This window comes from Artibeus jamaicensis, unplaced genomic scaffold (genome assembly GCF_021234435.1).
Source record: "Artibeus jamaicensis isolate MK-2021 breed Jamaican fruit bat unplaced genomic scaffold, CSHL_Jam_final contig_240, whole genome shotgun sequence".
NCBI lineage: Eukaryota > Metazoa > Chordata > Mammalia > Chiroptera > Phyllostomidae > Artibeus > Artibeus jamaicensis.
The window spans coordinates 5,069,288-5,646,003 of NW_026521506.1; the positions used below are offsets into that span (position 1 = coordinate 5,069,288).

Consider the following 576,716-nt stretch of genomic DNA (forward strand, 5'->3'; position numbering starts at 1 on the left):
TATCTGGCTGCCTCTTTCTGAGAATGATTAAAAAAAGAGAGAGAGAGGAATTCGCTTGGGGATGATTCGGACAGATAAGGAATCAACATGCCACCTGTGATCAGACCTACGATGTCTTTATCAACTCAGATGCTCTGAAACCACCATCCACTTACTGAACAGGAGGATCTGTGATGCCAGCATCATCTTGATGGAAACAAAGGCCCTGCTGGGGATGATATAAACTCCCAAAGGTCTGTAAACAAAAGTTTCCAGGACATATCAAGAACATGCTGAGTGACTTTGTATCTTATGCATAATTACCCTCAGCTGTCTTATTTGTGGTCTGCTTTCCAACAGCAAAGTATATTTACCACTGAACAGCTGTCCTACAGAAAGTCAATTTGGTTCCTTAGAAATATTCTAAAATTTGCAGCATTTAATCTCACACTTGTGGTGTTATCTGAGCTGGGTTTGGACAAAAGTGACATAGGTGTTTACATTCACTCTCCCTTAGTTTTGCATACCTCTTCTGATAGTTCTTCATCACCCCTTGAGATTTCTAAACTATCAGTCTACTGCCCAGAATTCCACATTACCATAACCCAATGCCTCATGTACCTTCTTGTGCAAAGTTTGTGCTCAATAAATATTTGGAAATCAAAACACAAAGGAATGAAAACCCTAAGGCCTATGACAATTCCGCAGGTTCTGAAGAATGACTGGAAGAATGGGATAAGCTCATGGGTTTGAAAGAATTAAGGCTGATATGCAAACATCACCCATTCTTTACCCTCAGGCAGCAGATTCCTTTGCTGATGCTGTATTTTGTTTTTGTATTTGAAATCAGCCTTTATTTCATTGGTTTGAAAACTTTCTTATAAATTGAAGTCACAGATTTTTTGTTAGGAGTCTACTTGGGGTTTATAGAACATAATATAACAGAAAGAACTTCAGAACTACTGAAAACAGCAACAAAAGTCTGTCAGCAAATGATGTTAACTGGATCCGATGGACTATACTGAGTTTGTTCAATTCAATCCTGCACTGTGTTCTGTCTCTTGTCCTCCAAATAAACTAGTACCCCCATCAACTTCCAGCTCTTGTTCCAGGAAAAAAATGTCAGTGAAAAATGTCTTTAGGAAAATTCAGGGAAGCCATTATTCTTGGACCTTACATAGTCATCACAAAATCTTCAGTGACATAGTTGATTCTAGATGTTGTTTTTAAATTATTTTATTGTTGTTCAATTACAGTTGTCTGCATTTAGTTTTGAAAAGGAAACTAAGTTGTAAATTGAGACAGCTACACTGTCTTAGTCAACTCAGGCTCCATCACAAATTACCATAGAAGGGGTGTGTTAGACTTGAGTCATTTATTTTCTCACAGTTCTGGAAGTAGGAGATCTGAGATAAAGGTGTCAGGCCGGCTGAGTTCCAGTGAGTGACTCTGTGACTCATGGATGACCACCTTCTCTCTCTGGTGTCTCGTCTTACTGTAGCACTGACACCATTATGAGGATCCTGCTCTCATGGCCTCATCTAAACTTAATTACACCCCAAAATACCATTCACATGGGGGTAAGAGCTTCAACATTTGAATTTGGGGATACACGATTCAGTCCAGAGCCCACTGGCCTCATTTTAAGGCTAATGCTAGGGACTTCTAGTCTGAAGGTCAGAATACAAGGAAATTATGTTCCTGAAAAAGGATACCAAATAGGTTTTTTTCCCTCGAGTTCACCAAATTACATAGAAGTCCTTGACACTATCAGTACCAGCCATTCAATTCAGGTTCCACTGGATCAAATGATGCTGCTGCCTGCACAGTCCCACCTCTTCTTTCAAACCTCAGGTTCTTTTATCAAACATGAATGTACCTTTAATAATGGAAGCCTCAAATGCTGTCATTTAGGATGTTTGTGTTACCTTGTCCAAGGTCAAATGCAAGCAGTAACCAGACATGATCAGGTACTAGATACTGTCATACCTTGGTACTTGTCAGCCTCAGAACTCATCAAACCCTGTACTCTTCACATTTTGATGAGAAAAAATGTTTCAGCACTCAGCACTTGCTAGAACTTGCATGAGTCATGACGTCACCATGCAAGATCAAATGCTTCATCACTCATTGCATTTTGTGCTCATCGGTTTTGGCACTCATCATGAGTTTCAGCATGAATTAATGATGAGTACTGAGGTTTCACTGTCTTCCTATTGGCATACTAGGCACAACAGAATTAGATAGCAAACAGTATTTCTATTACTTGTAAGAAACAAATAAAATTTGTTCCCCTTACGCATTATTTCATTCTCAAAATGAGCCAGTGTTTTTATCTAAGATGCATCATCTTCCATTTTTCTAGACCAATGTCAACTCCCTGAGCATCTTTGTCCAGCATTCTATTCATTTGGAACCCCTTCTTCTTACTGCTATTTGCAACACCTGCAGTACTTGGGAGTCTAATGAACGTGCTGTTTGTCACATCATTCATAGCCAAGGAGTGTATCAACCATAGCCAATTCCCATTGCCTCTCCACTCCTCTCACACACATCACAACCTCCCCCATCTCAGAACTCTGCTCCTTGCCTCACCACTCCTCTTTAGTGGTTCTTTAGCTAATTTGAACAATGCAGGAACCTTGAGTGGGAAGCTAACCAATTTATTTTTCACATATTTCATAAAACCCTGCAGCAGTCTACTGGAGGAAAATCAGATATTGTTAACATTTTTCATTCAGCAGAAATTGGTTTTGTTTTAAAGGAGGGGTGCAGCATTGGCTCTGTTTCTTCTTTATAAAGCCACACAAATCATAATATGGATCTCAGCAAGGCTTTCCCACCTCCTCAGCAACCTCAACCTCCTCAACTCTTGGTGCTTATAGCTCCCCTTATTGAGGTATCTCTACTTGCTCTAGTGTGTTTTCATTTTGTGTTCTTGTTTAACTTCCTTGAGTTTCAGCTTTATATTCCTGTCCTCCTGGAATGCCAGAGGAATGCAACAAACAAATGCACCAGTGATTCATTACCATTAGCAGCCATAGTGGAATCAAGAACTTTATCAACTTCCTGGCTTCCTGGTTCTGTTCACAGGGGAGCTGCATTAGGCACAAATGGCTTTCCTTACCTTTCTCTCGATATGCAGTTTACATAACAGACTATCTTTCTCTAGTTTAGTGCTCTGTGGAATTTTTACTTAGACATAGGCAAAGCCTCTCCTCTACTGCTATATCTAGAGTTCATGGCACTGAATCTTCACATTAAGTAGGAGGGAATTTTCAAGGACATATAAATAGAAATACTTTACTATTTATAGCACACAAACTACTGTAAAAGTGTATTTCAGGTTATCATTTCCAGTGTATCTAATTACTCGGTTCTGTTTGAATTGAGAATCTGTTGCCAGGCAAATAGACACATCCCAACCCGGCTTATTCTCAAGTTCTTATAAATGCATGCACTACAGTCTATAGGCCTGCATTGGATCATTAAGAGAAATTTCCCCTCCTGTAACATTCCATTTGGTGCTCCCAACAGCAGTCTCTCAGTCTTGATGGACTGTGTGGTTGAATGGGGTGACAGTGGTGGAGGGAAGGGGTGATCATTCTGTACTATATTTTGAGTGCTTCCAGTAAAAGAGTGTATATGCTCCAATAGCTAATGATAGCTAAGGCTTTTAACCACAGCCCCTTCCACAAAACTAATATTTCATGGGGAAAAATTACATGTCACCATCTATGGAACTTTGGTAAGCATGAATAAAAATATGTTTGTTCACCTGGTCCTTGAAAACAATCTGCATTTGGCATTGTATTTTTAGGAAAGTAACTGCAACTGGCTCAATGCAGATAGTGTCTCTTTTAATATATTTATATTACATTCTCTCTGCTGAGCACTCTCGAATTCCCAGTGTTTCTAAAAATGAGGTACATGGACCACCTGCAGATTCATGCCCTGACTGGTGTGGCTCAGTTGGCTGGGTGTTACCCTACAAGGTGAAGGTTCACCAATTCAATTCCCAGTCAGGGCACATGCCTGGATTTGGGGTTTGATATCCAGTCAAGGCATGTGTAGTGGGGGAAGGTGGCAGCCAATCAATGTTTCTCTCTCACATTAATGTTTGTCTCCCTCTCTACCTCCCTTCCCCCCTCTAAAAATGGATAAATATCAATAAAATCTTTAAAAAATAAAACAAATTAAAAAACTGCAGATTCATGAACCCATCACAGGCCATGTAATACAGGATCTCTTTGGGGCCATGGTCTGAAAATTTGCATGTATCATAAACACTCCAGGTGACCAGGAGGCCCATTGCAGCTGAGCAACCACTGAATCCTCAGAGAGGGTAGTGAGAGCTTTAAAAATAAAACAAACACATGTTTTCTTTTCTTTCTTTTTTCTGGTCCTCTGACCAGGAATAAAACAGGCAACATTTTGCTTTGGGGAATGATGCCCAACCAACTGAACCACATCAGCCAGTGCTTAACATCTTTAATTATTTAAAAAATTAAAATTACATTTTGTCTAGTTTTAAAAAATAAAACTATTGGTCTTATGCTTTAAAAAAAACAGTGACAAGGTGGGGACATTACAGAGGGGAACTGGGCGTATACAGGTGGGACAGGGGCAGTGTCCTGGAGAAAGTGGCATCTATAGATTGAAAGGATGCATAGGAATCTGGTAGGATGAGAAGGCTATGGGTGAGTGGATGGGGGAGGCGAGAGGGGAGAATATTCCAGACACAGAACAAATGCAGAGGTTCAGAAGTTTTCCACAAAGAAGTACTGGGCCATAATATAGCCTTCAAAGAAATATAATTAGTTCATTCAGACCCAAAAGAAAGGGTAGTATGAAATTTCAGGTCTTGTGACAATTGTATAAATACTTTTTTCTTCTTGGGTGGAGTTGGGTATTTGGAGGGAGGTTAGAATGATATATGCCCCAAATTGTATGACTTGTAAGCCTTGCCCATGAGATAGTGCAATAAAAAAAGGAACCTTTAGTACTTTCGTCCTGCTAGGAAATTGCTGACCTGATTCTTTTGATTGGGAAGAAAAACGACATCAGTTGGTGTCAAGCAGCAGGCAGTGACCACTGTTTCTTTAAAGACAAAATATGAAACACTGCAAATGTATTTTCCAATAAACTTGACTTTCTGAGCCGAACCACCAAAAAAGTGCCATACAATAAAAACATAAGGAACAAGGGTATTTCCAGTTGCCATTAAATATAATCCAAGTGAAGCGATTCACCATAGCTCAGGTGCAGGCTTCCCATCAATACGATTTATAAGGGTTCAGCTTCCAAAGCTACACTTCCATCTGACGGTAATTTCCTTTTTTCATTTTGTCTTGTTTTAAGTTGACCACCATTTTCAATCACAGTTATCAGTTCATCGCTTGGATGAAGGTGACTCAGCAGTCCTCCTTTATCTAATTCCTGAGGTTGCCTTAGATTATCTTTCACAAGCCAAGTCTACAATGATAACAGGAAAAACAAATTAATCTGAAGATGAGGGTTTATCAAATGCCATCTTCTGGGGGCCGAATTTTTATTAAAGATGAATCAAATAATATTTTGAAATGAGGGGTGTGGTTATCCAGAATCATCTTCTGCCCCAAGCATGGCTAATTCAACATTTTTAATATGCCGTTCATGATGAGTTTTATGAACAAAAGACGTCATCACTTTGCTAGCCAAATGAGTCATCTTAATATTTTAGGACATTTGTATTTTTAAAAGGAATTAATATTGTCATCAAATTAATCAAAAGGAATGGCGTGAACCTAGCATGGTAAATGTTGAAATAATTATTTTCCAGCTAAATCACGCTAATCCTAGTAATCATCTCTCTTAAATCAGCATTTCCTAATGTATGGAACTGTTAGTAAGTGCTTTAAGAAAGAAGAGTTTTCAATACAAATAAATTTGGAGAACTCTGTGTTAGACCCATCAAGGCAGGTTTCTTTATTATAGGACTTGTCAGAGCCTTGCATACACTAATATGCATTACTGACTACCAGGAGCTGGATATGGCACACAGCATGTGCTCAACACATTGACTGTTTTTCTTTCACAGTGCACAGTATTGTATAAAACTATAGCTTCCCTATAACATATTTCAGGAAATTAGAATCTATTTGAAATAGTCATTTATTTCTAAACTTAAGAAACAGTATAAATCTGGTTTAACTATGTCTTTAAAAATTGTGTGTGTGCAAAATGTCTTCAAATTTTTCAAAACATTATTCACTAATGCTGTCCTGTAATCAGCAACTTCCAGCGTTGGCAGTGTAGTGCATCTATAAGTGTGTCTATAACTTCTGTATTGGACATGTAATTCAGGGTGATTAAGCCAATTGGGCTAAGCCAAGATTACCACTTTACATGATCGATCCACAAATTGTAGACATAATTAATTGAAAGTGTGTGTATACAAAACTGAAAGCATGGATAAAGAAGGCTTATTTGCTTGTTGCATTCCTCCTATATATTTTCATTCAAAACAGGAAAACCAAATGGGAGTAGTTATCAGAATGTAGCTGTTAGAAGTTAAATAAAATTGAGTATTTCTGCAGCATTCATAATTACTTTCAGAAACCTGAACAAGAAATGCAGGTCTCAACACACCACAGTAGTCTGGAATGAGCCTTGAGATTCCGAATAGGCTTTGTGGTCAGCAAATTGAAAAATGTCCATGCAGCTCTAGCAATACCATCCTCCGATATATCTCTTGGCATTACCACATATATTATATCAAGGCAATTGCATTTCTTTTCTGAGGGGTACATGCATTGTGACACTTTTACATGATAGCTCTCAGCAGGCTTTTTAGTACTCTGATAGATAACCTAGTTTACAGAACTATTTCACTAGTTTTAAGAGGTCTCTAATAATGTTATCATAGGTGATTTGGAAATGGCTTTGAAGAAGGACTCTTAGAGCTGTTGAGTTAATAACATGCATTACCAACATTCCATGATATTTTTTATGCTCCTAAAATGTTCACTCTCTAAATGAGCCAATCTCATTCTCCGTCCCTCCCTGTACATGCAGGTATGTGAACATAATGTGGCCTGCATTAGAATGAGTACTCTAATTTTATACATCACAAGAGATAGCGTCTCTTGATATAATACAGCCTTAAAAGTCATTTTCAAAAACTATTAGTGTTTCTAAAGTTTCTGTGCCCAGCCAAATGAGCACTTCCCCTGCCCGTAGTTTCATGCTTTCCCACTTTTATCCATTCCCATGCTCACCAACTTCTATTGTTCCCCTTATCAAGTTGCTAAAAGTAATACATCACTTGCTTTTTGTTTTAATTTTATTTAGTTATTTTTCAAGTACAGTTTTTTTGTCTATTTCTCCCATCCCAGTCTCCCCTGCCCCTTGCTCCCCATCTCCCTCCCATCCCCGCCCCCCCCCCCAGTTCTCGCTCCTGTGTCCTTCCTATTTGCTCCTCCAAATCCCTCCCCCTTTTCCCCCTTAACTTCCCTTCCTTTTCCCCTCTGGTCACTATCCCCTTGTTCTCTATTTCAGTGTCTTTGGTTTTTTTTCTGCTTGCATGTTTGTTTTGTTGTTTAGCTTCCTGTTAAAGGTGAGATCATATGGTATTTGTCTTTCATCACTTGCTTTGAAAAAGACTATTCTGTTTAAAAGAATGGGCATTCTCCCATACACACTGATGGGAGGACTGTAAATGTACATAGTCTATTTGGAGGACATTTTAGCAGTAAATAAATGCCAGATATCTCTCATTTGTTTTCCTCTCAAACTATTACATGCATATAACCTTTAACTTATCAATTCTACTTCTAAGGAATCTATTCGTTTCTGTTCATACAGGATAATTTCACAGGTGCACAAATAAGTATGTACATGAAATTCATTGCAGTTATTCATAAAAGTAAAATATTACGAATCACCTAATTGCCCATACATATAGGAGAATATCAAGCAGCAGAGGCAGATCTATACATACTGTCCTAGAAATATGTCCAATGGACATTGTTCGGAAAGGGAAAAGGAAAGTTATAGAACAGCATGTACAGCATGATTCCTAAATTTAGGTTTCAGAAACATTAGAGGATACCTACCACGCTGTTATCATTGAGTACCTCTAGATAGGGGAATGGGTTGGGACAGGTTTTGGGGGGAATACTGAACTTCTCAGAGTTATATTTTTGTGTGGTTTGTCTCATTTTTACAGTAAGTGTACAATCATGTGTTATTTGTATAACATATATTAAACTAAAATTCAACTGCAATAATTTCTAAAATAATGAGTTTCAAAACTCATACCCTCAAGCAAAACAAATGAGAAGCATTCGATACTATTTCTCATTAGGCAGATTAAGGTATTGTTAAGGGATACCACATTATTTCTCATAGTTTTGGGGCCAGTGAATTATCCATTATTTCTTTGAGTACTGTGGTCCACACACCACCCTAGAGTGTACTGTATGATCATGCCCTTATATAATCCACTCCCTTTGAGCATACGTGTTAGAAGCATGACCTGTGACTTGCTTCTAACTAAGAAACTATGGAAAAAGTGATGGGCTATCATTACCCTGATTACATTTATACATATAAAACATCTTTTCCTCGCACTCCTTTTACTTATACATGTAAGACTCCTTTGTCTCCTCTTCCTCTCCTTCTGATGCTAACTTCAGAAAAGACTGCCATGAGTGTGATTGGACCTGTGGTGGTGGCCATGTGGCAAGACCTGGAGAGTCGCTGATAGTTGAGGGTGACTCCCGACTGACAACCAGCAAGAAAATGGGAAACTCAGCCCTACAACTGTAGGAACTGAATTCTGCCAACAGCCACAGGAGCTCAAAAGAGGATTCTCAGATGAGACCTCAGTTCCAACTAACATTGTGATTTCAGCCTGGTGAGACCTTGAGCAGAGAATCCAGTTGTGGGTTCCCAGGTTTGTGATCATAGCACTTGTGAGATAATAAATGCATGTTGTTTTAAGTTCTTAGGTTTGTGCCCATTTGTTATACAGCAATAGAAAATGAATACAGGCAGTGAAAGACAAATACCGTATGATTCACCTATAAGTGGAACCTAATAAACAGAACAAACAAGCAAGCAAAATGCAAACAGAGACTTGGAAATAAGAAACAAACTGACAGTGACCAGAGGGGAGGTAGGGGAGGATAGTGCTCAGGGGGAAAGGTCATTAAGGAACATGTATAAAGGACCCATGGACAAAGCCAAAGGCAGATAGGATCGAGGATAGGAGGTGGGGATGGCTGGGGTAGGGGAGAGTGGTGGAAGGAAAACGGAGGTAACTGTACTTGAACAACAGTAAAAAAAAAAGAGAGAAATATGAAAAAAGAAAATGAATACAATTACCTTGTTCTTCAATTTGACTGACATCATATTATCCAGTAGAAGACAAGAGAGTACAATCAATCAGTTATTTTGTCTACTAACTTCCTCCTGCTGAACCATGCACACACGCATACACTTAAATGTTACAAATCTCTTCCTGTATGTTAGGCACTGTACTACGTATTTATATTCCTTATCTCACAAAATCCTCACATTAGTCCTGTGATTAGGATGCTGTGGTTTTAAGACATTACCAAATTGGGCTCTAGCTCGTGTAGCTCAGTGGGTTGAGTGTGGGCCTGCGAACCACACGATCATGGTTCGATTCCCAGTTAGGGCACATGCCTGGGTTGCAGGCCAGTTCCCAGCAGGGGACTCACAGGAGGCAACCATACATTGATATTTCTCTCCTTTTCTCCTTCCCCTCCTCTCTAAAGATAAATAAATAAAATATTTAAAAAAAGACATTACCAAATTGGCCCAAAGTAGCATAGCTGGTAGGTAGCTAAGCATTTAACAGGACATAAAAAAAAAAATAAATAAAGAAATCAACAAATGACCCGGAATTTACACACTTACTTTTCATAAAATACCTTAAAAAATCAATGATTAAGAGAAGTTGGTAGCCTGGCTATCCACCCAAAGATAGTAGATCTAATGTAGATAAAGGTAGTTATCTCATAATGTTACCTCTCTTCCCCCAAACCAATGACTTTTTCCAGCACTTGTTTGTAGTGATTTCAGATAAAAACTCAGTGAGAGTTGTTAAGAGTAGAACCTGGCTACGATGTGGCTCATTATCACACAGTTTCAGATATTCAGCCACTCATACAATTTCCTCTTTGAGTTATACAAAATACAGTGGCTGATAACCCATGTCAAGGGTAATTGTGTTCCTTAGTATCAGGAGATCTATGAGTTTTAAGTTCAGCAGGGCTTCCTTTTATTAAAGGAAGTAAACCTTACAAAACTAAAAAGCCAGAAGCATAGTGCTTCAAACTACAATATGACACAATCAATGTAATCATCAATGGGCAAGTTGAGATAAACATCATACTGACAGGATATGTGGCTGAAGAAGGCCAGAGAAAGAATGACTCAATTTGATTCTTCCCATGGGCAAAGGCAGGAGTGTCATCATGAACAAAATTAAAGTTCTACCATGAAGCATTTGTACAATGTGCCATGCCAGGAAGCAAAGGGCACATCACTAATCTCAACAGATAATAATTAGAAACAACGGTACAGAAATAAGCAGGAATACCAGGATGAAAGGACGTTATGAAATATCATGATCAATTGTGATGACTCTCTTAGAATGTACATTTTGACTGATTTTATAGGTTGTGGTTTGCTTACCCCAGGCATCTGAAATTGGCATTCAAACATGGGAAGAGCCAAGTTTAATTAACTTAGACTTCTGAATAAAGAGACAACTAGAGAGCAAGAGAGACATCCAACAACAGGACTACAATTTGCGGTTCCAACTGCAAAACTATAGGCACTGCTGCTTTTATTGCCTCTTCATCTTATCAGCTGAAAATTGTCACAGCAAAAATATGATCTCAGTGATCCACATTTTACCCTACTTATGACCTCTTTTCTTTCTGCTTTCCCTTCAGAATTGGTGCAATGTATAATTTGGCCCTTGAGATCACAGACTGAGGTCAAAATGAACTGAGCAGACTCCAGGAGGACTGCTTTGAGTAACACAGTATAATGTAGGAGGATAATCAGATAGATTGTTTGAGGACTTGAGAAAACTTCTGGTTTAAAACTGGCCATTTTGGGCTGCGAATGGGTAGAAAAGAACAGATGATAGATCAAAATCTGTCTCGTATCTAAGCGGCATGCATGTGCCTATGCCCATACATATACAACACAATAGTAAATTCGGGCAATTCACAATCAAGTTTGGATATCCCTGTCCCCAATATACATCTCACTACTCTTCCACCTGACCTTTTTGTTCCAGTTAAATTTTCTCATATTGGCTCAGAGCATAGTACTTGAGTGAAATGCTGGGTCCTCGCCTCTCGATCCAACCCATTCAGCCTTCAAATCCCACTTACTCTGTGCAGCCCTCCTTGACCACACAACCCAATCCTCCTTGCTTCCATTTTTCTATTCCTAGTCTCTTTCCCTCCTGTGATGATCATCGTATTATAACTTACACTACACAATCCTTTAAGCATATGTTCTATCTCCTCAGGCAGACTATCTTGATTACTTGAGACTGGGGTGCTCACAGAGACAAACATCTGAACAAATGTATAAAACACAATGCAAACATGTTTTTAAAATAGAATGCTGTAAGGTCACAAAGGAAGGTGACTTGTCTGGGAGACTTGGAGACAATTTACAGAAGACCTGGTATATAAACTGGCTATTCAACAGTGCTTACAGGTTTGCTAGATGTAGGGCAAAGAAATTGATAGTCCAGGTTAAAAGCACTGTATGTGTAGATTCATGAAAAAGCTCGGGGTACTTGAAGAAAAACTTAATAAATGAATATTTCTGTAGAGTTTCAGAGGTTAGATAGTCAGGTTGAGGCAAGGTTATCTCATAATGTAAGGGACAGTCATTAGATGTTTTGGTACAGGCAAATTAGCATGGGAAGATTTGCATGGACAAATGGTATTTCTGGTCACAGTGTAAAAGCTGAATCAGATAACTGCAGACCTGAAAGCAGAAAAGTCAGTCAGGGAATTGTTGGACCACATGTGAAAAATTATGAGGGTTTAAACTAAGGCAGAGGTGTTAGACATAAAAAAAGGGGGGATATTTTAGAAATGGAACTGGAAGGTAGAGCTATAAGAATCTGGAGCAGAATTGAAAATATGGGAGAAGAAAGAGCCTAGAATAAATTTAAAATGCACCCAGCTTGAGAGACTGGACAGATGTTCATGCCATCAATTAAAACAAGGCGTTCCCAAAGAAGGGAAGCTAATAAATTGGGATTGGCTGCACTGAATCTGAAGAACATGTGGGCCATCCTACAGATGCCCATAAGGAGACAGAAACAGTTGTGTATGGAAATGGTGACTAGAGATGTAGACTAGGAAGCCATTGGCAGTGTTTAAAATCATGGGCATGGGTATTTGTCAGAAAAAGAGTAAAAAAAGGAAATGAAAATGTCCAAGGACAGGCATCTGAAGAACACTGATAACTTTAAAAGACAGAATGATAAAGAGACATCAGTGAATGAGTTCTAAAATTTTTGAAGAACCTAGAGAAATCAATCAGTCTCTCCAAGGGAACAACTGGACAATAGTGATAACTTCCACTAATATTCAAGTGGGATGAAAACTAAAGTGAGGATTTGGCTAAAACATGAGTGCTGAGCTTTATGACTGTACTAGATTCCTGAAAATAGAAGTCAAATTATAGTTTATTTATTCATTTTGTTCAATAAATACTTTGTTCCTACCCTACGCCAAACATAATTATAGCTGATAAAAATTCAAAATAAATCTCTACCCTATGGCATTTATATTCTAGGAGGGGAAGTTAATAAATAATTAAGAAAATTATGGTACATTAGATGTCAACAAGGGCTAAAATGAAAATTAAAGCAAAGAAGAGGGTAGGAATTACATATGTGGATAAGGTATCTGAAGTTGTAATTTTAGATAATGTAATTTTAGACAGAGAAGGTCATATTTAAGTAGAGATCTGAAAAAAATTAAGGGGTAATATGTGATGACTGAGGGCTGAACCATAAAGGAAATATTTACAAGACAATGGAGAAATTAATAATGCAAGTGAGAGAGAACTAAAGGCTTATGTCACCCCAGAAGAGGTGAGGAGTATGCAGGATTGAAAGCAAAAAATGAGTGTTGACATTGAAAAGGGGAAAGGCTGGTGCTGCTCAGTAGACTGAGCACCAGCTGGTGAACCAAAGGGTCACAGGTTCGATTCCCAGTCAGGGCACATGCCTGTGTTGCAGGCCAGGTCCCCAGTAGGGGGCGCACAAGAGGCAACCACACATTGATGGTTCTTTTCCTTTCTCCCTCCCTTCCCCTCTGTCTAAAAATAAATAAATAAAATATTTCGAAAAAAGAAAAAAGGAAAGGCTATTTCTGACTGTAAATATATTGGTAAGACCAAGTAAAAATACAGGTATGTTGAAGGTGGGGTATTTACTATTTAGACCTTTTCCATCAAAAAAGGCTGATAAATTCCATCAGGTGATACGAAGTTGATGGAATTTATGACTAATGTCATCTATTCTGTCTATGAGGTAGTAAGCGACATCTTCTGCTGTCGTGAGGGTGTGGGTGAAGTAAGTGGTTCAAAGAGAGTGGCGTTAGAGCATTAAGAATGGGGTACTTTGAAAGGGAGCTGGCTTTGGGACAAAATGAAAGGAACAGGGGTGGTCTTAAAGCCTTGGTTAAGTTTGGCTATTATGAATTTGCAGTGACAGCAATCTATCAGGTATATGATATTCTTTGGAAATAATTAGCACAACAGTGGATAGAAGTAAGAGAACACTGAGTATAAATGATCCAAAGTTTAGGATTGGCAAGAGGGTGTGACACAAGGGTGTCAATGAGTTCAAGGTATAAATGTGTTAGGATTAGTAAGAAATAAAGCATGAAAAGGTCTAAACAGTAAATACATAGCTGGGGAGTTGTGAGGACCTAACAGTTCTTCTTTTTATATTTTATTTATTTATTTTTAAAAAGGAAGGGAGGGACAAAGAGAAGGAGAGAAATATTAGTTGCTTCTTACATGTCCCCTACTGCAAACCTGGCCCATAACTCAGGCATGTGCCCTGACTGGGAATTGAACCAATGACCCTTTGCTTCACAATCGGGTACTTAACCCACTGAGTCACACCAGCCAGAGCAGGACCTAACAGTTCTTGGTGATACCAGAGGTGATTTAGTGAGACGGAAGGAGTGGAAGTGACCTGCTCGAGCAGAGTGGAGGCTATGATCATTGGCTTAAAGAAGGTCAAGAAAGCATGAAGTTAGGCTTTCAGATGAGTTATCTGTCAAGAAAGAAATGCATCCCTGAATAGTGTGGCTCAGTTGTTTGGGTGTCATCCTACAAAGCTAAGGGTCACTTGTTTTCTTCCAATCAGCACACATGCCTAGGTTGTAGGTTTGGTCCCCAGTCAAGGAGCATATGAGAGACAACTGGCCTTGACGTTTCTCTCTCACATTGATGTTTCTCTTCTACTTTCTCTCCCTGCTTCCCCTCTCTCTAAAAACTGAATTAAAAAAAGAAAGGCAGATAGTTTTCAGGTATATATGTATTTTTTCTATCAAAAACCTAGATTTAGCAGCCCCAACAAAAATAAGAGGGGACATAAATTTAGTACATATAGTTCATGGCCCAAAAACATTAAAATGCCAATTATAGAAAAAAACTTACTACTACAGAACAACAGAAAATATGTTCTGTAAATACTATTTGGATAAAGAATCTCACAATCTAAAGACATACTTCAACTAAACAGATATTCTAAACTGTTGTTACACAAAATAGTGGAAAACACATATAAGTTTAAATAATGACTTTCAAAGTAGTAAAATATGTTAACTCTGTGGAAGTAGGATAATCTTATTCAATAAAAGATAACAAGCCCAGCTACACTGCATTGAACTCTGTCTGTACAATAATAGAAAAACATAAAATTGAATTGGGTTAAAAATAATTGTTTTTACAACTGGACATGTACAGAATATTTTACACTGAATATGAAGACTGAATATTAGCCAACATCCCTAAAGAAAAAAGCATTAATTCAAGTTTCCTTTATAGTCTTCTAACCTATATCAATTTCATAATTGTTATTTTGAGATGTTCCAGCTAAATCAAAGTCATTACTGCCCCCAAATAATTGAAAGTGTATTTGCTATTTGAGAGGTCTGTGAGACTTTCATATATTTTACATTTGACAACTGGTATCCAACTTTTCCTGTATCTATAAGTCATAGACCTTAACTGAAGTCAGAATATACCTTAAATATATTTATCTATTACCTTTCTTTATTTTCTGACCTGATTTGGGCATTATCTGCATTTAGAATACACACACGCACACGCACATGCACACACACAAACCATTTTTCCTAGCAATTATTGGGCGTGACTTAAATGCAGTGCTTTGTGTGAAATTCTCCACCCACAGAAATAACGCCATACAAAAAAATGACTAAAATTGAATGTTTTATGAAGCTGTTATGAACCATGCTGGACATATAGATTTTAAAAAGGACAAAGTAAAATGAGGGACATGTGACAAACTGGAGAGTTCTAATATCGATGCTGTCTTCCTTTCTGAATTAATTCAGCCTTTCCATGCATGTGGCTACCTCTCAATTTTAATTTTGCAATAAAAAAATTAGTTTTCTAACATATCAGGATGACAGATGAAGAGAAAAGGAAGTTGAAGTTTCTGCCCTTCCCTCTAATCCAGATTGTGTTACAGTGGTACCTTAGTACTTGTTAATTCATTCCAGAACTCATGATGAATGCCAAAACCAACGGGTACTGAACAATGAAGCATTTTCTCTTGTGGGGTGGTGGCATGACTCATACAAATTCTAGCCAGTGTGATGTGTCCCAAGCAAGTGTTGAGTGCTGAAACATTTTTTCTCATGAAGATGTGATGAGTATAGGGTTTGACAAGTTTTGAAGCCAATGAGTACTGAGGTATGACTATATATGTTAATCTTACATTTTAAATTCTTGGGATGAGAGTCACAAATACAACAGGGAAAAGAAGACTCTTGGGGAGGAGTGGTGGCAGCATAAAGGCAAGGGGAATAAAAAATTTGTACATAGGATGTAAGGAAGTACTTTGCAGGGAATGTCCCCAGCTTATATTGTTTGGGGAGAGGCGTGGGAGTGGGAAAAGATTAAAATCAGCACTAAAGACATCAGAAAAAGAGAATAAGAGTGTCCTATTGAGGAACAATGAAGGGGTATATTATGTAAGGTGGTGGGACTTGTAGCTTTTAAAAAATATGTTGCTATTTAAAAATGTTACTATTAATACATTATCATATGGTGTCCTAAACACATATTTTACTCACTGCCATTTGAATTTTGACTGGCAATTATCCTTCCTTCTAGAACCTAAGGTGTTAAAGCCAAATTTAGCAAATCAGGTCATATGAGAAATGAATCTGAACATTCTTTCAGGTTACTCTAGTTTCCATAGGGAACATTTTGCTTAGGCTTCCTTTGGACTTGTCACTCCAGAGGAACTTTATCACCTAAGGCATCCTTTAAAATACAGATAGTAAGGCCCATAAAGGATTGGTCATAGCAGTAACTTTAAATGATAAATATTAGATTTCTGATACAAATAAATATTATGAGGGATAACAGGAAAGTTCATTCCAAAGAGAAGGGGATCATATACACAGCACAGTTACTCTAGGTGTTCCCAACATGATAAATAATGCCAAAATGTATTCTCTTGCTTCTCAAGGTCAACAGAGTTGACAACAGAGTTGTTAGCATAGAGGCTTTGTATTACCAAACAGTATTTGATGGGTATTAGACAGTATAAGATAAAATCATTCTTGAGCCCTCACCTCAGAAAGATAAGAAAGGATCTGGATAGGGTTCTGAAACTTTAGGGTCAAGATCAGGGTAGAAACTTCAGGTGGGTTGTAGATCAATGTATGGGGTCATGAAAGGCATATTTAAAACAATAGAAACAAGACAAGGTAGGGTAAGAGAAAGTACGGTGGAATATAATAAGATAGGGTAGGGTCAGGTATGGTTGGGTAGAGTTGGGTAGAGCTGGGTAAAATAGGGTAGGGTAGACTAGAATAGAATAAGACGGGGTATCACAGTGCATTGTCTGTACTGTTTTGTGAAACTTGTATAATGTATATACACACACAAGTTTACTGTGTTACAATGGAAAATTGAGTTCTAGTTTTGGATCACTGCCCCCCAAAAGTTTGAAAGTTCCTGTTTTAGGAGTTGCCTCTACATCTCACAGAGATTAGAGAAAAGCTTTATTCATGACCACAGATATGAGAGAAGATTTTTTTTATCTTAGGAAAAAAACACATTTACCTCATACTCAGGAGAACAAATAACTCTCCTGAGAAAAAACGATATATAGATGCATATAAATCTTGAAGAGGATAAAAAAGTCAGCAAATAGAACAATGCAACCATAAAAGAAAAAAAGAAAAAACTCCCTGTGAAACAGAATGACAAAAGGAGAAACAACCCAAATATCTAACACAATGTACAATAACCAAGCGCTGGAAGCAACCTAAGTGCCCGTCAGTGAATGAGTGGATCAAAAAAGTGTGGTCCATTTACACAGTGGAATACTATGCAGCAGAAAGAAAGAAGGAGCTCTTACCCTTCGGGACATCATGGATGGATCTGGAGAGCATTATGCTAAGTGAAATAAGCCAGGTGGTAAAAGAAAAATACCATATGATCTTACCTATAAGTGGAACTTAACCAACAAAACAAAGAAGTGAGCAAAATACAACCTGAGACATGGACATAAAGAACAAACTGACAGTAACCAGAAAAGAGGTGGGAGGGGATAATGGGGGGAAAGGGTGAAAGGCTTATAGGCACAACTATAAAGGACATGTGGACAAAACCAAGAGGGGGTAGGATCAAGGGTGGGAGGTGGGGATGAGAGGGGCAGGGTATGTGGTGAGGGGAAAATGGAGACAACGGTACTTAAATAACAATGAATAATATAAAATAAAAGGTATTTAAATAATTATTTTTCCAAGGAGAAATATATTTTAATCTTTAGTCGTGTATTCTCAGCTCTGTTAATAGTCCATTCTGCTGGTTGGGTCTGTCTGTAGGAAGTTGCATTGTCACATGTGAAAACAGTAATTTTGTGTTTCAAACTAAACATTCAGGGATCTATTCAGTTTTCCTCATTACCAATTTTTGTAAATGGTTCATAAATACAGCCCCTTACTATGAAATCTTTTAGTTTCTCTGGTATTTATATATAGCTATTTCTTCAAATGTGGTATATATTTATTCCTTTAAATGCCGTATAATACTCTAGGTTCATAGTAGTACATGCTTGCTTCATTGTAAATCATAACTTCCAATTTAAGATAACATTTTTTCTCCCATTTAATGTGTTAACTTTGAATTCTTCTTTGTCTGACACTGACATTGCTCATCTGTTTTTTGTTAGTTTTCATTTACCTTGAATAGCATGGTTTATTCCACATTTTTATAATTAAAGTTATTGGGGTGATAGTTGATAAAACTGTACAAATTTCAAGTGCACAATTCTATGATATATCATCTGTAAATTGCATTGTGTGCCCACCACTGAGTCAACACAACTACACTTTCATTTTTGTTACAAGAGCCATATCTTGGTAACAATACATGTGAACTTTTTTTCTATTAACATAATAGTCCTTGTCTTTTAGTAAATCAATGTATTCTACTTACATTTATTTTAATAATTGCATTTTATTTTCCTTTTAATGTTTTTTCTTAAAATGTCTTATTCACACACACACACACACACACACACACACACACACACACACACGAGAATTCTCCCCAAAACAAGAGGTTTGAAAGCAATCTAAATATGGAGCACAGATCAGGAAAAATAACCACTAAGCCAAACAGGTGGTGAGCTGCTGCTTTTGCTAGGCAGTATTTTTCAACCTTTTTTTTGTAAAACTGTACCTTAAATTTTGAAAACGCCCTCTATCCAACTTTCATATTTGGAGGCAGATTAACCTCATTGCCAGCTCCACAGGTGGGCCTTTCATGGGTCTAAATAATCAACAAATCTCACTCTTTTGGCCATGGTGAATGGGCAAATGACTATCCAAAAGGGTATGAGATGCACTTACACATTTTCTAGAGTTTTGGGGGAAAACGAAGGTTTTCTCCCCTCACTGGAAGAGTTCCTGCCATCACTACATAGCATGACAATGTAGTTAACACCAAGGGAGTAGATCTGAGCCAAGAGACATGTTCAAATTGGATATGGGTGACATAAACTGAGCCCTGAACAAGCCGTACATGAAGACAAGTATACACCTGGAACCATCCACCTTAGTCCAGATTGAACTGGGTAATCTGTTGCTCTCAAAATAAAGGATATTAGTTGATATACACACTCATGCATGTGTGTGCACATGCACACTTATACAAGAAAAATGCTTAAAAAAACTCGACATGCTCATTGTAAGGAGAATGAAACTTGCTAAAAATCACAAGAAAAAGCACAATTTACTTGAAAAGTATATCCCCTTTGCTATAGTAGCCTTAAAGAACCATCACATTATGAATTCTGTTCAAGTGCAAAATTTCCACCAACTAGTAATCATAGCATAAAGAATTATTGCAGAAATGTATCAAAAATTAACTCAGCAAAGTCAGAATTACCACTCTCAGTTTTCAATCAGCTCAATATGGAAACAAGTGGGGAATTAGGAAAAATAAAAACAAAATGTGGACCTAAGGGCATGGCTTACATAATGTGTTTACGTTAGTAACAGTTCATTAAAAATACGTTTTTACAGAATAGGCAGATATGACATTTATTGTCTGATTTGAAGAGGCATCAATAAGGGTCCTTTTGACTAACAAACACATTACCAACTATACTCACTGCATGAAATCAATAAATAACTATGTGCATGTCAACATTACGCAAAGCATTGAGATAAGTACTGAAGGACTGTCAAAGAAGTATACAACATTCTCTTGTTCTCAAGGAGCTTATAGACTAGATACAAAAACATTACATGCATACACATGCACATGTAAAGAAAATTAACAGACAGTGTAGGTACTGTGGAGTCAAGAAAACAATTAGAGATAGTACAAAATAGGACTACTTCAGGAGTTAAGGAAAAGAGGTCAGCCCTGGCTGGTGTAGCTCAGTAGATTGAGTGCTGGCCTGCAAACAGAATGGCCACTGGTTCTGTTCCCAGTCAGGGCACATGCCTGGGTGGCGGGCCAGGTCTCCAGTGATGCCATGTTAAAAGGCAACCACACACTGATGTTTCTCTCCCTCTCTTTCTCTTTCCTTCTCTGTCTGGACATAAATAAATAAAATCTTTAAAAAAAGAAAAAGAGGTCAATGTGGACTGGAATACATAGCAAGCAGATTCCCGATGACCCTATATGTGAGACACACCTTGAAAACTGGGTAGGATATGGCTAAATAGAGAAAAAAAATGAGCCTATTCTCAGGAGAACAACCTAAGTAAAGTCAAGAAGAGGTAGAACTGACTCTAACAGAATTTGCATACTGGAGAAATGAAACTGGGGAGATTAACAGAAGTCAGATTATGGATTATTTTAAATATCAGAAGGAAAGTTTAAACTTATAAGATAAATTAGGAAGTAAAAGAAGGTTTTAGAATAAAACATGATGTGATAAAAGCTGAAACAATATAGTTTAATATAGAATTAAAATATTCTCCACCATGGGATGGGCAAAGCAGGGAATGGGTTTGGGGGAAACAAACTATGATGTTATTAGGGTCATTCAAACAAAAAGTGATGAAGGCCTGAACTAGGTTGGTGGCTGCTGAGAGAAGATGGGATGGTTATGGCTGGAATTTCAAAAGCATAATGTATAAAAGTTAATAGCAGTAAGAGATGGAATTTTAGGGTCCAAAACCTAGAAAATAGGGACAACAGCAGGACACTGTGCAGAGCTCAAACCAAGGTGTAGACTAGGCTGCATTTTCATCTGGAGCTCGGGGTCCTGGTCTAATGTTGTTCCTTGTGGCTTTAGTTCTGAGGCCCCCCATTTTACTGCTCTCTGTTGGCCAAGTACCACTCTCAGTAACTAGAAATGACTCTCATGCCTTTACTCTATGGCTTTATCCATTTCATCAACAGAGAACCTTCTTCACATGGAGTCCTTCTAACTCTTCAGGTTTCTCTGACTTTTTCTTCTGTCATCAGCTACTCTATGATTTTAAACAACACATGCAACTAGGTTAAGGCACACATATACAATCTCCCAATCATAAGTCAACTGATTAGTAACCTTAATTGCATCCACAAAACCGTTTTTGCCATGTAACCTAATATAACCCAAGAGTGATCAGAAGGAGTGGAGATCACAGGGGCCAGGTAAGAATGCTGTCTACCAGAAATCTGGTACATTTTGTGATACAACCCGAGAATTTACCTGTAGTAGATGAGTGTATTAATTAGGATTAAGTTCAGCTCTAAGTGACAGAAATTTGTTTTTAAAACCAAAAAGAAGTTTGTTTCACTTTCATGTAAATACATGGATAGGTAGTTCAAAGTTGGTATGGCATCTTCACAGTCATTAAATCACTGGTGACTCAGGTTCCTTCCATTTTATTGCTCTGCCATCCTCAAAACATAGTCTCCATCAGTGGCCCAAAATGACTGAAATAGCACCATTCACAATATACATGTTCCAATTAGAGGAAGGGGAAAAAGAGAAGTGGCAAATACAAAACTTCATATTGAGAAGTGGCAAATACAAAACTTCATATTGTCCCAAAGGTTTCTTAAACTCAACTTTGAATGAGTTTAGTTCTTCCTAGATCAGCTATTAGTAGTAGGCTCATGGAGGGGACAAGCCATGCAGAGTTCCTAACAGGAATTCTCCCTGGTTCAGAATGAAGCTCTCTTGGATGTGGTGTGAGCGTGGGTACATGCATGTGTGAGAGAGAGCAAGTGAACATTGTTTGAGCTTCCATCTCCATTCCATTAATACTAGAAACTGTAGGATATTCAAAATCAAATCTCTTTCCTCTATCATTTCTCAAAATGATTCCTGCAAAGATGGGGCATGTATGCATTTCCTTGTTCAGGCTTGAACTCCCTTGTCTACCAAATCACCAATTCGATCCCCTGCTTCATCTAACCTACTATTATGTGTATTATTTATCTCACATATTGTATTCTTTATTTCTAGCTGGTCCTTTTTATGGTTTCTATGTCTTTTTTCTTGTTGTTGAGTATCCTTATAATCATTACTGCAAATGCTATATATGATAAATTGCTTGCCTCCATTCCATTCAGTTCTTCCAGAGAATTGTCTTGTTCTTTCATTTGGTGCCTGTTTCTTTGTCTTCCCACTTTGGCTGCTTCTTTGTGCTTGTTTCTATGTGTTAGGTGGATCTGCAAAGACTCTGGTGCAGGCAGCCTTTGTCAGATGTGGCCTGTGACTGGCCCTAGGCAACAGTCTATAGAACCTATTCCCATTTTTCTAAATAAAGAACTGGTGGTTTATTTCATAGCATAATGTGATTACTTTTGGAGAAGCACACTATGATTTGTCTGAAAACTATTGTTTTTAGGCATATTCCTACACTCTTTGATCATTAGGGCACTTAGGAACATTTATCCATTCATTGTGATTCAGACAGAAACTTATTCTGTTTTTCATTCACTTTGTTATATTTGGGTGATTTTAGAAAAAAGAAAAGGAAAGATCAACTTCACTATGCTATTCTAAAAATGTAAGTCACCTCTACATTTCCCTTATGCCAAAAAGTCTTTCTTCTCTGCACAGGTGACAAATTACTACTCAACCTTTAAGACTTAGCTCAATTGTCACATACTCATGAAGCATTAATCAACTCACTCAGGATAACTTAGGCACTCTTTCCTTTATATTCTCATTGTATGTTGGACATCATTATAACACAAGACATTATATTGAATTGTAATTGTTTGCACATCTTTCTACCCATCTGAGATTTCTAGGGCACATGCTGTGACTTATTGGTCTTTTTATTTCTACTGCTTGCTTTACAATTACTATGGGTTTAATAAATATTGTTGAATTAGTGAATGAATTCCAATCCATGTTCACCAATGCCCTAAGAGTTGTCTTTCTAAAGCACAAATCTTATCACATTGACAAATGAATTGGTGGATCAATATATTAATGAGAAAAATAACCATACTCTTTAGCATGGCATATGACACTCTTGCAAATAGCCCCAAATAATCTTTAAATATAATCTTTTACCTGTCTCTTAATATGCTATCACTTAGTCAATTTCTTATAATTTCCTGAATATGTCACAACCTTTAATGCCTCTGTGTTCATGCACATTTTGTTCTTTTCTGCCTGGTAAATTTGTATCTATACTTCAAATATCACCTTCTATGTGAAGCCTTCCTTGATTTCCCCATATTTTTATTTCATTCTTTATGCTTTCATTACATGCAATGTACATATGTGTGTGTGTAAAATAAAACTTACTACATCATATTTAATTTTCTATCTATCTACTTCCCAACCCTGGCCGCCGATTGTGAACTTCTCGAGGTCAAAGAAAATGTCTCCTCCTGAGTGCCCAGTGTTTTGCACACTGTAGATGCTTTACAAATGCCCACTGAATACAAAAATTCTAATACTGAAACAGACTTTAATAAATACTAACATGTTTTCACTTTAAATTTTAAAAAGCATTCTTTCTACTCGTATCTTCTAGACTTTTCAATTTACTCATTGAATCAATTCTGAACATAAATAATGACTTGCAGAAATCATTTGATGAGCTTGCTCTTATAGAGCTGTTATACTACTTGGCACTTGTCCACTAACTTGCATTTGAGTTTCTCCAAGTGTGGCTATACAGTAATCTTAACTAATGAATTGGATCGACCACACAGTGATCCAATCAAACCCATGGTGATTGGCTGTCTTGACAAGTGGGAAAAAATATTGATTGTATTCTCGTCAATTGGCCTAGTTGTATAGAAATAGGCTAATAATGCTATCAGAATTTCTTTATCAGCACCATTAGGTCAAAGTAAGCAAGCTGCTAAGCGGAAGGCCTGTGACAACATTAATTTTTAATCCTTATCTCTCCCCCCACAATTCCCCATATCTCTTCTATAACAGTGCCTTGCTCCCAAAAGGAATTTTAAAATGTTTAATAGCTTAAAAGGTCTCACAAAATGGTATTAATGTTTCATACAATATCTAAAGTTAAGCAAATTCATACACTGTAGTTAATTATGTTTAGAATATCAAATTGATTCTTTTCCTCTTGTTTTAATTTGCTGGCATATGTAGTGAGCTGCTAATTATATAGGGAAATCTTTTCACGATGGTTTGGTCTTAAGACTGCAACATTTATGAGGTCTGTCTGGAAAAAGTCCAGCCATGTTAATGTAATGAGAATCATTAGTGCCCAACATCAATGTAACCTGACAGCCAAGGACAGTGAACTGGAATGCATACATGTGAACAATGATAACTTCATTGTACTAATCAGTGGGGGGTGATAGAGGCCACCATTGAATGAGCATGTGTACTGTGTGGTTATATCATTCAAAATGACTGATCAAGTAGAGCAATGAATCTGCATCAAATTTTGTGTTAAGTTTGAACCTTCCTCCACAGAAACTATTTGGATGATTCAAAAGGGTTTCAGAGATGATGCAATGAGTGCAGCACAAATAATAGCATGGCACAGATGCTTCAAAGATGGTTGTGAATCTGCTGAAAATGATCCACATTCTGGAAGGCCTGCAACAAGCAGAACACCTGAGAATGTTGAACGTGTATGAGCTGCAATCCACAAATATTGGCAACTGATGGTGCAAGAACTAGAAGCTGATCTGGGGATTCTAAACACTACTGTGTCTGAGATTTTGATGCAGGATCTTGGCAAGAAACTTGTTGTGGCAAAATCTGTTCCATGGCTTCTGCTACCAGAGCAGAAGGAACATCGTACTGCAGTTGCTAATGACTTAATTCAAACTACTACCAATGAATCAAATTTCCTGAAGAAGGTCCTAACTGAAGACAAACCATGGATCTATGGCTATGATCTGGAAACAAAGGCTCAGTCATCTCAATAAAAGTCTTCTGGTTCTCCACACCTGAAGAAAGTGCAGCAAAGTCACAATAAGATCAAAACCAGGTTAACTGTGCTTTTTGACTGGGAAGGTATTGTCCATCATGAGTATGCCCCTCCAGGTGAAAAAATTAATAAGGAGTACTACCTCAATGTTCTTCATTGGGGAGAGATGCAATATGATGAAAATGGCCACAGTTATGGGCAACTGGTGATTGGGAGCTTCATCATGACAACATGCCCACTAATGCATCACATCCCCTGTACAGTTTTTTGGTGAAACATCAAATCAACCCCCCAACAGCCCAGATTTGACACCCTAAGACTTCTGGCTTTTCCCAAAACTAAAATCACCTTTAAAAGGCAAGAGATTTCAGACCATTGATGAGATTCAAGAAAATATGGCAGGGCAGTTGATGGTATTCCAACAAAAGATTTTGCAGAGCGTTTCTGAACAGTCGAAGAGACAATCGGAGAATTGTGTGAGGTTCCAAGGTGCCTACTTTGAAGGGGACTGAAGCCTATGTCCTATGTACAATGTTTCTTGTATCTTGCATCTACTTCAATAAATATCTCTATTTTTCATATTGCATGGCTGTATACTTTCTGTACAGGGTTATCTCTTTACTACTCTAATAGTAACAGTTAAAGTGTAATGTTAATATAATAAGACTTCAAGCTTTGCAAAATATGTGGGATAAATATAACCACTAATTTAAATATTATTCATACTGCACTGTCTTGAGATATGATCCTGCCTGGAGCAGACATTTGGTTCTCTCATGTCCATATCCCTCTTGGGTTAATTAAGAATGTTATTTTATCGTATCCATGTTGGAAATGTGACATTTAATACAACTAATGCATTTAACTATAAGAGATAAATTTCTGACCTAATTCTTCTGCAACATATTTCACATTATTTGTACTTCACGCTAATCACATAGAATGAGTTCTATGATGAAATAATTAAACATTGTAAGAAATTGGAAAGAACCCACACTAAATATTTTTCCTTCAAAAACCATAATTTACCCCTTGGGGGGTAAAGCATAGTAAAAGGGTACTATGCTTTAATTGAACTAGAAATACACCCACTTTAATTAACCCCATCAAGCAAAAATCACAATTTATAAAAATCATGAGTCTGAGGCAGGGTAATTATTCACATTATAGTATGACCAGATGTTCTAAAATATATCTCTATATACTGATTTCGCACATCAGGTAAAACCATGAAATGATTTGCATAAAAAGCTTTGGAAACAAACATGCTTCACTCAGGTAATAAGAGACACCTGTGTCTCAGCAGCGCACTTTAAAATCTATGTTCTTCAACAAGCTAGCAAGTACTCAGATGTACCATGATAAGGCAACACTGCTATGCATTAAAGTTACACGACCTACAAACATATTATTGGAAAATGATTTTCTGGAGCAAAACAAAAATTGAACTGGCATGGGAAGGAAAAGGCCAGAACACTGAAGAACAAGCAGCAGTCATTTCTCATCCATATCAGGACTGTGTAATAAATTACCCTCTTCTCTCTCATACTGTCAGGAGAGAACGATGTTTAGATTAAACCTCACTAAGGCCTAAAAGGATAATTTGTCAGTATTTTCCAGTTTACTACCAATGCAGTATTGATTTGCTAGGGCCCTTCTTTCTATTTTATTTACACTAATTCAATCTGGAACAACTGAAACCTAACTTGTTGGAAAGCAAGATATTTCTTTAAGTCTCACAAGCCCATGGTTTAAGATACAAGAAAATATATCCATTCCTGACCTGTGTGCTTCAGTTGGTTGGGTATCACTCTGCAGAGCCAAGGGTGGCTGTTATGATTCCCAGTCAGGGCACATGCCTGGATTGCAGGTTCGGTCCCAGTCAGGACATATGTGAGAGGCAACCAAGTGATGCTTCTCTAACACATTGATGTTTCTCTCCCACTTTCTCCCTCCCTTCCCTTCTCTCTTAAAATAAAGAAATAGAATATTAAAAAAAGAAAATATGTCCAAAATATTCCTTCTAGCTCTTGTGGGTAAAGACCAAAGTCTTCATTGGAGGCAAACTATTATCAGAGAAAATAACTTTTCTGCTGATATTTACCTTGGGCTAATTTCTCTGTAAAAATTATGGTTCTTAGGAGAATGTGAGAGAAAATAGTTCCAAATGACTGCCCAATTTAGCAGACTTGTGACTGTAGTTCAAGGCAGCTGCTTAGAAACGAGAAGTAAAACAGAAACATCTTGATAAACCTACTTATGGCTGAAGCTAAAATGATAGTATTAGCTTGATGTACAAATGACAGAGCTGAGGAACAAAATTACACTTGAGGGAAAATATAAAATTACTTTTAAATCCTTACTGCTCCTTTATGCAAGTTATAAAAATCAACAAAAGATATCCTACAGATCCAGGGTTAAAATGAAAGCAGCCAAAGTTAAAATCATTTATGCACATATATTGAGGGCAAGTAAAAAAAAATATATATATATATTGAGTACTTAATCCATGGAAACACTATTGTCTGTTTCCTTCCCTTTCCTTTCTTTCTTTATTGTAGCTGGGAGGTTTTTTTTTTTTTTTTTGGTCCTATTTTGTCTTTTTTTTCCCTGAGGTACCTCAATATCAGCTGTGGCACTGTTTTGACACCAGTAAGAATGGGAGGACTCTTGAAAATGTCAAGGTTGATGGGTTTATGACTCCTTCAAGACTGAAATATTAAACTTTCATTTCCCATTCAGTTTTCAACTTTAACAGACATTTCCTCAAACTCTGACATGAATCAGGATTAGTAAAATCTCACTTTAACATCTTCTTACACTTTCTTATCTTAGGTTTACATTAGACTTTACTGTCCTATACAATCACATTCCTTAAAAATTTTGACTGAACTGACCAGTTCTAATTGGAATAATTTTAAAAATCAATTGATGAGTTATTTGATAAAATATGGTTGTTTCTTCATAAACAAAAAGTTCAATAGTTTCCACTAGAATGACCAGGCAATTCAGTAAGACAACCTATCAATGCAGGCAATGTTTTAAATGAGTCAACCTATTTGACAATTCTGATTGGCTTGTTTATTTTCATAAATCACTCAAAAAGATACATGTACGTGCTTATTTATTTATTTATGGACCCTCAATCAATTGGTATTTCCTATTTCTTAGTCTTGAAATGAACTATGCTGACCATAAAGTTCTCTTCCAATACCCATTTGATTTGTAGTCTAATTGTGATTGAATATGGTTGTGTCTACACGTATTGATTTGGCATTATCAATCACAGCTGTTTTTTCATGCATAATTTTTACCTATAAAAGCCAGTATAGTTATTACAAACTAAAACTAAACAAATTCAAGGAACCAGAAAATAGAGCTGACTTATTCAACTATTAACATAGGAGTTTCAAATCTCCTGACTCTATTGAGCTGATTGACCAAGTCATTCAGAAACCAAACTGGATTACACATATAGACAAAGGCTTTTAAAAAAATCAAAGGTGCAAGAAATAATAGTTCAAATCAATAAAAAACACTTACTCAGTTCTGTGTAAAGGCACAGCCAAAAATATCTATACCAAGAATTACCTATCTATATTTATTTACTCATTAAATAATACTTGTTGAAATTACTAAGTGTTCAAAAGTGTTCTGGGAGCTTTAATTACCTCAGTGAACAAAACAGACAAGGCTCTTAAGAAGAAAAAGACCATAAATAGTAATCCTAGTACTTAAGTGAATTATAAGATGATACATGCTATATGATAAAAGAAAAGATACAACAGTGTAAAGGGTATCAGAAGTATGGGCTTGGGATGAAACTTACAGTATTATATAGTATGGGACACAGTGAGCCTCACTGAGGAGACATCTGAACAAAATTTGAGGAGGTGTGAGAGTTAAGCATCCAACATCTGAAGGAAGAGAGTTCCAAGCAGAGGAATCAGATAGAGTCAATTCCCCAGGGCAGAAATGTGCTGAAGTTTTTTGGTGCTTGATAAAGATGCCAATGTGGTTAGAACAGAGCTAACCAGTGAAAATGTAGGAGAGGGAGGTATCAGGGATCTAGATCACAGAGGGCATTTCAGACCAATGTAAATATTTTACTCAGAGTGAAATGAGAAGCCATTGCAATAATTTTAGCACATTAGACTTACACTGTAAAAGGATCATTCTGAGAAGCAGAGAGACCTGTTAACAGAATTAATTCAGGTGAGAGATGATGGTGGCTTGGACAAGGGTGGCAGTAGTAGAACTGGTAGTAAAGGAACAGTGTGTGCTGATAGAGTATGTAAGATGAGAGCAAGACTCCTTTCAGGATGACTCCAAGGCTTTTGGCTTTAGCAAATAGTAGGGTGGAGTTTCCATCAACTGAAATGGGCAAGTCTGCAAGTGGAGAAATCTTGGGGTAGACTAAGAGTTCAGTTTTGTATGGGTGAAATTTAAGTTACTCATTAGACATCCAGGTGAAATTATCAAGTAAGAGTTGAAAATGGTTGTTGGTAAAGAGGCCTTGGCTGAAATATAAATTTGGGACCCATAAGGATATTAGATAGTGTTTTAAGCCTCAAGATCACATGAGATTGCTAAGTGAGTAAGTGTAAAGGGAAAAGACTCTAGGACGAAGGCACTGAGACATTCCAACCTTACAAGGTCAGAGTGAAAGGGAAGAAGCAGCAATAAAGAGAGAGAATAACCACTGAGATAAGAGAAAAAACTAAGAACATAGTAACCCTAAAGCCATGCAAAGATAGTGTAGAGAACTCACAAATTGGACAGGTAATGGGATATAGCCTTAGTTTTATCTTTCTTTTTTGGGGTCCTTGTTTAAGACTGGCAACCCAGATTTATAAAACATGTAAAAGAAGGGAAATTTTTGGATGATTTCACAAGGCTGCCAATGTTCTCATAGCAAAAGTTATTAAATTATTGTACAGAAGACTTCTGCAGGCTACACACTCTCTCTAGCTGCAGAACCATTTCAACAAATATAAACATGCCAAGGAATAATGAAAATAGAGCATACATTATCACAGAAAAGTCTTACACTTGCAAACATCAAATAAAAATAAATGAAAATTACTTACACACAAATATATAGATTATAGTGACTTTAAAATTGAAAAAAAGGACCTAAAATATGGACTTTGGTGAATAAGGAAATGCTGTTTAAAATCAAGTACTTAGCATAATACTCATTGCTTCATGGAAACAAAATTATGTGTACATTGCTGCAATTGTTAAAGGAGAAGTACATGTTTTGGTTTCAAAGGAAAATAGCATGGTATACATTACATGGAAGGTTTAACATTCACAGATGTCTTTTCCATTTAAACTGCTAATTTTGGCAACTATGGAACATAAAACTGCTGGTCCATTGGAAGTATAGTTATACTTTCATGCCTTGCTCCCTTTGTAAGATAGAAACTTGATCTGCAAACACAGCTTTTTCAAGTAAACAAACAAGTATGTATCTTCCACATACAGGACTCTAAAACCATTACTACAATCAGAAAGAGGAAGTGACTTAATAGTAATGTAAAAAGTAAAATATTACCCTCAGTCTAATAGATTTGTTTTTCATTTTATTATTAGAAGGAGCTCACACCAAAAGAGCTATGTTAAAGAAATAAATCAGAGCTAAACCTGGGGATTTCTATTAAGGGAATATTTTATAATCTTGTGCTTTTTTTTCCAGAAAAGTTATTTTTGCATTTATTTTAAATGTTGGAAAGAGCTCTGTAAACAGTGATTATTGTTAATTTTAAAAACTGGTCTAGAAAACAAATGTGTTGCATTCATTCCTCTGTGATATTTTCCTTTTATTTACATTTTAATTATATTTAATTAAAAATTTTAATAACACAGTACAAAGTTCTAAAGGTACAAAAGAGCACACAGGAAAACATCTCTCTCCAAACCCTGTCCCAGAGTCACCCAGTTCTCTTCCACAAATTCAGTAAAAATTACCCATTTATTATGAATACTTCCAGAGAAATCCTATGCATACATACGCATATATACATATGTATATATATATATATATGTGTAATCCTATGCTTATGTATGCATAGGATTTCTCTGGAAGTATTAATAATACTTCATTAATTATATATACACATACATATATATGTGTGTGTGTGTGTATCACAGATCAAGTGTCAGGTACTGGACATCATGGTTTTGAAACTTGTGGCTGTGACCTATTAGTGGGTTATCAAATACATTTACTGAATCACAATGAACATTACAAAGACATGTAAAAAGAACAGACAGTGTCAGAATGTGCAATTCATAGTTAGAGTAGGTTTTGTCTTGTGAATTTTTTGTCTCTAGTTTTTATTTTTATTTATAGATTCATTATGAACTGGGTTGCAATATAAAATATATTTCTTATGGTGGGTCACAAACAAAAAACCGCTTTAGACACAATGGCTTTTGTTTAATGATGTATATTAAAAACTCTTATATTATGGTACATACAGAGTTGCTTCATTTTGATTTAGTTGATTAAAAAACATTTCAAACATCCATAAAAGGATAAAAAGAGGAATATTATAAACACCCATTTACCCCCATAACCTAGTTTAAGAAACAAATATTATAAAAAATATAGTGTGAATAGAGAGAAAATCCTGCTGTGCCATTCCATCCAAATCAGGGGTATCAAACTCATTTTCACTGGGGGCCACATGAGCCTTGCAGTAGCCTTCAAAGGGCCAAATGTAATTTTAGGACTACATAAATGTAACTGCTCATTTTTTTTAAATAAAAATTTTATTTATTTATTTTTAGAGAGAGGGGAAGGGAAGCAGAAAGAGAGGTAGAGAAACATCAATGTGTGGTTGCTCTTACATGCCCCCAACTGGGGACCAGGCCCGTAACCTAGGCATGTGCCCTGACTGGGAATCGAACCAGTGACCCTTTGGTTTTCAGGCCCACACTCAATCCACTGAGCTACACCAGCCAGGGCAAATGTGACTACTCCTTAACTAGGGGCAGGAAGCTTAGCCCTGCCACTGGGTAGAAACAACGTGCCAGGCTGGATAAAACAAGGTAGAGGGCCAGATTCAGCCTACGGGCCTTGTGCTCTAAATCATTTCCACTTCTTATCCTACCATGTATATCTCATTCTTTGCAAGGCCACGGAGTATTCCACTGCATGACAGTACAATGTAATAGCCTACTAGGGATGAACATATTCATTGAGTTTTTGATATTTCAAACAATGCTATTGGGAACATCCTCATACATATCACTGCATACTCATTCGCTATCTGTAGGACAAATTCCAAGAAGTGAAATTCCCAAGTCAAAGAAGGCATCCTATTATTTGCTACCTATTGCCAAATTTCCTTTCATACAGACTATATTTATTTATATTCTAATAATCAGGACTTCATACACATTTGTGAACAAAGTATATCACCAAGTTTTTTTTGCCAATATGATCAGCGATAAATGATAACTTAGAGTCCTATTATGCATTTCTCTTATGAATGGGACATTTTTCAGATGCTCATTAATGACTTTCCCTTTCTATAAGTTGTATACATTTTCCCATTTTACTTTTGAGATATTTTTCTTCTTGACTATAAATACTCTTTAAATAAAAGGAAATTAACCCTTTGTTCCTGACTCTACAAATATTATAGAGCAACATTTCTGTTTGTTTCTATATTCTTTGTGCTATATATAGAAAAGTTTTTCCTATTTCAGGAAAAGGTTAAAAATGAATTCTTCTATATTTTCTTTGAGGACTTGTTTTCATATTTAAATTTTCATTCATCTAGAATTTACTTCGGTGTAGGGAGTGAGGTAGAAAACCAAATTCATTGTTTTCTAGATAACTACCTCATTGTCTTGATAACTTTTGTAGGCAATCATGTTTTTCTTATTAATCTGAAAGGCCACTATTATCATATATTATATTCCTATTTGTATTTGATCCCATTTGCAAGCTTCCCCTTCCATTCTGCCACTTTGTTTATTCATACACTAGCACCGCATCGATTTCATTTAAATGAACTTATATATATTTTAATATCTGCCAAATTTACATTACATTTTTTCCAAATATTTTAAGGTGTTTATTTGGTTATTATACATTTGAACATTATAGCCAGTGAGTTCATATTTTTAGAAGTCCAACTGACATTTTACTGTAGACATGTTAAAATAATAGATTAATTTAAGTGTAATTTTATGACACTGAGACTTATCATTGGAAAACAAGATATGGCTTCTGTTTTTGTTTCTGTCTGTGTTCCTGAATAACATTATACTCTGTATATGTGTATTTGCATGCATATGTGCACACCTTCCTTTTTTGTTAGTTAATTCCTAGGCATTTTAATTGTCATTGCTATTGTAAAATTAATAATTTATTCAAATATATTTTCTAATTGGTTGGAGTTTGTATGAAGAAATGTTAATTTGGTATACTACCCAATTTTTCTTATGGTTTATCTATATTTATCAATTCATATAGTAAGCAAGGGTAACAAAATTCCTAACATTTAACCATCCTTTCATTGCTAATATGAACTGCATTTAGTTCTAGTGTTTTATTCTTTTACTATATTGCTGGAGTTTATTTACCAGTATTTTATTTAAGAATTTTCCATAAGTATCCACAAGTTCAACTGATTCGTAGATTTATTTTGTGAATTTCATAAGATTTATTTATTTATTTTGAGACAGAGGGGAGGGAGAGAGAGAAACATCAATGTGTAGTTGTCTCTCACTCACCCCCTACTGGGGACCTGGCCCACAACACAGGCATGTGCCCTGACTAGGAATTAAACCAGCAACCCTCTGGTTCTCAGGCCAGTGCTCAAATAGCCTGGGCTGGTGTGGTGAGCCACACCAGCCCGAGCTATTTTGCAAATTCTTTTTCTCCTTTAGATGTCAAGACTTTTCTTGCTTCCAAAAAATTAAATAAAAAAGATTTGGAAGCTTTCACTTTTGTTATGCTCTGAAAACATTTAAGTATCATGATAATGATGTGTTCCTTAAGTTTTGCAATTTTTTTCCTATAAAACTGTCTAATTCTGCTACCTTTTTTTTGGTCGGAGTAGTTATCTAGCAATTTTATTTTATTTTTATTATATAAATTAGAAAGTTTAGATCTTTCCCTATCTCCTAAGACCAGTTTTGATCATTTATATTTTTCCTATACAATCATCCATTTTACCTAGGTTTTCAAAGGTATCTAAAAAGAGGTACACATATGCTCTCTTATGAGTCCTTCAATTTCTTATCTGTGGTTATTTTGACATGCTTATTTCTAGTCTTCTCCTCTCTTTTTAATTGTATTATCTGCTTTATTATCTCCCCAAGTGGATCTTGGTAGATTACTAGTTCTAGGCATTTTATAATATAAATTTATAGAAAATCATTTTTTTAACAAATGGAAAAATGTCATCAGAAAAAAGGTGATAAAAAGGTAAATTCAATATTCAATAAACAAAATTTCTGGCCAAGATGGAGGCATAGGTACACACACTGTGCCTCCTCCCACAACCAAAATAAGGAAAATGGCAATTAGAAACAAACAAACAAAAAAACAACAACAACCAGTACTGACAGAAAATTGAACTGTATGGAAATCCAACAACCAAGGAATTAAAGTAGACACATTCATCCAGACTCTTATGAGGGGCGTGGTCAGGCAGCTAGGCAGAGAGGGTGGTTGGCGGACCCTGGGTGCAAGGTGACAATGGGCAGACTCAGCAAGGTGGAGGATTGAAGAGGGGTGTGGCATGCAAGGCAGCTGGCGGAACCGGGCAGTCCCACATTCACACACAGATAGATCAGGCAAAACTGGGGAGTGAGACAGACCACGCAACCCAGGGTCCCAGCGCTGGGAAATAAAGCCTCAAAACACCAATTAAAAACATCTGTGGGGGTTGAGGTGCCGGGAGAGACTCCCAGCCTCACAGAAGAGTTTGTTGGAGAGACCCAGAGAGTCCTAGAATGTACCCAAGCCCACCCACCCAGGAATCAGCAAAAAGTGCCCAGTTTGCTTGTGGGAAGTGGTGGAAGTGACTGAAATCTGGCAGGGAGCAGAGGAAGTGCCATACTTCCCTCTCTGACCCCTGCCCCACATATAGCATCACAACCCAGAAATTTGGGTGGCCCCGTCCTGGTGAACATCTTAAGCTCCACCCCTCCCTATGTAACAGGTGCGCCAAGACAAAAAAAAAATGGCCCAAACAAAAGAACAGATCAAAGATCCAGAATAAATACAAATAAGCAATGGAGAGGTAGCCAACCTATCAGATGAACAGTTGAAAGCACTGATAATCAGGATGCTCAGAGAATTGGTTGAATGTGGTTGCAAATTAGATGAAAAAATGAAGGCTATGCTAAGTGAAATAAAGGAAAATGTTTCCACCAATAATGATGGGAAGGAAACTGGGACTCACATCAATGGTGTGGACCAGAAGGAAGAAAGAAACAACCAAACAGAAAAGAATGAAGAAACAAGAATTTTAAAAAATGAGGAGATGCTTAGGAACCTCCAGGACATCTTTAAACATTCCAACATCCAAATTATAGGGGTACCAGAAGGGGAAGAAGAAGAGCAACAAGTGGAAAACTTACCAGAACAAATAATAAAGGAGAACTTCCCCAATCTGTCAAAGGAAAGAGACTTCCAGGAAGTCCAGGAAGCTCAGAGTCCCAAAGAAGGTGGACCCAAGAAGGAACACACCAAGGCACATCATCATTACATTAGCCAACATGTAAATGAAGGAGAGAATTCTAGAAGCAGCAAGAGAAAAGGAGACAGTTACCTACAAAAGAGTTCCCATCAGACTGTCAGCTGATTTCTCAAAAGAGACCTTGCAGGCAAGAAAGGGCTGGAAAGAAGTATTCCAAGTCATAAAAGGCAAGGACCTACATCCAAGATTACTCTATCCAGGAAAACTTTTATTTAGAATGGAAGGGCAGATAAAGTGCTTCTCAGATAAGGTCAAGTTCAAGGAGTTCATCATTACCAAGCCCTTATTATATGAAATGTTAAAGGGACTTATCTAAGAAGAAGAAGATGAAAAATAAGAACAGTAAAAAGACAGCAAACTCAGTTATTAACAACCACACCTATAACAAAAACAAACTAAGAGGACAGCTAGATCAGGAGCAAAACCATAGAAATGAAGATCACATGGAGGGTTAGCAACAGGGGAGTGGGAGGAGGAGAGAGGGGGAAAAAGGTACAGAGAATAAGTAGCATGGAGGGTAAGTAGGAAATAGACAGGGGGAGGGTAAGATTAGTATGGGAAATGTAGAAGCTAAAGAACTTATGACACATGGACATGAACTAAAGGGGGAAATGTGGGTGGGAGAGGATGTGCAGGCTGTAGGGGAGTGAAGGGGGAAAAATGGGACAACTGTAATAGCATGATCAATAAAGTATATTTTAAAAGATTCAATAAACAATATGTAATTTAAAATTTTTTTACACTTAATTGAAAAAGTTAACAAAAATATTTTAAAGTCAATTATCTAGTACCAATGAAGGAACAGTGAAATGGCCACTCTTGTGCTTTACTAATAGGGGAAAATAAATGCAGAAATGATTTACTAATATATATCTTGTGTCTTAATGTAAATACTATTTAATCCAGTAATTTTATTTGTAGAAATCTATTCTAAAGAAGACATCAGAAAAGGACCAAAGCTTTGACCACAAAACTGTCTGTTGTAGTATTCTTACACTAATGAAATACTGGAAATGTTAACATCCAAAAATAGTTAATTAAGTTACTTATACCTACTTAATTAATACATTTAAATTCTAATTAATTAAGATTTGGTAACATGCAACAGGCTTATGTTTTTCTTCAAGTGAAATTTCAGGTAGTAATGGATCCTTAAAAAGTAACATTGTGAATGGGGGGGAAGAAGGATGCTAATTCGCAAGAAAATATGAATGATATTTTATTGGGTAGAGTATCTTCAGGTTTTCTTTTCCCTACTTTTCAGTAATTTCAAAATTTGCTTTAGTAACATCTTTAACAAAAGTATTACTTTTATAACAAGAAAACTCACTGAAGGAAGTAAACTTCTTCTCAAATAGTCAGTTTGATTTCCTTTTTTCTCTGAAAGTTATTATTCCAAAAAAGTAATTAACTAGGATGCATGAACAAAAGTCCAACTGCATGAATATAAGTTGTGGGTTATTATGTATTTTCTGTCACACACATATACATGCAGAAGAATTAACGGCAATCTCAGGAATACCTACTAACAGTTAAAAGATAGACAATGCCAGGAAACATGAGTGGCCTAAGATGACCTATTCACAAACCTGGAAAAGAACAACCAAAGCATATGTTTTAACTATGACAACTGAAGCATTATTTTCAAACTCAGATGACAGTACTGGCATTTCATTTCTAGTAAATGCAGTCTCAGCCATTTTTTGTTGAATTTTCTAAACACCTTTAAAAATATATTGATAAGCAAGCTCTGTAAACATTAACTCTAGACTATTTAATGTCTAAATAAGTAATTAAACAATCTATAAAGATCAATGATAAAGAGTAACCTAAATAATTCTAATTTATTCAAAGGTTTACATTATTTATACTATATTTAACCTCTTCTACTTTCAAGCGTGTTTTTATGTAAATGTATTCATGATGCATACCATAGGCACACATGCCATACATTTAGATTATCTGTATGTAGACATTTATAATCTCATTTAAAACAAATGTTCAAGTGGTTTACTTTTAGAATTGGAGACATTATAATATTGTTAACAATTATATCTACATTTACCTCTGCATTATCTTCCTAACATCTATCTATCTATCTATCTATCTATCTATCTATCTATCTATCACCTCCATATGCTTCAATAAGCCAAAAGTATGGATGGTTAAACCTGACCACTTAAAAATATAAAGCTCTGTATATATGCATACAGACACATCTTTTAAGCCTATTTCAAATGACAAAGTAGAAAGAATGCACAATATGTGATCAAGGTTTTTAACCTTAAAACATGAAATGTACATGTTCTTAAAAATTAGTAGGAAATATGAAAATTCAAATAGATAAATGGTATCAACAGACAATTCGGAGAAAAAGACATGGACAATATCCATTAACATATAAAAAGAAACCCAAGCTCACTCATGAATAAAATACAAAACAGCACAAACAGATACAATATTTCATCTAGCAGATTAGGGATTAGAAACTTTTGTCATCATTACCAGTGTTGATAAGGATATGGGAAATGGTGCATTAGTAGAAAGAGAAATTGGTTGTTTAACGGGGAAATTTGGTTACATTTGTAAAAAAATGTTAAATGTACATGTTCTTGGCCCATCGATTCTACTTCTTTTTAAAAAAGATTTTATTTATTTATTTTTACAGAGGAGAAGAGATGGAGAAAGAGCGGGAGAGAAACATCAACATGTGGTTGCATTTTGCGCACCCCCTAGTGAGGATCTGGCTCACAACCCAGGCAAGTGCCCTGACTGGGAATTGAACCAATGACCTTTTCGTTCACAGACTGGCACTCAATCCACTGAGCCACACCAGCCAGGGCTCAATTCTACTTCTACGAAATTACCCAACTGGTATGCAGAAAGATGTGTACAAGGATGTTAAGTGCAGCACTATTTTTAATTTCGAAGCACTGGAAAAGTAGTTGTTCATAAATTAAAAAATGAAACATACAGAAACAGACTACTACTCAGTCACTGAAAAGAATAAGACAGATCTGTACTAAAAATATGGCACAGTATCCAAGATATAGTATGAATTTTAAAAGTATTGGGCTTTCTCTATCATGTTATCCCATCTGTATATACAAAGAACATCTGAGGATGATACATAGCATCGTGTTAACGCTGGCTACCTCTGACAATGGTGTCTGAAGCATAAAGTGGGAGAAGGATGTGATACTTTTACCTTGTTTTTACTCTAAAAATTTAAAACCATCAACTGATACCATGTTCATACTAAAAAACTCCACTTAAAATGAACTACTGATAATGAATAGGAGCTTGTTTTACCTACAATGGTTTGTATTTCAGTATCATCAAAATTGTTTTCAATGGGAAGTGAATGAATGGATCACAGTCCCCACAGAAGTGTCTCACCCACACATAAAGTAATCCCAGTGACTTACACAGTTCTCTGATCATGTAACTTCTCCAAAGGAGCTGTTACAAAGTCAACTGCACTGTCTTACACATGCCTAATGGTTCCAACAGAGCCGTTAGGATGTCAGTTATATGGCTGGGCTCCTGCTAAAGCTATTACCAAGTCATTGCATTGTTTCACACACTTCCTTTGACATTTAGATGGTCCCCAAGGAACTTTTATCATTGTTATGGGTATCCTGTATAGCTTACACTACCAGGGGAAACAAAAAAAGCAAAGGAAAGAAATGTAAAACAAACAAACAGATTCCCTCCATTAAATACACATGAATGACCCTACACAGTCAAGTATCAGAAGGACTAACTCCTCATTCGGGTATAACTATTACAAGTCATTCAAGAAATGCAGGTGCTAGCTAGGTATTTTTTTCAGAACTCCTGCTGTTTCAATGAAGCAATTTAGGGTCTGAGTACAGCATATGCATGCCTATGATGGTATGCTGTTTATTTGTAGCACATGGTATATTACCAGGTTTCTGTGGTATTAAGTACAGAGCCAGTGGAGTGCAGTACTAGTGAATGTTTCAGTTATTATGGGATTGTAGCAGACAATACTTTACCTGTAAAGTTCCTGAGCAGCACATAGGGAGCTCAGCTGCCCAACAATCATAGAAACTAACAGGGCTTCTTAGTAGTTCAAATTCCAGCTCTACCTTAGGGGTTACTCCAATGGCAATAGGAAATATACTAGTGTAAGTTACCCTCAGCCAGGTCTGAAGTACTCCACTGAATTTCCCCTCATAGTTATCAATACTTAGCAGAACAAGGTAGATGGCTACTGAAATGAGGTATTACTTAAAGTAAGACTAATGCAAGGGATTTTACACAGTTTGAAATGAGAGGACAGTTGGATGTACTCTGCTAAGCTAGAGAATTACCTGGGACACCAGATGTTTCAGAAGCCGCATTGCATGTCTGGCTAATCCTTGAGAAAAGAGATTTCATCCTGTATATCCTATCCCATAATGTACATATAATAAATTCTTGCTCAGCGATAGATAACAACCACAACTAACATTTATTGATTTAATATATAGTAGACATACTGTGGAAATAGTATATATCCATTTTCTCATTCAATTCTCACACATTAAAAAAAACCACAAAATAGTAATGTCTCCATTTGACAGATAAGGAAACTGAGGCTTAGAGAACTTCAGGTACCTGTCTAAGGACACACAGCATGTAAGTGGCAGAACCAGAGCACAAACTTGTCTATCCTATACCATAGTCCACCTTTTTAACCACTCACTGTACAGAGACCATTGCTTTTTAGATTGCATCATTATGACCATTTTTACTTTTATAAATGGTTTCACATTCCTTGTGCTCTCATAGTAAGCTGCACCTATCTTTATCACAGTACTAGCTAAATTGTATTAAAATTAGCTCTTTGGATGCACATGCCCATTTGACTCTACCCTGCTGTGAGAACTGCTCTGAAACTCCAATGCGAGGCTTCCCAGAAAGCAACATTTCTATTACTGATCTTATTCCTTGGTTACAGCTGATGGGCCAGTGGTAGACATCTGACTGGCGATGGGAAAATTATTGTCTCCTTGGAATTTCAAAATGGCATTAAAAAATATCCAGTTAATCTCAACTTTTTTCCTAAGTAGGAGAAACATAAACTGGGGAACTCTCTGGAGTTTTATCGCTGCCTTGGGGATGGAGATTTTGAGTCAATCTGCAAATGCAGGACTGAAGGACATGGATTCAAAAGCAAGAGGCAAAGTCTGGGCAATTCTTCTAATCTAGTCCCTTCTTGTGGTCTAGTCACATTCTTGTGGCCCTATGAAGCATTCTCACATACCTTTAATAATTTTTTAAATTTAAGCTAGCTCAAGTTGGCTTCTGTTACCTTCAATACCAAATAATAACAAATAATAATAAACAATCTTAACTAACAGGACATCAATCTCTCCCATTAGACCATAAAGTCCTTGAGGTTGGTTACCATGTACTGGTCTCCAACACAGAGCCTGGTTAAGGGTAGGTGCTCAATACTGTTTGCACATCATTATTCACAACATATAGCCATAAAAATATCTTCACAAATTATCCTTTATCAGTTAAAGATTACAAATAATTTTTTCTCTATATAGTTTTCTCCATTTAGCTTCTTAAGAAGCAATTTTATTGTCACTTTTTAAAATCCAACTGCTTCACTTAAGCAATGTGGAAAATGCATTTTTGGAAACTGATTATTGAAAGTTAGCTACTGATATAGTTTGTTCCTCCAGTATAATGCATAGTCAAATGTGATTATTAAAGAGTACCCTAATCACTGATGTTGATACTCAGGACTGTGAAATCCTTCTAAGAAATACCCATTGGATCACCTATCAGAGACAGAGCTGTGGCTTAGATGAGCAGAAGTTTGATCCATTGCAGAATTTCTATCCTTGAAAGATCAGAGAAGATCTACAAAAATATATTATCCCTTAGTTTTAATTTTCCCCTCAGAATAATGCACATTTCTCATTTATGTAGTGCTTACTGCACTCCAGATGCAGTGACTAAGTACTGAAGCTACAACAGTGAATAGATCAGGCCCTACCTTCAAGTAGCTGGCTAGTCAGTATTTATTAAGAACTCTTGTGAGAACACAAAACACATAACTCAAGTATTAGCCTGTAATTAATAGTAATGTTGGCCATAGGTGAAATGAGAGGGGAGAAGGGTTAAAATGAAAAAAAAAAAAAAGCATTATGACTGATATCAAAGTTTCCTGTTCACAGGGCTCAGGATGAAAGTAACCTCAGTAAGATCTGCATTTGTCCATCAGATGGAAATAGAGCATCAAGCCTCAGTAGACAACAAAGGGTTAACTTGGAACAAATTTGAAGGAATAGAAATGAAAAGTGTTCTGATTCCCTTGTGAAAGCCAAAAAATCCAGATGCCTTCTGTTACCTGATGCTCTCCCTTCTCTGTGCATTTGGTGCCAAAATTAAGGGTTATTTATTTTAATTCTTCATGGATTACAGCATGTCAGAGACTGAAATTCAATTATGGGTAAGAAAATACTGTTTATGAAACTGAGAAAAAACAAGTATTTTGAAAGGCTTGACCAATTAATGAAATAAAAAAAAGAAGTCCCTCACAGACACAATTTTGGAAATGTAAGTAGAAAATCCATAACATAATCATCACCTAGAATGTGAGAACTAAAAGTGTCTGAAATTCCATCTCCAAATGTTTCTCAGTTGAACTATTCACTCAAAGTAACAATTTTCCCTATCTTCACTTTCCTTCCACAGGTGTGAGACTTAAATCGTCCTAAACTGACCCATGGTATTGTGTGCATTGCCTCATCAATAATCTAAAACTCAGAATTCATAAGAAGACAGAAACAAAATAAAGTGTCACTGATACTAACTGAGGCACAGGGATGGAGGACGGCATGGAGTCTCAGCAGTGAATATATAAATTTTTAAATAAAATTAAAAAAATAAAATAAAATTTTAAGCCATTTCACTGTTTTAAAATAGAGTATATATAAACTCAAATTAATGGAATAGATGCCTTCCTAGGCATGTTCTCATGAATGGGTGAGATCAATGGGAAATAAATAGCTACATTTGCACACAAACATCAAGTTCAGTTCATTGAAAATAACATATTCCTCAAATTAACATATTTTCAGAAAAATCATTTACACTCTCATCTCAACTCAAACCTCTTCAAGAATCTATGAAAATGTTGAAGGCAGGTCAGCTCTGCTTATCAATGATTGAAAATTTATGAAATCTTACTATAGGTCATAAATAAGATTCCCAATTATATACTCCTTATTGAAAATCACTAGTTAAGAGTCAGAGTATAACTTACAGAACTGTAACTGAGCATAGAAAAGTTGTTCATATTTATATCTTACATTCCTATGTGATCCAAGAGAGGAAAAATATGGTTATCTGGAAAACAAACAACTGCATTTAGCTAACTGGTATATGAATTGCTGTTTTAACTCTTATTTCTGTGTAAAATGCAGATTTAACAATATAATTGATTGCACAGAGTGGCCATGAGGATAAAATGAGATAAAGACATTAAAAGTGCATTTGGAAATTGTGAGGTGCTGATCAACAACATTAGTGAACATTCATTTTGCACTTAGATGTTGCAAGTAGTATTCTAAACCTTTAGAGTATCTACACTAATTCATTCAGCCATCACAAAATCCTAGAGGCAGATACTAATATTATCATTATGTGTCAGATGAGGAAATTCAGGCACAGAAACCTTATGTAACTTTCCCAAGGTCACACAGCTGGGATTTAAACCTAGGCTGCCTGACTCCACAGTGCACTTTTACTCACTACTGTCTCATAAGTTGAAATCATCCTTGGAGGTGCACATTGGGCCAACAGAGGCTTGCAGTTATGAACTAGTATCTAGCAGACTGAATCATAGGCTTACCCAGGTAGTCCAGCCTAATTTTATGGTACCCTATCCAGTTCTGAAAATATACCATAAGGGGAATAAACCTATAAGGGAAAAGATGCATGTGCTTTATTCCTGAGTCTTCCAACTCTGTCTGAGTAAATAGTTACATGATCAAGGTACATGACTGATTAGACTGAAGGCCAAATGAAACTGAACAGCCTTAGATATTCCTGAAAGTCATTAACACACCTAAAAGAGATGGCACATTAACACAGTGTAGTGGCTCACCAGGATGAACAGTTCTCACTCGGGTGTGGGGAAGGATAATATACCTTCAGATAAAGCTGATTGTGATAGATCTTCCCCTGATCCATTTCCCCCAGCCCCCTACCAATTCTGAGACATTGTCCTGTTGTCAGATGTGTGGATCTCCCCAAAGTATTGGTTTTCATCAAAATCACTCATCAATATTGCTTTCAGTATCCCTCCACAAAGGGTCAAAGCTCAATCTATAAGCACAATAAAGGCAAAGGTAAAAGGATACCAATGTTCCCTCACTGACAAATGCCACAATATAAACGCAGGTTTACAGCAAAGAATGAACAACATTTCTTTCATTTGAAGGCACTATTTATAATTAATGACATGGATATAGATAGTGTGATAGTGTAAAATCAAGCTGGAGCAGCTGAAGGAAAAGCCAAGGCACCATAAAGTTATGATAATATCTGAATTATAGTAACTTTATGGTTAGGGACCAGCAACACATTATAGATAACAGAGGAAGTCTTGAGGCCAAACCCAACCTAATGTGATATAAATTTCTGCCTTCATGCTAAATTTGTGTTTCCTTCTCCCACCTTAAATCTTGCTTGTCATTCTCCCCATCACCCACCCACCTCACCTCCTTCCTCTTCATCACCAATACACACAGATGAAGTTTTTCAGAGGAAAGCAAATCAGTAAACTGTCAAGGGACTAATCTTTGACAGATAGATTAGCCAGGCCTGTGCGGTGTTTGTTAGAGGGACAGGGATCCACACTATGTGGTAGGTATCAGGGATGCACCGAGATGAAAATAATTAGTGGTCAAATATCTGGAAACACTTGCCTTTAGTAGACCCAGCTTGAGCTTCCATGTCACAACAAACAGGGGAGAATTTAAAACCTGTAATATCAAACATTTTATTAATTAATACTTGTCCAAGTCATCTGGGATTCCTTAATCTTTGACCCGTATATACAGTAACTGTTGTTTTACTTAACAGATTCAATGAAATGTGATTCACATACCATAAAGTTAACTCCCTTCAAGTGCACAGTTCAGTGGTTTTTAGTATTTCCACAGAGTTATACAGCCATCACCACTATCTATTTCCAGAATAATTTCATCACCCCAAAAGAAACCCCTCTCTTAGGATCTTGCAGGAATAGAAGGATGGTGGAACCCCATGGGGAAACTTCTTCCTTTTACTTTAATGTTTCAATCCAGTGAACTGGCTACAACTTCCAATGGCAGGAGTGAGATGAGGCAGAATGAGAACCCTTGGCAATACAGGAGATCATCTACCACCTCATTTCCCATAAATTTGGTTACTATTTTTCCTGTTTGACCTTTGAAGCCCCAAAAGTATAGGGGCCAGTCCAACGTCTCCTAACTTGTATCCTAATGCTATTTCACTTACACAGATATGCATATATATATATATATATATATATATATATATATATATACATACATATATATATAATCTCAAATATGCTCCCTTCTCATTTCCATACTTCACTTCCAATACTCTCGACCCAATACATACATGTCTCCATGAAAGTAAACTAAGAAAATCAAGGTGGCCAGGATACTCGGCAAGTGTTATAGCCTATCATATAGGAAATGATATTCCAACTTGTGGGCAAATGGTCATATCCTGTGCCCAGTGTCCCCTATGGGCTGAAGGATGCAAGGGGGAGAGAACAGAAAACTCTGTACATGCAGGGCTACTGGCTATCTGTCTCCCACCTGAGAAAATGCTAATTAGCCACTGCTATCACAGCAAGCCCTGTGGTCATGGTGATGTGGACCTATCAAATTTAGACAAACAGAATGACAAAGACAACAGATGAATGTGTTTAATAAGCATTAATGTGCTTTTTAAGGAAGGGTTTTGTTCTTTGGTAGGGTCAGAAGGGCAGAAATAAAATAAACCAACCTCTTTCCAACAAATCAAAAAGAGAAAACTTTTCCATTTCTAAAAGTTGTAAGAAAATAATATACTCATATAATTACAATTTAATGATGCTGTTATTACTCATTGTCTGGCAAATAGCTGATGGTAATTTACCTTCTTTTTAAAAAATAATTGCAGTCTAACTTAATTAATTTGAATCTGTCCGTACAGTTGACAGGTTAATCTGAATCAAAATAGAAAGCATGTCCACAATACGCCTGCTACACAATTGTTTATCTCATTGTCCATATATTGATATAAAGCCAACATACATAAAATGAGTACTTTCTAATAAATGCTAATAAATGCCATTAATATTACACTGAAAAACAAAGATGAAAATGAAAGGTGAGTAATAAATAACGCATGCACAATATTGCTGACTGCATGAGATTATTTCCCTTGGGGGATCATTAGAAACAAAACATAATTTATCTAATATTGTAAATAAACATGTCTATTTACCAGGTACTTAGATAAGTGCCTTGTCCATGTGACCCTGCTAACTAGCATTTCCATTCTTCATATTAAATAAAAAATGGGTAGACACAGGGAAGGAAAAGAAATTAAAGGCTAAAAGTGGCATTCTCTCTGGGTTTTATTGAAACAGTATAGGAAGTTCCATTACCATTGTCCCCATCAGACTTCCTTTCGTGGTCAGTGTCAGTCAAGGACAATGCAGAGTTGGCCCGGCTGGACAAACAGGAACTATGCTCTGACTTCATCCCCCTTATCCACATTCTCAGCGCATGGTCAGGTGAGGCAGCGCCTTCTGTCTCTGTGTCCACATCAGATCCCATCTCTAACTGGTAGCCGTGGCGAGAAACACTGTGCATGTCAGTCTGGTAGCCAGAGCAGAGATTGTGAGGAGTTTCACAGAATTCCATCTCTGTGAATAAACAAAGTCCACAGAAAACATTTAGCATTATGAAGAAATATCTGATAAAATTCCACTTTTTGTCCTCACGGCCCCCTCCCCCATTGCTAGTAATGTGCTTTTTGCAAAATTAGAATTCTGGCCATTTTATTTATGGTAGTTATCCTGAGCTTATTTTGCACTTCTGTGGCTTAAAATTATGCTCCTGTTGATTTTTACAAGGTTTTGGGAAAAGCATGCCCAAAATAGCTATATAGCTACAATTTTAGGTTGCACAAAATGTAATGAAATAAGTGAATGCAGAGGAGTATAAAATGTAGAAAGCTGTCCTTTAAAAGATATTCCTTTTCCAGGAAGAATATATATGATCTGTAGAGCACACCTAGGCTTAAACTATTAAACTTATTGGCTTATCTAAGCATTTCATACACCTTAGAGTTACGAATAAATAAGTCAATGTGAAAACTGAAGGAAAATATGTTTAAACATACTCTTCTAAAGTATTTTTCCTAAAATACATTAATCTAATCTCTAAAATTATAAGTACCTAATATCATTATTTCCCATTTTCTCCAAAGGACTTTAAGGCCTACTTTATGCTAATTATTCTGTTTTACTCATTCTGTCAACAAAAACATAAAAAATATTCAATTGTAGACTGTACCTCAGTAATGCTTCATGGTTTCAATTTTACCTGTTTCCACCTCAGGTCTTAGAATCATAAAATGTTTAGGATCTTAGAAATGCTGCCACTAATCACTTCTTTTTAAGGTGGAGGAAAATAAAGTCCAGAGGGTAGCTATCACTTGCCCATAGTCCAAGTGAGATAACAACAGAGTCCTTTTTAACTAAACACCCATCGGGGCATGGCTTCTGTTAGATACCAATGAAGTCCCATCAATTTGCTGTATTAATATCAGGCATTCAGTCTTATAGTCAATTTTGTGTTCAATTATGGAAAGGTGTCAAAAAGGGGACAAGATGCTTCAATAGTCCCTAATAAGTTAACGAGAAATGACCACATGCCAAGACATATCATCTGAAATGTCCATGTAATACTTAGATAAGGTAATCCGGGGATGTTGTACACTATAAGGGATTTTCTCAGACTGACATCAGAGACAGGGTATGTCATTTAGCCAAGAAGAAGCTTAACTGAGTGCATCTAATCCTTGGCACATATCAATAAAATGCAAACTCTAAAATAAATTTAATTCTTTGAATACAGAATGTGCTAAAATTTAGACAGGCTACATTCTAGAAAGGAGAATGCAGAATATGAACATATTTTAAATAGCTATTTTTGTGATGTAATTGCCAAACAAGGGTTTAACAAATCAAGTTTTAATACTTATTTAGTCACCATTTTGTGCCCAGCCCTGTGCTCTGTGAAACAGAGATTGTAGGCAAATAAAGCTACTATAATGTATTCAGAAAAGTCAATTATAATAAATTCTTTCACGGTTATAAGTCACTGCTGGGAATGCTCCTTATGATGTCTGTGATGAACGTCTTTAAAAGTAATTTTACTTTTCTACAAAAACTTATCTGAATTCCAGAGCACTTGTCAAGCACAAAAGCTTATGAAAGGTGTTTCTCCTTGACATAAGGCTAAAAGTAAAAAATCCATTTTGCACAATATAAATCTTAGTGAATCTAGAATATTGGTTAATATTCATGCCTCTGAATTTCACAATGTTGCATTATCCAAGCCTACTGCGCAGTTGTTGGTACAGCAATGCCATAATGAACCTGTAAGCTGGAGGCCATAAGAAAGCAGTTTTGCATGGGCTTGCATTCACAACTTTCTTCACTCCCATAGATCTGTGGTGCCCAAACTTCAGCATGCTTCAGAATCACCTAGAAAACTTGTGAAACACAGATTGTGCATTCCCATTTCAGTTTGGGATTCAATAGGTCTGGAGGAGGGCCAAAGATTCCACATTTCTAAGTTCCTGGGTAAGGTCTATGCTAGTGGTCCAAGGACCACACTTTGCAAACTACTTCCCGAGAGACTTCTCTGAGGGCAGTGGGAGCCAGGAAAAGGAGAAAGAAATTGAAAGAACAACCTTATGGCATTACCAAAGCTTTTGCGGTAACCAGCTGTAATTCTACATAGAGAAACAAGAAAGAAAACATTGAAGCTGAATTGCTGTGAAGGACCCCCATTTATTTTCCATGGATTTGGGGCTCTGATTAGGAAATTCACTTTCAAAAGCACACACTTGCATTTATTTTCACTCCTACAATGTCATTTGAGATGTGACTTGGCAAAGATTTTAATATGAACATGTGAGTCACAGTAAAGACATTCATTGGAAAAAATGAGCAAATAAAACTAAATATGCAGCCAATTTATTATTCCATATCATAAGATACTAAATACATGGGCTTGTTCCTTTCTAAGAAAATGTAGTGTAACATAATCAAAAATTGCATAAGATATTTATTGAAACTATACTTTGATTTGAATAAAAGACTAAACCACAAATTCTCTAAATAGTCAGATAAAAGTACACTTCCTTGTCAATATATACTTAGAAAACAAAGAATGAAAGAAAAAGAGAAAGATTCAGTTTTTTATAGTAAGTGATGTTCATTGAACTGCTTCACTTCCCTATCCTGAAATCAATGTTGCCATTGTAAATTATTTTCTTAAATACACAATAGTCTTGGTGGTATTCAAAACTCCCATAAGATGCATTTTTCTAGAAAGCACTTACAATGCATCTTAAGTGGTTGTTTTTAGCCTTATACATATAACCTTGTTACCTAAAATACTACATATTCCCTAGATAATATAAAAGTTTATTTGAAGTTATTATAGATCTATTCTTACCAAAAAGCTAGCCACAAGAGAAATGTAAGTACAATCTCAGGATATCTATAATTTAAATGAATAGACTAGTACTATGAGAAACTATATTTCAGAAATAAACAGATACAGATGTTGCCAAGTGAATGATATATTTGGGACCTCACAGACATGTATTTCTCACAGACATGTATATAATCTTTATTTCAAGGAAAACCTACCCATTTTCCAGCCTTGTAAGAGACAAAATCTGAGCAAATAATAGAGTTGAAATCCAATTTTAAAAATGGACAGAAGATTTGAACAGACATTTTACAAAAAAGGTAGAGGAATGACCAATAAGCAAATGAAAACATGTTTAATTATCACTAGTTGTCAGAAAAATGCAAACTAAAACTACAATGAGATACCACTACAGAAAAACCAGAATGGCTAAAATAATTTTGACCCCATCAAGTGCTGACAGGAAAATAGAGCAGCTACATATTCTGCTGGTAAAAAAGTAGAAAGGTACAACTACTTTGGAAAACAGTTTAGCAGATTCTTGAAAGATGAAGCTGTACTTAATGGGGGAGCAATGCACACCTGGATATTTATCCCTATGAAAAGAAAACTTTTATTACACAGAAACCTGTATAAGGTTGCTCATGAGCTTTATTCATAATAGCAAAAAAGTAGAAACAATCCAAGTGTCTTTGAATTGCTGAAAGGATACACCTGTGGTATACTGACACAATGAAATACTATTCAGTCCTGAATGATCTATTGATATATAATAAGATGCATAGCCCTCAAAATAATCATGCTGAGTGAAAGACAGACAAAATGTCTGTATACTGTATGCTTCCATTTAAATAAATTTCTAGAATATGCAAACCAATTGACAGTGACAGGAAGTGGATCAGTGGTTGCCTGAAGAAAAGAACAAGAAAGAAATGGAGAAGGGGTACTAAGAAACTTTTGGAACGACCTAAATGACTACCTTGATTGTGCACCAAACTTTGTCATACCGTACATTTTAAATATACGTAGCTTATTGCACTTCAATTATACCTATATAACTTTTTAGTGAACTATATACTAGCAGATAGTAAGACAATGAGGAAACTAAAGAATCAGACAATTTTCACAGATGGAGCAAAGTTCCTCCCAGCTAGCAGGAGGCCCAGCTCTTTCCTTCCTAGTGGAAGGTAACTATAACATAAATGGAAATGTTGCCAATATGGTATCTTGCTTGTATCTAAGCCCTGAGACAATCAAGGCTAACTGTTGCATGGTGATCCTCTAGGCAACATATTTTTCCTAGGAATGTAATAGTTGAAAACCAATTTTAAGGGAAAACTAAGGATAAAACTGATCACTGAGAAGCTTGCAGCAGCTAAAGTAACATTCTATAGTTGGGGCTCATAGACTAAGGTGAGTAGATCTGGCACATAGGATCAATTTAGTGCTCTATAATGCTAATAAATTAATATTTTTTAAATGCTATAAAGTGTTGAATAAAATGAACTATTGTGTTTTCTAAATCTACGGATCGATCTGCAGGTGTTAAGCCTGGAGAAGTCATTTGTTAAAACTTAAAAGGGAAAGTAAGAGTCATCTATACTAGTTTCTTTCTGCAAATGCCATTTTTGAGTTGCTGACAAGCTCAAAACTTTATATTTTCTTAAAATTGAACTCATCCACACTTCCTCTCAAAAGGGAGCTTTAAGGCATCACACTGCAAGTAAGTAATTCGAGGGCAGTTCTGGCTGGTGTGGCTCAGTAGATTGAGTGCCAGCCTGAAAACCAAAGGTCACTGGTTCGATTCCCAGTCAGGGCGCATGCCTGGGTTGCTGGCCAGGTCCCCAAGTAGGGGGCATATGCGAGGCAACTACACATTGATGTTTCTCTTCCTCTCTCTCTCTGCCTCCCTCCCTTCCCCTGTCTCTCTAAAAATAAATAAATTCTTAAAAAATAAATAATTGGAAGTAAAAAACCACAATTAAATTTCACCATGACCTAAGTGACTTGAGATATAACTTCTAAATATAGTCCATTTCCAATATAAGGAAGAGAAAGAGGAAGAGGAGGTACAATTCTTAGCTTTAATTACCATGACTATAAGAATCCTTATGGAATATACACAAAAGCAGATGGTATTAATTAGCCATGTTGTTTTTGGATAAGTCATTTAACATCCTAGGGGCCTTAGTTCCCTCATTTGTAATATGTTTAGGTCCAACTTGAAATAAATCTCTACATAACTACCATGTTCTAAAATTCTATAACTGTAACCTGTACCTGTTATGGCAAAATGTGAAAATGTTAAAATTTTCAAATGGGAATAAACATTAGTGGTTTTATGAATTCAGGTGCCATTCATACTTCTACTGTGAAGGATAATTACACATGTTAGCTAAGATCTTGTATCATGAATACAAGTCTTGATATATTAAAGTGCTGATATTACCTAAGTATATATTGTGAATTGTGAGGTTAGTGGTAAAGTACATAATATACATATACAATGTAAAAAAGGATCTGAAGAAATAGTTGTTCATCAAACATAGAATTATCAGTTTATAAACATGGTTATTGCAAACAGTACTTTATAGTGTAATGAATAAAAATTCACACAATTAAAAGATATTAATGACCCACTAATAATTCATTAATAACTCCAGGGAAAATAGCATGGATTATTGCAGCTTTAAGCAAGAAATACAAAAGAAAGAAATGAGCAACACAGATAGGAGACAAATAATTTTCACTACTGGCTACCATTTTGTATTTCTCAGTTTGGGGGCTTTGAAAAGCAAATGATATCAAATTGTCAAACAAATAAGTTCATATGAGCTTACTTAAACATAGCTCTGCAAAACACTCACTCAATTTCAAGTCAAGAAAGAAAACAAAATAGAAATCAGAGAAATCTGTTTTGTAATTCTTACAAAGTTAGCCCAATTTCATTTCCTCTTCTTTCACTACATGTACAAGCTTTATCAAATGCACAATATCAAACTGGGCATTATGCAGGGAGGTAGCAGGATCACGTGGTGTCCTTTGGCAAGTTCCACAGAGCGCCTATTAAAAGGCCAAAGATGAAAACCAAGTAATAAAGGCACCACCCAGACCTGGCCTTTTCTTTCTGCTGAGGACTCATCAGCCTTTTCTGGGGCACAGGGGTGAGAGATGGAGTGCTCCCAAATGCAAAGCTGGATCCTGTGGTTATCAGAGGACTTAAATAAAATAACTAAGCTTCCTGCAGCCTAATCTCACCCTCACAGTTCCAAATGCACCCATTATCTCAGTACTTGGGGCCTCCCAATGACACCTTATTTAATTTTTAAGATTTCACCATCCGTCAGTATAGTGAAAAACATGGCCAAAAAATCTGGGGAGAGTTAAAGACTAAAGTAAAAAACATTCATGCTTTGAGACCAATATTGTCTAACTGGAACCATCTCAGAACGTAGCTAAAAGACCATGTTAATGTCAAAAAAGATGCTCTCAGAAGTACAATGAGTTGCAAATCCATAAAAGTGGCTCAAGCCAAACAAGGACACAGAATTACAGAATGAAGTCAAAGGGAGGGGAGATGTGGTAGGAACCTTGAAAAAGTCAAAAGGGACTCCAGTCATATTTAGAGAGAGATGAAAACATTGTTTAGCAATCTAAGGAGCAAGGACATGTGACATGGAAATAAGCAACTTCTATTTCCCTGAACTACTATTCACCTTAGTAAAGGGCCCCATTTCCTTTGTCCTCACATAAGACGGGAGGACTTGCTGTGAAGCTAATTCAGAGAGTGTCACCACTGCAACTGGAGAGGTGGCTCCTGCTATCCAGCCTTCATAAGGGGGGGTCTGGAAAAAGAATCAGGGACTAGAAAAATGATGGGAGGTCCAGGACTCCATCAGAAATTTAGGTCAATGAGAACTTGAGCATGGTCTCTTTATTTCAACATTTCCAATGAGACAGAGACTTCCTGGTCTAAATGAGAAATTTTCAGGGCTACTGAGCACTGCAAATGCATGGTGCTCGATGGCCCTAAAAATTTCTCATTTGTTACCTTTGTTGATCCAATTTTCTGGCTGTTCATAACACTTTGGAGCCTGAATTCTTATTGAGCACGATGGTCTTCCAGGTCTACTTCTGTATTTTCATTCTGTGCACTGAGCATGTGAAGCTGTTTGTTTAGTGTGTGCCTGTGTGTGTGTGCATGAATTGCAAACACCTTAATCTGTCACACAATTCCATGTAGAGAAGGGAGACCGGTGAGTTAAAGGGTTAAATGAGCACTGCAAACACTTGCAAATGCTTCAAGCACATATTCATGAAGGCAAACAATGTGACTACTGTAACATTCTACACTAATCTGTAAGCATTTACTTTGAGATAAATGATTAAAGATGCCAAGATAGAATTGTGCACCTGAGTCAGTGTCCACAAAGAGCTACTGAATGCACTATATTCTGTTCCATTACAGGATTGTTCTCACCATCTTTCAAAGGTGCCCTTTTTAGTTTTGCCTCTGCATCTTTGGACATAATTTACCAGCCACCTGGAATCCTTTCCTATGATTTCTCACTGATCTAATCCCTAATAAGAGACTGTGTCAGTACTTTCACAAAGTATTCTCCAACTTTAGACCCACCCCTCCCATTAATCTTACCCTTCCCTATAGAATTTTTCATGTTTCCTACAGAATTTTATACCTGATCATATTTTTTCAATATTTATACTTTCTGTATTACCTCCTGAATTATACCTGCAACTCTGAGAGTCTTCTAAACTTCTGGTATCTCTCAGAATCAAATGAGATAATTTTGGCACAGTATCCTATGATGTGTAAAGGACTATGTATTTCTATCCCCTCAGGCTCTAGAATAATTCTAGCCAAAGAATGATTATTAAGTACCAAAGTTTTAAAGTCAGTAATATGAAATCACTCTAAAAAAAGATTAACTTTTTCAATATGATTTTGACATATATAAGATGGTTTTGCTTAACAAAAACAATGTCCACCAATGCAGATTGAAAAATTGTTATTTTGGTAAATTAGCTATGAATTTCAAATAATACATATTCAATAAGTTTGGCAAAAAAATATAGCAGCCCACTTGGGGGTAGATTAAGGGAAAAACACTTATACTAATATTAGACTAATGGAAAACAACATCTCTGTATCATCTTCTGACTGAAATAGTCTCACAAAGGAATCTTCCCTCACTACACACTTGGCTTAATGAATTGGAAAATGACTCTCCATAAAAATTCTTCAAAATATACCCTAAGGTTTAGAACTGGGGGGCTTTTTAGTAAAACCAGTCACAAAGCCTTGATACATAAAAGACACTTTCAGCTGGCTTGAATCAGAACTTCTTTCATCCTTCTTTCTCATCTGTCAATTTCATTTCAGAAAGCACATAGAAATTATGATCTTGGTAAGTTTGTAGAGCATGCTGGAGTGAGTAGGTGGCTCCTCTGAGAGACTCTGTTTTCATGCACTCAGATGTTTCTTTGTCAGGGATAAAAAGAAGAAACTCAGACTACTTTACTTTAAAATGAACACACACACACTAAACAGTTTCACAGGCTTAGTGAACATTATGAAAATACTGGTTATGGAAAGAACCCTTAAAATTCTCATCCAGCACTTTTGAATTGGAATTCTGTTTACAGGAAAACATTAAATTCTGGAGAAGAGTTCCATTTCCAGTCAAGATGGGATGTCAAGGACCAAATTTACTCTCCTATCTGAAACAACAACAATGACAACAAAACACACACAATATATATAACAATGGTTTTCAGCTATTAGGCAGTGAGGCAGAGTGATCACTGAGATGTGGGATGCAAACAAGATGAGCCTTATAATTGCCCCAGCTTAATGTGTGCAAAGAGTGTCCAGGCCTTACTACAGAATGGGAGAACATAGGTGCACTTTGTCAATCTCTCTGAGTTGAGAAGAACCTGGTGGTATGGGAAGGCCAGGATGGCTAGAGTTTGCAGCACAGACTTCCAAAGAGGAGAGAGCTGTACAGAAAGAGAACTCCAGAGATCTGCAGAGGATCCCCCAGAATGTTCACCGAATTCCTGAACAGCATATGCATGTAGGGCAACTTCCTGTGACTGGAGAAAGAACCACCTGAAAGGATTAAGAGAAACAACTGAATCCTTCACTTATCTTAGTCCCTGTTCTCAAAAGCCAAAGTAAAAGAGTGAAAAATCTTCTAACTCATGACCATTCATTCGAGTTCGCCAAAAGGTGTGTGTGTGTGTGTGTGTGTGTGTGTGTAAAATTGAACTTTATTCTGGCATTTGGTCAATACTTGGCAATAGTTTTATCCTTTTGTCTTGCTATTAAATGGGTTGAGAGCGGCATTTGCTCTATGGCTAATTACAACTTCATGTCTTGCAAAGTGAAACATACACCTACCATATGATTTAACTATTGCAGCCCCGATATTTAGCCAAGTAAAATGAAATGACAGATCCTTACAAAGACTTGTACACGAATGTTCATAGCAGCTTTATTTGTAATAACCAAAAGTTGGAAACAACTCAAATATCCATCAACAGATGAATAAATGCAAACTCAACTATGTATCCGTACAATGTAATACTATTGAGACATGAAAAGAAATGAAGTTTTGGTACATAAAATAACATGGATAAATAGGGGGAAAAGCAGAGTTTTAAGAAAACATTCAAAAAGTCTACACACAGTATGCTTTTCCATTTATGTAAAATGCTAAAAATGCAAACTAATCTATAGCAGTTGCCTGGAGCAGGGTGGGTGGGAAGTGGGAGAGAAAAAACACTGTGAAGAGGCAAAATGAAAATATTGGGGGTAATATATATGTTCACTATGATGATTGTGGTGCTGTTTTCATGAGTATATACATTTGTCAAAATTTACCACATTGTACACTATAAATACATACAGTTTATTGTATACCAATTATACCTTAATAAACAAGTTTTTAGAAAATAAAGAAATAGAATATTATGCTTGTTTACTTTACATAAATGTCCCAGTTGAACAATGGGAACAATGAAACATTGTACCATGATTGATAAGTCTGAAAAATGCAAACACAATAAAAAAAAAACTAGGTTTCATCCTAATGTGGCAGGAAGGATTCATGGGCCAATGTGAACTGAGCAATAAAGTACTGTGACAAGTCAGTTAGACCCCAAAACAGCAAAACACATTTGCTATTCCCATTTGCTATAGTGAAATATGTCACTGGAACCTGGACAGTAATTGCATTGAATCTATCGATTGCTTTTTTTTCTCATTTTTTTAATTTAGTTATTTTTAAGTACAGTTTTTTGTCTATTTCTCCCATCCAAGCCCCCCCCATCCCGCTCTCCCCACCTCCCCCCCAACCCCCCAGCCCTCGTCCCTGCATCCCTCACATTTGTTCCCCCAAATCTCTCCCCCCTTCCCCCTTAAACTTCCTTCCCTCTCCCCTCTGGTCACTGTCCCCTTGTTCTCTATTTCAGTGTCTTTGTTTTTATTCTGCTTGCTTGTTTATTTTGTTGTTTAGCTTCCTGTTAAAGGTGAGATCATATGGTATTTGTTTTTCAACACCTGGCCTATTTCACTCTGCACAATGCTTTCCAGTTCCATCCATGTTGTTGCAAAGGGTAGTAGCTCCTTCTTTCTCTCTGCTGCATAGAATTCCATTGTGTATATGTACCACAATTTTTTGATCCATTCATTTACTATCGATTGCTTTGAGTAGTATAGACATTTTAATGATGTTAATTCTTCCTATCCATGAACATGGTATGTGCTTCCACTTATTTGTATCTTCTTCAATTTCTTTCTTCAGTACCTTATAATTTGCCAAGTACAGGTCTTTTACATCCTTGGTTAGGTTTATTGCTAGATATGTCATTCCTTTCGAAGCAATTGTGAATGGGATGGTTTTCTTATTGGCATATAAAAATGCAACTGACTTCTGAATATTAATTTTGTATCCTGCTACTTTGCTGAATTCATTAATCAGTTCTAGTAGTTCCTTGGTGGAATCTTCAGGGTTCTTAATATAAGTATCATGTCATCTGCAAATAATGACAGTTTTACATTTCCTTTCCAATTTGGGTGGTTTTACTTCTTCTTCTCACCTGATTTCTTTGATTAGAACTTCCAGTACTATGTTAAATAGGAGAGATGAAAGCAGAAATCCCTATCTTGTTCCCAGTCTTAAGGGGAACGCTTGTAGGTTTTGCCTGTTGAGTGTGATGCTGGCAGTGGGTTTGTCATATATGGCTTTTATTATGTTTAGGTATGTTCCCTCTATTCCCACTTTGCTGAGAATTTTGATTATAAATGGATACTATATTTTATCCAAAGGTTTTTCTGCATCTATTAATATGATCATGTGGTGTGATTGTCCTCCATTTTGTTTATGTGGTGTGAATAAAATCACACTATTCATTTGCAAATGCTGTACCAACCTTGCAATCCCAAAATAAATCCCACTTGATCACGGTGTATGATCTTTTTGATGCATTGCTGTATTCAGTTTGCTAATATTTTGTTGAGGATTTTACCATCTATGTTCCCCAGGGATATTGGGGTATAATTTCCTTTTTTTTATAGTGTCTTTACTGGGTTTGGGAATTAGGATAATGCCTCATAAAATGGCCTCATAAAATGAGTTTGGAAGCCTTCCCTCCTCTTGAATTTTAAGAAATAATTTGAAAAGGAGAGGTGTTATTTTTTTCTTGGAATGTTTGATAAAATTCAGCTGTGACGCTCTATTATTTAAACAATCCTCAAAATCTACCTCTCAACAATGAGAGGTTAGTAATTGTCCCCTTTGTTTAACATTGATTTCTACAAGGGCTCTCTAGGAGCATAATGTATATACAGTAAATGGAAGAATGGATTATTACACAGAAACAAAAGCACAGTAGTCAAACACTGTCGTAATTAAGACCAGTCATGAACTCACTCTGAAGGACAGTTGATCTGAACTGATAGAATTATTTTTGAGAGTATTTTCTAAGAGTGTTTACATTATATTCCTACCAGTTAAAACTGATATTTAGGGGAAAAGGCCACTCTCTATTTACTGTGGAAACTGGTAAACTACTCTATTTCAGTTACCAAGAATTCACTTATAACTGAAAAAGTACAAAATTTTAGATGGAAGTTCTACAACTAGTAGTTATGATTTCAAAGCATACATTCCCTAGTCCTAGTACAAGTGGGTAATAGTCAAGCTACCATGGACTGTGTAGTTTTACGTATTTTTTAAAGTACATGACAATGTGAATTTAGCCTCTTCTATGTACCAGACCTGAAAACATTCACTATTTTATTTAATCCTCACAGTATGACCTATTTTTCAAATAAAACAATTGAGGCTCAAGGAGAGGTTAAGTAAATTGTCCAAGGCCACACAGATACCAAGTGGCAAAGCTAACTTGGAATGACTTTAACACAGTCCTAATCGCCTTATACAGCATATGAAGTTATAAGTAGCACCTTCAAATTCACAGTCTAGTTCTCATTTATGCAGCAGGCATGTGGCTGATGCTAGAACTTCCTGTTTCTCACCTCCTAGGTTTCATTCAGCTCACTGTGGTTTCCATCTGGATTATATGGCAGCTGGGAAACAGTAAGCACTCAGTATAAAAAAGAGACCCTAAAACTATGTGTATATTAGTTCACTGTTCTTATGTGAGTTTAACGTATTTTAGCATCTCCATTTCAAGTATTATTCCACTTTGTACTAATTCTTATGGATTCACTTCACCAGCACCATGTGACATTGACTCACTGAAAATAACAGTGAAGTTTTAGAGCTAATTTGTTGATTGCAGACCACACACATCTATGTCTACAGGCAGACAAATAAAACTTTGGCCTCCCCTGTGTTTAGCTCCCAAGCTCACAGCAGCTGCCTCGAGGAAAGTTTTGAAATTATTTAACAACATTAACAAAGATGAAAGGAATATTATTCACTGGGAAATGTGCGTTGGGTTATTACTTTGGCACATTGTCACCCAGCCAAAGAAGAAAATCAGATCAAAATGGGGGGTATTTACTATTTACAAGGTAGCATTATCATCTCAAGCTAAAGAGATGGAGCCTAAATCTGTGATCTACATTAACTATTTTGCATGTATTAGTATCACAGAATTGAGGGGAAAGCTTTGTGAGTTGAAAATATTCTACGGTTTCTGATTGAATATCGAGGAAAGTTTTTCTTTATTTTAAATTTATCAAGGAAGTATGAAATTAAATAAAGGCATACTTCTCTTTAGCTATCATTGAGCACTAACACTGCAGGCAATTTCTACACAATGTGTTTTCCAAAACCAAGCTAAAAAGCAAATACCAAGAGCAACAATAACATTAGTGCTTTTGAATTGAAAACTTATATGGCCCAATTCCTTATTAACACTGCCCTAAACATTTAACCCAAACAAGCAAATGAACATTTCAGACACTTAAAAAGCAATGGACAATCAAGATACATTACCGCAATTGTGTTCACTTTACGGATTCTGGAAAAGATGTGTAGGTCAAACAATCTATGAGGATTGCCCAAGGAAATTAATGATATACAAGAGAGATGTAATCAGAGTCTATACAATACCTGAACAGTTGACTCCATTCAGTCCCCAAATCGTCACCTTGGGGGGAAAAAAACACTCCAAACAAACCTAAACAGTGATTTGACCTTATATTCACAAAATATCTGCCTGGCTGAACTTTCACTTTCAACATAGTTACTTGACTCTGTTACTAGTCCCATTGTTTATCCTAGGCATGATTCTAAGGCAGGCCTGCACACCAGACTGATGTGAGAACCAGACTGTACACCAAGGCCAGATTTTTCAGCACTGGGACCTTGGGAGGGTCAGCTGAAATCTAATAGAGCTCCCAGAGATCCACCTTAGTTGTTGAACTAAACAGTGATACAGCCTCAAGCTATAATCAGCAGCCAGGCTTAAGCTCCACAGAGTGTGGCAGGGTCATTCCTGCAGGTGGTGCTATTGCTTCCCCTCAGGCTGATAGCATTTAAAGAGGAGTGCTCTGCCTTAAAAAGATGGCTTCTGCAGCATGGGGGATGACTCAGCACAGGGATCCTGGTGGCTGTTCCTTCAGTTCTCTCCCCAGAGCCACCAACCCCAGACTCTCCTTAATCACCTCTAGTCTACTCTGCCCTCTCTCTACTGGAGCCCAGGGTAAGTGGCTGCCAATGAAATTTTTTGCATTGGCCCTTTAAGAAGCTGTCCGCATCTCTAGCCCTCTCTCCCTCGAAGATAGAAAACCTGCTGCTTTTCACAGCTGTATACTATCTTGGTAGTCTGGGAAGTGCAGCTTGGGCTTTAGACCCCACACTTCTCATGGAGCATCCCCACACTGGCCACTGAAATATCGCCCTAGAACTTCAGCTTCTGTGTGTGGGAGCCCAGCCAGCCCTCTTACACCTCCTCCACAATCACACCTCCTTTCACAATGTTGTGATGAAATGGTTTCTTCTGTCTTCCTGGTTATAAGGCTTGTCTCCAGCTAGTGTTCAGTTGGTTATTGAGGGTGATTTTTCTACAATTTAGTTGTAATTCCAGATTGGTCCTGGGAGTAGGTTAGTGTAGCTTCCACTTACTCCTCTGCCATCTTGTATCTTCTTCTCAATAATTGAGTTTTCATAATTTATCCGAAGTCTACAAAGCAGCCCAGAAAATTCTAGAGCTCTGAGTTTTAATCTAGAACGTGGATGTCACACTCATTTTTCACTGGGGGCCACATCAGCTTCGTAGTTGCCTTCAAAGGGCCACATGTCATTTGGACTCCTCAACAGTTAAGGAGTAATTACATTTATACAGTCCTGAAATTATTTCGGCCCTTCAAAGGCAACTTCGAGGCTGATGTGGACCCTCGTGAAAATGAGTTTGACACCCCTGAATATCAGGAAATTGATCTATTTTAGCAAATATTTACTATAGTATATATAGTGGGGCAGGCACTGTTCCAGGTACTGCAGAAAAAAGCAATGAACAAAACAAAAATCCCTGGCCATCAATGAGCTCATATTCTTATTGGAATAAATTTGTAATAACAGTGCTCAGAACAAACTCTGTCAGAATCACACAGATTTTTATCTGTATATTAGTCTGTAAATTAATGTCTGTATATTTCATCTGGGTAGTAATCCGGGGTCCTTCCAAAGGCTTCATTAAACCTTGATATATGAAAGCAATGACACATAGGAATTCGGCTTCTTGTAACAATGAAATCTACTGTGTGAAAATGATACCTTCTGTACATCTTGCATTAGGGTAGTGGAGGACCCTGGGACGCTATGTTAAGATATGCTGCATTTGGCCCTGCTAGATATATTCACAGTGGTGCCCAGAACATTTTTGACTAAAAAGTTGGGAACTTAAAATAATCTTTTGAGGGAAGGAGAAAGTGGGGGAGGTCAGGCTTCAGTGATTGGGACTTAGATTGCGGAGGAAGAGGAAAACTGAATTACTCCACAGCTTATCTATAAAATTATAAGCATGTTATTGTTCTACTTCGTGATACATAATCAAATAAATGAGAGTCCATTCTGGATAAGGTGTTTTTTATAAATGCCAAATAATATTTGCTCTAAGAGTTTCAAGTCTGGGCAGGGTTATTTAAAACAGTCCATTTGTGAACATTTTAATTTTAGCATTAGGTTAAAATGATAGAACGATAACGTTCATTCATTTAGGAAATCAGTTTGATTTCTTCATCTACATAAAATTCAAATGGGCTTTAGGAGAGGTGTGAAAACTAGCTGGAAAGACCATTTCAAATTTAAATTATTCATATCTGAAATTGAAATACATATTATCTACTGGTATATTAAAAATACCACTAGATTCCAAAGCCACATTTCGATAAATAAACCCTTTAAAGTAAGAATTAGTAAAGGAAGTATAAAATTAGACTCATTGGTATGTAAAAGTAGGAAAACATTTATCATAACTTTTCTTACTACTATAATTCATTTAAAAGAGATACTGAATTTTTATAAGTAGAAATAGTCCCTTATATCTACTATACACTCAGTATATGTAAGGGACTATTTATACATTTGTATACCTTCCCAATGTGATCCATAAATATTTCATTAACATAAATAAAGAAAAAATGTAATATCCCCTCCCAAAGCTCTTCATGGAAAAAGAAATATCTTACTTCTCTCAGTGAGATGACAGAAAACTAGTTAGTGCTCAGAGATAAATTAGCATGGGGTGACTGGGGTGCCATGAAAACAACGGGAAGAAGTAATTTACTAAAAGCACCCCCTACTGGTTTGAAGAGTTAATGTGTTTCTCTCCTCCAAAATGAGTGATTTCTTTTTACTTGTCAGCAACAAAATGACAAATACATGGCATGCACCATGAGCAATTGGTAGTCTTAATAAAAATGATTAACAGATATGTATGTATGTACATATATCCACATGTGCATACACTGTGATTTTCAGTCAGACCTTAATTTATGCTTTGTGAAGCACAAGAGACTGGCTCCACTAGAATGTTCTCTGGAACCAGGGGCTAAGCTTCAGCCAGGGGCAAAGCACAGAAACTGGTGGGATCTGACGTAGAAAATGATCGGAAATCCTACTATACACAAAAGCATGGAGAAGCAAGCATATGCTCACAACAGTGACAGACAGATTAAGTTAGAATTCAATGAATGGGTAAGCTCTGAATGAACAAAGGGGAAGTGGTGAGACCCCAATACCATGCTCCTGATTTGTACCTAGAACTTTTTGTCTGCCATCTAACTCAGATGTTTGAAAGGCACCTCAAATTTAAAAAATGTCCTGAGCTAATATGATGATTTCAATTGCCTCCGAAACTCATCTTCCTCTTGGTACAGCCTTTCTGTGAATGAAACCACCCTTCCCTTATTTGTGCAAAGCAGAAACCCAGGAGTCATCCCCTCCTCATAGTCAATAAAACATCAGAGCCTGCCATTTTTATCTCTTAAGCATACCTTGAATGTATCCCATTTTTCCTTTTCTACTTTCAACAACCTCAGGCCTTCAGTAACCTAACTGGAATCCTTGCTTCAATTCTTGTTACCCTGTAACCTATTCTCTGCCTAGCCATAAAAGGTATTATAAAACTAATCCCATATATTACTCCCCTTTTAATATTTTCCTGAAATATAAAATTTTAATATTTATCCTTTCCATTTAGATTTTTTAAAGATTTTATTTATTTATATTTTTAGAGAGGGGAGAGAGAAGAGAGGGAAAGAAACATCAATGTGTGGTTGCCTCTTGTGTGCCCCCTACTGGGGACCTGGCCTGCAACTCAAGCATGTGCCCAGACTGGGAATCAAACCAGCGACCCTTTGATTCTCAGGCTGGAATTCAGTTTCCTGAGCCACACCAGCCAGGGCTCCATTTAGATTTTAAATATTTTCCCGGAGAGCCAAGTCCACTGTTCATCATTGTTTCCTCTCATGTCTTCTATCACCCTAAGGTCTCTGTTCTGATATATTTGTTTGGTTTGAGGTTTTTTCTAAAATACTGTTTTCAATTGTGTATGAGAGTGATAATACTTTTTGAATCTTTATGTGTTCACATACAGCTTTCTCTGACTCAAATCAATAATACTGATTGGGTAATAAGATGCTCTGATTGTAGTCCTTTTCTCTTGGAAATTTCTAGATGTTATTCCATTGTCCTCTAGTTTCCGTGTTATAGATGAGAAAGACAAATACCAGTCTTATTTTTTTCTTTGTAGCTAACTGGGTCTTGCCAGGAAGCCTGCAAGATTTTCTCTTCATCTTTGGAATCCAGGGATGTTATCAGTGTATGTTTAATCATAGAACAAGCAATCCCTCTTCTATACAGCTTTTGTAAAAGCAGCTTTTGGCTTTCCTAGCCCATATTTACATTCTTAATTAATTCTAGCTTATATCTTTATTAGTTTTGTATTACTACTTTCATGTGATACATATTTTTTCTTTTTCTGTTCCTCCATTAGATAATTTTTTCAATATTAATTTGAATTAATTTAATGCTATGTATCTTTTAAAAATATGGATTTTTTGCAATATATCTAGGCTTTCTAATTTTTATTTAAATTTTCTGATCTTTTACAAAATTAATTTTAGATATTGAGAGGAAAAAAGACAGATAAATCAGACTTTTGTTCCGATTATTTACACATTCATTAGTTGATTCTTGTCTGTGTGTGCCCTGACCAGAGATTGAACCCACAACCTTGGCATATCAAGACAATGCTCTAACCAACTGAGCTACCTGGTCAGGGCTCCCTAAACTTTTTATGAAGTAATCTCATTTTTATTTATTTTTAAATAATTTTAAATTTCCATTTATATTTTCTCTTGATCTAAAATAAAAAATATTTACAAAATCTACTTTATGATTCTGAGATATTTTTCTGTTTCCTTTTTGTCATAATTTTATTGTTGATTTCTAGCTTTATCAAATTCTCATCAGAGAATGTAACTTATTGGTTCTCTACTTGAGAATTTATGAAGGTTTTTCTTGTAGCAAAGCACATAATCAGTTTTTGTAAATGCTCCAGATATGAGTGTGCATTCTTTTGCATTAGAGTATCTAATTCTATGTATTTGTCAAAATATAAGGCCAAGCTTTTTAATTTTATTGATCAAATCCATTGTATTCTTACTTTTTTGCCCAGTTATTTTTCAAATTCTGAGAGCTGTATTACACAACTGTCATTGTAGTTTTATCAGATGAATCATTTATCATTCCAAATAGTTACATACAATAAATATCTGTTTAATGATTGAATACATGTAGGTTCTATTTTAATGCTTTTGGCCTTAAATGCCATTTTATCTAATACTGGCATTCTTACTCTATCTGCTACTGAAAATTTACTTACACATTTTCTTCATTCTTCTATTTTAAAACATTTTCATCATTATATTTAGTGTTTCTCTCTTACATGTGTATTTATTTAGCTAAAGTTTGCAAATTTGTGTGTTTCTGTCTGGTAATAAAAGGTATCAACTCATTTATATTATTGTGACAAATACAGTGTCTTAATCATAATGTAATAATTTCTGTTTATTATTGGTCAAAAGCAGAATAATGGCCCCCACTGATGTCGGTGTCCTAATCGCCAGAACGTGAGACTATGTTACGGTCCATGGCAAAAAGGAATTAAGGTTGCACATGGAATTTAGGTTGCTAATTAACTGTCTTCACGGTCGGAAGACTACTCAAGCTTATCTAAGTGCAACAAATGTATTCACAAGGGTCCTTAAAAGTAGAAGAGTGAGGCAGAGAAAAGTCAGAGGAGATAGATGTTGGAACAACGGTCAAAGATATGTAACATTATTGGCTTTGAAGATGGAGAGAGAGAAGCCAATAGCCAAGGAATGTGGATAGCCTCTAGATGCTGAAAAGGTCAGGCAAACAGATGTTCCCCCTAGAGGCTTCAGAAAGTAACACAGCCTTGACAATACCTTGATTTTTTAGTCCAGTGAGACTCATTTCAAACTTTTGACTTTCCAGAACTGTAAGACAACAAATTTGTGTTTTAAGCCACTAAGTTTGTTGTAATTTATTACAGCTGCAATGGAAAACTAATACAATATTATAACATGTAGATAGCAGTAAGGTTCTAAATTATTGGGGGTGGGTGGGGTGGCTATTCAATCACAAAAATCTAATTCAAAAATCAAACAAGAACATTAATATTCTTCTGTGTTACTTATGCATCTGTCCATTTTCTTTTTTTTTTTAATTAGCTCTTTCTCCCTTGTCTGCTCCTTCATGGTAATTTGCAACTCCACTGGTATCTTTATTTTATAGTATATTTCAATCTAATTTAACAAAAGCTTTCACTTATACTGCCCCATTCTGCAAGAACTCATTCTAATTGAAGGCTTACTATCCTTTTCATTTACAACCAACAGAGAGCATGATGGTGAGCCCCAGGGAGGGCATGAAAGGAAGTAGGTAAATTTTAACCTTATTTCACTTCTACCTCCACATTTTTACTGTCCCTTCTCTTTATCTCCAACCAAGTATGTACTATTCAAGGCTCTCCACCAAAGAGCACCGTGCCAGGCATGACCTTCCTGGCCATGGAAGGCAACCTGGCATGAACTTATATTTAGACCCAACCATTCTATCTCTCCTTAACAGTTAACTCTTTTCTGGCCTGTTCACCCAGGGACCTACTCTGTGCTTCGTAAAACTGGCATGTGAACCAATATCTTCCTTTTAATGATGCCAGTATTACTTATATGTGGGACAATGGCCTAACCTTTTCTAAGTGGTTTTGTTTTCCAGAAAGGGATAGTAACTACTCAAAGAAATGACTTTCCAAAGCTTGGAATCCCAGGGATTGTGGCAAGCTATAAAAGGGAGGCCTTTATGGCTGGGACAAGGGAGGTGGACTCCATGTCATATTTCACCTAACCTTATGTAAGTGGGATTCTACTCCTCCTGTGTGAAATCAAACAAGTAACTACAGAGTCTGAACCACCAAACAAGCTGAATATCCTGGCCATGCAAGCTATTGTGCCTCAGGGCAGCTCTAGGGCAACCACACGGACAGATAATTGGGCCTGTGAGCTGACAAAACAACTTGTACCCACACCATTAAACAACTGTAATTCACTCTGAGTCTAGCAGAGATTCCATTGTTTACTGCTATAAAACAAATGTTATAAAACATAAATATGGAGAGAGAGAATGTAACATAATGCTGCAATATGGCACCTTATCACAGATTTCTAATAAAAAATTTTATATTATAGAAATACATTTTAATAATGCTATGCTTAAAAATTATAATACTTTGAATGATTTTTATGAAAGAGATCTTTTCCCACACTTCTGTTAGCATTATCACTGGATTTTCTCTTCTATCCCATATTAGCTTAATAAATTATTTGGATTTTAAAGGCTATGTTGAATTACAGACTCAACTAAGACATGGACTTCTAAACTGACTTGCATGCTTCCACATTGGCAGAATTTAACCACTATTATAAATTACTTATTAATTATGCTATTAATATTTTATATGCATACTGCAGACTTTTAAAATGCTTACCATGTTTCACGTTTTCCCTGCATAAAGCCTCATTCTGGATCATGTTTTAAAATGGAAAAATGTAGGAGCTAGTGTGCAGTTTTGATGACCATTTACATGGTTGCTAAAGCATAAAATATAAGCCAAGTGAGGAAGAAACAAAGGAAGAAAACTCACTGAAATATAGCTAAGGCTGTCAAATGAACAGTTAAAAGCTAAAAAAATATATAAACCTTATAACTGCATTTTATGCCTTGGGTCATAACTTTGGAACTAAAAGGAGCTTTTCAGATTTTGTGGTCCAGTGAATCACAATTTTAAATGCCTACATGGGCCTGGTAAGTAATGTAAGTGAAGGCAGTGTATCCAATATGACTACCTGGATTGGTAGAGAGTGTGGAGAGGCAGAGAGTACATGCTCTAAAAGAGGCACTACTGACTGCTCAGCTTCAGCTGCTACTGACATGTAGGAATGCAGGCGCAAGGTTTCCCCAACTTTCCAATATTTTAAGACATGTAAAAAGAAAACAAATAATTTTATCTCTGGCTGGTGTAGCTCAGTGGATTGAGCACAGGTCTGCAAACCAAAGGGTCACTGGTTTGATTCCCAGTAAGGGCACATGCCTGGACTATGGCCCAGGTTCCCAGTAGGGGGTGAATGAGAGGCAAACACACAATGATGTTTCTTTCCCTCTCTTTCTACTTCCCTTACCCGCTCTCTAAAAATAAATAAATAAAATCTTTGAAGACAAAATAAGTGAATAATTTTAGATGAAATCTCTTGCTTTTAGATTATTAGAACTATTTTTCTTTTTTTTAATATATTTTACCGATTATGCCATTACAGTTGTTCTATTTGCTCCTTCATTCCCCTCTACCCTGCACACACTATCCCCCACCCTCCCCCCCTTTAGTTTATGTCCACGTGTCTCGTGTTCTTTAGATTCTATATTTCCCATACTATTCTTGCCCTCCCCCTATCTATTTTCTACCTACCATCTATGCTACTTATTTTCTGTACCTTCTCCCCCCTTCTCCTCCTCCCACTCCCCTGTTGCTAACCCTCCATGTGATCTCCATTTCTATGGTTTGCTCCTGATCTAGCTGTTCACTTAGTTTGCTTTTTTTTAGGTGTGGTTGTTAATAACTGTGAGTTTGCTGTCCTTTCACTGTTCATATTTTTTATCTTTTTTTCTTAGATAAGCCCCTTTAGCATTTCATATAATAAGGGCTTGGTGATGATGAACTCCTTGAATTTGATCTTATCTGAGAAGCACTTTATCTGCCCTTCCATTCTAAATGAAAGCTTTGCTGGATAGAGCAATCTTGGTTGTAGGTCTTTGGATTTCATGACTTGGAATACTTCTTTCCAGCCCCTTCTTGCCTGTAAGGTCTCTTTTGAGAAATCCTCTGACAGTCTGATGGGGACTCCTTTGTAGGTGACAGTCCCCTTATCTCTTGCTGCTTCTAGGATTCTCTCCTTCATTTTCATCTTGGCTAATGTAATTATGATGTGCCTTGGTGTGTTCCTTCTTGGGTCCAAATTCTTTGGGACTCTCTGAGCTTCCTGGATTTCCTGGAAGTCTATTTCCTTTGCCAGATTGGGAAAGTTCTCCTTTATTATTTGTTCAATAAGTTTTCCACTTGCTCTTTCTCTTCCCCTTCTGTTACCCCTATAATTCAGATGTTGGAGCATTTAAAGATGTCCTGGTGGTTCCTAAGCCTCTCTCATATTTTTGAATTCTTGTTTCTTTATCCTTTTCTGTTTGGTCATTTTTTTCTTCCTTCTTGTCCACTACCTTGATTTGAGTCCCAGTTTCCTTTCTATCACTATTGGTTTCCTGTGTATTTCCCTTCATTTCAATTAGTTTAGCCTCCATTTCTTCCTCTAATTTGTGACTAAAATCAACCAGTTCTGTGAGCATCCTGAACACCAGTGTTTTGAACTCTGATAGGTTGGCTATTTCTTGGTTGCTTAGAGTTATGGGTTCCGGGGCTTCGAGTTCTTCTTGAGCCATGTTTTGATCTGTTCACGCCTGTTACGTATGAGGAGGGGAGCCTTAGATGTTCACCAGGGCGGGGCTGCCCAGGTCGCTGGGTTGTGATGCTGTATGTGGAGGCGGGGTCAGAGAGAGGCAATAGCGGTCCCCTCTGCTGCATCCCGCCGCTGGGGCCTGCTCGCTCTGTCTCACTGCTCGCTCCTTCACCTGATTTATCTGCACAGGAATGTGTCACCGCAGCCAGCCAGCCACCTTGCACCCTCACTGGGTCCTCCCGTTGTCACCCCACACCTGGGATCTGCCAATGGCTGCCCGCACCTGGGTTGGTCCAGGGGGTCTTTCCTGCTGACCCCACTCCACTGCTGGCTCTGCCCCTCTTACCTGTCTGGTTGAACGGTTCGTCGTTGTTAGACTTTGGTATAGTTCAATTTTCTGTGTTTTAGCTGTGTTTTTGTTATTAAAACTTTGTTGTCTTTAAACTTGGTTGTGCGAGGAAGTACAGTGTTTCCACCTATGCCTCCATCTTGGCAGAAGTCCTGATAACTATTTTTCAAATGTTACTATCCATATTATAGAAATGTACACCTGAAACCTATAATTTCATTAACCAATGGCAGCCCAATAAGTTCAATAAAAACTAAATAATAAAATAAAACCCAGACTTTGTGTAAAAATAAAAATATAATGTTCCTATCTAAAACACATGTCTGAAAGACATATAGGGTATTTGGTATGCCAGGTTTAAATTTCTGTTCAAGTCCAACATGTTTTTTTTTTAAAGATTTTATTTATTTATCTTTACAGGGGAAGGAGAGACGGAGAGAAACATCAATGTATGGTTGCCTTTCGTGCATCCCCTGCTGGAAAATGGCCTGCAGGGAAGCAGCCTGCAACCCAGGCATGTGCCCCGACTGGGAATCGAACCGCGATCCTTTGATTCGCAGGCCTGTGCTCTATCCACTGAGCTATACCAGCCAGGGCTTCAAGTCCAACATGTTTATTTTGCAGAAAGGAATATGGAAGCATAAACAGTCTGTCACATAGTACTAGCCACATGTAGTAGAAAACATGGGATATGAACTCAGGCAATCTGAGTTCCAATTCTAACTTTGTTATATGTCTACTACATTATCTTGGGCAAAGTTCTTTAAACTCTTGGAGCTTTAGTTTCCCTCTCCTTAAAATATAACTAATTCTGTTGCCTAGGTTACTTGTAAGGATTAAATAAAAATGCCTGGGCTGGTGTGGCTCAGTGGATTGAGTACCAACCTGTAAATCAAAGGGTTACAGGTTTGATTCCTGGTCTGGACACAGGCCTGGGTTGTGAGCCAGGTCTCCAGTAGGAGGCACATTGAGAGGCAACCACACATTGATGCTTCTCTCCCTCTCTTTCTACCTCTCTTCCCCTCTTTCTAAATATAATAAAATCTTTAAAAAAATAAAACATAGGAAGTGCATAGAGGGGATTTTGACACATAGAAAACACAACTCTGTTAGTCTTATTCATTGCTCTGTGTCCCTACCCTGCTTTTCATTTGTTCCCCAAGAGCAATTCTCGGTGCTCTGAATTATAGTATGCCCTGCCTCTTACTAGAAGAAAGTTTCATAAGGGTGGGCAGTAAGTTTTTTTTTTTTTCACTGCTCAACTCCCAGCTCTGAAAGTACTGGCTGACACATAACAGGTGTTCAATAAATATATGCTGAATAGATTAATTAACAATAGTAACAAATGACAATGCCTTGACTTCACTTTAATGAATGGACAAATGCAAGTATGTACATGTGTACATTGCCCAAGTTCATAAAGCTAGTTAATACTGCACTTGAAGCTTGATTCCTATCAACTTCCTTCTTTAATATTATTTCCATTGCATCGCTGAAGTCTGCCAAAATTACGCAATGTTCAACATGGATGTAATTCTCTTTCAGGTTTATAGAGAATACAAACATTGTGGGAAGAAACCTTTCAGAGGCAGTGTATTCTTCACACTTCTAGTGCTGTTGATTCTTTGAAGCTTTTCATCCTGACATAATAACAGCAATTTTACATATATCTAGTATTATTGTACTTACAAGTACTATCAAATGAATACTCATAACTATAAATTTCAGTTGAATCTCATGTCAACCCTGTAAAATAGATGGGGCAGGAACTATTTTCCTCATTTTACAAAGATCAAAGACATCCAGTGATAAGCGACTTACCTTAAGTTACAGTATGAATAAAATTCCAGCAAGATTATAGTTCTAACGTATTTTATATCCACAGGAACCATCTAACACTTTCTTGTCATAGACACCACTACTGTAACCTACAGTCCAAATTTTCCCTCCCCTTACCCCTTATATAAAAACTCACCTGTACTAGGACCTATTTCCAATCTTAGTTACAAGTTACAACTCTGCTTAATATTAATTTAAGCAGAGTTGTAACTTGGTCAGACTTTACTGACCAAAACCCAGTGAGTGATATAAAAATGAATACAAGAATCTTCTGTCAAGAGCTTTCAGTCATGAGTATAATATTACTTTGTAGTCTAATTAAAATATGTGTAGCTTGTGAGATATTACCTCACACCTGTCAGAATGGTTATGATCAAAATGACTAATAACAAGTGCTAGTGAGGATATAGAGAAAAGGGAACCCTCATGCACTTTTGGCAGTATTGTAAATTGGTACAGCCACTGTGGAAAACAGTATGGAGGTTCCTAAAAAAATTAAAAATAGAACTACCATTAATCCAGCAATCCCACTTCTGAGTATTTACCCAAAGAATAGAAAAACAATATTTCAAAAAGATATATGCACCCTTATCTGTGTTCGTTGCAGCATTGTTTACAATAGCCAACAGATAGAATCAACCTAGGAATCCATTAATAGACCAAGTAAAGAGGTATAGTGCATATATACAATGGAATATTACTTGGTCATAAAAAGAATGAAATGTCACCATTTGCAAAAACATAAATGGACTTAGAGGGTATTATGCTAAGTGAAATAAGTCAGACAGAGAAGAACAAATGCCCTATGATTGCACTTATATGTGATATTTAAAAAACAAAACAGTCTAAAAATAAAATAGAAACAAACTCATAGATACAGAGAACAAACTGATATTTGCCAGAGAAAATAATGGCAGGAGGATGGGCAAAAAACATGAAGGGGATTAAGAAGCACAAACTGACAATTATAAAATAAGTCATGAGGATTAATATACAGCATATGAAATAGAGTATAATATCATAATAATTTTGTATGGTGACATATGGTTACTAGACATATTGTGGTGACCACTTTTTAAGGTATGTAAATGTTGAATCACTATAATGTACACCTGAAATTAATATAATATTGCAGGTCAACTATATATATATATATATATATATATATATATATATATATATATCTGGAAAAAGTACAGCTGTTGTTAATGTAACTAGAACAGTTTGTGTGTCAATGATGTGACCTGGCAGTCATGGAGAGCATACTGGAATGCGCATGTGTGAATAATGACAATTTCACTGTAGTAGTCAGTGGGGGTGGTAGATGCTGTTGAGTGAGCATGTGTACTGTGTGGCTATCGCATTCAAAATAACAAGTGAATAGAGTAACATATCTGCATTAGATTTTGTGTTAAGCTTGAACATTCCTCCACCAAAAATATTTGGATGATTTAGAAGGCCGCAACTATGGGCAACTGGTGATCAGCAGCTTCATCAGGACAGTGTGCTCACTCATGCATCATATCTCATGTGCAGTTTTTTGGAAAAATTTCAAATCACCCAGGTGAGTCAGCCCCCCTACAGCCAAGATTTGGTGACCTGTGACTTCTGGCTTTTCCTAAAACTACAATTACCTTTAAAAGGGAAGAAGTTTCAGACCATCATTGAGATTCAGAAAAATATGACAGGGCAGCTGATGGAAATTAGGAGAACTGTGAGAGGTCCCAGGGTGCCTACTTTGAAGAGAATGAGGTGTCATTGTTCTATGTACAGTATTTCTTGTATTTTGTTTTTTTTTCAATAAATGTCTCTATTTTTTCATATTATATGACTGGGTACCTTCTGGACATACAATATACATATCCCTTACAAAAACTGTTATGCATTAAAGGATTATTTGAGTAGGTTAAGGGGAAAGGTGCTGGTACTAATTGAATATAGTGCTTCTCAACTCTGACTATGATTAGAATACTCCAGCAAGCTTTAAAAAATACCAAACCTTGAACTAATCTAGGGTGGAGTCTGGGCAGTGGACTTTTAGAAAGTTCCCATAGAGATCACAATATACAGTCAAAATTGAGAACAATTGATCTAAAAAAAAGAAATCATGCTTTATGTAAAGGCAAAGGAATAATAAGACAGACCAGACTTTCCTTTACAGTGTATTTTTTAAATTGATTTTAAAATATTTTACTTATTAAATTTTTAGAGAGGGGAAAGGGAGGGAGAAAGAGAAGGAGTAAAACATCAATCTCCAAGACAAACAAAACATTGATCAGTTGCTTCTCCAATGCTCCCAATTGGGGACTTGGCCGACAACCCAGGCATGTGCCCTGATCCACAATCAAACAGGTGACCTTTTGGTCTGCAAAATGATGCCCAACCCACTGAGCCACACCAGTCAGGGACCCTTACAGTATAATTTAATAAACCTTTTCAATATCAGTTATCTTATTTTTATATATTATTTATTTTAATTGTTGTTCAACTACAGTTTTCTGTCTTTTACTCCCATCCCAGCTCACCCCCAGTGCTCCCTATCTCCCTTCCATTTCCATTCCCCTTAGTTGTTGTCCATCTGTCCTTTATACTTGTCCCTGTAAACCCTTCTTCCCCTTTTCCCTTGAAATTCTCTCCCCTCTTCCCTCTGGTCCCTGTCAGCCTGTTCTCTATTTCAGGGTCTTTGGTTATATTTGGCTTGCTTGTTTGTTTTGTTGTTTAGCTTCCTTCTTAAAGGTGAGATTATGCGGTATTTGTCTTTCACCACATGGCTTATTTCCCTCAGCATAATGCTTTCCAGTTCCATCCATGCTGTTGCAAAGGGTATGAGCTCCTTCTTTCTTTCTGCTGCACAGAATTCCATTGTATAAATGTGCCATAGTTTTTGGATCCATTCATATACTGATGGGACCCGACGATCCTTCCAGCAGTTGGCTATTGTAAATTGTGCTGCTATGAACATTGTGGTGCATAAGTTCTTTTGGACTGATGTTTCAGGGTTCCTAGGATATAATCCTAGCAGTGGAATTGCTGGGTCAAAAGGCAGATTCATTTTTAGTTTTCTGAGAAAATTCCATTCTGTTTTCCATAATGGTTGTACCAGTCTGCAATCCCACCAACAGTGAACTAAGGACCCCTTTTCCCCACAACCTCTCCAACATTTGTTATTTGTTGCTTTGTTTATGATGGCCATTCTGACTGGTGTGAAGTGGTATCTCATTGTGGTTTTAATTTGCATCTCTCTGATAGCTAGCGATATTGAGCATCTTTTCATCACTCGGATCCTCTGTATGTCCTCTTTGGAGAAGTATCTGTTCAAGTCTTTTGCCTACTTTTTAATGGGATTGCTTGTCTTCTTAGAGTGGAGTCGTGTAAGTTCTTTGTATATTTTGGACATTAAACCCTTGTATGAGGTATCATTGGCCATTATGTTTTTCTATACAGTTGGTTGTCTTTTTATTTTAATACTATTTTCTTTAGCCATGCAGAAGCTTTTTATTTTGATGAGATACCATTTGTTTATTCTTTCCTTTATATCCTTTGCTCTAGGGGACATATCAGTAAAAATGTTGCTGCGTGAAATATCTGAGATTTTTCTGCCAGTGTTCTCCTCTAGGATTTTAATGGTTTCATGGCTTATATTTAAGTCTTTTATCCACCTTGAATTTATTTTGGTGTATGATGTAAGTCAGTGCTGAAGTTTCATTTTTTTGTACATAACTGTCCAGTTCTCCCAACACCATTTGTTGAAGAGGCTATTTTTAGTCCATTTTATGTTATTGTCCCCTTTGTCGAATATTAATTGACTGTAGAGAGTTGGGTTGATTTCTAGGCTCTCTGTTCTGTTCCATTGGTCTATGTGCCTGTTTTTATGCCAGTACCAGGCTGTTTTGATTACAGTGGCCTTGTAATACAATTTGATATCAGGTATTGTGATTCCTCCTACTTTGTTCTTCTTTCTCAAAAGAGCAGCTGCTATTCGGGCTCGTTTATGATTCCATATAAATTTTTGAAGTGTTTGTTCTGTCTGTGAAATATGCCATTGGTACTTTAATAGGTATTGCATCGAATCTATAAATTGCTTTGGGTAGTATGGACATTTTGATGATGTTAATTCTTCCAATCCATGAACATGGTATGTTTCCATTTGTTTGTGTCTTCCTTGATTTCTTTCTTCAGTGTTGTTTAGTTTTCTGCATACAGGTCTTTTACCTCCTTGGTTAGGTTTATTCCCAGATATTTTATTTTTGTTTTTGCTATATCGAATGGTATTTTTTTCTTGATTTCTGCTTCTGCTGATTTACTGTTAGTATATAAAAATACCTTTGATTTCTGGATATTGAATTTGTAACCTGCTGTTTTACCAAATTCATTTATTAGTTAAAGCAGTTTTTGAGTAGAGTCTATAGGATTTTCCATGTACACTATCATGTCATCTGCAAACAATGACAGTTTTGTTTCCTCCTTTCCAATTTAGATGATTTTATTTCCTTTTCTTGTCTGATAGCTGTGGCTAAAATGTCCAATACTATACTGAATAGAAGTGGTGAAAGTGAACATCCTTGTCTTGTCCCTGATCTTAATGGAAAAGATTTTAGTTTTTTCCCATTGAGTATGATGTTGGCTGTAGGTCTTTCATATATGGCTTTTATTATATTGAGGAATGCTCCCTCTATTCCCACTTTGCTGAGTGTTTCTTTCATAAATGGGTGTTGTACCTTATCGAAAGCTTTTTCCGCGTCTATTGATATGATCATGTGTTTTTTGTCTTTGCTTTTGTTTATGTGATGTTTTACATTTACTGATTTGCGAATATTGAACCATCCTCGCATCCCTGGGATGAATCCCACTTGGTCATGGTGTATGATCTTTTGGATATATTGTTGGTTTCGATTTGCCAATATTTTGTTGAGGATTTTAGCATCTATGTTCATCAGCAATATTGGCCTGAAGTTTTCTTTCTTTGTTGTGTCTCTATCTGGTTTTGGAATTAGGATGATGCTGGCTTCATAAAAGGAGTTTGATAGTTTTCTATCCTTTTGAATGTTTTGGAAGAGTCTGTGGAGAATAGGGGTGAGCTCTTCCTTAAATGCTTTGTAGAATTCTCCTGTGAACCCATCTGGTCCCGGGCTTTTGTGTGATGGGAGTTTTTTGATTACTGCTTCAATTTCTTTTGCTGTTATTGGTCTATTCAGGTTTTCTGCTTCTTTTTCATTGAGTTTTGGGAAATTATATATTTCTAGAAATGTGTCCATTTCCCTTAGGTTCTCAAATTTCTTGGCATACAGTTCTTCATAGTAATTTCTTACAATCCCTTCTATTTCTGTGGTATCAGTTGTAATCTCTCCTCTTTCATTTCTGATTGTGTTTATTTGTGTCCTCTCTCTTCTTTTCTTGATGAGCATACTTAAAGGCTTGTCTATTTTGTTTATCTTTTCAAGGAACCAACTCCTGCATTCATCGATCCTTAGAATTGGGCTTTTAGTCTCTATGTCATTTAGTTCTGCTCTGATCTTGGTTATTTCCTTCCTTCTACTTGCTCTGGGCTGTTTTTGTTGTTGTTCCTCAAGTTCTTGTAATCATAGGGTTAGGTTATTTGTTTGACATGTTACTATCTTTTTAGGTAGGCCTGTATTGCTATGAACTTCCCTCTCAGGACTGCCTTTGCTGTGTCCCATAAGTTGTGGGTTGTTGTGTGTTCATTTTCATTTGTTTCCAGAAACTTTTTTTTATTGATTATGCCATTACAGTTGTCCTATTCCCCCCCTTCATTCCCCTCCACCCTACCCACATCCCCACCATTATCCCCCCTTTAGTTTATGACCATGTGTCTCAAGTTCTTTAGATTCTATATTTCCCATACTATTCTTGCCCCCATTTATTTTCTATCTACCATCTATGCTACTTATTTTCTGTACCTTCTCCCCCCTTCTCCTCCTCCCACTCCCCTGTTGCTAACCCTCCTTGAGATCTTCATTTCTATGTTTCCACTTCTGATCTAGCTGTCCTTTTAGTTTGCTTTTGTTTTAGGTGTGGTTCTTAATAACTTTGAGTTTGCTGTCCTTTCACTGTTCATGTTTTTTTAACTTCTTTTTCTTAGATAAGTCCCTTTAACATTTCATATAATAAGGGCTTGGTGATGATGAACTCCTTGAATTTGATCTTATCTGAGAAGCACTTTATCTGCCCTTCCATTCTAAATGAAAGCTTTGCTGGATAGAGCAATCTTGGTTGTAGGTCTTTGGATTTCATGACCTGGAATACCTCTTTCCAGCCCCTTCTTGCCTGTAAGGTCTCTTTTGAGAAATCCTCTGACAGTCTGATGGGGACTCCTTTGTAGGTGACTGTCCCCTTATCTCTTGCAGCTTCTAGGATTCTCTCTTTCATTTTAATATTGGCTAATGTAATGATGATGTGCCTTGGTGTGTTTCTTCTTGGGTCCAACTTCTTTGGGACTCTGAGCTTCCTGGATTTCCTGGAAGTCTATTTCCTTTGCCAGATTGGGGAAATTCTCCTTTATTATTTGTTTAAATAAGTTTTCCACTGGTGGCTGTCCCTTTCCCCCTTCTGGTACCCCTATAATTCTGATGTTGGAGTATTTAAAGATGTCCTGGAGGTTCCTAAGACTCTCCTCATTTCTTTGAATTCTTGCTTCTTCACTCTTTTCTGTTTGGCCATTATTTGCTTTCTTGTGGTCCACTCCATTAATTTGAGTCCCAGTTTCCTTTTCATCGCTATTGGTTTCCTGTGCAATTCCATTCATTTCAGTTAGTTTCGCCTTCATATGTTTCTCTAATTTGTGGCTATAATCAACCAGTTCTGTGAACATCCTGATCACCAGTGTTTTAAACTGTGCGTCTGAGAGTTTTGCTATTTCTTCATTGCTTAGATTTATAGGCTCTGGGGCTTTGGGATCTTCTTGAGCCATTTTTGGTTTGTTCGTGCCCATTAAGTATGAGGGGCGGAGCCTTGGACTCCCAGGTCGCTGGGTTTTGATGCTGTATGTGGGGGCGTGGTCAGAGTGGGGAAATGGTGCCCCTCTGCTGCCACTCGCCACTGGGGACAGTTGGGTCCTGTCTAACCGCCCACTCCCTCGCTGATCTATCTGCACACGAATGCACGACCATAGTCAAATATTGGCCCTGCTCCCTCACTGGTTACCTGAGGTCGCTCGCTGGGTTGCTTACTAGGTTCACCTGTTGCTACCCTGCGCCTGGGTTCCGCGCCTGAGTCCATCTGACCGAGTTTTCCTATGTAACCCCGCTCCACCAGCTGCTGGTTTCACCCCTCTTACTGGTCAGGCTGAAGAATTTGTTATCAGACTTCTGAAAAGTTCAATTTTCTGTGTTCTGGCTGTGTTTTCTGTTGCTAATATTTAGTTGACTCTAAACTTGGTTGTGTGAGAAAGCAAGGTATCTCCACCTATGCCTCCATCTTGGCGGAAGTCTTGTTTCCAGAAACTTTTTGATTTCTTCCCTAATTTCATTCTTGACCCATTCATTGTTTAATAGCATGCCATTCCATCTCCATGACTTTGGGTGTTTGGGGTTTTTTCCTTTGGGGTTGGTGTCCTGTTTCAGTCTGTTGTGGTCGGAGAAAATGCTTGCTATGATTTCAGTTTTCTTCAATTTGTTGAGACTTGTTTTGTGTCCTATCATGTGGCCTATCTTTGAAAATGTTTCATGTACATTTGCAAAGAATGTGTATTTAGCTTCTTTGGGAAGAAGGGTCATATATATATATATATATATATATATATATATATATATATGGTCAATTTCATCTAGGATGTTGTTCAATGTCACAATATTTTTGTTGATATTTTGTTTGGAATATCTGTCCATTTTTGACAGTGGGGTATTAAAATCCCCTACTATAACTGTGTTGCTGTCAATATCTTTCTTGAAGTCCTCTAAGATTTTCTTTATATATTTGGGTCCTCCTATGTTGGGTGCATATATATTTACAATGTTTATGTCTTCTTCGTGGATTCCTCCCTTGAGTATTAGGAAGTGACCTTCTGGGTCTCTCTTTATGTTCCTCTTTTTGAAGTCTATTTTGTCTGATATGAGAATTGCTACCCCACCTTTTTTTTTCTTGTCCCTTTGCTTGGTAAACTTGTTTCCAGCCTTTTACTTTTAGTCTGTGATGGTCTTTTGTCCTGAGGTGGGTCTCTTGTAGGCAGCATATGTGTGGGTCATACTTTCTTATCCATGACGCTATTCTGTGTCTTTTGATTGGAGCATTTAATCCATTTACATTTAAGGTTATTATTGATAGGTACTTATTCATTGCCATTTTTGTAGCTGTGTTCCTCTCTGTCTCCCTCTTATCCTTCCTTCCCTTAAAGCAGTCCTTTTAGTATTTCTTGTAGAGCTGGTTTGGTGGAGGCGTATTCTTTTAGGCTTCTTTTGTCTTGGAAGCTGTTTATTTGGCCATCTATCTTGATTGAGAGCCTTGCTGGGTAAAATAGCCTTGGTTGTAGGCCTCTGGTTCTCATTACTTGGAATATTTCTTGTTGTTATCAAGGGCAGGTTGTGTTGAAGCTAGTTCCTCCATGTGTACTAGGTTTTGAGGATTCTCTTTTGCTCTTGCTGAGTTGTTTGTACTGGGTAGTTTCTCTACTATTTAGTTGTATTTCCAGATAGGTCCTGGATTAAGGTTTGCGTGGTTTCCACTCCCTCCTTCACCTTCTTCTGTTGTTATCTGTTAGTGGTTTCTCTGTTGTTGGGTTTCCTCTTCCACTGGGTATCCTGGTGTTCACCACATTCACTTACTCTTTTTTTGTGATCATTTGGAGGGGAAGGCAAAATGGTTTATGACAGCAGGAGAGTATTCTATGATATTTACAGTAGCAGCTGGTAGAGAAGAAATAGGAAATACTTTGGCTATGTATAGTGTTAACTGTGATCTTCAACCCAACTAGGCACTTTTAAGAAAGGATGGAAAGAAGATAAGACCCTTGTTGGGGAGGGAAGGATGGTGAGTTGGATTTCAAAAGCAGTGAGGTTGTGGGAGGTCTCGATTATCTTTAAAAGGTTCTCATTGAAAAAGTAGCTTTCCAGAGTCTTCATCTTTAATATTTCTAAAGAGAAATACCTCCTTCCCTGAAATCTAGCTATCAGTTTTCATTTGATGAAGATATACATCCAACCAAGTTTATACTTACAAAGTTTGACAGGGAAATCCCCAAGTATATGAATCAAAATCGAAATAACTAATTGTCTCACTGTCTATGTCCTGAGTTCTCTGCATTGTGTATGTTTGTATTCTCTGTTGTCTTTATGTGAAATGGCACTTGTTTGTCCTTCTGTTTTCAGGTACATCCCTGGTTTTGGGTCATCCATCTAAATTATTCTGTTTTGCTTATATTTTCCTCATAAAATATATTGTTTCTCCTAAAAAATACCCCATCTTTTTTACATTTCACTTATTCTATAACAGGAGTTGCCAAGCTCCTCCATCAGCATTAGATGGAGAGAATGTGAGGTCACTCTAATAAGTAAGCATGGTAATTCCTAAAAGAATAGCTGTAAGAAAATGAATAAAAAAATTAGATGAAGGGTACTAAATGCTAATGGAAAAAATAATTATATAAAATAAAGTAATAATTTTTAATAAACTAAAAAATGAGATAAAGAGATTTCCTCCTCTGAGGTAAGAGGATGATCACTCTAACAATGGAATGTAGGGCTTCCTTGGTGATGGGAGCGGCCTGCATGACTGCTTTGAAAGATGAGACTGAAGTCAAATATGTACTTGTTCTTTAGCTATGATGATATTTGTATACCTTTTTCTCCCCTCTCTAATCTATGTTGCAGATACATATATATATGATAAACCATAAATATCTGATATATAAATATATGAATATATTGTAATATATAATATATACCTATATCATATATATTATGATATATATCATAGTCCTCTTAGAATGCTCCCTTAATTATCATGCTATACTCCTATCATGCAAATATCAATGGTCATCCATTTCTCAATACATTAAATCCAAACTATTTGACCTAGTTGTCAAGGTTCTTTGATTATATGGCCCTCCATAATTTATTTTCTGCTGATATCAGTCATGTCTTCCATGCCAATCAAGCTGGTCTCCTTGCTGCACTGTAAAAATCCAGGTTTCTTCTTTGCCTTCCTTTGAATTGTTTTCAATATAAAAACATTTCTTTTTTTCCCCTCTCTTCTTTAAGCTCTAGCTATTTTCTTAAGTACAGGACAGGTTCCAATTCGATCATGAAGGCTTTCCCAACCTATTGTTCTAACTGATCTCTCTTATAAAATACTCACTCTGTAACATGGCATTTGATTAAATATAGTCTTGTCACTATTTTAGATACTTTAATTATGTCGGCCCTGTTGCTCAATCTAGTGTGTAAAGTATTTGGGGGGACTGTGTGTGCCACTTCTTTTATATTCCCCTCATTTCTAGCTTATTGCTAGGCACATGGTCAAGACATAACAAATGTTTGCTGACTGTTAACTGATTGCTGGTGTTGTCTAGTAGTCTCTGCCTATATATGCCATCAGTTCTGTCAACAGAGGCTGTGAAATTTCTGCCAAAGATTATGTCTGCATAAAAACGAGCCTCTGGCATAAATTGTGATAATGGCCACTAGAGAATTCACCTGCAGAAAGGGGACCTCAGGCATATTGCTTGGTGCTCTAGGAGGCTCTTATGCCATGTTTTCTACTGTCATAATATAGCTAAGCCATGTTCTAATGTGATGATGTAAGTCTCTTAAATAATTTACTAGAAATCTCTACCTCCTTAGTTTTCTAACATGGTTTTGGCATTCTAATTTCCAATAGGCTATGCCTAGAATTATGGACTGCAAATATATGGGGAAAAATTAGACATATTCTAGAAGTCAAGAATTTAGCATTTTAAAGAAATACTTTCTTTTCTGTGAAAACTCTATTTTCAAATGCAAATATTCTATTTTATTATGCATGAGCAAAATAAGTCCAGGTTTCACTGAAAAATTCATTCAGAAGGTAAAGAATTTAATTCCAAGATCTAGAACTGAATCCTTCCATTTGAATACAGCTTCTCTTTATTTATACTCTCTTCCTCACTTAACTTACTGTGCACCTATACTGTAACCTCTAATTTCCAGACCCTGCCCTATTCTCTGTTTCTCTGTCTCTCTCTGTGTCTGTCTATCTCTCTCCCTTTCCACTGCTTCCTGTCTCTCTTGCACACATATCTGCACACACACACACAGACTTCACCACCTCCATACCTAGACCACCACCTACACACTTGACATTATAAGAACGTATTACTTTAAAGCTTATATTTTCCTGTTCACTTATTTTTCTATTCATTTTACAGCAACACAAAGTAAAAATTCAGTAGATGGCAACCCATTATTATTATTGTCATGGAATTCGATCAGAAGACAAACTTGTTTTCTGCACTGTGCATTGCCTTACTGCACACCCTGAGAACCCTCATGAGAAAAGCTCTTACACTCACACTATTCACTCCTCCAGGGCTCTCACTGAAGCTGCCTGCCTCTTCCAACTGTGATCATGCATTCACTTTAAGGTCCCCTTATGTCAACAATTGGTATCCATGCCCCACTTATTCACCTGATGCCTTTAAAATGCACCTACTTTGGAATGTGTGTTTGTCTCCCTCAGTTCATCATAACTTCCAGATCATTTGATTCCTCGAGTGTTAGAATGGCATGCTTGCTTTTTTTTGTATCTTATCATGGAAACACTGTATGGATCTTCTTGTACTCCATAGGGGCTCAGTAAATGTTTTTATATTGAGAACCAAACACATGCCTGAATACATCCTTTTAAAGCTAACTCTCAAATTCCTACAAAATATCCACAACTGAGAGCACAACTGAGGAATAGGGATGAGTGAGCAGAAGAGCTTATTAAAAATGATCCAAGCCTGTGATATAATTTCCTTTGGACTGGATTTTTCCTTAGGCTTAGGACACGTGCTAATTCTCTCAGCTGCTTTAATCATGTAGATATTAAACAACGTGGGGGCATCAATAGTCCTTTAAAGTTATGAGAAGTGCATGCTATGATTAGAAACGAAGTAGGATGAAAGCCAAGCATTTGGTGACTGGCAGTCCCAGCAGCAGGTGTCCTGACTGAGGATAGACCCCAAGATCTACTGCAAAATGCAGAAATGGAGAAACCCAAACCTCTCAAAGAAGAAGGCTTCAAAACTCAATCCAAATCAAAAGGCTTCAGACTTTCATGCAGGCTTTAGAAAGAAAAACATTGTTTGTCTGAATTGTAAGTAGAATTCATTTGAAGACATATTATCCCTTTTAAAAGAAATCAATCCAAAACACACACACAAAAAATCAACAATGACAACAATCCGTTTCAACAGAATCTGAGGTCCAATGAGCGAGGGTTGACAGCCAAACCTTTTTTTAAAAAATAATGGTAGCCAGGAAAGAAGATGATGGGTTGTAAGAATTCACCACCTGGAAAAGGGAGTTACCTGGGGAGTGACAGCTGCCATAGGAAAAGCAGAACAAACACACCTGCTGTCAGGCACACCTGTTCTTTTCAGGGAGAGGAACCCTGAGGCTGAAACAGCAGAAAGCGCCCAAGAGCAGGATAGGATGCCTCTTATGACCCTTAAATATTGTCACTGATTCCTCTGGAGTTATTTTCTTGGGAGAAATGGTTGCAGAGTAGCCACATAAGATTTCATGCAGTCTTTTAAATTTCATAGTCTCTCAAGTTGATTCTCTGGCAGATAGAAGGAATTTCCTTAGAGACCTGAACAGAAGACAGAGGCAGACATTTCCTATGGCCTATGCTGGAGAAAGAAGATAAACTGTTATGTGCTATATTAAAGGTTTTAGATCTCAGGTGGCATGAGGCCTACTGAGACTAGTAGGGTAGATGCTAGCAGTGGGTGAGGGGGACACTCATCACCAAGCCTCCCCTAACCCACTTGTCAAAAGTCCTTTCATCACCACAGGAAGCATTTGCCCTTTAAGTGTAGACGGTCATTTGTGAACATAGCATAATTTCTGGTTGCACACTTACTACTTAGTCATTGATGCCTGGAAAAGTCGAATTCTGAGCTTCCAGAGTAACCCAGAGAATATTGCAGCCCCATGAAAATAAATCAGACCAAAGGGATAAGATAGCTCTGTAACAAATTAGGTATACCAACTTTATAAATGCTCACAATGCCCTACAGGAAAGCCTGCTGCCAGAAGATAAGCCAAACTAGAGTTCAATATCAGTGGCAATATTTTGTCCTGCCTTGTTAAAGAAAATGGTATAGTAAGGAATGGAACTAATTAAGGCAGTGGAAATAGTGAGATAGAAGAAATTTTAAATGTAACTGATGTATAGCCTAAAAATAGACTTAAAAAACCCAGTGTTTCTAAGAATGTATAAGGTACTCAATGTTGAGTATTTTAAAGAATTCAAGGGACTTTTATATCATTATAATTAAAAGTGTTTGCAGTCCCTACCATTAAGGAATTTACCATTTCACTGGGGAAACAAGCTTTAAAACCAATGCTTAAGCCAGGAAATTGTCCATTGCAGTACCATGAATGTCAGACAGTAAAAGTCATAGGAGTTGACAGAAGGAGGTGAGCAATACATGCAGAAGTTGGGAAGGAGGACTTTATCAAAGAGGGGAGACTTAGATCTTGAGAGATGGGTATGATTTGTAAGTGCAAGAAAGAATTCCAAAAAGAATATTTGTAACTAAAACTCAAGGGAACTATGAGATTCTAAATATGACCTTCAGCATGAGTCACAGTTACTATGTTTACTTCTGAGTATAAGAATCGATGTAGATATACATATTAATATGGAAATTAAAGTCCCTAGAGTTTAAAGTGAAATAAATCACCACAATTCATGAGGGTTTTTCTAAACTGGCATATAAAATGCAAACAGAAAAATACATTAGAAATTTTTACTTAAATTTCAGGCATCTCTGCCTACTTAGGTTTAAGATCACAATCAGTGCTAGGATAAAAAAAAATCCCAAGAGGGGCCTCTGAACCTGTACCACAATACAATCACTACACTTGGTGAATTCACATTCAAAGCAATCATAAATTCTACTTAAGTTTATAACCCCAGGAATAATCTTAAGAGCAAATCCTCCAACTCTATAGTTCCAACTCTTGACTATCCATGTCTTAATAGAAGAGAAAATTATCCTCTGGTTTTCATGAAGTTCTCCTCCAAGTTTTTTAACTTGTGGAGAGGGATATTAATCACTCTGTATTTCACCCTTCTTTCCAGATGCATACACTGAAGGCGTTAATAAGCAGCAAAATGGTCAAGGTCAGCAGACAAAGGAGAGAAAGGCACACACCATCCACCAACTGGGAAAGCCCTCCTTCACCACCCAAAGTTGTGAGCATTTGATTCAAGAATCAAACAGAATATGCCCATGATGTCAAAGAGGATAAATAAATCTAAAGACTCACCCGCGGTAATTTGAACAACCTTGAGTGATTTCTCAACTCACGGACAATATTTAAGTCAGTGTTTCTTTTTTTAATATATAATCTTTATTGTGTTTTTTCTATACCATTTAGTCCCCTTATACCCCCATCCCCAACAATCACCACCCTGTCATCCATGTTTTTTTTAAAGCTTTTTAAAATTTATTTTATTTAGTTACTTTTCAAGTACAGTTTTTTGTCTATTTCTATGGCAGCATGGGTGGTTCAATGGTAGAATTCTCCATGAGTTCTTTTAATTTTTTTGCTCAATCCCTCCAGTACTTCAAAGAGTACTTGAAAAAAATGGAAGAAAAAAAAACAGCTCTGACTGGTACAGCTCAGTGGATTGAGTACCAGACCATGAACCAAAGGGTCACCTGTTCAATTCCCAGTCAGGGCACGTACGTGCCTGGGTTGTGGGCCAGGTCCCCAGTTGGGGGTACACAAGAGGCAGCCACACACTAATGTTTCTCTCCCTATCTCCCTCCCTTCCTCTCTAAAAATCAATAAATAAATCTTTAAAAAAATAGATTAGATAGTATCTGTTGTTAATTTAAAAAAGATATTTAGAATTTTTATGGTTTCAGGTGTAACATTGAAGTCTTTGATCCATTTTGAGTTTATTCTTGCATGTGGTATAAGAAGGTGGTCTAGTTTCATTTTTCTGCATGTATCTGTCCAATTTTCCCAACATCATGTATTAAATAAACTATCTTTAGCCTATTGTATATGCTTGCTTCCTCTGTTGAATATTAACTGACTATAAAGATGTAGGTTTATTTCTGGGCTCTCTGTTCTGTTCCATTGATCTATGTGTCTGTTTTTTATGCTATTCCATTTGATTATTACGGCCTTGTAGTATAGTTTGATATTATGTAGTTTGATTCCTCCATCTTTGTTCTTCTCTCTCAGGATCACTGTTGCTATGTGGGGCCTTTAGTGGTTCCATATACATTTTTGAAATATTTGTTCTAGTTCTGTGAAATACATCATTGGAATCTTGATAGGAATTGCATTGAATCTATAGATGGGCATTTTAATGATATTAATTATTCCTGTCCATGAACATGGTATATTCTTCCACTTATTTGTATCTTCTTCAATTTGTTTCTTTAGTGTCTTATAATTTTCCAAGTACAGGACTTTTACATCCTTGGTTAGATTTATTCCTAGGAATTTCACTCTTTTTGAAGTAATTGTAAATGGAATTGTTCTCTTAATTTACTTTTCTGATAGTTCATTATTAACACATAAAAGTGCAACTGATTTCTGAATATTAATTTTGCATCCTGCTACTTTGCTGAATTGATTTATCAGTTCTAGTAGTTTCTTAGTGGAATCTTTCGGGTTCTCTATGTATGGCATTATGTCATCTGCAAATACACAGTTTTACTTCTTCCTTATCAATTTGGATACCTTTTATTTCTTCTTATCTGACTGCTGTGCCTAGGACTTTCAGTGCTATGTTGAGTAAGAGAGGTGAAAGTGGACATCCCTTTCTTGTTTCTGATCTTAAGAGGAACACTTGTAGTTTTTTTGCCCCTTGAGTATGATGCTGGCAGTAGGTTTGTCATATATGGCCTTTATTATGTTTAGGTATGTTCCCTCTATTTCCACTTTGCTGAAAGTTTAGATCATAAACGGATGTTCAATTTTATCATATGCTTTTTCTGTATCTATTAATATGAGCATGTTGTTGTTATTCTTCATTTTGATTATGTGGTGAATGGCATTTATTGATTTGTGAATGTTGTAGCAACCTCGCATATCCAGAATAATCTCCCTTGATCATGGTATATGGCCTTTTTTGATGCAGTGTTGTATTTGGCTTGCTAATATTTTGTTGAAGATTTTAGCATCTATGTTCATCAGGGTTATTGGCCTATATAGGGAGTAAAATCTCACACATTTTTTGTAGCAATATTTTATCTGATATACCTCCTCAGACAAGAGAAACAAAAAAAAAATAACAAACAGTACTACATCAAACTAAAATGCTTTTGCTTAGTGAAGGAAACCATCAACAAAATAAAAAGACACCTGACAGAATGGGAGAACATATTCACCAATATACCTGATATGGGTTAATATCCAGAATTTATAAAGAACTTACAAAACTGAACACAAAAAAAACCAAATAATCCAATTAAAAAATAGATAAAGGACCTAAATAGACACTTCTCCAAAGATGACATACAGATGGCCAATAGACACATGAAAAGATGCTCAATGTCACTAATCATCAGAGAAATGCAAATTAAAACCACAGTGAGATGCCATCTCACACCTCTCAGAATGGATATCATCAATCAACAAACAACAAGTGCTAGCGTGGATGTGGAGAAAAGGGAACACTTTTGCACTGTTGGTGGGAATGCAGACTGGTGCAGCATCTGTGGAAAGCAGTATAGAGATACCTCAGAAAATAAAAAATGGATGTGCCTTTTGACCCAGTGACCTCACTTCTGGGAATATATCCAAGAAACCCAAAACACTAATTTGAAAGAACATAAGCACTCCTATGTTCATTGCAGAATGATGTATAATAGCCAAGATATGGAAGCAGCCCAAATGTTCATCATTTTATTGGAGTGGATAAAACAATAGAATACTACTTGGCCATAAAAAAGAAAAGTTTACCCTTTGGGACAGCATGGATGGACCTGGAGAACATTATGTTAAGTGAAATAAGCCAGTCAGAGAAGACAAATACCATATGATTTCACTCACATGTGGAATCTAATGAACAGACTAAACTAACAAGAAAAATGGGGGCAGACTCATAGATAGAGAGCAGGATGACAGCTATTAGCAGGGTGAAGTTGGCGGTGGAAGGATTATTGAGCAAAAAAAAAAAGGGACTCATGGACATGGACAACAGTGTGGGGATTGTTGGGGGAAGGAGAGTATAAGGAGGCATAATGGGAAAAATAAACAGATTATGAAAAATTTATAAATAAAAATTTACAAAATAAAAAATAAAGATATTTAAAATCATCATTAATTTTCTATAGATTCAGAATTTGTCAAAATTCCAACAGTCTTTGTTAGATATTTACTATGAGTGAACAATGTATGGAAAAACAACTTAATTTCAGAACTAAAATTTGGATAGGAATAGCTTAAGCTATTTAAAATAAGCTTTTAAAAGCATTTTAAAATGCATGCATTTACATTCCCATAATTGGTAATTATTCTTATCTGTTCATTAAAGCAGATGCCAAAAATTCTTTATTTGGTCACCATTATTTACCATTTAAGTTCCTCTGCATTTGAAAATCATTTTGGCATATTTGACATCATAATTTTTAGCTAGCTACATAATACTATGTATATTATTTTGCACAATATATTTTCCGCAGAAATATTTTCACATGTCATCTCATTCTACTTTATTATAGAAAAGAATACTTGTACATGGCAAACATTTCCAAAAGAATGAAAAATATGACAAAAACTGACACTTCCTTCTATCTCTGCTCCTAAGTGCTACTTGTAAAAGGTGACAATTAAGAATATTTGTGTATCTTTCATGCACATGCACACATATATGTGTATGTGCCCTTGTATATTTGTATCAAAGTGTAATGTGTATGCATTTGTGTATGTGTGTAAAATACACTTTAAATGATGTGTGAAAACTTTTGACATAGACTATTCTATATATGTGCCTACATCTTTTTTAATGGCTGTATAGAAGTCCATTGTGGCAAATAATTGATTTGATTTTTATTGAAGAATTTTTAATTTTAAAAATCAAATCAATTATTTTCGGACTTAAGGTGATTCTTTTTTGGAGGGTGTCAGATAAGACTGTAACCACCCCCCCAAAGAGTTTGCATTACATGAGAGTTGCCTGAATCGGTGTATTTTAGAGTAACAAAATTGTATTCTTACTAATATATTCAAACATTCAATTAAGATTCTTCTCTATTAGTCTAAATTAGTGAGGACCTACCATATGGTTCTTTCCTTTGATTTTGAAGACATTGATATTATTGATGTGGCATAATTTGCCCTTTTTGCTAAAGCACTTAGTTCATTTACTGTATCTGGCTCCGGAGGGAAGGGAAAATGATACTGTTCTCTTTTATATTCTTTTGCTTACAGCCTGTGTAGTCTGTGAGGACCTGCTTTTCTGAGAGTGTACACTAGAAACCATGGTGACAGAACAGGTAGCAAATAAATAGGGCAGCTAAACAGAAATCCGGTCTGGCAAAGGGTAGAAAGAGCAGAAACAAAGAGGACTATGAGACAACCAAATATAACCAAACTTTGAAGGATCAACTCTTTCATCCTCCCACCAATATTGGTCTGTCCAGTGGAAGAAAATGGAGATTTATAAATGACTTAGAAGGGAAAGAAAACATGACCACAATTGTTCTTTAGAAAGATTACATATATTCAATGTCACCCTATAATGTTAAATAGGCTGTTGAATGGCAGATACCACTTATTGAAGAATTGTTTCACTTCATTCCATTGTGAATTAAGGGGAAAATAATAACTGAGCATAATCAAGGTGCAACATAATCTCTCTGGGAATAAAATAGTCTCTTATTAACAGGTGGGCAGTTAAGAGGATGAAACTAATGCTTTGGGGCACTATTTAGACTGTACATTCAAAGTATATTTAGAATATTTGAAAGTGAAAAAGTAATAGTGGAATTGATTATTTGAGCAGGTCACTTATCTCAGAGTCTATTTCCCCATCTGTAAAACTAGGTGATTTCTAACAGCTCTTTCATGTGTACAATTCTAATATTACGGACATATTCAATAGTCATATTGTACAGTCATAAAAGTATTCTGTGGTCAGAAAAATACTAAAATGTTCCATTATAAATGTGCCTGAAGTACATTATTGATAACATTTCTTTTCTAATAAAGATAGTCTAGAATGCTTTTTGCGCCTCTGTGCCTGGCTAGATTTTACTTTTGAACTTAAGTCAGCTATCCTGTCTTCCAAGAATCCTTCTGACCCCCTATTTGAATTAGATGTCCCTCCTACTGTTCTTATCATGCTGGATTTTAAATTATTCATGTTTTCTCTGTATCCTCATTAGATTATAATCAGCACCTTACTAGCAGTGACTCTGACTTTGTATCCAAATGCTTAGCACAATACTTGCCACATAACAAACATTTGCTGAATTAAAGCATGACAATCAAACCATTCTTATAGATTACTTTCACTGTAGAAACTTCTGAACTTATTACATCTCTTATTAGTAAATTGAACTACTTATTTACATTCTTAGATTCTAATGGGTATCTCAAAATGAAAATGTTTAAAACAGAATGCTTGATTTATAGCCTGAAACCCATTAATTTCTCAGTCTTCCCCTCATCAGTTGCTCCACCCAGAAACCAGGCTCTTTCTTGATTCTTCCCTCTCCCTCTCTGCTCAAATGTAATTCAAAACAGAAAGACCTATAGGTTGTATCTCCAAAGTATATCTCAATTTAGTCCACTTCCCTGTAGACCCACCTCTTGCATGGGCCTCTGCAATAACATTATAATTCATTGCTGTTCTCTTTTGTATTCCCCATTCATTACCCAAACATCAGCCAAAGTAGTCTTTTAAATATGTAAATCCGACTCTACCCCTGATTAAAAATCCATCCATATCTTCCCATTACCCTTAAGAGAAAGACTTAAATCCTTAGCATGGCCTACAGAGCCCTATGTCTAGTCATTCCCTATCTCCCCAGCTCCATCAAGTAGCAGCTTTCCCACTGCAACAGAGACACTATTTAAAGTTACTGAAACTTTTTCATGCCTTACAGACTTTGTATATGCTGTTTCCCTGCTTGGAATGCTGTAGCCTCATCTTTTCCATGTGCTTGGCGTGTTCTTATTCTTTTTCCTCAGGTTATGAAATACCATGTTTTGCTGTGTATAATGCACACCCATGTTTTTGGGCCAAACTTTCAAGGAAAAACCTTTCATTTAAATTTTTAAATTCAATTATTTATTTATTTATATTTAGAAATAAAACCAATTGTCGTATTCCAGGGTATTATTTTGTATATGGATATCATTATTGCTTTCTGCAGTTGTACTTTTAGCTCATAAGCATAAATAAAAGAATTAAAAACATTTATATACATACAGAATTAGTACTACCCATGCATAATGTGTATCCTTATTTTTCCCTCAAAAATGTGGGCAAAAAAGTGTATATCATACACGGCAAAATATGGTGCTTCTTTAGATAAGCCTTGCCTGAACACAGGAAGTAGACTCCTAGCCTTATCCTGTTAACTTGTAATAATATACTCTGTTGATTCCTTTCATAGCACCATTTACTGTCTGTCTATCTCCCCCAGGAGACCGTAAGCTTTAGTGAAAGCAGAACCTGTGTTTGTTTCATTTACCACTACACTCAGCATGCAGTATGTTGCCTGGCACAGAATAGGTGTTCTGTCTCTCTATGTATTTTTGAATGGATTACTAAGCAAATACATTATAGATACTGACTGAGAGTACAAATAATGACAAGGCTGTGTTTGGTGTAAAACAACACAGTTAATCATGGTAGAGGAGTATACTCTTAACAAATTGATGTCTAGTGACTAGTCATAATTCTTAAAATGTGGTGTAACTATTGAGCACTCATCCACCACACTTCACCCATAATATTGGCAAGAAAACATTATAAATATTCATTCATTCACTAATTCAATAAAAGATACAGGAATATGGAATCAATAATAACTAATATAATTTATAAAGAGAAAGAATCCTCTCATAAGTGAATAGGCCCAATTAAGAATTGGAACTGCCCTGACTGGTGTGGCTCAGTGATTTGGGCATCTTCCTGCAAACTGAAAGGTCACCAGTTGATTCCTGGTCAGGGCACATGCCTGGGTTGTGGGCCAGGTTCCCAGGTGGAGGTGCATAAGAGGCAACTGTTTAATGTTTCTCTCCTCCTTTCTGCTCTAAATAAATAAATAAAGTATTGGCCCTGGCTGGTGTAGCTCAGTGGATTGAGCACGGGCCTGCGAACCAGACAATCGCGGTTCGATTCCCAGTCAGGGCACATGCCTGGGTTGCAGACCAGTTCCCTGCAGGCCAATTCCCAGCAGGGGACGCATGAAAGGCAACCATACATCATGTTTCTCTCCCTCTCTCCTTCCCTTCCCTCTAAAGATAAATAAATAAAATCTTAAAAAAAATAAAGTATTTAAAAATGGAACTATAAATTTATTTTTACTTTTTTAATTTAAATTATTCTATCGTTGTTCAATTACAGTTATCTATATTTTCTCCCCTCCCCTCCTCCCACCCCCTCCAAACCCACCTCCCTCCCTTGGTTCCACCCTCCCCCTTGGTTTTGTCCATGTGCCCTTTATACTAGTTCCTGAAAACCCTTCTCCCCACTGTCCCCTCCCCCCTCCCCTCTGGCTATTGTTAGATTGTTCTTAATTTCAATGTCTCTGGTTGTATTTTGTTTGATTTTTTTCTTTTGTTGATTATGGTCCAGTTAAAGGTGAGAAATACCATATTTTTATTTTTTGAGTCATATTTAAGGGCCTTTAAACATCTCCTTGTGTACCCACTCGCTCTTCCTATCTAGACTCTATATATGGAGGGTAGTGTATATAGATTTTATTTTACTTCCATTTGCTCAACAAATAAATAATGTTCATGTCAGTGTTTCTCCCTATGTTAACAGACACAGACCATGACCTTTGCCATTATGAAACACAGTAAAATTCAAACAGAGAAAATCCCTAAGAAAGGACACAAAAAACACAGGTACAATGGAAAAAGCCTAATGAGAAATAGAAAGTTAGTAAATGATGGTGGGCATAATCACATTAGAAGAAACACTATTATGTAGCATCAAATGCATATTCACATTTAATTTGGGGGTGGTACTAAGCTCAGCACCATACGAATTAAGGGTTTTTTTAATCCCTTCTAGTAGCTTACCATCCAAGATGTTGATTATACTGCAAGGCACAAAAATAATTTGAAGGGTTATTATTCATGCTGCCTCATATAGCAACTCGATGGGCTATGTCATTGCAGTATATTATTTGTTATTGAGCTCCCTCATTTTCATTTGCCAAGCTCATTTTTATCAATACTATTACAGCTTTTTTAATTTATAGCTATTATTAATCTCCACTGTGTATTGTTTGCATTAAAGAGTGGTCTGCAGTGTTTCTATTAAAATGATTAACATTTTTCACTGAACTTTAGCCCAAATGCTAAATAAAATACATTTCAATATAACTCCATATATGTTGGTACAAAGAAAAACATAACTGAATTCCAGTTGCAAACCAGAACAAAACATTCTCCATAATACTATAAACCACATATACAATATAAACCCATCAATGTTTGGACATGGGTGCCATATCCAAAATAACACAGGAATGAGGTAATATTTGGTCAGGGAAAAAAAGCAAGATTTTAAAAATTGTTCTCCTAAAGATAATAACAGCTTAACAATTTCAACTAAAGTTCCAATTGTAAGGACCAACTGGTAATTCAAAACATTTACAATGAGAAAAAGAAATTTAGGAGTGCCCTCATTATTTTTTCTGCCTATGAGATGTCAAATATCTGGTTTATGCAAACCATTCAGCCTTCCATTGGTTGTTTCAGTGTCACATAAACATCCCTAAGAAGAAATCTTTACAATGAGCAAGCCCATGATATTCGCAGATGACTACCACAATTTGAACTCTCACAACAGCCACAGGAAATGATTTGCCTCTAGCAACTTCATCTATTTACAAGTCAGGAGAGGAACATGGTTTAATAAATTTGAATTGGCTCTGAAATGGGAATTGCAGAGGGATGACAATAGTGATAAATATGGCAAAATGGAAGAACTATCTTTGAAATCTCTTTTCTTCCTGCAGAAGACAACTGAGGGTTTGTAGAATTACTGAAAAGGGGAGAAAGTACATTTGTAGATTTCCTAGTGGACACAATCTCTCCACAGAATCCTGGCTAAACTGTAAAACTGCAGCATTCTGGTAAGTAATTATATATACATCAATGCTCAAATGAAGGCATTCTGTAGAAGTTGTATGCACAATAAATCACCATCTGTACTTGGCCCTTGGAGTCTATTTGAATGCCCATTCAGTCCAAGGCGGCTGGCTAGATATGTCATTGATTTTGTTCTTCAGTGCCATCCCTGGGAAAAAAGCCAATGTTTAATAATGGGAGAGATCACATTTTAAAAAGGGAGGGGGAAACAGAGAGGGTATTTTGAACACACATCAGCAAGTTCCTGGAAACTAGGTCATATTAACCTAGTTTATATTAACCATGTCATAGTAACATGGCATTCACAGCTTAGGTTGGATATATGTAAATATACAAAAATAAGTATTCATCTGAACACGAAAGGACACAAGAATCTCTCTGACTAGGAAACCTCACTCTGACAATGATATTCTACCCTTGTACTGAGGGACACTCTCATGGCCATGAAACCTACTCTTCAGCCTTCACAAAGACCTCCAGGCTGATGAGCTCTTTTTATTCTCCCAGTCTGTCAGTCCCACCATAGCTTCAGCTCTTTTCTATGGTGGTCTTTAATCAAAGAGCACTCATTTCAGCTGGTATCTCAGCCACACTACCTCTCCATTCTCCCTCATCTTTCCACTTGACCTGCCCTGTCAATCCTGCAAGATGTTGTGTGTAGGTTTCCACTGTCCCTACACCTAGACAAATAAGGAATTGCATATTACTATGCTTTGTATGTCTTTTCTAGGAATATCACTGTCCATCAAAATGGTTACAAGGGTAGCCATTTTGTTCAAGTGGACCAACCTTATAGTCTATTCCTTACTATGGCCTACAAGGTCCTGTGGTGACCTGGCTCCTGCCCACTTCCCTGACATCATTTCATACAACTCTACTCACTAAGGTCCAGTCACAGAAATTAACAGGAAGTCTTGCATTCTATAAATATGCCAAGCTAATTCCCTGCTCAGGGCTTCTGCACTTGTTCTTCCCTCTACCTGACTGGTCTTTGCTTAACTCTTCAAGTAGCTGGCTTCTTCTTGTGATCTAGGTGTCAACTATTCAGACCTCCCTGCCCGTCCAGTCAGAAGTAGACCCCACCACTAGTTACTCTCTATTGTAAACCTGTTTTACTTTCTTTAGAGAATATATCTATCAAGGCAGACATATCTTCTTTATATATTACCAATCTCCCTTTACTTGAGTATCAGCTTCCCAAAGTAGGGACCATGTGTGTGTGTTTCACCACTGTGTTACCGACACCTTGAGCAAGACCTGGCACACTGTAAGCACTCAATACTTACTTGCCGAATGATAAACTGTCATTGATGACTGGTTCCTGTGTGAGCATCTGACCCAAACTTTGTCAACCAAGGTACATTTCAGATATCCCACTCCCGGTCAAGACTGATGCATCCAGGAGTAGGCATCTGAACCAAGCAGGGATAATCAGTCCTTGCTTAGTATTTTAGGATTTGGGGCTCCTAATAGAATAGAATCCTGCTCCATCAAGGTGCCTAGAACTATAAGAGGAGAAGCTCATGAGCCCTTGCCAGTCATATTTCTCATTCTGTAGATAAAGATGTTCATAAAAGAAAATGAAGCTTAAATATAAAGACCACTAGTCTGTGCTGATCATATCTGATTCACTAACTCTAGTTGTTTCTGATGTTAGTCATACCTCTGCCCTCCCTGAAGTTGGATATTTAAAACATTTTTTCTAAAATTCCCAGAATCAATAAATCCCCTTTTGGTATAAGTTAGTTTGAGTTAACTTTTTGTCACTCACAGCCAAGATCCTAATTTACATATTAACCTTCCTTGTAACCCTAATACCACTTAGCATATTTGTTCCTAGTCTGTTCTATCTCTTAATTACTCACTCTGCTAATGATGTTTCCTACTCTACTCATGGGCTTCTCTCACTTGCCAAATGACATGTCTCTTACTTATCATAGAAAACAGATGTCATGAGACATCATGAACTACTTCAATTATCCCAATTACCCCTCCTTTTCTCATGTTTCAGAGACTAAAACTTTCGTATATATTCTGAATCTCATCCCTTTAAGCTTTCTCCAGGACCTTGCTCCATCAGATATTACCTCTCTTTCCTATTGCTTAAAATTTTCATTCTTCATCGATCCTTTTCCCTTGTTCTATAAGCTTTCATTCATATATACTTGAAATATTTATTCATTGCAACTGTCAGAAGTACAGGGTTAGACCAGCCTACATATTCAATTTGTTTTTTCTTTTTAATCCATAAAACAAATGAGACAAAAATTCCTTCCTGGAACCTGTGTTCTCCTTATACTACTGCTCCTTTCCTTGACCATTCCATTCCTTCTGAGTCAAGGGTATTAAAAGCCTATGCTTAAAAGTCTCCAATTCTTTCCTTTCCACTTAACCCTCAACCCTCTGAAACCTCCTGCATCCACTGTCACATTAAAAATTCTCATGGTCAAAGTCTGGTGAAGATTTCAGAGTCTTTTACTAGAGCTTCCCTCTTATATGATACCATTATCTCCTCTTTCTAGATTCTTTGTTCTTTCTTGACTTTTGTAATACTACTTTGTCTTGACTTTTCACCTAGTTCTCTAACTACTCATCATTTTTACTGGGCTCCTCTTCCTGCCAGTACTTTAAATGTTGGTGTGCAGAATGATTTTGTGCATTACTTTCTTTTTTTCTGTGCTCTTACTGTGTGATTGCATCCAATCTCATGTATTAGTTATATATCAACAGCTCTCAAATCCATTTTCTAGCACCACTACCCCAAGTTTATATATCTAACTTCATACTAGATATTTCTACCTGAAAAATCTTCAGTTCCTGCAAAGTCATTTTCAAAAGAGAACAGTTTTTTAATCTAAAACTCTGCCTTTCTTTCTCCCCTACCTTGATAGCTAAGTACCCTTCTTCACTGACTTATCAAATGTGAAAACTTTTGTTCCCTTCTCTCCTTTGTCATCCATATCCAACCAGCCAGTAAATCACGCCAATTCTAAATCCTCTCGGATGTATGTCTCCTTCTCCTTTTCTTTATTTAGGCATTAAATGGTGAGTCAAGGCCCTCATCATCTCCTTCGCTCGGTCACCACAATATCTTTCTGACTGGTAACTTTCAATCTTTCTTTTACTCTTGCAGTGTATCCACCACATTGCCAACAGACGGCACAAGTTATGAAGTCCTTCCCAGTATAAAGCAATGTACTTAAAGCACAACAAAGTCTACCTGGAAGAGTGTACATTTTCACTCACTGGGCTCACTATGAATAGGTTAAAAATGTACCTTTGATTTTTTCACAGTTATTTTGATAAGGTTGTAATTAAATAAGTAGAAGTCTATTAATGGCCACAGGAAGTCACTGAATACTGGTAATAACATTGGACAGAGGGGTAAACATAGTGGGGAAAGAAGGGGATGGTAATGAATTTAGAGGAGAATTAAATGCTTGCCTGACTTCTTGTTACAATTTGGATATTGCTAGAGTTCAATCACTTTTTCTGAGCCAGATCTGCATGCAGATCAAGCCCAATATTGAATGATTGGCACATATTAGGAGCCATTTCTGTACTCTTGCACCTCAACTCAGGCATCATAAAGAAACATCACCAGTTTTATGATTTTTATTTCAAATAGATGCCAGTCTTGTCAATTTCTAAGATCTGTTCTTCAAATGAGGAATTATAAAAAAGAATGTCAGAAATGAGTACAGTATTTCAGTTTTAGGAGACTAAGGAGGATCAGACAGGCCAGTGCCAAAAAGGAAATCATCACACAGAGATATTGTTGATTATCTTAGCAAATCTCCCTTTCCATTTTACTTTTCTTCTTTGGTTCAAAGATTCTCTCTAGAGGCAGAGGGAGGGCCGCACATTTCGAATTATTTTTAGGACTTTGATTAACTGTGCCACAAGACCCCAGGTGACTATTAATACACTAGTAAAGGCAGTTAAAAGAAGACCTAAGGTCATTCAGTGAGTGAATGAAGAAAAATTAAAAGCATGTGTCTTGACCCAGTGATGTGATCTTTCTAGTAGACAATATAGTAGAGGCAATCCAAAAGGGGGCAAATGGGAATAAGGGACACTATGTGCACAAAAGGTTAGAAGACAAAGCTTCTCAGCATGGAATTCAGTATTAAAATGAAAGAACTTACCAAGTGAACTTTCAATGCAACCGTTCTATCTCAATAAAGCACAATCCTGTTATAACACAGCCTAAGATAATAAGGCTACAGATATACTGCAGAGAAAACCCAGTAACTTAACTATAAGAGCTCAGTAAAACAAAGCCAAAATTAAAAAGCTATCATTTATGCTTCCAAACATCAGCTTTACAAAGATTGCTGCTATATTTAATTTGTGTCTGTGACGAAAGGAAAAATCTTTGAATAGTAAATGTTCCATAAATGTTCATCCAATTAAATTATCTAATTGGCTAATGTCAATTTTTTAACATTTAAGGAGCACTTGGGATTATACATTGATTAGCTAACAAATACTTCTCATCCAAAGAGAACTGGAAGCTCATGCCATTGCTTGCATATGAGGATTTTTGCAAGAAGAGACATTCCTAAGATTGCTGTTAATTATGTTTCCACTTCTCATGAATTGTTTACTTTTATTATTTACCTATGTCTTGAATGGTATTGAAGCAAGCCATGTAAGTCCCTTTGTCAATTGCCAGAGGTATAATTCTCTACAATTAATCAGTAAAAAGAGAATTACACGTTGCTTCTTTAGAATTAGAGAAAAAAACCTGCAGCTGATAAATTGAATGCATTAAGAAATTAACATACCAGTAAATGATTGATCATTATAATTATCTAAATTTGCATTTCTAGAATACTACTGAAAGAACTCAAAATCACTCTTCTAAGATATTTTTAGCCACATTCTCAAAGTGGAAAAAGTCTACAAGAGATATGCTACTTGTTATTACAATTACAAGTTTAAGCATTGTTAAAAAATATTCACAGCTGGACTGTAAATAAGTTAATCCAATGTATTAAAATAGGAACTTCAAGCTTTTACCAGTTAATTTTTTTATCTGCCCTGGTGTACAAAGAACAATTCATCAAGATGTCATAAATCACAAAGGACTGTAAGTCATCCAACTATTAGACATCTTGATTAAAAAAACTAGAGAAGTGAGCAGACCATTTCAATAAAAAATTATTTGACAGTTGCAAGTATTTCTATGTAGGTAGCCCACAAAAACATTACTGAGGAGTAAATAACATAGAATAAAGCCACCCACGAAACAGCATTCTGAGTCAGGGTGAAATCAATCACTCTGTTTGATGATAAATAATAATAAGTATTGATAACAAGAACTAATATTCATTGAAAACTACTTAGGTACCAGACACTACTCTAGTGGATTTGCATTAATTCAATAACTGTTTATCAGATGCCTAATATGTTTCAGCCACTATTCTAAATATTGGAATTCAGCAGAGAACAAAATAGATAAAAATCTGTATTTTCATAGAAGTTGATCTTTGTACAGAGGCAGAAAATAAATGAGTAAAAGAAAAACAGCAATAAGTACAAATAAATATGTATTACAGACTAGAGTACGTTACATATATAGTAATTATAAGGAAATATATAAAGTACAACTAAAATAAGTAAAATAGTGTCAGATGGTTTAAATAACATATAAAGTATACACATAAGGTATAAATAAAAGTAAGTATATAAAATACAAATAAAAATAACTAAAATAGTGTCATATGGTTTAAATGAAATATATAAAGTATATATACAAAGTATAAATTTAAAAAATCATATTTTCTTGTGTTATACTGTGTGCCCATGTTTTTGGCCCAAACTTTCAGGGAAAAAAATCTTTTGTTTCAGTTTTTCAATTTCAATTTTATTTCTTTATATTTAGAAACAAAACCAATGATCATATTCCAGGGTATTTTTTGCATATGTATATCATTATTGCTTTCTAGAGTTACACTTTTAATGTATAAGCATAAATAAAATACTTAGAAACATTTATATAGATATGGAATTAGTACTACCCATGTATTTTTCCCTCAAAAATTTGGGCCAGAAAAGTATGCATTACACATGGCAAAATACAGTATATAAAGTATAAATAAAAGTAAGTAAAGTAGTGTCAGAAGGTAGGGTAAGTATGATGTCTCAGACAACCCTAATTTACGCCTGTGGTCCTAGTGTGATTATTTCTGGTGCACCCTTTCACTTTAAAAAATACCCTAGTTTACTTGAACAATAATTAAAATAAAATTAAAAATGTTAAATGCCCTAGTTTGGACAATAAGTTTTACTTAAGTCACCTAAGTAATCACAATTATTGAGTAAAAAAGGCAGAAAAGGAGTATGTAGGAAGAGGATTGTAAGTGTCAATAATATGGTCAGGGAATATGCTCACTGAAAAATACTACATTTTGACTAAGAATCTATATCAGGTGAGAGACCAAACCTGGTAGATAATCAAAGTGAGGGACATGCCAGGCAGAGAGAATAGTAATTGCAAAGGCCCTGGGGCAGAAATATGCCTATACCGTTTGAGAAACACTGTGGTTTTAGCAGGACAAAAGAAGGAGTCAGTAGTAGGAGATGAGATCACAATGCAAAGGGAGAGCACTTAAGTAGATTCCTGTGTTCTGAGTGAGATAGAGATAGGGAGCCAATGCAGGTTCTGATTGGGGGCAATGGGGATGATCTGCCTTAGGTTTTAAAAGTGTCGTTCTGGCTACTGTATTGAAAATGAATTGCAGGAGTGCAAGGGCAGAAGCAGAAAGTCAGGTTACAAGACTACTGCAAAACTCAATGAGAAGTGATGGTGACTTAGACCAGGGTAGCAGCAGAGAAAGTAGAAATAATTCATCAGCTTCTCAATATATTGTAAGAGTAGATATTATAAGGATTGCTGATAAAATGGATGAGGTTATGGGTTACATCAAGATTTTTGATAAAAGGACCTGGAAAGAAGGGTTTCTATAATCTGAGATGGAGCAGGTCGAAGGAGAAGCAAGTTTTGGAATGAGAATCAGCAGTCTGGTTTTGAAAAATATCTCAGTCCGGTTTCCCAAAAAGCATGAGACAGGGACCGTATACAGGGAGTGAGTTTTGGGAAGCGATTCCTAAAACAGGAATGGAGGGCCAGTAAAAGTGAAATAAAGAAGTAAGAAAAGTCAATCCAAGGGTGAGTTTTTTAGCTGTCACAGCTACTAGCAACCGAAGCTTACTTTTTCTGAGGACCCTCTGAGGAGCTTGTAAGATGCCTGAAAGATTGTCTGCTTGAACTCAGAAAAGGGAGGCCTTCATGACGGGCTTTCTATCTCTTCCAGGTCCAGAGTTGTCCCATGCTGTATTAACTCTGTCACACTTTCAAGTTTGCACAGGCCTCATATTGGTCAAATGGGTTCTTACAGGCATTCCAGATAGAGGTAGCAGAAAAGACATGTAATGAGAGCTACCTGGTGCAGCTGAGAAGATGTGCTGTTAGCATGCAATGCAAGCGGTTGGTAAGTGATGCAACAGCTGGAATAAGAAGGTGGAATGAGAGAATATGTGCTAGAGAACAAGAGGTGTTTGATACCAGTTAGTTACTTATCAACTACCCAAGTACAGATTTAAAAAAATAGCCAGGTTGATATATGACTTTGAATTTGAAGAGACAGGTCCAAGCTACAGCTGTGAATACTTTTCAGCATATAAATGGTCAAATCATGAGACAAAATCATATGACCAAGGGATTAAGTGTTTCAGGTAAGAGAAGAGGACCACAGGCAGGGTCTTCAGGTCCTCCAAATGTTTTATGGTTTGGAACATAAGGAGATCCAACAAAGAATCATAGTGTGGCTCAAAAGGGGTGGTCAAGGGGATATGAGAGGACTCAGAAGAATATGATATCTTGAAGATCAAGTGAAGTATAAGAAGTGATCACTGGTGTCAAAAGCTGCTGAGAGATCAACATGAGGACTCAGAATTGACCATTGACCTCAGCAAAGCAGAGGCCTCGATGCTCTTGACAAGAGCAATTGCTAGTAATGTAAAGAAACTCTAAGGCTTAGACATTAGAAAAATTGTCAACCTAAATTTTGGATTTCCTGTAGAGAATGAAACAAAGAAGACCAAAATGCAACAATCAGACACTGAAAAATGCCTGTCAATAGCTGCATATTGATAGGCCACTTTAATGAAGTAGAAGGAAGGAGAAAACAAAAATCAGGTGGTGTGAATTACACAAGAAGAAAGGCAATTAAACTGAAGGCCTTAGAATACATTGGTTATCAATGAGTAAATTACCCCTGGCTTGTTAATTTGGGTAGTTAGTGCATTATATGAGAAAGAATAAGGTCAAGATGTTGATCTTCATCCTAGACAGCTATCCTGACAAAGAAAAGAACACTGTCCCATGGCTAGGGCATACACTTCAGCCTTGTACAACCATCTTGCAAATTATCCTGGCCTCATGTTAATCTCAGTGGATTCCTAGCATTAAAGTGCAGAAGGCTCAGGGATTTTCCTCTATTTAGAAGAACTACACAGGTATTTCTAACAGTAGGTAAGAACTACCATCTTCCATTTAAGGACCATTTGAACTTCAACTACTCTATCTGATGAATGATATTTTATACATATATACATAATTTTATATAGGTTAAAAGCATGACTTAGTGTCTAGCAGCCAAGAAAAAGTCTCAACTGGGCCACTTAGTAAATGTGTTGTCTCAGGAAAATTAACCTCCTTCTCTAAATCTCAATTTTATCACCTGTGAACTGGGGATTATAAGTGTGTCTAATTGTCATAGGGTTGTTTTAAAGGTTAAAAGGGATCATGCTGAGCACAGTATCTGACCTATAATAAATATTGGCTCTTATTCTTCAAAATGTAAAGCAAGAGGATTTATTTGCTGAAATATAATTGTTTCCAAGGTCCCACCCTGCTGTGTTTGTTAGTCTAGAAGCATTTCTCTGCACCACCTTTCAACTTTATTTTAATTTGGGGACTCACCAGAGACTGATTTTAGTTTTGTTTCAGTTGTTCAGAAGTCACCTATGAAGTTAAGCCTCTTATGTGGATTAAGTCAATGGCAATATTGATTTGGGCTTTTATGAGCTACCAAATCTAGTTATCATAACCTTTCAAGGAAGGAAAAAAAATCCCCTGGAAGATTAGAAACTCTCCCATTCTCACTCTGAGTAGACTAAATTGTAAAATATCCAGTGGATGTTTAGTTAGGAAGGTCATCAGGATAATAAACTGAAGAGCAATATTTCCACTTTTTCAAAGTACAACATCAATAGTATGTGCCTCCTATACACTACCAATAAAGGAAAGTGCTCAGATTAATTTGGTCAGCTTTTTTTTTTACCAGTTCTTGAGTATTCCCAACATAACAGACATTATGTGGTGTGCACACATAGGTGTGCAATGATGGTAACTGAAGTGAGATGGAATCATAAAGCCTTTCAAATGGGTTTGCAGCATGAAGGCAATAGAAGGATGATGAAGACTCCAAAAGAGTAAGGCTCATGTGTTGTTGAAGGGTCACTAAAATCACATCCTTGAGGTCAATGCCATTAGTCAGTTACTGGGAATACACGTTCTAATGTTGAAAACTACTCTGGAGAGAGTTTTAGAAGACCTACAGTATAACAAAAGCCAGTCTGCCTTTAGGAGATTATAGAATAGTATGACTTTTCTAATACAATCATTTAATGTGCATGACTACAATACTGAAAATGATGGGTGTTAGGAATTTGATTGTCATCAATACTCTTTCAGGATTTAAAACTTTTATTATCTGGTTTTAATCATGTCACTTTCAGGAGGGACATTCTCAAGAAGATTTGAACTGAAAAACATTCTCTGGTGTTCTATAACAGTTTAACTTAAGGTATTACAATTACAGTCACTACGACAAGACTAAAAAGTTTGTTAAGCCCATTTCCACTAGTGCTCATCCATATAGTTAAGCATAGAGCAAGTGCATAGAAACTCACACTTTTCAGTGAAATCAGATTGGCTGTGGACATGGGATGCTCCATTATTCCCATGAATTAAGTTTCACTTCATTCATTTTCATGATAATTCCAGTGACACAATTTCCTAGATCCTAAGGATGGGCAGGAAATCACTCTCTGAAAATGGCTGTAACTGGCATGCTCTGAGTTGAAGGCACTGTGAAAGGACTTGACAATTAAGAATAATATTGGTGTCCCAGCAGTTTTCAGAATGATTTATGTATACAATCTCAGTCAATCCTCTGCACCACAGTGAAGAAATAGCATCTTCACCTCACATAAGAAAACACAAAACCTTGTAAAAGTCATCTCATTAAAAGATAATATCTTTTCTTTTTTAAATATATTTTATTAATTATGCCATTACAGTTGTTCTATTTCCCCCCTTCATTCCCCTCCACCCTGTACACCCCCTCTCCCACCATTCCCCCCTTTAGTTTATGACCATGTGTCTCAAGTTCTTTAGATTCTATATTTCCCCTACTATTCTTGCCCTCCCCCCTATCTATTTTCTACCTACCATCTATGCTACTTATTCTCTGTACCTTCTCCCCCTCCTCCTCCCACTCCCCTGTTGCTAACCCTCCATGTGATCTTCATTTCTATGGTTCTGCTCCTGATCTAGCTGTCCTCTTAGTTTGCTTTTGTTTTAGATGTAGTTGTTAATAACTGTGAGTTAGCTGTCCTTTCACTGTTCATCTTTTTTATCTTCTTTTTCTTAGATAAGTCCCTTTAACATTTCATATAAGGGCTTTGAATTTGACCTTATCTGAGAAGCACTTTATCTGTCCTTCTATTCTAAATGAAAGCTTTGCTGGATAGAGCAATCTTGGTTGTAGGTCTTTGGATTTCATGACTTGGAATACCTCTTTCCAGCCCCTTCTTGCCTGTAAGGTCTCTTTTGAGAAATCCGCTGACAGTCTGATGGGAACTCCTTTGTAGAAACAATATTTCTGAGCACTTATTTTGGGATAGAGTTTTAAGAGTAAAAAAGTCCCTGCCCTCAAGAAGTTTACAGTTTGGTTAGAGAAACAAAAAAGTTAACAGTCAGTTACAACTAAGGGTGGCTGGTAGTATAGCAGGAGCATGTACAGGGTGCTGTAAGAACACATATGACGGGAATCCAGTCAAGACTGCACAGGGTCAAAAAAAGGCTTTCCAGGGCAGGCAGCATCCAAATAGAGACTCACAGGGTGAGGAGACCAACTGAAGAGGGGAACGGAGGTTTATACCAATGGTTCAGTCACAAATCAAAGCTGGCACAAATGAACCCAGAGCTCTACCAACACCGAGAATCAACAGCAAAAAATATATCAGGCACAAAAAATTTAAAGAAATAAGGGACTGTGCCTGGAAGGTCAGTAAAGTACTCTAGTTGGATGGAGTACTACAGAGTTATTTTATTTTTTTAATTGATGTTTGTTGGTTTTTAATATAAGAGTAACAGTTTCAGCGTTGCAGTGGAAACTGAGGTTTGTGGAAATGGGGTAGTGAGGACTAGGCTCCAGGGCGATGGCTGATGGAGAAACAGTGGCTTCAGAGGAGTCCTGTTTGAGGTAGGTTGGAAGGTGGGAGGAACCACCCGAGAAGGTTAAAGGGAAGGAGGTTCCCAAGGCTTCCAATTTGCAAAAGTGATTTTTGGGCATATTTACTGATTAATTTGAAACATGTTAGCATCCAGCCTGATGTGAATGTGATAAGTTTTTAAAGTGTTCTTCAAACGCTAGACTTGAACCATTAATGAGAGGACATAATTGGACTTTACTAGTAAAGCCTTGTAAATGTCTTAGTTGAAGATAGAGAAATTAAACTTAACTCAAACCTTTAAATTCTATAAAAGATTTGGGCATGTACTTATTAATTTTTTGCCTTTGAGCTCCTTTCTAACTGCTTTCTTACATGACATAAAAGACATTAGAGGTCATCTGCTCAAATAGTTAAAGACCCAAGAGTAATAAAATTAAATACTTCATGTGTTACAGGAATGATTGGCACCAAACTAGCACTGCATATGGCTCCGTTTACACTGACAAGACAGCAGAATCCTCAGCTTTTGGTGTAAAGGCTTCAAATGAGAATATTTCCAAGGTTCCAGGGGATTCAAGATTTATCTTCTGTCACCTCTAGACTCTTGCAGAATTATAATGAGAAAGAAGAGTGCTGAAAATAAATAGAACTTATTTGTATATGGTGCTAGTTCTGCATCACAGATGACCAAAAAGGCAGAATAACAGTTTCCTGACAGGACGATTTCCTGACAAGACAGGCTGGCAATACCTCACAGTCATGCCTTTACAGATATTTAAAACTGCCTTTGACTGCTCACATGAAGCTACCTTTTGAAATTCCAATTCTGAGTCTTGTTCAAATCTTTGTAATAAAAGAGAATCAACATGCAATATGGATGTAGTCTCAATCACCTCTAGGAACTAAAATACTTCAATATGCCGCAGAGCTCCTCTGTTATCTATTGAACCACATCCATGCCCCCTCAACTAAACTTTTTACGTTTAACAGATGCTTCCTCTCATATGTTACCAAGCTCCCTGTTTCATCAATCTTCAATAGTTTCTCTGCTTCAGCCATGTTATCTGCTGTTTGCCATTCAAATGATCTGACTTAGCCATGCCTGGCCTTTGTGTTAACCTTATAATAAATGGGTCCTAAAGAGTTAAAAGGAAAAGAATAAAAGCTTTTTTTCCCCTAGTCTTCCAAAACCCAGGCCTATATATACCTCCTTTGATCCTGCCCTGTAGCTGAAGCAATTCAAAGAGAGGAGCCAAATTATGTACTGAGTAGAGAACAGTGGCTTTGTTTCCCTGGGCACAGCCATCTCTGTGACACTTAGTCAGGGAGCCAGTCTTTTTATTCTGCAGTTATGTAGATGCTCAAAGGAAAATACACATCTACACTGAGGGAACAGTTATTTAGGATCAGAACACTAGAATTGTTCCCTATACTATGCTGCAGGTTTTAATCAAGATTTAGGAAGAAGCATTAAAGGGTTAAACACACTATTAAGCAAAGTGGGCTCAGGGATAGACAGTAGAAATGGAATGAGTTGCAGAGGCAAGAGATATTTTCAGACTATGAGCAGAAGGTCACACAGCCTCAGAAGCAGCACAGTAACAGAGCTGAGAAAGTGACCTAGCTATTCCTGGATTAAGAATATCCATCAACAAGACAGAGGGATGATGAGAGGTAAAACCACACTTCCGTAATGTGTCTACAAATACTAGTAACTGTGTGTTGTTTCACAAAGTTAGTTTTAACAATTGATTTCCTAAATTATTTCCATTGAAATTTGGCCCTGCTAAGTGAATCCTACGGATGGATAATGTATTGGTATCTAACAAGTGACACATTGTGACTGACTATGGCTAACTGAACAGGGTGAGAAGGGAAGTTTTACAGAAATGATGACATTCAAAAGGATGCTCGAAGGTGTAACTTCTGTACTAAATCACAGTAAATCCCCTTCTTCCATTTTGCCTCCTATCTGGCTCCCTTCTCTTCTCCCAAACCAGGCTCCTAACTTATGCACACATCTGCATCACTTCAAAATATCATTTGTATGTAGGGGTGTGTTATATAAATGTCTATATAAAGAAATATTGCCTCCCTTGTTAGAAACAAAATCCAGACCATCTGTGGATGTAGCACTGCGTGGAAAATCTCCTAGTTGATGATGGTAGTAGTAAATCAAGGTGACACACGCCACAGCAAGTTGAAATGCAGTGGCTGGGTTTACTACTTGGCGGCCTCCCACCCACAACAGCTTTTCGCTTTAGTGATAAATCTTGGGAGATCTAAGGAGCATTACTAAGACAAGATGAAATGCCCTTAGTAAAGAAACTTAACCCATGGTCTATGGATGCAGGACTTCAAGGGCTTCCCAAGCCCCTTGAAGTGTATGACAAATATTGTGCATATGTGCATTTTTCCGGGAAAAAAAGATTCAGAGCTTTGATCTGATTCTCAAAGAATCATGTAGTGTCCCCTTCTTTGCACCCCACTGTGAAGAACCATTTCTCTGAGCATTTGCAGACATTGAAAGATTTTCAGAAGAATGGCGTGATCTGATGTGTGTTTTCGACTGATCATTGGTAACATTACAGACGAGAGCCTGGAGTCCCTTTTACATTAGAAGAATAAACTTTAACACACAAAGTACATAATCCTATCTCCATTAAATCTGTTATAGAGGGGCATCCCCAAAGTACAGAATTTCCTACTTTAGTTTGGCACTTAATTATGATTGAAAACCACATTTTCCAGATGAGAATGAATACTTAAAGCTTCTCACACAGTGAGGCCATTATCCACTAGAGCTGCACCTAATCATGTAGGGGAGAGAATACAGACATTAGTCAGAGAGTCATGGACTTATATTTCAGCTCTGCTATTTACATGAGCTGTGTAACTCTATAAAATAGGGTCATGATGACTATCTCCACATCAAGTTACGATAAAGACTACATAAAAACTCTTGTGTGGGGCCACCCAGCAAAGTACTTGACACATAGTGGTCAATCCCACTTACTATCACTAATATTCCCACACCTCCATCATCAGTTCCACCTCACCTGAGCTCCAGATCCATGTATGTACCACTCCATCCTGGCCCGGTCAAAAACCTCTCTCATTACTCATCTGAATCTCTTGACTCAGTCCACACTCCCAGAAGCTAACCTTGTCTCTTCTTTGTCCAAGAAAATTGAGATCAACAAGACATGAACTTGAACTCTTGCCATTCTGTTTAGGAACTTACTTTCTGTCTTAGAGGAAGCACTGAACCTTTTCAAAGCCTTCCCTTCCACCGGAGATGAAACATTCAACAACAGAGCCTTATTCCAGTTGTTATATTCACTTGCATTTATTTTTCAAATCCTTATGATTTGGCATCTTTCTCTAAGGCAGTGACTCTCCATCTTTGATGCACACTGGAATACCCTGAGGAGATCTTAAAAACGGCTGGGGCCTACCCTTGGAAATAACACTTTAGTTGGTTTGAGGACCAATCTTGGCACTGGGATTTGTAAAACACATCGGGTAGTTTTTTAATTCTTATTGATTGACTTGAGAGAGAGACAGACAGACAGACAGAGAGACAGAAAAAGAGAGAGAAACATCAATTTGTTGTTCCACTTATTGATGCACTCATTGGTTGATTCTTGTGTGTGCCCTGACGGGGATGGAACTGGCATCCGGATGACACTCTAATCAACCGAGCTACCTGGCCATGGCTAAGAATGCCCCAGGCAATTTTAATGTCCAGCTAAGTGGGGAATATCCAGTATAAAGTCAGCAATGACTTTCTAAACTGCCTATTTTAGTGCCTTTTGTCAATTTCATTCTACACGTTGATTCTGAAGTGTTTGACAATATTACTCACAACTTCCAGCTGGAAAGTCCCCTCCCTTGGCTTATCTGATACCCTTTCATTTCAATTCTTCTCTGCCATCTCAAGACCACCTCTTTTCTTTTACCCACTATTTTACACTCTGATATTTCTCAGGTTATCATATTTGGCTCTCTTTATTTCTACCTATACATATTGTCGTTGGATGACCTCTTCTGCTACATGGTGCAGGAAGCATCTATAGAAGAGTCCATCTACACACACACATAGTTACACCATTTTTCTTGAACTCAAGATCTGAATTCACAGCTGTGTATCTCTGAATATAGTTCTGGCAGTATGCTCTGAAGTCAGGCTGCCTAGGTTCCAATTCTGCTCCTATTCTTTAATACCTCTGTAATATTGGGCAAGTGACTTAGTATCTCTGTGCCTCACTTTATTCATCTGTAAAATAGGGAAAATAATGATCCCAACCTCATAATATTATTAGAAAGATTAAATAGCATTATCCATATAAAGTGACTTATTCTTATTCAGTGCCTGTGCATAATAAATGTTAAGTATTTCTCTTAGAACCATTGTTACCATTCCCCAAGGAGAGCACATGGTTCTCGCTTCTAGACTCCTACAGTACCTTATAAATATCACTGTTATAACATCAATTATATTGCATCACTGTTGCTGGTTTATATCTGCCTTCCCAACTGTACTCTGAATTCTTTGAGGGCAACAAGTGCTTCCTATTCATCTATATATCTTCAGATTTTAATGCAGAACTTGGCAAAGAGAAGCAGGCCACAGATAGGAAGTAGATGCCATCTGTCTTACCAACTCTAATTGATTGGTGATGCTTGCATGAAATGCAATGTTGATGAGGATGTGAGGCTGAATTTGGCTCAACAAGAGCAAGCCCCATGATTTGATTCGGGATGTCTAGGATGTGACAGGTAAAGGGAACAGTGGCACAAGTACCACAGACATTCTGTCCCACGTTTAGATGCAATATAAGTTCCCCTGAACAAATGATACTGGCCGAAAGACATGAGCCAATTGCAATTGGTGTGAAATAACAGCTTTCTCTTACAGTCTAAGTTCTTTCTTTCTTTCATATGGATTTTTATGCTAGAAACTTGTGACAACTAGAAGTATAAACATGCTCACAGCAGAAAATTCACTACATATGATCAAATGCACTTGAAATATTCATTTTAAAAGCCTTGCAATATTACATTACACCTGCCATCTCTGACCTTTATCACACAAATACAGACCTTGAGATTAAGCGTTCTGTTTTCAAGATTTTTGTAGGAACTATTTAGATATAAGCAAACAATAGTTTATACTACTACTAAGTGCTTAAAATAAGAATTAAGAAATGTACTTTTCACATTTGAGCTTCTGTCTTCTCAAACTTACAAGTGATAATGCTATTTGTGCAGCTGTGGGATGAAGCCTGGGGCAATAATAGTCATGTGTGTCAATTTGTTTCAGGATGAACTTCATCCACCTAGCAAAGTATCTCAAACATAATTGACAGTAAATGAATTTTTTGTTTTTTTAAGATGTTATTTATTTAGCTTTAGAGGGGAAAGGAAGGAGAGAGGGAGAGAAACATCAATGTATGGTTGCCTCTTGTGCGTCCCCTGCTGGGAACTGGACTGCAACTAGGCATGTGCCCTGACTAGGAATCGAACCACGATCCTCTGGTTTGCAGGCCCGTGATCAATCTACTGAGCTACACCAGCCAGGGCACTAAATGAATGTTTGATGCATAAAGGAGTGAATGAAAAAAATGGATGGATGGAAGGATGGATGGATGGATGGATGGATGGATGGATGGTTGGATGGATGTAGGACAGATGAGCTTTCCATCCAATTGTCAATACAAATAGGCAATTTTAAATTTCTTCCACCAGATGGCGATAATGAGAGATTTACGCTTCCTTGTGATATAGAAAAACAACCAACCAACCAACCAACCAAAACCCATAGTAGAAGAAATAGAAGCACAAAAGAGCAGTTTAAGATGGAAAAAACAAAATGTTTGTATCAGCCATAGCATGTCGGGAGTCTGTGATCTTTTGGGACTTGTAATAAGTCCTCACCATACATCCTTTTTATGCAGGGGTGACTATTTATTCATAATTAAGTTTCAGTAAAATAGCTGTGTTCAAAAGCAATCTTATGTGTTATAAAAATTATAGGGCAATTCTCATAATCAAAATTACTATCCTTGGTTTATATATACAGATATTTATATTTTCATTTGTTTTATACTAATCTCTTAGTTAAATGATGCCTCCCTTGGAGGCGAGGCTGCCTGGGAACAATTGCTATAGACTGTGTGCCTCCAGGAAATCCAGCCCTGCTATTAGACACCTGCCAAAAATTGTATAAAATAAGCTTGCCTAGGGCTCATTCATCCTGTTAGTAAAGAATTGTGAATAATATTAGATTAGTGTCCATCCCTTAATTTGAAAGCTTTTGGAAAATAAGAAAATCAGTTTTAAAATCCAGCATTATAGCTGTACATCAGGAGGGGGGAGGTGCCTCATTCTTGGCAAATAAAGATAAGAATATGAAGATATTTTCAGATGGAATCAAGCAAGTATTTCCTCTTATTAATTATCTCCCCTAAATAAGCTGTGAATTAGAAACTAACAACCAGACTCAGGAATACTTCATTATACATTACACAGGCTATCGTCTGTCTGCACTTTCCTGAAGATAATCAGAAAGGAAAAGCTTTCTAAACTTTCTTGTAAACCCTTGGTCACTGGAATGTCAAGAGGCTGGCAAGGGTGTTGGAGAAGGGAAGCTAACATTTACTGAGTTTCTAAACACTGTCACACTTAAGATTAAAATGGAGCCTTATCACACCCTCATGATGTAGGTATGGGAGGCAGTGTAACACAGTGAACAATGGGAACTTTGAAGTCATTGACTTGATTTCCAGTCCCAACTCTCACCACTTTCTTAGCTGCAGAGTCTCTGGCAAGTTCTTTCTCTCCAATCTTGTCACCTCATCTGTGAGCTGGGAATAATATTCCATACCTCATAAGGTGTTTATGAAGAACAAATATAAAGCACCTAACAGAGTCTTGGAACAGAGCAGATATTATCCAAGATTCACTATTATTATTACTTTTATTTTTCTTAGTGTCATTATGCTGCTACTGCTGCTGCTGACGATGAAGGTGAAGTCAATTTTGCAGATGAGATAGAGGCCCAGAGACCTTCAGTAACTTGCTGCAAGCTGCACAACTAGTAAGACTGAAAGGCTACATGTAGCACAGTGTCTGGCACTGTAGTAGGTGCCCCATCAACATGCTTACTTTCTCCCTTCCTGACTTAAAATTCAATTATATTCTCATAATTTTGTTCATTAAAAATAATGAATTAACCCTGGCTGGTGTGGCTCAGTGAGTTGAGTGCCCGCCTGAGAACCAAAGGGTCACTGGTTCGATTCCCAATCAGGGTACATTCCTGTGTTGCAGGCCAGGTCCCCAGTAGGGAAAGCCCAAGAGGCAACCACACATTGATGTTTCTTGCCCTCTCTTTCTCCCTCCCTTCTCCTCTCTCAAAAAATAAATAAAATCTTTTTAAAAAAGTGAATTAACCTCAACTCTAGCTAGACTGATTCAAGATGCTACCACTGACATAGATTTGTGAAAATTAAGAATATTTTCTTCTACCTATAGGTAGTAAATACATGGTGATGAAGAAAACAACAAAGAAGATTCCAGACCTCACAAAAGAGATGATCACTGGGCCCAAAGTTTTGCCTAATGTAGGATAATTCACTTCTCTCCCAAAGAGGTACATATTTTCCTTCTTAGGTCTCCATAAAAATCAGCAAGTCACTGGCAGATAAGATTCCAAGTTTCCAGACTTTCACCTTCTGGATCTTTATACTTCAGTTTATATGTGAGTACACTGAAGGACAGGGCTAGCTACAAATGTAAACAACCTGAACATGTGGTTATACCAATAAAGGGAAGATAGCTTCAGATTTTTGTTCGTGGCTTTTTTTCTAGTCTTACCCTACACATTCTCTCTGGGTAATCACATTAATCCCCGGGTAACTCCTACTATAAGACACTGGTGAACTCGAATCTACGTATATCAACAGTACACATCTTACCTGAAGACACACATTTCTAACTGCCTGATGAGAAAATCCACTTGGATGTCACCTGAGCATTTTAAACTTCACATGTCCAGAAACCAACTTGTTCTCTTCCCTTCAAGTCCCTTCCCCCATGTTCCCTGTCTTGGTAAATGAATCTCCATTCTCCCAGTATCCCAAACTTGAAATTTCAAGTGGTCCTTCACCCTGTTATCTCTTTCAGTCATGACAAGTAATCAATTACCAAGTCGTATCAATGCCACCACACTAATATCTCTTGAATATGTTTCTCTACCACCACTGACATAGCCAGAGTTCAAACTTTTAGCACTGTTCTTAGCCTGGGTTGATTCAGTAGCTTCACAAATTGTCTCCCTTTATCAAATTTTCCCCAACTGCAATCAACTTTCTACACCACTGTTTATACATCTAACATTCTTTTCTACAGTTCTCATCCTAAAAATTACAATTCATCATGAAATTCCCTATCACTTAAAAGATTTCTTCTTTAAATCTTAAAGGGGGAAAAAAGGAACCCCTAAAATGGGCATGCAAGGCTTTTCATGATTTGGCTCCACTGTACCTTACTCTAGCCATACTGAAATTTTCACTTTTCCAGGACTTCTTACAACTTTATGGTTTTGCACCTGCTAATTTGCCCTACTAAAATGCCCTTCTCCTAGTAAACTCTTCTTCACATTTTGAGACCTAGATCAAATACTAAATTTCCCTGGACCCCAATTCTCATGTTCTTCCACAGTACTTTATTAATGTACAGAATTACTTGCTACATTTAATTGCAATGATTTCTTTGACATCTATTTTCTCCACCATGAGTTTCAAGCGGAAAATATCATAGTCATCCCCATCCATATCTGACTCAAGGCCTGACACATAGCAAGTGGTAAGAAAGAGCCCATTGAGTAATAGGTTATTTGAAAGAACATTAGGATGGCATCATAGAAGATAAACATCTGTCATCCATAAATTCATTTTGATCATAATGCACAGAAACAAAATCTGAAGCTGGCTAGCTCTTTACACTGACTCAGTACAAAATTGCTTCTGTTTTTAGAACTGTCACTAGATGTGTATTCGATTTTTTTAAATCCTCACCTGAGGACATTTTTCCATTGCTTTTAGAGAGAGGAAGGGCCAGAGAGAAACACAGGTGTGAGAGAGAAGCATCGACTGGCTGTCTCCCATATGAGCCTGGACTGAGATAATACATATTTGAACCCATAACCTAGCCATGTGCCCTGACCAGGAATCGAGCCCACAACCTTTTGGTTATGTGACATCAGTGCAACCAAATGAGGCACACTGGCCAGGGCATAGAAGTGTATTCTTATTTCAAGTCAAAACATGTTACGTCACTCACTATACTCCAAACCTTGAAGCTACAACTTGCAACTGTTAAGTCCACATTCTTTACAGACAAACTTACAAAGAAACATTTCTTAAAGCATAATAGAGCCAAAAAATTCCCATAGGAAAACATTTCCCAATCTCCAGGTAGGCAGAATAATAAAATTATTTTGTGTCAAATCTACAGTCTTTAACCAAATCAATAGGGAAAATTAAAATGAATTACTTGAAAAAATAGATATAAAACTTTTACCAATTATGCTAAGAACTAAAAATGTGCAATGTAGTTAATATAATAAACATTTAATGTATATTTCAATGTTAGCATGACTACCTTAAATTTTTAACTCAATTTAAAGTTTCTCTATTATGAAATTCAAATATTCATTAGACTATAGTAGTTTTCATTTGTAATAACTACATTTTACATGTCTCTGGTAGTACCTGAGAATTAAGATTGTGGGTGATGCTGCTGCTACCAGCTCAAGCTACATACTTTGAGACCAACAGATCTAGATAAGCAAATCTCTTCGTTTTTTTAAAATCTCAGCATTGACTTATTCTTTAAAAAAAGGTCACATGTAACAATGTCAGTATCCTTTTTCTATGTAGTTAAAATAGTGTCAAATATTGCTTGTATTTCAATTGAAAAGAAATAAGAAAACTGTATTTCTATCCACCTGTTTCTATGTGTTAGAAACTTTTCTGTCAATCCATAACTGACAAAACAAGGCTGTCCAAAGGATATGCTTCACAGGATGGCTATGGCAGGAAATGTTCCAACTAATTCTTACTTTCCCTTAACACTATGCTGCAGGGGGCTTTGCTGCTCTGTGAAAAGGCTTTCTGGGCACCTGTTTGGTGGTGTCCACTAACCTTTCTAAAGCTCTGTGAGAAGCCAAATATTTGAGAATTTCATCCCATATAGGCAATGGCTGCAAAAGCACTTATCTATTTACTTTTCATCTTACTATGAATTATTTATCCTTCAGTCTGTAAATGGCTATTTGTAGGATTAGACAAATTTTGAATGCTCCGATAAGAGGATTGTTGTATCTAAATTCCTGCATAATCTGTAAAAAGCACATGTGACCTACAACCTCAGCTGGGCTGGCATATGACAAAGATTCACTAAACATCTGTAAACAGTGTGGATTATTAACCACTTAACGACAGCAAATTTGTTTTTGAAATATAAGTTTATGCATACAGACATTCCCCAATGAAAAATAATATTGGTTACAAAAATACCCCCCCCCAAATAACATACCTTGAGTAGATTTCTCTACTTCTTTCCTCTTTCTGCTCTGGCTATTGTAATTCATCCTCAGCTCTTGGTTATACTCATGCAGAGTTTCTCTGGAGTTGTATGACTGTCTCGGTTTTCTTCCATCTTCACTCTCATCGGAAGAACTGGTATAGGCTAGATCCATTTCATGCTTGACTTTAGACAGAGGCTGGTAGGGTTTGCAGTCTGTTTGCTCCATCTCTGATTAAGCAAGCTCTGTTTCATGAAAGAAAGCAAGAGGAACTCCTTTAATGTTAGCAGCCCTGAAAGAGGGAGGGAAAAACATAAGCTGTCTTAGGTTTGTCCTTTTGTGAGGAAATGTATCTGGCAGATTCACAATTGGTCCTGATCACACTATCAAAGGAGTGGAGCAAAAGACAAACTAGATGACATGAAGCTAGCCGGAGGCAATAATAACACTCACTCTGAGTTACATGCATACATTGTCAAGAATTTAGGATTAAGCTGGAGGTTGCAGTATCAGAAATACTCAAGGTAAAAGACAGACAGACCTGAAAAATACTTGTTTTGGAAGGCAAATAAAGGACAATGCTGTTGTATGCTACCTATGTGTTTTTAAAGCCTGTAGTTTGATTAAAAACCATTACAAGATTTGAAAGTGGCCAGGAGTACAAATATTAACCCAGCACACCCCACATTTGAAATGAAAGCCAGTAAGGGAACTACATTCTGAAAAATGCACCTTTTTGCCTCTGGTTTAATACTGCATTTAAGACAGAGGCTCTGAGGAAGGGAAGGATTCTGAGTGAGAGAATCTCATGAAATAGTGTCCTTGAGGGGCACTGAGCTCTTTGTGTTCATATTGTGGCTTTTGAGCCTCGGGCTTGCAGAGCATATTTAATGAGCTGAGTGGTGGTAAATTCTTGTTCTTCATAGTATCGAAAGAATGTAAACAACATTTCTGGGTGAGTACACTGGTGGAGGAACAGCAGGATCTAAATCAGGTCTAGAAATAAAAATTGGAAACTTCATGATAAATCACTGAAAGAACCCCATTCTCCACAGAATGCTGGGCTAGGAGCCACTGAGGCTCTGAGGACCAGCGAGGCATCATCTGCCTTATTCAGACCTGAGAGGGGTCAAGAAGAACAAATGCCATCTGAGGTGTCAAAGTCACCTGAGAAGTTTAAAGCCCCAGGAAAAACGTGCTTATGTTCACTCTTTACATTATTTGATCATGACTTTCATCCACTGCTGCAATTCTGCAACTTGGTCCTTTCATATGATGTTAAAAAAAAAAAAAACTACAGAGGGGCGGGGTGGCTGGGATGGGAGTAAAAGACAGAAAACTATACTTGAACAATGATTAAAAAAAACTAGTTGGAAAACAAACAACTTTATTATTTTATTTTATACTGAAATAAAATAATATTTTCAGCTTTTTACCATGTGTCTTTTTCAAATCTACGGACATCTAGATGGTGGCTTCTTAACTATGTAGAGTACCTTACCTTTCCAATTTCCCATTGCATGTGTAACAGACACATACATGCAAAAGCACTCAATAAAGCATATGGATGGACAAATATGATATGCATTCAATGGTACATAATGCTTTGCAGCACCAACAAAGTTTTGCAAGTCAGTCTTATTTCCCTAACCTACTGTTAAGGTCCTCGAAGGCAGAATTTGAGTCTCATACTTCTTTGTGCCCCCTATGGCACTTAGCACTACTCTACGCACATACATAGTAGAAACTATTTAATTTCTGAACCTATAGACTCTATAAATGGTCTACAGAGAAACTTACTGTGGTTTGAAAATAATGTCAAAGATGAGTATACTTAGAGAAACAAATCAGATTACATATTATAAATAAATATATACTGATGATTCAACAACAATCTAATCTCATGGTAACTCGTGACTCTACATATTGTCTAAACCCTTATACCAGGAATGAACATTGGTCTCGCCCCTGAGCCACAGACTTGACTGTCCAACTCAGTATCTCCGCTTACATATGTAAAAGGCATCTTACACTTAGTATGTTTAAAACTGAGCTCCCGATTCCCACCCACTCCTGAACTTGTTCCTCTCACAGTCTTCTCTACCTTGGAAAATGGCAACTCCACTCTTCTGTTTGTCCACGTCACAGAACATAAAGTTATCCTGGATTCCTCTTTCACATTTCACATGCACTCCATCAGGAAAGCCCATCAGTGCAGCCTTTGAAATATATCCAGAATCTGATGACACTTCTCCACTTCTCTACTACCATACTGGTTCAGGCCATCACCTCCCCCATGAATTAATGCAATAGCCTTCTAATTGGTCCGCTGCTTATGCCATCACTATCACTCCCTTATAGCACATTCCCCAAACTATAGCCAAAATGAAGCTTTTAAAATCTAAGCCATATCCTCATGCTTCCTTCCAAATAAAAGCCAAAATCCTTACAAACACCTAGAAGGTCCACCTCAACCTAACCTAACCTAGCCTCTCCAAACACATGCCCTGGTAATTTCCCTGTCTCGTGTACTCTACATGCACTAGCCTTCTTGCTGTTTCTGAAAAGAACAGGTACGTTCCCACCTCAGATCCTTTGCAACCTCCCATTGTACACCACAAAAAATGTCATTTCTCACCTTCTTTTCCTGTCTCTCATAGTAGTTATCAACAGATGATACTATTACATTTGGGTTATTTGTTGATTGTCTGCCATCTGTCTCTCCCACTAAAATGTAAGCTCTATGCTGGTAGGTACTTTGATCTGTTCAATTCATCAGTATAGCCCTAGAATAAGCAAAATATTTAGCATACAGTAGTCATTTGAATAACACTTGCTGAATCAACTAAATAAAATCCACCAAGCACTCACAACAGGGGCCAGAGAGAATGAGGAAATGAATAGGCCACATTCTCTGCCCAAGAAGCTCACAGCTTAATGCAAGTGATAACCAATTCTACTACAAAGCAGAATGCAATGACTCTCATAAAAAAAGACAAAGTAGTGTTTGAGGACTAACAATGAAGACATTGGGAAAGGACTGTACTTGATTAACTTAGTTGTTCCTAACATCACCACGATCACTTCAAATCCCATTCAGCATCTATCTTATAAGAGCAGTTTTAGTTGCTTTATTCTTAGCTTCTCATTGCATGTTGGTCAGAGGGTACACAGTTATGTGAGGGTCCAAAGCAAGTGTCCCTGAAATGTACCACTTTGACATACAGATTAATTTGAACTAAAATCAGTTAAAGCCTAACGAGCTCAGGAACAGTTTTTTACCTTCTTTTTCTTAAACAGAGATTCAGACAGAAAATCTTGCTTTAGGAAGGGAGCCTTAACTTACACTCCAAGTCTGGCAGGCTAGATACCCCACCCATTCTGTCCCATTGTTTCTTTTTTTAAATTTTATTTAGTTATTTTTCAAGTACAGATTTTTTTTTCTCCCATCCCAGCCCACCCCGCCCCGTGCTCCCCACCTCCCTCCCATTTTCACCTCTCTTAGTTCTTGTCCCTGTGTCCTTCATACTTGTTCCTCCAAATCCTTCCCCTTAAATTCCCTTCCCTCTCCCCTCTGGTCACTGTCCCCTTGTTCTCTATTTCAGTGTCTTTGTTTTTATTCTGCTTGCTTGTTTGTTTTGTTGTTTAGCTTCCTGTTAAAGGTGAGATCATATGGTATTTGTCTTTCAACACTTGGCTTATTTCACTCAGCATAATGCTTTCCAGTCCCATTGTTTCTTAGTTCCCAAGCAAAAATTTTTCCTCTGCTATGTGTTTCACTTCTCCTCTATCTGTAAATCACCCACAGGAACTTCTGAAATTCAACACCCCATCCCCCTTTTTCTCTTTTGTCCAAAAATATCTTACATTGTACCCAATGTTGCCTTACTGTCTTTGGAATTTTCATGCTTCTGTAAACTCCCCATGCACAATTATTAAAATTTTGATTTTCTCCTGTTAATATGCTGTATGTTATTTGATTTATTCAACCAGATGGGGGAACTAAAGAGTAATGAATCTTTTCCTGGATTATAGGCCTTGATTTTGCTACAAACAGTGCAGAGTGAGAATTGTACCAATAGCAGACATCAGAGATGCATCTTTGTAGCTGAAGATTGTATTTTCACCCTTTCATCAATAAAATTCATCTAACTTCATTTCAGCTAACACATATACAGAATTCTTTGTTCATTAAAAATGAAAGTTTATCAGGTAAGAGTGGAGAGCTATTTTCCACATAAGGACATAGATAAGACAAAAATACAAATCCAGGACCTTATACTTAAAAATAACTTAAAATACTTTCTGTTAAAATACACAGAGAAAAAGATATCATTTTATTTTCTAAAGTATACTTCCCATCTGTCACCAGGCTTTGCAATCAAGTCTTTGGTTCATTCTGACTGGAATTAACATGGCAGAGGCATAGCCAAAATAACACTCACTCTTAAGTATCTGTTGGTGATGAGTTTACACTTATCTAAACTCTACTCAAAACTAACAACCTAAATTTAAAAATGAAAAACATCTCACTTCCAATGACTAATGGTGAGTTTTGGTATTTATGATTTATCATGTTCAAGTCACCCTTATATTTTATGTATGAAAATCTAAAAATTCTCTTTTCCTCAGTATTTCTTTGCAATGAGAGAAAGAGAGAGAGGAAGAGAGAGAGAGATTCCTATAGTTGTTTCAAATCATTGTTGAAGGTCAAATTACAGCTATTCACACCTATTCTTCAGCCAGGGAATGTCAGACCTATTCAAGGTTACTGACTGTCCTTGGAAACAATCTCCTTAAAACCACAAAACTGATAAAAACCAAAGAAAAAAAATAATCCTTCCTTGTTCCCTGACTTCAACCACAACTTCTTGTCTTAAAATTTGTGAGACACTTCTCAAAAAAAAAAACCCATACAAATGGCCAATTGACATATGAAAAGATGTTCAACATCACTAATTATCAGAGAAATGCAAATCAATAAAGCGCAATGAAATATCATCTGACACCAGTCAGAATGGCCATCATAAAGAAATTAACGAACAAGTCTTGGAGAGGTTGCAGAGAAAAGGGAACCCTACTGCACTGTTGGTGGGAATGCAGACTGGTGCAGCCACTGTGGAAAACTATGGAATTTCTTCAGAAAACTAAAAACAAAACTGCCTCAAGAACCAGTGATTCCACTTCTGGGAACTTATATAAAGAAACCTGAAACACCAATCAGATATAATATAAGCTCTCCTATGTTCATTGCAGCATTATTTATAGCCACCAATATTTGGAAGCGGCCCATGTGCCCACCAGTAGATAGGTGGATAAAAAAGGGTATATTTACACAATGGAATACTACTTGGCTATAGAAAAAGAAAGAAATTTTACCCTTTGCAACAGCATGGATGGGCCTGGGGACCACTATGCTAAGTGAAATAAGCCAGTCATACAAAAATAAATACCATATGATTTCACTCATATGTGGGATCTAATGGAAAAACTGAACTAACAAGCAGAATAGAGACAGACTCATAGATGGGGAGCAGGATGACAGTTGTAGTGGGGGTGAAAGCTATGGGGAGGTGGACTGATTGAGCCAAAACAAAATGGAGAGAAACTTCATGGACTCAGAAAACACTGTGGTAATTGTCGGGGGTGGGGAAGAGGTGAAGGGGAATGGAGCAGAGTATAGGGCGGATAAAAGGTGATAGAAGGAGACTTTACTAAGGGTGAACACACAATACAGCATAGTGATGATGTATTGTGGAATTGTGCACCTGAAACCTGCATAATTTTATTATCCAGTGTCACCCAATAAATTCAATAAAAAGGAAAAATTAATTAAAAAGTTAACCTAACATATAATTAATAAATAAATGAAAATGAATCTAGTATAAAGGACACATGGACAACAACTAAGAAGAGTGGAAATGGGAGGGAGGTGGGGAGCACTGGGGGGTGGGCTGGGATGGGAGTAAAAGACAGAAAACTGTACTTGAACAATATTTAAATTAAAAAATTTAAAAACTAAAAAAAGAAAATTAATGAATAAATTAATTCATTTGGGGCATTAACACCTTATCAGATGTATCATTGGTGAACATATTCTCCCACTCAGAGGATTTTCTTTTCATTTTTTGATGTTTTCCTTTGATGTGCAAAGCATTTTTAGTTTGATTATTTTTTCTTTCCCTTGCCTAAGTAAATAAATCAGAAAAAATATTACTAAAAGAAATGTCTGAGATTTTAGTGCCTATGTTTTCTTCTAGGAATGTTATGGTTTCAGGTCTTACATCTAAGTCTTTAATAAATTTTGTATCTAGTTTAAGAATATGGTATAGTTTCATTTTTTGGCACATATCTGTCCGATGTCCCAATCATAATTTATTGAAGAGACTGTCTTTATCCTCATACATGTTCTTGCTTTCTTTGTCAAATATTAATTGACCATCTCACAGTGGGTTTATTTCTTGGCTCTGTATTGTTTCATTGCTTTAAATGTCTGTTTTTATGCCAGTAACATACTGATTTGATTACTATAGCCTTGTAGTATTCTTTGATAACAGGTAGTGTGATGCCTCCAACTTTGTTCCTCTTTCTTAAGATTTCTATGGTTATCTGGGGTCTTTCTATGGTTATTTGGGGTCCATATAAATTTTAGGACTATTTGTTCTCATTCTGCAAAACACACCATTGCTATTCTGATAGGAGTTGCACTGACTATAGATTGTTTGGGGCAGTATAGGAATTTTAACAATGTTAATTATTCTAACCCATGATTTTGATATATGTTTCCACTTATTTGTATTTTCTTCAATGTCTTTCTTCTGTGTCTTATAAATTCCCAAGTGTAGGTCTTTTATTTCCTTGGTTAAATTTATTCTTAGGTATTTTATTTTTTATGCAGTTGAAAATGGTATCATTTTCTTAGTTTCCCTTTCTGATAGTTCATTATTGGTATCCAAAAATACAACTGATTTCTGAATATTTATTTTGTACCTTACTACTTGATGAATTTATTTGTCAGTTCTACCAGGTTTTTGGTGGAATCTTCAGGGTTCTCTATATACAGTATTATGTCATCTGGAAATAATGACAGTTTTACTTGTTCATTTCCAGTGTGGATGCCTTTTATTTCTTTTTGTTTGATTGCTATGGCTGGGACTTCCTGTACTATGTCAAGTACAAATAGTAACAGTGGACATCCCTGTCTTATTCCTGGTATTCAGGGGAACACTTTTGGTTTTTCCCTATAGAGTATGAGGTTAGCTGTCAGTTTGTCATATTATATGGCCTTTGTTATCTTGAGAGATAATAATAAACTTTTTTTTGCATTTAAAAAAAATTTATTTAGTTATTTTTCAAGTACAGTTTTTGTCTATTTCTCCCATCCCAGCCCCCCCCCCCCGTGCTCCCCACCTCCCTCCCATTTCCACCCCCCTTAGTTCTCGTCCCTAATAATAAACTTTTTTTAGTAATGTATAGTTAAAACACATGATGCTAAGGAACAGTGTGGAAAACAAGTAAGTCAATTATCTCTGCTTCTGCAGGAGACCCATTCAGATAGATCCCACGGTATAAATTCAAATGTCACCATCTGGGGTTCACCCTTGTACTTTCCACTTTCTAATTGTTATCAAGACAAACTCCAAGGTGACTTCAGAGGAGACCCGTGGAGGTTTATGTTGATTTCTTTAGTCCCCATAAGGCCATAGAGAGACCATTTCCTAGGTGGTCTTGGAGTGGCAGAATTATCACAATAGCAGCAGCAGCAGCAGCAGCAGCAGCAGCAGCAGCAGCAGCAACAACAACAGCTACCTCATATGGCAATTATCAGGTACCAGGCTACCAAGCACACTTTTAAGTACTTTTCACATATTAACTCCTTTAATTCTTATAGCATGCTATGACAGAAGTACCATTTTTATCCACATTAAAAAAATACTCACCCAAAGATATGTTTTATTCATCTTAAAAAGGGAAGGAAGGAGGGAGGGAGGGAGGGAGAGAGAGATATTGCTCAGTTGCTTCCTATACATGACCAGACTGGAACCCACAACCTAGGTATGTGCCCTAACCAGGAATTAAGCCTGCAACCTTTTTGGTGTACAGGAAAATGCTCCAGCCAACGCAGCCACCCAGTCAGGGGTTTATCCCAATTTTATAGATAAGGACAACCAAATAACGGCGCAGTTAAATGACTTGCCAAAGGTCACACACCTAGTAAGCCATAGATCGAGATTTCAATTCAGGCAATCCATGTCCAAAGGCCACATTCTTAATTAGTATTCCACATTGTCTTTCAGAAAAATACCTGGGCTGTCTTGCTTCCCTCTCCCAATTATGATCTCACCCTTAACAGGAAGCTAAACAACAAAACAAACAAGCAAAATAAAAACAATGACACTGAAATAGAGAACAGGGGGACAGTGACCAGAGTGGAGAGGGGAGGGAATTTCAGGGGAAAAAGGGGAAGGATTTATAGGAACTAGTATAAAGGACACATGGACAACTAAAGGGGGTGGAAATGGGAGGGAGGTGGGGGCACGGGGCGGGGCGGGATGGGATGGGAGTAAAAGACAGAATACTGTAGTTGAACAATAATTAAATTTAAAAAATCATGTAAAAATACCTGGGAGAGTTCCCACAAGACTTTCAGCTGATTTCTCAAAAGAAACTTTGCAAGTTAGAGGGGACTGGCAAGAAATATTAAAAATCATGAAAAGCAGGGCCCTACAGCCAAGATTGGTCTACCCAGAAAAGATATCATTGAGAATCAAAGAGCAGATAAACAGCTTCCCAGACACAAATAAAAACTAAAGGAGCTCATCATCACCAACCCATTATTATATGAAATGTTAAAAGGACTTCTTTAATAAAAAGAAGATAAAAACTATGAACAATGAAATGGCAATAAATACATACCTATCAACAACTGAATCTAAAAAAACAAAGTAAGCAAATAAGAGGAGACAGAATCATGGATTTTGAAAAAGCTCATGTCAACGGAGAGCATTTTGACAGTTGCCAGATGGGAGGGTGTTGTGGGGGAAAGGTGAAGAGGTGAGGGGATTAAGAAGTACAAATGAGTAGTTACAGAATAGCCATGGGGATGTAAAGTACAGTACAGGAAATGGAGTAGCCAAAGAACTTACATGCTTGGCCCATGGACATGAACAATGTGGGGGGCTGCCTGAAGGGGGAGTGCTGGGTAGAGGAGGGAAAAGGGGAAAAATTGGGATAACTATTACAGTATAATCAATAAAATATAATTTAAAAGAAAAACATAGGATAAGGTATGTCTGAGAAACTGTCACAGCCAAGAGGAGCCTAAGGAGACGTGACAACAATAAGTAGTGAGGTTTCTGGGATGGGATCCTGGCACAAAAAATGGGGAGGCATTTGGTGAAAACTAAGGAAATCTGAATAAATATGGATTTTAGTTAATAATAAATCAAAGAATACCTAGCAGAGTGGCCTTAGGTATATCACGTCCCCTCTCAGAAGATTTCTATGAATGCAATAAGATTAGATTATCTCACAGAGCTCTTCCAGCTCTAAAATCTCACTATTGTATTTGAAATTGAAATAAGCATACAGTGACAAAAACAAAACAAGACAAAAACAGTGGGTATTTTCAAGGCTAAATTTACATTATTTATCATTCCCCCTCCGGCTTCTCCCCTTTCCCTTCCTTTTCTCTTTCTCTCCCAATCCCTGTTATACATATATCAATTTATTACAGGGCAGCTTAACTAAAATATTGATTCTGAATCCACCCACATGCGTGTGTATATATTGTATCTATGCATTGGAGATAACCTCCCTTCCTCTTCCATTTCTTGTTCTTACTCATACCTAATGCTCCTTTCAAATGGAAAATGTACCTGGTTCACCCTCAGCACAGACAGGCCTGTCCTACTCAGAGCAGCTATTTATGGGTTGGAGCCTTCACCAAAAAGGCTCACTCCACTCCCAAAAATAACTAAAGGGTCACAGGCTATTGCCCAAAGAAAGCAGACCTTCACAGCACAATAGACAGAGGAAAGGAGGCCACGCAGTATCTATATACCCAGCAAAGGGGGATAGTACTGTTTGCAAATATCACAATAACTTTTCCTCAACAAAGACCTTTTACACGAATGCACATTGATTTGGAAAATCCTGGACTTAGGAAGCCATTAAAAGAAATATGGACTCTCCACTGATTCTTCTCTCACCCTTGTTTGTTTCTCTTAAGGAAACAACTATGTAGTAAAGCATTACAAGTGGGGGAAGAAGCGATAAAAGTAATACAATCACTTGAATCTTCATAAAATAGAGGAAGAAATCTCCACTCAACCCTAGCAGCCTGGAACAGTGCCTCTGTCATGTTGGCTCATTTCCTTGTAGGCAAGTATATACATACACTTTGGTAATGCTGCTTCCTTCATTCTAGGTATTTTCTCCACGTTTCTACACAATATCTATAAACCATGATCTTTAAGAACAGTGCAGAGTGGGCATACCATAACTTACATGGTCATTCCCTATTGCTGGCTATTTCCACTCTTCTCTCCCCATTTAAAGTATTAAACTGAAGTCATATAAAGATTAACATGAGCATCTTCAATATTTTTATTATTTCCCTAGGATGGACTTCAAAAAGCTAAATGGGCTAAAAGGTTTGAACATTTTGGGGCTTTAGGGTAGATTCACACTGCTATAAGCAATGAGCAATGTGTGGGAACACTTTTCTCTCATGGCACCCTTGGAACCTTTGTGTATTATTTTCTAATGTCTATTCAAAAACAGTAAATTAAAGAAATTTTCTTTTAGTTGCACTTCTTGATTTTTAGCGAGGCTGAATATTGTCCCTACATGTGTTTTCTAGTTCTATTTCCTTTTTTGTGGACTGCCTATTTATGGCTTTTGTGCATTTATCTGCTGGAGATATTAGTAAGTTTTTAAAAAATTAAACTATACTGGTGTAATATAACAAGCAAATTGAGCCTTTATAGTATTTGCTGAAAGTATCTTTCATAGCTTGTTGTTTGCCTTTTTTATTTTTGCCCTTTTTAGATGAATGGGCATTATACTAAGAGGAAAGCATGATCTCTGCCCAGACATAAATCAGTTGCTTTGGAAAAGCAGGATAAACTCAGTAAAATCGAGAGTTTTTCTGAAAATAACTTGTTAGTATCTAATTACTCATCAGCTGTTTGATGGACTTCATTGAGTCAGTCACCAAATAAACTGTAGGTTGATTTAATCGTACTATTTAAAGAAATCAATTTTTGTGTGATGAGAACCTAGATAGGTACATAAAGCCTAAGGTACGAGTTTGATTTTGTCATTGAAATGGCCTGTTTTGTTGGTCTCATGACTCCCACCATAACATTTTAGTAAATAAAAAGAAATAAATCATCAGGTTTCAGGAGATAAGCTGAGGATTTTATGTATTGCATATGAAAGGTCTTATCTAGGAAATGATGGCTCTTGAAGTAGACTGCTTTTGTGGCACAAAGATATTCACCATATGGAAGAAAGAATGCTCAAGAGTTGAAATTCTGATGGACTTCCGCCAAGATGGAGGTTTAGGTGGATATGCCCTGCCTCCTCACACAACCAAGTTTAGGGACAACTAAATATTAGCATCAGAAAACACAACCAGAACACGGAAAACTGAACTTTTCGGAAGTCCGCTAACAACAAATTCTTCAGCCCGACCGGTAAGGGGCGAAACCGGCGTCTGGTGAGGAGTTGCAAAGGAGGGCTCGGTCGGACCCGGGCGCGGAATCCAGACGCGTGAATCCAGACGCACAGGTTCCAAACCCAGGATTGGACCTAGTGAGCGACCGAGCAACCCACTGGGTGAGCGACTGCAGAGGAGACAGTGGGGAGGCGGTGCAGCGAGTTCACTGCGGTTGCCTAATTGCGCGGGAGCGAGGGAGTGGGCGGTTGGACCGGCCGCCGCGGCCACAGAGGGCGCCGCCATTTCCCCGCTCTGACCACGCCCCCACATACAGCGTCACAACCCAGCGACCTGGGAGTCCAAGGCGCAGTTTCTCACATTTAAAGGGCCAGAACAGACCAAAAATGTCGCAGGAAGACCTCAAAGCCCCAGAGATAAATCTAAACGATGAAGAAATAGCAAAACTCTCAGACGCACAGTTTAAAACACTGGTCATCAGCTTCCTCACAGATCTGGTTGATTATAGCCACAAATTAGACAAACATATGAAGGCTAAATTAAGGGAAATGAATGGAATTCCACAGGAAACCCATAGAGATGAAAAGGAAACTGGGACTCAAATCAATGGAGTGGACCAGAAGAAACCAAATAATGGCCAAACAGAAAAGAGTCAAGGAGCAAGAATTCAAAGAAATGAGGAGAGTCTTAGGAACCTCCAGGACATCTTTGAATGCTCCAATATCTGAATTATAGGGGTACCAGAAGGGGGAAAGACACAACCACCAGTGGAAAAACTATTTGAACAAATAATAAAAGAAAATTTCCCCAATCTGGCAAAGGAAATAGACTTCCAAGAAATCCAAGAAGCCCAGAGAGTACCAAAAAAGTTGGACTCAAGAAGAAACACACCAAGGCATATCATAATTACATTAGCCAAAATTAAAATGAAGGAGAGAATCCTAGAAGCAGCAAGAGCTAAGGGGACAATCACCTACAAAGGAGTCCCCATCAGACTGTCAGCAGATTTCTCAAAAGAGACCTTACAGGCAAGAAGGGGCTGGAAAGAAATATTCCAAGTCATGAAATCTAAAGACCTACAACCAAGATTGCTCTATCCAGCAAAACTTTCATTTAGAATGGAAGGACAGATAAGGTGCTTCTCAGATAAGACCAAATTGAAGGAGTTCATCATCACCAAGCCCTTATTATATGAAATGTTAAAGGGACTTATCTAAGAAGAAGAAATTAAAGAAACATGAACAGTGAAAGAACAACAAGCTCACAGTTATTAACAACCACACCTAAAACGAAAGCAAACTAAAAGAACAGCTAGATCAGGAGTGGAAATATAGAAATGAAGATCTCAAGGAGGGTTAGCAACAGGGGAGTGGGAGGAGGAGATGGGGGGAGAAGGTACAGAAAATAAGTAGCATAGACAGTAGATAGAAAATAGATGGGGGGGCAAGAATAGCATGGGAAATATAGAACCTAAAGGACTTGAGACAACATGGACATAAACTAAAGGGGGGTAATGGTGGGGTTGGGGGGGTAGGGTGGAGGGGAATGAAGGGGGGAATAGAACAACTGTAACAGCATAATCAATTTAAAAAAATAAATAAATTTTAAAAAAAAGAGTTGAAATTCTGCTTACTTACATTGGTTCACATATGTTTATTTAAGCCAGGGGCATCAACATTTTCACTGGGGGCCACATCAGCCTCGTGGTTGCCTTCAAAGGGCCGAATGTAAATTTAGGGCTGTATACATGTAACTACTCCTTAACTAGGGGCAAGGAGCTCAGTGCTGCTACTGGGTAGAAACAAGGTGCCAGGCTGGATAAAATAAGGTGGAGGGCCAGATTCAGCCCGCAGGCCTTGTGTTTGCCACCTGTGGTTTAAGCTAATCATTCTATTGTCATTTAAAAATATTAATGTGGGAGGATAAAAGGTCACTCCTGGAAAAATAACCCTCCAAACCTGATTTGACTCAGTTGTGAGAATAGCTGAAGTGCTCATGGCCCTTCAGGCAATTTTGGAAGAGAAACATGGAAGTCACTTAATTTCACAACTATAAATAATGACGATTAATTAACCTCACACCTTTTTCTGTAAATAGTCTGGTTTTTATCTGGCTGCTTGTGTCTTTTTTTCTTCATTATTTTTGGATAAGAACTCTAATTTTTTTTTTTTTTACAAATACAGATGCTGAACCACATGAGACGAGTGGAGAGAGAGAATAATGAACAGAAAAGGTGGTGGTGTCACCAGACTCCATAAAGAAACTCTAACCAGGAAGATGTTTTTAAAAGAAAAACCTACAGCCAGAACTCCAGACCAATTATTTTGGACTTTTACTCTCATTTAGTGTTTGCCAGTGTTGCTTAGGTATCTGAACTCTAAAAGTTCCTCATTCACCACACACACGCACAAACGAGTCTGGAAAAGGACTGAAATTATATATATCATAATTTTAAAGGTATTGAGTATTTCATAATATCTATTAGACAAATGGCTTAGTGCATGCCAAAATGAGGGCCCGCAATCTCTGGTTTATATTTCAAATTCATTGGGACAGGGCTTTTTTTAAGTGTCTAAGTACCTACAACATCTCTATCCCAGAGTTATTTGAAAATAACACTATATGTCTGCCTTGCAGTGACATCTATCTCTATAACACCAATTTCTTTTGGAACTGAAACAACTTCCTAAAGTAATTTCAAATTATCTTTCTCTTACAACTTCTCAATACCCTTTGAGATAGATTATGTAAATGAGCTAAACATCTAATATGGGTAACAATCTTCAAGAACATTGAAGGTAACTTAATGTATAAAAAGCGTTTTTACTCTTTGGAGAAGAACAATAGCTGCTTATTTCCCCAAGTAAACAATCATATTCAATTCATCTTTCTTACAATGAACTCCACTAGGGTTTTGTAAATTTCATAGTAATTTTAGCATTAACATACTTATACAAATTGTAGCATTAAATTTAATATACTATTCTCAAAAGTTATAGGCTTTAAATATGGTATTGAACAACCAGAGATATCACTTTCTTGTAGCTTGCAAATAACAAGTATTAGCAAAGCTCTCGATTGTCATCTATTTTCTCCATTAGTTCAGTAAATCTGCAGTTTACCTGTAACCCTCTCAAGTTCCACATATAACAGCTGGCAGCAGAACTACTTTTACTGCTTACCACATGAAACTCACTTTCAATTATCTTACATATTAGATGGAAAAGGAGGTAATCAAATTAACACATGTTATAAAGAAGTAGACTCTTAAGAGACTTAATTGAAGAGGTAGAAATAGGGGTTAATATTGTAATTGATTGCAGAGGTTTGTGCTAATTTTTTTCCTTCTCTGTGTAAAAGTTTACTAGACAATAGTCAACAGCTTATATTACGAAGAGCCCTATGACACAATCCTAAAAACTGTAGGTTCTAGACAAAGGTTTATGACATAGTAGTGTGCCAACATTTTCCAATCTATAAAGTGGGGGGAAACCCTAATGTCATCAATCCCATGAACCTCACAGGGCTGTTATTACTAGCACATGAAAAGCAATATGATTGAAAGTTTTAAAAGCCAAGTAGCACAGGAAGGCCCCTAGTATAAATTCAAGTTGTTAGGTTGCTTAAATAATAATATCATTATTACTGTTACTAGTAATAATAATCAAAAGTAAAAGGACTAGAAAGAAGATTCAGGCACTCTTTTAAGACTGTTGTATCCATAATTAGAATTTATCCTTGAAAATTTTAAATGGGATGTTTTCCTCATTTTACAAATGGAAAAACAGAGGCTCAGAAAGGTTAAGTAATTTCACCAAGATCATGCAGCTAGTGGAGCTAGAATTCAAATCCAAAAGGTCCAGCTCCCGAGCCTGTACTCCTGACCGCTCTTTGCTATACAAGGGTCACAAATTCTCTGATAATAAGATTCAAAGAACTATTGTAGATGGAACCAGAGTCGGAAACTCAGGCAAGATTTTAGGTTGCAGCTCAGAAGGAGAACAAGTAACCTCTAGATGTTACACAGCATCTGAAAGGTATTATGCTTTGCTTATGTAACAAAGAAAATTAGTTTCTTGGGCAAGGATGTCATAAAGATACCCTAGAAAGATGGAATTAAGACCAGAGTGGAAGGGTCCTAAGTTGCCACGAGTGAAACCAATCAAACTATTAAAACATGGCTTCTCTGCAAAGATATCAAATGTCAGTCTGCAACACAACTTCTCCTGCTTACCACAATTTGCATTTACTGGACACAGCAAATGAAAGAGGATTCGAATTGACTTGGTGTTGCTGGGTCAATGTGTAATCAGTCAGATACTCATCTCTGCACCATTCCAGGACGCAAACAGGAAATTTACTAGATCCTCAGCCTCTATACCAACAAATACTCAGTAGAACACAGCAAAGATTGCACTGTAATTTTCACCTTTGTGATTCCCTCTTCCAATATCTAAGTTTCCATATTCACCTACAGGGAGTAATACAATGTAATTACAAGCGGCTTGCCGCCACAGAGAATAGAGTTGGCATAATGTAGTGGAAAGGGCACTGAACTTGGAGTCAGTAAGTCTGAGTTTGGGCCCATCTTGTGCCACTTACTGTATGAAATTGAATAAATCAGCTAACTTCTTTTCCTTTGCATAATAAAGGCCAAATGCCCTTCTCTCTCAGAGTGCTGGCAGATGACTCCAACAAAATAATATATCTGAAAACACCATGTAAATGGTAAAAAGTGTTTTATAGCTATAGTTGTAAATTCGTAAGTTTTGCAACCATCAATGTATCAATTCTAGGTTATTTATTGCTTTTAAAAAATTCAGGAAGTCAACATTACTGATACTGTTTTATTCTTGTTGGTTTGTTTACTATTGCTTTATAAAACAGCTTTATTGATGTATAATTTATATGACGTACAATTCACCCATTTTAAATATTAAATTAAAAGATTTGGGGTACATTTATAGAGTTATAAAACCATGACCACCATTGAGTTTTAAAATATGTTCTTCACCCTAAAAATAATTCCCACATACATTAAGCAGTCACTCCCAATTTAACCTCCCTCCAGGCCTTTGCAGCTACTAATATACATTCTGTCTCTATGGATTTGGCTATTCTGGACATTTTCTGCATGTGGAATGATATAATATGTGGTCTTTACATCTGGCTTCTTTAAGAACACTTCTATAATGCTCTTGTTCATCCACATTGCAGCATGTATCAGTATTGCAAGTCACTTTTCTTCTGAATAGAAGTTCTTTTCACATGTGTTAAATTTGAAAATATTTTTCAAAGATTTTATTTTAATTGTTTTATTTTATTTGATTTTATTGATTATGCCATTACAGTTGTTCTATTCCCCCCTTCATTCCCCTCCACCCTGCACACCCCACCCTCACCATTCCCCCCTTTTAGTTTATGACCATGTGTCTCAAGTTCTTTAGATTCTATACTTCCCATACTATTCTTACCCTCCCCCGTATGTATTTTCTACCTATTGTCTATGCTACTTATTTTATGTACCTTCTCCCCACTTCTCCTCCTCCCACTCCCCTGTTGCTAACCCTCCATGAGATCTTCATTTCCATGGTTCTGCTCCTGATCTAGCTGTCCTCTTAGTTTGCTTTTGTTTTAGGTGTGGTTCTTAATAACTGTGACTTTGCTGTCCTTTCACTGTTCATCTTTTTAATCTTCTTTTTCTTAGGTAAGTCCCTTTAACCTTTCATATAATAAGGGCTTGGTGATGATGAACTCCTTGAATTTGATCTTATCTGAGAAGCACTTTATCTGCCTTTCCATTCTAAATGAAAGCTTCGCTGGATAGATCAATCTTGGTTGTAGGTCTTTAGATTTCATGACTTGGAATACTTCTTTCCAGCCCCTTCTTGCCTGTGAGGTCTCTTTTGAGAAATCTGCTGACAGTCTGATGGGTACTTCTTTGTAGGTGACTATCCCCTTATCTCTTGCTGCTTCTAGGATTCTCTCCTTCATTTTAATCTTGGCTAATGTGATTATGATGTGCCTTGGTGTATTTCTTCTTGGGTCCAACTTCTTTGGGACTCTGAGATTTCTGATTTCCTGGAAGTCTATTGCCTTTGCCAGATTGGGGAAATTCTCCTTTATTATTTGTTCAAATAAGTTTCCCACTGGTGGCTGTTCCTTTCTCTCTTCTGGTACCCCTACAATTCAGATGTTGGAGCATTTAAAGATGTCCTAGAGGTTACTAAGTCTCTCCTCATTTTTTTAAATTCTTGTTTCTTCATATTTTCCTGTTTGGTCATTTTTTTCTTCCTTCTGGTTCACTCCCTTGATTTGAGTCCCAGTTTCCTTTTCATCACTATTGGTTTCCTGTGCAATTCCCTTCATTTCAATTAGTTTAGCCTTCATATGTTCCTCTAATTTGTGACTAAAATCAACCAGTTCTGTGAGCATCCTGATCACCAGTGTTTTGAACTGTGCATCTGAAAGTTTTACTATTTCTTGGTCGCTTAGAGTTATGAGCTCTGGGGCTTTGAGATCTTCCTGAGCCATTTTTGGTCTGTTTGTGCCCATTAAGTATGAGGAGCGGAGCCTAGATTTTATTTATTTTTAGAGAGAGAAGGGAAGGAGAAAGAGAGAAGAGAAACACCAATGAGTGGCTGTCTCTCGCACACCCCCTACTGGGGACCTGGCTGGAAAACCAGGCATGTGCCCTGAACTAGGAATCGAACCAGTGACCCTTTGTTTCACAGGCTAGTGCTTAATCCACTGAGCCACACCAGCTGGGGCTGCAAATATTTTTGTTCCAGATATTCTGCCCTTTCTTTTTCATCTCTTCTTCTAGGATTCATGTTATTATGTATATGTTAGTATTCCTTTTTCTCTGCTTCCATAATTTTATTTATTATTATATATTTTAATAATATTTAATATTCAATATTATTGCCCAGCCCATCCTCTGCTCCCACAGTCATTCCCTACCCTGTTGTCCATGTCCATGGGTCACTCATACATGTTCCCTGACTAGCCCCTTCCCATACTTTCCACCTTTATTCTCCTCCCTCTTCCCCTCTGGTCTCTGTCAGTCTGTTCCTTATTTCCATGCCTCTGGTTCTATTTTGCTCACTAGTTTCCTCTTATATGTTGCCCCACATGTCCCTGAGGCTTTGTTCATTCTTCTCTGATCTGTTTTCTCTATTCTTCAGAATGAACAATTTTTGTAGGTTAATCTTCAGGTTACCAGACTGATTCTGCCAACCTGAATCTGCTGTCGAGTTTCTGCAGTGAAGATTTCATTTCAATTATTGTATTGTACTTTCCAACCATAGAATTTCCATTTGGTTCTTTTCTTGAAAACCACTAGTTTGTTCATTTTTGTTACATTTTCCATTAAGTCTTTACTCATGGCTTCTTTTTGTTCTTTGAACATACTAATAATAGCTGCTTTGAAGACTTGTCTGCTAATTGCAACATCAGGAGACAGAGACAGTTTAAATCGACTATTTTTTTCTTAGTAAATGTCATGCTCTCGTATTTGTTTGCATAGTTCATTTTTGTTGAAAATTGGACATTTTTTATTATATGTCAGGATTTTTGTTATATATCTGGTTTCCTAAGGGTGAACTCGGTGTCCTTGTAGTTTTGTTGTCAATGTTTATACAGAGGTTGTGCTCAACCACCTCAAGTCTCTAAGGGGTCTATCTTCTGCCAATATGTCTGTGTATGGGAAAGGGAGCACATTCAAAGATCATACATTTTTAAGTTTGCCACAACTTTTATTTTCCATTGAGCTTTTTCACATCTCCTCTGTGCACTGACTTAGGGTTGATTAATGGCATGTGACTAGCCTGAGCCCTCACAAGCCTCCATTGTCTGCTGTGCATGTACACAGTCAAAGATAGGAATATAGCTTTCACAACCTTAGGTTAGCAGAACTGTTGGCCCACCATACTGGCCCACCTTCACCAAGATGGTCACTACTACCAACTGTGTCACTGGATATGCTCATCATGCGCCTTTCCATATCACGTGAACCATCATCTGCCATGAAAGTGCAGCCACAATTCTTACATCTTGCTCCACATGGGCATTGACCAACCTATGTGTGGGGGTGGGGAGAGCATGAGCATCACCAGGCCAAAACACCATAGGTTCCCACTTTTATTACCAAAAGTCCAATAGTTTATTCAAGAATAACTGATTCTTAGATTGTAGGCCTTTGCTTCATTTTCAGGGTGCTAAAAGTGTTATTTTTGACAACTTACTTGTTCAGATTTATGCATCATAGTTGTTTTTTTGAAAGTGAACTTGCAGATACTCACCAGGCCACAACCAAAAGTCCTGCCCAAATCACTGACCTTTTAATAGCAAAACTTTATAGAAATGTTATACAATCGGGATTTGTACTATTTCACTTAGAATTTCAAAGACTTAATGTAAGAAAAACAATGTAAAAAAGTCTAATGAATAATTTTATATTCATTATATATTGATAATATTTTGATCCACAGGGTTAAGTAAAATATATTATAAAATTAATTTTACCTGTTTATTTTTCTTTTTTAATGTGGCTCTCAAAGTTAAACACATAGTTATGCATCCTGCATTATATTTATATTAAGCAGTAATAGGCTAGATGTAACATCCAATTTATGAGAAGTATAAGGACAGAGAAACATCAAATAATGCAATAGGGCTACAAACTCTATAGGAAAAAATTATCCACTTTCTTCAATAAATATTGCAAGGAAAAAAGTGAAAAGAGAAATAGGATTAAAAGAGATATAACTGAGCCCCGGCTACTGTAGCTCAGTGATTGAGTGGGAGCTGTGAACCAAAGGGTCACCAGTTCAATTCCCAGTCAGGTTACATGCCTGAGTTGTGGGCCAGGTCCCCAGTAGGAGGTGCATGGGAGGCAACCACACATTGATGTTTCTCTCTCTCTTTCTCCTTCCCTTCCCCTCTCTCTAAAAATAAATAAGGAAAATCTTTAAAAGAAAAGAGAGATATAAGTGATATAGCTATAAATTGTAATCGTACACCTTTGTAGGATTCACTTTAGGAAAGAAATGAGAAAACACATACATTTATGAGCTAGTCTGGGAAATTTGGAAGTGTACCGCATATTTGATGATATTAAAAATTATTGTTTTTCTAAGGTGTAATATGTAATTATAGGTAGGTTAAAAAAGATTCTTCATTTTTTGTAAACACACAGTAAATTTTTATGAATAAAATTATATAACATGGTGAAATTACTTCAAGAAATCTAGAGAGGTAAGAAAGGGAATTGAGTGGGGGCATAGATGAAGCAAAATTGCCCATGCGTTGTAAATTATTGAAGGTATATGATAGATGAGTGTTAGGTTCATTCGATTATGCTCTCTACTTTTATATATTTAAAATTTTGAATAATAAAAAGTTTTCAATAACTGGTAATAATTTGGGAAAACACTAGAATGCAATACTAAGTGAAACAGTAGGATAGAAAACTGAAATTAACAATGGAAAATTGTTAAAATTAGTTTCATGAAAAGGATGCAATCATAAAGATTGCAAAGAACTTTAACTTTCTATTAAATTCTCTTTAACTAACCTTTACTAATTTTTAATCATAAAAACAATACACTTTATACATAAAGGTTTATTACAAATTATTTGAACAAAATTTAAAAACTAGAAGGAAATATATCAAAATACAGGGTGGGGTAAAAGTAGGCTTACAGTTGTTCATATGGAAAATAATACAACAATTAATACAAATAAGAAGAATAGTCCTGGCTGGAGTGGCTCAGTGGATTGAGTGCCAATCTACGAACCAGAGGGTCAGCAGTTCTATTCCTAATCAGGGCACATGCCTGGGTTGTGCACCAGGGCCCCAGCAGGGGGTTTGTGAGAGGCAACTGATCCATGTAGCTCTCACACATTGCTGTTTCTCTCCCTCTCTTTCTACCTTCCTTCCCCTCTGTCTTAACATAAAATAAATAAAACCTTAAAAATAAGAATAATAAAATCTGTGCTTCACATATTTAAACAGTAAACCTATTTTTGCCCCACCATGCACTAATGGCAATTACCTCTGTGTTGTGATTATGAGACATATTTTTATTTGTGTGTTTTTTGTATGTGTGATTTTATTGCCTTTATATTTTCCCCATTCCCCACGTTAAATATGTATTACTTTTTAAATTGAATTTATTGGTGTAACATTAGTTTAATAAAATTATATAGAATTTAGTGATACAATTCTATAATGTATCATCTGTATATTGTGTGCTCACCAGTCCCAAAACCAAGTCTCCATCATTTATGACCCTTTACTCTCTTCTACTTCCTCAAACCCTCCTTTGCCTATGGTAATCACTATACTGTTGTCTGTATATGAGGTTTGTTTGTTCCTTTTTTTTTTTTTTGCTTAATTCCTCCACCTTTTTCACCTAGATCCCCTACCGCCTCCCCTCTGACAACTCTCAGTCCATTTCTGTATCTCGGAGTCTATTTCTATTTTGTTTGTTGCTTTATTTTGTTAATTAGATTTCAAATACAATAGCAGTCATATGGTATTTGTCTTCCTCTGACTGGCTTATTTAATTTAGTGTAATGTTCTCCAGATCCATCCATGCTGTCCCAAAAGGTAAGATTCCCTTCCTTTGTATATATGTACCACATATATTCCATTGTATATATGTACCACAGCTTTTTTATCCACTCATCTACTGATGGTCACTTAGGCTGTTTCCAAATCTTGGTGATTGTAAATAATGCAGCAATGAACACAGGGGTGCATATACTCTTTCAAATTAGTGTTTTGGGTTTCATTGGATAAATTCTCAGAAGTGGGATCACTGGGTCAAAAGGCAGATCCACTTTTAATTTTTTGAGGTATCCCCATACTGTTTTCCACAGTGGCTGTACCAATGAGCATTCCCACCAACAATGTGCTAGGGTTCCCCTTCCTCCACATCCTCTCCAACACTTGTTTGTTGATTTATTGATGATGGCCATTCTGACAGGTGTGAGGTGGTATCTCATTGTGCTTATGGTTTGCATTTCTCTGGTGATTAGTGAGGTTGAGCATCTTTTCATATGTCTATTGGCCCTCTGTATGTCCTCTCTGGAGAAGAGTCTGTTTAGGTCCTTTGCCCATTTTTTAATTGGTGTTGAGGTTTGCTTTATTTTTAATTCTCACCTGAGAATATGCTTATTGATTTTAGAGAGAAGGGAAGGGAGAGAGAGAGAAACATTGATATGAGAAACATCAATCAGTTGCTTCCCATACATGTTCTGACAGGGGATTGAACCCACAAACTAGGTATGTGATTTGACCGGGGATCAAAGCCACAACCTTTTGTTGCACAGGACAATGCTTCAATCAACTGAGCAACCTGGCCAGGGCATTGGTGTTGAGTTTGTAAATTCTTTGTAAATTTTGGACACAAACCCCTTACCAGATATATCATTAGTGAATATGCTTTCCCATTCAGTGGGTTGTCTTCTCTTTTTCTTGATGATTTCCTTTGCTATACAAAAACTTTTCAATTTGATATAGTCTCGTTTGTTTATTTTTTTCTTTTGTTTCCCTTGCCTGAAGAGACATATCAGAAAAAATGTTCCTATGAGAAATATCCAAGATTTTACTATCTTACTTTGTCCTAAGATTTTTATGGTTTTGAGTCAAAGGTTTAAGTCTGTAATCCATTTCGAGCACATTCCTGTTTATGGTATAAGAAGGTGGTCTAGTTTCTTTTCTTTTCTTTTTTTTTTTTTTGCCCGTCTGATTTATTTTCCCAACACCATTTATTGACTGGACTATCTTTGCCCCATTGTATGTTCTTGTTAGTAGGACATTCATTATGAGGTATATATTAATTGCTTTCATTTTGCAAAGCACTTGTAGACATTTTCAAACATTTAAATTTCACATACAATATTATTACAGTTTATACATTTATAACCCTCTGACATACCACATGGGGAGGATATTATTCCTTCCACTTACAGATGAGAAAACAGAGCCTCAAATATGTGTAAATCATAGCAAGGAAGCATCAGACCTGGGACAAGAACCTAGGTTTCATTACTCTTATTCTAGTGTTCTTTTCACTATAACACATTACCTCCCATAAAGAGTTCAAACTCAGAATACAATTAATTTAGTAATAATTAAATAACCAACTCAGGCCCAATTAAATTACAGTTATTTACATGAATTGACTATACTATCCATTTTGCTTAACTGCAACCAAGTGCCATGTGCAGGAAAGAGGCACTGAGATGAAATAACAGGGAGGAAGCAGTAGAATTCTGTGACATATGGCATGCTTGCTGATGAAATCAAAGGTATGTTTCATGCCAGCTTTTGGTCTGCAAAGTGTCGTTCATTTCACTAAGAGGTATACCACATGCCAAGAAATGCACAACCTCCAAGCCCTTTTTTTTGAAATCTAAACCCATGAGAGCATGGACTTGGCATGACGTGATGGAACACTGAAGGCAATATGTTTGACCCATTTGTGGGTACAAACCATCCAGAGTATCCACTGTGGAGGATTCTAAGTTGTCATCTCGATTCCCTATCAGCTCAGAAAAACTGGGGATGCAATTGAGTCATAGATTTATCTCTGGCTAGAGAATAAGGATTGTAATTTCAGAGAATAGAAGTAATATCCTTCTAGAAGTAATAGAAGTAATATCCAGGAAAGAAAATAAAAGTTAAACCAGGAAGCAGTCAAGAACATTAAAAGCATAGGGCAAAAGTCACTAAATGCCCCTATACAGAATCTTTGTCGCTTTATTTTGCAATGGCGGGTTGTTTTGCCTGTTAGTTTGATACAAAAGGTATAATCATTACAAGTAAAATTACCTCATTTTCAGCAGGGAAGGGAGATGCTGGGGAGACCATGGGCTATTTGAAGAAGACACTTCTAGGTTTTGAAGAAGAAATTTTTGCTCTGCTATAAGAATATTTGCTAACAGTTCAGTAGCAACTATCAGGTAAAATGCCAATTTAGAAAGAAGACCTCGTTTAAGTAAAGGAGTCACTGGGTGACACAAGGGTTTTACCAGAATAATCAGTCATTATGGATGACATTGCATTTGTTAAAGCTTGTCGTCCATGCAGATGACTCCTTGCTGGGAAGTTGGTATGTATAGGAGAAGAAATGAAACAGTGTGGCCCTGACTGGTGTGGCTCAGTTGGTTGGTTGGGTGTCATACTGCAAAGCAAAGGTCACTGGTTTGATTCCAGGTCAGGGCTCATAGAAGAGGCAATCATTTGATGTTTTTCTACCTCCTTCTTCCTCCCTTCCCTGCTCTCTAAAAATGAATAAATAAAATCTTTCAAAAAAGAAATGAAATATTTTGGAGCTCATTCCGAGTGCAGGCATCTACTGGGTACAGGGAGGAATATGTGTCCTTGAATACTTTTTTTACAAATAATGAGAAGACAGCATATCACAGAGCTTTTGATTCAGACACACTAGCTCTCCCATTCACATAACCTCATGTTTGCTTACCTATAAAACTGTAAAAACAACATATACTTGCATGCCGATATGACAATTACCAAAAGCATATTCTGGGTGCACTTTGCAGCAAAACGTATAAAGTATATACAGTGCCAACTAACCAACAATAATAGCTAGATGGTACAATTCTTAGGTTGATTATTAGATGGTGGCACTAAAGGCAAATTTTTACAGTTTTCTTTTTATTCTCTTATTTTTCTTTTACATTGAACATATTCTAACATTATGAGGAAAAGAAGTATGATACATCATTTTAAAAATAATATATGTAAAGTTCCTGGGGCACACAATGAGCACCCACTTCCTCATTGTTGGATGAATCACTGCTGTCATTAGTTAACTAATTATCATCTTACTGTTCCTACTATAGTTGTGAACATTGAGGCTTAAAGAGCTTTAGTGGTTTATTCAACTGTCTGTCTCTCAGAAGCAAGTAAAATGTCTGACATACTGCTTGAAATATACACATATATAGCTGCATCTCATTTCATGAGTCATGAATAAGTAGATTTGGTTGAGAAAGTCACCAACCCAAACTTGAGCAACACACAATAGTCTCTCATTTAATCAGACTGCTTGAAATGGAGCAGAAGTTTGAAAAGGGGACAGTGTATGACAGAAGTGATAAGAAGATCTGACATAGAGATATGAGATCACACCAAAAAAGATGAGAAAGTGATAAAAATTTAAAAATAACAATGCTCTTCAATAATAATTTATCAATCCTCATAGATTACAATTGACAGGTACAATTTTTCTCAAACATCAGCATATTCTCCCTCAATCTCTTTCTCTCTCTCTCTCTCAGACACACACACACACACACACACACACACGCACACACACACAGTGGAAATCTCTTCTCCTGACTTCTTCAGAATCTCAATGTCTTTTTGTGATTGAGATTGGCTGCTTCCAAACTGAATTTAAAATCTTACTATAGAACCTTCCCTTCATCCTTACTCCAAATCGATCCCTCTTTCCTCTCCATCAAACAGGTTTCTACATACACGTTTCTGTCACATCTTTTCCAGATGTCTACATGTCAACAACTTATTCAAAAATGGTTAATGACTAATCAGAGCTAAATGCGTTATTCCTCCCGGAAGAAGTTCATTTTTTACAGAGGTCATTTGGATATTCAGCATATTTGGTTAAAGGTATTAATTTCCAGTTTTGAAACTTGGGCCCCACAGGAGACCTTTAAGGAAGTTACTTTGTGTGGAGCAGGCTTTCCTTTGGGCCTGCAAAGACAAAGTATTCCAGTAACCCCTGCCTTTATGGGACTGAGTTCCAGCTAGACGTGAATCTTCAAGCCTGAGGACAGAGGCAGTACTGGACTAAATCCTCACAGACTGTCTTCATGGATCTAATATTAAGTAAAAAAGAATTAAGTTCATCCCTAGATTGAAACTACCACATGAATTTTTCCCCTCTACAGCCTCAGAGGGACTCAGTGTCACACCATTTGTTGTTTGGACATATGAATTAATACTGCTGCATAGGTTGAGAATTTGGCACTTCATATGAACTGTAGTATTCATGTGCCTATATACAATTTCTCTAGTAGCATTTGGTGATACAAAACTAGGGTTTTTTCCTCTGTCAGTGCTGTAACAGTCTTAAGAAGCTGTTGGCTTCAAGTTTCTGAAAAGGAATTGGTATTTCTACAACTTTATTTTTATTACTGAGGCTTATTTGGTGTTTGTTTCAAATATCTAGGTTAAAAAGGCCACAGTAACTGACTCTGACCCTTTTGTCTTCAACAAGGCATGTGAATTACAGTCAACACTCTAGATTCTGGCATACTGTCAGCAAGAAATGTCTATTGATTGGAGCTTCAGACAGTACCATAATAGATATGTCTCACAATGACCCTGAAGAACAGCATAAACTGGAAGTGCTTCTGGATATTCAAAGAAGGAATATACTCTATTCATTACATTATTACATTTAAATATAGTTAACTGAACTCTCACCCCCTGGAAGTGGTACAAAGAGTATTATCTGATTAAACAAAGCATCTTATTCTTCAGTGCTGAATTTATAAAAGCACTACCATCAAGGCATGGACTTTCAAATGCCCCTCTAAGCCCACTAGAACTTTCTTTGATGCAGTGTCACCTTAAAGCATTTACTCATGAGCAAGTGTGACTAACACATGGGTGACATCCACTATGCTTAGTGATAAGTAGTCATTTATATCTCTAAGGTGTCTTGACATCAGAATACACATTGGATGACAAATGTGGCATGAGCTGTAATCATTTACAAAGTACTTGTCATAGAAAATGAACTGGGGTGGGCTATCTTTTGGCAATGCTGTCAGTGTTTCATATAACACGTAGCCTGGACTTCCAACTGTGTTTAATTAAGAGAATATTATAAACAGTAATTAGCTGTGTTTAATTTTTAAAGCAATTTAAAGTTCATAGTGTAAAGGGGGAAAAAAGAAAAACAATAGACATGGTCTCTGTGCAATGTAATTAATGTTTGGGAAGTAGTCACTGGAGCACAGCATAATGAGGTTGACAAGTCAGCAGCCCTGACATTTCTACACAACATCACAACTCAAATATCACTTTGAAAAAGCACAGAAAATTAAATATGGCACATAGAGTACACTGAGCTGCAGTGCCGGTTGCAGGGGATCTGGTAGTAGAAAGCTTGCAGTCTCTAACCAACACTCGGGACATCAGTTAGAAAGGGTATACAAGCTGACCCAGGGGGAAAGATAAGGAGATGAGATGACTGTTGATTTTTACTAATAATAATTCAACTCAAAATCAGGTAAATGTTAAATAAAGAGTTCTTTCACATTCATTTCTTACAGTCCCTTTCATTTGGTCCTTACAGTTAAGGAAAGTGAAATATTCGCTTTCTCCAATGGTATCATAACATATGCTTCTGAATTTTTTCATGAATCTTTCTGAACATGATGGTCAAGGTGATATTTCTCCTCTTAATTAAGAAATGAAATGCAGTTGTCACAATCATAATACCTAAACCTTATGTTGAGAAAGATTTTGAAAGCCTTGATTCTTTCAAGTCTGGAGGCTTCTGTCTTAGGGGTAACTTGACCATACAAAATTATTTTTGAGGCATTATCCTATGAAATACTTGCATGCTTCCCTCTGTATACAAACCAATATTAATGCCCAACAGCTTTAGAAGCAATCATATTGTATGCAGCTTTGAATTATTACAAAATTATTTCAATGACTTTTCTATGAAACAAGGATCTTCTCAGTAGATGTGTCTCAGACCTCTCAGCACCCCCGTTCCTTCACTGCACCCTTCTTCTAGATCTGGGTTCCTTATGAATCCATGATCTTAAAAAGGCTTAGTTTGCCTATGTTTCTGCTACATTGTGCCTTGCTTTTTGCTAATTTCTCTTAGTATGCTAAACTGAGATCCCATGATAACAATACTCATCACCGTCTTAAAAATATAAGAACACAAGATGCCCTGCTTGGTGTGGCTCAGTGGATTGAGTGCCAGACAGCGAACCAAAGGGTGTCTGGTTCAATTCCCAGTCAGGGCACATGCTTGGGTTGCAGGACAGGTCCCCAGTAAGGGGCACTCAAGAGGCAACCACACATTGATGTTTCTCTCCTCTTTCTCTCTCCCTTTCCCCTCTTTCTAAAAATACATGAATAAAATATTTAAAAAAAAGAAATTCCAAGAAGAATTGTATGATCACAACATCTCTAGTTAATCAAAATTTTTAAAAGTCCAGTGGCTTTCTTATTTAACATCTGATAATAATCTCGCCTCTATGAACCTATCCTAATTTAAAAATGCAAAATATTGAGAAAAGTCTTATATATGTGAAGATGTTCATTTCAGCACTGCTTGGAGAATTCAAATACTGGGGGAAAAAATCCAATGCATCAAAGTAAGTAAAGAGTTTTATTTTGGTAGAATCGATTGATTTATATTATGTGACCATTAAAAAGTAAAGGCAAATTATGTAAAGATTTGGAAATATGTTTATGATATTTTAAGTGAAGGAAAAATAAATATACCCTATTGTTTATAACTGTCAAACAAATCTGTGCATTAAAAAGCACCAAATGAAAACACCTAAAAAGGACCAAATCACAATGCATAAAAATGACAGCAGTTAAGATGTTGAAATTATGGTTGATGTATATTGTCCACAAGCTCTCCCTTATATGTATATATCTTTTAAATTTAAAAGCTTGTATGTGGCTGTCTTAAAAGGCAGCAATCTAATTTTCAGCTAAGATTTTATACTTCCTAACTATTTTTAAGTTTCACTCCCTAACATTTTAGAAAAACACAAACAACATTGTGCAAGTACAGTTTCCTATTAGGGCTGTGAATCCTGGGAGATTAATTCAAACCTTCGCACTAACACCAGATTTTTGGCTGTTCTTCAAACAATCTGAAAACTACTGTAGCTCACCAAAGTTCAAAGGTAGCAGCTATGTTTGGAGTCAAGTTTGACTGGCTCAAGATAATAGATTGTTTCTTATTGATTAAAAATTCCCTGGAAGAAAATGGCAGTAGTTTACACAGTCATGTGCCATGTAACGACATTTTAATCAATGATAGACTGTATATATGGTCCCATAAGATTACAATAGAGCTGAAAAATTGCTATTGCTTAGTGATATCACAGCACAATGCATTACTCACATGTAGGTGGTGATGTTTGTGAACAGTGTGTATAAAGTCTAGAGTAGCTTACAGTGATGTCTCCTCGGCCTTGACATTCATTCCCCACTCACTCACTGACTCCCCCAGAGCAACCTTCAGTCCTGTAAGCTCCATTCGTGGTAAGTGCCCTGTGCAGGTATACCATTTTTTAATGTTTTATGTACTTTTACTGAACCTTTTCAATGTTTAGATAAACAGATACCATCGTTTTATAAATACTTACAGTAACATGCTGTACAGGTTTGTAGCCTAGGAGCAATAGACTATACCATATGGCCTAGGTGTTTAGTGGACTCTACCATGTAGGTTTGTTTAAGTGCACTCTATGATGTTCACACAACGATGAAATCTAAGGACACATTTCTCAGAACATATCCCTGTCAATAAGTGATACATGACTATATAGAAAAACTGTCTTTTATTTGCAATTTTAATTGTTTGAGAAGGAAGGATTAGTAGATTATGGAGGAGACAGAAACAAGTGCCTGAAGATTAAGAAACACTGTCTATGCAATCTAAAGGAGGGACAGTCATAATTACACATCATTCAAGACTGGCCTATTTCTACTTATCACCCAATAAGATAGAAAGCATATCAGGAATGAAGGTGAGAACATCACTACAGATCTTACAGAGATCAAAGAAGATAAAATAGAGGAATTCAAGGACCAACTTTTTTAAAAAACAATTTTGTTGTTGTTCAAGTACAGTTGTCTGCATTTACCCCCCCTCACCATTCCCCCTCAAGGAACAACTTTTTAACAACATATTCAACATCACAGATGAAATGGGAAAATGCCTTTAAAAATTGCCCAAACTGCCCTGGCTGGTGTGGCTCAATAGATTGAGTGCTGGCCTGTGAACCAAAGGGTTGCTAGTTTGACTCGGAGTCAGGCTACATGCCTGTGTTGTGGGCCAGGTCCCCAGTGGGAGGCACATGAGAGGCAACCACACATTGATGTTTCTCTCCTTCTCTTTCTCCTTCCCTTCCCCTCTTTCTAAAAATAAGTAAATACATAATCTTAAAAAAACAACTTAAAATTGCCAAAACTTATATAAGAAGCAATAGAAAACCTCATTACCTCCATAGCTATTAAAGACACTGAACTTACAGTTTTCAAACCAATTCCAAGAGAACTTTTGACCCAGATGGTATTACTATTGAATTCTATCAACATTTCAAAAATAAATAATAACAACTTTATGTAAGCACTTCTTCCCAGCTCTGGTGCACTGCACTGGGGAGCCAGGCTTGGTTTTCAGCCCCTACACTTCTTGGGGAGAACTTCTGCAGTTGAGATATCCTTCCATAATTTCAGCTGCCTCCCACCCATGTGAACGAGGCCAACCTTGTTTGTGTCTCCATATTTCCTACCAGTTACTATGTGCCTTCTTCAATAAATCCTTAGTTATAAGAATTCTATTCAGAGAGTCAGGTGGTTTATTCAGGTTGATTGCTCTATATTTTTTAAAAATATTTTTTATTTAATTATTGTGCAAGTACAGTTTTCTATCCTTTAATTGTACTTCCAGTTTGGTCCTGGGAGGAAGTGAATGTAGCTTCCACTTACTCCACTGACATCTTGGATTTCTACATACTACCAATCTTAGATAATTTTAGAAAAAAGAAGAGGAAATAGTCCCCACTAGTTTTACTAGGACAGTATAGCCCTTGATATTCAAGCTTCACAAGGACTTTACAAGAAAAAAATTATACACCAATACTTATCATAGACACAAAATCATTGACACAATATTATTAAATATAGTCCGGCAATATATAAAAAGGATAATAAATCATAATCATGTAGGGTTTATCACAGGGAAGCAAGGTTGCTACAACATTCAAAAATCAATGTTATTCACATTATTGAGAAGATAATCTAAAAAATCATATCGTCACCTCAGTAAGTGCAGAAAAGTACTTGTAAAACTTTAACACTCATTTTTTTAATTTGAAGAAAGCTTTCTGTAAACTGTAAATAAAGAAAATTTCTTCAAGCCTGTAAAGGGCATCTTTAAAAAAAAACTTACAGTCAACATTATACTTAGTAGTGACAGACTAAAATTTTTTTCTATGGTTAGGAACAAGAATAGGATGTCTAGTTTCTCCACTCCTACTCAGTATCCTCCTAAAGGACCTAGCCCACACAAAGAAGTAAGCAAAAGAAATAAAAGGGACACAGATTTTAAAGAAGGAAGCAAAAGTGCTTTTATTTGCAAATGGCATGACTATATACATAGAGAATCCTAAAGTACCAACAAAGTAGCTATTAGAAACTAATCAGTGAATTTAGGAAGGTCACAGGATTCATGATCAATATATGAAAATCAATTGTGTTTCTACATATTAGCAACAAACAACTGAAAAATTAAATTTAAAATGCCAATTACTACAGCATCAAGAAATGTAAAATATTTCAGAAAAAAATTAAAAAGAAATATGTAATACCTCTATGCTTTAAACTATGTAACATTACTGAGAGAAATTAAGCAAGATCTAGATAAACATAAAAATATACTATGGTTATGGATTTATATCAAGATGTCGATTCTCCCCAAAGTGACTTCCTGATTGAAATAACATAGAGCTTTTAAACAGAAATTGATAAGCTGATTCTAAAATTTAGGTAGAAAACTAAGGACTCAGAATAGCCAAAACAATTTTGAAAAAAAATATTGACAGAATTATACTGATTGTAAAACATTACAAAATGAAAGTAATCAAAAAAGTATAATATTGGTGTAAGAAAAGATAAATAGATCAATGGAACTAAATGGAAGCAATTTCTAAAAGTTAAGTCTTCTGCAGGGAAAAAAAGTATGAAACCCCAGATATGATTTGAGGATATATAAAATATATTTATTTATTAATAATCCTTACATTCCCATTACATTGTTCATAGTTTCTGGTATATAGTTGGTGTTCATCAATCATTTGTTGAATGATGTTAAGATGGTCATTTGACCATCTTAAGCATTCATGCTAGGGCAATAAGCCATTTGGGAGAGATGTGGTAAAAGACATCACACTGTTACTTCAAAATAACCTAGCTCTTCAAAATAAATCTTTTACATATAAAAGCTGACTATGTGCATGTGTCTTAGATGAAGGTACTAAAACTTTTAAAAATCCCAGGTATTATACTTCTTATACACCTCTTAAAGTTATAACTGACCAAAATGTAGTGTACCATGTTGAGTTAAATTGAAGTCTTCTAGAAGAAAGAAGGGTATAGACTGTAATTTTTTTCTCCTCTTCTGTGATGCCCCACTACATTATTCTTTTTCCCGGTATCAAGAAACGCAAATTCAGTGTGGCATACTGTAGGGTGCTGCAAACAAATGTTTCATAAGGATACACTGTGGACAAATTTAAGAAGACAGCTTTAATTCAAATCCTAGTTAATTAATCTAATTTCACAGCACCATGCATCTCATTAGGCTTAGCCATTCTTCTTAGCCCAAAAGGCTTGAGGTTTTACTCTAGAGAAACAACAAAGCTAATATAAAACTAAAGCAAGACAGACCTGACCTGTGTGGCTCAGTTGGTTGCACACTGTCCCCGAAAGCAAAAGGTTGCCAGTTCAATCCCTGGTCAGGGCACGTGCCTGGAATGTGTGTTTGGTCCTGGACAAGGTACATGTGAGAGGCAACCTGTAGATGTTTCTCTCCTTCTCTTTCTCCTACCCTTCCTCTCTTTCTACAAATAAATTTTAAAAAATATTTTATTTATTTATCTTTACAGGGGAAAGGAAGGAGAGAGGGAGAGAAACATCAATGTATGGTTGCCTTTCGTGCGTCCCCTGCTGGGAACTGGCCTGCAGGGAACTGGTCTGCAACCCAGGCATGTGCCCTGACTGGGAATCAAGCCGAGATTGTCTGGTTCACAGGCCCGCGCTCAATCCACTGAGCTACACCAGCCAGGGCAAATTTTTAAAAAGTAAGGAAAGACAGCAATAGATCCTAATTCTGGCTTTTAACAATTATTCATCAAAGATGGCACAACTCAGAGGTGGAGTGGCAGCTGTCTCTATGATGTCAGTGCTGAGATGTGTACATCACCACCTTCCTGCCCACTCCGACAACTGCAGCTTGATTTCATCCAAGGTTTCTCACCCTCAAGATTCAAGATTCATTCGTTTGCCTTAAGGGATTATCTCCAGAATTGCTCCATTAAAATGCAAATAAGCTATGTAGGAGGGGTGACACATTAACATACTCACAGTAATTATCTGCTGCTATCATCCTATCAGCATTAATTTATCAACTGTCCAGCAGAAATAAAAACCTTGAGGGTATCACATATAGGAAAGATACAATTTAATGTGGGTGGAGCTAAGGATGAGCTCAAGTAGGTAGCAAGTACTCAAGACTAGGTAGCACACCATGGTCGGAGGATTTGACAAGCAAAGAAGAAGCATTCACTCACTCAAACAGTAGTGTTTCATTAAGTGCCTGTAACATGACAGCCATGGTGCCAGTCAGTTAGTCTAGGAATAAGAATAAATTCATTTTTAGCCTTCCTCACAGATATGGAAAAGAATGTGGTGCCTAGAGAAAAAGGGAATGTGAACCCTCACAGAACTGTATTAAAAACTGAATGTGATAGTGCATGGTAAGTGCTTAATATAATGCCTGGCCCAAAGAAAGAGCTCAAAAAATGGTTGCTGCTACGATTATTATTAAATTGGTTCTGAGGCCCTGGCGGGTGTAGCTCAGTGGATTGAGCATGGGCCTGAGAACCAGAGGATCATGGTTCGATTCCCAGTCAGGGCACATGCCTGGGTTGCAGCCCAGTTCCCATCGGGGGACACAGAGAGGCAACCATACATTGATATTTCTCTCCCTCTCTCCTTCCCTTCCCCTCAAAAAATAAACAAACAAACAAACAAACAAACAAATAAATAAATAAATAAGTAGGTTCTGGTATCAATTCCAATGCGTGTGAGGGGTCCCCACACCAGGAAGCAAAATCTCAGCACAACAGCTAGGTGTCCTACAATTCAAGTCAATTCTGAGTATTTTCCTGGAGACAGCACCAAATTCCACAGGTTTAAGGTTAAGTCAAAAGGACTTCCCCTTCATATATCAGTCTCAAGTCCAGTTTGCTACCTGTGCTTCTGAGGGGTGGTCAAGGTTCCAAGGACTCCCTCATTAGGTTCAAATAACTTGCTACAGGGGCTCACAGAACACAGAGAAATATTTTACTTACTACATCACAAGTTTATTACTATAAAAGGTCAGGTAGGAGGGAGGCAAAAATCGATTTCACCCCTGCATAAGAATTTTGTATACGATTAGCCCTGGATAGAGATACTCCCTAACCCTTCTCCGTTTTCCCTGAAATAATCTGGGATATGTTTTCCTCGGTGCAACTATGCAGCAACCATCTCTTTTTCTTCCCAAAGGAGTGGCCAGTAGAAGGATTTCAAGCCAGACATGGTGGGAAATGGCTAGGGTTTTAGGAGAGCACATCTTACCACAAGGACGGCTATGTACACTTTTGGCCAGCACAGCTCTCTTCTTGTGGATCCACACTTTTGTGAGACTGAGAGGTGTGTGTGTGTGTTTGTGTGTGCGCACGCATGTGTGTGTGAGAGAGAGAGAGAGAATTCAAATTCATGCATAACTGTTTCATCACAATTTTCAGATTTTCAGTTAATATGATTAATGAAAAAAGTAATTTATTCCACTTAGCATCCTGCACCCACCCCACCCACATTCCTGAGTTTGGGAACAATTATGAACTAGACAAGTGGAATAACACAAAAGGCTCTAAATGACTCAAACGTCTGGCATCAAATTAGCTTTGCTGCCGGACTTGCTGTAACCCTGTGAACTCTTTTTACTACGTATTATTGCTCCTTTAGAGTTAGGCCACATGCTGCGTCCTAATTCCAGAAATCTAATCTCTGTCTTGCCTCCTTGTAACATTATTTCCTAAAACTATAGTTCCCCCAGGGTGTGGGCAGTGCCTTCCCTTCAGTCCTTCTGGGGAATAGAAACCTGACTCTAAATCTCAGGCTCCATCATCCCCTCGTATAGCTAGACTTGGCATTTAGTGACTACCAAAACACCTACATATCTGCCATCGGCCTTCTCTGACGCATGCTAAACTTGCTTGTTAGGTTTTGTATTTATTGCTCAGCTTCTCAGAGGCAGTTATCTACGTGACTAGATTCCATCATATTTACTCTCCACCGCCAAGTTCTGGATCTTGGTAACACTGTCTAGTCCTTCTTCATCTGCCTGGCTTCCAGATTTTGGCCATTCGCTATGGGCTACCTTACTGCTGGTCAGGTTCCAGGCATGATAGGCAGAGCTAGTGGTTTTGACTCAAGGCAATAGCAAAATTTTGCACATAATTGGTGAAAACTAAGACTTGACAAACTCCCTTCTTTTCTCCCTCCAACCACCTCAGTCAGTCTATAGTGTTCAATAAATTTTAGAAAACAATAATATAGCATGGAAGAGAAAGTATCTCATTAAATAAATCATGGAAATGTCAACCTACCTGTCTCAAATTGAAAGAATTTTATGAAAAATATATTTGGCTGTAAGCTTAGCTTTCTTATATTCATTCATAACAAACTGTAAAGAATGGAAATGAACTAGTATTTCATAAGGATGAATTATGGGTATGATTCAATTAAATTTTTTACTTTTTCATGAGATAGTCAATTATTCACCTAATTGCCATAGTCCATATACTCAGAAGCCTCATTTTGCATACCTATTATATGTCATGTTCAAATATGCTTAACCCTTGAACATCCCTGTTAATGGCAAAGAGCAGAAAATAATTTCATCAACAATATTGCTCAAAACCTAGACTTCCTGAGCTTTAGAAGTGCATTATTTCATGCTTTTACCACACTCCCACACAAACATATATTGAATTGTGGCTATAGATAAAATATATAACAACCAAGGAGGAAAAGAAGCTATTTCTGAAATTATGGGCAGCAAGGACAAAGTCAAATGAGAATTAAATACAGATAATTCATAAAGTTTGGATAAGCATGTTTCCAACAAGAATAATATTAATAGCTCTGGGTGGTGTGGCTCAGTGGATTGAGTGCCACCTTGCCAACCAAAAGGTCCGCCAGTTCAATTTCCATTCAGGGCACATGCCTGGGTTGTGGACCAGGTTCCCAGTAGGGGGCATGTGAGAGGCAGCCACACATTGATACATTTCTCTCCCTCTCTTTCTCCCTCCCTTCCCACTCTCTGAAAATAAATGAATAAAATCTTTAAAAAATCAAACTAAATTAATTTTAAAATAAATTAATAAATGTTTAAAACATCAATTAAGCAAATATAATTACAATATATTATTTACCAAATAATTTCATTTTCCTAAATGTGTATGTATACACATTCACAACATCTCTATTGCTGGGCTGTCCCAACAGTCACACCTGAGGCTCCAAGACACAGGTAGTACCAATACCCATGACAACAGGAAGCAACAGGAAGTTACTTAGCAAAAACAGTAACTTGTACTCAGAGAGTAAGTGCCTGGTAGAGTTCTCATTTCACAATGATTGTTCTTATTTACTGTGTTTAGGTTTTGCGTTAGTGGGTAATCTATACCCTTTTGACTCCTTAGGTGGATGGCAGGGCCTGTGATATTTGTAATTCATATAGTTATGCCTATTCAAGACTACTGCGTCAACTAATTTTACTGATTTAAAAAAATTTAATATGGTTAATGATTTGAGAGAGAAAGGGGGAGAGAGAGAGAAAAAAATCATTAATGTGACAGAAAAATATCCATTGATCACCTCCCATATGCACCCAGACCGGGGATGGAACCCACAACTTAGGGGACTGTGCCCTGACCAGGAATGGAAACCCCCAAATTTTGGTATACAGAATGACACTCCAACCAACTAAGCCACACAGGCCATGGCAGAATTTTATTGATTTTGACTCATTAATTCATGACACAATCAACTCTTCAGTAAAATTCACTGATTTTTTTTCTTGCAATTGACCAAATAAATTGGCAGGTTTATGCCGACCTGGTGTAAAGATTGTTCTATCTCATGGCTGATGTACAAGGCTTTAATCCAGCTACAACAGCTGAGTGGAGCAGTTGCAACAGAAACTGCATGTTCTTTCTGATCATCCCTTACAGAAGAAATTTGCTGACCTCCACTCTAGAAGAGACCTCAACAATTCACAGCCCTATCTTATAGATTAGGAAATTGAAGTGGAACAGGTTAAATGACTCAAACCCAATATATCTGATTAAAATGCATAGTCTTTATTACCCTTCTGGCCTCTCCAAAAACAATCACAGTTCTTCTATAGTGTTTCTCACTTCAAGGAATGACACAATGTACCTAATCATACAAACCTAAAATGCACAAGCCATCCCTGACAGCCCTGGCTTCATCATCCCATCTTAGATACAGTCTAAGCTCTTTCAATTTTACGTCCTCCCTATTGAATCTCGCCAGTTCACTCCACTGCCACCATCCTAGTCTAAATTGTTATCACTGTTCCCTGTACCATTCATGGCAGCCATCTCCTAAATGGCCTCCCTGCTTCTCCTCTGGCCACATTCCAATTTGCTCATTGTGCTGTAGTTAGTGATCTTTTCAAAATACAACTCTGATCACAACCTATCTCTGCCTAAAACTCTTCAAAGACCTTCCATTGATCTGAGGATAAACCTTTTAACCCACAAAAGCCCTATACTATCTAGCCCCTGTTGACCTCTGTAGTCTCATCTTGTCCCACCTTCATCCTCGCTTCTGCTCCAACTTGTTTTCAATCCCTTATACATGCCAAGCTCCCTCAAACCACCAGGATTTTGCACATGCTTTTCCCATGTCTGTAATGATCTTCCCTCTCCCCCTTTGTCTAGTTTGTGCCTTCAAGCATTGATCAACACTTCCTTGAGGAAACCTGTTCAGACTTTCCCGACTTGTTCAAATTCCCCTATTCTGTGCTCTAATATAGCGCTGTGTCTTCCATGTCCTTATTACCACAGGCGCAGTTTTACACTTTATATTTACCTTTTTTAAAACATAACAGACTCGTTGTCTTTCCTCAATACTTTCCATTTGTTTCTGAATTTCATTTTTCTTTTAAATACCTAATGTTTTTATAGAAACACCAAAACCTTTCACAGACTACGTTGTTATTTATTTGAAAGGGGAAAAAAATCCCAGATCACTGTTCTTCTCTTTTAAAAAAGCATAAGCCGAACTATATACATTTTAATACTTTTAAAGCTATGTGAAATATTAAAGAACATTTATAAATGTTTTCCTGAAAAACTACTTATAGAAGCTTCTTATTTTAAACTAATAAACAGGCTATTAATAGTGAAATCTTAGAATTGTGCATATTCTTTAGGAAAATCCAAGTTATAATCCTGAAGTACTATAATCATCTAATAGGTGCCTGATCTTTCAAATTCTTTAATCCTTCTCCATATTAACTTTTGACCTAGCTTTTTGAAAACATTCTTAAGTCCCTGGAAATATTTTACTGACACAAAAAAACTAATTTATTCAGGCTGCCCTATGTTAACAACTATCTCACAGATGTGGTTGGGTGCTGAGTAGTGCATAGGAAAACATATGGCCAATACAGTGCTCCTAAAATAGAAATTCCACTTGAAAGTCCAATTTTATTTTCTGGATTTCAGGATTAGAAACCTAACAGCCGCTTACCAACATATTCCACGTTAAATCAAGAGGGGATTTACTGATTCCATTACAGCTAAAAGGCAAATAACATTAAAAAAAACAACCACTTTTATCCTTCCAGAATAATATAATTGCACTTTCAAATGAAATTCAACCCCATATATCATTTATCATGAAACTCTCCCTTTCTCAGAATCTCCCTTGTGGTAGGCAATGTATATGCATCAAATAACCTGTTTCAAAGTTACAGCAGGCCAATCAATCACTTGATCAGTTTAGCACTGTATGTGGCATTTTGGAGGATATATATGTGTATAAGTTGTGGTCCTTACCCATTTGGCCATTATATTCTTGATGAAAAGATGTGTCTATGTGAAATTTTTATCAATTAACCTCCAGCATCTATCACCTAGCCCTAAAGAAACTGAAGAGAAAGAGTAGCCAAACACAATACTACTAGGACAACTTTCAAGCCAGAGGGGGGCATCAGTGGATTTAAAGGATGGGTGGTTTAAAAAGCAGAGAAGTATAGATACACCAGCTTGATTAAAGTACAAGGAAAGCTACAGAGAAGGAAGGACATATCTGATTTATTAAGCAACTACCGAATCCAGGGAACATGGAAGGGATTTTTATGACAGGATAAGGCAAATTGGGGCCAGATTATGGAAGGCTTCAGATGACAGACTAAGGAGTTTGAATTCGAGCCAATAGCAATTACAACTATATTCCAAAACCTCTCCACAGCACTGATTTAGCAGAGAGTGTCATTTGTCTATGGCCCTGAGATACAGTTAATTCCAACTCTTCAAGGTGAATGAGCTGAATAATGGAGCAGAATATGGTAAGTATAATTAATTAAGGAAGGAAGGCCTTTTAATTTTAAGTTGGGGCAACTGGAGGCTTCAACTATAGGAATGAAATCTAAATGGCAGCAAATAAATTGGATCACAGGAGAATCCAGTCCAGATTAAATAGAGTCCTTCTAAATCTTACTTTTAAAGCAAATGTGAAGTATCAACAAATACAGATATACATAATAATTTGACTGTTTCATTAATTTATATAATGAGAAATCTCAAAACATAGCAGTATTCTGCAGAGACAAAAAATCTCAGTTTAATGCACTTTAACATTACTGGTATGTTCTCGTCATGAATCCTTCCATTAATTTAGGTCAAGTGAACAATCAGAACTTTGACAATGTACTCTGTGAACTGCTAAAGCCTTGCATTACCTGGTATATTTAGTGCCGGGTATGAGGCAGTGGCTCTGGACACCAAAAGGAGACACAGAGGAGACCTGAACACAGATTGGGCTGTAATTTTCTATTTTAGATCTGATCACTCCCTTGCCCCATTTTCAACATGGATAGTAAGATTGGTCAAGTAGAACAACCTCTGACCATTTTTAAACTACTCTGGAAAGCCTCCATCTCCTAAACCACTCTGTTTTCATCTGTGTACAAGGTCAAGGCAGTGATCCTTGAGTTTGTTTATTAACAGCATTAGTTGTCCGTGTTCATTTTAGACGGGGGTGGGTTTTTCAATTGCCTCACATGTGATCCTGGATTATGGCCAATCACCATGTACTTCAAACTAGAGTGTTTCCTTTTAGAAAAAAAAAGAGATTTCCCACCAGAATTTCCCCAAGTGCCTTTCAGTTTGCTTCTAGTTGTTCAATGCAGCTCATTATGTTATTACTGTTATTTACTATTGTGATTTACATGATACTACATACCATACAGAAGTATAGTCTCTGACTTCAATGAGTGTAATAGGATATAAATGTTGAAACTGGCTTCAAGGGGTTTGAAGTTGGAATAGAATTAAATAGGAAGCCACTAAGAGGCATCAAGGAATGAGATTGGAAACAGATAAAGATGATTGTACCTGGAGTGTTCTGCATAGTCACCTACATAAAAGACAACTGGAGTCCAAACAGTGAAATGTGAACCCAGGATTTGATTAAACTGGGTAGACATAAACAAGGCTTTCCAAAGACCCAATGATAATAATAAAAGCAGCTAACATTTATTAAGTATTTACAGTATGGCAGGCTCAATGTATAACTACTTTCTTTGTATTCTCATTTAGTGCTTATAGCGTCCTGTGAGACAGGCCTTACTATAACCGTTTGACTTATGGAAAAAGTGAGGCTCAGAGAACTTGTTCCTTAACTTTCCTAAGGTTAAATGCCTGGTTGAGGTTCTGAGACTTGGACATACACTTTATTTGTTTTTAAATCATGTTGGAAATAAAATTTTTTTAGATTTTAAAAAAGATTTTATTTATTTATCTTTATAGGGGAAGGGAAGGAGAGAGGGAGAGAAATATCAATGTATGGTTGCCTCTCATGGGTCCCCTGCTTGGACCTGGCCCACAACCCAGGCATGTGCCCTGACTGGGAATTGAACCTCAATCCTTTGATTCACAGGCCCACACTCAATCCACTGAGCTACACCAGCCAGGACAAAATTTATTTTTGTCAAATTGATTAAAATGTTCAAAGGATTACTCTAAAACAATATGAATATTTCTCACTATTTTTGCCAGGAGCATGTATAAAAATTATTTATTGCCTTGGCTGGTGTGGCTCAACGGACTGAGCACCCATCTATGAATCAAAGGATCACAGGTTCAATTCCCAGTCAGGATACATGCCTGTGTGGCAAGCCAGGTCCTCAGTAGGGGGCACTTGAGAGGCAACCACACATTGATGATTCTCTCCCTCTCTCTCTCTCTCTTTCTCCCTCTATCCCCCTCTCTAAAAATAAATAAATAAAGTCTTTTAAAAAATTAAAGAACTATTTATTAGTTTATATTTTTATTAACTTCATTGGGGTGACACTGGCTAATAGGATCATATAGGTTTTAAATATACATTTCTATGATACATGAATGTGCATATTGCATTATGTGTCTACCACCCAAAGTCTTGTCATTGTCCACATACAAATTTTAATATGTGATTCCTGAGAACACAGTAATCATGTATTTATTTTTAACAATAGAGCAAAATTTATTCAAACAAATGAGAATTGCATTGTTCAAAGTAGTCACCATAGGGAGTTACACACTTATTACACAAACATTTTTGTAACTCTTCTTTAGTGATTGTGTTCTAAACCTGAAATGCATTTGTGGAGGTTCAGAACAAACCACCCAAAAGTGCCTCAGGGGCATGTGGATTATTTTGAGCTAAAGGCAATGGAGACTTTGTAGGCTCAAGAGAAACTTCTGCCCTTCACCTTAACTATCTCGAGGAATTTAAATTAGGAGCCTGACCCATGATAAGTGTCAGCACCAGAAATGACTTTATACTTATCTATATGGCAGGGCAAATTAACAATTACTGAACATGTGCTCTCTGTGCTATGGTTTTCTGAAGTGCCAGGGTATGTTACATCATCCCTAGCTCATAGTATCTTATATATCCATGTTCTCTTTCTGTTTCCAACCATCTCTTATATGTGGGGTTCCCATACACAGGCATGTATTCCATTTGGTTATTTTCTCTTGTTAATCTGTCTCATGCCCATTTGATTATTAGACAGAGAAAAGAACCTTGAGAGTCAAGGAAACTTTATTCCTCCTCCACACACCCTTTTATTCACTAGTGTAAATTTTTGAGTTCAAATTTAAATTTCGTAAATACCTAAAAAATAAGTTGGAATAAAGTCCATGAAATGAAGTGAGTTATCAAGCTAGATAATCCATGGATAATCATTTGGAGTCAAAAAATATGATGTGACATGAAGAAATGAGATGGAATTTTTCTGGGAAAGCATCCCCCCAAAATTCTGGAACAGAGGCAGCACCTCTAAAATCAGTCATAACTTCCCAGGAAGAAAACTGAACTCTATAAATTCTGGTTGTGGTATGTTTGTTCATATTAAAATGTAAATGTTGTTTATATTAAAATTCAGAGGTTATACATTCTTATGTCACACATCTTCTGTAAAAGAATAATATTTCTACATATGAGATACACAGTCACAGATACCTTATAACTACTATAGCAACTCAAATATGTGGAAATCAACAAGGACTATAGATTAGTAGACAATGGCTTCATGGAAAGAAGTACGAATGACCTGGGCTTGGAGAATTAGTTAAATTTCAGTAAGTGAGGGAAAAGATCTTCCATGTAGGGTAGAGAAATCTTTCTTACTTTGCATTCAAATTCATCAGCTAATAAAAGTGGACTTGAAAAAGATTTTAATCCATATGAAATAGCAGCCCTCCTAGAACCCATTTTTAAACCTAATGCCAACCAAAGCAGATGTTAATATTAGAGAGCAAAGAGAGACAAACATAGACAGCACGGTGGACCCAGATAACAGAGGGAGGGGTAACGTAATGAATTCTAGCTGGGGAGTCTGAACATGAACTAAATATAGCCTGTTACCCCCTACCACTTGTGATTTTGTAACCTCCAGAATCTGTCATCTAATAAATGTCTTGCTATACAAAGGCAATTTAAGAAAAGTAACAGGGATTCTTCAAATTCTCTCTCCCTTGAGTAAAGGCCCTCCCACTGACCTTGCTTTAAAGACAGGGCAAGCTGCAAGAACTGGAGAGGACCATCGGCAGCTTGCAGATAAGCTTTTAGAAATGCCTTATTGTCTTTCAAAAAAATGAACAGACTTTCTGGTGGAATTCAGTAAATGCAGAGAATTGGTTTTACCAAGTATGGGCTTTCTGGTTGTTGGATAATTATTTTCTACATAAAATACAGCCCTAAAAACTCCTTGCTATTTCATTAATTAAAGTAAATACTTGTTTACACTACTATACTGCAAATCTTTACAATGCAAGATAATAATGAATCCCATTTTGCAGTGCATTGTAAATCATATTAGTAACTTCTGGTGCTCTCCAGGTTTAATAGGTGATAGTTTATTATTCATATTCAGCATAAACTAAGTCATTAAGATTACAAATTTACAAGTAAGCTACAAAAATTATGCTTGTTTTTAAGATTATGGTTTTAATAATTGAAAATACTATCTGACCTAGAGCAAGGAAAATGTTGGAAACTTGAAAGTTCATCTGAAATTCACACTTGAGAAAAAAAGTCTCTGAACACTGGATAGAGAAAACATGTCAGGATAGAAAAACACTAAGTGAACAAAGGAAAGTTACATTGTATTGTGGTATTTATATTTCTGGAATTCCTTTAAAGCATATTTACAAAATGCAAATGTTATGAATATGAGAGGAGAGTTAGCTTTTGGCATGAACGGAAGAGGTATGACTTAATATCAAAATAATAAGTCTTTTTGTTTTTACTGAGTGATAAACTGTATACAAAGTTCTAAACCCTACTTGAGTCCACTTTTTCACATAAAATGAGAAATGACCATGTACATGTGGTATTTATTAACAGCCAAATGTTTTCTTGCTGGCTAGCAAGCCCAGCCACTTAAGGGGTATATTCTGAAATAAAACCTTTCTCAAACTCATCTTTAGCTGATGACTCTCTGAGATTGAGGTTCCTATTTCTAGTTTTTGAGGCTTCCAAAGGCTTCTAATCACAACCAAAGAGAGACTGACTCCTCTGAAATTTGATTTACTATAGTTGAATGAGCTCACTCCCCCCCACACTTGTTTCCATTCAAATTAATGTCTTGATTAAATTCCAGAGGAGACTTTGCTTACAACAAGCCTGCCAAATGTTTGGTCAGTATCCTGAGAGAGTGTGCTGCAGACATCCCAGCCACGTGTTTTTTCATCTATCTTCAATTATTCTCAAATTCTAAATTTTTTAAAAGGATCCTTGTACATATAAATTGGTGGGATGGGAGGGGCAAACACCAGAAACAATGTGAATTAGCTAAAACACCTTTCCTAGCTTACCTCGCAAGCCAATAGGAAGCAAGGCACAGCATAGTTAATTACCTACTATCATCTTCTTTGTCCTACAATGCCCTTTCTATATGAGATGGGGCTTCCACTTGGCAGACTGTATCTGATGAGATTCATTAAAAGAAATGATAATCTTAGGACTACATATTTTCTAGATTTCAAGTTTCCTCATCTCTAAAAAGAGGGAGTTGAGACTAAATGACCTCCAACTTCTTTTCCCCGCTGTAACTATGATTCAACTCACTTTGAATCTGCTCTGTTATTTGAATTAATAATGCACACACAACTAGAAAATTATCTTCAACAAACAAATTATAAGCACTGGGAAAACAAAGAGGCCTAAGAGTCTAAAGGAGGCTAGAAACCTAATTAGGGAGATAAAATATATTCATGCAAGGATACACAACAATGTAGGATACAAAAGGCTGTATATCAAAATGAGAGGGATGGGTGCAGAGTGGAACCTCTAAACTCCAACCCCCACCAATCCACATTGGACTGTGAAGTAGGCAAAAATACAAACTTTCATTGTGTGGTTAGCCACTATGATTTTAGGGTTCTTTGTTACAGCAGTATTACTTACCCTGACTAATTTTGTATGTGTAAATATTTATCTTTATCTCTACCTCTACTTCAACTTCTACCTCTGTCTAGAGAGATCACACATACACACACACATACACTTTATGTCAAAAGTTGAGACTCTATGTCCTTCCCAGCATGAAGGTTTCTATGATCCCAGAATGACTAAATTGATCATACCTGGGGGAATACACAGCTGTAAGATTTTCTTCCCTGCTAGACTATAAGCCCCAGGAAGGCAGGGGTCATGTCTTTTTTATTCATGGCAGCATCCTCAGAATCTAGTGCTGGGAACATAGTAAGTGTCTAGTAAATATTTGTCAGCTATTGCTAGACATTCAATATTAGTGAACGAATGAAGGCTTAACGTACATTGTGCACCCAGTCCTTGAACTATCATTGCTTGTATCACTTTATATTGTAATCACTATATATATTGTCTGTCTCCTTTACAGAGCAAGGTACTCAATAAATACTCATTTAATCAAGGTCTGAACTAGGTGAATTTCCTTTAATACTGTGAGTGGAGAATGCCTTCTGGGGCCAACAAAAGAGTTTTGGGGTTGTATACACAAAGGCCCTCAGTCAGACCTGTTCCCTAAGTCACTTTCTCTTCTCTGAGTGGTTAATGGCCTTTTCCTGCCTAAGCCAAAGCTCAAGGGTCAAGGTACCTTCAAATCTTCTGAACCATGTCCCTGTTCATCACAAACTTGCCTTTAACCTGACCTAGAGAAAAAGCCTGGTTTCTTGCCTGAGTCCCCAAGATCAAAAGAACAATGGTGGCCAGGGGCTGGAGGTTAGGGGAAGTGGGAGAGATGTTGGTCCAAGGGTGAAAACTCAGTTATAAGATGAATAAATTCTGGAGATCTAGTGTATAACATGGGATAGATTGTTAACAATACCCTATTGTGTACTTGAAATTTGTGAAGGGAGTAAATCGTAAGGGTTCTCACTGTACGAAAATAGTAACCATGTGAGGTAATGGATGTGTTAATTAGCCTAACTGTACCCCTTAAATAATATACAGTTTTTATTTGCCAATTATAGCTTAGTAAAGCTAAAAATAGTATCAACATTTATTGCTATGCATTTGGCTCACAAAATTAAGCTCTCTCCAAATAGATTTTAGTTATAAAATGTTTCATATAGGTTTGGATTAAAATCAAGCAAAAGAAAAAAATAGACCACTTCAGTAACAATGCTCCCTAATCTTTTCTCCTTACCCAACTCTGTTGTAGCAACTGCCAGATAAAGACACAGAAGAGAGTCCTTCCTTTACTACCCTAACTGATTCTACTAACTAATTAAAGGACCCCTGGTTTCTACCACTCACTTCCTCATAAACTGACTTAACTTTTGACTGTCCCAAGACATTTGTTAAATGGGACTGGCAATGTATTATGGCCCTAATTGCTCAAGAACTGCATAAAGAGAGCTCCAGCTAGTGTGGTTTAGTGGATTGACGCTGTCCTGTGAAGCAAGGGGTCATTAGTTTGATTCCCAGTCTGGGCACATGTCTGGGTTGTGAGCCAGGTCCCCAGTAGGGGGTGCACAAGAGGCAACCACACACTGATGTTTCTTTCCCTCTCTCTTTCTCTCTCTCCCCTCCCCTCTAAAAATAAATAAATAAAAATCTTAAAAAGAGAGAACTGAATAAATAAAAAGTAAGCAGGAAAACAAACATTGTAAATGGTAAGATGTATTCCAATACTGATTCAATGTACAGAATAAGAATAAGAACATGCCCTTGATTTGCCAGTAGGACAATGTCAGTGAAACTCATACTACAGCTGTCATGATTAGAAATGGCCATGGAGTCTATGAAGCCAAAATCTTCTGCTATTTGTTAATGGGGTAGCAGAAACAGGAAGAGGGTCTGAGAAAACTAGCTGTGATACTATACCTGATACTGTGTTTCCATGAACATTATGGTAGAACCATTGCCAAGTATTAGTATGAGAAATGAAATATGATAAACAAAATGGCCTTCCTCATTTAAAAAAATGTAAGAATATAGGGGCTATATAGCTTTGCAATTAGAATACAGACTTAAGGCCAAGTATACAATTAAAGGTAAGTTCCCAAATTTCCATTTCTTCCTCAATCTCCCTGTCTATAAAAGTAATTCTCCTCTTCTGTAATTAAACAAGTTCATAGTGGAATGCAAAGCTTTATGAATTCCTCTAAAGAAGCTTGACTTAGGCTTTTATTTTCAAGATATAATGTGTTAGCTACCTCTACCCTAAAGCCTCAAGAGGAAGAGTTTGGGTTGCTTTATAACTTTTAGAAGCCTCGGTCTAATGACTGTATTCCTTTTTCTTTTTACTGAAACTAAGAGGGATGTTTCCATTTCAGTGATCAGTTCCTTATTAAATAGCAAATGAACCCAAAGTCTGTGATCCAGTAACTTGTGTGCTTTCATATACACTGTGGGCATGGAGATGGGCTACCATCCACCATCTACAGATAAGCAAACCCTGCTAGAGAATATCTTTATCATAAAATCCTGGATAATAAGCTACCAACAACAACTCAAATGACATGTATAAATATATTGGGTTGGCCAAAAAAGTCCATATGTTTTTTTTCATAAAATAAAAAACACATTTTTCATTTTCATCAATGGCTTTATTGATTTGAATATTTTTCGTATGCCGGCTATCTCTTGCATGGTATAACACCGATTGTTCTCAATTAATGTTTCCATTTGATTGTTATCAACTTCAACTGGTCTACCTGGTCATGAAGAATGATCCAGAGAGAAATCTCCAGCACGCAACTTCGCAAACCACTTTGATGCATTCTATCAGTCCAGCACCTTCTCCATATACTGCACAAATCTTTTTTTGCCTTTCAGTTGTGTTCTTACCTTTCTTGAAATAATAAAGCTTAATATGCTGAAAATGTGTATATTCTTCCATCTTCAATATTAAAATGGCTGCACAAAATTTCATCAATTTTGATAAGTATTTTTTTAATGCACACTGATATGACAGCTGTAACAATACTATCTAACAAAATTGTTTTGAATGATGCTAAAGATAACTAAGCACTACTAGAGCCATCTTACAGAAACAACCAAACCAACTTTTTGGTCAACCCACTATCTGCACAATGAACTTGCAGGTTCTCATTGTATCCTCTAAGCAGGATGGGACCGTTGTTGAATCATTAAAATAATAAATACATTCTCAGCTCCTAACTCAATCTGCTCAACATGTCTAAACAATGCTCCAAAGATGGAGAAGCAGCATGTGAACCAATGGTACAATCCCTGTTAACTTTTACCTATTATAAAGTTAAGAGAGCATTTGCACGATGCTAATGACAGAAATTTCAAATTGCAAGTCTATGTGTAGATCAACACAATAGATAAGAGAAGTGATTTTCAAAGCTGAGCATGCATCAAAATCATGGGAGGGGAAGCTTGTTTTAACACAGATTTCTAGACTCCACTCCCAGAGATACTGATTCAGTCTGGGAGAGGACCTGTGAATTTGTATTTTGAGCAAGTCGACATGACAAGGTGGATGCAGCTAGTTCAAATAAGACACTTTGAGAATTACTGTGTGAGAGTATGGTCATAATGAGGCTAAAGTTCTAAGTTCAAATCTCAGCTCATTTCAGTCCATTGTTTTAACACAGAGGACAATTCTGATGGGACCACCCTAATCATACTTGACAGTTCAACAAATGTCTGCCCTTGGTTACAGAGAGGACACAATGACAAAATAAGCATCATTCTTTGCAATCTTATACCCTGTCCTGTAATATCGTGCAAACATGTCTGAATTAGTCATTGCAGCCAGCTTTACATAAAAAGACCATTTTTTTGAATTTTAAAAACCCACCTGAACATTTTCAAATATAAAATAGAATATTATAATAAACACCTACCTATGTATTAACTCTAATAAATAATTACTTATATTTTGAAAAATTTGCCAAATTTATTTTTTAGCCAGAGTATTTTAAAGTAAACCCAAGATGTCATGATATTGAGTTGGACAAAAAGTGGGTTGTTTTTTTCTGTAAGATGGCTCTAGTAGCATTTAGTTGTCTTTAACTCCATTCGAAACAATTTTGTCAGATTGTATGGTGACAGCTGTCATATCAGCGTGCATTAGAAAAAAACTTACCAAAATTGGTGAATTTTTGTGCAGCCATTTTAATATTGAAGATGGACAAATATATGCTACTTTTCAATATATTACGCTTTATTATTTCAAGAAAGGTAAAAATGCAACTGAGTGAAAAAATATCGTGCAGTGTATGGAGAAGGTGCTGTGACTGATAAGATGTGTCAAAGTGGTTTGCGAAGTTTAGTGCTGGAGATTTCTCACTGGACAATGCTCCACAGTGAGGTAGACCAGTTGAAAATGATAGTGATCAAATCAAGACATTAATTGAGAACAAACAATGTAATACAAGGTGGGAGATAGCTGACACACTCGAAATATCCAAGTCAATAAAGTTATAGATGAAAATGAAAAATGTGTTTTTTATTTTACAGAAAAAAAAACTAAACAGACTTTTTGGCTAACCAAATATTTCCCAGCCTCAATACTCATGTTTCTATACATAAAAAGAACATAAGCTTTTATACTATACTTTTTTTTACTTTCATATCCTAGACCCACCTTAGCCAAGGTGCAATTTACATAATACTCGCTCTTCAGGCAAATAGGTGTTAGACTTAACCACAAAAAGGGTTGTACATGAAAATAAGTTTGGGGAACTCTGGGTTAAATAGGTAGGTTTATTTATTGCAAAACTGTTTAAAGCTCTAATAAATAAATATATATTGGGAAGCTCCAAGATGATACTGTAATAAGTATGTACTATTTTTCTATTATATTAAATAATAAACTTTTGACTGTTGTTACTGTTGTTCTCTATATGTGTTTTGTTGTTTAAGGTCAATCTCCAGAAAAATATTTTGATAAATGCATCACTAGGAGGATGCATTTACTTTACTCTATGTGTTTGCTTAAAGGAGGGTTTGCTTCATGTGTTTGCTTAAAGGAGGGTTTGCTTTACTTTATGTGTTCAAGAAAACTTTCAAGGAAAAATGAGATAATATTCCAGTAAGAGAAACTAGGAACAGATTCCTATCCACTTTTGAATATTAAAATGAGACTACTCATGTAGAAGTGAATTGAATCCTTCCAAGTTTAAATTATTAAATTATATTTTCTAATTAAATATATTTATAACTGTCTTTAAAAATAAAAGTATCATATAATTACAATAATTTAATCACATCATAGTTACAGCCAGTTTTTAGGTTATAATGATTTAATTAAAGTATTCTCTTTGATACGTATTTTGATAATCTCATTAGAGTCAGTTGAAAGTGACTTAGATATTCACAAAATAGTATAAAAATTATATTTGCAAAAACACTCCAAATAAAATGAGCAGTCTATTTAGCATGAATTACACTTTGTTATCCTGAAAACCAATGTACATGAAGGACAAAGAAAGGACACAAAAACAATGCTGTGGCAGAAGACCACAGATGAGTGTATATGAGGTCAAAACAATTCACAGATATCAGCTGAGTTCATTGGGTGTCTAGCTGATTGACTAACCATGTTCTTCAGCTGTATGTAAATATATACAAGATGGTTAGGTTAACAAGGTTGTCAAGTATCTGATTTATAAAAAATAATCAGCCAGATATTTTCAACACATCCTAAAGTTGGTCGTTGTGTTGATTGACTACCTATTTATTTCACCTTACCTATGAATGTTTTTTCACCAGGTAAAACATTCTCAAAATGTTCAATATCTGTAATTCTGTTCTAGTTCTAGCTGAGGAATAAGGTTTAGAAAAGTCCTTCATGAAGTAACATAATCTTCCTACACTATCTTGTCCTCCAAAGCAGCTGGTAATTCTTTACATGTTCTATGATAATAAACAGAAAATATGAAACTAATTGTGTCAAAACTGAAGATGTTTAGGCAAACAGGGGTAGGCATTATAAATTAACAGTAACTACAAAATGATTGTTTTAGGTTAGCATTTTAGGCATTTTATCTAAATTTTATTGCTATAGAAATTTTGTTTCAAGACAGACTATGCATTTCAAAGTGGGCCTGATAAATATCTTAGTATTTAATTTTAATAGCAATCAGTGCTTAAAGCCTTAGTAACCTGAAATACCCTTAAAATACATAGTTCATATTACAGTAACCACTACAAATCCTGAGTATTCATTTCTGTCTCTGCTTAACATGAAGAAGTGATATTGGATGTCTAATTAATCAGTAAAATGTTGTTTTCAAAACTTTCCACCCCAAAATTTTACTAGGTAATTTGTGGTTTCCTTTTTATTTAGGAGGCCAGGACATGCCACAATGATAAATGATGGTCCATGATTTAGTGATATTGTTAACAGTGGTGTTAGACCTTGGTTCAGCAACCTCAGTTCTTGAGTTTGGCTAAGAAAGAATTCAGAGGTAAGAACTCTAATGCAAGAAGTTCATTTACAAAGTCAGAGAAGTAGAGGAAGTGACTCAGCTGGGCTGCCTAGACTCATGAAACAAGTTACAGAAGCAAAAGAAGGGCCTTTGGAGCTTACAAGAAAGAAAATAAAGGTAACGCACCTAAGGGAAGAAGAGGAGGAAAAGCAAAGGAGAGAGAGAGATCGAACATGTATGTACACTGGGTGCCCCTTGCATTAAGGGTTATTATGTTTTCTAAATGCAGGAATTTTAGGGACGGCCTCAGTGGAGGATGTCAATAGCATATTCATCAGCTTTCCAGGTGTGCACTTTCAGGGTTGTGGTCTGCACTGATTGGTCAGCACTAGGGTAGGGGTTCATTCATTAGTCAATGCATCTGGTCCTGAGGCAGCCCTGGTGTCACTTGGTCTGGTTTTGCTGCTTTTCTGGTCTTGGAGCTGAAACACAACTGAGTTCTAAATGTTACCTCTAGTTTGACCAAAAATTTCTTTGGTCAACAGACTGGAGGCTTTCTTCCCATAGATTATTTGATGCTGACCAGAACCTCATTGTCCTGGGAGCTTAATGCTTAAGGGAGTGGTCATGCAAGGGCTTCTATGGGACTCATGTGAGGTTTTTTCCAACCCCCTTCTTGTGCATCTAAGAGAATCTAAACCACCTGGCTAGTGATATAAAAGGTCAGGCGGTCTAAACCACGTGACTAGAGACATGCTAGCGGAGGAAAGATCACCCTGGGGGCAAGGTCTTAGACTGTAATAATTGTTTCCTTTAGTTCTGTTGGTTGCTAGGCATCCAGAACTTTCTGCCCTGGTGATACTCCGTACCTGGCCTATTGTTCTTGCTCCACTCATGCCTGTCTAACTGCCTACTCTATCAATATTATGTGATGAACTCAGCAATCAGTTTAAGTTTGGTATTTATTTTAGGTTGATTAAATCAGGGGTAAAGATTTCTGAGTCAGACTGCTCTCCAACTTGAAAAGAAATCAATAAATCCTAGTTAATCGGCAGACAACAGCCTAACCAGATTAAGTGTGTGAACCCTGGGCTGCTACAGCAGCTCAGTAAACTTAATCCAAAAGTAGAAGATACAATAAAAAACCTGGCTATTACATACTTCTTTGCATGACACTAAACCTATCATTTGGGTGAAAATAAAACAAGTATCTGTAAGGAGAGTTAATACATATCTGTAAGCTTCTTTCCTGGGGCTATAATTGCCTAGATATTAATCTTCTCAGGAAAATGTCCTCCTTTAAATCTAATTGTGTATATATCAATAGATACTTGAAGCACAGAAGTGTGCAATAATGTAATTTTAAAACTAATTCAATAGAAATAAAAACAAGCTATAGTTTATAATAAAGATTATAGTCTGATCCTCAATAGTTTAACCAGGTACCTATCCACTCTGAGTTTTAGCAACTTCATCTGCAAAATGGGAATAATATAATCGAATTCCTCTGTTGAAAAGATAAATGAGAACAAATGCAAAGTATTATAATGTTACCATTAGCAATAAGGATTAAAGAACATATATGTATAGTTTATGGACATAGACAATAGTATGGTAAAGGCAAGGGGGTGGGGGCTGTGTCTGGATGGAGGTGGGAAAAAGGGGTAAAATGGGGGCCCTCTGTAATAGTGTCAATAAAAAAAATTAAGGCCTTTCAGATTTGTGAGTAGCCTGCTCTCTTTAAAGGCAGCAGAGTTCTGCTTACCTACAAAAGACCCAAACAGCTGGTCCACTTAAGAGGGGGAAGTGAAAGGTAATAGAAATTTTTAAGGGGGGAAGGCAAAGTTTGCCACCCAAAAATGTGCCTGTAGGTGTATCAATTTTAAGCTCGCTATTAGGAAAAGACTCAAGAGAAACCTTGACTCTCCTCACTTCCTGCCTAAAGGAATCAAATAGAGACACCTGCTTCAGGAAGACAACATTAACACATTCACCTTAGCAGATAGGAATTAAGTGTGTCACACCGGGAGGATCCAAGTAAAGTGTTTGTTAGACTTCCCTCTGCGTCCCACTTTTTCTGGGCAGCACTGCAAGATATTGACTGCCAAATGCTTGCTTTTTCTCATCAACCTGTGAACTGCCTATTTCTAAAATCCCAGACTCCTGCCCCCTTTTCTCCTTTGTCCAGAATGGCATATAAACCTAAACTGCCTATTGGTCTCATATCTTATGGCACCTCTGAAATGCATATTTTCTCCTATTAATCTGTCTCATGTTAATTTGGTTATTGACCCAGCTAGAACAACTTAGAAGGTGGGGGGAAAGTTATATTTCTTCAGCCCCCTTAGAAGCAAACTATTTGGTTTTACATGGACCAGTAGTTTCTAAACTGAAGTTTTCTATTTTTACAACACAATGGAAAACATCATTTTCTAACACAGAGTAAAATAGTTATATGATTATTATTTAACTTCTGTTGGAGTTACTCATTGCAAAGTACTGATTTTAGCAATAAATAAAAAAAATTAGCCCTGGCTGGTGTAGGTCAATGGATCAAGTGCAGGCTGTGAACCAAAGGGTCACCGGTTCAATTCCCAGTCAGGGCACATGCCTGGGTTGTGTGCCAGGTCCTCAGTGGGGGACACATGAGAGGCAACCACACATTGATGTTTCTCTCCCACTCTTTCTCCTTCCCTTTCCCTCTCTCTAAAGATAAATAAATAAAATCTTTTATAAAATAGAAAGAAAACATTAGCTTTTTGGCTGAAACAGCCAAAACATGGAGTTGTCCCTTCAGCCACACACATGCAAATCTAGAAGAAAGGTGATATTGTAGACATCAAGGGCACCGTTCAAAAAGGAATGGCCCACAAATGGTCCAGGGCAAAGCTGGAAGAGTGCACAGTGTCTCCCAGCATGTGGTAGCCATTGTTGTAAACAAACAAGTTGAGGGCAAGATTCTTGCCAAGAGAATTAATGTACCTATTGAGCATATCAAGCAACTCTAAGAGCTGAGCTAGCTTCCTGAAATTTATGAAGTAAAATAATTGGGAGAAAAGGAAGCCAAAGAGAAAGGTACCTGGGTTCATTTGAAGCAGCAGCCTGCTCGGCCCAGAGCAGCACACTGTGGGAGAACCAGTGGAAGGGAGCCTGAGCTGCTGGAGCCCATTCCCCGTGGCTTCACAGCATGATGAGTGTTAAAAAAAAAAAAGGAAAGAAAAAATCCCCTGTACTGTTAAAAAAACATAAAGATAAAAGAAAAATTTAAATGGGTAGCCTGATTCAGTACTTGACTTTTCACTGATCAGTTTTGGCATTGCCTAGATCACTGATTCTCAATTGGGGACCTTGATCTCTAGGGGTGCATTTCAAAATTGCTACAGCAATGTTATACGGAGTGTAACTTAAAAAAGTTACTATCGTAATATAATTTTATATTTATAAAATGGAAAAGATAAAATATTTTCATAAAAGAATCTATAGAAAATAACACTCTCAATGGAGTTCAGGGACATAAGTTTTTATGTTTCTTAAAAGGAGATATGTGTTTGAATAGGTTAAAAACGAGCTTTGAATGTTCAGCTCCAGCTCCCAAAAGGCTCTGGGAAAGGTTTCTGTTATGCCTGAATAACTAATCTGTTAGCAGGTCATACAAATTGTCAGCATTAGCAACTGGCCCACAGTTAATGCATAGAAGATTCACTGACACACAGTAAAGGAGATGGTGATAGAAGTAATGACCACAATTATTGAAACCGAGCAATAAAGACCAGGTTGTCAAAAAACAAATCAAGACATCCTTGGGTGTTTTGTATGACAGATAATCTAGGATTGCCATATTTAGTGAATAATTCTCATTTGGGACATACTTACACTAAAAAGAAAAATTTGTCTTCTAAAGTTGAAAATTAACTGTGCATCTTGTGTTTTATCTGGCAACGCTTAGTGAACAAAACCTTCCCTCCAGCGCATCAATAAGATAACACTTCCTAAAGGATTATGCAATATATCATAAGAGCATATATGTAATATATCATAGCAAGCAATTCAACTGGATCATTTATTCAGAAAATGTTCTTGCTCCCAGTATTGCCCCATAGCTCCTTAGTGAGAAAAGGCTGTGTTAGCTGTCACTGCTGAGATTCAACCTCTGGTAGAAACAGCAAATAAAAACTTAGCCTGTTATGGAAAAAACATTATTAACCATTGAGGGGAATCGGAGTTCCCATCCCAAAACATGCTGTTTTGATATAGCAATTATTGTAAGGTAATAATTTTTAAGGAACAAAAGACTCAGAAAGAGCTTTTGACCCATCCCCACCCCCACCCCACTGCCCTCACCTGCCCCAAAGATATCAGATAGAAAAACCTGAAGGTAGCTATCACCATGGCATAATATGAAGTGTGGCAGACAGAGCAGAACCTAAAAAGTCTGTTAGACTCCCCATGATTTCTGAGTGAACCTAAAAGAATTTGATTGCCACATGTTTGCTCTTTGTCACCCACCTGTAAATTGCCTTCCTTCCCTTTAAAGTCCCAGAGCCCTGCCTCCCTCTTTTTAATCCGTAATAGCATATAAGCCTCAGCAGCCCAATATGTCCTTGAGTCTCATGTTCTTATGAAACCCCAGTATGTACACATATAATAAACTCAGTCATTTTCTTCTGTGAATCTGTCTCATGTTAATTTGTTCAGTCCGGCCAGAAGAACTTACAAGGGAAGAAAGAAAATTATTTTTTCTCCCTCACAACTTTAAAGCCTGATATAATAAATGCTTTGATTCAGTATCTATACTTTCTTTGTTTTTGAGTTCAGCCTTGTATTGGGTCATAGCCTAAACAGCCATTCATCTACTCGACCTAAGTCATTGGAAATTAGGATTGAGGAAGTAAGGTAAGTAAACTAGAAGAAACATGGTACAGGAAAAAGTAGTTAATGGACTGCAATTCAAGGGACCAGAGTTCTTTTTCCTTTTCTACCATGAATATATTATACAACTATGTAAAGTCATTGCACCTCTTTGGGCATCAGGATCCAAAATAGTAAAATTATTGGGTTAGATTTGTGATTTACTCATCAGTTGTTTACTGGAGACCTGTAATATATTAGAACTAGAGCTAAGGAGTTGAGACACTCCTATCAAGGGGTTCATGGGCCAATATGCCTCTATAATTTAATATTCTACAATCTGGATTTTGAAATGACTTTTCAGGACTTATTTGGAGAGAATGCTCACAATGTCACTTATCCAAACTTCCCCAAATTCCTTGTAAAAGTTTGAGTAATTAAAAAATTAAAAGCATACTGTTTTCAGTGATAAATTTTGCAACCTTACTCAAAGTTAATGTTAACCCATGTAAAATTAACTAAATTACAAGCCTTAGAGATGATGAAACTGGAGGTGATGTAACTTATTCTTTAAAATGTGTCACAAGGGACTTCTGCCAAGATGGAGGCGTAGGTGGAAGTACTGCACCTTCTCACACAACCAAGTTTAAAAACAATAAAGTTTTAGCAACAAAAATGCAGCCAAAACAACAGAAAATTAAACTTCACGGAAGTCTGACAACAACGAACCATTCAGCCAAACCTGTAAGAAGGGCAGAGCCAGCACCAGAGTGGGGTCGGGCAGGAAAGATCCACCAGACCTACATGAGCGTGTGACCCAGGCAGCTGTAGGCGGATCCCAGGTGTGGAGAAGGGAAGCGAGTGGACTCACTGAGGGCTGACCACAGTCACACATTTGCGCGCAAATAAACCGGTGAAGGAGGGAGCGATGAGACAGATCATGCAGGCCCCAGTGGCAGAAAGCAGCAGAGGGGACCGCCATTGTCCCTCTCTGACCCCGCCCCCACATACAGCACCACAAACCAGCCACCTGGGTAACCCCGCCCAGATAAACAACTAAGGCTCCACTCCTCATACCTAACAGGCACGAACAGATCAAAACATGGCTCAAGAAGATCTCAAAGCCCCAGAGCTGATAAATCTAACCAATGAAGAAATAGCCAAACTTTCAGATGCACAGTTCAAATCACTGGTGATCAGGATGCTCACAGAACTGGTTGATTTTAGTCACAAATTAGAGGAACATATGAAGGCGAAACTAATTGAAATGAGTGGAAATGCACAGGAAACCAATAGTAATGGAAAGGAAACTGGGACTCAAATCAAAGGAGTGGACCAGAAAGAGGAAAAAATGACCAAACAGAAAAGAATATAGAAACAAGAATTCAAAAAAATGAGGAGAGGCTTAGGAACCTCCAGGACATCTTTAAACATTCCAACATCAGAATTATAGGGGTGCCAGAAGGGGAAGAGGAAAGGCCACCAGTGGAAAACTTATTTGCACAAATAATAAAGGAGAATTTCCCCAATCTGGCAAAGGCAATAGACTTCCAGGAAATCCAGGAAGCTCAGAGAGTCCCAAAGAAGTTAGACCCAAGAAGGAACACACCAAAGCACATCATAATTATATTAGCCAAGGTTAAAATGAAGGAGAGAATCCTAGAAGCAACAAGAGATAAGAGGACAATCACCTACAAAGGAGTTCCCATTAGACTGTCAGCTGATTTCTCAAAAGAGACCTTACAGGCAAGAAGGGGCTGGAAAGAGGTATTCCAAGTCATGAAATCGAAAGCCCTACATCCAAGATTGCTCTACCAAGCAAAGCTTTCATTTAGAATGGAAGGGCTAATAAAGTGCTTCTCAGATAAGATCAAATTCAAGAAGTTCATCATCACCAACCCCTTATTATATGAAATGTTAAAGGGACTTACCTAAGAAAAAGAAGATAAAAAAGATGAACAGTGAAAGGACAGCAAACTCACAGTTATTAACAACCACACCTAAAACAAAAGCAAACTAAGAGGATAGCTAGATCAGGAGCAGAACCATAGAAATGAAGATCACATGGAGGGTTAGCAACAGGGGAGTGGGAGGAGAAGGGGGGAGAAGGTACAGAAAATAAGTAGCATAGATGGTAGGTAGAAAATAGATAGGGGGAGGGCAAGAATAGTATGGGAAATATAGAATCTAAAGAACTTGAGACACGTGGTCATAAACTAAAGGGGAGGAATGGTGGGGGAGGGGGTGTGCAGGGTTGAGGGGAATGAAGGGGGGAATAGAACAACTGTAATGGTATAATCAATAAAATATATTAAAAATAATAAAATAAAATAAAATGTGTCACAAAAGTACTTTTAGAGTATACATAACCTTTTGAATAATGTTTTACTAAGAATTACTGGAGTTACAGGTCACATATAAAGCAGTTTAAAGGCCTTATTGACAAACACATCCCTACAGACTAATATGAATGAACAGATCTTAGCTTGACAGTTCAGCTTGGATGAAAACATACAATTAACAGATTGAACAAGCAATATAGATGTTTCCCATCAACATTTGACAAATGAAAGGTAAGCAGAGCTGTGTGCCTCTTGTAAATTGCTGACTTTGTTATGCTGAGGCTTGTGTTATATTGAAAACACTTTACATCTGTGAATGGAAAATGAAAATCCTGTCAACCATAGCCAAATGTACTTCACACATAAGATGATGTGCACTACTTTACTATGGACACAAAGTCAATGAATACCCCACAGGCCCAGGTCAGTGCAGGTGGGCATTTTAGGGTAAGTGCCAAGGAAGCTAAAAAACAAAAACAAAATATAAACTGAAGCAGCCCTGGCTGGTGTGGCTCAGTGCATTGAGCGCTGGCCTGTGAGAACCAAAGGGTTACCAGTTCTATTCTGACAGAGCACGTGCCTGGGTTGTGGGCCAGGTCCCCAGTCGGGGGCACCCGAGAAGCAACCACACATTGATGTTTTTCTCCCTCTCTTTCTCTCTTCCTTCTCCTCACTCTAAAAGTGAGTAAATAAAATCTTTAAGAAATAAAATAAAATAAACCAAACTGCTCACAAGTTGCAAATTTACACTAAGACTAATTTTATGTTCAAAGAACCATTTTTCTTTAAAAAGTAAACTAATAACAATGTTGATATTTACACTCATGGGTAATCATGTGTGATAGTATATAAAACCAATCATTCCTCTCCTTTGATCCTAAACCACCATGAAATTTCAGATGAAAAACTTTATTCTCATTATTTTTCCTAAAGTAGCACCACATTAAGCAATCTTACTTAATCAGACACAAATATAGTGTCTGCTGTGCATACTAATTAGTATCCAGATTCGTATCTTATAATTAAAGGTATAGCTTAAGGTGGAATGGTGTAATAAAATGAGTAATTTGGAAACCTGGAACAAAACTTCTGGCTCGGAGGCCCTATCTCCACAATTACTGAACAGTTCCCTGAGTGGCTTTGAGCAATCCACTTGATGTCCCTGATCCCCAAGTCTTCTTCTCCATAAAATGAGGATATATTAGTATCCACATCACATGAGGTTCACATGGAATGATATTGGTGAAAACCTCTCTTAACTTGTATTATAAAATGTTAATTATAACAATAATGACTGTAATAAATCCATGGCATAATTGTCCCTCATCGGCATTTCTGAGCATTGACTGGAAAACACAAGTTGGGTTTTGATGTTGAGCAAAATCACAGTCTCTGGAATAAAATCTGCCTCCGTACTAAGGTTAACTTTACATTTTGGGGTATATCTTCTCTAACAACTGCCACGATCCACTCCTCACCATGCAGGTTTCAGCTCCAAAGCGACCTTCTCAGGGAGGCCCTCCTTGAATGCAGTAGCTAGAGTAGTGCCTCTTATTTCAGTCTCTATAACATTGGTTTATTTTACTACATGGAATGTGTTGCCATCTGAAATTACAACGTAATTATCATTTATCTCCCCCCTCAAGAATGTGACTTCCAATAAGGTACAGAATTTATTTCTCTAGTCTACATGTTTACCTCTGTATTCCCAGTGGCTATGCAAGTACTTGGCACATAGAATTATTTCATAAATATTTACTAAATACAGAAGTGAATGGATTAGCTAAATCCAAGAAGCAACACAACTGATTTTTTTTTCCTTTGGATCAAGAAAGTAGGCTTCTAGCCTGTCATTTCCTGGGCTTGATTTTTCCCCAAAGTTGTTCCCTAGAGGGGTTTTGTCCTAAATGTAATACCCAGGTTTATTTTTTTCCTTGTCAAATGCTTCAAAATTCAAGTTAATTCTCCAGGTGAGTAATTAGGATAAAACTTAATTCTTCAGATGAATTCTAGAGAACTGATTATTTCTCCAGAGGCCATTGGGCTGCATTTAAATCACCATTTCACTTTGGACTCTGAATGATCCAATTTATAACTCCCCATGAATTAAATTAACTAGATAACTGCCAAAATGTAATCCCATTCAGAGAGTGAAATATCTGGTTTTATTGTCTACATAAGTTAAATGAACTCCATTAGTTAAACTTCACTTCCATTTGTGCTGTTTTAAGATAACCTTTGTTGTAAGCTTTTAGCCCTAAAAATTAATGTAGTCCTAAAATTTGCTCAAGTTTCCTTAGATTATTCAAAATTTGAAATTGTCATTCTTTTTCCCATTCTGCCACTGAATTAAAACTTGACATACTTACCCCATAAGAACATAAATATCTCACCAAGGCTTTACATTATAATTGTAAATAAAGTGCCAAAATTTTCTATATGATTCATTGTTAATAAAATATAGCTCTAGCTTAAAATGGTTGTAGCTTTTAAGGAAATTAAAGTTTTTGCCTTAGAAAACTATTTTATGGTCTTGTAAAATTTCTGAGCTTTTTGTAAGGTTGTCTATTAAAAATCCATCCCAGGGGATTATAAACATGAATTAAAGACAAATAATTCTTTTGCCCGGGCTTTTTACCAGGTCTTAGGTACAACTCCTATATTATTTATCCTTTTCTTCCAGTAAAAACTTTTACATTTTCATTTTAGTTCCCATTCTTTAAACATGTGGCTACAGCTATACCTGCAGTTTTCTATGAATGAGGACAATTATGGTGGGAGCTATCGTTCTATTCTTGTGCATTAGCACCTGTTACCATTATAAGGCCTGCAAGCAAATAGCTCCGAAATAATAAAAACAGATTTAGAAATGAAAGTCACAACACTTTTGTGCTTACATAGCACCATTTTCCCCATAGTAGTTTTCTTTATGAAAACCATTTCATCAATCCTCTAAGTAAGAGGCCAGCAAATTTTTCTTCCTGTAAAAAGGCAAATAGTAAAATTTTAGGCTTTGCATGTCATATAGAATCTGCCATAACTACACAGCTCATCCCTTATGCAAAACAGGATGTAAGTAAATGGGCATGGCTGTGTTTCAATAAAGCTTGGTTCATGGGCACAGAAACTAGAATTTCATATAATTTTCACATGTACCAAAATCCTATCCTTCTTTTGTTTTTTTTTTTTTTTGTTTGTTTCAACCATTCAGAAATGTAAAAGTCATTCTTAGCTCACGAACCACGGGTAAACAGGAGGCAGGCTGTGTTTCGCTGAGGTCTTTAGTCTGCCAACCCCTGCTCCCTGCCATCCCAGGACACTGAATGTGGCAGTAATCAGTACCCCTGTTTACCTCTGATGATGATAACTACAGCACGAAAAAATTGAGAAAGTTGCAGCAAGTTCAGAAGAATTTATGACCATTCATTCACTCAGAAAATTATTTCTTGAGTGCTTATTTGACTAGAAAGGAAGGTTGCTAAATCCTCCTGAATTTCCTCCCAAAATTCAAATATTAATATGTGCCTCACACCTGCAGGTCAAATAATTTCCTCCACAAAGACAAAATCCTTGCTTTAGCACTTAGTGCCTCTATATTTGATGCAGACTCTGACCAGTGGGGTCCGCATGTTGTGGCTGCAACAAACAAATTCACAGGGACTGCAGAAGTCCTGTAGAGAAAAAGGGACAGCATGGCCACTCTCTGAGAGAGAGGGCCCCAACCCCTGCCTAGACAGGCCTTTACTGCTTTTGTAGGCACATTACATGGAGGATGGTCCTCATTTACTATGCACATTGATTTTTCAAAGAAACTAAAGCTATAGGAGAAATAAAACCTGATCCTTACATGTTTCAGTCTTATTCATACCGATGTGATCTAGTGCAAAGGGGGAAGCAAAGCAAAACAGAACAAAAAACAATAACAACAAAAACAAGCAGAAGTGATATTCAGGGTTCAGTAAAATTAGGGTAAAGACAACATGGAAACTTCCTGGTCCAAATGTATAAAACATATAACCTATTGAATAGTTTTAGGTTAACTCCTCAAAGAATTAGGTGGCATTATAATATGGGACCAAGTAGCAAAATTATTACTTTAACTAGTGGCATGATCCTTGGTTTTAGAAAATTCAATAATAGCCCAATGCTCTAAAAGCTCCAGTCTCGAATATGACACATAATGGACCTTTTAAAGAGCATTTCTACCACTACGTTACTTTTAAAATTTTCTATTTAGCACCCCAAGCATCAAGGGGTGCTATTTAATTTACAGCAAGGCAGTTCCTAGGAAAACGGACCACTTATTCCTCTGATGTATGTTAAAGTACAACAGAGTATATATTTGAAAACCTTGGGTCTATGTTAAATATGTGTATATTCCACATGGATCACCAAGAAATACAATTTAATTTCATAATCTTTTTTCATTTACCTTTCTTATGTTCAGTTATTATCCTTCTTAATGTATATTTATTTCAAATCACATATTCTGCATATTGAATATGTAGAGATAATATACACTAAAGAATTAAAGAAACAAAGTGGCCCAATAAGTTTTGGATCCCCTTAGTTCTGTAAGCCACAAGTATCAAGCTGTGTAATCCAGCACTGGGTTAAGTTTTAGCTAAGGATGTGTACTGACATTATATTTAGAAGACTGATCACAGTCTTATGGTTCTTTATCAAGCAGGCAGGTTAAGACTTGGGAGAAAATAATTCTGCAGAAAAGTAACTATGGATAATAAAAGATGATGACATACATACAAATTTACTGAGTAGCTTATGCCTGATATAAAATGACAGAAGAACCTTAAAAGAATTCAGCCCCCAAGATGTGACTCAGTTGATTGAGTGAAGGTTGTAGTTCCATTCCCAGTCAGGGCATGTGCATAGATTGCAGGTTTGGTCATTGGTTGGGGTGCATACAAGAGGCAACCAATTAATGTTTCTTGCTCACATCAGTGTTTCTCTTTCTCTCTTTCTCCCTCTCTTTCTCCTCTCTAAAAATAAATAAACAGGTCTGGCTGGTATGGCTTAGTGGATTGAACACAGGCTGCAAGGCAAAGGGGTGCCAGTTTGATTCCCAGTCAGAGCACATGCCTGGGTTGTGGGCCAGGTCCCCAGTAGGGGGCACATGAGAGGCAACCACACATTGACATTTCTGTCCTTCTCCTTCCCTTCCCCTCTCTCTAAAATAAATAAATAAATAAATAAATAAATAAATAAATAAATAAATAAATAAAATTAAAAAATTTAGTGAATGGGTCAGTGGTTATCAATAATGCTCAATAAAGCCCTGGCTGGCGTAACTCAGTGGATTGAGCGTGGGCCTGCGAACCAGAGTATCGCGGTTCGATTCCTAGTCAGGGCACATGCCTGGGTTGCAGTCCAGTTCCCGGCAGGGGACGTATGAGAGGCAATCACACATTGATATTTCTCTCCCACTCTTTCTCCTTCCCTTCCCCTTTCTCGAAAAATAAATAAAGAAAATATTTTTTAAAAAAAAGAAGTAGACTCAATAAAAATAGTCATTTAAAAAAAATAATGCTCAATAATGCTCTTGGATGATTTGGTCTAAAGCATGTAGCCACTACTCTCAGTCCTGGGTGCATTCTTCACTGCCTCCCTCTTAAGCCAAGACCTATACTCTTATTACCCATTACAATATAAATGCTTAAAATAATGCAGTTAGTGAGTTTTATTATTCTCATTTTCGTTGTTTTTGCAAGGGAGTGATTAGCTTTCACTAAATCTCTTGACAAGCACCGAGAATGCAGAGTGTCCTGCCAATTCCCAGTTAATTTCATTTGGCCTCATGATTCACTGTTACTTGAGTGAGCTAGTTATCAACAGGCGGCATTGCTTTCGGTTTCATACTGACATACTGAATTTTTAAAAAGTAATATTGAGACTATTCAACACTGGTAAAATTCTTATTTTATTTGGGAATAATGACTTCTGAAGAGTCAAAAAAAAAGAAGATAATGTTCCTGTAAGTATAGTGCTGCATGACTATAAAGCAGATGAATTTTCAAGATTTCATGAAGAAGAGTGTTTAGTTAAAATAAAAGGTTAATTGAAACCATAAGTACACATACTGTTGTTTGGGGGCTGGGAAGTGGGAAGCGAGGATGTGATGTCAGTTCTTCAGTGTTGCAGAGGAGGATGAAAGATACTGAAAGTGAAAGTGACTCATCCCTCTACTCTCAACACATAGAAATAATAGGTAATTCATAAAAAGAGAAAAGCAAAACATAAAAAGCTAAATTCAAAGACAAGATCAACATCTTTTTGGACTAGGAACAGAAGAGAAACTGCAAAGCAGTGTAAGCCAGTGATATGTGGAGTGTGGAATCAAGAAGTATGCAGTGCTACCCAAGACTTCAGTTTCAGAGACAGTTCAGCAATAAAAGTGCTCAGAGGCAGACAAGATGAATAACCAAAGACCCTGAGGGCAGGACTCTTGAATGTGGTTACAAATGTATATGGAACAGGTGACCTAGGGAGAAACGAGAACAGGGAAGGCACAGGCACCCCCACTCCAGCAATGAACTAGGGACCCACCCACTGGCTCAGAGAAAAGATTAGTGAGACCCTAAAGCACAATATGAGCACTAAAAAGTCAACACCAAAATGACAATCCTAAACCTCCAGGTGTATAAAACTTTAAAAACACTGCTAACTACCTCCTGAGTTAAAAATAAAATCACAATGAAAATTTTAAAAAATATATTTATAACTTAGAGAATAGAAATACATGCTGCATATTAATATATGTGGGGTACACCTAAAGGTACAGAATGAGGGAAAAAGATAGCATGAAATGCCTTTATTAAGTAACACGAAAAGTAAAAAAATAAGTGAGTTCGACATTTATGTCCAGAAGTTAGAAAAATAACCTCAGACTAAACTTAACAAGTAAAAGGAAGGAAATGTAAAAATAAGCAGAGAAATTATTGTAATAGAAAAATATAAAAGTAAAAACTGGTTAATTTTTGAAAATTATAAAATAAACAATCCTTTGGCAGACCTGAAAAAAAAAGAGAAAAGGAAACAGACTAAAAAGATAAATTATGATATAATAAAAACTACATCAACAAAAATATAACCATAAACATCTTTATGCAAAGACATAGAGTGAAGAAATAAAAAAATTAAAAATAAACAAAAAACATTAAGCAAATGAAATATATAATCAAAAGTCTCTGTCTTTACAATACAATAGATGCACACAATTTTAAATGCAAAATTTACCAGGATTTCAAGGAATAGATAACTTCTGTCTATACAAACTGTTTTGGAGACTGAAAAAAGAGGGAAAACTTTGGGATGGGAGAAATTGACAAAAGAAAACTGTACTTGAAAAATAACTAAATAAATAAAATAATACTATTTAAAAAAAAAAGAGGGAAAACTATTCAACTCATTCACTGAGGCTTGTATAACCATGACACGAAAACCTGACAAGGGCAATTTGAGAAAGGAGAATTGCAGAGTAATCTTACTCATGCAAATATCCTTAAAAAATATGGAACCAAATCCTGGACTGTAAAAACCAATAATACATCATGGCCAGGCTGAGTTTGTCCAACAAATCAAAGGCTGGTTTAACATTAGAAGAAATAATGTAATTAACCATATTAAAATAAACAAATAAAAACATATGTGAATAAATACAGAAATGGCAGTTAACAAAAATTAAGATTTATGTTTAAAAGTGTTTTTATATATAACCAATTAGGAATATAGCAGTAGTTTCTTGACTTCGTGAAAGATATATTAAAAACCTGCAGTAAACATAATAATCAATGGTGTAATTTTAGAAGTGTTCCCATTAAAGTAGGGACAAAAACACCTACTCTCACCACTTCTATTTAACATTTTAATGGATGTCCTAGATAATGTAATAAAACAAAGACAATAAATCAGGTATAAAAATGGAGAGATGAGTCAAAACTGTTATTATTTCCAAAGCAATAACTGTCTACATAGAAAAATCCAAGAGTAAGTACAAACTATTAGGAAAAGAAAGTTTAGCAAGGTTGCTAAAAACAAAATCAATATACTAAAATCAATAGCATACAAGTAATAACCAATTAGATAATTCAATAGAAAAAAAGTAAGATTCAATTTCTAGTATTAACAAAAGCTAAAAAGAACCTAAGAATAAATCTAGCAAAAGCTATGCAGAACTTTTATGGACTAAGCTGCAAAAACTATTGAAGGGCATAAAAAATTATAATGAATGGAGAGATAAAATATGTTCAGGAATTGAAAGATTCTATCTCATAAAGATATGAACTGTACTAGAATTAATCTATAAATTTGATGGAATGCCAATCAAAGATGCAGGAAACAAGCTGAAAAAGAGTCACCAACTTGGAGACAACAATTGCAAAGATCATGACTACAAACATTGCTATCCAGGATTCATTTTAAAAAATTACAACAAAACAAGAAGTAGGAAAATGAACAAATGATACCAACAGGCAATTCTAGGACAAGGAAATCTGAATGAACAATAGACATGAAAAAGCCCTTTGTCACAAGCAATGCATAGTATATAAATTACGTCAATGAGGACTGGTAACATGAATGCAGACTGGCAAGAATTTAACACTAATGAATTTCATGTACTGATGGTTGGAGTCTCATCTCATACAACTTGGAAAGCAATTTTGAAGTGCCTAGCAAAGTTTATGATATTCATCCACTTTCACTCAGAAATTCCACTTCCAGATATATACTCTCTCACACAGACCTGGATGGTGTGGCTTAGTTGCTTGGAGCATTGTCACATAAACCAGAAAAGTCCAGGTTTGATTCCCATTCAGGGCAACTAACCAGGTTGCGGGGTCCTAGTTTGGGCACATACAAGAGGCAACCAATTGATGTTTCTCTCTTACATCAATGTTTCTCTCCCTCTTTCCCCACCTTCCTTCCCCTCTCTATAAAGTCAATAAGCATGTCTTCAGGTGAGGATAAATAATAAAAATAAAAATAAAAAGTAAAATATTCTCTCACACAAAGAGATACCAAAATACTTATGACAGTCCTGGCTGGTGTGGCTCAGTGGATTGAGTGCCGGACTACAAACCAAAGGGTCCCACCCCCCAGTGGAGGGTGTGGGAGAGACAAACACACACTGATGTTTCTTTCTCTTTTTCTCCCTCCCTTCCCCTCTCTCTAAAAATAAATAAATTAAATCTTAAAAAATTAAAAAATATAAACTGTTTCCCTCCCCCCCCAAAATACCCATGAGAATGTTTACTGCAGCACTGTTTACAAAACTGAATTTGAGAAACACTCTAAATGTCCATTAACAGGGAAGGATCAGAATAAAACAGAGCCTCACATACCAGTACACTTCAATATGTGAAAAAATGTTAACATACAAAAGAACACTGAAGGCCCTGGCTGGTGTGGCTCAGTGGATTGAACGTGGGTCTGCGAACCAGGGGATTGCCGGTTCGGTTCTGGGTTTGGGCACATGCCTGGGTTGCGGGCTGGGTCCCCAGTGGAAGGTGTGTGGGAGGCAGCCATACATTAATGTTTCTCTCCCTCTCTTTCTCCTTCCCTTCCCCTCTCTCTAAAAGTAAATAAATAAAATCTTTAAAAAAAAAAGAACACTGGACTTCCGCCAAGATGAAGGCATAGGTGGATACGCCCATGCTTTCTCTCACAAGCAAGTTTAGAGACAACTAAATATTAGCGACAGAAAACATAGCCAGAACACAGAAAATTGAACTTTTCAGAAGTCTGATAACAACAAATTCTTCAGCCTGACCCGTAAGAGGGGCGAAACCAGCAGCTGTCGGAGTGGGGTTGCACAGGAAAACTCAGTCAGACGGACTCAGGAGCAGAATCCAGGCGCAGGGTTAGACCTACTAAGCAACTCAGCAAGCGACCTCGGGGGAAACAGCAAGGGAGCAGGGCTGCGGGTTGACTGTGGTCATGCATTCATGAGCAGATAGGCAAGCGAGGGAGTGGGCAGTGAGACTACGGGACTGAGCAGGCCCGACGGCGAGCGACACCAGAGCGCCGCCATTTCCCCGCTATGACCCCGCCTCCACATACAGCGTCATAACCCAGCGACCTGAGTGGCCCCACCCTGGTGAACCACCTAAGGCTCTGCTCCTCACCCAGCGGCTTGAAACTGCAGAGGGGGGGTCGACATTTCTCCTCTCTGACCACGCCCCCACATACAGCATCACAACCCAGCGACCTGGGAGTCCAAGGTTCTGCTCCTCATACTTAACAGGAGCGAACAGACCAAAAATGGCTCAAGAAGATCTCAAAGCCCCAGAGCCTATAAATCTAAGCGATGAAGAAATAGCAAAACTCTCAGATGCACAGTTTAAAACACTAGTGATCAGGATCCTCACAGAACTGGTTGATTATAGCCACAAATTAGAGAAACATATGAAGGCGAAACTAATTGAAATGAATGGAATTGCACAGGAAACCAATAGCCATGAAAAGGAAACTGGGACTCAAATCAATGGAGTGGACCAGAAGAAAGCAAATAATGGCCAAACAGAAAGAGTGAAGAAGCAAGAATTCAAAAAAATGAGGAGAGGCTTAGGAACCTCCAGGACATCTTTAAACGCTCCAACATCTGAATTATAGGGGTACCAGATGGGGAAAGGCACAGCCACCAGTGGAAAACTGATTTGAACAAATAATAAAGGAGAATTTCCCTAATCTGGCAAAGGAAATAGACTTCCAGGAAATCCAGGAAGCTCAGAGAGTCCCAAAGAAGTTGGACCCAAGAAGAAACACACCAAGGCACATCATAATTACATTAGCCATAATTAAAATGAAGGAGAGAATCCTAGAAGCAGCAAGACATAAGGGGACAATCACCTACAAAGGAGTCCCCATCAGACTGTCAGCAGATTTCTCAAAAGAGACCTTACAGGCAAGAAGGGGCTGGAAAGAGGTATTCCAAGTCATGAAATCCAAAGACCTACAACCAAGATTGCTCTATCCAGCAAAACTTTCATTGAGAATGGAAGGACAGATAAAGTGCTTCTCAGATAAGATCAAATTCAAGGAGTTCATCATCACCAAGCCCTTATTATATGAAATGTTAAAGGGACTTATCTAAGAAAAAGAAGTTAAAAAAACATGAACAGTGAAAGGACAGCAAACTCACAGTTATTAACAACCACACCTAAAACAAAAGCAAACTAAAAAAACAGCTAGATCAGGAGTGGAAACACAGAAATGAAGATCTCAAGGAGGGTTAGCAACAGGGGGAGTGGGAGGGAGGAGAAGGGGGGAGAAGGTACAGAAAATAAGTAGCATAGACAGTAGATAGAAAATAGATGGGGGACAAGAATAGTATGGGAAATATAGAATCTAAAGGACTTGAGACACATGGTCATAAACTAAAGGGGGGGTAATGGTGGGGACGGGGGTAGGGTGGAGGGGAATGAAGGGGGGAATAGAACAACTGTAATGTCATAATCAATAAAAAATAAATTAATTTAAAAAAAGGAACACTGAAGAATATGTGTTTAATAAAAACCTATCTGAATGTTGTAAAAATAATAAAGCATAAAGGGGAATGAATGATAGATCTCAAATTTGGTACACTAGTTACATCTGAGGGTTAACATTACAGAGGAAGGAAAATGAGATGCAGTCTATAAGAAGATTCAATTTTTGTCTGTAATCTTTTAACTCCTGAAAATAAATCTACAGAAAATATGTTAACATGTTAGATTTGAGCTGAGTACAAGAGTGATGTGTATATGAGTATTTGCTGTGTGAAATCCTTTTACATTTAATATAGTTCATCAGTAATAAAAAAAAACTATTTAGAGTAAAATGAAAACTTTTTCATACAAAGTTCCTAGAAGTTTGTCTCTAGTTTAGAAACCTGTATGCCATGAAAAATTAGGAGTAACCTTGTCCAGAATTAAAAGTTTTGTACTCAGATTTTAGTAAAAGTTGGCATTTAGCAGCTGTATGCTGACTTCACATGTCACTGATGATTTCCAAATGTTAACTCCAAATATAATAAATCCATTCAGCATAAACTGATTTAAAGGACCAGACAAGCAGATTTAAATATATATGATCACACTGTATCTTAATGCCATGCCCCCAAAAATACTGGGACAGGAGAGAAACCAAAGAAACCTAAAATTGTGAGCTGAGTAAAAATTAAAAAATTTATTACTAATTGCTGCTAAAGTAGGTACTTTTAATGATATTTGGCTTTAGAAGTCAAATATCTTACACAATAATTACCTAAAACTTCACATATACAAGACAATGGGGAGAGGAAGAGGAGGGATAGAAATGGGGAGAAAAGGGAGAGGGAGGGAGAGACCATGTTCCAGGTGTCTGAGACTCTGGAACTTCCCACCCAAACATGTAGAACCCATATCCAAGATTTATAAGGGTTTCTACCCCAAGTCCTTACACCTATCTAATAGTAAACATGATTTTTATGTATCCATCTCGAAATTCAACTGATCAAGAGGTAGCTAGCTGTTTGCAGGAGATAGGAGTGGAGCTTACACATTAGCTGGGGTGTCAACCATATGTATGTAAGGACACTTACAGGTGTCCAAGTGTTCTAAATGTAAACTTTGCCCTCTAGATCACTATGAAGGTATATTTGTCAAGGTAGGAGGATATAATACATTTTACTTAAAAGTGTGTCAGTTTAAGATATAGCTTTAAAAGTTTTAGCCATAACCTGGCTGATGTGGCTCAGTGGATTGAGTGTTGGCCTGTGAACCAAAGGGTTGCTAGTTTGATTTCCAGTCAGAGCACATGCCTGGGTTGCGGGCCAGGTCCCCACTAGAGGGCATACAAGAGGCAACCATACATTGATGTTTTTTTCCCTCTCTTTCTCCAACCCTTCCCCTCTGTCTAAAAATAAATAATAAAATATTTTTAAAAGTTATGAAACTCAAATACTGAAATATTCAAAGAAGGTTGGCAGTTGGGAACCCATAAAGCTAAAATGGACTGTTACTTTTGGGAAAAATACATGTCTCATTTGTAACTATATGGTTTTATTTGCTCTATTAACGTATTTTCTCTAATTGGTCTTTAGTTAGCCTATCAAAACACTTTAGTTCACAGAGATGTCAAAGAAAATTTAATTATCAAAGTAAAAAGCTCTAGTTTTCTCTGGTTTTGAACCACAAAAATGACTACCTATATTATCTAGGATTGATATTCTGTACATTTTTAGTGAATTGTTCATGAAAATGTTCAATCTTACGTTTTCTTTCCCCCAGAATGCTTTTTGAAACCATGTATGACAGATGCCAAAAGTTTTTTTATCTCCACCTAAACAGTCTAACAGTCATTCTGCTTAATGTTATATGTTAACACATAAATTATACAGAGTAAAATCTTAGTGATGTGAGAAAATCGTGATTTTTAAAGGTCTAAATTTTAAAATGTTTTAATAAATGCAATAGTTTCAACAATCTGCAAACAATGATTTCCAATAACTGCTAAGTGTTACTATGGTGGTCCCTTGGGACATGAAATGAGTAAATAAAAATACTTTGAACCTAGAATATTGATCAGTTTTATATAAATGTCTGCTCAAATAAAAATATTTTTTGAAATGCAATTGCTTTAAAAGTTCAACCAACCAAGGAACCTTGTATTAGTATATTTATATGATTTGTTAAATAAAGAAATAAAAATTAATGAGTTGTTGGCATGGTACATTGCTATATTAACTATAGTGCCCCTTTTCTGGTCATCTTAAGTATGTAACAATTGATCTGAGAAATTAGGACTTATATCATTGCTTCTCCTAAGCCCCTTCCAACTGAAATCTTTAAATACTGACAGTTGAACAAAAGAATCTGCAAACAGCCTGGCTGTTGTGGCTCAGTGGATTGAGTGCTGGCCCGCGAACCAAAAGGTTGCTGGTTTGATTCCCAGTCAGGGCACATACCTGGGTTGTGGGCCAGGTCCCCAGTAGGGGGCATGTAAGAGGTATCCACACAATGATTCTTCTTTCCCTATCTTTCTCCCTCCCTTCTTGTCTCTAAAAATAAATAAATAAAATATTAAGAATCTGCAAACAGAAGCATAAGCTAATATAACTTAACACATCACCAAGTTTTTCTTTTCCAAAGCTAGAAGGTATTGCTCCTCTGTGAACATGTTCATCCATTCTTATATGAGAACCTTCAGATGTAGGGTTAAATATTTCCTCTTATTCTTCCATTTCTCCTAGGAGCAGAACACATTGATCACTGAGTTGATTTTAATTTTCATCTTCCAATACTTTAAGGTTTTTAAATTGTGAAATAAGGGCCAGAAGATAAAACTAAGCTGATCTTTTTAAATCATAAAAGTAATAGAATATATTCCAATGGTACTAGATGGATAAGGTGAAGTGAAAGAAAACATTAATGGCTTTTGGTACCAAAATAATATTGCGCTACCTAAAAGTGAAGAAACAAAAAAAGAAAATGTGGATGGGAAAACACATGAAAAAGAAGGAAGGATGACATATTTTCCAAGTAAATTATGGCAATAATTTCTTAACTAGTCACCGGTCTCATGTATGTACCTTCTTAAACCCACTTATATGCAGATGACCAAATTAATCTTGATAAAAGAAGACTTCCATCTTGTGATAACATTGTAGAAAAGCCTTTGGGAGTAAACTGCTGGGTACAGGCTCAGGTCCAGACTCTTCAGCTGACTCACTCCTGCGTATCCAGACACTCCTTATACTACTATCCTCCATAACAGTCCTCCAAGCCTGACAGCATGCCACTTCCAAAAATTGTTCTTATGTAAATCATGCTATTACTTACAGGGGCTGCTGTACTCCCAATCAGTTTTGAAAGCCTACCTATGCTTTAAGGTGCAGCCCAAAATAATAATTCACACAGCTTAACATAATGTTGTCTCTCTCCCCAGAACCCTAATGCACTACTATTCTGTTCTAAAGATTTTTGCATGTGATTTGATGCTCTGTGTAATTATTCTCCAATTGTTGTTTCATGAATTCATTTCTTCACAAAATATTAACAGAGCTCCTGTAATGTACAAGGTAACATATATGACTATAAAACAGTGACTGTCAGTTAGGGGAGAGAGTGACCCAAAATCATAAAATATGTGCCAGTGGTTTTGATTGTTAGAGTGACTGACTGTGAGATGCCACTGGCATTTAGTATAGAATGGCCAGGGATAATAATTATCGTACAATGCTGTGGAGCAGTTCCATTATCTGAAGAACTCTCCTTCTTAAAAGGTGAGTATGAAAAGACCCCAACTACGGCCATACCACCCTGAACGTGCCCGATCTCGTCTGAAAAGACCCCAAGATGAAAAAGAACAAACTGTGGGGATCCCGGGGGGATGGGCTGGGATGGAAGTAAAAAACAGAAAACTGTACTTGAACGACAATTAAATAAAAATAAATAAATAAAGCTTCTCTTCTGGGGGAAAAAAAAAAGAAAAAACCGACAGTAACCAGAAGGGAGGGAGGAAAGGATAATGGGGCAAGGGCCATCAAGGAATATGTATGAAGGACACATGAACAAAGCTAAAGAGGTGTGGGTTCAAGGGTGGGAGGTGGGGATGTGTGGGGTGGGGGGGAAATGGGGACAACAGTACTTGAACAGCAATAAAAAAAAGAAAAGAAACAGCTGTGAGTTATGGCCTCGATGAGCTTATGGGTTCAAAGGTAATATGGCATGAGTGCCATGCATAAAAGTGTTATATCTCAACATGTAAAGCATTCAGTGTCAGGACTGTGCTGGTTGTTTTCTTTTAGTCCCTTGTGGCACCTAATACTAGTCAGGATTCATGGTAGGTACTAGGTAAAAACTTACTGACTTGAAACATACTTTTAAAAATCCTAAAGCTCATTGTATATTATGTCCTCCAGGGGACAGATGGTTCTACAGATAATCATGTCACCCTCACTGCATTTTGAAACCAACGAAGAAGACAAAAGTGTGACAACAGAGCCTGCTAAACCTCCTGAGGGCCAGCTATGAAGTTTTGAGAGTGGAAAAAGCAGCCTCTGACAATAAGTAATAGGAGACAGGGAACCAGAAAGTGTCAGTAATGCATTGGAGCTGCAATTCCTTCTCTTGAACCATGGGTTGATTAGAGAACATTTTACCTTACACAGATTGGTGCTGAATAACTGCAGAGTTGCTTTCTTTTTTCATATCCTCTTCCTGACTGTAACAATCATAAAGTGCATACATTGTAGAGGAAAAAGTTACTCAGCTCATCTATGCAACATTCTTTCTTTGCTTATAACCAAATTTTATTCATCTGTACCTCTTGATGGGCTGCAATACTTAAATAAAATGACAAATAGTTTTCATTAAACATGTGAACAATGAAAAAATGCATATGTGCATAACTAACAATGCTACTTTGGATGTATATTGTGCATTTCTTCCAAAGGGAACTCATTTTTTTTTCTTGCATTCGCTTTTACATTAGCACTATGGGAGAGATGTCACCACCCCATTTTATAGCTGTCAGAACTGTGGTCCCCAGAGATAAAGTAACTTCTTAGAAGTCACATAGTCTGTGTCAAGGCCTGGACTAGAAGTCAGTGCTCCTGGCTCCCTAGACAATGTATTACTAGGGAGACTTTATTTATCTGCCTTTATTGCTTCATAGATAAGAAGAGTCCTCCAGGAAAAGCAACAAATCTACATATCATCCGAGATGCTAGACTTCTACAATCTGTTTGGTTTCACAGGATTTTCTATGTTACAATGCTGTTTGTGAACTATACACCAGAGGAGGCGTGAGAACAGAAATTGTCATTTGCAAAAATTAGCTACAATCTGCAATGATCAACAAATTCTAATTCAGTAAGTTGAGCTTGCTCTAAAGGAACAAGCTTGGGAATGTCTAATGCCTGCAACTCATATAGAAAACAATTAAAAAATTGATCTAAGATTGCTGGTAGGATTATAGTAGACTCCCAAACTAATACAAATCCAACAGGGTGGTAGAATCTACTTTAACAGAAAATAAATATCCTGTTATACCCAATTATAACTTTTGGAAAGAAAAACCCTAAAGCAGATTGACCAATGAAGATTAAGGTTTTTACTACAATATCTTCCTATTAATATTCTGAATAAAACATTAAAAATTAGATATATAAAGGTTAACTTCAGAGATACCTACTTAAATTAATAGAAAGTGTCAGTCAGTTTGAAAAAAAAGAAAAGCAAAAACAAAAAGAAAATGAAGCTGACTGGGAAAATTGAATGTTGCACTCCTAGTATATTTTTGGGTAAAACTCTTTATGCCCCTCAGGCCATCCTAATGAACCAAGCAAATATAACATTTATGACTTATCATTTCAAATAGATTACAGACTCCTTAAGGGCAAGGAGAATCCCTCAAAGGCTCATCATCAGGAGAAATAAGATAATACATGTAAAGGCATTACTCAATGTCTCACATGTGGTGAGTGACCCAATAAATGAAAGCATCTATATCAACATTTTTACTCTCCATAGTGCCAAGCACAGAGTTTGGATAAAGGAGGTAGTGTTTATACAGCTGGCCCTTGAATAATGCCAATGTAAGGGGCGACAACTAACCCCAGTCAAGAATCCCCACATAATGTTTGTTTCCTCAAAACCTTACTACTAATAGGCTACTGCTGACTGGAAGGCTTACCAGTCAACACAAAGTCAATTAAAACATATTTTGTATGTTATATGTATTATATACTGCATTCTTACAATACGGTAAGCTAGCAAAGAGAAAATGTTAAGAAAGTCAAAAGAAAAAAAATACATTTACCGTATTTACTGAAAAAATCAAGGTAGAAGTGGACCTGTGCAGTTCACAGCCATGTTGTACAATGGTCAACAACTGTACATCCTGCTCTTTAGCATCTAATTTTCAGAGAAATAAAATGCTCTCTAAATTCTTCCTAGTAAAAAAAATAAAATTTACTATAAACATTATGCTGCATTTGGGAATCTGAAAAAGTGAACATGAATAGAAGCATAAAGACCTGTGTTAGTGTTCAACACCTATGATGTAAAACAGTTTTTCAGATTTTTTTTGTAGAGTTGATAATAGCACCAAGAGTCCCTTAAAGAGTTCAATGCATTTGACACAACCAGTGAAATGCAACTTCTAAGCTCATTAAGTTGGTAAGTATAGTAGATCTTTGGAATTTATGGATTTAACATTTGCAATTTCGACTCTTCATCAAGTGACACCGTGGGTCCACGACCTATAGTAACTTCTAACATTGCTGAGCCATGAATTTGGATCTTGTGTTGAGAGGCTGGTATAGTGAACTTGATACAGCTACTGAGGGGAGCTGGTCAACTGCCCAGCATCCAAAACTCTATACGCGTCTATACATGTTGGGCTGTACACAGACACTGTTGGGAACCGCTCTGCCTGGTTTCAGGAGTTGTAACTGCTCCCCATGGATAAGTCTGAGTGAGCAACATCCGGAATGTGAGCCACAAGGAGACAAAGCTTGTCTCTGCTTCATTCCCCTGCCCCCAATGCATGGTTGGTTAGTCAGAGACAGGTACAACTCTTCAGAGGAGAGACAACCTAAGCCAGACTCCATCACTTGGGAGGCCATCATGGAAGGACTCGGGGGGCTGCAACAAAGAGGGAGTGATGGATCCTCACTGCCCCCCGGCTATTCTGACATAGCCCAAGTCCCCATGTCCTCTGGGAGAAACACTTCCTGGCTCTAATCCACTTAAATCTGAAAACCTGTGATGGGGGAGGCGGTGCAGCCTCTTGGCAGCTAGAGCGGGATCCGGGGTGATCTGGCATAAGAAAGAATTCCTAAAAGTCCTGTGAAGCCTGCTTTGCTCAGAGTGCTTTCATTCATATGATAAGGGTCCGAGCAGGAAATGAGTATGTCTCCCAAAGTTTCTGCAACCCCCTTTCCTGACAGACACGGACTCAGACTAAGCCCTCAGATTTCTTCTAAAGGTTATCTACTGTTTGATCCTTGCCACCATTATTCCTGTGTATTACAACCCAATAAAAGCCCCTGGAGGAAGGGTCTCAAGGAGTTTTTCCTCTGAGAAACTGACCACCTCTCCTCCCCAAACAGATTGTGTCTTGGTAGTGTTACTTTCATCTGTGGTGGACAGTGGGACTTGCTGGCAAAGTTGCCCCCACAAGCAACTATATCGATGTGATAAAATTTAACTTTATTTCTATGTGAAAAATGGCCCTGAGAAGAAAAACAACTGCTACTGCTAATACTGGCAGTGAAAAGGAAGTGCTAGTTCTTAGCCAGAAAATGGCTTTGTAAATTACTTTAGTCTTGTATTTATAGAATCATTAATGATCTGAAAAAGGGTCTGTTAAATTTTCCAGTTATACTTTACTGCATTTTATGAGGGAAATTATATGCTAGAGTGGTATTTGAGGATGTGGGGAGTCAGGAAGATCTCAGGCCCTATCCCTTGTGAATGGAGAAGGTGTGCTGTCCCCCATTATAGTGCTTCATTAGAATCAATAATGTGTCACTCTCATAAGTTTATGAAAAAGATTACAGGAGCTATTTTATGTATTATCTCCCAGACTACTCTGGAGACTTAGGGCTAGTAATTGTGTTACAAAGACAATTGAATCATTATTAAAATTCCAAAGAAACAATTAGAACACATGCTCACTCTAACAAAAACTCCAGGTCCTTATTTTTTTTAAGATTTTATTTATTTATTTTTAGAGAGAGGGAAAGAGAGGGAGAAAGACATCAATGTGTGGTTGCCTGTGGCACGCCCCCTACTGGGGACCTGGCCCACAACCCAGGCATATGCCCTGACTGGGAATTCAAGTGGCAACCCTTTGGTTCACAGGCTGGTGCTCAATCCACTGAGCTACAGCAGCCAGGGCCGGGTCCTCATTAACTGACATTTCAGAGAGATGCCTTTAATCCTCACTGAGGAAGTTTAAATGTATTCTTTAACTCTCAGTGACATTATGTAGCAGCTGACAGTTAAAATTTTCTTATTTCAACCTGATTTACCTTTGAATGTAATTTATGCTTGGTAGTGCTTTTGTTTTTTTATTTTTTATTCATTGATCTTGAGACAGAGAGTGAAAGATACATCAATTTGTTGTTCCACTTATTTGTTTTTCATTGGTGGATTCTTGTATGTGCCCTGACCAGAGATCAAACCCACAAAATACACCTATCAGGACAATTCTCTAACCAAATGAGCTACACAGCCAAGGCAGTAGTGCTTTTGTAATATTCACTTCAGGATGCATTTGTTGAAAGCCTAACCACTATTATCTTTAAAAATAATGGTTTTCACCCTAAATAAAGCATAATGGGGTTTGCAACACATTTGTGTTGATTTTTAACATCTGAGAATTAGAAACACATTTAAGTTTGAAATGCTTGTGCTTTAAGGGTCAAAATGTACAAAGACTTGCAGAGGAGAGACTAAGACAAAGACTGTCTACAGTTCTACTGTAACACAGGGTACAGTCCAAGTTGGGAGAGGTTAGGACATAGTATACTTATATTCAGATATATTCTGATGCCCACCCAAACTTGGACTGTCTATGAGAATATTCCACAAGCCAACTGGGACATTCAATTTAATGAATATGGGTGTTTTCTAGTGGCAGAGAAGCAAAAGGACAGGAAAATGCTTTGGCAACCTGTGGTATAAAATAATCTTAATTTTCTCTATCAGAGCAGTATTGTGAAACATGGTAATTTTTTTTTCTTTTCAGTGGCACCATCGAGCTCCTACTCTGTGCAGAATAATTTCATTCAAATCCAAAAGGAAATGTTTCAGTAGTGCCTCATTCTGTAGTCCTGACTTCCCCCAAGGAGCTTAAGTATATGACCCCTGTAGAAATCATCCCGAGGAAGTAAGCATGCTCAGGGTGCAAGGGCAGGGAGCAATCAAAAGAACAGCTTAAACATCATTTTGTACTAGTCCATTGAACAACACATAATAGCTACCATTTAATGAGTACACATTTTTTGTCAAGCTTCATATGCATTAGTTAATTTCTAAAATTTAACTAATGGGTATGTATTTTTTGCTAACCTTATTTAACAGATCAGGATATTTCCACTCAGTGAGGTTTGTTCATTCATCTATTTGTTCATTCTATGAATAATGAGTGAACATCTACTATGCTGAATAAAGTGCTCAACTTGCAATGTATAATCTCCTGGGCTCCAGCACCTGGACTCTACTTAAAACAAGACTTCCCTCGAGAGAACAGTTTTGTTTCTCACTGGTGCCCTCTCTCTTCCTATATCTCTTCCTATAGCAACATCTACCCAGAGACCACACACCAAAACTACTGTACATGGCACTGGGCAATCAGAAGTCAAACATAAAAACCTTATGTTGCACTGTACCACGATTATGAGTGAGAGGGGCAGTGACCTTCCCAAATTTAAGAGAGATCATACTCTAGAACCAGAGTATTTAACCTAAATTATACCTCACAACATGCATCCTTGCACCTTGCCACAAACCCAGCTGATATTCTTCAAAGCCACGCAGAGCCCTTCTCATTGTATTTTCTGAATCTATTTTACAGTTAGTAGATATCACTAGTCAAAAAATTTTATAGCCCTGGTTAATGTGACTCAGTTATTTGGAGCACCATCCCATAGACAAAGGGTTGTAGGTTCAATTCCTGGTTGGGACATATGCCTGGGTTGCAGGTTCAACCCCTGGTCCAGGCATGTGTGATCCCTGGTCTGGGCACAATCGGGGGGCAGCTGACAGAATACTTCTCTATCACATCAATGTTTCCCTCTCTCTCCTTTCCTCTCTCCTCTCTCTCTAAGAGCAATGAAAAAATGTCCTCCAGTGAAGATATCTTTTTAAAAGAAGTTTTATATGTGAGTGTGCCAAAACAATCCTTTTTATAACTTCAACCAATGTTTCTAATTTCATCTACTTGTGCCCAACTAAGTAAATCCCTTCTCTCTTTGGGGTGTTTGTTCTTCAGATGCTTTATAGACAGTTTGCATGTTTCTCATTAGTCATTACTTAGCTAAGCTCTATGTAATTAATCCTTTTAATCTTTCCTCATAAATTAGTCACTCTTGGGATGTCCTTAATACTGTGCACAACATTTTCCCAGACTTTTGTTATAAGGTGCCTTTATTTCACATGCCATGCCAACAGAAGCAGGTAGGAAAGAACTTGCTGTGTTCTACATTAGCATATGGACCGCCACATTCACAGGTGTAGTCCTGCAAGGGCTGTAATCATCATCCCAAGGAAGCAAGACAGAGTCAATGAAACAACAGAGCCTCGTGGCCCAGGTTTCCACATTTGCCCAGCCATGCTTTTCTCACATTTCATCTTCTTCTCATACTAGTCACTCTCATAGATTATTGCTGTAAGGAGCTCTTAATAACTATATATTCTTTAGAATATATTTTTCTAGGTGTGAAATAGTTTTGCTTATCTACTTGTAAGATGCTTCAATGCTCTTTGGTTACATTTCCTCTGTTTTCCTACTTTATTAAGTGTGACTCTGGAGTCAAGACAGTTCAATCCCTTCATTTGCCACTTTGGCCTCCGTGAGCTTGAGCAGGTTACTCAGCCTCTCTGTGTCTCAGTTCTGTTATCTGTAAAATGGAGGTAACAGCCCTGGCTGGTGCAACTGAGTGGACTGAGCCTGGACCTGCTAACCAAAGGGTCACTGGTTCGATTCCCAGTCAGGGCACATGCCTGGGTTGTAGGCCAAGTCCCCAGTAGAGGGCGCTCGAGAGGCACCCACACATTGATGTTTCCCTCTCTTTCTCCTTCACTTCCCCCTCTCTAAAAATAAATATTTTTTAAAAGATTTTATTTATTTATCTTTAGAGGGGAAGGGAAGGAGAGAGGGAGAGAAACATCAATGTATGGCTGTCTTTCGTGCATCCCCTGCTGGGAACTGGCCTGCAGGGAACCGGACTGCAACCCCAGTATGTGCCCTGACTGGGAATCGAACCATGATTGTCTGGTTCCCAGGCCTGCGCTCAATCCACTGAGCTACACCAGCCAGGGAAAGATAAATAATTTTTTAAGTGGAGGCAATAATAGTGCCAAACCTCACTGATGTACTATAAAGATTAAAGCAGAAAATATTAAAGCACTCAGAACAGCACCTGACTCACAGTAAGTGCTATATATATACATTTGCTTTGTAAAAGCACCTTATGTTTATAATGGCTATTATAGGTACATGGGATATTCTACCATTTAAACTGAGACCTCCATTATAATTTTCTCTGTGGGCCACATCCAACTATATGTAACAGATATCATAGTCACATGGACATACACACCGGTTTTGAATTATGACATGCATATCTACAGTAGGCAATTTATAAGTTAAAATTTTAAGTCACTGTATAAAGTTCCTATTTACACTTTATTTTTCATTTCATGAAACCACTGTAATCGACCTAAACCTCTACACTAAAAGTGAATACTAGGAAAGGGACAGTCAATATGAATTTATGATCCCTCAGTTTGTCACTGAGGGATCATAATGTGCATTATGTGCACCATGTGCATTCCTAACCTTTATGGCTGGTCCCTAATGCATGAAACTCTATTGTGTCCACTCAACATAAGTGATCATCAGTATATATTCTAATTTTCCTGCTAATAATGATATAGATAGACTTTAAATTAAAGACTTAATTTAATTTAAAGTCTATCTATATCATTATAGATGGACTATATGAATTGAAAAAAAACAGACATAGCTGAACTAGAAACTCATACATAAAAAGTGTGCACACAAAGGTTCTTATTGAGGCTGAATATAACTAGATGCTGTTAATTTAGTGAACAACCCAGACAATAGATTTAGATGCCTAAAAGTATAGCAAGTCCAGATTAAACTGCAGTTTATATCACAAATTAAAAAGTGAATCATTACTTAAATCTTAGATTTCATTTTACATGTTATAAAAGACCATTTGTTTAAAAAGGTATTTATGAAAATGTTGAGCCTTTTCTTATTAACCCTGATCAGGTTGGATATATTTCTTGGTAATTCCCATATCATTGGTACAAAATATACTATCAGTGATTTAAAATAATTGTAACTAAATTCTTCAAGATGCACTGCATAAAGACAAACCAAACTTCTACGGCACTATCAAAGTTTAATTGATCTAATTTAGATCTCATCTTATCAAAGTGCATTATAATTCTGTCTTTCTTAGACCAAATGATTGCAATCTTGTCACTTGTATTTATACATGTCATTAACATATCAAAAAACCCTTCTAATATCAAAGGGTTGTGGCTTTTGAAAATCTTCCCTCTCCTTCACTGATCAACCACTAAATTATTTAGTGGTGTGTTCTGCATGCAGGAATGGATTTACCTTGAAGATTAAGCCTCAGGGCCCCTCACTTTCATAGTCCCTTTCTAAATATTCACTTTTACACCCAATTTAGCATTTCTGATCTTACATCCCTTTTCAAAAGAGGGGCCCCCAAATTGTATAAACCTCAGGCCTCAACAAAACCTGCATCTTCACCTTCCTATGTGTCATCCAGGAGAGGTGTTTCTGAATATGAAGAAAAAGCTGTAGCAACTTAGGACCAAAAAAGTCAAATAATTGGAACTCTATGGAAATTAGGACCATAAAATGTCACAATACGATATTTATTTATCTGCATCATGGTCGGCACCTTTGCAACACTAAGATTGCGGTTCCCACATGCTGGGAAATTGAAAAGGCCCATCTATTGCAAAAACCCATTCAAATGCTTAATACAGGCAGCCCTCATCAGTTACCATATTTTAAAATATCACTAGATATACACTATGACATCAACTGTCCTCCTAATTAGTATATTCAGATGAATAAGATTCCGTTTTGATCCAGTGTTTTATTGCACAGTAACTGTTCTATTTGGATTCACTCATTACATCTATTTTGCCATATATAACATGCTTTCCTCTGATGTTAAAAGTCTGAGCTGAAGGGAAAAATTGATACTATTCATCATTTGGAGCTGTGCAATAAAATTTAGGCTCATGACCTCAGTAAACTGGTTTTCACCAGATATTGCTATTTGTTTTCAGAAAGTAATCTTCTGGAATTGGGAAAATCTGACCCACAATTCATTTCCCTTTCCATTAAAGGCCACTTTACTTGGATATCGCTTTAATGTCAATTGGGGAGTCGCTAAAACAATAAAAGTTACCAATGATACAACACTTTTACCCAATCTTCATAGTCAGCTGTCTTTTAGAGATTCTCTTAGAAATTCAGAAAGGAGGATTTCTCTTTCAGAATCATCCTTCTTCCTTTCCCTTGATATTATTTTCCTCATGGTTGTCATTTCGGTGTTTATTACTATCACAGAATTATCATATAGCATGGTGATAAGAATACCTCCATAGAATAGAAGAAACTCCAGCAAGTTAAAGAATTAATTAATCATGAAGATGAAATGCATAAATGGAAAGAGCCCTGGATTAGGAATTAGAATGGGCTTCCAGTAATACTTTCTCCACAAAATAGCTCTGGGACTGCAACTTCATTTCAAACTCTATGGAACCACTAAGCATCCAAAACAGTGATCATGAACAGAGAAGGGGAGCCCTAATGTTCTTCTAATCATCTAGTTTACTCACTGAACTGCCATATTAAATCTCATTGAATGAAAGAACTCTAAAACGAAACAAACAAGAAACAAAAGAATCCAACTTTAATTAAAAACTAGAGATAACCTCAAAGATCTTTTCCAACTCTAACATGCTGGGTTATAGGATTTTTAAAGAAATGGAGCATTTTATCTTCCCTCTGCCTCTAAAGAATAAATGTGTTTACTTGTTTTGGATATATGCACTATCTTTAGGGTTTATTTGTTTGTCTGATTTTTTTTAACTTTTTAAACAATTTTTATTTATTTATCTTTAGAGGGAAAGGGAAGGAGAGAGGTAGAGAAATATCAATATATGGTTGCCTCTCGTGTGTCCCCTGCTGGGAACTGGCACACAACCCAGGTATGTGTCCTGACTGGGAACCGAACTGCAGTTATTTGGTTCACAGGCCCACACTCAGTCCACTGAGCCACACCAGCCAGGGCTGTTTGTTTGATTTTTAAGGCTAGTGCCTTGGTCACAAACCATAACCAAAATGGTGGACATTTTGGGTACCAGTGAAAAACAAAACAGAAGACATCCTTTAGCAAGTAGATCTTGGTAGCATCCCTTAGGGGATTATAGATTCCTTCATCTTAGCAATGTGAAGAACAGTTGAAGAAAGTATGGATATATCCTAAGGAGGATAAAAGGGAAAAATATGAAGAGGATATAACCACATGGGTAACTGCTAGCAAAGCTTATGTATATAGTGCAGGTCAAGTTGAATGTGTGTACTTTAATGACTTAAAGATTATATAATTCATTGCACAGGATAATAAAGCCTTTCGTGTCTGGACATATCCCACACTTCAATTGATGGGCACCTTTCTCTTCAAACTTGAAGTATGACTTGAGTACTCTTAGAGGAAAAAAAATACTTGAAAGCTGAGGTTGTTCGTTAATTTCTCTTCATCACAGAATTAGACACAGTATCAGTTTAAAAGCAACAATATACCTTGAAGTGAATGTCAGCAATGAGCTGAGTTGCTTCGATTTTTTTGAATCAGGCTTGGAGAGAACAGTAAAGTAGGTAATGGTGGTCTTTGTAGATCTGCCTGTCCATCTAAGTCCTGTTTCCTCATTTCTATACCCCTCCCCTTGTTAGTCTTAGTAGGCAACACCAGTAATTTTACAGTCCTCTGACTTGATACTAAAATAGACAATAATAGAATCTTCAGACTTGCTTCTCTCATTTCTAAGCCAAGGGAAAACTCAACCTTATTCTACATTAAATGGATAAATGGAGAACTAATATACTACCAAATCTTCTAACCATATGAATAATTTCAAATTTATTAAAATATACTATAACACTAGTGATGCTATTAGTAATTCATTTTTTAATGGTCATTTCTTTGATTTCTTTCTGAAATACACCTAAAATTAATGACATTCTACAAAATCACAAAGCTATGGAATGCTCTCTAGTTTTGTTGCCAGTTTTAAAGTAAAATAGAGTCTAGATTAAGATGTAGTCTATCTGTATGCATGTATCCATGGGAAAACTTCGAACTATGTCGGTGCTTATTTACCCTTTCTCCTTTACTCCTGAATGCTTTTCTACCTGCAGCTGTAGCTGATCAGCATTAAACATCAGGGAAATGACAAAATTATGAATTCAGGATTCAGAAAAGTCATATTCCATAATCAGTATGCAAGTTAGGCATATAACAGTTTTTAACAGAAAAAGTGTTATATGCCTAACCATCATGGTGACTACAGTGCAAGCAGAAAGTTGTTTCTTCCCAATAGTCAAGAAACTAAATTACCATCACTAGTCAGCTCCAGATTGTTTCCTACCAAATTATTATTTTTTAAATATTTATTTTTATATATTTTATTGATTATGCCCTTACAGTTGTTCTATTTCCCTCCTTCATTCCCCTCAACCCTGCACACCCCTCTCCCACCATTCCCCCCCTTTAATGACCATGTGTCTCAAGTTCTTTAGATTCTATATTTCCCATGCTATTCTTGCCCTCCCCCTATCTATTTTCTACCTACTGTCTATGCTACTTATTTTCTGTACCTTCTCCCCCCTTCTCCTCTTCCCACCCCCCTGTTGCTAACCCTCCATGTGATCTTCATTTGTATGGTTCTGCTCCTGATCTAGCTGTCCTCTTAGTTTGCTTTTGTTTTAGGTGTGGTTGTTAATAACTGTGAGTTTGCTGTCCTTTCACTGTTCATCTTTTTTATCTTTTTTTCTTAGATAAGTCCCTTTAACATTTCATATAATAAGGGCTTAGTGATGGTGAACTCCTTGAATTTGATCTTATCTGAGAAACACTTTATCTGTCTTTCCATTCTAAATGAAAGCTTTGCTGGATAGATCAATCTTGGTTGTAGGTCCTTGCCTTTCATGACTTGGAATACCTCTTTCCAGCCCCTTCTTGCCTGTAAGGTCTCTTTTGAGAAATCTGCTGACAGTCTGATGGGGACTCCTTTGTAGGTGACTGTCCCCTTATCTCCTGCTGCTTCTAGAATTCTCTCCTTCATTTTAATCTTGGCTAATGGAATTATGATGTGCCTTGGTGTGTTCTTCCTTGGGTCCAAATTCTTTGGGACTCTCTGAGCTTCCTGGATTTCCTGGAAGTCTATTGTCTTTGCCAGATTGGGGAAGTTCTCCTTTATTATTTGTTCAAATAAGGTTTCCGCTCATGGCTGTTCTTCTTCCCCTTCTGGTAGCCCTATAATTCAGATGTTGTAATGTTTGAAGATGTCCTGAAGGTTCCTAAGCCTCTCCTCATTTTTTTTAATTCTTGTTTCTTCATCCTTTTCTGTTTGGTCATTTTTTTTCCTCTTTCTGGTCCACTCCTTTGATTTGAGTCCCACTTTCCTTTCCATTACTATTGGTTTCCTGTGCATTTCCACTCATTTCAATTAGTTTAGCCTTCATATGTTCCTCTAATTTGTGACTAAAATCAACCAGTTCTGTGAACATCCTGATCACCAGTGTTTTGAACTGTGCGTCTTAAAGTTTTGCTATTTCTTCATCGCTTAGATTTATCGGCTCTGGGGCTCTGAGTTGTTCTTGAGTCATATTTTGATCTGTTCGTGCCTGTTATGTAGGAGGAGCAGAGCCTTAGATGTTCACCAGGGCGGGGCCACCTAGGTCACTGGTTTGTGATGCTGTATGCAGGGGTGGGGTCAGAGAGAGAAATGGTGGTCCCCTCTGCAGCTCCCCGCCACTGGGGTTTGCATCTGCATGGTCTGTCTCACTGCTCGCTCCTTCACCGGTTTATCGGTTTGGCTGAAGGGTTCATTGTTGTCAGACTGCTGTATAGTTCGATTTTGTGTGGTTTGGCTGCGTTTTTGTTGCTAAAACTTTGTTTTTTTAAACTTGGTTCTGTGAGAAGGTACAGTGCTTCCACCTATGCCTCCATCTTGGCGGAAGTCTCCCAAATTATTTTTTTAAGTTTGATACATGTAAACATTATAAGTAATGTATAGTAAAATTATTTTAGCCTTTATCTAAGTATTCTCAATGACTGAACATGAAGGATACAAATAGTGATCAAATACAGTCTACAAAGTGTTTAAAATTTTGTATCTGTGTGGCCATATTAATTTATATATTTTATATTGTTGTTCAATTACAGTTGTCCCACCATTTTCCCTGTTGCTCTCCCCTGACCTGCCATCCCTCCTATATTCTTCATTTATTAAGAGTTTGAGGCACATCAGTGACTCATTCAGCTTAAGCCAAAACCAGTTTCACTGATTAATTTCAACTTAATTTTAATTAAAAGACCCCCTCCCTATGTGTTGTGTAGCATTCTTTCCATTTACAAACACTAGAAATCTAATTTTTCTCTTGAAGAAACATATTTTACTCTTGAAGAAGCAGAACAACCAGTTCCTACATTTGCACTTCTAATTTGTAGGTAGTTTGCAAAAAAATGGAAGAGTAGTACTAAAAACAGAAAAAAATCAAATTCTAAATATTGCCAATCCATTTCTGGTAAAAAAGAAAGGAGTCTTACTAAGTATACAAATCTGTTCACTTTTTACAGATGTACTGAAAGATGAAGGAGATAAGCACAAAAACACTCCCCTTTTAGAAGGTATTATTTTTATCTAGATGCATGTATTTAAAAGAGTCAAGATTGCTCATGCAGTCATACCAACGAAAAATCTTTTTTTGACATCAGTCAAAAAACCTACACTCTGAATCCAGTAGTAACTTTACACATGAGATATATTAAATGACTCTCTGAAGAACTGAAGTGTGTGAGCCTTCAGAGGCATTCCTAATGAAGAAGAACATGTCCTAGATATCTATACTACATCTCTGTCATACAGCTATAAAATTCCTAGTTGCCCTTTGCTACTTGTTAGCTTTTATGTAATCCCATATCCACTGGTTAAAGCCCAGCACTAATGAGACCAAGGTGGGGGTTTGATCTTCAAATGGGCCAGTTATCTTTTCTCTGTTGCATATATACAGAAGAAAGCCTAACCCAATCAGCTGCTGCAGAAATGCAGGTCCACAGGCTACAAAAGAACTGGCAAGGCCACCTGCTTTTCTAAACCCAAGGGGCATGTCCTGCTGACTGTGAATCAGTGGGGTCATTTTCATTCCATATTTAAATCCTTCTGTACCCCCAAATGAATTTCCCTAAAAGCCAGGGAACTGAGAAGGTTAAGAGTCGATATGTGAACCCATAGCCTATATGATCATTCAAGTATTCAAATGGTGTGTGTTTGGGCAATGGGGTAAAAGAAGTATATTTAAATATTTATGTAAGCAAGGCTTATTACACCCAAGCACCATTTAACAGGGGGAATGTACATCTGTAGAAGCAATTTGGTTTTGAATATTCCAAAAAAAGCAGGAATAATTTTGAACCTTCCACAATGTTTCCTGTTCAGTAGATAATTATGATATTTATATGCTTCACTTCTAGAGAGCACAAACTGACTTCCATAAAATGGGATTCTAAAGGCTATTTTATTTTAGTATTTATTGTATTTTCCCATCACCATTTAGCCCCCTTATAAGCCCCTCCCCACACAATCACCACACTGTTGTCCATGTCCATGATTCATTTCTCCCTTTCACTCAATCCCTCCACCCACTATTTCCAACCCCCAGAACTAACAGCCTGCTGTCTATCTATGAATCTGTCTCTATTTTTCTTTTAGTTCAGTTTGTTCATTAGAGTCCACATATGAGTGTAATCATACAATACTTGTCTTTCTCTGACTGGCTGTTTAACTTAGCATAATGTTCTCCACGTCTATCCATGATGTTGCAAAGGGTAAAATTTTCTTCTTTTTTTATGGCTGGGTAGTATTTCATTGTGTAAATGGCCCATAGTTGTTTTATTCACTTACCTACTGATGGACACTTGGGCTGCTTCTATATCTTGGCAATTGTAAATAATGCTGCAATGAATGTAGGAGTGTTCATGTTCTTTTGAATTAGTGTTTTGAGTTTCTTCGGATATATTTCTGGAAGTGGGATCCCTGGGTCAAAAGGAAGATTCATTTTTAACTTTTTTAGGTATCTCCATACTGCTTTCCACAGTGGCTGCACCAGTCTGCATTTCCACCAACAGTGCACTATGGTTCCCTTTTCTCCACATCCTCATCAACACTTGTTGTTTGTTGATTTACTCATGGTAGCCATTCTGACAGGTGTGAGATGGTATCTCACTGTGGTTTTAATTTGCATTTCTCTGATGACTAGTGATGTTGAGCATCTTTTCATATGTCTACTGTCCATCTGTATGTCCTTTTTGTGGAAGTGTCTATTCAAGTCCTTTATCCATTTTTCAATTGGATTGTTTTGGTGGGGGGTTGGTGTTAAGTTTTGGTCAATTAATAGTTGACAGAGGAAACAAATGTACACAATGAGCTAAAGATAGTGTATTCTGCCCTGAGTGGTTTGGCTCAGTGGATTGAGTGCCAACCTGCGAACCAAAGGGTCATCAATTCAATTCCCAGTCAGGGCACATGCCTGGGTTGTGGGCCAGGTCCCCAGCAGGGAGTGTGTGAGAGGCAACCACACATTAATGTTCCTCCCCCTCTCTCCATCCTGTCCCTTCTCTCTAAAAATAAATAAATAAAATCTAAAAAAAAGATAGTTTATTCTATAAATGGTATTGGGAACATTGGATAGATACGTGCAGAAAAATGAAACTAGACCAACTTATTATACCATATACAAGAATAAATTCAAAACAGATCAAACACTTAAGTGTTAGACCAGAAACCATAAAACTCCTAGAAGTAAACATAGGCAGCAAAATCTCAGACATTCTTCATAGCAATATTTTATCAGATATATATCCCCAGGAAATGAAACAAAAGAAAAAATAAGCAAATGGGACATCAAACTAAAAAGGTGTTGCACAGCAAAGAAACCATCATCAAAATGAATAGACAACCCACAGAATGGGTGAACATATTTGCCAATATATCTGGTAACTGGTTAATATCAATATATCTGATAACTGGTTAATATCCAAAATTTATAAAGAACTTATGAAGGCTATTTTAGAGTAAGAACTTTGTTGTGTTTAGAAATGATTTTTAGAATTATTTAAAAATAAATATAGACGTATCTTACTTATTAAATATTTTAAGCATCCACCATGCTCTGAGTATATTGAGCACAGAATGGTCTTAATATTTACATGATAAGAACTATCACAATAATCAGCTCAACTGACAAGCTACAGGCCTCCATTATGAGTAATACATATTAGTTAGAATTTACTACTAAGCTGTCAGAGTTCACAATAAATCATTTTTAGAGAACCCAGTTGTTTTTATCATTCTACCTTTAAAAACAAATCATCAAGAAAATGTCTCAGGGAAATATGATGTTGCCAAATATCTGGTCAGGTTAAATGAGAAAACACTAATTCTCAATTCAAATAACATAACACTCATAAGCATATTTCAGAAATTAGAGATGATTACAACTGAAGGGCATTAATATGTGCACTGTGAGTGGGAGCACAGAAAAAGGCTCCTAGAAAGAATTTTTTCTATTCATTTTGCCTAAGTCACTAATTGCCACTAAACTACACTATATACCCTCTCTCCTAAATATAGATAACCTCTCTCAAATACCTAGCTTGGTACATAGTCAAGTATGGCCAGTTTCATTAATTCAAAGGTGACTTTCTAAATCCAACTCCAATTTAGAAATTCCCTTTTTTATTACACTTAATGAGGATTTTAAACTCCACCTTTTAATTTTTAGGTTAATTGTAACCCAGGGGACACTAGTTACCTTTTGACACTCCCCTATATTACTTGTTAACTGGAAGACATATACTCAAACTGAAGTCAAGAGGGTCAGGAGGAAAAGCAGTAGCTTCAGGACAAGCAGGGTAGGAAAGGTTTTCTAGCAAGCCACTTAGCAAAACCATTTAGCTAGAGGGCATTATGCCAATTTCAAAGGCAAAGAAAGTTCCTCATAATTTCTGCTTTATTTTACAGAAGCAAAATATACTTTTTGCAATCAAGATCTTCATTTCTTTTTTCTTTCCTTCCTTTTTTTATTTTGAGTAGACCCAGAACCTCAGGGTAAAACAATACAGTTAATACCAGAAACAAATCAAATCAACACCTCTAATGTCCCTCCTTTGCCTTAAGGAATACATTTAAATCATATTTAGTTAATCTCTCTTCTTCTAATGGAGGGTTCCAGACCCTCTTTAAAAGAAACCCTACTGTTTCATAATTCCATGGTTGTATGCACTAAAACACACACAATTTTAACAGATGATACAATGACACAGATGGCTATAGGTGGCAATTCCAATCTACCACAAGGGACAGATTAGTGATTGCTTGGGGGGGTGTTGTTTATAAGATGATTAAAATGTTTTAAAATTGACCAAGTGATGGTCGCAGATGTCTATGAATATACTTAAAACATAACATGGGTGGTACATTTAAATAGGCAAATCATATGTTAAGTTGATTATATCTTACAAAGCTATAATGAAAAATGTAGGCAGGAAGTACATGTAATATTCAAGAATACAGGGTGGCCTTGGCCAAGTGGCTCAGTGGCTTGGAGTGTGATCAGGAACACCAAAAATGACAGGTTCAATCCTTGGTCAGGGCACATACCTATATTGCAGGTTTGATCCTCAGTCCAGGCCCATACAGGAGGCAACTGATGGATATTTCTCACATCAATGTCTCCCTCCCTCCCCCTCTCTTTCTCTCTCTCTCTCTCTCTGTCTCCTCTCCTCCTCTTCCTCCACCTCTTCCCCTCCCTCTGCCCCTCTCCCTCTCTCTCCCTCCTTCCTTTCCTTTCTCTCTCTCTCTCTCAAAAAATCAATACCATATCCTTGGGTGAGGGTTAAAGACAAAGAATACAGGATGGCTACCTAGATCCTCAATTTCAGTTCCTAGACTTTTAGCCTAGGGGAAATTAGGCAAATTATGGACCAAGTTGAGTAACATTACTGAGTTTCACTTTTCACATCTGTAAAATAGAGGTAAGATATAGTACCTATATGCACATATATCTGTTGTGAACATTAAACATGGAACATCATGCATGGAAAAGTATCTAGCCTAATGTCTACAATTGATTCAGTGATCAATTTTGGCTATTGTTCTACTACCCTTTGAAAACAGGCGTATTGAAATCTACTTCATATATTACAAAATTAACATTTTATTATTTTAAAGATTTTATTTATTTTTCTTTTAGAAATAGGGTAAGAGAAGGAAAGAAACAAAAATGTGTGGTTGCCTGTGGTGCTCCCCCCACTGGGACCTGGTGTGCAACTAGACATGTGCCCTGACTGGGAATCGAACTGGCAACACTTTGGTTTGCAGGCTGGTCGCACAATCCACTGAGCCACACCGACTGGGGCATAAAATTAACATTTAAAAGTGTACAATTAAGTGTTTTTTAGTATAACCACTTAATTGTGCAACCACAACCACTATCTAAATCCAGAACATTCCCAACAATCCTTTACAAAAAAATCACTACATCTATTAGAAATCAATCCCCATTCTTTCTTCTTCCATACAGCAATCAGTAATCTACTTTCTTTTTTTTAATTTTTAAAATCATATTAAGTTTATTGCTAATTCAAGTCTATTTTTTCTTTCAATTTAATCTTTATTGTATTTTTACATTACCATTCAGTCCCCTTATATGCACCTCCAGCATCTACTCCTTAACCTCCCCTCTGCCACTAGCTGTCATCCTGCTCTATCTACTACTGATCTACTTTCTATCTCAATGAATCTGGCTATTTCAGATATTTCATATAAATAGATTCATAAAGTATGTAGTTTTTTTGTGTTGCCTTTTCACTTAGCATGTATTTAAGATTATCCATTTTGTAACATGTATCAAAACTGGACCCTTTTTTGGCTGAATGATATTCTATTGTAAGGGTAGTTCACATTTTGTCTATCCATTCATTGCACAATGGACATTTTCTGGATTTCTATTTCTTATTTATTATGAATAATGCTGCTATGAACACTCTAGTAAAATGGATATATGCTTTGGGGATTTTTATTGTTTGTTTTCATCAAGATGGGAAATCAAAACTCCCGTGAACTTTCTTTCCCATCATTTTATATCAGTATAGAAGGTCTCTATGTCCAAGACATGTTCACAAGATGAAATGATGAAATGGTAACATTTTAAATGTTCACAACTGATAGGACATAAAAGCAAAAAAAACTTTTAAAATAGTATATATATTTATGTATATTTATTAAATATTATATGCTTATACTATTTATATATTTTGATTCAAGTATAAGAAAGATAAAACATACTAGTTTCTGGTCTAAAACATAATAATTCAATATTTATGTAGGCTGACACGATCACCACAGTGAGTCTAGTTAACATGGCACCATATATAGGAACAATTTTTTTCTAGTGATGATAACTATTAAGATTTACCATCTTATCAACTTTCAAATATGTAATTCAGTATTATTTTTTAATATTAAATTTTATTTAGTTACTTTTCAAGTACATTTTTTTTAATCTATTTCTCCCATCCCACCCCCCCCCTGCCCGGTCTCCCCCCTCCCTCCCACTCCCCCCCCCCAGTCCTCATCTCTGTGTCTTTCATACTTGTTCCTCAAAATCCCTCCCCCATTTTCCCCTTAAGTTCCCTTCCCTCTCCCCTCTGGTCACTGCCCACTTGTTCTCTATTTCAGTGTCTTTGTTTTTATTCTGTTTGCTTGTTTGTTTTATTCTTTAGCTTCCTGTCAAAGGTGAGATCATATGGTATTTGTCCTTCAATGCCTGGCCTATTTCACTCAGCAAATATGTAATTCAGTATTATTAACTATAGTCACCATGTTGTACATTACATACCAATGATTTATTTATTTTAGAAGTGAAAATGTATACATTTTGACCCCTTTGCCCATTTCACCCAGCCCTTACTCTCCACTTCTGGCAACTAATAATACGTTCTGTATGAGCTCGGGTTTTTTTTGTTTTGTTTTGGATTCTATATGTAGGTGAGATCATATGCTATTTGTCTTCCCTTTCTGACTTATTTTACTTAGCATAATGCCCTCAAGTTCATCCATGTTGTCACCAATGGCAAGATTTCATTCTTATTTATGGATAAATAATATTCCACTGTATGTATATACATATGCATATCCAGTATGTGTGTGTATCCATCATATCCATTATATAGATATATATGTGTATATATATATATATATATATAAATGTAATATATATAATATATAGTCTGCACAGAAGAAGTCTAGCCATTGTTAATATAATAAGAGTGGTTTGCATGATATCAATGTAACCTGGAAACCAAAAAGAGGAGACTGGAATGCACATCTGTGAACAAGGACAACTTCATTGTACTAGTCAGTGGGTGTGGTAGATGCCATTGAGTGAACATGGGTGCTGTGTGGCCATCTCATTCAAAATGACTGATGGAGTAGAGCAATGAATCTGCATCCAATTTTGCATTAAGCTTGAACATTCCTGCACAGAAATTATTTGGATGATTCAGAAGGCTGCAGCTGTGGGCAATTGGTGATCAGCAGCTTCATCAGGACAACACGCCCACCTATGCATCACATCTCATGCAGAGTTTTTTGGCAATACATCAAATCACCCAGGTAACTCAACCCCACTACAGTCCAGATTTGGCAGCCTGCAACTTATGGATTTTCTTAGAAATAAAATCACCATTGAAAGGGAAGAGATTTCACACCATCAGTAAGATTCAGAAAAGTACAATGGGGCAGCTCATGGCAATTTGAACTGTGTGAGGTCCCAAGGTGTCTACTTTGAAGGGGACAGAGGCATCATTGTCCTGTGTACAATGTTGTTTTTTTTTTGTATTTTGTATCTTCTTCCAAAATGTCTCTATTTTTTTCATACTGCATGGCTGGATACCTTCTGGACAGACATCATATATCTTTCTTACATTACTGTTTTAATTTTCATTGGGTAAATATCCAGAAGTAGAATTTCTATATTATATTGAAGTTTTATTTTTAATTTTCTGGGGATCCTCCATAGTATTTTCAATAATTACTGTAAATTTACATTCCCAACAGCAGGGGAGACTGTGAAAGGGTACCCTTTTCTCTATACCCTGGGTAAAAATTGCTATCCCTTGCCTTTTTAATAATAACCATCCTAACAGGTATGAAGTGATATTTCATCGTGGTTTTGATTTACCTTTCCCTGACAACTACTGATGTTGCATACCTTTTCAGATACCAGTTGGCCATTTGTGTGTCTTATTTGAAAAACTGTCTCTGCAGCTCTTTTGCTCATTTTTAAAATCAGGTAATTTGATTTTTTTTTTTTTTTGCTGTTAAGGTATAGGGGATACTTAATACTAATCCTTTATCAGATATATGATTTGCAAATATTTTTCACATTCCCTTGGATGACTTTTAGTTTAGTCAATGGTTATCTTTGCTGTAGAGCTTCTTAGTTTAATGTAAACCCACATTTATTTTTTTTACATTTTCAATATATTTTATTGACTATGCCATTACAGTTGTCCCATTGCCCACTTTCATTCCCCTCCACCCTGCACACCCCCTCCCACCCACATTCCCCTCCCAGTCCATGTCCATGCATCATAAGTTCTTTAGCTTCTACATTTCTCACACTACTTTTGCCCTCCCCCTGTCTATTTTCTACCTACCATCTATGGTACTTATTCTCTGTACCTTCTCCCCCCTTCTCCTCCTCCCACTCCCCTGTTGCTAACCCTCCATGTGATCTTCATTTCTATGTTTCCACTCCTGATGTAGCTGTCCTCTTAGTTTGCTTTTGTTTTAGGTGTGGTTGTTGATAACTGTGAGTTTGCTGTCCTTTCACTGTTCATCTTTTTTATCTTCTTTTTCTTAGGTAAGTCCCTTTAACATTTCATATAATAAGGGCTTGGTGATGATGACCTCCTTGAATTTGATCTTATCTGAGAAGCACTTTATCTGCCCTTCCATTCTAAATGAAAGTTTTGCTGCATAGAGCAATCTTGGATGTAGGTCTTCGGATTTCATGACTTGGAATAGTTCTTTCCAGCCCCTTCTTGCCTGTAAGGTCTCTTTTGAGAAATCCACTGACAGTCTGATGGGAACTCCTTTGTAGGTGACTGTCCCCTTATCTCTTGCTGCCTCTAGGATTCTCTCCTTCAGTTTTATCTTATTTTGGCTAATATAATTATGATGTGCCTTGGTGTGTTCCTCTTTGGTTCCACCTTCTTTGGGACTCTTTGAGCTTCCTGGACTTCCTGGAAGTCTATTTCCTTTGCCAGATTGGGGAAGTTCTCCTTTATTACTTGTTCAGATAAGTTTTCCACTTCTTGCTCTTCCTCTTCCCCGTCTGGTACCCCTATAATTCAGATGTTGGAACATTTAAAGATGTCCTGGAGGTTCCTAAGACTCCCCTCAGTTTTTTGAATTCTTGTTTCTTCATTCTTTTCTGTTTGGTTGTTTCTTTCTTTCTTCCTTCTGGTCCACTCCATTAATCTGAGTCCCAGTTTTCTTTCCATCACTATTGGCTCCCTGTGAATTTTCCTTCATTTCACTTAGTGTATCCTTCATTTTTTCATCTAATTTGCAACCAAAATCAACCAGTTCTGTGAACATCCTGATCACCAGGGTTTTGAACTGTGCATCTGATAGGCTGTCTATCTCTTGGGTGCTTAAAAGTATTGGCTCTGGTGCTTTGAGCTGTTCTTCTGCTTGAGCCATAATATTTTGGTCTGTTTGCACCTGTTACATATGAGGGGCGAAGACTTAGGTGTTCACCAGGGTGGGGCAACCCAGTTGCTGGGTTGTGACACTGTATGTGGGGGTGGGGTCAGAGAGGGTCAATAGCATGTTTCTGCTCTCTCTCAGATTTCAGTCCCCTCTGTTGCTCTCTCAATCTGGCACCTTTTCAATCGGCACTTTTAGGCTTTATTTCCCGATGCTAGGACCCTGGTTTGTACGGTCTGTCTTGCTGCCCATTTTTGCCTAGTTTATCTGTGTGCGAATGTGTGACCACGTAGACCCACATTTTTATTTTTGCTTTTCTTACTGTGCTTTTGGTATTGTATCCATAAGCACCACATATTCAAAAAGTCATTCCTGAAATCAGTATCAAGAAGCTTTACTCATGTTTTTTTCAGTAAAGTTTATGATTCCAGGTCTTATACATAAATCCATTAACCAAGTCAAGTTAATTTTTGTGTATGATGTGAGATACGTGTCCAGTTTCATTCTTTTGCATGTAACACATCCAGTTTACCCAACACTACTTATTGAAGAGACTATCCTTTCCCCATTGTGTATTCGTGGCAGCCTTGTCAAGGATTCATTGACCATATAGGTGTAGGTTCGCATTCTTTTCCTTTTTGTTCCTCTAACTGGCTAATTTCAACTGACCTCTCTTTAAGTTCAGTGGTCCTTCTATATGACTGAGTAGGCTATTGAAGCTTTCTATTGAATTTTTCTCTCCTGCCTCTCACTGTAGTCTTCAGCTTCGGGGCTTTTGTTTGGCTCTTTTTATTTTTGGTTCGGATTTCTTTATTAAACATTTCATTCTTTGATGAATTGTTTTCTTGAATATTTTTAGTCGTCTATCCACGTCCTCTTGCACATCCTTGTGTTTCTTTAGGAGGATTATATGGATTTTTTATCAGGCAATTCACAGATCTCCATTTTGTTGGGGCCAGTTACTGAAGTTTTATTAGTTTCCTTTAATGGTGTCATGTTTGCCTGATTCTCCATGATTTGCATAGCCTCGGATCGGTGTTTGTCCTTTTAAAGGAACAAATACCTCTTTCATGCTTTAATGAGTGGTTTTCACTGTTAAAGGCCTGTCTCAGGGGCACATTAAGGCATGCCTCCTACCTGGTCCCTAGGCAGGCAGGACTGGTAGCTCAGGGTGTCTGAATCCCATTCACAGCTGCTTCATGGGCTGTAGCCAAGACTGAGTTCAGCATACCTTATACAGGGCACAGGCAGGTATGACTCTTGCCAATTCTTGGCAGATGATGCTGGTGACTGGACCAAAGCCAAATGGTGTTACAGCTAAGTCCACAAGGAAACAGAGGTATCTCTGGAAACTACAGTTGGAGAATCTACCCTCTGGGCAGGATCTTACTCCTCAAAATGGCCCACGTCAGTCATGGGTTCCCACAGGGTTTCACAAATACCTGAAGTTCAAAGTTCTCATGATGGCATACTTGTCCATAGATGGTTGTCAAATGATCTTTGCTGAAGGGGGTTATGAGAGTAATACATTCTATTTCATCATCTTGCTGATGACCACACATTATTTAACTGTTATGTATTTTTATGTTATTGACCTACAAATTTCATTTTCTTAAAGATCTTATTTATTGATCTTTAGAGGGGAAGGGAAGGAGAGAGGGAGAAATTACAATATATGGTTGCTTCTCGTGCATCCCCCGACAGGAACTGGCCCCCAGCCCGGGCATGTGCCCTGACTGGGAATTGAACCATGATCTTCTGGTTCGCAGGCCCACGCTCAATCCACTGAACTACACAGCCAGGGCCAAATTTCTTTATATATTTTTACTACAAGTCCATCTTCAGATATATCATTTACAAATATTTGCTCTAATTCTATGGGGTTTCATTTCAATTTCTTGATAGTATATCCCTCTTTTCCTTCTCCTGCATTCTTCCTCCTTCTATTATTATTAACTATGGGAAGTAAACAAATGCTCATCAAAAATACCAATGCAGTCACCATCTCATTCATGTTTCCTTGTGATTTATAAATGTGTTCATGTAAGCAACACAGGATGATTACTTCAGAACCTGACAGCCCGAGAAGTACAGAAATTATAAAAGTGACAGCAGAAAGATTATTAAATGCTATCCAAAAATCAGGGTCACAGGAGACACTTAATGTGTTGTTGAAAATAACAAGTGAAATTAGCAAACCATGATTGGGAAGGCAGATAGACCAAAAATCACCAAAAATCTTGATATCTCAAATGAACAGGGTCAAACAGGAACAGTACCAAATGGCTCTTCAAATGATTGTTTTTTCCACTGCTTTACTTTTTATTATTCTATAAATTAAAAGAAACACAGAATAAAACATGTAATTAAAAGTGGAATGTTATTATAAAAGAGAATTCCAGATGGTAAAAGAGGATACCAGAATAGGTAGAAGGTACACCCACTTCCTCCCAGGACCAAATTACAACTAAAATACAGAACAATCAGCCTGAAAAATCAACTGAAGACTAGCTGAACAGAAGTCTTATAACCAACAATTTATAAAAGCAACATCATGTTAACACTGGTAGGAAGGGCGGAAACAAAAAAAGTGTTGGCATCGCTCCCATGGACAGGTGGCAGCTGAGACTGGAGGGATATCTCAGATGCAGAAGATCCCCCTGAGGAGCGTGGGGTCTCAATCCCATGTCAGGTTCCCCAGCCTGGAACACCACAGCCAGGAAGAAGTACTCATCTGGCTCTAACATCTGGCTGTAAAAATCAACAGAGATTCTGTCCGCCAGGGGTGAAATGGATAACTTCTTAGAAACATATGATCTTCTGAAAGTGAACCAGGAAGAATACAAAAATCTGAATAGAGTGGTTACAAGTGGTAAAATTGAGGCAATAATCAAAAAATTCCCCAAACACAAAAGGCCTGGAGTGAATATCTTCACAAGTGAATTTTACCAAACATTCAAAGAAGAATTAACACCTCTCCTCAAACTATTCCAAAAAATTGAAGAGGGGGGAATACACCCAAGCTCATTTTCCAAAGCCAGCATTATCTTAATTCCAAAACTAGATAAAGGAAGAAAATTATAGGCCAATATTTGTGACAAACATAGATATTAAAATCCACAACAATGTATTAACAAACCCGATCCAGCAATACGCTAAAAAGATCAAATACCATGATCAAGTAGGATTTATTTCAGGAATGTGAGGTTGGTACAATATCTGCAAATAAATGTGATATACTACATAAACAAAATTAAAGATAAAAGTTACATGATCATATCAATAGATGCAGAAAAAGCACTTGATGATATCCAGCACCCATTTATGATAAAAATTCTCAGCAAAGTGAGAATACAGGAAACATACATCAACATAATAAAGTCTGTATTATGACAAACTCACAGCCAACACCATACATAATGGCAAAAAAAAAAAAAACAAAACGAAAGCATTCCCCTTAAGATCAAGAATGAGATAGGGATTTCTACTTTTACCACTCTTATTCAACAGAATATTGGAAGTCCTAACCACAGCAATCAGACAAGAAGAAGAAATAAAAGGCATGTGAATTGGAAAGGACAAAGCAAAACTGCCATTGTTTGTAAACCACATGAAACTATAAATAGAAAACCCTACAAACTGTACCAAAAAACAATTAGAGCTAATAAATAAATTCAATAACAGAATATAAAATTAACACTCAGAAACTGAAAGCAAATGTTGTCCTTGTCAATTACTGAAGTATTAAGATGCAGGAAAGAAATACAATGCATTAAGTTTTAACCAAAGATACTTATGCTGGAGAGAACCCAACCCAAGTTATTGAAACCTTGCTTTTCTCCTGTACGAGCAAGCTCAAGTCCTACCATTGTGCCAGTCAACCAAATACATTAAAATATCTTAAAGAAACAACCAAATTTCTCACCCCCTTTAAAGATAACAATAGTAATAATAATGTGAAAATAAGCACTGTAAGAGTATGAAAAAATTGCAACTCAATGGGCAGATCTCATTTCTAATGAGAGAATCAATTGATAGAGAAGTGACTTTCTGTAGTTCTTGCAGCTGGTAAAGAAAAGATGCAGAAATGGAACCCAGGCATCCTGGCTACACCGTCCATACTCTTAACCACTGTGCTGTGCTGTCTCAAAAACCAAAGTTTCTCTTGCTTCAAAAGAAATAAAATGTTAAATTTCCCATCCGTCACTATACATTTGACCTCAACTTCTCAAACTTAATAATTTGGTGAGCCTGCTACACTGTATACAGATATTGAATTATAATATATAACTGAAACTTATATGATGTTATTAACTAATGTTATTCAAAAATTAATTCAATAAATAAAATGTAAAACTTGAACCCCACTAAACTATATGACTTCTAAGGACCATTTTATCTTTAAAAATTTCATAGTTCAGAAAACTGTACTTGAACAACAATTAAAATAAAATAAAATAATTTTAAAAAATCCATAGTTCTAAATGATATTAAGCTAATATCAAAATTTAGTCACAGGGTAGCCTCAAGATAAAATCAACTAACCCTCCTATATCATCTCTAGCTACAATCCAGGACAGCAAAAGAGAAGATTTCAGAAGGATGAACATTAGAGGAGCCTTCCTGGCCCAGCAGACTGGGTTTCAGGCCCCTGATATATTTTTGTATAGCATTTGGTAATTATACTTCATCATACTTATCACAACTTTAATTTATAACTGTTTTTGATCTGTCTTAACTTTATTTTTTAAATTATTTTATTGTTGTTCAATTATAATTGTCTGCATTTTCTCCCATCCCTCCCCGAACCCCAGCCAAACCCCCCTCCCTCCCTTGCTTCCACCCTCCCCCTTGGTTTTGTCCACATGTCCTTTATAGTATGTAGTTCCTGAAAACCCATCTCTGCATAATCCCCTCCCCCCTCCCCTCTGGTTACTGCTGATCAGATTCCTCTTGATTTCAATGTCTCTGGTTATATTTTGCTTACTTTTTTGTTGTTGTTGATTATGTTCCAGTTAAAGGAAAGATCCACTAAGGCAGAGACTGGGTGTACCTATTTCATTATTAAAATACCTAGCACTTTGCATGGTGACTGGCATATAGTAGGTGCTCAAGAAATATTTCTTAAATGAATGAATGTTAGTTAATTGCATTATTTTCTCTGTTGATATTTCTATCACAGTGCTCAGCAGGTTTCTATAATAAGTTTCTGTTTACAAGGTGACTTTTCTTCATGGTGGCAAGAGCAGGTTATCTGCTTCCTTTGTACATACCACAATAGTTAGCACATAATAGACATGTATGTCTTAATAGACATATAATGTGGTGTCCATGCCTTTATTGAATTTACTAAGGAAGTAAAATTATACTCATTGGGTTTTTAACAAATAATAAACTAAAAACAAATTTATGTTTAATATTCAGTTAACAAAAAAATGTGATTAAATTGACACTACTGATCCAAAGCAAATACTATCTCTCATTTAAAAAAATACATTTAAGACTGTACCAACATATTATAAAGTCAAAAATCTCCAGAAAATTTAAGCAGTTAAAAAAATCTCTTTGCCTTGGCTGGTGTGGCTCAGTGGATTGAGCACCAGCCTGCAAACTGAAGGGTCACCAGTTCAACTCCCAGTCAGGGTACAGGCCTGGGTTGCAGGCCAGATCCCTGGTAGGGGGTGCTCGAGAGGCCACTACAGATTGATGTTTCTATCCATCTCTTTATCCCTCCCTTCCCCTCTCTAAAATATATATAATAAAAATCTTTTTAAAAAACCTGTCTATAAACAACCAACTAATTTGGCTGATTTTTTCCCTCTAATGACTGAATATTTCATATTAAGTACAGAAAGCATGAAAGCAGTAAAGAACAGAGAGGAAAACAGCAGATATCAGTTTCTGCCACAGGTCAGGTTGAAGTGCTTTTGTTTCTTTACTCAATGCTGGCTTTCATGTCCTAAAGTGCATCCAATTTTAAGGCTTCAGTTTGACAGGGGAAGATATCAGAGAACAGAAAGGAGACATTTGGAGGAGGGGAGGGCAACCTTTTTCTATGCACAGATTTTCTTGGCAGGACTCTTCACAAGGGACATATGAAGGGAAAATGTCTCTGACAGAAGTTAAGTGGCAAGTGAAATTATTGTGCTTAAGGCCAGCATAATATGCATGCCATGGTAGACAGATAGAAAATGCATCACCATAAAAGCATGTTTGGTGTGATCTACAAGGATGTGTAAGGCTTTAGGGAAATACAGTCATTTTCTTTTCTAATGTCTGTCACCTTTCAAATGGTAAAAATCTTGTTTCTGAAAAGAAAAAACTCAGTCACACATCATGCAATCCCTATGCACAAATTATATATTAAGAATCGTGATCCTAGCCACCATTTATCAACTACTCAAAACAGGCTAGTCATACAATAAGCATAAATTATAAAGCTCATCTAAATTCTGTTACATAATGATTATTATTATCTCAATTGTACAAAGAGAAAAGAAAGGCTCACAGACTTTGGAGAACATTCACCAGATTCTCACCAGGTTTGCAGGTAGTAAAAGGTAGGCTTCAAAATTCAGACTTGCCTTTTCTTTATTTTGAGTTTTTTTAATGGGGGAGGAGATTTGAGGAAGTCTTTAGTATAGTCAGTCCACGCCACACAGACACTTCTTTGCCACCACCTTTTATACTTGTTTGCCCTGGTGATCAGATCTCCCTATTCCAACTTCTGTCCTCAGACTACAAGTTCCTTGAGGGCACAGGCCATGACCTCCATTCCTCTGTCTCCAGTAACTGCCACAGTGTCTGGCACATAGTAGGTATTCAACACATGCCCTTTGAATGAAGAAATGTAATTTTAACATAGATTTCATAAAACTATTTTAAGCTCTTTTGTACACATTTTACCCACTCAGTTATAGTGACAGGCCACATGCCAAACAGGAACGAAGCAGTGAAAGGAGCATGGAAGTCATTTAATAAGAACTGGCGCTGCCTGGTGGAAGGCTTCATTGTAGACATCAAGCATTATGTATCAAAAACAGCTAATCAACATAGGGCGGGCCTATCACATTGACCTAAACAAATGTTGAAGGAAAGACACAGTTAATTGAGAACACTGTCCTTCATTTTGAAAATTAGGGCTCTTATTAAAACTCCAGACCAGAGGGGAGAGGGAAGGGAACTTAAGGGGAAAAAGGGGGAGGGATTTTGAGGAACAAGTATGAAAGACACAGAGATGAGGACTGGGGGGGGGAAATGGGAGGGAGGGGGGAGACCGGGCGGGGGGGGGAAGGGAAAAAATGTACTTGAAAAGTAACTAAATAAAATTAAAAAAAAAAAACTCCAAATAACTGACCTCCTCCTGCATACCCTATCATGCTTATAAATCAAGGCTCACTTCCTATGAATGGCTTTTATTACTTTCTTTCCTGCCTCACACATAGTAACACAAATCCTCTTTATAATCACACTGAAATGTTTTTGATAGTTCTACCACACCAAGAAATCACACGTTATAGAATAAACACTAACAATTATTATTGTGCCCTTCATTAACTGAAATTGTAAGCTTCTATGCTGGCCATCAAAGTCAATGAAAATAGAAGCAGTCCTGAAGCAAGGAATTCTTGAACATTAGGATATAATAATTATTTCACCACGTAGCAGCTTTTGAAAAGTTTTTTCTTTCCCCTGGAAAGTAGCTTAATGTGAATGATGATGGAGAATGTCATAAGACATATATTTTGCTTCTCTGAAGAGATAAGAAATAAATTTAACTGAAACAATATATCTGTTTAAAAAAAAGACTGTAATCGGACATTTGAAAAATAGATTTAAAAAATAGAAAGAGCAACTGTACAACCGGTTATTAAAGACCACCAAAGAAATCCAGGGGCTCTTCAACCCCTCTGAGATTGTCATTATATCCCTCAGGGCTGCTGTCAGAAGCAGAAGTCAGTTGGATGTACCACACTGCTAACCTACTTTGAGGTTTCTCAGGCTCTTAAGGAGGGGAACTAAGGCAAACTTTGTAAGCAAAACTCTGACATCCAAAAACCAGCACAGCAGAATTCATACATCCAAATGAGCCTTGGTTCCTTCATGGATTCTGCCGACTTGTGATGCCTTAAACATAGAAATAATGTTGTCATTACTGAAAACATTTTTAGAATTCCTCCTTAATGACTATCTTCAGTGGTTGTTTTTGAGCTGCTTTAAAAAATCAGCTTTACTAGAGTTTTTGATCAAAGGTCATACCTCACCTTTTAAAAAAACTATATTCAACAGACTGGCCTACAAATACAATTTGGTTGTTCACCCAAATCAAATCCATCTTCAAAGAAAACAAATTCTACCAGTAACAGCATTTCATGACAATTCCCAAGGTCTGAAATCTATAGGCACAAAGAAACCCTAAGAAAAATTTTAGCAATGATAGCACTGAAATCAGGGTATGACCTGAGATAATGATTCTTAAGAGACCCACATGCATTTCTATGCATATACTCTTCCAAGAAAATATATTATATTGCATATACATACCCACACTCCCATTTGTACTGCAACAGAAAATTTCAAGAAGAATACATTAAGAAAACTTATACTTTCTGGGTTACATGAACAGTGAGTTATCTGGGAAGGGTAGTGCTGGTTTAAATTTATATATCCTGTTTGTGAAGATATATCAATATGTTCTTATTTATACACATGCACACACATATGGTGGGGCAAAAGTAGGTTTATTGTGTTAACTATGCAAAGCAGAATTTATTCTTGTATTATTATTTATTAATTACTCTATTATTTTCCACAAGAACAAGTGTAAGCCTAATTTTCCTCCACTGTGTATATTTTTACTGTGGATATGTGTTTCTTTCATAATTAGGGGAGAAAGAGGGAGGGAAGGAGGAAAGGAGGCAAGAAAGAAAAAAAGGGGAAAAGGAAACATGAAAAAATTAAAATAGAAATGAAGGAGAGAAGAAATAAGGGAGGAAAGAGAAAATAAAAGTAGTTCTAATAGTGAATACACTGTTGTCAGCCCTTTCTTTTTTTCTAATTAAATTTTCTATTCTAAACCATTTTATGTCTTTTTGTCTCCATGATAGAATCATGTGCATGGTATGTGAGAAAGGAGTAACAGAGTTAAATTAGCAAATATGTAAGCACTGTGGCAGCTGTTCTATTGAGTGAAGTGAGAATGACTTGACAAAGAAAAGATCTGAAATCTGCTCACTGTTTTTATTGATCAATCTGTGACCAATTAAAAAGTAAACCACAAAAAATACCCTTATCTAAAAGCAAACTTCAGCCCTGGCTGGTGTAGCTCAGTAGACTGAGTGCTGGCCTGAGAACCAAAGGGTTGCTGGTTCAACTCCCAGTCTAGGGCACATGCCTGGGTTGGGGGCCAGATCCCCAGGTTTCTCTCCCTCTCTTTCTCCTTCCTCTCCCCTCTCTCTAAAAATAAATAAAATCTAAAAAAGATTTAGATTATTTTTTCTCTCCCCTCCCCTCTCACAAGCCCCAACCTGGGGACTTGGCCCCCTTTGGTTGGGGGCCAGCACTCAATCCACTGAGCTACACCAGCCAGGGCTGAATAAATAAAATCTTTTGAAAAAATTTAATTAAAAGCAAACTTCAGGATGAGAATTAAGACATATCCAATGCCATGAGGACAAGACTCTGTGAAGTAGGAATAGTGATTCCACTGGTGATGTGAGTGTTTCTCCAGAGCAGACTTGATGGCCTCATTGAAAAATAATAAGTTATATAAATGTGTGATTTCAGCTTGGACTATATTTTCTACCGTACATTCCAATTTACTGAAAGTAAGAAAAAAGCAACTTTTAAAAAGTACCCATCCAAAAAGTACCATAAACACAAGATAAAGACAAATGAAAATGTAGGGAATCCTGGCAGCAAACAAGAACCCAGAGACAAGGGGCTAATTTCCTTAATGTGTGAGAGCTCTCACAAATCAATAATTAAAAGACCAATACTTCAATGCAAAATGGAAGAAAGTTCACAGGAAAATATACTTGTGGCAAAACACAAGATATTCCACTTCGCTGACAACTAAGAACTGAAATGAGAATTTTTTTTTGTCCATGATATTGACAAAGATTAACGAGTTTGAAAATACCCAGTGTTAATTTGGTGAAACAATCACCCTGAGGCACTGTCAGCGGCAGTCTAAATTGGTCCCACTAGTGTATAGGGCAGTGCAGCAATCAGTACCTATCAAAATCTAAAAGTTCCTTTGGACTAGACAACTTCATGTCTAAGAATTTATCCTACAGATATATTTTTCACTGCCTTGTGAATAGATATGAAAGAATGTCTATGCAGCATTTTCACAAGCACTGGGAAGAACTAAGAATTCCTCAGGAGGGAAATGTTTAAATAGAGTCTGACGTATCCACATAAAGGAGTAAGACACAGCTGTTCAAAACAATGTTAAAGGTGTATATATGCTGATACAGAAAGAGTCTGAAAACATCACTGAGTGAAAAATCAAGGGACAGAACAGTGTTTGGAGGAAAATAGATGGAGTTGTATGTGGCCTTTTGTGACTCTTATTCCACTTAGCATGCATAGTGTTTTCAAGGTTTATCATTACTGTAGCATGAACAGAACTTCATTCACTTTTATGGCTGAATAATATTTCACTTTCTTTATCCTCTGACCATTTGATGGCCATTTGGGTTGTTTCCACTTTCCAGCTACTGTGAATAGTGCCATTATAAGCATTCATATATATCTAAATGCATTACTTTTTTAAAAAAAGGTTTTATTTATTTATTTTTAGAGAGGGGAAGGAAAAGAGAGAGGGAGAGAAACATCAATGTGTGGTTGCCTGTCATGCACCTCCTCCTGAGGACCTGGCCCACATCCCAGGCATGTGCCCTGACTGGGAATCCAACCTCGACCATTTGGTTCACAGGCCAGCACTCAATCTACTGAGCTTTGCCAGCCAGAGATAAATGTATTAGTTTTTATTAAAAACTAGTTCAAACTTAAAGATTAATATAATGACCACAATTATTAATTGCTCAGAAGAAACCTCCCATAAGATGCTAAGATGGTGGAAAAGTAGATATGGATGGATTATCTATGGAGGGTTATTGCACCTTCAGTTATTTACAGAATGGAAATTTTGAGGAGGTCTTCAATAGGAAGAGACTTAAATGGGTCATTTTCCTTGTGTGAAAGCATATTACTTAGGATGAGTTTGTTACAAATACAAATATCTACTTTCATACATTCATGGCAATGTTGAATTATAATACCACAGCTTCAGATCTAAAGTTTCAACTTCCTGATTTACATTCATGTCCCTGAAACATACTCCACAATCTGGAGAAGCAGGCCCTGAAGAGTACAAAGTTTTCTTGCTATATTGACTTTTGATAGTTAATTTTATGTGTAAACTTGTCTAGGCCAAGATATTCACTTATTGGTCAAATACCAGTCTAGATGTTGTCATGAAAGTGGTTTTTTTATGTGATTGACATTTAAATCAGCAGATTTTTTTTTTAGTAAAACCGATTAGCTTCCATGATGTGAGTGGGCCTCGTCCAATAAATTGAAGGCCTTAAGAGAAAAGACTGAGGTGTCCCAAGGAAGAGGGAGTTCTGCTTCCAGACTGGGGTCAGACTCAAGCTGCAACATTAACTCTTCCTTAGGTCTCCAGCCTGCCACCCTATTCTACAGATTTTGGATGCCCAGGCCCAATTCCTCAAAATCTCTCTCTCTCCCCACTTCACCCTCCACACACACACACACACACACACACACACACGAGCGCGCGCAATTGATAGATCCATCCTACTGGTTCTGCTTCTCTGAAGATCCTTACCAATACAAGACGCAGTGAGTGTTAGTGTTAGAACGTACTTTACAGATCATCTAAATCAAATCCTGTCAATTCATAGTTGAGAAAACTGAGGACCTACAACAAAGGAGAATAAGCTAAGAACTTCCTACAATGATAATTTATTCTGAAGTTTTGAAAAGTACATGGGAATAGGTCACAAAGAGTCCCTATGCCTATGCAATTAGGAAAGGTGAGAGGTAAAGCCAAATTATCATTTAAACATATAGAATGTGTTAAAAACATTCAGTTTCCCAGTTTCCCCAAACTACTTTATAATATAATTATATGGTTCCTGGAGGCTAGTTATAATTGAATTATAGGGTGTCTTGTTCACATTCTAGCTGGTGAAAAAAATTGCTCAGCTCTGCTTCGCGGTTCTCTAAACACCAGCTAGAATACTCATGAGGCAGCTTATAATTCAATTATAAGTCCCCTCTGGGAACCATATAATTATATATAAAAGACCTAAGCCATCATATGTTCTCCATTTATTTTTTGTTATGAAAGGATTTGCCTAAAGTCTGATATCAAATTTGAATAGGTCTGAGTCAATTTGCACGTCAAGATTTACCCAGATATTCAGATAATAAAACTGTATTAGCCTCGCTGAAAGACATTAGGAGTTGATCTGTTTACCCAAACAAAAAATCATAATATCCTTCTGTCTCTTTGGAGAATGTGTGTCTGTGTGTGCATCCACTGCATACAGATCCACACTTGTGTTTTTAAATGAATTTGTAATGAAACAGTATTTTAACCTGCTGGTATAATTACTATGGCTCAGATCTGAATAAGACTTTAGTGCACTGCATCAGTTAAGCTTCAAGAGAGTATATATTTTACAGATATAAGGTACAGGGACAATTGATATTGATTGTAATCCAGGGAAATTCTCTCTGCCTCTCTGACCCATTCATTTATTCAGTTAGCAGACAGTCACTGAACACTGCTCTATGCCAGGTATTGTGCTTCCCTCACTACTCACAGTTCATTTTAGAATGTTCCTGAATGTGTGTGCACCTTCCTCTAGAACACAGCTCATTATCGTTCTTTAACCAATGAATCCCAAAGTTTGTCATTTATTTAATTCCACAAGGATTTCACATACGGCTCACGTATGCTGGGCTACAATACATGGGAAACAAAGGAGTAGCTATAACCTAAACTATACACTTAAACTTCAGAGTTTAGCTGAAAAGCTAGGGACAGCTTACAAGTAGAGGAACCCCAGAGGCTGGAAACAAGAAGCAATAAGAGGAATTAAATGTGCGGAAGAGGAGATGAGGCGTGCCAAAAACTAATTCTGTATATCCCATGAGTTTGCCTACAAAATGTTCTGAGACTACATCATAATGCCCCCAACAATTCAACCTTTCGGCATCTCGCCTCTGTTCTCAAGCAATACAGTTGAGATCTCAGGCTATGAAATCATAATGCCCAGCTTTCAGCTGTGAGATCTGGGACAAAGTACTTAAACTCTCTACACCTTCATATGCCTATATGTGATGTGGAGATAATAACAGACTCTATCTCAAAGGGTTAGTGTAAAAATTATAGTTAACATGGGAAAAGCACCTTGACTATATTATAAGACTGAATGTTTATGTCCTCCCAAATCTTACATGCTGTAACCCTAACCCCCAATGTAATAATATTAGGAGGTGGGACCTAGCAGAGTGATTAGGTCTTTTGGATGGACCCCTCAAGCATGGGTTAGTGCCCTTATAGAAGACACCCCATATAGTCCTCTTTCCCCTTCTGCTATGGGAGGACAAAGCAATAGCAGGCTCTCACCAGAACTGAAACCTGCTGGAATCTTGATCTTGGGCATCCCAGCCTCCAGAACTGTGAGAAATATATTACTGTTGTTTGTAAGTCAGCCAGCTGTGGCACTTTGTTATAGCAACCTGAACAGTGTAAGACACTATAATTCCTGACACATAGTAAGAACTTAATTGCTATTAGCTCCCATTATACTCCTGTGGTCATTGCCACCTTCATAACCTTCGTCATCACTATCCTACTAGTAGTGATGGGAGATGAAGGGGAAATACGCACAGGATTAAGATATGGCCACAAATTAGAACTTTTTGACAAAGTCATATATTTTTTTCAAAGATTTTATTTATATATTTTTAGACACAGGGGAGGGGAGAAAGAAAGAGAGGGAGAGAAATATCAATGTGTGGTTGCCTCTCATATGCCCCCCACTGGGGACCTGGCGGGCAACCCAGGCATGTGCCCTGACTGGGAATCAAACCAGCAACTCTTCAGTTCGCAGGCCAGCACTCAGTCCACTTAGTCACACCGGCCAGGGCCAAAGTCATATAGTGTTTAAAGTTGATATGAAAAGATAAAAACAATTACATATTACTAAAAATAGGGTTTAACTAGCTAAAACTAATACAATTTGTGAAAGACATGGAGGCCAAAAAGTTCAGGCCAAAATATTTAAGCACAGAAGACCCATGGTTGGTGTGGCTCAGTAGATTGAGCACTGGCCTGCGAACCAAAGGGCCGCCAGTTAGATTCCCAGTCAGGGCACAGGCCTGGGTTGCAGGCCAAGTCCCCAGTAGGGGGCTTGTGAGAGGCAACCACACATTGATGTTTCTCTCCCTCTCCTACTTCCCTTCCCCTCTCTCTAAAAACAAATAAATTCAAGCATGGAGGGTTTTTTAGGTATATCTAGGGCAAGATTAAAAATGAGTGAATCAAAACACTGCTGGAGTTGGTGGTATAGTGGTCCTGCTTGTCAAACAAATCCTGGAATCAGTAAGTAGATAACCCTTGTTTTCCATCTGTCTTTTCTGTCAAAGAGATTTAATTTTTGACAAGAAAGAATAAAAGACTCATTAGTAAGAATAAATTGAAGTCCAAGATTCATGAGGAGGTAGTCTTATAAAAACACTTAGGTTTCGTAGCCATCATAAAAGATTTCTGAGAGTACAGAATTACATCTGAATGACGAAGCAGCGAGTACCAGTACTCAGCATAGGCATACTTGCAATATGCCTTGGCAGACTAATTCACTTTCCTTCTGAGCAGACTGACTAAATTGACAGGACAAGGAAATGGTTTGATACAAGTGTTTCATATTCATAAAGAAGTCTGCAATGTCTTTCATAATATACTATTACACGAGATTAAACAGTATATAAGATAAATGATGGTGCACTTAAGTTGGCACATAATTGAAAGAACAACCATACCAAGGTTGTAGTTGGTTAATTTGTCTCTAGTGATCTCCTTCCCCTCATCCTATTCAACATTTTTATTCAGGCCATGGGTGAAGAAATAGTTTTTAAATGACACAGAACTAGTCTGAACAGCTAGCCTATTGAATGATATAATTGTGACACCCCAAGTTCATGCCAAGATGTAACTATGAGCCAAATATGACATGTTATAATTTCATAGACAGAAATATAAAATCTTGCACTTGTATTAAAAAATATCTCTACTACATAAGTACAACATGGGGAAAATTGGTTTTAAATGAGCATGAGAGACGAAAAATTTTAGTTGACTGCAAGCACAATGAGTTGGCAGGATAATGTGGCTGAATGTAGTACAGGCTATGTGAATGGAAATGTAGGCTCTAGAAAGAAAAAGATGATATTCTTGATCTAACTTGGGTATCCAAAGTATACCTGAAGTGGTGTGTTCAGTTAGGGGCTACCCATCTTTAAAAGTCTGAATCACTATATTGCACATCTGAAACTAATGTAACCAATATAATGTTGTATACCAACAATAATTAAATTAAGAAAAAAAAGTCTTAAAGGCCATGAACCAAAGACAGACTGTTGAGAAGAGAGTGACTAGAATAGCTGAATGACATAAAGTTATGTCATAGCTGCATATGTATAATGGCTACTTGTGAAGAAAATTATGGAAAGGACTCAAACAACAGGAATAGATGACTTATGTATAAGAATTCTCCTAAATCTAAGTCTGTGCCTTAAACTGGACAAACTTGTAGGAAGCTAGGAGTGAGAGCTGGTAGTAAGCCGGGAACTAAAAAACACAGGATTGCTATGGGATTAAGAGTATTCCATAGGTAAATTTTTGTCTGGGCCAGCTTTTCTATGAAACTCATAGTCTGGGACTACCTTCCATAGTTCCGCCTACCTCTGGCTTCTAGCCCAGAGGCTCTCCCTCCAATAAGCCTGATTCTTGGTCTAGCTACTTATGCCAATGAAAGGAAGCAGAGAATTAGTGGCGATTTGTAAAAATTCTTTAAAATTTATTTTTAGAGAGAGCAGAACAGAAGGAGAAAGAGAAGGAGAGAAACATCAGTGTGTGAGAGAAACATCAACCAGTTGCCCCTTACACACTCTGAACCGAGGACCTGGCTTACAACCCAGGCATATGCCCTGACTGGGAATCGAACCAGCAACCTCTAGGTTTGCAGGATGATGCCCGATCCATTGAACCACATCAGCCAGGGCAGCAATTCTTTTTCAATGTTTGGTTGTCTCTCGCACACCCCCTATTGGGGATCTGGCCCACAACCCAGGTATGTGCCCTGACTGGGAATTGAACTGGCAACACTTTGGTTCATAGCCCGCACTCAATCCACTGAGCCACACCAGCCAGGGTAGGGCAGCAATTTTTAATATCCCTTATTATTGCTCTCTTAAAGTTAGAGCCCCCAAAAGAGTTGACTGTGTAGGGAACATCTTCCAGTACTGCAAAATCACTGAGCTGAGAGAATACCAAGGTTATATAAAACATGCATTCGTACATTTTCTCTGAGTCTCAATTTTGTCATTTGACAAAGGAGGCAGTCGGATTGGACTCTAAGGTAATTTTCGGATTGAAAATATATTATTATAATTCTATTGCTAATGGGTTCATTTTTTAATAATATCGTATGGATTTCTTAAAGGCAATAACAAAGCATGAAAATAAGCCATCATTTGATTTAGTGAATTAAACTAAATGAAACATTGCCCTGCAACATATTCAGTTCAGAGAATGTTAAGAAATTTTAAGTTCAGTGATTCATGCAAAATAATTTTATTTCTAATTCTAATTCCTTTAAAGGCTCTCATGTTTGGTATTTGATTGGCTGGTTTAAACTTAGGTCCAGTTTTTTAAACATTAGTTCAATTTGGTAGAATTTTGCACAATTGTTGTTCAAAGAGCTGCCTCCCTACCACAGCAAATCTTACATCAAGCAAAAAAGGAACTTGTGCAATGCTTGAAAGAGATCCTATTTAACATTTTTATTAAAGCCCTACAAGACCACAGAAGAGTGAGCCTAGGAACACCTGCTATGAATTCCCCCAAGCAGGGTTTCTCAAAGTTATAATGGCTCCTTTTTGTTTCACAAAATTATTTTCTGTTGTTAAGAAATGCTTTATTTATTTATTTTTTGGAGACAAAGCAAGGGAGGGAGAAAGAGAGAGAGAAACATCAATGTGTGGTTGCTTCTCGCATGCCCCCTACTGGGGACCTAGCCTGCAATACAGTCAGGTGCCCTGACTGGGAATCGAACCAGCAACTCTTTGGTTTACAGGCCAGCACTCATCCACTGAGCCACACCAGCCAGGGCTAGAATGACTCCTTCTAGGTTTTTATTCAATTCACATATCTGAGCCTAAATATGTCATTTACTTAAAGGGAAAAATATCTGGCATAAAGAAAAAGTAAAAGGCCCAAACATATAATATTTATAGTTGTAGGACTTCAGACAAAAATTCCTCATTTTCAGAGTTTTTCCCAGAAATAGAAATGACAGCTCAGAAAATCAATGTTTACTTCTCACCATAACACTACATTACTTTGCAGATTCTTGTCTCAATACCCCCAAAGAGAAGGTTAATTTTCCTTAGAATCCAAGTCAAGGGGTCTGAGGTTTAATCCAATGTCAATGAAAATCCAGTTACACGATCAGCTTTTTTCCATGCATTTTAGACTATTTATTCCCAAATAACATTGGTGTTCAAATAATTTCAGTTTATGTGGGAGCCTTCTGGATAAGGACTGTTTTGCCATAGACTCTAGGGGAAAAAATTTGCAATGCTATTTGTTGACAGGGAGAGGAAGATATATAATTTATCTAATAAAAGCTTTTCCAATTGCTCCCCTCTGTTTTGAAAAGTATTCATCTCTGCTCATTACTTCTTCCGTTCCAGTTGATCTATTGTATCACTCATCTGAGCATTCAGCAACTCAAGTTCAAGAGCATTTATTCTAAAACTATTGGTGAGGCAGGCAAATCCTGTCATGAGTGAACTGTATAGCAGGTCACAGGTTTCTTAATGCTGCTAAAGTCTGAAATGGCTTGTTGAGGTGGTTTTCTTTTATTTTTTGTTTCAGAAGCAGAGTTTTGTTTTTTGTGGGGTTTTTTGTTATGAAACTTTTACCAAAATAAGCTAACTTTAGGCTCCCATTCAGCCCTTTACACTTTTTCTCCTCATCCTTTCTCTTTTGTTTTTCTGAGAGAATAGAAATTGACTTTAACATATTCTGTAATTTTCTATAAACTCCAGTGAAAAGCTGATTAAGAATTGACCTGAAATGCTTTGTGATATATATGATTAAAGGAAGAGTAAGAACTAATATTCTAATACCACATGTTAAAATGCACATAATTTTAAGTAAAACACTCTCTAATTTTCATTACGGAGCAAAGAAAGGCAAACTAATAATAAGCCAATGATTTGGAAATAGTCACAACTGCTCTGTGATTCAGTGAGAATTAGGAGCTGTCCTGGGGGAAGCAATCTAGAATGAAGACAAGTGGTGGTGGTGGAGTGACACTGGTTAGGACTTTGGCCTAAGATGAATGGTGTTATCCATTGCTGGCATGCCTCCTCCCCCACCCACCCACCCCCAATTATTCCTGTTTAGTATTGTGCTTCATAATATTTTATGGGAAAGATCCAGAAAAACCTGAATTGATAAACTGGGGAACAGACGATAAGTATTAAGTTTCTTCACCTGGAAAGACAAAGGCTGGGAAGAAGGTATGAGATGGGAGTCTAACAAATGAAGTTCTGGATTAAATATATCACACTTTAGAAGGTAAAATGAGGTGACATCACATGAAATTGATAAATGAAGTTTATGAGCAATGAATGAAATAAAGTACTACTACTTTATATGAGTATATCACTTATACATTAATTTTAAAAATACATTAAACTGAGGGGAAAATATCATTAAGACATGGTATTTAACCTCAATTGTTCACATCCTAGCTGGGCAAATACACAAAACCTGAACATGTAAAAATGTTATGATTTTAAAAAGGCATGGGCTATGAATATAAGAACATATTAGGGAATAGTTTTCTGAGGGAAAGGAGATGCTTAGGAAATGGGATGAGTAGGAAGATTTGACAAAAGAGAGAGCATTCGACCTGGGCCTTGAGCAACTACTTGAAGGTTCACTCACTGGTCTCAGAAGGGAAACGGGGCTATTCTACAAGAGGCAGTGGCACAATGGACACAAAATAAATAACATGTTAATGAAACAGAGAAAAGTCCAGGGAGGCTGGAGTATAGCTGACATAAGTTAAATAATGAGAATTAAGGCCAAAGGTAGGGAGAGCCTTAAATGACTGCTCTACCTTCTGGAGAAGAAGTCTACTTGTACAGATTCGGGAGAGTGAAAATTAAACCTAATAGGAGGACATGCTTAACTGTTTGGTAAATATCTAAGGGGCTATGGTCTGGTGCATTCTGTATGAGTCACACCAGTAGACAGACATATTTGAGTTCAGTATAAAGAAGAGCTATCAGGGTAGTCATGGGTGCAATATGGTGCTTCAGAAGTTCTCCAAATATCTTCAGTCACCTAATGCTTTTGAAGATCTTCAAATATTACAGAAATATATTATGGAAGTATTGGACTAGACAACCTTTCAGATCCATTCCAAGTGGTATTCTACTCACTCCCCCACAAGACAGCTCTTCACATAAACAGAAGATAGAGATATCTGATGCTCCTTTTTCTTTACCCCAAATACTTTAACTTCCTTTATCCATATTGCATAATATATCTTAAACTTATACAATGTTTTATGTCAATTATATCTCAATAAACCTGGGTAAAAAAAAAAAACAGTAACTACAGCCTGCTTTACCTGCCACTTTCTGGTTCATCTCTTCCAAATACCATCATATGTGGTCAGCCCATGTTCCTAACTAAATCTGACACCAAAAACTAAGCATACTACTTACTTGCCAAAAAAGCAACTAAAACCCTATATTACAAATTGGGAGTTTATGTAAGTAAAACCTTAATTAACTGAAGCCCAACTAATGAAACATTTTGTTTCATGTTCTATACTCAACTTTTATGAGAAAAAGAAACATGGTGAGCAAGCAAGCAGCTACCTTGAATTTACTGAAATAAAAACAAACTCATCTACCAAGAAGTGATCTGGCCCAGCATAAATCATCCCATCTCCTATTTGTCCTGTACAATAAGAACTGCTTTTAATATGATGAACATGAGACCCTGAAAAAAATTCCCAAGTACTAAAAATAAAATGCAATTATGTTCACTAAACTGTACTTATAATGATAGTAAAATGGTCTGCAGTTTTGCAAAATGTTTCAACTACAAAGGCAAATAAAAGTTAGCTGTGTTAATTTTTAAAAAGCCTCAATTAACATTCTCTTCCCTAAGCATCCAGTTAATCGAGACTTTTCTATATTAAAGATCCACATCCTTCACTATTATGTGTGAAGGGAAAGGGAATGTTTCATTTTTACCTATATACCTACCACTGATCTGGCACCTATGTATTCAGTAAATATTTGTTGGATGAATTATTAATATACAAATGTTAGTTATTATACTAGCCTGCCTCAGGAGCCACATTCTCTCTTTTCATCCTCAAAAAGGTGCAAGCTCTCTGCAGTTGCATAGTGCTGTCAGGCCATGCAATTAAGATATATAAATATAAATATGGTACATGTGGTATTATTGTGCATTCATCATATTAGATTGTAAGATAGTAAAACCAAAAGTGGTCTTGAAGGTCATCTAGTTTAACCATATAATTTTACACAGGTGGAAACTAAGGTGCAGAGAACTTAAGTGACTTGTTAAAGGTCATATAGCTTGTTAGCGACAGAGGCAGAACTAAAACATTGGTTTCTCCTTCTCTCGGTCCTGTGATTTTTCTTCTACAACAAATTGGCACTACGGTTTTTAAAGTAAAGTAGGTAACAGATATACATTTTTTGGTGCTGAAACAAGAAGTTGCTTAGAAATGTCATTCCATTTCAACAATGGAATTTTCTGGCATAAAGAAGGCTGGCTTTCCTTGCTTATATTGTAAAGGTATCTTGTATGTTTATTTTATATCCCTGCTACTCTAAAATCAATCTGATGATGTTTTAAGAGACAATAAAAGCCAGAATAATATGGCACAGATTTATCTATCAGTGGCGGCAGTGCAGGAATTGCCATCTCCTATTATTTGTCAGTAATTTATCAGGCTACCTATTGGTCACCAAGACATGAAGTGTGGCTTTGTGTTATCAAAGTAATAACATCTCACTTCATTGCTAAGAAACTAATTCTTGGTAAATGAATTGCCCACACAGGGACTGTCATGAAGCAAGGTTTGGGGCAGTAGTTTTCAAAGGTTTGAGGGACTGTAATAACTAAAAAATCTTTATAAGTGTAGGGAAGAAATTGCAAGGCAACACTGGTAAACCTTGCAGCCAGATGGAACCTTCCATGCCATCTTGGCTTTATCTTTTAAGTGGTTTTGAACATTATGAATGTTATGTTATGTTATTGTATGTTCAGAATGTTATATATGGTGTTTTATGGTCAAAAGAGATATTTTTGGTCAGTTGCCTTCTGATCACATTGAGAGATTATCTCTAGAAAGAAGCTTCAAAGACTATAGTCTGGAATGACAAGCTATAAGAAAAAAGTTCCTTATGGCAAGGGAACCTCAATAGGGACTCATGAGCTGCTAGTCCATAAAAAGTATCCAAATGTTTCAGATCACACCTGTGCATCCATCACACTGAGGCACAAAGCAGAGGGCAGGACAATTAGCACACTGTATGCTGCATGCTCTATGTACTCAACAACGTGTATGGACATGGGGGGAAATTTTAACACAAAGAAACCTGATAACTTATGAAATTATTAAGAAAAACAATAAAGACCCAAATAATCCCCATTTCTTCAGTTTGTAAACTGTGGTATCTATCCACATCTTTGGGAAAATGGGATACATTCATGAACAAGGAGTATCTGAAAAGCATCTAAAAGTATTAAAAGCATCTCACTGAAAGCATCTAAAAGTGAATGGATGATCAACTAAAAAATATCACATACTTACTTTGTTGTTATGGCCAATCATAAAGTGCACCTGAGAAAATAAAAATGCAATTTCAATTTACTTGATCTTTTATGTTTATAGTATCAGATATGATATAATAGTTTTTTTTAATTTACACATCGGAAAGGCCATTTGAGGAAAAATTGGATTTTACAACCCTAATACTTTCTGGGCACCTTTTCTCCATTTTTATAATTGTGATGAAAACTCAAAATAGGAGTCACCTGCAATATTTTTCATTGCTGTCTCTGTTGATTGTCAACACTGGTTTTTCCGAGCCATTGTGGGTAAGAAAATGAGCAGTCATTATTTTCAAAGCAAATGACAGTACGGACCGTGGGCAGGAGGCACTAATGGTTGCCAAGGTTACTGTTCAGTTTATCACTTCAAGGTCTCCCTAGTGCAGTTTTACTTCATTAATCAATGATCAAACACTTAATAAGTTCCTTCCAAGTGGAGAAACACCATTCACCAGGCTCATCACTGCAGTGCTGAGTTGCAGCAGATTATTGTCACAACGGATTAATGAGATGCTTGACAAACTAGCTTATCATGCTTCATTCTCACCCTGTCAGGTGAAATTTGGTACAATTAGGATTGACATCAAAGGCATTTCTGAAAAGGTCATGATCTTATCACATCACTAAGATTAAGCACTATAAGGGTTTGCTTCAAGTTGGTTGGGAAATCTTTAACATTCTAGAAAACTTTGAGAAGAAACTCAGAGACTTCCCCCCAGCAACCTCACTGAACTTGTTGGAAAGCTGGAGGGCCTGATGTTGACAGGGATGCTTACTTCAGTAACTCATGAGACTGGAAGGCAGCTTAGTCAGGGCTTACATGATTCCGAGAGCAGTCAGAGAAAACACAGTCAGTGAGATGATCACCCTTTTTCTTTGTTTTTTCCTGTATGTCTTCGCAACACTATCTTTACCTCACCTGCTCTCATACTAATCACTCAAGGCCTGGCTCCTCTGGCTGACCTTTCTAGCCTACTTTTTCAGACACAAAACTGATCTTATATAAGTTACTGCTTAGGCACCTGTCATACCACATCCTACCATGTCACACGGCATCACATCCTATCAGTTAAGCTCTTCCTAACTCTAAATATTATGGGTCAGCACTTCCCAGGTGATATATTATCTCTATCACCTGGAGCCTTTACCAGTTGAACCTCTGCCTTTCTACCTACTCATCAATGGTATGTGTCAGCCATGCACTACCCAACCTTCTTCAGTCTTGGGTCTATTTCCAACAGTTCCTTATGTACCAACATCCCCTAGCACAGACTCACTAACTCTAGTCAACTCTGTAACAACACTAATTACACAAGGACTATTTCTCATTCCAGGACACTGCTCATACTATGTTCTTATCCTTCCTTCTTCCCTTCCCCATCATCTAGCCACACACCGCCCACTGTCTATCATTAAAGATCCCTTTCTTCCGAAGGCCTTCCCTAATTGCTTCAACAATGATAGAAACTGCCATTTATTAAGCATGTATTACTTGACGCTTTGAATCCATTCTGGTTTTACTGAGATTAATATACATGGTATAAAATATACCCATGTAGAATGTATAATTCAATGACTGTCTAGTTAAGTCAAGGAGTTGTACAATTATCACCACAAACCAATTTTAGAATAGTTACATCACCCCCAAAATATTTGCTGTGCTCATTTGCAGTCACTTGCTGTTCCCACACCTAGCCACTGGTAAACACTACTCTATTACATATCTCTATAGATTTGCCTTTCCAGAGCATTACATATGAATGGAATCATACACTATGTGGTCTTTTGCTTCTGTCTTCTTTAACTTAGCATAATGTTTTTGAGACTTATCCGTGTGTAGCATATATCAGAACTTCATTGCTTTTTATAGCTGAATAATATTCCTTTGTATGGATTCCACGAATCTATTGCATTTTACTCATTCAGTCACCAGTGTATAGACATCTGGGCTGTGTCAGATTTTTGACTATTAGGAAAACAACACTGTTAGGAACATTCAATCATGGTTTTTTGGACACGCATTTTTTACTATGCATATATAAAGTATGCATAGTATATGCATAGTGTATATGTATATATGTATATATGTGTACAACTGTTAGATCATATGGTAAATTTTTTCACCAAATTTTCATATTGTGTATACACATACACACACACACAAACATACAATTGTTAGATCATATGGTAAATTTATGTTTAACTCTTGGATATATATATGTGTGGATATAACTTTTGGGATATATATGTGTGTATATATGTATATATGCATGCATATGTACATAACTTTTTTTACATAAATATGTGAACATATATATGTTACAATTCACCAATTTAAAGAATACAACTTAATGGATTTTAGGATATTCAGAGTTGTGCAACTATCACCACAATCAATTTCTAAACATTTTTCACTACCCTGAAAAGAAGCCCCATATCCTTGTTGACAATTTTCACAGGATCTCTATAAGTTAGGTATTATATCCCCAGTTTTACTGGTAAAGAAATAGAAGCTCAGCCAAGCCACATACCTTCTAAGTATCAGAGCCTGAATTTGAAACTAATGTGTATGACTCCACAGCTTACAATATTTTCCACATCACCAGGCTGTCACTAATCCTCAGAGTCCCTCTTCTCCGAGATCATTCCAGAATGCTGATTTGACTTCCTGTTTACATATCCCCTTAGGTACTCAGCAACATCCTTATCTTTCTTATACCTCAAAAATGATACCTTGTCTCTACAACTAAACCATAAGCTTAGGAAGAACAGGAAGTATGTACTATATCTTCTGACTTCTTCTCAGTCCCCAAAAGTGACATAAAAACAGCTCAATATTTTTTATCAATGCAAGGTAATCCTTAGTATTAACCTAAACCCCGGCTCTTATTAAAAGTCAATTTTCAGTCTTGTCCATCAGTGTCAACAGAGTACCAGCAGCTGAAGCTCCATCGTATTTTAGAGCCATGCTCCCCAGAACCATGTACCTTTAATGGGAGTTGTTCCAGTAATATGTGTACAGTCTGCACCACATAGTCTTTTAGATGCTTATGTTGTGCCTGAACTTGAATTTATTCTCTTGGTGTTAATGTAAATATGTTAGACCTTGTCTTCCCCACTTGATGAAAAGCTTCTCATGTGCAAATGTCTTGTCTTTTTGTTTTGGATCCCTGTGTTAAGCAACAGTGGTGAATAAATGGTATGTGTCTAATAAACACTTCTTCCAGGGTTTGAAAACCATCATCATAAAGGAGTCCCTCAAGATGATTTCCTTTTTCTCTGGAGGAGTGGAGTGTGGAGTTCTTCCATGTGCTGAGCTCACTACTATTGTGCTGGGTGTCTTTGGGGGAATCACTGCCCAGCCTTGGCCTCCGTTTTGCCATCGGGGCATGGGCACTGTTTGAATGAGAAAAATCTCACCAGTGCTTTCCACTCCTGAATCATCTTTTCAATATGCTTACTAGAAGTTTTTAGTCATATATTCAGTAGTTTCGATATTCAGCCTTTTTTCCCTTGATATAAATAATGTCCTTACTAAAAACTCTTACCACCTTCCTAAACTCATTTTTATTAACCCGGGTCAGTTTTTACTTCTTTGTAGCAAATAAGTATGTATTACCTTTCCTCAGCTTGAGATAATTTTGTCACCCTTTTCATACTTTAAAATCTCAAACTTATTTTCTCATGTCTAGAACTCTTCCCTTCTAAGGACAATCTGCTCTCCTGGATTCCCTTCTTAGGACACACCCTACACCAGGTTTCCTGCCTCACCAGGTTTGTCTCTGCAGGTTCCTTTACTGCTAGTTCTTTTCTTTAGAAAAATGACAGAAATATGACTCATGAACATCAAATGCTGTCATATTTCAAAAGAAATGAAGCATTTTCTCATTAACTGATGGAAAAACAAGTACAAAATCTGATAAATAAAATAATTGGAAGGAACATGAAGTTTTTCATAATTTTCAACTAGGGAAATTATTTAAATGTTGATTTTATTTTTAAACAGCATTTCACCTTATATATAGTCCTGAAAGTACCTAAACCAGCACGTTAATTTCAAAATGTTATTAGATAACATTTATACAGTTAATAATAGATCTCGTTGCCATGGAACCTTAACTGAATTTTCTAGCTCTGGGAGTTGATTTTTCAGCAATTAAGCCCTTAGCGCTAATGTTTCATTAACAGATTTTTTATATGAATGTAATTATTTGGATGAGGATATTGAAAACATTTCCTAGTTTGCAAATGATACTCAAATTGGAAGAAAAGCAAATGATGAAGGAACTGTAATCACAACCTTAAAGACACATATTATTCAGGTGGCTGAGTCAATATGAGGCAAAATATATTCTCATACTAATGACTCCTGGGAACAAGAGAATACATTCATACATAGATCTTCCTATTCTCTGGTCTATCACCATCTTTACTATTTTTCTTTTTTTTTAAATCCACACCCAAGGACATGCTTATTGATTTTAGAGAGAGGAGTAGGGAGGGAGAAAGAGAGGGGGAGAGAAAGATTGATGTGAGACAAACATTGATTGGTTGCCTCTCATACGCTCCCCAACTTGGGACCAAACCAGCAACCTGGGCATGTGCTCTGACCAAGGATCAAACCCATGACCTTTTGGTTTATGGGGCAACGCTCCAAGTGAGCCACACCAGCCAAGGCTCACCATCTCTACTTTTACCTTTGACCAACTCCCTTAGCTGATACATGCTCCATAAGAATAGTAATAAATAGAAGTGATTAGAAGAGAAAATTTCTTGAAATGACTGGCTCCAGGCAACGTGGAACTAGGAGATTTTTAGTGGTTTAATAATCTGCCAATGCCCAAATGTAATCCTGTTTATGTCCAAGATGCTCATTATCATACATCTGGACTTAAAACAGCAGTATTGATCATTCTCATTCTGTTCTGAACCATTGCTTCAGAGTAGTACTTAACTAATTAAAATGTGACAGTGGGTTCAAGTGTTCAAACAGATGGAGAAATACAATGTTTCCATATTTGCATTATTCCCACTGAATGAAAATATCAGAAATGTATTATCAGCCCTGACTGGTGTGGCTAAGTGGATTGGGTGCTGGCCCGTGATCCAAAGGGAAGACAGTTTGATTCCCAGTCAGGGCAAATGCCTGGGTTGTGGGCCAGTTCCCCAGTGTGGAGCACATGAGAAGCAACCACACACTGATGTATGTCTCTCTCTGTCCCTCTCTTCCCTTCCGAAAATAAATAAATAAAACCTTTACAAAGAGACATGAATTATCATAAGTTATATGAAAAGGAAGGCAAATCCTGGGACCTAATAACAAAGCATTCACACTGTTGGGGAATTTGGAGGAAGTGATCAACTCAGGGGTTCTGGAGGTAGGAGCGACAGCTTGACAGGAAAATGGCAGAGAACACAACCTTTTAGAAAGAAACTTTAGATACAGACTTAGAGGGTCTTTCTGTACAGATAAGAGTTCTGGATTCCAAGTTATCATGTGGGTAGCGAGAGGCAGAACTGTTATGTAAACCCAGTTCAGCTGTTTTAACTAAGATTTATGTTCCAGATATTTGACAGCTCTGGGGGCATGGTGGGGTGGAGGGATCGAGCAAAAAAAAGAAAAAGGACTCATGGACATGGACAACAGTGTGGTGACTGCTAGCAGGGTGGTGAAAGAACATAAATGGTAATGGGAAAAGAGAAATTAATTAATTAATTAATTAATTAATTAATTTTTAAAAAAAGGATGGTGCAATGAAGTGTTTGCAATTAGAGAGTAATCAGTTGGAATTCTAGTTTAGTGACCTGAAACTTGCTACTAAACCTCTATGAATTTCAGTTTTCTACTTCATAGAATTATGGTGAAGAGTAAGAGAAGGCACAGTGTGTCACAGTAAAATAGGTACTTGATAAATAGGTTTATTATAATTAGTATTATTAGTGAGAAAATACGTGTTTCCATTTACCCCACCTCATTACCTACTGCTTATTGATTGGCAATGTTTCCTTATTACAGTTTCCAGTTTTATGTTTATAATGAACCTCTTGGCAGTTGCATCTGCAACCTAAATCCATAGTGATGATGGCAAACATGCAGAAATAAGAAATGCATTGAGGGAAATAAATAAAAAATAAAGGATACTGTCCCTATACTTAATATGTGTTTGTCATCTGGGTAGGGAGATAAAACATGAGCATTGACATGAAGTTTACTGTGTAACTTCATTAATAAGATTAGTTAAAAATTACTTGAGCACTTTGTTAAATGTTTACAACTTCACTGGTCATTGTTTTTGCTGTTTTACATGTGTTAACTCATTTCCCACAACAATTCTGTAAATTAAGAACTATTATTATTCCCATTTTACAGACAAAGACACTGACAGCACAGGCAAGATTCAAATCTAAAGCCCATGCTCTGAAACCCCTCACTATACTCCCTTTCATATAAATCAGCTACAGAAAAAGTAAATGAAAGGCTGTGGATAGAAAACGAAATGATCTTATGAAGAGATTAAGAAGTACAAATTGGTCGTTACAGAAAAATCATGAGGATGTAAAGTACAGTATAGGAAATATAGTCAATAATACTGCAATAACTTTCTATGGTGTAAGATGGGTTCTAGATTTATTACTGGGGTGATCACTATGTTAAGCTATATAAATGTCTAATCACTGGGTTGTACACCTGAGAGTAATATAATATTATACATCAATTGTAATTGAAAATAAAACATATTTTTAAAAAACCTAAATGATTTAAACAACCAAGAAAGACTGAATAATATACAAAGAAATAAATATCTCTAAACTAATGGAATAAAACTCAATGTTTCATTCATTAAAAGGATGGAACATGTTGAAAAGGCCAACAAACCAGCAATACTTTCACCATCAATTTCTGTTTTACTTGCTGAAAGCAAGATATCTGAGGATATTCAGTAGCATCTAAATACACTGTCTAATTCAATCTCCATTTATCAGAGACCATTTTTGAGTAAGGACTATTTCTGCAATAAGAAATGCTGGTCATATTGGAACAATACATTTGAAAGCCACATTTTTTATCACAATAATCATAATGAAAATCTTTCTGTATATTACAAGTATCTCTGATCAACAATATGCAATTTATATTGAACGATTTCTCATCTTGCCCAAATTTCATTTCTAATGGTTGCTTATGTTCTGCCAGATACATTTCTCAGATAAACTTCTTTTAGTTGTGGGAACACTTTCTTGACTACATTATTTCTCCATTGTCCTATCTATTCAAACAGACTACAATAAAATCCCATTATGTGATTTTTCATGGGATTGAGTAAAGAAAACATCATAAAGAGGAAAATAATAAAAGTAAGATATATTGCTCCATGGAGACTTTCCTCAGGAGCTCTCTGTGTAGCAGACAGCTGTGCACTCACATCTGTTTCAGGGCAGCATGGAGGCGGTAAGGGATCGTGTGCAGGATTCCTGTTTTTATAACCCCGTTCCCTGCCCTTAAATCATCTCTTTACACTGGCTGTAATGTAAGGAACCACTTGAAGCTGAGATGAGAAACAGGAGTAGTCATGGTTAGCATGCCTCACTTACTTGAGACTCAGGTCACTGGTTGCCCCAGCTCCTGCACTTCATTCATGTTTTCTGGTGTTCCCCAGCTCAGTTTACTAGCTCAGTGCTACTCAAAGGTTGGTGCATGGACAGCAGCACCAGCATCAGCATCACCTGGGAGTGTGTTAGAAATGCAGACTCCCCAGCCCTACTGCACCTGGATCTGCACTCTAACAAGATCCTCTGGTGACTCCCCTGCACATTCATGTTTGAGAATCGCTGTTCTAGAGATAAGATGCCCACTCGAAGAAAAATTTTCATTTCTCTCTGAGAGAGCTGAGAGGGAACATAAGAAAAGGTCTTGCCCCATAAGCAATGAAAAATGAAAGGGTAAAATTAAAGGAAAAATTACAAAAGCACACGTATTTACCAAGCATGGACAAAGTTACTTTTGCTAACCCCACTGCTTTCCTCAGTTTGTTGGAAGTATCAGCCAGAAGGAGATAGAAACTAGCTAAGCTGTAGAAAATTCTCACTTTATTATCATCAGAATTAGTGTTATTATTATTATAAGCTAACATTCATTGAGCGTTTATTATGCATCAAGCATCTTGTTAGATACTTTCCACACACTGTCCCTTTAATCTTCACATCTACCATATGAGGTCCGTGCTTTTCTTCCCTCCTTTACTCATCGGAAAACTGGGACTCCAGAAGACTACAATGTCTAAGTCACACAGCTAAAAGTGGCAAACATAAAGCCGTATCCATCTGACTCAAACCTAGGCTCATAACCACTTACTGCCTCTCTGATCTCTTCTCTACTTGTGACTCCTGGCTGTCTTTTGAATGCACTTCCATCCCATATCTACTCTAGGTTAGAAAGACATTTTCCCAATAGATGCAAAAATTTTTCTTCACAGCTTCATTCAGCTCTGCCTGCATGCTCTCCAGAGATATCTAGCCTCACCCCTGTAGGTGTCCCTTACTTTGGTCCTCTCAGGCTTCCCCATCGCCCACACATTACTCAACATTCATTCTCTCTGTCTTCTGGCTTGACTTAACCATACTGATTTAGCAATGGTTAGGTTTGTTTTATTCTTTGTAAAGCTAAATGTTTTAATCTAGCTTTCTGGGAGACACCTTTGTACTGATCCTCTTAGCCATGTAGCTTTTCATTGTAAGCTCTGTAGGGGCAGGATTCTATAGGCGCAGTAGCTTTATCCATCTGCCTCTCCACTATATCCCCAGAGCTTAGAATAGCACCTAGCATGACATAAGCACTCAGAAATACAGTACCCCCCTTACCTGCAGGATATACATCCCAAGAGCCCCAGTAGATCCCTAAAACTGCTGATTACAGAGCCGTATACACACACACACACACACACATACAGTTTTTCTATATATACATACCTATGATAATTTACAAAGTAGGCATGGTAAGAGATTAACAACAATAACTTACAAAATAGAACAATTATAACAATATGCTATAATAAAAGTTATGTGAACAGCTTTAAGTAAGGGTTACTTGAACACAAGCCCTGCCATAAAATTAGTCGATCTGGTAACTGAGACAGCTACTGAGTGACTAATATGCAAGGCACACATACAGCATGGATATGCTGGACAAATGGGTGATTCACATCCTGTTTAGAGTGGCACAGGGTGACGCAAGATTTCACCACATTTAAGCATAATGACACACACTTTTTAAAAGCATTTTATTGATTTATTTTTAGACAGGGGGAGGGAGAGAGAAAGAAAGGTAGAGAAACCTCACTGTGTAGCTGTCACTCGCGCACCCCCTACTGGGGACCTGGCCCACAACCGAGGCATGTGCCCTGACTGGGAATCAAACCAGTGACCCTTTGGTTCACAGGTCAGTGCTCAATTCGTTAAGCCACACCAGCCAGGTTATGACATACAGTTTAAAACCTATGAATTGTTTTTTCCTGGAATTTCCCATTTAATATCTTTGAACCACAGTTAACGATGGATAACTGAAACTGCGGAAAGTGAAACCATGGAAAGAGAAACCACAGATAAGGGGTTTTCTGTACTTGTTGACTGAACAAATAAAAGGTGGGGAGAACAATTTCAATGGAACGCATATTTGTTGGACCCCTTCTCTATCCATACTCATTCATTAGATTATGGCAATGCCCACAGTTTAAAAATTATGTGTTCACTCCTCAATTTATAACTTCAATCCTGAGCATGCCGTGAATTTCATACTCGTGTATCCAATGACTTACCACTTGCTAATCATCACTTAGTTATAGTATAAGCCTCTCAAATTTAATGTTCAAAATCTATTCCTTGAATTCCCTCCCAAACCTTCTCCACCCTTATAACACCACCTCTATAAATAGCATCACTACTTACCCAGTTACTCAAACCAAAAACCTTGGCACCCTTCCCTCTTTCCTTCCAATCAATCAATCAATCAATCAATCAACAAGTTACGATAGCAGGTTTACCTTCAAAATATCTTCTGAATTTAGTCACTGCTTACCACCTGTACCACTCCCATTCTTGTCCACATCATTATCAAAAGGCACCCAGACTATGGCAATAACCTCGTAACTGGCCTATTTCAATTCTTGCCTCTTTAAACTCTTTCTTCCCAGCAACCAGGGTACTCTTTCGAGAACATCAATCAGATCACCTAACTCTTCCACCCAAAGGTTTCCAAAGGCTTTCCATCAAACTGAAAATAAAACTGATTTCCCAACCATGGCCTTCAAAGCCCCACACAAACTGCTCCTATCATTAAGCTCCAACCTTCCTGGCTTCCTTTCACTTCTTCTCATACTCCAAGCTTAATACCATTTACCTCAGGGCATATTGACTTATTAATCAATCTGTTCCAGTGTCACTCCCTCAGAGAGAAGACCCCTGACCATCATTGCTAAAGTAACACTCATATTGCACTACACCATTCTTTATCTCCTTGTCTTCATATATTTTTTTCTAAAACATGTATCCCTATCTAACACATTATATGTATGCTTGTTTATTTATTTATTGTTTGTCTTCCCTCTAGAATGCAAGTTCCATGAAAGCAGGAATTTGGTAGATCTTGTTTACTGTTGTATCCTGGAGCTTAGAACACTACCTTGTACATCATAGTAAGCACGGCGAAAATATTCGTTGGCTGAATGAATGGTGGTGGATACCACCTTTGTCTTTGAAATCTTCCTCGTTCTGTTCTCTTTTCAAGCCAAATGAATATGTACATTTTTTCTCTTTCATAAAGCCCAACATCACTTAAGGTCTTTCCACAAAGATTTAATTTCCCATTGAACCAAGGCACCTGCTCCTTGGTTTACTTACAAAGCATAAATATTATCATACTCCAATCCCAGTAAAAGCTTAATCCTCCCTTCTAGTCCCATAGTTAGTCCTGAATGCCTGGGATCTAGGTTGTATTTTTCACCCTCATCAGTCAAGTCTGCTTAACTGTACATCTATTGCTCCTCTACTACTTCTGAGGTTGAACATGCCCCACCTGGGCTTTTGTACTCTTGTCATGACTACGGAAAAATCTAGCAGTAGGAAACCCTCCTTACAGTATAAAGAAATGTGTTCCCTGGCCTCAGTTGGGCTCAGTTGGCTGGAGTGTTGTCCCATAACCAAAACATTGCAGGTTTGACTCTCAGTTAGAGAACATGCCTAGGTTGTGGGTTTGATCCCTGATATGGACACAGACAATCTTCAGCTCAGGTGCAGAGGGGAGCCAACCAATCCATGCTCCCTCCCCATTGATGTTTCTGTCTCTTTAAAATCAATAAAAAAATGTTCTTGGGTGAGGATAAAAAATAAATAAATAAAATGAAGAAGTGTGTCTGTGTGTATGTATGAGATCAAAAACATCATCGAAGCTTTCACTACCCACCCAAACCCTTGTATTTTAAAGCATGCCAAAAACCATGGCAACCATATACTTCTAGCTTTTTGGAACAACCCTAATTTCACAGAATTTTATTTCCAATAACAGTAATTAATTAAAGGAGATATAGTGTCTATATCTTGCAACATTGTCACCACGAATTCACTCACATATTAGGGGGAAGAATCTTTGATCAGCTCATGTGTCCCTATTTAAGGCTCAGATAATAGGTCACTATGGTCACGGCCCTATTGGTCTGTCAGCCTAGATTCTGGATCCCCACAGACTACAAGGGAGTAGTCTCTGCCTTGTCATCTCCTCACCAATTTTCACTGGGAGGGTGGGAATCAAGGAGGGGGTTCTCAGGTCTATCATTGAGACCACAGGAGTTTTCATTTCTTCCAATATGCTCCCAGCTGTTTTTCATTGAGTATGAAAACAAAATAGAGGTCAGGAGGTTTGTAGCTGAAAACGTGGGGAGGTATCTTTTCATATAATTCCATCGCCCTCTGTCTCACCTGTCCCTTCTCTTTCCCCATATGTATATCCTCTCTTCACCAGACACACATGCACTAGATTCCTTCACATTACTCCCTGGCCACCAGGGGCTTTGATGTGTAACACCTCAGCCAGCCAGCTAGCCATCTATCTACTCAACAAATCTTGATTGACTATTACAACCTGCTGGGAATGGTGCTAGGCGCTTGGGATGGAGAGGTGATGAAGCATGGTCTTGAAGTGCCACTGAAGGAGAATTTCCTGAGAGCTAATTCCTTCCTTTATATCTTAAGTACTTAGACTAACAGCTCAGTTGATATTCTGTCCTGGTAGCATCAACTGTTATTAATAACAATAAATACTTTTTCATAAAAACATCACTATTTTCTTTACAAATAAACTGGTCTCCTGTAGCTCCTAGTATGCATAATACTAGTAACAATGGAGACCATGTTAATTGCCTACTATATCCCAGGCAATGAACCAAGTGTTTTATATACATTTTATCTCTTAAATCATAACAACTAAGGCTCAAAGAGGTTAAGTAATTTGCCTAAAATCACTCAATGGTAGTAGAGCTGGGGTCTATTTGACCCCAAATACTAAATTTGTAACACAGTGGATTAAGTGTCTTAATCCAAAGCGCAGCCAGTTTGAATGGCAGTATTGTTTGAGAGACCTACATGGTACCTTCACCATCATACTAGGGATGTGGCAAAGGAACAACTAATATATGAGAGAACAACCAGGAGAAAGAGTCATGACCCAGTAGTAAAGAGAAGAGAGTTTTAGGAAAGCTAATGGTCAAATGGTCAACCTTTTGATGTGCCTATTTGTTAAAAAAAAAAAAAAAAGCCAAGTTTGTTACCGCACACACTTTCAGAGGTTTTTTCAGGGTTAGGTCACCTAAGCAAGTTGTGAGTGTAATCTGATACCTATAAAAGAGCAAACAGCTGTCCTGACCCAGGCCAAATGATCCAAGCAGAAAGCAGTGAACAGTGACTGTCTAGAGTTTTGGAAATTCTGTTACGTTTCTTTTTAATATTTTAATCTCATCAGGCTCAGGGATGAAAAGTGCAGGGGGGGAAAAAGAGTTACCTACTCAAATGACAACTGTAATGGTTTATGCAACATGGCTGTAAATGCCTGTACATTACTCTATCATAATAAATGTACCATAATTGTTCCCTGTGTTTCCATCTTGTTGGCATTTAGCTTTTTTTTAGTCTTTCATCATTAGTAGTCATAATAAAATGATTGTCCTTGCATATATTTGTACATATCCTAATAATTTTCTCTTGATTATTTTCTAGATATAACATTCTTGGGTAAAAGCTTAATAGTTTTTTTTTTAAAGCTTAATAGTTTCTTCACAATCTTTGTACATATTGCTATTATCATTCCAGAATGATTAAACTAATTTACACTCGTCTAGAAGTCTACAAGACTGTCTGTCTCACAGCATCTTCACAAGATCTTATTTCTAATCTCTGTAAATGTGACGGACAACAACCAAAGCCAAACCTTGTTTTCAATTTGTATTTGTATTTACCAAATGTTTATCATCCATGTACATTCCCTTTTATTTTCTATCCATATCTTTGCCATTTTCCTATAGGAGTATTCATCCTTTTCTTATTAATTTCTAGGAGATATTTATATATTAAGAAATTAAGCCTCTGTTTCACATGTATTTTGCACATATAATATATTTTAAATATGTATTTCCATGTTTATAAATTGTCTTTTCATTTTGTTAATGATAATTTTAAGAAAAAAATGTAGGTTGTTACAGATTTAAATTCATCATCCTTTTCCTGTGATTTTTTTCTTTTCATAAAATCAGTTAAATAGTCAATTCTATTTCCTTCTATTTTTAAACTTTGGAAACAATTAACGCTTAAATGCCTTAAAAATTTCTATAGGCATATGGAGTGAAATGTAACTGTAATTTGACATATTGTGGTAAATTCCCTCACCTTCCAAACAGCCAATTTTCCAACAACTATCAAATGATTCTTTCTTCACTGTTTATGATGTTTTCTATCATAAAAAGTAATATTTTTTCAAGACCATCAACTACTTCATTTTATTCATCTCACCATTCTTATAACCTTGCCATACTAGTAGTTAATATAACTGTGGTACATTTTAATATCTCTTGTTGATGTATTAAACATACTTTTAACTGTTAAAATCTGCTTATCCTTGCACTATGAACTTCAGAACCATTGTTTTATAAGTGAACAAAGCCCTGGCTGGTGTAGCTCAGTGGATTGAGTACAGGCCTACAAAACAAAGGGTCACTCACCAGTTCGATTCTGAGTCAGTGCACATGCCTGGGTTGCAGGCCATGTCCCCAGTAGGGGGTGCACAAGAGGCAACAACACATTGCTATTTCTCTCCCTCCCTCCCTTCACCTCTCCAAAACTAAATAAATAAAATATTTTTTAAAAATTTTAAGTGAACAGCCCTGGCTGGTGTAGCTCAGTGGATTGAGCGTGAGCCTGCAAACCACACATTCATGGTTCGATTCCCAGTCAGGGCACATGCCTGGGTTGCAGGCCAGTTCCCAGCAGGGGACTCACCAGAGGCAACCATACATTGATGTTTCTCTCCCTCTCTCCTTCCCTTCCCCTCTAAAGATAAATAAATAAAAGTCTTTAAAAAATTTTAAGTGAACAGAAATCTTGTTAAATTTATATAGAACCTATAAATTAATTTTGATTTTTCTATACCTATCAACCTGTATATCAATTAAAATGAAAAACATATATTTAAAATATTCAGATATCCTAACCAAAAACATAGTATATCGTTTTAAAATATATTTTATTGATTATGCCATTAGTTTTCCCCTTCTCCCCTTCATTCCCCTCCACCCTGCACAACCCTCCCACCCACATCCCCCCATTTAGTTCATGTCCATGTGTCACAAGTTCTTTAGCTTCTACATTTCCCACACTACTCTTGCCCTCCCTCATCTATTTTCTACCTACCATCTATGCTACTTATTCTCTGTACCTTCTCCCCTCTTCTCCTTCTCCCACTTCCCTGTTGCTACCCCTCCATGTGATCTCCATTTCTGTGGCTCCACTCCTGATCCAGCTGTCTGCTTAGTTTGCTGTTATTTTAGGTGTGGTTGTTAATAACTGTGAGTTTGCTGTCCTTTCACTATTCATGTTTTTATCTTCTTTTTCTTCGATAAGTCCCTTTAACATTTCATATAATAAGGGCTTGGTGATGATGAACTCCTTGAACTTGATCTTATCTGAGAAGCACTTTATCTGTCCTTCCATTCTAAATGAAAGCTTTGCTTGGATAGAGCAATCTTGGTTGTAGGTCTTTGGATTTCATGACTTGGAATACCTCTTTCCAGCCTCTTCTTGCCTGTAAGGTCTCTTTTTTTTTAAATTTTATTTAGTTACTTTTCAAGTACAGTTTTTTTGTCTATTTCTCCCATCCCAGCACCCCCCCGCCCCATCTCCCCACCTCCCTCCCATTTCCTCCCCACCCCAGTCCTCATCCCTGTGTCTTTCATACTTGTTCCTCAAAAATCCCTCCCCATTTTTCCCCCTTAAATTCCCTTCCCTCTCCCCTCTGGTCGCTGCCCACTTGTTCTCTATTTCAGTGTCTTTGTTTTTATTCTGTTTGCTTGTTTGTTTTGTTGTTTAGCTTCCTGTTAAAGGTGAGATCATATGGTATTTGTCTTTCAATGCCTGGCCTATTTCACTCAGCATGTTTTCCAGTTCCATCCATGTTGTTGCAAAGGGTAGTAGCTCCTTCTTTCTCTCTGCTGCATAAAATTCCACTGTGTATATGTACCACAATTTTTTGATCCATTCATTTACTGACGGGCACCTAGGTTGCTTCCAACTCTTGGCTATCTTTTGAGAAATCAGCTGACAGTCTGATGGGAACTCCTTTGTAAGTGACTGTCCCCTTATCTCTTGCTGCTTCTAGAATCCTCTCCTTTATTTTAATCTTGGCTAATGTAATGATGATGTTCCTTGGTGTGTTCCTTCTTGGGTTGAACTTCTTTGGGACTCTCTGAGCTTCTTGGATTTCCTGGAAGTCTATTTCCTGTGCCAGATTGGGGAAATTCTCCTTTACTATTTGTTCAAATGAGTTTTCCAGTTGTTGCTGTTCCTCTTCCCCTTCTGGGAAAAGATAATTTGGATGTTGGAATATTTAAAAATGTCCTGGAGATTCCTAAGCCTCTCCTCAGTTTTTTGAATTCTTGTTTCTTCATTCTTTTCTGTTTGGTTGTTTCTTTCTTTCTTCCTTCTGGTCCACTCCATTGATCTGAATCCCAGTTTTCTTTCCATCACTATTGGCTCCCTGTGAATTTTCCTTCACTTCACTTAGTGTAGCCTTCATTTTTTCATCTAATTTGTGACTAAAATTAACCAGTTCTGTGAGCATCCTGATCACCAGTGTTTTGAACTGTGCATCCAATAGGTTGGCTATCTCTTGGTCACTTAGAAGTATTGGCTCTGGGGCTTTGAGCTGTTCTTCTGCTTGAGCCATAATGTTTTGGTCTGTTCATGCCTGTCATGTATGAGGGGTGGGTCAACACAGTGGCTGTGTTGTGACTGGGGGCAGGGTCAGAGAGGGAGCAACGGCGTTTGTTCTGCTCTCTCTCAGGTTTTGGTCCCCTCTGCTACTTCCCACAAGCAAACTGGGCCCTTCTGGTGCTGGTTCCTGGGTATGGGAGCTTGTGCGCGTTCTAGGACCCTGTTGGTCTCCCAAAAAACTCTCCTGAGATGCCGGGAGCCTCTCCCGGCACCTCAATCCCCGAAAACTTTTTCTAATCAGTGCTTTTAGGCTTTAATTCCTGTAGCTGGGGCCCTGGGTAGTACAGTCTCTCTCACTGCCTGTTTTTTTGCCTGGTTTATTTATGCATGAATGTGTGTCCCCAGCCAGCCAACCGCCTTGTGAGCCTTAGTGGGTCTGCTCACTTTGTCCCCATGCCCACCCGGGTCCGCTAACCACAGCCTTTTCCTGCTGGGACCCCTCTCCTTAGGCTACTGACTCTGTCCCTCTTACCGATCTGGTTGAATGATTGTTGGGACTTCCATACAGTTCAATTTTCTGTCGGTTTTGGTTGTGTTTTTGTTTCTAAATCTTTGTTGTCCTTAAATTTGGTCGTGCAAGGAGGTACAGTATTTCCACCTATGCCTCCATCTTGGCTGGAAGTCCTTGTTCTTCCATACTATACCTTTTTATTTATTCAAATTTTACTTGTTTCTCCAGAAAATTTAGTTGTTTGAAAAATGTTTTTCTTGATTTTTTGCTCTTAGAATTTTAATATTTTTCTGTTTCAATACTGCCAATAAACTCTTTTCATATTTATAATTTCTAACTGGTTATTGCTGGTACATCAACAGAGAAATATAGCACAACCTATAGGGAGTACATTAATAGATCATTACAAAAAAGAAGAAGGAAAAAGGAGGAGGAGGAAGAGGAGAAGTAGAAACACTGCCATTTAGGAAGCATATTCTCTGTTGGAAGTCACCCGCTGTAGAATCAAAGAGTTATGACATTACACGCTCCCCCATCAAACCTGGAGAATTTAAGGCCATGTTCTCATTCAACAGTCATCATTCACAGATGAGAGAGAAACCATTTATCAAGACACAGGAAGAAAGAAAGTAGCTATCACACAAGTCAAAGCACTGGGAAAAACACAATGATTCTGATTAAATTTTCAAAAGAAATTTTCAGTCTGCAATTGTATTTGGCAAGTTTAGACCCCAAATGAAATTTTACAGATGTTATATGCCCTTGAAAAACTGGTTTATAATGAAAATGCTGACAGACCTTACGAGAGAAGACTAGTATCATGTGTACCTCTAATGTCACTTACATGTAAAGGACAATATCTGTATAAATAGGCAGTGTATACAATCTAATAAGGTTTTATTCTTAAAATCATTCTAGTTATCACATTTAATGTCCATTGTCTCCATTAAGCTACTACTAGAATATAACTTTTCAATAAACAGTAAATCATATTTTCAATATTTTATACGGAAAAGCATTCTCTTCTAACTCATTCATTATAAATAATGCCTAAAATATCTGGGCACAAACAGATAAGCTAGCTTCATTTTCTTTTAAAAATTATGCATACCCTTTATTATTTCTTAAACTAAAAAGAAACAAAACAGAGTTCAACCATTTCTGCAACCCCCATCCTGAAGCCCTGTGTCTTACAACTGCTGATCTTTTCTCTGCATCTGTGACCATGTGTTTTTGGTTTTCTGGTTTTTTTAGATTCCACATATAAAAGATATCAGATGGTATTTGTGTTCCTTTGTCTAACTTATTTCTCTTAGCATAATGACCTCAAGATCCACCCATATTTTAAGAAATGGCAAAATTTCATTCTTTTATGGCCAAATAATATTCCATTGTATTCATATCCCACAATTTCTTTATCTATTCATCCATCAGTGGGTACTTAGGTTGTTTCCCTGTCCTAGCTATCATAAATAGTGCCACAGTGAATATGGGGGTGAAGATACATTTTCACATATATCAGCTACTTTATTATAAAGATGCAGGTTGATTCAGTGAATCTAAAATCCACTGAAGACTGTATATCTATGAAAGTCATCATCGCTCTGATTTTCTAATATAGAAAACAGTTAAAATTTGGAAGAAAGCAATATAAAACACAAGAATTCAAAGGTGTTCCCATCAGACTGTCAGCGGATTTCTCAAAAGAGACCTTACAGGCAAGAAGGGGCTGGAAAGAAGTATTCCAAGTCATGAAATCCAAAGACCTACAACCCAGATTGCTCTATCCAGCAAAGCTTTCATCTAGAATGGAAGGACAGATAAAGTGCTTCTCAGATAAGATCAAATTCAAGGAGTTCATCATCACCAAGCCCTTATTATATGAAATGTTAAAGGGACTTACCTAAGAAAAAGAAGATAAAAAAGATGAACAGTGAAAGGACAGCAAACTCACAGTTATTAGCAACCACGCCTAAAACAAAAGCAAACTAAAAGGACAGCTAGATCAGGAGTGGAAACATAGAAATGAAGATCTCAAGGAGGGTTAGCAACAGGGGAGTGGGAGGAGGAGAAGGGGGGAGAAGGTACAGAAAATAAGTAGCATAGACAGTAGATAGAAAATAGATGGGGGGCAAGAATAGTGTGGGAAATATAGAATCTAAAGAACTTGAGACACATGGTCAACTAAAGGGGGGTAAGGGTGGGGACAGGGGAGTAGGGTGGAGGGGAATGAAGGGGGGAATAGAACAACTGTAATGGCATAATCAATAAAAAAATAAATTAAAAAAAAAAAGAATTCGTGTTACCTACAACCTGAAGTCACAGATGAGAGACTAGTGAAGGCATGAGGTTGCCCTACTTCTCTAAACCACTAAGCATTTTCTGGTCATTTGTGATCTTCCAGCAGCTTCTATGAATATCACCAAGGTTGAAAGTGAAGAGGTACAGATACAAAATGAAATGGAATGAAAAACAAGAGCATACCATTTTCAAAAAAGTTAAGGAAACACTTAAAAAATAAAAATCGCATGGGAGAAATAGACAAACTGTACTTGAAAAATAACTAAATAAAAATTTTTAAAAAATCGACATTGATGTAGGGAGGTCAAATGGGCATAGGAATCAATGAAATATTTCATAATGGCCAAAGTTGGAACAATTTGAGCAACAAAATAAGTACTATCAAATTACAATCCAATTTATAAAGTAAATATCCATCAATACATACTGATAAAAATGAATCGCTGAATAAATAAATGAATGGGAGAAGTGGCAAATCTCCTGTGCAATATTCCACATAATTTATGTAGATATTCAGCCTTTAAGAAGATGGAGTCATGCTCCTACCCATGAAGTGTAGCTGCACATAACAATTTCATTCTGAAAAGTACATTATAGAAAGGGGGTCCTGTCTGGTGTAGCTCAATGGATTGAGTGTGGGCTGGGAACCAAAGGGTTACCAGGGCACATGCAAAAGGCAATCACACATTGATGTTTCTCTCCCTCTCTCCTTCCCTTCCCTTCTCGATAAAAATGAATTAAAAAATCTTTTTTAAAAAAAGAAAGGGGGCGGGGGAGGAAGAGTACTTTACAGTGGAGAAACCTAACAGACATTATCTCAGGGATCCATGGCCAACATCATCTACAATGATAAGGCATGTTTATAATATGAGGGGCAAGCCCCCCAAAATGAAATTTATTTATAAAATATTGTGTATTTATTTTTACATATTTGAACTGCAGTTACCTTCAAAGTACTCCCTTTTTGATGCAATATACCTATTGAGATGTTTTTCCCTCTGCTTAAAACAGTTTTTGAATTTATTGGTTTTGATGTCTTTTAGTACTCCTGCTGTTCTTTGTTTCACCTCTTACACATTAGCAAAAAGTTTCCCTTTGAGGATTTCTTTCATCCAGGGAAACACACACACAAAAAAAGTTGCTGAGGGTAAAATCAGGTGAATAGGGAGGGTTTGGGCAGGGGGGAATCAATGCTTTTTTGGTCAAAAACTGCTGAACACTCAGCGTACTATGGGCAGGTGAGCTCATAAATCACCCATCATGAAATGGGCAAACATGTTGCCAGAGTCTTCAAAAAAATTCACTGAAAACCCTGGCTGGTGTAGCTCAGTGGACTGAGCATGGACCTGTGAACCACATGATCACGGTTCTATCCCCAGTCAGGGCACATGCTTGGGTTGCAGGCCAGTTCCCAGCAGGGGACTCATGAGAAGCAACCACACATTGATGTTTCTCTCCTTCTCTCCGTCCCTTCCCCTCTAAAGATAAATCAATTTTAAAAAATTCACTGAAGCCGAATTCAGCCTCTCACAATAACACCAGTTGGCACACTGATACAGATGGGTTCCTAGAACACTCACCTAGTGGGGGAAGCCTGTACTACAAGGGGGTGGACATCCAGAAGATGATTCCAGTCTTTTGGGGGTCCCCCTTATATGTACCATCAATATTCTGTGAAGAAAATGGCATTTACTCACCTTTGTGTTTTTCTTCCAAAAACTTGTAACCCTAGGATAATCATAAAGAAAACATAAGACACATTCCAATAGGGGGCCCTTCTATAAAATACCAGACCTATACTCATCACAGCTGTCAAAGTCATCAAAAACAGAGTCTGCAAAAAGATCACAGCCAAGAGGACCCTAGGGAGACATGACAAATGAGTATCATGTTGTAACCTGGATTGGGTCCTGGACAGAGAAAGGTCGTAACATAGAAATTAAGGAAACCCATATAAATTATAGACTTCGGTTTATGATAATGAATCAATATAAGTTCATTAATTTTAACAAATGTACCATAATAATACAAGATGTTAATAACAAAGGAAATTCCAGGCAGGAGGGATATGACCAATCTTTGTGTTATCTACTTAATTTTTCTATAAACTTAAAATAGTCCTAAAAATCAGTAGATGAGTGGATAAAAAAGCTGTAGTACATTTACATGATGGAATACTACACAACAGTAAGAAAAAAAACCTCCTACATTTTGCAACATCATGGATGGACCTAGAGAACATTATGTTATGTGAATTCAGTCAGAGAAAGACAAATACCACATGATTTCACTTATATATGGAATCTAATGAGCACAATAAGCTAACAAACAGAATAGTAATAGAAGCTTAGATATGGGAAACAAACTGACAGCTGCCAGAAAGGAGATGGGGAGTACAGGTATGTGAGGGGATTAACAAAAGGACATTTATATACAGCCCATAGACAGGGAGAACGATATGGGGACTGCCTTAGGGAGGGAAGCAGGCAGGGCAGGGTGGAGGTGCGGAACGGGGGAAAAAGTGGGAACAACTATGATGGAATAAACAATAAAAGTGAACAATATTTCTAAAAATACAAATCATAATCTATTAATTTTAAGTGCATTTTTAAAAATAGCAAAGGAGTCAGAAAAATTAGGGGATTATAGTAAAAAAAAAAAGAGGAAAAAATGGGCCTCTTAGAGGAAAATAGATATAAAGCCAACACCAGACAAGCATTTCCTAATATCAAATCCACTTTATCTAAACGTCAATGTCAAAACACAGCTCATTAGAACAGAAAGTGATAAGTCCTGAGCCAAACCACAGCTTCAGAGATACCTGTAGACAGTAAAATCTTAATATATCACAGTTCTTCCTCATCATCAGTGATGTAAAGGGGACTCACTGCATTCCAAAATAGCCCCACGACTGCTTACTTTAGTTCACATTCCGGAATGAGATGTCAAAAAAGGGATCAGGAGCTGAACAGAAGTTAGTCCTAGAATCCATGATATTAAGCACTGATTCTAACCATAGCATCTTAGAATTTTTAAGGACCTCAAAAAGATCAACTGATCTAACTTTACGATTGTCTATAAACTTTTAGTGAGGTGTTCACCGCATATGAAGATCTGCAGAGAAGGTTCATAAATTTTCAAGGTCATCCTCACCATTAAGGATTCCTCCATTATAGTTTTACCAAATTGGCTGGGAAAATCAATTATTTGATAAGACCCTATTTTGTCAAAATTGTCCTGGAGTTACCTGCAATCAGATTATTTTAAGATTGTTGGGTCTGAGATTATTGATTAGTATCACATAACTTTTCTCATCCTTGTACGTGACTGGTAACAAAATTCCAAAAAAGACTACTTAAAATTTAAAAGCAGGGGACTTCAGCATTTCAATTAGTGTATAAAAACTATGCTGTCCCCTGAGGGTATGATGAGCATCTTTCTGAGTACTCTGTGGCTTGGCACACAGTAGGCAGTCATAATCAATTGTTGAATTAATGAATAAAAAATAAGTGGAACAGTCTTCAACACATTTGATTTAGAAGACAGTAATTTAAATTTATCTCATGCCCCTTAATGGGCAGTTAGATCTACTTCAAGTCTTTTAAAACAGAATAATAAAAAATACTTGGCACATTGTATGGGATAAAGCTAAATAGGAGGAGTCTGAAGATGCTAGTAGATGACAGAGGAAGGAAGGTGAACTATCTTCTTCCCTTTGGTGTTTCTGCATTGGAGAAGCACAGGGACGACCATTCAGGGAACATCACAGTCACATGGTGAACGTGGCTCTTTGGGAAGGTACATCTGGAGAGATACAAAAGATACTGACTTCTTAAGAGTCATGTAAGGGGATTAATTATAGAAGATGCCACAGGGAAAATCTAGAGGTTTGTGTGTCAAGTCCATGGGATGGAGAGGGGACTTGTTATTGTCAGTCATTCATTCTGCCTTGCTACTTTTCTTTCTATCCCTGCCTCCCCTACTCCCCCACTACCATACAAAAGATTCAGCTAGCGGATGGCTTTAGCGATCTAGTAATTATCTCTGCCACTGTGCATGTCATGTCCCTCTTTGATTTTTGCCAAATTTGCTGTAATGCTGTTTATCTTTCCAAATGTCTGGAGTTTCAGGCTTCAAGTTATGCCTGACTATCCAAAACAAAACCATGTCATTCTTCCATTTACTCATTCAACAATATGGAGCATCCATGGCATATCAGGCACTATACTACAAGCTTAAAAAAACAAAGATAATTAAGACAAGATGCCCTCTGGCCAGGTGGCTAAATTGATTGGAGCATCGTTCCACATGCCAAAAGTTCGCTGGTTCGATCCCTGGTCAGGGTGCATATGGGAGGCAACTGATCAATGTTTCTCTCTTACATTAATGTTTTTTTTTATCTCTCTCCCTTCCTCTCTCTCTAAAATTAGCAAATATATCCTCAGGTAGGTGAATATTTAAAAGAAAAACCCTGGCTGGTGTGGCTCGGTGGATTAAGTGCCAAACTGCAAACCGAAGGGTCTCTGGTTCCATTCCCAGTCAGAGCACATGCCTGGTTTGCTAGGCAGGTCCCCAGTAGGGGGCACATGAGAGGCAACCACACATTGATGTTTCTCTCCCTTTCTTTCTCGCTCCCTTCTCTTCTCTCTAAAAATAAGTAAATAAAATCTTTTTTAAAAAGACATGATGCTCACCAGACCATCAGACTAGTAAAGACAAAAAGGCATTTAAATGGATGCAGATCATTATAAGGGAATACAGAGATACTATAATAGAAGTATGCAAAGAGGGCCATGGAAAATAAGGGAACGAATGTTGCATGGGTATGGACTGAAAAAGGCTTCACATGGAGGCAATATTTCAATAGGTCATGTAGAGTAAGTAGGACCTTACCATATCCAGAAGGTGGGTAAGCCACTCTAGGTAAAGGGAACCAAGTTACATGGGCAAAGCACAAAGATATAAAACTACACGGTGTGATCAGGAAACAGTGACTGTGTCTGCAGCAAAGGGCATGGTGGAAAGTGGGTTTATCACACACCAGATTAGGAAGGACTTTGTTCACTCAGTTACTAAGTATTTTAGATTTTAATCTTAAAGCAATGAAGAATTGGAAACAGGGGAGTGACATGATTAGAGTGGCACATCACTGGAGAGAATAGATTAGCGGGCTGGGAGACAAGTCTAGAGACAAAGATAGTTAGAAGATGACAGATGGTGACAGCCTGAATTATGGCACTTGCATGAAGGAAGTAGAAAGCCAAAGGACAGAATAAAAGTATTGGTAAACAGACTTGTTACTCAAAAATGAAGGAAAGAGAAAAAGGCTTGACAGTACTTTAAAGGCAGTGATGAAGAAATGTGAGAGAGTTCATGCTTGATAGCCTCCATTTTTTTAAGTAAAATTAGGAGGCCTAATCATCTACTCTGAGGGAGGAAGACATGGCTGGAGACAGCTATTGAGTGGAGCAGAAAAAAGAAGCATACTATGAAGGGATAAAAAACTGTTTTGGAAATGTTGAGGGCTCAGCAAAATTCAGAAACTTTAAACTATAGTATAGTCAACTAACAGGAGACCAGAAGGTTGAGTGTGTTAAGCAAATGACTGAGGGTGTCAGGAAAATTGATCAAGCGGGGAGTACAGGACAGGTAGCCAGAAACCTGCCCCCAGAGAAATAGAACACCATGAAGGCCTTTCAGAGAACAGGAGTACTAGCCACTGTTCAGTCACATCACAGGTTCACAAGATCCAAATCTCTCAGGTAGGGAACCCAGCACCTAAACTGAAGTAGTGAGAAGAAAAAATGTTTCCTTTGCATCTAATTTGAAAGTATATTTTACTTTTCTAAAGATTTTATTTATTTTATTGTAGATAGGGGAAAGGAGGGAGAAAGAGAGGGAGAGAAACATCAATGTGTGGTTGTCTCTCACACACCCCATATTGGGGACCTGGCCTGCAACCCAGGCATGTGCCCTGATTAACAACTGAATTGGCAACCATTTGGTTCACTGGTCAGCACGCAATCCACTGAGCAACACCAGCCAGGTTTTTTTCTTTATTTGTGAAACTATATTATAAACCATGAATAGTATCTTTTAGGGAAGAAATGGATGATTTTGCAGTCATTAGGATAACGGATGTTTAGAACGTTTTTGTGGCTTAGATTAGACTTAGACCAGTATCTGCCAATGTAAACATTTGAATAGAAAGCTACAAGCATGAGAGTCAAAAAAATTTTCTTAATAATCCTTACCATCTGTTGAAATCATGACTCAGCCTTGTACATAAATTTCTTTAATCAAGGTACATATCTAGAATATGACAACTCAAACAATCTACCAAGCAAACACATTCCTGCTTAACTAGCTTCTCAATCTAAGGATACCAACAGGATAGAGCTATTCAATCAAGAAAAGGAAGGGGAAAGGTCATAATAAACTTGATTAAGTGCATTGTGCATTATGATTTATTATTTTTGTAGATATTACTTGGCAATTAAAACTTCATAGACTTTATAGCAGCCCAAAAAAGTTGTAGAACTAATTTAACATTGAAACAACAATATAAAAAACCCAAGACACATTAAAGTGGTCATATGAAAGGCAATACTCTCCAGGAAAGTAAAATTCAACAACAGATGTGATTCTGAGGAATGTAAATGCTAGAAAAAACAATTTCTGGGTAGAGTTTATTTCTATGGTCTCATACGGAATCCAGTGCTCCACAGAAGAAACAATGTGTAAGCCAGACAAGCCAATAAATTAATGTGGGTTCTGACCCAAGTACCACCAGAAAATAACAAGGAAGAGATACAAAAAGAATTAAATACATCAATCACAAATCAAATTACTGATATAAAACTAGCAAACAATACACAAAACACTCTGATTCAATATTCTTTACTAAAAGTATTTACTTGAAAGAAAATCATTTTCTGAAGGGTTTCTTATATTTCCGGAGCTAGTAAAAATTATAAGAATATTATTACTGAAGTTTGATTTTGTGGTTATGTATTCTTCGGTTACACCTCAGGATTCCTACAGAACTACTTCTGCCTAACTGCAAAATTGATATACACTGCCTATTATAATAATCAAAACCTACCTAGCCCTAGCTGGTGTGGCTCAGTGGAATGAGCACCAGCTTGCTAACCAAAGGGTCACTGGTTCAGTTCCCGGTCAGGGCACACACCTGGGTTGCAGGCTGGGTTCCCAGTTGAGGGTTTTTGGGAGGCAGCCGATCTGTGCTTCTTTCTCAACATTGCTGTTTCTTTCCCTCTCTTTCTCCCTTCCTTCCCCTCTCTAAAAATAAAAAAAATACAATCTTTAAAAAAAGCTACTTAGAATCTCCAGTAAGTTTTCATCATTCCTATGTAAATAACAACCTTGGAATATTATTGCTGATAAATAAATGTATATACAATGGGCGCTTCTCCACAGAACTATTTCTACTTGAGAAATTAAAGAAAAAGAAAACTTAGCAGAATGGGATTCTAGTAGGCCACCTATCAATTTCTGAAATATACTTGTAAGGATGGCACAGTGCATAATGCAATGACTAGTTTCTGTGATCTGGTTTGCTGCTCTCAAATTTCAATGAAAATGTAGTGGTGCATGGCCAGTCCCCTCTGCAGCTCAAATCCCAGTGAGCCACATTACAGCACAGGAAAAACTTCCTTTAAACCCCAGAGGCAGTCATTATACAAAAGGTGATTCTCTGAATTCCAGAATGCACCCAATTGTAATAATTTTTATCAGACAATGTGGACCAGAGATGATTTGTACCTAGAATAAATATTGTAGGCGTGATGACAGTTTTGCTTTAAAATAGCACACAGATTCATTTTGTTTTGCCTCCAAACCATTTATTTCTTTCCACTCATGTATCAAATTTCATTGAAATTTAATAAAATCCACAGCATATATGACCATTTAAAATGGTACAGAAATGACGGTGTATTCCACGTTTTTCATTAACATAACCAAGATCACAAAGCTTGTAAACACTGAAATTAGGGTTACAATCCTTGGCTTTCTAATTACAAATTCTCAGTTCTTTCCATTACATCACTAACGTGATCCTTGTATCATATCTAGAAATATTGTAGAACTCTTTTGGTGTTCTGTAACTCATTATCCAATGTGGAGGGGGTTCCCCCACACCAATCAGTAATTCTTGGACTCCAGTTGGGTGTCCTATTATACTTCAACTCAATTCTGACACTATCTACTCACCAGAGATAGCATCAGACTCCACAGTTTGAAGGCCTAGTATCACAAGATTGGCCTCCCCACTCCAGGGACCAATCACAAGCCCAGGTTATTACCTGTGTTTCTGACTGACTGGCTATTAATAAGACATTCCCATGACCTCCTCCTTGGGTCCAATTAATTTTTACAGTGGTTCATGGCCTCAGAGAAACATTTTACTTATTAAATCACTGGTTTATTATTAAAAATACATAACTCGGGAACAGCCAGATGGAAGAGATACATAGGTCAAGGTATGGGGAAAGAGTGAGGAGTTTCCACACCCTTTTGAAGCTCACCACTCTCCCAGCACCTCCATGCATTCACCAATCTAGAAGCTCTCTAAACCCTATCCTTCAGAGGTTTTATGGAGGTTTCATTACATAGTCATGATTGATTAAATAACTGGCCACTGAGGACTGATTCAACATTTGGAGTATGGGGAGGAAAGGGATGGGAAGTTCCAACCCTCTCATGTGGTGCTGGACTGGAGACCAGTGCCCCATCCTTAGGGGCTTTCCAAAGGCCAAATGGCAAAGACACCTTCACCATTCTTAGCACTTCAGGAAATTCCAAGGGTTTTGGGAGGCCAGAACTAGGAACCCTGGATGACCAAATATATATATTTTTATAAATGACAATAGCACAGGAACCAAGAACATCATTCTGAGAGGGGGCAGCTTATGGCTCCTCAGCCCCTATGAGAGGACCAGTTCTCTATGAAAGGGTTTTGTCCCTTCAAGCTACAGTCAGAAGGGAGTAGAACCAAAGGCTTAGCGGTGACTGATTGATGACCAGCTCTGTACTCTTCCTCAAGCACCTCTGTGCAAAATAGAACAAGACATGCCTCTGGTTGAAAGAATGACCACAAGATGCCATCTCCAGGCAGAACAACTACAAAGGACCCACAGTGAATGAAGTGCAGGCTATATTTCAGCCTAAACTCGTATCCTCTCAATAGGGCATCTTTGTGCAGAAAATTAATTGCACAAGAATCCCTGAGACCCTGCTGAGTGCCTTATACCATCTATTGAATTTGTTCTCTGGGGCTGTCACTCCAAAGTGCATGGGCTGATGGCTGGTCTTCTCACCTGGGTCCTTACAGGACTGGTGATCACTGAACTTCATTGTCCTTTGGATACTAAATATGGGCATGTTCTATCCAAAAATATGTTATATGCTGAGCCACAGTACAACCTGCTGTATTTTTGTAACTTAGGTTGTTCCTAAGAAAAGAAAAATACCCATACAATATTTAAACCAAATTAGGTGGCTTTGATAAAAAAACAAAATATGCAATACCATGTTCTAAACTCAAGTTATCTTCAACAAGCCCATTTCCACTTTGACAAATTCTGAACAGTCATGTGCCCCATGGAAAGGGAATGCTGATTTGTTTTGCTTTGTTTTGTTTTTTCAACAGACTATTGGGACCATGTCTGGGCCATGCAAGTGCAGTAGACACTATTATCGTATAGGGTCGGCCATAAGTTTGTTTATTTATTTTTTCTGTAAAAAGAAAGACGTTTTTCATTTTCAACAATAACTTTATTGATTTGGATATTTTCAGTATGTCAGCTATCTTCCACGTGGTACAAGGCCGATTGTTCTCAATTAATGTCTCAATTGGGTCATTATCAACTTCAACTGTTCTACCTGACCATGGACCATGGTCCAGTGAGAAATCTAGGGCAAAGCTTTGCAAACCACTTTTGACACGTTCAATCAGTCACAGCACCTTCTCTATACACTGCACACATCTTTTTTTTCATTTCAGTTGTTTTACCTTTCTTGAAATAATAAAGCATAATATGCCAAAAATGTTCCGTATTCTCTTCTATCTTCAGTGTTACAATGGCTACACAAAAATTCAGCAATTTTGATAAGTTTTTTAAAAACTGCACACTGCTATGACACCTGTCATGGTACAATCTTACAAAATTGTTTCAAATGAAGGTAAAGACAACCAAGTCTACTACAGCCATAGTACAAAAAAACAAACAAACTTTTTGGCCAATCCAATACTTTGATTATACATTTGAGTATATTGTGGTGCTGTCATTGAGCTATGTTTGGGGTACCATTGGTGGCTATATAAAATAAACTGTTTGGAATGGTTGTATCACTCTAAATAAGATAATGTAATCTATAGTCATCATGAAAATTGAAGACTTTTGAGAAACAGAACCATGTTGATTGCCAGAGTCCTGTGCAAACAAAAGTTTGACTTATAACATTCCAACTTTTCTGGATATTTAAAGGGTGTTGCTTGATGATGAAACTTAGGAGACTAATAATCACTTCTCCAATTCTCAATGTAAGGCAATGTGCTAAGTGCTTTATTTAAATACTCCTCATGTAATCTTTAAAGCAATCCTATAATCTAGGTATCCATCATCATCCTCATCTCCATTTTACAAATAACGAACTGAGATTTAGACACATTAACCAACTCATTCAAGGTATCTCAGCTAACAAATGACATGGCATCAATTATGAATTCCTGGCTCTTTAGTCTCAGAACTTAAGTTCTCTATTGGTTCTGAGACACTCCTTTCTAAGCTGACCTCAACCATAAAAAATCCTAGTGATTTGCAAACAAAGCAAAAATTCTCCTCCAGGGTTCAATTTAGTAGAAATAAATAACTGGGACAAACCATTTGGAAATACTTTTGCATAAGTATAAATAAAATGTTAAAATTGGATGTTTGGGGCAAGTTTGAGAAATACATTGGATTTAGTTGCGGGGGGGGGGGGGCTTTGTGCCCATATTAATTACCAAGAGACCACCCTAAACCTGCAGTTATAAAAAAGTAATTAATAGATATCTTTTAAGTGAAATGTTTAAACAGCAATTATATTTAAATGTTGCATTCAAAAGACTCATTTCCTACACATTCAAAACTATTATTTTACAAATTATACTAATTAGTATACACAATTTCAAGAGACTATTCCTTCAGATAGAAAACTGCAATACAAATACACAAAAACCACCCAAATTAAATTCTTTATGCATGAAAAGACACCATGAACATGATAAAACATCCAAAAAATACTTTCTGTAAAATATAAAGCAGTATTTTGACCAACATTACTTCTTCAAAAGAGGTGAAATAAATTTTATGAATAGCTGATGAGCTACTATATTTAGAAACAAAATTATTTATCTTTACAAGGGAAGGGAAGGAGAAAAGGAGAGAAATATAAATGTATGGTTGCTTCTGGTGCATGCCCTGCTGGGAACTGGTCCCTGCTGGGAACTGGCCTGCAACCCAGGCATGTGCCCTGACAGGGAATCGAACCGAGATCTTTTGGTTTGCAGGCTCGTGCTCAATGCACTGAGCTACACCAGCCAGGGCTCTAGAAACAAAATTATTACAGTAGTCTTGCTTTGGAAGAAAAAAACTGGGAAACTAAAAATATAGTAAAACATGATTTGCCTTTTGAAGGAAGAGGTCTGAAAAACCACAAAAACTAGAGGCCTAGACTATTGGAAACTGTAATAAAGTATCTGTTAGTAATTAGGGAGATTAGCAATTGAAACCAAAGGGTGACTGATGGTTTATGAAATGATGCTGTTGGGGAGGGTAGCCTCCAGTCTGCCCTTCTTTAGTTCTTCTGGCTAGATTAGTTATAAAATAATAAAATATTTGTGAGTAGATTAAAAGGAAAAAACAATTTAATACATGCATAAGGGATAATCACAATATGATGCTCAGATCATAAAATGAGGCTCAAGGAACTCATCAAATTAGGCACCTTTTTATACTTTTTTGACAATCAATTTTTGAGCAATTGAAAGGAAAAAGAAAGTGAGTGCTCATTAGAAAAGAATCTAAACACAGTTTGGGGTTGGGTAGGAAATTAGTAAAGACAGTACAAGGTATGTTTACACATGCTCTTTTGACTCTGGATTTGATAAATCTTGTGATAAGGTTGTCTCAAAGTTCTTTAGGAGTGGGGAGAGCACCTGCCATGGATATTTATTTCCTGCTTTTGGGGGATGGAGGAGAGTCAGAGAGCTCCTCATGCTTTTGCTCTACTTCCCAGGCAATTTTGATTCAAGATAATCAACATATCATTGTGCAGTATCTTCAGACAGCCTGCTCTGAGCCAAAACAGTACTAACCATACCCAGTCCTGTTGATAATTCCTAATCTACCCATTGAATAAAGATGGGTGATGCTCATGACATCAGTGAATCACACAGATCTCAGACTGCTGATGAATGTACAGTATGACATAGCTGGGACCCAAAGAGACAAGCTACAGAAAGGGGCTGAATCCAATAAGATAAAATATGAAAAAGACCACTTCTGAGTGCAAAAACCCAAGCACAGCAAAACATGGAGTAGATGTGGCTAAACAGCAAGTTGTACTAGAGAATAAGACTCAAGAAGTCAAAGGGCAGCTTGATATGAAACCAAAAATGTCAGTTCAATTTTAAATTGATTTAATAAATACTATCCAAAAAATCATATACTGAATCATTTTCTGTGGAATAAAATATTAAAACATATCACACGGGAGAAAGAGCTCCAATCAGTTGAGGGAAATTCCAGGTTAATTTAAACAACTTTATTTTCTTTAGAACACTCAGAACCTAAATGGTAAGTATTGCTTCTCAAACTTACTTGACTGTGGAACACTTCTTTTTGTGAAATACCTCTTCCTTAAAAGGGAGACACTTTTTAAAGGTTTTATTTATTTATTTGGAGAGAGAGGGGAAGGATGGGAGAAAGAGGAAAGAAACATTGATGCAGGAGAGAAATATGGATCAGTTGCCTCTCACGCACACCCTGACAGGGGAACTGAACCCACAACCCAGGTATGTGCCCTGACTGGGAATCAAACCAGCAACCCTTTGCTTTGCAGAATGATGCCCTACCAACTGGAGCTACACTGGTCAGGGTAGAGACATTTTTTAAAAGAAGAAGACATCCAAAGATCAGATGAATGTTGGCCTAAAGGATCATAAGGTTTCCTCTTACCCTGGGAATCTATGATACTTGATTAACTAGACCTAATAAAGAACCTTAATTCCCTATGACACCAGGAGCAGAGTTTCTAGAGAGGGAAACTTCTCTAGAGATCTACCACCATAGCAGAATGATAGGAAAAATACTTCCCTTCCACAAGCACAAGGACTGTCTTTTCAACAACATTTATGGTACATTTTTGGCAGAAGGACTATTAAATCATTGGAGAAAAGATGTTAGAAATGGCAGTGTGAAAACAAGAGCCTGGTAAGACACAAAGAAGCTACTTCTGGCCAAGATGGATGCATAGGTAAATAAACTTTGCCTCCTCGCACAACAAAAAGAAGAAGAACGACAAATTTAAAAACAAAAAATAACCAAAACTACCAGCAAACTGAACTGTATGAAGTCCAACAACCAATGAGTTAAAAAGAAACATTCATTCAGACTGATAGGAGAAGACATGGGCAGTTGGAGAAGAGAGGACCTGTGGCAAGGCAATGGATAGAGGACTGGGCAATCCCACATTTGCGTGTGGGGAGAAACAACTGGGGAGTGAGACAGACTCCACAACCCAGGGTTCCAGCAGTCGGAATAAAGCCTCAAAACCTCCTGACTGTAAAAGTCTGTGGGGGTTGCAGAGACAGGAGAAACTCCCAACCTCACAGGGGAGTTCCCTGGAGAAACCCACAGGGTCTTAGAACATACACAAACCCACCCACCTGGCTGTCAGCACCAGAAGGGCCCCATCTGATTATGGGTAGTGGGGGAAGTGACTGAAAGCTGGTCAAGAGCTGAGCAAGCAGCACTGTTCCTTCTCAGACCCCTCTCCCACATACAGCACCACAACGCAGCAACAAGAGTTACCCTGACCTGGTGAATACCTAAGGCTCCACCCCTTACTACACAACAGGTGTGCTGAGACAAAACAAAAAAAAGTATGGCCCAAATGAAAGAACAGATCAAAGCCCCAAAAGTAGAATCAAGCAATGAAGAGATAGCCAACCTATCAGATGGAGAGCTCAAAATACTGGTAATCAGGATACTCACAGAAATGGTTCAGTATGGTTGCAAAACAGAGGAAAAAGTGGAAGCTATGAAAAGTGAAATAAAGGAAAATGTACAGGGAACCAACAGTGAAGGGAAGAAAACCAGGACTCATATCACCAACTTGGAGCACAAGGAGGAAATAAACTTTCAACCAGAACCCAATGAAGAAACAAGAATTCAGAAAAATTAGGAGAAGCTTAGGAACCTATGGGACAACTTTAAACATTCCAACATCCAAATCATAGGGGTGCCAGAAGGACAAGAGGAAGAGCAAAAAACTGGAAACTTATTCGAAGAAATAATGATGGAGAACTTCCCCAATCTAGCAAAGGAAATGGACTTCCAGGAAGTCCAGGAAGCTCAAACAGTCCCAAAGAAGATGGACCCAAGAAGGAACACACCAAGGCACATCATAATTACATTGGCCAAGATTAACCTGAAGGAGAGAATTCTAGAAGCAGCAAGAGATAAGGGGACAGTCACCTACAAAGGAGTTCCCATCAGACTGTCAGCTGATTTTTCAAAAGAGACCTCACAGGCAAGAAGGGGCTGGTAAGAAGTATTCCAAGTCATGAAAGGCAAGGACCTACATCCAAGATTGCTCTATCCAGCAAAGCTATCATTTAGAATAGAAGAGCAGATAAAGTTCTTCTCAGATAAGGTCAAGTTAAGGGAGTTCATCATCACCCAGCCCTTATTATATGAAATGTTAAAGGGACTTACCTAAGAAAAGATGATAAAAAATATGAACAGTAAAGTGACAACAAGCCCACAACTATCAACAACTGGAACTAAAAAAAAATATACAAACTAAGCAAACAACTAGAACAGGAACAGAACCACAGAAATGAAGATCACATGGAGGGTTATCAGAGGGGAAGAGGACAGAGGTAATGGAGGAAATGGTACAGGGAATAAGCAGCATAGATGGTAGGTAGAAAATAGGGGGAGGTTAAGAATAGTATGGGAAATGGAGAAGCCAAAGAACTTACATGTATGACCCATGGACATGACCTAAGTTGGGGGTAATGCTGGTGGGAGGAAGGGTACAAAGCAGAGGGCAATAAAGGGGAGAAAAAATGGGAAAACTGTAATAGCATAATCAAGAAAATATGTTTAAAAATGAAAGACACAGAGAAGTTAGTCAAAGAGTGGCACTCTGTTTTCTGTGCTCAGCCACCATAAAACAGTACAGCCCTGTACTCCAGGGATGTCCAACCTCCAGGCTCACCAACCACCACCTCCCTACCCTCATGTTAGACAGCTAGGTACCTTTCTGAACCTACCTATCAAAGACTAGATTTCTGCTACTAAGTGGTGGTGGTGACCTGACGTGTGACAATAAGTTTAGGTAACAGGGTATTTTCTGCTCTTTCTTTATGCTTTTCAGAATAATGTAATGTAGCTCCTATTCCAGAGTATTATACTGGCCCATCCCCTCAGCAATCAGGAAAGTATACTTTTAGTTAGACAAGTGCATTCATGAAGTATGTTGTGTCTACTTCTTTTGACTAGATCCAACCTTCTTTTTTAAATTGGGGTTTCAACTGGTGCGTGTGTGCGTAGAAACAATTACAAAACCACATTTCTACAAAACTCAAGCAATGCTGTGAAGCAACACTAAGCATTTTTTAAATCTAACCTCAGGTGCAAAGAGCTGCTACCCCACATTAAAAATAAACCCACAACTCAAAAGCCCTACTGATTTTTAATTCGTCCTATTTGATTCACTAAATGTGTTAAAATTGAGGTCTGTGACACAAACATAATGCAGTATTTATTTTGATCTCGAGGTAATGTGCCTTCCAAGGGGGGGGGGAAGCTTAGCAATGTGAATCATATGACTGCACAGACTGTTACAGAAAAGTCTGTCTGTCAGTGTTTTCTTAAAGGGCTACCAAACAATTTAAATTTCCAAAAACGGTCACTCATTCAGCAAATATGTTGTTCTTTATACAATTAGTTACTAAGTAATAAAGTTGTGAAAATGCACTATGCATACGATAAATATCGTCATCACCAATTTGCCCTCATTCCAGTAAAAATCATAGGAATTTAAAAATTTTTACTAACTTTAAAGTTTAAACTTAATAAATTGCCTATGTTCACAAAAACCATTATAGGGTCTGTTCAGCATAATACTTTGAACAGTGTAATCACAAAAATATGAGTGACAGAATACATGAGCGAATGGGTGAGCTTCCATGTTGAAATTTCCTTTTACATAGCAGTGACAGACAAACTAATAGATTGATTGCAATTGTACTTGACATTTATGTAGAAGGAGAAAATAAGTGAATGTTGGCTTAAACTAGAGCCAAAAAAGCTTTATTTCTTTTCAAGTTCATAGGGCAGGTATTATCAAATATAAAGAGAACATGAGGGAAATGAAAAACATTGAAGTATCAAAGCAAAAAGGAATATCTTTATCTTTATATCCTTAAAACAGGGCAAGGAAAACTTTTGCTTACCAAACTGAAGGCAAGGGTCTGGTCTTCAGCTTTGTGGATCAGAGACTGTCATCAGATGCTATCTTTTGCCCAGGAAAATAAGCTAATGAAATTTATCATCCAACTCATGTAGAGACTAACAGTAATTGCTAATTAGAGACTAAAACCTAATTGCAACTACCTTTTAATTACATTTTAATACAAAACTATAAATTAATTTATCCAGATGAAATATGTACTGGATTGGTTTACAAATGACTAATTAACCCATCTAGAACTTAAAGGAAACCCATGGACTATTTATTTCTATTTGATAAAGAAAATAATGTATCAACACCACTCAAAAATTATTTCAAGGGCATAAACATTTATTTCAGGCCAGGATGAATATCAAAATAGACCTACCTTCAGCTTCAGTCCTTTCTAAGCTACTGCTTAGCAGCAAAAGGTTCAGTATTTAATAAATGTCACAAGTATTTCTGAGGCCTTGGCTGGGTAGCTCAGTTGGTTGGAGCGTCATCCCAATACACTAAGGTCATGAGTTTGATCCCCAACAAGGACACATGTAAGAATCAACCAATAAATTCATCAATAAGTAGCACAACGAATCAATCTCTCTCTCTCTCTCTCTCTCTCTCAAATTGGTAAATAAAAGATTTTAAAAAGTACTTCAGATACTTGCTTTATCTTTTGAGCTGCATAAAGACCAAAGGGTTTAGAAAGGAATGGAAGAGGTTTTTGTTTTTGTCTGTTTGTTTTTTATTGTCCATCCCATTCAGTCCCTTAAGCACTATTGGGCAGAACCCAGACAGCAGGATTAATCTGCCCTTGGAGTTGCCTTTAGAGAAATGGTTATGAACTCACTTGGGCTATGCCCAGATTCCATGGCAATTACCCTTTGTTATATATTGAAACCTTTCTTTAAATAGTGGCATTACTTCTCTTCTATTCTCTATGGCAATGATACAGGTGCACACCTTTCAAAATCAGTTATCAAAGAATAGAGCTTGTAATTTGGGGCTCTTACTGAAGGAACTGGAATGTCATCACAGCAAAGGCAGTTCTGCCCTCACTAGAACACCCAACAATACAACTCAGAGACCAAGTGGCCAAAGAAAGCAGCTTTCAGTGACTCTGAATGCTATCAGTTCCATTTTCTCTTTTTTAGGATGCATTCTGTGTGTCTAGAAACCAGAAGTAACAATAGTGCCTAACCATATCAGGAACTTTTTAAAGGTTAATGAATTCTGACATAAAATAATGTCAGAGCCATAAACAACTCATAAATATAAAATCTAGGAAAACCACAAAAACACTCATCACACTTCTGAGAAGGTTAGAACCCTGGATAATAAACCCAGTATGGACTTCTAAATAATTCTTTTAATAAACTTGGTGGAGAATTATACTATATATCAATATTTATGATATCAGCTAATGATAGTTCAGGGATGCAGAATGCAAAATGTAGTCGGCCTCCGTTCAGTTGTGCACTGCCTTGGTAATTACTTCTAGATTGAAAATGGGATTCAGTTCAACTTAGGTAACAAGCAAATCAGTTTCCAATTTGGCATGGTAGACATCTAATTAACAGTCCTCTTTCGCTTTGTCATAAACCTGTCACCACATTCAGGTCAGTATATGGAATAAATTTAGGGAAAACTGGAACTATGTATTATATGGTAGGTTATGTATTTATTTGGAGACTTTACAGGTAGAACAATTACATAAAGACTCTCAAAATTTACGGGAGTATACCTGTATCAAAATTGCTCAAAATTAAGCTTCCAAGGGGCCAAGTAGAAATGGTTTACCTCATACGGTGAATTTGATAAGTTGAGACAATGGAGCCTAAAGAAACTGGTACCTTGTGATGGGATTGGTGGAGTGAGGCAGAGCCACAAGTAGTTTATAATGACTGATACATACCGAAATTGAAAGAAGCTCAGCTTTTGGCTTAAAGACATAGGAGCAAGAAAATTTGCAGTTAAGGATCAAAGTACCAGTATCTAACCAAAATATATTTCTAGTTTTAACATTTCACAACAGTACCACTGGGTGTGTTAATGCTGTACTACCCAATCTGATCAATCCATGAGTTGGAGGGTCTATCAAAAATACATAGTGCTCACAAATGAAAATGTACATGTGCTGATGAGCATGCAGGGCAGCTACAACTATTATTTTTTTGCTTGTTGTCTCTGTTAAAAGTCTAGCACTTCACATTACATGTTATGAGTGAACATGGTTTCTGAGACTAGTTGTTTGTTGCTCTCTTCCTTCTCCACCTATTTTTGTAAAGTACAAATGATACTTACATAGCACTTTTTCAAACCAAAATATGGTAATATACATACAACTCCTTCCATTTTCAAAGCACATTATTACTTTAATATGACTGTTAGATGAGGAAATTTAGACAGAATTGAATTATTTGTCCAAAATGGTACTACATAGCTAATTGCTGGCAGAGCCAACATAAGAACTCTCTATACAAGAATCTGTTGTTGTATGGCCTGGAGCAAATGCTTTAACAAAGCAGAACTGCCCTGACTGGTGTGGCTCAGTTGGTTGGAGCATCATCCCATCCTGTAAACCAAAAAAATCATACATTTGATTCCCAATCATGATACAGGCCTAGGCTGCAGGTTCCATCCTCAGTTGTAATACCTACAAGAGGCAACTAATTGATGTTTCTCTCCCTTTCTCTCTCCCTCCCTTCTTCTCCCTCTTAAAAAAAACCAATAAGCATGTCTTCGGGTGAGAATAAAAATAAGTAAATAAAGCAGAACCTAAGTTGCCCATCATTAACTGTAGATAATAATACCTAATTTACAGATTTATTGTGCAACTTCCATAAGCTAATGTATACCTGGCACACAATACTCACTAAATATTATTTCTCTACCTAAGGTAAGATATGTTTACTCAATGTCAAGTTAAACAAATTAAACAGATCTTTTTCCTGCAGGGCTCCTTGGAGTCTTTAATATGCTATGTGATGTCCCAAGAGGCAAATAGAGTATGCAACCCTTCTCCAAACTACCAAATGGCCATTTTTTTCCAAGAAGCATCTATTCATATCTCATGGAATACTAATATTCCACAGGACAGACATGGAGAACTCTACAGCAGACTATAAAATATTTAGGAAAATGTGTGAAATGGCCCTGGCTGATAAAGCTCAGTGGATTGAGCATGGGCCTGTGAAGCAAAGAGTCGCTGGTTCAATTCCCAGTCAGGGCACATGCCTGGGTTACAGGCAGGTCCCCAGCAGGGAATAACATGAGAGGCAACCACACATTGACGTTTCTCTCCCTCTCTTTCTCCCTCCCTTCCCTTCTCTCTAAAAATAAATCAATAAAATCCTTAAAAAAGAAATATGTGGAATGAATCATCAACATGTAAATAATAAATTATCTGAATAGCTAAGTGGCATTTTTGAGGTCACTCCAAACATCTAATACATAAAAAGTAACAAACACTTGGAAATGGTGCCCCAAGATTGCTCAGAAAGACACTTGAGTAGGTCAATTTTACTGCAGGTCTACATGAAGGCTGGACACATTATATAGTTATTTGTGAACCCAAAGTAAAAATACAGGCAGCTTTCAAAAGAATAAAGATTCCTGGTGATTCTGCCTGTTTCCCTGCAATATGCCATATCACCTTTTCTGTGGTTTGTTACTGTATGGGTCAAATCCTTAGGACAGTAAAGACAAACAGAAGAGCAGGGGGGAGGGGTCTCTCTCTTTTTGTTTCTCTATCACTGTTAAGGAACTAAAATCCTTTGCCCTGACCAGTGTGACTCAGTTGGTTGGGCATTGTTCCACAAAACAAAACGTGGCAGGTTCAGTTTCTGGTCAGGACACATATGAGAAGCAATCAATTGATGTTTCTCTCTCACACTGATGTTTCTCTCCCTTTCTTTTTCTCTCCTTTCCTGTCTCTCTAAAACTATAAAATAAAATCTTTAAAAAAATAAAATTCTTTGATTCACCATGGATGAACTCTGTTCATTGAATGGGGTAGTGACCATTAAAACTATACTCCAATGTGTGGGAGCTGTGACCCACGTGTATGTTATCATACCAACAACAGTTATTAAATGTCTGATTTTGTGTTAAGTATTTCAGGTTATAAGAAAATAAATTTCAGCGCCTTAGAACCCTGTAGGAACAGTCATAGCCAGCAGCACAGGGAAAATATAATACCAAACAGTACATAACGAAGAGCTAGATCTCGAGGTGCAAAAGACAATTGTCATGTGAACCAATAAAGAGGAAAGATCACTGAGCATCATGGACTGGGGTTGGCACTTGAGCTGGATGGACCTTGAAAGCCTGCAAGGGTTTGCCACAGTGCTTGTGTAAGCAAAGCCAGTTCCATCACCCCCTAATGCGCACCAACTGTCAAGGGAGTGCTGGGGCTGCGCTTCCCTCCCTTTCGGGAATGAGGGAGTGTAGAGATTTTTGCTTCTTTGCCTCTCTTCCTCTCAGCAGTAGATGGATGTATCAGCTAAAGATTCTCAGATCAGTACCCCTTCCCTCTGGGTCACAGTGAGGATTTGACTGCTTGCTAACCCAATAAAGAAATGGAAAAAAACACCAACCATAACAACAATTTAAGGGTTCGAGCTACAGAAGAACAATTCAGCAATAAGATAATCTACATGGGCTTATATGGAAAGACAAGTGCTATTTTCTGCTTGAATCTGTGACTGGTAGAGAATCACTCAACCCTATGATTGTATTATTTATACAGAACTCACTAGGGCACCATCTGGTGCTAAGCTAACCACAAAAACAGAAAAATCAAACCCAAAGCCAATTGTCTTCATTGGAGTTTTCGCTAATGACCTGTTCCTTACCAATATTCCAACCGATCACAATCTAGTTTAAAACAGGAAAAGACATTTAATGCTTTAAAGGGAAGTCTTAAAGGGAATTTAGTTAGACATACCCTTGAAAAGATTCTGTTGCTATCTGGACCTTCTCAGTTGAGAGAGCACTGCCCCTATTTCAGGTCTTATTACATCTTATTAAGTTGTCAGATCAAGTTCATAATGTCCCATCTCAGTACCCAGTCACCAAGAGAAAAGGGTGAGAGGTGATCTTGCAAGATTAGGTCCTGGAGATGGAAATTTAAGGCAAAATGGTGAGGAAAATTCTGCTCAAGTATAAGAAATGAACTAACAAATACGCATGATGACAATAATTGTAATCTGAAAAGATTTTAAAATCTCACATATTGACTCTCAAATTATTCTCACTGAGGTTGCTGACTTAACACTGCCAATATACTTTCCTTTGTAATAAAAAATTTTTAGAACTATAATGCAAATTGTAGGTGTGTTTTGGATTTATATACTCTTATTTTTTTAATCCAGTTGAACAGATTTTCCTTTTCAGTTCATACTGGCTTTTTTTTCCAGATTCTCCCAGCTCTAGTAGTTTTCTTTTCAACACAGATATTGTAAAATGGCACCTGAGGTTAATTTGGTTTCCATATTATAAATTCATCATGAAGCCTGTAAACACATCTGGTCCCATTTTGTTCTCATTAGGAGCTAACACTATAGGTCTTAATATTAATCTATGTAGGTCTCAGTACATAATCAGGTGCCTTACTACCCATGCTGACTAGTGTTTGAAGTTCTCTTTGGACCATAGTGTGATTTTTCATATTTCTAGGACTCTGTTTTCAATATAACCCTTTACAGATTTTGAGAATCCCAAGAAGCCAACAAAATAGCCAAAAACCATGATATTAAGGGGGATTCTTCTCCTAAACCTGACAACAAAATGAAGTATCACATAAAGTGGTTCCATAAGGCATCTCTCCACAACTCATTCATGGAATTTCCAGAATGAGATAGGTGAATCTTCCTTGCTTAAGGTAAAATGAAGACAGCGGAGTTCCAGCCAAGATGGAGGTGTAGGTAGAAACCCTTTGCTTCCTTACACAACCAAAAGGAAGATAACAACCAATCTAAAATCAATAAACAACCAGAAGTGCCAGAAAATCAAACTGCATGGAACTCCAACAACCAAGGAATTAACAAAAAAATCAACCAGAACAACCAGACCAGTAAAACAGTAGACAGAGAGAAACCACGCAAGCTGGTGGACTGTGCGGGCAGGCCTGGCTGTGGCCGGGCAGCAGATGGTGCAGGCGGGCCTGACTTAAGGGGAAACTGAGACTCAGAGATAGCTGTGGACTATGACAGTTGTTGTGGTGGGAGAAACTCCCAGTCTCACATGAGAATTTGTTCAAAAGGGACTTCCACCAAGATGGAGGCATAGGTGGAGATGCAGTGCCTTCTCACACAACCAAGTTTAGAGACAACTAAATATTAGCAATAGAAAACACAGCCAGAACACAGAAAATTGAACTTTTCGGAAGTCTGTTAACAACAAATTCTTCAGCCTGACCAGTAAGGGGCGAAACCAGCAGCTGGTGGAGTGGGGTTGCACAGGACAACTTGGTCAGACGGACTCAGACGCGTGGAATCCAGGCGCAGGGTTGGACCCAGTGAGCTAGCAAGTGAGCGACCAGGCGAGCGACCGCGGGGGAGACAGCGGGGGAGCGGGGCTGCGGGTTGACTGTGGTCGTGCATTGGTGCACAGATGGACGGGCGAGGGAGTGGGCGAATGGACCGGGACCCAGGATCCCCGCAGCAAGCGGCAGGGAGGGCGCCGCCATTTCCCTGCTCTGACCCCACCTCCACATACAGCATCATAACCCAGCGACTCTGAGTGGCCCGGCCCAGGTGAACCACTTAAGGCGCTGCTCCTAACCCAGCGGCTGGAAACAGCAGAGGGGGCCGCCATTTCCCAGCTCTGACCACGCCCCCACATACAGTGGCACAACCCAGCAACCTGGGAGTCCAAGGCTCCGCTCCTCACACTTAAAGGGCACGAACAGACCAAAAATAGCTCAAGAAGATCTCAAAGCCTCAGAGCCCATAGATCTAAGCAATGAAGAAATAGCAAAACTCTCAGATGCACAGTTTAAAACACTGGTGATCAGGATCCTCACAGAACTGGTTGATTATAGCCACAAATTAGACAAATATATGAAGGCGAAACTAATTGAAATGAATGGAATTGCACAGGAAACCAATAGCGATGAAAAGGACACTGGGACTCAAATCAATGGAGTGGACCAGGAGAAAGCAAATAATGGCCAAACAGAAAAGAGTCAAGAAGCAAGAATTCAAAGAAATGAGGAGAGGCTTAGGAACCTCCAGGACATCTTTAAACACTCCAACATCCAAATTATAAGGGTACCAGAAGGCGGAAAGACACAGCCACCAGTGGAAAACTTATTTGAACAAATAATAAAGGAGAATTTCCCCAATCTGGCAAAGGAAATAGACTTCCAGGAAATCCAGGAAGCTCAGAGAGTCCCAAAGAAGTTGGACCAAGAAGGAACACACCAAGGCACATCATTAAGTTACTCAAAATTAAAGACAAAGAGATAATCTTAAAAGCAACAAGAGGAAAAGAGACAGTTACCTACAAAGGAGTGTCCATAAGACTATCAGCTGATTTCTCAAAAGAAACCTTGCAGGCAAGAAGGGGCTGGAAAGAAGTACTCAAAGTCATGAAAGGCAAGAACCTACATCCAAGATTGCTTTATACAGCAAAGCTTTCATTTAGAACAGAAAGGCAGATAAAGTGCCTCACAGATAAGGTCAAGTTCAAGGAGTTCATCATCACCAAGCCCTTATTATATGAAATGTTAAAGGGACTTAGTCTAAGAAAAGGAAGATAAAAAATATGAACAGTAATAGGACAACAAACTCACAACTATCAACAAATGAACCTAAAAGAAAAGAAAAACAATGAGAGCAAAAACTAAGCAAACCACTACAACAGAAGAGCATCAGAGAAATGGACATCACATGGAGGGATTTCAGTGGGGAGGGGGAGGGGAGGAATGGGAGGGAAGGTACAGGGAAGAAGAAGCATAATTGGTAGGCATTAAATAGGTGAGGAGAGGTCAAGAATGGTATAGGAAACAGAGAAGTCAAAGAACTCATATGTACAATCCATGGACATGAATTAAGGTGGGAATGCTGGCGGGTTAGGGGTACAGGGTGGAGGAGAGATAAAGGGGGAAAATTTGGGAAAACTGTAATAGCATAATCAATGAAATATACTTAAAAAAGACAACTGTAGTCTGAAGCTTCATTATGATACACATTTAAAAATACAATTTTAATAAAGGCAGTTCATTCATGTCACCGTAAAGGCTGCAGTGCAAAGAGAAGTTATACTGTAGAGTCACCTGGGTTTGAACCTTAAATCTATCACTTATCAGCAATATGCCCTGAGAAAATTATTTAACCTCTTTAAGGATCAGTGGCATAGTAATATCTGTTAAAGGCTTACTACTTCCCACGTTTTTGTGGAAGGTTGGTGAGATAACACTCAGAAAAACCTTGCCACAGTTCCTGGCACATTGTGGGGAGTCTATGAATCTGAGTTCAATTTCTATTTCCTAGTTACTTCCAAAACTTTTCCTTAAGACCAACAACTCTGTGAAAGGGAAGTGATATACACAGCACATCACTACTACAAAAGCCTAGGGAAGCCTAGATGTACCTCTAACTCCATCCTGCCATTAAAGACATTGTCAAATGTCCTTCACAAAAGTCCAGACTTCCTTGGACTCCATCTGTCACTCTATCCCTAATGTCTACTCTTCATTAGTAAGAGTGTCTTCTCCTATTTCAAAGGTCCGATTCCCTCCATCCCCAGCCACATCTCTTGACCCACTAAACCAAACATCCAATTTCCTCACATTAAAAAAAGAACATTTACATTATTAGCCCTGGCTGGTGTGGCTCAATGGATTGAGTACCATCCTGCAAACCACAGGGTGCTGGTTTGATTCCCAGTCAGAGCAACTGTCTGGTTGCCGGCCAGGTCCCCAGTAGGGGTATGCAAGAGGCAACTGCACATTCATGTTTCTCTCCTTCTCTTTCTCTTCCCTTTTTCCCTCTCTAAAAATAAATAAATAAAATCCTTTAAAAAATTAAAAAGAGCATTTTACCTTAATAAACAGAGTACTTAATCTCAACAAACAGAATATTCACAATTGGATGACTTAATCTAAAACTGCCCCATCATTGAAATAACTGAAAAGGAAAAAAAAAGTCCTTCTAAAAGTTTTTATTTTAGTTGTCAGAATCCCAAATACAACAATGTGTTGGAATAATTAACAGCTGCTTTCTTGCAACAACTATAGACTAATCTTAACTATTTAATAATTCAATTTCCCTGTGTGTATCAATAACAAAGAAGCTGTATTATTCATCTTCCATATATAATCCATAAGAAAATCCTGTTGGCTCTATTTCCAAGATATGCACCACATTTATTCATCTCCCTACATTTTATGTGAAAATTGATATTTTCCTGGGAGCATTTTCGATAGACCTTTGTTTCATGATTTTTGACATAGAATAAAACCTACCTTGTAGGGTTGGTTTGATGACTAAATCAGGTTGCATATGTGGCAATACTTGTGAGCAAAGTACAAACATAAGACACTTTTTTCACGATAAAATGAAAAAATGGCAGTTTGGAACCCAGAGAATCTGAGAAAGGGGAACTAGAGAGTTCTGTAGGCCATATTACCCCCACTCTGGCAAAATACAAAACAATCTACACTGCACTTCGAAGCGCAAAGCCTCCACACAGGCTCTGGCCCTTGAACACACAGTGAAATCCCACATATCTAACTCACCTCTTCAAAACTCCTCATCAGACATCAAAAGCTTCCACCATCCTGACATCTCCTCATGAGGCGCATGTTCAAATTAGTGGTACTGTGGGGGCTCTCCCATGAATTCCTTCTACCATGAATGCCTTCCTGGAGATATTTCCCCAACTGGCATTAAGGCACACCCCACCTTATCAGCTGCATCTTCAGGCAGCTGTTATGGGGGGGCTGCTGCAAGAAAGTACACTTCTCTCCCCCCAGGAAGATTCGTGTTGCCTTTCCTTTCAGGGGGAGCCCTTTTCTGACCTGGTCCACAAATGCCAGGCAAGCCCCTCTGCTGAGAGCAATGAAGAGTTCCCACTCAGAGTCTCGCAGGGAGAGGTGAAATTGGGGAGGGCAGCGAAAGCACAGAATGGATGGTTCTAAAGCACCGGAGATCTAATCAGTTCTCTGGGACAGTGAAAACTGGGCACCAGTCACTCTGGGAAGAAGCAGGCAGCAAGGAAACAAGGGAAACTAAGGCAAATTTTAGAAGCTGGAATGGTAAACACAGCAGGGAATTCCCACTGCCCTTGGAATCAAATGCAAGCTAGGCATCATGACCCATGAGGCCCTGAGTGATCCAGACTCTGCCTGCTTCCCTAATCACGTTTCATGTATTCCCCCCTCTCCATTACTCCACTCCATCCACACTGATCTTTATAGACTTTAGACTTGTGAACTCATGCCCAGCTTAGAGTCCTTGCACCTGCTCTTCCTTCTGTCTGGGACCCTCTCCTCTCATATCTACACTTGGCCAAGTCCTTCCTATCACTCGGGGTTCAATTCAAATGTCACCTCCTCAGGGAAGCCTTCTCTGACAACAATGTTCCGAGCATTGCTACCAGTGCCACCTAATCACCCTCTCCCCATTATCCTGTTTAATATCTACATGGCACTCATCACTACCAGAAATTACCAAGTTTACATACACCCTTATTCATGTATTATCTGTCTCTCCTATCAGAGTGTACAGAAAGGATCCTTTGACAGTTTTGTTCATCACAACATTTCCAGTGCCTAGTGTACTGTTATGCTACCTGACACAGGGCAATGACTCAGTGCATAACTCTTAAATGTTGAATGACAATGAATATTCAGAAATATGATAAATGGCAATTTGTAAAACTATTTGGAATGTTGACAGAGGAAAGAACCTTTATCGTGATGTAAAGTACCACCAGGCATAGGAAGATTTCATTTGTAAACTGTGCTATACAATGGGTGATGGAGACAGGAAGAAGGAAGCGTCACAGAAATGCCAATGAGTTCAAATTCTGCTTGCCATAATTCCACAGCTACTTTAGACCAAATGATAATCAGAAAACTAGCTGGGACATCAGTGCAACTCCATGCTTTACAAATGGCCTCTGCATCAGTTCATTCTCCATTTCTAAATGTTACTGTTGTAGGCTGGGTCACAGTCCTACAGTTACTTAATCTGAGGTTAAAGATTTGCATGGCTGGATATACTAAATCAGAGTAATCAAGTATTGATTTTGTCCCTTAGCAACAATGAAATAACAATACTTGGCTTTTATTTGGTGCCCTGTATCTCCTCAAATCCCAGAATAATTGGTGAATAGTTCATTTAAACAGTTGCACTGTGAGGCCTAGTTAAAATATTAGTCCTAAATTTTAGGGCAAAGAAAAATTCAGTTGTTATTTACTAGTCAGAAGTTTTCCTCAGAAAGTGAGGACTCGAATTCAAAGACTTCTAAATTCTATCCAGTTCCAAGTCTGAGCATAATTATTGTATTTTTTGGACTGTAAGACGCACTTTCCCCCCAAATTGGGGGGGGGGTGCGTCTTATAGTCTGAATATAGCTTACCTGGCTTGCTGTGGGCTGGGGAGGAGGGTGGCAGCCTATGTTATTTATGTTATTAGATATTGCATCATGTTTTTTGCTTCAAATTTTTTTTCCTAATTTTCCTCCTCTAAACCTAGTTGCATCTTATGGTTCGGTGTGTCTTACAGTCAGAAAAATTTGGTACTTAATAGAACACAAAATTTATACTTTGTTTCATGACTATATTTCTACCTTTAAAGGAGGGCAATAGCCCAATCCTTGGGAAGACTGGAATGGTGGACATGGTCTCCTTGCCTGCATTGCTCCAGACGCACAGTGGTCACCCTGACTCTTAGCTGACAGTGCAAGCCCTTCTTCATTAATGGTTTATCGGAGTCCCATCCCTAACACATTCTATGCTCCAGGAAATTCCAATATAATGAATTCACACTATGCCTAAGACTCTCTACTAAATGTCGATGAGCTGGTAGAAACTCAGAGGACTGTTTGTTCTCAAGTAGCTGATAACCCCATAAATACCAGAAAAGTTTAAAAAATAGAAAACAGTATAACACAAGGAAGCTTATTCTATTTAGCAAAGAAAATAATTTAAAAATGGGAAGGAAGGAACATTCCATCTTTGGTGATCTTCTCTTTTAGCTGTACACATTCTCCCTAGGTAATTTTATCTCTGATTAAACCCCCTATTATTTCCAATATGCTGATGTTTCTAGATCTGTATGTTCACTCCAGACTTCTGAACCTGCATTTAAGAATTGTCTAGTGACTACCTTCAGTCCACTGGAAGATCTTGAAGTTTATGAAACATTCAAATCCAAATGTATTAATACCCTCCCAACTCTTTTCCCTTCTACATTTCCCACCTCTGATAATGGACATACCATATCTCCAGAGCTAGAAAACGTACAAGTGTTTCTCCATGCCTCACTCTACTTTATCCCTCAAAATCAAATCAGTAATGAAGCCACATTAACACTATTCTTCTAGCTCAAAGGATGCCTCATAATCTACTCTCTCTGCCCTATAGTCAGAGGAGGCCACATCACTAGGGTCACTACCTTAATTCATGCATATTCATGGAGTGGTCATATGCACCTAGGTTTTAGTCCTGGCCCTGTCATTTCCAGTTGGTGACCTTGAGCAATTACATGGATAGAATATCCTTTCATTTTCATATGGTTGATAGAAATATTTGAAAAAGGCAATGCATATACAGCACTTTACACAGTGCTTAGCACATAGTAAGTGTTCAATAAATTATAATGTCATAATACAATCCACAAACTAGCCCCAATATACATTCAGAGCCCCATTTCTCAGTATTTTCCACTCCATCCCCACTCTCTTCCTATACTGAAGCCTCATTAGACTTTGTGATTCCCTGAACACAAACCTTTTCACCTCTATCCCTTTACATCTTCAATTTCCTCTTTCCTAAATGTCTTCCCTTGTCTTACCGTTACTCAGTGCTCTCGTTCACTTAAAATTTCACATACCTAATTCATACTCAAATGTTATCTTCTGAGAATGACGGCCTATATAAATTTGCCACACTTGCCTCTATTTCTACAGAACACACCCATACACACATATTCCCATACACATGTATGTACACCTAGGGAGGATCATATTATTAGTTTTAAATTATTTGCATGTCTGTCTTCCCCTACTTCTGATGAGCTCACTAAGGAGATGATCACCAAAGCCTTCATTCCTAGGTTAATATCTTACACAGAGTTGGTGCTCAGTGTCTCAGAAATTCCTGACTAACAGAGTCTGGGCATAGTACATGGAGGAATATTTTCATGGGGGGTGTAATAAGAGAAAACTTGGATCCTGCCCTACCGTATCAGAAATTGTACCAGCACCTTCACTATCACACCACCAGCCATCCCCCCAACACCAAACCGCCTTACTCTTAAAAAGCAAGCCCTCCAACCTATTGGAGAAACACTGCTGTCTACTAATTAAGCCTGAGTGAAATGTTCATGTAGAGTGGTAGGGAGGAAATAGCTGGGCTCAGATTATGGGCAGCTTGCATATTGGGCCTAGAAGTTTAAATATTATCCAGAAGACAATAGATGATATTGGAGACTGTTTAGCAAGGAACGGTGTGATCCAAAAGGTATTTTTAGGAGATTCCTACGATAGCTGTAGTTTATGGGATAGTTTAGACTGGGAAAGGACAGGTTTCATAGAAGTCTATTGAAAAATAAAGCCCTGGCTGGTGTGTCTCAGCGTACTAAGCATGGGCTGTGAACCAAAGGATTGCCAGTTTCATTCCCAGTCAGGGTATATGCCTGGGTTGTGGGACAGGTCCCCAGCAGGTGAAATGTGAGAGACAACCACACATTGATGTTTCTTTCCCTCTCTTTCTCCCTCCTTTCCCCTCTAAAAATAAATAAATAAAATTAAAACATTAAAAATTAAAAAGAATAAAGCTAATTCTTAGGGGGACAGAAGAGAAAAGGGAAGGGCCTAATATTTATGGGAACCTTCTAAGTGGCAGCCACAGTTGTAAAAGCATTTTACATACATTATCTCTTGAATTCTAAGAATAACCATATCCATAAAGTACTATCATTAAGTCTGAATTGAGAAAACAATGGTTTAAATAGGTTAAGTAAATTCCAAAAGTAAAAAGGTAGTAGTAAATGGAAGAATTTGGACTTAAACACAGGTCAGCTTGATATCAAAGTCTAGATTGGACATTCTTGACTTACCTATAAACCTTGGAGGTACTTAAAAGCAGAAACTCAACAAAATGAAAAGGCAACCTATGAATTGGGGGGAAAATTGTAAACATCTATCTGATGAGGAGTTAGTATCCCAAATGTATAAGGAACTCATATAACTCACTAGCCAGAAAGAAGTATCCAACTAAAAAGTGGGGAAAGGACCTGAATAGGAACATTTCTCCAAAAAAAGATATACAAATAACCAAAAGGTATATAAATAGTGCTCAGCATCACTAATTATCAGGGAAAGGCAAATCAAAAGCACAATGATATATCATCTCACACCTGTTTTAGAGATAACAAATATTAGAAAGGATGGGGTTAAAGGAGAACCCTGTGCATTATTGGGAATGTAAATTGGTATAACCATTAGGGGAAAAAGTATAGAGGTTCCTCAAAATATTAAAAATAGAACAACCTAATGATTCAGCAATTTCATTTCTGGATATATATTCAAAGGGAAAATAACAGGATCTCAAAAAGATATCTGCATGCTCATGTTCACTGCACCATTACTCATGCTATTCCAATACATGGAATGTGTATTAATGGATGAATGGATAAAGAAAATGTCATATATATATTTCTGCCTTAAAAATATATCCTGTCATTTGCAACACACGGATGAACCTGCAGGACCTACACTGAAGTGAAATAAGCCACACACAGAAAGACAAATAATGTATACTCTCACTTGTAAGTAGAATCTAAAATAGTCAAACTCATAGAAACGGAGAGTGTAATGGTAGTCACCAGGGGTTGGGGGAAGCAGGTAGAAAGGCTCAGTTATGCAAGATGAGTAAATTCTGGAGGCCCAATGTGTAGTAATGTCAATACAGTTAACAACACTGAATCTGACCCAAGACAGGTTTTGTTCATCTAAATGTCCAATGTACTTGTGAGGAGTGTCTTGACTTTAAGGTAAGAAATTCAGAATGCTTTCCAAGTTTGTTAATTAATAGCATCCCTAGACAAATATCTTCTTACTGCTGTGCCTGATTACTAAATCTCCCTGCTTCAAGGCAACAGATGGCTTTAAGTTCTCCCAGAACTAAAAAGGAAATAATCTAGAATTCCTTGTGATTCAAGGGACTAAATTTAATCAGGTTATCCTATTTTATAAGCTGTAAATATCCTAAAAAAGAGGAAGATGATCAAAATGGTGATGAATGGTTGCTATCTTCTAATTGTGTGGGTGATTTGCAATATCTTTATAGTACCATTGATGATATATTGGTACCATAAAATCAGCATATACTAAACCCAACCAAAGACACTATCAGTGTTTCTTCACAAAATTTTTCTTATGACAGCACCCTTCTTCTTTAGGTTTAGAAAATAATATAAATTGCAGGATTCCTTGAACAGTCTTTAAAATAACTCTGATTTAAAAATAAGACTAATAAACCCTTTCCCCAAAATTTTATCTTAAGGTTCACTTGGTTCAGAGACTTTTTCTGGATAAACCCAGGCTATGTCAGTCTTATGCACTAACAATATTTAAGTATCTGTTTAGGCATTATTTTGGCAACTGTTCTTTGCCCTGGCTGGTATGGCTCAGTGGATTGAGTGCCAGCCTGTGAACCAAAGGGTCACTGATTCGATTCCCAATCAGGGCACATGCCTGGGTTGTGGGCCAGGTACCTAGTTGGGTGTGTGTGAGAGGCAACCACACATTGATGTCTCCTTCCCTCTCTTTCTCTCCCCTCCCCTTTGTCTAAAAATAAATAAATAAGATCTTTTAAAAAAGACTGTTCTTTACAACCTGTTGTATGTCAGCATGTTGTGTGGTTCCCCTATAGACTAAAAGACATCTGAAAGCAGGAATTCAATTGCCTGGCCCTGGCTGGTATAGTTCAGTGGGTTGGGCATCATCTTGCACACCGAGTGGTTACCAGTTCGATTCCCAGAGTACCTGCCTGGTTGCAGGCCAGGTCCCTGGTTGAGGGAGGGTGATAAACAACTGACTAATGTTTCTCTCCTACATCAATGTTTCTCTCCCTCTCTTTCTCCCTCCCTTCCCCTCACTATAAAAATAAATAAATAAAACCTTAAAAAAGAGTTGTATAGTTATTTTTAAAAGTCTGCATCCATTATATTATAAAAAACACATTACTCATTGATATTCAACAAGTGCATAATTACTAACACTATCTTAACATCTGCATGTTGAATGGGATAAGCCATGACCAACATCCCCTTATAAAGGAGATCACTAGCCTGTACCACATTGGTGTTTTCTACTATCATTCTACTCACTTAAATTTTTGTCTATTACTATACAACTATGGTCAGGCAGGTTGCTTACAAAAATAAGCCCTCTTTTTTTTATTTACACAATTACCCCTCCAAATCTATCACATCTTAGCTTGAGATTCCCATAATAGCATGAGTAAACTGTACATTTGGCAGATGTTCTAGCCTTTCCATCACATTTTCCAAGACATTATCTTTAAGTGGGAATTCATTTTTAGTTTGAAAGCATATTTTAATATTCTTTATTATTTAGCAATATCATACAACTTTTACTTGTTTTATGACACAAAAACAGGGAATCAAAATGAAAAAAAAAGAAAATAATGCCCAACCCCTTATACCAATTGCATATATCATTCTTCACCCCACCCATACCCAGCGATATACACACATACAAACATAAAACCCTGACCTGCAACACAACTATCTACCACATGATGTTTTGGTAGAGAAATAATATAGTAATAGAAGGAAGAGAGTACCTAGTATTTTGATAATGTGACAAGGTTTAAACTACAAAATTATTAAATATTCTGGTTACTTTAAATCAAGCAGTATGTGAAGCAGTCATCTTCATCCTATCTTCCAGCCTCACCCCATACCTGATCTACATGCCAGGAGAGTATGAGATGTCAAGAAGCTCAGAAATGAGGTAAAGGGTGAGGTAGGGGTTAGGCACCACCTGGCATCCACACAGTATAAAACTATGAGCCACACATACTTATCATACATGTTTTTTTTTTCAAAAAGGGGCATTGGTCATAATTTATTTTGCTTGTTAATGGTCACCATTTCAAATTATCTAATCTCTTAAAGCTACAATGTTCATATTTGTTTGATCTTTAGTGAAGTACAGATTTAGCATTGTAATCATGGAATTCATTCTGTTTTCCAGTAGAAAATATTTTTTAAGTGGCTACTGGTTTTGGGTAGCTTTCTTGATTTTGCTAAGCCTGTAAGACACTGGGGATGAGTTAGGACAATAAGTCCTCTAACAACTTCCACAGTGACACACATAAATTATGAGGTAATACTCTCATAACAAGGGTTTTGGAGGGCAAAAATCACCCCTCACTTGGAAGCTAACTCAATTGTATGCATTTTTAAAATAGTTTTGCTTTCATAACTACTAAGCAAATATATTTTAATGAAAAAGGAAAACTGAACAATTCAAATATGATAAAGTAGGAGGAAAAATAACCATGCAGTCTGGGAGATAGAGAAAGAACTAGGTTTGGAAATGTCTGATATATAATCCTTGGAAGTAAAAAAAATAACAGTGATTTTATATTTGATAAAATTCTTTAGATGTGGTTATGCCGATATGCCTCTATCAAAATAGTCATGTCAAACAGTTGCATCAAACTGCTCTGCTTTGAGAAGAAGCTAGTGAAACACAAAAGGTAAGATGTGGCGAAGGAGACGTGCTCTTGAGAGATCTATATTGTTTTAATCAATGTTGAGGGAGCTACCAAACAGATCTGATAAACGGCTGCATGATAATTGAGATCTCACTTTTTTTAATCCACACCCGAGGATATGCTTATGGATTTTAGAGAGAGGAAAAAGGAGGGAGAGGAATATTGATCAGTTGCCTCTTGCATGCACCTCGACAGGGGACTGAATCTTCAACCCAGGCATGTGTCCTAACCAGAAAGTGAACCCACAACACTTTGGTTCATGAGACAATGCTCCAACTAACTGAGCAATACCAGCCAGGGCGAGAATTCACTTATTTTTAAAATCAGTTTCTGTGTCAGATTATAAGATGTTCTTAAATCGTATTTCAAAAATGCTGGATTATATGCACAAATATAAAATTATTAATAATAATTTGATAGCTACTCATTGCCAGGTGCTGCTCATTATTCTTTTCATACACAGTATTATGCAATTATCATAGCACCCCAGAGAAGCAGTTACTATTCAATTTTGTAGATAAGAAAGTTATGGGCTGCGAGAGGTTATAGAACTACAATGTCATATGGACTTAATGGGTTGTCATAGGTGCTTAGCACTGACTCATTGGTGAAGAAGTAGAAACTTACTTTGCTGTACTTTCTGAAATAGTTATTATTTCTAATAACTAACGCAGTCATTTCTAGGTTTAACTTATTTTTTCTACATGTAATTCTGCAAAATATAGTGTCATTTTGAATTGAAGGTGAAAAACGATAAAAGGCCTTAAATGTTCATAAATGATTCATAGAAAAAAATAACAGGAATGCAATTATATTGCAAGACTTCTACACATGTAGAATGATGAAACTGTTTTCCATAGTAATTGGCCTTTTTCTCCAGCAGAAATGTGTCAATATTAAATCACAATGAAATAACTGATAATATAATAAACCTATAATATTACAACCTAAAACCAAAAGTATATTATGCAACTGAATATATTTAATTTAAGCCCCCTTTTTAAAGAGTAACTTGCACCAGAATATTGTGAAGTCCTCACAACAAGCAACAGATAGTTCAAACCTGAAGCAATATTGTTTTTAGTTGTGGTTGGCTTATTTTATAAACAAGGTTGTAGAAAACCATAATTTTATGAATATGTGGATGCAAGTAACTTTACTTAACCTTATTTTATCCCCGAAATAATGCAGACCATTCCTAGGCATCAATCATTATTATAATTTATAAAACAGCATTAACATAATACACACAACTCTGTACATTCTTATAAGTACTGCGCACTAACCGATTGCACCACTGGAGCTCTATAACTCTGCACATTCTGATATCACTCCAGCATTTAATTTATCCCAATGTCTTGGACAAAGCTAGTTAAGAAACAAAAGCCTACTTTTACAATGACGCACATTTATTCCAATGTATTTCTATTTAGCCATTATTATTGAACAGATTCTTCACATTTATTTAAAAGCTATGTAATATAGTAGTTAGAACCAGGCAGATGTACATTTGTCTGGTTCGCAGGTCCGTGCTCAATCCACTGAGCTACACCAGCCAGGGCTGCAGATGTACATTTGAATACTGGCTCTGCCCCTAAGTAGTTGGTGTGACATTGAAGAAGCTACTTAACATTTCTGAGGTTGGGTTGCTTCTTCCACGAAAAGAGGAATAAAAATAATTATGGCACAATGTTGTTGCAAAGTTTATGTTAAATAAGTATACATATATGACAGTGTATGGCCCAGGTCAGGCACTCAACACAAGGAAATATAGTTCCTTCTTTAAAATATTAAGATATGAGGATTTAGTGACATGCCTTTTTAATAAAACTTTAAAAATCAGGGTTTTCTGAAATGATTAAGAGTGTGCATGTAATTGAAGGATGACTCAAATAAAATGAATATTGGGTCATTGGGTTCATCTTGCTTTTCCATTGTTTAAACAGATAGATAAAATAATAATTACACAAATCACTTGGGTGCTGTGATGAGAGAATGAGATTAAGGAAGGAGCTTTATTACTAGTCTATAAATGTGTCATAAAAGTACAAAGTCATTTTATTGCTTTTTCTGTTTCAAGCAGCTGTTGTATTACACACATGTGTTTCCTGCCATCCATGATATATGAGTATGTATTTTTAGTATTTCTAGCCTGTTAACAGGTCAGGTAAGTAAAAGGCAGAATTTCCCAAGTCTAAACTCAAAGTTTTTAAGAGATTAAGGCAATCTTTTAAAGCCCACTCAAAAAAATAAGTCACTTAAGTCATGTATGTGTGTTTCTGTCTGACCTAGCAAATGACAGACAGCTTTAACTCCTGAGTGTCTTTTGGCAGTTGGTGAATGTTTCTGTCTGTGGTCCACCTATTAACCAGAGTCCTGGCATAAAAGTGTTACTTATTTTAAGGAACTAGGTCAAAATGGTCTTTAATTTTTATTTCAGTAGAGCACTCCAGCCCCCTCAGGGTCAGTAGCCATGTTAATGATGGCCTCTACAAATAGAAGCAAATTTCTGAATCACTCGATCATATCTCTGAAAAAGCCAGTCAAGATATTGTTACAAATAGATGTCAAACTGATTATTAAAGTACAATAAATGATGGTTTAATTGCATTGACTCATGTCTATATATTCCTTCTGAGATCAAAATATGCTCAACCTTAAATAAATGTGTGCTTCTGATCATGCCAAGAAATTAACAAATGACCTTATCAGGTTTTGCTAAGAATAGATTAGTAAAGAAAGAACTCTAAACAAATATCCAATATAGGTCAAAGCATTTTATGCCTACCAAAAACAACATGAGTTTTTAAAATTACTATTTAAAACTTATTCTTAAATGTCTCCTTGGAAATCCAGTCCTATAATTAAAATTTTAATTAAAAAATCCCTGTAAAAGTAATCTCTCTTGCAGCATCTGACCCAGTGTATTTCTCTGATATGTCCAGTGTTCAAAGTTCAACAAAACCAGGGATTAATACCTAGAGATTCAAAATGACAGTTTGAGGTTTACCTTTCCAAGGCTTCAGAAGCCAGAGTGCTTTAACATCACCCAGCTATTTCAGTTACTTCCATATGTCTTAAATTTCCCCTTCACAGCGACCTTGACGTGCCTATCTAATGTGCAGCTGCACTAAGTACGCAGGTTTCTCCCACAGCATACTTAGTAACTTAGTGGTATAGAATCAATACAGCATAACAATCGTTTGCCTCACTTTGGAAGACGGCAGTTAAACTTGACATCTGTAGTCATGATTCTTTCTTTACTTTACAACCAACAGGAAACTTGAAAGCATATCAAAAGATGTCATTCAAATACTGGATGGCTACTGGAAAAAAATACAATAAAGATGAAATTTAAAAAAGAAACACAAACAAATGCTATGGCTACAATTAAATAAACCCTATCATCAGCATATATGCCACTCCCAAAAGCATTGCTGTTTTGCCCCATCTCAAACTGTGTGTGTGTGTGTGTGTGTGCGTGTGTGAATAAATGGTTCAAGTGGCTATTTCTAAACTTTTACTTCAATGCACCCTAAGCCTTCAGAAATAATTATTCATATCAAGCTAATTTATGTGTAATGTGAGACTAGGAGATTATCACACTTATCTTACCATTTATTTGAAAATACTTTATTCCAGGAAGACTCCTTCTGTGTCACATTTAATTGTCTTTGAAGCTCCTGCCATTTGAATCTGTCTTCTGGAACATGCATTTCATCATTATTTTTTAGCCTTGTTACATCAATCACCACAACTGCTATAGAAGATTTCTGGTCTGCGAAGTGATAATTTGTTCCAGTGGTATTAATGAGGCAAGCAGTGGTCTTGAGGGAGGTGATAGTCCATTGCTTTACAGACAGCACCAGAATAAGGTGCTGGACTACATACGAGGCTTTAAGCATATACTCTAGAGCCTTTGGAGCATTTTATAACTTCCCTTATCAAACTTAACATAGAAGAGCTACCTCCAACACCTTATCTACAATGAGCTACCATATCTAATCACCGAGGGGAGAGCATTAATAGTGTTGCTTAACTTACCTTGAGTTACAGACACATAAGAGAAACTTTGTACTGTTCCCAACTTGAAGGCTCCCTGATGCCTTATAAACTCTGAATTGGTCTATTTCTGTTACCGTGCTTGTAAAGGCATATCCCTGCCACAGAGGAGTCTAATTCCCTGAAGTGCAGCCAATGAAAATTTGTATTTCTGGGAATTAAGTCCCAGAACTAGGAACGCTGATTTTTTTGTTGTTATAATACCATGCCCATGAATACCGCTTCTAGGAAACAGTACATCTGGAAACAACAGATGGTACATGTGGAAAGGGGTTGGATGGAGTATTTTAATACCCACACATCTCTAATTCAGTTCTACAAGTCTGATTTCAATGTTTTCTCAGATTATAGAGTGTTTCGGAATTGGTAAGATTGGTCTCATCCATGTTATTGTTACTATCAACAGCACCAGATGAAAGCCTAATGACATAACAGCATTGTCTATGAATTCTCAGTTGACCACATATACAGGCACAGGTGACAATCTTGACTTGTTTTTTTAATAACAAACGTGTCATTTCAATGTACTTCCATATCCCTTTACCAAAAACCCTAGAACACAAATTTATTTTAGGATGAAACCATCCCAGAGTGCTATTCTCCTTAATATAGGAAGGAAACATTTAAGCTCTTTCACACTCTGTCTAAACAGTTTATCTCCCTTCACCTTGAAAAGCTACTAGATCTATTATAGTATTGGAGGAATTTCAGTTAATATGGTAAGAGAACAGCTTTGCTAGTGAAATACTTCCTTCTTGTGCTTTAAGAAGCCTGAATTAAATTGTTTTGGGGATATGTTGGCATTTTAAGAAACATATCATCTGAATGGTAGGAAAAGAACTTTTAGAAGCTTAGAATTTCATATTCTGTAGTTTGTTAGTGCAACTTAGCTAGAATTAGGATAGCACTGTACCATCTATCAAAAGAAAATGAACTCTCAACTACAGTATGAGAATGTAAAAACAACAGATGTTTGTTGAATACTGCAAACCAACCGATGAATCCTTTAAGGTGGGACAATGGTAAAGAAGCCCAGGCCCAAAAAAAGAAGTGACAGTCTAATGTAATTTATGTTCAGCACTGTGTTCTCTTAGAGAAAAGGAAATGGAGATTTCCTAACCCTCCTGTTCCCTATCACTTTGGGAACGCCCTAGCTCAATGGAAAGCAGTCTCCTAGCCCTTCACCTTTCAATTTATGTTCAATATGGACAAATAGGTTCAAAATCTGAGAGCAGTTTACATGGTCTCCCTGGACAGTACAATCTCCTTTGTGAAGAGGCAATTATGAGGGGACAGACAAGACTCCATATACTGCCCTGGCTGGAGTGGCTCAGTGGACAGAGCACTGCCTGCAAACCAAAGCATTGCCAGTCCAATTCCCAGTCAGGGTACATGCCTGGGTTGGAGGCCAGATCCCCAGTAGGGGACACATGAGAGGCAACCACACATTGATGTTTCTCTCCCTCTCTTTCTCCTTCTCTTCCCCTCTGTCTAAAAATAAATAAAATAAAGTAAAATAAAATATTTTTAAAAGAGTCCATATATTTTGATATCACAATAGTAACCTAAACACATTCACCTCATCATTATAATTTATGCCAATGAGGGGAAAATACTCTAGTGGTGAATGAGCTAGTATTAACAAGTACTCATAATATTGATTGTAACAAACAGCATACAACACCTCCACAAAAGCTTGTTACTTTTCTTTCTCCCTCCCTCCTTCTTTCCTTTCCTCCCTTCTTTCCTTTCTTATTTCTTTCCTTCCATTAGCAACAAAACAGATTAAAATTAAACAAAATATTTGATTGATCTCTTACTTACTTTGCATAATACCTTGCAAAAACATCTGTGAGAGGTGCTTCAAACACTTGCAACATTCTCCAGAGCTGAGAAAAGACAGCCCAGTGGCCGAAAGCAACTCTCTGAAGACAGACCGAGTTCAACTCCTGAGCACTAGTTGCGTTACTTTGAGCACTCACCCTTTCTTCATTGATAGAATAGGGACAATGAAGGAAGGTACCCCATTGGATTATTGTGAAGATTAAATGAGTGTGCTGGAGACTGCTAAAGCCCACCCATACCTGTATTTCCTGCTTCTATTCCTGGACACAGAAGTAGCCTGCACTTCATAGCTGTTAGGTATGGCTATGTGATGAAGTACTTGCAAATGAAAAGTAGTCATGTGCCACTTTCATGGAAGGCCCGTAAAAACCTACTGAAATCCTCACTCTCTTTAAACCTCTACTGACCAAATGAGAAGAGTCCTGGGACTTGGAGGAAACCAGAGCCACAAGATGGAAAGGGCCTGGGTCTTAAATAATTACGTGGAAAAGAGCTCCTCTCACTGACCCTCCTGAAATTGTGACATGAATGCCAAATAATTTTGTATTGTGATAAATCACCAAAGTAGTTAACTAATACAATGAGGTAATTCATTTAAAGTACCTCTCACAGTACCTGGTACACCCAAAAGAGTGCTCAATAAGAGTCAGTTATTATAAACATTATCATGGTGATGCTGTTAGAGTTTCTTATGGATTAAATATTTGTGTTTCCCTGAAATTCCTTTGCTGAATGAGGCCCTAATCCCCAGCTTGGCTGTGTTTGGAGATGGGGCCTCTGAAGAAGTAATTAAGGTACTGAGGTCATAAGGGTGGGGCTTTGATCAGATAGGACTGGTGTCCTTATAAGGAGAGACACCAGAAAGCTAGCTCTTGCTCCACAGATATGAAGAGGAGGTCAAGTGAGGACACGGTGAGAAGATAGCCACCTGCAAGCCAGGAAGAGAGTTCTTACCAGAAAGTGAATTGGCCTGAACTTTGATCTTATATGTGTAGTATATGGAACTGTGAGAAAATAAACTTCTCTTGTTTAAGTCACCCAGACTATGGGATTTTTGTCATGGCAGATTGAGCATATCCAAAGTCCCGCATGAGAATATTAGAAAAGTATATGATGTATTCTCTATCACTGAAGAGAAATTTAGGTAAGGCCCATTTATAATTAATATTCAACAGGAAGCTTGAGATACTTTTCGAAGTTTATTGCTATCACGTCCACTAGCCCTTTGTCATTAGAAAGAAAATTTCCATGATCAAGACTGAATGAAACGGACTCTTTTCATCCCTGCTGCCTAGCTACCCTGATTCAGCCATTCTAAAATGCCCATAGATAGGAAAAACACACCAGGCTCACATGCTTACCACATATACTGTTACTGTAGCTTTTGAAACTATATGGTGCCACCACCTACAAATCAATATTTCCCCTCAGATTTCTTAGTTCTTGGCTAACAACCTATTGTCTTCTGTTCTGACTGAGTAGCCAGTTTGTTAGGCCTCTGACTGGGGCTCCCCGTAAGCTTACAGAGTCCTTCTCCATGCTGCCTTCTGGGTATTCACAAACACACACAATGTACTTTAGGTAACAGTGACTTGACTTCTCATCCAAAACACCCTTTGGTATGCTGACATAGACGCCTCTCCCCCCATCTTAATCATCCATTGTCAAGGCTGTAGCAGGCTCACCACCAAGTCCCAGATTTCTTACACCATCAAACCACATAACAAAGTGCTTTACATTCCCTTGTCTATTTCCACGTTTTCTTTCACCCTCTGAAATTGAATTTCCAGTGCCACAGTAATGAAGCCAACAACCTCCTGAAAGGCAAGTCCAATGGTGTTTTTGCTTTCACCTTTCTTTATCTGACTCGGAAGAAGCTGACACTGATGACCACGTTCTTAGCAAAGCGTGCCTGGTCTACAAACACCTGCTTTGTCCCCACATTTCTTCTAATACTAACATACTCCTCAACTCAGTTGTATTTCATTCTAAAGAAAGAATCACATGACAACATTGCACATTAAAAGAAATACCTCTAACTCTAAAGGTCAAATCATTTGACAATAAAATTACTTACTAGGATCACATAACTCCTTATATTTGAATAGAAATCTACATTTCATAGAGAATTTCTGATCTATCTCAGTAACCCCATGAATAAAAGTGCAGAAATTATAACCCCAACTTCATATATAAGAAAATTGAAGCTTGAAAGTATTTACTTTTCTGCCAAAGTCATCTACCTAATAAGTAGCAAAGCCAAGAGAAATGTTTCTCCCTGCCTTATCAACCTAGCCCTTTAAATAAATAGCCTGACTGTCTTTACAATACCAGAGCTAAAACTTTAAAAATATACTTCCCAAGAGAGTTTGAATACGCTTTTAAAAATCATAATAGATATTCTTTAAATTCACTTAATCATTTCATCATCATTTTAACCCATTTTCTCCTAAAATATTTTATAACTGTACAAACCAAATAAAAACTGAAATCAAGGAGCAAAATACTTGTAAACTGTAGTGTTATCAGTGACAAGGTTCATTATCTTAACTAATGATATGAAAACAGTAACAAATTTGGCAAAATTACTTAAAAATTAATTACTTTAGATACCCTCAAATGTTAACCTAAAGACTAGTGTCCTTAGGTGGTAGTATTTTATAATTATAGAAAAATAAAATTAAAACATGTATACTCTAAAAGGTTTGCTTTAATCATAGTTAATAGAAAGTATGTTTCTAAAAAAAAAGAATTTCAAATTCAACTTTTAAGTCAGTGTGAATTTACATTCATTTGTTTATGGTCATTTATCCCTCCATTAGATAAACATATATTGAGCTCCCATTATGTACCAGTCATTGTTCTGACTACTGGAAATGCAATAAAACAATATCTTTGCCCTAATGGAGCTCTCATTCTAAAGTAGGCAGGGCAGACACACAATAAATAAATAAGCAAGTAAACTATAAAGTATGTCAGAATGCAAAAGGTGCTGTGGAGGAAAACAAGGCAATACCAGGGGGTTAGGGAATGCTAGCAAAGTTAAGGCCCCGCTAATAAAATAACATTTTAGTAGAGATCGGCAGAAAGTTAAGTTTCAAACAGCAAAACACATAGGAATAATTATTTTATTAATTCACTCCATTTCAGTTAACTTCCTACTAGAATTTCTTCAAAATGGCATTGTAAAGGAACAATAGTCTTGTTTCACTTTTATTAAATCCTAACCTGCTGTGCTTAACACAAAGGATTTCTTTCCTCATAGGCTGCTTTAATATTTCATAGGCTCACATTTTCATGTACTCTGTGCTCTCCTTTCTCTAAGATGACAGCTTTACTGATGCACTGGTCTAAACATGCATTTATGGATTACCCTCACAATTACATTAAGGAGCTCCTGCCACCTGCTTTGGGTAAGGTATCAGCTACCCACCAGGTCAAAAGTCCAAATCTCAGAGTGTGGGAAATGGCTACCCAGAACTTTAAAGTTCTACCTGGCCAAAAACAGTTAAATCTTCAACAGGTATTATCCTATAGTTTTGTATAATAAACTTCAATACTCATGAAAGTTAACTCAAGCACGAAAGCAGGAATCTCTCAGATGGAAAGCATCTGGCTGGTTCCCCTTGGAGAATGGGGTAGAGACTGAGAATGAATTAGTACAAACAGTGATCAATTACCAGAGGAACAAGTAAAAAGGATCCTATTTATTCTCATTTGTATATTAGAACGAAGGTCAAACCAACAATCAGAGGGAAGATGAATTCATGAGGCTAATTCAGCTCCATCTGGCTTATAAAAAAAGTTAGCTTTCCTGTACATCTACAGATTTTAGAGTCATTCCTCTTCCAGGGGCTGCACATAGCCAGGTACTTTGTTGGGTGCTGTTGTGTCGAATATCCATAAGAAGTGACATCACAGTTCATGTGAATGATTTAAAATTGAGTTAAAGTGACCCAACATAATACTTTCACACAGCTTTCCCACAATTTGAGTAACTTTTGGCACACGGAAAATCCATGGCTTTGGAAGGTCAAGAGATTTAATTTTTTTATTAACAAAAAACTTAATGCTCATTCTTTGTATGCCATGGAACAGATTTGATTCAGTCATAAGACAGATAAACATGTGAAGTTGACCATTATTTTCTGTTGCATATGAATGGCCTTAGAACTAGTTTATAAACTCCTTTGAGTTAGGGGCCAGACCAATTGTACCAATTTTATGCAGTTGTTTTACAAGTATAGGTCAATGAAGGTCTGTAGATTAATCTCATTGATTGATTGTGAGGGGGAGCAGAGTCTGCCACCCCAAAATATATATTTTAGGGGTACTGATTATTTTCAATGAGCTATTTTCAAGAAAGAAAAGACTGAAAAGGAACCTTTGACCCACCTTACATGCCCGAAGGAATGCAGATAGAAAAACCTGCTTGGGGAAGGGAACCTTGTTCACCTTAGCACATATGAACTAAGTGTGTCAGACAGGAGGATCCAAGCAATGTCTGTCTGTAAGATTCCCCTCTGGGTCCCATTGTTCTGGGTGGCTCAGCAAGAAACTGTTCACCACAGGTTTGCTCTTTCTCCTCTACCTGTGAATTGCCTGCTTTCCCCTTGAAATCCCAGACCCCAGCCTCGCTCTACTGAGTAATATAAACCTCAACGGCTCAATGTGTCCTTGGGCCCCTGTTCTTATGGAGTCCCTGTATGTACATATGCATCATAAATTTGGTCATTTTATCCTGTTAATCAGTCTCATGTTAGTTTCTTAGTCCAGCCAGAAAAACTTATGGTAAGAGAATTCTTTTTCCCCACCCATAATCACATGGATTTCTTTCTCTATAATCTAGAGCTCTTAGAGGTTCAGAAATAAAAAGTAGTTCTAGGACAGGACAAATGGAATATGGCACCTGAGACAATTGCTAGCCAATGGCCTTCTAGTGACCATACCTCTTGGTATAAAGTTCTAATCCTTTTTAAATTTCCCCTCCTCTTTTTTGCCTTTTACTTACCTCTTTGTCTTATACTTGTACACAATGACTTTCCCTGGCTCTTCTTACCAACCCTTGGAGGCTTTACACTGTTATGAAAACAGCAAGAGCTTTGGTGTCTGACACATTTGGGCAGTAATTGTGTTAATGACGATGATGATGACTATAAACAGATACCCTTACTGAGCACTTACTAAGAATATAGAAGAGTGCTAAGTGATCCATACACATTACATCATTAAATATCCACAAAACTCCTTCAATTATAGGTACTATTAGTGAGCCTGTTTTTTACATGGGTAAGCCAAGGCACAGGAAGTTCAAGTATCTTTGTCAAGATTATAGTGCCAGAAAGGAGGGGAAGCTGGAATTCAACCTCAACTCCCTCTGCTTCCAGAGCCTTCATTCTGAAACGCAATACTTAAACAGGTTCCTGAATCTCTTTGAGTCTCAGTTTACTCAACTGTAAAACAAGAATAATCATATATACCTACTCAATGTTATTATGAAGATACAATGCATGAGTAGTGGGTGTCTTTCTCTCCAATTCCTCCCTCTTACTTTCCTAGGAACCTAGGAGATGATTCAATTCTTCAGGTATCACTGAGAACTTATTTTTGTCGATCTCAAGTAAAGCCCTAATTTGTTTGAACTGATGGCCCTAGAGTTCTTTAGGACAGTCTCCTCAACCACCTCTCCCCTGGCCCAGTGCTCCAACATCAAGATCACCCTTAATACATGAACACTGGCATAATGCCAACAAGAGTAATTACCAGCTTGTTAAGCATCCTTTAAAGTCTTTGCCTCCTCCCCTTTCACTCAGCCATGGCCTTATGTTTGCATTTATTCCATAAAGGAATAAAGTACCCCTTTATCAAATCACAGCTGACACTAAGCAGAAACAGTATCATTATCCCAGTTGAAATCACTGTAGTGGACAATGAGCACCAAACTAAATGATGACTAGAGATCCAAGAGAAAATCTTGCAGCTAAAGGGATGATTACTTTTCCTCAAAAAAAAAGTTAAAAATAAAAACTGAAAAAAATTGAAAAACAGGGACCAAATTGGTATTTATCACTGAATAGATTCACTGATCACCTGGAATATACCACAATCTAAAATTCCTTTCTAGGATATCTGCCACCTTTAGGGACTAAGCGACTGGGGCCAAGGGTGGGGGGGAAGTCCCTATTCAGATGCCAATTGGTTTCTCAGTTGTAAATGTTAAAAGCTGCTTTGATGGACCTCAGCCTATATTATGAATTTCACTGCCAAGAAAAAAGGAATCACAAGAAAAAGTCCAGATACACTAGAACCCTAAGACACTAGATATCAACTGACCTTCAAAAGAATGTTAGTTCATATTAATGTGGTCTCAGAAGTAAAATTAAAAGAACCTACTCCAGGACCCCAAACTGTATTGCAATAGATTCATATAGATCTGTATGGCATCTGTAGCAGCTTGCCTCACCTAAGGAAGCAGCACGAACCCATATTGCTAATCCAAATATATCAAAAAGATTGTCTGAAATCAGGGCACAGGAAGAAATATAGATGCCCACCATGGCTGTGTTATTAAATGGACATGTCCATCTGTTTTGAATCTGGGCCAAAACGCGCCTGTTCCTTCTTGCCTGACATGAATCCTGACCAACTGGCTTGTATGTTGAATTCCACTCCTTGCCTGTACCCTCTTGCTGTGCTTGATCTATGGACACAGTTTTCCAATCTACAGAAATTAGCCAGGCTTCTAATTGTGTCCCTACCATGGCTGAACTTCTCATATCTTTTCCAAGCTCCCCCAAAACTCCCAATTGTGACACAGGTCCTCTGGTTTTGTCTGATACCCTGACCCTAAATTTGCATGCCAAGATCATGTATCATCTTGTCCTTCTGCACAGTGACCCACAAAACCTGGCACTTACTCTTAAACTTGAAACTCAGAAGGCAGAAAATGTGTCTCTGTAATTCTTTTGGCATAGCACACATGCAGTTAAGTACTTTTTGATTATGATAACTGAATGTGCTCAAAAGTTCTCATAATGGAAACAAATTAAGTCTCTTCACAGTGAAATTTATGAAGGCCTAGCAGATTAATACTACTTCAGAGTGGTAGATGAAAATGCCTTTTCACCACTGGTAGAAATGAATCATACTCAACTAACAGGGCAATCTCTTTAAGACCAGGTAGAAGAAGAAAGTGCATGGGAGACAAGAAACAGGAAAGGCTCATTACAGCAAAAGCCACACAGAGACCTGCAGAATCCAAACAAGAATCTTGCTAAGACCCACTGCCATCAATGTCCTTTATCTACATTCACTTCAGATAGTATATTTTCTTTGGAAAGATCAGAAGAAAACAAGGCCTTGGGTGGGTTTTTTATGAACATGGTTGCAAAGTACTTTTTATCATTAAAACGTTGTTGGTTTCCTCCTTAATAAAACAATTTTCAAGGACTAAATTATGTAATACTCAGAATAAAAAGATCATTATACATTTGTGATCTGTGTTTCTAGGTCCCTGGGATGTGTCCATTTCTAACACAGGCTTAGAATATAAAGTGACTTCTACATAGTTGGCTCTCAAATGTTTTGCCACAGTGAAATAAATTGGCTAGGGCATTTAAAAATTGAAGTTATCCTTAAAATGGTAATTGGTTATATGCAGGATATTAGATTAAAATGACATCTGTCAAACCCTGGAGCTAATTATCTTTATCCCCCCTCTGAATATGTATCACTTTTACTGACACCAAAATTTAGATAATGCCTGTTAAGTGCTGTGTTGTCATTCCCCCTGCCCAAAATAAAGTTGTTTCTTAACTATGCCTGTGTGATATACTCCTGTAGAAGCCAGGGATGCTTGGTCTCACACATATAATTAAAAGTTTTTAAAAATTAGATCATGAAAGTGTTTCTATAAGCTTAGTGTTGTTTGCATTAGTAAGAATGACTCTATCCAACAGAAACCAATGAAAATTATGAAATGAAGTTATTAACATTGTAAAAGATACTGATAACTTTTTACCTTGGTACTTTTCAAGGATATTCAAGACATTGCTGATAGGCTTTCACTCAAAGATGTGTAGTAGCACATGTACGTGATCTGTGGGAGAATTCAAGTTTATGGAATTCCTATATTCTTTCCCATAAAAGTATTTCATAAAAATGTCAAACTAAATGCAATTTAATTTTTATGTCTCCATAAATCTTATCTTAAAAATCAGATTACAAATCTAAAACAAAATTCTTTCTCAGACCATGTGTCCCAATCTTTGCCTTAAAATATATGAGGATCGTAGGGCTAAGTAAATAGGCATGAATTTGGGTATGACAAGATTTTCATGGTTTGAGATAACAGGACACAGGAGAATTTGATTGGGGCTAGTTTAAATTTTTGTGGTTATTCTTCTTTGGATCTTGAGGTAGGAAGGCAGGCTGCTAAAAAATCTAAGTTTGAAAAACAAGATTCTTTAGTAATGACAGCCTCCATTCAATGGGTGAACCTAAACTCTGGGTGGTAGAAAACATTTTCTGGGCCTGAAAGGACAAGAAAGGCTTCTGAGGGAGGCAATCAAGTGAAATATTGAGCAGGGGAAAAGAGACTGCCAAGATTCAGTAAGTTTAAAAACCATTCCTAGGATCATTGTTATTAATATTTCTTGAATCCTTACTACACACTCTGTTATTTTAACATATGCTTTCCTTTGCATCATCTCCTTTCATTCTTACAACAGCTCTATGAGGTTGGCTGTATGATTTGATCTGCTTCATAAAAGAGGAAACTGAAGCTCAGACAGGTTAAACAACTTGTCACAGGTCACAGAGATGACAAGTGGAAAAGCCAGGGTTCAAACCCAGGACTATCTAATTCTAAAACTCTCAAGTTAGCAATATGTCAAAAACCACTAGGAAACAAATCAGTTGAATCTGGAAATATATCCAAATCAGAAGTTGTACTTTTTTCAGAGTCTTATTTTTAATAGCCCAGGATTCTCAAAGTGTTAGGAAAGTATAATGCTGTATAGAAAAGAAACATGGGCCTTGGAGTCAGACAGACCTGAATTCATAATTCAGTGCTTGAAAAAAAGTATTTATATGACTGAGGGCTAGTTATTTGACTTGGCCAAGACACACTTCCCTAATTTATAAATGGACTGATAATGATACCTGCACCTTGCCAGATCATTCAGAGAATTAAATGAGATTATATATGTAAAGTGCCTACCAGTTCCTGGCACCTAATATGCACTCGATAAGCAGTCTAAGTGCTATTGATTATTATTGTATATGGAGCCATAGTAGCCTACAAAGACCTCTCAAGTGGTGCCTGGCATGGTTCAATATGCAGGTCACACCAAACTGTGGGTATTAAAAGTGTCATTTTGGCCACTTTAAAAAGCAATAAAAACATTTCAAAATGAGGCTCAGTAAATAATAGCTCGTTACCCAAGCAATAGCACAATACTTTCTCTTTTTTTAATGTGCAGTGCTAAGAGTGGAAGCAGTAAAATAAATAGTGTCTTTTGCCTCCAAGTGGTCTCCAGCATAAAGTCTGAAAATTTGAGAGAGAGAGAGAGAGAGAGAGAGAGACTGAATGAGCCAAAGGAACATCTTATTTCATTCCTTAAGTTTTCAGACATTTTTTAGGCTTTAAGAACCCTGATAACCATCAGATGAAAAACGAAAGGTCCTTTCCTTCTAAGATCATGTCATCCAGGCCCCTGGCTCCAGGCACACCTTCTTGAGAATCAGGCTGAACAGATGGCCATTGATTCCCCAGCCTTCTTCGGTAATTTGTAAAAGCTTGGCAAGCTTCTCTGTCAGAGAGTGCTTCCTCATTACACAGGGCCCTAGAAGAGCTACTCCACACCTTCCATAGATTTTTATGCCTTATTTCTTTATTTTTATCGTCACCCCAGGACAGGATATACTTATCGATTTCAGAGAGAGAAAAGGAAAGGGAGAGGAACATCCATTGCTTGCCTCCGGCACACACCCTGACCAGGGATAGGAACTGCAACCTTTTGATGTACAGGATGATGTTCCAACCAACTGAGCCACCTGGCCAGGGTGCCACATTTATTTTTGAAAAGAGATTTTCTAAGGAAAAGTTATTATGGTGTATTTAATTGAAGCTTTTACCTTTCACTGTCACAAAAACATGTAATTCATGATTAATATCTGAAATAGATTTCTTCAAACCGAAGGTCTGTTCTTGTCAATTTTGAATTACCTACAGTATCCTATATTTATCTGTCTCTGTGTAAAGTCCAGAAGTTTGAACAGTTTTCCCATGGCTACCCCAACCATAGGTCTCTCCTAAAGTGATGCATTGAGATGAAAAGTAAAATGTCCCTAAAGTTTAATAAACACCATGAGGACATGGGCCTTAAAAATCAATAATTAAATGCTGCCCCTGATATAAAGAAATTGTACAAATTGACACACTTCAGGCAGAGAACATGGCTCAAAAGATTATTTGTGTGTTTATTTTACAGTAGCAGAGACAGATTTTCAGTGGATGAGTATTTTTCCCAAGGGCGAGTATTTGTAAACTACATGTTATGATTTGGAAAGCAAGGCTAGAGGAAGGAGAGAAGGCAAAATGAATTGAATAGAAGACGGTGCTCACTTCAGCGCATAAATTTCCCATCTTTACTCTATATGACTAACCTCCTTGTCCCATTACCTTGGCCTCTCACTGTATCTTAGAATTCATTTCCACTTGTTTAAAACATTAAGCCTGAACATGCATCAATATGGCTGGTAGATGAATCTCACAAACATAATCTTGAAAGAGTGCAAAGTATGATTCCATTTACATAAAGTAAAAATGAGCAAAACTAATGTATACTGTTAGTGGACAAGATGGTACTTAACCTTGATGGGATGGTGACTAGAAGCAGGCACGAGGGGAGATATTCAGTTTCTTGATCCGCATGTTGACTTCCTGAGTATGTTCAATGTATGAAAGATCATCATCCTGTATACTTACAATATATATATTAAATTTTGATAAATATTATTTTTAAAAACTAGGTATGAGGACTTTCCATGCAGTATGATTTGCCCAAATGCCTCATTGCTTTCCCCATGGACAACACTAATATCAACCAAATGAACACAGACACAGCCAGTGTGCCATTAGATTTCTCTGTTTTCTAAAGTGAAACAAAGGTTTCTATGGCTCCTTTGTAACCATGGATGAGAGTGTGCTTGTCTTTCATCATTTATCCACCGATCAAATACTCTTTGAGCACTTTTTATAAGCTTGGCACTGTATGATGCACAACAGTGACCGACTTATACAAGGTATATAGTCCTTGCCCTCTCAGAACTTACAGTCTGATGGGAAAAATGTTCAATAAAGCATAAAACAATTAGATATAATAGAAGATTGTGATAAAATGTAGTGAAAGAAGTACAAAGTGAGATAGTGGGGGAGGATGAGGAGGTCTGTTTTAGTTAGGCTGGTCAGGGAGGGCCTCCCTGAAGTGAGAAGCCATCATCTATGAAGTTTTAGGGGAATCTCTATATATGAAGACCCTAGGGTAGAAAAGCCTAACGAAGCAACCACAGAGTGGTTAGCTTTTCCTGTGCTACTACTAACCTGCTGACACTGTAGGGAACACAAGAGATGATATCAAAAAACAAACCATTTCCAGGAAAAACTCACACACATGAAAGAGATTGGCTGCCAAGTTTGAAGACTAGTTGATTTTGACCATAAATTTTACTTCTTTAGTTAAGTGTTCGGAAGAAAAGATAGCTGAGGAGTACAAGGGAAAACATTTTAGAATTTTTTTAAAATTAAAGAGCAACGACTATGGAAAACAGTGTGGAATTTCCTCAGAAAACTAAAAATAGAACTGCCTTTTGACCTGGCAATTCCACTGCTAGGATTATATCTTAAAGAAGCCTGAAACACCAATCCAAAAGAACCTATGCACCCCAATGCTCATAGCAGCACAATTTACATTAGCCAAGTGTTGAAAGCAACCTCAGTGCCCATCAGTAAATGAGTGGATCAAAAAACTATAGTACATTTACACAATGAAACTCTAGCTGAAAGAAAGAAGGAACTCCAACCTTTTGCAACAGCATGGATGGAACTGGAGAGAATTATACTCAGTGAAATAAGCCAGGCGATGAAAGACAAATACCATATGATCTCACCTTTATCTGGAACCTAATCAACAAAACAAACAAGCAAGCAAAACCTAACCAAAGACATTGAAACTGGGAACAAGTTGATAGTAACCAGAAAGGAAAGGAGAGAGGATAATGGAGGAAAAGGGTGAAGGGTTTACAGAAACAACTATAAAGAACACATAGACAATAACAAGGGGGAGTGGAAACAAGGGAGGGAGGTGGGGATGGGTGGCATGGGGGGATGGGAGGGGGGAAAGGCAGAAAACTGTACTTGAACAACAATAAAAATCAAAAGTATTTTTAAATAAATGAAAAATAAATAAGAATGGGAAAGAATTAGAGTTGCAAACTCACCAAATGATACACTAAGAATAGACTCATGCTTGCTAGAATTCTCTTAACCAAGTTCTTATATATCATGATTCTTAATATATACTCAAACCATAACTGGTAGAACCAAAGTCTCCTATAATATCATTAGCCTATAATACTAGCATTAGTGAACCTCACACTGAAAATCAGTATCCCCAAAACACACACACACACACACACACACACACACACACACAGAAGCACTATAAAAGGGCTTTACTAAGACTTCTGGCCAAGATGGAGGCATAGGTACACACAGTTTGTCTCCTTGCACAACCAAGAGAAGGACAACAACAAATTTAAAAACAAAAAGTAACCATAACTGCCAGAAAATGGAACTGTATGGAAGTCCAATGATCAAGGATTAAAACAAGAAACATTCATCCTGACTGGTAGGAGGGGCAGAGGTGGGCATCCAGGGTGGAGAAGACTCACGGCAAGGCAGCAGCTTGTGGATGGGGCCATCCCACATTTCAGGGCAGATAAACCAGGAAAAACACCTGGGGAGGAGACAGACCCTGCAACCCAGGGTTCTAGTGTGGGAAAATAAAGCTTCAAAACCTCTGACTGTTCAAAGCTATGGGGGTTGCAGAGGTGCGAGAAACTCCCAGCCCCACAGGAGAGTTCTCTGGAGAGACCCACAGGGTCCTAGAACATACACAAACCCACCCACCCCAGAATCAGCATCAGAAGGGCCTAATTTGCTTGTGGGTAGTGGGGACTGAAAGCCAGCCTAGAGCCTGAGCACCTGGCATTGTTCCTTCTTGGACCCCTCTCCCACATACAGTGACATGGGTTGCCCCACCCTGGTGAATACCTAAGGCTCTGCCCCTTACTAACAGGTATGCCGAGACAAAAAAAAAAAAATACGGCCCAGATGAAAGGACAGATCAAAACTCCAAAACTAGAACTAAGCAATGAAGAGATAGCCAACTTATCAGAGGCAGAGTTCAAAACACTGGTAATCAGGATGCTCACAGAAATGGTTGAGTATTATCACAAAATAAAGGAAAAAGTGAAGGCTAAGAAAGGTGAAGTAACAGGAAATGTACAGGGAACCAAGAGTGACGGGAAGGAAACCAGGACTCAAATGAATGGTTTGGACCAGAAGGAAGAAATAAACATTTGACCAGAATAGAATGAAGAGACAAGAATTTTAAAAAACGAAGAGAACCTAAGAAACCTCCAGAACATCTTTAAACATTCCAACATCTGAATTATAGGGGTGCCAAAAGGAGAAAAGGAAGACCAAGAAATAGACAAACTAACTTGAAAAAATAATGAAGAACTTTCCCAATCTGGCAAAGGAAATAGACTTCCAGGAAGTCCAGGAAGCTCAGAGAGTCCCAAAGAAGTTGGACCCAAGGAGGAACACACCAAGGCATATCATAATTACGTTAGCCAAGGCTAAAGATAAAGAGTGAATCTTAAAAGCAGCAAGAGAAAAAGAAGACAGTTACCTACAAAGGAGTGCCCATAAGACTATCAGCTGATTTCTCAAAAGAAACCTTACAGGCAAGAAGGGGCTAAAAAAAAGTATTCAAAGTTGTGAAAGGCAAGGACCTGCATCCAAGATTACTCTATCCAAGAAAGCTATCATTCAGAATGGAAGGGCAGATAAAGTGCTTCCTGAATAAGGTCAAGTTAAAGGACTTCATCATCAGCAGACCCTTATTATATGAAATGTTAAAGGAACTTATCTAAGAAAAAGAAGGTGATCAAAAATTTTAGGAAACAATAAAATGACCAGAAACTCACAACTATCAGCAAACTGAATCTAAAAAAAGCAAAAACAATAACAAACAAATCAAACAACTAGAACAGGAACAGAGTCACAGAAATGGAGATCACATGGAGGGTTATCAATGGGGAGGGGCAGGGGAGAGAATGGGGGAAAAGGTACAGGGAATAAGAAGCAAAAATGGACTAGGATGAGGACTTCTGCCAAGATGGAGACGTAGGTGGAGGAAACACCTCGCCTCTGTGCACAACCAAATCTAAGAACAACTATTTTTAACAGTAGTCACAACCAAGCCACACGGAAAATCGACAATACGGAGTCCAAAGGACAACTAGATACTCAGCTGGACTGGTACGAGGAGTGAGGCCAGCAGCGGAGCAGGTTAGCAAGAAAAAATTCCCGGGGAGGTGCGCGGCGCGCGGTGCGCGCAGGCAATCGAGGGTGTTGATTGCGAGCGAGCTGGCTGCTGGAGCGCACAGGGAAGAGGTGCGGTGGGTCGGTCCGTCGGTCCCGTGCATTTACGTGCAGAGAAACCAGTGAGAAGGGAAGCGAGAAGGGAAGCTGGTGCGGAGCAGCAGGCTCGCACAATTCCGATCGGATAAACAAGCCCGAGGCGACCGCCATTGCTCCCTCTCTGACCACGCCCCCACACACAGCATCACAAACCAGCGACCTGGGTCTCCCCGTCCTGGTAAACAACTAAGGCTTCGCTCCGCTCACTTAACAGCACGAATAGACCAAAAATGGCTCTAGGACAACTCAGAGCCCTAGAACCGATAGACCTAAGTGATGAAGAAATAGCCAGTCTTTCAGATGCACAGTTCAAAACACTGGTTATCAGGATCCTTACAGAACTGGTTGATTTTAGTCACAAATTAGAGAAACATATGGAAGCTAAACTAATTGAAATAAATGGTGATACAAAGGATGCCAATAGTAATGGAAAGAAAATTGGGACTCAAATCAAGGGAGTGGACTAGAAGGAAGAAAAAAATGATCAAACAGAAAGGAATGAAGAAATAAGAATTCAGAAAAATGAGGAGAAGCTTAGGAACCTCCAGGACATCTTTAAATGCTCCAACATCCGAATTATAGGAGTACCAGAGGGGGAAAGGCACAGCCACCAGTGGAAAACTTATTTGAACAAATAATAAAGGAGAATTTCCCCAATCTGGCAAAGGCAATAGACTTCCAGGAAATCCAGGAAGCTCAGAGAGTCCCAAAGAAGTTGGACTCAAGAAGGAACACACCAAGGCACATCATAATTCCATTAGCCAAGATTAAAATGAAGGAGAGAATCCTAGAAGCAGCAAGAGCTAAGGGGACAGTCACCTACAAAGGAGTTCCCATCAGACTGTCAGCTGATTTCTCAAAAGAGACCTTACAGGCAAGAAGGGGCTGGAAAGAGGTATTCCAAGTCATGAAAACCAAAGATCTACAACCAAGATTGCTCTACCCAGCAAAACTTTCATTTAGAATGGAAGGACAGATAAAGTGCTTCTCAGATAAGACCAAATTCAAGGAGTTCATCATCACCAAGCCCTTATTATATGAAATGTTAAAGGGACTTACCTAAGAAAAAGAAGATAAAAAAGATGAACAGTGAAAGGACAGCAAACTCACAGTTATTAACAACCACACCTAAAACAAAAGCAAACTAAGAGGACAGCTAGATCAGGAGCAGAACAATAGAAATGAAGATCTCATGGAGGGTTAGCAACAGGGGAGTGGGAGGAGGGGAAGGGGGGAGAAGGTACAGAAAATAAGTAGCATAGACAGTAGATAGAAAATAGATAGGGGGGAGGGTAAGAATAGTAGGGGAAATACAGAATCTAAAGAATTTGAGACACATGTTCATGAACTAAAGGGGGAAATGGTGGGGGAGGGGTATGCAGGGTGGAGGGGAATGGAGGGGGGAATAGAGCAAATGTAATGGCATAATCAATAAAAAAAAGTTAAAAAAAAAGAAGCAAAAATGGTGGGTACAAAATGGACAAAAGGAGGTTAAGAATAGTAGGGAAATGGAGAAGTCAAAGAACTTACATGTACAACCCATGAACATGAACTAAGTAGGGGAGAGGATGATGGTGGGATGAGGGGTGTGGGGCACAGGGTAATAAAGGGGAGAAAAAAATGGGACAACTGTAATAGCATCATCAATAAAATATATTTAAAAAACTAAATTAAATTACATTTTAAAAGGGGCTGCACTAGTTTCAGGATATTCTTTCAGGTGATTTTATAATGTATTACCAGGCCTTAAATAGCAGCAGTATCATAAGTACTTCTCTTTCACGTATAAGTGAATCTGTTAGAAATGAAGAACCTTAATTTATAGAAACATGTTCCCTACTATTTGCACAAGTAAGTCAACTTCAGGCAACATGAACTACTGACATGTTTCTCACCCATGTCTAAAGCAACTGTGCCACATGGTGAAGGCTTTTCATGTTCATTCTAATTTGAAGAGTTGTTTTATAAGGATTGACTCCATGCAAAAGCAAATATCTAAGTACACTTTTTTTCCATTTATCCTCCTACAAAGGTTTCTGAGCCTTTGCTATACTCTGGGATGCTCAGGTCTGATTGGGCTAACATGTGTCCCCATGGTAAATTCTAATTTGACCTCCTTTAAAGAAGAAAGTCCTGGACTTCTGGTCAAGATGGCAGCGTAGGCAAACATGGCTTGCCTTGTCACACAACCACATCAAAACTAGAACTAAAAGGGAGAACAACCATCACTCAGAACCATCAGAAATCAAGTTTATAATGGGGACTTCCGCCAAGATGGAGACGTAGGTGGAACCACCTTGCCTCTGTGCACAACCAAATCTAAGAACAACTATTTTTAACAACAATAAACACAACCAAGCCACACAGAAAATCGACAATACGGAGTCCAAAGACAACTAAATGCTCAGCTAAACCTGTAAGAGAAGCGAAGCCAGCAGCGGAACAGGTTGGCAAGAAAAAAATCCCCAGGTGGTGCTCAGTGCGCAAGCAGCCAAAGGCGCTGATTGTGGGCTAGCTACGGGAGCACACAGGGAGGAGGGGCGGCGGGCTGTCTGCGGTCTGTCGGTTGCACTTCTGCCTGCGGATAAACCAGTGAGAAAGGAAGCCTGAGCAGGGCAGCAGGCTCCCACAATTCCCATAGGATAAACAGGCCCGGGGCCAGTGGTGTGATTGGACGAACTGGGAAAAAGGCTCGGGGGCGAGTGGTGTGATTGGACGGACTGGGCAAGCGGAGAGGACCGCCATTGCTCCCTCTCTGACCACGCCCCCACACACAGCATCACAAACCAGCGACCTGGGTCTCCCCGTCCTGGTAAACAACTAAGGCTTCGCTCCACTTACTTAATGGAACTAAGAGACCAAAAATGGCTCTAGGACAACTCAGAGCCCCAGAACCGATAGATCTAAGTGATGAAGAAATAGCCAGTCTTTCAGATACACAGTTCAAAACACTGGTTATCAGGATCCTTACAGAACTGGTTGATTTTAGTCACAAATTAGAGAAACATATGGAAGCTAAACTAATTGAAATGAATGGTAATACAAAGGAAACCAATAGTAATGGAAAGGAAATTGGGACTCAAATCAAGGGAGTGGAGCAGAAGGAAGAAAAAAAATGATCAAACAGAAAGGAATGAAGAAATAAGAATTCAGAAAAATGAGGAGAAGCTTAGGAACCTCCAGGACATCTTTAAACGTTCCAACATCCGAATTATAGGGGTACCAGAAGGGGGAAAGGCATAGCCACCAGTGGAAAACTTATTTGAACAAATAATAAAGGAGAATTTCCCCAATCTGGCAAAGGCAATAGACTTCCAGGAAATCCAGGAAGCTCAGAGAGTCCCAAAGAAGTTGGACCCAAGAAGGTACACACCAAGGCACATCATAATTCCATTAGCCAAGATTAAAATGAAGGAGAGAATCCTAGAAGCAGCAAGAGCTAAGGGGACAGTCACCTACAAAGGAGTTCCCATCAGACTGTCAGCTGATTTCTCAAAAGAGACCTTACAGGCAAGAAGGGGCTGGAAAGAGGTATTCCAAATCATGAAAACCAAAGACCTACAACCAAGATTGCTCTACCCAGCAAAGTTTTCATTTAGAATGGAAGGACAGATAAAGTGCTTCTCAGATAAGACCAAATTCAAGGAGTTCATCATCACCAAGCCCTTATTATATGAAATGTTAAAGGGACTTACCTAAGAAAAAGAAGATAAAAAAGATGAACAGTGAAAGAACAGCAAACTCACAGTTATTAAGAACCACACCTAAAATAAAAGCAAACTAAGAGGACAGCTAGATCAGGAGCAGAACAATAGAAATGAAGATCTCATGGAGGGTTAGCAACAGGGGAGTGGGAGGAGGAGAAGGGGGGAGAAGGTACAGAAAATAAGTAGCATAGACAGTAGATAGAAAATAGATAGGGGGGAGGGTAAGAATAGTAGGGGAAATACAGAATCTAAAGAATTTGAGACATGTGTTCATGAACTAAAGGGGGGGAATGGTGGGGGAGGGGTATGCAGGGTGGAGGGGAATGGAGGGGGGAATAGAACAAATGTAATGGCATAATCAATAAAAAAGTTTTAAAAAAAGTTTATAATGGAAGTCTTACAACTACAAAATTAAAGAAACCACATCCATCCAGACCAGTAGGAGGAACACCGACATGGAACGGGATGGTCTCTCACCCATGTGTGGTGGACAAACATTCAGGATGAAATTCAGGAGCAAAGACTCCCAACCTCACACTAGGCTCCCCAGCTGAGGGTTACAGTCCCAGGAAGATAAGTCCCCACAACTTCTGGCTGCAAAAACTGGTGGGGATTGAGTCAGTGGAAGAAACTTCTGGAGTCACAAGTAGTTCCTCTTAAAACCCACTCATGGATTCACCTACTCAGACTCACTCCCTCTGAGCTCCAACACTTGGATAGCAGCTGGAAAGGCCCCAGTGGCATAAAAGAAGAAACTGAAGTGACTGGTATCAAGGCAAGCAGAGGCCATTGTCCCTTTTCTAAGTCCTCACCCCCTGACAGAGCCACAAAGCTGGCAAGCTGTTGCCATATCTGAGATTCCATCAACCTAGTTAACAGTTTGATCTGTCTTGGAGATTACCAGAGACTCCATCCCACCCTATTTATGACTCCACCCAAGCTGCTTCTCCATATGAATGACTAGTCTTGGCTCATATTGCTCGACTTCCTAATTCCTCTCAAACAACAGCTGGCCTCAGTGAGTCCCAGGTCCCACACCAGCAGCAGCCTCCCTAAATTCCCTGCTTGGCTTCCCCTGGCAATCTCAGCCCAACACAAGTAGCAGCCATCTCAGACTGCTTTATAGGTCAGGCAGAGTGGCCCCAGGCAAGACACAGGTGAGAGTTGACCTTGGCCTACATCACCCAGGAAACCCCAGGGCCCACACCCACTGGACAGCCACAGACCATGTCAGAGCACCACCACCCTGCCCCTGCACAGCTGATCCTCAATTGAGGGGAGAGGTTGGTGCCAAGTGGTCACAGCCAGTCCTTGCAGCTGACTGGCCTGGGTAAATCCTCCCCAGTGACCCGCCAACAGCAACCAAGGCTAAACTATAAGAGGAGGGTGTACTCAGCCCACATGAAGGGCGCACATTGAGTAACTAGCTTGGGTGATGGGGAGGCTGTGCCACTGGACCCTACAGGACACCTACTACATTCATTAGGCCACACTACCAAGACACAGAGTCAAAGTAGCTCTACCTAATGCATAGTAACACACACAGGGAGGCTGCCAAAACGAGGAAACAGAGAAACATGCCCCAAATGAAAGAACAGATCAAATCTCCAGAAAAAGGGCTAAACAAAATGGAGATAAGCAATCTACCAGATGCAGAGTTCAAAACACTGGTTATAAGGATGCTCAAGGAATTTAGTGAGGACCTCAGCAGCATAAAAAAGATCCAATCAGAAATGAAGGATACACTAATTAAAATAAAGAACCATTTACAGGGAAATAACAGTAGAGTGGGTGAGCCAAGAATCAAATTAATGATCTGGAACATAAGGAAGCAAAAAAACCAATTGGAATAACAGGAAGAAAAAAAGGATCCAAAAAAAATGAGGACAGTGTAAGCAGTCTCTAGGACAACCTCAAGCATTCCAACGTTCCCATCATATGGGGGCCAAAAGGAGAAGAGAAAGAGCAAGAAATTGGAAATCTGTTTGAAAAAATAATGAAAGAAAACTTCCCTAGTTTGGTGAAGAACATAGGCATCCAAGTCCAGGAAGCACAGAGAGTCACGAACAGGATGGATGCAAAGAGGCCCACACCAAGACACACCATAATTAAAATGCCAAAGAGTAAAGGTACAGATAGAATCTTAAAAGCAGCAAAGAAAAAGAAGTTAGTTCTCTACAAGGGAGTTCCCTTAAGACTGTCAGCTGATTTTTCAAAAGAAACTTTGCAGGCTAGGAGGGATTGACAAGAGATATTCAAAGTGATGAAAAGCAGGAACCTATAGCCAAGATTGCTCTACCCCACAAAGCTATCATTCAGGGTTGAAGGGGAGATAAAGAACTTCCCAGAAAGAAAAATCTAAAGGAGTTTGTCATCACCAAACCATTATTATATGAAATGTTAAAGGAACTCATTTATGAAAAAGAAGGTCAAAACTATGAATAATAAAATGGCAAAAATACATATGTCTCAACAATTAAATCTAAGAAACTAAGCAAACAAGAACAGAAACAGAATCATGGATATGGAGAGAATTTTGATGACTACAAGATGAGATGGGGGTGTTGGGGTGTGGGTGAAGAGGCGAGGAGAGTAAGAAGTACAAATGGGTAGTTACAGAATAGCCATGGGGATGTAAGTACAGTGTAGGAAATGGAGTAACCAAAGAACTTATACACATGACCCATGGACATGAACACTGGTGGGGGATTACCTGAGGGAGTGGGGGGTGCTGCATGGAGGGGTCAAAGGGGGGAACATCAGGACAACCGTAATAGTATAATCATCAAGATATAATAAAAATAAAAGAAAGAAAGAACGAAGTACTTCTGGACAAGGCAAAACTTTCCTTCTCTATTCTCAGAATGTCTCATTAGAGAAGAGAGAATGTCCTGCTAGCAACAGCAGACCCCGTTCCCTCTGAGTCTAGAGTGATTAAAGTATAAGGAAGGCCAATATGCCTGGAAGCAAAGTCCAATATAAAGAAAAGTATACTGGACATCTCTTGGGATTCAGATCCTAACTACAGCCTCTACTGAAGAGACCATATTTGAACCTGTGACCTGCCACATCAATACAGCTGACTACACCAGGGATGAATACCTAATGAAAGAATGAGGGCTTAGTCAAGAGCTGGGATGAGCCAATCATATGCCATCATGAATTTAAACTTACAGATGTGAAAGAATAATCCAGGTACTGGATCTGAAAGCTCATGCAGAGCTAGAGCCTAGATATCCACATTAAGCAACACTCAAGATGACTAAGAAGAGGAAGCCAATGACGGAAAGCAGAGGTGTGAGGGGAGAAGGAGCAGATGTACAGAGAGAAACCATGAGAAAGAGCAGACAACAAAAACTATGCACTCACAGGGAGGTGCAAAGAACCACCTAAGTTTCTAATATAGTAGTCACATCTTGTCATTGCATTCTGTGAAATATCTCTATATTCTTTCAATTACTTTCCCACTTTAGGATCTTAAGAGATTTTCTATTTCTTTTATCACCAAAAGAAAATGTAACTGGAAGAGTGGAAAACTCAACTCCCTTAAGATGTGAGGAGAAGATATAAGGAGAAGCAGAGTTTGTCACCCTAAATTATACTTTTTGGGATACTGATTATTTTAAGCTAGTTATTTTCAAGAAACAAAAAACTCAGAAAGAACCTTGATTGTCCTCCTTTACATGCACAAAGAAATTAAGATAGAAAAGCGTGCTTAAGCCCTGGCTGGTGTGGCTCAATGAATTGAGTGCTGACCTGTGAAAGCAAAGGGTCACTAGTTTGATTCCCAGTCAGGGCACATGCCCAGGTTGTGGGCCAGGTCTCCAGTAGGGAGTGCATGAGAAGCAACCACACATTGATATTTCTTCCTCTCTTTCTCCATCCCTCCCCCTCTTAAAATAAATAAATAAAATATTTTTTAAAAAGCATACTTAGGGAGTTGGGATCGAGGGTAGGAAGTGGGCAGTGGGCATAGGTAGGGTGGGGGTTAGTGGTGGTGAGAAAATGGAGGCAACTGTATTTGAACATCAATAAAAATGAATTATTATTATTATTATTTTAAAATACTTTATTTACCTATTTATCTTTAGAGGGGAAGGAGAGAGGGAGAGAAACATCAGTGTATGGTTGCATTTCGTGTGCCCCCTGCTGGGAACTGGCCTGCAACCCAGGCATGTGCCCTGACGGAATCAAACCACGATCCTCTGGTTTGCAGGCCTGTGCTCAATCCACTGAGCTACACCAGCCAGGGCGAAAAATGAATTATTTTTCTACCATAAAAAAGAGCATCCTTAAAGCAAAAGAGCTATCAACTTAGCATAACATGATGTTTAAGTGCGGCAGACATGTCAGAACCTGTAACGTCTATTTGTTAGACTCCCCATTGTTACCAGGTGGTCCAGTAACAATTCATTTACTACATCTTTGTTCTTTGTCATCCACCTGTGAATTTCCTACTTTCTTTTTGTAGTCCATGACCCCTATCTCCCTCTCCTAAGTCCAGAATGGCACATAAACCTCAGCTGTCCAGTATATCTTCAGCTTTTGTGTTCTTATGGAACCCTGTATGTACATATGTAATACATTTGGTCACTTTCTCCTGTTAATCAGTCTCATGTCAATTTGATTATTATACCAGCCAGAACAATTTAGGAGAGTAGAAGTAAACTTATTTTTGTCCCCTGCAGTTGGCAAGAGAGAAGAAAAAGGAGAAAGGAGTAGAGAGTCATGGGAGAAAAGGTGGGTATGGAAAGAAAATTCTAAATATATTGCAAATAAAAAAAGACACAAACATAGTAGTAAATGAAAAAGACTGCATTTGTGACCAAAGGTACCTCTACACAAATTTTTCAGCACTCTAGTGTTTACCTTTCATGATATCCTTGCATGCCCCCTCATTACATTTTTAACAGAAGCCTACCACTGAGGACAGGGTGCAGATGGGCATTTAAATCACCTAGCTTAGGGTCCAGAATCCAGGTTCTGCACTTCTTAGCTGTGTAGCTTTAGGTAAGTTTCTTTATCTCTCCTAGTCAAATTTTCATCGTTTGTAAAACAGGAATAACCTCTATCTCCCAGGGTTACTGTAAAATTTAAATTAGAGAATATAATGCTCATAGCAAGGTGCTTGGCAGGTAGTAAGTAAATGCTCAAACAGTGTTACTCTGCCTTCTGTCAGTATAGTGAATATAGGAGTAGCGTGGGAAATTTACCTTTTAAATTACATCTTTTTTTATGTTTATTCAATCTTTTATGAAGATGGCAAAGAAGTGCTGGCTTTTAATTCTTCTGGATTCCAGTTTGCACAGTAGAACTATTATTTTGAGGTGAATTGATATGAATTTCCTAAATAGCTGGCACTCCAATTTTGAAATGTAAAAAATTGAAAAAAAATTCAAAGTAAATGATCAATGGCTTTGTTTAAAAATGTATTATTATTACCCCAGTGAACTGCAATCTCTTTTCTCAGAGCTTTAAGACATCAGGGAGATTATTTGAGGGTAATGAGGAAGAGGCCAAGCAAAAGGTGAGTAGATGAGAGAATGGGCCTCAGCCCTGTCTCTCATCTTGACAACTCTGTTTTCTTAATAACTTTAGATATTGGGGTTCCACATAAGATTTCCCTTATAGAGATGGTTGTACTTTTTAAAGAAAAAAAACACTATAAAACCCCACTACTATACAACATGGCTGTTTGCCCTTGGCATAGACAGTCATACCTAGGTTGCAACTGCACTGTGAGTCCAACTCTTCCACATTTTTAGTCACCTCACCCTAGCACAGCTATAACCACAAAGCTTCAGGTCACTCTAGCATGGATTGGAACTGTCATCTGGAAATATAACTGATCTTAAGTATATCTTAAATACAGATATATGTGCTCATACACAGCCATGAGTCAACTTATCCAAAAGAAAAAGCAGTGCAAGTTTGAAGTCACCAGACAATGGTATGAAAGAGCCCTTTGGAAATAGCATGCAGGCCTCCAAACTAGCTCACCGAGAAAACATCTGCTAATGATCAGTAATACTTGACAGGGGCCACAGCAAGGAGAAGAAATGAAATAGATGACTATGAACAATAAAGCATCATCATGGGATGCATACACAAGCAAAAGCCAAAAAATAGAAACATATTAATAATTTCATAAAGAGATGGAATCAAACTGAGGGTTTCTCAGGCAAGAGAAGCTATCTCAGAGGATCCTTATGGAACTGAAAAAACTGTTTTTCAAGTTGCCCAGAGTGTGTATGACTATTAATAATATGATTAGTCTCAGAGTCAGAGATAAATGGGTTCCCAACAGAGCAAGAGCATATATCTCCACTATACACAGTTTTCCAATGTATTTTTTTTTACTCAGCTTCAAACCGAATCCCTCTAATTTTATTTAAAGGAAAGGTTGTTTTTCTTGAATGTGTAATGATATCAGAACATAAAAGATTTCCTGATACAGACTCAGCTGGGATTTTACTCTAATATTATTAACCTAAATGAAAACTTTCTTGAGCAAAGCTGATCTTATTTCTATGTTGTCAAGACTGACAATAACTTATATGTCTTCTGCCATGGAAACTAATATTAGCTGCTAGGTAAAAGAACTGCAACCATTTTTGTAACTTTCCTTTGAAGTACCTAGCACCAAAGTACAAAATACCTATATGCTAACTGAGGAAGTGTTAGAAATTATAAAGTCTATCGAAAAGACATTAACTATTCTCTACACAAAACAAAGGCATGTAGCCTAGACTGTGTAATAAGAATTTTTCTAATACTGTGATAATTAATCCCATAAAGAAAAAAAAATTAGAAAAAAGCCACAGGTTTTATTGGAAAAAAGACTAACATAGCATTAACTTCTCATCCATTTACATTATCTAAAATATCAATTTCAGATATTAGGAAAAATAGTCAATCTACAGGTTAATTTTCTTAGACCATGAAATTAAACACTTACATGTTTAAAAAGCATCTGGATAATTTATAGATTTTTATTTTTTATAAATATTTCTGATGTCTCATTGACACAGTAATTTGGGGTCATAATGCAAATCTTTTTATTTAAGAAAGCAAAAAGTAACTAAATCCCTCAAGATAATGGTCCATCCCTATCGAAGTACAGAATGGTGTTCCACTAAATCTAAATGTACACAAGGTCTGAGCATCATCCTGACGATAACTGCTGGTCAAATTCTGCTCCTGAGTCATTTGTAAGTATAAGCTAGGAAAACCAGCCTCCCAATAAATCCAAAGATGTGATTCAATTCTTATATTGTGTCCCTCTCTTATACATTAATATTCATTCTGATAATATATAAAATTTAAACAGTAAATTTAAACTGTGTTACAGTTACACTGAGTAACACAGTTACACTGAGTAACACAGTTACACTTATAATCAGACTTTACACCATAAAAATAAAGAGAAAAAACTGGTCTGGAATAAATGTCACCCCTAAATCCTGTATTGTCAATATTGGGCTTATAATTCCTGTCACTTTGCAAACTGATCATGAAAATTTGAAATGGAGTCACGTGCTGCCTATAGAACAAATTACATTTGCTAATCCATCGTGGAAGTTACAAAAGCAGTCGAGAGGGTAAGAGGTAAGGAGAGAACAGTAAACTCTTCATATCAATTTTGCTCAGCTACAACTCTTCCTCCCTTCTCTCCACCTCAACATCTTCATGACCTTCAGTAAGTTAGGACTGACCAGAAAGACCCAGCCAAATTCCCCAAACAATGAACACTACACCAGTGAGCAGATGAGCATCACATCTGAGATAGAAAGTGATGAATGCCCACCCATGAGGGCAAGGGCTTTGTCTTGTTCATAGGACCTATCATAGACCTGGCACATAATAAGTACTCATAAATATTGAATGATTGAATAAATGAGTGAAATAAAGACATGTCCAAGGCCTTCTCCTTTCTCATTTCCCATTCCTCCCTAACTAGTCATTTAATCCCCATCTCCCACAGAAAATCTGGGCCCTATTTCTTCTCTGACACTATAAGCATTTCACTGCAGACAGACATGTGCCTCCTCTATGGAGTTCATAGTGCCAGGATTGACTTGTAGTAGAGAATGGAGGATTCTGCTTCTCAATTACCAGGTGGTGTTTTTTTTTATTAGTCCTCATTATTGTAGGTATGATGATTGAGAGATCACCACAAATATTGGAAATCATTAAGGCTGTAACTAGGTCTCCTCAAAATATTTCAAATAAATTCAAGTGATTCTCCAATTTTTTTAATTTACCAGCCCATTAAAATGCACCTGAAAATTATAATTTGGCCCTAAGCTGTACAACTGCTATAGATTCTTAGTTTGCAAAATTTGCAAATTGGAACCCTATATTTACTTAGCAAAGCTATATTATGTGCAACATTAATATTAATAAAACAAGCCGTCTCATTTATCTTTATTAACATGACTGTCACTTCATAAATTTTCAACTAACACCCAATGACTTTTTATATTTGAATGCAAAAAAAGACAAATTAAAATTCTTCATGCATTTCACTTCAACTGAGGGAAATTAAGCAGAAAAGACAGTGAGAACAAATGCTCTCTTGGAGCTGAGAATGCAAGTTTGGTTTGATCAAGGTTGGGTTCACAAGCATAGGAGAAAGTTAAATTTTTACAGCTTGCTTTCAAACTTTCTTAATCATGGAAACCATATTGACTCAGGCCACTATTGCGAGCAAAACGAACTAAAAGTCTGTCCCTTTTCAAAAAGAGCTTTTACACGCAGTGTATCACCTTTAGTTTTACTGTTTTTTTTGGGGGGGGGAGTGTTTAGTGTATTACCTTTAAATGGGCAGAAAAGATGAGCAAAATTTACCAGGTAACATATGTAAATTTCATGCAAACATAAGGTCAGTATGTCAACACAGAGGTATAGAGGTCCATTCAAGAAGATCTTTCTGAAATAGAACCAGACATAATTAGAAACCAACTGAATAGCAAATGAGACAAAGAAAATTATGAGTAAATAGAGTGAAGGGTAGAGTCACTTGGCAGATTTTGTCTTATTAATGAGGTAAACTTACTCACATGTTAAGTTAATAGAACACATATTTAGTGAGGCATTTAAAAAATTAAAGTGTTTATGATTATCAAGCCAAGCCATCTTTATCCATATTTTACCTTCCAGGTACCCCCATAACATGCTCTCATTGAATCTGATTGATTTCTAACCAGTTATTCAACATATTAAACTCACTTTGAATTCGAAGCCCAGCTACCAAGAATCTAACCATAGGCCCTAATAATTTCCACTAGTTCCTCTCTGTCCAATTTTTCCCTTTTCATTTAAATATAGACTCATCAAATTTTTGTCAAGCTTATCTTATTTTAAATAGAATAAAAGAAATATAGATAAAGTACACATTATATATAAATATTAATATGTATGACAATATGTATGTGATCAAAGAGAGAAAGCATGAACGTTTTTCCAGCTTTACTTTTTTTCATCTTACCCCTATAATCTTTCACAACTCTAATCACAGGAATATACTTCACAGGAGTTTAAAGATTCTTTTTATGTTTTACTCAACATTGCTTTTTAGTTATAAAAATTAGTTGAGCCATAATTGACTCTGTTTAAATCTGCAAGACTATAACCTTATAATTAGACTTTAAAGTATACTTCTTCACTCCCACTAAATTTATTCCTCCGCCTCAATGAAACCTCTGATCACATACTATTCTCTAAGTTCCTGGTCTATCAGCCTCTTCTGACTACCCTTACATGGTTACTTGACCCTCCTCAGTGATTGCTGGTGTCTTATCTTAGGCCCCTGACCTGCCAATTCACAACCTAAAGATATACCTCTTTTGTTTCTTTCTCTTCCTGCTCACAGGCTGCTGAAAGAGAAAATCCACATTTTCTTGCTGGTTGATTCCATTGCAGATCTATGATCTTTTTAAACAACAGCTGTCTTTAAAAGTTTACCATTAAGGCTTTTACTCAACCCTACTTCACCGGGGCCAACTCACTATCTTCATGGATGACTTTTTCTCCTTAAGAAAAATCAAAAGTTATCAGGTCTAAACTTTTGACTTCCCTTACCTATACCTTGAAAATATATTTTCACCTAGTCTTACTCGTTTATCTTCTACAAAGAGGAAAAATGTCGTAATTTTCCAAGAATCTTCCCTCATCTGTGCTTTTAACCCCTATCTCTCCTGTACAGCATTTTCGGAAAATCTGCTCTATCAGTAACAGTTGACCCTTTAACAACACTGGGGTTAGGGATACTGTACAAAAGCAGTCAAAAATCTGCACATAACTTGACTCCTCAAAAACTTTACTAATAGCATAATGTTGACCAGAAGCTTTAACTATAACATAAAGTTATTTTGTATGTTATATGTATTATATCCTATGTTCTTATAATAAAGTAAACTAGAGAAAACACAGAAAATCATAAGGAAGAAAAAGTACATTTACAGTACTGTATGTATTTATTGAAGAAAAATCTGTTTAAGTGGATCCACACCTGTCTTGTTCAAGGATCAACTATATATCCCCTCTCAAACTTCTATCTCTAATCCACTCAATATATCTCTCTCTCCTTTTCAACCTGTTTTTCTGTTGCTCATTCTCTTGCTTCCTCCAACATTGAATCTCTTTCTCAGGCTCTCAAGTGTTTCAATTTCTCTTTCTCCCTCCCTTAACTTCTCTCCTATCGTTCCTTCTGTCCCTTTTCATTCTCCTCTTTCAGTTCTTAACAGCACTATATCCTGGTTCTCCTCTGGTCTAATTACTACATCCCTAGCCAAACTTCTTGGTGTCATTGTCTGCTTCTCTTTCTCTACCAGCTTCCTAAAATCTGTCTTTCCCCTGACTGATGTCCTCTTCCCTGTTCTCTTTTCATTCTATATGGTCTCAATTGAGCAATTTCACTTGGGTCATAGTTTTAACTGTCCCCTTGGTGCTGATGATTTTCAAATCGACATCTCTAGCTCTGAATTTTCTCTTGAGTTCTATTTCTACAGTTCTGAAAGCCCAGCCTTCTATCGATATGTTATAACTAACACATCCAACATCATTTTTCCAAATCAAACCTGCCCCTCCCCCTCCTGTATTCCCTTAGGTAGTATCTGAAGCCTTGGGATCCTTCTTTATTGCTCGTTATGTCTCACATACAATTAGTTACTATGTTCTGTCTATCATGCCTACAAAATATTTTTCATTTACACTGCCCATGTCCAAATTCTGGCATTCAACATCTCTCACCTGGACAATTGTAGTTAACTCTTAATGGGTTCCTTTACATCCTGTATCCTCTCCCTCTAATTCATCTTCAATATTGCTACTAAACTTCTGTCTATAAAACGAAAACCATATCATACCAGAATGTTAGCATAGGTAGCTAGCTAGTATTAATAAAGGAAGGGATAAAAGGAAATCAGACATTAAGCATAACCTAGTAGGGAGCTGATTTGGACAATAATCTTGTTTCACTAAGAAACTGCAGTACCCATAGGCTCCCCAGGGGGCCCCTGCATCCTCCAACCATGGGACCTAATCTCTGAATCAGACAGGAAGGATCATTACCAGTCATTAACTTACTTGAGGTATGTAGGAGAAGCCAAAATGGCAACCATAAGGAGGAAGTCTCCAGCCTGGGAAAAGAATCAGATTGAATAAGAGACACAGAACCCCGAAAGGTCCAAGAAATGGGTTTGTTAGGGGGAGGGCCCAGCATAAGCCCTGAAAAAATGGGAAACTTACTGGTTAGTTTGAAAGAGTGCTTGGTCTATCCCAAGCCTGAGATAATATAATCAGAGGCTAACAAAGGCCTCTGGCCTGGTAACACACATTCATTCTCCCATTGGGTTGCATGTTCTCTTTCTATATCAGCCATGTGGACTTAGCAACCATGCAGGCCCACATTCTGTTCCCCAGGCATGGGCCCAAAGTACAGGCTCCAAGTCTCAGCCCAACAACCATGCATGCACCAAGCAGGCTCCAAATGCAAGCCTGGGTAGAATACCTCACTGCATCCAGAATGCAGCTGGGAACAGAGGCTAAGCTAGCCAGGTGGGGAAAGAAACTGAACTGGACTAAGAGCCAATGGCACATCCCTGGCTGCTGTGGCTTAGTTGGTTGAAGCTTTTTGTCCCGTAAACCAAAAGGTCATGGGTTCAACTCCCAGTCAGGGCACATACTTGGGTTGCAGGTTTGTTTCTCACTCAGGGTGTATTCAAGAGGCAACCAATCCATATTACTTTATCACCTAAATGTTTCTCTCCCTCTCTCCATCCCTTCCCTTCTCTCTAAAATCAATAAGCATGTCCTCAGGTGAGAATTGAAAAACAAAAAAACAATGACACATAATTTCTGGACCCTGGTCCTACTTCTGGGCTCCATGAAGACAAAAATGGACTTCTTCCACAGCAGGACGGATGGAGATGAGACACCTGGAAGCTGGGGACAGTCTTTTATTTCTATTCCACTACACATTACCCTTCCCGTGATGGGAACCATTGCTGAGTTCCCAGCAATGCTGCTTAAGAATATCACTTAAAACACTTCAGTGGCTCTCTCTGCCTACAGTATAAAGTCCAAATTCATTAATCAGCATTCAGGTTCTATCTTTCTAGTATTATATGCTTTAAGTTGTCCAAATGCAACTTATGCTCCACCCACATTGGAACATATGACACACATGTTAGACAAGTCGTGTACTTTCATGCCTTAGCTCATGCTATTCCAGCAATTTGGAAAGGATCCTATCCCCAACACCAACATACACTCTTACTCCTTTAACTAATAAGCTCCTGTCCACTTTAAGACCAGCTCAAATATCTTCTCCCTCTATAGCCCACTCTGTGTCTCCCTTCACAAAAGTATCTCCCTCTGTTTGCCATAGTACAGTGTACAGATCTATATTACAGCTCTTGTGACACCAGACCGTGGTTATTTCTTCTCTTCCACTGGATTGTTAGTTCCTAAGGGCAGAAATGACATCTCATACTTATGCATTCTCAGTGCCTAGCACAGGGCATATATATGGTAAATATTTAGTTCTCAATAAATTTGTAGTAGTAAATGATTGAACTAATACATTTAATTATTAAGGCAAATAATTTCCATGCATCAGAGGATAAATTCTAATACACTTTATTTGTGAGTTGAACCTATTTAAGATATTGCACTGTAACACTTATATATAAAAGCATTTTTGTCCCCACCAGGGAAAAGGAAGTAATCTTGATCGCTGAAGAAACTAAAAGTAGAAGAATACAGGACCCTTTTTTATAGAGATATGATCATCAAAGACAAATGTAAAATTAAGTACCTTCTACATATGAAGCAATGAATTAGGATGGAAGTCTGCAATGAAGGAATATTAAAACATAATCTAAGCATAACTTAAATTTTTTATGTTATCTTAGGACTCACCTCCTTCAAGGTTCAACAAAGTCAGTAGTCTAATATTTTAGCCTTATTAAACCATTTCAGCAATGAACACATTTGTAGCATGTGTACTGAGAACCATAGCCAGCTAAACATTTCTATCAAGAAATAGAAGAAAGGCATAAAAACAGGCACATAGACCAATGGAACAGAACAGAGAGCCCAGAAATCAACCCAACTCTCTACAGTCAATTAATATTCAACAAAGGGGGCAGTAATATAAAATGGAGTAAAGATAGCCTCTTCAACAAATGGTGTTGGGAGAACTGGACAGCTACATGCAAAAAAATGAAACTTGAGACTTACACCATACACCAAAATAAATTCAAGGTGGATAAAAGACTTAAATGTAAGTCATAACACCATTAAAGTCCTAGAGGAGAACATTGGCAAGAAAATCTCAGATATTTCACACAGCAACTGCTTTACTGATATGTCCCCTAGAGTAAGGAATGTAAAGGAAAGAATAAACAAATGGGATCTCATCAAAATAAAAAGCTTATGCATGGCTAAAGAAAACAGTATTAAATTAGCAAGACAACCAACTGTATGGGAAAACATATTTGCCAATGATACCTCAGACAAAGGTTTAATCTCCAAAATATACAAAGAACTTACACGACTCCACTCTAAGAAGACACCCAACCCAATTAGAAAATGGGAAAAGGACTTGAACAGACACTTCTCCAAGGAGGACATACAGAACATTCAGAGACACATGAAGAGATGCTCAATATCATTAGCTATCAGAGAGATGCAAATTAAAACCACAATGAGATACCACTTTACACCAGTCAGGTTGGCTATCATAAACAAAGCAACAAACAACAAATGTTGGAGGGGTTGTGGGGAAAAGGGTTCCTTAGTTCACTGTTGGTGGGAATGCAGACTGGTACAACCATTATGGAAAACAGTATGGAATTTTCTCAGAAAAATAAAAATCGACCTGCCTTTTTACCCAGCAATTCCACTACTGGGATTATATCCTAAGAATCCTAAAACATCAATATCAAAGAACCTATGCACCACAATGTTCATAGCAGCACAATTTACAATAGCCAAGAGTTGGAAGCAACCTAGGTGCCCATCAGTAAATGAATGGATCCAAAAATCGTGGTACATATACACAATGGAATTCTATGCTGCAGAGAGAAAGAAGGAGCTACTACCATTTGCAACAACATGGATGGAACTGGAAAGCATTATGCTAAGTGAAATAGGCCAGGTGCTGACAGACAAATACCATATGATCTCACCTTTAACAGGAAGCTAAACAACAAAACAAACACGCAAGCAGAAAAAAAAAAACAAAGACACTGAAATAGAGAACAAGGGGATAGTGACCAGAGGGGAGAAGGAAGGGAAGTTAAGGGGAAAAAGGGGCAGGGATTTGGAGGAACAAATAGGAAGGACACAGGGACGAGAACTAAGGGGGGTGGGAATGGGAGGGAGGTGGGGAGCAAGGGGCAGGGGAGGCTTGGATGGGAGAAATAGACAAAAAACTGTACTTGAAAAATAACTAAATAAAATTTAAAAAAAAGAAATGGAAGAAAGGATGACAGGGAGGGATACAGGGACGAAGACAGGAAGGGATTGAGGAAGACAAGGAAAAACCTAAAATGGTGGTCAGCTGTGAAAAGGTACTTTTCAGATTTCCCATACTCTCAGTGTTTATGTGAAACCAGAATGTGTAATCTGAGTTGTTGTTTGGTTTTCACTTTTACTGCCCCTTGTCCACTATCCTAAATATTATAGATCTATGTGAGTTGTAAAAATTAAGACTAAGTCAAAACTCATAGAGAGCATATTATAGTTGAAAAATACTAAAATAAATAAACCAAGCAGTTAACACTTTTCTAGAAATTTTTCTATAGTTGTGACTGAACTCTGCCAAGTCTACATTCCTTTCATATGGCCTCTGTTGTGAGACAGCTGGCCCGGGTTAGAGGGCACAGAGTAAAAATAAGTAGCTAACTTGGGGGAATACTGGCCTATTTACTTCAAAGCAACCACTTATATACTGGGAAACATACATGTGGTTATTATACCATATCTCCTAGTGAATCCCTAACCTGAAATAAAGTCATAATCTCATTTTATCTTTAAATCTATCTATAGATAAAGGTTAAACAAGTTAAAAGGTAGCAACATATGAAAAGCATGTTTTTTATTCATAGAAACAGGGGCAAACAAGCTGCAGAAAGCACCACAATAGATTTTAACCAGATGTAATTTCTGGAAAAATTTGAGCAAGGATAAAACTTCTGTGTGATGAAAATCTTTCTAAGAAAAATTGCTTCTGTGAGATCGTGATTCAATGTTTGACATTCCCTATTGTTTTCTATTAAAAGGCTTTTAGCAGTTCTCAGCAGAAAGTCAAACCAGTTCATGCACCAATATTTATTACTTAAATGGCACAGTGAGGTTTATACAAAATCAAAGTTATCTTTAAATAGGAAATCTGTCTGTATAAAATTCCCATGAATATGAAGGGGGAAAAATTGAAATTCTAGTGGGCTGACAGGTCTTGGAAATGTATGATGCATCTCAAGCTTATAGCAGCAATTACACTGAAAGGGTAAAGTTAACAAATAAATCATCAGAACATGATATCTTAAAAAGTAATGCTGGCTAAAAAGCCTTAGTAGAAAGGAAATCACCCAAAATATTAAAATAAAGTATCTTTAGTCTTTCCAGCACAGTTACAAAGCAATGAAAGTATTTATCTCAAATAGTTTAGCATCACTCCCTTAAAATTAATGGCAAGTCAGCACAACACATGGATGAGAGACCAATGCAGAAAACGACACAGATGAACTGTCTGTGGCATATTAGAGGTTATTGCTTTGTAAGGGGAAATGCTTGAAAATGGGGCTGGGGTAAGGGTATTATAAATTCCTTGGATAATCACGTCACAATCAAAGAATATAGATGAGGCTATTTTTAACTCTTCAAATACAGGAAGTACATTGAGGCTTATAAGGGTGGTCCGAGCAAATAGTATAACTGGCAATAATTGAAAACCGTATATATGGTTTATGTTAAAAAGTGATCACATCTCTTTAATAAAAAGCCAAGTTCCAGATATTTGAACCCAATAGTTCTCAACTGGGGTTTATTTCTATCCCTACGCCACGGCGGGGACATTCAACAGTGTCTGGAGACATTTTCCATTGTTGCGGTTGGTAGAGGGTGTGCTAGTGGTAGGTAGCAGGCAGAAGTCAGGGATGCTGCTGAAGAACAGCAGACTGCCACTCCAATAATGCCTCTTTGGGATATTGATTATTTTAAGCTGTTTATTTTTAAGGTCCAAGAGGTTCAAGAAGAATCTTTGACCTTCCCCCTAACAGCCTAAATAAATTTAAGATAGGTCTATTCAAGGAAGGACTTATCACCATAGATAGCTGTAGAATACTATGAACTAGGTTCATAGAATACTATATAGCTATAGATAGATATAGGTAAATATAGATATAGACATATAGAGAGATAGATATAGTTGTAGACAGATATAGATATAGATTAGATATAGATATACGGTCTGGTAGAAGAAACACCTGCTTGAGTGTGGTTGGTAGGGTAATAATATGGGTGTAATTATTTATAGTTGTAATTTGAACATTTCACCTAAAATGTCATATGGTGAGCTTGAGCATGATATTGTTATGTTACAGAATTACATGCTTATGCTTTTGTAATAAAAAGGGGCACTATTTGTGCAGACCCTGTATATATATAAAAACCACAGGCTCAAAATGGCATCATTTATGCTAAAAGCTTATGATACCAAAACTAGATTTACTATCTGACCTAACTGCAGTTTCTACTTCTAGAAATGTAGTTTTAATCAACCAGTCTGCAGTTTTCTGGTGAAGCACAACTAGGGCAGTCTGTCTTAGTGGGCCTTCCCTCTCCCCCATAGACAGAGGCAATGTGCATAATTAAAAAAAAAAAAAAACATGCCACTGCACCCACCCCCAGGATGTCCTGGTCCAAAAATAATCCTTTCTCTTATTAATAGCTCCCTTGTCTCACCCTTCTTACTATAAAAACCTTCCATTTTGTACATCCCCTCCAAGCACCCTGGTAGTTGCTAGACGGGATGCTGCCTGATTCATTTATCACTTATAAAGCCAATTAGATCTTCAAATTTATTCAGCTGAATTTTGTTCTTTAACTATAATACTGTTAAACATCCTACAACGCACAGGACAACTCCCACACAACACAGGATTACCCAGTCTAAAATGCCAACAGTGCCTTTGTGGAAAACCCCTGGCCTAAGTGAATAAATATACTAAGATATCACAACATCCTTAGCCAACATGAACTGAAATTTGTCATGAACAATATAATCTTCACCTCATGTCCAAGTACCATAGAAAACATATTAAAGATGTTTTCACCTATAAATCTATGCTTTTTGTATAAAGAATATAACCTTGATTCTCATGTCCATATACTGTAGAAAACATATTTAAAGATATTTTCACCTATAAGTCATTGCTTTTAATTTATGGGCTTTCCTAGAAAGCATTATAATAAAGCTACTTAGTACAGTCATCTGGTAGGGCAGTATACTTCATGGAAGGCAGTGAAGAGTAAGAAGTTGCCCTGACTGGTGTGGCTCAGTGGATTGAGCACCAGCTTGCGAACCAAAGGGTTGCTGGTTCAATTTCCAGTCTAGGGCACGTGCCTGCGTTGCAGGCCAGGTCCCCAGCAGGGGGAGCCCAAGAAGCAGCCACACACTGATGTTTCTCTCCCTCTTTCACCCTCCCTTCCCCTCTCTAAAAGTAAATAAATAATATATCTTTTTAAAATTATGTTTTAAAAAGTAAGAAGTCATGTGAATGTGCAGAGGATTGTGTGTGTAACATGCATGGGTTCAAGAAGGTAAAAAATGGCTTGACCAATGTAGGGGAGCAGGATATACCACCCCAAAACATGCCAATTTGATGTAGAGATTATTTTAGGTTGATTACTTTTAAGAAACAACACACTTAGGAAAAGTACTGACAAGGGGCGGGGGAGGGTGGGATGGGAAAAATAGACAAAAAACTGTACTTGAAAAATAACTAAATAAAATTTTAAAAAAAGAAATAAAAGAAATAAAAGGAAAATGCTGTTTTAAAAATTAAAAAAAAGTACTGAAAACTGCTAAGTTACCCTTTGTCAGAGACATTTACACTTATCAGGGAAACCTCCATTTATAAGGGGTTTCCCTCTGGGTACCAAAGGAGAGGATGAGTAAATTTCTTAGATACTCTCATCAATGGAGAAATAAACTACCTACGTCTACATATTAGTCTTACCCTTGTTTACTGTGTTTTTCCCATAACTAGCTGGCTCTCAACCTCAACATCTTCTTTTGTCTTTAGCTGGAAATGCTTTTTAAGTTGTTGGCTTAGGCCATTTGGGGGAGTTATTTATTTTTCCTGGGTCTCTCCACTGCATACAGGAGGTAGTTGTTAAACTTGTTTGTTTTCCACCGTTAACATGTCTTTTATTACAGAGAAGTCTCAGCCATATCGTTCTAGGAGCATACAGAACCAAATTTACCTGAATCATTTGTGCTAACAATATTGTAAAGAAGGAAGTCTGTGAAAACCAAGATTACTGACACCCAAAAATACCATATGGAGTCAAGATGTGTTATATGGTCAAGAGGCTGGTACATGCTATTGATGAGGACATGACAAGGCTAATCCAAACCACGGTCATTGAAAGACTTTCTTGAAAAAAAAAAGGGAGCAAAGAAAAGTAGAGAACAATTAAGTGAATGATAATGCAAAGACTGGAAGTGTGTCTAAAAATCCCAAAGAAACAATTCCTTCCTAATAAGCAAGGGGAGTCCCAAATGAAAATGCAATCATAAGGCTACAGTCTCCCAATTTTGATTTCCTCACTGGAGGAAATGTCTTAGTAATTCAGTTACTACTTAGAGCAAGAATCTATCAGGAGAAAAGCTTCAGGGAAACTTTCATTTCCCCCAAGAAAGAACTAAAATCAAGGAAAGCTGATGCTTAAGGAGGACTGCAACCAACTGTTCTCTTTTAACGCAGAAAAGGTAAAACAGGGCGGGTTCTCTCTCAATCAGTTTCAACTGTTAGAATGTACTTAGGGGGAGGGGATTCTATTCAAATGTAATTTCCGTAATATTACTTACTGCATTACTTACAGGCCTTTCTACACTAGTTTATCCTTTTAAGAAAAAGGTCTTTTCCTTATTTAGATGTAAACTGAATTAATACCCTGAGTTCACTCCAACCCCCCAAAAGGGTAACATGGCTTCAATTCCTCAGGTGATAGTAGTAAAAGAGAAATGAAAGTTATGTCTATCTTTTTTCTTCTTCTTGATGGGTAATTAGAGGAAATTTACTAATCAGCAAAACAGAGGGTGTTTTAATGCCAAGCATACCTATAACAATCCCCTCTAACGCTGTAGAACTTTCATTTTCACAAAGCAACAATTCACTGGAGTCCTCTTATACCAACCGTATCTACATAAAGCTAGAATTTTCAATTGAAGCTGTTTTTTTGACCCTTGTTTCTACCCTACTTCGCTACTGTGACTGCAAAAAGTCAAATTGGGTGGTAAATGTAAGGCACAAATTCACAGACAGAAATTCAGCCCAAAAGTGCTTCAAAAGAAACATTTGGAAAGGGTTTGAATGTAGTGCCTGGCTGAGTAGAGATGAATAATACACACGCACGTCTCCCAGCAATAACACAGAAACCTTTTACACGAGACATCTGTCTCCACGCTTAATAGATCAGTTGATTGTCATCTTCACTACACGTATGTTGTATCGACTATTGTTGAGAGCCATTTCTTCCATAAACTAAAGCTGCATTTTAATCCTCCTGTCATCTCCTTAAATATTAGTATGCTTAAGACACTGTGTGATAAAATGTAATACCATATTTAAAGAACAGCGGGATGTTTTTACTGCTTTGTACATAACTCAATTGCAAACATGGAATTAATAAAAAGAAAATACAATCAATTAGTTAAATGTTACCTGACTCACTACCGAACTAGATTTACTATAGGCCAAAGTAATTATCAAGTCCCAGCTTTGCCAGCTTTCTGGGCCAATCTATACTAAAAAGAAAGGGCACTGGCATTACATTTTCTAAATTTACATATTTAAATTGGAGTCATAACCCTTGGGTTTGGGTAAGACTCTGAAGTCATGGAACTATGACAAGGTTTAAGTGACGAAACTAGTTTGAAAATTTTCATTTTGGAAAAGTTTGAGATGCAATTAAGAGTAAGCTAGATCTCAAAGCAGGAAGTTACCGCAAGAGTATTGACTGAGACATTACTGCGCTAACAGACTTGGAAACGATCTTGAAAATTCCACAGAGAGCTCTGGCCAGGTAGCACAATCAGTTAGAGCATAATCCAGATAGCCAAGATTTCAGGTTAGATTCCCAGTCAGGGCACATACAAGAATCAACCAATGATTGCAAAAGTGGAACAACAAAAATCAATGCCCTCTCCCCCACCCACTTCCTCTCTCTAAAATTAATAAATAAAAAATTTTAAATTCCACGGACATATCTTGCTCTCTACTCAACACATTTTTGCCTTCCTCCTCTTCATATTTTTATGTAAGGAAAAAGCAGACCCATCTGATGTAGAATTTGTCCACATTTCTTAGGGGAGTTAAGAGCAGGAAGGAAACCATACAATAAGAGGAACATGGAAAATTAATAGAGTCTGTAGATTACAAATACCTTGAAGTCAGGGGCTAAATGTATTTCTGTTTTTGACACCTTTGTACTGTAGGCAAGACACAGGCATAATTGACCATTAGTTGAGAAATCCCGCCCCCAATGAGGACCTTTGTGAGAGCATATTCTTTGTAACCATATGCAGCTCTCTTATTGTAGGCATACCTCAGAGGTCTTGTGGGTTCGGTTCCAGACCACAGGATAAAGCGAGTCTAATCTTTCTGCTGGTGGAAGGTCTTGTCTTCAATTTGTAAAATACACAACACCTGTGAGGCACAATAAAGAAAAGTGCAATAAAACAAGGTACACCTATACTCAAAACATTTAGCAAATGTTGCCATTTGACTGCTTGAAAAAGCCAATCTCAATGTTCAGCTTTCTACCAACTGCACTGCTGCTAACTCTGCATGAAACAAGTATTTATGGAATTGCTTGGGGTCAGACACTGGCCTATCCTCACAAGGCATATACAAATCCAGTCATTCTCAACTCCGGTTGCATGTTTGAATCACCTAGAGACTTAAAAAATACTGATGCCTGGGACCCACTCCAGACCAATTCAAGCAGAATCTGTGAAAATAAACACTGGGTGACATTATCATTTTTTTTTTACTTCTCCCTAGTGCTCCTAACATGCAGGCAGAGTTGAGAGCTGTTGGTGTAGCTAGTCTAAATTTTTACTAAACCACTTAGAAAATGGTTCCATAGTCATACATGTAGGACATAGGCTGTCTGCCTTATATTAGAAGCTCTGGGACAAATTTCTGCTTCTGTTTAACTAGCTTGTTGTAGCAATCACCCCAATATGCAATACAGCTTGAAAATATAAGTGTCAGCACCAGGTCACAGTCCAACTACTCAGCACAAGACTGAATACAGATAAGACATTTATACATTACATATGCTTTTGCATCCCTCGACCGATACCATGTTTTTGTTGCTATTACAGATTTTGGAGCATTTTGCACCATGCACATGTAATAAAACTTGATGATGATTGGTTTCTCTGGGAGCAATTTCCAAGAATGGCTGACCTCCCAACAAGTCTATTTGGTGTGAACAAACTAACATGCCGTGATTTCCAAATAACTTTGCATTATGAATTCAACGCGGATGGCCATGTTTGGAATGCATTTCTAAAGTGAAAGGAGTCCAAAACTGAGGTATAAAAATACTATCACACGTTATTCAGAGTTTAATTATGCTACAATTCACAGAACAAAACCCAAATATGCCTAAATACTGTATCTACCCCGGGAAACCTTCACTTGAACATGTAAGTGAACAATAATCTTATAAATCAGGGGGAGAATGTCATGATTTGAACGAACTCACTAGCTGCTAAAAGGTAAAAGAATATTCAATATGCTTCATCATTCCTAAAACCCATCTTTTAAACCGAATGTATACCTCACACCAATGTGAAGAAATTGAGCTTTCTGAAACACACATCCCAAACCAAAAATACAGACATCAAATTTATCAGGTAGAAGGAGTATTTTTTGGATGTGTTCTTGCCTATGTCCTGACATAGATAATAAATATATTTTTTAAATCATGAAACACACCAAACTGAATCAATTATGGTTCTGTCCAGTCAGGATAGTCCTTCTGGGAGTATCAAGGTGCATTTTGGAACACGGATGGTCATAGCTGTGTATGTGGAATCAACCAGAAAAATTTAGGGTTGTACCTGAGCATAGCCCTTTAGGGCATTAATGTCCATACTTCTCAAAGCAATTTTTTGGAAAGTTAGACTAGCCAGCAGCCCTTAGCACTAGATGCACATTTTAATCACTCCTGGGAGCTTGTAAAGTACCAATTTTGGGTTCTAGTCCCAGAGACTCTGATTTAATAGGTTCCCAAGAGAGAATAAGGGCCCAAATGGCATTAACAAGCAAAATCACCCACACTGATGCTCAGGCTGGCATCAAGGAACCAGTGTATATTTGTGGACATAAGTACTAATAGAGGTTTGAAGTGCCAGGCCCAACTGCAGCATATAGGCTTGAATGCAGTTCCCACAGTTAGAAAATGAGAATTAAATGACTTCTAAGTTCCATTTCATTTGTAAAATATCAAATATGATTATGACTCCAGGACTCCAGTATAGCTGAACAATCTCATATTATGTTAACAACAGGAAGACAAAATGATTGTTGAATGGGAAAATAGCAGTATCTGATCACAAATAAATGTGCTCATTTAAATAAGGAGGCTTAGAGTCAGCTTCCTGATATCCAAGCTGTGTAGGAGAACAAAGGCAGAAACAGTTCATGGACACATGAAGAGGTGAGATTGTGAGACAAAAAAAAGGTCACAACCAACCAGGAGGAAACCGAGATCAGTCAAAAAAAGAAGTTGGGTACAATGACCCACAAATGATCGGGGAGACCTGCACAAAGCTATGGACATATGGTTGCTACTCATAAGAAGGAAGCTGTAGACTCTCTTGGTTTTCAGCCCCTTAAAGTCACATATTAGCCCCCTTAATATTCTCACACTGAATTTAGCTTGGGCCTGGATTTATAAGACTCACATACCTATATCCTAAATAAGCCTTCTTATGCCCATGATTATTTCTTAAAAATTTCTTACTCCTTGCCATTCTTTACCAAACTCAACTCCCAGTCCTGGGATAAATGGGCTCGGCAGATATTGTGGTCTTCTGAGATTTGATTAACTATTGTATTACGAATATCATCTATTGAGGTAATTAATACACCAGCCCAAATGAATGTGAAGAGATGCATTTTTCATGAAGTATTTTAGTTACACAATTAATTATACCCAGGTATATTTGTTTATTATACTGAATTTTTCTTGAATTAGTAACTGAGAAATTCTGAGAATTCAAAAATATCATATGTAAGTCAATGTAAAATAAATAAGGTTACCAAGTGAATTTAAGTAAGAACTTATTTTTAAATCAACGAACAACAAGTGCTGGCGAGGTTGTGTGGAAAAGGGAACCCTAGTGCACTGTTGGTGGGAATGCAGACTCGTGCAGTCACTGTGGAAAACAGTATGGCGTTTCCTCAGAACACTAAAAATGGAACCGCCTTTTGACCTGGCAATTCCACTGCTGGGATTATACCCCAAGAACCCTGAAACACCAATCCAAAAGAACCTATGCACCCCAATGTTCATAGCAGCACAATTTACAGCTGTGCAAAGTGCTGGAAACACCCTAAGGGCCCATCAGTAAATGAGTGGATCAAAAAACTGTGGTACATTTACATGATGGAATACTACACAGCAGAAAGAAGGAGCTCCTACCCTTTTCGACAGCATGGATGAAACTGGAAAGCATTATCTGAGTGAAATAGCCAGGTGGTGAAAAACAAATACCATACGATCTCACCTGTAAGTGGGACCTAATCAACAAAACAAACAAGCAAGCAAAATAGAACCAGAGACTTGGAAATAAAGGACAAACTGATAGCGACTAGAGGGGGTGGGGGAGGGGGATAACAGGGGAAAGAAGGGGAAGAGACAAGCAAAGGAGCACAAATACAGGACTCGTGGGCATGCACAATGTGGGGTGATTGACTGTGGGAGTAGGGGGCAGGGCATGAGAGAGCAACGGGGAAAACGGTGGGACAACTGTAACTGTACAACAATAAAAAGATAAAATGAAAGAATTTATTTTTTATTGATTTGTGATCAAAATCCATTTCTGGCCTATAAGAGCCAGTTCCCTCTACATTCTTAATAACATGATCCCAGATTTGTTCAGGTATCATTGCTCTTCCACTTGTCCGTATGCTTAAGGAAAGACTACAAAATTACCCTAAAATGCTAGTTCATACCCATGAGGATAAATATAACTTAAAAAGACAGACAATTACAAATATTGTAGAGAATGTGGAGAAATCGTACCACATTGTTCAAACATTGTGGAAAAGAGTTTGACAATTCCTCAAAAAGCTCAGCAATGGGTTTTCATATGACCCAGCAATTCCACTATCAGGGATACACCTAAGACACATGAAAACATATGAGTAGGTTTCCACAAATACTTGCACACAAATGTTCATGGCAACATTTTCACAATAGCCAAAAGGTAGAAATAACGCAATTGTCCATCAACTGATTAATCAATAAATAAAATGTGGTATTACCATGAAATGAAATATTTATAAAGCCATAGCAAGGAATGGTGTGCAAATACATGCCACGACATGGATGAACTTTGAAAACATTATGCTAAGTGAAGGAAACCAGTCATAAAAGGCAATACAATGTAGGATTCCATTCATATGAAATGTCCAGAATAAACAAATCCAGAGACAGAAAGTAGATTAGTGATTGCTAGGGGCTGGGGAGAAGGGAGAATAGAGAGTGACTATTTAAAGGGTATGGGATTTCCTTTAGGGGTGATGAAGGTATTTAAAATTAACTTCAGTAACGGTTGTACAATTCTGTGAGGAGATCAAAAGCCATTGAATTGTACACACTAAATGTGTGGATTTTATGGTATGCGACTTACATCTCCAAAAAGGTGCTAAAAAATGTCTATCCCAGCCCTAGCCCTAGTCGCAGCTGAAACTGCAGGCCTGGATCCCGACCCAGACTTAATCACATAGTGTCAATATTGGTCGATGTAACTGGATTATGTTAATGAAATTCTCTTTGACTAAAGAAGACTCATGTGACCCAATTTTGACCAATCTGGCATTTGGTCAAAGGGAAAAAGGTTCTGACCAACCTTTCTGAGGGAAAGGTTTCTTGGGGTAAAAGAGTGAGAAAGATTTCTTAGCACATAGAGTTCCAAGAGACAAGTCATTCTCTTTTGTGTCCCTTTCTGCAGTGTTGGATGAGAATGCTGCCTGGAACTGTTGCAGCCATATTTATATTATGAGGAACAAACTCCCCTACACACTGTGGATGAAAGAACAGGAAATAAAATGATGTCTTTAAGCACAGAAGGGACCAACCCTACCTTCAGAGTTCTTGTTATGTGAGATAATGAATCTCTTTATTGTTGAAGTCTCTCTGGATTGTTTTTCATATTATAGTCAAGAACACCCAAAATAAAGTTTATTAATTTATACTCCATCTTAAACCAAAATGACTTGAGGTGACTAAATAACCCTTTAAAGATAAGAGTTACCAAAGCCATCAACCCTATCTGACTACCCACCTCTGTACCCTATTATCAGAGAAAGAATTATTTCAATCAATAATAGACTTTTAACTATTTAAACCATTAATGGACTTTTAGAAAATTAACATACATGCCCTGGCTGGTGTGGCTCAGTGGATTAAGCACAATCCTGGGAACCAAAGGGCCACTGGTTCGATTCCCAGTCAGGGCACATGCCTGGGTTGCAGGCCAGGTCCCCAGTGGGGGCACACAAGAGGCAACCACACATTGATGTTTCTCTCCCCCTCTTTCTCCCTCCTTTCCCCTCTCTCTAAAAATAAATAAAATCTTTAAAAAAAGAAAATTAACATATAATTTTCTTAGTTTCATGTCTTTCTCCACTGCTTTGCAGTGTTAAACAGGTCTCCCAGAAAGTTCTTCCTTGTGTGTAATCTGATGTAAAAGTCTTAATATGATAGAAAAACATGCAAAAACATTTGTGAAATGAAGCATATAGACTAAAAAAAGTTTAGCATTTGTAAGTTAACAACTTGTTCTAATCATAATAACCAGGTTAAGTAGATTTGATGCAGGTGCTTAAGTCTGGATAATAAACCAATCAGATGAAGGAATGTTAGCAATGTTTTATCTGCAAAATCACAACAAATGTTTAAAATCCTTCATTTCACAATAGACTTTAAGACTCTGTGGGTGGTGTGTGTGTGTGTGTGTTTTAGGTGACAAGAAGTTTCCATTAAAATCATTTGCTAATAATATACATGAAGTCCTTAGTAACGAAAATTGCTTCGAAAAAAAAAACAAAGAAATCAGGGGCATTTCACCACAAGCCCAGTACCAAGCACTGTCACTGAAGAACTAAAATACCAATTTCTTCTCTCCCAAAAGACATGAGGTTTATGGACCCTGACCAGTGGAAAAGTTTTTACTTAGTAGTTTTCCCTAAGGCAATCCATGTGTTAAGACATTCTCAAGGCATTCGATTCAGTTCAATGAACAGTTAGTGAGTGCCTACTATGTGCCAGATACTGTGAGATCCAGAGTAACTCGGAAAAGGGCTCAGTAAAAGAATGGCTTCTTCACCTCTCTTGCTCCATATTTTGGCCATGAAAATTGTAATGTCTGTTGACAGAATATCACAGTGCTATATACTGGATTAATTTCGGACAGGCATATGGACTGAGGACACTCCTAATGAAGTATTTGTGCACTATCACAATTAAATCCATAAGACTAAGGTGATTTTCACATTTCTTTTTATTTTACCACTATAGTTCCTATCCCTGATGATGTGTGACATAGCCTATATTTCCTATTTCTACTTCCTCAGTAACTCACTGTAACCTGGTATCTGCTCTTCACACTCAACTGACATTGCTCCTTAAAAAAAAAAAGGTCAACAATGTACAAAATCCAAGTGCCTTCCTTCATTCAATCTCCAGTTTCTTCAATCAACTTTTCCACAACATTTGATGACTCTCACACCTCTTGATTTTGTGTTTTCCTTTAGACTCCAAAACACTAACCTTATCATGGTTCTCATTCTAACTCTCTGACTGTCTCTTCATTAACTCTTTCATTGGCTACTCTCCCTTTACCAGCACCTCAGGTATTTTCCTCAGTTCATTTTATTTTGTTTCGTTGAATCTCCACATTATATCCATTGGTAATTGTATCCATTACCGCAGCTTTAATTAAATAAATTCTGAGGATACTGAGGATTCCCATAGCTACATCTCCTACTCCAACCTCTCACCTAACTGCCAATATCATAATATCAACAGTTGGTGAACTAGCACCCCCCGTACCCCTCAAAGACAGTAAGTCCACAGTGGAACATCCTTCCCTATTACAAATCTACTCCACTTCTTGAATGTCCCATGACATATATTAGTACCCACACTCCCAGTGGCCCAAGATTGAAACTTTGGATTCATTCTGACCTTCCCTCTCTTAACATGTCATCTTCCCAGAGATACCAGAGTTTAAAAATTCAGCTGTCATGTTTCTCTACCATATGTTCATCTTTTGCTATCCCCAATGCCACTACTTTAATTCAGACCCCCACTGCCTCTTTTCCTAGGCTGCGCTGACAGCCTCTGAAATGGTATTTCTACCTCTAATCTCTCTGGATACTGTATTACCAATATAGCTATAAATTGGAAGCTGGGAAGAAATCAGTAGTTGGCAGTAGGTGGTTGTTGGACAAGAACTGCCACAGAGAAAGTGCTTCGTTTCTCAAAGGGACTTTCTTGTCATATAATGCCCCCACTTACCCTTGGGTGGGTGCCATCAGCCAGTGAGTAATATGTGCCACAGGTTGTCACAGGCAGATAACTTGCTCAGCACTGACTACACCATTGTAACGGCTACCTAGAAAGCATCAATAGCTAACATTGAAGAGAGACTAATATAACTATTATATTTAGGTTGGCTATGAGAAGCAAAAATAAAGATGTCCCACAGTAGCATCAAAGACAGAGCAGTTGGTATTCATTCCTTCAGGAAAAATAAGTTTAAAACAACAATCAGACCCAAGAAAGTAAGTGTTTAAAAAATCACCCTGGCCAGTGTACCTTAGTTGGTTGAACATAGTCCCATAAACTGAAAGGTTGTAGGTTTGATTCCTGGTGAGGGCATATAACTAGGTTGTGGGTTCAGTCCTCAGGGCGGGGCATGTGCAGGGGGCAACCAGCTGATGCATGATGTTTCTCTCTCACATCAGTGTTTCTCTCCATTCTCTCTTTCTCCCTCCCTTCCCCTCTCTCTGAAATCAATTTCTTTTTAAAAAGAAATGTTTCTGACCTCTACTAAATGTTTAGTCTGGTACTAACCTTTTGGGATACGGTTTTGACAAATAAACTCTTCTTCAGAAAAACCTATTTCCTAAAAATAGTATATTCTTTTTAAAATACATATTTATTTTTCGAGAGAGGGGAAGGGAAGGAGAAAGAGTGGGAGAGAAAGATCAATGTGTGGTTGTCTCTCATGTGTCCCCCACTGGGGAATTGGCCTGCAACCCAGGCAGGTGCCCTGGAATCAAACTGGAAACCCCTTGCTTCACAGGCCTGTGCTCAATCCACCGAGCTACACCAGCCAGGGCAAAAAATATTATATTCTTCAATATGGACAATTTTAAACATGATATGTACAATAAAGTGTCTTTTGGTCACTTTTGTCTTCTATTCCATTCTCTACTCTATAAATTTTAATTTTAAGTTAGTAAATTCAAAACTACTGAAAATAATTTAATAAGTATAGCACATGGTACTAGACTTATCAGGGTCATCACTTCATACAACATATAATGTCTGATCACTATGTTGTACACCTGAAACTAATATAATATTGTGTGTCAGCTGTAATTAAATAATAAATAAAAATAAAAATAAAAATAAAATAAGTATACCATATGGGATTTTGTCACGTCTTTCTCAAAGATTTATTTTGCTATGGGTGATAACTTGTCTGTTTTTTAACACCTAGTAACTCTAACATATCTTAGCAAAGCCTGCCAATATCTATGCAACTCTTAAAAGGCTCTATCGACACAGCACTGAAACTTCAAACTGAAAAGCCAAACTTTGAGGTAATCTACAAGCTGGTTTGCCTGTAAGCCATGAAACAATAAGCTTAAGGTGATTTTTTCCTGAGTGTCATTAACACATAGTGCTTCTCTAACAATGAGCTGATTTAGAGAGAATCAACTGAATTCAATCAAACTAGTTGTTTTCACAACAGTTCCAAGTCAGTTAATTTCAAAACAACTAGTTCTTTGACTGATTTTAGTCATGTGTGTACACAAAGCCTGAACAGGCCATTTATTTAAGTAATGTTATTGCTTACTGTGGTACTCTTCCACATGATATACCCCCGCCCTCTCAAGCCACTTTCAGTCCCTCCCATAATAATCTCCACTTATCTGAGGTTTTGCTTTCTATGGTTTCAGTTACCCGCAGTCAACCTCAGTTTGAACATAGTGAGTTTCCCCAGCCATCGACGTCTTTATGGCTTCATGATCCAGGATCACCGAAGCAGATGATCCCCGTTCTGACAAATATCAGGTCAATGGTCACCTAACGCTACCTCATAATGCCCACTTCATTCACCTCATTTCATTTAATCCTGTAGACATTGTATCATCTCAGATCATCACAAGAAGGATGAGTACAGCCCTGGCTGGTGTAGCTCAGTGGATTGAGCACGGGCCTGTGAACCAGAGGATCGCGGTTCAATTCCCAGTCAGGGCACATGCCTGGGTTGCAGGCAGGTTCCCTGCAGGACAGTTCCCTGCAGGGGATGCACTAGAGGCAACCATACATTGATGTTTCTCTCCCTCTCTCCTTCCCCTCTAAAGATAAATAAATAAAATCTTTAAAAAAAAAAAAAAGAAGGATGAGTACAGTACAATAAAAAATTTTAAAGAGACCACATTAGCATACCTTTTACTACAGTATATTGTTATAATTGTTCTATTTTATTACTAGCTTTGTTGTTAATCTCTTACAGTGACTAATTTATAAAATAAACTTTTAAAGGTTTGTTTGCTTAATTGACCCCTGAACAATAAGGGTTTGAGTGAGTCCACTTATACGCAGGTTTTTTTCAATAAATACTGCAAGTGTGTTTTCTCTTTTTTATGATTCCCTTGATAACATGCTCTTTTCTCTAGCTTGCTTTATTGTAAGAACACAGTATATAACATACAAAATATGTATTCATCAACTGCTCATGCTATCAGTAAGGCTGCCAGTCAGCAGTAAGCTATTAGTAGTCAAGTTTGGTGGGGGGGAGTCAAAAATTACACATGGAGCCCTGGCTGGTGTAGCTCAGTGGATTGAGCACGGGCCTGCGAACCAGACAATCGCGGTTCGATTCCCGGTCAGGGCACATTCCTGGGTTGTAGGCCAGTTCCCTGCAGGCCGATTCCCAGCAGGGGATGCACGAAAGGCAACCATACATTGATGTTTCTCTCCCTCTCTCCTTCCCTTTCCCTCTAAAAGATAAATAAATAAAATCTTTTAAAAAATTACACATGGATTTTAAACTACACAGGTCAGTGTCCCTAAACCCCCATGTTTTTCAGGGTTTAACTGTGTGGGAAAACACATAGTCTATGTAGGGTTTGGTGCTATCTGTGATTTCAGTCATCCACCATGGGTCTTGAACATATCCCCCGTGGATAGGGGGGGCTACTATACCACTTTATCACGTCTTAAAATCATCAAGTAATTCTTATTGCTTATGAAGTAAAGTCTGAGCCTTTGATTATATCATTCTATCTAAATGGAATTGTTTTCACTCCTCTGCTCACTCTCTCCACATTGTAGTTTCCTCAAGCCCAAGTGTCTATATTCAGAAATACGACAGTCTGCACTAATTCTGCTCTGGATTTGTATTGCACTTAAAATCTAAAGAACATAAAGTTAACACTTGAAATGTCAAAATTATTGCTTTGGATCTGGCAGAGTACCTAACAGAGTACCTAGCACATTGTAGACACTTGCATCACGGGCTTCTTCCATTGGACTAAGCATGCATCTAAGGTGTGATAGCACCCTTCCAAATTACACTTCACTGAATGAGTAACGGGGGAAAGCTCCTTTATTGTATGCCTTTAATTCTCTACTGAATCACTGTTAATTTGTATAAATATGGTGTGGAGGAGAACTCTCCAGATAACCTGGACTGTCAGAAAGATGAATAAGTAGGTCCTAGAGCAAATTAACCCTGAAATATAGCTGGAATCCAAAATGGCAAAACTGAAGCTGAACTATTTCAGTCACATCATGCGAAGGCAAGTTTCTTTGAGAAACACAATAATCCTGAGGAAAATAGAAAGTAACAAGAAATGAGAAAGAACAAATATGAGATGGATTGACTCCATAAAGGACGCCATAGGCATGAGTCTTCGGGAGCTGAGAAGGGCTGTTAAGGACAGGACACTGTGAACATCACTCACTCATAGGGTGGCCAGGAGTCACAGCAAATTCAATGGCACATAACATACACCATAGTTACAGGCATTGTTCTGTCACTGAAGTCATAACAAAATGGAGCCAAACTGCGTGGAGCCTAAGTAAAGAAAGTTTCTGGAGCGTTATGGCTTACTTCCAATACCAATCACCTCCCCCATTCAACTTCTATGAAATGATATTTGTGATGGGATATCATATTTATGAGTAGAAAACAAGCTAGATTCAGTAGGAGAAGTGTTGCTAAAAAACCTGCATAAAAAGCTATCAGTGACACAAATGACATTGAGTGTCTGTCACTACAGATTAGTTTACAGTGAGAAAGTAATTCTCATTCACATTATCTAGGCCATCAAAAGAAACCTTCTAGGGCAGATCAAGTGCTTCCCAGATAAGGTCAAGTTAAAGGAGTCCACTATCACCAAGTCCTTATTATCTGAAATATTAAAGGACTTACCTAAGAAAAAGAAGATGATCAAAACTATGAACAGTAAAATGACAACAAACCCACAACTATCAACAACTGACCCTAAAAAAAACTAAGCAAACAACTACAACAGGAACAGAATCACAGAAATGGAGATCACATGGAGGGTTATCAACAGGGAACAGGAGAATGGGGGAAAGGTACAGGGAATAAAAAGCATAAATAGTAGGTTAAAATAAACAGGGAGAGGATAAGAACAGTATAGGAAATGGAGAAGCCAAGGAACTTACACGTATGACCCATGGACATGAACTAAGGGGGAGGGAATGCTGATGGGGGGTGCAGGGCAGAGGGAGATAAAGGAAAAAAATGGGACAACCGTAATAGCATAATCAATAAAACACACTTTAAAAAAGAACCTCTCTATATTAATTTGCATAACCTCTAGTTAATGAAATTATATCAAGTCTTTTTAAAAAATTATTTATTGATTTTTTAGAGAGAGGGGAAAGGAAAAAGAAAGAGAGGGCAAGAAACATCAATGTGACAGATGCAAATTAAAACCGCAGTGAGATACCACTTCACACTGGTGAGAATGGTCATAAACAGATAAACAAAGAAGAAGTGCTGGTGAGGTTGTGGAGAAAAGAGAACCCTAGTGCACTGTTGGTGGGATTGCAGACTGGTGCAGCCACTGTGGAAAGCAGTATGGAGTTTCCTCAGAAAACTAAAAATGGAACTGCCTTTTGACCTAGCAATTCCACTGCTCGGATTATACTCCAAGAGTCCTAAAACAGCAATTCAAAAGAACCTGTGCACCCCAATGTTCATAGCAGCACAGTTTACAATAGCCAAGTGTCGGAAGCAACCTCAGCGCCCATCAGTAAATGAGTGGATCAAAAAACTATGGTACATTTACACAATGGAATACTATGTAGAAGAAAGAAAGGAGCTTCTACCTTTCACAACAGCATGGATGGAAATAGAGAGCATTATGCTAAGTGAAATAAGCCAGGCGGTGAAAGACAAATACCACATGATCTCACCTATAAGTGGAGCCAACAGCAAAACAAACAATCAAGCAAAATATAACCAGAGACATTGAAATAAAGAACAAACTGACAATAACCAGAGAGGAAGAGGAAGAGGGATAATGGGGGAAAATAGGGGAAGGGCCATCAAGAGACCTGTATAAAGGACATATGGCAAAGCCAAAGGGGGCGGTTTCAGGGTTGGAAGGCAGGGAAGGGGGGTGGGGTGAAAATGAAGACAACTGTACTTGAACAATAATAAACATATATATATTAAAGAAACATCAACATGAGAGAGAAACATTGATCAGTTTCCTCTCATATCCACCTGACCAGGGACTGAACCCACAACCCAGGCAAGTGCCCTGACCAAGCTGGTGACCTTTAGCTTTACAGGATGATGCTCAGCCAACTAAGACAACCGATCAGGGCCGAAATTATTGTATATCAATTCTTAAAACCATGATGAGAATGAAAGAGTCACAGGAGAAATAGGCAGGGAAAAACAGAATGGAGAAGGATTGATTTTGTATATTAAACAGAAATGTGGAGGAGGCTGGATTTTTGCCATATTCTCTGGCTCTATTAATAGACAATACACTCATGGATCAAAACAAAATCATTAGGCACTAACATAGAAAAATGTATATGCATATCTGAGACATTATTTTATTTATAAGATGTCCTCTCCATGGGAAGCCTAACTTTACTTTACTGCACTGCACGAAACAAAAAATGGATAGAGAAAAACATACACTCCGGCATCACAGAGGCATCACAATGATAGATAATGTTCCTTGTTGTGGGGAGTCTTCCATGGACACAGGTAGGGGGAAGAGAAGCAGAGATGCTTTCAATGACAGTAGGAAGACAAAAACACTACTACTGAAAGATCAGGAAGAGCACTACGCTAAAACTCCTTAACTTTTCTTTAACGGAGAAGTCAGGGAGTGAAAATTACATGGACATTTCTTTTGGAAAATACTGTCTTAGCCCTGTTTACCACATATTTGACCACTACAATCACTAATACAAAAGTCACGTTTTCAAGCCATCACGGTTTTACTTTCTGGGTGCTTAAAGAGCCACAATTCTTAGAAAAATAATTTTAGTAAAGAATAACTCAAATAATTTGTTGCCAATGATACTCAAGTTTTGCACATGTAATATAAATTGAGATGGAGCATGTTTTTAAAATGCATATGGATGCATAAGAGCATTGCAAGCCAAACAAACCAATAGCTTTTCCCCACTTCGTACCCTACTTGCTGGGGAGGAGAATTTAATAACATGTAATGCCTTACTTTAAGAAACATACTATTAGGAATCTTTGAAAAACTTGGCCCTTTTCATTTACACTTGATAACTAAAACATGACAACCTCATTAGAAAACAGCATTGAAGCTGAAGTGAAACAATGCTGATTTAAGAATGCCCATATTCACACTGGAGAGTGTACATCATTTACAGAAGCTTTACCACATGATAAATTAAAATGGTAACCCCAACCAAGTTACCAACATTTGCTATTATTATTAATTAATCTGTCCACTGCACTTCATTTCCTGTAAAGTATCTTTGTACACACTAAAGTGGTTTTTCATCACTATAGCCTTGGGAAATAAACTAGAAAACCAAGGCCTAAATAGGTTATGTATGACTTGCTCAACATCAAAGAACAATTAAAATTCAAGTACCAGATTACTAATCTAATGTACTCATAGTGTGAAATAAAAGGCTCATTATGTTTATGCTATAACATATTAAATATTATGATACTAAAATTTTTCATTTAATCTTGTAAAGAGATTTTTGAAGAAGTGGCTACCAAAAATGGTTGGATATGAGGGTTGGTATATCTTTAATGTATCTGTGAAATGAGATACAAATAATTGAAGACAGATAAAATTGCATATTAGGTAGTATCTGAACGACTTATGGAATCTAAATTCCATTTCGCCATAATCAAATTCCCATAACTAGTTTACTCTGAGGCTATTAGCTTCAGCCAGATATGACACTATTATTTAATCTTCAAGTTTCACCTGCAGAAAACAAATGCTGCAGTAGAATCCTGAGCAGTCCCTTGCAATGAACTTGTGAGGTACCTATATGAACAAATGCCCATTCTTCTCAGGATTTAGTGCTCAACATGCTCCACCACTGATGGGCTGCAGCAGCTTTAAGTGACCAAGCAGTACACTACATAAAGCCTGGATGCAGGCAGTAAGGCTACAAAATGAAAACCTGACTAAATGTTTGTCCTTATGTAGTTTGAATAATAATAAGAACAGAAAATATGGGGCAAAACTAGATGAACTGCAAACATCCCAAAGAGGATTTGAACAAGCTGACAGCAGCGTCCTAAAATTTATTAGCGTTAACTGTCAGCTGTGCAATAGGCTATATGAAATGATTTGGGGATTTCAATTTCATTCCCAATGGGCAGATGTTCACATCATTACAACCACTGTGAAATGGTTTTCTTCTTTGGAATCTCAGTAGAGACATCAAGAAACTCAGGGGCTCAGAGAATCTAGGACCTATTTGGACGAAGTGGTCCCTCTAAGTGATCCCAAGGGTACTTTTTAGGGACAAAGACTTTTATTTTCATAAAATCTTGAGTATAAACACTGATTCGAGTCACCACAATTTGGGGCCTAAAAATAAGCAAGGTAACAAAGGACCCAAACACAGAATAAGAGGGGAAAATCTTGTATTATCAATAAAAGGTGGAACTGGAGAATCTGGATACTTTTGTTTTCTATATTATTTTTTTCCTACATCCTATTTGCTTACTGTTGAGTCATAAGTACTATATAGAAAACATTGGATTTGGAGTGCAAAGACCTAGGTTTTAGCCCTTGTATTCTGCTACCTTGCTCATGTAATTCTACATGATGAATTCCCCTGTAAAGTGGGAATGGAGCTTTGCTCTGTATATGTAATAGGGCCGTTGCTCAGATCCACTAAAGTAATAAATAGAACAAATTTAAACAAACTATGTAATATCCTTTTTAAAAAGAACTTATTTATTTCTTTTTAGAGGATGGCAGGGAGGGAGAAAGTGAGGGGGAGAAACATCATTGTGTGGTTGCCTCTCACACGCCCCCACATTGGGAATATGGTCCACCATCCAGGCATGTGTCCTAACTGGGAATCGAACCAGTGACCCTTTGGTTCCCAGGCTGGCACTCAATCCACTGAGCCATACCAGCCAGGGCAAACTATGTAATATGTTAAATGCACTGACTGATCTGAGAAGCTTCTTTGCTCACCATCTATGCATTACCTGAACAGACTCAGTATTGAGATCACCAAACCCTGGCCTTGATCATTACAATTGTCTACCTTCCTCACCAAGTAAATAAACAAGCCAGAATAAAGCAGTCACAAATTTGTGTCAGGGGATATACCATATGCAGATTGCTATATTCAGTCAAATTCATATTGGTTGGTTGACATGTGTGCATGTGTGTGTGTGTGTGTCTCTAGTGTGCCCCCCCAGCAAGATAAAGGAACTCATGGCTACAAGGAAACATATTTACTATCATCTATTTCTTTAGTATTTCTTTTTCAGACAAATACATCTAATAGGGTTTTTGCGGTCTTCTGAATGTCTTCCGGAGTAACCTAAGGCTCTCGCCATTCAACATTTACATCAGCCTCAGAGCTTAAGATAGAGCCTGGTACATGGTAAGTGCATGGTAAACTCTGGCTGAATAAATGAGCTGCCCCCAAACAGGCATCACCTCAGATCATTCCCTCAGACTGTGTGCATACTTTCCACTTAGATTTGTTGTCTGCACCAAAGGTGCTTGTATTGTCATTGTTTGTATTTAGTATTTGTTGTATGTGACAAACACATGCTAGTGTGACACCCAATTGGCCTTATGTAATCCCCGCCCCTTGAGTGTGGACAGAATCTGTCACTTGCTTCTAATCAATAAGATATACACAAGGCAAAGAGATTTTTCAGGCATAATCAGAAGCACTGATGCATTGACTTTAGCTTAATTAAAACAGAAGTTATTCTGGGTAGGCCTGACCTAGTCCAGGGAGCCCTTTAAAAGAGGGTATAGGCCATATCTGAAGTTCAAGGCTTGAAGTAGCAGACACTTTCTCCACGGCTGGTTTTCAGGAAGCAAGCTGCCATGAACTCTACAGTTGTAAAGAAATTAATTCTGCCAGCAATGTAAGGGAATTGAAAGTGGATTTTTCCCCGGTCTAGCCCCCAGATGAGAATGAGCCCAGCCAACATTTTGTGAGACTAAGCAGAGAAATCTTCTAAGTCATGCCCAGACTTCCAACTTACAGAAATTGTGAGGTAGGACTTCCGCCAAGATGGAGGTTTAAGGTGGATGTGCCGTGCCTCCCCCCACAACCAAGTTTAGGGACAACTAAATGTTAGCATCAGAAAACACAACCAGAACACGGAAAACTGAACTTTTCGGAAGTCCACTAACAACAAATTCTTCAGCCCGACCGGTAAGGGGCGAAACCGGCGTTGGGTGAGGAGTTACAAAGGAGTCGACCCGGGCGCGGAATCCAGACGCGCGAATCCAGACGCACGGGTTCCAAACCCAGGATTGGACCTAGTGAGCGACCGAGCGGCCCACCGGGTGAGCGACTATGGAGGAGTCAGTGGGGAGGCGATGGCAGCGAGTTGACTGTGGTTGCCTGGTTGCACGCGGGTGAGGGAGTGAGTGCTTGGACCGGCAGCGGCGGCGGCGCCATTTCCCGCTCTGACCACGCCCCCACATACAGCGTCACAACCCAGCGACCTGGGACTCCAAGGCGCCGCTCCTCCCACTTAAAGGGCCAGAACAGACCAAAAATGTCGCAGGAAGACCTCAAAGCCCCAGAGATAAATCTAAGTGACGAAGAAATAGCAAATCTCTCAGACGCACAGTTTAAAACACTGGTCATCAGCTTCCTCACAGATCTGGTGGACTATAGCCACAAATTAGAGAAACATATGAAGGCTAAATTAAGGGAAATGAATGGAATTCCACAGGAAAACCATAGAGATGAAAAAAAAAAACTGGGACTCAAATCAATGCAGTGGACCAGAAGGAAGAAGAAAAAATCATCAAACAGAAAGGAATGAAGAAATAAGAATTCAGAAAAATGAGGAGAAGCTTAGGAACCTCCAGGACATCTATAAACGCTCCAATATCCGAATTATAGGGGTACCAGAAGGGGGAAAGACACAACCACCAGTGGAAAAACTATTTGAACAAATAATAAAAGAAAATTTCCCCAATCTGGCAAAGGAAATAGACTTCCAAGATATCCAAGAAGCCCAGAGAGTACCAAAAAAGTTGGACTCAAGAAGAAACACACCAAGGCATATCATAATTACATTAGCCAAAATTAAAATGAAGGAAAGAATCCTGGAAGCAGCAAGAGGTAAGGGGACAATCACCTACAAAGGAGTCCCCATCAGGCTGTCAGCAGATTTCTCAAAAGAGACCTTACAGGCAAGAAGGGGCTGGAAAGAAATATTCCAAGTCATGAAATCTAAAGACCTACAACCAAGATTGCTCTACCCAGCAAAACTTTCATTTAGAATGGAAGGACAGATAAGGTGCTTCTCAGATAAGACCAAATTCAAGGAGTTCATCATCACCAAGCCCTTATTATATGAAATGTTAAAGGGACTTATCTAAGAAAAAGAAGTTAAAGAAACATGAACAGTGAAAGGACAACAAACTCACAGTTATTAACAACCACACCTAAAACGAAAGCAAACTAAAAGGACAGCTAGATCAGGAGTGGAAACATAGAAATGAAGATCTCAAGGAGGGTTAGCAACAGGGGAGTGGGAGGAGGGAGACGGGGGGAGAAGGTACAGAAAACAAGTAGCATAGACAGTAGATAGAAAATAGATGGGGGGGGCAAGAATAGTATGGGAAATATAGAACCTAAAGGACTTGAGACACATGGACATAAACTAAAGGGGGGTAATGGTGGGGTTGGGGGGGCAGGGTGGAGGGGAATGAAGGGGGGAATAGAACAACTGTAACAGCATAATTAATTCAAAAAAAATAAATTAATTAAAAAAAAGATTTAAATGATAAAAAAAAAAAAGAAATTGTGAGGTAATAAATTGGTGGTGTTTTAAACCACTCAGTGTGATAATTTGTTACCACCCGTAGAAAACCAATGTACTCGGTGTGTGTACAGATCATATTTCTCATCCTAGAGGATAAGCATTTTGAGGGAAGAAGACATATCTGCCTTTCTTCTCTCAGTGCCTAGAGCCCAGCCAAGAACACCGCAGACGTGGTTGCAGGCTGAAATAAATTATTTCTACTTGTGAGCACCAGGTATTATATTTACCCTCTGCTGAAACTGTTTTCAACTGGAGAAGTAAGACACAATATACTGACTTCCATTTTGCCACATATTTTTCAGCAGAGTGGCAAAAATTAGACACATGTGAAAAACAGTAGGAGTTGTGTACCTACTTATCAATGCATGAAGCTGAAAAATTATCACATTCCTTTTAAAGATGGCAATAATGTAGGATGAAAAAATAATTCAGAAATCCAATTACAATGAACTGACTAACAAACTGGCTATGGTGGCCACACATGACTGGTATAAATCAGAATTATTTTCCTCTTTCCTAATTTGCTTCTAGTCAGGCTATGTGCTCTTAAAGTAACTGAGATATCTATTTTACATCTGACCCTCAGAGAGTTTTTAACAAATTTAGTTTTATCTCATAACTAAACACCCTGAGCCCGTGCTAATTTGCTTATGTAAAATAACAATACACTTCTTCCAATAACTAAGTTTCTAATCAAAACCTTAACATTCTTCTTCCCAGTCAAAACTCAGCAACATGTAGAAGCCAAAATGAAGATCCCACAGGAAAGAATTCAAGGCCTAAAAAATCATTTTTTCATTTAGTCTGTTTTGTCACCACTCTTGTTCTCTCTCTAGCTAAAATATTAGTTATTACTATAAAGGGTAACAGTAAGTGTGGAAAATAGCATGGAGAATCAAATTCTTCATACTGCCTTTTAAATAAAAATCTACCTATATATTCTCATTTCAGTTGCAAAAAAGACCAAACTTCAAGTAGCTTAATATTCCTGGACAAAATAAAAGGACATGAAGTGTTATCAGTGACTCATTGTTCATGTTGAGGTAGTAGCCACCAGGAAATTCTAAGGCGTGTTATTTAAGTTAAGCAAGTCCCTTGCCCCCTGGCTAAAATGCAAATGGCACTGGGAGGCCATCCCACAGAGCCTCACGTGGCTTAAGGTTCTAAATGACTAAGTTTTTCAGCTCCTTTTCTGAGAATAGGTTTTATGTTTTCCAGGAAGTAAATTATGTTCTATCAATCTTTACACACACAGATCTCCCTTCTACCTAGCACAATGTCTACCCCAGTACATGCCACAGAGTGCACACTCAATTCATATCGGCTGGATTGGACTAGAAAGTTGATATTAGAAGTCCAGAATAGAGAAGTGTCCTGAATAGCTCTTTTCTGCCAAATAAGGACTTGTTTCTCACAAATGGAATCCCCAGACTGAAAGACCCAGAAAAAGTCCTTTATGATGTGAATATTACTTCAATTTAAGGGCTCTAGAACAGTAATATCAGGGGCGGGCCCTATACTCTTTTAAGCTACCAAATGAATCAGCCTTCAGTGAAAAGCCTTTACTTATACTAAAAGTTCAATCCAGGTGATAAATGAGTTGCATCTCGTCCAAATCAATAATCTTATGTACTTCATAATATAACAGATTTAATGAAGGAAATAAGAGTGGTAGAAAACAACTTCCTATATTCAAGATTCTTGCAGTATAGTTGGGGAGATCATTTTAATCCATAAAAAAGAATTAGATAACAAAACATGACTACACAAACATGCAAAATTTTTATTCTGACTATATAAATGCTGCAGGAAAATAATAAAGTCAAGCTAAAGTCATGCAGCTTGTAATATTTCATGGGTCTTGAAGAATGGAAAGAATTTAATAAACAAAGAGTGTTGAAATAAAGGCTGCCTAAGACTTTAAGGCATCTCAAAGAATTCTAGAGCATGCAAGGAAACTAACTCCTCATTTTACATGAGAACAAATAAACCCAGATCGATCAAATGACTTACCCAAGGACCCACCATGGATATGTGCTATGCCGGGAGAAATTCTTCCTTGTTCCTATCACTTGAGGTCAGCTCCTACAACCTTGCTTAAATTAATTAGAAGCTGTTTGTTTTCTTTTGGGGGAACTAAATTCAGATGCATACTTTGTCACTGGAAGGACGTCTATGTCAATTTTTAAAAATTTTTATTTACTGAATTTTGGAAAGAGAAAAGGGGAGAGAGAGACATCGATTTGCTATTCCATTTATTGATGCAGTCATTGATTGGTTCTTGTATGTGGCCTGACTAGGGATCAAACATACAATCTTGGTGTATCTGGACAATGCTCTAACCAACTGAGCTACCCTGCCAAGGCCTGTCTAAACCAATTTTAAAAGAGAAACCAGTAATGTTGACAGTACAACCATAAAAACTTGAGTAAATCTGTTGCACTTAACAGAAAACAATTTCTGGGGAGGGAGAGGTATGAAACCAGAGCAGCATTTCTATCATATTTTAAAGATCTGAGTTATGTCATCAGATAGACAGGGAACAGGATTTCCCAAGAAACAGAATTAAACTTGTGTTATGGATGAACTATAATCTAATCTTTTTTCTTTTTCAAAATCAGCCAATGATTTAAAAAAATGTCACTGCCCAGCAATCTACCCCAAGACTGACCATCTGAAAGACACTTTTTCCTTTTTTACATGTTAATCCCTGACTTGCAGAAGCAAGTTTATGTTCTGGCAACATCTGAAAGTGAGGCTACCAACATCTGCCTTGATAAACCACATAGCTGTAAGCAAGCTTATAAATTAAATTAAGTGTCTCCATTTAATTTTCCATCTCTCTGAGGACAGAATGACAGACTGAAAAGTGTCAAACCCAAAGAAACCAGCCTAAACTCATCTCAAACAGGAGATTTAGAGTAACTCAGTAATATTCCATATTTTACAAAGATACATTAAGACACATTTCACCTCATCAATAAAATTGGTAGTGCCCAAATAAAATCATGCCATGATATCCCATAAGAAGCATAATTTATCATGGACATAAATTGTACTTAAAAGCTCGATTATTACCTTAAATATAAAACTATGTAGAAAAGTCCCAGACTACTGTTAGGTATAATCCCTTCAGTCCAATATATGTTAGAGTGAATGAGGCACGTCATCAGAAGCTTTTGTTCTCTTGTTTTGGGACAGCATACTTATCACTACCATTGACATTTATTATTAATTCATCCAACACATATTCATCAATTACTACTAGATGCTAGGTACAGAGCTAGGTGAGGGATCTGGCAATGAATGAAGTCTATATATAGTCTCCATCATCATGGAGCTTATTATCTCCCTCTTACTGGACAAAATGTACTGATTACCCTTCTAAAGCATTAGAACTCATTAGTTCAGGATCAGTTTAAGTCTCCTTCCCCCAGTAGCTGACAAGATTTTACATACATACATTTTATATATATAATGTCCAGAAGGTATATAGCCATATAATATGAAAAATAGAGGCATTTATTGAAGAAGATACAACACAGGTGGCAAACACAAGGCCTATGGGCCGAATCCAGCCCTCCACCTTGTTTTATCTGGCCCAGCACCTTGTTTACCCAGTGGTAGTGCCGAGCTCTCGCTTAACTGTTAAGGAGTAGTTACATTTATATAGTCCTAACATTACATTAGGCCCTTTGAAGGTAATCACCAGGCTGATGTGGCCCCCAGTGAAAATGAGTTTGACAGCCCCGAGATACAAGATACAAGAAACATTGTACATAAGACAATGACGCCTCAGTCCCCTTCAAAGTAGGCACGTTGGGATCTCACACAGTTCTCCCAATTGCCATCAGCTGCCCCATCGCAAATTTCCTTGAATCTCATGGACCGTCTGAAATTTATTCCTTTTGTTTTTTTTTAAGATTTTAAAAATTTATTTTAGAGAAAGAGTAAGGGAGGAAGAAAGAGAGGGAGATAAATATCGATGTGTGGTTGTCTCTCGCACACCCCCACCCAGGGACCTGTCCTATAACCCAGGCATGGGCCCTAACTGAGAACAAGCCACCCTTGAGTTCACAGGCCAGCACTCAACCCACCAAGCCACACCAGTCAGGGCTGTCCCCTTTTCAAAGGTGATTTGAGTTTTGAGAAAAGCACAGGGCACCAAATCTGGGCTGTAGTGGGGCTGAGTCACCTGGGTGATTTGATGTTTCACCAAAATTCTCTGCACAAGACGTTATTCATGTGATGCATTGTCATGATGAATCTGCCAATCACCAGTTGCCCATAGCTGCGGCCTTCTGAATCATCTAAATAGTTTCCGCAGAGGAATGTTCAAGCTTAACACAAAATGTGATGCAGATTCGTTGCTCTACTCTATCATTTTGAATGTGACGGCCACACAGTACACATGTTCATTCAATGGCATCTACCACCCCCACTGACTAGTACAGTTAAGTCATCATTGCTTACACATGCACATTCCAGTCCATTCTCCTTGGCTGCCAGGTTATATCAATGCCATGCAAACTGTTCTCATTATATTAATAGTGGCTGGATTTTTCTGGACAGACCTTTTATATATACTTGACTACAAAAAGAGATATGCACACATGGAGAAAAAGAGAGACTCCAAAAATGCGGTTCCAAAAATGATTTGTTCCTTATTGCTGGAGGCAGGAGGTGTAAACTGCATCTTAATCAATCACAAAACTAAAATACAGATTCCCTGCTATGGGCAAGGCAGTATACTAAGCTTTAGTAGGGGATCAATGAGCTACATGGCAAACTGTCAAAGCTAGACATAAAGCTCATGGCAGTGGTACCAAAAACGAGGAAAGTGAAAGACATTATGAAACACTGATGGGACATAATGAATGATTATATATGGAAAGCAAAGTACAAGAAGGGTACAAAGAAAACAAAGGTTTCAAGCCTGTGTAGCTAGAAAAATGATGGTATCCCTGACAAACTGAGAAGGTAGATGGAGGATCCAACCTTGGAAAGACGATGCGCCCACAATCACATCATCTTTGGAAGCACAAGGAGTTTCAGATATCAGCAAAATATTCAAGTGTAAACATGGGACAGGATGTTGGACACAGGGACCATAGTGTACGAAACAAGTTTTTAAGAATCAGTTATATAAGAAATAGCAATTAGAGTTATAAAGGTAGATGAAATGCCCAAGGAATAAAAGGTACAGGAAGAAAAACAAATAAGGAATCTTGAGTATATTCACAGTTTGAGTATAGGAAAAAGAAAATAAGCCAGAAATAAAATCTCTATTTTCTTTACTCAAGGAGGCTTCACGGGAAATGAACAATACTGACTGACAGCAAAGAAAAAACAAGCAGATCCTTCTCAGAAAGGTGATATATGGTAAGCAAAGGATTAGGGGATAATATAAAATCAGCTTCCTCTGATTCACTTACCGTTATCTATCTACCTGTCTATCTTATCAATTTACTTTGGCTACTGAAAATATTTTAAGATTATATTTCAGAATATACCTATTAGAATCACACCTCAGAGGGGTCACATTAAAGTGCACTGTCTGAATGGGTGTCTGAAATGAACTTGCCACATCCAACAATCCAGTTCAAGATTCAGATGCCTTAACTTAGAAATTCCTAAACTTAGACACACAAACAAACAAACAACAAAAAAACCAGTCAGATTTTTAAAAACCAGAATTCTCCTGGTCATTGATTTAGTAACAAATGGAGATGTGGGAAAATAGTAGCTGAAACCCTGTGTGGATACTGGCCAGACCGCTTACGATTAACCTTAGCCAAACTACTTAACCTCTTCTGGCCTCGGTCTTCTAAACTTTCAAATGGGACATGACAACATAATAGAACAGGCATCAGAAGGTTATTGTGGGGATTCAATGAGATAATAGGTATAAAATGAACAGAATAGTTCTTGGCTTTTATAAAATAATTGTTCATAACTTGCTATATCACACATATATACTTGTCAGTAAACAATGTAGAGAAACTGACATAACTTTTTAAAAGTAGGTTGAATAGTGAATTTTCTACTGTCATTTAATATACAAGTATGTCAGGCACATAAGATTATCTCCAACCTGACAGAATAGTGAAAGAACAAGATGAAAAGTCATTTATAAAGACCTACTAAGTGTAGAAAACAAAAATAAAAACTCAAGAATGAGAAAGTATAAAACAAAGAAAGCATCTTCACGTTCTTTTGCCGAAAGTCAAGAATGACAAGAAAGGAATAGATTTTCATGTGGTGTGGTAAACTGGAAATTTTTTTAAAAATATTTTATTTATTTATTTTTTTGAGAGAGGGGAAGGGAAGGAGAAAGAGTGGGAGAGAAATATCAGTGTCTGGTTGCCTCTCATGCACTCCCTGCTAGGAACTGGCCTGCAACCTAGGCATGTGCCCTGACTGGGAATCGAACCTCAATTCTCTGGTTCGCAGGCCCGCGCTCAATCCACTGAGCTACGCCAGCCAGGGCCAAACTGGAAATTTTTAATGGGAAATTATTATTCAAGGAATAGTCTGTATGCAGTTCCAAGTCATCTTATTAAAAAGTATTACCATTAAAGAAATGATCTTAAGACATTGTAAGTAACCACAAATGCTATGTGGATATCAAATAAATATTCTAGGCCAATTTTATTTCCTTCCATGATAAAAATGACAATTCACAGAGATGAAGGCAAAATGATAATTTATTTTGATCTCTATTAAAAACTGACTTAAACGTCAAGAAATTCTTTTTAAAAATTAGGGAAAAAAAGGCTTACACTAGAGTTCAGTAACCTCACTACACCAGAGGGAACCAACAAGTCCCTAACAGTGCAAAGGAAGGCCAATGGCAAAACTGACAAGAGAGTGGTGGAAAAGGTAACAGAAAAGATGAGGAGGGGCAGGCAAAAGTAGGCTGACTGTGCCACTGTGACATTCTTTTGCATTAATAAAGCTATTACAATAATTATAACCTGCATGTCTTGTTCCGTATGAACAACTGTAAACCTACTTTTTCCCACCCCTGTGTAGAGAAAAAATAAAGGGAAAGAGAGCAACTGGGAGAGGGGGAATAGTGCCATGATAAATGTGCCCAGTTAATATCTGTAAAGTGCTTAGAACAGTGCCTGGCACTTAGATGCTCTATATGTTTGCTATATAAAGAATTCTGCATAGCACATCCTCAAATAATGGTGTTCATTACAATGTTGATAGGAAAGAAAATCAACTCCCAGCCTGGACAGCTGTGTGGAGTTTGAGTGTTTTCTCCCCATGTCTGCATGGGTTTTCTCCAGGGACTCAGGTTTCCTTCCACATCACAAAGATATGCATGTGAGGTGAACTGGCATGTCTACACTGTCCCAGTCCCAGTGGGTGTGGGTGTGTGTGACTGCCTCTCCCTGTGTGGGAGGGTGTCCTGGCCAGGGTGGGTCCTGCCTCGCAACCTAAGCTGCCAGAACAGGCTCTAGCCACCGGCGACCCTGAACTGGGATAAGCAGGCTGGAATTCTCTTACTTGTTTTTATTCGTCTTTCTTAAATGGATGTAGAGCTCACATTTATTTCAATGTTTAATATTAGGAGTGTTTGGGTCTTTATTTAGGAATTCGATGATGTTTTTGAGACCAGAAATACGCCATAAGAACTTAACTCTTGTTTATATCAATTAGCCTACAGTACAACTGGTTTTATGAAGTTTTGCTTAAAGTGACAGTTTCCAAGAAAATATAGAGGACATTAAATGAGGACTTACTGTACAACATGACTCCCTTACCCTTTGTGTAGATGTTCACATGCTTGAAAGCAGAAGCCTAGAGTAAATGATTTCTCAAGGTCCTCTGCAGGGGGGAAAACTGTATATTTAATGGATCAGAATTTGATTTCCTATGTCATCACTTTCCATTTTACTTAAAGGTATAATCGAACTTTTTTTTAAATAGACAGCACTCGGTAGATTTCTTAGAATTTGTGTGCATGATATATTTCATTTGATAGAAAGCACATTAACAATTAGTTTTTTTTCTTTAATCCTCACCAGAGGACATGCTTATCGATTTTGGGAAGAGAGAAAGGGAGGGACAGAGAGAGGGAGAGAAACATCAATGTGAGAAATAGCAATCGCTTGCCTCTCATATGCACCCCACCTGGGGACCAAACCTGCAACCTAGGTATGCGCCCTGACCAGAAATCAAACCCACAACTTTCCAGTTTACGGGATGGGTTTATGGGGTGGTGTTCCAGTCAACTGAGCCACACCAGCCAGGGCAACAACTAGTATACTTTAAATAGCTTATTCATTTATATGGTAGCCCTGTCAGTAAGTTCTACTATAAATCATTTGGTACACTGAACTCTGTGTTTCTATCAGTAATGAAATAGGCATTTTTATTCAAATGTAGCAGGATGTTCAGCTCCCAAGATAATGATTAAACGAAGGTCTTTTTTTATTCTGCAGACAAAGCACATACCATACTTATAGTTTAGGCTCTCAGGGACAAAAATCTTAATGGAGGCCAAGATTTCCTTAGACTTCATGGAAATAACCCTTTCAAGTTTCCATTTTTTGGTGGTCCCTCTCTATGGAAATTCTGAATCTTTCTCCTGGGGTCAGAATATTATTGACAGGCTTCTCCCTCCCTTGCTATTCTTTAATAGTACAGTGCACTATGATTTTCCTCACTTTTCTTTCTAATGAATATTTCATCTGTCTGAAGGAATAATCACTGTGTGTTTACCAAATGACAAAATGACTTACAAAAATGTACTTAACTGAAAATCACCCTTTCTTAGAATTACCAAACATTCTTTGAGCTCCTTACTCCACCTCTTCAAAGTATTGTCAACAATAAAATGAGCACTAACTTCAGGCCCTCTCTTATGATTAAAACCAGAAGCTTGATGCAAATTAGTACTCATGGGTAGCACTCACATCATACAGTATATAGATGGCAGCTTAGATGAGGGTGTACATACAAGAGTGTCTTTCATATTGTGCTCATTCACAGTCTACAAAATATTCAAGCATCAGTCAGGGCACTTTTGAACAAAGCAGTGTGGGAGATTAAGTAAAATGAAGAAAGGCACTGACAACTTATATTGTCTATATTAATCTTTCATCGAAGGTTTCCATCATACACTATGAATTATATTCATCCCATTTAACCAGGTAAGAATTTTGCAAATAAGAGAACATCAGTTACCTATTACACACAGTGATAGTCAATGTCCCTTAAATTTGCGGTCCTGAACCTTTTAAACACCAGAGACCAGTTTCATGGAAGACAATTTTTCCATAGGCTGTGGGGGTGATGATTTTGGGATAATTCAGTGCATTACATTCAAGCTCACCTCCAGCTGAGTGGCCTGGTTCCTAATAGGCCTGGACCAGTACCAGTCAATGGCCTGGAGGTTGGGGAGCCCTGCCTTAAAGTGTACCTTTTAAAATTAAAGTTTGCAGGTGGTAGTACATGAGTCTGAGGCAAAATAAGTAGGTGATATGTTTTCAGAAAACAGCCATTTAAAATCATGCGAGTTGAATAGTTTCAAATGACATCTGTCAGACAGCTAGTGAAAGTGGGAGAATATTTGAAGGTCACCAATTCAACATCTATCCTATAGAAAAGACCCTGACTAGACTACTTCAGATTACATTGCCCCTTTGTACTTACTTCGGAATCTTTGTCATTGGGTTTTTATTTTTCTTTACCCTTACCAAAAAAAGACTACATAGCAATTCTCAATATGCTTTAGAAGTGTGTTAGGCTGAAGAAATAGTAATTTCAAATTTATTAAGGTGAGATGAAGAGCTGGACTTGGCTTCACCCAAAAGACACTTTGCTGCATTCAGCTGTCAGGCTAACAATATCATGGGGCTGAAATAACTCTTCTAAGGAAGATCGTCTGCGCAGAAAGATTTCCTAGAAAGCACAAGAGCAATTTCTATTAACTCCGATCCCACTTCTTAAACTTCGAATGTGGGACCTTTACTGTTGCCAAACATGGATGCATTTCAGATTCTGGCTTATTTACACATACTTAGCAACATCCAAGGCCTTGTTTTCAGTTTTGTGATTATTTTATCCCGTGTGTGTGTGTGTGTGTGTGTGTGTGTGTTTCTAGAATAGAGTGATGCTTCCATTTTTCTTTAAAAGATTGGACCTAAATGATAGAAGAAAATGAATGGAATTTACAAGTTAAGGTTCATCATGCATCTTCCACATACATGGAAATGCATGAATGGTTGTTCTATCGCCAAAATAAAAGTATGTAATTAGTCACTAAGATTAGTAGACTCCAAAAGAGAATGATGGAACTACTGAATGTCTTTTCAAGAAAGTTTATGCCAGTGAATGGGTAAAGTTAACCATCTTACCATATTTCTGCCCCCACATTAAGATGATTACACAGTATCGTGGGGTTACGTACGAGCTGACAAGTGAATTGAGAATACCTCTCTCTCTCTCTCTCTCTCTCAGGATATACCATATGCCAGAAAAGATCAACTTACCTGTATAAGTGCCCCCTGCAATGAAATCAAGTATATCAGTTTAATTCTTCTTACTTAGTATTCACTTCTGCTTCTCTAAAGTCAAATGGTCTGTTTTATTCCTTATCTTAACATTGCATGTAGGTACTTTATCCTGTTGTAAAATCTTTTCTTTGCCTACTCTCAACCCTAGAGAAAGAGCTTGTAGCAATAGGGGGAAATCCGACCATTAATAAAATAGGCCACACACAACACACAAAAAAAAGAAGGAGGAGGGAGGAAGAGAGGAGGAGAAGAAGAAGAAAGAGGAGGAGAAGGTGAAGGAAGAAGAAGAAGGAGGAGGAGGAAAAGAAAGAAGGAGGGAGGGCGGGGCAGGGCAGGGCAGGGCAGGGCAGGGCAGGGCAGGGCAGGGAAGGGAAGGGAAGGGAAGGGAAGGGAAGGGAAGGGAAGGGAAGGGAAGAAAAAAAAGACAATCTACATGATACTCTCTTACTCTCCCCTACTTAACAGCATGAATAGTGTGCCATACTTTGATTTTTCTTTTTGGTGAAACAGTAAAAGTTAGGTCAGAGGAATGTTCAAGGGGAATCCATGTTTTAGATTCACTAATCTGTACTATAAAAAAGTACATTGTCAGCTATGAGCAAATTAAGACAGAAATCCTTATAGGACTGACTGCAAATATACAGGAAGTCACCAGATGAAAGCTCAGTCTAACTACATCTGGACCTATATCTCGACTATTCCAGTTTTACATAAAGAGAAGATGATGACCAAACCGAAATATAGTGATAAACTTTTCTTTAATTAAAAACCAACATGCCTGACTGGATAGCTTAGTTGGTTACAGTGTCATTCTGATATGCCAAGGTTGCGGGTTCAATCCCAGGTCAGGGCACAAATAAGAATCAACCAAGTAGTTCCCACCATGATAGAAGTGTAGGTAGAAACCCCTTGCTTCCTCGCACAACCAAAAGGAGGATAACAACCAATCTAAAATCAATAAACAACCAGAAGTGCCAGAAAATCAAACTGTATAGAACTCCAACAACCAAGAAATTAAAGAAAAAATCAACCAGAACAACCAGACCCCTAAGGCTGCAGACTGCACTAGCCAGCCAGCAAAGAAAAACTACAGTGAGTCTACAGACCTCCCAGGTGGGGCTGCAGGCAGCATGCAACAGGCTGCATGGGAGGGGCTGACTTAAGGGGAAACTGAGACTCAGAGTTGATAAGGCAGTTGCTATGGTGGGAGAAACTCACAGTCTCACACACCAGTCTATCGGAAAGTGCACTAGGGACAGGCAGGCAAGCTCCATTTTTCCCTCTCTGGCCCCTCCACCACAGGCAGCACAGCAAACAGAGTTGCCCTTCCAGAGTGAATACCTAAGGCCCCGCCTCCTTACAATTTATTGGTTGTGCCAAAACAAAGAAATATGGCCCAAATGAAATAACAGAGCATAACCTCAGAAAGAGAACTAAACCATGAGGATGTAGCCAGCTCATATGATGGAGAATTTAAAGCCCTGGTGATCAAAATGCTCACAAAACTGACTGAGCTTGGTCAAAAAATGAAAAAACAAAACAAATGAAAGATACCCAAAATGAAATAAAGCAAAATATTCAGGAAACCAATAATGACAGGACTCAAAGCAATGATTTGGAACAAAAGGAAAATATAAACATCCAATGGGAATAGAATGAAGAAACAAGAATTCAAAAAAATGAGGACAGGCTTACAAACCTCTGGGGCAACCTGAAACATTCCAATATCAGAATTATAGGGGTGCCGGAAGGAGAAGAACAACACCAAGAAATTGAAAACTTATTTGAAAAAATAATGAAGGAAAACTTCCCCAATCTGGCAAAGGAAATAGACTTTCAGGAAGCCCAGAGAGTCCCAAAGAAGTTGGACCCAAAGAGGAACACACAAAGGCACATCATCATTGAGTTACCCAAGATTAAAAATAAAGAGAAAATCCTAAAAGAAGAAAGGGGAGAGGAAAGGGTTACCTACAAAGGAGTGCCCATAAGGCTATCAGCTGATTTCTCCATAGAAACCTTGCAGGCAAGAAGGGGCTGGAAAGAAGTATTTGAAATGATGAAAGGCAAAGACCTACATCCAAGATGACTATCCAGAAAAGCTTTCATTTAGAATGGAAGGGCAAATAAAGTAAACCTCAGATAAGGTCAAGTTCAAGGAGTTCATCATCACCAAGCCATTATTATATGAAATGTTAAAAGGATTTAGCTAAGAAAAAGATAAAAAATATGAACAGTAAAATGACAACAAACTCACAACTATTGACAGATGAAACTAAAAAAAGAAAAAGAAAAACAATGAAAACAAAAACTAAGCAAACTACTAGAACAGGAAGCGCATCAGAGAAATGGATATCACATGGAAGGTTTTCAGTGGGGAGGGGGAGAGGAGAAATGGGGGGGGAGGTACAGAGAAGAAGAAGCATAATTGGTAGGCATAAAATAGACAGGGAGAAATAAAAAATGGTATAGGAAACAGAGGCCAAATAACTTATATGTACAACCCATGGACATGAACTAAGAGGGGAAATGCTGGGGAGTTGGGGGGACCAGGTGGGGGAGGGATAAAGGGAGAAAAAATTGGGAAAACTGTAACAGCATAATCAGTAAAAATACTTAAAAAACAATTCAACCAATAGGAGGAACAACAAACTAATGTTTCTATAAATAAACAAACTAACAAAAAGTAAAGCCTAAGGCCTTTTTTAAAATTGTCTCATTTAGATGTTTCAGAGGCTCCTCAAAGTCAGTAGGTATAACATGAAACTCATTATATACCCCGCCCCACCTGTACTGTCACTTCCTGAAAGTGAATGGCCCAAAGGCAGATGAATGGGGTAAGGGTGAGGTTGAGGTAGGAGTGGGAGAAATGGTACAAGAGTCCAGAGTCAAGATATCCAGAAGAGGGCTTAGGATCTGATTACAAGTCACGTTTAAAGATTTTTTAGCTGACCTTCCCTTGTTAGGGTCAGGAGAAAGTCTTTTTAACTGAGGTTAAACTTGATCTCAGAAACACTCAATGGTGCCATCATCTATCCAGTCTCCCAAGCCAGAAATATTTCCTTCACTCCCCAAATTTTTTATAATATATTTTATTGATTATGCCATTACAGTTCTATTTCCCCCTTCATTCCCCTCCACCCAGCACACCCCCTCCTCCACTATTCCCCCCTTTAGTTTATGACCACGTGTCTCAAGTTCTTTGGTTCTATATTTCCCCTGCTATTCTTGCCCCCCCATCTATTTTCTATCTACCGTCTATGCTACTTATTTTCTGTACATTCTCCCCCCTTCTCCTTCTCCCACTCCCCTGTTGCTAACCCTCCTTGAGATCTTCATTTTTATGGTTCTGCTCCTGATCTAGCTGTCCTTTTAGTTTGCTTTTGGTTTAGGTGTGGTTGTTAATAACTGTGAGTTTGCTTCCTTTCACTGTTCATCTTTTTTACCTTCTTTTTCTTAGGTAAGTCCCTTTAACATTTCATATAATAAGGGCTTGGTAATGATGAACTCCCTGAACTTGATTTTATCTGAGAAGCACTTTATCTGCCCTTCCATTCTAAATGAAAGCTTTACTGGATAGAGCAATCTTGGATGTAGGTCTTTGGATTTCATGACTTGGAATACTTCTTTCCAGCCCCTTCTTGCCTGTAAGGTCTCTTTTGAGAAATCCGCTGACAGTCTGACAGGAACTTCTTTGTAGGTGATTGTCCCCTTATCTCTTGCTGCTTCTAGGATTCTCTCTTTCATTTTAATCTTGGCTACTTATCCCAATATTTAATAAGTACATGCCTATCACTTGGAGGTGGTTAGTGTTATCTCAAATTTCGTAGTTCTCAAAGTGTAGTCCTTGGACCAATGGCATCAACATCCCTGGAAACTTGACAGAAATGCAAATTATTGGGCCCCACCAGAGACCAACTGAAACAGAAACTCAAGGGCAGGATCTCGCAAATTGCAATTTAACAAGCCCTCCAAGTGAGTCTGACACACATTCAAGTTTAATAAACGTTGTTGAAATCTGTGCCTTTATGCTTGTTCCCATTGTAAATTGTCACCTGTCCCTTATCATCTCTCACCTGGCCTATAGCAATAGTCCCCTAACTGGTTTCCTGACCTTCGGTCTCACCCCCTCCAATCTATTCTCCATGCTATTACCAGGGTGAATCCTCTGTATCAGCGATTTTCAACCTTTGTCATCTCATGGTACACATACAGTAATTACTAAAATTCTGTGACACACCAAAATATATAGTTTCTGGTTATCTGACAAAAATTGGTATATTTTTATTGATTTATAAAATAATATAATAATTATAATTACCTACCCTTTTTGTTCCAATGTGACTTTTAAAAAATCAGGTGTCTATACTCATATATAAGGATTTCTAATACCCAAAATTAACCAGTCAAATACAACCTTATTATTCGACATGATTATTAAGAGCCAACTCTCTTAACCCTGGATGGTGTGGCTCAGTGGATTGAGCGCCAGCCTTCAAACCAAAGGGTCCCTGGTTTAATTCCCAGTCAGGGCACATGCCTGGGTTGCTGGCCAGGCCCTAAGTAGGGTGTGCATGAGAGGCAACCATACATTGATGTTTCTCTCCCTCCCTTCCCCTCTCTCTAAGAATAATAAACAAAATATATTTTTAAAAATCCAACTCTATTATATGACCTATATATTTATGGTTCAAGACAGAGCATTCACACCAGACGGCTATTGTGGTGTAGGTTGTTGCCATATTCTCATTTGACACTCTAAGGGAAAAGAGGTCAGTGCCCCTGACTAAATAGTCAGATATTGTATGTTTTAAAAATTCTTAAAGCACACTGGTTGAAAATTGCTGCTCTCTATAAAAGATGTAATTAAAATCCTTCCCTAGCTTCTCCATGCCTATAGAAGTGGATTTTAAACTGCGTTCTTAGGTGAATTTTTTTCAAAGGTTGCCCCCTCAGGCAAGACTCAGGTTAAGCAGGTAATGCACCAAAATTTGAAGTTCACAAGTAGCTTTAGAAAACCACTGGCCTATAGGAAAAAGGAGATGCTCCCTCAGACAAAGAAGTCCGTCTTCATCTGTCCCCAGCTTACCTCTCCAACCTCATGTCTTCACGTCTACCTTCCACATCACTCTTTAGCTTAAAACAATGATTGAGGTTCCTGTAAGAGACCAGATTATTTCATGTTTCTGTGCCACTGCTTCATTTGCTTAGAACATGTGCACATCCCTACCATGTACTTGTTCATCGGATAATACTAAGTTGCTATTCCCTACCCGCTACCAGTCCACGCTTACAGAATGGCTCTAACATACCTTCTCCATGAAGTCTTTTAAGTTGCTGCTTCTCATACTCCTACTAGATGGAACTGATTACCCACCCCTGTTTTGTGCCCTCACAGTGGCAATATTAGTAGTGGAAATGGTAATTAATATTTATTGAGCATGTGTTATATTATATTTCAAGTATTGTACAAAGGGCTTTATACCTCATACACATTCCATTATAAACCTCTCAAGTCTAGGAGGTATAATTATTACCCCCATTTTAGAGGTGAGGAGATTAACATTTAGAAAGATTATACTTAATCTACTTGCCCAAGTTGTACAGCCAATGTGTGGCAGAACTGGATCATCTCACCTATTTAAATCTCAAAGCATATACACTTAAGTCCTGGCAGGGTAGCTCAGTTGGTTAGAACATCATCCCCATACACTATGGTTGTGGGTTCGATCCCCCATCAGGGCACATACGAGAATCAACCAATGAGCCCTAGCTGGTGTGGCTCAGCGGTTGAGTGCTGGCCTTTGAATCAAATGGGTGCTGGTTGGATTCCCAGTCAGGGCACATGCCTGGGTTGCAGGTCAGGTCCCCAGTGGGGGGCATGCGGCAGACAACCACACATTGATGTTTCTCTCCCTCTTTCTCCCTCCCTTCCCCTCTCTAAAAATAAATAAATAAAATCTTTCAAAAAGGAATCAACCAATGAATCCATGATCAAGGGCAACAACAAATCAATGTTAATGTCCCTCTCTCTCTCTCTTCCTTCCTCCCTCTAAAACCAATAAATTTAAAAACATATTTTAAACATATGCACTTAACCTCTACAACACAGGATCAGGTTCATTTTACATAAGTCAGGTGAGTAAGGAATAAGTCAATAGGGATTGGCAGACATTATGGAACTGAAAAGGTACAATCCAGCTATAAGCATTTTAAAAGGGAGGGGAGGGGAGGGGGAGGGGAGGGGAGGGAGGGGAGGGGAGGGGAGGGGAGGGGAGGGGAGGGGAGGGAGGGGAGGGGAGGGGAGGGAGGGGAGGGGAGGGGAGGGGAGGGGAGGGGAGGGGAGGGGAGGGGAGGGGAGGGGAGGGTGGAATAGAAGAGACTTGAGTTGCAAACAAAACGAATCTGAGGACTGATCCTAAGCAAAAAAGGTCAGTAGCCTGAGACTCCTGTTTCACACTATACTCAATTCCCAAATTTATGTGTCATAAAACCCATGCCAGGGTAATTCATTGAGATAGTACTACCTCTATCTTTCTTGCAGCTCCAGGTACCACATGAAGGAAAGATAATTTTCCACTTTTCACTTATCCATGAACCTTGCATCCTAGACATCAAGGCAGAGGGATAGGGGACAAGGGGATGGGAGGAAGGGGTACAAACAGTCCATAAAAGAAGAAAAAAGGTATATTTTCCCTGAGACTGGGAGCAACAGAGAACTGTCAGGTATTTCAGGGCTGTACTTGTAATGGAGGGACTTGATATGGATATCCAGAAAAAAATGGTCACTAGACAAACATACCTTGCACCAAAATCAGCGGGCACCATGCCTTGCAGCAATTATGACTGCAGACAGAGCCTACTCTCCAAATTTTCTGTGCTGAGTAAACTTCGATGTAATGGTTTCCTACTGCTAGCTACTGTAATAAACCACCACAGTCTTGATGGAGTAAAACAACAGATTCATCATACAGTTCTGGAAGCCTGAAGTCTGAAATGGGTCTTTGTTTTTAGGTTTCTTTTTAAAGATTTTATTTATTTATTTTTAGAGAGAGGTGAAGGGAGGGATAAAGAGAGGGAGAGAAGCATCAGTGTGTGGTTGCCTCTCACACACCCCCTACTGAAGACCTGGCCTGCAACCCAGGCCTGTGCCCTGACTGGGAATCCAACCTTTGATTCGCAAGCTGGCACTCAATCCACTGAGCCACACCAGCCAGGGCTGAAATGGGTCCTGATGGGCTAAAATCAAGGTGTCAGCAGGACTATACTTCTTTCTAGACGTTTGGGTTTTAGGGAATAATCCCTTCCCTTGACCTTTCCAGCTTGTAGAAGCTACTCTCATTCCTTGACTCATGACCACTGGATTCAAAGCCATCAATGTTGGCCCAAGTTTTCATGCTGTCACCTCTTTGATTCTCTTTTCTGCCTCCCTCTTTCTCTTTTTAGGACCCTTGTGATTATATTGAGTTCACCCAGATAATCAGGATAATCTCTGTATCTTAAGGTCAGCTGAATAGCAACCTTAATTCCATCTGCAATCTTTTTTTTAAGATTTCATTTATATATTTTTAGAGACAGGAGAAGGGAGGAAGAAAGAGAGGGAGAGAAACAGCTTTCAGTCGCCTCTCCTACATGCTCCAGTCAGGGTCCATACTCGCAACCCAGGCATGTGCCCTGGCCTTGACCAGGAATGAAACCTGTGACCTTTGGCTTTGTGGAACTGAGACACACCAATCAGGGCTCCAACTGCAATCTTAGTTTTCCTTTGCTATGTGATGCAACATATTCGTAGATTCTAGGTATTAAGAAGACATGGACATTTTTGGCGGGGAGGTGGGGGACATTCTGCCTACCATGACCAGTGATTCCTGTGTATTTTCTGAGTGGGAGCTATTTGAGATTATATATCTCACTGCCCTACAGAGAAAGTTTTCATATATGAATTTTTATTAATTAAAAAAATAACATGAATGCCATGAGTAAATAAATTCATATGCATCCCATACCCACAACACTTGATTATTTTATTTCTTTGTATATAGATCAGTCCTCCCCTCTCTACCATGAGTTTGGGATTAGGAACACTGTCCCTTATTGACTTTTGTTTCCCTAGCACCTAGCACTGTGCCTGGCACACTGTAGAGACTTACTAATGTTTGTCACAGTGATAAAGAAATTAAAAATGCTTCCTCTGGAAAAAAGCAGAGAATTGTATTTGTTAGTTCAGAGCCGTATATATCCTGAAACTGAATCGATTGCTAAAAAGGGAGGGGGGAGCTGAACATATACTGTATTAAAAGCCATTTGAAATAGATATCAGAGGCATTTTTTATTATTTCTAAAATAGATCACTTGTCAGTGGAATAAGGAGCAAAAGAAAGGGAACTGTTCCTCTAAACCATATGAATTCTTACTTATATTCATTTCAAATCAATAAAGGAAGAGTCACTTTTAAAATATTATGATTCATGAACTTCATTTACCACTGTTTTTGGGGGGGTGTTGATCAGACTGGCCATCTTTGTACAGTATTAGAATTGTTGACATTTTATTGCATTACCACATCTCATTATTATGTATTAAATGCTATTATTTATGACCACTACTTAATCTGATGTGAGACAGAAAAATTATTGAAAGCATTTGGCATCTCAAAAATAGGTGTTTTATAGGGATAAAGGAATGACTAGGAAGAGTCAATGGTCCTTCAGCTGCCCCTCAGATCATTAACTCCAAGTGGTTATTTGCTCCCAGGAACTGTCCTGTGCCCAGGTTGTTATTGCTGTGATATGTAGATGAAGGAGAATATATTTTAAACTCTTTAACATGAACTTGATGCTCATGAAGGTTGGCAGATTGAAAGCACTGGAGTCTGAAGTCATCGAGTTATGCACTTGGCTGGTTCGAAGTTACAGAGAGATGCTTGACCTTGAATGACCACCTTGCAAGAGGCAGAAAACATCATTTTGCTGAACTTCAAAAGACTGACAGAGGAGCAACATAGAAGCATCCCAAAGTTAAGCATTTTTATCAAGGAGGAAGATGAGACTACTAACTAAACTCCTACTCGAATCTATCTATCTATTTATTTATTTATTTATTTATTTATTTATTTATCTTAGTATCACATCTCTATCCTTTTTTTTTTTCTTTTTTTCTAAATTTTATTGATTATGCCATTACATTTGTTCTATTCCCCCCTCCGTTCCCCTCCACCCTGCACACCCCTCCCCGACCATTCCCCCCTTTAGTTTATGACCACGTGTCTCAAGTTCTTTAGATTCTATATTTCCCCTACTATTCTTGCCCTCCCCCCTATTTTCTACCTACCGTCTATGCTACTTATTTTCTGTACCTTCTCCCCCCTTCTTCTTCTCCCACTCCCCTGTTGCTAACCCTCCATGTGATCTTCATTTCTATTTAATATAATGCCAATACTGGTGTGCATGGACAATAGAGGTGGTGGTAGTGGTGTTAAGATACACAAGTGCTTTAAGAAAAAAATAAATAAATACCCTATTGCCACAAAACTGAGCCACTTAAACAAGCAGCAATCTTTTTAACAACAGGTGTATTGCAACTTCATAGCCAATCTTGATTCCAAGTTGCATACTTGAAAAGAATCTTTAATTTTCTAAAAATTATACAGTGTTTGAGTAGGAAAAAAATTGGAGCTATCCATCCCAAAGTTTTTATAATAGACTAAGTAAACCAAGGCTCAGAGTGGAGAAGTTACCTGATGAGGAACACATCCTTAGTATAAGACTGCGAGTAGAGCCCAGGTTTACTGATTGACAGTCAAGGGATTTTCTACTGTATAGTATTCTCCAAGGGAGTAAACATAGCTGCTCTCTGAACCTTTTAAATGTTTACAGCCAAGTATTTTCATAAGTGTGCATTCTTTTGGCCTCTTAGGCATTTATCCTCCACTCTGATCTATTCATTCACATTTTGTTAGTAAGACGATCATTTTTCACATATTTTACCTTCTTAGTCTGAAAAAATACCTTTCAAGTTAATATTACATAACTGTCAGACTCACAATTAGCAAATTAAGAAAATTATTTTCACAAATGATACAATATGCAAAAAATCTCAACTTCCTCAGTAAGTTTCTTTTTTAATCTGTCATTTTATTTTCTGATCTTAATTTTTTTCCTATAGTGATCTGAACTTTTTGGAAATAGTATTCCCTTAAACAGTACCCTAGAAGAATCATAAAGTTAAAACTGACAAATCAATTTTAAATTCCTATTACTGGCTAATCTCAATTAACTGGAACCCAATTATGTTTTTTAAAAATCCTTAATGTACTTTGTACTGTATTTTTTGAAGAGCAATGCAAATTCTGAGATTTTAAAGATTGCATTTTTAATGTAATTTCATTGCTTTAACATACTTAGAGAAATTATCAAGTAATTCCAAAGACTTACCAAAAATTCAGACCATCATTTTAACTTGTTTGTAAGTTGAAATGAGAATCTAATTTGAATAATGGTGTGTGTAGCACTGCCATATATATAATGCTTTCTGTTCCATATTTACCAAGGAATTCTAAGAATGAAGACCAATGAGGGGAGTCCTTTAAGTGACTTAGGATTTCAATCACAGGTGACCCTTGAACAATGAGCATTTGAACCACCTGGGTCCACTCACCGGTGATTTTTTTTTTCAATAAATCCAGTCAGCCCTTCCTATCCATGGTTTTGGTTTTGCATCTGCAAATTCAACCAACCACAGATAGGAAAACTATTTTCACATTCTGAACAGCAGTTTCCCAAGTATGGAGTCCAAGACGTTGGGAGAAAATAGTTTTTCCTCCAGATCAGTTGAAAGTGCAGATGAAGCCTCTAGATCAGTTGAAAGTGCAGATGAAGCATCCAGATCAGTTGGAAGTGCAGATGAAGGCAGGCTGTAGTTAAGTTAGGGGGAAACAAAACATACATGCCTACTCTTTTAAGGTCAATCTATGGTTTACTAAAATGTCAGTTACTTATGTATAATCTTTAATAAATTTATCACACAGTACAAAACACCATCCAAAATTCAAACTGGAAAAATTCCATGATGGAAACAAAACAGCAGGAAAAATATTCTAATTATCCCATTTTTTGCCTTGTGGGCCACACAGCTTTGGCCAGTAGTGTCCCAGGAGCAACACAAATTTTTTAAATGAGTGAATTTTTCCACAATCAACCCCAATTAGTTTTGGTTCATGTTCAATGAAATGTAAACTTGAAGGAAAAAGAAAGAGTATAACTAATAAAATATGGTCACTACCACAAGGCTCTGACTTAAGTCCTATATATTGTAAGATTGGTGTATCAAGATTTATATGTGGATCTTTGTTTGCAGGGCAAGGTCTGCGGCCCTAACCCCCTGTTTTGTTCAAGAGTCAACTGTAATCTGAAATCTCCCCTCATCTTGCCATAGTTTCTCACATATTCCATCTAACAGAGGGCTGAATATAAAAGCAATCCCTTTCTCACTATTCCAGGTTAATTCTACCTACACTGGTACACTGAGCAAAAGAAAAGGCACTCAGTAGCTGCTTAATAAATATTTACTGATCATATGGATCAATACATGAATGCAATACCATGACAATACAGATAATTTATATTCAGACTTTTCTTAAAAATGTAAGCATTCCTTCCAGGAAGCAAATGTTTTTTGTCAATAAAATTATCTGAATGAAAATAATTTTTCAACTGATCAGGAGAAATGCCATGTTTATTTTTCAGTCAATGAGAACTATTAACTTTGGTTTCACCAGAATCCTCATTGGCTACTGCTGTTCCCTTGTATCTTGCAGATATTCTTATTAGTCAAGGAGTAGCTGTATGTGGAAAAGGTCACAGAATTATTCAAATATGTAGCACAACCTCCACATTTGGTTTTGCAAAGACTAACAATAACAGTTATGCAGTACAGACACAGGTTTGCATATATAATAGTCAAGAAGGTTTTTTAAAGTTTAAAACAGTGCAATTTCATTGACATGGCACTCGATAAATATAACAAAATATATCACTGGAACATTCCATTATTTTCACATGATATAGGTATGTGTTCAATTCCCAAAGTAAATTTCTGTGTAGAATGCACATACCTTGATAGATGCAGAAGTTGTGGGAATCAAAAAGGAGACAGCTGAATAAAGTTTGTCCTTGTAATTCCTGTAAATAAATTAGGAAAAATTATCCTTCAAATATATGTACAAGCAAATATAAAACAGTCCTTATATAAGAGAAAGGAAAAGACACATGTGGGGTGGGAGTAAGGGTGGCGGTTGACTTCATTTTATCATTTACAAGGAATAAAAGCAGTCAGTTTCTTAAACGGCCTCCTTGAAACTGCAAACCATTACATTAACTATGTTGATAACAGAGAATTCCTTAACTATAGATGAGCATACCTGGAGGCCTGTGGAATGCTTACCCACAAAGATTCTCTCAAATTAACACTATTCAATTTTCACTCATTATCTCACTCATTTTGAAATGAAATGCCCACAGTTTCAGGAATTTTTCACCAATGTAAACAATTTACACTAATTGTAGTTCCTTCACTAAGGTAGTCCCTTACACATACATTTCATTTAATCCTCAAAACAACCCTGTTATAAGATTGGGAGACTGAGGCCTAGAGAAGTTAAATGGCTTTACACAAACACACGTACATGGATACTGGTAAAGCCAGGACTAAAATCCATGTCCCCTCACTTTAGTTCAGTTGTGTTTCTAATGTCTCACGTAACTTCTTTCATTTAACAGTCAGAAATTACCTATATGTCTCCATATGCCACCCTTGGGCAATAAGGCAGGAACTGGGCCCTGTAATGATCCCCGCTAATCACTCATCTTGAGAGATACACTTCTCTGACTTGTATTGTGCCATATATTTTTTAAATTTGTGTGTATGTATATCTGTGTGTGGTATATGTATATAGATTAGATATATATTTTGACATAAAATATTAATATATTGATAAATAAAAAAGTAATCACAGTGTAAGTCTTGCTTAGACGAAGGTATATATGTATGTAAAACATATTATTTGTATTTTCTAGTTTTTCTACAATGAGCAGGTATTACCCTTATATTTAAAAAGCTGTATGTTTTAAATTCTTCAAAAACCTGTTTTAGAAAAGGCAGTATGGTAAAGTAAAGCAAAAGAAAAAGGAAAAGGGTCCTGGCTGGTGTAGCTCAGTGGATTGAGCTCGGGCCTGCGAACCAGACAATCGCGGTTCGATTCCCAGTCAGGGCACATACTGGGGTTGCAGGCCAGTTCCCAGCAGGGGATGCATGAAAGGCAACCATACATTGATGTTTCTCTCTCTCTCTCCTTCCCTTCCCCTCTGAAGATAAATAAATAAATCTTTAAAAAAAAAAGGAAAAGGAAAACTTTTTTTTTCTCTTTTGGAAAAGGAAAACTTTAACATTCCAATACTTTATGATTGGCACTTAATTAACCTTATGGCCCCAATTTATCAATCAAGTAATCCCCAAACCCATTTTTTTACATTTGAGATGAAATCTCAGTAGTAAAGGCAATAATTTAAAATTTCTCCACTGTAAAAGACAAGGTAATATCTAAATATGATTTTTTAAAAAATGTGGGTCAATAACATCATTGCCACCCTTGATAAAGATCACCAAGGTGACCTCATAATGATGATAGAGTATTATATTATTATTAATGATCTCCAATCCAATACCCTATATATAAATCATTCATAATAGACTGAAGTGGTGCTCTTGATTAGTTGCAATCTAATTGCTGATGTACATTTTCATCACTGTTAATGTTTCTCACAAAAGCCATAGTTCTGCTCAAATGTTATGTGCTCCCATAATAGTGTTAAGTTAGAATCTTTCAAGGGAAAACATTTCAGAAAGTACTTAGGTCTAGACTATAAAAAGTATTTCTGACTCTCCCGCCACACAGACCAGAGTGAGTCTGTAGAAACTGGCTTCATACCCATCAAGATAATTCTGCAAGGAGGTTAGCAAAAATGTTTTAAAAAAACAAACTGCCCTATATGTAGCATTTTGCCTTGGTGAGATATACATAAAAATGGGGAAGAGGACTTTAAAATGATATAGCTCTTCTCTGTTCACTTCTCAAATACCCTCAGACTAAAGCCAGTAGAAGTGTATCTCCCACTTATGATTAGAGAAAGCCAATTCATCAAACATTGATCTATATATGATTCCCCAGGTTACTTGCCATTATTTACCAGTTCCAAACATGTACCACTTCCCTCACCCTTTACCTCTATTGGACTCAAGAGTTCATTGTCAAAAGAGAAACTGTCGACTATCTTAATACTACATGTGGGCTAGCTACCCTTTAAGAAAAACAAGTTAGAATGTCAGACAGAATCGTCATCAAATGCAACCAAATAATGCATAGTAGAGGCAATAGCAGCAGAAGCCACAAATGTTTGAAATGTATCTCACAGAACTGACTATTGGTTTTTGAGATAGGCTAGGGCCTACACGCAGAGTCCTAAGTCCAAATCTGAACAGCACGTTAAGAGATCATTTAACCTGGACTTTCATTAGTGTTACTGCCTCTTGTTAGGTCCTACATAGAGAATAATATTCTACATCCTTCAGTTCTCAGCTTCCTCAAATGAAATTAGCATCTGAGCTTGGCTATGGAGATGAAATGTGTAAATTGAAGGTGAGCGGAAGAAAGGTCTAAAAGTCCAGTCCAAAAATACATACATATTATGTGAATATGCATATATGTGTATATGATAAATATCTTTCTCAGATAGATTTAAAAAGTATAATTTCTACTTGTTTACAAAATGAGATGCTTTTAAATGTGTTTCAGTAATTACTCAATTATACACTAATTATAACACCTATATTAACACAATTTTTATTTTCAGGGGACTTTGGGCTCCATATAAGTCACACTTTGTTTTACTAATGAGTATATCTTTACATTTTGCTAAACATGCTTTCAAATCTCTGATGCTATTCTTCTAATGGGACATTTATTTACTCAAAGACCTTGTAGAAAATAATTGCATTAACAATGGAGACAGTTGCCCCATTACAATGATCAGTGCTCTCAGACAATAAATGCTACAACACTCGATATTGTCACTTTCTTCCTTAGGGCCTAAAGAACTTCTAGGTTCACATTATTGGCTGCAGCTCTTTTTTGTCTGGCAATACGGGCATTTCTAATGATGAGACCTGCCAAAACTTGTCAATGCTATTTTTCTTCTTTTCCATTAGAGGTTACTGTGGCTGAATAGCCAAGTAATCTATAGTTTAACTTCACTTAATTGTTTTTACTACATGATGTGAAGGAATATAGTGAGTAATCACTTCTGTTTTACATGATGCAAATTGCTAGTGCTTTCCATATGAAGAAACCTTAAGTTACCTAATCTCCCCTGAACATCCTATTTAAATCCTGCCAGGATAAACTCGGCCTTCCTAGGTTCTCCACTGAGTGAAGACTGGATTGATTCAGTGGATCTCAATTATTTTCCCTGTCTGTAAACTTACTTCTTCAGCCAGAAAACCAGTTGGCTCCAGTTACAACTGTTAAATTCCTTTCCTTCCAGCACCATCATTCAAGAACAATAGGTTTATCCTCCTTGTTATTTATTACATAATCCACACTTCTAAAGTGGTAATATTTTTGCGGGGTTTTTTGTTCTCCTTGTTTGTTTTGCAAATGTATTTTTCCATAATAAAAGTTATACAGACTTAATGAAAATCTGGAAAACACGGAAGGTATAAAGGGGAAAAAATCACCTATTACCCACTGAGATAATTATTTTAGCACTTCTGTGCATCTTTTTTCCAGTCTTTTTTTCTTTCTTACATATTGGAAATATATAATTTTGTATCCTGTCTCATCACTTGATAGTATAACATAAACATTTTCCTTCTATCATACAATGTTTGTAAGTATCCTCTTTAATGGCCATAAAATACTACATTGTCTAGATGCACCATAAATTACTTAACAATCCCCTGGTTGAACATTCAGTTTCTTTCATTTTTCCCTCCATTACAAATAATGCTTGATGAAAATCTTTGCAAATAAAGCTATTTCTGCATTTCACATTATTTCTTTAGGACAAAATCCCAGAAGTAGAATTACTGGGTCAAATGGTAGGAGCATTTTTAAGGCTTTTGCTGCAAACTGCCAAATCTATACCAACTGACACGTCATCATGCCCTTTCTATTCATTTATTCAACCAACACGTATTAAACACCTACTGTGTACATGCCAGGCACTGCGCTCAGTGATATATATGTCTGCAGTAATAAACAAAAAAACCCCACAAATACTATGCTCCCATGGAGCTAATATGCTAGTAGATTTGATGAATTTGATACCAGGTAGTGATAAATAATATGAGGAAAAATAAAAGTGGATAAAGGCACACAAAATGTAGAATCATGATAGGATTCCTTATATCCTGGATGGTCAGGGAAGGCCTCTCTGATGAGGGAATATTTGATCGAAGATCTGAATGAAGCAAGACAGTAAGCGTATAGAAATCCTGGAGAAAATTCATTTCAGGCACAGGAAATAGCAAGTGCAAAGGCCCTGACAGAAAACAATGCATAGCATGTTTAAAAAACAAAATGGAAATTAGGGTGGCTAGAATGCGTATAAGGAAGGTTTCATCAGGAGTAGGATAAAACATGAGGCCCAGTAAATAGTCAGGGAGCGGACTTCCGCCAAGATGGAGGTTTAGGTGGATGGTGCCTCCTCACACAACCAAGTTTAGGGACAACTAAATATTAGCATCAGAAAACACAACCAGAACACGGAAAACTGAACTTTTCGGAAGTCCGCTAACAACAAATTCTTCAGTCCGACCGGTAAGGGGCGAAACCAGCGTCTGGTGAGGAGTTGCAAAGGAGAGCTCGGTCGGACCCGGGCGCGGAATCCAGACGCGCGAATCCAGACGCACGGGTTCCAAACCCAGGATTGGACCTAGTGGGTGACCGAGCAACCCACCGGGTGAGCGACTGCAGAGGAGACAGTGGGGAGGTGGTGCAGCGAGTTGACTGCGGTTGCCTAATTGCGCGCGAGCCAGGGAGTGGGCGGTTGGACCGGCCGCTGCAGCGATAGAGGGCGCCGCCATTTCCCCGCTCTGACCACGCCCCCACATACAGCGTCACAACCCAGCGACCTGGGAGTCCAAGGCGCAGTTTCTCACATTTAAAGGGCCAGAACAGACCAAAAATGTCGCAGGAAGACCTCAAAGCCCCAGAGATAAATCTAAGCGACTAAGAAATAGCAAAACTCTCAGACGCACAGTTTAAAACACTGGTCATCAGCTTCCTCACAGATCTGGTTGATTATAGCCACAAATTAGAGAAACATATGAAGGCTAAATTAAGGGAAATGAATGGAATTCCACAGGAAACCCATAGAGATGAAAAGGAAACTGGGACTCAAATCAATGGAGTGGACCAGAAGAAACCAAATAATGGCCAAACAGAAAAGAGTCAAGGAGCAAGAATTCAAAGAAATGAGGAGAGTCTTAGGAACCTCCAGGACATCTTTAAACGCTCCAATATCCGAATTATAGGGGTACCAGAAGGGGGAAAGACACAACCACCAGTGGAAAAACTATTTGAACAAATAATAAAAGAAAATTTCCCCAATCTGGCAAAGGGAAATAGACTTCCAAGAAATCCAAGAAGCCCAGAGAGTACCAAAAAAGTTGGACTCAAGAAGAAACACACCAAGGCATATCATAATTACATTAGCCATAATTAAAATGAAGGAGAGAATCCTAGAAGCAGCAAGAGCTAAGAGGACAATCACCTACAAAGGAGTCCCCATCAGACTGTCAGCAGATTTCTCAAAAGAGACCTTACAGGCAAGAAGGGGCTGGAAAGAAATATTCCAAGTCATGAAATCCAAAGACCTACAACCAAGATTGCTCTATCCAGCAAAACTTTCATTTAGAATGGAAGGACAGATAAGGTGCTTCTCAGATAAGACCAAATTCAAGGAGTTCATCATCACCAAGCCCTTATTATATGAAATGTTAAAGGGACTTATCTAAGACAAAGAAGTTAAAGAAACATGAACAGTGAAAGGGTAACAAACTCACAGTTATTAACAACCACACCTAAAACGAAAGCAAACTAAAAGAACAGCTAGATCAGGAGTGGAAATATAGAAATGAAGATCTCAAGGAGGGTTAGCAACAGGGGAGTGGGAGGAGGAGATGGGGGGAGAAGGTACAGAAAATAAGTAGCATAGACAGTCGATAGAAAATAGATGGGGGGGGCAAGAATAGCATGGGAAATATAGAACCTAAAGGACTTGAGACACATGGACATAAACTAAAGGGGGGTAATGGTGGGGTTGGGGGGGCAGGATGGAGGGGAATGAAGGGGGGAATAGAACAACTGTAACAGCATAATCAATTAAAAAATAAATAAATTAAAAAATAATAAAATAAAATAAAATAAAATAAAAATAAAAAAAAATAATAGTCAGGGAGCAAATCATGTAGGACCGTGTAACTCATGATAGGCATTTTTTCCTGAATTTTAAGATTTTATTTATTTGTTATTTTTAGAGAGGAAAGGAGGGAGGGAAACATCAATGTATAGTCGCCTCTTGAGCTCCCCCTACTGGGGACCTGGCCTGCATCTTAAAAATATTTTTTATTTATTTATTTTTAGAGAGAGGGGTAGGGAGGGAGAAAGGGAGAAATATCAATGCGTGAGAGATCTACATTGATCGGGTGCCTCTCTCAGGTTACCAACTGGGGACCTGGCCCACAACCCAGGCATGTGCTGTGCCTGGGAATCAAACTGGCAACCCTTTGGTTCACAGACCAGTGCTCAGTCCACTGAGCCACACCAGCCAGTTCTAAATTACTTTTTAAATTTTATTCTAAGTGTGATAAAAAGCCAGCCATTGGAGGGCAGAGTGGCAAGATCACAAGGTCTTGTTTATATTTTAAAAGGACCATCCTGGGTGTTGTGTAGAAAACTATGTGGGAGCAAGAAGATATATACGGGTAGCAATAGGAAACTATTTCAGTAGTCTAGGTGAGAGATGATGGTGATTTGGTGTAAGGTATTAATGATGAGAGAGGAGAAAATGATTCAGATAGAGAATATGGTTTGAAGGTAGAGTTGGCATTTGTTAATTGATTGGATGAAAAAAGAAATCAAGAAAGTCTCTAAGGTTTGAGGCTTGAGCAATTACAGAGTATGATCTTACAAAACAAAAAAAATCCTTATATTTATTGGTTCCCATTTGCATTTGTTTTCATCATTGAAAACTAAGTTTGTTTTTTTAAATTAATTTTATTTAGTTATTTTTCAAGTACAGTTTTTTGTCTATTTTTCCCATCCCAGCCTCCCCCGCCCCTTGCTCCTCACCTCCCTCCCATTTTTTTTCACCCTGGCTGGTGTAGCTCAGTGGATTGAGCATGGGGCCTGGGAACCAAAGGATCATTGGTTTGATTCCCAGTCAGGGCACACGCCTGGGTTGCAGGCCAGGTCCCCAGCAGGGGATGCATGAGAGGCAACCACACGATATTTCTCTCCCTCTCTCCTTCCCTCCCACCTCTGTAAATAAATAAATAAAATATTTTCAAAAAAAGGAAATTGAGGTTTTTTCCACATTTACTGGCCATTTTATTTCCTCTTATGTGGCATTTATAACATTTTTTTCCTTCTTAGCTTCTATTTCATTATTTTCTGGTTTTCCTTCTACCTCTCCAACGTTATTCTGACTTGCTCTCTTTTGAAGGCTCAGTCTTATTTCACCAACCTCTTAAGTTCACCATTTCTCAAGATTTCAACTTTGCTTCTCCTTACTCTGTATATACTCCCTAGGTGAACTCATCTTCCTCTTGCTATGATTTCAACTACTACATTGACTACTGACACACAAATCTCTACCTCCAGACCTGATCTGCAGATGTGCAATCTCTGTCACAGATTCTCTCCATCTGAATGTCTTGATGGTATCTCACATTAAATAAATCCAAACCTGACCTCATTATCCGCACCCAAACAGTTTTCCTCTGTGTTCCTTATATTGCTTAATGGAATTACCTAATTTCCCAACCCAAAAGCCTCAATCACTCCTCCCTGTCCCTCACTCTCTAAATGTAATCAATCTTCAAGCCCCATTGATGTTAACTTATTGAATCTCAAGTGTTTCTCCTCCTTTCCATCTTTACTGTCACCGCCTTGGTTCATACCCTCAAGACTGCTTACAACTGCAACACAGTCTCTCAATGTCTCACTGCTACTACACTTAATCCACTTCAATCCACTCTTCATACAGATGTCATCTTTCTAAAACCCGAAGTCAGTGACCCGCCCTCCCCCCCCACTTTGTAGCACCTCATCTAATTCAGCACACTGTTACAAAGCAGTACATTGCATGATTTTGAATAAACATTAGAAAAACCACCATTCCCTCAGCATAACTCTCCATGCAGGCAAAACCAAACAGATTCATTCGATTTAACAAATATATTCTAAGTACCTTCTCTATGTCAGGCACTCAGAAGTAAATAAAATAAGGCATTATCCCTGAGCGCTGTTTGCCAGACTTGAATAGGAAATAAAATGACACTTTATTATTCTGGGTGGGTATTTTCCATGGCTAATTTAGCCTTGTGTCCTTTCATAATCCTTCTGCCATGTGGAATGCACTTCTCCATATTCTCTAATGAAAAAAAAATTCCTACCTGTTCTTTAAAAGCCACTTCAAGTGACATATCCTTTATAAAATCATATGTACCTTTATCAGAGTATTCTAATTATTCCTCTTCTAGAGCATCTGTTACATGAAGAAGTTTATATGTCTGCCTCCTCCACTAATTTTTTTAATGTCTTTGTATCACTGGGTAAGCAGGAGCATTTAAAAAGTTTTGGCAAATGAATGAATGAAGAAATGAATGAACAGATGAAGATTTTTCTTCATGAAGTTTGTTTTATGATGCATAACCAAAAACCATGCAATACTAAAGTCTTTGGGGGGGGGATGTCCAGTCCATGAGACCTGCAGTCTTTGTAGAAAACACTTGAGACTTGAAGACCCATTGCTCCAGAGCTCTGTATAAATGTTGATTCTTCTGCGTTTTCAACAGCAAAGCAGCCTGAATGATTTTGCTAGAGGTGTGGGACATTATTATCTCACTACATCTATTGCTGTTTTATACAGTGTCTTAAACATGTTTTATTCCATGTTTTATAGAACTCTATTGTTAAAATTTGCTGCATTCCATGTTAAATTACCCTTAACATACTGCCCTTGCACTGAATTCTAATTGTTTATGTTAAAATTACCTTACTTTCACAAGTTGTCCAATGTTTCATCAAGGCAATACCTCAAACAGTGGAAAAGGACAAAACAATGAAAAAAATGTTAGCACCCTTGTGTTAACACTTCATGGATTCACAACCAAACATAAATGGTATTACACCTAAGTGTTGACACTTTATTAGACTAAACATGAAAGATAAATCACAAATATACAATGTATGGATATGTGCAGAGTAAACCTGTAATAAACAGTACCAACCCAGGAAATAGGTGTTATTTTAGCTCCTACCCAAGATAACTGAAAGAACGCACGAGCCAAAAATAATATAAAGAATAACATTTCACCCTAGCTGGTGTAGCTCAATGGATTGAGCACAGGCCTGCGAACCAGAGGATCGCAGTTAGATTTCCAGTCAGGGCACATGCCTGGGTTGCAGGCCGGTTCCCAGCTAGGGGACCCACGAGACGCAACCATACATTGGGACCCAACCATACATTGATATTTCTCTCCCTCTCTCCTTCTCTTCCCCTCTAAAGATAAATACTTTTTTAATTTTAAAAATAATAATACTTCATATTATATTTATAATGATCTAGGATATACATAAAGAACTGGTCAGATTTAGAAAAAGAACAAAAAGATTAATCAATCTGAATACTTCAGTGAATTGGCCAAGAGCTTTCTTTCTCATAAACCTATATATACTACCTCAACTCTTGGAAATAGTTGAAAGAAAGAGAAAGGAAGAAAGGGAGGGTGGGTGGAAGGACTGGAAGGGAAGACGGAAAGAGGGAAAGAGGGGAGTGAGGAAGGAAGACATGAGAGTGATTTTATTGGTATTCCAAGGTACAAGAGTCTTCTCAAGGCTAAGCAATAGGTAACAATGAATCAGTCAACTGCATAGCCTTTTCCCTTCGTGGTCACTAGATCTCATTTGTGAAATTAATACTAACTTTCCAAAAGGAGCTTATTTGACCTGCATAGCTATTCTGTCAATGCTTCCTTAAATTGCTTAAACATACAGCGAGTCACAATCACAAAGACATATATATTCTTTTCAGGCACAGTGTAAGCAAATAGGTGATGTACTTGTATGTACCTGTAAATTATGCTTGTGAATAGATGTCCAAAATGTACATTTACTTTTCAATAAATATTCCTTTAGGAAAAAAATTCCATCCTTACACACATGAACACAAACATATTCTTGGGCCAGTTAATAGAGCAGGAGATCACACATCAATATCACTCAAATGCTTGCAATTAAAGAAAGCAGCTTTAAAAAGCAAAAATCATTAATGCTAAAAGGGGGGTAATGTGCAGAGTACAAATTCAAAATGTTGATCAGAAACATTTTGTTGATAGGAACTGAGTTAGCTAGGAACATTTCAGGCCTAGAAGGCTTCGAGTCACTGTGTGGTTGTGGTATATTTATACACCTCTATATTTAAACACAGGTGGTAATTAGCAAGATTGAGACACCTTTAATAACGTATCATCATGGGTGCAAAGGATGTGTAGCATAAGATGAGTTCATTATCAATAACTTTCCTGAATTAATCATCTCTTAGGACATTTAATTTTAAATGTACTTGAACAAACCTGGATTGAGATAGGCCATCTGCATACCTTTTTCTAATTTCTCTGAATAACTTAAGAGTTTTCTTCAAATGTCTACATACAGCTGGGACACGGGGGTTGCAATATCTAATAAGCCAATTGTCCATCTAATCTGGCACCTTCTCTTTGACAGGTGTCTAAACCAGATAGAGGCATCAGAAATAATATAAACACTTAAAATTCACCAATTATGCAAAACCATATAACTGGGAAATTTTCTCCTTGACCTTAACTAATGATTAAATTTTCCCTGAAGTATGCAAACTGATAGCAATGTACTTCTTTTTTGGCTACTTTTAAATCCTTCATTTATACAGACAGTTAAAAACACTAAACTGTGATTCTAAACATTAAAATGAAAATGATTTCTGTTGATATAACCATGTAGGAATTCTACTGAAAGTTACACGCAAATACACACACATATCTGCATCAGCATTCTAAATAATTACAATACTTCTCAGTTAATTATGAAAACAATTCAAAGGTAAATATATAGTAATTTCCAAAGGGAAACTGAGGCTATAAATCCAGAACATCATTTGGATGAACAATCAAAATTCACTGGTCAGGTATTTGGAACTATCTAGATGATCAACTGATTTTATTTCATTATATATCCAAATGCCAGGCATCTGCTCAAAGGTTTGAGGAAATCAACATGACACAAAAGATAAGGCACAAGTAGATACTAGAAAATCTACATGTTCAACAATGACTATTGATTGAATTTTTCATATTTTACTCAGATATTCTGATATCACACAGATACAGCTCAAGAAGTAAAAATAAACTAAATAATTAACAAAACATATGCAATCCAATACCGCAAAACTGGATACTGATGCCATCAATATTCCCTAAAATGTAAAAACGAAAATATAATTTTTCCTAAATTTTTAAATCACTACTTCATTCTATCTTTAATGATTCTGTCTGGGATAGTTATATTTTGAAATTCTAGTCAATTTCAAACAGAAAAATACCTGGTGAGATACAGTGTAGATATATAGATTTAAATCTCTATTCTTTTTTCATTACTAAAATCCCTTTTAGGAATCATGCTTTCTTAGACATAATATAGACTCTTGTTCACAGCTATAAATTTACAGGAAAAATATTAGTTTCTCAGAGCCAAGCTGATAATATTGCAAAGGGTTTAAACTTGGCTGCAATAGAGCTCACATTAGAGTTCCTGATTCCAAATTTTTATTTTGTAAGTTTTAACCAGCCACAAAAATGTTAGAACAGAATATGAGAAACATTAAAAGGCAATTTCCTCATTGTCGACCATTTATCAACTCAACTCTTTAGTCAATTAAAATGAAAAGAATCAGTATGTTTTATGGTGGCAGGTAAAATGAGTCTCTTACAGATTTCAAAGAAATGTATTCAAATCCATTTGGTCTCTGCAATAAAAAGAAGTGGGACACACCTAGTTTAATAAAATTGTTTTCATGTTTGATACGAAAAAATAACCAATCCTACCAGAAAATTCAAACATCATTCATACTTTATTGTGATCACTAACTAGGCTTCTTCAAAATCATAATTTGAAAGAACATCTTTTTCCAAAGGAATAGCTATTATGAAACTATTTTACAGCTGCGAACATCCTCATAGAACAAAAATACTCTATAGCGTATATAAACACTAATAGGAATGCACAAATCAAACCTCTATTCTGTGATTATTTTCAAAGAACTGCTTGAGTAGGGACAAAGAAGGTTGCAGTAAGATTCTCAAGAAAATGACAAAGATGGCACTGATTTTTGTTCTGCTTAATCATTTGTTGCTCGAAAATTCAATTCCCCAGCCTTTTACAGTTACTTTCAGGGACCAACAAGCTGGCATGAAATTAAATTAACAAGTAGGTTCCCATCCTGAATTAGTGACTCCCAGCTGTCTGTCCCATCTAGTTTCCATGGCAGTAAAAGAATCATAGAAAATGAGGTGCAGGAAATTGTAAAAAGCCAACATATCAAACTCTTCAAGTTGATTTCTTTAAACTGATGAATCAGTACCGGGGGTGGAGGGAGGAGGCAGAATTGAAGTTAAAGTTTCTAATTTCCTGGCTTGTTGAAAAGGCCAGCGTGTTTTTGTTTTTGTACTTGTTGAGGGTTGAAAGTAACATCCTTTGTACATATCATACAAGGCTGTAGATTCAGGATGGCATTTGGTTCATTAGTTCATTTCACAGCAACCCAAGAGTGTTTAAAGTACTCTGCATGTGTTTTAAAGTGTTTCATTTTATTCTTTATTTTTTATAGAGATATTCAAATTTGTTAGCATATTAGATGACTCCAAATCATACAGAAATTAAGTAAAAAATTCTCTCAGCCATGTTTGTTTGCGTCAACCCAAACAGCTGGATGGTTAACAGAACTTTTCACTCACATATTTGGGTGAAATATGTCACCTAGATAAAACCATAGAGACTTGTCATAAGTACCCAGAAAAAAACATATTAATCTTGGTATATACCTACCATAAACAAAGATATGAAGCCTCCAAGTATAAGCTTCACAGACAGTGAACTACTGATACAAAGAGAGATTATTTAACACATTTTCCTGTGTTCATTTCCCAATTAATTTCTCCACTCATACAGTTACAAGAGGGTAGGATGGAGTACCCAATATTTCAGAATCATTACATCACATTGAAAACATCATCCAAGAGGTAGCGGTTAGTTGGCATATATGCATGTTTCACCATATGCTATTGTTTACCTAAAGTAGAGGCTTGGACAGGAAGTAAAATTTAGAATTTTTTTAAAGTTGTAAATCAGCCAAGATTATACTTCCAGGTCTAGAAATGAGTCCTGATGTTACATAAGAATTTAACAGGCTTTAACATGTACTGTAAAAATATTTGCTATCTCCAATTAAAACCAGTTTGCTTTGATTATAGAAATGTCAGCAGTGCAATTGATATAAATATTGTTATACAATAACTTTCAGTTTGTGCCATCATGGTCCAATTTCCTCAGCTCTATTTTTTATGGGTTCCAAATGTAAGCAATTTCGTTTGTCTAGTTAAATTATGCTATAGCACATCTAGCAAACTACAAAAACTCTATACATTATATAAATTGTCAGAACGGAGTACTACATACTGAAGAGACACCTATGGTTGGACCATCACGGGTGTTAGAAATAATGAAAAGCTCCATAAAACATTTTATAGCATTCACCTGCTCAAACTCAGCACAGTTCTAGCTGGTCCTATTTGATATTTACTTTCTCAGATCTAAAATAGTCAATGGAAAACAGAAAGAAGTAGAAATTACTATTAATCCAGATTTCAGGATGTTTTACCTTTTACGGGAAGGAAAAATAATAGTAATCTCCATTTAAAATAGTGATTGAATTTCCACTTAATAGAGATTCTGATTTAACATTCAGAATCTGCAGATGACTTTAAGCAGTTATTGTATGGGAACAGTGCTGAAATTTGATTCCTTACATTTTTATTCTAATCAGCAGCTACACGTCCAGCCATGGATATGTGCCATTGATTAGGATTGCTAAAATCTCTTACGATTTTCTTCATCATTTAATCTACCTGTGGTTGTGCTTGTAATCCAGTTCAAACCCTTTGTCCAAATGGTAAATGATAGGAAATTTCTTTTTTTGTTAACTATGCACAGATTACTACTTTTGAAGATCCACTGAAAGGAATTTAAAGAAATACAGAATTTCAATGAAATTATCATACATGTTGTCTATCTGATCCATGGCATTCTCATGAGATTGCTTCTAAGTGTGTACATGTGTCTATGTATATAAGAGAAAACAAATATATGAGTACTAAGAACACTTATTTTCATTAAAAGAAATTAATCACTGAGTCAAGTATTCAGAGTATTGGTCTTCTTTTGACCTCAGGTCGGTAGGTAAGTAAATACACAAATAAATAAATCACTTCTTTGGGAAACCTCAGGAAATTTACTAACCATAATACATACCAAGCACTTGATAAATATACTTAAAACTGAAAATGATGGACTTTCAGAAAAAAAAAGCAAGCTTCAAGCAAAGATTACATGGATTCTAATTGCTCTCTCTAACATGGAATGGAACAGAAAATCTGTTATATTAATATTGACCCTTCTTACCCCTTCCAAGTTTTAAAGTTCCACACTAAACCTTCTGTTTGCAGAAGCAACATATCAAAAGAATGTTGTGCAGTTTGACAATTTAAAGTAACATTGTACAAAATAAACTTGAATGTTTGAATGTTCTGCTTCAGCCTGAATCTTTGTATTAAACACATCACAAAGGTACAATGACTATAAGGAAAAATATGATCATGTCGGTGTTATTTACACATTTGATGGTTAATCTGAAACTCCAAGGCCAATAGGGTATTCAGACTTCTAATCAGGCCTTAGAATGAGATGGTAGTTACATATAATCTGATTTTACTTTTTAACAAACTTACATGTTTGAATATTTGGAATGTCAATTATCCTTGTAGCACAATGATTCTACAAAGCATTCTTTCCTTCAGCCCCATTGTACAGTTTGTCAAATGAAATGACCATTTTTAATTCATAACTGGAATATAGAATTAATGGCAAATAACTCATGTATTCAAATATGTTCATTTTCTACTATGTGCCTGGCCTTGTTCTAAGGACAAGACTCTCAGTTTTACTGTGCAAACGCTAACATTTCTTCTTAGAGCTGTTTTCCAGAACAGCTGCTTTTCAGAAATATTGGGGGGACAACCTGAAAACTTTTAAATAACACTTAAGAACATAGATTCATTTTACAAATTACATGAACCCATTTTCAAATGTACATTGTGACTTTTGTTATCACTACAAGATTCCAACATTACTTTGGTATACTCGAGAGCTCTTAACTACCCTTAAAAAAAAACTTTGCGGTAGTAAATTATTTAACACATCAGCAAAACAAAGTCTTATGAACTTGGACAAAAACTGGCAAAACCGGAATTCTGCTTTTCCAGTTATTTATTTGAAGGGTCATACTATGCCTCATGAAAATTCATTTTTACCCACATTGCAGATATGAAGAGCAAGGGGTGGGGGCTAGCAAACAAGCCAATGCTGGCTAATCATGGAGTAGAATGTAAAGCTGTGGATCTCCTTTTATTATTAATAAAAATAATAATTGTTTTGTTCTTAAGACTCTTTCTTGGCAGCACTGGAGTAACCTATGCTCCAAATCGAAAGTCTGCGGACTAAGAAGATGGACCAGGATTATTCAGCCCAAAGATAATAGAGCAGACATTTGCAATGCCTTCCCCAAACAGGTTAAGAGTATCGATTGATTCTCACAGTACAGTGTACCTGGTTTGTTCATTTTAATCATAGAACAACCATCTAAAATTCAATGAAGCTATGACCCTTACTTATCACAAACGAGATCAATTAAATGCTAATCTAACAGTACCTTTCAGAGTCCATTGAGGTGTTTCGTTTCTTTTTGGTTTCTACAACCAAATGTCTACTAATTTCCCATCTATGGCACCAGAAACTTCTTTTTGTATTTCCTCGGATCGCCTCAAAAACACCTCTGGATTAACATCTCAAGGGGGAAAAAATGGGAAAGTTCAGGGCTTCTCCTGACCATTTGCTTCATATTGGACATGTAGAGTTTTTCTCCACAAATTAGCTTATAGTCGGTAGCAGTGATGCAGATCGCCTAAACCCGAAGCTGCCGAGGGCAAGCTCGAACTGCAATCCAGCCCCCGTCCCCGCCCCTACTCTCTCCGTGGCGAAATGAATGTCGAGACGGCATCTACTAGTGGAGTGAGATCGTCTGTCTCCGTAACTGTAAACAACCGGCTGCACTGTGTTCGCTGAAATGTTTAAATACATTCCTGACTGCAAACATATCCACTCACCGAGTAGCGCCAACATTCTCCCCTTCTCCACCTCTAGGAAAAAGCATCCTAAAACTGAATTGGCAATCCGCCGGTTGTGGCGTGGACGAAAGTGCGGTTACATTTCCCCAGACATGCCGAGAAGGTACTAGGCGATGGGCAGATGGGCTGGCTGCTGCTAGATTCCCGGGACCCAGTCTCAGGATGAAATGTGAAAACGGGTGGCTGAGCGCGTAGTTAGAGCCAACCCGGGTGGCTGAGCGCTTAGTTTGAGCCAAAACCGACGGTTCCCAAGGCACCCACTGCTGCGTAACCACTGTCCCTTTTGACAAAGATTGGGGTGTAGGGAAAACGCATCGGGTGGGGCCCCATACAGCATAGGTTAGGAGGTCCTGAAGTTCCTCCCTGAACCTGCGCTCCCCAAGTGAGATTCGAAGAGATATTCAGAAGCAAACAGGTACTAAAGTGTGTCCTAGCCCCTAGTCATCTTCTCAGAGATGGCAGGAGCTTAATCCTAGTGGCCGAGCCCGGAGCGGACGTTCCAGGTGGGAGGGATACCCAAGAAGAGGCGACTCCCTAGTCTCTCCTGGGACCCAGGCCCCTCCACCCTTCGTCCGTGTCCACTTGTTAGACTGCCGGGACTCTGCGTGAGAGCCCAGGCGCGGACCCCCCCCTTTCAGAACCCGAGGAATTGGTTGGCAAAAGTGTCACCCGAGAAGCCCAGGGTGCCCTCGAAGGGCAGCGCCCCCACCCCAGGGCCCCGCTTGAACCTCGAACGAGGCCGACCTCCTTTCTCCCCCAGGTGGTCCCGAGCTCTGAGCCCGGCACAGACCGAAAGAAGGAGCAAAGGTTCCTCCACCTGGGGCAGGACTCCCAGAGCCGACAAGCTCACGGCCGGAGCCTCCATCCAACGCCAGCAGCCTTGGGGCGAAGTTCGCCTAGAGTCCTTAGGTTGGGCGGTGGGGGGCGGTGGGGGGAGGAGGGGGACGAGCCAGAGGGAGAAATGCACTTACCTGGTCCAGGCGCAAGTTTTGATGCGGTCCCCAGGTGCGGTCTCCCGCCCCCTTGCCAGGTGCTCAGCCCCTCCGGACGTTGCTGGCACCCCGGACTTCAGGTGTCTCAGCCGGTTCCTGCAGGAAACGACTGTAAATCCACATTACTGTTCGAACTGCCGCTCCGGCTCCCGCATCGCTCTCCTCGGGCCCGGCCGTGGGCAGCGGTGCTCAGTCAGCAGCCGCTGAGGGCAGGGACCGAACCCGGCTACCACCGCGCCCGCGGACGCCCGCCGCCAAGAGGGTGCTTGCGCCCAGGGTCCTACGTGTGTGCGAGAGTGTGTATACGCGTGTGTGTTCCTTAAAGAGTCTGCGTGTCTGTGTGAGCAAAAGGGGTGAGCTCAGCCCCTGGGGCACTAGGAGGTGAACTCCGAGCAAAGCTGGAGCCTGCAGCGCTCCAGTGTGCGGGGCGTCTGCACAGCTGCGTTGATGTTGCCGTGGCCGCCGCCGCCGCGCTCTAAGGCTGGTCGCGGTGGTGCAAAAAATGTTTCTCCGCTACTCGAGACCAAAAACCTGCCCTGTCTACTGAGCATGCCCGGTTTGACAGCTCCACAGCCGAGGGGTTTTTTTTCCCCCCTTTTCCCCAAGACTCCAGGTTTTAGCCGCAGCTGAGATAGGGGGAGGGAGGAGGAGGGCTGAGGGAGCAGGTATCGGGCAGAGGAAGGGAAGTCGAAGAAAGATGGGGTGTTAGAAGGTGAAGAGAGGGTAGGAGAAAGCTGGAGGTGGGAGCAAAGGAAGGAATATAGATAAACAAAATTTAGATTTAGTACAATGAGTGCCTGGCCAGGGGACTCTCGTGCCCAGCTTTTATTATTTTTTCCCAGGGGTTAGATGGGATGGGGAGTTCGGGAGAGTATTTGTCATCCCCAAGATCAACCTGGGACAGAGCTCCATAGTCATGATAAACGCAAACGCGCGTGCACACACATCACACACAATGGAGTGCGATCACTGCTCGATTGTGTAAAACCTCAACACTGACTTAGAAAGAATGCCAAGTCTCTTGCCAGTATAACTTTGGCAACAAAAAAAAAAAAGCGAGGGAGAGAGAGGAATTGTTGGGGTTCCTCGTTTCCCTTCTCCCCGCCTTCCAGAAACGCCAAGCCCGTGACTGCGGAGCACAAGTGACCCGAGAGCTCTCGTGTAGGTCTATGTGAGAGCACTGCCGACTGCCTCCCGCTGACAGTGCGACCCCAGCGCGCCAAGGCCGGCCACATGCAGCCTCCTGGCGGCGCGTCAAGTCAGCACTTACAATGTCCGTCTGGAGGGGGGTCCAATGCTCCAGCTCCAGCCCCGCCTGGTCGCCCAGTTCCCTGGACTCCCCAACCGGCTCCGCCCCTCACCCAGCCGGGCACCGGGGCACGTACCCAGGCGAACCCGGCACGCTGCCCAAAGCCTTGGATCCCTCCCTTTCCACCCTCTTCAGCTTCCTCGAAAAAGCGGAAAAGCGGAATGTGCATGCCCATAAACTCGCTTCGGGAGCCTTAGGAGTCATATTGGGCATGCTCAGGACTTGGGGCGCCTGGCGTGGAGGAGCTCTCCAGTCGCCCACATCTGCATGTCTGGGCCAGATGTGCGCGCGAAGCCTGAGGCGTTGGCGCCGGATTAGAGTTTGACTCCGGTTCCAGGGAGGGCGGCGGCGACGACCACAATCGCCTTCCCCTTCCCGGCTTCCCAGCGAGAGCCTGACCGTGGGAGATACCAAGTGCAGAGCCAGGGGAGCTGCACCAACTGGAGAAACCGGAGTGTCGAGTTCTCCCAGACCCCCTCCCTGCAACGCCACCCGGGCGGTACACAGGTAGGGGGCGCGCAGAGCAGCAAAGAGTGACTACTAACCTCTAGGTAAAGAAAAGAAAGCGGGAAGACTCGAACCTTCTTTGGGGCAAAGACGTATACTGTTGGTTTTCTTAAGTGAAGAAAGCAGGGTGCTTGTGCTTATCTATGTGTGTGCACGTACGTTTATAATTTTTCTACGCTAGCGCAGGGACAGGGAAGCGAGTGGCTATAGCCGAGCTGAAAGCCCTCTGGGGGTTACAATAAGGCACATTTAGATCCTTGGCTGGCCCTATTACCGAGAAGAGTTGCTCGCGGCACGGTGGGCGCGCACCAAAGCTTCAAGCTGTTCTCCACCCTGGATGGTGGCAGTTGCGAGAGGACGGCTTCCAGGCTGGATGGTCTCTGCGCTCCTGAGCTGGGGGGACCGGATTTAGTTTCCGAAAGAGAGGTAGAATAGGGTGACGCCAGGGGGAGATCTCAGAACCTTGTGTTCCTGTCTTCCTGGCTTTTGGTACAGGTATTTGCAAAGAGGGAGCACTGTAAGCCCAGCACCACCGAGGGTTGGAAATCTACGGAGCTGAGCACTCTCAGGGGAAGAATCAGGGAATCGAGCACGTTTATTCTCATCGTCCCCTTTCCAACACCGCCTTTAGCTTCGGGCAGGATTCGTTTGGATCCCTGCAGCACACCATCACCCCACCACCCACCCCCACCCTACCGCAACAAAGAAACAAAAGATGACAACCCGACTCTAGGGGCATAACAACTGCTTTTAGAACCATGTCTCTTTTGGGCTGTTGAAAAAGCAATAGGGAAGGCGATGGTTGTAAAAACCTGTGTCTTGCACCATATGTAAATGAACCTTACTGAAGCCCACTACCCTTACCCAAAACAAAATAAAACCTTGTGTATAGTTTTTAATCCTAAATAAAAGATTCCTCTTTAAGAACTGCCCGCACCCTGAACTGTGGATAGAAAAGACTTTCAGGATACCCCCTCAATTCCCACCTAAGAGTTCTAGAAGGAGGAAAAAGAAACATCTGGCCAGTCACTTTTCCAGTGATTCAAAAACACTGTGAAAGTGTAAGGAATTCTGTAACCAGTGATTAAAGAAACACCTCCTCATTAATGAAAAGGGAATTCAGGCGGAATGGGACATGGACAAGCCACAATAGCCGTGGAAATGTAATATAGGATTTAAAACCATGATCATCTCACTCTCACACTTGCTGTCTCTTTGTTACTCTTTTTGAAGACACGGGGAGGAAGGGACAGTTGATGCCTAGGGATTTCATGAAAGGAAACAGCTTGTTTCTCTCCTGGCAATTCAACAGTCCGTTTAATCATTTTTTAAAAAGAAATACTTTCTCCTCTACCGACTCTTCTTTATATTTTCTCACATTCTTCCCTCTCATTTTCCTCAGTCGTCTTCCACAGCTCCCTGGAGCCCTTAATTCATTTGCTCTGCACCTGTCTCCCTTTAGTTCTCTCAAAAACATTGTTTCCCTTTTTAATTCCAAAGTACAAAGGGCTCTGTCACTTTTCTCCTTCACTGAAGGACTGATTTACAGTTTCTGGAGGCCCACAACCTGATGCGGTAGCTGGGTTTCCTAAAGCATTTATTAAACTTTAGAGATTCTCTAGATCATTTAAGCAACAGGAAATTGCAGCATTCTCAAGTCATTTTGCTCACAGGACCAAGATTTTTATTTCGAAGGTGGATATAAGGGAGAAGGCACACTAAACTGCCAGTTTCAGAATGGCCAATGTAAAGGAAAATATAACCAATTATAATGGAGCATGCAATCTATATAAGACAGTTGCCTAGATTATTCAAAGAATTTACTAGGAATTTTAAGAAATATTGCCTTTTCGTTAATAACAAAGACCACACACGTGATGTTGTACACCCTCGTATGTTTATTCCCAGAACTAATGCAATTACAAAAATTCAACCCAGAAAATTATCTTGAAGCGTCTACTATGTTCCAGGAATGTGCCAGCACTGGGACTTGTAAAGAAATGGAGGCTTTAAGAAGCTAAAAGATTTTCAAAGATATGGGAACATTTCAATAATCAAAGAAGCTTATACTGAGGGATTGTTACTATGTACCTAAAACAATAAAGTCCTAGAAAACAGTATGTAGATATTCTGGCCTTGGTATTTTAAACATATTCATTAAATCCATAGGTTGTATTCTCTACAAAGAATGAGTAATGGAAAATATCACTTATTTCAATCTTGTTTCTAAGTACTCTCATAAGTAAGAGTATAAGTACAATAATATTAGAAGGCTAAAGTCAATAACAATCACATAAAGAAAATCAATGTGAACCATCTGAAATGAAGGGGTTTTGTTGTGTTGCTTGTCTAATGGGAAGATGTTTTCAAAGGCACATTTTCCAAATGTACTTGTTGTGGTAAACCATTATTTCCCATTTCACCTGATAACAATGTCATCCAGAGATCAGCTACCAGAGATTATGAATGGTGCTGGCACCTTACCCTTTGGCTACAATGGTTGGAAGGAGGAAAGGTAGCTTAATGATTTTTTACCCTAACAGTTACCATAAACAGATCTGTTAAATTGCAGTCACCAGCTTGCCGCTAGGGAGTACCCATATCTGGTCGACTGTGGGCCCCTCTGGGGAAAGCAGCCACACTGGAGGAAGCTCATTTGAGCCTGGATGTGAACAGCTGGTGGCCGGGATCCTGCATCCATCTGCTCAGAACAGAGTCAGACACGTACGTTATTTTTCACATACCCAAGTAAGGCTCAGGAGAGAAGGTGACAAGCCAGTTAAAGTCTTCTCTCTACCTATTCCTATTTAGTATCCAAATAGACAAATGGATCCTGTGGATGTACTTTTCTGACTAGAGTTCCAAGGAGAAGCAAAATTCTTTTTTTAAACTTTGGGCTTTAGCAAGTCACTTTGTATTCAACATAGCAAGCCTTGCTAATGGAAGTGTACATTCAGACAGAATATGCCTCATTGTAAAGGCCCCATCAATGCTACTGCACCTACTCTCAAAATAAATATCTCTCATACAGATTAATCTTAACCTTCAGAAACAAACGGGCCTCAATAGGGTTCAGTGACACTTCATTTGTGTTACTGCTATATGGGTTAAAATAATTGCCCAAATTTAAACTATAGAAAGTTAAAAGAATGGCAACTTGGTCTTTAATTTATATGAAATCCACTTATATTTGATATGCATACACCTACACCTATAAATATGGCAATAACAATAATTTTACCGTCAAAGATAACATAGTGATTTCCCTTTCAGATCTGAAAGCTGGCATTATGATACGGTTTGTCTTTTTATTGGAAATACTTTTAAGAATACAGTATACTTTTTGGCACTTTTTGGCTATCACAGTTGAAAAGAGGAAATATTGATTTCAAAATGTGCCGTGATTTCTGTTTGAGAAATGAAATTACACTCCAGAAAAAGAATTTGAAAAGAGTATAGAACAATTAGGATTGTTCTGTTGGCATTTAAGTGCACTTGAACTTGTCTCTAAATTCGTGACCTTAACCTTTTAAAGTGAATTATTATCATGATTGACTTACAGGTAACTATTAATTTGTATTGAAATAACTAAAGCATTTAGTGCTTCTGAAACGCATGCTTAATAACGGCCATAAGCAGACTTTTATAGCTACATACATTAACAATTGCTATTAGATGCTAACAATTATTAGGCTGGTGTATTATAACCAGATTTTAAATGTGTTTTATATGAAAATTAGGGACTAGGATGTTATCATTTTCTATGCAACACAATAAACATGAATAATTTCTTCTTAGACTCAGGAAACAGGTCCCCCATATGTATCTTCATTCTGTCATTCATACTTTCATGAAGCAAAGATTTATAGAAAACCCACTATGTGTCTACTCAGTGCTAAGTACTGGAAAGAGTGATAAACAAAACATACCTGCTCCTGCTTTTGTGGAGATTACAATCCACTGGCAGGAGACCAACATAACCAATCCCACAATGAGGTATATAGTTTTAAACTGGTGAGCACTCTGAAGGAAAAGAACATGGTATTGGCAAAAAAAAAAAAAAAAAACTAGAAGAGATTCCATTTAGATTGGGGTTGGAGTGATTAGGTAGCTTCCCTGAGGCAGTGGCTACTAATCTGAGTTCAGGAGAATGAGTAGTAGTTAGCATCACAGGTCTGTAGAAAAGAAGCTATGGTACAGTATTTACATGAGAAATAGCTTTACAATGTCAAGAGTATCTGGAATGTAGTGAGCACAAGTTGTATATTTGGGGGTGGGGTGGGGGTGACATAAAATGAGGCAAAAGAGGCAGAAAGAAGCCAAATCATATAAATATTCAGAGGACTTGATAAGAATTTTGGATTTTACCCTGAGGACAATGGGTGTGATATGATCTAATTTACTGTTCGATGGATCTTTACCTGCATCAATCAAATCCTTATACATGGCCAAATCTCAAATAATAAACTTTTTCTATTCTTATTCTTTCTGACCTCTCTGTGGTACCAAGGGTTCCTTAGAAACTTTTAGGGTATCTGTGTAGTCAAAATTATTTTCATAATACTAAGATATTATTTGCCTTTCACTCACATTCTCTTACAAATATAACTCAATTATGTAAATGCGAAAGCAGCCATGGCCACTGTGGCTCAGCTGATTTGGGCATCAACCCACAAACAGAAAGGTCGTGGGTTCAATTCCTGGTCGGGGCACATGCCTGGGTTGCAGGTTCGATTCCTGGTCTGGGTGTGTACAGAAGACAGCCAATGGATGTTTCTCTTTCACGTCCATGTTTTTCTCCCTCTCTCCCACCCTTCCCCTCTCTCTAAAAAAATAAATGTTTAAAAAATAACTAAAAAGTAAGAATTTAGTTATGTTTTATTAAGCCAGGCACAAAAAAGATAACACTACAGTTCTTTTCAATTTTTGTTTGGGAAAATACAGCAGTTTTTCATGTAAATCTTATTTATGTTAACATGTAATGAATGAGTTTACTACCATTACCTTAAAGACATCAATACATAAATTTTTAATTCCTGCCTGTTTTAACTTCTGATAAATAAATATCAATAGAGATAACCCACAAAGAAAACAACAACCCTTTGGGATCTTCAAAAAATGTTAAGAGTATACAGTGGTCCAGAGACCAATGCCAACCACTGAACAGAGACCACAACCATTCTTAAAACTGGTCGCAGCTTCCACTGTATTAGTCTTTTACTGTTCCAAAATAATCAGTCCTTAAATTCATAATAAGAAACTGACTGTTACATTGCAATGCAGAATGATGACTTACAACTACCGTGTAATACATTTTGAAATTATTCTATTCTATTCCAGTGGAATCAATTGCTGTCTTAACCCACTAACCCACATTTGAAAAAGTGTGGATGATCTCACCCCATTTCCAGGTTTAAATAATTACTTCTAGTTTATATCTTCAAGACAATATCTCCTGTCCCAACATTCTTCCTTGGCTCCATCTCTAACAGCTGCCTGGACATTTCCTCCTTAATATTTTAAAATTACCACAAACTAAACTTGTTTAAAACGAAACTCATACCCAATATATTTTTTCAGTTTTTAATTTTTAATTAACTTGTAAACAGAAAAGCTCCCATTTCAAAATAAAAACAAAATCACAGATCGTTTACATGTTTACAAGTATTACACTTATCTAAGCCACATCCATACATGTTTAATTTTAAGATGTTAACTAAATTTCTGTGACAAATATATTTTTTTCCTAAATACAAAGAACATTACAGAGTTAATGCAGAGTCCTAAGTGTAACCTAGTAGTCACTAAGTTTTTCTTAAGTCTTCACTTTAGATATTATTTCTAGCACAGGTAAGCAGTCAGAATCTTTCTTTGGTAGCTACCATACAATCTGGCTTGCAAACAAGAAGCCAACCATTTTAAGAATGTTTTAAGTGAAGAACTTACAAACCCCAGGGATGGATAAACTCTAAGAATGCACAATTGTGAGCATTTGCAACCATCACAACTGCTGAAGACTGTTCATGCAGTTCTTCTGAAATGACATCTCAAAGCAGTATAGTTCAAAGTAATAGATTTTAACAACAACAACAAAAAAAAACAAAGTAATTGCCACAAAGTCTGGTGTACATTTGCAAGGTGAAACAGATTATTTAGAGACTAATTTTAAACATTCAGGTAAAAACAATTTCTGGATTCAGAAAATAATTCAATCAAATAAAACAGAGTAAAAGATTTTAACCCCCCAAATAACATATGAACAGTTTATCCACCAACTTGTGCATGTCAACCATTTCATTAACTTTTCTACTTGAAAAAAATACAATAGTAAACTGGACACCATGTTTCGCTTTCTCAGTTAATACAATTAGAGGCTACAACTCAGAATACAACATCACCAATGCTGACCAGAGGTAGTTTATTTTGAAGTTAAATTCTTTACACCAAGTAAACAGCTGTCTACAACCACTAGATAGTATGCATATTAATTCAAAGTTCTAAGTTTCAGGAGAAACAAATACTGTTCCTAATACTTTTACTGCCTAGGTGCTTGGACACCACTGGTGGCTTGGACACCACTGGCAGCCTGAGCCTGCCTTAAAAGGGCTGCCTGCTGTGTTGCTCTCTGCTTTAAAACTGTCCAGTCAAATCTGCTGTCACCTTGTTCCTTCAGGGTGCGTAAAAGATTGAGAAATAGCTGCCTCAGGTATTTGTAATCTGGAGTTTCCTCAAAGCCAAGCCCACGACAATAGTTTAAGTACATAGCAAATTCTTCAGGAAACCCGCTGCATAACTGTTCAACAGGGATGGACATCTTTTTTTCACTAACCTTTTCATATTTTTGTTTCTTTGTGGCAGCCTTGACTCCTTGCCACGGCAGGGTATTTCTATTAAAGTACATCAAAACATACCCTAATGACTCAAGGTCATCTCTGCGACTCTGTTCAATACCAAGATGTGCATTGAGGCTAGCATAATGGATAGTGCCAGTGAGACTTTTTTCTTCTTTGTATGGTATGTGTTGCTTTGTCTTTTTGTCTCTGTATCTTTTGGCCAAGCCAAAATCAATAAGGAATACTGTATTACAATAACGCCCAGTACCCATTACAAAGTTATTTGGTTTAATGTCTCTGTGAATAAAATTCTTTGAGTGGACATATTCAAGTCTACTGATCATTTGGTCAGCTAACATAAGTATAGTCTTCATGGTGAAACTTCTTGAACAAAAATTAAAGAGGTCTTCGAGGCTAGGTCCAAGAAGATCCATGACTAGCACATTGTAATCTTTTTCTTGACCGTACCACCATATGCGAGGTATGCCAACACCACCACGAAGAACCTTATAGAGTTTACTCTCATATAGCAACTGGGCATGAGTGGCCCTCTGAGATTCTACCTTTACCGCCACTCCCTCGCCATTGGTTAAGTTAAGCGCCAGATACACATCCCCGAAGGACCCGGCCCCGATCTTTCGTACCAGTTTATATTTCCCCCCAACGACGACGTCTGGCTTGGGGCTGCTGCTACCACCGGTCGCCATCTTGAGAGATGCGCTAACTCCGGACACCTCTGATAGGATGTAAGTAGGTCTCTGGGCTCGTCGACCGTCAGTCGTCTATCGGAGCGACGCCCTGGGAAGAAAGGGACAAAAAACTGAAAAACCTAGGCTCTTGGGGTTAGAGGGTCCAGATTCTGACAGGAAACGTTATTACCTCCGCTCAGACAAGCCGCAGTCGGTGACGGGTTCTCGCCGTTACCAGGTCGTCGGTCGGAGCGATGCCCTGGGGAAAAAAGGGACAGAAAGCTGAAAACCTAGCCTCTTGGTGTTAGAGGGTCCAGATTTCGACAGGAAACCTTATTACCTCCACTCAGACAGGCCGCAGTTGGGAGGGGTTCTCGCTGATACCAGGTCGTCGGTTGGAGCGACGACGCCCTGAGGAGAAAGGGACAGAAAGCTGAAAGCCTAGGCTCTTGGTGTTACGGGGTCCAGATTCCGACAGGAAACCTTATTACCTCCACTCAGTCAGGACGTAGCTTGTGAGGGGTTCTCGCCGATACCAGGCTGGGCCACTAGTCTCTGGGCAGCCGCAGCAGCCTCGCTTCCGTTCAGGTCTGGGCAAGGGGAACAGCAGTTATGATGACACTGTTGCCATGGCTACCGCTGGCCCCTGCCCGGAAGTACCCCGTGGCTCCGCCCACGTGGCCATCTTATTATAATAACGCCAGCTAACGGAAAATCCTCAGTGTATATTTTAAATAGGAAAAATGGAAGATTACAAAAACTTAGTATCATGTTCGTATGCATTAGCTGAGACTAAAGTATTTACAAATAGATGTATGGAGAAACGACTAGGAAAATCACAATATTAATAGTGATTAAGGGGGATTTTTTTGTGATTTAATTTTTAAAATGTTTGTTTAGGCCCTGGCTGGTGTGGCTCAATTGACTGACTGCCGCTGGGCCTGCGAACAAAAGGGTCCCCAGTTCAATTCCAGCCTCGGCACATGCCTGGGTTGCAGGCCAGGTCCGGAGTTAGGGGCTCTGGAGAGGCAATTGCACATTGATGTTTCTGTCCCTCTTTCTCCCTCCCTTCTCCTCTCTCTGAAAATAAATAAAATCTTTTAAAAAAGAAACATGAGAAAGAAAATTATAAAAATAAAATATTTGTCTATATTTTCCATAAGTATATTAATACATAATCAGAAAGCTATTATTAAAAAGTAAAACAGAAGTAATCATTGTTGTAAGTCCTATGCCTCTTCTTGTCTTTCATTTTAAAGGTATGATTCTATTCGTACCATCATTTTCTTTTAATATGTTTTTTTCAGTAATAATTATTTTAATAATGCAGACTGCCCCAGAACCACTTTGTTTTATCACCAAGGGAATTCCAATCACAGAATGGGCATAGGCAGGAGTCACCTCCTGCCACAAAGTAGGTTCATCCGTTTGCTAGGACACCTGATGCCATGTTCAAAGTTCTAAATTCTACATGCTACTCCATCTCCGTTTTTCTGCCTTGAAATTGTATGCAGTACAGGTTATCCCACCAGCCATCAAATGGACCTGGTTACAATGGTGGCAGTCTATACTTTTGTTTCAATATTATTATGAATAAAGCCTAAAATATCTTTAATTTACATCACTTCTGCATGTGCCTGGGAGGCCCTTCCTTCTCCATTCTAGCTGTCTTTCCATACTCACCAGACTCACTTCCATTCCTGCCTTTTCTAAGAAGCCCTCCCTGAGATTCCATCCTGAGATGTTGTCTCTCCTCTGAACTGCCAAATTATTTTTCCTCTCTTGGCCCTTATCCCAGTCCTTTGTATTATAATTATTTATTTAGATGCTTCTTTCTCCTATTATACTTTCATTCTTTGAATGTAGGGATGTCTTTCTGTATATCTTGGTTATACATAATAGACATGCAAAGATAACTGGGAACAAATTATTCATTTAACAACTTTGTTTATAAAACAAGGTATTAAAATGGGAAAAACCGAGAGAAATATATACTTTCTTTAAAATCTAGTGCCTTGATTTAACATGATCCTTAGGCCATGGCTAAGAGGTAATATTGTATTTAAAAGAGATTTTATGTATTTAGTAAGTTTCTTGGATATGATATTAATAATCTATGGCTGCATAACAAATTACCTCAAAATGTCATAGCTTGAAACAACATTTTGCCATTTCTCACATTTTGGTGGGTGAGATGGGAATTGTTTCTCCTGGCCTTGTCTGAGCTTTCTCAAGTAGCTATATTTATGGCAGGTCACCTGGGGCTGGGTTCATCCCACATGGCTTTACATGTCTGGTATCTACACTGGAGTGGCTGGAAAACTGTGTCTGGGCCCAGACACTACAGTGGAGTGTCTGGGCCTCTCTCTCCATGTGTTCTCTCTCCAAGAGATCACATATTTTCTGTGTCAGTTAACTACTGTTGCATGACAGATGACCCTAAAACTTAGTGACTTAACCAACAGCAATTATCTCTCACAATTCTGTGGGTTAACTACAGGCTTGTTCTGATGGATTTTGATACATGTGTGCAGATAATTTCAGCTGGAGGGCTGGCTGGCCTGAAAGGTACAAGGTAATCTCACTCATATGTTTGGCAATAGTGCTGTCCGATGCCTTAGCTGCCCTTCTACACATGGTCTCTCATTCTCTGATAGACAACACCAGCTGCCTTGGTGGCTGGTGTCAGAGCAGCACCCCACGATGGTCAAGGTAGGAGCTACAATGCCTGGAAAGGCCTAGGCTCCAGAACACACATAGTATTACTTTTGCTTGTTTATTATTCAAAGAAAATCACAGGACCAGAGAAATCACCTCTTGATAAGAGAAACTGCAAAATATTGTGGCCAGGCCTTTTTTGTTGTTGTTGTTCCATATGCAAAAGTTAAGATATGAATTATTACAAATTCAATGTTCTACTGCATTGTGGTATAGTTAAAACTCCAAAGTAGGTGATATAATTTTTTCTTTCTTTTTCTTTTTTATTCAGAAGCACTGTCCCATTCTCATTTTACTTTCCTTTTCTTTTTTGTTACATAAGAAATTCATGAATGCATTATTGTAAAATATTTAAGGAATATGATAATAGCAAACTCTTACACTGTAAGCTTATACCATGTTCCAGGCTTCATTTTAAGTGCTTTACATATATTGCTCCATATAACCCCCACAGCAAGTCTTTGAGGTAAGCAATTGTATCACCACATTTTGTAGATAAAGAAACTGAGACACCGAGAGGTTAAGAAACTTGCCAAGGACAAATGGTAAATAGCAGAGCCACTACGTTCTATGACCCCGCCATGTTCTGTGACCTCAGAGTCTATACTTTTAACCACTTGCTAGAGCTGTTTTTAGTCTTGTCCCTACTTTTATTCTCTCAACAATGTGGTACACATTTCTTTAGTTCTACTTCTACACATTTATTATTATTATCATTATCATTATTATTTCTGTACACATATTGCACAGAAATATGTTCATATGCATTCTCTTACCTAAATTGGGTTACATTATATGCAAGATTCTGAAACTTGCTTTTTTCATTTAAAAATATAGCAAGGTGATATGTCAATACATATAGATCTACCTCATTTTTTAAACAGCTGCATAGCATTCCATTTTGTGGAAATACTCTAATTTATGTACCTATTTTCTATTCATGGACACTCAGGTAGTTTCCAATTATTTCCTTTTACAAAGAATGTTGCAATAAACATTTTTGAGTTCATTTTTCAGTAAAAGTTTTTGTACTTTTGTATGAGAATTTCTTCAGCAGAAACTAGAGTACATTTGGTGAATTAAAGACGGAGTTGTATACTATCAAATATTCCTTCAAAAAGGCAGGAGTGTATGAAAGTGTCCATTTTCCCTGTACTCAACAACAGTGTACATCATGAAACAATTTAAATTTAATGGACAAAAATACTTTGTTGATGTTTTCATACATATATCCTAGATTGCTAGTACAGTAGGACTTTTTTCATATGGTTATTGCTTTTCAGATTTTTTTGTGAAGTACCTTCTGTCATTTTCTCAATTTTCTAATGGATTATTTTTTTCTCATGGATTTGTTAGAATTCTGATATATTCCAGTCATTACTTTTCTCTGGTATATTTTTGCCAATATCACTTGATGTTGCCAAATCTATCAGTTTTTCCTTTCATGGAGCCTGGGTTTTGTAGTTTGCTTAGGATGACTTTGCCACCCACACTTTAAAAAAATATCCATTCTTTACCCTGGCCAGGTGACTGTTGGGTAGAGTGTCATCCTGTACACAATAGGGTTGTGGGTTCAATTCCTGGTTAGGTTGCAGGTTCGATTCCCAGTCAGGACATGTATAGGAGGCAAACAACAGATATTTCTCTCTCTTTCTCTCTTCATAACCCCTCCCCCCTTCCTCTTTCTCTAAAATCAATAAACATATCCTCAGATGAGGATAATAAAATAAAATATCCATTCTTTCTTCTATTATTTTCAATGTTTTTAAAAATCATAACTCTAAGGACACAGGGACAACAACTAAGGGGGAGTGGAAATGGGAGGGAGGTGGGGAGCACTGGGGGGGGTGGGGCGGGCTGGGAGTAAAAGACAGAAAACTGTACTTGAACAACAAATAAATTTTTAAAAATCATAACTCTAAAGTTTATTTTCATTAATGACATCTATTAAGGGTGTAGCCTATTTTTTCTCTTCATTTAGTTGACCACTTGCCCCAAACCCTTTTATTGCAAGAGCAGTCTTTCCTCAGTAATCTGAAGTTTAGTATAATTCAAATTAACCTACGTTTATACAGCTTTTTAAAAAATTCTCAATTCTGTTCCACTGATTTGACTGACTTTCCGGAAGTAATGTCATACTATATACTATATTAACATTATTTTAAAGTGTTTTGAAATCTCTCCAGTAAGGCTCTCCCTTACTCTCACTCTTCTTTTGTTTTTAACTTTTCTGTGGCTAAAAATACATATTTGTCATGTTTTTCACCTATAGGAACTTTCAAGAAGATCTTTCTACTATCCACAATTTTTTTTATATTCACCCCCCCACCCCTGTCTATCAGGAATTCTGTGGAAAATTGATTGTGAATTTGGGTTATTGTTATATGAAAATTAGTATTTAGAAACACATTTTCCACAGGAACATTATCTGTAACACAAAGGAGTAACCTTCTATCAGAGAAGAGAGTGCATATGAGAAATTCACAGAAAAATTAAGTGGTGAGACCCCATGAGGCAGCTGAGGAGGATCAAATCCTTGTCTTGAATGAAAGGCCCAAGAGCTAGGACACATAAACTAAGCTTCTTGCTCTCATTGTCCTACTCAACCTTACCTAATTGAATAAATACATATTTTGAATAAATAATCTTGAAGTGAAATTATTCACTGGATAACTTTCATTTTGCTCTCAGTAGGGACTGACTTTGGTATTCACTCTTCTGCCCAGAAGCCCCAAACTGCTTGGAACTGTCCTTCCACCTATAAGAGTCTCCTTCCTTTACCAAATGTCAAGTAAACCAAACAATAAACAGCTCAGTTTATATACATCCCTCTAGTCACAGCAGAATCTTTTAGAAAGATGGTGGGTAGGAGAAGCTACTAGTTACAACATTATGCAAAGTTGTTGTTTTAAGCATTTACTTTATGCCTCCATTTGTTACACTTGATAGTACTCTATACCATTAAAAGGCCATTGGTTAGTATTTTCAACTCACACTTTTAAAACCTCAGAATCTCCTTAAACTCAGGAGTAGCTTATTTACGTATAGTCTCTAAAATTGTCCTACAAGGAAAGCAAGCATCATCCATCAACTGTTAGTTTTCAATATGCTTGTTTTCTAAGTAATGTAAAGATGTTTCACATTGTTCCTTCACAGGAAGACTGCCAAAATTATTAATATAATTTCTTTGGAGGAAAGGAGGAGAAATTGTTTCCCTGATGTCTTCGTAAAATTTAAATGAAAATGAATGTGATTTGAGTGTTAGTATTCATGGCTGCTAGTTCTTCTCTGTTAATTTACATTTATATTCTTATAGGTTGAGCCTAGGGAAATTTAAAACTCAATTTCATTAATGCTATAACTTCCATAGGAATCTCAATATGCACAGAGTTCCTAGATTGTGGAGTTATTGGATGAGAATATAGCAGCTAAGCATAATTGCTTAGTGGTTATGATAGTTAAATATGTACTGTCAATTTTGATTTTTGAAATTCCTCTGGGTCTAAATCCAGTGTCCAAAAAAGTTTTAAAAACATGAAGCTAATATACTAATGAATTTTAACATCTTTAAAACAGAAACATTACATTTCTGAACTATTGCCCATTGCTGATTAATTATGGTTTAAACTAGATCATGTTTCACATTGCAACTATTACAATGACATACATGATGGTTGCGATTACTGCATAACTTGAGGTTTGCAAGTTAATCTCACTAGAGTTATGGTTTTTTCATTTAGCTGCTTTTAATGCAAGTATGATCACTACTCCCAGTTGGCAAAAGTACTGTGAAAAAGGAATTCATGGTCCAAACAATTAATGGTTTCTCCTGATTTTCACAAAGATATCCCCTTTTTTCTTCTTTATAAACTGTACGTAGATATACTTTTAAAAGTATATTTAAAGATTATGCTTATAAAGTAAGTTTTTTAGGAAAAATATCCCTGCACATTCCAGAAAGCCTTAACAGAAATAACACTTTCATCTACTTTTTTTCTAATCCTCACTTCATTTATTTTTATTAGACAACTCACTAGGTCATGCTGAATTATATTTTAGAATTACATCCATCCCAAGGAAGTCCCATAGCTCTAAGACTTCAGACTTTTAAGACTCTTCTAACTCTAGACCATGAGAACTTTGAAAGACTCATTTATCTTACTGCCTTCTCTCATCACATGCAACTTTATTTTTATAAGTTTCAATTAGCTTGCAAAAGTAGTATAGTAGAAAGAGGGTAAAGAAAAATTAAGAGAGAAGAGGAAAGGCAAGACCTCACCTGACTGTGCCAAGCCCACTATCTTTTGATTAACTTAAAGCCAACTGATTAGTAACCTAATCACAAGAGCAATATCTTGTCATATTTATATGTTTGATCATATTTAAGAGGAGAGGCTTATACAAAGCCTGTACACCAGAGCGGGGAAACGTTAGGGGAATTATACAGTGCTGCCTATGACAAATGTGACTCATAACTAGAATACAAGAGAAACAAAAAAATAAGGATTGTAAAATGACACTTCATAAAAATGGACACCCATACAGAAATCCAAGAATCTTAGTATAGAAATGTGGTGAGAATATTGTATAAAGTTAAAGGAGAAGAGAGAAATTATGTGATTTTTTAAAACATACATCCACTACCAGAATAGACAGATTATGGTAGATATCTGTTTTAAAATATTCCAGTTTCTACATAGGCAAGATATCATAGGGGCAAGAACTTAACCTATATACATATTTCAGACCTATTTCTGCTAACGGTAGGAACACTTGTGCATTCTTGTCTTAATGCTGCTAACAATTTAATTCCTCACAAGGAAAGAAAGAGAAAGCACCAATGGGACACCCTGCTTTGGACTTTGTATTTACCGACAATGCAGAACTGGCAGAGGAAATGATAGCAATAGAAGCATTCAGAGAAAATGACCCCTTTTAAACCCATAACAAAGAAAAACACTGTAAACAGTTACATAATATACCAAGGGCCTCGGGAAAGTAACATTTAAAAACTTAAGACAAAATAAAGGTGAGGGCTAATGAATACCTATTTTAAAAGTGAAGAAGTATGAGAGATTCTAAGAAGTAGGAAGGAAGTAAGTCAAAAATTCTCCTCAGAGAGAATTCCTGGGCCAAACCTTAACAAACCAGACAGAATTAGACATGTCCAGAATCTGGGTAATGGTAGGTGGTGAATGGAGTGAGATGAGAAGAAAGGGATTCTCTTTCCAAAAGAGAGGGTAGGAAGTAAAAACAGAAGAAATCCTAGGAGAGAGTTTGGAGGAACATTAACATGTAAGGGATGGTTAGAGGGCTACAGGAGATAGGAGGAGAACCTAGAGAAAAACAGCATCGTGGGAGCCAAAGTAAATGCTCTTTTTTAAGAATGGCCTACAGTCTTTGACTGGTAGGTCAAATCAACGTGACCACTGGATATGCCAAGCAGGAGACATTAAGGACCTTGGTGAAAACACTTTACTGGCAGTGGCAGGGCAAGAGGCTGACTGTAATGTAGGAGAGTTTACCAAAAGGAAGCAAGGAGGCAGAAATCAAAGTAATGGGTGAATAAACCCTAGATATCACGAGATGCAGTAGCAGATGACAAGACTCTGACCTCAGTCTAATATATTTTTGTTCATTTCATTCTAGCTTCTGGATATCCCAGGAAAAGCATATATAAGCTGATTGGGCTTCTACAAACTAAAGAGTAGATAATTGATCAGGAAATCTGTACATTATATTCATTGAGTAGGTTAGATAATGGTAAAGCCATCTTTGATGACAAGATATTATATTTTAATAAGAGGATGTTAGAAGTAAAATTTCAGAAGCAATAAGGGAGAAGTAGCTAATACTCCCAGGAACACACTCAACTGTCTTCTCACTCAAAGCATATTGACAATCAGCTTTCCTTCCCAGGGAACTTTTTGTAGGGAGCCTCCTTGTCCTTGGAAGAGAGCAGAGGTTTTGCTTCATGAAAAGAAAAGATAGGTTGTTTGTTGTGAAATACATTGGCATAGCGAAAAATGTTATAAAGGGGGAAGACGTTGGAAGATGGAGAGGTGAACCCTATCCACATTGGAAGAATGGGAGAAAGGGGGAAGTTCAAGGAAATAGAGGCTTGAGAGTTTGAGAAAACATGCAACAAAGTGGAGACAAGTTAAGATTAAATAACCTGAAGTTTCTCAATAGAATGTTGGTTTTAGGTTATTTCAGTGTGTCTATGTATATGAGAAAGAGGGAAGGGGATAACTAGACTATCCTTGACATTTGAATACTTGACTTTGAGGTTTTCTCCTCACCCTATTTTGACTAAGAAAGACACAATGGAAACAAAGTCTCACTTTTATTTCATCCTAAGGACTATGCCTGATGCCAGTACATGGATAAAACTGACAGGGTAGGCTGCCTGGTCAGTGTTAAGGCCAACATGGTGCTGGTCTGATACGTGAGGAACAAAACGTTTTTAGGTGCATGGACGCATGATCAGATACAACACATTCAAATGCCTCTGAATCAAGCAATAGTCTTTTGGCAAAAGATATTCTCTTTTCAAGTTTTTTAAAAACAGGCATAGTGAAATATAAGAAGATGTTTTCCTCATGAGATTTACTTCAGGAAAACAATAGATAATAACTATAGAATTGAGGGAAAGGTTGAAGATATGAAACAGGCGACATCTTTCTCACTTATATAACTAAGAAGTTCACCTTGTGATCTCTGTCCAATAAGAAGTTAGGTACCCACAGCCATGGACAACAGGGTGGGGATTGACTGTGGGAGCAGCATGGGGAGGGGGCTGGATGGAAGAAGGCAAAGGGGGAAAATTGGAACAAGTGTAATAGAACAACAGTAAAATATTTTTGAAAAAGAAATTACATAGTAAATTTCTTTTACTATGTTCTTCAAAAGTTGCATGTTCTTTTTTAAAGATCTTATTTCTTTTTAGAGGGGGAAGGGAAGGAGAAAGCGAAAGAGAGAAAACACGGGACCAACTGACTGGGGACCGGCCGACTGGGGACGAAACACACAACCCAGGCATGTGCCCTGACTGGGAATCCACTGGCGACCCTTTGCTTTGCAGAACACCACCCAACTAACTGAGCCACACCAGCCAGGGCAAGAGTTACATATTCTATGAAAACATTCAATATGAAGCATAGTTAACAGAATCTGTGGTGATTAGCCAAAGGAAGAGAAAGGACACAATTGCTACCTTAAAATATTGTCATGTGGAGGATAGGTTAAGTCTAATTCTGTCCTTTTCAAAAAGCTAACAAGGCCTAATAAATGGGAGTATAGACAGTCTGGTAAGACAACAAAAAAATCTGAAAATTATTACTGTATAATATTGGAATGGACTACTTTCCAAGCTGCTCATCATGGCACAGTTAAGCAGAGATTCAATGTCTGCCTACCAGGTGTAGCAGAGAGGGGAATTCTGTACTGTTCATAAAAGCACTGGTCAGCAACTCTTAAAAACCCTTCCAACTTCTAGATTCAAAATGATTTGTGAATTTGGAAAGTGTGAGGGGTGAATCACAGAGGCCTTTGTCATTTTGCAAACATTTATACATGTATTGTTATTACTACTAGAATTGTTATTATTTTACTTCTTCTGATATGATATGGTTAGTAACAGAGATACCTCCATCTTCAAAACAGGAATGTACATCAGGCAGTGCTTTCAGCTAAAGCCTATATCCCTTTTATGTTTTAGCTGTTCTTTTTAAGATTGTATTTATTTATTTTTAAAGAAACTAGAAGGGAGGAGAAAGAGAGGGAGAGAGAGAAACATCAGTGTGTGGTTGCCTCTTATGCACCCCCCACTGGAGTCCTGGCCAGCAACCCGGGCATGTGCCCTGACTGGGAACCAAACCAGCAACCTTTTGGTTCACAAACCAGCAACCTTTTGGTTCACAAGCCTATACTCAATCCACTGATTGAGCTACACCAGCCAGGGCCCACCTTTATGTTTTAATGTTCCTTGAGTATATAATGTGGCACTACGGCCACCTCCTCAGTGGCACATAGTCTCTTTGACTGGTTTCTTTTTAAGTAGAAATGACAGATTTGTTCTTTTCCCTCAGCTCAAATCCTCCTGTGCCTTCCATATATGTATGAAACTGACTGGAGTTGTTCATCAAGTCTGTTACTTTGTAATGAAGCAAAACTATCAGTTTTATCCACAGGGGTATCAAAACTTTGACATTTTTAATCCCATTCTCCAGGTCACTAAGCTGGACGCACACTACCCAATGCAAACTCTAGTTAACTTTCTGAGTGTATTGTGCATTTGATTAATAATGGCATACATGTGTCTTATTAATTGAATTTGGTTGCTACTATGCAGTCGTAAATTTTTTATGATCTTTGACATTCCCCACAAAAAAGAATATTAAAGTGTTAGACAAACACACAAAGCTAGTCTATGTAGAGGCAGTATGTGGTGGTTAATTGGGTAGGTTCTACAGCTAGACAGACCTAACTTGGGTTTAAATCTCAGCTTCATTACTTACTAGCTCTGTGATCTTGGACTAATTGTTTAACTGCTCTGAGCCTCAGTGTTCTTACCTATAAAATAGAATAATAAAAGAACTTGTCTCAATATTTTATTATGAGCAATGACTGAGACGGTACATGTAAAGCCAATTTTTAAAAAAGATTTTCATTTATGTATCTTTAGAGGGGAAGGGAAGGAGAGAAATATCAATGTATGGTTGCCTCTCATGTGTCCTCCTCTGGGAACTGGCCTGCAACCCAGGCATGTGCCCTGACTGGGAATCAAACCACAATCGTGTGGTTCTCAGGCCCATGCTCAATCCACTGAGCTACACCAGCCAGGGCTCAAAATTTTAACTATCATTATTACTGTGATTTCACAACTGTGAGACTGAGAATGTTGTATACTATATAGTGGCATGAAATATTTAATTTAATTTGCAAATAAACATAGGAATAGTGTTTAATAAATATATTTTAAAATACACCTGGTTGGTGTGGCTCAGTGGATTCAGTGCCAGCCTGCAAACCAAAGGGTCACCAGTTCAATTCCCAGTCAGGGCACATGCCTGGGTTGCAGGCCAGGTCCCAAATGGGGAGCACGGTTGGGGACACGTGAGAGGCAGCCACACATGGATGTTTCTCTCCTCTTTCTCCCTCCCTTTCTCTAAAAATAAATAAAAAATATGTATATTTTAAAATATATTAATCTATCTTTTTCCTATGTAATTACTCATTCTGTACTAACAAAGAAAGCAATAAATAGATGCAGCAGTAACATGTTTAATTTAGGTGTAGCTAAAACTGCCCTGGAGCAGTTTTGGCTGAGTATGAACCAGTTTGAACCAGTATAGCTCAGTAGGCTGGGCATCCTCCCACAACTAATCCCAGGGATTGCTGGTTCAATTCCCATCACATATATGGGTTGCAACTTCAGTCCCAGGTCAGGGTGTGTGTGAGGGGCAACCCATGAATGCTCCTCTTTGACATTGATGATTGCCTCCCTCTCTTTCTCTCTCCCTTCCCTTATCTCTATAAATAAATCAATAAAAATTATAAAAATGTTTGTTTATTCTTAGAGAGAGGGGAAGGGAGGGAGAAAGAGAGAGAAACATCGATGTGCAATTGATACATCGATCAGTTGCCTCTTGCAAGCTCCCGACCAGGGACCTGGTTCCCAACCTAGGCATGTGCCCTGACTGAGAATCAATCTGAGACCTTTCAGTTTGCAGGCTGGTGCTCAATCCACTGAGCCACACCAGCAGGACTAAATCTTTTTAAAAATAAAAAAATGTTTAAAAGCCGTGCTGATGGAAATAAAATGTAATGTAAAACATTATCTGTTGTATCATGTAAATCAGAAAAGTTTATTAAAACTAATGAACTGAGTTTGTGAAACAAAGTTTACATGTTAGAAAATGTATCATTGTTGTTTCTTTAGTTGAAAAGCAGTGCCCAATAATAATAGCATTTTCCTACTAAAGAAGAAAAAATAAACTTTGATTTGCTGTTAGATACCCAAACTATGATTTCTTTGATTAAGATAATCTTTCATAACACACTGAAAAAAATTGTATAATTTCTCACTCTCCTTGTATGGCCAAAGGAAATGCAGTTCTCTAAACCACAAATGAACTGTGTTAACAATTATGAACCATTTGACAGTCAGATAATATTATGGTTGAGAAACTTAATTTGGACAAGGCATAAATTGGGCGACATCCAACCAGGTCACATTGAAGCTGTGTGATTTAGTTCGATGTTATTAGTGTTTCTTTTCTCTTATACCTAACCTTTAAAAATTATAAACAAAATGTACATAATGGGCTGTGTATTGTTACACACAGAATCTGCCTTGAGATGGCATGGAAGAAAACCAGTTTTAGTACATTTTAAAAGATCTTGCCCATTATTTTTCTATCAATGAGGTATGGAAGAAATAGACGTCCTTAAAAATATTTTGTCTTTCCCTTTTAAAACATTATGTGAAAAAAAATGATAGGGCTTCAAAAATGGAACACTTATCTAAACTGGAGCAGAAATCCTGTGCATTTTGAAAACCCAAGTGCAATTAAGAAACCTATGCATATATTAGAAATATTCCCTGAGCTTATGTACTTTTAAAATTTTATCAGTTGCTGAGATCCAGAGACCTTATGTATTTTCTATATGTAGGGCTGACTTTTCCATTAGGCGTAGTACCTAGGACCCACACACTTTTAAGGGTCCACAAAAATGTTTTTATTTAAATTTCTTTTAACATCAGAAGATAAAATGAATATAATATTATATATCAACGATAACAATGAATATATAAATATTTATGTTTATTTCACTGCAGTCAAAATATAATTTTAAATTTCTTTTGGGGAGAAAGGACCACCAAAAACAAAAGTGCCCACAAAAGTCATAGTATGGCTCCGTCTGTACTGTAGAAGGGAGTTATGGCCCACAAAATACATCCATGTCTTAATCCCTGGAACCTGTGAATGTTACCTTATATGGCAGAAAAGGAATTTTGCACATGCGATTAAGAATCTTGAGGTTAGAAGACTGTCATGGATTATCTCGGTAAAACCCTAAATGTTATCACACCTGCCCTTATAAGAGGAGGCAAAGAAAAAATTAATAAACAGAAGAGAAGGCAGTGTGACCATGGAGGGACAGACTGGTGTGAGGAAACCACACACCAAGGAATATGGGCAGCCACTAAAAGCTAGAAGAAGTAAGGAATGGATTTTTCCCTAGAGCCTGTAGATGGAGTGAGGATCTGCCAACACCTTAACTTAGGCCCAATGAAACTGTTTGCACAGTTCCAGGCTCTCCAAATGTAAGAGAACAAATGTTTGTTGTTTTAAATTACCAAGTATATAGAAATTTGCTAGAGTAGCCAGAGAAAGCTAAGAGTGTTGAACTTTAATTTAAGTTTGTTTCTTAAATAGATTTTTCCATCTGTACTGAAAAACAAAAATAAATGGTATGAAAGATAATGAACATTGATGAATTATCCATTTATAATATTTAAATAAAGTAAAAATGTCATAATGCTTGAAATTAATATTAATTATGGTTAAATAAGTAAGCAGTACTTGTATTTTGTTTGTGCTAATTAAACTATGATAAAATTTAATCTAAAATTAATAGAAACTCAGCTCTGGCCAGACACCTCAGTTCGTTAGAGCATTGTCCTGATACCCCAAAGTTGTGGGTTCAGTCCCCAGTAAGGACACACACACAAAAAAATTAATGAATACATAAATGAGTGGAACAGCAAATCAATGTTTTTTTTCTTTCTCTCTCTCTCCCTCTCTCTCTCTAGCCAATAAACAAAATTTTTTTAAAATATAATTAAATTAACACTCAAAATATGCTTTATATCAACATCAATTATACCTGCAACAGAGCCAAAAACACTTTTAAAAAAAGACTTAACTTGATTAACTCTAGAAGCCACTCATAATTACAAACACTCAATCTTTACCTCATTACTCCTTTCCATGCTTAACAAAAATATATTCTTTTTATCACAAGAGGAATGGAGGGGCACAAATTTTCTGAGCTGCTGAAGCCTGTGATTGAAATTAAGCTTTATGACACTGCTTACAGAGATAAGAAGAGCAAATGTCAATGCACTTTCAAAAGCAAACGGCAAGGCATAGATTGTTAAATGGGTAGATTTAAGTGGTCTCCTGGAAAGGCATCTACTAAAAGTGATATGTCAAAGAAGTGGTCTTCATGTGTCTCTACATATCCGTTACTGTAGGCTCTGCTTTCAACAATATCCTTGCTGTAACATTTAATCCTTGAATTTCAATGGCTTTCAGTGATAATGATCTGTTTAAATGGTGAATGCCTTAGAAAATACCTGTCCCTTTGCTCATCTTTAGAGTTCATCAAGAAGGGGAGCAGTAGTGCCTCTATTTTTCTAACATATTTCTAGTCAATTTTCCCTTCCAAATTCACAGAACTCAATAAACCATAGTGATGTGAACATTCTCCAAAGCTGTTCACTCAAAAATTCATTACAGAAGGGTGCTTTCTAATTCACCGTACTTCCTTGTAGGTTTTTATCATTAATTTCTTCCTCTTCACATGAAAACTAAGCATGTCTCCAGTGTGGCTTAAATTATTTTACAACCAGGCTGTAAGTATACCTTTGCTTATGATATATATGCGGACAGAAATAGTCATTGCTGTATGTTCTAAGTGATATTTTAGACTTCAAAATTCATCATGTCTAATTATTCTATGACCCTGAGGGCAAAGATTATCATCGTTGTGCACCATTGCATTTGCAGAGCCTAGCACTGTGTGTGGCTTTCCTGACTGAGAAGAAGTGAATGAATGAAAGAAAGGAAAGGATGAATGGAGGGAGGAAGGGAGGGAGGGAAGAAAATAGGGAGGGAGGGAAGGAGGATAAACTAAATAACAATTACATCATTCTAGTAGCAATGCATGTTGTGAAAAGATGTGACAGGTTAGCCCTTACCAGTGTGTCTCAGAGGGTTAAAACGTTGTCCAGTGCATCAGAGGGTCGGCGGTTCAATTCCTGGTCTGGGCACTTACCTGGGTTGTGATTTCAGTCTTCAGTCGGGCGCATATGGGAAGCAGCCAGCCAATCACTGTTTTTTTTCTCTCTCCCTTCTTTTTTCTCTAAAATCAATAAACATATCAGAAAAGCAATCTTTTTAAAAAGACGTAACAGGTTAAAGACCTGGACATCAGCCTCTACACAGGTAGAGAAATTGCCACCCTAGCCAGTGTGATTTTAAAAGTACAGGCAAAAAGCCCTATAGTGCCTACCTGGTTCAGTTTACTGCTAGCAATCTCACCATTAGAGAATCATTTCCTTGGGATGAGTAGTTAAATCCGGAAACCCTGGGGGAAGGTACTAATTTCCTTTACTCCTAACACAATGACAAGAATTTGTTTAAAGACTCAGCATCGCTTAGGGTTAAGGATAGGACTTTGAATTTAGATGTGGGTTGGAATCCTGTTCTTCCACCTAGCTGTGGAATATAAACTGAATTAACTTCACTGAGCCTCAATTACCTGATCTGCAAAATGAGGAAGAAGATATTTTCCCAGGATTGTGAAAATTAAATGGCATATTCTATGCAAATGTCATGCATAGAACTTGATGCTTAGTAAACAAATGCTCAAGAGACCATATCCCTAATTGTTATTATAATAGTCTCCATCAAGTGGTCCCTTTGAAAATGGAGCAAAACAAGGAGTTAAAGTCTGCTCTTAGGGAGAGATCTGCGTCCTGAGAGGAGCGAGAATGGCGGATTCTGAAAATAAGAGCAGGAAGGAACCACAGAAAACTTCTCTGACCTGGCAATGTTACTTGGAGTCAGTCTTGACTGTTGAAGACCATTAGTCAGTGATAAGATTATTTTAGTGGCCCCATCTGAGGCACTGGTTGTTTTGGAGAGATGTGTTTTGTTTTGTTTGTGTCCTAACCTTTCTGAATAGGCGGTATCTGTACCCTGTAAAGATTACAATACAGGGGGAAAAAGAGAGTTATATGGCCAAGAGGCCGAGAGGTTTGGAAATTGTTAATGGTATAAGGAGACACCTTCTGACACAGTTGAGGGCCAAGATTCATACTTCTGTCACTGGTATTAAACAAAACTTTTTAAAAGCCACACAAAGCAGCTTAAGATAGCTCTATTTTGATGGCTCTTGATTTCAGAAGGTAGAGGGTGGATGTGATTTCTGAGAATATAAAAAGAACCCCCATCTTCATTAGCTTGGGCTTCTATAACAAACATCACAGACTGGGGTGGCTTAAACCACAAGCATTTGTTTCCTCACAGTTTTTCGAGGCTGGGAAGCCCACCATCAAAGTGCCAGGAGTACGGGTGCTTGGTGAGAGCTCACTTCCAGCTTGCCCATAGCACCTTCTTGCTGTATCCTCACACAGCAGAGAGAGAGAGATCTGGTCTTTTAATCCCATTATGAGGACTCCACTTTCATGATCTCATCTAAACCCAGTGACCTCCAAAGGCCCTGACTCCAAATACCATCTCACTGCAGATTATAACTTCAGTATATAAATTGGGTGGGGGGGGGCACGTTTCAGTCCATACCAACCTCATTGTGAGACCATTTCATTTACAGTATGGATCCACACGTGGAACACCAAAGACAGCATCATAATAAGGTGCTGGTCTCTGTATAGCCACGTGTGAATGTTTGAATGTGCTCACTCACTGTCTGTATTTTCAAGCAGAACACAACACTTGGTAGAGAGCTTCCTTACTGTGCTTGTTTATGAATCAAGCACTTTGTTCACTTAGTACAATTTAATATTCTTAATGTGCACTTTGATTCTTTATGCCTTTATCTTTGTTCTGAATTTCAGGGGAGTTTTCTTCTTTGGGGAACATTAGCTTTCCAGTGGATACCATTTCTGTTCTGCCTGGGGTATTCCGTTTTATCTTGTTCAAGTGCTGCTTTTGTTCAAATAGCCTTTTTGACTTGGAGATTTTTTTTTTAATCAAGCGTTCTGCTCACTTTTTTTTTAATCCCATGCAGGGAGTATGGATTAATTTATTTCTTTCCTGGCTCTCTTCTAGTAATTTTGAGTTAATCTTGGTCACACATGCTAAGCTTGTGTCTCACTGGTACTTTTCCAAATTCTCCCTCTTTCATTAGTTTATGGAGTAAAAGTCTTTGATGATGAGAAGGAGGATGAACATTCACGTAGCCTTGTATTTTTGAGGCAGCCCCTCTTTTACTCTGGAGCAAACTGAATGGCATGGGAACAGGAAGACCAAATGTTTCAGGGAATTGAGATGAGTCCAAATAATGCATGCATAGTTTCATCAGGCTGGTGTTTATCTCTACTGTTTTTCCATGCAAACACGTCCACTTCTCCCCATAGAGCACTGGGACCTGCCACTCCTTCCACAGCAACTCACAATATCCTCTATTACTGTTACCTGAAAATCTGAACCTTTGCACTCAGATATTGGGAAAAAACACTTTTTATTTTTATTAGTTATATTGGCCCTATATCGCCTTGTTTCTATGGTGAATAGCACACATTATATAAAGACAGGTCACAGTGGGAAATAAAAACCTGAATGAATTTGTTTCATGGGCCCAATGTCATTTAAAAATGTATTCAGTGGAATGAAAAGTTCAGCAACATATTTCTAGGAAACTTCAAGGTGCGCACAGAGTCATAGAATATCAAAGCTGCTTTTACATGTGTAGAGATTAAGGCTCAGAGTAGCAAGGTGATTGGATTTACATCAAGCAGTGAATAAATTGCTAATATAGCATATTTTTTACAGGCCATCAGACTTTAAATCCAGGGTTCCTTTAATCTGGCAGAACATGTGACCTGTGCACTGATACAGGGCCCAGCACCCAGAAGGGACCCACACTTGGTGTAATGCTCTGCGATCAGTGTTTTGAAATTCTTAATACTTTTTGATAAAAGAATCCTCACATTTTCATTGGTATCACAACATAAGAACTCTACTGCTTAATAAAGTGAGGCATGGTGTTTATTATTATTTTTTAATTGTCATTATTACTAACTACATGTTTTCTGTTTAAGAATATCCAGTTTGTTGCACCTAAAAATCAGAGTGGGGCGTGCCATTTGAAAATCAGTTAGATAGATCCCTCTGAAATGAATTGGGATCTTCCTTAAGGAGGGAAACAGGAGAGAGAAATTCATGGACATTCTATTCTGTGCCAGGCTCCAGGCTAAACACTTTCTGCACATAATTTCTTTTATTCACACAGGAACACAGATTATAGTAGCTCTTCAGCCTGTCCTATTGAGGGGATTTGTCCTTGCACCAGAGAACTTTTAGTTTAGTTTAGTTTAGTTTAGTTTAGTTTAGTTTAGTTTAGTTTAGTTTAGTTTAGTTTAGTTTAGTTTCCTCACCTGAGAATTTGTTTATTGACTTGAGAGAGAGAGGAAGGGAGGGAGAGAGAGAAACATTGATTCGAGAGAGAAACATCAATTGGTTTCCTCCAATCCGGGACTGTATACACAACATAGGTATGTAGCCTGACTGGGAATCAAAGGTACCACGTTTTTGGAATACAGGAGGATGCTCCAACCAATTGAGCCACCCAGTCAGGGCGCTCCAGAGCACTTCTAATATCCGTTGCCTGTTGCATGTTGCCTTCCAGGTTCCCACTCTCTACTTTTTTTCTGAGGCAATCTTGCAGGTGTCTCCTTGATGCCTGGCAACATCCACGGAGGACAAGGGAGAGCTTTACCCCATACTGATAATGGGGTCCAGGTTCCTGTCACTGCACAAGAAGGATCAGAGAGTGAGATGGAAAGATTTAAGCTAAGTAGATTTATTAAGACAAAAATATACACTTAAAAAGTAAGAGCAGACAACCTCAGAAAATGAGAAACCCTAATGGGGTCTGGGTGGAAGGTTTTTATTAAATGTAGGCATCACTCCTCACCACTTGAGGGGGTAGAAGTTTAGGGTGGTCTTTGCTTCTGACACTGGTGGGGTAACTGCCACATGGGCTTGTTCTTGTCCCTCCTCTCCAGATGGAAATTTTATTTTGGTCCTTCCAGAATTGTCATGGAGTTTGGGGGGTAGAGGGACATTGTACAGAGTGGTCCTGAAACTGCAAATTTATTATAAAGATATTACAGTCCCAGCTGGCGTGGTTCAGTTGGTCCTGTGTCATCCCTTGAACCAAAAGGTTGCCAGTTCCATTCCCAATCAGGGCACATGCCTGGGTTGTGGTTCCGCCCCCAGTTGGGGGCACATGGAAGGCAACAGATTGATGTTTTGTTCTCGCACTGATGTTTCTCTCCCTCTCTTTCTCCCTCCCTTTCTCTGTCCCTAAAATCAAAAAATTAATAAAAAAGATATTACAGTGGCCTTGTGGGTCACTTTTAGGTCAACATGACTGCTGAATCTGCTTGAGATCGGTTTTTGTTTCAAACTACAGGATATTGGGGAGGAGGAAGAGGGAAACAGGTGGTCAATAAAAGTCAAGTCTGAGGTGTTCCAGCCAGGGCAGAAAACGGGAGGCATAGAAATGTAGACTCTCGGACCTAGCTCCAAACTTAGAGTCAGAATCTATACTTTGAAAAGATTCCTGGGTGATTTTGATGTAAGCTGAAGATCGAGAAGCACTGCCCTAATATATTAAGGAGGTTGAATTTTTTCATATGATGTACATGTTATCAGAGTAGTGACAATTCTGACTTTCCTGCCTCACCCTCTCCCGGTGTGCCTGCTCCCTGCTCTGCAGATCTCCAGACAAAGACAATGACCCTAATTTTGATGCCATGACAGACCTCATGAGTCTTCATGTGTCTGAGGCTGGTCAGAGACTTTGTAATAGCTCCCTCTATTAATTCTAATATGTCTTCCTGGTTAAGAACCATAGGTAGACCTTAACTGTTCTCTTTTGTAAATGAGGGGAAGGGCTACCATGAATTCAATGATTTGTATAAGGTCAATCAGCTCGTGAGTAGAAGACTTAGAATGTAAATGTTGATTTACTGACTCTTAATCGGATGCCCTTTTCAAAACACTGTGTTATCTTCTTGGATGTCCTGTTTGTCACCACTCTGATAATACGTACATCACATGAAAACATTCAACCTCCTCAATATATTAGGGCAGTGCTTCTCAATCTTCAGTTTATATAAAAATCACCCAGGAATCTTTTCAAAGTATAGATTCTGATTCTGTAAGTTTGGAGCAAGGTCTGAGAGTCTGGATTTCTAACAAGCTCCTAAATTATGCCATTTCTGCTGGCCCATAGATTATGTTTTGAATAACTAAAAAATGCATTCTGTAAAGTTTGGCTTAAGCGTGCCAAAGTTGGGATGTGAAACTGCAAACATGTTGCATCGGCAATAATGATAATAATAATTGCTTACATTCATTGAGAAATCTGTTCAATATTCTTTTTTAAAGATTTTATTTATTTATTTTTAGAGAGGGGAAGGGAGGGAGAAAGAGAGAGAGATGTATCCATGTATGGTTATCTCTCACATGGCCCCCACTGGGGACCTGGCCTGCAACTCTGGTATGTGCCCTGACTGGGAATTGAACCAGCAACCCTTTGGTTTGCAGTCCACGCTCAATCCACTGAGCTACATCAGCCAGGGCTGTTCAATATTCTTCGCATGTTATATAAGTTAATCCTCCTAAAAATCTTATGAGATAGGTACGACATCGACCCAAGGATGATTGCTTTTGTGTACAACGAACCTAGTTTAAGTTAGAAAACTTCCAAATTAAGAAAGCACAACTTCTAAGTACACATTGATTTCCCATCATTGCTGAATATGATAGAATACAAAAGCTATGATACTTCTATGATGACACAGTTCTAACCAATGAAAACTGAAGGATACATCTGTAAATTTTTAAAGTACTTTATTTTGTATGGAATTTTTATAAAAAGGATTACTCATCCTCTGAATTTATAGAGTCTACTGAATATAACTCTGATTTAGGTAATGAGTCTGGGTCCTTATGATGAACACCCATATTCTGTCATCTCAATTCTATCTATGGTCATGCTCATAGGAACTATTAAGCTGTATAGCAGTTATCATGAACTGTTAACAAGGTAAAAGTGTGCGAGTGTGTGCATGTATGTATATACATACATATGCACATGTAAAGGTGTAAAATGTCTCTATGTATATAACTTCAATGTTTTTCCCATTACTTTAGAAATTATGTGAAAAATTATACTCAAGTAATCTTAATGAGTGTGATCAGGTATGAAATACACATATATGTGTATCTATAGATGTATCTATAGGAGTGAATATTTAGGCATGTATGTGTGCAAATTTTTCCCTTCATTTTGAAAATTGTGTTGAAATAGTTTATCTAAATTATATTAGTAACCATGGGGGGAATGAAATTTCATTATCAGTTAATATTGCAGTGCTGTGATTTTATATATACTTTTATGTTGGTTCAAATTAAAGAAAAGTTAGTCCATAAAAAAGAACATATTGTAGTTATCTGCCCAAGCCTAAGTTGGAAAATGCAAAACAATTTAATGTATTAAAATACTTAGGATATACTTTGGTTTTACTTTCATTACTGACTGACTTTCACTACTGATGTGACACAAAGCCGTAATGCTTCCTATGTGTTGAAGATTTTGTCAACGGAAACTTCAAGCCAACGTAGATTTTTAAAAGATAACTCAATTTGAAAAGACAAGGAAATAACCAAGACTTGAATTTGCCTCAACACAAAAGCTTTCTAGTATTTTCCAACAAGATTGCTTGTCACATTGCCAGCCAAAAAATGCCACATATATGTTGAGAGATTTGGTGGTATGGAAAAGGCTGAACTGGATTGCGACTTAGAGAAGACAAAGAAAATACAGTCAGTGTTTCTGTAAAATCCATTAACTCCATAATTGATTATTTTTTCTAATATTTTGAAATGGGACATGGAGAAATAGGCAGCTGAAATATTTGCCTCCAGCAAGAACTGGAACTGGATAGCACCAATCATCTCTCTCCATGTAGACTGCATCTAGTATTTATGTTCAATGCATATGAATGCCATAAAAGAATTCCTATTTTGTGAGCCCCTTTTAAAAACTCAAATGTTGTTGGATTCTTAAAAAGGAAAGTTACTTGCCAAGCAAAACTTCCATAGGGAAAAACAATCTTAGTATAGGGGCCCCTTTATCCACAGGGGATACGTTCAAGAACACTAGTGATGCCTGAAACCACAGATAATACTGAATCCTGTATATACTATGTGTTTTCCTATGCATACATATCTACAATAAAGTTTAATTTCTATATTACAGACAGTAAGAGATTAACAACAACTAACAATAAAATAGAATAATTATAACAATATACTGTAATAAAATGTATGTGGATGTGATGTCTCTGATAACTGATCTCACAACTGAGACTACTAAGTGACAAATAGGTAAGGAGTACACAAAGCATGGATACACTGGACAAGGAGATAGTGCACATCTCAGGAGGGAAGGAATAGGACTGCATGAAACTTCAACATGTTACTCAGTACAGCTTGCAATTTAAAACATGAAATATTTTAAAAGATTTATTTATTTGTTTGTTTGTTTATAGACAGAGTGGAAGGGAAGGAGAAAGAGAGGGAGAGAAACATTAATGTGTGGTTTCCTTTCACATACCCCCTACTGAGGACCTGGCCCTCAATCCAGGCATGTGCTCTGACTGGGAATTGAACCAGTGACCCTTTGGTTTACAGGCTGGCACTCCATCCACTGAGACATACCAGCCAGGGCTAAAACATGAATTTTTTATTTCTGGCATTTTCCATTTAATACTTTAAGGCTGAGGTTGGCTGCAGGTAACTGAAACTACAGAAAGTGAAATCGCGGGTAAGAGGGGAGTACTGTAGTCGTTTATACAGTTGGAATATCTGTAGTGCTTGATCATATATCTGGTATTCCATACTACCATAGACTGGTGGTTTATAACCAAAAGAATTTTATTTCTCACAATGTTAGAGACTGGGAAGTCCAAGATCAAGGCACTGGCAGATTCTGCTTCTGGTGAGGTTCAGGGTCTGGTGAGAGCTACCATCTTCTTCCTATGCCTTCACATGGCAGGAGGGACAAGGAAGTTTTTGGAGGGGTATTTATAAGAGCACTAACCTCATTCTTGAGGGCTCTGTTCTCATGACCTAATCACTTCCCAATGACACCACCTCGAAATACCATCACATCAGAGATTATATTTCAGCGTATGAATTTTGGAGAGACATAAACATTCACTCTACAGCAAGCCCAGTCTCTATATATACTGTTACAATAAAGCTAAATTTGTATCTTTGTGGTACCCTTGTAGATTGGCACCAGAAAACAACCCCTTTGGTCTTTTCTTGCTACACCTATGGTATTATAGAATTCATCAACTTCCTGAAAGCCTGAGCCTTGAAACCACCTTTTTTTAGAGACTTTTTGAAGAAATGGGAATACATTTTAAAAATTTTGTCTATACAGAATTTTGCTAGTTTTTAAGAAAACAAGTTCTAAAGTGCTTGATAAAAATACTTCAAGTTAGCCCTGGCTGGTGTGACTCAGTTGGTAGGAGTGTCGTCCCATAAACCGAAGGGTCACAGGTTTAATTCCTAATCAAGGCACATGCCTAAACTGAGGGCTTGGTCGTGATGTGGGGTGCCTGTGAGAGTAGATATTTCTCTCCCTCTCTCTCTTTTCCTTTCTGTCTCTGAAATCAGGTGAGGATTAAAAAATACTTGAAGTTAAAATTATTTATGACTTACAGAATGATAGTTGGGCTTAATTGTTGACTTTCAGCCATGGATATGAGAGAAATCTTTTCATTCAAGGTCCTACAATCACCATTATGGTTGCCATGGAAAAATTTTCCAGGTTTTATTGTTATTGTTTGTGTTTATGCCAAGCTTTCTATTCTAGGGTAGGTGATTGGCAGCACACAACTCCACAAACTTTGTAAACTTGGAGAAACTCCTACTGGGTAGAGCCTGAATACCAAAGCTTGGTCCATTTCTCCATAGGCAGAAATGTGTGCATACCAAAAGCCATTATCAAATTACTTTGAAGATCTTGTTCGGAAAATGTTGAAAGTGAAGCATGGGTTTATAAACACTTCCTTAATAAAATGGACAGTATCAATGGAAATTCTAACAAAAGACAGATTTATTTGCTTAAGAACAAAGGACATGTCTGGACATGGTTTCAATTTCCTAGAAGAATCATGGAAAATTATGAGGCTCATTGACACAAATTTACTCTCATCTGGCAAAGCTGCATAATTCAAATAGTTATTATACATAATTTTGTTAGTCAGAGTTGTTTTTATTCATTTTTCATTTGTTGTTCAGGTACAGTTATCTCCATTTTTGCCCCACCATTCCCCCCACCCCACCCATCCCTGCCTCCCAACCTCAAACCTACCCCCTTAGGTTTGTCCATGGGTCCTTTATACTTGTTCCTTGATGATCACTCCCCTTTTCCTCCCCATTATCCCCCTCTCCCCTCACCTCTGGTTACTGTCAGTTTGTTCTTTATTTCAATATCTCTAGTTATATTTTGCTTGCTTGTTTTTTTGTTGACTAGGTTCCACTTGTAGGTGAGATCATATGGTATGTGTCTTTCACCACATGTCTTAGTTTACTTAGCATAATGTTCTCAGAATGGCCATCATAATCAAATCAACAAAAAACAAGTGCTGGTGAGGTTGTGGAGAAAAGGGAACCCTAGTGCACTGTTGGTGGGATTGCAGACTGGTACAACCATTATGGAAAACAGTATGAAATTTTCTAAGAAAACTGAAAATGGATCTGCCTTTTGACCCACAATTCCACTGCTGGGATTATACCCCAAGAATTCTGAAAGACCAATCCAAAAGAACCTATGCACCCCAATGTTCATAGCAGCACAATTTACAATAGCCAAGTGCTGGAAGCAACCTAAGTGCCCATCAGTGAATAAGTGGATCAAAAAGGTGTGGTTTGTTTCCACAGTGGAATGCTATGCAGGAGAAAAAAGAAGGAGCTCCTACCCTTTGTGACAGCATGTTAGAGTGTTTAACACTTGCAGCCATTAAGAGTCATTTGGTGACTCAAATTGCATGTTTTGGCATCTAAATTTTAAACTATTATTTAAAACAAGGATATTCTCATTGAAATGAACTTTTAAGGAAAATTAAAACTAGTTTTTGTCTTATTTTTAAAGCTAAATATTTTCATAAATGAGAGAAATATAGTTTTGTAAAATATATTTATGTAAAAAAACAATATAATTATTTGCATTTTCCGGAAGAGGGCAACATTTCTATCAGTTTCTCAGAGATATCTGTAAATCCAAAGAGGTTAGAAAACCTCAGCATTATGTTTTCTTTTTTTAAAAACCATTTTTTATTCATTCAATAGTTTTACATCTAGACATTTACCCTGAGGAAATATTGAGAAAATTGTACAGAAATTAAAGTATCAACATGCCTATTATAGTGTTACTTATAATAATGGAAAATTAACAGCAACTTAAATTCTCAATGTTAGGAGAATGTTTACAAATTTATGGAATGTCCTTATGCTAGAATATTACATAGTCATTTACTATTATATTTTGAAACTTGTAAATAACATAATGAGATACTTATGGCATAATCTTAATTTAAAATGACATAAAAATCATATAGTGTATTTCAAATATATAAAATTTATAGAAATATTTGGAAAGATGTTTGTTTAAATGTTAACAGTGATTATCTCAAGATGGTATGTTTATGAAAAGACCATTTTTTCTTTATACATTTTTACAAAATTTACAAGATGATTACATATGATTTTAAAAATCAATGTGAAGGCCTGGCTGAGGTGGCTCAGTCAGTGGATTGAGCTCTGAACTGGGAACCAAAGTGTCACCAGTTCACTCCCAGTCAGGGCACATGCCTGGGTTGCAGGCCAGGTCCCCAGTAGGGGGTGCGCGAGAGGCAGCCACACATCGATGTTTCTCTCCCTCTCTTCCTCCCTCCCTTCCCTTCTCTAAAAATAAATGAATAAAACCTTTTTTCAAAAAATCAATTTGAAAAACACTAAAAAGAAAAAAATAATCCACACAAGAAGGGTTTGGCACTGCAATCTTCTTGTAACATGTTATTTTAAAAATCTTTTCAATTCCAGCAATAATATGCTATAAAGAAACAGTAATTCCAAAGATAAATTTTATTCATCCATTAACATTAGACAGTCATTTAGACACTGAAACATCAAGCTCTGATTTTTTTTCAGGATTTTGTGACAGACTCATGAAATTCTGGTTTTCAGGTGCTGTATATTAGCAAAGAACACAGAGAAGTCATAGATTTTTGTTTGCTTGTTTTCAATGCAGGTTTAGAATAATTTGGAATTCAAACTCCTCAAATAACCTGCAGTCAGTTGCCACCGAAATATGGAAAGAAAAGTGTGGCAAGTATCTATTTTTAAATCACTGCAATTCTTCCTGGAGCATTTCCACTGAAAGCACAAAGGATATAGAAATCTCAGTTAAGCACATTTGGGAATACAGAAGAATCTCAAGCAACATAGTCTCTCATCAGCTAGATATGTTCAGATAGGTTGGTAGAATTTTGCCTATGGCTATATGAGCTGTTTTGCCCAAGAGACATCAATTTCAATTCTCTCTTTGGGATTCACTGGTGTACAAAGTTCTTCAGAGGATTCTTTTTCTCACTAGAAATACTTTCTCTTCTTTACCCACCCCACCACAACCACTTAAAACTCTAAGGCATTTATGTGGAATTTTCATAAAAGTTGATAGTGAAAGAGTCCAAAAACTGTTATCGAAGAAATGATATCACTAAACCATGAAGACACTTACTTCGTTATATAAGCATTTAGAGTGTGGAGAAGTATCATCTGATATGTATGCCTCAATTTAGAGAAAGTATAATTCATGGGGGCACAATTATATATTGAAATTTAATAAAAGACAAAAAATTAATTAACTTAAATCTCATGATAGTGTTGTCAGTGATTAATTTCAGCCCTTCACGTTCAGTTTCAATGTTAAAAATAACTTTATCTTTTAAAAATCCTGAACTTGTGATTATGTTTGTATGGTGACAGAGGATTACTAGAACTAGTGGGATGATCCCATCGTGAGTTATAATAATGTTGAACTATTATATTATACACCTGCAACTAATATAACCAATATATGATTGTATAGCAACTATACTTAAATAAAAATAAATTGCCCTGGCTGGTGTAACTCAGTGGATTGAGCACGGGCCTGTAAAGCAAAAAGTTGCCAGTTCGTTTCCCAGTCAGGGCACATGCCTGGGTTGCAGACCAGGTCCCCAGTAGGGAACACATGAGAGGCAACCACACATTGATGTTTCTCTCTCACTCTTTCTCCTTCCCTTCCCCTCTCTCTCAAAATAAACAAATAAAATATTTTTTATTATTTTTTAGATTATTTATTTATTTATTTATTTATCTTTAGAGGGGAAGGAGAGAGGGAGAGAAACATCAATGTATGGTTGCCTTTCGTGCATCCCCTGGTGGGAACTGGCCTGCAGGGAACCGGTCTGCAACCCAGGAATATGCCCTGACTGGGAATTGAACCTCGATCCTCTGGTTCGCAGGCCTGTGCTCAATCCACTGAGCTAAACAAATAAAATATTTTTAAAAATAAATAAAAATAAATTTTTTAAAAACCTGATTTTGTAATCTTTATGGGTCACAACTACATAACAGTGGTACTTTAATTATTAAAAACAAATGAACAGACCGCCGGCCAAGATGGAGGTATAGTTATGGAAGTCCAACAACCAAGGAATTAAAGAAGACACATTCACCCCGACCAGTAGGAGGGGAGGAGTAGGGCAGCCAAGCAGAGAATACTCGCAGCAAGGTGGCAGCTGGTGAACTAGGTGGTCCCACATTTGTGCACAGATAGACCAGGAGGAACAATAGAGGAGCAAGACAGACAGCACAACCCAGGGCCCCAGCACAGGGAAATAAAGCCTCAAAACACCAATTAAAAACACCTGTGGGGGTTGAGGCAGTGGGATAAACTCCCAGTATCACGGGAGAGTTTGTTAAAAAGACCCACAGGGTCCTAGAATGTATACAAGCCCACCCACCCAGGAATCAGCACCAGAAAAGCCCACTTTTCTTGGGGAAAGTGGGGGAAGTAACTGAAAGCCTGGAGCAAGCACCATTGTTCCTTCTCAGACCCATCCCCGCACACAGCATCACAAGGCAGGGACCGTGGGTGACCCTGCCCAAGTGAATACCTAAGGCTCCGCCCCTCACTACATAACAGGCATGTCAAGACAAAAAAAAATGGCCCAAATGAAAGAACAGGTCACAACTCCAGAAAAAATACAACTAAATGACAAAGAGATAGCCAACCTATCAGATGCACAGTTCAAAACACTGCTAATCAGGATGCTCACAGAATTGGTTGAATTTGGTCACAAATTAGATGAAAAAATGAAGGCTACACTAAGTAAAATAAAGGAAAATGTACAGGGAACCAATAGTAATGGAAAGAAAACTAGGACTGAAATCAACGGTGTGGACCAGAAGGAAGAAAGAAACAATCGAACAGAAAAGAATGAAGAAACAAGAATGCAAAAATGAGGAGACAAGAAACAAAAATGAGGAGAGGCTTAGGAACCTCCAGGACACCTTTAAACACTCCAACATCTGAATTATAGGGGCACCAGAAGGGGAAGAGGAAGAGCAACAAGTGGAAAACTTATTTCAACAAATAATAAAGGAGAACTTCCCCAATCTGGCAAAGGAAATAGACTTCCAGGAAGTCCAGGAAGCTCAGAGAGTCCCAAAGAAGTTGGACCCAAGAAGAAACACACCAAGGCACATCATAATTGCATTAGCCAAGATTAAAATGAAGGAGAGAATCCTAGAAGCAGCAAGAGAAAAGGAGACAGTCACCTACAAAGAAGTTCCCATCAGACTGTCAGCTGATTTCTCAAAAGAGAACTTGCAGGTAAGAAGGGGCTGGAAAGAGGTATTCCAAGTTATGAAAGGCAAGGACCTACATCCAAGATTTCTCTACCCAGCAAAGCTTTCATTTAGAATGGAAGGGCAGATAAAGTGCTTCTCAGATAAGATCAAGTTCAAGGAGTTCATCATCACCAAGCCCTTATTATATGAAATGTTAAAGGGACTTATCTAAGAAAAAAAGATAAAAAAGATGAACAGTGAAAGGACAGCAAACTCACAGTTATTAAGAACCTCACCTAAAACAAAAGCAAACTAAGAGGACAGCTGGATCAGGAGCAGAACCGTAGAAATGAAGATCATATGGAGGGTTAGCAACAGGGGAGTGGGAGGAGAAGAAGGGGGGAGAAGGTACAGAGAATAAGTACCATAGACGGTAGGTAGAAAATAGACTGGGGAAGGTTAAGAATAGTATAGGAAATGTAGAAGCCAAGGAATTGATATATACCACCCATGGATATGAACTAAATGGGGGGGGGCGTGGGTGGGAGAGGGTGTGCAGGGTAGAGGGGAGTGAAGGGGGGAAATGGGACAACTGTAATAGTATAATCAATAAAATATATTAAAAAATAAAAGCACAAACAAAACTATAAGTTACATGATTTGTTTGATGTTTACATGGAATTCAAAGGAGTGAGGTAGGACAGATCAGGGCCTGATGACAGAATTTGGTGTTACAGCAACTGATTGTGGGTAAGGTTCATCAGTCTCTAAGGGAATTCAACTAGAACATTACTATCAAATGAAAATCATTATCTATTTCTTAGAATAGGCTCTTTTCTGAGCGAAGAGCTGGGGAGACAACTCACTGAATAGTCTAAATACACAGGGAGATTTACAGAAGGGGTACCTGAAACATGGAGGCAAAGACCCAAGAACTAGGAATATAGGGGCAACGGATAAAAAGTTAAGTGCAATTAAGGTCACTCAAAAGTCATGCCAAGGTAAATTTTACTGTGGAGCGGGGGGACAAGGATTGAGAACTGAATGTTACAGCAGAGATTCAAAGAGAATAGAATAGTACTGTTATGCACTGAATTTTGTCTCCCTCAATTTCATATATTAAAACCCTAACTCTCATCCTGACTGTATTTGGAGATGAAACTTTAAGAAAGTAATTAAGTTTAAATGAGGACAAAAGGGTGGGGCCCTAATTTGACAGGACTGGTAGCCTTTTAAGAAGAGGAATTAGACACCAAAGATCTCTCTTTCTCTCTCTCTCTCCCCCCACTCCTCTCCGTCTCCATGCAGAGGAAAGGCCATGTGAGGACATAATGAGAAGGTGGCCATCTACAAGCCAGGAAGAGAACTCTCAGCAGGAATCAATGCTGCTGCAGATTGATCATTGGACTTTCAGCCTCCAAACTGTGAGGAAATATATTTCTGTTCTTTGAGCCACCCAGTCAGTGGTGTTTTGTTATAGCAGCCTAAGCAGACAGTCCTGTGAACCTGAGCAGCTGGAGAGGAGCCAAAGTGGTCATTTATTCCGTGGTGAGTGCATCTGAAGTGCTGAGTTGGGGGCTCTGACCTGTGGCTCTTCTGGTTTATAGGGCCTGAGGGGCCTCGAGGCCATGTTAGGTGGGTTCTGATAGAGCCAAGGTTCTCAGTAACAGCATTCTTCTAACTCTGAGAACTGAGCACTTTTAAAAAATTTTTATTTCTTGGATTTAAAGTGATTTCACTATAGACCTAAAGGTAACAACAGATAAAAGGATAGGGATTAAAGCAAAGTGGATATATTTTTGTGGTAGAGAGCACAGGCATCAAGGATATGAAAATGGAGAAAAGAAATGTTTGTGTGTCACACAGACAGAAAGTGGCACTGAGAACTTGCATAATGAGCTCCATAAGGATTAGATACTATAAAGAATGACAGAAATCCTTTCCCAAAGAATAGTTTTGAAATAGTCCTACTAAATTGAATTGGCACTCTGAGGAGAAGGAAATACAATTAGTAGAAGGAAAATTTTCCTTCCTTCCATAGATACAAAGGCACAAAGAACTCAGTTAGAACCACAATTACAGCAATTCTTCCCAGAACGTCAGTTTTATGATTTACCAGAACCCATTCTGACCCTTAGAGAAAAGACTAACACCTTCTGTAATATCAGGAGGGCTAAATGAGTACATACTCTTGGTAGAAGACCAGTCAGTGGAAGGAATCAAAATGGTGAGGGTTCTGGCAATCTCAGAGTCATGACCATGATACAAAGGCAATGCATACTGCCTTTTGTATATGACGCCAGCATTTGTGGCTCATTTATTAGAAGTGTTTCTCTCCTAGACAATGGGATACCCTGTTCTGAGCCCTCTACATTCCTCTAAGTACATGCGTTTGCTCAGTCACTGATAAGGGGTGTAACTTGTGGCAAAGGATGAGAGATTTTCTTTCTGATTACCAAACGGCCTATAAAAGGAACAAACCGGCAATTCTGTACTCTGGTTTACATGAGGCAGACGAAGTAGTCCAGACTAAAAGAAGGCTCACCAGTAAGACTGTGTAGTAATACAATATTAAAATTAAATATTATCATAATATTTTACCATATCAGCTTTTCCTTCACAGGCATGAATTTCTTTTAAGAATGCACAAATGACATATTGAATAATATATTTACTGTATTTTGCTGTGCATAATGTGGACCTTTGCCCAGATTTCTGAGGGAGAAATAAGGATGTGCATTGTACGTGGGTAGTACTAATTTGTTACCAGTACATAAAATTTCTTGTACCTTGTATCTGTTCTTATGTTTTGTAATTATTTTTTACATAAAATTTCTTGTACCATAATATGTTAAAAAATAAATGTTAAAATTTCTTTATAATACAAAGAACAAGTATCTAAATATAAATTTAAAATTGAATTTAAAAGTTAAAACAAAAGTTTTTTCCTGAACATTTGGGCCAAAAACTTGGGTGCACATTATACACAGCAAAATATGGGTAACTAAAATTTCATTCATCTGCATAGTTTAATGTATATCATCATCCAGTTTTCTTAGGCTTGTCAACTAATGCTTTTTTCTTGGTGTTATTCACAACTTAAATAAATGTGTACATCCTGTTTGCTGTGCTCCTAAAAATAAATTGCTACCTTCTGATTAACTAGAAAGAAGAAATGATATTGCTTTTTTTACCACTTGTTCTAGGTACAGTGCCAGCAGGGCATAAAACCCAAACAGGAAAAAATAGACCATAATATACTTGGTCTAAGATTGTATCACTATGAAATAATGTTTTATTCTAAGAAAGAGGCAACAAAAATAAATAAATCATCACTTTCACCTCTAGGCTTTGTCATGAATAGATAGCTATTGGGAGGAGTTTAGGAGGGGAAGGGATTGAGCAAAAAGGAAAAAGGACTCACAGACATGGACAACAGTGTGGGGGTTGCTGGGGGAAGCAGGTGTAAGGAGACCGAATGGGAATGGGAAAAATACAATGAAATAACATTTTTTAAAAAAGAAATAGACCAGACGTTTCTAGAATCAACCTAAATAAGAAGATCCATAATAAAAATATCACAAGGCTAGTCTAGGATTTAGAACCAGGTTTCAAACTTCATTTCTTAACATTATCTGAAAATTGCAAATGGTATGCCATGCAGAATATTTCTGATACATACCACTGTGCTCTTTTTAAGGGTGGAGCTTTACATGGAAGTTCTTTACTCTGCATACTGTAAGTATTTTGCTAGTCACTTTGTATATATTGTTTTTGAACTTTACTAATGTTTCACATTTGTTAAATGTAGAATGTAAAATGATTTTCTAGGACAGACATTTTAAAAATTTTATTTAGTTATTTTTCAAGTACAGTTTTCTGTCTATTTCTCCCATCCCAGCCCACCCCGCCCCATGCTCCCCACCTCCCTCCCATTTTCACCCCCCTTAGTTCTCGTCCCTGTGTCCTTCCTATTTGTTCCTCCAAATCCGTCCCCCTTTTTACCCTTAAATTCCCTTCCCTCTCCCCTCTGGTCACTGTCCCCTTGTTCTCTATTTCAGTGTCTTTCTTTTTATTCTGCTTGCTTGTTTGTTTTGTTGTTTAGCTTCCTGTTAAAGGTGAGATCATATGGTATTTGTCTTTCAACACCTGGCCTATTTCACTCAGCATAATGCTTTCCAGTTCCATCCATGTTGTTGCAAAGGGTAGTAGCTCCTTCTTTCTCTCTGCTGCATAGAATTCCATTGTGTATATGTACCGCAATTTTTTGATCCATTCATTTACTGACATTTCTGTTTTACTTGTGACTGGTGTTTCTCAAGTGCTTAGAACAGAGCCTGGCAAATACTTATGTGAAACAATGGAAGTGTTTTTTTTCTTGTCCCAACTGAAATATAAGCCCTTCGAGGATAGAACCTTATATGAATGTTTGTAAGATATGCAATGTATGATACTATGTAAGGCATTAAAAATATTATAATCATCATTACTCTATGCCTTTGTACCTCCAAAGTCAAGTACAAGCCACTAGACACATATGGACACTCAATAAATGATTGTTAAGTTTTGGGGGCAACATATTCCTTCAGGAATCTAATCAAAGCTATAAGTTGCCCACCCCCCTTATCTGTGGTTTCCCTTTCCACAGTTTCAGTTACCTGTGGTCAACCACAGTCTGAACATATTAAATGGAAAACCCCAGAAATAATTCATAGATTTTAAACTGTGCACTATTCTGACTAGCGTGATGAAATCTCCTACTGAGCTCCTCAATCCAGCCAGGACACAAATTATCCCTTTGTCTAGCTTATCCCATTTGTATATGCTATTTGCCCATTTGTCACTGAGTAGCCCTCTCAATTATCAGATCAATTGTTGTGGTATCACAGAGCTAGCCTTCAAGTCACCCTTATTCTACTTAATAATGGCTCCAAAGCAAAAGAATAGTGATGCTGGCAATTCAGATATGCCAAAGAGAAGCCCTTAAAGTGCTTCCTTTACAGAAAAGGTGTGTATGTATAGGAAAAAACATAGTATCTATATGGCTCAGTACTATCCAAGGTTTTAGGTATCCAGTAGGGGGTCTTGATCATCTGGGAAGAAACAAGGCAGAATATTCCCAGAAAGCTAATTATTTGGATCCTGGGAAGGCGACCATAGAGAATCCACATTGCTCCTCCCCCTTTTCTCCTGAAAAAAAGAAACACACTGTGCCTGTGGTACCAGTAAACTTTGCCAAGTATCCTGCTCTTCCAAGGGTTTATTTTACCTGTTCTGTGGCAGTCACCTCACCCTAAACAAGATTCTAGTTTCTACATTCTTTGTCATCTGACATATGCTTGGAAATTGACTAAGTATATATGTAAAACATGTCAGAGTCTATAAGTACAAATATGACTTGATAAAACTATTGGAAAAGAATACTATCTTATTGCTGTTGCTCAGTTTTATTCTCAGCAATCTGTCAATCCTGATCTGGCATGTTCTGCCACTTCTGTGTACATTCATCCTTATGGCTCTTTGATAACTACTTTTTCCTGTAAAATTTTATTGTAAAGTCTAGTGCTTTCTCCATCTGCATGGCTGATGCAATATTTCCGATTCTAGAATGTTAAACAATGGAACATACTGTTTTAGTTAGAGGGAATAGAAATTCAAGTATGAAAATGTAGCCCCATATTTTTAAAGATAATAACTTATTCCTAACTTTCATTTATCAATTTCCAGCATTTATGGATCTCAGTGGTTTACAGTATTGAAATAGACCATGTGCAATGAGAATTCAAATATTCAATAAAAGCAATGAATTTTCATCCACCAAATACCATAATCAAAACAAAGGCTGACATCCAGTAATATAAATTAATTGCAACCTTTAAAAAAATTTTGTTGCTCTGTCGCTTATTACTCTCAACCATGTTTCAAGCTCTTGTTGTCTTTAAAAGGATCTATGTATCCAGATGGGAGATAATGCATGAGATAAGATCACAAGATCTATCTTAATTCCGGTTGAAACCAATCTGTTATTGTCCTTATTTTCTCAGGAAACTTTGAGGCAGAATGCATGACTAAATGAAGCCACACTGCGATTCCTCTGACCTAAAGGCATTTTGTCTCAATGAATTGTAAGTAGCTGACATTTCTTTAGTGTTGACCCATCTTTCTTTTTTTTCACTCTACTAATAGACTCTTCTACCTGTACTAGACTGAATTTTCTACTTTTGAAAGTATACAAGGAGAAAAAAATTCTTTTCTGTGAAGAAGAAAGGAATTTAGCTATGGAAGAAACCTAAGTTTACCAAGGAAACAGAAGTCATACTTCAGTTAACCCTGCCAGTTTTGAAAGAGTCACAGGTAATATTCGTGAGCTACCTATGTATCAAGAATTCAGAGGTTATATTAAAGGAAGCAAATGGACTCTTTAGAATGATGATGAATATGTCAAAATAAGGAATTTAGGCCTTCTCTTAAAAAAGAAGTGCCTCATCTTTTAAAGAAGTTTACAGAAGGATTTGGAAGGAACCAACAAATCTGGAAACATGCATTCTATTCTTAGCTGTGTGTGGTATTATTCTAGATATTTCATTCTGCCTTTCCCTGCCCTCTTCTGTAGAGCCATTGAGTCAAACTATATGACATTTAAGTTCAGTAAGCCCTAAAACTCCTTGATTTTAAAAGCTATAATTCTAAATAATTCAAGTATTAGGCAGAATGCTTGTGAGGATTTCTAACTTAGATCATTGTTACATTGATTTGGGCAAATTGTCACCCAAATTATATTCATCAAAATATAGCACTGATGGTATAATTTAGTATAGTTAGACTTGTGTCTATAAGATGGATTTTGGTGGGGACATTATTATCATATAATATATTATACACTTTCTCAGAACGTCTCATCTGATCCAAGTCTCAAGTAAAATTGAACTTCTGAACAAATCGTCCATTGTTATAAAATGAACACTATGATAGAATAAATTATGGAACTGATGAGATTTCCCTCTTTGCCTTGGTTCCTAGAAAACCAGAGCTTACCTGTAATATATGTATTTATGGTATGCATATTTGTATTAGCCTCATTCTTAGGTTTCATTTTATGTTACTATCTTTGATTTGATCTTTTCCTCTTTTCTTCCTACATTTAAAATTTTTTAATTGATTTTAAAGAGAGAGAAAAGGATGGAGAGAGAGAAACATTGATTTGTTGTTCCACGTATTTATGCATTCTTTGGTTGATTCTTGTGTGTAATTTGACCCCAGGGATCAAACCAGCAACCAGGTAACCTTTGCTTATCCGGATAATGCTCTAAGTAACTGAGCTACCCTGCAAGGAACTGCCTACATTTAATTCATGCTGTCTTGTTTTATGGTTTGCATCCTTATATACTACTTCAGCCTTTTAGGAACAAAGCAGGTTATAAATAAACAGCCTGTAAATGTAACCTGGATTGGTTCTTCACTGCTGTTACTATAACAAATGGCATGACAGTTTGTTTAATGAGTTAAACAATGTAAATTGGTTATCTTACAGTTCTGTGGATCAGAAATCCAAAACAGGTCTCACTGGGATAAACACAAGATATCAGAACAGGCTGCATTCCTTTCTGGATACTTGAGGCAAGAATTCATTTCCTTGCTTTTTCCAATTTCGAGAGGCTACCTGCATTCTTTGGCTCCTGGCTCCTTTTCCTGTTTTATTTACTATTTTTAAAAGATTTTATTTATTTATTTTTAGACAGAGGGGAAGGGAGAGAGAAAGAGGGGGAGAGAAACATCAATGTGTGTTTGCCTCTTACGTGCCTCCTACTGGGGACCTGGCCCACAGCCCAGGAATGTGCCCTGACTAGGAATCGAAGTGACAACTCTGGTTCACAGGCCAGCACTCAATCCACTGAGCCATAACAGCCAGGGCACTTTTCCCATTTTAAAAGTAAGCAACATCACTAAGGGCCCTTGTGGTTATACTGTGCCCTCCCAGATAATCTAGGATTATCTCCCACTTTAAGCTTCTTACCCTGAATTAAATCTGCAGAGTATCTTGTGCCATGTAAGGTAGCATATATGCAGATTCCCAGCACTATGACATGGACATCTTTGGGGGGCCATTATTACGCTTACTATATCAACCCTGCCTAGTTATTAATAAAAAAGGGGAAAATGAAAAGGAAACGATTAAATTTTTTGAAACAACTGAATTTTCATTCAGTAGTTAAATACTGAAATCTCACATGACATGTCCTATGAATCAAGAATGTTGCTATTGGCCCTGACCAGTGTGGCTGTGTTGGTTGGGCATCATCCCACAATGCTAAAGGTCACTGGTTTGATTCCGATTAAGGCATATGCCCTGGTTGCAGGTTCAGTACCAGGTCAGGGATCATAGGAGAGGCAACCGATTGATGTTTCTCACATCAATGTTTCTCTCCCTTTCCTCCCTCTCCCCCTCCTTCCCTCCTTTTCTTCAAAAATAAATAAAATCTGTAGAAAAAAAGAATGGTGCCATTGGTCGCAATGTAAATGGGTACAACCACTGTGGAAAACGGTATGGAGGTTCCTCAAAAAATTAAAAATAGGCCTGCCATGCGATCTGAAATTCCACTTCTGGGTATTTATCTGAAGAAAATAAAATCATCATGTTGAAGAGATAGCATTCTTTTCTGCCTATATTTAAAATTTTTTTAATTGATTTTAAAGAGAGAGCAGAGGACAGAGACACAGACAGACAGAGAGAGAGAGAGAGAGAAAGAGAGGGAGAAAGATAGAGAGAAACATTGATTTGTTGTTCCATGAAGAGATACCATGTTTATTGCAGCATTTTCTTAATTACTAAGGGATGGAGACAACATAAGTGTTCATGAAAAGATGAGTAGATAAATACAATATATGATATATAAAATATACATATATTTTTTTCAGAGAGCAAGGGTGGCTGAGCCGGCTCCAGGTGCACCACAGGTGCGGGTGTGGGCACGACCAATGGGGAAGCTGTTGGGTGACCTCACAGAGCATCGGCCTCGGCCTTCTTCATTAGAGAGATGGGCGAAGAAGTGGATGTGCTCCCATGCCTGCCAGCATCTCAGCTGAGGGCTGGGGGCCATGAAGCCTGAGGGAGGAGCATCAAGCAATCTTTTCGGAAGTCCAGAAGGAGGTGTTCCTTCAAGCCAACCCAACAGGATGGCAATGAATATTTTTGGACCAACTGGAGGACCTCAGAATATTTCTAAAAGGACCAACCCCCCATGGGGAAAATGAAGTGGTTCCTTTGAGGTATCAACACCTGTGCACACTCCCCAGTCTCTGAACCCACCTGGTGGGAACACTAGTAACATATTTGGATCACCAGTGACCACCACTTTACTCTTGGCACACCCAAACAAACCCAAGAACCACATATTCTTGCGTGAGGAAGACCCAAAATTAGACCTTAAAGCTACAACAAGCACCTTGCCCAGAGAAGAGCTGGGTGAGAAAGGTGACCGGAGAGAGGCAGACTATGCTCAGGAGCCCCAGCCCACATCCACAGTTGGCAGCCCACGGCCTTGATCTCACAACAAAGTCCTGAATCTGCCTGGAGGCCAATCCAGCATCTCCTTCCACTAGAGCAGCTATTGCTTTCCCTTGAAGCCAGATAACAAACTCAAAAGATAGGGTTTCAAATATAGTTTCTTTAGTCCAAAAGAACCAGGTGGGGGAGTGTCAGTATTGTTGAGAATATGGAGCCACTGCTCAGGTTCCACTGACACCATGAGAGCCACAGAGGAGCTCACCTTCCAGACTGCTGAGAAACACATTTTTGTGTGTGTGTGGGGGGAATGTGACACCTTGGTGAACACTCATTTGTAATTTTGGATGTGAGAGGAAGTCTCAGATGGGCTGGGTGGGGAGCTTATGCAAGTCCATGGGATTGTGATGAAGGGAGGTCTTCCATGTCCTTGTTACATCAGCAACATGCCAACCAATTAGGTATCTGCCACTTAACATAGTAGCAGAGTTTAAAACCTTAGAAAGAAATCCAGAAACGACGTTAAGCATAAATCAAATAGTTGTTCTAAGTCTTACCCTTTACAGAGAGATTGTTACCCTAACCCTCTGTGGTGATCTGACAGGAATCTGCCTTTCACTCATGAGGGACTAGTCTTGGTCTATTTACAGACTGGTTTTGCTGTGAATTGTTTTTTTTCTCTCTCATCCCTAAATCTTGGTCTTTGCTCTTTACCAGAGATGTGGACAATTCCTTTATCTGCTAGGCCCACTGACTTCTTCAAGACTAAAACTGTCCAGATACATCCAGGTAATTAGGTTATTTAAATCCTTCATGTGTCTTACTTTATTCCCGTTGATATTAGGTAGAAGAGATGCTGGAGAACCTTGGGTTTGTGGGTTTGAATTCTTTAATAATACCTACAGAGCTATTCTTAAACAGCAGCTTTACATAAGCAACTATGGACTGGTCTATTTCTGATATGTTTCTAGGAAAAAGTTACTCAGGTTTACCAAAGAAGAAAAATTTGCTTAGGCCACCCTTTATAAAGTTCTGCAGAACCTCTGAACTATATTCCTTTTCTAGAAGGGACTTGGAAACCTCAGGCTAGGAGATTTACTAGTTTGGCAGCAAAGCCTCAGCTGGCCGGTGGAGTTTCTTTTCTCAGTCAGGCAGAAGTTTCTTGCATTCAGCCTCCTAAGGGTATAGTCTCCATTCACTGATGCTGGACCAACAGTTAACAGGAGAATGGGTTTGTGTGGTAGTGGCTTTTGTTATGGGCGCCTACAGAGAAAATGCCAGGTGGTAGAAATGTCATCATTATTAAAATTGAGGAGAGAAACAGCTGTGTTTGGTTATCATCACAGTGGCTGAGACACTGAATGCCTGCGGGAGCTGCCTGCCAAACCGCACTTCTTACACCAGGCACATTAGCAGGATCTGTAGGTGGCTTTGTCAACCAAAGAGTTTCCCTCCTTTCAGTTGTCCTGCTGACTTCGGAGCCCAGAAATACTCATTCCATGTGATTTCATAAGTACTTCCTGTCTCCATGCTCCAAGTAGTCATTTTTAAAGAAATTTGTTTGGAATTCAGAGCATTTTTTCCACATTAAAAACAGACAGTAACCAGAGGGAAGAGGGAAAGGGATAATGGGGAGGGAGGGGGTAAGTTTGCAGGAACAACTATAAAGGACACGTGGACAATAACAAGTGGGGGTGGAAACAAGGGAGGGAGGTGGGGATGGGTGGGGTTGGGGGGGAGAGATGGGGGGAAAGGCAGAAAACTGTACTTGAACAACAATACAATTCAAAAGTATTTTAAAAATGTTGTAAGTGGTAAACCCAAATACACTAATTTGTTTAACTTACAGTGAAATGTGCTAATGGTGGAAATGAGCTGCCACTTATAACTACACTTTGTTTTTTCATGTACAAGAAAATGATTTGTGAATTCCAAATTGGGTTGCTAGGAAGAACCCTGACATTGTACTGCTGGCCCTGGTGAATTTGCTCTCACTGTCAGCTGAATGACAGGAAGAAAGAACTCTAGCTCTGTCCACTGGCAGGGATTTCTGGGGTGGAGATAGGGAAACCAAAGATGGGAAGAGAGGCCTACAGGGATGAGGAAAACCGGATCTGTAGCAAGAGACTCTGGGCAGCAGTGACAAGTCCAGTCTTTGCTCCTCATCTTTACCCCCTTTTCCTCCCTGAGGCTTTAGGGGTGGTTTAGAGTGCCTGCACAGTCTGGTCGCTGGGAGAAGCAGAAGAGGAGTTTCTGTTACTGCTCGATGGGGATGGTCATCTGTATTTGGAAAATGCTCTAGACACTAGGGCTGTCTGTGTTTGGAAGATTCATGAACTATTAGCATCTTGTTCTCAACCTCTAGGCTGCACTGAGAAATTACCAGTCTGTATTTTTATTAAGCCTTAAAACAGTGTGTTTATTTGATGCTAACTTTTTTCTAGATAGAGCTGTATCAAAAGCAACAAAACTACTTACATGACGATGTAATTCTGATAAGAACATTTTGGTTTTTTCACAAGGCAGAATTGGGTACAACAGTTGAATTAAACTTAGTAATCATGTAAAAAATAAATAAAATATACATACATATATACAGAGTGGGGCAAAAGTAATTTTACAGTAATTCATATGAAAAATAACACAATAATTGAATAATACGAGAATAAACTCTGTTTTGCGTACTCACAACTGTAAACCTACTTTTGCACCACCCTGTCTATGGTGGTGCAAAATATAAGATTGAGTATTATTTGGTCATAAAAAGAAGGAAATCCTGCCATTTGTGACACCACTGATGGACCTTGAGGGCATTATGCTAAGTGAGATAAGTCAGACAAAAAAGACAAATACTATATGGTCTTATTTATATATACAAACTAAAAACATGGAAGTCATAGAAACAGTAAAAAAATGTTTTTTTTCAAGGGCTGAGGGGTGGGAGAAATTGGGAGATGTTGATCAAAGTTTACAAATTTCTAGGAACAAGGTAAGTTCTGGGGATGTAGTGTACACATGGTGACTCTTGTTAATAACACTGTACTGTATACCTGAGAGTCGCTATGAGGTAAAGCTTTAATGTTTTCAGTACCACCCCCACAACACAATGGTAGTGATGTGAGGTGAGGATGTGTAACTAACCTTATTGTGCCAAACATTTTGATATATATATAGACATCTATAGATATTTCTTTTTGAAGATTTTATTTATTTATTTTTAGAGAGAGGGAAAGGAGAAGAGAAAGAGAGGGAATGAAACATCAATGTGTGGTTGCCTCTCACACTCCCCAACTGAGGACCTGGCCTGCAACCCAGGCATGTGCCCTGACTGGGAATCAAACTGGTGACACTTTGATTCACAGGCCCGTGCTCAATCCACTGAGCTACACCAGCCAGGGCAGACATCTATAGATATCTCAAATCATGACTCTGTATATCTTAAACTTACATAATGTCATATGTAAATTTTATTTTAATAAAGCCAGTGGGGGAAGAAAAGAATGTAGTGCTTGAATTAGAGGATGAAAATGGACTCTTATAAATCCTTAGTATCAGAATAAGTAAGATGTAGGAAAGGCTGGACTAAATTTTTTTTAAAAATGTCTTTTTATAGATTTTTTTAATGTACCAGGAAATCTTAATTTGAGAAATAGACTGATTATCCTAGGAGCTATATTATCCAGGCATATCTGAAGGGTTCAAGGAATACACTGGTTAGAAAACTGTTTTCATGTAGAGTCATCGAGCATCCTGGATTGGGAGTAGGGATGGATTTCATCATTAGCAAAGAGAAAATTGTGGCAAATAGTTTGGGTAGAGTGATTCTGTCACTTTAAAACTGAGCCAGAATCCATTCTCAGCAACCCCCCACCTCACCAACCATGTTCTCACTTGTAAGAAACCAGACCCTTTGAATCCTTTTTCCTTACTTTCACCTAAGTCAACTTTCCCCCTCTGGAATCACAGATAACATATTGATGCATACCTTGAGTTGTTTATACAGGAACCCAAACCCCCACAATATAGAAAATTGTTGACCTAACCTGACCACCAGAAGATTGATGAGCAAAAATCCTAAATTTTCTCTTTTTAACTCCAGGTCCTAGCAATCCTAGCTGATCACACATTGAAGACTCCTATTCCCAATCTTACCATTTAAAACCAACAACCAATGAGCAGACCAGCAAAAGCTGCCGGTTCTCCATTCTATAGTACTTTATAATAAATCCTTGTCAGTTTATCTGGCTGTTTGGGCACCAAGTGAGCCAGCTCCGTTTTAGTTCAGTTCGGTAATAACTTTCATTATCCCATTGTCCCGTCCTCATGTTCTTCTTCCAGAGTCCTAAATCTACTTCATTAAATCTCTGTAGGGCTTAGATAGAAGAAGTAATGTGGTGGACATGTTCTTCATTTGTGGTCACTTTTAGAATAAAAAGCACCCTGAGCAACAAACCAAACCAGCATACAAAGTGCACGAAGAAGCCAAAGAGGTCACCATCCATTTGAGCACTTGTAATGGCAAGTGAGAGCTAGTAATTAGAGCAGCCAAAGGAGAAAATGGCAGAACATATCTAAGAAATTTATCCTCTAGAGGACCATGATCTGGAGGGCATCTGAAAAAAACATGGTCGACACCATGGGATCACCAAGCAACGCACCATATTCAAATTCATGTGAGATATTCCTCGGGGACTCACCGAATTGGAGCTAGTTGAAGGGAGCAGGTGTTCCAGCAATTCTACAAGTGCCAGCAAGGCCAGAGAATTTCTTTGTTATTTTTATTGTGCCGTGATTACGATGCAAGATTAGTATGCCCTGGGAGCAAATGAGCTGTAACAGCTTCAATGGTTTTAAGGAGTGAGCATGAAAACTAGGTTCTTACACATGCCAATTACTTTTATTGGGCCTGTTAATTCATCGGTAATATGAGGGACTAGTCTTGGAGTTCCCCTTCACTCTAAACTATGATATATAAAACATAAGGTTAATGCATTTAGTAAGACAGACTAATTGTTAAGAGTGTTGCCAAATACAAGCTCTCTAAAACAGGTTAGACTGACTTATAACAATTATATAGAAGGTGGGGAAAAAGCATGTTTACAATTGTTTACATGGAAAATAATACAGTAGTTAATAAATAAAAATACCGGAATAAACTCTGTGTTTTGGGTACCCACAAATGTAAAACTCCTTTGGCCCACCCTGTGCATAGCATTATTGAGAGGGATTTAAATATTAGGGGGAGAAACACTTAAGAGACATCTTAAAAACATACTGTTGAATGAAAAATACAAGGTTCATATAATACAATTATTTTGTGTAACTTTATAAAACAGTATCACTGTGGGTATTTATATAAATAGTAAAAGCCTAAAAATCCTGGGCAGGAATAATATATTCATAATTTCAGGATAATGAAACCTCTAGAAGTTGGCTACTGGGAAGGGGATTAGACTTCAGATGCATTTGTAATACTGAGTTATTTTTGGAGTACAAGTTAAAATAAAATATGGCAAAGTTTAATATTAATATTGTAAATACAGTCAGCCCTCTGCATCTGCAAGCTCCTTAGCCATGAGTTCTACATTCATAGATTAAACCTATCACAGATCGAAAATATTCAATAAAAATGTTATGGGTTTTTTTGAGGTATACACTATGCAGTTAGGCCTATGATAGTTGTGTCTGTAATTAATGCATACAGACATTCCTTTCTTGTCGTTATTGTTTAAACAATACAGTATAACAACTATGTATGTAGCATTTACATTGTATTAGGTATTATAAGTAACATGGAGATGATTTAAAGTACAGAGGAGGATGAGTATAGGTTATACACAAATATACAAGGGACTTGAGCATCTGCAGATTTTGGTATCTGAGGGGGTCTTGGGAGAAATCCCCTGTGGATACCAAGGGACAACTTTTATTTTTGACTAAGATATTTTATATAGAGAATAATAATCTTTAAAAGAAAAATGACGGTTGAAGATATACACTAATAAAGGGTTGACAAAACTGCAGCCCATGGGCCAAGCCCAGTCCAGGGACTGTTTTTGTATGACCTTTGAGCTATGAATGGTTTTTACATTTTAAAAAGATTGTTCAAAGCAGAATAAAACCAAAAGGATATAAGTAGAGAACTAATGTGGCTCACAAAGACTAAAATATTTAGTATCTGTCCTATTACAGAACAAATTTATCAATCACTGCTATTTAAAATATTACTTGTGGGTATCTCTGAGTTATGTGATTATGAGAAATTTTATTTTTACTCTTCTGTTTCTACTTTTGTATTTTTCCCCAAGTTTTCCATAGTGCGTTTGTAAGGGAAATGACAATTAAAGTGACTTTTTCAGGGTTTGGAAAGTATGCTTCCTTTTAAAACCAAACATTTCTTCTGCTATCTGACTGAAACCCTTAATTACATAGAAAATCTTTTTTCACAATTCTTGCAAGGGCAAACCCGCATCCATTTGGATCATCAGAAATTCTGAATTAGGGATTTCCAGATGAATGAGGTGTTAATGGTTCTGATAAGGATGATAGTGCAAAAGTAGTATCACGGATGAATGCAGCTTATTTTAAGCGCCCGAGGCTAGGCACGCTAACCTCTTTACATCTTTTCCCACTCGATCATTCTGTGTCCCTGATTTTTATCTTTCTCAGGAATTTCTAAGGATCTCTTATTTTGTGTACTGACACACACTGAAATGGTGTTAGAATTTTTTACTATTTATGAATCCAGTGTTACCAGTTCCCATTTGCTCTGCTCTGCAAAAGATCTATTAGAATCCTGAGACTTCACCTGACATTTTGACTTTATTGATGTTTTTATTAGCATTCCCACATCCCTGGAACGCACTGCAACTTGGAACAGTGTTTTCTTTGCAAACGATTAATTTCTTCTATACCATTCGCGCATTTAATTTTAAAAAGATTCGAACAAGTGTGTACTACTCTTTCTCAGAACTTTCCAAAAGTATGTGAATTCCTTGTAAACCAATATCTGAAATACGAAAGCAATGAGAAATTCTTTGCCAGTAAAAAGCCCTGCAAGATACTACGCAGAGGAGTATAGCGTAGTAACTGAAGAAAGGAGAGTGCAGTGCAAGTACTGGCATAAAATAATGTTTTCAATGTGGGTATCTCAGACAGGATACTTTATAAGCATAATGCATTTTAGATATTGCAAAATCTCAAAGACTAGCATACCCAGATACACAAAGTGCTAGTACATAGCACTTTCCTGGAAAGTGCATGTTACTGTAGGCTGTAATTTTATAGATTCTGGTTCTGAGGTTTAGGGAATATTCACATGGGAAATGGCATGAAAGAATAAAGAGAATTGTAAAATGCTAAATGGCTTACTCTTTCATTGATCTATTTAAGAGTTACTTACCTATCTAATTTCTTCATGCCTCAGTGGAGGAATAGGTTCCATAGAATTTTTTTATGTAGTAAATAAAAAATATTAATGCATGTCAGTGCATGCTCAAAATTCCCTTTATAGAACACAAAGATTTTAACTGTATTTTTTTAACTTTTTTTTAACTGTATTTTTTGATTGAGCACAATGCCTTAGTTATTTTTCTACTTTTAATTTAAAAGATTGTTATTTCCACTAAGGAATATTTTTTCCAAATTCTAGGCAGATACCTTACTACTTTGATGTGTTATGCCTAGTTCTCAAAATCTTTTTTTTTTATTCTCACTGGAGGACATGCTTGTTGATTTTAGAGAGAGGGGAAGGGAGGGAGAAAGGGAGAAAAATATGGATGTGTGAAAGAAACATCCATCCCTTACCTCCAGCACGTGACCCCACCCAGGATCAAACAGGCAACCCAGGCATGTGCCTTGAACAGGATTCAAAACCACAACTTTTTGATTTAGAGAAGGACACTCCAACCAACTGGGCCACACCAGCCAGGGCAGTTCTCACAATCCTTTTTACATAGTAAATCATACAGCTATATTTTGCCATGGATATATTATTAAAAATTCCAAATAATGATTTCTGCATGTTAGAGGTTAAAAAAAGACTGATTTTTCCTGTCTTCCCTCTTTTCTTTCCTCCCTCCCTTACTTTGTTTCTTCTTTCCTTTATTTCTTCTTTTTTAATCAAAAGGCTCAATTATTTAAACATATATGATGAAACTCTAATTCAAAGGTTAATCCAGAGTTCACATTGAATTCTGACTCTTCAGAAAGACAGTATCATGAGCACCATTATATTTCAGGTAGGATGAGTTTGTCTTAGAAATCACCCATCTATTACTTTAAAAAATCTTTCTTTGAATACCAGATTAAACACACATTCCAGATTTTAAATAATAGGATGATAAATAAACTTTAATATTCACTTAAACACTTATATAAACAGGTCTCCATATATAGATAGATAGATAGATAGATAGATAGATAGATAATTTTTTATGTGAGAGAAGGATAACGTGCAAAATCATCTGATTTTACTGAGGTAAAAGTAAATGATTGAATCAGTTATGCAGTATTAAAACTTGCATTTTTAAAATAAAATATTTCGCCCTGGCTGGTATAGCTCACTGGATTGAGCATGGGCCTGCGAACCAGAGGATCGCGGTTCGATTCCCAGTCAGGGCACATGCCTGGGTTGCAGGCCAGTTCCCAGCAGGGGATGCATGAGAGGCAGGTGTACATTGGTATTTCTGTCTCTCTCTTTCTCCCTCCCTTCCCCTCTAAAGATAAATAAATAAAATCTTTTTTTTTAAAGAAATGATTTGAAAATAAAATAAAAATAAAATAAAATATTTCTAGCTTATACTGCTAAGTGAGTAGAAAGACAACTAAATGTTAGTGCTGGTTGTTTCTAGGTGCCAGGATTTGGAAAGTTATTTTTCTTTTTCCTTGTCTTTTTTCTAAATAGGAAAAATGTTGCTATTTCAATAAAAACTAACAAGAGAACAACAACAAAATTCACTTGAAAAGCATAATACTTCCATTTAAAAAACAATTAGATAACAATGCTTTAAATATAAAAGAATATAAAAAACAAATATAACAAGAATATCAAATACTGACCTGGGATGATGTGTGTGTATGATTATGATATATATCCCCCAAGGGTTTTTATCCCGTAATCTCTCTCTCTCTCTCTCTCTCTCTCTCTCTCTCTCTATATATATATATATATATATATATATATATATATTTGTGTGTATATATTTATAATCATATATATACTGATCTTCCCAGATCAATATTTGATATCCTTGTTATATTTTATCTTTTTCTTATATAATCATATGTCAGGGCAATAGAGAACCATCCTTACTGGGCTATTAAAGACTAGCCCAATAAGGATAGGCTTGCTGTGTGAGAACATAGAACACTCACTTATTCCAGGTAGCTGAGCTCCTATTTCTTCCTTGGGAAACATGGCCCACTGCCGTTTCTGGAGCATTATGTTTTCCAGATAGGCTAAAAGTTATGTCATATTGACTGTCTCCCTTCCATATCTAGAATAATGCTTGCCTTGTACCTTTAGCACTTGATCAAGCTTTTTTATGTAATTTGTAGGTTAATATTCCCAGTAAGTCCTTCCTTAGGAGTAAGTTAGAGGCTTAGGGAGCCCACTAAGGTACTAACCCCTTCTTGCAGTTATGCAATAAGTAGCCTAAAAACACTAATGCACCTCCTTAACCACCACATTCATTTCCCAGGGAAAGACTAAGGCACACGGGAGAATATGGCCAAATATATTTTATTTTATTCATTGGGTTTATAGTGTTCATTACCCTCTAGGCACACATAAATACTGTACAAAAATTTGGTTTGGATAAAGTCAGCTTTGATCAAGAAAATGATTGCTGATGAGGTTCAAAAACCACTTACACTTTTTTGTTAAGGTCTGGCTCCTCTATTTTGAAACCTCTACTGCACAGTCATGAGCTCAGAGATGACAGTTACAGAATGAGATACAGTGTTTGTTCTTCAGCAACTGCAATGATTTTAAGGTCCAGAATAAGTCCTTGATTTGAAAGAATTTCTCTAATTCTTACCAGTGTGCTGTCTCTTTTGCTACCAAGAGATTTCCTGCTGGGCTGGAAGGGTTGATCCTATTTGAGTATTTGGTGTCACTGAAAGCTGTCACAAAGCTGGCAGAGTCTAAAGAGTTCTCTTCCAAAGTAAAAATAATTACCTTCATTTCTACAACACTGTTCTGACACAGGTTCTTTTTCAAAACGCCCCCATTTCTTTGCTGTTTTATTTTTGTCAGTAAGCTAATAATATCTTGATGAGGCCAGTGTGACCTAACTTTTCAATTTCTTATTTAATAACATTTTCACAATCTTCTTTTATCCTTACAATTTCCAGTGTGACTGCTGATATTTTTTCTCCTTGTAATTGTCTGCTCAATACAATGACGGCAGTTTGGTTTCTTTTTTGTCAGCTGCACATTAATGGGAATGTCTGGATCAGTTTTACACAGCGTTGTCTGCTTTTATGTTTTATGTTTTTATAAAGTAATGTATTAGGATCTAAAACCCTGTTTATCAATAAAGATTATTGTCTTTTTTTTTATAGTATGAATGCACCAGTGTGGAACTGCTATGCACTTTGATTTGTAGCTTCGGTGACTGATTTATCTGCAAAGGGGTTGGACTAACAAACTCTGCTGAAAATGAGTTTCTCTAAAAAGGCAGCATCCGGCAAGGGTGGAATTCAGAAAATAACTTCACCAAAGACTTTTTTCTTTACTTTTTCTTATCCATAAAAGAGAAAAAATCTATCTATTTAGCTTTCTGCCACTTTGAATAGGTTTTAATAAAGGCAGTAAGCCCCGAATGGTGTGCCTTGGTGGAGTGAGTGCTGGCCTGGGAACTAAAGGGTTGCCGGTTCCATTCCCAGTCAGGGCACATGCCTAAGTTGTGGGCCCATGAGAGGCAGCCACACATCGATGTTTTACTCCCTCTCTTTCTCCCTCCCTTCCCCTCTGGCTAAAAATAGATAAATAAAATCTTTTAAAAAATAAATAAATAAAGGAAATCTCTACATGCAGTGGAGGGAAGAACACTAAGAGATAGAAGACTTAGTTTCTGGGCTAGGTTTTATTTATCTATCTATCTATCTATTTATTTATTTACATTTATTTATTTTTAGAGAGAGAGGAAGGGAAGGAGAAAGGGAGGGAGAAAACATCAGTGTGTGGTTGCCTCTCACGTGTCCCCCACTAGGGACCTGGCCTGCAACCCAGACATGTATCCTGACTGGGAATCAAACCAGCAACCTTTTGGTTTGCAGGCAAGCACTCAATCCACTGAGTCACACCAGCCAGGGCTAGACTAGGTTTTATGTTTGTGCTAGCTCTATCTAACCTTACACACAAGTTATTTAATATGTAGACTTTAACTTGCACATTCAAAAAATAGGACAGCTGATATTATACATTCCTATCTCACACAATTCCTCTGAGGGTCAAATAAAATTTAAACATGCATGTGAAAAAATGGAAAAGCCTAAGAAACCCAACAGAGGTTAGTCATATTTATTGAATGTAATTGTTTCTGTAATTCCCCAATTTAAAGCAATTGCCAGTTTTCATATCATTTCACTTATCAATAAAAAGTATCATGGAACTCTTCATTATAATTAAGGTTCAGGAGTCTCGATCTCACTTCTCAATTAGGTAGGAAGTAAATGTAATCAAATCAATGTTAAGTGTTTAATCCTTTGGTCTTGGGCACATATAAGCTACTCACAGCAGCTCATTCATAATGGCCGCTAAAGTTTAATCAGACCAATGCGCCACAGTTTATTTGTTCAATGCAGTTAGCAGAAACCAGTGTCATTGGAGCTAATGATACATTGCTGCATCCACGATCAGGTTTCTGAAAGATATCATAGTGACCAGCCTTTTAATCAATTTCCTAAAAACAAAAATTAAAAAAAGTGTTATTCTATGGGCATAGACTCAGGGCATACAAAGAGCCATAGAGCTCCTAAGTAGAGAGGAAAACTAGTTCAGAATGAAACCCTTGGCCTACCTTGTAGTCTAGACCAGTGATTTACAAACAGAGCTGATATCAATATTTCCTAGAAAGTGTGAAAACATTAGATTCCCAGACCCTTTCCCCAGAGAATCTGATTCATTGCGTATGGTACAGAGCCTGAGAATTTTTGCTTTTAAAATCTCCCCAGAAAATTCTGAGAATCAACCAGATTTGAGATGCACTAGGCTAGGTTACCATGAGAGGCATAACGGGAGATATTTGTCCTCAACACTGTGCTCTTCAGAGGCAATTGAGTCCTTAATTGCAGTTTTGCAGTATAATTGCATACTCCATTATGCTTCTTTACTGTGACTATAAACAGTATTTCATTGTCAAAGACTAAATCTTACCTCTAAGACAGTGATGATCCAACTTTATTGTGCTTTAACATTATTCGGGAAGCATGTTGAATATTCACATAACATGATCCCCACTCCCCAAGATTTTGATTCACTTAATTTGTGAGAGGAATGCAAAATTCTGCATTTTAAACAAGTACTACAGATGGTTCTTATATACATGATCTAGGCGATTGCACTTTGAGAAACACTGGCTTAGGCAGCTTTCTATATCAACTTAAATATGTTGCCTTTACTATATATGGTTATATTTTCAAATTAATATTTTCATGAATATACACATTCTCTTAAAGATATACTATTTTTCACATTTCTTACACGTCATTCTTGTTCTTCCTCTTCAATATGGATCAGAATTAAATAGGTCTCTTTGGACTGACATAGGACAAAGTTGAAAAGTGCTGTTGGATTCTATTTTTGGATCCTTAGCATTGGATACTTACTCTAATTTAAGAAGAGTACAAATGGATCAGTAAGGATTACACATTATGATCATTTGGCTCATTAGAACAAAGGGAATGCTTGGGTTGTCTCCTATATATTTTACTCTGAACTAAATAAGCAGAGACATTGAAATTAAGAACAAACTGAAAGTAACCAGAGGGGAGGTGGGAAGGGATAACGGGGGGTGGGCGGGGGAGTAGGGGGAAGAGTTTTCAGGAACAACTATAAAGGACACATGGACAAAACCAAGGGCGGGGTGGGATCAGGGGTGGGAGGTGGGGATGGCTGGACTGAGGGGAGTTGGGGGGGAAATGGAAACAACTGTACTTGAACAACAATAAAAAAAGAAAAAAAGAAAAAAATATATATAGCTCCCGGATTACCAGAATATAGTCTGAAACTGGATCAACAATTCTTTTAGCTTGGTTCTTCTGCTATGGAACATTAACAGCTAACACAGAACACATTTTTCTATCAGTCCAGTCCATATCCTTCACATGATTTTTGTTAATATTTTATTGCTGGCTAAGTTATTGGTTCTACTTGTGTTCAAATGATACAGAACATATAAAGAAGAAAATGAAAACCACCTGAAATTCCACTATCTAGGGGGAACACTATGAATACTTAGTGAATTTCATCTCTCTCTATCTAGATAAATATGCACCTATATAAAACAGAGCCATTGTAACACAATACATAGGGTTTAAGTGTTAAGTCAAATGTATTTTTCCATGTCATTAAATATTTGTTTTAAGCATCTCAGAGTTTTACTTTACTGGTTACATAGAGCCATGGAATAAATAAAAAACTAACCCCAAAAGTAGATGAGGCATATTTATTTGTGTTCACTATTTAATAGTTCCTACCTCATAAGACTGTTTTGACTATTAAATGAGTTAAAATATATTTGACACAAAGACCTGTCTGGCATATAGCAAGTGCTCAATTAATGTTGGCTATTATTCAAAAGCGTTTTGGGTTTCTTTATATTAGCAAAAGTTACTAATGCCTTAGATACGCAGAGGACATTATACTTATCCTGATTTTTCTCATTAAAGCAGCAAACTTGAAAATTAACGAGTATAGAGAATTATGTTTTCATGCATGTTAGTCTGGAAAATATAAATTCATCTCATAAACAAGTCCAAAGATCAACAAAGGTTTTCACTGTTAATTGGAAACAAAGTGTCACTGGTGTCTTGATTTAAAGAGCACTCAATTGTGATTAGCTAATAAAAGAAAAAATAAAGAAAAATAATAAAGGTTAAAGTGAAGTTATTATTAGCCCTATTTCACTAAAATCTTTTCTTCATTGCCCATGGCACCAAATAAAATTAAATATAGAAAAGTTTCATAACTCATGATGACATTCTCAGTGTTAAGATATTTTAAAATAAAAAATGCGTCACTGATAGCATACTTCAAAATTATTAGATGTAATATTTTTAGAGCCAAAAGCATTTAAATTTTAAGTATTGAACAACTGGAGGACTAGAGACTATTTATGGATTAGAAAGATTTAGTCATTTTCATAAGTTAAAATTCTCTCTTTAAGCCACCTGTTCTTTCTCTCTCTTTAGAAATGGTTTTGTTAAAAATACTCTCAAGGTTCTGGCTGTTTTCTGCTCTAAAGAAACCATATCAAGAGGAAAGTAAAATATTTTTCTTAATTATTGGTAAAGACTTCGGACAAGTTCATGGACAGACAGTTCACTAGTTTGTTACAGCCTTTCCGATAGCATTAGAAAAAATGGTCTGGAAAATCTCAGAATAGACACTGCCTAAAATAAAACCAAGCAACCGATCTAAGATCAGTGAAATGCTGAGAATATATGTTACCTGAAACTTTAGCTTAATGGGTTCCTTAATTAGGGGAGACATAATTTAAGGTGCTAAAAAGTCAGGTGGTTGAGTATTTGAATTATTGTGTGTTTACATCCATTTAACTAGAAGCTATAATTATCAATTGAGGGAAGCCCAAATTAAAATTCTTCTCTGACTTCCACCACAGCTAAAATATTTCTGAGGAAGTAGTAATGACATGCTTTCGTTAAATGCTTTAGACACATTTATTCACAGACACAGTTTTTCATTTCCATAAATGAGAATTCAAGTAAAATGAACAGTACAAGAAAAGATAATTGTTTAAAAATATAACAATTTTTTTTACTGTTTATGCTATTATAGTTCAAATTTTCCCCCTTTGCCCCCTCCCCCCAGCTCCCCTTCCCACAGGCAATCCCCACACCTTGTTTATGTCCTGGGATGATGCATATATGTTCTTTGACTAATCCCTTCGCCTCCTTTCAACCAGCCCCAACTTCCTGTCTTGCAGCCAACAGTCTGTTGGTCCTTGTTTCTGTGCCTCTGAATCTATTTTGCTCATTAGTTAATTTTGTTCCTTAGATTCCAGTTATAAGTGCGATCATAAAAATGTAGTATTGTTCAACAAACAATAATAGTTTCTGGTTACATATATTCTTTCTTGACATAGTATATTTAATTTTAAATATGTGTAATATATTTCTAAGTACCACCTTCATTTAAGTCACTATTGTAAGTTACCATAAAAATGAAACTCTATAAATGATGTTTACAAAGAATTATACACCAGTTTGGAAAATGCATAAGATATGCAATGTGTGAGGGGAAAAAGTGGAACACAGTTGCATATAAAGCATTAGTTTTAAATTTCCCTGTTTTTCCAATTTTCTACAATGAGCATATATTATTTTTATAGTTAGTAAATATATTTAGTTAGTGAAACCCCAGTCAACTACCTAAAATTCAGGTACAACAATTACAACACTCATACTTTGTTTATCTTATGACCCTATGGATGTATAATTTATTATTTCAGCATTTCACATCATGGAACCCAACTTAGAAAATACATTTATTATCTACCCTTTTATATTAATGATAATAATCAAGGCAGAGACCCCTTATGAAACACATTGTTAGCCTTTAGCATGGTGGGTTAAACAAATAAGATTTTTTTGCTTGTTACGCTTATTGGCTGAAACCATGAATTGCAATTTGTTGTTGGCTAAATAAGTAAGCAAATGTTAGTATTATACCCATTTTGTTGAGATCCCAATGAACTTCGATATTTTTTCACATATGAAACATTTACCCCTGAGGAGAAAGAGACAGGATTTGCATAGAACCTGTGTCTATCTGCTTAAAAAAAATTTGCTTTCCATCAACTAAAATCTCTTCATTTCCTTCTACTTTATGATTTTTTTAAAACGCAGTGTTCCAACTTTTTTCTCACATTATAATATTCAGCTAAAATTTTTCCTTACATTGTAGTATCTCAGACTAAGTAGGAGTTACATATTTTTTATTCCTCCTTCTGCATGAGACATCCTTGTGTTTTACTATTCTTTCACTAGGGCCCTGTCTAGCATTTTCCTCCATATGTCTGACAGGTAAAACAAAGGTCCAGTTTCAAAAGAAACAGACTGCATTGCTCAGTTGTGATATTTAATTAGTTAGTTTATTTGGTTTTTTTTAAAGATTTTATTTATTTATCTTGAGAGGGGAAGGGAAGGAGAGAGGGAGAGAAATATCAATGTATGGCTGTCTCCTGTGCGTCCCCTGCTGGGAACTGGCCTGCAACCCAGGCATGTGCCCTGGTTGGGAATCAGACCGTGATCCTTTGGTTCGAAGGCCCACACTCAATCCACTGAGCTACACCAACCAGGGCTTAGTTTATTTGTTTATAAGAAAGTCTATCTGAGACTTGCCTTGAGAAGTCAGAAGTTTGAATATGGACTCAGATATACTAAACTCCACTTTCAAATCAACGTCAAGGAAATAATCAGTAGAATAAATCAGTATGGAAATATAATAATTATGTTTTCCAGTCCTGGATGTTTTTTTAAATGAATTATGAAAGTAAAGCCTATTAATTTATTAACCAGGAAAGTAATTAAATCAATACTAATTTTTAGGAACAACAAATAGAAAATCAAGCCAGTTTTAAGAATCCATCAGTAAAAAGGACAAACATTACAGCAATACGTTATAAATGGACAGGATGTGGGATGTTTGTGGTTCCTTTTAGAATTGAAGCAGGCATTAGTTATCCTTCTAAATTCAATCTGTGTTTACATGTACTCACCAGAATTGTGTATATGAAAAAGTGAAACTAGGATTCAGCACATATAAAAATTCTTTTCAGATTTCAATTTCAAGAAGGAGGTGAAGTAGGTGTAAGACTCTTGGAAAGCATATTAATAATTCTTAATTTGGGTAATTCTTGGCCTCAAACGTGAAGTTAATGATTCCTTACAGTCATTTAATCACTTGGAGTTCTCGTTCTCATGACATTTATGTGTTCTAGGTATAGTTTTCTTATTTTCAGGTATTAATAAATATTTACTTGATACCTGGTACTTTGTATTTTATATATTGCAATTTCAGCAGATGATAGTATTTATCCTGGGATAGAATTACCCTGGCTTTCAACAAATTATTATGTGAAAATCTGTACTTGAAACAATAACTATGGCTCCACAGAGTAGAAGTTAATCTTAGGAAGATGGTCAATACCCTCTTTAAAGAACTTTTAGGAACTCTAGGTGAGATCCCATGTGGGTATGATGAATAAATCAATAAAAGTTATTGGTGAGATACCTATTGTATTCCATTCTATTTTGGGACATAAGTGGGGCAAGACAAGAGCTGGGATGGATGTTGAATACTCAGGAAACTGATAGTGTCCTCAAGGCACTTACTAGAGTGATTAGTGAATGATACACAATACAATCAAATAAACTGATAAATTGTGAGGTACCGGGAGAGATCGGTATATCATAAAGCTAGTGAACCTTAAGCTTCAGGCACCCATACTAGAATGGGTCCCTTGGAAGGTTCCAAGGGAATTGTATTAGTTTGCTAGAGCTGCCATAACTAAGTACCACAGACTGGGGACCTAAACAACATAAATTTGTTTTCTCACAATTCTGGAGGCTGAAAGTCAGAGATCAAGGTGTTAGCAAGTTTGGTTTCTTCTGAGGCCTCTCTGTTTGGCTTGAAGATGGCTATACTTTCTCTGTGTTTTCACATAGTGCATGCCTGTGTCCTAATCTCCTTTTTTTTTGTAAAAACACAAGTCATATTGGATTAGGGCCCACCTATATAGCCTCATTTTTACTTGATTACCTCCTTAAAGAACTTATCTGCAAATACAGTCACATTTTTAGTTACTGGGAGTTAGGGATACACAATTCAGACCATAATCCTTTGCCTACTGCCCCACAAATTCATGTCTTTGTCACAAGCAAATTACATTCACCCTGACACAACAGCCACAAAAGCCGTAACTCATTCCAACATCAAGTCTAAGTCAGAAGTCTCATCTAAATCAGATTTGTGTGAGACTCCAGGTTTGTTTTGATTCATCCTGAGGCAAAATTCCTCTCCAGCTGTGAACCTGTGAACCAGACAAGTTATCTGCTTTCAAAATAAAATAGTGGGCCCTGGCTGGTGTAGCTCAGTGGATTGAGCTAGGCCTGCGAACCGGTCTGACCAGTTCAATTCCCAGTCAGGGCACATGCCTGGGTTGCAAGCCAGGTCCCCAGCAAGGGGCATGTGAGAGGCAGCCACACATTGATGTTTCCCTCTCTCTCTTTCTCCTTCCTTTCCCCTCTCTCTAAAAATAAATAAAATCTTAAAAAAATACAATGATGGGACAGGCAGAGGATCAACATTCCCATTCCAAAAAGAAGAAATTGAAAACAAGAGACAGATTGCAAGTCCCAAGCAAGTCCATCTAGCAGGCAAATGCCATTAAATATTAAGGCTCAAGAATAAAACTTGTGGGCTTGATGTTCTACCCTCCTGATCCACCATAGTGGCAGCCACACTCCCTCAGCTCTGAGAGAGGGCCCTGTCTCTTTGGCTCTGGGTGTCTGCCTGATAACCCCTTTGGAACTAAGGAGGAGAAAGCTCTGTTCCCTGGGCTGGTGGGCCCTTGGCCTGCAGTAACAGTGGCAGCTCTCTGACCTCTGAACTGCCTTCAGGATCATTTTTCCCTTTAATCAAAGGATACAGCATGTTCCCAGACAGCTGTATCAGCCCATCCTATAGAATCCCAGCAGTCTGACAGCATTCTTTCATTTCATCCTCTTTGTCTCCTTCAGTCAAGGCTGGCAGCATTTTTACTGGTATAACCTCCTCTCTAATTTCTGACTTCTGCTGAAATTATTCATTGGATTCTTGAGTCATGTGCTATGATCTCTTTAGCAAATGGCTGTCCACCTACAGCTTTGATTTCTCTCTGTAACATGTCCTCTCTCTCTCTCTCTCTCTCTCTCTCTCTCTCTCTCTCTCTTGCAACATGGATAGTCTAAGAAGTTTCCAAGTCATGAAGTTCAAGTTCCTTTCTGATTAACCATTCCTTCTTTAATTTGTCTCTCTCCTCTAGCATTTTACTACAAGTAGCAAGGAGAGACAAGGCCATGCCCTTAACACTTTACTTATATTGTGTTAGCCAAAAAGTCTGCTTAGTTTTTTTCTGTAACAAAAGACAAATTGTTCATTTTCACCAGTAACTTTATTGATTTGGATATTTTGAGTATGTCAGCTATTTCCCGTGTGATAGAACATTGATTATACTCAATTAATGTCTCAATTTGTCCACTTTTTACAGAAAACAACTCAGCCGCTTTTGGGTGTATGGAGTGGAACTTTATTTATGCATACGGACCCAGAGGAGGCAGTCTCCAAATTCTGGGTCCTGATCTCAGGCAGGGGCTTGTTTTTATAGTGTGGCATGCGGAAGCGATTTTACTAAGCCTATGTGGCAGAAGCAGGTTTACAGAAGCAAGAAAGCAGGGCTGCTGATAGGGTCATACAATGTTCTTTTGCTCTTACTTCTTGGTTACTTAGTTGCTCACCCTTCCTTATCTTAGTGGCTCAGCAAAGGGACAGTGTCCTTCTGACTTGTCTGGGCTTGTCTAAGCAGGTCTCCTGCTACATTCCCCCTTTTGATGCTTGACAGTACCGTTAACTGGTCTAGCATCACTACAAAGCTGGCCTGTATATCTTGGGGTATCTTCTGATAATGATGCCGCTGGAGGGACAGGGTCTTGTCCTTTGTTCTGCAAGTTACTGTAGCTTCTAGATTCTGGACTATAGTTCAAAGTATACAGGGGCCGAAGTTTAAACCTAAAAAAAGTATGACTAGTGGCCCAAGGAATGGTAGTATCTACTGGAGCCAGGCCTGGGGATTTAGTCCCTAATTTCTCTAATTCTAACTTTCTGTTTCTTTGGTGCACAGTTTTATATTCTCTCTGATTTCTTTAACTTTCTTTGCTATGATCTCTGACTGGTTTACATAGTAGCAACATTTCTCTTTTAGGAACATACAGGTCCCCCTTTCCCTGGATTCAGGTTTCTTTCTTCATCATTTTTCTCCTCCTGTGATTTATTATTGGGGGGGGGGTTCTGAGATTCCTTTCTTCTTCTGGAACCATATAAAGGACAATGGATGGAGGTTTCATCTTGTTATAACTACTTCCAGCTGGACATGGATGTCGTCCTACCTGCCCTTGGGTCAGGGGTACCCTGAAAGGGGGGGGTGCAGCACGGAGGGAGTCCTTTCTGCAAGGGGAAGGACCTTACAGGGTCCTGGTCAGTTGGCTGTCACTAGGAACTCACAGGCTTGGTGTCCAAAGGCTGGCATTACTGGACTGTTGGCCTTCTGGTCAGGTCATATTCAGGAGGTGACAGATTAGGCAAGAAATTGGAAGCACAATTAAACCATAACTATTAAATGACAAAGGCAGGGACTTCAGCAAAGACTGGCTTATCTGGAGGAAGGTGTACAAGGCATGCTACACCTATCCCAGACTCTTGTGGCCCACTATACTTCACTCAGGCTGAGGGGAATACATTAGGATTTCCCTCCTTTCAGATTTCTGAGCCCTTTCTGTCCAAGCTATCAAGACAGAAAAGGGAACATCAGTTCTAAAGTGAAGCCCATAGACTGCCCAAACCCTTTATCAACTTAACCACTTAGTTCAATCAAACCGTTGAGTCTCAGGGGGCAATGACAAAGATGGGCTCCTTAAGTGAGGCCTATATTGCAACCAATCACTCATAGGCATAGGCAGGTCATAGGCATACGCTCTATGAAAACAGAAGAACAGACAGGTTAATTCACACAATAATCCCCAAACCAGTCTCTGCCCCTGTGAGACTGTCTTTTGGGAAGACATTTCACTGCAAGGTCCTTCCTGCAATGACATTTAACAGTGGCAATTTGACAGGTCCTTTGCACCTGTAAATTGTACATCTTTGGTGACATCACAAACCTGGTTTCAACTTTTAAATGAGAATAAACTTTCAAGAGAGTTAGTTGTGCCATTCTGATGTCCAATACTGAGCACTGTGATTTTTCTTGAACCACAGGTTTTCTCCTTAAGATCACCCTTACTTTTATTACAGGGACTACTTTGGGTCCTGCTTTTGATTTTGACTGTTCATTTGCATAAACGCACCAAGAGCAGCCTGGATCACTTCTGATCCTTAAGTTCACTTCACTGGAACTCACACAGGGAACCCTTAGGTTGACTTCTCAGTCCGCCCCTTAGGGCACAGCCACACATCTGCAATCTGGCTTCGCCAGTATCAGCCATCTCACTCAAATCCTTGAGCCTCTATTGTACTTACAGGTTCCTTCTTAGCCATCTTTCAGGAAAGCAACCTTCATTCCTTCCATGGAAAAACTGGCTCGAACGCACAACCAACCATAGTACCAGGCTTTTCTCGTGGGCTTTCGCCAGCTTCACAAGTCAATTCCAGTTCCTCTGAGCTTTCTGGTAATGACCAAAACCCATACATGCCTCCTTCAGGTGTGACATTCCAGTCAAAGTCCTGGTTAACAAAACCACTATTAATGACTGGTCTTATTGGTTTTATGCAAAGAAACATTATGTCATCATTCATTCTTTCAGAATGCCAAATTCTGGAGGGATCAGGTAGTAAGAAAAACACAAGGCTTGAAGGAAAATCTTTCTCCTTCTAATACCCATCAAGATGCATCTCCGTGCTTTATACCTTCTATTACTAACACCACATAATTTCTTTCCAAAACTTTCACATTTCCATTTATTTTTATAACTTCCCACAGACTTTCTGCAATATTCACAAACCTTCTATAGCCTTTTTACCTGTCCAGATTTATCCATAATTCACTTTTAATCCCTGTTCCTTTTCCACACTGGGAAGGACTGCACTTGAACTCAGTATCTGGCAGCTAAAAGTCCCTACCACTACAGGCATCTTCTATGGGCATCTTCTACTAAAAGTCCCTAGATTTGCAGGGACATTTCGCACCTTTCTGAAGCTTAGACCTTGCAAACACCCTATAAATCAGATGGTCAGCCTTGGACCTCAGTTCATGACCTTCAAAACCAGAGCCATTATTGTCAGAACCAGTTACACAGAGAACCTGACTGCTGCAGTATCCACACAGCAGCAGCATACAGCTCGCAATCTGAAGAGAAGCCTTATCCAGTTCCAAGATGGTGATGCCCATGAATGCTCTGTCCTCCATGGTGGAGCACTCACATGGCTCATCCATTTTATCCAAAATGGCAGCACCCCGACTCTGGTTCCACCCAAGTGCGTTGGCACCCCCAAGGCTCTGGATCCAGTCTCCAGAGCTAAGGAGGCCCCAAGGACCCCAAGGCCCCTGGTGCAGCAGGTGAGCAGAGCCCACTTGCAGAGGCTGTGAATCCATGGTGGAGACTTCTCCCACTTGCAGGGTGGGAGAAGCCGTAGTGGGCCTCACATCCCCAGAAGGCAACGTCACCACGGAAGGTCTGGAGTCCCCCTTTATTCTGAGGATGGGAGGAGGTCTCCCAAAGACTAACTCATGTGGGGTATAGCCTGAAGGGTTAGGGGCATTCCTAACCCTAAGTAGTGCCAGCGGCAGCAAATCAGTCCAAGGTAGTCCAGTCTCCTGGTGGAACTTAGCTGGAGTTTCCTCGAGAGTCTGGTTCATGCACTCTACTTTTCCCAAGCTCTGGAGTCAGTATGCAGTGTGCAATTTCCATGTGATGTGGAGGAGCCTTGTTAACTCCTGTATTATGTTTGAGACGAAAGCCGGACCGTAGTCACTCCCAATAGTCGGGGCAATCCGTACTTGGGATGATTTCCCTCATCAGGGCCCAGGTGACTTTTCAGCTTTCTCTCCGTCCTGGTGGGGAAAGCTTCTACCCACCCAGAAAAGGTACAGACGAAGACTAAGAGGTACTTATACCCCAGGCTGGATCTGACTTCAGTAAAGTCCACTTGCAAGTCCTCAAATGGCTGCCTCCCTGAGTTCTGAATTCCTGGCTTTATCCCTGGGTGCCCTGCGGCATTGTTCCGGGCACACGTAACACACTGCATTGCTCCAGAGGTGCAGAGCGCAGCCAGGTTAGGGAAGCAAAGGTACCTTTTTAACAGGTTTTCTAGGGATGTCTTGCCCATATGAGTGAGGCTGTGGCACTGCCTCACTAGTTTGCCCCTTCTTTAATGACACCCAGTACCCTGTCTTGGTTAGCAGTTCAAACAGCTGGCAAGGGCCCTCCCAGCACTAGTCTCAGGCTGATATGGCTGAAAGGAGGTTATCTACACACTGATAACACTGAGTCAGTCTCCTTCTCAGTAAACGATTTTAGATCTCTGGCCAGGGCCTCTCCTAGGGGAGTGGGAGAGTTTCCGAAGCCCTGTGGCAGTCTGGTCTGGGTCTAAGCCAGCTAACCTGAGGACTGTAGGTGCCTGTAACCCTGGTCTTTGTCACCCCCAGTGGGCTTTTTCTTTTTCCTTTTCAGAGCAGATACAGAGCAAAATCCGAAACACAGAGTTCCAAAACAATATACAGGTAGAGGCATTCTCTTGCACCAATGTGTCCACTGGTGCTCACAGAGACATGCTCCTTCAGGCCTGGTCTCATGGCAGAGACATGCTGCTTTGCCTCAGGCTGAAGCCCTCATCAGCCACAAATGACCCTTCCTGGGTCCCGGGTGGCAAAGGCATCCTCCCCAAACAGCTACAGTGACCTTTTCTAGGTCTTACAATACAGGTTTCTGATCAGAAACAGAACCACATGTGAGAAATTTGCTCTTTTCCCACAAAACCAGAAAACAAGCAGTTGAGGTTTCCTTTACTCCAGGTTTAAAACTTTTACATCCTTTATACAGTCACTCACACACGAACACACAGACAAACATCTGAGAGTTCATACAGTCCCGCCCAAGTAGGACTGCCCACGTGGGGATACGTTTCCCCTTCCAGATGGCCAATGGGTCTCCAGAGGACTTAGGGCTAATTGCCTGCCTGAGAGGTGATCAGTCTCTCCTTCCACCACAAGGGGTGGGCCTGGTCTCGGGCTCTGGTCCCTGGGTCACTTACTGATTGGCGCCTTTCCAGGTCCGGATAATTCCAGTCCGCACCCCACCTGCCCGGGTTGAAGAGCAGTCTGGAGGATGACGTCCACAGAGCCCGGGGTGTCTGGGGCCCGAAATCACCAGGGCTCAAGCTGCCTTTCGGCTGCCGGGCTCCCTCTGTCACTCCCCTGCTGCCTTCACCGGAGGCAAAAAAGGCCTGCTTGGGTGAGTCGTTTTCCGGTCAGGGAACCAAAATGTTACAGAAAACAACTCAACCGCTTTTGGGTGTACGGAGTGGAACTTTACACATACAGACCCAGAGGAGGCAGTCTCCAAATTCTGAGTCCTAAGCTCAGGCAGGGGCTTGTTTTTATAGTGTGGCATGCGGAAGCGATTTTACTAACCTATGTGGCAGAAGCAGGTTTACAGAAGCAAGAAAGCAGGGCTGCTGAGAAAGCAGAGCTGCTGATAGGGTCATACAATGTTCTCTTATTCCTACTTCTTAGTTACTTAGTTGCTCACCCTTCCTTATCTTAGTGGCTCAACAAAGAGACAGTGTCCTTCTGACTTGTCTGGGCTTGTCTAAGCAGGTCTCCTGCTACACACTATCAACTTCAACTGGTCTACCTGACCGTGGAACATCGTCCAGTGAAAAATCTCCAGCACGAAGCCTTGCAAACCACTCTTGACACGTTCCATCAGTCACAGCACCTTCTCCATACACTGCACAAAATTTTTTTTGCATTTCAGGTGTGTTTTTACTGTTCTTGAAATAATAAAGCATAATATGATGAAAATGTGGTGTATTTTCTTCCATCTTCAATATTAAAATGGCAGCACAAAAATTCACCAATTTTAATAAGTTTTTTTTTTAATGCACACTGATATGACAGCTGTCACCATACAATCTAACAAATTTGTTTCAAATGAAGTTAAAGACAACTAAGCGCTACTAGAACTATCTTACAGAAAAGTAGAAATGTACTCTTTGGCCAGCCCTATAAATATCCTCAGCTAAATATCCAAGTTCATCATTCCTACTTGTCACAAAACACCAGAACACAATTTAGCGAAGTTCTTGGCCATTTTATAACAAGAATCACCTTTCCTCCAGTTTCTAATAATACATTCCTCATGCTTACCTGAGACTTCAACAGAACTTTTAACATTTATATTTCTACCAACATGCTGTTTGTGATGATATATGTATATCTCTAATATTATAGAGGCTTTCTCTAGAGTTCTTCTCTTTTCTTTTTGACTCTTCTCCAGAGTTGCCTTTAACATCCATATTTCTACTAACAGTCTCTTCACTGCAATCTAGGCTTTTTGTAACATGCACCTCAAACCCTTCAAGTCTCCGCCCATTACCCAGTTTCAATACCACTTCCACATTTTACCTTTTTCTACCCACCCTCTTTGTGCCTCGTATATACTGGGGTTGGAGGAGTTGTAAACATATTAGGGATCTGGTTAAGGGGGGGTTGATTTGGAGATCACTTAGTTTGGCTTTAGGAGGATTTATCTATGTGGCTCACAACCAGTTTTATATATAGTTATTACTAACTGCCCCAGGGTAGGAGTGGCTTCCAGAAACACTTTTAGCACCTTCTACACCTACAAGATGAAGATGCAAAGTTGAAGCTATGTTGTGATATGAACATGACCTATACCTCCTGGCACTGGAAATATAAAGGCAATGAAGGATAAGCAAGATTTGAAATGTATGAGGCTAGATGCTTGCTTATGCAAAAGTCTTCCAAATGTCACATGTATCATTTTTGACAAAAATTCTACGAAATATAATTTATCAAAAGTTCTGTGTGTAGGGCATTTATGTATGAGGGGCCAACCCTCCAAAACCCAGAATTTATTTATAAAAATGTGTATGTATTCTTACATGTTAAACTTCAGTCACCTTCAAAGTACTCTCCATTTGATGGCAATTTTTTTTTCCAGTGCTCAAAACAGTTTTTGAACTTTTCAATTTTGATGCCTTTTAGTGCTACTGCTGGTTTGTTTCACCTCTCCCACATTAGTAATAAAGTCCTTTGAGGACTTTTTTCATCCAGAGAAACAAAACAAAGTCACTGGGAGGTAAGATTGGGTGAATAGGGATGGTGCAGCATGGGGGCCATGCAACTTTAGTTCAAACACTCAGCGGGGTGTGGGCAGGTGTGCTCATAAATCACCCATCATGAAATGGGCAAATGAAATGAAAGAGTCTTCAAGACAAATCCATTGAAGCCAACACAGCCTCTCACAAACACCAACTGATACACTGATACAGATGGGTTCCTAGAACACTCACCTTGAAGAAGTGTGTACTACAAGGGACTCACCCTCCCGAGGATAATTCAAGTTTTTTTGGGGCCCCCCTTGTATAGCAGCGTTATAAACAGTAAATATGACTGTATGAAGTTGCATGCCTTGTGCATCTTTATTAACAATAATGGAAAAGAAACTAATTTTGATCAACTATGTAAAAGACTAAACTATCTTTCTATTTCCTCTATATACAATAAAATTCATAAAATAATTGTCATATGAAGAAGTGATCTAGACTATGCATCCAAATACGGATGGGTATGTCAGACAGTTAAGTCATAAAATGTGCTATATTTCTTGATTTTTGTGATGCATGTTGTACTTATCAGTCACTTAAAATGTGTAAATTCGTCTCTAATTGTAAACAGATGTTCAATTTTGACCCTAACTGTATATTCTTTTTCTTAAAGATGGTTCCACAGTTAGTGTATAAGTTCAGTGCCCACAAAATTTAGATCTGCCCTGAAGAGAGGCTATTCATGCTGAAGGAAATAATAGGAAGGAGAGATCAATAACAATTGGGATAATCAGGGAAAATTACTGGTCATTTTTATGGAAAGAAATCAGTTTTGTTCTTTAAACACTTGGGTCGGCTATGTAGAGAAGCTTCGTTTTGTGTATTTTGCTTTTTTCTTCCACAACATGAAATTTCTTATTTTGTGGGCAGGAAGTTTGTGCTATATTCAGAGTTCTTAAGAATTATTAAGCCTTTCTGAGACCAAGCATATTGTGGTAAATGATTTTTTGCTACCTGGTTGCAGGCATTTTCCCTCTGTTTGCTAGCACAGACCCCTAAATTCATTCCCAGGCCCAAGGAATGAATGATGACTTGGTAGAGAGTGATCTACATTTAGGCATGTTAACCAATTCTGGCAAGTAAAAGTAGAAGGCTGATTGAAATTTCTGGGAAAAATATTTCTCTGTAAACAAGGGCTTTTACTGTGTGCTCGGCACTCTAATAGGCACCAATGATATGCTGCAGAGAAAATTTAGTGAAAATATTTGAATGTGAAAATTACTGTAGTACACACAAACATACATAGATGCACCACATAGGCACATGCATCAGGAAGAAATTTGTCATTTCAAAGCTAGTTTCGTTGATTCATTTATGACTTCACAGAATCTCATTATGGGAGTCTGCATGTCAGTTTCCATTTGGTCATAACAACGATATAATAATGAGAATAACATTTTTTAATGTTAGATAATTATTGGCCAGTATAAGACTAGGAGTACTACAATAATTTGTGAGGTCTCCATGAGGAGTTCGTCTTAAATACAATTTATCTTATTTGAGAATGAAAACTACATACATGTGTATATATTTGAGCTTCTGATCATGTTGGTTTGCAGTATGATTAAGATCTTATTGCAGCATAAATGAAGATCTATGAAAAGTATATTAGTCTAGACATTACTGTAATGTGATTAGAGTATTAGGAGAAAATGAGAATAGGTGATGAAACAGTCTATGGGCAGATGCATTGAAATCCACAGTCGTTGATTGTGGTGACCAGCCTCCAATATGACTTCCAATGATATCCATCTCCTGGTATTCCTACCCTTGTGTAGTCCCTTATCACATGGTACCAGAATTGGCCTGTGTGACCAATGAATAATGATTGTAAATTGCTGTGGCTTCCATCTTGGATATGCTCTCTGCTCTCTCTCACATGCTCTACTATTCTTTTCCTTGGGTCACTTACTCTTAGGAAGACCATGTCAGAGCAAGCTAATGGAGCAGCCCATGTGCTGATGAACTGAAGCCTGTTGCTGAAAGCAACAAAAGTGAGTTTGGAAGTGGATTTTTCTGTTTCCTGTCAACTCTTCAGACATTATGGCCCTAGCTGACATCTTTACTACAACCTCATGAGAGAAGCCCTGAGCCCAAACCACCTGGATCCCTGATGCTCCTGGATCCCTGGATGAACAGAAATTATGAGATAATAAATGTTTGTTGTTTTCAAGGTCTGTTTCATGGTAATCTGTTATGCAGTGATAAATAACTAACATGAAAGAAGGAGCTACTACCTTTTGCAACAACATGGATGGAACTGGAAAGCATTATGCTGACTGAAATAGGCCAGGTGCTGAAAGACAAATACCATATGATCTCACCTTTAACAGGAAGCTAAACAACAAAACAAACAAGCAAGCAGAAAAAAAAAAAACAAAGACACTGAAATAGAGAACAAGGGGATAGTGACCAGAGGGGAGAAGGAAGGGAAGTTAAGGGGAAAAAGGGGGGAGGGATTTGGAGGAACAAATAGGAAGGACACAGGGACGAGAACTAAGGGGGGTGGAAATGGGAGGGAGGTGGGGAGCAAGGGGCGGGGGAGGCTGGGATGGGAAAAATAGACAAAATACTGTACTTGAAACATAACTAAATAAAATTAAAAAAAAACTAACATGAAGATCGAGGAGACATGACTGGATGCAAACGAACAATTTCTATAATGTAAATCTTTGAGGAAAAGTGCTACCTTAAAATTCCTACAGTTCTTTCAGTCCTAAAAAGGTTAAAAATTTTTCCAGCAATGTAGTTAAAACCCATATAAGACAAGATTCCATATTAGCCAATATTTCTTTTTTAAAATACTTTATTTATTTATTTTCAGAGAGGAGAAGGGAAGGAGAGAGGGAGAGAAATATCAATGTGTGGTTGCCTCTCATGTGTCCCCCACTGGGAACTGGCCTGCAACCCAGGCATGTGCCCTGACTGGGAATTGAACCTCGATCCTTTGCTTCACAGGCCCACGCTCAATCCACTACACCAGCCAGGGCAAGATTAGCCAATATTTCTTTAAAAGTATATTATAATTCTAGTCATAAAGAAATATTATGAATTGCTCATAATATGCATTCTATGTGAAGTAAATTCTCCCTTGGTCCTACAATGTCTACAATCTTAAATTTTCTTTATTACTATTATTTTTAATATCAGTTAACATTTAGATGCTTAGTACTGGTAGACATACTTTATAGTTTCATGCTCTCATACTTATTGCCTATAATATATTCCCATTTAATTCTCATAATAATCCCACAAGAGAGGCACTATTATCTCTGTTTAAGTTCACACTGCTAGCAAGTGGCAGAACATAACATAGATTTGAATATGTCTTTTGCCAGAGCCCAAGATTTTTAAAGAGTGTATTGAAATATTTTATATGAAGAAATCAGTGACAAAGACTCTTTTTACCAAACTTCAGTCAGGGTCCTGTAAGCTTTTGGTCAGATTATGTTCTCATTTATCCCTGAATAACTTTCCTTGATGTGAATTCTGCTCTGTCTGAAATTAACACAGCTACTCCAGATTTTTTTTTTGTTAGCGTTAGCATGGTATACCTTTTTTTCCTTCCATTTACTTAAAAATATTTTATTTATTTATTTTTAGACAGAGGGGAAGGGAAGGAGAAAGAGAGGGAGAGAAACATCAACATGTGGTTGCCTCTCACATGACCCCTACTGGGGACCTGGCCTGCAACCCAGGCATGTGCCCTGACTGGGAATCAAACCAGTGACCCTTTGCTTCACAGGACCATGCTCAATACACTGAGCTACACCAGCCAGGGCCCTTCCATTTACTTTTAATCTACCTGTGTCTTTATATTCAAAGTTTGTTTCTTGTAGACAACATATAGTTGGGTATTGTTTTTGATCCATTCTGAAAATCTCCATCCTTTAGTTGGTGTGTTTAGATCATTGACATTTAAAGCGACTATTGATATAGTTGGATTAATATTTATTATATTTGTTGCTGTTTTTTATTTATTGTCTGTGTTATTTCTTCCTGCTTTTGTCTTCCACACTCTTTTTCCTTTTGTGGTTTTAATTGAGCACTGTGTATGATTCTGTCTTTTCTCTCTTTTTAGAATATTGATTATACTTCCTTTCTTTCTTTTTTTAGCTGTTGCTCTAGGGTTTGCAATATATGTACATTTACAAGTAATCCAAGTTCAGTTTCAAATAACACTAATTCCTTCTCATCCTTTGCATTATTGCTATCATTCATTTTACTTACACATAAGCATCTGTAATCAGATATATATATATACACACAACAAAATTAAATGCATTGTTTCTTTTATTATTTTGAACAAAATGTAATCTGTTTGATTAACTCACAATAAGAAAAATGAAAGTTTTTATTTTATCTTGTACATTTTCCGACATTCTTTCTTTCTGTATGTAGATCCAAGCTTCTGATCTATATCATTTTCCTTCTCTTTCAAGAACTTTTAACATATTTGCAAAGCTGGTTTACCAGCAACAAAGTCTCTCAAATTTTGTTTGTCTGAGTAAATTTATTTCTCCTTTAATTGTAAAGGATAACTTCACAGGTACAGAATTCTAGGTCGGTAGTGTTTGTCTCTACACTTTAAATATTTTATTTCACTCTTTACTGCTTGCATGGCTTCTGAGTGGAAGTTGGATATCTGCTCCAATATTTCCCCCCTTTGGCTTCTCTCAAGACTTTTCTTGTAGTTTTGATTTTCTGAAGTTTAAATATGATATATTTCTATCTCTATTTCTGACTTTGTTGTTATTGTTGTTATTTATCGTGCTTAGTGTTCCCTGACCTTCCTGGATCTGTGATTTGTGTGATGTTAATTTGGGGAAATTCTCATTCATTATTGCTTAAACTATTGCTTCTATTCCTTTCTTTTCCTCCTGGTATTCCTATTACACATGTTACACCTATTGTAGTTGTCTCACAGTTACTCAGATTTCTTTGTCTGTATTTTTCCATTCCTTTATTTATTTGCTTTTTAATTTTGGACGTTTATGTTATCTCAGTTCAGAGATTCTTTCCTGAGTTGTGTGTGAATGAAGATGCCTTTGACTGGCTCATTAGTGAACTGGGCACACCCAGTTCACTAATGAGCCAGTCAAAGGCATCTTCATTTTTGTTTTGGTATTCTTGATCTCTCACATTTATTTTTCTTCTTTTTTGGAATTTCATTATCTGTCTGTTTCATCTACTTTTTGCATTAAAGCCCTCAGCATATTATCCTTTTTATAATTCTTAGTCTGATAATTCCAATATTTCTGCCATATCTGACTCTGGTTCTGATGATTTTACAGTCCCTTCAAACTGTACTTTTTGTCTTTTAGTATGCTTGTGATTTTTTGTGAAAAGGTGAACATGATATACTGGGTAAAAGGAACTGCGGTAAATAGACCTTTAGTGATAGAATGGCGAGATACTGGGGGAGGTGAAGCATTCCATAGTCTCTGAATCTTGGTGAGTCTGTGCCCCTGACTGTGATATTCACCAGTGCTTCTCTTCCATCCACCCCTCCTCCACCCAGTATTCCCCCCTTGTCCCCCAATTAGTTGTAACAGGAAGACTGGAAGAGTTGGGGTTGTGTATTTCTCTTTCCCTGCTTGGAAGGCAAGAGTGACCTGTTATTGGATACTTCTCCTCCCCCAGCTAGGTTAGGCTCTAGTAAAACAGTTTCTCCTGAGAGCTGGCCTTGTTAAAGGAACAGAATGTTCGGGCATATTTTAAAATGTTTCTTTTTCCACTCACCCTGCCAGGAATATGAGGTGACTGTTTTCTGATATTCACTCTGAGCACCTGGCAGGGCTCCTGGTGATAAAACACACAGACATTTGAGGACACCCCTATGACTGGGTTCTCCTGGACTTTTTATTTCTCAGACTTGTCCACACCGAGCTTCCAGCAATTCATCAATTGCAGTTGAGGTTTTCCTACCCCCAGTGATTCCAACAGAGGTTTTTGCTCATGGGTTTCTGCTGCTGTAAGTTGTACTTCTCTGTATCTGCCTGTCTGTCTCTTCAATTTGGGGGACTTTGATTTGACCCTTGACTTTACTTCTCTTAGAGAGCTGAGAAGAGTTTTTCTTTTTTCCTTTTTTTTGCTGTTGTTTAGCTTTTTACTTGTTATTAAGATAGAGTGAAGGCTTCTAAGCTCCTCACTTGCAGGACTGGAGACCACAAGTCTTTAAGACATAATTTTCATGTCTGTGTAGCATTTGCTTTTTAGAGGCAATGTGGTATGTCTCCACCAAGATTGTCTGAAACACTTCTTGTTTCAAATTCTACTTCAGTAGTTCACTTCCACTCCTGGTTAAATGTATTTCATGTGTTTCAAGAAAAAAGTGTCTGATAAGGAAAACTTGAAAGAGGTTATCTTTGTCACCATGACTACTCTGGCCTGGCTGAGGAGGGGGGAAGGGCATATTTGTGAGACTGCAGGGACTAGGCAGCAATGTTGCAGCAGGAACTTGAGATTACCCCAATAGATTTTAAATTCCATTTTTTTCTAGCAACAAGAGCTTCACTGCATCACAGCTTTCTGTCATGATCTTACATTTTATTTTTGAGACTGTGTAAGAAATGGCCACATGGAAAATATTTCTGTATCTTCTATCAAATCAAAGTGGAGGATATTGCCTCTCATATTCCTCCATATCTATGTCATGTTCCTTAAGTATTCATATGTAATAATTTAATACCAGTAACATTTGCCTTTGCAAACAAATACTTTTGGTTTGTTTTACAGAAAATAAGAATTATATAACCCCATAATGTTTCTCATTTTATCTTTTTATTTTTAAAAGATTTTACTTATTTATCTTTAGAGGGGAATGGAAGGAGAGAGGGAGAGAAATATCAATGTATGGTTGCCTTTCTCTTGTGCATCTCCTGCTGGGAACTGTCCTGCAACCCAGGCATGTGCCCTGACTGGGAATCGAACTGCAGTTGTTTGGTTCACAGGCCCGCACTCAATCCACTGAGCTACACCAGCCAGGGCTCATTCTATCTTTTTAAAAAATATTTCATTAATTTATTTTTAGACAGGGGGAAGGAGGGAGAAAGAGGGGGAGAGAAACATCATTGTGTGGTTGCCTGTCAAATGCTCGCTACTGGGGACCTGGCCCGCAACCCAGGAATGTGCCCTGTCTGGGAATTGAAGCAACGAGCGACCCTTTGGTTTGCAGTCCAGGGGTCAGTCCACTGAGCCACACCAGCCAGAGTTAATTTTATCTGTTTTTTCAAATTACAGAAGCTTTATCATTTCAAGGAGAAGTTCAGTTTTCACATATAATTAATTTTTCTTTAAAACTTTTTTCTTTTTAATTAAAATATAGTTGACACTACAATATTATGTTAGTTTCAGGTACATAAGATAGCTATTGGTATTCAAATTTCTTAAAATGTGATCACCACAGTAAGTCTAATAACCATCTGTAACAATAGAAAGTTATAGTGAAAGTACTGACTATTTTCCCTATGCTATAACTCCACGACTTTCTGTTTTTTATAACTGAATGTTTATAACTCCTATTCTTCTTTGCCCTTTCCACCCATCCTCATAGCCCCCTCCACCTTTGGCAACCATCAGTTTATTCTCTTTATCTATGAATCTGTTTCTGTTTTCTTTCTTTGTTTTATTTTTAAGATTCCACATAGAAGTGAAATCATACAGTATTTGTCTTTGTCTGACTTACTTCACTTTGCATAATACTTTCTAGGTCCGTCCATATTCTCACAAACGGCAAAATTTCTTTCTTTCTTTTTTAATTTGGCTGAATACCCATTTTATCCTTGAATTCAGAAAGATTAGCACTAAATTTAGGCCTCAGCTGCAACTACATCAACCTTAACCTCCCATCAACATTCAATTTTTACTAACAAATGGCATTTGATTGTCACATATAGTTTAGGATTTAAGTCAGTTCACTAATTTTAATGGATTGTAGTCTTTTTTAAAGGATTTTATTTATTTATTTTTTAGAGAGTGGAAGGGAGAGAGAAAGAGAGGGAGAGAAAAATCAATGTGTGGTTGCCTCTCCCATGCCACCCACCAGGGACCTGGCCTGCAACTGAGGCATGTGACCTGACTGGGAATCGAACCAGCACCCTTTGGTTCTCAGGGAGGCACTCAATCACTGAGCTACACCAGCCAGAGCTGGATTGTAGTATTGATCAATATTACAAAATCAGTGTAAACTGAAATAAAATATTATACCCCTTGAAATAATTTTTAGATTTTTAAATTCTTACCCAATGATATGTTTATTGATTTTAGAGGGAAAAGAAGGGAGGGAGGGAGGGAGGGAGGGAGGGAAGGAAGGAGGGGAAGAGAGAGAGAGACAGAAACATTCATTTATTGCCCCCCATATGTGCCCTGACCAGGCATTGAACCTGTAACCTAGATATGTACCCTGATTAGAGATCAAACCTACAACCCTGTGGTACAAAGGATGACGCTCCAACCCACTGAGCCATCTGGCCAGGGCATTTCTTTTTCAGATTTTTTAGAAAAAATAATATAAAGATAAGAATGGAGAGAAAATCATTTGAATTAGAAAGAAACAGAAATGGAAATATAAATGTTTCTTTTCAAATTATTTTTCTATATTTAAAAAACTAATTAGGAATTTAAAAGTCTCCGATTATTGTAGATTTATACTAGAACAATTGTGAATGTCATGGCTTTAGCACTTTTATCTTCTTGCTTGTAGGTCAAATGTTTCTAAAAAAGGGCTAAGCTTCTTTGTTGGTGTACAACGGTAAATAATGAGCTTACAGTGGAAATAAAAATTTTTTAACTTTCTGGTGCCCTTTCCTGAAAGCTGTACAGTCCCCAGTGGTGTTCTCTCAAGTTTTATGCCATGTAGCTGTTTTGTAGGGAAAAGTACTTTGAAAATATTGCCTTCTCACACCTGCAGAACTAGTATTCTTGCACTAGTATTTTTCTATGAGTTCTAATTTTCTATTTCATAGCAAACCAGTTTTATATCATGCAGGGAACAAATTCAGGGTTATTCTTTTAAGATTTGAGACAATTATCTGTACTATTTAAGTAAAAAGGAAACTGTGAGGTTGCCATCAGTATTAACTAAATTGACAAAGCAATTATGCAATTTTCTGTTTCATTTGCCTTTGTACACATACAGCCACAAGTCAACAGGCTCAGTTAGCCTACTCTGAGGAATTTGTTTCCTATGAAAAGCGAACTTTTAACATGATATATTTAAGAATAGAGTGGAAGTCTTCAGAGTGGGCAAACTTTGAAAGTAAGTATATTACATTTGGTGCTCAGATACTTGAGGGCAATTATGGTTAGGCTCGTTTTTGACAATTTCAATACTTCTGGCAGATTTATGTATTCACCAAACATTCATTGAGACTTCCTATGTGCTTTTTACAGTTCTAGGTCTGGGTGTACTACTTAGTTATATAAAGTTTAAGATCTCAAGTTTTAACTTTCAACAAATTCACAATCCACTGGGAAAAGCAAAGAGAGAAAATTACATAACAATACCATAAGTACTGTCAGTGGTAGGGTTGTATAAAGTAGTGTTTCAAGAAAATTAATGTAGCACTTTCTAAAGTACACTTGAGTTAAGGATATGAATTTAGTAGTATACAATATATACTATTCATATTTCTCTGCTATATACAAGGAAACTTCATAGGCTCAGAGAGATTCAGTAATAGCCTGGAATCAATCAGCTAATTCATTAATTGTTTATTCATTGACACATGCATTCATTAGAAACGGTTCTAGAAGCCATGCCTAGAAAGGTGACCGAGACAGACTGAACCCCGCCTGAAGGATTTCAAAAGAGATCCAGAAGTGCTGTGATCATTCACAGAAAGAGATAATGCTACTATATTTTGAAATTCTGGTAAGGGCAGTGGGCATAAATAGTCAATTACACATTAAAGGGCTGAGCTGAGTGTCAAACTGGCTTCCTCCCAGTTGTCTTTGAAGGTGGTTCTCCCACATTTTGGCAGCCAGGTTATAGAGAGGGGGGAGGGCTTTACTGATGTTTATACATGTAGGCCCTTTAGGAGTTATTGAATTATATTGTCTGAGTGAGAATTTACTTTTAAAATACTGCAGGACTGTGTAAGCAGTATCATGGGTAAAAGAAAAAAAGCTAATTTTAATTAAAATCCTAGGGGTGTGTAATCACCATATGCAGTGTCTTTATTTGAAGTAACACTTTGGGGCTAGCTAATTAGCAGATGAAGTGTCTTAAATAAAACCATCACCTTAGGGTTGGCCGATTTGCACAAGAAATGTTAAAAATAATTTTGATTGGAAAAACTGGCAGTGTGAACATATGTGATTGGCTAGGAATAGTACAGGAAGACCATCCTCCTTAACATGAATGAGATGTTGGAAATCAGCAAGCCCAAAAGTCTATGTCCTAGGCACAATGCTCCAAGTCTGGAGCTCACTGACCTTGAACCTCTTCTTCACTGAAAATCTTACTACTTGGTATGCTTTTAAGGATACCACATTCTGCCATTTAGGGTGGAAGAACGTAATTGAATTCATTTCAGATTGAGACTTTCATGCAAGGCAGACTTGAGAACAGAAAAAAGGACTTATTTTATTTACAGAAGGTTGCCAAGAAATATTCATATCTTTGGTGGAATTTGTTCTAAGAATTGCTTTGTCCTGGTAGTAAGCTTCAAGATTGGAAATAGGTAGCCTCCACTTATTTTCTAATCACTGGAGGCCACTGATATTTACCAAAAGAACCTGGCATTCACAGAATTGCCAAAACAGCTTAGGCCTATTTGTGACGGTGGAGAACTCATTGCCAAAGGACAACTAGAATCAACTTTTCCCCAAATATTTCCAACTATTTGATCAGAATGTTGGAGGTCAATGGGAGGAAGTGAATTGATGTTGTTGAGAGATGCTCAGTTGGCTCGCTGATTTCTACAGGTTCTATCCCCTGGGGGTAAGGTAGAACAGAACAACAATACATTGCCTTTGCTCCCCAATGCCTCAAAAAGACAGTGAGGGTTCGTCATGTCAATTCAACTAAGATTCACTCTTCTTTCCTACTTGGGGTATTTGGTCATTAACCGAAATATTATTCAACCCTGATAGCATGCTGAAATTGAATTCATATGGGCCTATGACTTCTAACTGGTTGTAGATTTTAATAAGACATTTCACAGCATTGCAAATTTCGCTTCTACTTTTAGGGATAGTTTCCAGATCGCTCCAATCATTTGTCTTGCAATTTTACCTTTTCTTTCCACTTTGCAATTCTGGAAATTGTACAACCATAAAATTCAAGCTAATGATTACCTGTTGCATTGTTTAATCTACATATTTATTCTTTCACCTAGAAGCTACTTTCCTCCTCAGTCTATGGGAGAAATAGCCCTTAGTTAGAGGGCTTTAGCAATCTCCTTTTAATTCTTATTGTCCTAAACATCTCATACATGGCAATTATGATCACCTCACATTTTGCCACCTCACATGGCAATTATGTCATCTCACATTTCTTGGCTCTGAGACATAATAATATCCTACTTCTCCTACCTTTCTTTTTTTAAAATTTTTTTAGACTTCACTTATTTATCTTTTAGAGGGGAAGGGAAGGAAAGAGGGAGAGAAACATCAATGTATGGTTGCCTCTCATGCATCCCCTGCTGGGAACTGGCCTGCAACCCAGGCACGTGCCTTGACTGGGAATTGGAACCTCAATTCTCTGGTTCGCAGGCCTGCACTCAATCCACTGAACTACACCAGCCAGGGCTTCTCCTACCTTTCTATAGTCTTTTCTAGCTCCTGTTTTCCTTCTCACTCTCTAAGAATGTTCTCTAAGGCTGTTTCTGATCTCATGCTATGGGACTCTGTTCAACTACTTCCTTCTTAGGATAATCTCATTGCCTTTTGGAGAGTTTCATCAGAGAGATTCATCAATAAAGTGAATAGGTAGCACACAGTGGGTGGTGATTTGAATATTGGGAGCTACTTCCACCCTCCTCGGTTCTTGGCTGAGACCTCCCTGTAAAAAAGACAGATTCATAGGAGAAAAAAAAAAACCCAGAAGCTTAATAACATGTATACCTCCTGTATACACAAGAGACACCCAGGGAAACAATAACGTCCTCAAATGGCCCACACCATCCCCTCAAATACCATCTCCAGTGAAAAACAAAGAAAAAACGTTGGGAAATCAGGAAGCCAGCTTTGGAAGGTTACCAGGAAAAGCAGAGTAAACAAGGGTAAGATTGTTATGTAGATTAAAGTCCAGGGCCTTCTCTACCAATAAGAGTTTCTGCAGATTGAGTCATCGATTTTTTTCCCTCATACAGAGAGGGAAATACACTTAAAAGGGAGATTTCCCTCATAAATGCAAATGTCTCTCACATAAGGGCAACTTCCACTCAGTTTTTAGAGCTTCCCTGTATCTGCTCTTTCTTTAAAATAACCAGGTAAAGATAATCTTGTAACAGAGGCATATAATGGGGTGGCAAATTCTGCTATTCTTCAGAGCCATTTTGAAAGAGAAATTAGATATAGTGCCTAGGCTTCAAACCTGAGATTTCTAAAACATAAGTAACATCAAGAGAATGGAAAATGGAAATAGGTGTAGTAGGTTGCCAGAGTAAATGAGACTGTATGTTTGTAGATGGTGTGTGAAAGTTGTTAGAATAGGAGTGAGGTCCTGGCTGGTGATGTTCAGTGGGTTGAGCACCAGCCTGTGAACTAGAGTGTCACCAATTTGAATCCCTGTCAGGGCACATGCCTGGGTTGCGGGCCAGGTCCCCAGCTGTGGGTGTGTGAAAGGTGGCTTCTCAATGTATCTCTCACACATTGATGTTTCTCTCCCTCCCTTCCCCTCTCTTTGAAAACAAACAAACAAACAAACAAATAAATAAAGTCTTTAAAATAGGAATTACAACAAACTTCCTGCAAGCATATTGCTTAATAGGATCAAGAATGAAGGCTCTAAATTTTAGCATTCTGGGAAATTTTTGCCTAGGAAAATAAAGTTGTAAATAAATTTATTATTTGTTTTAGAAATTTTCTGAAACACTATTTACCTGAATAATAAGTTGGCTCAAGAAGCTGCCCTTCTCAAGTCAAGAGGTTACTCTTCAGGGCACAAAACCCATTCTCGGATTGATAGATCATTCAGTGGGCAAACTGTTCACTTATCAAATGATTACTCAATAAGACTTCCTTCAAAACTCTTGCCTGGCTACATTCACCAATCTAAAAATCTATATTACAGGTTTTGTCTAATTCCAATCAGAATCCTGCACTGAAAGAGATGCCTTAAGCCTGACCCCCAAACTTTATACATAACTGCCCTTGATTTATTTATAAATCAAGATACCCCTTTCAAGATACTACACTAAGACCTTGCCAAGGTGGTATTTCTCCTAATTGCAACAAGTAGTGCATTCAGTTTCCTTTGACCAACAGATTTTCTGTGGGTGAGCTTTTTTGCAGTCAGCAATCATAGATAAGGTAGTCAAAGTAATGAGATATGCATAAGTTTTATATGAATACTGTCAGGGATAGGGAAATTGTCCCCTCTCCTCTTAGTTCTTCTGGCTAGTCAAATAATTAAAATGACATACAGTGGAGTAATGGGACAAAATCAAGTTTTGATATATAGGCATGGGGAATTTGCATAAGCATGAAAATTCCAAAGACAGCAAGGCAAAATGAGGTATAAATGACATTCACAACTAAGGAGGAGGGAGTGAGAAAATTCACAGGGAGATGAAAAGGGTTAAGGTTTGGTAAACAAATGTATAGTGAGCTGTCTTGAAACAATGAGACACAAATGGGCCTTCTAGGTTCTTACCTGGCTACCACAGCTAGTTCATATGAAAATATAGCCATCTATGGACTTCCTGGAACAAGTCCTTTGTCTAAATTCTTTTTTTTCAATTATTTTTATTTATTTATCTTTAGAGGGGAAGGGAAAGAGAGAGGGAGAGAAATATCAGTGTATGGTTGCCTCTCATGAGTCCCCTGTGGAGACCTGGCCCGCAACCCAGGCATGTGCCCTGACTGGCACTTGAACCGCGATCCTCTGGTTCTCAGGCCCGTGCTCAATCCACTGAGCTACACCAGCCAGGGCTATCTAAATTCTTTTAGGCCATAAGGGGGAAAGACAAAGGTTCTTCCTGAGCCTTTTGGTCCTGGTTTTCAGCTTTAAATAATCTGCACACCAGAGTGGCAAATCTTGAAGTGACTTATAGAAGATAGCCAAGGGGAATATTTGCGACAGTGAGAAGAAGATGAGCTAGAGGAGACTACAGAAAGGTAGGATACATAAGAATTTTATCATATACTAGAGCCAGAAATGGGAGTGAACTTCTTTCTTGGTGGGGTGATCATAGCTGTCACATATGGAAGGTTTAGGATAATAAGGATTACCAGAAGACTGCTAAAATACTTAAGAGAAATTTAGGAAACCTCAAGTAGAACAGTTAGTCATGGAGTGCATGTATGGTTATTATATGTGAACAATGGGTCTATACTAAATCTAATGGAATTTGAGAAAAGAAAGTGCAAACATCTACTATAGTTGAAAGGAGCTCCAAATCAAATTTGTATTAGTGAAGCTTCTACTGGAGTGGGGCAGTTTCAAGATATTAGAGACATGATGCAATGGTTCAAATGATGTATACCGGAAGTCAGTCAACCTTTTCTATAAAAGACCCCCTTGTCTCTGGCACAACTTTGCCATCATAGGCAAGAAACAATTGGGCATGGTTGGATGTATTCCAAGGAAACTTTATTTACAAAATTGGACTGCAGGCTGATTTGGCCTATGGGCTACAGTATGCAGGCACCTGCATTATACTAAGAAAATGTTATGAAGCAAAAGAAGTCTCTAGTAAGTTAAAATATCCATAATAGTTGTCAACATTAAATAAATTCACTAGAATTGAGCAACACTTCAAAGTGTTCCTGGAAAGTGCTTAGAATGGCAGCCTCTGGAGGCAACTCTCTCTTTTTCCCTGAAGAAAAGTATTACAGAGCTGAAGCTGGTATCTGATCCATATGCATCTTGATCACCATACTGGATCACCCTTCGCTGAAATAAAGAAGTCTTTATGGGACATATTTTGCATAAAATATATGCTTCCGAAATTAATAGATTTTGTTAATTTAGAATTTTAATCAATGCATACTAATTTGCTATTCAAATCTCTTGAAAATTAGAATAAAAATGTAAAGATAATTATTATAAATTAACAAGATACTTAAATTAATCCATTGAATACTTCTAGATTCATGTTCAGACTTAAGTAACATTATACCCCAAAAGAAGTTTGGATAGTGTTATTTTCAAAAGAGAAGTAAATGGGGGACAAAACAGATGCCAATGGGTGTGCCTCAGCTCAATTATAGAATTAACAATTGAATTTGTGATGTATTTTAACTTTAATAATCTATTACCCATTCAAGTTGCACAAACTAAGTCTTACAAATATGTGGTTGTGTCAATACTAGTGTCAAAGCACAAGTATATAAATATATTTAGCAGTAAAGTCATAAAAGTGCTCTGTGTTGTCCTTTTTTATTTATTTAATCATGAAAGTATATTATTATAACATTGTGCATACCTACTATAGATTATACACTTTTGATTATTTTATCACCTGCTTACACTTCTTATACTTTATTTTAACGTAGAATTAGGCCAAAAAAAAAAAGCCCAAAATTTCAAATGTATTACATTGTAAAATTTAGGCCTAGTGCTTTATATTGCAACAATGCAATATACCAAATCCTGTGAAATAAGTACTATTATTATCCCCATACTACACATAAAGAAAGTAAAGCACAAAAAGATTACAAAAATTTCTAGTACTAGTAGAGCTCATAAGTAGTAGAATTATGAGTTGACTGATTCTGTTTGCCTCAAGACCACAATTTTTAAAATATCCTAATAGGTCATCTCTGAAGAAGACTATTGAAGGTGGAGGTACATAGTGCAGCAATATAACTACTTTAATCACCTGTGAGTTTTTGTCCTGCACTGGCTGTGCAACATTTCCCATGGAGGTGGGTAATTTTTATCCAGGAGATTATTGTATCATTTGTAAAAAATTAAAATATAATGAAATATGAGAATTGTTCAGAAGGTATCTAGCCATGTAATATCAAAATTAGAGACATTTGCCCTGGCTGGTGTAGCTCAGTGGATTGAGTGCGGGCCTGCAAACCAAAGGATCGCGGTTCGATTCCCAGTCAGGGCACATGACTGGGTTGCAGGCCAGTTCCCAGCAGGGGACTCATGAGAGGCAACCATACATTGATATTTCTCTCCTTCTCCCCTTCCCTTCCTCTCTAAAGATAAATAAATAAAATAAAAAATATATATATTTAAAAAAAAATAATAATAATAAATAGAGGCATTTATAGAAGATACAAGAAACATTGTATATAGGACAAGGACACCTTAGTCCCTTTCAAAGTAGGCACCTTGAGACCTCACGCAGTTCTCCCAGTCACCATTGGCTACCCTGTCATAGTTTTCTGAATCTCATTGATGGTCTGAAATCTCTTCCCTTTCAAAGGTGATTCTAATTTGGGGAAAAGCCAGAAATCACAGGGTGCTGAATCTGGGTTGCAGGGGGGCTGAGTCACCTGGGTGATTTGATGTTTCACAAAAAAACTGCATGAGACATGATACATGAGGGGACGTATTGTTGTAATGAAGCGGCCAATCACCATTTCCCCATAGCTGCAGCCTTCTGAATCATCCCAATAGCCTCCATGGAGGAATGTGCAAGCTTATTGTAAAATTCGATGCAGATTTGTTTCTCTACTCACTCAGACATTTCGAATGCAACAACCACACAGTACACATGCTCACTCAATGGTGTCTACCACCCCAACTGACTAGTACAATGAAGTCATCATTGTTCACACATGCACATTCCAGTCCACTCTCCTTGGCTGCCAGGTTACATCAACGTTGCACAAACTGTTCTTGTTATATTAACAATGGCTGGACTTTTTCTGGACAGATCTTGTATATAAATAATGCATAATTTGAGAACCTTTTGTAAATATAGTTAATCTAAACCTACCACCAGGCCAGTCATTTCAGCAGTATAGAATGGGCCGACCAGGATTCAGGAGTATATCTTTGTGAACCATTGCACTAAACTCTGAATTCTTTGAGAGAAAGAACTAGAATCTTGTTCACCTTTGTGTCTTTAATGTCAAATACAAAGCTTATCATAAGTCAGGAAACACTGGATGTCAAAGGGAAACTGTTGTTGACCAGCCACTCACCATTTGTAGGATGCTAGGTTAATCATATCCCTTGAACTTCCGTTTTATTATTTCTAAAGTATAGTTGGTTACTGGGTAATATACAGTTTGAAGAAGATACAGATTTTTCCCTTATGAAGCTTACCATCTGATGTGTGGAAGACACACCTGTGATAATATTTACCCTACCAAGCTCACAAATTTGATATGAAGGTCAAATAAGTTATAGTATGTATTTTATACATTGTACAATACAAAGATTAGCATTATAATTTTGATCATATGAAGTTGTTTTTATCTATCTATTAGCCTGGTTTATTTCTATTTCAATTGCAAAAGATAGAAATCCAACTCAAACTAGCTTAGGGGAAAATGAATATATTGGACGTATATAGGGTAACTCTTTGAATCAAGGAAGGAAGGGAGAGAAAGAGGAAGAAAAAAAAAGAAAGAAAAAACCTGCCAGGCTAGGGCAGCTCTAGGAATTTCAGGTATGTAAATTAGGGTCTCAGTGTCATGGGTCCCCTTTTTCCCCTTTTCTTTTCATCCTGCCCCTCTCTCCCATTGGCTTCTTTCAGTATTAGCTTCCTCCTCTCAGGCTTTTCTACTTGGTTGAGAAAATACCCTCTGGCAACCTTAGGGTCATATCTTTACAGTTCTTTGATATAATTTGCAGTTACTTGACTCAAGAGAGACACTTCACTGCCTACAGCTGACAAGTCCTGAGGAAAAACTCTGATTGCATGCAAAGATGACATGGTCATCCCTGGGCCAACCACTGCAGTCATATTGCTGGGCTGCTGTGATGGTCTCAGGCTGGGTCAAATGCTCACTCATTTTTTAAAATCCTCATCCTAGGACCTGCTTGTTGATTTTAGAGAGGGGGAAGGGAGGAAGAGAAAGAGGGAGAGAAACATCGAGGTAAGAGAGAACACCTATCTGTTGCCTCTCACATGTGTCCTAACTGGGGACTGAATCCTTACCCTAGGTATGTGCCCTGACCAGGAATCAAACATGTGAACGTTCAGTTTATGGGATGATGCTCCAACCAACTGAACCACACTGGTCAGGGCTCATTCTTGTAAGAAATAAGGATGGAAAAATATCCTGAGTAGACAAAGTCAATAATTACAACAATATCATAGCTTCATGCTTAATGCTGTATCTATTAAAAATACTAATTTATTTGTGGAAAGGCTAAGATGCTCTGCTTCTCTTATTCTGGTAATCCTTGCAGTGAGAGTGGATTAGATAATTTGAAGGGCCTAGTGCAAAATAAAAATGGGTCCCTTGTTCAAAAAGCAAGGAAAAAGGTGTACAGGTACTAAAAGATTAAATGTTTACAAATTTTAAAATTACATTGAATTACTTATAAGACACAATGGGGCAGTAGCAACACATGAAAAATGATATAACCTTGCAAATTGCAAAAAAATTCTGGTGTAATAATTTTATGTAATGCCATAAATGATAATACAGGTGCTCCTTGACTTATAATGGAATTATGGATACATCCCTACCACTTGTAAGTTGAAAATGCATTTGATATACTGAACATCACAGCTTAATCTAGCCTACCTTAAGCATTCTCAAAACACAATATCCAAAACACAGACAACACCATGGGCCATCGGTTGTTTACCCTTGTCAGTGAGAGGCTGACTGGGAGCTGTAGCTTCCTGGTGCTGCCCACCAGCATAAAAGAATATTGTACTGCATACTGTTTGCCCAAGAAAAGATCAAAATATGAAGTATGATTTTATTGCTTTCCACCATCATAAAGTTTAAAATTCATAAGTTTAACCATCATAAATTGGAAAGTGTCTGCATGTTATTAACCTGAAATCTTCATTCATTGAAAGATTTTTCTCTGTCACTTTTCTGTAAATTCATTTATTAGGTCATCAACATATATAATTTTAGCCACTCTTTAAATTGCTGTGAATAGTTAGTTGCTCTTAGTAAATGCAAGACTGCAAAATAATTTTTGATAATATTTTAGTTTGAGAAGGATCTTTCTGCTGATACAACTGTTAAGAGTGTTATAGAGGTCATGACAACATGGGGAGGGATAATTTCTGATAAATTAGTTCTAAATACAGGTCTTAGTACATCTAAAGCTGATACTTTCTGCAGAACAGTTTTTCTAAAAAGATTTAACTCTTCATACAAATCCGTTTCATGTAAGTCTGAATTTAATTTTAAATGTAAATTTATATAATGGCATTTTAATGGTTCCTCTGACATTTTTTGTAAGTTGTTATGGTTATAGAAAAAACTGAAAGTGTTTTCATGATTTGCATCTAATTCAAAATGTCTGTTTACGTATTCTATTGCTTTATGTTCAATTATAAGGAAAATTAATTTAAAATTTTTTCTTCCCCATTAATAATTAATTCATGTGAAGCTTCAAATAAAAATAGTGTTCTTTAAATTTAATTTATTTTACCAAGCCTGGGGATATTTCCTTAGCAATGTAGCAGCAATTTTCAAGTACAGAAATTCTAAACACTTTAAAGATTTTAATAATTCCTTGATATGCTTTATTGCCATGTCCATGTGTATGCTTTTATTCTGCAATAATTCACTGGCAAAGTTTACTACCTCAGCTCTTGCAGTTCCTGCTGATAGATTTCATATTTGTATAAGATGCTGCAGGGATGGGATGCCAGAATGAACAGGCAAGCTGACCTCCCATTGCAGGTCTCAGATTTGCCCCCCCCCCCAGAGAAAACCATCCTTTTTCCTATGTCATAGCCACTGTTACCACCACTGTTACTGCCACCACTACAGCTACCTATCTGGCTCCAGTCACTCTGATAGGGCCCTGCAGAGCCCCAGACTTCCCTAAGCTAAAGAGTGGGTCTCAGGCAACCAAGTGGGGTGCTCATTGCACTCCTGAGCCTGAGCTTGTGGCATGCATGCTGCTGCCAAGCACATCTCCTGTGCTGATGCCCCTGCTCCACTCTGCCTTTCCATGTGATTTACAAACCACAAGGCAAAAGGCTCAAGTCTTAAAAATTTCATAATGGTGACCACAGACCCTTAAAGCAAGTGTGGGGTCCCTTCTGAGATCAGGGCCCTTTTTCTACACAGGTCTTAAGTATATAAGGCCTGTCTTGCTTGCAAGATGTGCTCCCTTTGGAAAACAAAGTCTCGGTTTATTTTCTGAACAGGAAGTTGCCCAAAAGTGCTTAAGAAATGTTGAAAAAAGACATGAAAAAATGGTCTCTTTTGGTTTCACTTACTCTCACTTGCACGCATATACACATATCACATTCCTAACAGAGAGTCATGCAACAATAGTGTACGTCATTACGTGTGATCCACTCTTTTTCAAAGGAATACAAGTTCCTTGAGCTATGACCAGCTCATCCTGATTTGCCTAGGACTTCCCTGGTTTCAGCACTGTAACTGCTGTGTCTCAGGAACCCCCCTCTGCTCCTGGGAAAGCCAAGCAAGTGGCCACCCTGCTTGCACGTCATTATCATTTGTTTACAACACCTCCTTGCCTTCTTTTCAAGTGATAGCCTGAAGGCATGGTGTAAGCAGTCCATCAGTCCATCGTGACATTTTTTTCTGACTCTTCCAGGCAGAGGTAAGTGCTCCTTCCTCTCTGCTCCAAAAGAACACTTGGTATCACTTTTATGGGATTTACCACATTTTTCCCTTGGTTATCTTTGGCATTAGACAAGAGCTCCTTATGGCAGGAAGTGAGGTTTTTATTCACCTTTGTTTTCTTTGTGTGTAACATGGTTTTTGGTACGTAATAAGTAATCAATAAACATTTATTGAAAAGAGGAGTGAAACACTCTGGATCTAAAACTGCTCTTTATCATGAGAATTGGAAAACAACTAAGCACCAATGGTCAATAATCCTTCACTTTGTTAGAAAATCAGATTGGATAGTCTCAGCTTCCTTCAGAAACACTAAACAAATCGACCTACCTTCTAAATGTTGAGGGTGAGTTCAATTAATTCTTCATTTACTAGATTCCTTATTTCACCCTAATCTTCTTTTACTTAAGGATGTGTTTTATTTAAACTGGATTTAGGAAATCCATTACAGTCAGCAAACAAAATGGCTTTTTTTTTGATAACAGGTTTCAGTATCACTGGACATTGTTGTGGAACTGAAATGTTTTTGGAAATATAACACTATTATCTGCATGTGATACATTAAGACTTTTTTCTAATGATATTGATGTCACTCTAATTGAGTTTGAAGAATAGAGATAGAAGATTAAAGTTTAGATTTAGACTGACAAAAAATAAGTTTTTTTGAAAATTACCTGTCTAATGCTGACATAAGGGCAATGGATATTATCAGTTTATTCAGTGTGATGAAAAATCTTGGCTGAAAGGCTTTGATTTTATTGAAAAAAATGAAATAGTGAATGAATGCCTTGGTTTACATGAAGAAATTCAGCTTTGTGCAGTGAAATGTATGATCTCATAGATTATGATTTGCTTTAATGATTTACTCTAAAATTGTCATTTTAGAGTTCAACATTGTTATGATTTATGGTATTGAAAAAATGTAAACATATGACATTAAAAGCTGTTTGTGTAACCTGAGGTGATATGGAAATTTGCAGTGGTCAACTTCTTTAAAATATTTCTGATATTACATTCTAAGTCAGCTGTTACTGGACTATTGCAATGATTCCTGATGCTAACTACCTGGAGTTAGGCCAAACTTCACAGATTAAGGGAGCAATTTTCCCCAGACTGGCCTCACTTCAGATATCAGCCACCTGCTTGGGGCTTCCCAGGCCATACACACTTCTAACCAACTGGCTGTTAATTCAGAATTTCCCACTACTATGTCAGGTGCAATAATTCACTGAAAGGACTCAGAAAGCCCAGGAAAGTGCTATACTTATAAGTACAGTTTATGATAGCTAAAAGGATACAATCACAACCAGCCAAAAAAGGGATGCATAGGGCAAGTTCTGGGAGGGGCCCAGATGAGAAGATTCCAGTGTCCTTTCCCAGTGGAGTCAAGATGTGTCATCCTCCTGGCACATCGTATTGTTCACCAGGGAGGCTCACTTGAGCTTCAGTGTCCAGACTTCTTATTGGAATTTCAGTATATAAGCACATTTCATTGAATCACTGCCCATGTGATGGAACTCAATGTCCAGCTCCCCTTAACTTCCTAGAGGTCACATGGTTTAAAGTGCCAGACATCTAAACACATAGCTGGTCTTTCTGGAGTTTTCAGCTCCTACCCTAAGGCATCCCAGTTAGCTTAAATTCTGAGAGCCCACTGTGAGTCACCTCATTAGCATAAAGTATCAGAGCCTTACAGGAATAACAAAGAATTTATTATCTTTTAGATATTTCAAGAATTTAGAAGTTACCTCCCTGGAAATGAGGAAAATGTCCAACCAAACTCTTTATTATACAACTATTTTAGACATTTCAAGAATTTAGAAGTTACCTCCCTGGAAATGAGGAAAATGTCCAACCAAACTCTTTATTGTACAACTATTGACACATTGCAAACTATTAAGGTTTTTTAAAAATATTTTTAAAATTTACTTATCTTTAGAGGGGAAAGGAAGAAGAGCGGGAGAGAAATATCAATGTATGGGTCCCCTGCTGGGAACTGTCCTGCAACCCAGGCATATGCCCTGACTGGGAATCGAACCACAATCCTTTGGTTCTCAGGCACATGCTCAATCCACTGAGCTACACCAGCCAGGGCCAAACTATTAAGGTTTTTATGTGCATACAGGTGAGCATTCTTTATCTGTGGAGCATTCATGCTTTATTTTATATGTCACAAACAGTACAGCAAAAGGAAAGCATTTTATCCGTAAGCTGTTGCAACAACACATTGATTTATTTTCTTCAGTATAGGCAAGGAAATAAGGATTTGGGGCCACTAAAGGTTTATTCTTTATCAGTGTATTTCTTTTCCTAGATAACTTTTAGCACAGCAAAACAGCTTCCTGAATGCTTCACACCGTTCCATCTGTGTAATACCACTCAAGGTCTTGACATACATATGCACTGTGCAACTATTACTGGCGATATGTTAGACCCTGGTTCTTGAGTTTTACATATATTCGCTAAGAAAGAATCCAGAGCCAATGGCTCTAGAAATTCATTTAGAAAGTCACAGAGATAGAAGAAGTAAGCCAACTGGGCTGTGTGGATTCAGGACACAAGTTACGAGGCAAAAGAAGGGCCCTTGATACCAGAGAGAAAGCAAAGGTACATACTCGAGAAATAAGGCAGGACATGCAAGACAGAGAGAGGGAGAGAGAAAGTTGGATCCTGTGCTATAAGGGTTTTTATTTGTTTCCTAAATTGGGATTCGAGGGGTGGTCTCAGGGAAGAATTTCAACAGAGTATTCATCAGCTTTCCAGGTGTGCCCTTTCAGGATCCTGGTCTCTACTTCATTGGTCACCACTAGGGTAGGGGGTCCTCAGTCATTGCAGCTGGTCCTGATTGAAAGGGTCAGGCCAGATCCCCAACCCCCAGACTGCTAATGACCCAGAGAAGACAGTTTCCAACTCTACGGACTGCCTATTACTCAGTTGTCCCAACTGGCTTGGTAGCCTGAGGCTTGATTTAAAGTGTCTCTCACCCTGCACAATAGACACCTAACACCAGCCACAATGGCGTGTGGCCAGACTGACCCTCCTGTACTTGGGAACAGCCCAGCCCTTCACCTAACCCCGTTGTCCCAGCTCACATCCTGGAACCCTGAGGCACTTGCCTAGAAGAACAAGAAACTAACCCCTCCCCTATCCCTTCACAAACCCTGAGCTTTTTCTTTAAAAAACCCCATTCCTGCCTTCTCCTGGTGCAGAAGTTGACCCTGACTCAGCCCACCTCTCACTGCAGCATCAACTAGCGGCACTTGGATTTGGTCACCCCTTTCTTCCCACCTGTATTTCTCACACATTTCTAACACTGATGTCAACCATGGCCTCCCTTTGTGTGGTTTTGCTGGTCCTTTGGGCTTGGAGCTGGAACACAATTGAGGCCTAGATGTTTTCTCTAGCTTCATCAAACTCTGTATCTCTGGTCATAGACTTGAGGCTTCCATCCTAAGATTATTTGATGTGGGTCCAATCCTCATTGTCCTGTGGGCTTAATGATTAAGGAGTTGTCCTGTCCTGCAAAAGGCTTGTATGGGAGTCCGATGAGGCTATTCTTCAGCCCCTTGCTCCTCCTCTAAGGGTGTCTAAAGTGCAGATGGGGACTCAAATGTTGGAAATTTTTTAGTTTTAGGTAATAGCTAATAAGCTTAGTAATCAATGTATGTAAAAAGCTATTGTTTCAGGAACTGAAGGTATGACCCACCTTAACTCCAGGAGACCATAAGCAGTTCCACCGTTGTGCCTCAGGAGGACAGCAAGCAATCCGGATGGCATCTGAGTCACTGTGCTCCAGGGAGAGATACTCACCGCTCAGGACAACACAGATAAAGACCACCGCCCAGGACGCAGATGAAAGAATGCTGCAGCTTTTCACCAGATTAACTTTTCCCTGAATTCTGAACCCCTTACCTACATTTTTCTTCTCTCCATAAATAGGGTCAGTTTAAAGTAGAATTTAAGGTGGTCTGTTAGGGCACAAATGCACCGTCTTCTCAGATTACCAGCCATCTGAATAAAACACCCATAAAGATTCAATCCCTGTGTCTGCTTCTTGGGTCTGGCAGGTGACAGGCAATACCAATGCTGGCTTTTCTGGTTTCAGCATGACTAGCAACATATTGGGGAGGAAAGATCACCTCGTGGGTGAGGTCCTAGCCTATAATAGTTGTTTTCTTTCATTTTTCCCATTATTAGGCACCTGAGACTTTCCGCCCTGATGACATTCTGTACCTGGCCTGCTGTTCCGGCTCTGCCCCCGCCCCTCTAGCTGTGTGCTCTATCATAACCACTGAAATTAGATAGTTAAGAGTTTTCTCCTTCCTTTGTTTTTTTTTTTTGTCCCATCTTTTCTTTTTTGTAGGGGTATTTATTTCTTTAGTTACTTTCATACTATAGGGAGGAAAAAGAATTTTTCTTTTACCCTTCTAGGTTCTAGGCTGAGACTCCCCTGTAACAAAAATGAACAGATCGGAGAAAAACGAACAGAAGTTTAATAACATGCATTCCTCCTGTATATACGGGAGATAAGGATAAAACTTGAGTCACTCTCTGAAAAGGCCCAAACTGCCACCTTAAATATCATCCCCAGCTAATAGAGAAAAGAAGGTGTGGGGGCAGGGGTGAGACAAGTTATGGGAAGCTGTCAGGAAAATCACAGCAATCAAGGATATGATTGTTATGCAGATTTGGGTCAGACCTTGTGTATGGATGAGTGTATCTAGAGTCATCTTTCTCTATCTGGTGTGGAGAGGGAGACATTCTTACACTTGGAGATTTTCTTTTTAAATGTAAATGTCCCTCACAAAGGGTAACTTCTATTAGGTTTTCAGAGCATCTCCTGTGTCTGCTGCTATTTTCAAAAAATAACCAGCCTAACATAATCCTTATGCCTATGGATGAAAAAAGTCATCTCACTGGGTGATCTGATCATAAAATTCCTAACTGGGCAGGTCATGGTGAGTAGTCATACCCCAGGCATACAGTTTCTTTATGAAAAGGATTGTTTTTGCCTTAAGCAAGCCCTGTCCAATTTTTCTGTGCACCTAGTTTAACATACCTTTGAAATGCCTCTGTTCAGACCCTTCCTTCTAAAAGGTGATCACCCTCAAAATTGCAAATAACATAACATTAACCATTACTTTGCCCAGTCCCTGCCTTGGTTTTTCCCACCTTCCTGTAATCTTCCTTATTGGCTTCTTTTATTGGCTCCAATAAACTTTTATAAAAATTCTCTACAGGCTTCAGCGTTTCTTACAGTGACATGCTAAAGAGTCCTGTTCTGAATCTGCAAATTCTGCTCCCTTTCAATACCTTGGTTAATCTCAGAGCCTCAGAAGATTGATTACCTAGGATCCGATCCCTGCTCTTTTACTCATTAGCTGACTAGGACTGGACAAGTTACTTGGCCTGTCTTTGGCTCAGTTTTTATATTTATAGAACAGTGATAATAGTAATATTTACCTCATAGGGTTTAAGTGAGAACCACAATAGATAATATATGTAAAACACACAAAAAAGTTGTTGCAAGATTCATTTAATGTTAGCAATTAGTTTTTCAATCTGAGCATAATGTATGTTTTGTACAGTAGCTCAGGATTATTGCTTCTATATAACTAAAGGGTTCCTTGGAGAACAACTAGTCTAAACTTTATTCTCTCTAAGTTATGAATGTAGGCAACAAATCACAAATAGAAGTCCAAGGGAGGCAAAATGACTTGCCTAATAAGGTCATGTAGTAAGTAGCATAATTGTGATAGAAATCCTCATTGCATTTTTCCAAGCTCACTGCTCTATTCACCACACTTCAGTGCATCAAACTTAACACACTTATAATCATAACAAAGTAGCACCCCCTCAGAAACGTTAGAAAAGAATGATCAAAAAGGACAGATATACTGATCAGAACTCAACCTAGAAGTACCTTTTCTAGAAATATTGGAATGAGCAGGCCTCAATTTCTTCAAATGTGAGTTTATGTTCATATGTTTCTGAAGATAGTTCTGTTCAGATCTCGTGGTGACAATATATTTATTTATTTTATTTTTGTGCTGTGTCTTTAAATTGATTCTTCTTTTCCTTGGAACATTTTTATTTTTTGCTTTGGTTGTCGACAGGTTTATTTTCAATTCAATACAGCTCACTGAATTGCAAAGGAAAATAATGCTTGTGAAAGTCTTACAGTACACCCACATAGCCCTTCCACCTGGCTGCTTTATCCTTTCAAACAGGGAGCACCCCAAAGTAAAAACCATGTTGCTCAAAAACAGTGATGAAAGAGTGGTAACAGTCTGCAGCAATATCCCAATTCAGCAATTTTCAACCTTTTTCATCTCGTGGCACACATAAACTAATTACTAAAATTCTGCGGCACATGAAAAAATATATTATACTTGTTGCTGATTTGACAAAAAAAAACCCTAGGTATAAATTTTGATTCATTCACATTAGACAGCTATTGTGCTGGCTGTTGTCATTTTTTTATTTGGCAACCTGAGGGAAAAGAGGTCAGTGCCCCTGACTAAATAGTCAGGTATTGCATGTTTTAAAAAATTCTTGCAAGTCTGGCTGGTGTAGCTCAGTGGATTGAGCTCAGGCCTGTGAACCAAAGGATTGCGGTTCAATTCCCAGTCAGGGCACATGCCTGGGTTGCAGGCCAGTTCCCAGCAGGGGATGCACGAGAGGCAACCATACATTGATATTTCTCTCCCTTTCTCCTTCCTTTCCCCTCTAAAGATAAATAAATGAAATCTTTTTAAAAATTCTTGCAGCACACCAGGTGAAAATCATTGTCCTAATTCAAATGCTATTTCAAATGCTTTTCATGGGCTATAGTGACAAGGGCTGACACAGTCCTGTGATGAACAAGGCAGCACCTTCAAAGTGGAATGCAAGTCCATCTGAGATACTAATAAGTATTCCATAAAAATACAGGTTTTTTCAATTCGGTTTCTTTTTAAGGTGAAGAAAACTATTTGTAAATGTCCTAGAGAAACACAGTAGCCTTATGTTCACCTTTTGCAAGTAAAAAGGGATTGTTCCACTACTGACATATTTAAAAAATACGTTTTTCCCTTTTTTATGAAAAAGTACACTTGAATAAATCTGAGTTGAAGTTCTATAAAAACCATTTCTTGGCTTTTCAATACCTTTCATATGCCATGGAACACATCTTCAAGAACACTTTGGGAAACACTACATCAAGATCTCGATAGTGCTAAGGTTGTTAACTGGGAGTGTGAAATTTTAACAGAAATTTTTATTAAGGCAATAGTAGATTCATATGAAGTTGCATAGTACAGAAAAGTCCCATGTAAACTTTATCTAATTTCACCCAATGGCAATATCTTGCAAAACTATAGTACAACATCATAGCTGAGATATTAACATTTAAACAGCCAACTGATTCTATTCAGATTTCCCTCATTTTATAATCATGTGCATGTGCGTGTGTGAAGTTCTATATAATTTTATCACATGCAGATTCAAGTGTCTGGTGTCCATGAATTTTTATGGAGATATTATTACTTCTTTATTTCTATCACTCTGTAATGGAAGTTTAGCACTTCATGTGATTATCAACATAAGTAAAACCCAAAATCAAAGCCACAGTTGTATTAGCAGTACCTTGTACTTTTTCATCAATTGCAATCACATTTAATTCTTCCATATATCTCAAAATGTCAGGTGCGTCACTACTTCAAAATTAGAAAAGTTATTAAGTCTGCCAATAGATCCTCTTAGTTAATGCTTTAATAAAAATTTTACTAGCCCTGGCTGGTATAGCTCAGTGGATGGAGTGTGGGCCTGCAAACCAAAAGATCACAGTTCGATTCCCAGTCAGGGCACATGCCTGGGTTGCAGGCCAGTTCCCAGCAGGGGACCCACGAGATGCAACCATACATTGATATTTCTCTCCCTCTCTCCTTCCTTTCCCCTCTAAAGATAAATAAATGAAAATCTTAAAAAAATATTTTACTATGTCACAATTTTATTTTTTAAAGATTTTATTTATTTATTTTTTAGAAAGGAGAAGGAAGGGAGAGAAACATAAGTATGTGGTTGCCTCCCACGCACGCCCTACTGGGTTCCTGGCCCACAAGCCTGTGCTAGACTGGGAATCAAACCCATGACCCTTTGATTCCCAAGCCAGCACTCAACCAGTGAGCCACACCATCCAGGGGTACTATGTCACAATTTTAAATAATTTGATAACTATATGTTAATATATTTAGTGTTTTTGCAATCCTATGTATTTTATATATTCATTTAAATGTGCTACTTTGAGACGAGTTTCAAATGTTTCACCAGACTATCAAAGGGTGTATGGCACAAAAAAGGGTTAAATACTTCGAGTATAGTGGGCGGTAATACCACACTGAAAAGAGAGACAGAAACAAGAAAAAGGAATTACAGTTTGGTGTCAAAGAATAAAAGGGAGGATTGAATTTCAAATAGAGACTGGTCAATAGAGTCAAATACCACAGAAAGGTCACATTAGAAGTAACTAGTTTTTCTTTTGTGCATTTTTGGCATTAAATAGTAGAGACTTAAATTACTTTTTAAAGTACAGTTAAATGTTCACAGGCTATGTATCATTCTGATGATTCAACATATGAAATTAGCCTAAATGTTCTATACGAATCCTCAGTCTACTCTGCATGTTTTAACTATCAGAAAGGGAAATTGAAAGGGTCAGGCCAGTTTTCCAACATGCAGCACTGCTCTTGATTTAGTTATCTCAACCCAATTGATAGCCTGCGGCTTAATGGAAACTCTCTCCCACCACACGAAATAGACATCTGGCGCCAGCCACAGTGGTCGGTGGGCAGACCGACCCTCCTGTACCTGGGAATGGACCCGCCCATCACCTAACCCTTTGTCCTGGCTCACATCCTGGAACCCTGAGGCGCCCGCCTAGAAGAACAAGAGACTAACCCCTCCTCATCCCCTCATAAACCCTGAGCTTTTTCTTTAAAAAAACCCCATTCCTGCCTCTTCCCTGGGCTGCAGTCCACCCCCCACTTAGCCTACTGGTAAGCACAGCATCAGTAGAGGCAGTTGGATTAGATCATCCAGTTCCTCCCACCTCTATTTCCTGTACATTTGTATTTTGGTGCTAAAACCTGGGAGGACCAAGCTGGGGAAACCCATTTGCCTGACCTTCGTATCCACACCAGTGAAATCAGCTAAGGTAAGGAGTATATCCCTCTCCCTCATCTGGGCACTCTCTTTCTCTGTTCAGCGGTTGTCCTAGACAACGTCTTGAAAATCCCAGTGCTGGGTGAGAGTCGCTGCCTGCTGGATCCTGGACCCTTGGGAGTGAGAAGAAAGGTGGGATGCCTCCCCCCCTCTCCTCGCTTTCTCTGTCACGACACTAGGACACTCGAGGGAGGGACACCCATCATTTATCCTAGGGTAGGGAGACTGGATATGCTTCTCTTCCTTCTGTCGATCTTATTCTTCATAGGGGGCAGGGGCAATCGCTGCCTCCTGCAATGCTGCCTTGGGGTGTTTGCTCAATAGTCCAAACGATACGGGCTTAGAAATGGACTTAAAACCCAAGAGAATTATTTTCTTCTGTAACATGGCCTGACCTCAATATAAGCTGGAAAATGGGTCCATTTGGCTAGAAAATGGGACACTCAACCCTCAAATCCTCACAGACCTTGACAATTTCTGTCGGCATCTTCATAAGTGGAGTGAGGTCCTGTATGTTCAGGCCTCTTCTTTGAGCTGCACAGGCAACCCCTCCCTATGCCAGACCTGTTCCACCTACCAAATCCTTCTCCTCTGCTCTCTCCTTCCCCAGTACTGCCCATCTGTTTCCAGCACCCGACAGAAACAGCCTTTGATCCCTCTGAGGACTCTCTTCTCCCTCCCTATGCATCCTCTCCTCCTCATCGGACCAGGCCGGGGCCAGGACTGCAGACTACGAATTCCCTGGCTCTCCTCTCCACCTCAGATCCTGCACCTCCCTCCTCTCGCAGGACTAGGTCCAGCAGACCTCAGACTGTCCTAGAGGTGGCAGGACCAGAAGGGCCCATCTGAAACCATGTCCCCTTCTCCCTTTCAGATCTCTCTCAAACCGAACAATACCAAGAACCCTTTTCCTCTGACCCCACGTATTTTCTCAAAGAATTTCAGTACTTTACTGTCTCCCACCATCTCACTTGGCGAGACTCTCCGCCTGTCTTTCCTCTGAGGAGAAGGATGTGTTTGGCTGGCAGCCCAGGCTCACACTGATACCCTAAATTGTCAAGACCCCACCAATGGGCCAGTAGGAGCCACCACTGTCCCCCACGAAGATCCTAACTGATATTATCAGGATGGGAAAGAGGGTGGGCATTCCCACAATCACATGATAACTGGCTTCGTGACGGGACTGCAGGCTGCCACACACTGGGCAGTCACCTATGATAAAGTAAAGGAAATCTCTCAGGGAGCAGACTGAGAATTCCTCTGCTTTTCTTTCTAGACTTTGGGAAGCCTCCAACATTTTACTAATCTGAACCCAGACTTCTTGGGGGGGGTACCCTACTCCTCCATATGCATTTCATCTCCTGCACCTGGGAACAGCCCAGTCCTTTACCTAACCCATTGTCCTGGTTCACATCCTGAAACCGTGAGGTACCAGCATAGAAGAACAAGAAACTAACCTCTCCCCTATCCCCTCGAATTCTGCACTTTTTCATTAAAAACTCCATTTCTATCTTCTCCCGAGGCTACAGTTGATTCCAACGAAGCCTACCTGTAAGTGCAGCATAAGTAAAGGCACTTGGATCAAATCATCCGATTTCTCCCACCTCTATTTCTCACAGAAACTAAGAAAACAACTCCATTTGCAATTGCATGCAAAAATACCTAGGAATAAATTTACAAAGGATGTAAAGTACCTGTACTTGGAAAATTATGACATGAAGAGAAGTAGATATAAGTGAATGGAAGCATAGCATGTGTTCATAAACTGGAAGAATTAACATCATTAAAATGTCCAAACTACCCAAAGTAATCTATAGATTCAATGCAATTCCTATCAAGATACCAATGGTATATCGCACAAGTACTAGAACAAATAATCCAAAACTTTATGTGGAACTACAAAAGATCCTGAATAACCACAGTAATCTTGAGAAAGAAGAACAAAGTTGGAGGAATCATGTTACCTGATGTAAAACTATACTACAAGGCTATAGTAATCAAAACAGCATGGCACTGGCATAAAAACAGATATATAGATCAATAGAACAGAATAGAGAGCCCAGAAATAAACCCACACCTATATGGTCAATTAATCCATGGCAAAGAAGGTAAGAACATACGATGGGGTAAAGGTAGTCTATTCAAACAATGGTGTTGGGAAAATTGGACAGATAAGTGTAAGAAATGAAACTACAACAACCTCTTATACTATATGTAAGAATAAACTCAAACTGGATTAAAGTCATCAATATAAAACTTGAAACCATAAAACTCCTAGAAGAAAACATAGGCAGTAATACAAGACATTTCTCTTAGTAATAATTTTTTCTGATATATCTCCTTGGGCAAGTGAAACAAAGAAAAAATAAATAAATGGGACTATATGAAACCAAAGGTTTTGCACAGCAAAGAAAACTATCAAGACAATGAAAAGAATAGTCTGTGCTGATTTCCAGGTTCTCAGGTGACTCAGTAGATAGGGAGGGTCTGAGCCCAGGGGCAGGATATACTTGTTAGTTCCCAAAGCAAGAGAGATGATGAAACACAAAAAGATCCTTGTGAAGATTGCTTTACTGCTAATGTGGAGACATGCAATTCACAAGATAAAGAAAAGACTCTCAAAAGGAAAATCATGACGGCTGGCATTCTCGTTCAGAAATGGAGTAAAGAAATGGTGACCATGAACTTAGAAAACAGAGGACATACAAGGCAAAGTAGAGGGCAAAACAGAAGAGAAGCAAGATCTTACAATGCTAAAGAAAATTGTCAAGAGGATGATGTTTTGCAAAAACCAAACACACCTATCACTGGAACTCTTTTCGTTATTGATAACAACAAAAACCTTTAAATGGAGTCATCCTACTTAACCTCTCTAATCCTGGGATCTCGCAACCCCAGATCTCTCTGCCTCAACTCTGTACTCCCTCACAAGTTGTCTGACCTTCTCTGACTCACTCTTCCTTTTAGACCAGGTGTGTATGTATGTGGTTAGAAGTCATCTTCCAGTTCCCTGGGTGCCTGAGTGACCACTTTCAGTGTCTGGAAAGAGTTCCACAGTGCCCTCTAGTGGCATGGGTATGCTTCAGTACTGATGCATCCAGCTTGTTCGCGCATGGGTGGCAGTCTGCCAAGGAAAGTTGGTCCCAGAAGGCCTTGCAACAAGACGCACAGCTCGTATCTCTGACGTGTTACGTAGTACGTAGTCGCCTCGCGGGATCGCCTGGCGGGAGTTCGTGCGGTGAGGTAGGCGGCTGTGGTCTTTGTGTGGAAAAAGAGAGGTTCGAGGGAGGAAAGAGGCCTAAGTGGAGGCCAGGACTGGGCTAGGACTGAACTAAGACTGAACAGAGTGCGGAGGGGTGCTCATATTGGTGGCTGCAGCCGTTCGGGTGGAAGCGGCAGGCAGCTCCAGGAAGCGGCAGGCAGCGCGCCAAGGCACGCGGCAGCGGCGGCGACAGCGGAGGTGGTGGTGGCCAGATACACAGTGGTGGCATCAGTGGCCTCTTTGCCTGTTTACAGGTTAGTTGATTAGGCTGCAGCAGCCATGGCAGTGAATTTCGGTGACTTCACCAGTGGGTTCCGCCATAATGAGGTGGTTAACTTCATCAACAATGAAGTCCTCAGTAATGGCGGCGGCCCGGATTTCTACACTACTTTTCGCTCACAGCCCTGGAATGAGATAGAGGACCAGCTTCGGGCTGTCCTGACTGACCCTCAGGTACCGCATAACCTCAAGAGGGCTTACACTTGGAGCGCGCTGGCCTTGAGTGTGCGTGTGGCTGCGAGGCAGCGCGAGCAGCAAGTGCCTCAGGTCCGCTGGCTGCAGCAGCGGGTGCAGGAGCGCGAGGCGACTTCCTGGGTTCTGGCTTCCCAGGTGCAGCAGCTGTGCAGGGAGCGTGACCAGGTAGCCTCGAGTCTCCAACATGCACTGGCCACACTGCAGGAGACGATGGATGAGCGTGATGTGTTGTGCCACCGCCTGCACCAGGTCCAGAGGTCAGCTCAGGCTAACCTAGTGCCCCGGGTAATCAAGCCTGTGCAGATAGATCAGCAACGTGGTGCCACAGCGTGGCCCATGAGCGCAGAGGAACAGGGCGAGGGGGTAGCTACAGGGGCACACAGCATGCCACATCTGGAAACCCAGATGGCATCCCTGGGAGCTGAGCTTTACATGCCGATGCCCTTGAGTGCCTGGGCCCAGGCCATGCACCCACCTCTGCCAAGGCCGCCTCTCCTAAGGCCGCCTCTGCCTCTGCCTCTGCCAAGGCTGCCTCTGCCAAGGCTGCCTCTGCCAAGGCCAGCACCACATCCATTCCCAGTCCATGCACCATTCCCAATGGGATTTCCATACTCGGCAGCTCTGCCGCCGCCACCACCACCGCCTCCGCCTCCACCACCACCGCCGCCGCCACCACCACCACCGCCACCGCCACCACCACCAGCAGTCATGGAAGCAGAAGGAGCGGTGGCAGGAATGGCAGCAGCAGGAGCAGGCATACCCCAGATACCACCTCTGGGGATCTACTCATCTGGCCTGAGTGCTGCAATGGGAACCCAGGAGGCTATGGGCCCCCTGACTGACCAGAGTTCCTATGGCCCCAGTGGAAATCCTGAGAATCTCCAGGGGGGATGTCCCCTGGGGGATAACACAGACCACAGCCAAGACAAAGATCCTGTGTATTCCCAGAAGGCATATCCGGTGATGCCCCAGGACAAGTACCCCCTGGGGAACAACGAGGGCCACAGCCAAGAAGGTGGTCCAGTGATGCCCCAGGGGAAGAATCCCCTGGGGAACAGCCACGGCCACAACCAAGAAGAAGGTGCAGTGATGCCCCAGGAGAAGAACCTCCTGGGAAACAGCGAGGGCCACAGCCAAGAAGAAGGTGCAGTGATGCCCCAGGGGAAGAACCCCCTGGGGAATAGCAACAGCCACAGCCAAGAAGAAGGTGCAGTGATGCCCCAGGGGAAGAACCCCGTGGGGAACAGCAACAGCCACAGCCAAGGAGGAGGTCCAGAGATGTCCCAAGAGATGTACCCTCTGGCAGACAGCAGGAGTGGTGCTGTGAGAAAATGTCCAAAGAAACAACAGCCTCAGGGTCAGAAGGCTGGGCAACCAAAAGGGGTAAGAGCCTCAGAATTCATGCACCAGGAGGTGTTTGCCTCATACTACAATCTACAGAACTGGTACTGCCCATGGTGTAGAGCGGCTAATTTTTTATGGCGCAAGGCCTGCTATAAATGCAAGAGAATCAGTATGACATTTTCGAGTGGAGGCATGGACTCACGCCAACCTCATTTCAGGAAGGTAAGTTAAGAATATAAACACTCCAAAGAAAAAAAAAACCAATTTCCTAAGACCTCCTTTTGATCGAAAAGTAACTAATTTGCTTGAAAATTTGAAAACTAAAAATATGATAAAGTTAAATAATCTATTATTCCATTACTCAAATTAACCACATTTTACTATTCTGAATATACAAAAATATGTGTTTATATTCTTATCCACTTATTTTAACAAAGATGGACTGCTCTTAAGTATCACACTCTTTGAATAGAGGATTTCTCCTAATTGTATTTAAGTTTACAGGTGGTGGATTCTGGATGCTGATGCTGATTGGTTGGAACCTGGAGACATTGAAGCCATGAAGCCTTGACTCTCCTTTCCACTCCTTTCTGTTTTCTTATTGACCTCCTTTTCCTGAAAATGCCATGTCTTTGGCTGGGAACAGCCATGTGTTTTTTTTTTTTTTTTTTTAGAGTTATACACTATTTTGAATTTTAGGAGGGCTGCTTTTTCTTGAAAATTCTGTTATTACTTTGTAAACTTCTGCAGCATTCATGTTTGCTTCTTGTCTTTTAGTTTTACAGGTAAAGGCCTGTTCTTGTGTTTCTGAGTATCACAGAATTTGATTGCTGTTGAAGAAGCTGAACCCATTAGAAGATTTCCCGAAAGTTTAAAGAAACTGCACCTTCTTCCCAACTGACCCACACTTCAGTGAGACACCCCACTGGCTGGAGCAGAGAAGAGTGAGAGGAAGTAAGGGAAGAAGAGATGCTTATTCTTTTTTATGGGAACTTTTAAGTAGTTTTCTTTTCAGTTACACTTTACTTTCAGTATTGTTTTATATTGCTTTCAGAAGTACAGCATAGTGGTTAGATCGTCATATACTTTACAAAGTGTTCCCCTCCCCCCCGATATTTCCCACCCACCTGGCACCATACATAGTTATTACAGCATTATTGGTTATATTTCCTGTGCTGTCTTAAAGAAGGCCAGTGTTTGAGGGAGTGTTGGATATACACTCTAGCCCTCAGACTCAGCCACCTCCATCTTAAGTCCCTTTCCAGTGAAGAGTGGATGAAGAGCAAAATCCTGTTTGTGCTTCTCTTGGGAAGAGTAATCAGATTAAAAATAGTACTGGACTGGGACAGGTACTCTTGAGAATGCCCCTTGTGTATTCTAGGCAGGCTCTCCACTTCCCTGAAGCAGCTGCTCAGGAAAGCAAGGAGGGAGCCAGTGTAGAGCCCAGGGGGTGGGAAGTTAGTTCCAGTGTGAAAAAAAGATGTCCTAGAGTTTCCTCCTTGATATCCCAGCTCACCTAGTTCAATGTTTGTCAAAGTTTTTTTCTGATTATAACTAGTAATAAAGAGTGTGCATTTACCTGCTTTGTCTTCTGTGTAGTGTCTATCTTGGCAAGTTTGCTCAAAGGCTGCAGCTCAAATGTGCATGTTCCTTTTGTCCCACTGAGGTAAAGGAAAGGTCAATGTCATTCACTGTTGAAGAGCCCCTCCTCTTCCAGAGTTAGACCTAAGAATGGGAGGGAGGGGAGCTTTTATGTGAGCTTCAATCCACTGTGATCATCCCCTGATACTCTCACTGTCCAAGTCCACATGGTCAGCTGTAAGCAGGCATGTCTAACTCTCTGGGCTAGTGGGGGTTGGAAGTGTCTGCCAGTGCTGGAAGCTGTGATATCTAAGGTTGAGTCTACCTACATGTACTAAATGCCCATTCCATTTGGGGGGTGTCCTGCCTTCTCCCTTGGGTCCTGGCAGGGAATAAAGAGTATTTAGGTATAACAAGCAGTGTTGTAAGTCACTCTTCTCTCCCTTAGCATAATTTGGTCAAGGAGATCAGGATTATGGGAAACCAGGCTGGCAGCATAAACTTCCCCTGAGATAAGGAGGGTAAAGATTTGGATACCTTCTTGGAATGGGTATGGTAAGATGGGGGTGGACAACAAAAATTATTGTCATACCAGAAATTCTTCTCTCAGAGATACGACTATCAGTGAGGACCTTAGTTAACTGTGACAGGAATATAGGAAAAGAAGAGGGCTATTGGGGGGGGGACAACTATTCTGAGGGAGCAGAGGAGATACTATGATTTTTTTTGATAGATGGTAATGTCACCTGTACATTTGGAAAGGTGGGCATGTGCCGGTATTTTTCCTGCTGGGTATAAATTTAGTGCTGGTGAAATAGAAGAGTAAGAGTGGTGGTGGAGGAGGGGGATAGAATCAGGCCTGGCAGCAGCCGCTGCCATTACTGATGTAGGGTGGGCCTGGTGCTGCTGCTTTGTGGGCACTTATGAAGATGGTGGTAACAGGGGAAAAATATGGCTATTTCTCTGAGCAGAAGAGTGCAGGGGAGGTGGGAAGAGGCATTTGAGATCTTTTGGGAGCCTCAGAGAAAGAGCAAAATTATTCTATGTAGAGGATCATAGTAATTTTCTCCACCTATTCATTCCTTTATTTTATACCTGCTCTTAGACCCTATGCAGGAGCGGTACTTTCAAACTCCTATTTCCATTTCCACAATTAATATACCCCTTATTATTTAACCCCTTCCACTCCCACTATCAAAAGGAGAGGCAGAAGATGCGGCTTCAATAACTACTTCCTGTGAGAGAACCTGTGGCTAGTGTGTGCGCACCTGTGGGGGATGGAAAAAGCTGGTAGGGAAGAGGAGGCTGCAGCCTTGGTGGTAGAAGGGACAGAACTAAAAGCATTCCTCAAGATTCCTTAGGGATGAAAGAATTGTGTCTGGCAAAGACCAAAGGACTGGAATGGTGAAAGTGGTTAAAAAATGGTTATTTGTAGGATTAATCCATGCTTGAAATGAAGGAGATACCTGATTTTGGGCAGGAGCTTTGTCTTCTGATTGGCCAGTCCTCTGATTTCAGATATGTAAGTGAGAAACAAGAAGCTATGAAACAGAAGAAATCAATTTTATGAGTATGTCTCTGATTATACATGCAGCTATAAATATATTTTAATTTCATTTTATAAAAAATAACAGAAAAAGATTTAACCATGTCCCCACCACTAGAAGCACTTTATATTTTTATGATTTTAATTCTATAATCCCCACTCCACCTTCTCACCCATTCCTTCACATTATACCTGTCACTAGATGTTACACAGGAGTAGTGTTTTCATACACAGAGCTAGGCATGATAAAATTTAAAAAAAAAACATCCCGGCCCTGGCTGGTGTGACTTAGGGGATTGGGCGGCATCCTGCAAACCAAAGGGTCCCAGATTAATTTTGGGTCAGGATCATGCCTAGGGTGCAGCCAGGTCCCAAGTTGGGGGCTTGCAAGAGGCAACCAATTCATGTTTGTGTTTCCCTCTCTCCCTCCCTTTCCCTCTCTTTAAAAATAAATAAATGAGCCCTGGCTGGTGTAGCTCAGTGGATTGAGCACAGGCTGCAGACCAAAGGGTCGCCAGTTCAATTCCCAGTCAGGGCACATGCCTGGGTTGCGGGCCAGGTCCCCAGTGGGGGCCATGTGGAAGGCAACCACACACTGATGTTTCTCTAACTCTCTCCCTCCCTTTCCCTGTCTAAAAATAAATAAAATCTTTTAAAATAAATAAATTAATAAATGAAATCTTAAAAAAAAAAAAAACCTGTATAGCCCTGGCTGGTGCAGCTCAGTGGATGGAGTGCGAACCACAGGATTGTGGTTCAATTCCCAGTCAGGCACATGCCTGGGTTGCAGGCCAGTTCCCAGCAGGGGACGCAGGAGAGGCAACCAACCATACATTGATATTTCTCCCTCTCTCCTTCCCTTCCCCTCTAAAGATAAATGAATAAAATCTTTAAATAAATAAAACAAATAAACACTGTCTTTAAAAAATTGAAAAACCTGTATATAATGTTTTATAGCCTTATTTTTTATTGTGGTTAAAAAATATAACATGAAATGTACCCTCTTAACAAAATTTTGACTAAAATTGAACTACATTGTTAACTATAAGCACAATGTTATATAGCATGTCTCTAGATCTTTCTCATCTAGCATAATTGAAACTTTATGCCTAAGCTTTATTTTTAATTAATAACATTATTTTTTCTTTCATATTTGGGTGCCCTAGGTGCTAGAGGTCCCTCATCCCAGAATTTTCTGTAAGGAGTCTGGCCCACACCACCTATCAAGCAAACCCCAATCCTTGTCAATACCCTATCCCCTCACACCCCTCCCCTCATCAACGCCACAGTGCAGTGGTTCGTTCCTCTTACCAGGGACTTGTGGCCAAATGTCTGGGACCAGGCTCCTGTCCAGATGCTGCGCAGGGCAGGACGCCCGGGGGTCAGAATGGGGGAGTGAAATACTCATGCACAGGTTGCAAAGTCTGTTACCTTCTAGGAGTCCGAAGGCCCAAATGCCCAGGTGTGTGACCCGAGTTTCTGGATTGGAACCCTGGAGCCCGATTCCCATCTCTGACAAGGTCCTAGGCCTAAGCCATCAGAACTTACCTTCCCATTGCACATCCTTGCCTCCAGTTTTTACCTTTGTCAGCAGTTTGCCTTCACCCAGTCCCTCCATTAGGAAATGTTCTCTTATTTTGAACTCCTGTGGAATTGCCTACAGGCCAGGACGGGGTCTGGTCTGGGTGTGTGGAGTGTGGAGTTTCCTAGAAGGGCAAATGGTGTACTTGGAACACACAGGGTATGCTTGGTGGCTTTTGGTATATGAGGCTATAGATGGGGGTCAAGACACAGGGCCAGTGGAGGATGGCCTGGGATGCACTGATCCTCTAGGCTGACTCAGGATGGTGGAATCCAGACAGGTGGCTGCCGACCGTACCACTCGTCCGTCTGGAAGCCAGATCTCGCGGGATCTCGGAGTTCTAATGGAGCCGACAGGTAAATTATGGGATGAAAAACACTGGTGCCTCGGGAGCCAGAGGCCCCTGGTCTGAGATGTGCCCTTAAGAAGTCTGTCTGCTGCTACCAATCCAGCAAACCTCAATCCTTTTCAATTCCTAGACCCCTTTCCCCAGGTGTCGGGGGACAGGACTTCCGCCCACAGGCTGCGCATGTGCAGACCGCTGAAGCCAGAACTGGTGAGTGAACTGCGCGTACGATATATTAATTAATTAATTCACGGACAGCATCTACAAAAAAGTAAGTGATAAAATATTCCCATAGGCCCTAAATACAAGAGCCTGAGGGAAAATCACAGCTATAAGACTTGGAAACAGGCATATAGAAACAATAGATCTATTACACGACAGATTAGAAAACAGTAAAACCCTAAAATACTATACAAAAACAAAACAAAAAATTCTACAATTATGTCTTAGAAAACAGAGTAGACCAATTTAAGATTAACAAGTAGAACTAGAGTGGGTACAAGTGATAGCATGGTAAAGTTGAAGGAGTTGAATCGTTTAGGCATTATGAACTCTCAAAAACTGCAGCCAAATCTCCCAGGGCAAACCTACACAGAGACGAGAGCACCATTCTGCTCCTTATTGTCTTTTTCCTTTATAATAACTTTGGATTTTTCTTCAATCATTTTCTGTTACTCATTTTTAAATGAAATTAGTTTTCATGAACTTCTGTAACACGTCAAAGCTCAGTCTGTTGTTTTTGTGTGGCTTTCAAAAAGTAGTTTGTGCCCTGGCTGGTGTGGCTCAGTTGGTTGGGGTGTCGTCCTATAAACCAAAAGCTTGAGGGCTCGATTCCCGGTCAGGGTACGTGTCTTGGATTCAGGTCATAAGTGTGTCCTCCAATAAGGACTAAAATAACATTTTTTTAAAAAGGAGTTTGCTTTCTTGCAGTTCTGGAGGCTAGAAGTTTAAAATCAAGGTGTTAGCTGAGTTGGGATGTGAGGGAATAATCTGTTCCAGGCCTGTTTCTTTTGCTTGTAGATGGACATCTTCCACTAGTACCTCTTCAAATCTCTTCCCTCTTCTGTGCATATGTCTCTATGTCTTCTGTGCATATGTCTCTATGTTTCTATGTCCATATTTTCCCTTTTTAAAAGGACACCGATCACCCTGGCTGGCGTGGCTCAGTGGATTGAGCACAGGCCTGTGAAGCAAAGGGTCAATGGAGGGATTCCCAGTCAGGGCACATGCCTGGTTTGCAGGCCAGGTCCCCAGTAGGGGACACATTAGAGGCAACCACACATTGATGTTTCTCTCCCACTGTTTCTCCTTTCCTTCCCCTCTCGCTAAAAATAAATAAATAAATGTTAAAAAAAAAAGGACACCAATCATACTGAATTAGGACCCACCCTAAAGACATTAACTTAACTAGCTACAGGTATACCTGGCTTTATTGCACTTCACAGATGTTGCCGTTTTGTTTTGTTTTTTAACAAATTGAAGGCAAGACCCTTCACCAGCAGAAGTGATTATGACTTGCGTTAATGCGATACTTGCTGTTTTGTGGTGGTCTGGAACTGAATCCACAGTACCTCTCAGGTATGCTTGTACATCTGCAATGACCCTATTTCAAAGTAAGTTCATATTCTGAGGTACTAGAGTTTAGGATATCATCATGTGAAATTTTAGAGGACACAATTCAATCCACAAGACTCATAAATATAGTTTTTTTTCTACTTAGGTATCAGACTTTAGACTAGAACTATCAAGGCTCTTGGAACTGTTTTCTAGTACAGAGGGCAAACTATATTCAGATCCTAGCACTGGCCATTGTTAGCTCTGTGATGTTAAGCAAGGTGCTTATCCTTTCTGTGCTTCAGGTTTCCCATCTATAAAATGGGAATAATAATACCTGTTGAATATGGATGTAGTGAGGATTAAATGAAGTAATATATGAAATACATTACCAGCTTCAGTTTATAAAACAATTTATATGATTTTTCTCTTTATTTAGAAGTAACCATGAAACCCAATGGATTGATATTAATCTGGCAATTTCTCTGAATAGTTACTAAATAAAATACAAGTATATGAAAATGTACACTTTTAAACTTTCTTACTAGTGGGAGACAAAACTTCTGCTGATATTCATAATGGTTTTTTAAAAATGTTGATTTGGCTGATAGGAAGATAGTGCCAAAAAAAACACAAAGCACAAAGTCTTGAGTTCTATTTCAGGCAATTAGCTCCACTCATTATCTCCATGGTTTAACTAATCGAGTGAATCAGTTACAGATCACTTGATACAGATATCACCCTTTGAATATACTAAAAACTTTGAAAGATAAGTAAACTTTTTAGGGTTTATAGTAATTTCATCACTTGGTGCTCCCTGTTTTACAAACAGAAAGCATCCTTAATTTCTGAAGGGGGAAAAATGTAACTAGCAACACATTAATTTGATTCCAGCAGCTAAAATTTCAATTGAATGCACAATTTATTTATAATTATAAGCAGTATGATGTAGCTGGTCCACCATGCCTTCTTGTGAGTAATAATGTCCCTGTACTGTAATCATATTTTGAGGATCAGTCTGTAGCTAAAAGAAGAGTGATTTGTATTGTTGATGTAATAGAATTACTGTGTGAGTGTAGCAAATTGGAGCTTTTCATTATAAACACTATCATAATTGATCATTTTAGCTATTGGTTAGGGTAACTTAAATGTAACCTGTAATTTCCACAACTTGAAGTCAATGGAGTACATTTATTTTTAATTAAATGGATGCCAAAATAAAATGTAGGGAAAAAATGAAAATAAAAACAATAATTTAGTTTTAAGTACCACATTAGTTTGTCTATTGCTGTGTAACAAATTGTTCAGAATCTCGCAGTTGAAAGCATTTATTTTCTCACAGTTTCTGTGGGTCAGGAATCTGGATATGGCTTAGCTTAGCTGGATCCTCTGCTTCAGGATCTCTAACAAGGCTGCAGTCAAGGTGTCTGCCAGGGTTAGAGGCTGATAGGAAAGCTCCACCATGGAAGGATCCAGTTCCAAACTCACTTACATGGTTATTGGCAGACTAATGTTCCCTAAAGAAGTCTATATCCTAATCTCTGGAACATGTGAATATGTTAGATTACATGGCAATGGGGAATTAAAGTTGCAGATGAAATTAAGGTTGCTAATCAGCTGACCTTACAATAGGGAGATCATCCTGGATTATTTGGGTGAGCCCAGTGTAATCATGAGGTGCATTAAAGGTAGAATTGGGGGGCAGAAGAGGAATCAATGTGAGAATGATGCGATGTGAGAAAGGCTCAGCTAGCTGGCCATTGTTGCCTTTGAGGATGGAAAGGGTGGAGTGTGAGCCAAGGAACCTGGGTAGCCTGTAGAACACAGGTGGCAAACACAAGGCCAAATCCGGCCCTCCTCCTTGTTTTATCTGGACTGGCACCTTGTTTCTACCTGGTGACAGCACTGAGCTCTTGCTTAACTGTTAGGGAGTAGTTACATTTATGCAATCCTAAAATGACATTCAGCCCTTTGAAGGCAACCGCGAGGCTGATGTGGCCCCCGGTGAAAATGAGTTTGACACCCCTGTTCTAGAAGCAGAAAAAGGCAAGGAAATGGATTTTTCTCTGGAACCTCCAAAAAGGAGTACAGCACAACTCATCCTTTGATTTTAGCCCCATGAGACTCATTTCAAACTTCTGATTTTCAGAATTGTAAAATAGTAAATTGTTGTTTTTAAAAATGCTAAGTTTGCGATAATTTGTGACAGCAATAGCAGGAAACAAATGCAGCAGGATTCAGTTCTTCGAGGGTTTTTGGCATGAAGGCCTTAGTTCCTTGCTGGTGGTTAGCTGTCTTGTGGATCTCTGTATCTTGCTAATCAGAGCAAACACTCAAAGAGTGAGAACTGGAGAGAGAGTGCCAAAAGATGAAAGTCACAGTGTTTTGTAACATACTAGAGTATTTACGATAATGATATCTTATCACTTCTGGTGTATTCCATTTGTTAGAAGCAAGTCATGAGGTCAAGCTCACAATGGAAGAGATGGGATTACACAAGGTTGTGATTTCTAGGAGAGAGGGGTCACTGGGGGCCACATCAGAAGCTGCCTACTGCAAGTACTTTCACAACACTTACAGCATTTTCCTCATGCTTAAAGTCAGGAGAACTTCCTGCTAGTGCACTATTTTCACTTTATGTAGTTTTCTTTCTCATCTGCTGTAATTTCTTTTCAAAGATTTAAAATATGTAATATGTAGTGGATATATAGAAATATGAAGAGAAAGTGAAAAACTGAATGTTGTGATTGCTGGTGGAAGGATTTTAAGAGATACCCTTTAAGTGTTGTTATTGTAAAGTTTTACAATGTACATGTTTTACATATATAATCAAAATTAAAATGAATTTAATTGAACTATTTGAAAAATCAAAATATAAAACTATCCACATTTATGAATACCCCCTACTAATATTTATGTGTGCATTGGGTTCTTGCTTTTTGTTGAGTGCAAGTCATATTCTGTATTCAGTAAACCAAGCATCCCAACACTGTTTTTCATTGTAGAATAACTTGATCTGGTTTCATTGGAAAAATAATTAAACAACTTAGAATGAATTAAAAATTAATTATGAAAACACAGAAACTTCTTCTAACCTCTTATGAAATACATAGTGACAGAATTTTGAAATGATAAGCTGATTCTTAAAAACCATATACACAGAGGTCTTACTGCTTTCTAATACTTTCAGCTATTTTTGTATGGAGTTTATCATGCCCTTGAATAGTTCCATGTTTAGACATGTAGAAGCAAGTCTCAACTGAAAAAAAAAAAAAGCCACATGCCCCCTGATTTGTTATGAGTAAGGAGATTGGTTGTGAGAACACTGAAAGTAAAGGATAGGCTCTGAAGTTTCTCTGAAAAAAATGACAGCTTGGCAGAGATTCAAATTGGACATCCTTTTGCCTTTGTAAGAAAAGCAAAGTGAACATATTGATTTGATTTCTGTAAATTAATGAGTTACAGGACCAGCTAAAACACTAGCAGAGAATAACGTACATTTAATCACATTCCATCCCTGGGGAAAAGTTAGTGCTTTATGAAACTGTTTTGAGCTGAGAAAATGTGATGAAAATATTGTTATTTGGAAAAAAATATATTCACAAAATGACTTTTTGCTATGTTTCTCACTTTAAAAATCAAGATATTAGTCCTGGCTGGTGTAGCTCAGTGGATTGAGTGTCAGCCTGTGAACCAAACGCTCTTGGGTTCAATTCCTAGTCAGGGCACATACCTGGCTTGTGGGCCAGAACCCCCACAGGGGGTGTGCAAGAGACAAGCACACTTTGATGTTTCTTTCCCTCTTTCTCCTTCCTTTTCCTCTCTCTAAAAACAAATAAATAAAATCTTTAAAAAACCTGGATATAGATTGGAGTAAGTCACCTTTTCTTGTGACTGCAATTTGGATTTATACATTGTGTGCTCTATATTTGATTAAAATTATTTATAATTGAGTGTGATTTCTCATGTGTAAAATAGATGAGAGACAAGGTTTTTTTTTTTTTTCTGAAGCTTAAAGTCATAGCTTGTGAGTAGAAAAAGTGACCAAGTAAATAAATGACTCTATCTGCTGTGGCATTTTGCAAATGCACATAACATTCATTTTCTGTTAATCCCTGTTGGCACTTGTAGCATTATATGAGATGTTATGAGGTCAAAATGAAATGAATGCTGCCCCAAAATAATGATGAGAAAATGTCTGAAGGGATATTTGAAAATATTTTTTCCTCTATAGCATGAGAAACAACATATGATGTAATAAGACTACCTTTTATTTTTACCTTTAAAAAAATAAATGCAAACATGCATAACATTACTGACATAAGAGAGCTATGTATACTGGAGTGTTTGTGTTCACTCATTGTTACCATTTTCTGTTAACTTTAGATGTTTATGGCTGTGGCTTTAAACTACAGAAAACATATTACTCCTGGAAATTACTATGAATATGTTCACTGATGTAGATAAAATTTATATTTTCAACATCTAATATTTTAAAATAAGATTTAAAAAATATTTATTTACTTTTCGGGCCTGCGAACCAGACAATCGCGGTTCGATTCTCAGTCAGGGCACATACCGGGGTTGCAGGCCGGTTCCCTGCAGGCCAGTTCCCAGCAGGGGATGCACAAAAGGCAACCATACATTGATGTTTCTCTCCCTCTCTCTTTCCCTTCCCCTCTAAAGATAAATAAATAAAATCTAAAAAAAAATTTGTAAAGTGTAAGACCTAGTACACTTCAACAATCCATTAAAAAAAATAAAAATAAAAAATATTTATTTACTTTTTACAGAGAAAGGAAGGGAAGGAGAAAGAGAGGGAGAGAAACATCAGTATGTGGTTGCCTTTCCCACTCCCCCAACTGGGGACCTAGCCTGCAACCCAGGCATGTGCCCTGACTGGGAATTGAACCAATGACCTCTTGGTTTGCAGGCTAGCACTCAATTCACTGAGCCACACCAGAAAGGGCTGATCACCTAATATTTTAAGTATCTGTGTTTTATGATGATTGTACAGTATGATATGCTTTGATAGAAAACTATACTATTAGATATTAAAGGAACCCTTCCTGCTTAGTGGCTATATAGTTGCTTCCCAGAAGCAGTAGGCATGGTTAAGAATGTAAAGACAATTAATAACATGACTAGTGGAACCAGCTATTTTATTTGGGGTGTTTTTTAAAACTCTCTTTTGAGCCTTGACTGGTGTGGCTCAGTTGGTTAGGCTTTGTCCTACTAATGCAAAAGGTCACTGATTAGATTCCAGGTCAGGGTACATGCCTAGGTTGCGGGTTTTGTTCCCTGTCAGGGCATGTGTACAAGAAGCAACTAATTGATGTTTCTCTTTTACACTGATGTTTGCCTCCTTCCCTTTATCCCCCCCTCCCTCTTTCTCTAAAAAAAAGAGAAAAAAACCCACTCTGTTTTGACAAGTGGCCTGCCAAAACAGACAACTGACAAGAAAAAACAACCTGTTCTAGGGAATTTGTAAACTAATGATAAAAAATTCAGTAGTGCTTCAGTAATCCAAGTTTTTGGTGAATTTACATATTGTTTTTGTTGTTTTAATAATTGAGTAATCTACAGCCTATTATCTGAATGTCCCTAAGGGTATTTTTCTTTACAATTAAAAAGACCAGTTTGCCAAAATGGGCAGTATTTGAGCTAATTGCGCTCTTTGCCAGCTACCAAACGAATTGTACATCTGGATGTCTGCAGCCAATTCAAATTTGCTGCCAGCAAATCAGTCTACAATTGGGAATTTAGGTTTTATTTCTCAAGAACAAAAATAAAAAGTGGAAAAACAATCTGCCATACCTTTAGCTTTTAAAATACATATGTGAATGCAACTATACAGGTATTTTGAAAATATCAGGTGAAATTTTGTTTTTTGTAGTCTTTTAGGCATCAGAGAAATGCATCAATTTCATCTATCTGAAGTTTGTCATGGGCTTTATTATACTTATTCCCTCAAAGTATGCATATGTAGTACAAGTTTCAAGTTTGCTTTATGCCAAAGAAGTGTCAACTAATTAAGATACACCTCGTTTTAATGTGTTTTGCTTTATTGTGCTTCACAGATGTTGCATGTTTGTTTGTTTGTTTTGCAAGTTGAAGGTAAAACTCTTCACTAGCAAAAGGATTAAGACTTGCTTCAACGTGAGTTTTGTTTTATTGTGGTGGTCTGGAAATGAAGCCACAATATCTCCTAGATATTTCCAGATGTATCATGTAAAAGGTTTACTGTAAAGATTTGCAATCCTGTGGTGTTTTAATATTCTATCTTTATTACTATTATTATTATTATTATTATTATTATTATTGCTGTTGTTTAGGAGCAGTCCGAAGGCTATACAAAATTAAGTTTAACATATATAGTATTTATTTTAAAAATTATTTACTTTGGAAATTGGAAAGGAACTTAAAGGTCATTGGACATCAGAATATTCTTTAATCCTGTTTGCAACATTTCTCAGAGCGATTGTTTGGTTTCCAAGTAAACACATCCTCATTCTACCCAGGAATTTATAATCTCCAAAGGCAGCAAAATTTTTCTTTGTACCAAGATGAAATGTGGTAACTTTTACCCGACAGTCCCAATTTCTTCTTTTAGGAGTTTATTAAGATAATTTAATATCTTTTGTGAGCTCCTCTTTTTCAGATTGAACATTGCTAGTTCCTTTACCTACTCTTCATATAAAATGGTTTTAAGTCCCCTCATCGGTTTGACTGCTTTCATGTAAATAAATTTTTAAATTGTACCTCACAGAACTGAACATCATACTCAGGTGTGGTCTGAGCAGGATTACAAGATTATTTGTTCAGATAATAGTATAACTATCTGATATATAATCAGAGACATACTCATATATTAATTTATTGAAGATACTTCTTTAACATACTAGGCCTGTGTTAATATCACTGAAATTGTAATCCTCTTTTCGAAGGCTGATTCATTTTACACAGAAATGTCTAAGTATTTTTCTTTTCTTTCTTTTTCCTTTTAAAAAATATGTATTGTTGCTAGGCCAAGTTCTTCCCATGCTGCACTTGTATGGTTGTCTTCTGAATCCAAATCCAGGACCTTACACTTATCACTATAACAATTCATCTTGCTAGATTTTACCTGTCATTTGCAAAACCTGTGATAATCCATAGAGATCCTGATGTTTTCATTGAGAGCAGTTTCTCCTTAACCCAGATTTGTGATATCTACAAATTTGCTAGATATACTATTTATGTTTTCAGAGAATTCATTGTTTAAAGTTATTAAACAGACCAGAGACCAGAGAGCTTCTTTCTCATGTTGTTGGAGATCTCCATTTAGGTTAACATTATTCTATTTTGGGTATTCTGTTAAATTACATCCTTTGCTTTAGTTAGTCAAGTAGTTACATATTTTCTTAACTTCAGCATCATCTAGCTCACATTTCTCTCTCCTGTTCAAATTTGGCAAAAATATGATATTAAGAGACACTGTTTTGGGGTATATCCTTGATCTGTCAATTATCGATCTTTACATAAGAGAAAATGAAAGTTAAAATGAAGTTTTCTTTTACCCAAATTTCGTTGAGCAAGCACAATTTCTTTTTTCTGTTGGCTGCTTTAAAACATGGTTCTTAAAGCATCAAGATGGTGTTTCACTTGTTATTTCATTGCTTCGTGAAATCAAATCAGCTGTTATTTATTGACTGCTTACTCTATTCACAGTTCTGTGATAGGTGGCAGGAAACTAAAAAATAATTATATGATCCTCTTTACTGAAATACATTGTATTTTCATGGTCACAGATTACACTACTCTAGTATTACCTAGTCACCTCATACAATTCTGGCCCAATCACAAGGGAGACTTTTTGTGAGAGATACTGAATAGCACATTGTGAACACATCCTAACTGCCAGAAACAGAACCAAGTCCCAAACTCTAATGTAGTCCTTTAAAATTTTATTTTTAGGCATGAAAGAAATGTATTTTACCTTAATGCCTACACATACACACATACACACAAGTATATATGTATGTATATGTATATAATCATGTGTTTATATAATGTCAAAAAATATTTCACAATACAATATTTACCCTCATTGCTGGGTGTTCTAAACTTATTTATTAAACTTGTTTATGTAAAAGTTTCATTTGGTGGTCACTAAATTGCTTTTCTAACCTACTAATTGTATGTGACGACTATTCTAAGGTGGAATTTCTGGTGATGGTAGTAGATCTGCCACATCATCCTTATTCTTGAGGCAGGGAGACATTTACCCAAAGGTAGCAGAGATGTATTCTTAGTCTAAGTGCAGTGAGGATTTACAGCCCTCCATATTGTCTAGGCCACCATCTCCTCTGTGTGATCTACCTTACGGTTCTTTGTAGTTTAGGGCAGTCCAAGGAGAACATTTGTTTAGTCTCCTTTGGGCAAGGATGCGTGTGGCCATTTATAAAGTGCTTGCCAAGCCCTGTTTAGGGTATTTGACAAATTTTGTTAATTTGGCCTTCAAAAAGAAGCGAGGATCAGAGACTATAGTAATCTGCCCAAGGTCATTAGATTCCTTTATCTAGGAAACCTGGATGTAGGCCCAGGCTCTCTGATTTCAAAGCCCATGCTGCATTATCTTTCACTTTAAAATCTGATGTGCTTTTAAGCATTTGAAGTGCACCTTTCTTCCCCCAAATTCATAAAAAACTCCAATTGCCTTTCTAGCAAGACTTTTCCTTTGGAATACTGATTGTTTTATTCCAAGTCTCTTCTGTATTCCTTATTTGAGACTCAGATTTGTATAGTGGTTCATAGCACAGAAGTTCTGGAGTCTCTGAAGCCAGATATCCCAGGCTTGTGTGTGGCCCTTCTACTTTGTCAGCCGTGTAAACTTAGGCAAGTTATGTAGCCTCTCAGTGCCCAAATTTTTTTGTCTGTAAAAAGAAGACAGTAGTAGTTACCTCATAGATTTTGTGTGAGGATTAAAATGAATGAACAAGGTAAAGCACTTAGATGGTATGCCTTATATAGAGTGCTGTACAGTATAAGTGGTAGGTATTATAAATGCCCTATGTGCTTACCAACAGGGTTCATTCTGTTTCAGAAGAGCTAGCTGACTGTGGTGTGCTCTGTGAGATACTGGAAGGCCCAGCTGGAAGAAAGTTGTCTCTTGTAATGCAGGTAGTGGTGTTCCTTCCTGTTTGGGTCTGAAATTCTACCTGTTGGGGTCACTAATAGGAAATACAGTGTGGAGGAGGGGGCACTATCTCCAGAAGAACTAAGAATGCAGCAACTGAGGTTAATAGGAAACTACTCTCTTGTTCTTTGACATTGAACCATACTTAGATCTATGTGATTAAAGTGGGGGCTGGTATAACTTGGAGAGCCCAAGCAGTAGGAGTTTGGCTCCCAGCCTCTGGCGCTGCTTCAACCACAGGGCTCTTTGCCTCCTCCCCTTCTATACTTCTAGAGTCAAAATTGGCAATCCTCCTCCCCCTAATCAAAATTAATGACCAAATAGTCAGTTTGACCCATATAATTGAGAGTTGATCATATTCCCATTTTAAATATGAGAAAGCTCAAAAAGTGTAAATCATTTGCCTTGTATCAGAGTTTCTCAACATGGGCATTATTGACATAGGCCAAATAACTCTTTGTCTTAGGGGGCTATCCTGTGTGTTATAGGATGTTTAACAGCATCCTTAGTCTCTCCTCTGTAGCTGCTTAGTGCACTCACCAGCTAAAACGGCCAAAAATGTCTGTAGACATTGCCAAATGTCGGGGATTAGGGATAGGAGGCGGGGTATAAAATTACCTCCTGTTGAGTATCACTGCCTTAGATCATAAGCTTGTAAAGTGGGGAGCTGGGGATTCAAACTCAAGTCTACCTGCTTCAGAATCCCATGATTTTCAACATTCTGTGAAACTGTCCCTATTGAATGTGATATAAATAAGCTCTGAATGAGAAGCAGAATAAAAGGGTGAATGCTATGGAAATTCAGGTCTGGATGCCAAACTCTACCTAACTCACAATTACTGGAAAACTCATCATAAATGGCTTCTTAGAACCTCACACTGCTAAGTGAAATATAACAAGTGTGAGGGCTCGAGGTTGTTTCTGAGGTGAGTGAAAAGACCTTTCAGAGTGGGGACACACATGTGCAGGTGACAGAAAAAGAGGTTCAGGACATTAGGCCCTTTCACATTTGCTCCAACTCCCCAAAGCATTTGAAGTAATTCTACAGAGTTCTGACGTGGACCAAGATATCTGGATACACCCAGTCTACTCTATGTTTCCTCACCAAAGGGACAGTATTGGAGGAACTGAGCAGGCATCTTAAAATGGATTAGAAAATATGAGGAGTCTGAGATTTTCCAGTTAATATGCTTGGTTTCCAGAGATAGTTGGACTCTAAATCCCCTTCAGTCCTTGAGAAATACTAAAACCAGAACAAAAACAAAAAGAAGGAACATTTTGGAGCCTGGAACTCTGCATCTAGGCATCTTCCACATGATTTACTGCTCACAGTGCAGGATACAAATAATGGCCATGCCAGCATGTGAAAGCTTAAAATACATTCTAATGAATATCACATTGTGAGCATTGCCAAGGCAGAATAAAATGCAATCAGGATTTAAATGTGGCTAAAATAATAGCTCCTTGGATTCAAGCACACTGATTAATGCCAGAGGCACTTATGAAATGCAGTTGTCTGGTCATCAGTGTTATTTTTCTCGTGGAATGCTTTGTACTAAAAGCAATAAAGGAGGACTAATAAACTAAGAAGAGAACATCTTATTCTATAAAATTAACATGGCTCAGGTGAAGTGCTTTGGTTACATGTGATTTATGTTCCAAGATTGACAGGTTATCAGCATAACTTATTTTGAAATATGCATATTCCAAATATTTCTGAAATATTCACATTTCACAGCAGATTCTCTTGCTTTTCTCATGTCTGCATATAAATGTAAATTTTGTGCTTACTGTATACTCAGCTTTTTTTTTAAATTTGAGGAGCCAAAATCTGCTTTAAAGATGTCACTCATATCATTTGAAGAGGAAAATTTGCCTAAACTTAAAAAGAACATTGAAACATCTTGTAAGCATTTCTGACCTCAATTTCATAACCTAAGATGGTAATTAAGTAAACCCATGTCTACAAGGACTGACACGCTTAAAAGACTGGGTCACAAGAGTTAGTGATAAGAGTGCATGGTAAATGCTCTCTGTTACTATGCCTTGTCTGAAACACAAAACAATAATGAGCACAACATCAAGCCTGTTATGTGCATCCTTCCTATCTCATGTACACCCTCTCTTTCTTGTGAGGTTAGAGTTGTTAGGGAGCAAGCAGAGACTTGTTTGTACACATAAAAACAACTAATGGAATGACCACCCATTGCTAAGAAGGAATTGAAATTGATAGAACTGTTCACTGCTGCTCTTTTCAAATAACATTTTCATGTCAGTGATGTAGTAAGAAAAATTGCTGGTCATAATGAGATTTCAGCATAGCAATGTGGCACTAACTGTATGTCTACTAACCAACTATATCCCCATTATGACCATTGTGTAGCACAGAGAGGAAGAGCTTAGGAATGAACAGGTAGATGATAACCTGGCTTTATATCTGTTTATACTTCTACTCTGCTTCCATCAGTGTAATATAAGGTCTGATAAAGACAAAAGGAAGAATGGAGCTAACCCAGATAAATGCAATATTATAGGAACAAAACAGTTGGTAGAACCTATTTATAAAACTATTATTATTTTTTTATTTTTAATAAATTTTATTTAGTTATTTTTCAAGTACATTTTTAATCTATTTCTCCCATCCCACCCCCCCTGCCCCGTCTCCCCCCCCTCCCTCCCTTTCCCCCCCCAGTCCTCATCCCTGTGTCTTTCATACTTGTTCCTCAAAATCCCTCCCCCCTTTTTCCCCCTTAAATTCCCTTCCCTCTCCCCTTTGGTCGCTGCCCACTTGTTCTCTATTTCAGTGTCTTTGTTTTTATTCTGTTTGCTTGTTTGTTTTATTCTTTAGCTTCCTGTCAAAGGTGAGATCATATGGTATTTGTCCTTCAATTCCTGGCCTATTTCACTCAGCATAATGCTTTCCAGTTCCATCCATGTTGTTGCAAAGGGTAGGAGCTCCTTCTTTCTCTCTGCTGCATAGAATTCCATTGTGTATATGTACCACAATTTTTTGATCCATTCGTTTACTGATGGGCACCTAGGTTGCTTCCAACTCTTGGCTATTGTAAATTGTGCTGCTATGAACATTGTGGTGCATAGGTTCTTTGAAATTGATGTTTTAGGATTCTTGGGGTATAAGCCTAGCAGTGGAATTGCTGGGTCAAAAGGTAGGTCAAAAATTATTATTTTTTAAAGATTTATTTATTTTTAGAGGGGGGAAGGGAAGAAGAAAAAGAGGGAAAGAAACATCAATGTGTGGTTCCCTCTCACACGCCCCTAACTGGGGATCTGGCCCACAACACAGGCATGTGCCCTGACTGGGAATGCAACTGGTGACGCTTTGGTTTGCAGGCTCACACTCAATCCGTTGAGCTATACCAGCTAGGGCTATTTATAGAATTAATAATGCAAGTAATAGGTTTGGTTGGTTATAGTATAGTAGGAAGACTACTACACCAAGAACCAACAGACTTAGATTCTAGTCGTGGTTCTGTTGCTAATTAGCTATGTGATTGTAAATAGTTCATTTAGTCTTTTTCTGACTCAACGTCTTCATCTTTAAAATGAAGCATCATGCCCTGGCTTGGTGTGACTCAGTGGATTTAGCATCGGTCTGTGAACCAAAAGGTCAATGGTTCAATTCCCAGTCAGGGCACATGCTGGGGTTAAGGGCCAGGTTCCCAGTAGAGGGTGTGCAAGAGGCAGCAGACAGATGTATCCCTCACACATTGATGTTTCCCTCCCTCCCCTCTCATTCTCCCTCCCTTCCCCTCTCTTTAAAAATAAATAAACAAAATCTTTAAAAAATTTAAAATGAAGCACTGAATCCAGATGATCTAGGTCCAAGTTTCCTTCCCCTCACACACATTTTACATTTCATGTAGGAAGACCAGGTCTTGGTATTCCAGCTATGTACCTCTCTGTTACCATTCATTGTGAAATTACTTCTAGAGTTTAAATGAATTTTTAAGAATTAGCCCCATATATGCGACATATAAACTATTTCATCATGATGCTCACTGGTAAAAAGCAAAGCATAGCTGTTCTGGCAACATGATACATTGAACTAGTGCACATGCCCTTTTTCACTTGTTAAATGAGCCAAAGGTGGCCTCTGTATATTGGCCCGTAGGCTGTTTATTCCTACACAGCAGGCTGAGATCCCTTAGTCCCAATGCCCTCTGGCACGAAATTCAACTTTTTATGCATCCAGTTGTTTTAAACATACCCCAAATAAACAGATTTTTAGCCATTTAGAGTCTGCCTACTTTGGATACCCTGTAGAACTGCAAGACATCTGTTAACTGTAGATAAGATAAAACCTGTGGCTAGGAAGACTCCCAGTCACTGCTGCCCTTCAGAGCTCTGACCCCGAGACTCCCTTCAGTGCTGCTGAGGTGCATGCATCACCTAGACACAAGAGTCCCAGCTATGATTCCTCCTCATCCCCTTCTGGGTGGTCGCCAGTGTACCAGTACCAAAGCCTTTGGGCAGTATTATGCTATGAGGGACTTCCTGAGGTGAATGCAAACCTGTCAATATGTTACCCAAATAAAGCTTGCATGTGCAACTGCCATATGTGACAATTATAAACACCTGATGGTTGAAATTTCTGAATAAATAATGTTCCAAAGAAGAAGCCATTACTGAGATTATAAACTAAAACGTGTAGAATGCAGAAAAGAATACTAAGAAGGATATTTATAGCCTAAAATGAATATATTTAAAAAGAAAGATTGAAAATTGAGGCAAGCATTACTATTGGGTTAGCCAAAAAGTTTGTTTGTTTTTTTTCTGTAACATGGCTGCAGTAATGCTTAGTTGTCTTTAACTTCATTTGAAACAATTTTGTTAGATTTTATTGCAACAGCTGTCATATCAGTATGCATTTAAAAATACTTACAAACCCTGGCTGGTGTAGCTCAGTGGATTGACCGCGGGCCTGCGAACAAGACAATCACGGTTTGATTCCTAGTCAGGGCACATGCCTGGGTTGCAGGCCGGTTCCCTGCAGGCAAGTTTCCAGTAGGGGACACACAAAAGGCAACCATACATTAATGTTTCTCTCCCTCTCTCCTTCCCTTCCCCTCTAAAGATAAATAAATAAAATCTTTAAAAAAATACTTACAAAAATTGGTGAATTTTTATGGAGCCATCTTAATATTGAAGATGGAAGAATATATACTGTGTTTTGGTGTATTATGCTTTATTGTTTCAAGAAAGGTAAAAACACAACTGAAATGCAAAGAAGGATTTGTGCAGTTATGGAGAAGGTGCTCAGACTGATTGACTATCTCAAAAGTGGTTTGCAAAGTTTCTTGGTACTATTGACATTTTGGCCAAATAATTCTTTGCTGTGGGGCTGTCTTACACATTGGAAGATGTTTAGCAGCACCCCTGGCCTCTACCCACTAGAAGCCAATGGTGGGAGATAGCTGACATACTCAAAATATTCAAATCAATAAAATTATTGGTGAAAATGAAAAATATGTCTTTTATTTTATGGATAAAAGTAGACGGAATGTTTGGCCAACTCAATAGAAATGAGCACAGAAAGCTCTAATATATTCGCTTGATTCCTGGTTCCAGTTATGTCTGAAGACAGATGCAGCCCTGGATCTCCTAATACATTCTTTTTCTTTTTCTTTTTCTTTTTTGAAAGGTGATCCCTGACTGGTGTGGCTCAGTTGGTTGGATACCTTCCCTCAAACTGGAAGGTTACCAGTTCAATTCCCAGTTTGGGCATGTTCCGGGTTGCGGGTGTGCTTATGAGAGGCAACTAATGCATGTTTCTCTTTCGCATTAATGTTTCTCTCCCACCCTTCCCCTCTCTCGACAATGAAAAAAATAAGCGAGTATTTAAATTGACACTTCACATAAGAAGTCATTCAAATAACCAATAAAATATGTAAATGTGCTCTTCATTAATAATTAAGAGATGAAAATTAAAGGCACCATGGGATTTTACAACAGAAGGACTAAAATGAAAATGATGGAAAATATCCAATATTAGCAAGAATGTGGAACAACTAAGTACTCTGTTGATTGTGCTTGAATTGGGATAAGCTCTTTGGAAAATAGTTTGGCAGTATACATGAAATTTGTTCATACTTATGTAACTCAAGATTCTCACTTTTAGATAAATACCCTAAGGAAATATGCGTACATTTGCATCAAGAAATATATATAAGAATGTTCATAACAGCATTATTCAGAATATCTGTAAACTTTAAAGAATGCCCATCAAAAGTAGAATTGATAATGATATTGTGCTATATTCACATGATGAATAATATATAGTAATGAAAATGAATGAATTGTAGCTACATGTAGCCAATCACATAGGTGAATCTTAAAAATACATAGGTGAGTGAAACATACCAGGCACAAAAGGATAAACAGTATATTGTTAGAGTCAATTAATAAAAAGTACCAAAATATGGAAATCAAACTCTGATGGTTAGAAATTGAGAGTGTTTAAATGCTGAGAAAAATTGAGAGGTAGTGATTAGGAAGGAGTAGGATTTGAAGACGTTTTGGGATAATGATCTGGATTGGGTAGGAGAGGTTCACTTTGTGAAAATTCATTTCAGTTTTTCACAATTCACTTGAGTTTTCCTCAAAATTCATTTCTGTTTTGTGCACTCTTCCGTACATGCTTTAACTTCACATTAAAAATAAGAGTAATTCAGCATATGACTGTATTTCTAAAAGAATTGAAAACAGTATCAAAGAGGTATTTGTACACCCATGTTCATAGCGGCATTCTCTGCAATAGCTAAAAGGCGGAAGCAACCCAAATGACAATTGATGGGAGAAACAATAAACAAAATGTGGTTGATACATACAATGGGATATTATTCAACTCTGAAAAGAGAGTAAATTCTGCTGCATGCTACCACATGGATGAACCTTGAGGACACTATCCTTAGTGAAATAGGCCAATCACAAATGCTGTGTGATTCCACCTAGAGTAGACAAACTCACAGACAAATGTAAAAAACTGATGATTTCCAGGGGCTGGGGGAAGAGGGCTATGGAAGCTGTTGTTGAATGGGTGTCGAGCTTTAGTTTTCCAAGATGAAAAATTTCTGGAGATTGGTTGTACAATGTGAATATACATAACATCTCTAAACTGTATACATCAGTGTGGTTGAGACAGCAAATTTTATGTTCTGTGCATTTTACCACAATTATAACTTGTAAAAATACAAAACAGATTTTAAAATGACATTAATGGTCCTGATGGGTGTGGCTCAGTGAATTGGGCATTGTTCTGCAAACCAAAAGGTCGCTGGTTCGATTCCCAGTCAGTGAACATGCCTGGGTTACTGGTCAGGTGCCCAATTGAGGGCGTGTGAGAGGCAATCACATATTGATGTTTCTTGCCCTCTCTTTCCAATGCTGTTCTCCTCTCTCCAAAAAAATAAAGCCTCTTGCAAGCCACCTACTGGGGACCTGGCCTGTAACCCAGGCATGTGCCCTGACTGGGAATTGAACAGGCGACCTTTTGGTTTGTAGGCCAACACTCAATCCATTGACCCACACCAGCCAGGGAAGTAATTAAAATCCTTAAAAAAAAATAAAGATACAGTGGCATTAGTGGAAAAGCTGGTGAACTCCAAAGTGTTTAGTTTATCTAATAGTAGTGTACCAAAGTCAATTTTGTCATCTCAATAATTTTACTGTGGCTATGTAAGACATTATCAAGGTGAGTGAAGGCATTAAATATAATTAGGTAGTATTTCTGCAACTTTTGTGTAAGTCTAAAATTATTTCAAAATAAAATAAGTAAGTGAAAATATATGGTTGGTAAATTTCCATGCTGAATTGTGGAAAAGGCCTGAATTTGCAAAGCTAGATATATTATCTTGGCACTAAAACCTTTTCTTTATTTTGGTATATTTTCCTCACACAATGGGGTAATGTTCCAAGCTTCCAAGATCCCCAACAGTAGCATCCAACCTAAGTATCCCATTCCTACAAATGATCCAGAGGTTCCAGGATATGAAGTAGAATTATTAAACAGACCACTTTATTTTCCCCTGAGCCCACATTTCCTTTGGCTATTTCAATATTCTTATCCAAAAAGCAACACAGTGCTTGCTACTTCATTCCCATAAAAAATCTATAGAGAAATTGGTGTTGTAAGGAAATGTTCTCAATTTGATATATGTTTTTTCCTGCCAATATTTTTAGCTTTCCTTCTGCACAAAGAACAGTTTGTATTTTTCCCTGATATTGGTAGGACTTGGTGACCAAATTTACTGATGAATAGCTAAAAATCTTTTGTTGGAAGGAATAACTGAAACAGATAGACTCATGTCTTCAGCTAACTAAAATCCTAAATAGAATCTTAATTTCTTGTCAAATAATTGGATAGATTTCCATTTATTAATTTTAAGTAAACGTATAATATCTACTGCAGCTATATTAGGTGTTTCTCAGCAAAAGCAAGAATAAAGGGCATGTACATCTTTACTTATATAATATATATGCCTATGTATGTATACACACATATGCTATATAGAGTGTTTGATTTCTTATTCTTTTTTTAAAATTTTTTTTATTGATTATGCTGTTACAGTTGTTCTATTCCCCCCTTCATTCCCCTCCACCCTACCCCCATCCCCACCATTACCCCCCCTTTAGTTTATGACCATGTGTCTCAAGTCCTTTAGATTCTATATTTCCCATGCTATTCTTGCCCCCCCATCTATTTTCTATCTACTGTCTATGCTACTTATTTTCTGTACCTTCTCCTCCCTTCTCCTCCTCCCACTCCCCTGTTGCTAACCCTCCATGAGATCTTCATTTCTATGTTTCCACTCCTGATCTAGCTGTCCTTTTAGTTTGCTTTTGTTTTAGGTGTGGTTGTTCATAACTGTGAGTTTGTTGTCCTTTCACTGTTCATGTTTCTTTAACTTCTTTTTCTTAGATAAGTTCCTTTAACATTTCATATAATAAGGGCTTGGTGATGATGAACTCCTTGAATTTGATCTTGTCTGAGAAGCACCTTATCTGTCCTTCCATTCTAAATGAAAGTTTTGCTGGATAGAGCAATCTTGGTTGTAGGTCTTTGGATTTCATGACTTGGAATACCTCTTCCCAGCCCCTTCTTGCCTGTAAGGTCTCTTTTGAGAAATCTGCTGACAGTCTGATGGGCACTCCTTTGTAGGTGACTGTCCCCTTATCTCTTGCTGCTTCTAGGATTCTCTCCTTCATTTTAATCTTGGCTAGTGTAATGATGATGTGCCTTGGTGTGTTTCTTCATGGGTCCAACTTCTTTGGGACTCTCTGAGCTTCCTGGATTTCCTGGAAGTCTATTTCCTTTGCCAGCTTGGGGAAATTTTCCTTTATTATTTGTGCAAATAAGTTTTCCACTGGTGGCTGTGCCTTTCCCCTTTCTGGTACCCCTATAATGTGGATATTGGAGCATTTAAAGATGTCCTGGAGGTTCCTAAGACTCTCCTCATTTCTTTGAATTCTTGCTTCCTGACTCTTCTCTGTTTGGCCATTATTTGCTTTCTTCTGGTCCACTCCATTGATTTGAGTCCCAGTTTCCTTTTCATCGCTATTGGTTTCCTGTGCAATTCCATTCATTTCAATTAGTTTCGCCTTCATATATTTGTCTAATTTGTGGCTATAATCAACCAGTTCTGTGAGGATCCTGATGACCAGTGTTTTAAACTGTGCGTCTGAGAGTTTTGCTATTTCTTCATCGCTTAGATCTATGGGCTCTGGGGCTTTGAGATATTCTTGCGACATTTTTGGTCTGTTCTGGCCCTTTAAGTGTGAGAAGCGGTGCCTTGGACTCCCAGGTCGCTGGGTTGTGATGCTGTATGTGGGGGCGTGGTCAGAGCTGGGAAATGGCGACCCCCTCTGCTGTTTCTCACAGCTGGGTGAGGATTAGCATCTTAGGTGGTTCACCTGGGCCGGCCACTCAGAGTCGCTGGGTTATGACGCTGTATGTGGAGGTGGGGTCAGAGCAGGGAAATGGCGGGGCCCTCCACTGCCGCTTGCCGTGGGGACCAGCCGGGCCCCTGTCCAACCGCCCACTCCCTCGCCTGTCCGCCCGCACACAAATGTGGGACCACAGTCAACACGCAGCCCCGCTCCCCCGCTGTCTCCCCCGCGGTCGCTCGCCTGGTGGCTCGCTCGGTCGCTCACTAGGTCCAACCCTGCGCCTGGATTCTGACCGAGACCTCCTGTGCAACCCCACTTCACCAGCCGCTGGTTTCGCCCCTTACGGGTCAGGCTGAAGAATTTGTTGTTAACGGACTTCCGAAAAGTTCAATTTTCCCTGTTCTGGCTGTGTTTTCTGATGCTAATATTTAGTTGTCTCTAAACTTGGTTGTGTGAGAAGGGACGGCACATCCACCTATGCCTCCATCTTGGCGGAAGAGCTGATTTCTTATTCTAAAATGAGTAAGGGAGTATCAGAAGGTATAGAAGGCTTTTTGACAAATAATTACATTTACTTACGATAATTTCAATAAATGTAATTTAATAGTCATAGCTCTTTCTCCCAGAAGTCTTTTTAGAGTTGACTTTGTAAAATAATGTGGTAGTAATTAACTAAATCAATTTTATTTGAGTTCATTTCATATTTAAGTTAGTTGTACCTGAGATGGATAGATATACTATTAGAATTTTAACAATTATTTACTTAAGTAAGTTATTAGATTCACTCTAAATATACTCCTATAACAGATTATCTTCATACAAATCTCATTTTGGTTTACTCTAGTTTGTGCCAACCAGAATGTCTATTAACAGGTGTTCCTATACTTGGTAATTGGTCATTGAATTATGACCCCGAAACACTGCAAAATATAGGCTTGCTTTCAGATTGTCAAAGAAGAGGTAAACTATGCAGCTTTATTTTTAGCATCATGTACAGTTTATTGGAGCAAAAATCTTTGGCAATTTGTGATCTGTGTATGGCATATATGGCAATATTATATTAGTCAGTGATTAATATAAATATTCTATTCTTCAGTGATTAAAAGAAAACAGCAGGTAATATTTGTTGTAATCATTTACTTTCTTGTCTGTTTCCCAGCAAAAATATAGAGCCGTGTTATCCATCTTTGGGTCCTTGGCCCTCAAGGATAGTTTATCATGCATATTAATAGGGGTAGTAGTTAGTAGTAGCAGCAGTAATGTTGAGAGTTGACATTTATTGAGTACTTACTATATGACAGTCCCTGTTATAAGTGTTATACCATTATTAATTAATCTTACAACAGACATAAGGTCTGTACCATTAATATTCTCATTTTACAGTTGAGGAAAGCAAGGCACAGAGAAATTAAATAATTCTTCTATGGATACACAGCTTGTAAATGAAAGTCAGGATTCAAACCCAGGCAGTTTGGTTCTAGAGCTTATGCTCTTTCTATTTTATGGTTTTTGTTAAAGAAAGTTTCCTACAATAATTTTGTAAAGCTCCATTAATTCCTTCTAGTGTGACTAGAATGTATCGTATTACTTTAAAATTATTATTTGCCCTTTAAACTCATATTATTTATTTAACAGTTACCGAATGCCTACTGTGTTATAGAAATTGTGCTAGATACAAGTCACAGTTGTCATGAAATTTAAATTCTACTTAGGGAAACAAGCATTAAATATTTCTTTATTTCATACAGTATATAAGTATAATTATAACCAGATATGGCTTATTCTTAAAGCTACCCAAATTTAAAAAGACTGTGGATGCCTCAGTCAGTTACCCTCTCTTTCCTCTATGAGCTCCTCCAATACTCAGTAACACTCAAATGGTGGCTAGTATGCTTTGCCTTATATTGCAGCTATTTAGACATTTGCTCTTGATCATTTTCTAAAGGTCAAGTTCATTGACAGCTGAGATTGCTGCTTGTGTATCTATGACCAGTAGACATAGTGTACAGAGTAGGCCCTCGATATTTATTGATTGCTTAAATTAAATTAAGAAGAATTAAATCTGCTTGTGTTAGAAGAATGAAAATGAGTGGAGTTCATCATCACCAAGCCCTTATTATATGAAATGTTAAAGGGACTTATTTAAGAAAAAGAAGATCAAAACTATGAACAGTAAAATGACAACAAACTCACAACTGTCAATAACTGAACCTAAAAACAAAACAAAACAAAAACCAGATAGGCAAACAACTAGAACAGGAACAGAGTCACAGAAATGGAGATTACATGGAGGGTTATCAGTGGGGAGGGGGAGGAGAATGGAGGAAAAGGTACAGGAAATAAGAAGCATAATTGGTAGGTACAAAATAGACAGGGGGAGGTTAAGAACAGTATAGGAAATAGAGAATCCGAAGAACTTGTATGTATGACCCATGGACATGAACTAAGTGGGGAGAATGCTGGAGGGAATGGAGGTACCGGGCAGAGGGGGATCAAGGGGAAAATAATGGGACGACTATAATAGCATAATCAAGACAGTTTTTGACTTACTGTCATATCAGTTGCTTAAGTGGGTTCATAGGCTCATATTGGGATCACCTCTTGTTATTGCTATTTGAATTACCTGAGTGTAATAAAAGCAGAATAGGCACTAAATTAATGGATTGCCAGTGATAGCCTTTGTTTTCACCATGAGAATCATTGCCAAAAGCACACAGAATCTTTAACAAAGAAATATTTCTTTTCAAAATAAAATATTTCCTTGGTTTGTTATTTTGCTTGACAGCCTAAAGAAATGGGAAGTTTGGAATCATTCACCCTTTATTTAAGCAAAAATAAATAAATAAAATACTGGAGGTTTAAGTTTGGAAAAAAAAACTACTTTATAGCAGCACACAGAGGTGATATGTTGTGCCAGTGAAAAAACATCAAAGCAGATTTCGTGCTTTAAAACATAAAATATATGTTATAAAATTCACCATAAAAATATTTTATTTTGCCCTGGCTGGTGGGGTTCAGTGGATTGAGTGCCAGGCTGCAAACTGAAAGGTTGCTGGTTCAATTCCCGGTCAGGGCACATGCCTGGGTTGTGGGCCAGGTTTCCCAGTTGGGGCACATGGGAGGCAACTGATCAATGTTTGTCTGGCACATTGGTGTTTCTCTCCCTTTGTTTCTCTCCCTTCCCCCCTCTAAAAATAACTAACTAAAATCTTTTAAAAATGTTATATTTTATGTTTTGATAATAAGACATACAAGTATTGTACATCAGAAACAGATTGTTAATCATGACACTTTTAAATGGTGGAACACTTATCTTTCATTTGGAACACAAATTCTGTTCTTTTCAATAATGGAGGCAAAATTATTCTATGAGCTAATTACTTATAATAAAAATCAAAAGGAGAAGCTGATTAGTTCTGTTAACAAGGAAGTTGGATATTTATAAATCTGTAATGATGTATAATTTCTGAGAAATACTGAATTCAGGTTTTTTCCCCATTTCTAGCCAGAAGACCAAAAAATGGATAAAGAAACATGTCAAATTATTTCTATTACAGTAGCTGCTAAACAACATCTTGTTTGGTTACTGAAGTCATCTCTTCTGTTTAAAATAGACACATGACTGAATAAAATATACTTTATTACTCAAAGATTATTTAAAATGACTGAATTTTGGAAACTTGAAGGAACATAATACAGCTACAGGAAGATTTTGGAAGGTTCTTAGATAAAATAATAAAATTGCTGTTATCTAGCAATCCCATTTCTGGGTATTCAAAAGAAGCTGAAATTGGGATTTTGAGATATTTTCACTCATATTCATTGCATCATTATTCACAATAGCCAAAAGTGTGAAACCACCTAAATGTCCATCAATGGATGAAGACATAAAAAAGCATGGTACATACATACAGTGAAATATTATTCATCCTTAAATAGGGAGGAAATCCTGTTTTATCCTACAACATGGATGAAGCTTGAGAACATTATGTTCAGTGAAATAAGCCAGTTGCAGAGAAACGAATGCTGCATGACTGCATTATGTCAGGCATCTTAAGTAGTCAAACTCCTCAAAGCAGAGGGTAAAATGGTGGTGGTTAGCAACTGGGGAGAGGAGGAAAAAAATTTTTAATGGGTATAAAGTGTTAGTCATACACAATGAAAAATTCTAGAGACACACTGTACAACATTGTTCTTTCAGTTAATAATGCTATATGGTACACTTAAAACTTTAAGGAGGTAGATCTCATGTCATGTTTTTAACAACACCAACAATAACAGTAAGTAAGTGAGGCTTAAATGGTTTAGTTACTGAGATAGAGTATCATTTCATCTTGACTCCTCAAAAAGAGAATAATGTTTCTGTCATGCAAATATTCTTGGGACACCAACCAGAAAAGTTTAAAAACAGAACATTTCCTTAAAAAAAGTTGATTTTCCCTCTCTCCTGCTGTCTCTCTGACTAGCAGAATCTTTAATGTCTGTAGCTTCAGAGAATAGAGCAAACCTCAGACTTGTCTCTTTTGTAGGGAAACAGAAATCTTTGTAATTCATACTACTTTAAATGTGCTATTTAAAATTCCTACAAATATTTTTTTTCAGTTTTGAAAATCGAAATCACTTGATTATGGAAATGTCACATGTTACTATTCAGTATTGCACACATGACAAACTTGACATTAAAAAAATTATTTTGAATCATTTAGCAGTGGGAAAAGTACATAAATAATTTCTGAGCACCTAGAATATATATTTTAAGCTAAATTCACTACAAAGAGTGACACATTTTCCCAAAACCTTCTAAAATAAATGAACAGTTAGGCCAAGAACAGCCACGAAAACTTTTACCTTCATAAATCTTTTTGTGAGAAATAAAAGCCTTAAAATTACAGGTTTATAGTCTAGCTGCCTTTTTAGCCTTAATTATAGCATTCATAGTGACACTTTATTTTCTGAAATGACACACATTTAAATGTGTTTCAATGTTAATTCCCTTTTATAAACAGGCTCTCGATTTATTTAAGAAACAACTATGATAACAAATGTCCTGAAACTAAAGATCGACAGTACAATTAAAGGGAAATGAGGGTGGCAAACCTATATTTGCACTAAGTACTGATTTTGTACAACTTTTAAGCTATGAGTGTGTATGCTACATCCATCATACTGTTCAGATGTGATATCTATAATAGTAACGTGTGTGTGTGTTTTGTCACTAGGAGAAATCTAGATGTTTCTTCTTGTTTGATCATTCAGTAACACTTCACTATAGGCCTCATGTGGACCAGACACAGTATTAGAGACACAGAGAACAAATACAGACTCGGAGTCCTCAAGATACTCAGTGTAGAGGCATCATTGTCCATATATAAGCTAATTGTTCCAAGTGAGAGATTATAATGAAATTGGTAACAGGCTCGTGACACAACATCTAAATAATAACAGGTGAAATAGAGGAAACAATTGTACAAATTGCCATCGAGAACTGGCAGGCATTTAGTCATCAAACATTTATGATGCTTAAAATACTAGACATGATGAGTGAATATATGAGACTTGGTCTCTGCCATTAGGGAGCATGTAATATAGGGGGCGGTCAGAGAAGAACCATTTGCATGAAAACTAAGTATAATGCAAGATGGAATAAAATAAGTTGAAATAAGTTTTACATTAGTACATAGAGCTGATATAGAGTACACGGGAAGGAATGATTAAAACCAAGCTTTGAGGACAGGGTGAAACTTCAATTAAGCCATGAAGAGTGCCTTTTTGCCCTGGCTGGTGTGGCTCAGTGGATTGAGTGTGGGCCTGCAAACCGAAGGGTCACCAGATTGATTCCCAGTCAGGGCACATGCTTGGGTTGAAGGCCAGGTCCCCAGTAGGGGGTGTGTGAGATGCAACCACACACTGATATTTGTCTCCCTTTCTTTCTCCTACCCTTCCCCTCTCTCTAAAAATAAATAAATAAAATATTTTCAAAAAGAGTGCCTTTTTAATAAGAAAAAAAGAAAAGAGAAATGGGCATTTCATAACACAATCATGACAGAAGGGATGAGGCCTGACAAAACACAGCTAGAACATAGGCTGTGTGTTAGTGTGCAGTCATTGATGAACCTAGGAGGTTCATTTAAAAGCCAGATGCTCACAAATCCTAAGTATCATTGATAGGAATTTTGAATTTCATTCTGTGGACAAAGTGACGATGGGTGGGTGAGATAGAAAGCAGTGAAGGTTTTTGAGTAGTTTCTAAAGATGCTGTTCTGAGTCCTTTTGGTCACTTCAAAGTGATAGTGCTTATGGACTAAGATTTTGTAACATTCTGCAACAGTTTTATATAAATGCTTCTGTGGTCTCTGCACTTACCCTTTATTTAAAATTTCATTTTATTTTGCCTTATATTATACTTAGTTTTTTTTCAATGCATGTCTCTTCCATGCTAGATTAAAAGTTCCGTGAAGGCATGCCTATATATTCATTTCATGTCTGTATATTCATTTATCATTTATAACAGACATTTAATAACAGTAGTCACCTCTGTGGGTTTTTGTAAAGATTAAACAGAAGAAAATGCATGAGAGTCTAAGGGTATAGTGGTTAAAAAGTTTGAACTCAGAGGCCCAGCCACCTGAGTTTCATTTCCAGTTTTGCCAGTTAACCAGCTGTGAAATCCTGAACAAGTTACTTATTCTTAGGAAAAAATCCTTTTGTTTTGAAATGTTCATATCGTATAGTCCAGCCATTTAAAGTTCACAATTCAGTTCACAGATATGCGCAACCATCACTGCAGTCAATTTTAGAACAGTTTTCATGCCACAAAAAGAAACTCCCATACCCATTAGCTATCACCCCACTACCCTCCTCCCCTTTTCCCACAGCCCTGAGTAACCACTAATCTCCTTTTTGTCTCTGTCGATTTCCCTGCTCTGGATATTTCATGTGAATGACATCATACATAGTATATGTGGTCTTTTGTGACTAGCTTCTTTCATTTAGTGTAATATTTTTAAGACTCATTCATGTTTTAGCACAAATAAGAACTTTATTCCTTTTAATGGTAGAATAACATTCCATTCTATAGTTGTATCTATAGATTTTATTTATCCATTTGTCAGTGGATGGGCATTTTGGTGGGTTCTGTCTTGTGACTGTTGTGAATAACATTTCTATAAATACCTGCACAAGTATTTGTGTGGCTGTACATTTTCATTTCTCTCAGGTGTGTATCTAGGAGTAGAAGTGCTGGGTCATATAGTAATTCTATATTTAATTATTCGAGGAACTGCCAGACTTTTCCAAAATGACTGCACTGTTATACATGGTACTCCAAAGCTGTCTCGGGCTTTTAATTTTTCTACATCTTTGTCAAGACTTGTTTTTTTTTTTAATCTGACTTTTTGGTTCTAGCCATTCTAGTAGGTGTTAAGTAGTGTTTCACTCTAGTTTTGATTTGCATTTCTGCGATGAATAATGATGTCATTTTTATATCCTCCTTTGAGAAATGTATATTCAAGACCTTTCCCCATGTTTTAGTTGTCTTTTATTATTGAATTGTGTTCTTTATATATTCAAGGTATAAGTCCTTTATCATATATATGATCTGCAAAAAGCTTCTCTCATATTGTAGGTCATCTTTTTACTTTCTTGATGGTGTCCTTTAAAGAACAAAAATTTTTAAAATTTTGATGAAGTCAAGTTTAACTGTTTTTTTTTGTTTCTCATGTTTTTGGTATCCTAAATTACTTAATCTTGATGTGTTTTGATATCCTCATCTATAAAATTATAATTATTATGGTAATAGGGTTGTTGGAATTAAATGAATGCAAGCACTTAGAACAGCTATTTTCAACTTTTTTCATGTCATGGCACATATAAACTAAAAACTGAAATTCTGTAGCACACCAAATAATATACTTATTGCCAATCTGACAAAAAATAGGTATCTTTTTTATTAATTCACACTGGGTGGCTATTGTTGTGTTGGGTGTTGTCCTGTATTTATTTGACCTTTTAAGGAGAAAAGAGGCTATTTCTCCTGAATAAACAGTCAGGTATTGCATGTTTTAAAAACCCTTACAACACAATCAGTTGAAAACTACTGACTTAGAATAATACTTGACATATAGTAAACACTTGTTAAATGTTATCTGACACTATTAATCTACTAATATTATTGCTATTATAATTATATAAAGCAGGGGTGTCAAACTCATTTTCACTGGGGGTCACATGAGCCTCGACGTTACCTTCAAAGGGCCGAATATCATTTTAGGACTGTATACATGTAACTACTCCTTAACTTAGGGGCAAGGACCTTGGCACTGCTGCTGGGTAGAAACAAGGTGCCAGGTAGGTAAGATAAGGTGGAGGGTTGGGTTTGGCCCTCAGGCCTTGTGTTTGCCACCTGGGATATAAAGCAATTAGAACAGTGCCTGGCACATTATAGGGATTCAGTAATGTTAGCTCTTATTATGTAACAATTCTTTTTTTTCTCAGATAGAACAAAATATGCATTGAGCAGAAAATAAATGTAAGTATTTTGGGAGGAAAGGTTTTTAGGGATGTGAAATCTTAAGATATTAAAGGCCCATTTTTATAGTCTTTATTGAGAGTTGCTGTGGTGTCCTTCTTCATCAGTGCTTGGATGGATCCAGCTCTTGTCCTCCATCCCAGTTGGCTGCTCAGATTCAGTCCTTTGCTACCTCCTCACAGCACCCTTGGACCACCCCAAGGCCCCTACCAAGGTCCCAGCACCTCTAGCCTTGATGGCCATACTCCCTTCACAAATGCACTAGAACTACCACCAGGTAGTTCTAGTGCAGGCGGAGGCCTCCATCAACCACCAGATTAACCTGGAGCCCTAGATTCCTATGTCTACCTGTTCATATCTTGCTACTTTGACCGTGATGATGTGTCTTTGAAGAACTTTGCCAAACATTTCTTCACCAATCTCATGAAGAGAGGGAACATGCTGAGAAACAGATGAAACTGCAGAACCAACCAGCTGGCCAGATCTTCCTCCAGGACATCAAGAAACCAGAATGTGATGACTGGGAGAATGGGCTGAATGCAATGGAGTGTTCATTACACTTGGAAAAAAAGTGTGAATCAGTCACTACTGGACTTGCACAAACTGGCCACTGAAAAAAATGTCCCTCATCTGTGTGATTTCATTGAGCTTACTACCTGAACAAGCAGATGCAACCTATCAAAGAATTGGGTGACCATGTAACCAACTTGTGCAGATCAGGGGCCCCTGGCTCTGGCACAACAGATTGTCTCTTTGACAAGCACACTCTTGGATATGGTACAGAACAGACAGCTCAGCCTTAGGCTGCCTTCCCACAGCCACGGGAGTGACTTCCCTGGTCACCAAAGCAGCATGTGCTTGTTGGAGGTACCTTCACCGTTTCTATTACTTGTACCAAATCATCCACTTATGTCTCACACTTGTACCATTCCTTCAAATAAACAAATTTGGTACTTCCCCAATAAAGGTTCATTTTATTTAAAAACAAAAATTACAAGGGCATAATTCTAAATATTTTATCAAAAGTTGTGTATATTAAAAAGAACAAACTGGGACAATGATGAATTGTTTTAAATTTTCTTTAATATGGTGCCTTTTATTCTGTCTTTACTTCTGACTCGGGTGATCATCAGGGATAATTTGGATTTTATGATAATGGAGGAAATTGACAATTCACTTGTGAAATATTATGGCAATAATGGCTTTGTACTAAAGATAAATCCTTTATCTTCTCCAAAGTAATATGATGTGTCAATAAGTGTAAAGTAAAGATGACATACATATTTGTTTAGCCAACAACCTTTGGAGAAACTTGTGATGCATCATAATAAAACGGTTTTAATAATTTCCACTGTAAACAAAAGAAGTTTGGAAAATAGATAAAAATTTCTTTATGTTTTTCCTCAGTTTTAGTCGTAAGCATGTGTGCTATATAAACATTCATTCAAATGAAAATATAATTGTGTCAATATGAAACAGTTTCACAACCAGGAGAAATGTGCATGGAAATTATATGCACAGGAGAGAAAGATAGAAATGGAATATCCATAGTTAAAGAAGAAATTGGGGTTCTCATTAAAGAGAGAGCAATTACTAACTCATTAGTTGATTATATTCATACTTATTTTTCTTTTGTCCACCCCAATTCTTGCTTGCCCACCACAGGCCTCCTTGTTTGTTATATAGCAGTAATTGCTATCAGTGACAGTGTTTCTGAACATAACAACTATGTAAAAATTGCACACTTCCTTTCTCAATCTGGGCTCTTCTCATAACCAAAGTCATCAGAATGGCCTTGAGGAGACTTTATACACTAAGGAGTGATTATTTTTCTCTCTGCAGTACCAAGTAAAGCTTAATCAGTGAGGCAAGAGAGGAGTCTGCTTGTTACAGGTTTTGCTATTGCTGACTAGACAGGGAAATGGCCAAGGTTGTCCTTACTCACATGGAAACCTGATAGGAAAGCATCTGATTAAAGCTCTGTTGGGAAAAGGACTCTGCTCTTGGCCACCTCACTAGGGAACTTTGAAGAGGTTATTCATTCTTTCTTGACTCTCTTCTTCAAGCCAGGGCATCACAGGGGGAATCAAGTGTTTTCCACCTCAGTTGATGGGATATTTGTGAGCTTTCTATTTTCTTTAGTTTTTGTTTGTTTTTTTTAAATAAAGAGAAAGGCCTTTGCTTAGTTCTTAGTATCCCTTCTTACCACTGTGGAATTAATGTTACTGTTTAATTACTTTATCATTTGCTTTTTTTTTTCATTTACAGAAATGTTTCCAGTTCCTTAACTTTTATGCATATTTGGATGGGGAAGAGGAAGTGCTGGCAGAATAGGAAGAGTGCCAAACTAGGCCTCTACCCTTTAGGCTGTCTTTACAGAGGCACTTTTATAATATTAAAATACATCTCTGTGCCCACTTTGAAGTGGACTTCAAGAAAGCTTCTAGCACTATGCTTAAGGTTACATTCCTTGAAACCTTTGTGAAGTTCAGGCTAAAAGATCTCCATAAATTGAATCCCCAAATAATTCAGAACTTCTAGTACATTTTTCTTTTTGATTTGTTTTATAAAAAATTTATTATTTTGCATTTTCAAGGAATAGGTGATTTTTACTTCTCAGGGGAGTACAAACCTTTTTCTGCAGAAAGCTAATGGTTTTAGCTTTTGTGCCCTTTCTTTGGATTTGAGGGGATTAAAAAGCAAAATAACTACATACAGGCAGGTAATCCCTAGGGTTGTAAAGGGCCACAGTGAGCCTCTAAATCTGCTCTGACATTGTCCTACTACTAGGGTATGTAAAACTGAGGAGTCTCAGAAGCCAGTGTTTGTCTGGATAATAATTTTTTTTTTTATTTTTTAAAAGATCTTATTTAGTTTTAGGGAGAAGAGAAGGGAAGGAGGAAGAGAGGGAAAGAAACATCAGTGTGTGGTTACTTCTCATGCGCTGCCTATTTGGGACCTGGCCTGCAAGCCAGGCATGTGCCCTGACTGGGAATTGAACTGAGGACCCTCTGGTTCACAGTCCAGTGCTCAATCCACTGAGCTACACCAGCCAAAGCTGGATAATTACTTTTGGTATGAATGGTGTAAAGCTACCAAATGAGAGATAGTGACTAGTAGAGTGGCTAAAACAAGACTCAAATATATGTTGTTTACAAGAAACCAACTGTAAATATAAATACACACATAAATTACAATAGAAGGTGAAGCATATACCATGCTAACACCAATCAGAAGGAAAAGAGAATAGTGCATTAATTTCAGATAAAGCCAACTTTAGAACAAAGCAAATTATCAGGGTTAAAGAGGGTCATTTTCTTACAGCTTGTCTCTGTCCTATATCAACATCAACAGTCATAAATCATATTGATAGTATGTACCCTTGATATGAAATGATGAAAATGTTACTATAACTGTGTGATTGTCCTTCCCAAAATACATATTCTCCATCTAATCATGAAATAAACATTGGACAAATATAAGTAAGGGAACTCTAGAATATATGTGACCAGTACTTCCCCAAATTATCAAGAGCATCAAAAATAAGGAAAAGTTGAGACTCTGCCATTGTTATGAGATGCCTAAGAAGACATGAATATAAAATATAATGTGGTATTTTGGTTGAGGTTCTAGAACAAAAAAAGGGCATGTGGTAGAAGCTAAGGGAATCGACTATAGTTTAATGATCAAAATTGGTTCATTAAGGTCACAAATGTGTCATACTGATGTTAGATATTAATAATAATAATAATAGGAGGTATTAATAATATTTAGGAGGTATTAATAATAATAGGAGGTATATTAATAATACCTCCTGGGCACAGGAGATATATGGGAAAATCTCTGTACTATCTGCTCAGTTTTTCTGTAAATCTGAAACTATTTTAAGATCTAAATTCTGTTCATAGTTGAAACTCAATAATAAAACATATGTCCTTGAAATGTGTTCATTTGGTTATGTATTAGTCAGAGTGATCCTGACTTGATTGGTCATATTTCAGTTATCAGGAATATCTGAGAATAAACTCAAGAATTTTTTTGTGACAAAAAAAGCATTGAGATCTTCCATTCATTCATCAAAGAAACAAAAAGTCATCTTCTCTGCCATCAAGGAGCTTTTGCTCTAATGGAGGCGATATCTGTGTAAATAAACACAGTAGATTATTTAGGTGCTGTGATAACAACATATGTAGGTATGTATAGTGGGACACAAAGAGAGGAGTGCAAAATATTGGTGACGGTACAAAAGGCAGGAAAGGATTTTTAAGAAGCATGCTTTCCCCTTCTTTACAGGATACCATTGTGTTATTATCTGTATGGCAAATCTCCACTACTGCCCTTATAGCCAACTGAATTTTTCTCTGTTCTAGGAAAAGCTCCCTGACTCCTCTTCCTCCCTTCCCTCTGTTCCCCACTTCCCTGTGTATACCTGCATTCAAGTAGTTATGGTACTGTATTGTAATGTTTACCCCTTCCCCATCAACCTATAAGCTCATTGGGGGTAAGTGATGTTTTTAAACCAGTTATCATTAAATGCTGACTACTTACTTATAATGGGCAGTCAATAAATATGTATGTGATAGTATGCAACACTTAAATATCAACATTGCTTCAGTTAAAACACTCATGCTAAGTTTGGCAGCTTAAAGATACCTATAATTTGTTTGATATTCCTTTTTTTAATATCTGGGCCAGTTTATGATTGTTTTGACTAACATAATATGATGGCCCAATCATTGAGAGAAGCTTCCACGATGGTCTCAGAACTCTGAACCATCATGTAAGAAGTTCAAGTATATGACTGGAAAGATCAGTGGGAGAGCCCTTGAAACTACATGGGAAAAGAGAGAGTCTCACCTATACCCACCCTTCTCACCAGTCCTGCAAGGGGCCAGGCATACGACTAAAAGCATCTTAGAGTCTTCAGATAAGTTCATATGCTAAGTGAATATTACAAAGTCATCCCAGTAAACAACATGTGAAGTAGAATTGTCAGACCAAGTGCCATCTATATTCCTGACTCCCCAAATCATGAGGTAGAGTGGTTGTTACGTTAAATTGCCAGATTTTGGGATAGTTTACTAATTATAAATAGATAAATAAAAGACCAAATTTCTTCAACTCTATATTTTTTCAACATTTGATGTGAAAAATGTCAAACATACAGAAAGTAAAAGGAATTGTACAGCAAACACCCATATACCACACTAAAAATTTTACAATAAAATTTTTGTCATATTTACTTTGTTACATGTTTGTCTGTTTTACCAACCCTCTACTGATACATCAAATTATAAGATTCAAAATAAGTTGATGTCAGTATACTTTATCCCTAAACATTTCATTGTGGATATCATTAACTAGAGTTCAGTATGTGGTTATATATACGTATTTTCTTTTGAGAAAAAATTGACATATAATGAAATACACAGAACTGAAATAAACATTTGCTGAGTTTAACCAATGGGTACACTTGTGTAACCTTAACCACCGTGAACATATAGAATGTTAATATTGCCTCAGAAATTTGCTTCACATCCCTTCTAAGTCACTCCTTGCATCTAGTCCCCAAGAAAGCGTTTGCCTGATTTTTCCTACCCTAAATTTAGTCTGTTCTAGAACTTCATATAAAAGTTCCTGTAGATTTTCTACTGTTTTGTGTGAGGCTTGTTTCATTCAGATTAATGTTTTTGAGATTTCATCCATATTGCATTTATCTGAAGTTTATTCCCTTCTATTACTGTTAACCAAGTACAAAGAGTTTGTCACCTGATACTAGTAAGGCAAACATTGAACACCGAGAATTGCAGTGGAGAAATTAGTCACTTTATTTGCAGAGCACTAAGCAAGAACAGTTAAGTTATTGTTCAAAAAAAATTGAATCCCCTAATCCAGTGTTTGGGGTGGATTTTAAGGACTTATGGGGAACATGTGGAAGTGCTGGCAGGGCAAGTTTTAATTGGAGGACCTGGAAGTTGGCTATTTACAGTAAGGGGCAAAAGTAGGGATCTTCCTGGATAACAGACCCCTCACTTCTGAAAGGGTTCTGGTGCTCAAATTCCAGTTCTGTCCTGTTCCTTTAAGGCCCGTGTGCAGGATGGGGCAGGGGTGGGGTAGGGGTTTTGCTGGGAGACTGATTCTCTGTGCAGCTGGAGTTCAAAGATCTCTCTGGGCTGCATGACTTGTGGTCTCAGTCTGTTATCTCTAAAAAGAAATCCAGTATTTTCTTAAACAGGATAGGACCATTTTGAGGTGGCTCTGCAGTTACATTACTGAGTAGAATTTCATTGTATGAATGTATCTCAGTTTGTCTATCCATTTTTCTGGACATGGACACCTAAATCGATTTCAGATTTTAGTTATTATGACTACAAAACTGCCCAATACTTTTTCAAAGTAGTTACAACACTTACATTTATAACAATAATGTTTGAGTGTTACATGTTGTCAGTCTTTTAATTGTAAGTATTCCAGAAGGCGTGTAATGGCATGTCATTTTGGTTTTAATTTGCATTTGTCTAATGATTAATGATGCTGAGCATTTTTTAAATGTGCTTATTGGCCATTTTTATATCTTTGTTGGTGAAATATCACTTTGTCTTTTGCCCATTAAAAATGCTTTTTGTCTTTTTATTATTGAGATACAGGAGTTCTTACATATTCTGGATGAGTCTTTCATCAAACTACGCTTTGTGAATGTTTTCTACCAGCCTCTGTTCTGGCCACTTATTTTCTTAATTGTGTCTGTTAGTGAGCAGAGTTTTATATTTAGTACCTGCCATGATGAAGTAACTGCTTCAGCTAAAGCTGACCCCAACGCTTTATATTTAATGAAGTCAAATTAGTCACAGATATTTTTTCTTAGTGGCACTGCTTTTCTGTCATGTCTATGAAATCCTTGTCAAACTTCAAGTCAAAAATTTTCCTCTACATTTTCTCCTAGATATTTTAGATTTAGTTTTTACTTTGAGGCTATGCCATCTTAAATAGATTTTTATGTGTGATTTGAGGTAGGTTGTTCTAACAACATTTATTGGATTGCTTTGGTGATTTTGTCACAAATTTAAGGACCATGTAATGTACATTTATTTCTAGTCTCTCTAATCTGTTCCTGTGATATATTTGTCTATCCTTATGCCAGTTTTATATTGTCTTGATTCCTATAGTTTTATAGTTAGTACTGAAGTCGGCTAGTATATATACTCCAACTTTACTATTTTTGCAAGATTATTTTAGATATCATATGTATTAATATTTTATAACACACATAAATTTTAGAACCAGCTGTCCAAGGCCACAAAAAGCCTGAGGCAATATTATCCCTGTCTGTCTGTCTGTCTGTCTGTGTATCTATCTATCTATCTATCTATCATGATCTTCCTTACATTCCCTCCTTAATTCAACATGTATAAAAGAAACTGCAAAACTGCCATTTTGGGGAGATCTTGCTTCCTGGCATGTCACTTTAACTTAAGTAAACTCATAAAAAAATCTCTACCTGTTTGGACATTTCTGACGTCAACAATAGGTATAAAATGTTATATTGCATGTATTAACATATAAAACTTTGGAGAAAATGGCATCTTAAGCACATGTGGGCTCTCCAATCCATGAGCATAGCACATCTCTCTATTTTTGAAGATCTTTAATTTTTCTAAGCAACGTTTTGTAGTTTTCAGCACAGAGGTTTTGCATGTCTTTTGTTAATTTATTTCCGAAATGTTTTGTGACATTTTGTAAGTGAAATTGCATTTTTAAAAATTTTGATTTTTCTAAATACTACTAGTCTATAAAAGTGGACTTTGATTTTTTGTAATTCAGCCTGGTACCCTGCAACCATGCTAAATTTACTATTTAGGTCTAATAATCTTTTATGTTATGGTTGTCATATGCATTACCTCTGTGTGTGTGTTATAAATCCCAGAATATAATAGTGTTACAGGAAAATGAAGCAACCAGACACTGAGGGATTCTGGAGTACGAGGTTCATTAACGTTCATGGGACCAGAGGAGTCAGCCTCCAAATTCTGAGCCCCCAACAAAGGATTCTTGGGGTTTATATAGCCTACAGGGTCTTCCTGTCTACGTAGCAAAGCGGGATACAGAAGCGGAATGCGGAAATTAGTTCTAGCTACGTGGCAGAAGCAGAGTACAAAGGCTAAATGTGAAAATTAGTTCTAACTGTGGGGGTGCTAGCCCTAGCCCTTGTGAATATCCTGCTGTTTGCTTTTCCCAGACGGCCTTATCACTCTCCCAGGGCACTTGGGGTTTGGGTGAACAAAGGTTTTCCAAAGCTTCCCACTTCATTCCCCCCTTTTATGCTAAACAACACTAGTGCTTGTTTTAGCATAACAATATTCTTCTTGTAGGAATAAACAAGTCCCCCCTTTTGATGCTTGACAGTGCTGTTGACTGCTCTAGCATCACTTTATGGTTATTCTTGTATGTCAGGGGGCTGTTGTAATTTCTGATAATGGTATCACTGGAGGGACAGGATCCTGGCAGTTGCCCTGCAGGTAACTGTTGCTTCTAAGTTCTGGACCATGATCCACAGGATACAGGGGCCGAAGCTTAAACCTAAGAAGATAATAATTAGGGGTCCTAGAAAGGGAAATAGCTACTGGAGCCAGGCTTGAGGATTTATTTCTCAATTTCTCTAATTCTAACTTTTTGTTTCTTTGGTGTGGTGGTTTATATTCTCTCTCTGATTTCTTTAACTTTCTTAGCTATGATCCTTTACTGATTTACATAGTAGTGATATTCCTCTCCTGGGAACGTATAGGCCCCCCCTTTCCCTGGATTCAGAGTATTAATGAGGTTTCTTTCCCTTCTGGAATTATATATAGGACAATGGACGAAGGTCTCATCTTCTTTTAACTGCTTCCAGCTGGAAATGGACACTGTCCTACCTACCCCTGGGTCAGGGGTGCCCTGAAAGGGGGGGGTGCAGCACGGAGGGAGTCCTTCCTGTAAGGGGAAAGACCTTACAGGGTCCTGGTCAGTTGACTGTCACCTGGACGTCACAGGCTTGGTGTCCAAAGGCTGGCATTACTGGACTGTTGGCATTCTGGTCAGGTCATATTCTGGAGGTGACAGATTAGGCAAGGAATTGGAAGCACAATTAAATCATAACCATTAATTGACAAAGGCGGACACTTCAGTAAAGAATGGCTTATCTAGTGGAAGGTGTACAAGGCATGCTACACCTATCTAAAAACTCTTGTGCTCCGCTATACTTCACTTGGGCCGAGGGGAATACATTAAGATTTCCCTCCTTTCAGATATCTAGGCCCTTTCTGTCCCAGCCATCAAGACAGAAAAGGGAAAATCAGTTCTAAAGTGAAGCCCACAGATTGCCCCAACCCTTTATCAACTTAACTACTTAGTTCAGTCAAACCGTTGAGTCTCGGGGGGGCAATGACAAAGATGGGCTCCTTAAGTGAGGCCTATATTGCAACTAATCACTCATAGGCATAGTCAGGTCATAGGAATACGCCCTATGAAAACAGAAGAACACACAGGTTAATTCACACAACAATCTCCAAACCAGTCTCTGCACCTGTGTGACTGTCTTTTGGGAAGACATTCCATTGCAAGGTCCTCTGTACTTGTAAATTGTACATCTTTAGTGATATCACAAACCTGGTTTCAACTCTTTAATGAAAACAAACTTTCAAGACAATTAGCTGCGCCATTCTGATGTCCAATACTGAGGGTTGTGATTTTCTTTGAACTACAGTTTTTCTCCTTAAGATCACCCTCACTGTTATTACAAGGACTACTTTGGGTCCTGCTTTTGATTTTGACTGTTTGCATAAACACACCAAGAGCAGCCTGGATCACTCATTATCCTTAAGTCTGCTTTGCTGGAACTCACACAGGGAACCCTTAGATTGACTTCACAGTTCACCCCTCAGGGCACAGAAGCAGAATCACACATCTGCCATCTGGCTTCACCTGTATCAGTCATCTCACTCAAATCCTTGAGCCTCTATTGTGCTTACAGGTTCCTTTTTAGCCATTTTTCAGGAAAGCAACCTTCGTTCCTTCCCTGGAAAGACTGGCACGAACTGCACAACCAACCAAAGTACCAGGCTTTTCTCGTGGGCTTTCACTAGCTTCACAGGTCAATCCCAGTTTCTCAGGGCATTCTGGTAATGACCAGAACCTATACATGCCTCCTTCAGGTGTGACATTCCAGTCAAAGTCCTGGTTAACAAAACCACTGTTAATGACTGGTCTTATTGGTTTTATGCAAAGAAACCTTATGTCATTATTCCTTCAGAGTGCTAAATTCCGGAGGGATCAGGTAGGGAGAAAAATACAAAGCATGATGGAAAATCCTTTTCCTTCTGATTCCTACTAAGATTGCATCTACATGCCTTATACCTTCCATTACTAACTCTATATAATTTTTTTCTAAAGCTTTCATAAACTTCTGTACCTTTTTACATACCCTCTTCTATCTGCACAGCTTTCTACAGATCTTCAGCAATATCTAAAAAACTTTTACATCTTTTTATATATTTATTTATATATCTTATACTTTCCCTTATTCACTTTCTTATAGAGTATAAAGTTTTAAACTTTTCTGGAATCCTCAATTTCTTTTCTCAGAGCAGATACAGAGCAAAACCTGAAACACAGAGTTCTGAAACAATACACAGGTAGAGGCATTTTCTTGCACCAGTGCATCCACTGGTGCCTTGCAGAGACATGCTCCTTCAGGCCTGGCCTCATGGCAGAGACATGCTGCTTTGCCTCAGGCTGAAATACTTATCAGCCCAAAATGACCCTTCCTGGGTCCCGGGTGGCAAAGGCATCCTCCCCAACTGGCTACAGTGACCTTTCCTAGGTCTTCAGGTACACAGGGTTTCTGATCAGAAACAACCAATGGCAGAGAAATTCGCTCTTTTCCCACAAAACCAGAAAACAAGTAGTTGAGGTTTCCTTTACTCTAGGTTTAAAACTTTCATATCCTTTATACATATTTCTACTCATCTAGATTTAACCATCATTCTCTTTTAATCTTGGTTCCTTTCCCACACTGGGAAGGACTATACTTAAACTCAGTATGTGGCAGCTAAAAGTCCCTAGCACTATAGGTACCTTCCACTGAAAGTCCCTAGATTCACAGGGACATTTTGCACCTTTCTGAAGCTTAGACCTTGCAAATACCCTATAAATCAGGTGGTCACTCTTGGACCTCAGTTCATGACCTTCAAAACCAGAGCCATTACTATTAGAACCAATTACACAGAGAACCAGACTGCTGCAGTGCCCACGCAGTAGTAGCATGCAGCCTATAATCTGAAGAGAAGCCTTATCCAGTTCCAAGATGGTGAGGCCCGTTCATGCTCTGTCCTCCAGGTGGGGCACTCACGTGGCTCATCTATTTTACCTACAATGGCAGTACCCCGACTCTGGTTCCGCCCACCTGCGAAGGTCCCAGGACTTTAGTTTCAGGAACCCCAGAAGCCCCCAAGGCCCCTTCCACCTGTGGGTGTGGAGGCACCACAAAGCTACCTTCTACCCATTGGGGGTGGTTTACTGAGGCTGCAGTCACCAGTGGAGGCAGGGCAGAGGTCCCGCTCACCTCTGAAGGTAGGAGCCCTGCAGCTCCGTTTCCGGGAGTCAAGGAATCCCTTGCCAACCCCTGGTGCAGCAGGTGAGCAGAGCCCACTTGCAGAGGCTGTGAATCCATGGTGGAGACTTCTCCCACCTGCAGGGCAGGAGAAGCTGTAGTGGGCCTCACTTCCCCAGAGGGCAGCGTCACTACTGGAGTTCCTGCTCTCTGGGGTCCCCCATTGTCTATTCTAAGGATGGGAGGAGGTCTCCCAAAGATTAACTTATACGGGGTGTAGCCTGAAGGGTTAGGGCCATTCCTAACTGTAAGTAGTGCCAGCAGCAGCAGCAAGTCAGTCTAAGGCAGTCCAGTCTCCTGATGGAACTTTGTTAGAGTTTCCTTGAGAGTCTGGTTCATGTGCTCTATTTTCCCGAGCTCTGGGGTCAGCACACAGTGTGTCTACCCTGCCCCAACCTGCGCCCCTTCTTCTTGGACACCCGGCATCCTGTCCTGGCTAGCAGCTCGAACAGCTGGCAAGGGCCCTCCCAGCACCAGTCTCAGGCTGATGTGGCTGAAAGGAGATTATCTACACACTGATAACACTGGGTCAGTCTCCTCAGTAAACGATTTTAGATCTCTGGCCAGGGCCTCTCCTAGGGGAGTGGGAGAGTTTCTGAAGCCCTGTGGCAGTCTGGTCTGGGTCTAAGCCAGCTAACCTGAGGACTGTAGGTGCCTGTAACCCTGGTCTTTGTCGCCTGCCAGTGGGCTTTTTTCTTTTTCTTTTTGGGGGCACTCTCTTTTCTAGTACCTCTTCTCTCTGCAGTAGGCGCACTGGTCTCGTTCTATGCTCCGGTGTAGCAGTCTATTTCTTTTCTTAGGCAATCTGGTGGCTCCCTGCTCCCGGGAGGTATCTGGTTTCCTAAAGGACCCACTGCCAGGGCTGCCAGCACAGGCCCAGGAGGTCTTCACAGCTCGCTTCTGGCTTCAATCACAGGGGCTTGGCTGGGGCAGCCCTGCTTGTCTTCCTGGCAACCCCTTTAGCAGGACCAGGTGCAGGGGGCCATGTGGGCCTCAGCCACCTCCTGTCCCTCCAGGGGAGGGGGGGCAGTCAGTGCCTGCTGCCTCACTGCTCTGTTACACTGGGGCATATTTTAGAGAGGCCAACCCCTTTGAGCAGGGTCTCTACTCTGCTGCCAGAGACCAGCAGGAGCCGGAATCTTGGTTGCAGATGAGGGTCTTTGCTTCCCCGGGTCTGGCCGAGAGTTTCCAGAGCATATAGGGGAGGCAGACTGATAGGCGGCTCTTCCTCTGGCTCTCCTTTGAAAGTGGGGGGCAGCGTGTTCCTCTTGACCGGGCGACTAAAATACTGCATTGTGCCACTTTTCACCTACCACCAGCTTTTCTCACTGTCTTAGGCTTCTGACCTGCACTAATGCCTGCCAGCAGTCTATATAAACATACTGATTGGGGTGTCCTGGCTTGCCTGTTACTATGAGGTGGACTGCCCTAATTATACCTAAGTTCAGTGTTCCATCAGGGGGCCAGCCTACTTTAAATGTTGGCTACTCAGAGGTGCAAAAGACCTCTAACTGACCGGCATCTATGCTCAGTTCCTGGCCCCGGAATCAGTCAGAGTTTTGCAGCATGCAATCTAACACAGTGGAAGGTCCCCCACCCATGGTCATCCTCCCAGGAATGATGGAGACAAACAAAGGGAAGGGGGTTTCATTTCGTCCGCCTGGCCTGCTCCCTTGTGGGACGAAGTCGGTCTTAGCTTAGGTTGCCCCAGCAGAATTCAGGGTTAGCTGCCAACTGTTATGCCATATGACCTGACACAAGAACCGCAGGTTGGGGCCCACTCTTGCTCCATAGGACCAGCCCGTGGAGCCACAAACACAGTCACTCACACTTTCACTCTCAAGCACTCTGAGTTTAAACAGTCCCTCCCCAGGTGAGGGCCTGGTGGTTGGATTCAAACCGACCTAATTTCTGATTTGAGAGGTGATCAGTCTCTTTCCAGACGGTCTCGGTTCCAGTCCCCGGGGCACTTACCGATTTGGCGCCTTCTGTCAGGTCGTAGTCTAAAACCATTGCTTCCTTCCTGGAGTGTGGGCTGGCGGCCGTTGCCCCAACCAGACGGGGCCTGAGAAATCTCAGGGTACATGCGCCCCCACTGCCCCAGTTGGACCTCCAGCCGCCTCCCTGCTTATCCAGTCGGCGGCAAGTTGGCCCGAATTTGTCTAAGGTTGCTTCCTGGTCAGGGAACCAAATGTTACAGGAAAATGAAGCAACCAGACACTGAAGGATTCTGGAGTACGAGGTTTATTAACGTGCACGGGCCCAGAGGAGTCAACCTCCAAATTCTGAGCCCTGAACAAAGGATTCTTGGGGTTTATATAGCCTACGGGGTCTTCCTGTCTACGTAGCAAAGCGGGATACAGAAGCGGAATGTGGAAATTAGTTCTAGCTACATGGCAGAAGCAGAGTACAAAGGCTAAATGTGAAAATTAGTTCTAACTGTGGGGGTGCTAGCCCTAGCCCTTGTGAATATCCTGCTGTTTGCTTTTCCCAGACGGCCTTATCACTCTCCCAGGGCGCTTGGGGTTTGGGTGAACAAAGGTTTTCCGAAGTTTCCCACATCAATAGTACAATTTTGCTTTAAAAAGTCATATATGTTTTAATTTAATTAAGAGGAAAAGCAGCATTTTACATTTACTCACATGTTTCCCTTTCTGATGCTCTTTATTTCATTCTGAAGATTTAAATTTCTATGTGTCATCATTATGTTCAACCTGCAGAATATTCTTTGAAGCAAATTTCTTTTCTTGTTTATCTCAAAATGTCCTCATATTATCTTCTGCCTTCATTGTTTCTCATGAAAAATCAGCAATAATTTGTGTAAATATTCCTCTCCATATGCTACCATTTTTCTCGGTTTGTTTTAAGGATTTTTCACATTATATCTGTTTTTTAGCAAAATGACATGATATGCCTGGTATGGTTTTTCTCATATTAACTTCTATGTCATTTGCTGATGAAAAGGAGTAGAGTTGGCTATCACATAATATGTCTCTTTGGAATATTATTTTAGGCCGGTTATTTTTAAGAAACAGCAGACATTGGAGAAGCTCTGAAAAGCAAGTGGAAGTAGCTCTTTGTAAAGGACATTTCTATTTTGAATGGAAATCTGCACTTGTGCTGTTTCCCTCAGGGACCTGCCTTCGCTATCAATGGAGAAGGCATGGATTATATCTGCATAACAATATTGCCCTTGTTTACTGTGCTTTTCCTTCCTGGTAACCTAATCTCCCTTAACTCTGTCTTGGAGCACTTGTTTTGCCAGATAATCTTTCCTGCAAATCAGCCTTCCATTCTGCTTTAAGATTTGGGCTCTGAGAGCAGAAAGCATTTAGCAACCTGTACAACCACCATTCCTACAGGTGACACTGGCCCTGAGTCATAACAGGGAGCCAACACAGGTGACTGTGCTATCTACTTGGACTTCATTAATGCAGATTCAATTACCTTTTATTAATGCAGATTCATTCCAAATCTATACTATCCTAATAAGAATAATAATCACTTATAATCAGTAATAACATCACACAAGAGAATTGGGGGCTAACAAAACTGAGTCCCAGAGTCTCAGTCTACCAGTCGGGGAGACAGCAGAGAGGTGGGGGAGCCATTAGTGTCTTACAAGGCAGAATTTCCAGAGCTGGGTAGGCAGTGGGGTCCAGCAGGACAGAGGCTCTGGAAGCACAGCAGGTAGGAGATCAGCATGGTGTGGAGAAGCACCTTGGTGTGTAGAGCTCAGCTGTCTCAACAGTGATCTGAAGTCTACCTCAGTTACACTCTTGTGGATGGTATACTCCCTCCTTTTTGGTCTCTTTTTAAAAAAAATATTTTTAAAAAGATTTTATTTATTTATCTTTAGAGGGGAAGGAAAGGAGAGAGGGAGAGAAATATCAATGTATGGTTGCCTCTCCTGCGTCCCCTGCTGGGAACTGTCCTGCAACCCAGGTATGTGCCATGACCGGGAATCGAACCACGATCCTTGTGTTCATATGCCCAAACTCAATCCACTGAGCCACACCAGCCTGGGCTTGGGTCTCTTAATAAATGTCATGGGACCCCTGATGGCAAGAGCACAATCACCCCAGGAGCCTATCTGTGGGTGGTTGTGCTCTGCAGACATGACTGTTCTGGTCATGTGTGCAGATATCTTAGGTGTGTCTCTTTGCCAGATGTGTCTAGCATGACTTAGATAGTTTCCTTGAATCAAAGTGTCATGACAGACTGTCAGCCATCTTGGTTGACATGAGTGGCTCCACTTTGTTTTATATATTTTATGCTATCTTGATCGGACCAATGCCATTTTATTGGTCCTGCTCTCCACACTGTCTTTACCTGCAAGGTCTTCTTTTGTCTTCTAGGTGAAGGTGGTACTTTGGTACTGACTTCTACCATTTTGGGTAGTTACTCAGTTTTTCTGGTTCTTTCATATGCAGGGTAAGGGAAAAGTACATTTATAGTTGTATGGAAAATAATACAAAAATAATAAATAAATAATACAAGAATAAACTCTGTTTTCATTCACTCACAACTGTGAACCTATTTGTGCTCTACCCTGTATACAGGACATATACATGTTATTGAACTTTAATTTGCTTTTCTGCTGCTAATTTATGTTAATTTGATTATTATTACAACCAGGGTAGAGGATGTACCCTGGTTAATTTGAAGGGTAGAGGATGATTTTTTCTCCATACATTGAGTTTTGTGAGTCTCTAAATTTATGTTATTCACCAAATTTGAGAAAATTTTAGTCATTTTTCCTAAATATGTTTTGTTTTCTTAACCCATTTTCTCCCTCTCTTCTTCTGGTATTCTATTTACATCCATGTTTAAACTTTTGCTATTATTCCTCAGGTTACTAAGAGTCTATACTGAGTCATTTTTCTCTCTGTTCTTCAGTTTAGATAATTTCTATTGGTCTATCTTATTGCCCACTGATGTTTTCTTCCATCATCTCTCTTCAGATAGTAAATCCTCCAAGTGGATTTCTCAGAAATTGTATTTTCTCAATTTTCCTTTGGTTCTTTTTTATAGTTCTATTCACATTTTCTATTATGCAATTTTTTTACAAGCACTAAAGGCCCTTTATGTTTTTGAGCATAGTTATGATAGCTACTTAAATTTTTCTATTTGTTAATTTCAACATCTGGGTCATCTTGATATAGACTCAATTGATTCCCTTTTCATTTATATATAGGTCACATTTTCCTACTTCTTTATATGTCTAGTAGTCTTTTATTATATCCTGGACATTACAAATGATACAACTAGAAATTCTGAATTCTGTTTTATTAATCTGAAGGGTATTGATTTTTTGCTGCTGCTACTTTGGTTATAACAGGCAGTTAACTTTGCTAGATTCATACTCCTACCTCTGTCTTCTCTGTGGTGGCCAGAAGTTGAAATCTGTTTAGTTATTTTAGTCATAGCTGGGATGCTTACAGTCTCTCTCATACCTGTGTTATTTGGAGGTCAGCTAGCTATACAGAATGATTACACTGAGTGTAGCTATACACTGAGTTTAGATGCCCCCCTCTATGGCTCTCTTCTTTATGAGATAATTACCTTCACTTTCCAGCTGCTGCCATTGCTCCTAAGTCTCTAACTTGTTTCTTTTAAGTCATCATGGTTTGGGGTTTTCTATTCAAGTGACTGCAAGGGCCTTCCCTTCATGCCAAAACCTCTAAAATGTGTAAAATCAACCATGCCCTCTTCTCCCTTTATGTGTGTGTATCTGCCTGCTTTTGCTTGTCTGTCTGGTACCTTCAGGCATTCCCCACCCCACCTCAAATTATTACCTCTAGGTTACAGGAGAGTTGATCTTGTAACAGTTAATTCTCCAGTATGAGACAAGGAACATACAAATTTTGTGATTTTAGAACACATAAATAAGATAGTGAATGATGTCAGATGATTCCCAATTTATCTTTAGTTGATTGGTGTAAAATATAACTTTACTTCAGACTTAGTATAGTGGGAATTGAAGATTATATGTATGTATAAATGAAAAATATATGTATATTTTTCTTTATTATAATATCTCCTAATTTCTAATATTTGTCTCTTTTTGTTGTGCATTTTGTAGAAAACAAAATTAAGTATTTTTTTTTAACTTGTATCTTTGAGTGACCTTGATGTTTTAAGATTTGGTTATGTTTCTGATTATTGGACAGTTTTTTTCTACTAAACAAGGAGGAGGTTAGATACATAAAGAATTATAATTTTAAGTGCAAAAATACATATGACCAAAGATGACATGGTCACTATAAATAACAAATTTTAATAATTAAGAAAACTCATGTGTCTTAAGGAAATGAAAGAGCAAACCCAAAGGTTTTACTTGACATTTTAAGTATTGTCAAATCAGTTTTAAGAAACAAAAGTTATATAATTTATCATGGCATTTTATTACAGTTCACATTTGAATTCTAAATTTGTGGAGTTGAGAGTATGATTCTTAAAATAACCTCAAATGAATGCACTGTAAATTATAAATTTCTAGTACACCGTAAACAGGATGTGTTGTTTACAGCTGTTTATATCTACTAAATATCTGTAGATTTGCTTCCTCAGCTAGAGCAGGAACTTACTGGCTATAACTCCCTGCCTTGTTCAATAACTTCCAGTAATTATCAGGAAGAAAATGCAATAAATTTATGTAATAGACTGCCCCTTTGCCATAATATACAATCAGAGGCGATCAATGCTTCTTACAATAAGGAGAAGAATTACAGCTGTGTTTTATTTTATAGCTTTGGTAATACAGCTTTGCAAACCACCAGAGGGAGTAGAGTTAAACTTCAGTGGTCAAATTCCATTGCGGTAAAACATAGCCTCAGGCTGACATTTTTACAAAGTAGCAACACAACAAGGGGTTGTGTACTTCTTAGCAGACTATTTTATTTGTTCACCCATCCAGCTATTGGAAGACTTCCTTGTACTGCTGCTCTTTTAGTTCATATAACTGGAATCATGAGAATTTCTGAATATAATAAACAATAATCAAGTTTAACCTTTGGCCATTCCATTTCAAATAGGGAAAGATAGACATAGTTGATAATGAAGCCCCCAGTGCTCCAGCAACCCAAAATGACTTGTTCATTACAAAGTTATATTCGTTATGGTTTTAAATATATACTTTTATTGTGGTTTAAATCAAAGGGCATTTCTGAGCTCTGCCTAGTTGTGCTTAAAGTATAATCACACGCTACATATCTTAGTAAACAAATGAAAGCTTTTTCTTGGTTATTTGTTATAAATTTTACTTTGCCTGTAGCTAAGTGAAGGCCAGTCCTCTAAAGTGTTTCAAGTATAATGCACAGTGAATATAAAACAGTCCATTAATTGGGATAATAGGTCCCAGCATGTAATTGCATTTCTTAGGTACTATGGATAGCAACTGAGTGAAGTGATATTTATTCAAGGTTGTTAGTCACCCGTGGATAACTTTATTTGTCCACTGATGCTTAAATAAATGCACCATCCATCAGTGAGAATATTTATAAAGAAATTAATAACAAAAATCATTATTGCATCTCAAATTATGAAAGGAAACAGTATATAAAAGTTACTGAAGAATGCCACAATAAAGTCTTGCCAGTGCTTCAGGTTACTTGCTTTTATGTTGGTGGACAGTAAAATATTGTAGAAACTCAAGAATAAATATGAGCTAAACTTGATAAATTTTCTTTATATTGTTTTATCCGACAAATTATCTGTAGTAAATTCCATCAGCAATTTCTAGGCATAGGTACTTGCACTGTTTTTCAAGAAAAGAGAGTTCATCAACAGTCTATCAACATGACACAAACCTTAGATTTGTAATCTCTCAGATTGTGTGTGTGTGTGTGTGTGTGTGTGTGTGTCTGTCTGTCTGTGTGAGAGAGGTTTTATTTACAGTTGCAAAATTTTTTCCTTTAGTTTTCATTTAATATGTTGTTGGCTATTTCTAAGGTGTTAAAAAACACATATTCTATTTTAATGTGTGCATGCCTCCATAACTCATTCAGAAAGTCAAGAGGGTGTCTCAGAGCTCCATTAGCTCAGTATAAAATTACCTTCTTTCCCAGAAATCATTGGCAGTTCTGAGGGGAGGGCCCAGAACTTTGTCTCACTACCTTTCTAGATCCCTCCGTGTCTCAGTGTTTCCCCTGCATTATGTGTTCTAAGACTATCCAGATGAATTCTGTGACATCCTCTGCTCTACTTACATTAATTCCTGAAAGAAATCTAGGATTTGTAGAATCCTACATCATCTTAGTCCTGACTCTCTTTCCCATGAGGTTCTGGGGCCTGTGAGTCAACCTATACCTTTCTACCACATCACTTCCTATTTCTTTGCTTTATCTTTCTCTATACCATCTACCAACTTTTTAATTAAATAATTACTTACCTGTCTATTTTCTTTTGTACCAGATGCATTAAAAAAGGGAGCATTATGCTAAGTGAAATAAACCAGGCGGTGAAAGACAAATACCATATGGTCTCACCTATAAGTGGAACCTAATCAACAAAACAAACAAGCAATCAAAATGTAACCAGAGACATTGAAATAAAGAACATACTGACAGTAACCAGAGGAGGGGGGAGGGATAATGGGGAAAGAAAGGGAAGGGGCAAGCCAAGGAACACTAATAAAGGACTCATGGGCACAGACAATGGGAGGGGATTGACCGTGGGAGTGGCGGGGGGCAGGGCAGCAGAGAGCAACAGGGAAAAAGGCAGGACAACTGTAACTGAACAACAATTTAAAAAAACCTGTTACTTAAATGGCTGACTAAATGAATCTTTCTCTTCTTTGGATTCAAAATAGGCATTTCTAAAATTAAAGAACATTTTATTGAAAGGGAAAGATTTTATGAAGCTCCATGGGACAGTGTATGACATCTTGCGTTATTGAATAACTCTTAAGAAAGAGAAACATTTCTGCTATATATACCAAAAATTGGATGCCCTTTTATGTTACTGATCATTTTATTCTCCTAAATATGAGAATGGTTTTGCTTATCGACTTGGGAAGCTTCTGTTGCCTCTGGTATTCCTGTTAGACTATTGTAGTTAGTACTGCCTGGATTTTCCTCAACTGTATTTATGTATATTCTTTCATATAGATTTAGATGTGTGTAATGTACCACACATATAAGGATTATTTGGTCCAGGAACTTTTAAAATTTAAATTGATATACTGTAGTAGCTTGTTGATTCAGACCAAAATTTTACATTGTTCCAGTCTTCTCAATTGTATTAAACTGTTAATACTGCTATGAGATCATATGGTTATTTGGTGAAGAACTGAAAATTGAGAAAAAGTCTGTTAAGGATTTTGTCAATTTCACTGGCAAATTTACTCTTACATACAAATTAGCCAATGTTTTAAGAATCTTGGTATTTCCCTTTCATCTACAAAGAAGTATAAGACACAAATTATTACTTTATCCTTAAAATCTTGCAGATGCATTTTGTTTTTAAAGAGAGACATTTACTTATTCTTCAGGTTTTTCTAGGAGCAAACATTTTTTAATGACAAAGAATGCATAAGTGTTCTTATAAAACATTGAATAGTAGGAAAAATAGAAGATTGATAAAGCAAAGACAAAAATTACTAACCTTGAAATCAGAACTCATAGATAACCTAGCATAATATCACCATTAACTAAAACTCATGGGTGTTTAATATGTTTAATATTTCCTTATATCTTCCATAACAAGTCAGGAAGGAGAGGCATTATGTTTACATGATATCCATCTAATCTTTTGACTAGCAATATCATATTTCCAGAAAATATAATGAGATATGGGGTTTTTTAGAATCTTATCTGACATGGTCATTAAAATTAGAATAACTGTGTCTTTCAGGGATTCAATCTGGATTATGTGTCCATAATGCCATTTTGTGACAAGTAGTGGGGTACATTGATGTGTAGTTTTATACTTGAAAAGAATAATGTATTAAAACAATAAAAGTAAGATGCTCTATATGTTGATGTGATATACCTATATAACTTTTTGGTGAGAAGACTGCATCTATTCTGTCCCCAGATCACTTTGGGGAGAAAACTGTCAAGCAAAAATTGTTAAATAATGTATAGATATCTCTTATCTTATTACAGCTTCTTTTCTGCAAATCTTACTTCCATTATCAAGTTTCTTTATTTTTCTTTGAAATATAAGTTGACATAAATCTACTATCTTGAGAAGTATCAACGAAGGGCTTTGAAATGAGATTTTCTTTAATAATGTATATCCCTATTGATATTGAATAATCAACTTAAGCTTTATATTATATACCTCTCTTCAGAGTACTATCTATTTGCATGTGGAACAGTGCCAATTATATTAACATGTACCTAATACAGACTAGAAATTGCACTTATGGTCATCTTAGAGGTGTATCAAAGAAGGGCTAGTTGCCTCAGTTGTCAGCAGCTCTAGGTAGTGACTCAACTGCAGAGAATTGCCCTGTCTGAGATCATGTCCTTCCAGAGCAGCCCATGGCCAATAACTGCTTGAGGTGGGGTATAAAGGCTCAATTATTTAGGTCCATTGTGGGACAAGTCTGAAGGGCCCTGCATGCTATAGAGCTTCTGGAGGAAATGACCAAAAATGTGCAGGTCTGAATAGCACTTTGACTTTACCCTGTTCCCAATTTTGTTTCCTCCTCCTTCCTTCCAAAATGTTAGAACTTGGTCCCAGAAATCCCCAAACTGCAACATTACTTGCTTACCTCTAAATTCTCATCCAAATCTGGCTAGACCTCTGATGTCTTCTACATACAGGTTCTCTGGCAAAAACACCCACTTTCCTCTTAGCCCTTCATTATTAATATTACTAAAATAAAACATGATTTGGCCTTCAACTGTCATGAGAATCAGTTCTGACAAATCTCTTTATTTACCATGGTGGGAATGCTTCATAATTGGTATAGCGTACAAGCAAAGAGAAGTCATATCACCTTTGATTTTTATATCTACTCTCCTTCCTCACTATATACTATCACCCATTTACTACTTTCATAATATCAAAGAATTAAAATGTTGGATGAGGGAGCTGTAAGGTCAAATATCTTCAAATAAACATGGAAAAATGAGTGAAAATTATCAAAATCTTTTTTGTGCTCCACTAAATAAGAAAAGTTTACAGAAGCCAGACAATAACTGAATCGAGAAAAAGGTGTTACACCTGGATGTAGAGCTTTCTGGTATTTTTTAAAGTTTTTATTTATTTATTTATTTTTAGAGAGAGGGGAAGGGAGAGAAACATCAAACATTGATGTGAAAAAGAAACATCCATCACTTGCCTCTTGCATATGCCCCAACAGGGAACTGGGCCCACAACCCAGGCATGTATCCTGACCAGGAATCAAACTATAACTTTTTGCTTTGCAGGATGATGCCCAACCAACTGAGCTACACTGGTTGGGGCAGTGTGGTGTTTTAATTAGCCTTTTCCTACTCCCCTCCCTAGCGTAAAACAGATTATAATATTATTGCCTATATTCCCCATGCTGTACTTTATATCCCCATGACTGTTTTGTAACTACTGATCTATACTTCTTAATCCCTTCACCTTTTTCAGCTGGTCCTGCAACCCCCTCCTGTCTGGCAACCATCAGTTATCTGTGTCTATGAGTCTGTTTCAAGTTTGTTTGTTTAGTTTGTTCTTTAGATTCCACATATAAGTGAAATTAGATAGTACTTGTTTTTCTCTGACTGACTTATTTCACTGAGCACGATACTCTCTAGGTCCATTAATGCTGTTACCAATGGTAAAGTCGCATTCTTTTTTATGGCTGAGTAATATTGCATTGTATTTTTGTACCATGGCTTTTTTTAAATCTACTCTTCTATTGATGGCAACCTGGGCTGCCTGCCTATCTTGGCCATTATAAATAACCGTGCAATGAATATAGGGATGCATATATTCCTTCAAATCGGTGTTTTTGATTTCTTAAGATATGTATCCAGAAGTGAAATTGATGAGTCACAAGGTAGTTCCCATTTTTTTATTTTTTCAGGACCCTTCATACTGTTTTCTATATTGCTCGCACCAGTCTGCATTCCCACTAATAGGGCATGATGTTTCCCTTTCCTCCACATCCTCACCGACACTTGTTTATTGATTTATTGATGATAGCCATTCTGACAGGGGTGAAGTGGTATTTCATTGTGATTGGAATTTGTATTTCCCTGATGATTAGTGATGTTGAACATTCTTTCATATGTCTATTGGCCATCGGAATATCTTCCTTGGAGAAGTATCTGTTCAGGTCCTCTGCCCAGTTTTTAATGACATTATTTTTTTTGGTGTGGAGTTGTTTGAATGCTTTATATATTGGTACCGATATTGGTACCTGCAGAGTAGTTTGGGGGGATTAGCCAGGATGGTTAGAGCTTGGGCAGACAGGCCAAGTCTCGAGGCTCAGGCCTGGGATCTGGAGATAGGTGGGCTCAGCCCCTGTGTCATCCTTAGAGTAGGCTGAACTCCTGCCCCTGCACAGACCTGGAGAGGGTGCAGCCAGGGGCTGAGATGAGTCCAGAGGCAGCTGTGCTACATGAGCTGCAGGGCTGTTGCCTGGGAGAGAGGTGCACTGGTGGCCCTGCTGCTCTTGCAGAAGCTTCCTGCCTTTCCCTGTCCTTGGGCCCTGGTGCTCTCATCCAGGGTGTCACTCTGGTCTTGGCTGGTGACCACTTGCAGAACCTGCTACCACCCCAGGACACTTTGGTGGAGACTGGTGACTTCACCCTGCTTACAGTAGTGCTGTGTGCCAGTTGACGAGGCTGGAAGATGGCCTGGGTGCTCAGGATGGATGATGTGATCAAGTCCAGCCTGGTGCACAACTTTGACACCCAGCCTCTCGGGCATTGGGCTGGACCTGGGCACTGGTGCCTACAGCATGAGTGATAATCTTGGCACTGGCCATTTTGTTTCTTTTCCTTTTTTTAGCTTCTTTTTAACAAAGATTTTACTCATTTATTTTTAGAGAGAGGGGAAGGAGGCATAGAGAGAAGGAGAGAAACATCACATGAGAGAGAAACATCTTGGTTGACTCCCACACACCCCCAAGCACACCCCCAACTGGGCACCTGGTCTGGAACCCAGGCATGTGCTCAGATCAGATTCGAACTGAACCTGTGACCTTTTGCTTTGCAGGAGGACACCTAACCAACTGAGGCACACTGGTCAGGGTGGCACTGCCCATTTTCAAGCAGAAAGATTCCAGCCTCCATTGGATGATGAATCTAAAAACCTGCTCTTTCATTAGGTAACATGTGCCATAATGTCTCCAGCAGTAAAACTGCATGATAAAATGCTCACTTACCTGAACCAAGGTTAGCCTTATGAAATTCAAATGCTGGATAATCGGAAAATGGGAGATATGCCTGAGATGACTAGAAAATTGGTAAAGAGCAGCATAAGAGTTGTATTTAATGATAGACAGCTACAGTATACAGAGTCTGTACAACTTCAAGGTTGGAGGATAATTGCCCGGGACACAGACTTCTTCATTTAGGTATTCCAATATCTGTGGGAATAAATGACAGAAGGACAGATCCAAGTCGGGTAAATGCTGTTGAATTTCTGTGGGACCCTGCAGAATGCACATCTGTTTTGTTTTGTTTTCTTTTTTTTTAAAATTGATTATGCTGTTACAGTTGTTCTATTTCCCCCTTCATTCCCCTCCACCCTACCCCCCCATCCCCACCATTACCCCCCTTTAGTTTATGACCATGTGTCTCAAGTCCTTTAGATTCTATATTTCCCATGCTATTCTTGCCCCCCCATCTATTTTCTATCTACTGTCTATGCTACTTATTTTCTGTTCCTTCTCCCCCCATCTCCTCCTCCCACTCCCCTGTTGCTAACCCTCCTTGAGATCTTCATTTCTATGTTTCCACTCCTGATCTAGCTGTCCTTTTAGTTTGCTTTTGTTTTAGGTGTGGTTGTTAATAACTGTGAGTTTGTTGTCCTTTCACTGTTCATGTTTCTTTAACTTCTTTTTCTTAGATATGTCCCTTTAACATTTCATATAATAAGGGCTTGGTGATGATGAACTCCTTGAATTTGATCTTGTCTGAGAAGCACCTTATCTGTCCTTCCATTCTAAATGAAAGTTTTGCTGGATAGAGCAGTCTTGGTTGTAGGTCTTTGGATTTCATGACTTGGAATACCTCTTTCCAGCCCCTTCTTGCCTGTAAGGTCTCTTTTGAGAAATCTGCTGACAGTCTGATGGGGACTCCTTTGTAGGTGACTATCCCCTTAGCTCTTGCTGCTTCTAGGATTCTCTCCTTCATTTTAATTTTGGCTAATGTAATTATGATATGCCTTGGTGTGTTCCTTCTTGGGTCCAACTTCTTTGGTACTCTCTGAGCTTCCTGGATTTCCTGGCTGTCTATTTCCTTTGCCAGCTTGGGGAAATTTTCCTTTATTATTTGTGCAAATAAGTTTTCCACTGGTGGCTGTGCCTTTCCCCTTTCTGGTACCCCTATAATGTGGATATTGGAGCGTTTAAAGATGTCCTGGAGGTTCCTAAGACTCTCCTCATTTCTTTGAATTCTTGCTTCCTGACTCTTTTCTGTTTGGCCATTATTTGCTTTCTTCTGGTCCACTCCATTGATTTGAGTCCCATTTTCCTTTTCATCGCTATTGGTTTCCTGTGCAATTCCATTCATTTCAATTAGTTTCGCCTTCATATGTTTCTCTAATTTGTGGCTATAATCCACCAGTTCTGTGAGGATCCTGATGACCAGTGTTTTAAACTGTGCGTCTGAGAGTTTTGCTATTTCTTCATCGCTTAGGTCTATGGGCTCAAGGACTGTGAGAATTTGTGACATTTTTGGTCTGTTCTGGCCCTTTAAGTGTGAGAAGGGGCACCTTGGACTCCCAGGTCGCTGGGTTGTGATGCTGTATGTGGGGGCGTGGTCAGAGTGGGAAATGGCGGCGCCCTTACTGCCTCTAGTCGCGGGGATGCCGGTCCCCGTCCAACCGCCCACTCCCTCGCCTGTCAGCTTGCGCACAAATAGGCGACCACAGTCAACAGGCAGCACCACTTCCCCGCTGTCTCCTCCGCGGTTGCTCGCCTGGTCACTTGCTCGGTCGCTCACTAGGTCCAACCCTGCGCCTGGATTCCGCGTCTGGATTCCGCGCCTGAGCCCGTCTGACCGAGTTTTCCTGTGCAACCCTGCTCCACCAGCCACTGGTTTCGCCCCTTACCGGTCAGGCCGAAGAATTTGTTGTTAATGGACTTCCGAAAAGTTCAATTTTCCGTGTTCTGGCTGTGATTTCTGTTGCTAATATTTAGTTGTCCCTAAACTTGGTTGTGTGAGAAGGCACGGCACATCCACCTATGCCTCCATCTTGGCGGAAGTCCAAGAACTACCTGCACATCTGTTTTCATTCAGCTACTCTGCATCAGCACAGAACTTACTCCATGGAAGCGTGAGGGTGAAAAGGGAGTGCCTTTCAGGATCCACGTAGACACCTTTAAGCAGAATGAAATGGAGAATACATAGCTAATTTACACTGAGCTAGCTACCAAGTCAAAAATTTTAAGCTTAAAGGTACAGACCAGGAAAAACAATGAACAAGAGAAGATGGAGAAGAGAACTGGTTATGAAAAAGAAAAGTATCAGGCATCCTGTAGTACCAAAGTCCTCACAGAATGTTCTTTGTGGCCCAGTATCCCCACAGCATATGTGAATGACAGCCCCTCCAGAGTGCCTGCTTTCACCTCTCCACTGCAGAGTGCCTACAGTGTCCCAGACAGCAATTCTTCCTCAAATCATCAGGAAAATGGAATTTCACAGATCTTTAGTGAACAACTTTAGCCATGACCCAGCAAACCACAGTGGCTGCTCAAAAACAGATTCTCTTCCTACACAAGATTTTTTCCAATTTTTTCAGGTGCCAACTTATTAAAACTGACAAAGGAAGATTTAGTACAAATTTGTAGTGCAGCCAATAGATGTCAGGTCTATAATTCACTGAAGTAAAGGTTGGTTATGCCCCACATAACCATCTGTGTCTGCCAGGAGAAGCAGGGCAGCTCACTGCCCCAATGGCAGCAGTAGCTGCACGTAGTTGAGCAGAGAATGGCAGTGGGACACCTATGTCTATCAGGCGAAGAAATGGTTGCCTCAGAAGTTGCTTGAAAACTTGCATAGGTGTTTAATATTCCTTTCCACCAATATAACCACACTTATAGAAAGGGCCTCCTGGTATTAATATTCTTGTTGGTGATCAAATGGTTCAGAACTTTCAAGATGAGATTTGTTTTTTATTCTCCAGAGTAGAAGTTGAAAATAGTGGTGATAGCCACATAATTTTGATGTGATGTCTTACATAGTCTAAATTATGAGTATATTCAGTACCAAATAAAGTCACACTTTAAAGTATGTCAGGACTGAATCTAAGAAGTCTTGGGATTGGATTTTATTATATGAAGTATTTCATATTGAACACTCAGGATGAACTTTCTGGTGAGCTGTACGAGAGGTGACTCCCCTTACTGTCACTGGCACAGCCAAGCATCCTCGTGACAGAGAGCACATTGGGACAGCGCACCTGTTCTGGGGGCAGTGCTGCAGGCAGTGGGCCACCTGCTTTTCTTGTAGAGGCCAGTAGAAAGAGTTCCTAGAAGCAACCTTTGCTGTCCTTTTACACTGTATGCAGTTTGGAACTGAATGTAAAAAATGTACGGTGGGCATTTACCTGTCTCTGCCAGTTCGGACTTTATTACCTGAACCTTCTGCTGACCTGGGGCTAGGGGACAGAGCTGTTGTAGGGCCAGCATGGAATCTGTCTGCAGAGAGATGCAATGTGCTGACACAATGATTGTGGTCAGGCAAGAAGCTTGGCACCTTCTCAGAAAAAATCATGTCTACGAGTGCACATCTCACACAATTATGCCAGACTGGGGAAGAGCCCAGCAGGAAGCAAGCTGCATTAAAAAGAGGACCTTGGTAAGGGGATCAGTGTAATTCCTAATAGGTACAAAGACTTTGTGTTTTTGCTTTGTCACAGATTAATTGAAAACCTTTTTCCTTCTGCTTCCATTTTTAGCATTTTGTTTCTGTTCTTTTAAATATATTTTATTGATTATGCTATTAGTGTTGTCCCAATTTTTCTCCCTTTCTCCCCTTCAACATGTTACCCCCTACCCTCCAGCAATCCCCTCCTTAGTTCATGTCCATGGGTTGTGCGTGTAAGTTCTTTGGCTTTTCCATTTCCTGTACTGTTCTTAACATCCTCTCATCTATTGTGTACCTACCAGTTTGTACTTCTTAATCCCTGTACTTATCCCCACAATCTCCCCTTCCCTTTCCCAGCTGGTAACCCTCCAAATGATCTCCTATCTATGATCCTCTTCCTGTTCTAGTTGTTTGCTTAGGGTTTTTTTTAGCTTCAGTTGTTGATAGTTGTGAATTTGTTGGCATTTTAATGTTCATAGTTTTGATCCTTTTTTAAATTAAATAGGTCCCTTTAACTTTTCATATAATAAGGGCTTAGTGATGATGAACTCCTTTAGCCTATACATTGTCTGGGAAGCACTTCATCTGCCCTTCCATTCTAAATGATAGCTTTGCTAGATAACCTAACCTAGGTTGTAGGTCCCTGCTTTTCATGAGTTTGACTGCTTTTTACCAGCCCCTTCTTGCCTGCAAAGTTTCTTTTGAGAAATTAGCTGACAGTCTGATGGGAACTCCTTTGTATGGAACTCTGCCTTTCTGTTCCAGCTTTTACAATTCTGTGTTTATCTTTAATTTTGGCATTTTAATTATGTTGTGTTTTGGTGTGGTTCTTTTTGGGTCTAACTTGTTTGGAACTCTCTGTGTTTCCTGGACTTGTATGTCTACTTCCTTCACTAAATTAGGTAACTTATTTTTTCAAGTAAGTTTTCAATTTCTTGCTCTTCCTCTTCTCCTTCCAGTACCTCTATGATTTGGATATTGGTACGTTTGGAGATATCCCAGAGGATCCTTATACTATCCTCATTTTTGTACTTTTTTTTTTTTTTGCTGTTCTGGTTGAATGCTTATTTCTTCCTTATGTTACAAATTGGTGATTTGAGTCCTGGCTTCATCCCCTCTGCTGTTGATTCCCTGTAAACTTTTCTTTATTTTATTTAATGTAACCTCCATTTCTTCCTGGGTCTTTGTTGTTGCTGTACTCAGTGAGTTCTTTGAGCATCCTGATCACCAGTGTTTTGAACTCTGCATCTGATAGGTTGGTTATCTCTGTTTCATTTAGTTCTTTTTCTGAGGTTTTGTTCTGTTCTTTCATTTGGGCCATATTTCTTTGTCTCCTGAATTTGGCTGCCTCCCTCTGTTTGTTTCTGTGTATTAGGTAGAGCTGTTGACTTCCTGTCTTAGTAGTGTGGCCCATTGTAGAAAAGGCACCTGTAAATTGTGTGGGGTGGAGCCTTAGATAAATAACCAGAGTGGGGCAACCTACCTCACTGCTTTATGGCTCTGTGTTGAGGGAGGGCTTTGAGAGGGGACAGTGCTGTTGTCTGGCTTCTGGAGGTTTGCCCAGAACTCATCCTGTTTCTAGTCAATTCACTTACTCCCCATATGTGACTGGTGCTCTTCCAGATGTTGCCCTGTTGCTGAATCCCAGAGTGGATGGGTCTGCATACATTCTAAGTCATTGTGGGCTGTTTAAGAGGAGTCTCTTGAAAATCTGTCAGTTTGTTCTGCCACCCCAACCCCCACTGGTTTTTACAGCCTGAAGTTTGGGGGATTTATTTTCCCAGTGCTGAAACCCTGTACTGTGCAGTCTGTCCTGCAGCTAGGATCAGTCACTCCCAAGGTATCCCTCTTGACTTTTACTCACCTCATGTGAATGTGGGACCACCCATTCCACTGCTACTGATTCTCCATGCCACACTCTGTCTCTGTGACTCTTTGCCTGTCTCCACATCTCGGTATCTCCACCCCTCCTACCCATGTGAATGAATGTGGCTTCTTTAAATCCTTGGTTGTTGGATTTCCATACAGTTGAATTTTCTGACGTTTCTGGGTGTTTTTTGTGTTTGAGGTCTAGTAGTAATTCTTTCTGTGGTTGTATGAGGAGGTAAAGTGTGTTTGCCTATGCCTCCATCTTGACAGGAAGTGCCTGTCTCTGGTTTTCATTTTTGAAGCCCCATTGCCTTTGTTTTCCCATTGTCTTGTGAACTTATGTGATTTTTCTTTCTTATTTTCCTCCACCCCTCTCTCTTCAACTGCCCTTCTTAACTCACCCTGCACCACCCCTTCTTAAACATTTTTAAAAGATTTTATTTGTATATTTATAGAGGGGCGGGAGGGAGGGAGAAAGAGAAGGAGAGATACATTGATGTGAGAGAGAAACATCCATCAGTTGCCTCTCATGCACACTGCAACTGGGAACCAAATCTGCAGCCCAAGCATGTGTCCTGACCAGATACTGAACCAGCAAACTTTTTCTTTGTGGGACGATGCACAACCAACTAAGCCACACTTGTCAGGGCCCCTTATTAAATATTTTTAGTACCCTACCCCAAACATCACGAATAGGTGGTTTGAGTAGAAAATGTCTGGTTTCTGACTTGGTTTTAAGGGGTCATCTTTATCAACAGTCTGAAATTATTCTTGGACCACTAGACATCATAAATCAAACACTAAATTGTACCATGAAAATTCCTTGCACTTCTCAAATATTGAGCTTTAGTACAGTCATGATTAAGCATTCCGGTGATCACTTAGAGACTTTTTATACACCACATAATAATTTTTTCTATGAAAATATTGCCTTTTTCACAAAACCAAATGTTTGTTTGCCACTATAATTTTCAAAGGAAACCCACTGTTTTCATAATTCATCCTATCTCGTGCCTTCACCCAAAGCCTTTCCCAAAATTCATCAGCAATCATTTTTGAAGCTTGTCATGTAGCACACCCAGTTTGTTTTTAAACTTCAATTTCATTTTAATTAGAGCATCTCTGTCCATTTACCCATGTCTTGGTTTTGAATGCATTATCTGATCCTTATCTTTGTTCAGGCAGAAATAGGAATGTGTCATTCTGAATTTAAAATCTCTCCCAGAAGATAAACTACTTCAGTGGGTAAAAGCTTTGACATTTTATTTTATTCATAAAGGGGGTTGTCTGTTACGAAGAAGCAAAGTGTCTAAATATTTTCATCTTCAGTGTAAAAATATCTATATCTCTTATTAGACTATAAAGCAGGAGAGCCTTCCTTTCTGTCACTTTCCCTTTGCTTTTCTATGACCACATTATTCCCTGTACCCATCACTTGGAAAAGAACTGAGCTTCGATGAATTATTTTAGTTTTTCTTGTGTTTTTAGCATTCCTTTTTGACTCTCAAAATTTATGGAACAATAAGTGTTATTTAATTATATGTGCTATTTTGAATTACTCATAGGATTTTAGAAGTGGGGTAAAAATAATTAAAAGCTCATCAAAGTTGAAATTATACCTATGGTATTGATCATTGTCTGCCCTAGTGAAATAAGTTAAATTATGGCACCAACAAACTTGTTACTTTGCTTTTTTTGTAATAGTAGGGTGTATACATTTCAGTATAATGAATGTTTTATGATTGCTTTGCATGAAAAAAGTGTTTCTTTTGGATATTGACCTTTTATCAGTTGTATCATTGGGAAATATATTCTCCCATTCAATGGGTTGGCTTTTAATTTTATTGATGGTTTCCTTTGTTGTACAAAAACTTTTTAGTTTGATGTAGTCCCATTTGTTTATTTATTCTTTTGTTTCCCTTGCCTGAGGAGATAATATCAGAGAAAAAATATTGCTGAGAGAAGTGTCCAAGATTTTGCTGCCTATGTTTTCTCCTAGGATTCTTATGGTTTCAAGTCTTACGTTTAAGTCTTTAATTGATCTTGAATTAATTTGTTTATATGGTGTAAGAAGGTGGTCTCGCTTCATTCTTTGTATGTAGCTGTCCAATTTTCGCAACCCCATTTATTGAATAGACTGTCTTTGCCCCATAGTATGTTCCTGCCTCCTCTGTCAAATATTAATTGACCATAAAGGTATGGATTTAATTCTGGATTATTTTGTTTCATTGCTTTATGTTTTTATTCCAGTACCACATTGTTTTGATTATTATGGCCCTGTATAGTATAATATTTTGATTCCTTTAACTTTGTTCTTCTTTCTCAAGATTGCTGTGGCTATTCGGGGGTCTTCTGTGGTTTCATATACATTTTTGGATTATTTGTTCTAGTTGTGTGAAAAACACCATTGCTATTTTGATAGGAATTCAGTTGAATCTATAGGTTGCTTTTGATTGTATGGACATTTTAATGATGTTATTTTTTTTAATCAATGAACACAGTATGTGATTCCATTTATTTGTATTTTCTTCAGTTTTTCTTCAGTGTCTGATAATTTTCTGAGTATAGGTTTTTTACCTCCTTGGTTAAACATATTCCTAGGTATTTTATTTTTTGAGGCAATTATAAATGGGATTTTCTTAGTTTACTTTTCTGATAGTTCATTATTGGTGTATAGGAGTGCAACCAATTTCTGAATATTTATTTTTTTATCACGCTACATTTCTGTTTTGTTCCTGATCTTAAGGGAAATGCTTTTAGTTTTTCCCCTCTTGAGTATGATGCTGGCAGTGGGTTTGTCATATATGGTCTTTATTATATTTAGGTATGTTTCCTCTATTTTCACTTTGCTGAGAGTTTTTATCAAAAATAGGTGCTGGGCCCTGGCTGTTGTAGCTCAGTGGATTGAGCGCGGGCCTGTGAACCAGACAATCATGGTTCGATTCCCAGTCAGGGCATATGCCTGGGTTGCAGGATGGTTCCCTGTAGGCCAGTTCCCAGCAGGGGATGCACGAAAGGCAACCATACATTGATGTTTCTCTTCCTCTCTCCCTCCCTTCCCCTCTAAAGATAAATAAAATCTTTAAAAAAATAGGTGCTGGATTTTGTCAAATGCTTTTTCTACAAGTATTGATATGATCACATTGTTTTTATTATTTATTTCGTTTATATGATGTATCATGTTTATGGATTTGTGGATATTGTACCAACATTGCATCCCAGGAATAAATCCCATTTTATTATGGTATATGATCTTTTTAATGTGTTGCTGAATTCAGTTTGCTAATAGTTTTGCAAAGGATTTTTCATCTGTATTCATCAGTGATATCCTATAATTTTATTTCTTTGATGTGACTTTATATGGTTTTGAAATTAGGATAATGCTGGCCTTGTAAAATGAGCTAAGAAGTTTTTTTTTTCTTCTTGGGCTTTTTGGAGTAGTTTGAGAAGGTTACATGTTCTTCTTTGAATGTTTGGTAAAATTTGCCTGTGAAGCCATCTGGTCCAGGGCTTTTTTTTTTTGAGACATTATTTTAAATGTGTTTCTTGCTCTTTGTAAATCTTCTTGTCATGATGCTCTTGAATTTGGAGATTGCCAAGAATGTCAGTAGTCTAGTAACATACCCTTAATATGAAAACTGGGTAACTTGGCAGGCATTTTTGGGTCTTGGATGCAGGTACAATGGCTTAGATTGAAATTATAGTGATCAAGTCCTTACTAGAGTCTCCATCACTTACCATTTCTCACTCTTTCTTATGGAAGCAGAAAAGACACAAATTTGTAGTATCCTAAAATATTCTGGTTACTTTAGCTTTTCAGTAGTATTGACTCAAATAACAATATATGAAATACTCCTATAAGGAAAAGTTAAATATGATTTTTGATAATGGCATAATATAAAATGTAGGAATTTAAAATAGTTTTATATTTGTAACAGCACATTATTATTGTGTTTGATGCCACTCTCCTAGAACTTACAAGGTTTATGTTTATTGCAAAAGTTATTTTTGTGTTTGTTTCAGACATTTTCAAAATATAAAAATATAGAATGAAGAAAATATAACTCAGCCATAATTTGACTTTGTTTTCATGTGGTCTTTTTCTTTTACAGAATTGTGGTCAAATTCCACATGCAATGTTGTATCTTGTTTTTGTATATGTTCAAGTTTTTAAAAGTAAACATAACCCAGGATTTTGTTAATATTTAGACTGTTTTGTTGTTAAACTACATGGAATATTGAAAAATCAGGTGTGAGACTCAGAGCAAGAGTATGGATCAGGAAATGTGTCAGAGCTTGCAATTTAAAATTTGTTTGTAGAACTTAGAAAACATTTCTTGACTGTTTTATATTTTATTGTCAATGGGATTCTAGGATTAGAAGAGTACCTAAGTGTTTATCTAGACCAATATGTCTTAACTTTTAAAAAAAATGGATGAAGACCCTTGTTCTTTTACTTCCATTCCTCTCTACCTCCCCCCTCTCTCTCCTTTCCTCTCCTGTCTTCTTCTGTCTTCTCTTCTCTCCAGAGAAAAATGATTATAATTTGCTTCTAGATTATATAGCAGTTACAACAAATAACTTCTTAGTTGCTCAAGAGTTTATGATCCACAGGTTTGGAGACAAATTTCTAGGTTACACCCTTTACCAGCAAGCAGAACTGACCTTCATCCAACCTGGGAAAAAAAGGAATACAGGAATGAATTGTCAAGGTCTCAGTTCTCCAGCATTGGGTTTGCATTTGGATGCTTTCTAATTAGATGTGGATCATCCAAAAAGATCCACACTTTATGAATAGGAAACAATTTGTAGAGTTATCTGCTTACATATTTAGTAGAAAAACAGCCCTGGCTGGTGTTGCTCAGTGGATTGAGTGCAGACCTGTGAACCAAGGGGTCTCTAGTTTGATTCCCAGTCAGAGTGCATGCCTGGGTTGCAGGCCAGGTCCCTGGTTGGTGGCACTGGAGAGGCAACCACACATTGATGTTTTTCTCCCTCTCCTTCTCCCTCTCTTCCTCTCTCTAAAAATAAATAAATAAAATCTTTTAAAAAGGAAAAATAATCACTAGGAATTTATTGTGCACTTAGAATTGCGCTAGATGCTACTATGTTAGCAGAAAAAAAATAACCAAACTACAGGCAATGTCCTTCCTTTC

At 38.0% G+C, this 576,716-nt stretch overlaps 2 protein-coding genes, 2 non-coding genes and 2 pseudogenes across 4 annotated transcripts; 4 read left to right on the top strand and 2 right to left on the bottom strand.

The window, feature by feature from the left end:
- Positions 1–965: 965 nt before the first annotated feature.
- On the top strand, positions 966–1,029 carry LOC119057304 (small nucleolar RNA SNORD69). The gene has a single exon (XR_005084054.2). It is a non-coding gene; the product is annotated as a small nucleolar RNA SNORD69 (small nucleolar RNA).
- Positions 1,030–5,265: 4,236 nt separating this feature from the next.
- On the bottom strand, positions 5,266–398,165 carry LOC119057296 (teneurin-1-like). The gene is made up of 9 exons (XM_053662321.1): positions 398,102–398,165; positions 396,811–396,940; positions 379,119–379,185; positions 337,985–338,085; positions 117,566–117,799; positions 46,581–46,841; positions 44,839–44,895; positions 39,901–40,118; positions 5,266–5,454 (listed from the first exon to the last, which is right to left on the bottom strand). Exons 5-9 carry the CDS (start codon positions 117,780–117,782, stop codon positions 5,266–5,268), a joined length of 942 nt encoding a protein of 313 aa, XP_053518296.1. The 5' UTR covers positions 117,783–117,799; positions 337,985–338,085; positions 379,119–379,185; positions 396,811–396,940; positions 398,102–398,165.
- A 250-nt stretch (positions 398,166–398,415) lies between these two features.
- LOC119057299 (jupiter microtubule associated homolog 2-like) lies at positions 398,416–445,640 on the top strand (annotated as a pseudogene).
- Positions 405,183–406,187, bottom strand: LOC119057295 (casein kinase I-like). The gene has a single exon (XM_037155977.2). It carries the CDS (start codon positions 406,185–406,187, stop codon positions 405,183–405,185), a length of 1,005 nt encoding a protein of 334 aa, XP_037011872.2.
- A 53,870-nt stretch (positions 445,641–499,510) lies between the features above and the next one.
- On the top strand, positions 499,511–499,633 carry LOC119057302 (small Cajal body-specific RNA 24). Its single transcript, XR_005084052.2, has one exon. It is a non-coding gene; the product is annotated as a small Cajal body-specific RNA 24 (non-coding RNA).
- Positions 499,634–565,507: 65,874 nt separating this feature from the next.
- Positions 565,508–569,054, top strand: LOC119057293 (upstream-binding protein 1-like; annotated as a pseudogene).
- Positions 569,055–576,716: the final 7,662 nt, after the last annotated feature.

Bases quoted from the DNA above. Each gene is read 5' to 3' on its own strand.
- LOC119057296 (XM_053662321.1), bottom strand. From the start codon at position 117,782: ATGGAGCAAACAGACTGCAAACCCTACCAGCCTCTGTCTAAAGTCAAG. The intron at 44,896-46,580 runs GTAATGGAACTT...TTGATATTACAG, and splicing joins GAAGTCTGATGGGGACAATG to GTTTTAAATTCTCCCCTGTT. The intron at 40,119-44,838 runs GCAAGTGTTTCC...ACCTCATTTCAG, and splicing joins TCAAGCTGGGTCTACTAAAG to TAGCCATCTACCTTGTTCTG.
- LOC119057295 (XM_037155977.2), bottom strand. From the start codon at position 406,187: ATGGCGACCGGTGGTAGCAGCAGCCCCAAGCCAGACGTCGTCGTTGGG.